The sequence below is a fragment of the Homo sapiens genome, chromosome 15, assembly GCF_000001405.40.
Source record: "Homo sapiens chromosome 15, GRCh38.p14 Primary Assembly".
Classification (NCBI taxonomy): Eukaryota; Metazoa; Chordata; class Mammalia; order Primates; family Hominidae; genus Homo; species Homo sapiens.
In genome coordinates, this window is record NC_000015.10 from 87,216,488 (window position 1) to 87,704,074 (window position 487,587).

The 487,587-nt window shown below is 38.8% G+C and overlaps 5 long non-coding RNA genes and 1 pseudogene across 6 annotated transcripts, besides 4 other annotated features; 3 read left to right on the forward strand and 3 right to left on the reverse strand.

The window, feature by feature from the left end:
• Window positions 1-92,145: 92,145 nt before the first annotated feature.
• Window positions 92,146-94,071, reverse strand: LOC107984735 (uncharacterized). The gene is made up of 3 exons (XR_001751743.1): window positions 93,917-94,071; window positions 93,669-93,829; window positions 92,146-92,304 (listed from the first exon to the last, which is right to left on the reverse strand). It is a non-coding gene; the product is annotated as an uncharacterized LOC107984735 (long non-coding RNA).
• Window positions 94,072-107,681: 13,610 nt separating this feature from the next.
• Window positions 107,682-487,368, reverse strand: LOC102724465 (uncharacterized). The gene is made up of 13 exons (NR_187944.1): window positions 487,286-487,368; window positions 285,261-285,319; window positions 216,622-216,746; window positions 215,573-215,615; window positions 214,272-214,307; window positions 213,411-213,505; window positions 206,248-206,349; window positions 205,483-205,549; window positions 203,242-203,277; window positions 202,636-202,784; window positions 189,876-189,994; window positions 139,062-139,227; window positions 107,682-110,343 (listed from the first exon to the last, which is right to left on the reverse strand). It is a non-coding gene; the product is annotated as an uncharacterized LOC102724465 (long non-coding RNA).
• Window positions 152,117-153,316: an enhancer, noted in NCBI's record as "CDK7 strongly-dependent group 2 enhancer chr15:87911835-87913034 (GRCh37/hg19 assembly coordinates)". NCBI's record gives its function as "activates an origin of replication core promoter dependent on BRD2, BRD4, P300/CBP, MED14 and CDK7 cofactors, with strong dependence on CDK7, by STARR-seq in HCT116 cells {active_cell/tissue: HCT116}" and the evidence as "EXISTENCE:reporter gene assay evidence [ECO:0000049][PMID:35650434]".
• RNU6-185P (RNA, U6 small nuclear 185, pseudogene) lies at window positions 257,696-257,802 on the reverse strand (annotated as a pseudogene).
• Window positions 293,094-293,646: an enhancer, noted in NCBI's record as "H3K27ac-H3K4me1 hESC enhancer chr15:88052812-88053364 (GRCh37/hg19 assembly coordinates)". NCBI's record gives its function as "activates a minimal SCP1, AML or CMV promoter by ChIP-STARR-seq in primed H9 embryonic stem cells {active_cell/tissue: H9 hESC(primed)}" and the evidence as "EXISTENCE:reporter gene assay evidence [ECO:0000049][PMID:30033119]".
• Window positions 309,438-309,638: a silencer, noted in NCBI's record as "peak2412 fragment used in MPRA reporter construct". NCBI's record gives its function as "represses an SCP1 promoter by STARR-seq MPRAs in K562 erythroleukemia cells {active_cell/tissue: K562}" and the evidence as "EXISTENCE:reporter gene assay evidence [ECO:0000049][PMID:32103011]".
• LINC00052 (long intergenic non-protein coding RNA 52) lies at window positions 360,442-363,199 on the forward strand. The gene is made up of 3 exons (NR_026869.1): window positions 360,442-360,560; window positions 361,223-361,277; window positions 361,588-363,199. It is a non-coding gene; the product is annotated as a long intergenic non-protein coding RNA 52 (long non-coding RNA).
• LOC124903579 (uncharacterized) lies at window positions 374,388-377,684 on the forward strand. Its single transcript, XR_007064794.1, has 2 exons — window positions 374,388-374,457; window positions 374,983-377,684. It is a non-coding gene; the product is annotated as an uncharacterized LOC124903579 (long non-coding RNA).
• Window positions 400,793-418,245, forward strand: LOC124903580 (uncharacterized). 2 transcript variants are annotated; one of them, XR_007064795.1, is made up of 6 exons: window positions 400,793-400,869; window positions 409,929-410,012; window positions 412,073-412,174; window positions 413,404-413,598; window positions 416,304-416,421; window positions 417,842-418,245. It is a non-coding gene; the product is annotated as an uncharacterized LOC124903580 (long non-coding RNA). The 2 variants fall into 2 exon arrangements; XR_007064796.1 differs by lacking the exon at window positions 400,793-400,869 and having other exon boundaries at window positions 407,976-410,012.
• Window positions 452,216-453,415: an enhancer, noted in NCBI's record as "P300/CBP strongly-dependent group 1 enhancer chr15:88211934-88213133 (GRCh37/hg19 assembly coordinates)". NCBI's record gives its function as "activates an origin of replication core promoter dependent on BRD2, BRD4, P300/CBP, MED14 and CDK7 cofactors, with strong dependence on P300/CBP, by STARR-seq in HCT116 cells {active_cell/tissue: HCT116}" and the evidence as "EXISTENCE:reporter gene assay evidence [ECO:0000049][PMID:35650434]".
• Window positions 487,369-487,587: the final 219 nt, after the last annotated feature.

Genomic DNA, 487,587 nt, shown 5'->3' on the forward strand with positions numbered 1-487,587 from the left:
CATTCAGTAATAGTCTTTAGGGAGTACAATGGAGGCACAGTTTGTTAAGTGCACTTAACAGAGACTCCGAGTCGCCTAATGCAAATCTATTTTTTCTGTCCACCTTAAAAACAAGACTCCATATCTGAGGTGGAAGCAATGAACCAATATAAAAGACCACATTTTCTAACCACTTAGAATGAGGTATAGCCATATTTTAGCCAAAGCATTCAGTACCCCACCTATATTCCCCTGAACTCTTCAATGTGCTTCAATAGCCAAAGATCCACACTTCTGTGCTGGCAACATCTTTTCCCAACACAGTTGAAGGCCACTGCCTGCATGTGACAAACTAGAGATTCTAGTTAACACAGTCAGGAGTAACCCTCAATTAATGACTCCCCAGAATTGGTGTACAAACACTCAGCTTTCTCACCCCTTGGGTGGGAGAATTTAAAGGTGTATATTTTGTTCCACTGCCCAGAATTTACTTGCCAATTATGCTCCAAATATCTGCTTTGATTGCTGGCAGAATAGTAAAGCATTTTTTTTTTTGGCTACTTTCTGTTTACTATACAATTCCTTATTTCTCCACCAGTGTTCCCTACACCTCCCACATAAACTACTTAGAAGCACTTGAATCCCTGTCTCGGGGTCTGATTCTGGGATAAATGTGCCTAAGACAGAAATGTAAGAAGTACATGAAACTTCCAACAATTCTCATTAAAATGAAAGGCTACACCCTTTGTCATCCTTCTCTTTATCCTATGCTCTAGAACATAGATGTAACTTTTGGAGCTCTATAAACATCTTGGGCCATCAGGATGAGGGTCACATCTGTGTAAGGAAAGAGCTGAGAAGTAGAAGAAGCCCCAAGCCATGACAACCATTGAGCCTCTTTGCTGGGTCTTGACTTCTCACCTCCAGAACCATTCCATGTGAAAGAGAACTAAAAGTCTATCTTATTCAAATCACAATTATTTCATTTCTAAAATTAACCCGAACTCATATATAGAGAAAAAAAAACTTACTTCTTTCAATTGTATTTGGGGAGTCTTTTATGAGTTTGAAAATAACCACTAGAGTATGAAAGAATGGTTCATTCAGGGTCAGAATTCACCGGGCTGTGATCACATAGACAGACTCAGGCTTTATGAACTATAAAAATCTCAAAGGAACCCACCTCCTGGGACAGAGCTCAGCTCTCCCTGCATACCCAACCCACCTAGATTCCAATCCTGCCTATCCCAGATACATCCATTGCTCTTCCAGGTAGAGGGCAATGGTCTAGGTCTGGTCTCCCTGTGGAATCCTCCATTCTGGTCCATTGTTGACTTTTCTGTCTTTTCTCTGCTCATGCCTTAGCATAAAAATCAGATAGTATTAGAAAAAATTATGGCACAAACATTTGTATTTCTTCTTCATGTATCTTCAGTGTTGTGCCTGTTTCTGTATTGTTATTTTCTTAGGATCAGCCCCTTGGGATAAAGTTTGTGCTTTGCATTTGTTCTGAAAACCAGTTGTAGGAGAGCAACTAATGAGAACAATGCTCTGCTGGGACTTGCACTGCCTAGAGTGTGGAAAGAGAATTGTGCATTTGTGCATGCAACCTCTGCCTGGGGAGGAAGAACCACTGCTCCTAATATGTCACCTAGGTCTCCCAGCACAAGGCTTACACAGCTCCAAAGGATAATGACCCATGGAAAGCCTATGGACCACTTCCCCATTGGACCAAGTGCTCATCAGATTATCTACCCCAGCTCTTCACCTCAGGGTCCTGGACACATACACAGAGCAAGACATTCATTCACAGGACATGGGAAGGGGAAAGGGTGTTGCCTCTGAGCCAGCCCCACCGGGGCCTCAGGATAGATTTTTTTTTTTTTCATTGTAGTTTTCCAGTTCTAGAAACAGGGAGCTTCTATTTCCTGAAGGGCACAGAGGTTGCCTCCAGATCAGAGAAACCTTCTGACCAATTGTAGTTCTGGAACTTTCTGATGCTTATCCTATAGGGAATATAAACTTGTTTTTAAGAATATTCAGGATATTACAAAAGAATGAGAAAAAATAGTGTAGAAACAATTATATAAGGTCCTTACCAGGTACCTTACATATACCAAGTACTAGCCTAATTACTTTATTTGTTATTTCGTCTAATGAGTTTGAAAAGAGGTGTATATTATTATCCTCACTTCCTAGTCAGGATAGACCATAACTGCCAAGTGCGAAAACTAGGATTTGAACCAAGGTTTGCATGATCCAACACAGATGATATATTTATCCTCACTATGAATTCAGGGTCCCCAGTTTGAAATTGGTCAGTACTAATTCTAATAAGAAGATATGGCTCCCAGTGTCTGATACAAGGACCCATGGAACACTTCCTAGTCCATCCTGGGATTGGGCAAATACAACAAGAACTACAAACAGGTAAAAGGTATTTGTTCCAAGCAGCTGATTAGGTTAAGGAAAAAAAAAAAAAAGCAAAAAACAGAGATGAGTTTTAGAGGTTGCGACTGAGCAGAAAACCTAAGCTTTGAGGAAAATGTCAAGTATTCAATAGTAAAAGCCTTACTTTACTTTTAGGTTACAAGGCTGTGGAAACATTTGCTTCAGTATTTTAGCCAGGTTCCTCATCTTGCCAGCCAGCTGAATTACCCAACAACTCACTTAAGCCATGAGATATACCTGCCCACTCCTGTCCTCTTCTGGCTTCAGTGAGACCTTGGCTCATTATGTGCTGACTTAGATTTGTCTTGATTCCTTACCTACCAATGATAAATGTGAGCATAAGACCAATTTTAATGGTGTGACTCTAGACCAGCTATTCTGACAGGCTGAGGTATAGTATGTAGCAGGGCAATAAGCAAACTTGTCCCATGGATGTGAGGATCTTAAAGTCAAGTAACTATAGAGCTACAGTTATAGAAAGTGGACTTAGGGTCAGAAAACCTGGAAGTAACTTCTGATGTTACCATGGGTGGTTCTGTAATCTTTGACAAGTCACATAGATTTTATGATGATCATTTTTTTAAAGATATAAAAATGAGGATAGGAACAAGCCAAATACAATAATTTTTTGTGAATTAGATGAGGTGATGTCGATGGATGAGTTTTATAAACTTTGGAGCATGATATAACTGTATAGTATTATTTGTAAAATTACTAGGCATGAGTGGCTCAGTCAGTGGCAGTCCCAGGAGCCTGCAGCCAGAATCCCTTCCCACTACTCTAGCTGGGGAAGCCAGGGTTCTGGTACTATTAGAGAGTGTGCCAAAGATGAGGTCAGAAGAATATTTCTGAAAGAGGATCATGCAATCAGTATAATCTACCACAGGATCTGAACGTGCACCTAAGTCTGCAAGATCCAAGGGCATTGAGAGCCAGAGACAAGGAATTGCCATGTGATTCTAGGCAGAAAGCTGTTTAGCAGAAGGAAGCAATTGCATTTTTGTGTTTTCAGCAGAGTATCACATGTAGGTGACTGACTCATTTAAAGGGTGAATTGGAGTCTATATGTGGATTATTTCTATTTTGTAATGGAAAACGAAACCCAAATCAATCTGAAGCCAGAAGGTGTAAGGTAATGTCCAAAATTATATAAAGATCAGGGAAAAGATATTCAGATAATGCCAACTTTAAGTACCAAACACAGCCCTGAGTGCTGTATGAACAGGATAGTATGACAAAATCCTGCTGTTTCTGGAATGTACAATTAGGGGAATATGACAAGTCTACAAATAATCATCACGTGAAACAAAGAACAAACGTCAGAAAAAAGATGCCAAGTGCTCCAAGGAGCAGGGTGAGAAAGTCACTTTGGTGGTTTGAAGACTGATCAAAAAAGTATCTATAAAGGAAACCACATTTGAAATGTGTTAGAATTGGACAGATATAGCTAAGGGCAAAGTGGCAAGCCCTCCAGGAAGACAGAATTATCAGGACTAAATATCAAAGCTAGGGATCTGGAAGGAAGGAGCAGCCTGACTCATCTGGTTTCTGTGGGAGAAGTGCAAGACAAGTCATGAAAGATTACTCAAGATCAGAACTTTGAAGACCAAGTTCTGAACATGGCCCGCGATTTGGCAAATACTTAGTCATTGAATGCTGAAGAGCAGGGACATCTTCAGATCACTTCTCTCCAAAAATGTGTGACTATTAACATTCTTGGCAATATTACTTCCATTATTTAGATTACTTTTATTGGTCACTACTGATGGTAGCCAACCTCCAAGATGGTCTTCAGTGATCTCTTACTCCTAGTATTTATGCCCTTGTGTGAACTCTCCCATATTGTATCAGGGTTGGTCTGCATTGCCAGCAGGATATGGCAGTAGTGATGGTTTGTCACTTCTGAGTTCAGGTTATAAAAGACTTTGTACACTTTTGTACACTCGTGTGTGCGTATCTCCCTGTTCTGTTCTTCTATTTCTGTGTGTGTGTGTGTGTGTGTGTTTGCGTGTGTACATGGGTCTTTCATCATTTGCTTTAGAGGAAACCCTCTAAAGCCATGTATGAGCTGCCCTGCGGTGGAGCCTGTAGGTCATGAGGAACTGAGGCCTCCAGCCAACATCCAGAGAGAAACCCAGGCCTTGTGGCCACAGTCACATGAGTGATCTTGGGACAAGGTCCTTCAGTGCAGGGCAGTATTCATATGAGGTGGCCCTGGCCAACTTCTTGACTACAACTCATGAGAGACCTTGAGCCAGAACCACGCAGTGGAGCGACTGCTGGATACCTCACCCTCAGAAACTGTGGGAGATAATAAATGATTGTTGGTTTTATCCACTACATTTTAGAATAATTTGTTACACAGCAATAGATAACTAATATACTCCATCATTCAACAAATATTTACTTATTCAGTATCTACCTGTTTCAAGAATTATATAGTTAGTTGAATAATTATTACAACTCAAGGCTTCTTGTTTTCAGATAGGATCATATTGAACTACTTTAACTTTTTTTGTTTGTTTCTTTGTTTGTTTGTTTGAGATGGAGTTTCGCTCTTTTGGCCAGGCTGGAGTGCGGTGGCGTGATCTTGGATTGCTGCAACCTCTGCCTCCCGGGTTCAAGTGATTCTCCTGCTTCAGCCTTCCGAGTAGCTGGGATTACAGGCACATGCCACCACATCCGGTTAATTTTTGTATTTTTAGTAGACACGGGGTTTCGCCATGTTGGCCAGGCTGGTCTCGAGCTCCTGACCTCAGGTGATCCGCCCACCTCGGCCTCCCAAAGTGCAGGGATTACAGGTGTGAGCCACCACGCCGGGCCACTCCTTTTAATTTTTTAAATAAATTATTTTCCTAGTTTCCAGCCTTCCCATGTTTTCAGCCATCTTTCATTTTGGCACATTTCCTTCCTGTATCCTACCCTCTTTCTACTGGCTAACCCCAAAGTATCCATTGCTTAAATTTAATTTCTTTTTAGAGAACTTTCCTGATATCTACAGAGAAGAGGGACTCTCTGGAATGATTCCTTTTAGCACATACTGTATCAAATTCTCTTGCTAATTGTCATCTTCCCTGTTAGTTTATAAGCTCCATGACTGTGGTTGTCCTGTCCACTGATGTATCCTTAGTATCCAGCATAGTGCCTGGCACAAGATAACAATCCTCATACACATTTATGTATACACACACACACACAGAGAGAGAGAGAGAGAGAGAGAGAGAGATAAATTCAGCAAGTGTAATGGATGGTCACAAATTATCTGGAGTGAGCCTCACCTTGCCCAGTCCTTCCAGCTATGCTTGAGAATAGAAGATATTTCTCATGCAGGTCTCTGATGCTCTGATCCATAGTAATCCAAAGATGTCTTGGTCACATAAAGGTCCAGTTTAGTGGCCTCATGGTGATATGGACAAAGACATTATCAAGAATAGAATTCTTGACTAGGAAGCATTGAAAGATAGTTTGGGAGCAAGAGATCCAACCTTAGAGGAAACAGGCAAGCCACTGATTTCACCTGGTTTGCTTTTGTTATTTTAAAGGGCAAGAGTTTCGTAAGAATGGAACTCCAGAGGAAATTTTCATAAACTCTGAGATGGCTTTCGGCACTCAATAGCACTTCATGAGTTTTTCAGGATTTCAGCATGAAAGGGAGGAGCTTTGCCCAGAGGGTCCCAGTTGCCTGTAGACACATCTTTCCATGACCCTGAGGCTGCACTAGGATTTATATAGCCACACAAAACTGCTCTTAATGGATTTTCTTCCCCATCTTTAAGTTTTATTCTCCCTTAAGTATCAACATAGGTGTGGTGTTTCAAAGCAATTTGTCCAGAAAGATAAACTTCTGTTGATGTGTTGAGCAAGTGATATTTGTATGTGCAGGGTTGTGTAGTGTGTGGCGGTGGTAAATAAACACAAGACTCATTTATATCCACTATGGTTTTAACCTGATTCAGGGGCTGAGGTGACCTCTGATTGTACTTCTTTCTTGCTGCTATGAGAGCAATGGAGGAAAAAGGAAGACAGACACCATATCTCAAGCTTGCACTCAGCCCTGAGTTAAGCTAATTACCATCTAGAGTTACTGGTTAAGAAAAACACATATTGTCAAGTTGGGGCTTTGAAAGAGAAAACAACGAATATTTCTTTGGACTTCTCCTCTTTTTGACTCAACTAATTGGTTCACTTCTCTAATACAATCACTGGAAAGATAGATTTTTCTCCCCACTTTGTAGAATACACTAAAATCTATTTTTCTTTGTGTCCAATAGAGCCAGCTACTCTCTAATTGTGCCTATAAATGAGTAGACAGTTAAAACATTACGTTGGGAAAGAAGTTTGTTTTTGTTTCTTTTTTTTTTTTCCTCACAGCATTTTGTGGAAGACTTTTCCTCTCCCCTTTTCTTTTCGTTAGGAAATGAAGCACTACTTAGAACCTTTCACATTTCAAGTAAAAGCTTTCAAAATGAAAGGAAAAAATATTTCAAACCTCGGCATTTAAAGTCCATATGGTCTCTATTCATAGTGAACAATTAACGTGTGGTTGGCAACTGTGCTATAGAAACAGACGTGCCCAGCTTCTACAAACGTGGGTGGATGTCTGATGGCAGATCTAACATTTATGGCCTTCGGTGCATCATTGCCAGAAAGGTGACATGAACAAGAGCTGAGCGTTGAAGGTGCTTGGATATTTTCAGCCAATGAAACAGGTGGAGGTGTACATGAAACACAGCTACGCAGGTGACATGTAAATTATGAGTATATATTAACATGTGCTGACTTAATCCCTATAATCATGTTTTGACTTTTTGAGTAATCATCAATGCAACAAGTTAGGCATTTTATTTTGAATAAAAGTAATGATATTCCAACAGTAACTCTAATTCCAAGTTAACCCATTCACTTTAACACATAAGGTGAGAGTACCAAAAGCCAGTCTAATTTACATAGGCCCTGGAAATTCAACCAGATCTAAGCTGGCCTGGAACATTTATATGCTGGCTCCACCAACAGTCTATTCACATAAGGAACTGGGCACTCCCATGGTCATCACAACATAAAGGAAGAAAAAAATCCAAGGCACACAATACTTGCTGCAAAATAAATGAGAGTTTACTATGTGCCAGGCATTGCTTAAAGAGCTGAGGATATTGAAATAATGGATTATTCTCCCTGGCCACCCTGAAGTCACTCAGTGTAGAAACATGCAGTTATTCTTCAGTGTGTTAGGGTCTCTGATGGAGAAAAACATGAGGTAGAAGGTGAATCCAATCCCAAGGGGGTTAGGTGGGATTATGCTGGAGGTTTTAAACAGAGCCCTGAATATGAGTGGATGTAGAGAAGTAAATAATAGGGAGAAGACGTCCCTGCAAGGTTTTTCCCTTTTGTCACTCTAGGTTATCCAGTCATGTCTGTGCCTCATCCTTCATATAACAATAACTGCATCACAGGTATAGACTGAGAGCTCTGTTTTCCGCAGTTATATGGACTCCTGCAGACTGCTTTTGCAACCCTGAAAGAGAAAATGAGGACTTGGCTTTGTTTCTTCTTAGTCCTATGCCATAAGGCAACGTGCCTAATTTTGCCCTCTATAGGGTGAAGCGCTGTAAGAAAGGAGTCAGCTGACACAGGGACACTCACAGCAGAAGCATCTTTGCTCAGTCCAGTGGGGACCGTGGTTTGGCTGCAGTGTGGGAGGTAATGTTCATAGCATTGCTCACATGGAAACCAGCCCTGCTTTTTAATAGCTTCCTCTTGGATTTAAATTTGGTCTAGACCTTGTTATCCATTTCCAAGTGTTCACACCTGTTTTTACTCTTAGACAATGTCTTTATTCCTCCTTTATTCTGTAACCTACAAGTGCAGCCAGGCATCCCTACTCTATCACATGTCCCACCTGGGTCAGTGACATTGGCCATGGCTGCCCTAACAAATTACCACAAACTTAGTGGCTTAAAGCAAGACTCATTTATTATCTCACAGTTGTGTATGTTAGAACAGAAAGAGGACACACTGGACTAAAATCAAGGTGTCAGCAGGGCTGTGTTCCTTACTAGAGGCTTTGGGTACAAATCCACTTCCTAACTCTTTCAGGTTGTTGGCAGAATTTAGTTCCATGTTGCAGAACTAAGGTCCCTGTTCCCTTGCTAGCTGTTGGCTCAGGGTCATTCTCAGCATCTAGAGTCTGCCTAAATCCCTGGATTATGGCCCCATCCATCTCCTAAACTGGGACTCATTGGCCCAGTCCTTCTGATGTGTCAAATCTTTCTGATCTTCTTTTCTTTATGCTTTTTCTTTCCTGATACTCTTCTGCTGTATCTCTGTTTGCAGCCAAAGACGTTTCTATGCTTTCAAGGGTCCATGTGATTAGATTCAATTTACTCATATAATCCAGGATAATCTTCCCATTTTAAGGTCAGTAACCTTGATTTTATCTGCAGAGAACTCTTTTACTTTGTAAAGTAACCTGTTTACAAGATCAAGAGATTAGGGTATGGACATCTTTGAGAGACATTCTTATGCCTAACACATCCCCAATTTTGGAAATCAGACAGTTGGAACATCCAAGCTCCTAGGTCCTGCTGGAATTACTAAAAATGTCCTGAACAAAATGTGTATGACTTTTTCTCTGGTAATATTTCAAGTTTGCAACATGCTTTGGCAAACTATTATGAAGATGAGCAAGATATGTTTGAAAAGCCGCTAGCCTAGAGCCTGGCACAAACTCAGTTCTCAGAATATATTAATTTCCTTTTCCCATTCTTGCACTTGGCATTCCCAGAGAGAGTACCATGGTGTGACTTTGAAGTTATAAAACTGATCCTACAAGCTGCACTCACAAATCAGCCTCAAGATTATTATAGCGTGGCACAGACAGAAGAGTATAACAAATTCAAGCTGAGCATCAAGATTCTATCAATCCTATTAGTTACTTGGCTGAAAGTAATGTTTTTCTCCTTAAGTTCTGAAAACCCATATATTATCTATCTATAAGGTTATAGGATGTAAATAGTGACTTGATGGCCTCAGAGAAGAAGGAAGGCCCAAGTTAATTGGCTTCTTACCAAATAATACCTCCTTGTCCTTAAGTCCCCCATAAATCAGATATATTAGGAGAAGAAAGAATTTCTTCTTTCCTCATCCCTAATATACCCATGTAAGCCTGGAATTCCCCTTTCTTTCGTTTTGGCCTAAGTCATACCTATTCTTAACTCTATACCTACATTTTGGAAAAATAAAACACACACAAACACTCATGTACACACACCCTTTCTCTGATAGATTCTGCAATGAATACTTCTTCTGTAAAAGCTCCTTTCCTGTAGATACTACTGTTTATAGTTTATATGTTGATATCAAGTTAGAGGTTCCAGGGTCCATGTTAGAGATTCCAAACTTCTCTCCTTCATAATCTATCCCTAAACCCAGCACACAATATATGCTCAATGAATTTCAGATGATGGCATGGTTTGTTGCTGAAACTTTATGCATTCATCATCTGAACCTCCTAAATGTAATGTAAAAAATTACAATTTATTTTTTTCTAATTAACTTATATCTTAAAATAAAGATCAGGCATTTGTGCTACCATTTTCTCTTGTATTCAAAGGGTGGACATCATTCTTGATGTACATTCTACATACTACACGTATTACACGGATACAGAGTCATCTGCAACACAGCCCTCAAAGCAAATCTCCAATCAAACAAAATTGGCAATGCAATAAAACCTATTTGCCAAACCTTACCCAGCATAACACCTAAGATTTTACAAGAATGGTAAATATTTATTAAAACGAATGAGTAAACTGTCAGGGCTAAGAGCTTAAGAAAACATGACTACTAAGTGGAATGTGAGATCCTAGACAGGATTTTGGAAGAGAAAGAAGGACTTAGATAACTAAAGAAATCCAAATAAAGCAGACTTCAGTAAATAATAAGGTATAATTATAATAATAATAAATGTACCATACTACAATGGTAAACATAATATATGTTACTAATAAGAGAAGCTGTGTGTGCATATATGGGGATTGTCTACTGTCTTCACAATAATTCTCTAAGTCTGAAGCTCTTCAGAACTAAAAAGGTAACTTAGAAAATTTAAAAGGAAAGAAAATACATTCTGAAAAAAAAATGAGTCAGTATGAATCTAGAAGCCTTAATCAATATTGTGACTATGAAATGAAAGCAAAACTGAAATTTTTACTAATGGTTTTCATTTTGGTAATTGCCTGTGAATATTTTCTGAACCTTCTTCTTTTTTTTTTTTACTTAACAACGAAAGATAAAACAATACAAAGACATTAAAATGTATTCACTATGAAAAGGGATTTGATTAGGCAGTAGTAGTCTAAAGTTAAAGTTTCTGGTGAAAAAACTATATTCGTATAGATGTTTAAATTTCCTTATGCTTTCCTATAAGTTGCATTTTTCAGTATGTATGAGCTGATAATCAATAAATGGCAACTATTGCAATGCATAAAGCATGGAACTGTATCACATATATTTTTACTCTGTTATCCTTCTTCCAGTGATTCTGGAGCACCCAACATGTGCCTGCCAAATATTCTCGTTGATGGGAATCCTTGTCCTTTAATTCAAGCACAGCTATTCACTTAGCCAAAGGTAACTGAATTTTAAACATACAGAAAGAAATAAACAAACTGAAACTACTAGGAGACAAAACATTTATATAAACTCTGAACTTGTTTTTTTTTTTAAACTAAAAATGCAAAATGAAACTTATTTAATTTTACAACAAAAGTCCAAATTGTGGAATCTGTGCTTATTAAGGACCAAAGTAGGAAAGACACAGAAAGAAGACATCACCCCATTAGTTAACCCCACTACAGATAGTGCTGTCTTTCATTATATGGTTAGCATCTTTGTCTGAACAGGGACATTCTAGACATAGCCTCTCAAGAGGTCCCTGAAGATAAATTGCACACAGGCTTGTGGAAGGGATCTTCACAAGCAGGTGTTAGGAAATTTTGGTGGATAAGAACCAAAACTCTGGGAAAAGGCTGTTCTTGCATTAGTCAGGGACAGTCGGAAATGCCTGAAAACTCGTGAGGAAAGTGATTCTCTTCACTTCCCTACATGCTAGAAGCTTGGATGATTCACAAAAGATTCTGATAAGCATCCAGTCATCTGGCTTCAGGTCCAAGCCAGACTTTCCTGAAGTTCCCGAGGTGCATTCATTCATGCTCATTATGTTGTAAACAAGCGTAGATGAAAGGCACTTACCAAACTGTTTTAAGAACATATCTTGGTGCTTATTGTCAGTCACTAATAAATAAACAGTGGCATTCCTTTCTTTGGATAAATGAGGGCTTTGCATCCACTAGCTCAAGCCAGGAATCTAAAGTGATCCTCATTCTTTCTATTATAGAAAGAAAAAAAAATGAGCCAAGAAATATAGGCAAGGCACCCATCCTTGAATATGGGCACATGTCCACCAGATTTGAAATTCTCTCTCGTTTACAATGCATCTGCAAGAAAAACCATGCACGGGATTGAACTTGGGTTTTAACTTCTCTCTCACCTATGGGGGAGTATAGTCTGGCCTCATTATCACCATTAAATCAGCCACAAATCCTGTCCCCAAAGTCCCAAAATTATCTGTTTACATCCGGGGAGAAAATCACAGTGTTTTGTCAGTAGTCATAACAGAATGCTAAGCAGAGATTTGGGGCTCCCCTAGGCAAACAGGACAAGGAGAGAGGTATTGGCCTCTTGCCTACAAACACAAACATAAATAGCATCACATGGGAGCAGCGCTGTCCTCTGGAGCTGATCACTAATTCATCCAAGGTGGCTGCAATTGTCACTCAGAAAGAAAACGGATTTCTTTTCTTCCCGTTCCTTCAGACATGATCCACATTTGACATCTGTGATCTCCTGTGTTTTAATTTTTATAAGCTGCTTGGTACTAGCAGAAATGTTAATCCTTTAAAAAGAAAACTTCAGGCTTTTTATTTCCAGCAACCCAAGTGAATAGTAATAAAACATCTTCAGAGCACAGACACTGAGCCCCAGCACTCCCACCTACCCTTGATTTTGACCTCCAGGGTTCACAATGCCATGCAAGACAGGAGGGAAAAGGGGCTGGGGCAGGGGAATGGCGGAGAAGTGGGGAGATCAATGTTCTATATCCTTCCATTGAGGAAAGAAAAGAGAAAATGATGAGAAAAGAACATTTAAGATAGAATCGCATATATTTATACATCTACGTGAGGCTCTGGAGGTACAGAAATGAATGAAGTATCATCAGTACCATACAGGAATTCAGCCTAGTGAAAGGAAGAAAAACATGCAAACCAGTGATCTCAACTTGCTTCTCACAGTGCTATGAGATGCCAGAGAAATGGCTTAGCTTTGCCTGAGGATCTCAGGACAGGTTTTCTAGAAGACGGTCAGGTGAAGCAGGAGAGAAGGGTCTGAGAAAGGCTAGCAAGGACAAAGAAAGGCAAGATAAACACAAAAATCACGTGTTCTCACTCATATGTGAGAGCTAAAACAAAAGTGGAAGTGGAGGTAGAGAGTAGAATGTTGATTACCAGAGGCTGGGAAACGAAGCAGGGAGGGGTTGATGGAGAAAAGTTGGTTCATGGCTACAAAAGTACAATTAAATAGAAAGAATAATTTCTAGCATTTGATAGTATGGTAGGAAAATTACAGTTAACCATAATTTATTGTATATTTCAAAAATAGAAGAAAAGAATTATGATGTTCCCAACACAAAAGATAAATACTAAAGATGGAGGATATCCCAATTAACCTTAGTTTGATTACTTATTGTATATATGTATCAAAATATCACATGTACCCCCAAAGTATGTACAACTAAGATATATCAATAAAAAATGTTTTGTTTTGTTTTTAATTATACGTTAAGTTTTAGGGTACATGTGCACAATGTGCTGTTTATTTACATATGTATACATGTGCCACGTTGGTGTACTGCGCCCAGTAACTCCTCATTTAACATTAGGTATATCTCCAAATGCTATCCCTCCCACCCTCCCCCCACCCCACAACAGGCCCCGGTGTGTGTTGTTCCCCTTCCTGTGTCCAAGTGTTCTCATTGTTCACTTCCCACCTATGAGTGAGAACATGCAGTGTTTGGTTTTTTGTCCTTGCGATAGTTTGCTGAGAATGATGGTTTCTAGCTTCATCCACATCCCTACAAAGGACATGAACTCATCGTTTTTTATGGCTGCATAGTATTCCATGGTGTATATATGCCACATTTTCTTAATCCAATCTATCATTGTTGGACATTTGGTTTGGTTCCAAGTCTTTGCTACTGTGAATAGTGCCGCAATAAACATACGTGTGCATGTGTCTTTATAGCAACATGATTTATAATCCTTTGGGTATATATCCAGTAATTGGATTGCTGGGTCAAATGGTATTTCTAGTTCTAGATCCCTGAGGAATCGCCACACTGACTTCCAAAATGGTTGAACTAGTTCACGGTCCCACCAACAGTGTAAAAGTGTTCCTATTTCTCCTCATCCTCTCCAGCACCTGTTGTTTCTTGACTTTTTAATGATCGCCATTCTAACTGGTGTGAGATGGTATCTCATTGTGGTTTTGATTTGCATTTCTCTGATGGCCAGTGATGATGAGCATTTTTTCATGTCTTTTGCCTGCATAAATGTCTTCTTTTGAGAAATGTCTGTTCATATCCTTCGTCCACTTTTTGATGGGGTTGTTTGTTTTTTTCTTGTAAATTTGTTTGAGTTCTTTGTAGATTCTGAATATTAGCCCTTTGTCAGATGAGTAGATTGCAAAAATTTTCTCCCATTCTGTAGGTTGCCTGTTCACTCTGATGGTAGTTTCTTCTGCTGTGCAGAAGCTCTTTAGCTTAATTAGATCCCATTTGTCAATTTTGGCTTTTGTTGCCATTGCTTTTGGTGTTTTAGACATGAAGTCCTTGCCCATGCCTATGTCCTGAATGGTAATGCCTAGGTTTTCTTCTAGGGTTTTAATGGTTTTAGGTCTAACATTTAAGTCCTTGATCCATCTTGAATTAATTTTTGTAGAAGGTGTAAGGAAGGGATACAGTTTCAGCTTTCTACATATGGTTAGCCAGTTTTCCCAGATCCTTTCCCCATTTCTCGTTTTTGTCAGCTTTGTCAAAAATCAGAAGGTTGTAGATATGCAGCATTATTTCTGAGGGCTTTGTTCTGTTCCATTGGTCTATATCTCTTTTTTTGTACCAGTACCATGCTGTTTTGGTTACTGTAGCCTTGTAGTATAGTTTGAAGTCAGGTAGCATGATGCCTATAGCTTTGTTCTTTTGGCTTAGGATTGACTTGGCAATGCGGGCTCTTTTTCGGTTCCATATGAACTTTAAAGTAGTTTTTTCCACTTCTGTGAAGAAAGTCATTGGTAGCTTGATGGGGATGGCACTGAGTGTATAAATTACCTTGGGCAGTATGGCCATTTTCATGATATTGATTCTTCCTACCCATGAACATGGAATGTTCTTCCATTTATTTGTATCCTCTTTTATTTCATTGAGCAGTGGTTTGTAGTTCTCCTTGAAGAGGTCCTTCACGTCCCTTGTTGGATTCCTAGGTATTTTATTCTCTTTGAAGCAACTGTGAATGGGAGTTCACTCATGATTCGGCTCTCTGTTTGTCTGTTATTGGTGTATAAGAATGCTTGTGATTTTTGCACATTGATTTTGTATCCTGAGACTTTGCTGAAGTTGCCTATCAGCTTAAGGAGATTTTGGGCTGAGACGATGGAGTTTTCTAGATACACAATCATGTCATCTGTAACAGGGACAATTTAACTTCCTCTTTTCCTAATTGAATACCCTTTATTTCCTTCTCCTGCCTGATTGCCCTGGCCAGGACTTCCAACACTATGTTGAATAGGAGTGGTGAGAGAGGGCATCCCTGTCTTGTGCCAGTTTTCAAAGGGAATGCTTCCAGTTTTTGTCCATTCAGTATGATATTGGCTGTGGGTTTGTCATAGACAGCTCTTATTATTTTGAGATACATCCCATCAATACCTAATTTATTGAGAGTTTTTAGCATGAAGGGTTGTTAAATTTTAACAAAGGCCTTTTCTGCATCTATTGAGATAATCATGTGGTTTTTGTTGTTGGTTCTGTTTATATGCTGGATTATGACTTTTGATTTGCATATGTTGAACCAGCCTTGCATCCCAGGGATGAAGCCCACTTGATCATGGTGGATAAGCTTTTTGATGTGCTGCTGGATTCGGTTTGCCAGTATTTTATTGAGGATTTTTGCAATGATGTTCATCAGGGATATTGGTCTAAAGTTCTCTTTTTTTGTTGTGTCTCTGCCAGGCTTTGGTATCAGGATGATGCTGGCCTCATATAATGAGTTAGGGAGGATTCCCTCTTTTTCTATTGATTGGAATAGTTTCAGAAGGAATGGTACCAGCTCCTCCTTGTACCTCTAGTAGAATTCAGCTGTGAATCCGTCTGGTCCTGGACTTTTTTTGGTTGGTAAGCAATTAATTATTGCCTCAATTTCAGAGCCTGTTATTGGTCTATTCAGAGATTCAACTTCTTCCTGGTTTAATCCTGGAAAGGTGTATGTATGGGTCAAGGAATTTATCCATTTCTTCTAGATTTTCTAGTTTATTTGCGTAGAGGTGTTTATAGTATTCTCTGATGGTAGTTTGTATTTCTGTGGTGTCAGTGGTGATATCCCGTTTATCATTTTTTATTGTGTCTCTTTGATTCTTTTCTCTCTTCTTCTTTATTAGTCTTGCTGGTGGTCTATCAATTTTGTAGATCTTTTCAAAAAACCAGCTCCTGGATTCATTGATTTTTTGAAGGGTTTTTTGTGTCTCGATCTCCTTCAGCTCTGCTCTGATCTTAGTTATTTCTTGCCTTCTGCTAGCTTTTGAATGTGATTGCTCTTGCTTCTCTCGTTCTTTTAATTGTGATCTTAGGGTGTCAATTTTATATCTTTGCTACTTTCTCTTGTGGGCATTTAGTGCTATAAATTTCCCTCTACACACTGCTTTGAATGTGTCTCAGAGATTCTGGTATGTTGTGTCTTTGTTCTCGTTGGTTTCAAAGAACATCGTTATTTCTGCCTTCATTTCATAACATACCCAGTTGTCATTCAGGAGCAGGTTGTTCAGTTTCCATGTAGTTGAGCAGCTTTGAGTGAGTTTCTTAATCCTGAGTTCTAGTTTGATTACACTGTGGTCTGAGAGACAGTTTGTTATAATTTCTGTTCTTTTACATTTGCTGAGGAGTGCTTTACTTCCAACTTTGTGGTCAAATTTGGAATAAGTGTGGTGTGGTACTGAGAAGAATGTATATTCTGCTGATTTGGGGTGGAGAGTTCTGTAGATGTCTATTAGGTCCACTTGGTGCAGAGCTGAGTTCAATTCCTGGATATCCTTGTTAACTTTCTTTCCCATTGATCTGTCTAATGTTGACATTGGGGTGTTAAAGTCTCCCATTATTATTGTGTGGGAGTCTAAGTCTCTTTGTAGGTCTCTAAGGACTTGCTTTATGAATCTGGGTGCTCCTGTATTGGGTGCATATATATTTAGGACAGTTAGCTTTTCCTGTTGAATTGATCCCTTTACCACTATGTAATGGCCTTGTCTCTTTTGATCTTTGTTGGTTTAAAGTCTGTTTTATCAGAGACTAGGATTGCAACCCCTGCCTTTTTTTGCTGTCCATTTGCTTGGTAGATCTTCCTCCATCCCTTTATTTTGAGCCTATGTGTGTCTCTGCACATGAGATGGGTTTCCTGAATACAGCACAATGATGGGTCTTGACTCTTTATCCAATTTGCCAGTCTGTGTCTTTTAATTGGAACATTTAGCCCATATACATTTAAGGTTAATATTGTTATGTGTGAATTTGATCCTGTCACTATGATGTTAGCTGGTTATTTTGCTCGTTAGTTGATATAGTTTCTTCCTAGCCTCGATAGTCTTTACAATTTGGCATGTTTTTGCAGTGGCTGGTACCGGTTGTTCCTTTCAATGTTTAGTGCTTCCTTCAGGAGCTCTTGTAGGGCAGGCCTGGTGGTGATGAAATCTCTCAGCATTTGCTTGTCTGTAAAGTATTTTATTTTTCCTTCACTTATGAAGCTTAGTTTGGCTGGATATGAAATTCTGGGTTGAAAATTATTTTCTTTAAGAATCTTGAATATTGGCCCACACTCTCTTCTGGCTTGCAGAGTTTCTGCCAAGAGATCAGCTGTTAGTCTGACGGGCTTCCCTTTGTGGGTAACCCAACCTTTCTCTCTGGCTGCCCTTAACAGTTTTTCCTTCATTTCAACTTTGGTGAATCTGACATTATGTGTCTTGGAGTTGTTCTTCTCAAGGAGTATCTTTGTGGCGTTCTCTGTATTTCCTGAATGTGAATGTTGGGGAAGTCCTCCTGGATAATATCCTGCAGAGTGTTTTCCAAATTGGTTCCATTCTCCCCATCACTTTCAGGTACACCAATCAGACATAGATTTGGTCTTTTCACATAGTCCCATGTTTCTTGGAGGCTTTGTTTGTTTCTTTTTATTCTTTTTTCCCTAAACTTCCCTTCTCGCTTCATTTCATTCATTTGATCTTCCATCACTGATACACTTTCTTCCAGTTCATTGAATCGGCTACTGAAGCTTGTGCATTCGTCACGTAGTTCTCATGCCTTGGTTTTCAGATCCATCAGGTCCTTTAAGGACTTCTCTGCATTGGTTGTTTTAGTTAGCCATTCATCTAATTTTTTTCAAAGTTTTTAACTTCTTTGCCATGAGTTCTAACTTCCTCCTTTAGCTCGGAGTAGTTTGATCATCTGAAGCCTTCTTCTCTCAACTCGTTAAAGTCATTCTCTGTCCAGCTTTGTTCTGTTGCTGGTGAAGAGCTGCATTCCTTTGGAGGAGGAGAGGCGCTCTGATTTTTATAGTTTCCAGTTTTTCTTCTTTGTTTTTTCCCCATCTTTGTGGTTTTATCTACCTTTGGTCTTTGATGATGGTGACGTACAGATGGGGTTTTGGTGTGGATGTCCTTTCTGTTTGTTCATTTTCCTTCTAACAGTCAGGACCCTCAGCTGCAGGTCTGTTGGAGTTTGCTGGAGGTCCGCTCCAGACCCTGTTTGCCTGGGTATGAGCAGCAGATGCTGCAGAACAGAGGATATTGGTGAACAGCAAATGCTGCTGCCTGATCGTTCCTCTGGAAGTTTTGTCTCAGAGGAGCACCTGGCCTTGTGAGGTGTCAGTCTGCCCCTAATGGGGAGTGCCTCCCAGTTAGGCTACTTGGGGGTCAGGGACCCACTTGAGGAGGCAGTCTGTCCTTTCTCATATCTCCAGCTGCGTGCTGGGAGAACTACTACTCTCTTCAAAGCTGTCAGACAGGGACATTTAAGTCTGCAGAGGATTCTGCTGCCTTTTGTTTGGCTATGCCCTGCCCCAGAGGTGGAGTCTACAGAGGCAGGCAGGCCTCCTTGAGCTGAGGTGGGCTCCACCCAGTTCAAGTTCCCAGCTGCTTTGTTTACCTACTCAAGCCTCAGCAATGGAGGGTACCCCTCCCCCAGCCTCGCTGCCGCCTTGCAGTTTGATGTGAGACTGCTTTGCTAGCATTGAGCGAGGCTCCGTTGGTGTAGGACCCTCTGAGCCAGGCGCGAGATATAATCTCCTCGTGTGACATTTGCTAAGACCATTGGAAAAGCGCAGTATTAGGGTGGAAGTGACCCGATTTTCCAGGTGCCATCTGTCACTCCTTTCTTTGACTAGGAAAGGGAATTCCCTGACCCCTTGCACTTCCCAGGTGAGGCAATGCCTCGCCCTGCTTTGGCTCATGCTCGGTGTGCTGCACCCACTGTCCTGCACCCACTTTCTGACAATCCCCAGTGTGATGAACCCAGTACCTCAGTTGGAAATGCAGAAATCACCCGTCTTCTGCATCGCTCATGCTGGGACCTGTAGACTGGAGCTATTCCTATTCGGCCATCTTGGTTCCACCCGTTTTATTTTGTTTTTAAGATGGAGTCTTGCTCTGTTGTCCAGGCTGGAGTGCAGTGGCATGATCTCGGCTCATTGCAACCTCCTCTTCCCAGATTCAAGCAATTATCCTGCCTCAGCCTCCCGAGTAGCTGGGATTATAGGTGCCAGCCACCATGCCCAGCTAATTTTTGTATTTTTAGTAAGGATGGGGTTTCCCCATGTTGGCCAGGCTGGTCTTGAACTCCTGACTTCAAGTGATCTGCCTGCCTCTGCCTCCCAGAGTGCTGGGATTACAGGTGTAAGCACCATGCCCAGCCAAAAATGTTTTTTTAAAAGAACAAAGAAAGGTACAGTAAACAGCACAAGAGTATTTATCAAGGCATAAAGTACTGGGTGAAGGGGAGATATGTTGCTGAAGTAGACCACCTAATAAAGACCCAACTTTTAGGAAGGTCTCACTGAAAATGAGTGCCTGAAAATCTGCTTTATGGCTATGTGGAGAGGACCCTGGAGGGAGATACAACATGACAGGATCGAGTAGAAGGGTAAGTAGATTTACCCACTGAGAAATTAGGCAGCTTTCCAGCTTGCGATATTAAGGGTGCTCCTCTAGCCATCCATGCAGACACTGGTCCAGCCTCGACGCTGACATTCCTACTTACAGCATTCCCCAATAATATCTGGAAACTGTGTTAAAAATGATGATTCCTGGAACCTACTTAATTAGAAAAGGGGACCCAGGAATTTGTATTTTTTAAAATTCTTCCATGATATTCACATACTCATAAAATTCAAAGAACCACTTCCCATGATACTATTTAAGTCATTGAATATGCAAATTCACATTTTATTTGGAAGCACTGAATCCATCATTAGGCCTTCATTTGGTTAGTTTTACAGGTGGCCAGCAGGCCAATGGAGCCTCTTTAACTGTGGTTTGGAACCTAGAGGAGTGAGAGCTCCTGGGTAACTTCAGCTACTCAGTTTTGCAAGGGGAGTCATATGAAAGGGATCTTATTTACAGAGCACCCACAGAGTGCTAAGAAGGAGTAGCACTGTAACAAAATCAATGAAGGAAAAAGAGGGCTCAAAGAGGACAATATTCAAAGACATAATCATCTTATGACATTTCATAACATATCAAAATGTTCTCATGACTCTTATTCCCTTTACAATTCCTAATACCAGTAACCCAATGGCATGGCCATTACTATCCCTGTTTTACACCTGATGATTATAAAATTGGATATTTTAAGTGACTTATATATGCCCTGCCCACCCTACAAAGAAAGTATGTGCTAGCATGCCAGAATGCAGATGAGAATCTAGATTTTTCTCCAAATCATGTCTATTCTTTGTAACATCAACGGACAATTTTCTTTTTTATTCATTCTTTATTTATAATTGACACAAAATAATTTTATATCTTTATGGGTACAGTATGATGTTTCCATGCATATATACATTATATAATGACCAAATCAAGGTTATTGCCATGTTAATCACTTTAAACCTTATCATTTCTTTGTGGTAGTAACATTCAAAATCTTCTCTATCTTGAAATATACACTACATCATTATTTGCTGTAATTAACCTACTGGTAATAGAACACCAGAAGTTATTCTTCCTGTCTAACTGTAGCTTTGTACCTGTTGACCAACCTCTTCAGGTCCCCCCTTCTCCCTACCCTCCCTAGTCTCTGGTAACCACTATTCCCCTCTCTACTTCTAAGAAATCCATGTTTTTAGATTCCATATATGAGTGACATCATCTGGTGTTTGTCTTTCTGTCTGTGCCTGGCTTATTTCATTTAACATAATGGCCATCAGGTTCATCCCTGTCGCCACAAAAGACAGGATTTTATTCTGTTTTATGGCTGAATAGTATTCCCAGGTATGTATATGTACATATATACATATATATACACATATATATGCACACATCCATATATATATATATACCACATTTTCTTCATCCATTCATCTGTAGATGAATATTTAGGTTGAATCCATATCTTGGCAATTGTGAATAATGCTCCAGCAAACATGGGAGTGCAGCTATCTTTTTGATATACTGATTTTTTTTCTTTACCTATATACCTAATGATGGGATTTCTAGATCTCCATTTTGCAAATGGAGATTTGTTCCTACCAATGCATGAATTTTAGGAAGCTTGGGAGCATAGGATTTCTACATCATATGTTAGTTCTATTTTTAATTTTTTGAGGAACTTTCATACTGTTTTCCATAATGGCTGTAGTAATTTACATTCCCACAAATAGTGCATAAGAGTTCCCCTTTGTCCACACCCTTGCCAGTATTTATTAATATTTTTTGTCTTTTTTTTAAGTCATTCTAACTGGGGTGAGGTGATATCTCATTGTGGTTTTAATTTGCACTTCACTGATGATTAGTGATGTTGAGCATTTTTATATATATTTGTTAGATCAATGGCCCATTTTCAATGGGCACTTTTTACTGCTTTCATTTTCTTTCTTTTAGAAATAGTTCTAACCATCTCAATTTGAAGATGTTCGCTCTTTGCATATTTCCATAATAATAATAATGATCGTCATTGTAATAATAACTACCACATATTGAGTGATTGAAATTATTCTACCCAGTTACAAAATGTTTTAAAATGCACTATCTAATTTAATTCTCATAACAACCTTATGTAGTCAGTTCCATATTTTGAAGACAAACAGAAGCTCAGAGAGAACAAGTAACTTGTCCTGGGTTCACAGTTCTTTAAAGAGGCAGCTGCCACTGGAAAATAGGTGTGCCTGACCCCATGGCCTATGCCCATGGCCACAGTGACATTTTCCCTTTTCTTATGTTAATCTCCCTTCTGGGAAATCATGTCAATAACTAGTTTGCATTCAAGGAAACATATTTTTTTTCTAGTTTAGGCTGTAAAATATGAAATACATTGTTAATGAGAACAGAGCAGTGTAAGATATAAATCTTGAATAAATTACAAGCTAGTAGCTGCCTGTAACTGTGTTGCAAATGGAGATTTGTTCCTACCAATGCATGAGTTTTATGAAGCCTAGGAATGAAAAGTGGAGACAACTTTGTCTCTGGACTAGGGGCTGATCTATGGAGAGAACCAAGTAGTAAACCTCTTCCTGCGTACTGGTGCATATGCCTAGTGTAAAATGCCTCCACCAGCACTCATATCCCTGTTCATACACCATAAACAAGGTCCTTCTTTTTAAATCAATTAGCCGGCACCGAGAACAGGCAGAAGGGAGTGTGCAGCTATGCCAACTGGCTGGGGAGTAGCTCATCTTTCTGGTTTGCTATGCTGGGTAGATTGGATGAGGAGATTAAGGCTGGTGAGGATATAAGTCTTACTCCATATCACTTGTTCATTCTGATTCTATCAGGAGAGAGTTCGGTGCAGCTGTGGCTGGGGGCATAGCATGAGGAGGGGAGAAGCATACTTTGGGCTAGGCCAGGGCTGGAGTTAATTAGACAATCAGTGTAATAGGAGACCACTAGTTGCTTTCTCTGAAGCTGCACCTGTGATTTATTGAAACTTGGCTTTGAACCCCAAACGTATCTTTCCAGCATGTTGGCTCATTTCTGAGTTTTCTCTACTAGCACCTCCATTTAACATTTGAGTAGTATTTTTCATCCTTTTTCATTATGCCTAAAAGGAAACATCACAGTCAGAACTTGAAATGTTACTGTAGTTCCACTGAACCAATAGCTTTCCCCTCCCTCCCTTTTCTTCCTAGTTTCCTTTTCACTCTTTTCTCTTTTTGTCTTAAAAAAAAATTGGTGGATACATGAGGAAACAGAAGTTCATAGACATCAATCTGTTAGCAACAGAATGAGGATTATAATGCAGATCTCAGCTTTGTGTTCCTTGACACTGTGTGGACAGTTGCTCTGTTCACTATTCTTCTTACTGGTGCTAAATCTATTTTTAACTAGATCCCCATTGCATTTTGAGTGTGCAGCTCATGTTAGTGACAAAAATGATGGAGACAATGAGAGCAGTCCTCTTTGAAGCAAGCATTGCAATCCACAATCCAGGAAGAGTAGAAATGTGGCCTGGAGGATCAAGTCTTAATTCCACAGTCACAAGCACTCCTGCCGGAACCGTTGTTGTTATTTTACAACCAACATTAATACTCTTGGGGAATATTCGGTTGCCTGGAAACAGAAGCCCATCATTGAATTCATTAATATTCAGCCAGTATGCTTTTATGAGCCTTATTATATGAATTTTCTCCTTTGATCCTAATTAACAGGTAAATATCATCAAATGAAACATTTTCAAGAATTTATGGATCTGAGTTTGGATTTTCAATTTTTTCTTTCTATTCCCAACTTCCCTGTGATTAGGTTACTTTTCCTGAATTCTTATGCTGATTAAGAAAGCAAATGACATAGAATATGTTCCTTGAGAAGGAAAAGAAGCTCAGGCAATGTTCCTTAATTTGGTGTGGGGTGGGCATAAAATCTACCAATTTAAGGAAGAATTGTTAGCACTTATTTCAACTCTACAGAAGCAGACCTAACATTCTGGCCAGAATTGAAGCTATATCTTGTGACTCTGAATTAAATTTATGGATGTCACCAATGTTTTCCTACATGAATGGTTAAGGTAAGAAAATGCATCAGGTAATAGCATGTAGGTAGAGAAGGTGCTAGCAATTCTTAGACAACTGCTTTCAAGGTTTACCATTGCAGCTCTTTGTTTACCTTAGCCAAAAGACATTCTTCAGATGGTGCTATTGTTAGAACTGTATCCCCAAAAAAAGTTATGCTGAAGTCCTCACCCCCAGTACCTGTGAATGCAATATTTATTTAGAAAGAGTCTTTGCAGAGGTAATCAACTTGGGATGAGGTCATTAGAGTGGGTCCTAATCCAATAAAACTCGTGTCCTTATAAGAAGCAACATGGAGATAGAGACACAGGGGAGAATACCATGTGATGAGGAGGCAGAGATGTAGAGATACATCCAGATGCATATATATCTAGATATGCACCTACAAGACAAAAGAATGCCAAGGATTGCCACCAACACTAGAAGCTGAGAATGGCATGAAACAGATTCTCCCCTGGAGCCTTCACAGAGAGGATGGCCCTGCCAACACCTTAATTTCAGACGTTTAACCTCCAGAGCTATGACAGAATAAATTTCTGCTTTTTTAATAAATCTATCCAGTTTGTGAGAATTTATTATGGTCACCGTAGGAAACTAATACAGTTGGAAAATCACCACGTTTTAAAAGATTTCAATATTGGCTTTATCCATGAATACCGAAATTATCAAGTTTCATAGAAGAGTTCTAATAACAGAATCTATGACTAAACTTTCTGATACAACACAGAAAATAGAAGTACTGCCAAATCTTGACAGACTCTTTCTGATAAATTTGATTAACAGAAGCTACACAGAATCTATATTCTAAAAGGCATATTCAGGAGGATTTGGTTTTTGTAAATACAGTCCTTAGGAAATAAAGCAATTAGAAAGTTGAAAACAAACAAACAAACAAAAACTACCTGGTTAAGATGTATACTTCATTTTCTTTTACATTGTTTTATCTTAAAGATTTTGGTTGGAGACATCATTAATTCACTCATTTATTTAGTAATCAATTCATAAACCATTTCATAAGAATGCATATGTGATGTTTTCAGATGCTTTATTTTTTCTTATCTGCTGCCTTAACCTATGCTTCCACAAGTCAGAATTATCAACATTTGGCAGGTATATGAGAGGCTCTAAAGGGACCATGTCAGTTGCCAGAAAATTTTCTTTAGTTTTCAAACAAAATGGCTCACTCATGTAGCTACTATATTTCTGTTATTGTTACATTACATTGGGTGTATTAGTATGCTGATTAAAAAAAAACTCTTTCGATGAAATTAGGCCTCACAACTTATAGCTAGTCCTACTGACTGACCTTGAAATTTGGAGCTTCCAGATTCCTTCATCAACTTTCCTGGAACACCTCCCTTTACTCTCAGTGGCTTTGGGGACATGACATTACATGAATTATGTTAGAGGCTTGAATTTTTTATTTTCCCTAAGCAGAAATCTATAATGGGTCCTACAAAGTATTAGGCTAAATTTTTAATGTTAGAGAATTGTAGAAACTTTAAAAAGATCCCTTAACTTAAAAAAGTAAGTAGAGAAAAGTCATATATCATATGGTTAAATAAAAGATGTTGTCACAATATAAGGCAATAATAGAAATGCAAGTAGGAAATTATGTCACGGATAAAATTGCTAGCTTTATCCGGAAGAGATAATCGTATATATTCAGTGCTTCTCAAATAATTTTCAACAAAGATTCACAAATTAAAGAATTAATTTTGCCAGGTTGAGGACACCATCTAAAGCAATGACCACGAGTGCAGAATTTCTTTCAACTCTTATTAATTTCAATAGTAATGAAAACACATTCTATTGTATATCAGTTTTATTATAAGAAATAATTGTAGTTTTTTTTTACAATGGAGCAGCAGAATTAATTATTGAGCAAGAATGGTGAACTGGATATTACCAGTGAGATCCACATCTGGGTCTCCTCCCTTCTGTGGGCAGTGAGAAAGTTATATTCCAATTTCTAGTTCTTTGAAGTAGTGAGGGCCATGTGACTATTGTCTTAGTAGATTATGAGCAGAAGTGATGAGCATTACTCCTGTGTCATGTAATAAAAATACTCCTCATAATCTTCCACCCATTTCTTCCTCTTTGGTGGGTGAGTGTGGATGCCACTTATTTGGAAGATGAGGCCAGAAAATGAAAACAGATTGGATCACTACATCACTGAGCAGAAGTCAAGTGGATAGGTCTGGAGAGTACTCAACATAGAGCAGACTTTGGGGGCATTTAAGGAAGAAACTTTATCATAAGCCACTGAGACCTTGGGTTTATTTGTTATCAGAGGATAAGCCCAGCCATGCCTGACCAATAAAATAGTCCATATCTATTATTTGGTTGCATGAGTGTCCTGGCCCACAGAAGCATGAATGGCTAGAATTGAAATAAAAAGAATTCACTTCATTTTCCCCAATGCATTCCCAAAAAGATATAAACATAGGGTTTGAGAAAGAATTATTGGGTTGGCCAGAGCATAGGGAGTCAAAAATTCCAGGTTAAAAAAATCATACTTCATCGTTTAGGCACTGGGTAGCCATAAAAAGTTGCATTATAAGAGATAGGACTGACCAAAGCTTCACGCAGCCTTGGAAGATTAATATGGTGTTTGGGTATCCAAGTTAATGACTTGAAACAGGCAAAGTCCAAGTCAAGGAGACTATTTGGGAGGCTGTTGAAATAGTCCGAGTTGACAAGCTCATGGACCAAAGCAGTAGGTATAGCAGCAGATAATAAAGCTATTTTTGAGAGACATTGTGGAAACAGAATTGACAGTACATGATAACTGGGGTAAAGAAGAAGGGGGAAACTGACTACAAAGTTTCAAGTGTAAGTAATAAGTAATGTTGGTCCCATAAGCAGAAAAAAAGAGACCCAATCGAAGGTGAGAGCTTCACAGAGGTGTTAGACTGAATATAAATCTTCACTAAGCTGAAGCCTGTTCTGCCCTTATCCATGTGGAGACTCAGGCTTTTTCCATCTTATGTCATCACCATTTAAGTGGGCAGCCTCCACTTTCCCTAAAGGAGAAGAGAGGGTTAGACTGTTGTGCAGGTGTTTTTCACAGCCTGTGATGTCCTTCTGCTCACAGTCCACTTGGCCAGATTAAATGCATGATTCTGACTAACTGCATAGGGTGGGAGAGTAAAATGTACTTCATCACCAGTCAGCTAAGCTAAGCTAAGCTAAGGATTAGCCAGTATCTACTTCTATTGCTCTGGGCTCACTCAGACAGAAATAGATCATTGATTCATGTGTTTTAGAGAGGACCATTCTTCATGTCACATTGGTACATTAAAAGTGATAGGGGTCATCTAGTAATGTTCAGGGTTGTATATAAAATCTAGAAAATCTAAAACAAACTGAAATTTCTAAGGAAAATAATGATTTAAAAAAAATTGGTGGGTAGATGTTTTTTAATTATGTAGAGTTGGTTGCCTGAATGCCCAAATTCACTAGAAGGCTGTCAACATTCCGTCTCATTTAGTTCTGGGTAAATTTCAGAAAAGTCACTTCACAGGTCTATGCATTTCACTCTGATGAGGGAATCACTTGCCCTTGTAAGCCATTGGTATTCTTTGTTACTACAATGCAAATCTAATGATTGCTTGGCATAGGCAAAACCATGACCCTATGCACTGGATGTAGAGATTCAACTAAAAGGTTAAAGTTAGGTTAGATTATCATTTACTGTGCTGAGTTTTTGCCTGTTGTCTCTCAGCTACACACCACCTGCTTTCACACTCTGCATTGTACTGCTGGGGTTAGGAGTTGGCAAACAGTACTTTTCAGGCTCATGGCTTATCTAGCTTTCTTTTGGGAAATCAGAAGGCAGGAGGAAAGCAGACTGTCCCTGCTTCTGGATCTTGCAGCGTGGTGGCTGATGTAGAGTAGCAGAGATAGAGTGATTTCAGAATCCAGCAGCCTAGGCAGGGGATTCATATTTTCTCCAATTCTTGGCTTTGTCAAGGCAGCACTCCTTCAGTGGAAGTAGCTACAATTACACAGCTAACTGCACCAATAGGTACAGGCTATCACCTTCTCACAGGTGTACTCAGAATTTGCAGCTTCCTATCTCTGAGAGTATTACTTATTTGTGGTTTTGCTCCTCCAGGCATGTTCCCATCTCCTTTTCACTCTTGTAGTCCTTTCTACTCCATTGTAACCAGTTTCCTGAATTAAATTCCATCTGTTTGAAATACCTAGAATTGTGGATAGGCCTGTGACTGATAGGATGGGAAGAGTTCTAGCTTTGAGTCTATAAACAGCAACTTTGTGGGGGCTTAGGGACTCCTCAGACTGGGCCACCATATGACAAGAGGACCACCATAAGACAAGGGACCAGAATGCAAACAGAAGCCAAAGAACCAACAGGTTTCATCAATACAAGGACTTTACAGATGCAGAATCTGAGGCTTGGAGAGGTTAAAATGACTCGTTCAAATCAGGAAACTAGTAAGTTTGAAGTCAGTACCCCAACCTCTTCAATCTGGCTCCCAAGCCAGCAACTTAATCACCACAAGACAATACCACCCTCATTGTATCAAAACTGCCTAATACAGTGCATGGTACATGTTAGGTACCTAATCAATGGCAGATATGATTACTTTGCTATTAATAACTGTAAGAATCACTTGGGCTGGGGGCAGTTCACCACACTCAACCAAGAACATCACAGATTAGATGAGGATAACAGTTTTGACTTGGCTTCCCCTATTTGATCACACAGGCCAGCATGGAAGGTGTAGCACAGCATGGCAATGCTGTTGAACCATAATGCCCTTACCCCAGGGGGAGTTGGAGGGGTTTCACATTTTTTTTTCTCTGCATGCATGCAAAACACAGAGGGATGCAGAAGACAGACTTATTGCAAAGGTCAGGCAATATGCCTTCCCGTTTTCCTTACTGTAAGTCAAGTCCATCAGTTGGCATCATGATTAAAATAACTAAATGCCAGAGCTAAATTTGAGAAATGATGTGAGCTGGAAAGAAAACTGGAACCCTAAGAAGAAAAGGATCACTTTTGAAAACACTTATCTTCAGATTATTTTAAATGACCTCCTCTTTGAGTCTTGCTTGAAAAACCTGCCTCCCTTTGCATTTCGCCTTGAAGCATTTTGCCATATGATGGATGGAGTATGCCATATAAAAATGAATTATATGGTATTTCCTCCTATTATCTATGATTCCTTGATCTTCCAGAAGAGTTTTTAATAAACATTTGAATTATTTACAGTGATCTACAAAGGCATTTTAATAGTGCATACGGTAGAGGGAAGAGAGTGAAAAATGTCTTTGTTTCACTCTGACGGGTCCGATGAACCATGACACAAATGATTGCTTGCCTCGTTTGTAATTATTCATGGTAAAGATCATCATTCAGTGGCAGAAATATTCTTGCTCTGGGTCTTAGCAATCATGAGAGCATAAGCATTATTTGCCACAATCTCACCAGAGGACAAACTGTACTGTACACAAAGTTAGGGGAATGGACTTTGGAGAAACAAATGCAGATGCCGCCAACAGTTACTGCCTGTTAAGTTACTTTTAGCCAGTCTCAGAGAGATAAGCATTTAGATTTTGCTTTTTCCAGCCCATAGAGAGACCATGGTGTGGCCACTCTGATAGCATTGTTTATATTTATCTTTGATTATATTGAAACAAATTCATTCAGCTGCTCTTAGCCACATTACATACTTTGTGTGTGCAAATGGAACCAAGTGCAGTTTAAGTCAATGCAGATTGACTGATCAAACCAGGTGCTTTTATTGCAAACTCAGACTAGACAGTGACATGTCAATATATTTCAGTCTTGGCTAATATCTATGGTCCTATTTACTTTATTCTCCAACTAGCTTCCATTCTGCTCCATCTACTTTCTGTTTTGTTTGTTTTGTATCTTCTGTTCTCAGGTCTGTGTCTTTACTCTGGAGATTTCTTTTTAATGGATCGTTTTCCTTTTTATAATTAGATTTTCTGTTTTCTAAGAATTTGGAGAATCTCCCTTCTAGATTCTTCTTTTAAAGACCGTAGCTTCAGCCTCTTAGGAGCAAATGGCCAGCAACAGCCCTAGGAGAGGCAATTCAAGAAGACAAATCATCAACCTAGGTGCCCATCAAGAGTGGACTGGATAAGGAAAATGTACATATACACCACAGAATTCTACAAAGCCATAAAAAAGAACAAAATAATTTCCTATACAGTAACATGGATACTGCTGGAGGCTATTAACCTAAGGAAATTAATGCAATAACAGAAAATCAAATACTATATCTTCTTACTTATAAGTGAGAGCTAAACAATGAATACACATAGACACAAAGACAGGAACAAGACACTGGGGACTACTAGATGCAGGAGGGAGAGAGGAGGCATTGGCTGAAAAACTACCTACTGAGTACCATGCTCACCACCTGGGTGACGAGACTATCCATTTCCCAGTCCCCAGAGTCAGGCAATGTACCCATGTAACAACCCTGCACATGTACCCCCCGAATCCAAAATTTAAAAAAAATAAGAAAGAAAAAAATAAGCCACCAAGAGTGTAGTGGGGGATAAAAGGCAGATAAATCAATGGAGCTCTACTGTGAAGTACTTTAGAACACTTGAGATCTTTAAGCAAATCAGGGACAAGCTTCCCACCCAAACTAACAGAATTAGATTTTCTAGGGCTGAAGTCTGGGCCTTGGTATTTCTTCAAGTTTCAGGAAGATTTTAATATTCTATTGGGGCTGAAAATCACAGATCTAGACAATCTGGGGTATCACCTCTGATTAGCAAAGAAGATGTTAGCCAGCTGCAGTTGATCCATGTCTAACCAGACTGAATGACCAGAAAATCGACATTCAGTCAAAAATTATCGATCAAGTACTGCCCATGCATCAAGTCTTCCCAGAAGCCAGTACTGACCCTGGTACAGTTAAATTATGTGGACCAATAGGTCTTCTTTTTGCTTAAGCCAGCTTGATTGGGAGTTCTGCCACCTAGGACATCTCCTTGATGTTAAGGGCAATAAGGGAATGTGTGGATGTGAGATGTGTGTGTGAGAGGGAGTGAGTGTATGTGTGACAGTGAATGTGGATGTGAGGTCGTATGTGCACCAGAAAGATCATCTAAATAAAGAAAACACTATCACACCATCCAGATAAAAAGGCATTGAAACTATTGTCTATTTAAGGTGTTTTAATATATGATAATGAAGTCTTCCATCAAGTTGCCATAATTTTGTGACCAAGTTAATAAAGTGTCGGTGTTATCATCATGTGGATAATATATATGTATGGTGCAGAGTGCGGAAGCAAGGAGAGAGAAAAAGAAAGATTGGGGTATAGGTGAGGACGATATACAATGAAGCTTTTTTGCCACAAATTTTATTCTCTCAGAAGACTTTTTATTTCAAACAGATATTACAATATAAAAGCCTGTTGTGATGGGCTAAAGCATTTGAAATAAACACTGCACAACATTCAAATGTGCTGTTAGAGGTTTCCACTAGAGAGGAACAGAGGGGGTGTTAAAAAAAACCTTACCTGAGGAATTGCAGCCCCGAGCATGGGCATACAAAATGACGATTTGTGTTTAAGTGGTGCTGAAAAGCCAAATGTACAGGAACAGATTAGTACTTTATCAATTGCAAAGTTAGACACAAACACACAGTGAAAGGACTACATGAAAACCAGGATGAGAATTCAGAGGACTTGGGTTGCCATCCAAACTTGGGTTTTTGGATGCCTTTAGCTTAAATTGGCGATGTTGCCTCATATCCTTTACAATTACAGAATGGAATTAGAAAAGAATCATGGGATCTTTATTAATACATTTAGGCTGCTTTATGATTTCATCAGTGTTTTAAATTTTCCTTTATAATTAATGTGTGTTTTCAATGAGGAAAAGTGTTTACTTATTTATTTTACTAATCTACCTCCTACTGCACACAGTACCCCATGTACTTTCTATATATTTTCAAGTAAAATAGCATGCCATGTCTTACTGGAACAGCATGAGTAAAAGCACATGAATATAAAGAAATAAAATTCATTTTACTGGGTAAAAATAATCATTCAGAACCTTACTATATGCAAAGCACTGGACTAGGAATAAAACATGAGACATGGAGTATAACCATTCCATCAAAAAGACTTACGCGACACCTATTGTATTCTAGCCTTTCTGTTGCACGCTATATACATGATTTAATCTTTATAACAAACCAATGAGGATGGTACATTACTCATTACAGACAGATAAGAAAAATCGAAGCATTATTTTTCAGACTATAAAACCCATGTGTTTTCAATTATGTTAAATTTTGATGAGCACCTAAGATGTGCTAAGTACATTATACATGCTCTCTCAATTATGTGAAATTCACTGAGGATTCCAATTTTACTGATGAAGGAAGTAAGACTCAAATAGAATAAATAACTCTGCAGTCACAGAACAGCAATTTATTTACTTATTTACTTTTTACATATGATTATTTATTTATCCATTTATTATGAATCTTTACCTTGCTTTTAAGGCTGAAAACTAAGTTCATCTGTTGGCATTCCTTTTTAAGGTATTTGACAAATTTTGGAAGTGTTTTGACACCTCCAAAGAGCAACAGACTATATCATGTAGCTTAGGTAATTGAAGATAATATTAATAGAGAAGGATATGCTATCTAAAAACATATCTAGTATGAAATAAAACAAAATTTCTGAGTTTTGAAGTTTTCTAAGTATAATAATTACAAATAACTATCATAGTAATATTAATATCATCAATTTGATCTTAAGTGCCTTTTAAAAAATAAATCCAACTTTTATTTTAGATGCAGGGGATACATGTGCATGTTTGTTACCTGGGTATACTGTGTGATACGGAAGTCTGAGGTATTGGGCGCATCACCCAGCTGCTGAGCATCATACACAATAGTTTTTCAACCCTCTAGCGGTCCCCAGCATCTACTATTGCAACTTTATGTCCCTGAGTAACCATTTTTAGCTCCCACTTATAAGTGAGAAAATGTGGTATTTGACTTTCTGTTCCTGCCTTAATTTGTTTAGGATAATGGCCCCAAGCTGCATCCCCATTGCTGCCAAGGGTGACATTTTGTTTCTTTTTATGGCTGCATAGTATTCCATGGTGTATATGTACCACATTTTCTTTATTCAATCCATTGTTGATGGGCACCTAGGTTGTTTCTTTCTACAGTGAAGGGTGCAGAACAGCAATTTAAATCCAAGTCTGTCTGGCTTCAAATTGTGTGCTTTTTTATTATTATTATTATACTTCAAGTTTTAGGGTGCATGTGCACAACATGCAGGTTTGTTACATATGTATACATGTGCCATGTTGGTGTGCTGCACCCATTAACTCGTCATTTACATTAGGCATATCTCCTAATGCTATCCCTCCCCCCTCCCCCCACGCCACAACAGGCCTGGGTGTGTGATGTTGCCCTTCCTGTGTCCATGTGTTCTCATTGTTCAATTCCCACCTATGAGTGAGAACATGTGGTGGTTGGTTTTCTTCCTTGCGATAGTTTGCTGAGAATGATGGTTTCCAGCGTCATCCATGTCCCTACAAAGGACATGAACTCATCATTTTTTATGGCTGCATAGTATTCCATGGTGTATATGTGCCACATTTTCTTAATCCATTCTATCATTGTTGGACATTTGAGTTGGTTCCAAGTCTTTGCTATTGTGAATAGTGCCTCAATAAACATACGTGTGCATGAGTCTTTATAGCAGCATGATTTATAATCCTTTGGGTATATACCCAGTAATGGGATGGCTGGGTCAAATGGTATTTCTAGTTCTAGATCCCTGAGGAATTGCCGCACAGACTTCCACAATGGTTGAACTAGTTTACAGTCCCACCAACAGTGTAAAAGTGGTGGGACTATTTCTCCCCATCCTCTCCAGCACCTGTAGTTCCCTGACTTTTTAATGATTGCCATTCTAACTGTTGTGAGATAGTATCTCATTATGGTTTTGGTTTGTATTTCTCTGATGGCCAGTGATGATGAGCATTTTTTCATGTGTCTTTTGGCTGCATAAATGTCTTCTTTTGAGAAGTGTCTGTTCATATCCTTTGCTCACTTGTTGATTGGGTTGTTTGTTTTTTTCTTGTAAATTTGTTTGAGTTCTTTGTAGATTCTGGATATTAGCCCTTTGTCAGATGAGTAGATTGCAAAAATTTTCTCCCATTCTGCAGGTTGCCTGTTCATTCGGATGGTAGTTTCTTTTGCTGTGCAGAAACTCTTTAGTTTAATTAGATCCCATTTGTCAGTTTCGGCTTTTGTTGCCATTGATTATGGCGTTTTAGACATGAAGTCCTTGCCCATGCCTATGTCCTGAATGGTATTGCCTAGGTTTTCTTCTAGGGTTTTTATGGTTTTAGGTCTAACATTTAAGTCTTTAATCCATCTTGAATTAATTTTTGTATAAGGTGTAAGGAAGGGATCCAGTTTCAGCTTTCTACATATGGATAGCCAGTTTTCCCAGATCCTTTCCCCATTTCTTGTTTTTGTCAGGTTTCTCAAAGATCAGATAGTTGTAGATGTTTGGCATTATTTCTGAGGGCTCTGTTCTGTTGCATTGGTCTATATCTCTGTTTTGGTACCAGTACCATGCTGTTTTCATTACTGTAGCCTTGTAGTATAGTTTGAAGTCAGGTAGCATGATGCCTCCAGCTTTGTTCTTTTGGCTTAGGATTGACTTGGCAATGCGGGCTCTTTTTTGGTTCCATATGAACTTTAAAGTAGTTTTTTTTTTTTTCAATTCTGTGAAGAAAGTCATTGGGAGCTTGATGGGGATGGCATTGAATGTATAAATTACCTTGGGCAGTATGGCCATTTTCACGATATTGATTCTTCCTACCCATGAGCATGGAATGTTCTTCCATTTATTTGTATCCTCTTTTATTTCATTGAGCAGTGGTTTGTAGTTCTCCTTGAAGAGGTCCTTCACATCCCTTGGAAGCTGGATTCCTAGGTATTTTATTCTCTTTGAAGCAACTGTGAATGGGACTCATGATTTGACTCTTTGTCTGTCTGTTATTGGTGTATTAGAATGCTTGTGATTTTTGCACATTGATTTTGTATCCTGAGACTTTGCTGAAATTGCTTATTAGCTTAAGGAGATTTTGGGCTGAGACAATGGGGTTTTCTAGATATACATTCATGTCATCTACAAACAAGGAGAATTTGACTTCCTCTTTTCCTAATTGAATACCCTTTATTTCCTTCTCCTGCCTGATTGCCCTGGCCAGAACTTCCAGCACTATACTGAATAGGAGTGGTGAGAGAGGGCATCCCTGTCTTGTGCCAGTTTTCAAAGTGAATGCTTCCAGTTTTTGCCCATTCAGTATGATATTGGCTGTGGGTTTGTCATAGATAGCTCTTATTATTTTGATACATCCCATCAATACCTAATTTATTGAGAGTTTTTAGCATGAAGGTTGTTGAATTTTGTCAAAGGCCTTTTCTGCATCTATTGAGATAATCATGTGGTTTTTGTCGTTGGTTCTGTTTATATGCTGGATTACATTTATTGATTTGCATATGTTGAACCAGCCTTGCATCCCAGGGATGAAGCCCACTTGATCATGGTGGATAAGCTTTTTGATGTGCTGCTGGATTCGGTTTGCCAGTATTTTATTGAGGATTTTTGCATCGATGTTCATCAGGGATATTGGTCTAAAATTCTCTTTTTTTGTTGTGTCTCTGCCAGGCTTTGGTATCAGGATAATGCTGGCCTCATAAGATGAGCTAGGGAGGATTCCCTCTTTTTCTATTGATTGGAATAGTTTCAGAAGGAATGGTAGCAGCTCCTCCTTGTACCTCTAGTAGAATTCGGCTGTGAATCCGTCTGGTCCTGGACTTTTTTTGGTTGGTAAGCTATTAATTATTGCCTCAATTTCAGAGCCTGTTATTGGTCTATTCAGAGATTCAAATTCTTCCTGGTTTAGTCTTGGGAGGGTGTATGTGTCGAGGAATTTATCCATTTCTTCTAGATTTTCAAGTTTATTTGCGTGGAGGTGTTTATAGTATTCTCTGATGGTAGTTTGTATTTCTGTGGTGTCAGTGGTGATATCCCGTTTATCATTTTTTATTGCTTCTATTTGATTCTTCTCTCTCTTCTTCTTTATTAGTCTTGCTAGTGGTCTATCAATTTTGTTGATCTTTTCAAAAAATCAGCTCCTGGATTCATTGATTTTTTTGAACGGTTTTTCGTGTCTCTATCTCCTTCAGTTCTACTCTGATCTTAGTTATTTCTTGCCTTCTGCTAGCTTTTGAATGTGATTGCTCATGCTTCTCTAGTTCTTTTAATTGTGATGTTAGGGTGTCAATTTTAGATCTTTCCCACTTTCTTTTTTGGGCATTTAGTGCTATAAATTTCCCTCTACACACTGCTTTGAATGTGTCCCAGAGATTCTGGTATGTTGTGTCTTTGTTCTCATTGGTTTCAAAGAACATCTTTATTTCTGCCTTCATTTCGTTATGTACCCAGTAGTCATTCAGGAGCAGGTTATTCAGTTTCCATGTAGTTGAGAGGTTTTGAGTGATTTCTTAATCCTGAGTTGTAGTTTGTTTGCACTGTGTTCTGAGAGACAGTTTGTTATAATTTCTGTTCTTTTACATTTGCTGAGGAGTGCTTTACTTCCAACTATGTGGTCAATTCTGGAATAAGTGCGGTGTGGTGTTGAGAAAAATGTATATTCTGTTGATTTGGGGTGGAGAGTTCTGTAGATGTCTATTAGGTCCGCTTGGTGCAGAGCTGAGTTCAATTCCTGGATATCCTTGTTAACTTTCTTTCCCATTGATCTGTCTAATGTTGACATTGGGGTGTTAAAGTCTCCCATTATTATTGTGTGGGAGTCTAAGTCTCTTTGTAGGTCTCTAAGGACTTGCTTTATGAATCTGGGTGCTCCTGTATTGGGTGCATATATATTTAGGATAGTTAGCTCTTCTTGTTGAATTGATCCCTTTACCATTATGTAATGGCCTTCTTTGTCTCTTTTGATCTTTGTTGGTTTAAAGTCTGTTTTATCAGAGACTAGGACGGCAACCCCTGCCTTTTTTTGCTGTCCATTTGCTTGGTAGATCTTCCTCCATCCCTTTATTTTGAGCCTATGTGTGTCTCTGCACATGAGATGGGTTTCCTGAATACAGCACATTGATGGGTCTTGACTCTTTATCCAATTTGCCAGTCTGTGTCTTTTAATTGGAACATTTAGTCCATTTACATTTAAGGTTAATATTGTTATGTGTGAATTTGATCCTGTTATTATGTTAGCTGGTTATTGTGCTCGTTAGTTGATGCAGTTTCTTCCTGGCCTCCATGGTCTTTACAATTTGGCATGTTATTGCACTGGCTGGTACCAGTTTTTCCTTTCCATGTTTAGTGCTTCCTTCAGGAGCTCTTGTAAGGCAGGCCTGGTGGTGACAAAATCTCTCAGCATTTGCTTGTCTGTAAAGTATTTTATTTCTCCTTCACTGATGAAGCTTAGTTAGGCTGGATATGAAATTCTGGGTTGAAAATTATTTTCTTTAAGAATGTTGAATATTGGCCCCCACTCTCTTCTGGCTTGTAGAGTTTCTGCCAAGAGAACAGCTGTTAGTCTGATGGGCTTCCCTTTGTGGGTAACCTGACCTTTCTCTCTGGATGCCCTTAACATTTTTTCCTTCATTTCAACTTTGGTGAATCTGACAATTATGTGTCTTGGAGTTGTTCTTCTCGAGGAGTATCTTTGTGGCATTCTCTGTATTTCCTAAATTTGAATGTTGGCCTGCCTTGCTAGATTGGGGAAGTTCTCCTGGATAATATCCTGCAGAGTGTTTTCCAACTTGGTTCCATTCTCCCCGTCACTTTCAGGTACACCAATCAGACATAGATTTGGTCTTTTCACCTAGTCCCATGTTTCTTGGAGGCTTTGCTTGTTTCTTTTTATTCTTTTTTCTCTAAACTTCTCTTCTTGCTTCATTTCATTCATTTGATCTTCCATCACTGATACACTTTCTTCCAGTTCATCGAATTGGCTACTGAAGCTTGTGCATTCGTCCCGTATTTCTCGTGCCTTGGTTTTCAGCTCCATCAGGTCCTTTAAGGACTTCTCTGCATTGGTTATTCTAGTTAGCCATTCATCTAATTTTTTTCAAGGTTTTTAACTTCTTTGCCATGGGTTCTAATTTCCTCCTTTAGATCAGAGTAGTTTGATTGTCTGAAGCCTCCTTCTCTCAACTCGTCAACATCATTCTCCTTCCAGCTTTGTTCTGTTGCTGGTGAGGAGCTGCATTCCTTTGGAGGAGGAGAGGTGCTCTGATTTTTAGAATTTTCAGTTTTTCTGTTCTGTTTTTTCCCCATCTTTGTGGTTTTATCTACCTTTGGTCTTTCATGATGGTGACGTACAGATGGGGTTTCAGTGTGGATGTCCTTTCTGTTTGTTCGTTTTCCTTCTAACAGTCGGGACCCTTAGCTGTAGGTCTGTTGGAGTTTGCCAGAGGTCCACTCCAGACCCTGCTTGCCTGGGTATGAGCAGCGGAGGCTGCAGAACAGTGAATATTGGTGAACAGCAAATGATGCTGCCTGATTGTTCCTCTGGAAGTTTTGTCTCAGAAGGGTACCCAGCTGTGTGAGGTGTCAGTCTGCCCCTACTGTTGGGTGTCTCCCAGTTAGGCTACTCAGGGGTCAGGGACCCACTTGAGGAGGCAGTCTGTCTGTTCTCAGATCTCAAACTCCGTGCTGGGAGAACCACTACTCTCTTCAAACTGTCAGACAGACATTTAAGTCCGCAGAGGTTAGTGCTGCCTTTTGTTTGGCTATGCCCTGCCCCCAGAGGTGGAGTCTACAGAGGCAGGCAGGCCTCCTTGAGCTGAGGTGGGCTCCACCCAGTTCGAGCTTCCTGGCCGCTTTGTTTACCTACTCAAGCCTCAGCAATGGCAGGCACCCCTCCCCCAGCCTCACTGCCACCTTGCAGTTTGATCTCAGACTGCTGTGCTAGCAATGAGTGAGGCTCCGTGGGCGTAGGACCCTCTGAGCCAGGCACGGGATATAATCTCCTGGTATGCCGTTTGCTAAGACAGTTGGAAAAGAACAGTATTAGGGTGGGAGTGACCTGATTTTCCAGGTGCCATCTGTCACCCCTTTCCTTGGCTAGGAAAGGGAATTCCCTGACCCCTTGCGCTTCCTGGGTGAGGCGATGCCTCACCCTGCTTCGGCTCACACTTGGTGAGCTGCACTGTCCTGCACCACTTTCCAACAATCCCCAGTGAGATGAACCCAGTACCTCAGTTGGAGATGCAGAAATCAATCGTCTTCTGCATCGCTCATGCTGGGAGCTGTAGACTGGAGCTGTTCCTTTTCGGCCATCTTGGAACCCTTTTTTAAATTTAAAATCACTGGTTGATCATTTAGAATTTGGAAGAGGGAATCAGGGTAGAAAGAGGGGAAAAGGAAGAAAAAGGAGATACAGCATGTATTAAAAATGAGAAGTTATATATTTACATTTATATTGCACACTTCCAAATAGCATCCCTGGGCATCTAAAATTACCTGTGGCTCTTATTTTGAGAACCAACTTAATGACCATTCCAGGAGGTACATAAGAGCACAAGTCCCCAGTCAATGAAATTAAAAGCAAGTAGAAAGGGAGAAAATGATGCAAAATATTTGCAAATAATAAAAGTAAGATTATGGGTGTTCTTTCGTCTTTCTTTATCTGTGTATTTTCTAACTATTAACTTGAAATTGGTGAGCATGTATGGATTTTAAAATAAAAAGAAAAATGTTACTTGAAAGAATGGTGGCAGTGGATGCATATCAATCTTATTTTGATGTTGAGCAAGTATAACAATGTCTGGCTTGAGAACCCTTATTCACTAGACTTGTATTTGGGTGACAAAAAATATAAATAACCCTAATCTTCAATAAAAGCAGAGAGTAATTCTTTCCACCAGTGTATGGCCTAGGGAATATGATGGTAAGCCCCCAAAATAGAGTTCTTCAGGTGACTTGAGCAACAAAAGCATCATTTTTAGAAGTGAATGCCTTCCCAAGGGGATTATATTGAAGGGTCTAAGATTATCTTGGCGCTCTCAAGTTTGTTAAACATCTGTCACAGTACATTACAGCTTCACCCAGTTGTCTACAGAACCAAAAGAAGAAGAAAGAGTTTAAAAGCAAGTGGAAAACAATGACAGACTTGAACTTTGAAATACCTTCTCATATTGGTTGCTAAAGCACCATATGCACCTGATTTCTTTTCATTATTATTATTATTATTATACTTTCAGTTCTAGGGTACATGTGCACAATGTGTAGGTTTGATACATAGGTATACATGCGCTAAGTTGGTTTGCCACACCCGTCAACTCATCATTTACATTAGGTATTTCTCCTAATGCTATCCCTCCCCCAGTCCCCCACCCCACAACAGGCCCTGGTGTGTGATGTTCCCTGCCCTGTGTCCAAGTGATCTGATTGTTCAATTCCCACCTATGAGTGAGAACATGCAGTGTTTGGTTTTCTGTCCTTGTGACAGTTTGCTGAGAATGATAGTTTCCAGATTCATCCATGTCCCTGCAAAGGAAATGAACTAATCCTTTTTTATGGTTGCAAAGTATTCCATGTTGTATATGAGCCACATTTTCTTAATCCAGTCTATCATTGATGGACATTTGGGTTGGTTCCAAGTCTTTGCTATTGTGAATAGTGCCGCAATAAATATACATGTGCATGTGTCTTTATGGTAGCATGACTTATAATCCTTTGGGTATATACCCAGTAATGGGATTGCTGGGTCAAATGGTAATTCTAGATCCTTGAGGAATCACCACACTGTCTTCCACAATGGTTGAACTAATTTACATTCCCACCGACAGTGTAAAAGTGTTCCTATTTCTCCATATCCTCTCCAGCATCTGTTGTTTCCTGACTCTTTAATAATTGCCATTCTAACTGGCATGAGATGGTATCCCATTGTGGTTTTGATTTGCATTTCTCTGATGACCAGTGATGATGAGCATTTTTTCATGTGTCTGTTGGCTGCATAGATGTCTTCTTTTGAGAAGTGTCTGTTCATATCCTTTGCCCACTTTTTGATGGGGTTGTTTTTTTCTTTTAAATTTGTTTGAGTTCTTTGTAGATTCTGGATATTAGCCCTTTGCCAGATGGGTAGATTGCAAAATTTTTCTCGCATTCTGTATGTTGCCTGTTCACTCTGATGGTAGTTTATTTTGCCATGCAGAAGCTCTTTAGTTTAATTGGATCCCATTTGTCTATTTTGGCTTCTGTTGCCGTTGCTTTTGGTGTTTTAGACATGAAGTCCTTGCCCATGCCTATGTCCTGAATGGTATTGCCTAGGTTTTCTTCTAAGGTTTTTATGGTTTTAGGTCTAACATTTATGTCTTTAATTCATCTTAAATTAATTTTTGTAAAAGATGTAAGGAAGCGATCCAGTTTCAGCTTTCTACATATGGCTAGCCCGTTTTCCCAGCACCATTTATTAAATAGGGAATCCTTTCCCTATTTCTTGTTTTTGTCAGGTTTGTCAAAGATCAGATGGTTGTAGGTATGTGGTGTTATTTCTGAGGCCTCTCTTCTGTTCTATGGGTCTACATCTCTGTTTTGGTACCATTACCATGATGTTTTGGTTACTGTAGCCTTGTAGTATAGTTTGAAGTCACGTAGCATGATGCCTCCAGCTTTGTTCTTTTTGCTTAGGATTGTCTTGGCAATGTGAGCTTTTTTTTTTTTTGTTCCATATGAACTTTAAAGTAGTTTTTTTTTCAATTCTGTGAAGAAAGTCATTGGTAGCTTAATGGGGATGGCAATAAATCTATAAATTACTTTGGGCAGCATGGCCATTTTCATGATATTGATTCTTTCTATCCATGAACATGGAATATTCTTCCATTTGTTTGTGTCCTCTTTTATTTCGTTGAGCAGTGGTTTGTATTTCTCCTTGAAGAGGTCCTTCACATCCTTGTAAGTTGGATTCCTAGGCATTTTATTCTCTTTGTAGCAATTGTGAATGGGATTTCACTCATGATTTAGCTCTCTGTCTGTTAATGCTGTATAGAAATGCTTGTGATTTTTGCACATTGGTTTTGTATCCTGAGACTTTGCTGAAGTTACTTATCAGGTTAAGGAGATTTTGGGTTGAGATGATCAGGTTTTCTAAAGTTACAATGATGTCATCTGCAAACAGGGACAATTTGACTTCCTCATTTCCTAATTGAATACACTTTATTTCTTTCTCTTGCCTGATTGCCCTGGCCAGAACTTCCAACACTATGTTGAATAGGAGTTGTGAGAGAAGGCATCCTTGTCTTGTGCCAGTTTTCAAAGGGAATGCTTCCAGTTTTTGCTCATTCAGTATGATATTGGCTGTGGGTTTGTCATAAATAGCTCTTATTATTTTGAGATATGTTCCAACAATACCTAGTTTATTGAGAGTTTTTAACATGAAGTGCTGTTGTATATTGTCAAAGGCCTTTTCTGCATCTATGGAGATAATCATGTGGTTTTTGTCTTTGGTTCTGTTTATGTGATGGATTATGTTTATTGATTTGTGTATGTTGAACCAGCCTTGCATCCCAGGGATGAAGCCAACTTGATCGTGATGGGTAAGCTTTTTGATGTGCTGCTGGATTTAGTTTTCCAGTATTTTATTGAGGATTTTTGCATCAATGTTTATCACGGATATTGGTCTAAAATTCTCTTTTGTTTGTTGTGTCTCTGCCAGGCTTTGGTATCAGGATGATGTTGGCCTCATAAAATGATTTAGGGAGGTTTCCCTCTCTTTCTATTAATTGGAATAATTTCAGAAGGAATGGTCCCAGCTCCTCTTTGTACCTCCAGTAGAATTCGGCTGTGAATCTGACTGGTCCTGGACTTTTTTTGGTTGATAGGCTATTAATTATTGCCTAAATTTCAGAGCCTGTTATTGGTCTATTCAGAGATTCAACTTCTTCCTGGTTTAGTCTTGGGAGGGTGTATTTGTTGAGGAATTTATCCATTTCTTCTAGTTTTTCTAGTTTATTTGCATAGAGGTGTTCATAGTATTCTCTGATGGTCGTTTGTATTTCTGTGGGATTGGTGGTGATATCCCCTTTATCATTTTTTTTTTTTTTTGCGTCTATTTGATTCTTCTCTCTTTTCTTCTTTATTGGTCTTGCTAGCTGTCCATCAATTTTTTTGATCTTTTCAGAAAACCGCCTCCTAGATTCCTTGATTTTTGAAGGGTTTTCTGTGTCTCTATCTCTTTGAGTTCTGCTCTGATCTTAGTTATTTCTTGTCTTTTGCTAGCTTTTGAATTTGTTTGCTCTTGCTTCTTTACTTCTTTTAATTGTGAGGTTAGGGTGTGGATTTTAGATCTTGCTCTCTCTTGTGGACATTTAGTGCTATAAATTTCCCTCTACACACTGCTTTAAATGTGTCCTAGAGATTCTGGTATGTTGTGTCTTCTCATTGGTTTCAAAGAACATCTTTATTTCTGCCTTCATTTCGTTATTTACCTAGTAGTCATTCAGGAGCAAGTTGTTCAGTTTCCTTGTAGTTGTGCAGTTTTGAGTGAGTTTCTTAATCCTGAGTTCTAATTTGATTGCACTGTGGTCTGAGAGACAGTTTGTTGTGATTTCTATTCTTTTACATTTGCTGAGGAGTGCTTTACTTCCAATTATGTGGTCAATTTTAGAATAAGTGTGATGTGCTGAGAAGAATGTATATTCTCTTGACTTGGGGTGAAGAGTTCTGTACATGTCTATTAGGTCTGCTTGTTGCAGAGCCGAGTTCAGGTCCTGGATATCGTTGTTAACCTTCTGTCTCATTGATCTGTCTAATACTGACAGTGGGGTGTTAAAGTATCCCATTATTATTGAGTGGGAGTCTTAGTCCCTTTGTAGGTCTCTAAGGACTTGCTTTATGAATCTGGGTGCTCCTGTATTAGGTGCATGTATATTTAGGACAGTTAGCTCTTCTTGTTGAATTGATCTCTTTACCGTTATGTAATGGCCTTCTTTGTCTCATTTGATCTTTGTTTGTTTAATGTCTGTTTTATCAGAGACTAGGATTGCAATCCCTGCTTTTTTTTTTTTTTTTTTTTTTTTTTTGGCTTTCCATTTGCTTGTTAGATCTTCCTCCATCCCTTTATTTTGACCCTCTGTGCATCTTTGCATGTGAGATGGGTCTCCTGTATACAGCACACTAAACGTTCTTAACTCTTTATCCAATTTGCCAGTCTGTGTCTTTTAATTGGGCATTTAGCCTATTTACATTTAAGGTTAATACTGTTATGTGTGAATTTGATCCTGTCATTATGATGTAAGCTGGTTATTTTGCCCATTAATTGATGGAGTTTCTTCATAGCATTGATGATCTTTACAATTTGGCATGTTTTTGCAGTGGCTGATACCAGTTGTTTCTTTCCATGTTTAGTGCTTCCTTCAGGAGAAGCTCTTGTAAAGCTGGCCTGGTGGTGACAAGATCTCTCAGCGTTTGCTTGTCTGTAAAGGATTTTATTTCTCCTTCACTTATGAAGCTTAGTTTGGCTGGATATTAAATTCTAGGTTGAAAATTATTTTCTTTAAGGACGTTGAATATTGGCCCCCACTCTCTTCTGGCTTTTAGGGTTTCTGCCGAGAGATCAGCTGTTAGTCTGATGGGCTACCCTTTGTAGGTAATTCAGCCTTTCTCTCTGGCTGCCGTTAACACTTTTTCCTTCATTTCAACCTTGGAGAATATGACAATTATGTGTCATGGGGTTGCTATTCTCAAGGAGTATCTTTGTGGCGTTCTCTGCATTTCCTGAATTTGAATGTTGGCCTGCCTTGCTAGGTTGGGGAAGTTCTCCTGGTTAATATCTTGAAGAGTCTTTTCCAACTTGGTTCCATTCTCCTCATCACTTTCAAGTACACCAATCAAACGTAGGTTTGGTCTTTTCACATAGTCTTATATTTCTTGGAGGCTTTGTTCATTTCTTTTTACTCTTTTTTCCTCTAAAATTATCGTCTCACTTTATTTCATTAATTTGATCTTGCCATGGTTTTCAGCTCCATCAGGTCATTTAAGGTCTACACTGTTTATTCTAGTTAGCCATTCGTCTAATCTTTTTTCAAGGATGTTAGCTTCTTTGCGATGGGCTTGAACATCCTCCTTTAGCTTGGAGGAGTTGGTTATCACTGACCTTCTGAAGCCTACTTCTGTCATCTCATCAATGTCATTCTCCATCCAGTTTGTTCCATTGCTGGGGAGGAGCTGCGATCCTTTGGAGGAGAAGAGGTGCTCTGATTTTTAGAATTTCAGCTTTTCTTCACTGGTTTCTCCCCATCTTTGTGGTTTGATCTTTGATCTTTGATGTTGGCGACCTACAGATGGGGTTTTGGTGTAGAGGACCTTTTTGTTGATGTTGATGCTATTCCTTTCTGTTTGTTAGTTTTCCTTCTAACAGTCAGGTCCCTCAGCTGCAGGTCTGTTGGAGTTTGCTGGACTTCCACTCCAGACCCTGTTTGCCTGGGTATCACCAGCAGAGGCTGCAGAACAGCAAATATTGCTTCCTGATCCTTTCTCTGGAAGCTTCGTCCTAGATGGGCAGCCGCTTATGAGGTGTCTGTCAACCCCTACTGGGAGGTGTCTGCCAGTTAGGCTACACGGGGGTCAGGGACCCACTTGAGGAGGCAGTCTGTCCATTCTCAGAGCTCAAACACAGTGCTGGGAGAACCACTGCTCTCTTCAGAGCTGTCAGACAGGGACGTTTAAGTCTGCAGTTGTCTGCTGCCTTTTGTTCAGCTATGCCCTGCCCTCAGAGGTAGAGTCCTTGCAGATCGATCTCAGACTGCTGTGTTAGCAGTGAGCAAGGCTCTGTGGGTGTGGGACCTGCTGAGCCAGGCATGGGAGAGAATTACCTTATCTGCTGGTTGCTAAGACCTTGGGAAAAGTGCAGTATTTGGGTGAGAGTGTCCTGTTTTTCTAGGTAGTCTGTTCCAGCTTCCCTTGGCTAGGAAAGGGAAATTCCCTGGCCCCTTGTGCTTCCCGGGTGAGGCAACACCCCAACCCTGCTTCATCTCGCCCTTCATGGGCTGCACCCACCGTCCAACCAGTCCCAATGAGATGAACCAGGTACCTCAGTTGGAAATGCAGAAATCACCCATCTTCTGCATTGATCATGCTGGGAGCTGCAGACCAGAGCTGTTCCTATTCGGCCATCTTTCACCTGATTTCTAACCTACTTCACTGGCTACTCCCTCTGGGTCTCAGTTAATGATGCTCCCTCCTTTCCCAGCAAGTCTGGATACTTGAGCTTCCTGTGCTTAATCGCTCTTTAAGTGACATCATCTAACCACATGCCTTTATAGTCAATCTATATGCAGAGCATTACCACATTTACATCTCAACCTAGATTGCCCTGAGGTTGAGGCCCTGACATCCAACTATCTACTGAATAGCTCCACATGGATAACTGTTACGCATTTGAAACTTATTATGTCCAAAACCAAATCCCTGATCTTTCCTCCAACATAATCACTCTATAGTTTTCTTCATTTTATTTAAGGACAACTTTATATTTCTATTTACTGAGACTAAAAACATTGCAAAGTAATCCTTGATTCCTTTCTCTGTTTCTCACACCACATACCCAATCCCACCAACAAATCCTGTTGGTTCTACCTTCAAAACATAACCAGGAACCAGCATGTACTAGTACCTTTACCACCATACCCCTGGTCAAACTGCCACCATCTCACAGCTTGATAATAATGATATCCTCCTAACTGGTTACTCTGGTAACAATGTTGCTCACCTAGAGTCAGTTCCTAACATAGCAGCCATGTAATCATTTCAAAATGTAACTTAAATTGTGTTCTAACTCTGTTCAAGACTCACCAATGCCTTTCCATTTTACACAATGTGAAGCAAAAATCTTTACTAGCAGCTACCAGGTTGCTTAAAATCTCAACCTTCATTACTTCTATGACTTCCTTACCTATGACTCATCCTCAATCACTCTGGTCCAGCCACCTGGTCTTTTTGCTATACCTGAGCACTAAAGTCCCACTGCTACCTCAAGACCTTTGCACTTGCTGTTCTTTGAGCTGGAAATACTCTTTTCCATATAACTTATGCTAGAGTTCCCTTCCTCATTTGAGTGATGAATTTAATTTATATTTTACAAATGAAATGCTTACTTTTAATGGGAAGAAGCACAATTACTTTTGCACCAACCTAATAAAATGAAATAGACTCAGTAGCTAGCTAGTGATTTATTTTCTCGTGAAAAGACACATGATGAATTAGGAGTTTGGCAGGACTTATTTCACAAGATACAGGTTACAAAGACCCCATTAATAAAACAGGATGCAGTAAAGAAGCCAGCCAAAACCCACCAAAACCATGATGGCAACAAATGTGACCTCTGGTCATCCTCACTGCTCATTAAATATTAATTATGAGACATTAGCATACTAAAGGAAACTCCCATGTGTGCCATGACAGTTTACAAATGCCATGGCAATCCGGAAATTGCCTTATATGGCCTGAAAGGGGAAGGAACCCTCCGTTTTGGGAAACTCCAGCCTTTTTCCCAGAAAACTCATAAATTACCCACTCCTTGTTTAGCATATGATCAAGAAATAACCATAAAAATAGCCAGCAGCTATCAGGGCTGCTCTGCCTAGGGAGCAGCCACCTTTTTATTCCTTTATTTTCTTAAAGAACTTGCTTTCACTTTACTCTGTTGGCTTGCTCTTGAATTTTTTTGCAAATCCAAGAACCCCCATGGCCTCCTGAGCTGAACCCCAGTTTTGGAGTTTACCTTGTGACAATCACATGAAAGTAAAGGTCTGTCTCTAATTCCAAACAAAACCTGACCCATCCAACACCAGCCAGGTGCTGGAAGAATGACATGGAAATTATAACCTGAGATAAGTCAGTATCTTCCACACCCATGGAACTGGTCTCAGGAAGGAGAACTCATGGCTTAAAAAAACCTAAGCCTAGGGACTCTAGGAAATCATCTGTGTGAATTTTACTTGAAGAGACCCTTAGCTCACTAATTTTAAATGGACGCTCCGGTTTCCTTATTGGTGCAATTTCACTGTTGCATATCACAAACCAAGCACGTGAAGCAGCTCTCCTCTCACTCTTGAATGTGTTTCTTTTTATATTTCCTGCCAGTTAGCATACTCAAGTAACGAGATAAATTGGTTTTATAGGAAAGCAGAGAAATATATGAAGAACAGTTTATGTAGGGTCAAACCCTTAAAGAGTTAAAGACATTCTACATATAAAATTCAAGCAATAATATCTACCTTCAAGTAACACATGACTGTTAGACTTACCACATGCAAAGCACTGTGGAATCACCGTAGATCCCATAAAAGGAAGAAGACAAGACTTTGGCCTGAAGGAGTTTATAAAGCAGCCTAGGAACATATGACTCTTAAATGTAATTAATAGGGTGGTAAGTTCTATAATTAAGCTACAAAGAGCTTTAGGCAGAAAAAGAAGCATGAGGACAAATTTAATTTAAATAGATGTAAGGGAAATTTCATGAGGTGACATCTTTTTATATGGGCTTTGAAGGACAAATTGAATCTCAATAAGTAGGCAAGCTCTTGTTTATGTAGTTATTCATTCATTCGTCACAATAAATACTTACTGAAAACCTTCCAAGTTTCTATGAAATCTTTTGGATGCAAAAGAGGTGTTCCTCAATCAGAAAAAAAAGAGGGTCTAGAGAGGTGCAGAAGCATGAGAAAATTAGCAAAACAAAATCAGGTGAGGAATTGGGAAGAGGAAAGATAAAAGGGTCGTTAGTTAATAAAATAAGACTGGGGGAGTGAGAAGCAGAGAAAATGGAAATGGAATCTGTTTCTGAAAGTGTATGATTTTAATAAAAAGTTCAAGAGAAGTGTCAGTTACTATTATTATAATCAATAGTCTCAAATGGTGTGCTGAAATGTTTTGAATTTATGTAATAGCAAGGTTTTTTTGAGCAGGGGAATGATAGTCTCAGTACCCTTCTTAGGAGGAAAAAAAATGCTAATAAGCCCCACAGAGCATTGGGATAATGGGGTTCCTCTGACACAAATTCTGCAAATGCCTCCCTGAAAGAGTTCATTCTGTGTCTGCTCCAGGGCATTCTTAACCCATTTAGATATAAAATAAACCAGGGAGGCACAAGGCAGCAAATTTGGTTATAAGGCAACTGGCTTTAAAAGGATTTTTTGAAAACTATTAAATGTGTCTGATGTGCCAAACACAATTGTTTTTGGACTTGAATTATGGTTTTCTTGAATTATGGTTTTTTTAATTATGGTTTTTTGGACTTGAATTATGGACTGATTGATACAGTGATGACTGTTGGCCATATCTCTTTAAACGCTCTGAGGCCCCAGCCAATCTTTCTTTGCTATGACCATCTTAAACATTTTCATTTGCCCAGCACAGCATGCCTCACATTTCCAAGCTATACAACAAGCCGTTGTGATTAAATATACTCCAGGCTCTCTACTCCGTCTTGTTCTATAGACACATTGGCCATCAGTGTTTGTGTATTTAAATACATATATTCAATTTATGTGGACTACGGTGAGGTTACATGAAATAAGTCCACCTGAGAGTGTTTATCTTCATCTCTTACCTGGTAGTCTCTCTTTAAATCTGGCTAGGGGTGATCACCTGTCTGCCAAGATTAAAAAGTAGACAACTGTCCAGGATGTATATATGACATTAGGTATACAGAGTTCACCAGTTCAAATAGAATTAGAATTTAGCTCCCTTATTTAGTCAGGTCTCCCCTATCCTCACAGGGTAGCTTCAGTAAACTCCCATATGGCCATAAGTAGAAATTTCTAGGTATATCATAGTTGGAAATTTACCAAACAATACAGTTTCTCCAGAAGCCAAAGACAGGCATTTAATTTGTCTCTGCAAACTTCCTGCCAGGTAATTTTATTGCCTTCCAAGCTAATTTTTTCCTAAGTGGCTTTTGTGATATACATGTAAACTTGAAGCAGACCTAAAAAGTGGACCTAAAAAAGCAGATGGTCAGGGCAGTGACCCCAGTGAATATATGCAGGGTCCCTCCCTGGGTACCTACGAAGATAATTGTTGACCTCTTTCCACTAAATAATAGTAAAATAATAGTAATAATAATAATAATAATAAAGATGTTCAAAAGGCAGGTTACAGGACAAAAATTGAGAAGACAAGAAATCAATGATTCAGACAAAGCACCAATGTTATCCTTTTCTCTTTGTTCAGGTCTATGGATTGATGATTTGTGTGGTGTTGAGGGTTTCACTGTATCCAGGGGACACAAGTGTGCAGTCAAGCTAATGCCAGCAGAGGCAGAGCCACAGAGAGTCCCAAAAAGGAAGGAAGTGGAGGATATTCCTTAAAATATTAACCTTCCTGGGGCTCAGTCTTTAGCTTCCTTTACTTCTCTCCACTGATGTCTCCCAAATCGTATTTTCAGATTCAAACTCTCCCCTGAACTTTAAACTCATTTTTTCAACTACTAACTACACCTGGATGTACTGCAGACCTGGAAGCAAACACGTCCAAAACAAAATTTGAACTCCTTCCTGAATCCATTCCCCGCAAGACTTTACCATCAAACTAAATGGCATCACCATTTACCCAGCTGCTAAGTCCAAATGTCCAGGCATAGGCATATTTACCAACTCCTCTTCTCTCTAATATCTCTTATACAATCCATTTAGCAAGTCCTGTTATTGCTATGTTAGCCTTATATTATGAACTTGATCAATTCCTATAAATTCTACTGCTAATACATAAAGTCAACCCCAATTATTTATCCCCTAGACTGTCATAAAAGACCTCTGAGTCCCCTACTTCCGGACTCTCCATGCGCTGTCCTGTGCCCTTTGCCTTAGCTTCTCCAGACATAGCATCCAGAAGGATCATTCCAAATGAAAAAAACAGATCACATCACTCACCTGCTCAAAATGCTCCCACCAGGTTTCAAATAAAATTGAAAATCTTTAGCAAGGTCTACAAGGCTCTTCATGGTGTGGGCCTACTTACCACTTAGACCTCATCCCCAGGTACCTCCCTGATCGCCCCTCACTCATTTTGCTGTACCCTATCCTTGTTGTGATTTCAAAATGTTCAGCTCCTTTTTGGATTTTATACTGTTTCATCTTCCCAGACTCTGCACCCCCAGGAGTTTTAAAGGGCAGGATGCTTCATGTCAGGTAGGTTTCTGTGAAAATTTGACCTTCTAGACCATTCTATTTAAAATAGTCTCCACCCTATCTCTGCCCTCTGTATACCATCCCAACTATAGCCAACTAAGTTTTTTTTTTCTTAGTACTCACATCACTTGAAATTGCATTATCTGTTCACTTGCTTAATACCTGTGGCTTTCAAAAGACAATAATTTCCACATACGGCAAGACTTTTTTATTCATTGCTGTTTCCTTAAAACTTAGACCAGCATCTGGTACGCAATAGATACTGAATACCTATTTAATGAATCAGAACACAACCCAAGGCCTGTGGGGAAGGATGAGATAACTGCTGACTGTCCAGCCACAGTGTGTGATGAGTGTGTTAAAACTATTTGGGATTTAGGTTTAAGAGACTTTCCATTTTGATATGCCATCTTATTAATTCAATACTTATTGTGCATAGTTTCTTACTAACTTTTCTCTTTTTAATGAGTACAAGAGAAATGAGTGGCCATGATCTTTCTTGTTTTATACAGCAATCACTCCCTTGAATGTTAGAATAGAAAATGAGATCCAAAGACTTTAAAAAAAAATAAAGGCCTGTGGTATGGTGGAAAAGATGTACTGAAGCTAGAATTATATGTTCATTGAGTGTTAGAATAGATGCCCCTTAGAGAAAACCTCAACCCTCTGCTGGAATTACTACCTCTGAATTAGAGATCATGGTATCCCTATAAAGGTTTAAGACTTGAATAATCTAAATAAGATTCAGAATTTAATTAAACTCCCATGTATGTACTATAATGGATATTACTAAGTATGAATTAAGATAAATATCCTTATCTTAAAAAATTCCAAATAAAGAGAAAAATATAAAATGTGCCAATACTGAAAAGAACTTAAGAAAGTAACTCAACTTTGGATGCTTCATCTGAAAAAAAAAAAAAAGAAAAATGAAATTAATTATATCTACCCCCACTCAACTATGATGAGGGATAAATAAGAAGTAGGTGAATAGGCTTTGATAACTATAATTTCCTAGAGAAAAAGAAGAATTATCAAGAGTATTACCAGATAGAGGGGTCCCCTTAGCTCCAGGGAGACTCTAGTCTCAATGAGTCGCATGGTTTAGACAATTTCCTTTGACTCAAGCAGAGGCCAGATGCAGTACCGCAGAGCAAACACAGATCTGGAAGGCAGGAGACTCAGATCCTTGTCCCATCCACAACATGACCTCATTAAGTTTTCTCAGGTCTTTCTCATTCTGTCTCTAATCTTGATTTTATTATCTATGGAAAGAGTAGTCCAAAGTTGTGAACTCTTAAGGGCCTGTCATCTCTGAATTCATGACTTTTTAAGTTCCTTGGTACAATCATAGTATTTTACTGCTAAATCTGTGAGCCTAAGCAGTTGCTATACCCACTCCCTGTATTTTCTTCTATCACAGTAAATTGAAGGAAATGTCTTGAGAATAAAACAGACCCCAGTCAGTCTCATACATGGCACTCCACAAATAGCTGGAGTATGGTTTTAGTGACCAGCTGTGCTAGACCATAGACATGGACTATTGCCTGGCACACCACTTTAACCCAAGAGACAGAAAAGTGCATACTCAAAGCAAAACAATAAGATTGGCCTATCATACTGCTTTTCTCCAACTTTACAGCACCATTATCAGATCTTTTGCTTTTAAGGTGAGTGGCACTGCTTTTTGTGTGTTTTTGTTTGTTTGTTTGTTTGTTTTAATCAATGAAATGAAGTGCAAAGGTCTAGTAAGGCAATAGCAGTGTTCTCAGTCTCTATCTATATTATTATTGTCCTTCTATACCCACTACTGTCATCTGCTAAGGAAAGGCTCTTCCTATTACAGATACAGAACCAACAGAACACACTTAAAAAAATAAACATATGCTTTCAACCTCAAAGGACAGTGAGAGGCAAAGTTTAAACTTTTGGCTTATACTGAAGTTCAGTTCTTCCCACATGTCAGAGACCTCTGGCTATGGGTGAATCTCACTGAGAAAAAACCTATGATGATTATTCCATTTGGCTTGCATGGAATTTATTACAGAATGTGTCATTCAGAATGTGTCAAGTCAGAGTCTCACCTTTGTGTCTTCAACTAGTATACCAGATTGCTAAGCTACATCATGGCAACATCAATGAGTTCAAATGGGCTGGGCTTCTAATAATAAAACATTCATCATGCCATAGCTAAGTTTCTTGAACAGGCTCACGTTTTATCCAATGTTTATAATAGTTCTCAATAATTTTTTATTGGTGGTTTCAATAAAAATCACTTATACACAGAAGCAGCTAATTAATTGTGTAGTTTTTTATGTTAACTTATTATTTACAAAGTACTGTCAAAGTTATTTTAAATGGAAATTATATGCTTATTTAAGTTAAGAAAGACAGACAAAATGACTTGTCCACACTCACCCAGTTTAATCTTCTAGAACCAAGACTTGTATCTGGTTCTTCTGATAGTTATTAAAAGTAGCCCTGAGGAACAATGGTATAATTAATAAAATGAGGTAATTTTGTGAATTATTTCAGAAACAAATTCTGGTCTTAAAAACACCTTATTACAAAAAGAAATTTAAGCAAAACATCTGCAAAATTTAGAAACTTACTTTAGGCAGATAATTTTCTTCCCTATAAGTGTATGAAGTTCAAAAGAATATCAAAAATTCTGTAAACTTTCACTCGGATTTTAAAAATATGTAGTAGATGTGTTTCTTGGTTTTAAGTATAGAAATGTGTGGTGTCAAAAGGGATTATATCTCAGAGAACACTGTAACCATTAGTTTTCACCTTCAGTGAATAGAAATCAGAAAAGCAAACCAAGTCCATAGAAAGAGCAGAGAATATTCACATTGATTATGCTTCCATTCAGGGGTTCAAAACCTGTTAAGAAACAAACAAAAAGCTGTACTCTGGCTGGTTAATTTGTTTCCCATAGGGAAATGGGTTTGTAAAACTACTTCACCTGTTTACTGGAGTTGAACATGTAAATAAATATGTTGTAGATAATGGAATCCTAGAGTCTCACCTTTGGTGAAAATATTTATAAATAATTGCTTGGGGGCAGTTACTAGCATAAATCCTTTGGTGTTGATTTGGAATCAAAACTATCAGAATGACCTCATTTTATAGATAGATACATGGATAGATAAATACACGCAGAAATGAATATGATATGTGTATAAACATGATGCATCCACTAGTAGTCATACATTTATTTCCTAGTTCTGTCTCCTAAGAGGGCCTTGACACAGTGGCACCCCACTAGCAACGTGCATATACAGTGCTCACATTTTGGTTGCTAAATCTCATTCTTCAAAAAAGGAACTAGGGCTCTTTGAAGAATTGGTGATTTCATGGCTGGGGTAGGGGAAAGTCAAAATGAATCTGGACCATATTGTGGTGCCAAAAAGTAATAAAAAAGGGTAGATAAAAAGGAATAGAAGTGAACCTTAAAGGACTTTCAAATATAGGATAATTTGAGGAAGAAACTGAATAATGATAGCATTGGATTGTAAAACAGAAAAATTAAACATCCATGAGTCTGTACTGTACAAAATAATACAATAAATAAATATGTGGGAGAAATGGACAGATCTTCCTTACAAATGAATTCCAAATAATAAAAGCAAAACATCATAGTAATAAATCACAGTATTCTCTCCAAATATTTATCTATTTCAAAGAAAAACATAGTAACTTTATAGTTACCTTTATACAAACTTGGCCAAAACCACATTAATCAAATGAGTTATATCACCAGTAATAAGACATTGATATTATGTATCTCTTGATATGATGTGTGAGAAGGGCACGTCACCTTTATGGTATTCTTCCCAAAAATCCATATCCTTAATCTAGCCATGAGAAAAGATCAGACAGGCTTAAATTAAGGGACATTCTACAAAATACCTGACTACTACTCTTCAAACATGACAGGGTTATGATAGATAAGAAAATACAGAGAAATTCTCACAGATCGGTGGAGACTAAAGAGAGATATGCCAAATAAATGCAATGTGGGATCCTGTAAGGAAAAAAAAAAAGAATATTAGTGAGAAAACTGTTGATATCTTAATAATGTTTGTGAGTTTAGGTAGTACATTTATCTCATAGTTTTGATCATCATACCTTGATTATATAAGATACTTTCATTAGGGAGGCTGGGTGAAGAATATATGAAAAACATGTACTATTTTTGAAACTCTTCTGTAAGTTTATCTAAAATCTGCCTAAAAAGTTAAATAAAAAAGTAACACACATTGTAAATCTTCACCATTAATTGAGGACAGAGAATTGTGAAAGTCCTGGAATGAGAAAAAGGGAGAATAACTAGGAGGAAAACCCAGGGAATTTTCAGGGATATTTCATGCTTAATTTCAAGTTGTTGCCTGTTAACAAATTTATTGTAGTGCAATTTAGCTGATGCAAGTTGAGTTCTGAGAGATGCATTCTCTAAGATAGAGGTCAATGTGCAGGGTGCTTATTTAGGGCTTTTAGAAGTTATGGAAAGGATGGAAAAGAGAGGAGATTGGGCGTAAGAAGAAGCTCGACAGTGATATAGTCTCAACAAAGACCTCAAACCTGACCTACAGAAAGTCCTAAAGCTAGGAAAGCCCTTCAAAGTTGTCCTAAGTTGGGACAAGGGTGTCAGGCCCTTATAACCCTGCTTATCAGTCATTGGATGCTGCTTGGTCCTTGGGCAAGGCAGTTTTCCTCAGCGGAGACCATCCTCCAGGAGGATGACAGTTAAAGCCATCCTATGGCAGCGCTGTCATCAGCTGGGGAGTAAGTTCCTCATCTCTGAAAGGGGGCTTGGGTGACCATCATAGCATCCACCACATTAGCCAACTCTAGCCATTAAGTAACATAGCCTATTCACAACAAATGTGTCTGTAGTGATGTTTGTGAGAGTGAAAAATTAAAAATTTTAAAATATCTATATCACATGCTTGGAGTAATGCAGGGTGGTAGAAAGGGAGCAGACATTTGACGTGGATGAAGAAAGGGAGAAACAACATAATAGGAGACAGGGAACCTCATTCTCCAAGAGTTTTTATACATTCTGAGGGGGAGATGAAACCAAAAGGTGTGCATAAGCTCAGGACAGTTTATTTGTTTATAGAGGAAAAGGTGACCTTCTAAGAATGTTTAAAACCCTGAGGGGCAGGAAAGTGGCACAAAATCAGATTATATAAATTTAATAAGAATAATAGTGTGGTAGGCAGAATGATGTCCCAGCTTCCTACATTTCAAATATACCCTCCGCCTAATCCTTGGAACCTGTGAATATGTTAGGTTACATAGTAATGAGAAACTAGGTTTCAGATAAGTTGTTTGCTAATATATTGACCACAAATTAGGAAGATTATCCTGGGTTACTTGGGTGAGCCCAATGTAATCACAAGGGCCCTTAAAAGTAAAAGAGGAAGGCAGAAGAGGAAAGTCAGATAGAGACGTGACTATGGAGGAATGATAACAGGGGTGCAAATTTGCTGGCATTAAAGACAGAATACTGAGGCCACTAGCCAAGGAATGTAGGCAGCCACTACAAGCTGGAAGAGGCAGGGAAATTCTTCCCTAGAGGCTACAGAAAGAAATACGGGCCTGCTCATACATTGATTTTAGTCAATGATAACTATGTCAGACTTCCAACCTGAAGAAATGTAAAATATTAAATTTGTGTTAAGACACTAAGTTTGTGGTAATTTATTGCAGCAGCAATAGAAAACTATTAGAAATGATTTGGATTCCAGACTTCCCTTTTTAAGTCTCTATGTCTGGTGGAGTAGGTCACAAGTTGGGAGGATAGGCCTATGAAAGGCAGTGGAGGCTGAGGAGACTAGTCAAAAAAGAGAAGTTGAACAGCCAAATTAGCAATGATCACTACATATTCTGAAAGGTGGTTACCCTGTGTCACCACAATCTTCCATAAACAAAAACTCCTCAGTAAAGCTACAAAAATAAATGTACTATCAGTATGTTTACATTGCTTATGGAAGCCAGCAAGGAGTAAAGTTTGGGAAAAGATTGAAGAAAATGAATCGGCAACTAAATCTATCATGATAATAGAGCAGAGAAACAAAGAAAACAAGGAAAAAAGAAGATTAGAAATTCATAAAGATCATAGAAAGGAATGATTAAGTTGGAATCAATGTGTATTGGAATCAACAAATTTATAAATTCAGAAGATCTGCTAAGCTTATGTAAATCTTTGAGAGCTATAAAAGTCAATCCTTTGAAAGAAGATTCTGGGAAGACAGTAGAGTAGGAAGAACCAGGAGTCTGTCTCCCCACATAGCTAACAATTGCACTGGCAGAGTCTTTCTGATGTAACTATTTTGGAACTTTGAAGTCTATGTAAGGCTTGAAACTCCCAGAGAAAGGCATGAACAGTAAATTATGGTTACATTTGGTCAATTTCAGCTTTGAGCACAGTAGCAGCTACTCATCCCATTCTCTGACAGCTGACAGTTGTACATAATTTCCTGAAGCAGCAAGAACACTGGAGCCAGGGTGGGCAAAAAAGACCCTGTCCTCCAAATGTCAGGGATCTGTGCACTAATCACCAACTGCTGCTTCTGATCACAGAGGGGCAAAGAGTCAGGTGGCCATTGTTGTTGCACCCCCTCCCATCATTGCAGGCCCCTCCCCCTCTGAAGTGACTTCCAGGGCATTTAAAAGGCTGGTGCCTTTTATCTCCCTCCCTTTCATTTCTCTCGTTTTCTTCTTTTGGGACACAAACATTGAAGACTAGCTCATCAAATGCAACTGCATACGCAGGGGAAATAAAAAAGGCAAAGTACATGCCAAGGGGAAGGCACAGGCTCAAAAAAGACCTAAGAAGATCTTAGGTCTACACATGAGGCTAGTCTTTGGCAGAGACAGCCTATAATTTTTTTAAAGCAAAAATTTTAAAAAATCCAAAATCTGGAGAAGGAAAAAAATCTGATTTTCAAAGTTATCATATTATTAAATTGAAATGTCAAGTTTTCATCAACAACAAGAAAAAATCACAAAGCATACAAAGAAAAAAAGTATATAAGCCAACAGAAACTGTCCTTGATGAAGATCTGATGGTGAATCTACTGGACAAATACTGTAAAACAACTATCTTATAGGTGCTCAAAGAACTAAATATAGACAGAGAAAGTCAAGAGAATGATTTATGAACAAAATGGAAATACTAATAAAGATATACAAAATGTAAAAAAGTTCTGAAAATGAAAAATACAATAAATAAAAATTCATTAGAGAAATTCAAAGACAAATTTAAGCAGGCAGAAGAAAAATATCAGTAAATTTGAGGATAAGATAATATAAATTATTAGGTCTGAGGAACAGAAAGAGAAAAGGTTGAAGATAAGTGCACAGAGCCTAAATGACATCTGGAACACCGTCAAGGGGAGCGACATACTCACTGTGGGTTTTCCAGGAGAAGGATGGAGAGAAAGAGACAGAGAGAAATTTGAAACAAAATAATAGCTGAAAACTTTCCAAATTCAATAACATACATAAATATAAACATCCAAGAGGCAGGAGGATTAATTTTAAAACATTCACACATTATAATCAACCTCGCAAAAGCCAAATACGAAAATAATTTTTTTTTATTGTACTTTTAAGTTTTAGGGTACATGTGCACAATGTGCAGGTTGGTTACATATGTATACATGAGCCATGTTGGTGTGCTGCACCCATTAACTCGTCATTTAACATTAGGTATATTTCCTAATGCTATCCCTTCCCCCTCCCCCCACCCCACAACAGGCCTGGTGTGTGATGTTCCCCTTCCTGTGTCCATGTGTTCTCATTGTTCAATTCCCACCTATGAGTGAGAACACGTGGTGTTTGTTTTTTTGTCCTTGTGATAGTTTTCTGAGAATGATGGTTTCCAGCTTCATCCATGTCCCTATGAAGGACACGAACTCGTCATTTTTTATGGCTGCATAGTATTCCATGGTGTATATGTGCCACATTTACTTAATCCAGTCTATCATTGTTGGACATTTGGGTTGGTTCCAAGTCTTTGCTATTGTGAATAGTGACGCAGTAAACATACTTGTGCATGTGTCTTCATAGCAGCATGTTTTATAATCCTCTGGGTATATACCCAGTAATGGGATGGCTGGGTCAAATGGTATTTCTAGTTCTAGATTCCTGAGGAATCACCACACTGACTTCCACAATGGTTGAACTAGTTTACAGTCCCACCAACAGTGTAAAAGTGTTCCTATTTCTCCATATCCTCTCCAGCACCTGTTGTTTCCTGACTTTTTAATGATCGCCATTCTAACTGGTGGGAGATGGTATCTCATTGTGCTTTTGATTTGCATTACTCTGATGATCAGTGATGATGAGCATTTTTTCATGTGTCTTTTGGCTGCATAAATGTCTTCTTCTGACAAGTGTCTGTTCATATCCTTTGCCCACTTTTTGATGGGGTTGTTTTTTTCTTGTAAATTTGTTTGAGTTCATTGTAGATTCTGGATATTACCCCTTTGTCAGATGAGTAGATTGCAAAAATTTTCTGCCATTCTGTAGGTTGCCTGTTCACTCTGATGGTAGTTTCTTTTGCTGTGCAGAAGCTCTTTAGTTTAATTAGAACCCATTTGTCTATTTTGTCTTTTGTTGCCATTGCTTTTGGTGTTTAGACATGAAGTCCTTGCCCATGCCTATGTCCTCAATGGCATTGCCTAGGTTTCTTCTAGGGTTTTTATGGTTTTAGGTCTAACATTTAAGTCTTGAATCCATCTTGAATTAATTTTTGTATAAGGTATAAGGAAGGGATCCAGTTTCAGCTTTCTACATATGGCTAGCCAGTTTTCCCAGCACCATTTATTAAATAGGGAATCCTTTCCCTATTGCTTGTTTTTGTCAGGTTTGTCAAAGATCAGATACTTGTAGATATGCAGCATTATTTCTGAGGGCTCTGTTCTGTTCCATTGGTCTATAACCCTGTTTTGGTACCAGTACCACGCTGTTTTGGTTACTGTAGCCTTGTAGTATAGTTTGAAGTCAGGTAGCGTGATGCCTATAGCTTTGTTCTTTTGGTTTAGGATTGACTTGGCAATGTGGGCTCTTTTTTGGTTCCATATGAACTTTAAAGTAGTTTTTTCCAATTCTGTGAAGAAAGTCATTGGTAGCTTGATGGGGATGGCACTGAATCTATAAATTACCTTGGGCAGTATGGCCATTTTCACGATGTTGATTCTTCCTACCCATGAGCATGGAATGTTCTTCCATTTATTTGTATCCTCTTTTATTTCATTGAGCAGTGGTTTGTAGTTCTCCTTGAAGAGGTCCTTCACATCCCTTGTAAGTTGGATTCCTAGGTATTTTATTCCCTTTGAAGCAATTGTGAATGGGAGTTCACTCATGATCGGCTCTCTGTTTGTCTGTTATTGGTGTATAAGATTGCTTGTGATTTTTGCACATTGATTCTGTATCCTGAGACTTTGCTGAAGTTGCCTATCAGCTTAAGGAGACTTTGGGCTGAGACGATGGAGTTTTCTAGATATACAATCATGTCATCCACAAACAAGGAGAATTTGACTTCCTCTTTTCCTAATTGAATACCCTTTATTTCCTTCTCCTGCCTGATTGTCCTGGCCAGAACTTCCAACACTATATTGAATAGGAGTGGTGAGAGAGGGCATCCCTGTCTTGTGCCAGTTTTCAAAGGGAATGCTTCCAGCTTTTGCCCATTCAGTATGATATTGGCTGTGCATTTCTCATAGATAGCTCTTATTATTTTGAGATACGTCCCATCAATACCTAATTTATAGAGAGTTTTTAGAATGAAGGATTGTTGAATTTTGTCAAAGGCCTTTTCTACATCTATTGAGATAATCATGTGGTTTTTGTCGTTGGTTCTGTTTATATGCTGGATTACATTTATTGATTTGTGTATGTTGAACCAGCCTTGCATCCCAGGGATGAAGCCCACTTGATCATGGTGGATAAGCTTTTTGATGTGCTGCTGGATTTGGTTTGCCAGTATTTTATTGAGGATTTTTGCATCAATGTTCATCAGGGATATTGGTCTAAAATTCTCTTTTATTTGTTGTGTCTCTGCTAGGCTTTGGTATCAGGATGATGCTAGCCTCACAAAATGAGTTAGGGAGGATTCCCTCTTTTTCTATTGATTGGAATAGTTTCAGAAGGAATGTTACCAGCTCCTCCTTGTACCTCTGGTAGAATTCGGCTGTGAATCCGTCTGGTCCTGGACTTTTTTTGGTTGGTAAGCTATTATTTATTGCCTCAATTTCAGAGCCTGTTATTGGTGTATTCAGAGATTCAACTTCTTCCTGATTTAGTCTTGGGAGGGTGTATGTGTCGAGGAATTTATCCATTTCTTCTAGATTTTCTAGTTTATTTGTGTAGAGGTATTTATAGTATTCTCTGATGGTAGTTTGTATTTCTGTGGGATCGGTGGTGATATCCCCTTTATCATTTTTTATTGTGTCTATTTGATTCTACTCTCTTTTCTTCTTTATTAGTCTTGCTAGTGGTCTATCAATTTTGTTGATCTTCTCAAAAAACCAGCTCCTGGATTCATTGATTTTTTGAAGGGATTTTGTGTCTCTGTTTCCTCCAGTTCTGCTCTGATCTTAGTTATTTCTTGCCTTCTGCTGGCTTTTGAATGTGTTTGCCCTTGCTTCTCTAGTTCTTTTAATTGTGATGTTAGGGTGTCAATTTTAGATCTTTCCTGCTTTCTCTTGTGGGCATTTAGTGCTATAAATTTCCCTCTACACACTGCTTTGAATGTGTCCCAGAGATTCGGATATGTTGTGCCTTTGTTTTCTTTGGTTTCAAAGAACATCTTTATTTCTGCCTGCATTTCATTATGTACCCAGTAGTCATTCAGGAGCAGGTTGTTCAGTTTCCATGTAGTTGAGCAGTTTTGAGTGAGTTTCTTAATCCTGAGTTCTAGTTTGATTGTACTGTAGTCTGAGAGGCAGTTTGTTATAATTTCTGTTCTTTTACATTGGCTGAGGTGTGCTTTACTTCGAACTATGTGGTCAATTTTGAAATAGGTGTGTTGTGGTGCTGAAAAGAATGTATATTCTGTTGATTTGGGATGGAGAGTTCTGTAGATGTACATTAGGTCTGCTTGGTGCAGAGCTGAGTTCAATTCCTGGATATCCTTGTTAACTTTCTGTCTTGTTGATCTGTCTAATGTTGACAATGGGGTGTTAAAGTCTCCTATTATTATTGTGTGGGAGTCTAAGTCTCTTTCTAGGTCTCTAAGGACTTGCTTTATGAATCTGGGTGCTCCTGTATTGGGTGCATATGTATTTACGACAGTTAGGTCTTCTTGTTGAATTGATCCCTTTACCATTATGTACTGGCCTTCTTTGTCTCTTTTGATCTTTGTTGGTTTAAAGTCTGTTTTATCAGAGATTAGGATTGCAACACCTGCCTTTTTTTTTGTTTTCCATTTGCTTGGTAGATCTTCCTCCATCCCTTTATTTTGAGCCTATGTGTGTCTCTGAGTGTAAGATGGGTTTCCTGAATACAGCACACTGATGGGTCTTGACTCTTTATCCAGTTTGCCAGTCTGTGTCTTTTAATTGGAGCATTTAGCCCATTTACATTTAAGGTTAATATTGTTATGTGTGAATTTGATCCTGTCATTAGGACGTTAGCTGGTTATTTTGCTCGTTAGTTGCGGTTTCTTCCTAGCCTCGATGGTCTTTACAATTTGGCGTGTTTTTGCCGTGGCTGGTACCAGTTGTTCCTTTCCATGTTTAGTGCTTCCTTCAGGAGCTCCTTTAGGGCAGGCCTCGTGGTGACAAAATCTCTCAGCATTTGCTTGTCTGTAAAGGATTTTATTTCTCATTCACTGATGAAGCTTAGTTTGGCTGGATATGAAATTGTGTGTTAAAAATTCTTCTCTTTAAGAATGTTGAATATTGGTCCCCACTCTCTTCTGGCTTGTAGAGTTTCTGCTGAGAGATCAGCTGTTAGTCTAATGGGCTTCCCTTTGTGGGTAACCCGACCTTTCTCTCTAGCTGTCCTTAACATTTTTTCCTTCATTTCAACTTTGGTGAATCTGACAATTATGTGTCTTGGAGTTGCTCTTCTCTAGGAGTATCTTTGTGGCATTCTCTGTACTTCCTGAATTTGAATGTTGGCCTGCCTTCCTAGATTGGGGAAGTTCTCCTGGATAATATCCTGCAGTGTTTTCCATCTTGGTTCCATTCTTCCCATCACTTTCAGGTATGCCAATCAGATGTAGATTTGGTCTTTTCACATAGTCCCATACTTCTTGGAGGCTTTGTTCATTTCTTTTTATTCTCGTTTCTCTAAACTTCTCTTCTCACTTCATTTCATTCATTTGACCATCCATCACTGATACCCTTTATTCCTGTTGATCGTATCGGTTACTGAGGCTTGTGCATTCATCCCGTAGTTTCCGTGCCATGGTTTTCAGCTCCATCAGGTCCTTTAAGGACTTCTCTGCATTGGTTATTCTAGTTAGCCATTCATCTAATTTTTTTTTCAAGGTTTTTAACTTCTTTGCCATCAGTTCTAACTTCCTCCTTTAGCTCGGAGTAGTTTGATCATCTGAAGCCTTCTTCTCTCAATGCGTCAAAGTCATTCTCCATCCAGCTTTGTTCCGTTGCTGGTCAGGAGCTGTGTTCCTTTGGAGGAGGGGAGGCACTCTGATTTTTAGAGTTTCCAGTTTTTCTGCTCTGTTTTTTCCCCATCTTTGTGGTTTTATCTACCTTTGGTTTTTGATGATGGTGATGTACAGATGTGGTTTTGGTGTGGATGTCCTTTCTGTTTGTTAGTTTTCCTTCTAACAGTCAGGACCCTCAGCTGCAGGTCTGTTGGAGTTTGCTGGAGGTCCACTCCAGACCCTGTTTGCCTGGATATGAGCAGCAGAGGCTGCAGAACAGTGAATATTGGTGAACAGCAAATGTTGCTGCCTGATAGTTCCTCTGGAAGTTTTGTCTCAGAGGAGTACCCGGCTGTGTGAGGTGTTCATCTGACTCTACTGGGGGGTGCCTCCCAGTTAGGCTTCTCGGGGGTCAGGGACCCACTTGAGGAGGCAGTCTGTCTGTTCTCAGATCTCCAGCTGCCTGCTGAGAGAACCACCACTCTCTTCAAAGCTGTCAGACAGGGAGATTTAAGCCTGCAGAGGTTTCTGCTGCCTTTTGTTTGGCTATGCCTTGCCCCCTGAGGTGGAGTCTACAGAGGCAGGCAGGTCTCCTTGAGCTGAGGTGGGCTCCACCCAGTTCGAGCTTCCTGGCCGCTTTGTTTACCTACTCAAGCCTCAGCAATGGCGGGCGCCCCTCCCCCAGCCTCACTGCCACCTTGCAGTTTGATCTCAGACTGCTGTGCTGTCAGTGAGTGATGCTCCACGGGTGTAAGACCCTCTGAGCCAGGTGCAGGATATAATCTCCTGGTGTGCACAGGAGACCATTTGAAAAGTTGGAAATGTGCAGTATTAGGGTGGGAATGACCCGATTTTCCAGGTGCCGTCTGTCACCGCTTTCTTTCACTAGGAAAGGGAATTCCCTGACCCCTTGCACTTCCTGGGTGAGGCAATGCCTTGCCCTGCTTTGGCTCAGGCTCAGCGCACTGCACCCACTGTCCTGCACCCATTGTCCGACACTCCCCAGTGAGATGAACCCAGTACCTCAGTTGGAAATGCAGAAGTCACCCGTCTTCTTCATCGCTCATGCTGGGAGCTGTAGACTAGAGCTGTTCCTATTCGGCCATCTTGGCTCCTCCCCTGAAAAGCAAATTTTGAAAGCAGCATGAGAGGTGACTTGTTACATACAAGGGATCCTTAATTAGATTGTCAGCAATTTTCTCATCAGAAATATTGGAGGCAAATATATTGAAAGTGCAGAAAGAAAAAAACTCTCAAACAAAAATCCCATATGCAGCAAAAATATTCTTCAAAAGTGAAGGAGAAATTAAGATATTCCTAGATAAGAAAAGGCAGAGAGAATTTATTACCACTAAACCTCCACTGCAAGAAATGCTAAAAGAAGTCCTGCAGATTGAAATGAAAGGACAGTAGACAGTAACTCAAAGCCGTATGAAGAAATAAATTTCTCAGTAAAGGTAAATACATGTTATATAACTCCTTTTTTGTTTTATACATGATTGAAGAGACTAATACATGTAAATAATAATAATAATCTCAAAGCTAGTATTATTTTAATTTTGGTCTGTAACTACACCTTTTGTTTTCTACATACTTTAAGAAACTAAGTCAGTTAGTTCTCCATATCCGTGGGTTCTGCATCTGTGGATTCCCCCAATTGTGGATCAAAAACATTTGGAAAAAAGGATGGTTATGTCTATACTGAATATAATGGACTATTTTTTTCTTTGCATTACTCCCTAAACAATACAGTGTAGTAAATATTTACATAGCATTTGCATTGCATTAGGCATTATAAGTAACCTAGAGATGATTTAAAGTATATAGAAAGACATGATTTGGTTATATACAAATACTAATAGTTTTATATAAGAGACTTGAGCGTTGATAGATTTTGGTGTCTGTGAGGGGTTCTGAATCAATCCCCCACAGATACTGAGGGATAATTGTTCATTAAAAAATACATTAATTTATATTTTTGGACATACAATGAATAAAGTTATATTTTGTGACATAAGGATTAGGGATAGAGTGGCAAAGGACAATAATTTTTGTATATTATTAAAGTTATTCTGGTATAAATTCAAATTAGAGTGCTATAACTTTAGGATGATAAATGTAATAATTTCCACTGGAACCACAAAGATAATAGCTAATGAATATACACAAAAGAAAGTGAGAAAGAAATTTAAATTTTATTGCAAAAAAATCAACTAAACACAAAAGAAGACAGTAAGACTGTAAGACAGCAAGAAATCAGGGACCCAAAACCATAAGGCATTTAGAAACCAAATTACAAAATGGCAGAAGTAAGTCCTTCCTTATCGGCAGTTACTTCTTATAAATGCACCAAACTCTCCAAAATACAGAAATTGGCAGAGTGGGTTAAAAAAAAAAAAAAAAACCACCAGCAACAAAATCATGATCCAACTTCATGCAATCTATAGGAGACTCACTTTAGATTCAAAGACAAAATAGGTTGAAAGTAAAAAGATGGAAAAGATATGGCATAAAAATAGTAACTAAATGAAAGCAAGGATGTTTATACTAATATACAAAATAGGCTTTAAATCAAAAAAGCATAAAAGAGACAGAAATATATATTAAAAGCTTTAATAGAGCAAGATTATATAATAATTATAAACATCCATGTATCTAAAAACAGACCATGAAATACATGGAGCAAAAATTCACAAAACTGAAGAGAGAAATAGGGTTATAATAATTGCTGAAAACTTCAGTGCCTCCACCCATGATAACGGATAGAAAAACCAGACAGAAGATAAGTTAGAAAATACAGTACTTGAACAGAACAATAACCAGCTAGATCTAACAGACATTCAGAACACTCTATCCACCAACAACAAAAATTATTCTCAAATGGATGTTGCCTGTTTTGTAGGATAGATTATATGCTAAGCCACAAATTAAGCCTCAATGGATTTAAAATAATAAATATTCAACAGAGGACCTTCTTTGGCCATGATGGAATAAAGTTAGAAATCAATAACAGAAGGAAAGCTAGAAAATTCACAAATTTGTGGAAATCAAACACCATATACTTAATCAATGTATCAACGAAGAATTTATAAGAGAAATTAGAAAATACTTAAGGTATGGGTGAAAATTGAAATACTACATACCAACACTTACAGGACATAATGAAAGCATGCTGGGGGAAATTTATAGCTATAAATGCTTATATTTAACAAGAAAAAAAAGGATCTCAAATCATCACTCCAATTTTACAGCATAAAGAACTAGAAAGAGAACAAACTAAGCCCAAAGCTAGCAAAAGAAAGGAAATAATGAAGATTGGAATAGAGATCAAAGAAATTTAGAATATAAAAATAATACCAGTCTTTCTCAAACTATTTCAAAAAGTTACAGAGAAACACTTCCCAACTCATTCTATGAAGTCTGATACGAAAGCCAGACAAAGACACTGTAAGTACAGAAAAGTACAGACCACTATTCTATATGAACATTTATGAAAAATCATCAACCAAATATTTGTAAACTGAATTCTGCAACATATGAAAATGATTGTACACCATGGCCAAGTGGGATTTATTTCAGGAATGTAAGAACTGATCAATGTTATACACCACATTAACAAAATAAAGGAAAATAACCACATATGGTCATCTCAAATAATGTAGAAAAAGCATTAGACAAAATTTGGTACTCTTTCATGATAGAAATACCCAATAAACTAAAAATAGAAGAAAACAACCTCAACATAATAAAAGCCATAAAAATGCACAGAGAAGATTACACTTAATGATAAAAGATTGATTTTTTTCCCTCTAAGATCAAGAATAAGGAAACAATGACTATTTCTACCATTTCTATTCAACACAATACTGAAAATCCCTGTCAGAGCTATTAGGCAAGAAAAATGAACATCATCCAACATGGAAAGGAAAAGGTAAAATAAACTGTTCACAGATATAATCTGATATGTAGAAAGTGCTAAAATTCCACACAAAAACTGTTGGAACTATAAATGATCTCAGCAAAGTAGCAGGATACAAAGTCAACACAGAAAAAATCAGTTGCATTTCTGTACATTAACAATGAATAACCCCAAATGAATTTTTTTTAAAAAACCCATTTTCAATAGCCATAAACAGAATAAATAATTAACTGAACCAATGGGATGGAAGACTTGTGCAACGAAAACTATAAAAGATATCTGAAAGAAGTTGAAGAAAATATAAGTAAATAGATCCCAAATTCATGGATTGAAAGATTTAATATGCTAAGATGTCAGTACTATACAAATCAATCTACAAGATTAATGCAATTCCTATCTAAACCCCCAAAACTTTTCCTTTCAGATAGAAAGAAAAACCCATTTTAAAATTCATATGGAATCTTAAGAGACTCCAAATAGCCAAAATAATCCTTAAAAACAAGTACAAAGCTGGAGAATTCACATTTGCTGATTTTAAAAATTACTACATCGCTTTAATCAAAACCGTTTTGGCTGGGCGCAGTGGCTCACACCTGTAATCCCAGCACTTTGGGAGGCTGAGGTGGGCGGATCACTTGAGGTCAGGAATTCGAGACCAGCCTGGGCAACATGGCGAAAACCCGTCTCTACTAAAAGTACAAAAATTAGCCTGGCGTGGTAGCCCACACCTATAATCCTGGCTACTCGGTGGGTGGAGGCAGGAGAATTGCTTGAACCCAGGGGGCAGAGGTTGCAGTGAGCCCAGAATGTGCCACTGCACTCCAGCCTGGGCGACAGAGCGAGACTCCATCTCAAACAAACAAAAAATTAAATTAAAATTTAAAAAATGAAATAAAACAGTGCAGTATTGGCATAAATGATAGAGTTCAGAAATAAACCCTAACATTTATGGTCAAATTATTTTCAAGAAGAGTACCAAGATCATTCAATAGAGAAAAGACAGTCTTTTGAAAAAATAGTTCTGATAACACTACATATCCACAGGCAAAACAATGAGGTCGGACCCTTAAATCACACTATATACAAAAATTAATTGAAAATGAATTCATGATCTAAACATAAGACCTGGAACTACATCTTTTGGAAGAAAGTATAGGACAAAAAGTTCACAACATTAGATTTGGGAATGACTTCCTGAATATGGCAACGAAGGCATAAGGAACAACAATAACAAATAATAAGTAAATTGGACTTTATGAAAATTTTATAATTTTAGGTACCAAAGACACTGCCAAAAGTGTAAAAAGACAACTCACAGAATGGAAAAAAAGTTGCAAATCATATATCTAGTATGGTATTAATATTCAGAATACATAGAGAATTCCTAAAACTTGACAATAAAGTACAACTCAATTTGAAAATGGGCAAAAGAACTTAATAGATATTTCTCTAAAGAAGGTACACAAATAGGCAATAAACATATGAAAATAGGCTCAATATCATTAATAATTGGGGAAATCCAAGTCAAAACTACAATGAGATACTATCTCACAACCATTACAATGATTACTATAGAATAAAACAAAAAATTTAAAAAATGGTGAGGATATGGAGAAATTGGAACCATAGTGCACTGTTGATGGTCATGTAAAATGATACAGATGCCTTGCAAAACAGTATAGCAGCCCCTCAAGAAAGTAAAACTAAAATAATCATATAATACATCAAGTTACTTCTGGGTCTTGAAAAGATATCTGTAGACCCATGATAATAACAGCATTATTCACTATAGCTAAAACGGAAGAAATCCAAGTATCCATTGACTTATGAATGAATAAGCAAAAAGTTTTATGTACATAAAATGGAATATTATTCAGCCTTAAAAAAGGAATTGTGACACTTGCTACAACATAGATGGTCTTTGAGGACATAATGCTAAGTAAAATAAGCCAGATACAAAAAGACAAACACTATTATTCCACTTATATGAGCTACCTAGTGTGGTTACACTCATAGAGACAGAAAGTAGATTAATGGTGTTAGGGGCTGGGAAATGGGAGAAAGGAGGAGTTACTGTTTAATTGGTACAGTTTCAGTGTTGCAAGATTAAAGGAGTTCTTAATACGGATGGTGGTGATGGTTGCACATCACTTTGAATGTACTGAGTGCCAATGAGCTGTACACTTAAAAATGGTTACGATAAATATTTTGTGTTATGTGTATTTTACTCTAATAAAAAATGGAAAAAAGTGATACATGAGGAATAGATTACAGAAGTCTCTATCTCTATTATAACATTTATTGTTGCAATAGTAAATCCTGTCCCAGAAAAACGTACTAATTCATCTATTTATGAGTTTGCTCCTCAAGTAGTCCTTGAACTCAAAAGACACGCACGGTGTTCACTCTTTCTTGGCATCCAAAATATCCACCATGGGGTTGACATTCAGAAGGTATTCAATGACTATTTTTTGAAACTGTTGACTATATGCTTATATTCCACTGGAGCTAGAGAGGTAGGACACCATCTTCACTAACATAAAGCCTACTTGTATTTGGTCTAAATTAAGAATCATTTATTTAAAGAATGAGGTATTAATTGCAAGTCATTCATTATTAGTGTCTGTGACTGATACCAAGTAGAAGACAAACAGCAGGAATTGATAAGTGTGTGTAGCAGGGGTGGATGTGTTGTCTCTAGATTTAAGTTTTAAAACAATGAAGGAGAAAGAGTAGAAAAAGAAGGATAAGGAGAAGAAGAAAGAGGAGGAAGAAAGAAGAAAGAGGAGGAGAAAAGAAGGAAAACAAAGAGGAGAGGGAGGAAGAATAAGAAGTAAGGTAGGGAGGGGAAAAGAAAGAAGGAAGGGATGGAGAAAAGAAAGAGAGGGGAAAAGAGAGGGAGAGAAGGCACGAGGAAATGAAGGAGTGGGAGAGATGGAGAAAGTTAGAAAGAACACGAACACAAAAGGCTTTCTCAGCTGGAGAAACTAGAAAAGATTAGTATCAGGCATGTCTTCTGCACTGTAAGAACGCTTAGGCAATAGAATATGCCTGAGGGTCTGGTTTAGGAATCTAAGCATCAAGCCTACTTGTGCAGTTCTCAGGAAACCACACACCCAATTCCTAGTAGAGTTGAGTCATGGCTTTATCCTTCTGTCTATTCAGAAATAGATACTTTCAGTTTGTAGTATAGGATTACCTTCTTCAACCACAGTATTAAAAGCCAAAGTCATGGATGCTCCAAAGAGCCCTTAAGCATCCCTTTCTTAACTTTGTTTCCTTCCAAAGGAAGACTGTAAGAATGTGTCTGTGTGTCAGAATTTTGCTCACTTACTGCCCATTTATCAGAGAAATTGCAAGCACATTTGGTGGAAGGATGGAGAGAACATCCTTGGTGGTGGGATTATGCATGATCTCATACCCACCTAAATTACTTTTCTGAAGATCACAGATTATTGCAGATAGGGGAGAAAATAAATAAGCAATTGGTGTTATGGAAGGATGGAACCCATAAACCTCCAGTACTTTGTAATTCTGAGAAAAGTTGAGAGATTATTAAGTAGTAACAAATAGGTAAAAGATTACTGAATTTTTAGTGATTACCCTAATGAGCACTTCTTCCTTGCTCTCTTATATGATAATATGCCAAGAAATGTGTGACTAATTCTTGAATTAAAAGCATTATTTAATATGGTTTCAAGATCCCTGAAATCAGTAAAATGACCGTAGGTTCCTTTGAAAAAAAGTAAAAAGGCATCATTGCATTATTAATATTGAGCAAAATAGAAAACTTCTCATAAGCATTTGTGGTTGAGGAAGTGAGCAAATCTTGTTTCAGTCAAGAAAGTTTATATAATCCTAAGCAGTCTAATCTAATAAACATTGCATTAAGAATTTGAATTTTATTATCAAGGCCAACAGTCTTCATATAGGGTGCAAAGCAACCCACTGAGATGCAGAAAGAAATTATTAGACTTTCTGTTTATAATGCTAAGCTAAAATGTAAAGAAAATAAGCTTTAATTATATCACTATATAAATTGTCACCAGACTCATTATTTGGGTCATATGGAAAATGGTCCTAAGTGTCATCTGGCATGCAGGTGTTCCGAGTGAAGGCTATGAGGGCCCAAAGCAAGGGTTGAGCACTCTACTCTTTCTTGTTTGCACATTTTCAGCACATTACAACATGCTGCAGTTTCTGTGGACCAGGTTGAGTGGATTTGTGTATTAAATTATCTAGTTTTAATTAAACTATCATAAAGTGGACAAGTGGTTTAAAAAGATTTTTTTCTAAGAGCTGCAGGCTGAAGATAATACTAAAAATGCAAATACAAGTGAGCAACTCAAAAATGGCAAAGCTGACACTCTTTCTTCACCTTGTAGTAGCTTTTCATCAGCCACATGATGAAGAAAAACATAACGACAATGTAATCAGTTTTGACAAGGCATCAGCTAAAATGCTCGACATCATCAAGAAGGTCCTCTAAAATGTCTACATTTATTATTAAGAATGAACTTTGTTCTAAGTGTGTATTTTGTTATAAGCTATCGGCTAATAACAGTATAGATTCATTATGATTAGTAAGACATACTAAAATACTATTTTCATACTATTCCCATGCTTTTATATGACACATTATGCAATATACCAATATGCTAATTATAGTTTAAGATTGTGACTCATGGGCATGCTTCATAGATATTCATATAAAATATAAATGTAACATTTGAGGGATTCATATCCAATAATGTTTAGTGATGGAATGCTTGAAAACAAAATTGGAAACTAATGTTTAAAAAGAGTTTTCAAATAGAATAATCACCTGAAATCTAGTTTTAGAAAGGCTAAGAGATTATGTTATAGAAGGTAGATTTGAGGAAAGAATCCAGAGTTACCATCTAGTATGATATTTTGATGTTGAAGACAAGAGTCAAATAGATCTCAGAAAAACCAGGTAGTCTTTAGTTTCTGCAGAGCAAAATAGTCCTGAGTAGACATATTTTTCCACAGGGAATATTTTTTAAAGAAATATTATAACTCAGAGGAAAAACCATAACAACAAGGTAAAGAAAACAAGAACAAGGGGAGGAAAAAAGCCTGCTACCAGGAAGATAGGCCACCTCTCCTTTGGCTGTTCAGAGCTAAAAGCTAGGAGGGAAAAAATAAAATTTGTCTCTTCCCTAGTAAAATAATTAAATCAGTATGACAAATATTTTATTTTCTCCTTTCTTCAAAGGATCCTGTAATTTAAATTGGAAAGGATGTACAAGGCCAGCCCTTTGTTTTTCTAAAAATACACTGAGCGAAGAAATCACCTGAGAATCTAGTGAAAATGCAGATTCTGATTCAGCAAATCAAACAGTCTCCTAGGTGAAGTTGTTGCTTGTGGTTGGCTGGTTCCAATTAGAGTAGCAAGTCTTCAGAGCAGGAATCTCAGAACTTACGTGAACTTCAATTACGCTTAATGAAAAATGTGAGAGAATACACCTCTGATATATGTAAGTTTATTAAGGTATAAAGTGATATATTTGCTGTCACTTGCTACCAATATTATGGATGTTACAAAATTTAACAAAAAATTAAAAAATTGTAAATAATTCCATTAAAAATAAATATGAATAGAAGTTCTATCTACTTCGTAGACTCCCATACAGAAGATCATATTTTGTAACCTGGGAGCATGTACTCCATTCTGGAGGCGACATGGCTAGAGGACGAATATTCGTTCTTGATTCTTTTGTCTGAAATTTGGGTGTTCACTCCACGTGAAAAATAGTACCTTAAGGTTTGGTTACATAAACCAGTGTTAAAGCTTTGAAAAGGGGCATTAATTGAGTCTAGTGTATATTTCTGATATGTAATTTCTGTACATTTAATGATTGTTGAAATAGCATGATTATTTGTCACTAATTATTAATCCTTGAAAAACAGGTATAAGTAAAAAATAAATAGCAATTTTTCAAGTAAATGCAGGTAACCTAGAAGAAATCAAGTGCTTTTCTAGTTAAGCTGAATTGAAGTAATACAATTTTCTACATACTCAAACACTTGTATATTCTTTTGGCTATCTTTCACTTACATGCTGGACGATTAGTTTGTCTGCATGATAAACAATAGCTGTAAACCATGTGCAAGGTATCCATTAAAGATTTATTCACCTTCCCAACCTTCCAAAATGGCTCATAAGAGAAGTGGAGAAAATAAGCCTCTTTTGTGGGATAATTAGAAAACTATATTGTTTTCTATAAAGTTTTCTTGATAAGTATTTCTCTGCTAACAATTTACCAAATTTACTGAATTAGTACAAAATCTAAGCTAGTTCTCAAAATCTAGTGTGCATAAGAACTTCCTGTGGAATTTGTTTAAAATACAGACTCTCAGGTCTTATGGAGAGCCTTTTTCATTAATATGAATAAAGTTAAAAGAAAATTAGCTTAAAAACAGACTCATAAATGTATAAAAATATATGTATATAATAGAAAAACATTTTTAATAGGGAAATGATAGCGTATTCAATAAATGGTATTAGAAAAAAAATGGTTTTCCATGTGTAAAAATTAAAAGGGGTTACTTTGGTCCAGCAGGAAATAAATGGCACATGCATATTAGAATACTTTGAAGAAGGTTTAATAAAAGGGCTGTTTATAGAGGTGAAGGCAGGGTATATACTACACTCAAACCACAAAGGTTGTCATATACCAGGACTAGAAACAGTAGAACTTTTACTACTCATGGACTGAAGGAAGACAAGGGTGAGCAAGGTTACCAGAATTGAAAGTAGAGCTGTTGTGTAGGGAGGGTGACTGACATTCACTCTCCCTTTTAACCAAGAGATACAACTAGCCACAGGCAACACTTCAAGAAGATACCCCAATATTACTTCCCTCTCTCCTTCCAATTTCCTTCAGTTCCTTACTGTCTGAAGCAAACCAGAAGACAGATATCACGTACTATCTTTGTTGAACACCATAAAGATGAATATTTCTGGTCAGAGAGTAGGGTGCAGAAAGGAGAACTGGTAGAGAGGGGCAAATATAAGATATCCAACAAAGTTTGCTAATGCATACAATACATAAAATCCATTCCAGGTGCACTAAATTCTTAATTGTAATATTTCTAAAATGTAATTCTTATTGGTATATACTTATATAAATTAGTATACCTATTTTTAAGAGAATTTTGTTGCTGCCATTCAGGGACAAATTTCTCACCACAGGTTAAAATAAAATCACTGTTCTGTAGCTCAAGTTCTTACCAAGATGTTAAACTAGCAAAAGTTCTAGCTCTCTCCCTCCAAAAACAACCCCAAAGAAAGTATAGGAGAACAATAAGATGAAATGGGAGAGTTCTCTGATCACCCTCACAGGACATTTGACAGCAGTGTGGCTCGTCTGTGTGGTTGCCACCGCTGCTCAAACCCCTTATGGGAGGGTAAGCACTCAGATGGACGGGCGCAGGAGCCCTAGTGGGCATGTGTTACAGTGTGCTCTTTTAGGCTTGTTGTCCATGGATTAAGTGTTAAGCTGGATAGCACTTAACACTACAAGGGCAGAGGGCCAGTATAACAGCTTTTTGCATCCTGAGCTCTTGTGCAGCATCCCAGAAGAATTGGGTCACACACGGACTTGAAGGATGGTGAATGCATGGTTTTATTGGGTAGTGGAGGTGGCTCTCAGTGGGATGGATGGGGAGCTGGACAGGGGATGGAGTGGGAAGATGATCTTCCCCTGGAGTTTGGCCATCCAGCGGCCAATTCTCCAACTGTCCCCAAAGTCCTCCTGACATTCCTTCTCTCCTTCTCTGCTGCACTCCTCTGCCATTTGCCTGCTCATCTCCTGTTTGTTGCCTAGTTGGCTTCTGGAGTCTGGGGTTTGGAGTTTGGAGTTTATATGGGTACAGGATAGGAGACATGGCAGGCCAAAAGGCAACTTTTGGGCACAAAAACAGGAATGCTTGTCCTCATTTAGGGCAGCAGGTATCCAAGCTTGAGGGTGGGGCCTTTGCCAGGGAACTGCCCACTTCTACCCAGTATTTCCCTCTCTCCTGTCTGTATCAAAAATACATCAAAAACCCCTAGGGTGCACAATTGTTTGTGTTGTGTAGTGGTTTTATTGGAGGATAAAGAACAAGACTTTTCTTGATTATCTTCAATCTTTGCTTTGTGATCAACTAATAGTTCTCAAAGTTTGGCCCCAGGCCAGTGGAATCCACATCACCTGGGAACTTGTGAGGAAACAAATTATTGGGTCCTATCCCAGATAAACTGAGCCAGAAACTGAAATAGGATAGAGCCCATAAATCTGTTTTAACAAGTTCTCCAGAAGATTCCAATACCCACTAATGCTTGAGAACCACTGGGATAAACAATGCCTGTATTTACACTAGCGTTTTCAGATTTAGCAAATCAAAATACAGTATAGCCAATTAAATTTGAATTTCAGATAACCAACAAAGTTTTCTTTAGTGTTAAGTGTGCTACTGAAATTCAAATTTAACTGGATGCCCTGCATTTTATTGGGCAACCCTAATCTATACCTGTAATTAGTCAAAACTCTGGTCCAGGTGTCTTCCAGAGTAAACTCAGGACAGCTCAGAAGCACAGTGGTTGTGCTGGGAAAACAGGTTGAGACTAATTAAGTACTACAGTACTGACAGCTGTCAATCATCAGTATCATCTGAGAGCTTGTAAAAAACGCAAATTCTCAGCCCCACCTCTGCATCACTAAATCAGAAACTCCGGGGATGTGGCCCAGGACTCTATGGTTTACCAAGACCTCCAGGTGACTCTTATGCACCCTGAAGTTTGAGAAGCACTGAACTAGCTAATCTCAGGCAATGAATCTGACCTCTTTCTCTTTTAAATACACAAGACTAAGCAGAGTCTCCTCCTAAGGCTGCTTCTTTCAGGAAAGCATAGAGTGAAGCTTTGACCGGAGGGATTATTTTATTGACATACCAGCATTCCTGTGGAATTGTGTTCATTAGAAGTGAGTAACTAAGAGCAGCCCACAGTCAAGGGGAAACAAATTAAGCTTCATCTCATGAAGAAAGAACACTAAGAATTTGAAGATACTGTTAAAAGAAAAACTTCAGCTGAATTAAATTTAAAGGAGTTTAATTGAGCAATGAACGATTCACTCATCTGGCAGCCCCCAGAATCACAGCAGATTCAGAGAGACTCCAGGGATGCCTCGTGGTCAGAACACATTTATGGACAAAAAAATGTAAATGACATACAGAAATCAGAAGTGAGGTGCAGAAACAACTGAATTGATTACAACTGAATTGGTTACAGGCAAATAAGGTGTTTGCCTTATTTGAAAACAGTTTGAACACTCAGCAGTGTAGGAGTGGTTGAAGTACGGCTTCTGGGATTGGCCAAGACTCAGCTATGGTTACAGGTGCATACTCCTAAGTTAGGTTTTCAATCCTGTCTCCCTATTAAGTTAGGTTGCAGTTCATCCACAAGGACTCACATATAGAATGAAGTCTTTCTTAGGCCATACTTAGTCTGATTTAACAATACATATTTTTAAATCACCACAGACACAAAATGTTGAAACTAAAAGCATAGAAAAAATTAATATCAATCAAATGCTATGATAACCAAAGGAAAGCTAGGATGACTATATTAATATGAAATAAAATTAAAACAAACACAAAGAAACACAATTTATTAGAGATTGATGGGATCACAAATAGAAAATAAAGGGTTCAACTCAGTAACCAAAATATAACAATTTAAAAGATGTAAACATTTAATAAAATTGCTTTAAAACACATAAAGCAAAAAAGCAATGGAACTACAAAAAGAAACATAAGTCCTCTACTTTAATAGGAAAATAAAAAACACCTCTTTTGATTGACAAGTCAATAAGACAGAAAGCTAATAAGGACATAGAAGATATGGAAAACACAATAGAAACTTTCAACTTAATGACTACATGTAGAGTTCTATACAACAATTGGAGAACATACTTATTTTCATTCACATATTCAAATATTGGTTATGTACAAAGCCATAAAGAAAGCCTCAATAAACTTCAAAGAATAGGTATTCTTCAGATCACAATCTCTGGTCAAAATATAATTAGGCTAAACTTTAATAACAAAAATATTTTCTAAGAACCTTCACAGTAATTTTAAAATCCATGGATGTGCAAGAAATTATGATAAAAATTTAAACATACTTATAATTAAATCATGATGAAAAATAATATCCTGTACTAACACCTATGAAAGTTAGCAAAAATTATGTACCATGGGATATTTACGGCCTTAAGTACGTACATAATAAAACAAGAAAAGTTAAAAATTAATGCGTAAATACCTATCCTAAGAAGTTAGCAATAGAAAATTATCATTATCATAATAAGCAGATTAATAAGAATAAAAATTAATAAAAATAGCATACACAAATACAATGGTAAAGATAAAACAATGAGTTGGTTCTTTGAAAAAATTAAAATAGATGCTTCTGGCAGAAATAATCTAGAGATACAGAAGACAAAACTAAATAACATTATTTTTAAAAACCCTGACGCTCATATATAGAGTATAAACTTAGAAGAAAATAAAATAATATGCCATCAATAATATTGTGATTTAATTAAAAACTTAAGTGACTGTGATAGTTAATTTTATGTCAAGTTGACTGGGCCATAAGGTGCCCAAATATTTGGTCAAACATTATCCTGTTTGTTTCTACAAGGATGTTTCTGGATGTGATTAACATTTAAATAAACAGACTGAATAAAGCAGATGGGTGGGCCTTATTCAATCAGTTGAAGGCCTAAATAGAATAAAAAGGCTGATGTCCCCAACCAAAAAGGAATTCCTCCTGCCTGATTGCTTCCAAAATGGAATATCAGCTTTTTCCTGCCTTTGGATTTGAACTGAAACATCAAGTCTTTCTAGCTCTCAGGCCTGCCAGCATTTAGACAGGACCTACACCATGGGCTCTCCTGGTTCTCAGGCCTTCAGATTTGGACTGTAACTACACCATCAGCCTTCCTGTGTCTCCAGATTTCTGTCTTTCTTTGCAAATCTTAGGACTTGCAAGCCTTCATAATTATCACACAAACATACACACACACCCTGTTGTTTCTCTTTTTATGGTGAACCCTAATTGAGTAATGTAGACAAATACTTAGGAAAAAATATAACATCAGGACTCAGTGAAAAAGAAATAAAAAGCTTCATTAGTCCTATAACTACTAAGAATTGTAGCAGTTAAAGAATCACTAAGCCAAGATAGTTTAAAATGAATTCTTATCAATCTTCCAAGGCAAAGAAAAGAAAAAAGTACAAACATTTACATCCACATCCAAATTGGTTCTATTCTGGATAGGCAAAGATAATTTTACTTTTAAATCTTTATAAATGAAGTTCATTGTGTTAACAAATTGAAAGAGAAACACCATATGATAATTTCAATAGAAATAAAAAAAATTAATAAATGTCAACACTTATTCAGAATAAAATATACTGCTAAATATAATTCTAAATGGAAAAAAATTAAGAATCATTCTTTTCGTAGTAGAGACTGAGACAAGAGGACCCATTATCACCACTTCTAATTAATATTTTAGTAGAAATACTAGCCGGTATAAGAATTAAGAAAAGAAAAGAAAAATAAGAAAATTATAAATTTTTGAATAGAAAAAAGTAAAACTGTCATCATTTGAAGATGATATGACTGTTTACATAGAATAGCTAAAATAATACAGGGAAATTATTTTAGAAATAATTGAAGAGTTTAGCAAAATGTCTACATTAATATATAAAAGCAGTTGCATTCCTGGACAGCAGACATAAACTGGAAAAGGCAATTGAAAAGAAGACACAATTTTTAGTAATATCAGGGAAAATCCCATATTAAGAAATAAAACAAAAAATTAAAACCTTTATAGAAAAAATATAGATTTATTAGACATAGCAAAGATGATATAAATAAGAGGAAAAGAAAACAACATACCAAGTTAAGACAGGAATATCACAGAGATGTTAAGTCTCTCAAAATTCATCCTTAGGTTCAATGTAATCCCCCTCAAACTGTAACAAGGGTTTTTTTTTTAACTTGATATTTCTAATATGTATTTAGTGGAGTAATGGGCCAAAAATAAGAGCCAGGATACTTTTAATAAGAGCAGAGAGGAGGAACTTGCCTTGCCAGGTATCAATACTCAGCATGAAGCTGCAGTAATAAAGATAGCATGGTGTTGGTATAACAAAGAGAAATTCACCTTGGAATCAGAAGCAGACCCACACATTTATGACACATTGGGGTATGATAGAGGGGTCATATCAGACAAGAGTATAAAAGGGAAACTTTTGATAAAAAGATGTGGTAAAAAGAGAATCACATAAAAAATAAATTTGTTTTCTAATCTCATAAAAGATTTAATAAAAATCAATTCCAGATGGATGTTAAAGGATATAAAGCTCTTAGCAGAAAATGTAGATGAATACAGTTTAGAAATTGAGGTAGGAAAACAATTCTTAAATAAATAAAACATCAATAAATTTGGTTATCTTTAAATCAGGATTTTTTTATTCATCACAAGAGTTCTTAAAAGAATATGGAAAAAATAGTTTCAAACTGGGAAGGATACCTGTATTACATAAAATGAAAAGACTAATATCAAGAATACATTTTAAAAACTCATAAAAAATAACTGGAAAAATACCAGCAAACCAATAAAAAAAAGAAGGGGTGGTATGGAGAGTGAGAATAGCCATCTTACAGAGAAGCAAACCTGTGATGAGACAGTCAGCATAATTAGTGATGAGAGAAATGCCATTAATGACCATGAACAGTTTATATGATTTAATCGACAAAAAATAAAAATCTGACAATATGAAGTATTGGAGAGAAGTGCATCGACTGAATGAAGACATTCAGATATACAAGATATATTGCTGGAGGGAGTATAAATTCGGTGAACTACTTTGGGAAATAGTTGGATATTCCCCTTTAGAGTCCCCATGTTTTGGCCTGGCAATTCTGTGGCTCGGAATATACCCAAGAGAAACTCTTGCATGTGAACACAGGAGACATGACCTGGAATATTTATAGCAGTACTGTTCACATTATTCGAAATTTGGAAACAGCCCAAATGCTCACCAGCAGGACAGTGGGTGGCTAAAATATGGTACATGCACACCATAAAATATCACAAGCAATGAGGATGAGTAACCACGGGGATGTGCAAAAAGAGGGATGAAATTTAGCAGTATAATATTAAGTAAAAAGCAATTCTGGAAGGATTATATGCAGTATGATACCCATTTTTATAAAATTAAATGTAAGTACAAATAATATATGTAATATATAATTTTAGCAATTCCTACATATAAAATAAATGTGTAAAAAGGAAAGCAGGAGAAGGATGAATATGGAATTCAAGATGATCACCTTCTCAGGTGAGGGTTGGCAGAGGGATGAGAAAAGATATCATCATTATCAAGATCCTAGTTTCTATTATAGTTGATAGATTCATGGATGGCTATAACATTATTAAAAGTAACTAAAGGAAGTCATGCGTGGATCAACAATGGAATGATTTTAATGGATACAATTTTGCTTATCTGAGGTCTAAAGGTGGCAGTGAATTCACTGTCTCCCACAGGATATTGGGATTGATTACAGAAGCTATGCTATGGCTACAGTGAAGAGATGGGTAGACACGTAGCCACAAGAACTGTTCTTTTTTGTGCATGAGGGAGGACTTTGTCCTCAGAAAGAAGGTGTTTCTTGTCCTTTGTTGTTACCTGGAACTGTTCTGCCTCTTTCTTTTGCTGCAGTAAGAAAGCTCTATATGGGACGGCAAATTCCACAGTCAGCTCTTATGACAAAGACTGGTCAGGATATGCTATGTCAGAGCCCTTTGATTTCAATTGATAGCACTGATGATTTCCACACAGCTCACTCCTACAGCCTACCCCTGCTGACTTTGTCTTAGGGAAACTACCCTTTTTGGAGCCCCTCTCTTATTGTTTCCATGTTGACATGCTCTTTTTTAAAAAAAAAAAATTATGTTCTCAATTACAGGAATTTGTAGCATCCATAGCATAGGTTCTTAAATGCCATGGTCTGCTGCTGGACAGCTTCCTACGTTCCTAATGCCTCTGTGAATCTGTGCTTTTATTTTTTCCTTTCTCTGTCACTTCACTGGGCTTTAAGCCATAAGGAGGTATAACATCATGTACTCTGTCAGCCATCTTAAACTGGAAGTTCTTGGAAATTCGTTTAGAATGAAGACAGGGAGCTGGGGCTGCTTTGGTCTCTTTGAAAACATAAAATGTTGATGATTTAGAAAGATGTGTTCTAGTGATTTGAGTCAGAATTCTTAAATTATTTATCAGACTCAGGCTGAGCTACTAGAACTGAACAAAACAAACAGAATAAGTCTAAAAGAAAATTGGGTTGCCAACAATTGAGCCTTTAGATAGAAAGTCTACAACCCTCAGCACAAGTGCTGTATTCCTCAGACTACAGCGACTTTCAGACATACTAAATATATGTACATGGCAAACACATTAAGAGCTGTTGAAATAACAAGCTGAACTTTAAATAATTTGTTAGGATGGCTTCTCTTGTTTTCTCCCATTGAAAATGGTCACTTATATTCTGCAGGAATGGTCTGAAATTTTAATTTAATTTTGTTTGCAAGACATTCTAACCTACTGATATGAGAGATACACTGAAGTGCATGCATTTTTTTGTTTGTTTTTTTCCATATGACCCCTTTAGGAAATCTTCAGTTAGAGCCATTAAAAAAAGTAGTTTTATTGGGTTACATAAATAATATGCACCAAAATTTCCAGGAAAATTGTAGAAAATAAAACAGTGAGAATCCCTGAGGTATAATACTACACTTTGTCTACTGAGACATCTAAGATTGATCTTCAGTGCTACCCAAGACCTCCCACGGATAAACTTGACCCTTTATTTTATTTTTTGCCCATTCACTCACCTTCTTTGGTTGTACCCTGGTTTTCCATCACATCTAAAATCCAGATACTAGCCTATCTATGAATTCCACAGTCTTGATTATAGCTTGCAATGATCTGACCTTGCCCTGCTGTCTCCCTGTCTTCATGGTTTAATCACATTGCCTTTGGTTTCTGAAACATGCCAAGATCCTTGCACTTGTGTTTTTCTTCTTTCTGCCTAGAGTATTCATACGCTTTCACCTCTCCTGACTAGCATCGATTCACTCTTTAATTCTCAGCTTAAATATCCCTTGTTCATGAAGATTTTTCTGACCTCCCTATATAAAATCCTAGCAGCTTGAAGCTTTTCCTTAGAGCAATGATCAATATTACAATTTTATACCTGTGTTATATTTCCCTTTGGTTCCTGTTTAATGTGTCTTCAGTATGGCATTAGGACAGGTATGATACATCTTTGTTCCCTGTATAAGTGCAATAAATGTACAATGGTTAAAACTTAGTAGGTTTCCAATACATATTTACTGAGCTCCACAAACTGAAGGTAGAGTTTTAGATAAATTAGGGCTAAAGTACACACTTGAGGAAAAACCAAGTCCAGATTCACTGTTACATATTGCACTTGTTAGAGCCGATCTTTCACCCCTGATGTGACCTAATTCACTCTTGATTCTAGGATGAAGTTTTACTTTTACTATCAAAAAATTGGAGGTCTTAATATATTCCCTGAATCTTTATCTTTAGGCAAGTCACAAAACTTTTCTGAGCCATGGTTCTTTCATTTGAATAGTGAAGGTCAGGTTAGTCAGGATGATTAAGTGAGACCATTTGAACACAGAGTTCAGTACTGATGCAAGAGCACACAGCCACACACAGATGCTAGCTCCTTTTCCTCACTATTATACTTGTGTGTGAGTTCAGACCAAGTTAGAGAGCACACAGCCAACATAAGACCACTCTCACTTCTGACACCAATTGTAACTTGAGCACGGTGGTTCCCAAAACTACCCTCAGATGTGATAATTTGCTAAAAGCACTCGCAGAATTCACTGCAAGCCATTACACTCATGGTTACATACGGTTTCACAGTGAAAGAATGCAGATTAAAATCAGCCAAGGGAGAGACACATACTGCAGAGTCCAGGAGGCATCCAAATGTGGAGTTTCCAGTCCTGACTGTGGAGTCAGGACAGTGTTAATTCTTCCTAGCCATAATGTGGGATAACATGCATAGAGTATTGTTGACCTATGCCACACCTGATACACACCTGAGCCACAGCAACCAGGGCCTTTAGTAGGGCCTCACAGCTTAGGCATGATTGATTGATTGATTGCCTACATAGTTGATCTTTATCTCCAGGTTGGCTGAGATTGTGTGTTCCAAAACTCCCCACCCTAAGTCACATTGCTACCATCTGGCTTGGCCTAAGGACCTCACCCTAAATCACATTGCTAGACAATCCAGTGTGACCCAAGGCCCCCAGACAATCAGACACACCTATTAGGCATGCTACTGCAATGAGTAGAGATTACCTTGTAATCTCTAAGGCAGAGGTCAGGCCTATTTTGGGGCAAGGTTAAATTAGTTATTACATAGATGGATACCACATGTTCACCTATTGGCTCCTTATACAAACTCCATTTTCATACCCATCTTCTTCATCAATTCAAAGTTCCATCTTCCCTGGAACATTAATTTCTTTTCATCTCCTCTCCTTGCTCTGTGACATAGAGTCATCTTCAAGCTGAATGTAAGTAAGCTGAATGCTTATTAATGTATTGGCCTTAATCTATTTAGACTGCTCTAACAAATACCATAAACCAGGTAGATTATAAACAATAGAAATTTATTTCTCACAGTTCTGGAGGCTGGGAAGTGTAAGATCAAGGTGCCAGAAGATTCAGTGTGGTGGAGGCCACTTTCTCATATATAGCACTTTCTTGCTGTGTCTTTACATGACAGAGAGGGCAGGGTGGCTCTCTGGGACCTTTTTTTTTTTAAGGATGATAATACCATTTATGAGGGCTTCATCCTCATAATCTAATCACTTCCAAAATGGCCCTACCTCCTAATACCATTGCCTATGGGTTAGGATATAAATTTGGGGGGACACAAATATTCAAACCGTATCAATATACTACAACTGTGTTGTACCTTTCACTAGGTTTCTCTAAAATGACCTCTTACCTCAATTCTATAGCAATATGGTATAGTAGTTCAAGATAGACTTCGGAGCCAAAATCCTAAAACCTGCCACTGACTAGGTCTGTAACTTTGTGTCTCTCTGTCTTTTTCTTTTTCCAAAATTAGTGAATCCCCAAAGATATTCCCCTATGCCTATTTTGTACAGACTACATATAAGAATCACCTGGTGAACTTGTTAAAACCTGATATTTCTTGGTGAAGTGGTCAGTATTCTTGGTTGCAAACGACAGAACCCACTCTTGCAAGCTGAAGCAAAAAGGAGCTTATTACAGCATATACCATTGCCCTTAAAATCCCCATAGTCTCAGAGACTGAGATTTCAGCTCTGAGAATACAGAGACAAAACAGGATAAAAGCTGCACCACTGGTTAGCTCCCAGACTTGATTCTACCACTGCTGCTGTTACATAGTACCCAGCATGAACACTGAGCACTAAATCCTGAAGCCAAAATACTGAGCAAAGTGTGTGTCCACAGGATCTCAGCTAGAACTGCCTCTAAAGGCTCTATAACTCTCTGCCAATCTCCAGTTGCCCCAATGATAAAACATTACTTCCCTCCTCACACCACCCTTTCCAGAAACGAACCCCAAGAAGAGGCATCTGTTGGACAGAGCCTAGAGTGCATACTACGACCCCAACCAGAAGTCAACTGCACAAGTGAGTGTTCAGGTGTCGACCTGGAGAAGATGAGGCTTGCATTGCAGGAAATAACTAAAATGTAGAAGTAGTATACCAAATATTCTGACACACACAAATGTTACAAATGAAGAATTCATCTGTTGCCTATTATGAGAAGCAGAGGTCCAAGCACATCTGCCCACTACATCTTGTTGTCAGAGTCACTAAGTAAAACAACACAGTGAAGCACTGGATGGAACAATGCTTTACTCACATATGGAAGAGACAGAGCAAGATTGGCTTCAGTGGGAGGCATTGGTCCCCCATGGCCAGTAGGTTTCTTCCAGCTACCAAAACAGGGCAATTGAGCTGTATACATCCATCTTGAGCTGCAAAAGAAGGATCCTGTCTCCTCCTCACAGAGAACTCATAAAGCAGTGGGGTTGGCCAGGAGCTATATGATGCAGATACTGAAGTGGAACAAAAAATACACACTGAGCCCAAAATAGGGAACAGTTTTTCCATATAAGATGAAAAGTGCAGCACAGGCTGTGAGGATGCTTTATCTCTTGGTAAGGAAGTGTCCCAGGCCAAGGCCCATTCTCATGCAGCTTTGTGGAGGTCAAAAGACTGCATGCAGGGGACTGACTTTTCTAACAAATGTGATAGACACTTATCCACATGATTCCATAATCACCCAACCACATGGACAATGTGCACCCTTCATCTATATTTCAATTACAAATAACACTACCACTCTGCCCCAACAAACATAAAACAGCGATTCATCATAAATGAGACAGACCAAAGACTTAGTTGCATTTTCGTCTTCTAAGACTGGTATCTTAAGTGATATCCTTTCTCCTTCAGTTCTACCACAATCCTATTGACTAAATTGGTAGAGTAATATAACCTATGTGCTAAATTTTACAGTTACCTAATGTAAGTATATTCTATAAACAATAGAAGAAAATAAGGGAATCATTTAAATATTAATTACAAAATCAGTAAGCAGTTATGGATAAGTATTGCTTTAATTTCTGCTCTAGTTCAAGCAGCCTTGAATGGTATTTATTATTTTATCCACTACATTTCTATGTTCATTTTGCTCTCTGTCAACACTTTAGATGTTCTTTACTCTTCTCCAGGTGGATGGCCTAAATTTCATCCTTGAACGATTATAATTCTTCGTGGCTTTATCTGTATGAAGTTGCTTTAGTTTTCCATTAACATTTACCCTTGCACATGGCAAAAGCAGAAAACATACCAGAAGATCTCCTGAGTTTTCAGAAAAAATTTCTCTACTCCTATTCTCACACCTAGTATATATCAACAACCCCACTGTTTCTTGAAAACCAGAATTAATAACCCCACAAAGATCATTTTTACCCCTGCTCACACGATGTCCCCAGAAGCTTGAAATTTCAATGGAACTATTATGGAACCCCATGGAGGGAGCATTTCTACAATGGCTACTAAGACCACTGAACCAGCAGAAACTAGAGATAGAGTAAGGAAAGCACAATCTCACGAATATGCTATGGTAAAATGGTGTAAAGTGGCCTTCCCTCTTCCACCCCTCACTTCTGAATTCATGAATGCTGGCTATTAGGGACGCAGCACCAGTTCTGTCTCCTACTAGTACCTTCAGTTATTAAAACATTATTTTCTGTAAGACCAACTATTAGGCTGGTGCAAAAGTAATTGAGGTTTTTGTTATTTAAAAATAATGGCAAAAACTGCAATTATTTTTGCACCAAAAAATATTTCTGGATCATGGGTGATCATCATAGGACCTCTAAATTCCATGAGTATAAGCCCATGGCTTCAATTCTGTTACTGTAAAATCAGGTTTTTGGTCTGAGGCAATGTTGTTGCATAGGGTATTTACTCAGTCCAGACTTATATTGTCATAGAAATATGGCTAGTAGAGAAGACAATTCTAAATCCAGGTCCTATATCTGTCACAGTTAAGATAAATTAGAAAGATTCCAATGTATTCATCCTACTACTGGTAGGTTGGTTGGTTCTCCTGTATTTAGTATAATAACAGGGCTCAGAATTGGTCACACCACTGCAAAATTGGGCATCCAGCATTGGCAGTATTCAAGTCATCTTTGAAGAGAAGTCCATGCTGTTGAGCCTTTGTATAATCTCCATCCCTGTCCCCATGAGCTTCCTGAGCAAGCCTTGTGGCTGCTAATGAAAAGGGAATGTTATGCATTAGGCATTTTTTTTTCACCTGCTTTCTCCTATCTTTCCCTGCTGCTAGGGGCTTTTGTGAATATTTACTTGGAAAATAACTTTTCTCACTTAAGGCTCATTCTGAAGTCCCTTTCATGAAATTGTTACCCAAAATACTTTATCACCAATATATCAGAATTCTATTTCCCACTAAGCACCTGACCAAATCAAAGCTCAGAAAAGAAACTAGTGAAAGAGAGAAATGTAACCATTACAACATAAATGGCACATTGAAAGCAGTAAAGATGAGAATTAGCATTACTGAAAACAAAGGACAGGAATGACAAATAAGAAAAATGTCTAAATGAAATTGAAATACAAAGAAATAAAACTAAAAAAGTTTAAATAATGAGAGAAGAAATGACAGATCTGGAAGAAAGATGAATTTGATTCAATATATACTGATAACCAGGAAGATGAGAGTTAAATAAATGGGTCAAAACCTATTCAAATAAATCAAAAAAACTTTTTAGACCTAAAAAAAATTGTGACATTTATAGTTTTGAAAAGTTCCTTGTGTCTTGGTAAATATACTGGATTTTAAAATTAAAGAAATAATCTTTTGCATATCAAACCATGCACCAAATAATGTCTGCTATAAGAGATGGGAGTAGGGCTGGGTGGCTCAGGCTGGGTAGCTCTACAACAAATGCTAAAAGACAGTGGATCTGTACCTACCATGCCTTTAGAGAAAGGAAACTTGATCTTAAGCTTTAACCATTCAACCCAAGGATGAGCAGATAAATGAAGCTAAAATACCCAAGGTAAGCAGTGAACACATTCAGCCGTGGAAGAAAGACAAAAACAAAAGTGAGGACCATGATTGCAGAAAGCAAAGTGTTACAGGAAATGACAGTATGGAAATGATACACCTAACACAAATGGAAGGAAAAAGGAGACAAAGGGAGAGGTAAGGTAAATATGTTTGATTACCTCAACTTTTAATTGCAGGATATCAAAAGGCCTAATTTAAATCTGAAATTGCATGTTATAAATGTGTAGGTATACTTAGATACCAAGGTAGACAGGGAAAAAATTAAAGTATATAAAACAGTTAATAACTGAAATCAGTTGTTGGAAGAAAGGAAGGGAAGGTGGATGTTTATTTTGCTGTCTCTTGTAGCTGAGCATCAGCAGGCACTGTTTTAATAAGTAGAAGAATGGGTATATTTGATAAAGTTGTCTTCTGCAATTTAAACCAAGCATGTATATTACCTATAGAAACTTTTAAATTACTAAGTAAAAGTAATTTATAATATAAATTAAATCAATATAATAAATACAAAATGTATTAAAATATGATAAAAACTAATTAAACAAAAATGATGGTTTCTCATTGCCCATGACATATTGTTCAGACTCTATAATAGCACACCCTGAGCTTTCTCATGTATCTTTCTGGACTCCTCTCCAACCACTATATAGTATACTCTATGCTTCCCCAACTGTACTATCTACACATTTCATAACATATGTATTTGCTTCCCGGCTTTCATGCATGTCATCATGCTATCCCATCTGCCTTGAAGGCTTCTTCTTCCCACCTCTGCAACTTCTTTACTGAAATGTCTTTAGGAGGCTTCTTTGAAAGTTATTTGATGCCCCTAGGTAAGACTGTTTTATCTTTTGTTCATTGGTTTACTTAATATGTAGGATATAGCTTTATAGCCATTTATTTTTAGGTCTTATTTTTCCCCTTCCTAGGTTGTATACTCCTACCTGATGAAGACAAATGTTTACACATCCTTCTGTTTCCAACACTTAGCACAGTTAAAAGAAGCAATAAATGAGCAAGAATAAGGTCTATTATATATGTTTTCTTCATTGTTTAAACTTTATGTAAATACAAGTATTTGTTTATATGCAAAATTGCATACCTATATGTAGCTAGGTAAAGATAATATAGGCCGATCACAGTGGCTCATGCCTTTGATCCCAACACTTTGGGAGTCTAAGGTAGGAGAATTGCTTGAGGCCAGGGGTTCATGACTAGCCTAGGCAACATAGCAAGACCTTATCTCTAAAAAATATGAAAAAAAATAGCCTGGCCTGTTGAGGCACTTGCCTGTAGTCCCAGCTACTTGGGAAGCTGAGGCAGGAGGACTGCTTGAGCCCAGAAGACTGAAACTGCAGTAAGCCGTGATTGTGCCACTGTACTCTAGCCTGGATGACAGAGTGAGATGCTGTCTCAAAAAAGAAAAAAACAAAAAAGGCAGTATAGATATAGATACACATACTCAATATTTTAAGCTCCTTGAAGGAAGGCAATACAATGTTTTTACCTGTTTTTATAAACCCTGCAACATTTTGAGTAGTGTTTAACATAGAATTGAAATTCAGTAACTACTTGTCAGAACATTCATGGTTATTGGGAAGAAAATAAAATTCTGAAGACATTAGCAATTATTTTACTGATATTATATGAATTATATGAATGAGGCCTTTTATTCACCTAGTAATACTACATTCTCTAAGGTAAGTTGAGTTGCTTTAAAGGACAGCCTGCCATTTCCCATGAAAAATTATTAATACTTTGCTTGACTCTCTTAATGATAGTTACTGTCAAACACTTAATTTCCAGGATTCTTCGCCTTCTCTTTGGAATGTCAGATTTTTAAATCTTCTGATATTCCCCAAATTCCCTATAATTATATTAGTCTAATTATTTTAAAATTTCCAATGGCACAGCATTTGGTCAGATCAACAAAATCATGCTCATCTATTGCAATGGTCAGTTATTCTCTACCACTTCTTACAAAAAGGATTCTTTTGTAAGAGAGAAAAGCTCAAAGTTAGCCACTAATTATCTCTACTATATTTCTTAAATTGTAAATAGGTTAAGTTTATCATTTTCACCAGATCAGTGTACCCTGAAATTTCTTTTTTTTTTTTTTCTTCCACAAAATTGGATCCATTAGTCCCCTGGATGTGTCCCATCATCTCATTCCATGCTTTCCTGAGAATCCTATCTACTTCTTTGTTTGCACTCACTCAATCTGTGCCCTTTTCCTTCTTGCTTCTTTGTGTAGAGAAAGGCTTTCACGACTATGCAGGGATCACTTTTATTGTGTCCTTTCTTCTCTCTTTCTACTACTGATTTCCACTTGGCCTGCAGACAAAGAAGGAGCCTTTCATAAAGTCCTGTTAGCTGTTTCTTGAGAGTATTACCCTTCATGAGCCTAGTTAAAGAGGGTATTTCAGAAGCTGGCAGGTTATTCAATAACTCTACTCATTTTTATGAAGTGAGCTACACTGAAGTGTTTATTGTGATTTACAGATGGGCTGCACAGAAAGTGGTATCATGACCTCCGAGTGGCCCCGCTACCCAATGTCACCTTCCTTGCTACTGTATCTCAGTGTATCCCAAGAAACAGGTAAACATAGCTCAGCATGTTTAGTATACAAACTGCCAACACCTCAAGGAACAGCCTTCTAAACAAATGTGACTCCAAAGCTAGTATATTCTGAAATCGTAACTGGTTTTATAAAAGGTAAATTAGGGGTTCTGCCTTGTTTTTTAAATCTGTATTGATTTTATGTCTTGAAGCAAAACAGAGTCAGTTTCCAAACACTGTTGGAATTGGGCTCTGCCTTTTATCTTTCTCTGTTTATTTTAAGTGAAAGGGGAAGTGGCTGAATAGGACACAAGTTTAATGTCATATGATCAAGAAAAAACATTCCTCTTTGTCATCCTAGAATGTCTACATCAGTCAACATATTCAAGTCATTAATGTGAACTCCCCATTCTCCATATCCAGCATTCAACACGTAAGTTCTTAGACCCCACTCAGCAGTTTACAGCAGTGCTGAGGGCTACCTATAAGAACAACTCTATCATTATTGCATATGAGTTCCTAATGGGCATAAGCTATAAGGAGATAAACTGAATTCCAAGTCAAGAAATCTGAAATTCAAAATCTCCACTGATCTCATACACATTCTAGAGTATCGTTTCAATCACGATAGAAAGATAAAACACAAAACACTGGAGAACTGAAGATGGGGCTGGGTGTGTGCAAATAAAATAAATTTAGAAAAAAAGTTGACTTTGTAAAGGAAACTTAAAAAATCTGGCAAACCAAATATATTTAAAGACTTCATGGATCTCTGGTGGCAAATGCTAAGGCTACCCAAATGAGAAGAACACGTGCTAAACTTAAACAGGCATTGTTGTTTCACCTAAAAAAAGGGGGTGGATCTTTAAGGAAAACACAGCTGGATTTTTAAAACAAATTGAGTGTGGACTTAGGTTCCATCTCTAATGATATCTAACCATATTATTTTAGAAAATGTAACCACTCTAGTAGGTTAAATGTTTATCACTTACTTACCTGGGATATTGTCAAAAGAATCAGTGAAAGACATTCTGCAAAGTATTTGTGATGTAATCACCTTCGTGGTTATTGGTCCAAGATTTGAAGAACTCTGAAGTTTTAAGTTAGCTGAGCCTCGCAGAGCCAGAACAAGTAGAGGGTACACATTACAGGAACCTAAGCCTTCAGAAAGAAATGAGTACAATTAAATTGCAACACTTCTCTTGTTCCCTTCCTTTTAATGGGACAACTCTCTTGGCTTACCTCTAATAGAGCTCATCTTTGATGAGTAGATTGTATGATGTACAACAATGTCCTTTTTTACCAAACTTAGAACAGCAAACAGCAGGTTGGGCATGGTGGCTCATGCCTGTAATCTCAGCACTTCGGGAGGCTGAGGCCAGCGGATCACCTGAGATCAGGAGTTCAAGACCAGCCTGGCCAACATGGTGAAACCTTGTCTCTACAAAAATACAAATTTAGCCGGGCATGATGGCGGGTACCTGTAATCCCTACTACTGGGGAGTCTCAGGCGGGAGAATCACTTGAACCTGGGAGGTGGAGTTGCAGTGAGCCGAGATCGTGCCATTGCACTCCAGCCTGGGCGACAGAGTGAGACTCCATCTCAAAAAAATAAAAAAAGGACAGGAAACAGCAGATGTGTAACTAAGATAATACTACCATTTTAAAATTTTCTTTATTTATATGTATTTATTTATAGACAGGATCTTGCTCTGTCACCTGGACTATAACAGTGACACAATCATAGCTCACTGCAACCTTCAACTCCTGGGCTCAAGTGATCCTCCCAACTCAGCCTCCCGAGTTGCTGGGACAACAGGCACAGGCCTCACCTAATTTTTTCTTTTTTTAATTTTCTTGTAGAGATGGGGTCTCACTATGTTACCTAGGCTGGTGTCAAGCTCCTAGGCTCAAGCAATCCTCCTGCCTTGGCCTCTCAAAGTGCTAGAATTACAGGCATGAACCACTAGCCCCAGCCTATTTTTCATTTTAAAAACTACATATATTTGTAACTATAAGAAAAAACACAGAAAAAAACAGGCACATAGATTTATTCATCATAAAACTTCTTTCCTTTCAAGTTTAATTCAGTGTGAAAGCCATTTCTGTGAAACCCAGTTGATATTAACCTTAACTCAATGCTATTTTGAGCTGAAGATAAGAGAGGAGATTTGGAGTTGGAAGCTGCTTTTTTCGAATTGTATAAGATGAATAAAAGCATTTGAGCGAGTGTATCTCTTTAAGATCAATGATCCTGGTAAGGCTAATTACTCTAACCCTCTCCCTCTAAATTTAAAAAGACCTTGGTAACTGGAAGGACCACATGATTAACCGGCTGAGAAGATTGGCCATGATAACGGTGGTTGGTACTTCCAGGTATCCCCCTCAGTTGTCTCTTTGTCACCTGGAGAATATACTGTATGTGCCAATGAGCTGCATCTTGAAGAGCTGGGAGATTCTTTCATGAAGATTGATAGCAGTGGTACAAGGATGGGGAAAGATATTTTAGGTCTTAATGAGCTTACACTTCCTGGGAAAATGTGGAATGGCATTGGGATTCTAGGGACTCGCTGTTATGGGACAGTCCAGATGACATTGTCTCGCTTTCTTTCAAACCATAGCCCAGGCTTCCTGCTGAAGATGGAGCCATCTTTGTCTTCCAAAATGGCATTCTCCATCGGAGACTCTTTATTAAAATAAAAATTAATATTGATCAAAATTGTTATTATTTTTTAAACTTCTTCTTCTTATACTACTTATATTTTGTCTGTACCTGTTTGTGACTATTATTCTATCATCGGTTCATGAATATTTTCTCATGCTGTTAACAGGAACCTCTCATCATCATAATACAACTCCTAGTCACATGCTGCTTTTTTTCTTGCATTCTTTTAATCCAGTTGTTCCCCATCTCACAATAGTAAATCTACTTATTACTTGTGCTGTAATAACAAACATATCACACAAGCCAAAACTTAATTCGTGTTTTTTTTAATGAAGTTACATGATGTTTAATGAAAAATCCTGCTAGTACACATATAAATGGAAACAACACTTCAGACCCAGGGGGTGGTTTATATACTTAGGGTCAGGAATAGCATTCCTGGGAATTCATCCTAAAGAAATAATTAAGCAAACGTGAGAACAAACATAGTATTTAAAAGGTAACTATTGTCAATTATTTAAAAACTATTAAAGCTATCCAAATGTCCAACTATAGGAAAATAGCTAAGTAGATATTACACCATTGAACGGGACAGGACAGTTCACCAGATATTTAAAAATATAATTATTAAGGTGATATATAGAAAACCAAAATACTTTATAGTTTACTGTTAATTTTAAAAGCCTTATATAAAATAATATGCTACGTTTTATCATTGTGATTATATAAAATAAAACTATGCAGATTAGAAACAAATGACCATGTACAAAAATTGCTCTGTTAAGTGATGTTAGCAAATTTTTTTCTTCAGAAATCTATTATTATCTCATTTTTTGTTTAAAATTTAACTTTACTGATTTTTTAAAATCATAAAGTATGTTAATTTTCGTGTGTTAAATCTATTTGTCTACCCTTCAATACTTCTAAAGATGGTAAACGTTGACCGAATTAAAATTTTTTTTTATTATACTTTAAGTTTCAGGGTACATGTGCACAACGTGCAGGTTTGTTACATATGTATACATGTGCCATGTTGGTGTGCTGCATCCATTAACTCGTCATTTAGCATTAGGTATATCTCCTAATGCTATCCCAAATTCAAATTTGTAATTAAAATGTTTTTTAATTTACAAGACTTGTAAGTGTAGAAGAAATTTAAATAACACTTCAAATGATGCTTTCATAAGCTTGCAGCATTTAAAATTAAAATTTTTAAAGCTTAATTATGCACTAAGACTTTTGCTTTACTTGTCTATAAGTATACACATATATACAGTGTTACTTCAACTATATGAGAGTAAAGACAGTTTGCCTGTCTAATAAAAATAGTAGAAAAATAGTATCATATAACCACAGTGCAATGATCAAAGTCAGACAAATTGACATTATTTATTACTATTATCTAATCCATGATTTGTATTTAAATTTTATCAAATAATCCAATGTTTCTATAACTAGTTTTTTTTTTCCTGGTATTTAGGATGCAATCCAGGATCATATGGTGCATTTAGTTGTCTTAGTTCCTTCATCTTCAGCTGTAGAGTATCTTTCAACTGAGTGTGTCTGATCTTTTCTCATAACTAGACTCAAGTGAAGAGTTTTAGTACATACCACAGAAATGACGAAGTAACTTTCTTCCTTTCATTGTTAATAAAAATTAAAATATAAAAATTTTCTTAAATTGTTAATTATATGAAACTGCACTCATAAAACAGTTGTCACTAGAGGTAACTCACAAAGTTTTACTTCAAGAGATTACTCTGACAAGAGAATGCAAGTGCTAAATGGAGCTTCCTACAAGATGAAAGCAAAGCAGACTGTTCAGGCTCCTCAGATCAGTAAGTGAGGCACATCTTTCCACCAAGTATGGGGTTTGGGTGGGTTTAATTTCCAGAAGCATGATTATAAACCACATGTCTTGGGCTCAGAGAGCAACAGTGAGGGGTATTCACATTTGAAATATAGCTCAGACCAGAAAACATGGCCCATCCAAATGATGCTTTCTCCTACATCCAAGAACATTCCCATCCCTCTCTGACTTGTAGACTTGCTCAGCCTCAGCTCATCATTCTTTCCCAAATAACCCAGCCAGAGAACAGCTGCAGGGTCAGGACATCAAAGCCAAGCTGCGGTGGATGCACGACTGCAGCTCTGCCGTTACCAGGGATGACTCTAGAGACAAGAAAGTCACAGCTGGGTGCTCAGATCTCAAGAGGGGGCTGCAATCCTGGCAAATTACAGAATGTATCAAGGAGTTATATGATGAGAAAATGTCTTCTGGATGTCAGGGAGAAAAAACACAGAGAAAACCCCAGGATCTTGTGTTTTACAGACTCCTTTGTGACTGGAGTCAAACTCACAATAACCCCTTTGCTTTCTGCAGCCACTTCTTCTGGGACATGATGCTACTTGATGTGTTTATTTAGGTTTCTTTGCGCATTATTTAAAAGCAAATCTCTAAAGCAAGTTACACTTGAGGAGATATGGGCTGGGCGGATTTTTTAGAAAGAGAATTCACTTAATCCTCAAGAACTGCTGTTGACTTTTCTGCCTGTGCTTCTGCTTATTTATCCCATTTACAATGCATGCTTGCTCAACAAAAGAAGCAGACAATCATCCTTACACATTCATATCTGTGACACACAATCTGACCACTTCTAACCTTTCAGTTATGATTTGCATAAAATCCTAAGTGAATAGATACTATATTTTCCGATGCTCTTGCCACCATGATGCTTGAAGGCTTATTGTTTATATTTCTAGCTGAGCTTCACCAGACAGGAGCAGGCAAAGGGGATTCACCTAATGCCAACCCTCTCAATATCTTAAAAATGAGAAAAGATAAGCATGGAAAAATCATGGGAAAAAAACTAAGATATAGCAAACTCCTTGACATAAGTTGAAATAGATTAAGTCTGCTTTTAAAGCCAAGAAAAGGAGTCAGGCTTCCCTCTGCAAAACCATATAACAAGACTGCCCTAGGAGTTCTCAAGTAGGAGAGGTAAAGGGCAACCCAGGCAGGGAGACAGCAGAAACACAGGCCAAGAGAAGAAAAAAAAGGAAAAAAAAAACCTGAGACATTGTATAAGTTAGCTATTGCTAACTAATAAGCCACCCCAAAATTTAATGGCTTAAAGTAATGTAGCATTTTTCACCAGGTATGAGCTGGCTGGGCAGTTCTGCTGATGTGGTCTAGCTTATAGGGCTCACACATGCATGTGTGGTCAATTGCCAGTCAGGCTGGTGGTGCAACTGACCTTGGATGGGCTCTGGTACAGATGCAGAGCCTTAGCTCGAATTGCTGGGCTGATGCGGCTCTGCTCCGTGGGTCTCATACTGCAACAGGCTGGCCCACACAAAGCCTCATGACAAAGGCAGAGGAGTGGTAGGGAGAGTAAAATCATGCAAGGTCTCTTGAAGTCTAGGTTCCCAACTGTCACATCATCACTTTCATTGCATTCTATTGAGCCAAGCAAGTCACAGGATATAGCCTAGACGTAAGGGGAGAGCTGCAAAGTCATATTGCAAAGGGTATAGATTCAGATCTAAAATTGGGGTCATTTTTGCAATCAATCTACCACAGAAATGCTTAGGAAAGAGCTAATGGTCAAATACGGGTAAACACTACGACTACCGATGGAGGGTAGTGTTGGGGAATGAGGCTGGGCTTGTAATTAAATGCATAACTAGGTTTAATGCATTTTCACCTGATTGCCAATGGGAGAGTCTGCCACAGAAGTGCTAAGATTGGGAACATTAACCTTGAAACACTGTGTAGAATTAATTGGAATAGGAAGAAACTATAGGTGGGGAGCTCAGTTATGAGACTATTGGAGGGCAGGGGTGGGGATTAACGTGAATTGGACCCCTGGTCTCAGTGGTGGGGTAAAGACAGGTCCACCTCTGGGGCGCTTTGTGGTAGTGTCTCAGTTCCTGCCAACGGCAGGATCATGGGGTTCTCAGTGGCTGAGGAGGGCAGCATTAGTGTATCAGAAGCACATTTCCAGCTACAGGGGAAGGAGAGGCTCAAAGGGTCAAGCTGTCTGGGATAAAATGACTTAAGGATGATCAGAATAGTGAAAACCTTACAGTAGTCTTCTGGATCTAAAACAAGGGGACAAGAGGCTTTAATAAGAGTTGCTTTGGTCTAACAACTTGGACTCCCTAAAATTACTGAAACAGACAGAGCAAAAGTTACAATTCTGTATTTAAGCTATGCTTCAGAATTTCTCTTTCTATGACAGTATTCTGAATTGAGTGTTCACTTTATATCCCAGGCCCATCCTAGATACTGCAGCTCCTGAAAATAAAGTAAAAGTCACATTTTTTTTCTATTCCTGGTCCATCCGTTCATCTGGAGTTGCCCTCCCTATACGATATCCTCTGGGATTCAATTCCCACCTCATAGGTGACAGATATAATGAAGTCATTTCTTCTATATAGAGACCTTCTAGGTAAATAAAAATTACTAATTTACTATTTAGAACAAATGAGTACAGAATAGTTATTTGTTCACCTGTTGATTGTCCTCAGCCTCAGCTGAACTTGTTAGCTCTCCTTCCAAATTTCTGCTTTTCCTATATAGAAACATGTGTCACTGGTAAAAAGCAAGACATCATAATTAGTAAATAAGCCTGGTGAGGAGGATGCCTTGGGTATGCTTCAAACCCTACTTGCCTCCTAACACAATGTCCTTCAGCCTCCCAAGTCATCCATATAAATGTACTCTTTGAACAAAAACATTGTGCTTAACATGCAAACAGGACTTTGAGCACAACCTGTCATCCTCGTCCTTGTGGAGACTGCTTCCTCAAGCCTTTTCTCCATGGAAACTCTTGAACTGTCATCAGCTGAGGCCTCAATGATTGGCTTCAATGCAAACTAATATATGTATGTGTGCATATGACAGCTGAATATAGACAGATTACATAGAAAGGTAAACAGATAAATAGATAGACAGATACACAGATAGAGATAGACAGATAGATAGATACATACATACATACATACATACATACATACAATTTGGCCAAAACAGTTCTTAAAGAGACATATGTTGTCTTCTCCCTGGACCTCACATCTCACTATACCCCCAAACCAATCATACCATCATATCATCTAGTCTATTAAAATTATCATGATCTGTCCTGGCTCTTTAACTTTCCATCTGCTGTACCTCTGACAGTAGCATTTTAAAATTTCGTTTAGTCATGGTTTTCTGTAGGGTCAGTAGTGTCCTATTATGGCATATCCCAATAGACCTTCTTGGAACATCTGCCCTATTGATTGGATAGCCTCTTGCCCTCCCACCTTGAAGGTGCTTGTGGCATAAGACTATACAAAGAAGTTCTGTTGACTAATAGAATACATAAAAATATGAAGTCAGTGTATTTGACATCAAGGCTGAATATATAGTACATTTTCTGATAGTAGGCAGCTTGGCATACAAGAGAAAATCTGAGTTTTACCTCTGGCTTTTCCACTTACTCTTTATGTGACCTTAAGCAAGTTACCTAATGCTTTCGAACCCCTTTGTCTTTATTTGTAAGTTGACGGATAATAATGGATACCTCATAAGGCTGCTGTGAAAAATAAGATAAAGGATAAAAAGTGTTGACCAAAATATCTATCACATTTTGGTTATACAGCAAGAGAACATTTCTTTCCTCTTAATTATGTGAATGCATTACTTCATTGAATGTAAAATATAGAAGAAAAGATGTGGAGGAAGGAAGGGGACTCTCTAATGCAAGATACTCTTCATATAAATTGCAGCTTCTACTTTGCAGAAGTCTCCACCACTGATTGATCAAGAGTAGCATTTTACGCTTTGTTCCAATTGCCTATTGCTGCACCACAAATGATCCCAAAATTTAGTGATTTAAAGTAACAACATCATTTAGTTTGCTAACAAATCTGTAATTTGGGCTAGGATCATTGGCACAACTCTACTCTGCTTTACCAAGCGTCAACTGGAGTGGCTCAAAGACAGGGTCTATCATTTAGTGAAGGCTCATTCACTCGCATGTCCGGCAGTTGTTGCTGGTTATTGGCTGGGACCTCGCCAGCCTTTCCATGTGGTCTCTTCTTCGCAACATGCAGCTGGGTTCCAAGGGTGAGTGTTTTAAAAGAGCCAGGTGGAAGCTGTATCATCTTTAAAGCTCAGCTTCAGAAATGATATAGTGGAACTTCCACCATAGTCACAGCTCCATTGAGATTTAAGGGTAGGCCATATAGACCTCATGTCTCAAATGTCACCCTGCAAGAAGAGCATGTGGCAGGGAATATATTGGTTTAACCATCTTTGGGAAATACAATCTTCCATATTCTACAACTAGAAATTGACTCTGTGAGGGAGCCTTATGGCTGTGTTCCTTTTTGGGGTCACTTTATGCTTTGTGCAGCAATCTTTGGAAAATACAATCTTCCATATTCTACAACTAGAAGTTGACTCTGTGAAGAAGTGTTATGGCTGTGTTCCTTTTGGGGGTCACTTTATGCTTTGTGCAGCAATCACATTGGGATGACTGCATACATTGGGTTATGTTCTTCCCACTGTGGTAAAAGAGGTTTCCAAAATCTAGGAGATATTTCTTCAATCAAAACAAAATATCTTTTTGTTTATTTTACTATGAACATAACACATTCTTTTTAATGAAAAAAAGGAAGAAAGTAAAAAGAGGAAATGAAAGGAGAAGGAAGAAAGGAAAGAAGGGAGGAAGAAAGGAAGGAAGAAAGCAAGGAAAAAAATTGGAAGTACTTATCTATCAAATCTTCTAAACAGAATCATGTTGTACATAGTCCTGAAAAGTTTGTTTCTTTAAAAAATTTAATCTTTACATGACATAGTGGTTTACTTTATGAATGTATTAGAATTTATTTAACCAACTTCCCGTTGACGTATACCTCCATTGTGTGCAATTTCTTACTACTATAAAAATACAAGACAATGCTCTTTCTAATCCGACATATTCCTGAACACTTATCTTAGCATTTTCTTAAGCCTTAAATTAAATTGCCTATGCATTTTAAATTAGTTTTCTTTATAAAGGAAAGTGTAAGATTTCTGGCCCAATTGTGTCCTCAAGGACTCCCTTGGTAACACCCCCACTCCCCTAATTATTTCAAGTCTCACTTATTTCCAGCAGCCTTGGTAAAAATGACAACTTGTATTTTGTTGCTATATAGCTGTAGATAAATTTATATGAATATGGTTATACATAAACCAATTTGTATAACTATGTCAGGCATGATACTAGTGTTTTATGCAAATTATTTTACTTAATTCTTAAAACAACTGTATAAAGCAGGTATTAATATCCTTATCTTACTGATAATAAAACAGGCTCAGAGCAGTTCACTCTGAGTTTGAACCTGACAGCAGAGTTTTAGCTTAACTCCCTTTCCATTATACAACACTGTATTCTCACTGAAATGTGTATAAAATATCAGGCAGAAACAAAGAGAAATAGTGTATTTATATACAAAGCAGTGAGTCTTTCATGGAACATCTTATTACTCTCCTAAATTTTTGCAGTGGCTTTGAAAGAATGTATCACCCAATCAATTGTAGACTCTTCATGTCTGTTTTCTCTGACTGCTCAGCTTCAACGACATAGCAGATGTATCTGCCTGACCTTGGCTCTGACCTCGGTCCTGTGTCTCACTCACTTTCTCCTACCTTCCACTCTGCATCTCTTCTTTTCCTTTGTTTCCATTACTGATTCTCTCATTTCCTCTTGCCCTCAGTAGTACGCCTTCCCAAAGCCAGAAAGTCTCTCTGCCTTTTATTCCTTTAACACATCCTGGGAGAGCTCATCCATTCTCATGGCTTTACACATCACTTCTATGCTAATGACTCCTAAATTTACATTTCCAGCCCCATCTTCAATCAAAGCAAACCCTCATTAATCACTGAGTTCCTGTTCCTTGTCTCTAGTTGCCCACTGGACACATTCAGCAGGAATATCTTACTGTTACCACATCCCTAAAACCCAAAACATCATCTACTCACCAAACTGGTGTCTTCTAAACTCCTTTTCAAGTCATTGGCACCATCCTTCCATTCTTCGGGTGACTCCTGCTGTCTCCACCTTAATTCTGGAAATACACTATAAATGTGATGCTTCCTTTATTAATTTAATTGGTATTGTTATACAAAAGTAAAGGAAAAATATTTGATGCATGCTTCGAAATGTTTCTCTAATCTTTAGCCGAATTCACAAGATAAATATTGTTCAGCTTTTCCTCCTCTGAGGATGATCATGATGATAATGGCTAACATTTATTGGCCCCTTTTTATGAATGAGGCACGGTTTTTAGCACGTCATGTATGTTAGCACATATTGCATTCTACCAAACAGCCTGATGCGATCTCCATTATGCAGACTGGGCATCTAATGCCAGATCACAGCAGCATGATTTGACTTCATCACCTTTGCTCTCCTCATTAACCTCCTCTTTCACCTTTCCTTTAGCTTTTAATTTATTGGCCAGCTTAGCTCCCTTTTCTCTTCCACACATTTAGTTTCTTCTTCTTCTTGTCATTACCAACATGGATCCCCTGACTTCCCAGGCTCGCTAGTCTCCTGAAAAGTTGCCTCTTCTGCTTGTCAAATGCCACCATGCTGATGCGAGTCTTTGTCCTCTCCCCTGACCTCACAACCCTCCTGGCTTTGGCCTCTGTCTTCCATTGTCCCTTAGCTATAATTCATCCTGCATGCTGTTTACCAGACAAATTCTCCACGCACAGCCTGTTCGCCTGAGAGTCCACTTCTGCTGGGACATAACAAATGGCCACGTTTCTTAGCTTGCTCCCAAATCTACCCTCAAATATCATACCACCTGTTATGAAAATTTTTATTCTACGTACTTTTAATTGTTTTAATCTGAAGCATTTAACGATCTATACATATGATACAATTTCATAGTACTTTATATGCATCATAAAAATGAGTGCATGTAAAAACTGGTGAAATCTGAATAATTTCTCTAGTTTAACTCATAGCTGACTGTACCAATGTCAGTTTCCTGGTTTTGATGATAATAATTAATAATAAACTACAGCTCTGAGAAATGTTCTCATTGAGTGAAGCTAGGTGAAGGGTATGTGGGAACTCATTATACTATTTCAGAAAGGTATTAGGAGGCTTGTTTATTTCAAAATAAAAGTAAAAAATACCCTAAGGCATTTTTATAGGAAGGTACATCCCAAGTTGTTATCATTGGGATGAACTGCAATGAAAGGAAGAGAAAAGCTTTTCCTTTTCACCCTACATAGTTCCGCAGTGTCTGAATATTTTGCCAAATAAATATATCCATGCAGAAGTTGTATACGAATAAGATAAACAGTCTCAGGAAAAAATCAAAAGCATTGTTAGTGTAAATGTTATGTTTGTTTTTCAAATTTCTAACTACTTATCTGCTTACTACAATTCAACTTCACTTTGTATTATTCACAAATATGGTCCTTTTAGTCTGATCAGGTAGATCATCTTAAAATTCTAGAGTGCATATCTTGTCCACCCGGTCTTTTGTTGCTTTCTCTGTTGACAGCTCTGTGGATTTAGCTATGTTCTCTAAGCAGATGACTTCCAAATATGTCTCCTCTGGCTCTCTCGCTGCTTTTTTTTTTTTTTGAGATGGAGTCTCGCTCTGTTACCCAGGCTGGTGTGCAACTGTGTGATCTCAGCTCACTAACCTCCGCCTACCAGGTTCAAGCAATTCCCCTGCCTTAGCCTCCTGAGTAGCTGGGATTACAGGCATGCACCACTACACCTAGCTAAATTTTGTATTTTTAGCTGAGACGGGGTTTCACCATGTTGCCTAGGCTGGTCTTGAACTCCTGACCTCAAGTGACCCACCTGCCTTGGCCTCCTGAAATGCTGTGATTACAGGCATGAGCCACCGCACCTGGCCCCCCCTGCCTCCCTTATCTCCCAGAGCTCTATTCGTAAATTCCAACTGCTGCTGGCTTTTGCACGTAGATTTTTTTTTTTTTTTTTTGCTAGTATGTCAAACTTAGTTTGTTAAAAAATTGAGCTTCTCTTCCCTCCCATGCTATCTCTTCCCTCAGTGCTGTGCATATTCGTTAATGACACCATCATCTTTAGAATCAGTCTGACTCAAATCAAGTTAAAGTCATCTTTTGATCTTTTCTCTCCTCCCTTTTTTCTCCCACCCTCTTAGCATCACTTTCCCTTTCTGCAGACTTGGATGTCCCTCTAGCATGGCATTTAATGTCATGCAAAATCTGACTCCACGTATTTTCTTAGGTGTCTTATTACTCAACACCACACTTTCTACATTTTCATAGAAATAAAATTCACGTCATTGTTCTCTTTTCCACCTCCCTACCCTTCATAAGTAGATAATAGTGTCCTGGAAGGAAAGGAGTTCTATCTTTCTTATCTTTATATCACCTACCTGGCATTAGAGGCTCAATAGTCACTCAAAAACTATTTGTTGAAGTGAATTGATTTTCCTAATCAGATTTTAGTGATTTGAAAATAGGCTCTTAGGCATACAAAGACTTCTGAACACATAGTAGGAGCTTAATAAATATTCACTGATTGATTAAAATTTGTTAGCCAGGTTTCATTATCAGGCAAAATGAAATACAGAAAATAAACTCCCATCTCAGGCTAACTTCTCCTAGAAATAGAGATGAATGATTCCATTGAGTGATATAGATGAGTATCTGGTCTGGCCTCCATAGAGAAGAGTAAATTAGATTTTTTAAATAGTTCCAGGGTTAATAATGTAAGATGTTATTAGTAACACAAGAAGTAAGGAATCATTTTTAATGTAGTCTATGACCTTTATCTTGATATACTGGAATAAGAGATGTATGCACCAGAATGGGAAGAACTGCTCATTTTCAGCAAGGATTTGGAAACAAAGGGCAGAAGCTCAAATAGGGAACATTCAAGTTTGACTAAGAACCAACCAGGAGAATGCACTGCAATTTCCCAGGCCCCACACAAGGCCTCAGGAACTGAATCGGTCCAGAGGGAGATGGTTGTTAAGAACAAGAAAGCTACTCTTTTCACATAAATACATAAGTCATAATCAATAATTTAAGAAGAATAAAGGAAATTCAAAAACAGCCTATGTCAGTTTAATGAGATTTGGGGAAAAAAAATATGATCTCCTTTTAAAGTTTGCTTCAATACAATAGGGCCTCTTTAACACATCCCTAATTGGATTTAATGGAGGTGAAACAGATTTAACCAATCTTAACCCAGATTTATTCAATATTATGTAGATTTTACAAATTCACTGGAGGTTCAATACCAGTTACTGTGATCTTAGTAAATCTTCCCTGATTCTTATTTGCACTTTCTGTAATTTAATAAGGAGGCAGGTGTAACCAACACTAAGATTTAATAAATATTTAGAGTTTTATTGAAAAAAATAAACAATTCAAAGATGTATTCAATAGGCTTAAGACTTAACAAATATTGTCTCAACTCAGGGAAATACAAATTGAATAAAAATAGCCCTAATTGCTTGCTCTGAGACAAGTGTTCAATTTACCAATCATTTTTTATATATTTAATAAATTATTAAATCAAGTGCAATGCTCATTAAAGATTATATCATTTGAAGGAACTCCTCTCAGCTATGATTTATTTACTTTAATGTCCCATTGATTAAATGTTCTTCAGATCTTAAAAGTCCACTTCAGGTTTAATAGGTATCAGGTCAATTTAGAAAAGCATTTGGAACACATGAAAGCCAATCAGCAGGGAAATGATATGTACACTGGGTACTATATGGGTGCCATAAGTGGGAGGGATGTTGGAAAATCATGTATTTAAAATGCTACTTAAAAGCATTTCCAAGAGAAAATACTGTAATTCTCTAAGCTTCTCAAGTGCCTATAAGTGGGATGGATGGGACCAAAATGTATAACCCAAGGAAAGCGTGGTAAGCAGGATAAATTCTCTGGAGTAGTCCTAGGAATATGACTTTTAGTGGAACTGCCTAATAGCTAAAGTGCCTTCTTTGGAAGTTAATGTGAATTAGAGCTGTAACCATATCTCCGGGGTTCCTATGACATGTTTTATTCTTTCATATATCATGTCTCCAAGACATCTATAGAGTTACAACTTTGAAATTTGGAGTACATTCTTACTTGGCTAATTTCCACAGTGATGTAATATTATGATTCCAAGAATTGATGTCTGCTAGGGTTCAGTGCTTTTGTTGTGATTTGACAGATAAAGAACAGATTCTATGTGAAGCAATACCTTGAATACTGCACCCAAATTGTTACTCTGTGTGTTTATGAAAAGAAGATAACATGGCATTTTATACTTAGTCATTAAGAGTCCCTGGATACCATAGCAGGTAATTAGTGAGCTCAACACAAGCCTTTCATTTGCCCTTTTAATGCTAAAATAATAATACACTCACTCCATTTATTTAGCAGCTACTATACACTGTATGTACTGGACACTATTTCTTTTATTTATTGTAAATATTCCAAATGAAGTTCTACACAGCTTCATATTATAGATTAATACACTAAGATTTTGAAATTAAATAACTTGCCTCAATTCAAACAGCTAGTGAGTAGCAGAACCAATATTTGAAATCAAAATTATATCCTTCCAAAGTATATGGATTTCTTTTACTATCTTACATTGCTCCTGTGGAATATCAGGACCATCAAATTTGATTAAAATCATAAATTGAGTGGCTATCTTTTTTTTCCTGTCACAGTGCTGAGTAATAAAGATACAGAGATAAAAAAGCAGACCTGTTTTCAAGTAAATCACTGTCTGCTTGGGGAGAAAGTCAAGTAAAGAGAAAATTAGCAAGTCATAAGACAAATATTTTGATAGAGCAATTCACTGTGCCCAACAGAGGCATTTAGTTGCACCATATGGGAAAAATTAACGAAGGTGTCTGAGACTACTAAGCTGTGTTTTGGGTAGTAAACACAAAATAATAAGAAGAATGGCATCTTGGGCAGAAAAAAGTTTATGTGCAAAGGCACAGTGATAGACCCATAATATTTTAAGTATCCATGAAGTCATCTACATGTCTCAGAAAATGCATGAAAGACCAGCAATACCATTTCTCAGTATTAAAGATGACTTATTCAGGTGCCAAGTCAAATGAATGAGGTAAGGATATTATTTTCAAACAATGGTGTTAGATTCTCAAATAAACAATGTAATTATTGACCTGTAACTCATTCCAGGCACAAAAGTTAACTTGAGATGTTACAGAGTCTGAAATGGGAAAGCTGGAACCATGAAACTTCTAGAAGAAAATATAGGAAGTACCTTTTTAATCTTGGGTCAGACAAAAATAGACAAATAAAAATCACTAATCATAAAAGACAAATAGGATAAGACTTCATCAAAATTAAAAAGATACACTCATTAAAAAGCACCATTAACAAAATAAACTGGCAAATTACAGACAAGAAGAAAAGTTTTTCAATATATAATATTGGATAAATAAATTATATGCAGAATACATGATGTATTCCTATAAAGCCATAACAAAAAAAATCCAATTTTAAATGGGCAAAAGACTTAAACACATAATCACCAAAAAAATGCATGAATAGACAAGAAGCTCAAGATAAGGCACTCAGTTACCAGGTAAATGCAACTTTAAGCCATAATATAAAGCCATTTAATATTTTCCAATTGAGATAAATAAAAAGACTGATAATACCAAATGGTTTGGAGGTAATGAAGTAGCTAAACTTCTCACACACTGCTTGTAGAGGCAGGCTTCAAAAACTCTGGCAATTTTAAAAATAAACTAAGCATAGATACAACCTATAAGCCAACAATTTGAATCCCAGCTATGTACGCAAGAGAAATAAAAACATCAATGCATGCAAGACTTAGGCAAGAAAGTTTATGGAAGCCTTATTCTTAACAGCCCCAAACGGAAAACAACTATCAGGAGGTATTTGAATCAACAAATTGCAGCATATTCACACAATGAAATATTCATCAACAACAAAAATGAATGGCCTACTGATACATATGACAATATAAATAAATCTAAAAAATATCAGACACTAAAGAATACATACATACCATCAGAAGGAATTGCCTTTGTGGGGTCTGGGATGACACTGAATGAAAGGGGCATGAAGAATCTCTCTGGGAAGTTAGAATATTTCTATATCTTGTTTTAGGTAGCAGTTACATAGGTATAGGCAATAGTCAAAACTTACCAAGCTTCAAACTAATACTGTATTTTTGAAAATTTTTGTATTGTATTTTTGTATTGTATTTTGTGTGGTGTTTTTGAAAAAAAGACCTTATTCTGAAAAAGGTCTTCAGAAGCCACAGTAAGAACCCTCCTAAAATATCTCCACTCAGTTACAGTGAACAATTCAGGAGAACGAAGAGGAAGGCCAATTTTAATTTCTTCATGCTGGAAGAGCATCATTACGACAAGTTTTCAAGTTGGAGTGTAAAATATGTTCTATCCCTTACTCAATTTTTTAGTCCATTGGATAGTGAAGCCATGCATTTTCCTCTCCTGAAATAACTGTTGGAAGTCAGAGATCAAAATTCTCTAATGTGAAAAATGCAGATGAGGATTTAGAAGGCTTGGACATTCAAGTTCCAAGTCAGCAATGGTACAGGTGACTTTGGGCAAGTCCATGAACCATCTGGAGCTCAGTTTTCCACTGTAGGTCATATGTGTGTGAGGCAGGTGAGGGGAGGGGGAGTTGTACCACCTAGTGATGGACAAAGATTTGTGATGGCAATATAATGAGAGAGGGAAGTTCAAAGAGGAGAGTTTGAGCTTTCAAATGCCCTGAGAGACAGAAAGTATTTTCTTTTAATTCTAAGATATATTAAGGCACTACCTAGCTAAACAGCATCTTTGGGATGCTCTGAAATTAGTAACCTGGAATTAAACTTCCCAGTGAGGGCTGAATGTATGGGACTGAGATGCTAGAGGCTGAAATATCAGAAGACACCTCCCAGTGGGAAAGTCAAGAAAGATAAATATATAAATAAAACCTCTAAATACCAAGAATAACATCGATAGCTGAACATTTAGAGTCAAGCCAACAGAGTTTGAAATACCCATGTGCATATTTAGTATGCATATACTACATATTAGTGATACACATAGGCATGCACACACTTTGTAAATATGAACTCTATAGTCCTATGTTAAAAGTGTTTGAAAATTGGAGTCAGAATAGGACCAATTTAGTATACTAGATATTCATGGCTGTGTTTGACAGAATAGGTCACACATGTAGGAAAAGCTTCTTTAAAATAACGTGAAGGAATAATATTTTAAAGTACTAATTAGTGTGATTTAAATTTCACACCTATTAATAGTATTTTCCTGGGTCTTCAACATAATTACTAGTATATATCTATTAAAAGATGGATTTCAATACTATCCCTTTGTATAACTTGTTTTAAGAACCTTTAAGTAAGTCTAAACAGCATTTTACTTTGAGAATATTCTTCACTGGAAAACTGAATGTGTTATTTTGGATGTATCATTAGTTTCCTCAACCAAAATTTTTTACCATTCTTTATTATGTATTGAGGGAAGTTTTTAAAGGCTATTACAAAACCGACTCACATTCCATCGGGTGTCACAAGTTTATGAAGATATTATCACCACACCAGGAAGTATTCATGATTTGTTTCAGAACATTGAATAAGGTACCATGTTCAAATACTGCTAAAGAAAGTGTAATACAAACGTTTATGTGCATGATGCTTAACAAAGACCTGAAAAACAAAGACCTGAAAATTATAGGCATGTAATTAGAATTTCTCAATAATTTGTCAGATGATAGGGCGGGAATTATTGCACTCATTTGACTGATAAGGAAACTGAGGCTCAGAGGTTTGGTAACTTAACCAATGAAACCCATGTACTAATAGGCATGATACAAACTTGACCTTGGTCTTCTGATTTAGATAAGGACTTTTCACAGCCCCAATGGCCTTTCTGACTTGCACTTTAATTTTAGAATTGTATATACTTTTTGCTATAAAAGCCACAGAGCTTATCTTCCACATGAAAAGTAACAATGACTCATGTCCTTGATTTCAAGCTGCTAACCTTTAGCAGGATAGGAAAAGGGACTTCAGAATTTAAGACAAAGAGACCTGGAGGGGAAAGTAGACTCAATACAAATAAGCCTAGTTATCCCTAGCTCATACTCTTTTAAAATAGATCAGCCAAAGGGAATTCTGGGGGAAAAAAGGAGAAACCATCACTCAAAGGAGATAATAATCTTAATTGAAACCAGAAAGCCTTCAGACCTCCTTGTGTATAAATGTATGTGCTGTAATAGTGAACATTTAAAATCCCTACTGGATTTTTAACATTCTGGACGTGTTTAATCTTTTTTTTCTTCTTTTTTCCTAATTGGAGGTGGATAGGGAGGAGGAAGTTCAGGAAAATCAGAATCCCTGAACCATTCTCTGCTTCCTGAAAGTTCTTTCTATGGTGCTCCACTGGGCTGTCTGGAATCCAGGATCTTGGGGGAATAACAATGATGTGGCACTCTAAAGGAAAAAAAGAAAATAAAGAAATAAGAACTTGGTATTCTTAAGGAAACATGCTGTAGTGACAGGTATCCATGGGTTCCCTTGGAGAGCGGAAATGAAGTTGGTTAAAATTCTGCATCTGAACACACTAAAGATAGAGACAGTCACATGAGAATGTGGAGCAGAGATTTTTCTGCTATAATTCAGCTCACAACATCTTTTGAATAAACAATGAAAATATACAAATATAATAGAGACATCCTATGATATTGTCATAGAAGAAATACATATTCTGTTTCTGTCCTTGGTTCCTGGCAGAAAATTCATAAAACCCTTGGAATTTCCCTATAGGGGTGAGAGGGGCATTTTTTGCTATGCATAATAAGCCCCAATCAACTACACCTGAGTTTATGCTAATGAGGTGACTCTTAGGGGATGGGACTGGTTGCTTGAGGAAACAACCATGTGACAAGAGGGTTGGAACTTTCAGCCCTAACCCTTGACCTCTGGGAAGGGGAAGACAGGCTGGAGATTAGCTTTAATCACCAATAGCCAATTATTTTTTTCTTTTTTTTTCTTTTTTTATTATTATTATACTTTAAGTTTTAGGGTACATGTGCACAATGTGCAAGTTAGTTACATATGTATACATGTGCCATGCTGGTGAGCTGCACCCACTAACACATCATCTGGCATTAGGTATATCTCCCAATGCTATCCCTCCCACCTCCCCCCACCCCACCACAGTCCCCAGAGTGTGATGTTCCCCTTCCTGTGTCCATGTGTTCTCATTGTTCAATTCCAACCTATGAGTGAGAATATGCGGTGTTTGGTTTTTTGTTCTTGTGATAGTTTAGTTTACTGAGAATGATGATTTCCAATTTCATCCATGTCCCTACAAAGGACATGAACTCATCCTTTTTTATGGCTGCATAGTATTCCATGGTGTATATGTGCCACATTTTCTTAATCCAGTCTATCAATCATTGTTGGACATTTGGGTTGGTTCCAAGTCTTTGCTATTGTGAATAATGCCGCAATAAACATACGTGTGCATGTGTCTTTACAGCAGCATGATTTATAGTCATTTGGGTATATACCCAGTAATGGGATGGCTGGGTCAAATGGTATTTCTAGTTCTAGATCCCTGAGGAATCGCCACATTAACTTCCACAATGGTTGAACTAGTTTACAGTCCCACCAACAGTGTAAAAGTGTTCCTATTTCTCCATATCCTCTCCAGCACCTGTTGTTTCCTGACTTTTTAATGATTGCCATTCTAACTGCTGTGAGATGGTATCTCATTATGGTTTTGATTTGCATTTCTCTGATGGCTAGTGATGGTGAGCATTTTTTCATGTGTTTTTTGGCTGCATAAATGTCTTCTTTTGAGAAGTGTCTGTTCATGTCCTTTGCCCACTTTTTGATGGGGTTGTTTGTTTTTTTCTTGTAAATTTGTTTGAGTTCATTGTAGATTCTGGATATTAGCCCTTTGTCAGATGAGTAGATTGTGAAAATTTTCTGCCATTTTGTAGGTTGCCTGTTCACTCTGACAGTGGTTTCTTTTGCTGTGCAGAAGCTCTTTAGTTTAATTAGATCCCATTTGTCAATTTTGGCTTTGGTTGCCATTGCTTTTGGTGTTTTAGACATGAAGTCCTTACCCATGCCTATGTCCTGAATGGTAATGCCTAGGTTTTCTTCTAGGGTTTTTATGGTTTTAGGTCTAACATTTAAGTCTTTAATCCATCTTGAATTAATTTTTGTATAAGGTGTAAGGAAGGGATCCAGTTTCAGCTTTCTACATATGGTTAGCCAGTTTTCCCAGCACCATTTATTAAATAGGGAATCCTTTCCCCATTGCTTGTTTTTCTCAGGTTTGTCAAAGATCAGATAGTTGTAGATATGCGGCATTATTTCTGAGGGCTCTGTTCTGTTCCATTGATCTATATCTCTGTTGTGGTACCAGTACCATGCTGTTTTGGTTACTGTAGCCTTTTAGTATAGTTTGAAGTCAGGTAGTGTAATGCCTCCAGCTTTGTTCTTTTGGCTTAGGATTGACTTGGCAATGTGGGCTCTTTTTTGGTTCCATATGAACTTTAAAATACTTTTTTCCAATTGTGTGAAGAAAGTCATTGGTAGCTTGGTAGGGATGGCATTGAATCTGTAAATTACCTTGGGCAGTATGGCCATTTTCATGACATTGATTCTTCCTACCCATGAGCATGGAATGTTCTTCCATTTGTTTGTATCCTCTTTTATTTCCTTGAGCAGTGGTTTGTAGTTCTCCTTGAAGAGGTCCTTCACATCCCTTGTAAGTTGGATTCCTAGGTATTTTATTCTCTTTGAAGCAGTTGTGAATGCGATTTCACTCATGATTTGGCTGTTTGTCTGTTGTTGGTGTATAAGAATGCTTGTGATTTTTGTACGTTGATTTTATATCCTGGGACTTTGCTGAAGTTGCTTATCAGCTTAAGTAGATTTTGGGCTGAGACAATGGGGTTTTCTAGATATACAATCATGTCATCTGCAAACAGGGACAATTTGACTTCCTCTTTTCCTAATTGAATGCCCTTTATTTCCTTCTCCTGCCTAATTGCCCTGGCCAGAACTTCCAACATTATGTTGAATAGGAGTGGTGAGAGAGGGCATCCCTGTCTTGTGCCAGTTTTCAAAGGGAATGCTTCCAGCTTTTGCCCATTCAGTATTATATTGGCTGTGGGTTTTTCATAGATAGCTCTTATTATTTTGAGATACGTCCCATCGATACCTAATTGATAGAGAGTTTTTAGCATGAAGGGTTGTTGAATTTTGTCAAAGGCCTTTTCTGCATCTATTGAGATAATCATGTGGTTTTTGTCTTTGGTTCTGTTTATATGCTGGATTACATTTATTGATTTGTGTATATTGAACCAGCCTTGCATCCCAGGGATGAAGCCCACTTGATCATGGTGGATAAGCTTTTTGATGTGCTGCTGGATTTGGTTTCCCAGTATTTTATTGAGGATTTTTGCATCAATGTTCATCAAGGATATTGGTCTAAAATTCTCATTTCTGGTTGTGTCTCTGCCCGGCTTTGGTATCAGGATGATGTTGGCCTCATAAAATGAGTTAGGGAGGATTCCCTCTTTTTCTATTGATTGGTATAGTTTCAGAAGGAATGGTACCAGTTCCTCCTTGTACCTGTGGTAGAATTCGGCTGTGAATCCATCTGGTCCTGGACTCTTTTTGGTTGGTAAGCTATTGATTATTGCCACAATTTCAGCTCCTGTTATTGGTCTATTCAGAGATTGAACTTCTTCCTGGTTTAGTCTTGGGAGAGTGTATGTGTTGAGGAATTTATCCATTTCTTCTAGATTTTCTAGTTTATTTGCTTAGAGGTGTTTGTAGTATTCTCTGATGGTAGTTTGTATTTCTGTGGGATCGGTGGTGATATCCCCTTTATCATTTTTTATTGTGTCTATTTGATTCTTCTCTCTTTTTTTCTTTATTAGTCTTGCTAGCAGTCTATCAATTTTGTTGATCCTTTCAAAAAACCAGTTCCTGGATTCATTAATTTTTTGAAGGGTTTTTTGTGTCTCCATTTCCTTCAGTTCTGCTCTGATCTTAGTTATTTCTTGCCTTCTGCTAGCTTTTGAATGTGTTTGCTCTTGCTTTTCTAGTTCTTTTAATTGTGATGTTAGGGTGTCAATTTTGGATCTTTACTGCTTTCTCTTGTAGGCATTTAGTGCTATAAATTTCCCTCTACACACTGCTTTGAATGTGTCCCAGAGATTCTGGTGTGTTGTGTCTTTGTTCTTGTTGGTTTCAAAGAACATCTTTATTTCTGCCTTCATTTCGTTATGTACCCAGTAGTCATTCAGGAGCAGGTTGTTCAGTTTCCATGTAGTTGAGCAGTTTTGAGTGAGATTCTTAATGCTGAGTTCTAGTTTGATTGCACTGTGGTCTGAGAGACAGTTTGTTATAATTTCTGTTCTTTTACATTTGCTGAGGACAGCTTTACTTCCAAGTACATGGTCAGTTTTGGAATAGGTGTGGTGTGGTGATGAAAAAAATGTATATTCTGTTGATTTGGGGTGGAGAGTTCTGTAGATGTCTATTAGGTCTACTTGGTGCAGAGCTGAGTTCAATTCCTGGGTATCCTTGTTGACTTTCTGTCTCATTGATCTGTCTAATTTTGACAGTGGGGTGTTAAAGTCTCCCATTATTAATGTGTGGGAGTCTACGTCTCTTTGTAGGTCACTCAGGACTTGCTTTATGAATCTGGGTCCTCCTGTATTGGGTGCATGTATATTTAGGATAGTTAGCTCTTCTTGTTGAATTGATCCCTTTACCATTATGTAATGGCCTTCTTTGTCTCTTTTGATCTTTGTTGGTTTAAAGTCTGTTTTATCAGAGACTAGGATTGCAAACCCTGCCTTTTTTTGTTTTCCATTTGCTTGGTAGATCTTCCTCCATCCTTTTATTTTGAGCCTATGTGTGTCTCTGCATGTGAGATGGGTTTCCTGAATACAGCACACTGATGGGTCTTGACTCTTTATCCAATTTGCCAGTCTGTGTCTTTTAATTGGAGCATTTAGCCCGTTTACATTTAAAGTTAATATTATTATGTGTGAATTTGGGTCATTATGATGTTAGCTGGTTATTTTGCTCGTTAGTTCCTGCAGTTTCTTCCTATTCTCGATGGTCTTTACATTTTGGCATGATTTTGCAGCGGCTGGCACCGATTGTTCCTTTCCATGTTTAGCACTTCCTTCAGGAGGTCTTTTAGGGCAGGCCTGGTGGTGACAAAATCTCTCAGCATTTGCTTGTCTGTAAAGTATTCTATTTCTCCTTCACTTATGAAGCTTAGTTAGCCTGGATATGAAATTCTGGGTTGAAAATTCTTTTCTTTAAGAATGTTGAATATTGGCCCCCACTCTCTTCTGGCTTGTAGAGTTTCTGCCAAGAGATCCACTGTTAGTCTGATGGGCTTCCCTTTGTGGGTAACCTGACCTTTCTTTCTGGCTGTCCTTAATATTTTTTCCTTCATTTCAACTTTGGTGAATCTGACAATTATGTGTCTTGGAGTTGCTCTTCTCGAGGAGTATCTCTGTGGCGTTCTCTGTATTTCCTGAATCTGAATGTTGGCCTGCCTTGCTAGATTGGGGAAGTTCTCCTGGATATTATCCTGCAGAGTGTTTTCCAACTTGGTTCCATTCTCCCCATCGCTTTCAGGTACACCAATCAGACATAGATTTGGTCTTTTCACATAGTCCCATATTTCTTGGAGGCTTTGCTCGTTTCTTTTTATTCTTTTTTCTCTAAACTTCCCTTCTCGCTTCATTTCATTCACTTCATCTTCCATCGCTGATACTCTTTCTTCCAGTTGATCGCATCGGCTCCTGAGGCTTCTGCATTCTTCACGTAGTTCTCGAGCCTTGGTTTTCAGCTCCATCAGCTCCTTTAAGCACTTCTCTGTATTGGTTATTCTAGTTATACATTCTTCTAAATTTTTTTCAAAGTTTTCAACTTCTTTGCCTTTGGTTTGAATGTCCTCCCGTAGCTCAGAGTAATTTGATCGTCTGAAGCCTTCTTCTCTCAGCTCGTCAAAGTCATTCTCCATCCAGCTTTGCTCCGTTGCTGGTGAGGAACTGTGTTCCTTTGGAGGAGGAGAGGCGCTCTGCTTTTTAGAGTTTCCAGTTTTTCTGCTCTGTTTTTTCCCCATCTTTGTGGTTTTATCTACTTTTGGTCTTTGATGATGGTGACGTACAGATGGGTTTTCGGTGTGGATGTCCATTCTGTTTGTTAGTTTTCCTTCTAACAGACAGGACCCTCAGCTGCAGGTCTGTTGGAGTACCTGGCCTTGTGAGGTGTCAGTCTGCCCCTGCTGCGGGGGGTGCCTCCCAATTAGGCTGCTCAGGGGTCAGGGACCCACTTGAGGAGGCAGTCTGCCCGTTCTCAGATCTCCAGCTGCATGGTGGGAGAACCACTGCTCTCTTCAAAGCTGTCAGACTGGGACATTTAAGTCTGCAGAGGTTATTGCTGTCTTTTCGTCTGTCTGTGCCCTGCCCCCAGAGGTGGAGCCTACAGAGGCAGGCAGGCCTCCTTGAGCTGTGGTGGGCTTCACCCTGTTCGAGCTTCCTGGCTGCTTTGTTTACCTAAGCAAGCCTGGGCAATGGCAGGCGCCCCTCCCCAGCCTTGCTGCCGCGTTGCAGTTTGATCTCAGACTGCTGTGCTAGCAATCAGCGAGACTCCGTGGGCGTAGGACCCTCTGAGCCAGGTGCAGGATAAAATCTCCTGGTGTGCTGTTTTTTAAGCCTGTCGGAAAAGCGCAGTATTTGGGTGGGAGTGACCCGATTTTCCAGGTGCCGTCTGTCACCCCTTTCTTTGACTCGGAAAGGGAACTCCCTGACCCCTTGCGCTTCCCGAGTGAGGCAATGCCTCGCCCTGCTTTGGCTGGCGCACGGTGCGTGCACCCACTGACCTGCGCCCACTGTCTGGCACTCCCTAGTGAGATGAACCCGGTACCTCATATGGAAATGCAGAAATCACCTGTCTTCTGCGTCGCTCATGCTGGGAGCTGTAGACCAGAGCTGTTCCTATTCGGCCATCTTGGCTCCTCCTCAAAACTATAGCCAATTATTTAATCAGTAATTCTTATGTAATGAAGTCTCCATCAAAACTGTAATGGAAAGGATTCAGAGAGCTTCTGGGTGGCCAAACACATAGAGGTGCTGGAAGGGCAACATGCTTGGAGAGAGCATGTGGAAGCTCCACGTTGCCCCTGTACCTTGCACTGTGCGTCTTTTCCATTTGGGAAAGATGTATCCTGAGTTGTATCTTTTTATGATAAACAGGTAAATATAAGTAAATATTTCCCTGAATTATTTGAGCCATTCTATCAAATTACTGAACCCAAGGAGTCATGGATATTCCTGACTTATAGCTGGTGGGTCATAAGTACAAGAGGTCCAGACTTTCAACTGGCATCTGAAGTTGGGGGTAAGTCTTGTGCCACTGAGCTCTTAGCTTGTGGAGTCTATACAAACTATGTGCATTTAATGTCAGAATTGAGTTAAATTGTCCACCAAACATTGGAGAATTGGTTGGTGTGGGAAAAACCACCAGACATTTGGTGTCAGAAGGGTTCTGTGTGAGTGTAGAGAAAAATTTATTTATTTTATATATCATTAAATAGAGCCAATCCATGAAGACTCCCATTCTCTTGTGTGCTTGAGCATCTTTTTAAAAAGAAATATCTCCAGGGCAAAACCAAGTTAAGGAAAGTTATTGGTACGACCCTCCAGCCACAGGTATAGAAGGCAGGCACAGCTCAGGTGAGAAATATATTGTCTCTGATTGTTTTCTTTAAAATTGTAGTCATCACTCATCGCTCTTAACCACTCTATAAGAGAGGGCAGGATGTAGGGTCCTTGGCTCTTAAAAACAAAAACAAACAAACAAACAGGGACTTCTAATTTTAGCTCTGACATATCCCATTTTACAACAAAAAAAATCTAGGTAAGTTAAACACTAATGACTTTTCTTATACCCATCAGAGGAATGAGTTTTCAAGCCTAACCTCCAGCCTGAAATCTGAAGAACCATATAAATTCAGAGTTACAGGTGAAATCTGTTTATGTAGAGCAGAAACCACTAAGGATATAAAATGATAGAAACACTTAAATAATAATTTTGATGAATTGCTGGAGAGGGTGTGTGTACTAGTTTGAATGAAGCTCATACTTCATTCTGGGGCTATAGTCCTAGGGAGGCTCCCACACTTCTGTAGGATTTACCTCCAGCAACATCCAGGAATCTTCACATGCTGAAGACCAGAGAAAGATACTTTCCTGGCACTAGTAGGAGGAGTTAAAGGGTAATCCTTTTGAAATATGCCCAGAGCCTTCCCTATAATAAAGACCCAGGGAATAAGAATTTACCAGAACCTTGTCCCAAGGAATAAGGAAAGAACATTCCTCCAACTCCAGTCCCCTCTAGCCTGTATTTCACACCAAAAGTGGGAGGTTGGAGAGGTTGGCCCTAAAAGAAGAAATACTTCTGAACTTCTGAAGATCACAGTTCAGAGAAGCAAGGCCAGTAAAAGAATTAGATTTAATTAGAATTTTGTAGAACACTCCTCTTGTTTTATGCCTTAACACCACATCAAAATGGAGAATAGGTTTACAGATTACAGCTGAAAAAACTGCAAGATGCAGACCCTCTCTGAGGAAGCCAATGTGAAAAGAGAAGACAAATCAAGGACACTGGAGAATTTAAAGCCTCTGGTACCTATAATGACAATAAGCATCAAACAAAACCTAAACTCCTAGTCAAATTAACATAAAACCTTATACTAAGGGCTTATATATCTCAATTCCTATGACCAATATCATATCAAGCTTCCAACAAAATATTACAGTTTGAAGAGGTTGGTACATCAGAACCAGTCGATATGACAAAGATGCTGGAATTATAGAAAATGTAAGATAATTATAATTGATATGGTAATGGTTCTCATGGGAAAAGTAGAGTGCTTGAGAAAACAAATAGATAAACTATGAAGAGAGATGGAAACTCCGAGAATAAAATGAAAGAAAGAAGTAGACATGAAAAATACTGTAATAGAAATAAATAATGTTTATAATGAGCTCATTGGTAAACTGATCACAGTTTAGTGAAGAATCAGTGAGTTTGATGATAGGAGCTTCACAAACTGAAATAGAAAGAGAAAAAATAGTTTTAAAAAAGGACAGACCATTCAATGACTGTACAATTATTTCAAAACATGTGACACACATAAGTGCAATACCAGAAGAAAGAGAGAATAGAGTACAAACAACGTATACAGTAACACTGGTGGAGAATTTTCCAAAATTAATAACAGCCACTAAATCACAGACCCAAGAAGATGAGAGAACACCAAATAGAATGAATACCAAAGGAAATACATTTATACATATCTTATTTAAACTTCAGACAAACAAAAGAAAAGAGAATATCTTTAAAGTAGCCAGGGGAAAAGGATGGTCCTTGGGTGGTTGAGGGGAGACACATTACCTTTAGGGAGCATAGATAAGGATTACAGCATACTTTCTCAAGAGAAACCAGGCAAGCAAGAAGAGACTGGAGTAAAAACAATGTAAGGTATTGAAAGGAAAAAACAACTATCAGACTAGATTTCAATATCCAGTGAAATTATCTTTCAAGTGCAAAGGAGAAATAAAGACATTATCAAACAAAGAAAAACACTGAGGGAATTCATTGCCAGCAGCTCTGCCCTGCAAGCTGTATTAAACATTTTCTTTAGGCAGGTAGCAAATGGCAAGAAACTTGGATCCACATTTTAAAATGAAATAGTATCAGAGAAGTAATAAATAAGAGGCTGGGTGCGGTGGCTCACGCTTGTAATCCTAGCACTTTGGGAGGCTGAGGCAGGAGGATCACCTGAGTTTGAGAGTTCAAGACCAGCCTGACCAACATGGAGAAACTATGTCTCTACTAAAAATGCAAAATTAGCCAGGTGTGGTGGCGCATGCCTGTAATCCCAGCTACTTGGGAGGCTGAGGCAGGAGAATCGTTTGAACCCAGGAAGCAGAGGTTGTGGTGAGCTGAGATCACACCATTGCAATCCAGCCTGGGCAACAAGAGCAAAACTCCATCTCAGAAATAAATAAATAATATATATAAAATTACTATTTATTTAAAGTAATAATAGTAACAGTGTTAATAAGTCAAAAAATGACAGTAATGACTGACATAAGAAATTAGAGGAAGGAATTAGGAATATTCTGTTTTAGTTACCTGAACTACAGGTGAAATTGAATTTTGTAATTTAAATGTGGGCTTAAATTAGTTAGAATGTATATTGTAAACTATAGTTCAGTGTTTAAACAGATTTTTTAAAGAAGCGTAATGAATACATTAAGAGAGGAGATAAAATTGAATCGTATAAAATGCTCAATTAAAACCAGAAAGTAAAAAAAAAAAATTCACTGGCGATAAGAACAAAAAAGGGTTTAAATCACAGCTTATATTACTCCAAGTATATCAGTAATTACTTAAAAAATCGATGGTCTAAATGCACCAATTCAAAGATGGAGACTGTAAGAGTAAATAGAAAAATAAGAGCCAAATATATTTTGTATACAAATAACTAATTAATTTTAAATATAAAGATTCTAATAGATTAAAATTAAAGAGATGGAGAAATATATACCATGGTAACACTAACCAAAATAAAGTTGAAATTGCTATATTAATTTCAGACAAAAGGGATTTTGCAAAGAAAGAACAATTATTAGAAATAAAAGACATTAAATAATGATAAAGAAGTAAATTGAGCAAAAATAACAATGCTAAAAGTATGTGTACCTAACAATAGAGTCAAAATACATAAGACAAAAAAATGGTATAACTTGCAACTTGAAATAAATATATCTACTATTATAGTTGGAGGCTGCAGTACTGCTCTTTGAATAACTGATATCTCAAGCAGGCAGAGAATCAGAAAAATATTGAATAATAGTATCAACCAACTTGATCTAATTTACACTTATAGATTACTCCATCCAGAGATAGCAAAATACATACTTTCTCAAGCTGATATGGATCTGTCACCAAGATATATCACATTCTGTGTCATAAAACAAACCACAACAAATTTAAAAAATTAGAAATTTAACAAAACATGTCCTCAAACTCCCAATAAAATTAAACCAGAAATCAATAAAGATAGTTGAAAAATTAAACAATAGATTTCTTAATAACGTATAATCAAAAGAAGTCTTAAGAGAAATATGCAGATGTTTTCAACTAATAGAAATGAAGATACAACTTATACAAGTTGTTGAATGCAGCAAAAACAATATCTACAGGAAGATATGTATCATGAAATACATATATGAGAAAAGAAAAATGATCTAACATTGATAATTTTTCAGCTTAGAAAATAAAAGAAATCGAACATTTTTAACTAAAGAAAACAGAAGAAAAAGAATAATATAATTAATCACAATAATCAGATAAATTGAAGGCAGGACATCAATGAAGAATATCAATAAACCAAAATGGGGTTATTTGAAGAAAGCAATAAAACTGATATACTTCTCACCAGCCTAGCCAATAAACAAGAATAATTACCAATATTATAAGTGAAAGAGAGATCATGAATATTGGTCCCATGGGCATTAAAAGAACATAAAGAAATGCTATGAACATGTAAACACACATAAAAACAAATTTGATAACTTACATGAAATAGATTAACTTTCTGAAGGACACAAACAGTACAAATTTACACAAAGAGAAGTAAGTTACCTGACCACTCATGTGTCTAAACAAATAGAATCAATTAACAACCTTCCAAAATAGAAATCACCAGGTCCACATGATTTCACTGCTAAATTACATGAACTATAAGAGGAAGAAATTATACCAATTCTTCACAATCTCTCACAGAAAACAGATGAGGGAAAACTTCCTAACTTACTCTGTAAGACCAACATTACTCTAATACCAAAACTAGGTAAAGACTCACAAAAAGGAAATCAAAGCCCAATATTCTTCACTAATATGGATGCAAAAATTTTAAGCAAAACATTAAGAAATTAAATTCAACAATCTATGAGAAAAATTATATGCCACAATGATGTGAGATTTATTCTGGGTCAGTTATGCAAGGCTGGTTCAGCAGCAGAAAATCAATTAATGTAATCCTCATCAACAGACTGAGGAAGAAAAACACCAATCATGTCAATGGATGCAGAAAGAGAATTTGACAAACTCTACTACTCACACATGGTAAAAACCATGGGCAAACCAGGAATAGAGGAGAACTTCCCCAATTTGAAAAAAAAATATCTACAACAAAACCCATAGAACTAACATTATACTTAATGGTGAGACACTAGACACTTTCTCCTCAGTATCAGGAATAAGGATGTCCTCTCTCACCAGCCTATTCAGTATTGTGCTGGAAGTTCTAGCTGATACAACATGATTAAAAAAAAAATAAAAGGAATGCAATTTGAGAAGAAAAATAATAAAACTCTCTATTTACAGATTATATGATTCTGTAGAGAACCCCGAATAATCAACAAAACAATTCCTGGAACTAATGAGAGAGTGTTGCAGCGTTGCAGGACCCATGGTTAATATACAAATGTCAATTGCTTTTCTTTATATCAGCAATGAACCATCAGAATTGGAAAATTTAAAAAAAAAATGTCATTTACAATAGCATTCCCAGTACCTACATCTAAATATCTAACTAAATATGTACAGAACCTATATGCTGGCAAGTACAAAATACAGATAAAAAATAAGAGAAAATCTAAATAAATGGTACATACACAAAACGAACTAGTATTCAGTGATAAAAATAAGTGAACTACTAAACCATGAGGAGACACAAATGAATCTTATTCCACATTGCTAAATAAAATAAACTAGTCTGAAATAGCTAATACTGTATAATTCTGATTATATGACAGAATTATTATCTGTTGTAGTGCCAGGTAATAATAAAGTTCTAAAAACAAAACAAACAGAAGAACTCCACAATGATCAGATGTCAAAAGAATACAAGAGTCAACTGAAAAAGCTTCAAATGACCACAACAGCGACAATTTGAGTAGCAAAATAAAATTCAATTATTATAACCCGAAGTATAAAATAAATATTCATGAGCTCATACTGTTGTAAATAAACAACTTAATACATTGTGAGAATTTAAAAAATCTCATCTGCAAAAGAATTCCAAAGTCACTATACCCTTCCAACATTTAAGGAATGGGGAGTTACATACATATTATGTAAGGTATAGTGACTTTCATCCAAAAGGTACAGTATAGAATATAAGAATAAAGACAGAAGAGAAAACTGACAAACACTAAGTCAAGTCTGGGGATCAAGGTTAACAACAAAAGTGATAAGTTGTATAAATAATATACATCCTAGATATGATGTGATGAAAATGACACTTGCCTCTGTGGTCTTCCTCCCAAAACCACATTACTGGAGTGGTCTAATTATAAAACATAATAAACAAACAAACAAACAAATAAGTAAGTAAAAGCATATATCAGAGACAATTTTCAATTCAAAGACATTCTACAGAATCTCAGAGCAATAATCTTCAAAGCTTTCAAGGTCACTAAAAACAAGCAACATCTGAGAAAGCATCACACTCAAGAAGAGCTGAAACCAAAATGGCTATTAGACGTAATGTGGTGTTATGGATCGGATCATGGAACAGAGAAAGGACATCAGAGAAAAAATCTGAGGAAATCTGAATAAAGTATGAACTTCAGTTAGTAAGAATTTATTGTTATTACTTTATTCATTGTGACAAATGTAAAATATTAATAAAGAGGAAATTGAGTTTCGGGGTATACAAGAACTCTCTGTACTATCTTCACAATAATTCTGTAACTATCTGAACTGTTCTAAGATAAGTTTATATTTAAAAAATAAAATACAGTCAGTTCAAATGGATTACATTTCTTTCTTATCATCGTTGTTATGTAATTATAACAGCTTTATGGAAAAGAAACACCTCTCAACACTGTTCCTCAACTATTGCTTCCTGTGGTCTTTGGATAAATAGGTAGCATGTCATTTTAATTCTCTGTCAAACACATCTTATTACATGGTCTTGGTTTGCAGAGAAGAAAATGGCTGTGGGCAACATTTTAAGGTTCTTATAGGGTAGGCCTGACAGGTATATTTTAGAAAGTGAGTAACAGAAGGAGACTTTTCAGATCCCCAAAGATGGGACTTTTATTTTGAAAACAAGGACAAGGATATACAAACAAACAGTCTTCCTCCCAGTGAAACAAAATTATGAAGACAAGAACCTTAACTCAGGTTACCCAACTTTTTATTGTGGAGCTTTTTCCTGTTTTTTTTTTTTTTTTTTCTGTTGTTGTTGTTGTTGTTCATTTTTGTCTATACATTATTTGCATTACTTTAAAATGGTATGTACATTACTGTAAAATTGTTCAAAAATGTAGACCAAGTACCCCGTGACATCATAATATTATACCATCATGCTTCCTGAATGAGACAAGTCAATGTTAGAATTGTTAGATTATCAGTCCAATTCAATATACATTTACTGTGTGTTTGCCAAGACATCGGGTGGACAAGGTCAATATGAAAAGTGGAAGATGCATGAGTAAAGGTAGAACAAGATGTGATGTGTGATATGGCCAAAGCCCATACCATACAGGTAAAGAGGAAAGAGGTGGGGTACCTATACACCTCAAATTGCTCCGTTAGACCCAACATATGCCTATTGACCCTTTATGTCATAAAATATATACCAATCGCATAATACATTATGCAGTTTTTTGTTTCTTTGTTTTTGAGATGGAGTCTCGCTCTGTTGCCCAGGCTGGTGTGCACTGGCGGGATCTCGGCTCACTGCATCCTCCGTCTCCTGGGTTCAAGCGATTCTCCTGCCTCAGCCTCCTGAGTAGCTGGGATTACAGGTGCCGACACCATGCTCACCTAATTTTTGTGTTTTTAGTAGAGACGGGGTTTCACCATGTTGGTCAGGCTGGTCTCAAACACTTGACCTTGTGATCCGCCAGCCTTGGCCTCCCAAAGGGCTGGGATTACAGGCATGAGCCACCGCACCTGGCTGCAGTTGTTCTTTTAAAGGGTGATGAATGCTGTCCTGGAACTACATGAATCAATGTCTGCTCTGAGCCTTATTTCAACCCAACTCATGGGACTCCCTGTTAGCCACTGTAGTTCTGAGTCTTCCTAGTCTCCCACTTCTTTCTTCAGATATGCAATGAAGCATTCCTGCTCTGCTTAACTCTATGTTAGCCAAGTGATCTTGCTCATTACATAGACTACATGTTTGTTTCCGTCCATAAAATAGAGAACACTAGTGTCTTCCTTATGAAGTTTATATGAGAATTAAACTTAAATGTGTCTACCACATAGTAAGAGTTCAATAAATTTAGCTATTATGATTATGTGCACCAAGTTTCTTAAATGAATAAATTCTGGGTTATATTTTTCCTCCCAGTTTTTAACATCTAACTAACTAGTACCATTGCTTTCTGGATTTAACTAAAGCAGAGCAATAGATTTTGAAACGAGATATTTGTTCTATTTGAACAGATATTTGTTCTGTTTGAAGAGATATTTGTTCTATTATTTATTCTCCAGATTTTACTCAGCACCTCCTGTGTGGTAGACACTGTTCTGAGATACTGGACACTTTCTCCTCAGCATCAGGAATAAGGATGCCCTCTCTCACTAGCCTATTCAGTATTGTACTGGAAGTTCTAGCTGGTACAATATGATTTAAAAAAAATAAAAGGAATGCAATTTGAAAAGAAAAATAATAAAACTCTCTATTTACAGACTATATGATTATCTACATAGAGAATCCCAAATAATCAACAAAACAATTCCTGGAACTAATGAGAGAGAGTTGCAGTGTTGCAGGACCCATGGTTAATATACAAATGTCAATTGCTTTTATCAGCAATGAACAATCAGAATTTGAAAATTAAAAAAAAAAAAGCCATTTACAATAGCATTCCCAACAAGGACTCTGCCCTCAGGGAGCATTCTTTAAAATGCAAGAGAGACTCCAAGCTAATTTGAGTTTGTTCATATTAAAATATGGTGTCCCTTAGTGGAGTATCAGGTCCGTGAGTACACAACTCATTAGAACACGGGTGCCTTTCGGTGAGATAAATGGAACCTCTTCTTTTCAAGGTGCAGTCCCATGCTAGACACATGGATTCTCCAACATAACTTGCACTGAATGGAAGCCTTTCTAACAATCTCTATTGAATAATTCTGTGCCAAACTCAATGGTTTTAGACTACCCAGTGTGGGGCTGGGGGAATGAAGTAAGCAGTTGGATATACCGGTTTGGTTTCAAGGGCAAGATCAGGACTAGATAAATATACTTAGGAGTTGCTAAAAAAAAATTAAGTCATAGGACCAGATGGATTGAGAGCACAGAATATGCCCAGGAGTACACTCACACGTAGAGGATCTACAGAGGGGGAGGAGGAGGAGACAGAGAGGAAGATCTGGGAAACTGCCAGCAACAAAGAAAGCTAGAAACCAGATACTAGGGTTGATGGAGAAGGTGTGCAATGATGCTGGAACTATGAACCAGAACCAGGTCAGCCAGTCTTATAGGCACGTTGAGGTATTTGAATGCTATAATGGAGGCAGTAAAGGATAATTAAAAATGTAAGCTCCTGAAAGTATCTTATATTCCCTTAGGTTATCTCTGAAAAAATATTTTGGGAGTCAATGGTGCTTGAACATGTACACCCTTGGTAAACTCAGCTTTACAATTACTAAAACGGGTTACACAAAAACATAATAGACAGGAGTCCTCCTTCCTTCTAGAAAACAGAGATTTGGAGGGATATAGGCTCAAGGGTTGGAGTTCGTCTTCATTGTGAAGTCCACAAGCACAGATAAATGGCAGAGCCATCCCACGATGGGGAGAAACAGTATGGTAACTATGAGCTACAGTGCTTGAGAGAAACCTGAGAGTCAAAAACTACATAGATCACAGGATAGAAAAGCTAATAGTAGCAAAAACAGATCAAAACAAGTGAAAAAATCCAAAGTCAGGAAATGCATTGTATAAAAGGGAGAGCAAGTTGTCAATTAGGAAGTAAAACTTGGGACAAAAACTATGAATAGAAGCCATGCCATAAATAGCTATCGAATGTTGACCAAGTTGCTTCACCTCTCTATCCATTAGTTTTCTCCTCTGTAAAATGTGAAGAATGACTACACCTTACTCATAAGGCTTCTGTGAGGTGTACATGGAATCATGCACATAAAGTACCTAAGAAGATGGTCTGGCACTCAGCAGGTGCACAGAACATGCTAGCTCTTATTATATTTTATAGTTGTTACTTCTGTAGACCTGCTGGTGCATGGTATGGAGAGCTAATTAAATCAGAGAGAATGAGGAATGGGAAAGAATAATTTTAGGCTGGCTGAAAGAGGAAGGTTGAAACCACATTTTAATCCATATGTGTGCATAAACATGCACGTGAGAAACAGAGAAGCACTCCATCACTAAAGCTCCTGGGTTGCTTGTAGATTGCCAGCAGAATCATTTCTCCCTTCCCTAAGAGACTTTCCATGCACAGACGAGCAGTTCTTCATTTATAGAATCAGGCATTAAGTTAGAACATTCAGAGAGTAAGACAAAATCGTCTTCCCTTCCAAACAAAACTGTGCTAATAAACAGGTGCAGAGAGAGTATACACAATACATTCCTCCAAGCAGTCTTTCATGTGCTCAAACTGTCCGCCCTTTCTGTATTTGTTTATGGTGTGTTAACTGTAACTTTGCTTGTTTCTCCCCAGATGTTTGGACATCCATTAATTAGCACATCCTCTACAACATATTTGTGGATGCTTTTCACCAAGTGAAAGGAAAAGCTGGATTCCAGCTGCAAAGAAACTGCAATTAAGAAAACACATACACCACATGCACACACACAAAACAAGATCTCTCTTTAGGACAGCTTCAGAGCAAGACAGGAAGACGGGAAAACATGTGAATACTGAAGAGCAGTGATCCGATGGGGCTCTGGCCTAGCTTAAACATTTGTAAACTCACATCATCAACAAACATGTAGCTAGCCTGTGAGTCCAATGTCAAATTAATGCAGGAAAAAAGAATCTTGCCAGAGTGAAAAAAGAAGGCCTTTACTCTCTAAAATAAGATGCCTCAAAATTAATTCTTTTTCTGGACCTCTCTTTTACTATTTTATTCCTGGTTAAGGAACCATCCAGGTAACTGGTGAATTCAGTGCAAAAAAGGCAATGCTGATTTCTAAATAAACAAATAGACCATTTGGTTAAGAGCGTGTTAAGCTGCATCAGTTTTGTTACTCTGGCACACCTGTCTGAAAAGTACAGAGTAAAAGGTAAAAGGAGAATTGGTTGCCTTTCTGTAGTGACATGCCCAGTCTCCCACCCCATCTCTCACATCTTTCCTGGAAAGCTGTTCTGCCATGGTAGTCACGTTTCCTCCTATTAAATATGATGCCATCGATTCCTTTATGAAACAATGGTGCCAATCTCCCTTGGCTTCTGGAAATCATATACAATTTTCATTTGTCACATTCCACTCACCTCCTTGGAGCCTGCATCGTTTTCTTAAATTTTTTAATATCAAGTCTCCCTTCCTCTAGCCCATGGCACTGCCCTTTTTAATGGCAAAGATGCAAGAGCATGCAAAAATCCAACGGGAAATCTCTCATCTAGCCCAGGAATATGTCCCTCTGGAAAATTAGTAATCTCTATAAAATCTCATTCCCAAATTCCAACAGCTAATTGTGAATTTTGAATTGGTCATTTCACATTTAGCCAAAGTCACAATCTAAGACTGTGATTGACAAACGTTACTTCAGTTTTCATAGGAATTATTTATCCTCATTTTAACATTTTACCTCTGGTTGTATTTCTTAGAAGGAAGCCAGCCAAATGCCCATTGAATCTTAGTAAGATCCATTGTGTATTGACGGTTACAAAGAACTATAATAAAACAAACACCAGGAATAGCTATTTTTTGTGACTGTTTGCAAGTGAAACAGGAGCATGGGGAAATAAGTAATGGTGCTAAGTATATAATCGCTTCCAAATCTCTGCAATAGTAGTGCAAATTTGGTATTATTATTTCCATGAAACAATAAGGAAGCTGAGATTCGGAGAGATTAAGTAACTTCTTCAGAGTCAGAGACCTAGGAATGATATTTGTAGAGCTCTTAGCAGTAGTTCAAAACGTGGGCTTGTGAATCCAAAAATGCCAGGTCGAGTCTTGACTCAAGAAAGAGCAATGGAAGTGGGGGAGACTGGGGCATCAGGCTAAGATGATAGCTCCATTGCACAGCATTATATTCACACAGCAGAGCCCAATGGAGGTGGGTACATACAGAAGGAAGAGGCATGCAGATGTGGTGACTTCAGAGGACCAACCAGACCTGAGGTTCAGAATCCAAGCAGAGAAAGAATAATTATACAGGATTCAACTGTATCAAGCTTCAGCCCTGAAACTTATTTAACAAATGTGAGTCAGCTGCCCCCATTGCTGTGGGTATAGGGTAAACACTAAATCAAGAGCTGAAGAGACAAAGTTGGGAATCTGGCAAGATTGTGATATAAAACTGGGCAGACTCGATAACTCTATTGGGTAGGTCAAAATGACCAATTGCCCATTTCACATATATATTCATCTTAACACATATGTGCACACACACACACCCACCTTATAAGGTAGGCATTATTTTCCCCATGTGATCAACAGGAAAGCAGACAGGCATAAGTATAATTTGCTGCAGTTACAGACCTCAGGAGGGGCATGACTCAGATTTGAAACTAGATATGGCTGACTTCAAATCCCATATCCTTTGCCATGCTGTTAATTAGAGATTACGGTCAATCAGATGATTGTTCACTTGAGGCAAGTGTCAAGAATCAGAAAGACTGAATAGAAGTACAAACAAAGGATATAAGCAAAGAAAATTAAAAAAAAATCCCATGGCCAAGAAGCTATAAAAATATAGTCAACATTACTAATCACCAGGAAAGTAAAACTAAAGCATTAGTGAGACACTATTCCTCACAAGGTTGTCAAAAATTATAGATGTTTGATAACATCAAGTTTTGATAAGAGTATGAGAATGTGGATAATCTTGTACACTGCTCATAGGAGTATCAATTTACACAGCTGTTTTGGTGGGCAATTTGGCAATATCCTTTAAAATTTAAATAATCTTAATTTATCAACTTCACTCTTTGGTATATGTCCAAGAAGTATTTGTTCACAAAGATGTACACATACACACCGCAATATTTATACAAGGATGCTGACCGCAGCCTTGTCTGTAATCACAAAAAATTCAAAATCAATCAAAATGTCCAAATAGAGGAAATAAATACAAATTATAGTTGAGTACACTCCTATAGCTTAAAATTGAGTTAGATTAATGTGCACTGGTGTGGGAAATATATATTGTTAAAAAGATATATTATCAAATTCAAAAAAATATTAAGCTCTATATGACACTATAATGCTAGACACATATCATTACGTATTTGTCCTATCCTGCAGAATGTAAAACACCAAGAGTGAACCCTAACGTAAACTATGTACTTTGGATGATAATGATGTGTCAGTGTAGATTAATTAATTGTAATAATGTATTATTCTGGGGAGGGATGTTGATTATGGGGGAAGCCATGCACGTGGGAAGGCAGGGGCATATGAAAACTCGCTGTGCCTTTCTCTCATTAATTGTAGTACTGGAAGTCCTTGCCAGAGCAATCAGGCAAGATAAAGAAATAAAAGGCATCCACATGAGAAAAGAGGAAGTCAAATTGTGCCTCTTTGCAGATGACATGCTCTTATATTCAGAAAGATTAAAAGACTCCACCAAAAAACTCTTCGAGCTGATAAATTCAGTAAAGATGCAGGATACAAAATCAATGCATGAAATCAGTAGCATTTCTATACATCAGTAATAAAACACTTGAAAAAGAAATCAAGGAGTTATTCCCATTTCTAGTGGCTACAAAAATACCTAGGAATAAATTTCACTGAGGAGGGGAAAGATCTTCGCAAGGAAAACCAGAAAACATTGATGAAAGAAATTGAAGAGGACACAAGTGGAAAGACAACTCATGCTCTTCAACAGAAGACTCAATATCATATAATGACCACACTGCCCAAAACAGTTACTGCAATGAATCATCTGAGAACCAAGGGTAAAAGACAAGGAGGACAGCTAGCAGTCCCCAACACCTTGCCCCAGGCCAAAGGTGTTCCTGATATCAGGTTGGAAACCCAGCTGTGACAGAATTGTGCTTTTGGAACTGTTTATCCATTTCATTCCTTTCTATTGCCCTGGTGGCAGTGGTGGCAGTGGAGGCAAGGTGATCTTGACCTCAAAGAATACATCAAAGTTATTCTAGAAAAATCAATTGATACCAGCAGAAAACAACCATACATGTTTTGCAGTCACATCACTCTTCAGAATTACCCCAGGACCTGAGAGACCAGGAAAAAGGGGCCAAACAGATGGCTCCAGCTTGGTGTCCCTATAAAAGATGTATTGAGAAAGAGTGTTTGGATTAAAGAGAAACCACAAACCATAGTTTCACAGTCCCTTGCAATTATACTCTTGGGCATAGAGCATAGAATGATGCTTCCAATTCTCGTTGGCATTATGAGCAAGGGTAACCTATGTCCTGGCCCCTTCTTGGTTCCTGAAGAACTGAGGAACAGACTAAACAAGAGATAGACCGTCCTCACACACAGCCAGGAAAAGAGTGTTGTCCCTAGTGGAGACAAGAGAAGGAACAGATCCTGCTTTCTGTCTTTCCTATACATGGGGGGACAAAGTTGCATGGTGAGAGGAGCAACTCTCAAAAGACTCACTAATGAAACCAAACAGTTCTGTTTATCAGAAAAAGAAATAAACATACACAAACAAATGGGACTGTGAACTTCTCCCTCTGATGATTCTGAGATGGGGGAATCCCCAAGCTAGCATAGAGCATGCCTCCAAAGCTCCCTGTGGTTAAACGTGCCAGCTGTAACTAGCCATGGAGCAGAGTAGCACCCCACAACACCCCCTCATAGACAAAGCCAATTACCTCAAAATGATGGAAAATGATTAGGCATGTGAATTAAAAAATAATTTTCATTCACACTCCTAAAAGGGTCAGACTGTCAGCTGTCTGGAAAATTGAGCCTTCATGCATTTTCGTTTGATTTTATATTCAAAGTCTAATTAGTCACAATTTGTAGTTAAAAGTGATTTTTTTGATAATGTAGTTGTTTTTGATCGTGTTTGGCTGCATTATCATGGCAGCGTTATCCTTAATACTGTCACAGGGTGGTGTTTTTTACTCATCTGAGCTAATGAAATAACAAGCTGATGCTTTCTCAAGTGCTGCTGATCAAATCCAGAAAGATCACAAGATGCTTGCGATAGAATGGAGGAGACAACTGTTTCCATGTCTGGATTACATGCTTTTCATGTTAAAAGCAAGCAAACCAACAAACAACGCTTAGGCTATAGGGTCAGAGAAACCTGTGTTCAATCTAAGCTCCATCACTGTGTAACCGTGGGTGACTCACGTTTCCTCTCAGATCATAAGATTCCCCCAATGTAAACATGGAGATAACACTATCTCATGTGTTGTCGGTAAAAATAAACAAGTGTCAAATGCCTAGCAGAGTGCCTGGCCTTCAGGAGGCTGTCAACAGATGTTAGTGAAGAGAAGCTCATTTGTGAGATAATGAATTTATTTTTTCTTAACTTAGGTACGATCTAAATGATAGTATCAAAAATAGCCTATACTTAGAGCTTTAAAATGTAGAGAATTCTTTTATATATTACATTGCTCAAACCTCCTGGTAGTTGATGATACATGTCATCCTGGAGAAATGAAATGAAGTGACTTGTTCAAAATTACACAAGGAGTGAATGGTAAAGCCAGGCCACACATCCTAAATGTTTGCACTAAACTGTTTTTTAAAGAGATGTTAGCACTCTCTGCAATACACAAGTCCTCCACAGAGTGTTGGTTGCCCATGGTAACGGGCCATAGGCAAAAAGCACAATCCACTTTAGTAGTCACTGGTGTTTTCTCTGTTCTGTTGGGAGATCTGAAACCAAACCTCTTTATGTCCGATGAGGGTTTGGAGCAAAGGCCTCAATGCCAATACCCACCCACTAAAACTGGAATAATCTATAAGTCAGTTTATATATCATCCAGTCCTGGTCTTCACAGCCTTAGGAGGAATTTTAATCTATTATTACCTTTTAACTCTGAACTGTTCTCATCCACGCTCTGAGAGAACAGGAGAAATGAATGGAATTCTGCATCTACTGTTAACGTATTGTGGTCATGCTTCACATATACTGATGTGATTGATTATCTTAGGTAAGTGCATGCATTGTCACTTAAAGCAAACTTAAAAAAGTAAAGGTGAATAAAAGCACAGTTTTGATTTGACACAAAAGACAAAATGTCTTAATAGTTCCTGTAAACAGGGAAAGTCCACTCAGTGATGCCAGTCAGAGGAGAAACCACTTAGAAAAGCAACAGTCTGGTGGATTAAAAAACCTTTTTGTCAAATGTAAAGGTCACTGAGGCAGTAAACACCTTAAAAGGAAGACAACAAATTTCACGCATGAGAAGCTCAGCCTAAAACAAGACACATTGACCATATGAATGGATAATCCTATCTAAGTGGAAATGGACTCAGAGACATCATTTGGAGACTTAATGACATTAAAAAAAAAAAAAAAGCCAACATTGGAGAGAACAGGCAAGTTCATGACTCCCCTAGATGCCACACACAGACAAGTGTCCTTGGTAATCTCAGAAAGTTCAGTAAAATCTTCTAGATGACCTGGTCTGAGGCTGTGAGCTAAACCTTGTGGTTTCTAGTTGCACATCATTCTGGTAAAAGGTCCACAAGCCAGAAGCTTCCCTCAGTCACACAGAAAACCCATTCCCTCTCCTTCCTTAATGGGAAATATCAATTCTGGGACAAGTCTTCCTTCAGGATGGGCTCATCTGCCCCATCTGCCCCCATTGGTGGAGTTAAGCAGAACAGATTGCTGGTGCTCAGGGTTAACTAATAACCATCATTGAGTGTGTGCCATGCAGGCCAACACAATAATCTTTTGGAGGAACTTGCTTTTCCATCAATTTACTCTCCCAATGCATTCCCCAGTGTGGCAAGTAATCAAGACCATCTGTATATGGTAATCTTGTAGGTGGAGAAGGGAATAGAGGTTCAGAAGGGAAATCCACCAAAAATGCCACATTGCTGATACAGGTTCCCAAGGCTCAATTTCCCTCTCTTGTGCTGTTACAACAGGACCATCATAATCTAACTTTGGAAGTTTCCTACTCAGAGGAGTATGCTCCAAAACTCAGCCAAGTTTTCCACTTCCAACTGGGACATATATTTTGGACCTACTCTCTTTCACACCTTTTCTGGGGATGCGTACTCCAGTATCTACATCATTGAATTGGATTAAATCCAAGCTGCCTTCAATAATGGAGGGGACTTTCCATGCTGCTACATATGGTTGTGCAGATTTACATGGCAAAAAAATGGTTGTGCACTGCTTCAGTTCCCCAGCAAATATCTTTGGATTAAAATATCAAGTCATCTGGATTAAAACAAGCTGGATTCTAGGATTTCACTGCCCTTCTCATGTTGTGAGCAGATTTGTCTTTGCTGGGGCACTTAAAGCTGGAATCTATAAGATAGTTACGTTACTTGTTAAGGTTATTTGGTTGTAAGCAACAGGGAAAGTCTCTGGTTATAACTTATGACAAAAGAAACTTACTGGAATGGGAACAGGTAATTCTCAGAACTGAAAGCCTACTTAACCAGAAAATAAAAGGGGACAGGAATCAAGGCGGGCCCAGGGTCGAGATAGAAGGAGCTATTTGATAAGTATTAAAAGAACTCCATTCTTTCTAACCAGTGGTTACTCTCCTCAGTGAGAGCACCCAGTTAGCCTGGCTTAGATCACATGAGTCTTCCTTGACTGGTGTTGGGCAGAGAACCCTGATTTGATGTCCCACCAACACTACACACAAGAGGGAAAGCAAGTTCCCCCAAAGAGATGAGAGTGGGCTGACACCAAGCAAAAGGAGTGAAGGCTAGACAGCCAAAAGCAGCAAGTGTCCACAATGACCCCCAGACTGTTCTTTTCCAAAAAAAGCATTTAGTACTCAGCATCTGTTACACAGAGCTCTGTTTAAGGAGCAATGAGGAGACAAGTTCAGAACACTGTCTCTAAATTTGCTAAATAAAGGAAAAACACGTGCAAGATATATACCTCCACATCTATCCCAATTTGTAAGAAGGTTTTTAAAAAGCATGGCGGAGTAAATCATTTTCAAACTTTGATATGGAAAGTTTAATTAGTAGTAAATTACTTGTAACATATCTCATAAGTCCACAGCTATAGAGCTTTGACCTAGAGAATCTGTGGTCCTAAAAGTTATTTTCAAAATCCATTCTATGCAGTCCCTCACTGGAGAGAGAGACTTTTTAAAGCAGAGGAGTGCTTTTTATCCACTTGTCACTTCCAGGGAAGTTTTCAGTTGAATCTAATATTTTCTGGCAAAACAAATGTATGAACCATTGCTCTTAAAGTTCAGAGTTAAGGTTCTCCGAGGTAGAAAGCTTCATAGAGAAAGGGACTTAGAGAGAAATGTGTTTGATTTAAATGAGGTTAGTGCCAAGGAGCGAGCTTTAGAAATGGAGAATGCTATGCAAAGGAGCAGAGGTGAACACATGCATGACTTGGTAGAGAATAGCAAAAAGCACAAACCTGACGGGGAGGGGAGCAGAACTACAACCTCTGCGCATCTGGAAAAGACAACAGCAAAAGCAACTTGCTGGTTGGGTTGCTGTAAGGATTAGATGAGATCACGTCTGTAATGCCCTTAGTGTGCGAACAGAGTGAATGGCACTTTAAAGAAAGTGTTCAATGAATGCCAGCTATGTGTTGATTACGTTAGGCTCTGGAACAGATGATGAATGCAGGGCTTGGGAAAATGCTATATCAAGGGCCTCTGCAGGGCCAGTGGGGCAGGCACTGGCCCTGTTGTTGCTGGGAAGGTTACCTGCTTCGGAAGGCACTCATGCTATGGGACTGGCAATAAGGATGTGAGAGTAAATCAGTCAAAATGAACGGGACTTGATGACAACATGGTAGGACAGACTCTAACCTCAAAATAAAAATAAAAATTTGAATTTAAATCTAAGGGAACCACGTTGAAGGAAATTTGTTACATGGGTGATGGAAATGTTTTGAAGCTAACATAGGACTTGAAGCAATCTAAAATCTAGTGACAGGCAGGTAGCAAGTGCCACCCCTGGCTGAAGGGAAAGGGAGAAGATGTATTCCAGAGTCCAGCAGCTGGGATCACTGAGCCTAGGGTTTGTCAGGAGGAAAGTGAAGCCCCTGAGGAGTTCAAGAAGAGGTGGTCACTGCTGAGTTGCTTTCCCCAGAGAGCAGGGGCCACAATCCCCTGGCTTCCTTCTTCCCTACTCCAGGCTCCCAGAAGTCCCTCCCCATGGCTATCTCAGCCTGAAAGGCCAAAATAATGCAAGCGTGTAGAAGGAAGGTCAGGAAAAACGTAGGAATGGATCTCAGGGCAGGCCAAGGACAAAACAGATTCTGAAGAAAGTATCAATTGAAATAGATGACTCTCTAGAACTGTTCCAAGATAAACTTAGGCACATTAAAATTTTAATGAGTTTTTTGAGCATTCGTAAATTCACCAATCAGGCAGGACTCCATTGTAGGCAGTTCAGCACTCCATGGGGGGATATGGTGTGCAGAGGTAGAGAAGAAACCATTTATAAGATATTTACAGAAGCAAGGGCAAGGCTAGGCTTTGATTGGTTAGAGTGGAAAGTCCCTTACTTAGAAGTAAGTTAGTGGTTTCTGATTGGCTCTGCGTAAGTTTCATTTAACTGTTTACAATAGGCTTGTTTGCCTACCCAAGGCATTGGAGCCCTCTAGGCCCAATGTCCTCTTTTCTGTTTTTTGTTTGTTTTTGTTTTGTTTTGAGACAGAGTCTCACTTGGTCACCCAGACTGGAGTGCGGTGGTGCGATCTCAGCTCACCTCAACCTCCACCTCCCAGGCTCAAGTGATTCTCCTGCCTCAGCCTCCCGAGTAGCTGGGATTAAAAGCACACACCACTACCACCTGGCTAATTTTTTGTATTTTTAGTAGAGACAGGGTTTCAACATGTTGGTCAGGCTGCTCTCAAACTCCTGTCCTCAAATGATCCACCCGCCTCAGCCTCCCAAAATGCTTGGATTACAGGCATGAGCCACTGCGCCCAGCCCCAGTGTCCTTTTAATTAATTTTTTTAACAAAACAACTAGAAAGAGAAATAGGCAAGCTCAGCTTAACTCTTGTTTTAGACAAAGATGACTCAAGCCAGGTATTTTGCTTTGATGAGGAGGAGAAGGAGTTGTGGGGCCAAGGGAGATAAATGGCTGGAGGGAAGGGGGCCTCTTCCAAGGAATGTCTCTTGTACTGGGACTGTGATACCATCTCCTAGGATCCTGCTGGGAGGTGAGTGGGATATAACCCGCCATGGGTCTCTATGGATCTGTGTGTGTGTGTGTGTGTGTATGTGTGTGTGTGAATTTGGTCTGCCTTAGTTGGAAGATTCTTTCTTTAAACATTAATGTCACTGGCTAGGCACAGTGGCTCATGCCCCTAATTCCAGTATTTTGGGAGGCCAAGGCAGGCAGATCACTTGAGGCCAGGAGTTTGAGACCAGCCTGGCCAACATGGTGAAACCCCATCTCTACTAAAAATGCAAAAAATTTGCCATGCATAGGGGTGCACGCTTGTAATCCCAGCTGCTTGTGTGGCTGAGTCAGGAGAATCGCTTGAGCCTGGGAGGCAGAGGTTGCGGTGAGCCGAGATCGTGCCACTGCACTACAGCCTGGACGACAGAGTGAGACTCCCATCTCAAACAAACAAACAAACAACACCTTAATGTCACTGATTAACCTGCTGCTGGGGGTTCTTCTGCTTACAGCTTCTGTCTCTTACTTAACCTTGATCTTTATAAGTCAAACACTCGAGGTAAGCTTGCCTTACTATGACTCTTGTGAATGCCATGTTACCTTATTGATTCCAACAGGAAATTTGAAAAAAGTAAACACTTTAGGGCAGAAAGATAATAAAAGGAAAAAAAGATGGTTAGAACTACCACAAATGAATTTATTTTAAGTGTTTCTTTTTTTTTTTTTTCAGTAAGTCTTTAGAGGACATACCAGGACAACTAATATTAATTTCCCTTACTTAGTTTTATTTTGTAATTGAGCTGACCATTCATTGGATTGCATTTGACTGTTGATTTGGTGTGTTATGACTCCGTGGCCATAACTAGAAAGCTTATCATCCTCGGTTAGTGTATAAAGAGCTGGCAGCAGGAGCACCACTGGCTGTCTCATTTCTCAGGTATGATGTATCTTTGCCAGTCTTATGACTTTCACAGCTTTGGGTGAATAATACATCTGTGTTCATATATCCTGTGATCACATTTCCTAACCCTAAGGAAATATTGGTAGAGGACCTCCATCTCCTTTATACTTGTAGCTAGAGTTTACTAAAGAAAGAGCATGAACCAAAATAATAATTTATGAATAATATAGTGAGTAATGTAGCAGAGATAAGAGAAAAGCAATGTGTATAGAGGGGGCTGATTCATATTCAGATCTGTGTGTGTTCTTTTGTGGATCTACAAGGGCAATCTGGGACAAGGATATCATTTCAACTAGTTTTTTACCCCAAGGGGAAAGGGTACGTGTTTCCTTAGCTCTGGGGTTGAGTTAAACAATGTTGTATGTTCATTTTAGCCACTTCAGTGCCTACAAATTATGATTGAGTGTCTGTCTTCAAGCTGGCCTGGGTCCATATTAATAATGGGAAAATTCTTCTCAACCTTCTCCAAACCACAGGTCTCAAAATTAGGCTGCAGGTCTTTTTAGGAACAAATCCATCTCAATGACATTTATATGCATGTTTATGTGTGTGGGTGTTTGTGGGTATGATTACATATATTCTCAAAAAGTATAAAATAGCTTTGGCAATAACCTTACATTTGCTACATCTACTTCAATTAAAATTAGGGAATAGTGTGTCCCAGGAAAAAGAAGCAAACTCACCTTCACTGCCAGTTTAACATTTAGATCATCTTCCAAGTCACCTTCTGACATCACAGTGCTCAAAAGGCTTTCTTTTCTGCTGCATGAATTGTTTTCCTTCCAGCCTCTCTCAGCTTGGTTACTGACACTTCCTTCTAGTTGCTTTAACTCCACTTCGTATTGCAACCTGTAGCGCAGAAGAGCATCCAGATGCCCCTTCATTTCCCCTACTCAACAATAACAAAAAAACAACTTGCAACTGAATTAAGGAAGCAAAACAAAAACAATTCTGGCAGACAATAAGTGGACCAAAGCAACTCAATATTTCATCCTCATGTTCTGTTTGAAGAGTTTCATGAGAATCTTGTTTATAATCCCATTGAAAATAAAGTGCTCAAAAATAAAAGCTGTTTCATTTTTTCAAGCTCACTCTCCTTTGTTCATGGTACACTAATGGAACAATTTTTAAATAATGACTTAATTTTTTTTTCCTTGTGAAAGATGCTTTCTGCAATCAAAAGCGGGTTCTTTATTTTTGAGCTTGGCACTCACATTCATTAGGACTAGTTGCATCCAAGTAGTAGAGGCTTATCTGTTCAGCTGGAAATGGGACATTAACATTTTAAGAGGATGATGCAGAAGCTTTTAGAGATAATATTCTCCCTGCCCTATTCTGTTGATGCTGTCTTAGAAAATGCAACATATTTTTTCCCTAAGCAATGATGAGTTCATAAAAAACAGGTTATTACAAAAGACATAATTTTTTTTGCAATCCTCCATCACTTCAAAAAATCAAAATTTGGGTTACAAATAGAAAGTTTACCAAAAGGAGAGAAAGCCCAAACTAAGCACCCATCAAGTCCAAATCAACAATGAATATATCTCTCTGTAAACATCCACCACAGTATAACAGTAACATTGCACGGTCCTAGCAGGCAGGCAACTGTAGTGGCTAAGTCTCACCCTTTCTCATTTTCTTTTTTTCCTTTTTTGTTTCTCCTCTTGTTGAAGGGATTTCTCTCTCCTCTGGCCTCCTCAAAAATTTCCTCCCTCAATTTCCCCCACTGTCTCCTGCTTCATCACTTTCTTCCAGTCTGCCTTCTGGCTTACTCTCATTAGCAAACAAGCTCCACTATCTCAGTGTAACTAACCTTCCATTTCCCCATCCAAACTATAGCCTTATATCCCTCATTTTTAATAGTCAGACTTCTCTGGTGTTGTTTATGCATGCTGTCTCCAATTCCTCCTTTCCCATGCTCTTCAATCCATTCTCATCTGACTTCTGTCCCTACCACTCCATAAAACCTTTCCTGGCCACGCTCACCAAAGATCTCTGTTTTGGCAAATGTACAATTATTTATCCTTTTTAAATTTTATTCCCTCTCTTAGCAGGACCCAATAAAACCAACCATTCTTCCCCGTTGGTGAGAGGGACAAAATCCCCCTCCACTGGAAGGCAGAAGACAACGGACTTCCTAACAATGTCCATTGTTTTGCTTTTTATCCAACTCTACCTGCCGTCAAGGTCCAGACTGTAACACAGCAAATGTAGCTCAGTCCTCATCTGCACGCACTTATATTTTAAAAAAGATAAGGAGAAACTGACCAGAGTTTATTCTGTTAGAATTTCCATGAGAATCTCCCAGTTCAAAGGTGACTTTGGGCCAGCACTATGTTGGAATCCTGGTGGTTACCTTTTGAGTATCACAAGGAAAAACAATGCATTCAACTTATTTCTGTACCCCTGGTCTTTTACTCATATTTCATATACTGAAAAACTAATGAAAACTCAAAGCAAATTTTATCCTTGAAAAATATCTTTGATTCTTCGGTTTTTACCCCTGTAGAGGCTCTTCTGAAGGCTATTCCAGGAATGAATTCTGGTCACTTATCTTAGGCCAGTTGCTCTGTTTCTTTGCTAATTTTATGGATTTAAGTTAATCTGTTAATGAAACAGATGGGGACATGGGTGCTTGAAAGAACTATGCAGTTAGCTATGAAGAATAAACTAATTTATTAACTCTTAGCAGGGAACCATCTGAAGACTTAATTGAGATTTGTCTTTAGAACTCAGAGCTGTTGTTTCACTAGGTTATGTTTTCATGGTGTGCTAATTGTCCTCTAGGGAATCTATTCTTTGTCACTTTTTTTCTTTGCTGTCTGTCAGTGTTCTCTATCCACTCTCCTCTCACTTACAGCTCAACAGTTTAGCCTGCCTGATGTTTCCACTTGTCATCTATCTGCCCATCAACCTATGTATTTCTGTCCTGCAGAGCACTGGGAATTGCAGGCACTTTGACAACAGAGCCAAATTAGCATCAACAGTAACCACAAGGAAGTCCAAGTGACTTCCTTGGAATCAGCCATTTGCTACCCTCAGAAGGAGTCACAAGGAGGCCCATCAAGCAGTGAATGGTACTGCTATGTCTCTCAAAACTAGGGTGTAGGGAGATCCGAGGAATTCTTACCCTGGGACATATATGAAAACTAGCATTTCATTGCAAGAAGTTTTAATTTTCCTGTGGCCACTGCCTAAGGGGATTTTAAAGCACTGCCGGGTACTGCAGACATCTGCTTTTGATGGATTGCCAGTAGCATTTCCCACTCTAAGAGTCCTCAGTACAACACAGCCAGCTGTGTAGTCTATTTAACCACAGTGTGAAAACTTTCAGCCTTGAAACTACCAGCAGGTAGGTCAATGGGTGCCTAGCTTCATTAGTTAACGCAACTTTCTATGAATTTATTCAGTGTCCATTGATAAGTATTAACAGGGGTCTGGGTGCAGGGAATATTGCTGAAGGTCCCCAAACCTACTCAGTTCCACCCATGATTATCAGAGAAGAGCCCTGCACACTGAATAACTCCACCCTTCCCCACCAGTCATCAAGACAGATGTGCATGCTTACAGACTAATTCCACACTTTCTCCACCCCTGGCCCTCATCCATGGAGATCTAGAAGGTATCCCAGAATGTAAACTTGCCTGCCCCCAATATTCACTATCACATACTTAAAGTCCACTAGGAATTAATCTCATGTTGCCCCTTATTCTAGTTTATATTGTAAGAAACTCCCAAATTACAGGTCATCTTCAGCCCTCTTAGTTCAATCCCCGAAAGGCTTTGCATGTCACATCCTCTATTCCCTGCATCCACAACCCCCTGGCTTCTAAAACCTTTCACTTCACCCCCTAGAATTCCCAGCCCATTGGCAACATAATCTCCTATATTTTTGAACTCCTGGGCTCAAGTGATCCTCCCGCCTCGGCCTCCCAAATTGCTGGGATTACAGGCATGAGGCCACCGCACCCAGCCCACGTCCTATATTCCCAAACTTTTCTCTGAATTTCCCTTTCGACTTCTCACTGTCACTGAAACTGGAGTCCCCCTGAGAGCTGCTTTCCCTGCAGCCCTCTCAAGTGGTAGCGGGCAGTGAAGAGGGCATCTTCCTTGGTCCTCACTTCCTCTTCAGACTTTTCTCCCTCTGTGTTTCCCTTCCAGCCCTAAAACCTCCAACTTTGAATCGCTTGACATCAGATTATATAAAGAACATCTGCTCCTTGTTTCAGTTATTCTTGACTCCTGTGTGCTCCCTTAATATTTTCCCTCCAGCTTGTGTCCGGCCCTCCACACAACTCTTACTCATTGATTTTTTTTTCCTACACATGTAAAGACATTCTCCACACTCAGAATTCAATTCCTTGAGCTTTTTCCCTCACTGGTTTTGTTCTTCACTCTACCTCAGCCTCTACTTTTAGGCTCATAATATTGACCCCATCACTACCAAGAGCCATAGCCCATCCACAGTCATAGTTCTATGCACCACCACTTCCTTTCTTTCCCAATAGTTATTTCAGGTGGCTAAACTCCAATTAAATCTTTTTTTTAAGACAGAATCTCACTCTGTCTCCCAGGCTGGAGTGCAGTGGTGTGATCTCAACTCACTGCAACCTCCGCCTCCCATGTTCAATCAATTCTTCTGCCTCAGCCTCCCAAGCAGCTGGGACTACAGGCACCCACCACCACACCTGACTAATTGTTGTATTTTTAATAAAGACAGGGTTTCACCATGTTGGCAAGGCTGGTCTCGAATTCCTAACCTCAGGCGATCTGCCCACCTCAGCCTCCCAAATTGCTGAGATTACAGGCATGAATGCACCGCGCCCAGCCATCCAATAAAATCTTGACAACACCTTTGCACTTTCTCTTCCCAGTGGTCTCTTCCCTTCTTCCCAGTTTAAATTCCATTGTCCTTCATTATAATCACTCCTTAAATATACCCTCATTTCCCTCGCTTATCTTGACCTTCACAGCATACAACTGGCAAAACCAGAACCCTAATTAAACCCAGCTCTCAGCCTACTTCCTGCTTGCATCCTGGCTGTAGAACACGGCCGTAGAATGACTTACAAATGTACTGTCCTGCATCATTTTATGTAGTCAGGAGACTACATTGGGCTCTTGCTTATATCCAGGAATCTCATGCCAAATCCTCGATCCCATCACTCACTCTCCAGGAGAACACTTTCATACTTTTTCCCTTTTCTTCCAACTTCTAACATCTTTTCCCTAACTCTTCCTTTCAGTTTATAATTAAACAATCATTAGAGAACTTCTTCACCATTGTATTTGTTCACTCTTTAACATTTGTACTTGACCTCCCACCTCTTACAGCAAATTCATATAAGTTTAAATAATTTAAAATTGAATAATAAATAGCAGCAAAATTATTTGAAGGATTTGCCTGTACTCGGTGTCTAATTCCTCTCCTCCAATTACTTGTTAAGTGTCTTAAATTCAGCGATGTATATGCTCTTGCCAGTCCACCAAAATCATATTTGTCAAGGTTGTCAATTACCTTTACATTATTCAAACCAATGGTCAATTCTCAGCCAATTTTACTTGACTTGTCATCAGCATTTAGGGCAGTTGATCATTCCCTTCTAATTCAAACACATTTTTTCCCCTTTCACTTTGCTTCCAAGACACTATGCTTTCTTGATTTTCTTCCCATTACACTGGCCATTTCTCAGCAGCCTTGGCTAATACCTCCCCTTTTCTCCAGTCTCTTAATTTCAGGATGATATTCCAGGGCTCCAATCTTGCTCCTCTTTCTTATCTACCCTCACTCCCTTGGTGCTCCATACAGTCTCTTTACTTTAAACATCATGCACATGTCAAGGACTCTGAAGCTTATATTTCCAGTGTGAGCCTCTCTCTTAGACTTGAGACTCCTGTGGCCACCTTTCCATGTCTCCGTTAAGATATCCAAGACAAACCTCAAACCTAACATGTACTCCCCATCTTCTCTCACCCTAATCTCCTGCTGCATCCCAATCTCCTCATCTCAGTTAGCCCTCTTTAGGCCGAAGTCCTTGCAGCCCTCTTTGATTATTTCCTTTCTCTCATATCCCATATCCACGCTATTATTCAAACATGTCCTGCAAATTTCCACATCAGAGTAATGACTCTTCTGGTTCACTCTGCTTAGAAAGCATAGAAGTGCTCCTCTACTGCAAAACGTCACCTTCTTAGTGATCTCCCCCTTATAAACTGAATGGCATCCCTTCTAACACTCACTATATCCTTCTCTGCTCTACTTTTCTCTCCATTTATTTATCAAGCATGTATAAAGAATACATTCTTATAAATGAGATTACAGTGTTAACTCATTTAAGTTTCATAACAATGCTATGAGATTATTGTCACCCCTACTCTACAGAGAAGACAATAAAGGCACAGAGAGGTTAAAATCTGCCCAAGGTCACGCAGTTGGCAGGAGACAGAGCTGACATTAAATCAAAGAGTCTGGCTCCAGAGTCTACACCCAGCTGCTATACCAGCCTATCTTTCCAAAGTACTTCTGGTCTCTGGCATTATATTTATATATTCTATATATAATATAGATATAGGCCGGGCACAGTGGCTCATGCCTGTAATCCCAACACTTTGGGAGGTCAAGGTGGGTGGATCACCTGAGGTCAGGAATTTGAGACCAGACTGGCCAACATGGTGAAATCCTGTCTCTATTAAAAATACAAAAATTAGCCAGGCGTGGTGGCGGGTGCCTGTAATCCCAGCTACTTGAGAGGCTAAGGCAGGAGAATCACTTGAACCTGGGAGGCGGAGCTTGCAGTAAGCTGAGATTGCACCACTGCACTCCAGCCTGGGCAACAAGAGCGAGCCTCCGTCTCAAAAAATAAATAATAATATACATATATATGTGTGTGTGTGTGTGTGTGTGTGTGTGTGTGTGTATGTGTATATATATATAACTATTATACATTATATAACCATTACATATACAATTAGATGGCTCTCTGCTGGTGTAGTTACCCATTCATTCATGGAAGAGATATTTACTAAGCTGACACTAGGTACTAGATGCTGTTCTGAGTTCTAGAAGTACAGCAGTGACAAAAACATTAAAACATTCCTGCCCTAATGGAGCTAACATTCTACAGGAGGGAGAGAGACAATGAACAAATGAATGGAGATATATATATATATATAAAAATATTTTTATAAATGTACATATTATATAAATTACATTTTATATAATATATAAAATATATAAATATAAAACTATAAAATATATTTTTATAAAATATAAATAGGCATTATATCTATAACATACATATACATATTAATATATATGAATATAAAATTACATAACATTTATTTTTATAAAATAAATTTATATTTTATGTTTATATTTATCTCTCTCTTCCTCTAGAATATTCTATTAGGGCAGGAATCCTTTAATGTTTTTGTCAACGCTTTATTTCCAGAACCCAGAACAGCCTCTAGTATCTACTGTCAGCTGAATAAATATTTCTTTTATGAATAAATGGGTGATTACACTAGCAGAGAGCAATGTAATTCCAAAGCGAACAGAACATTCACTCAGGAGACCTATGTAGCACAGGGCATTCTGAGAAAATGGGCTGCCATTAGAGTTTTCTAATTGACTTTATTATTAAAACTCTTTTAAAAAAATTGGGAACAACGTGCATGTCAGTAAGTGGCCAATATATCATGTATTCAATCTAATGGTTGCTGAAGGTTTTAGCAAAAGTGTAAGTTTCAGTTCCCTAGGAGTAGGACATCAGAGTTAGAAATCAGATGAGAGGCTGGATGGGAATAGGAAAAGGTAGGAGAATCCTTAACGGAAATAAGGGTAGTTAGTGGCAAGCCTGATGAGTCAGATTGTTTGGCACTGCCAGTGAGAAGCAGAGTGACTTCTCAAACCAATCATTCACCCTCTCCAATTCTTACTTTCTTTGTCTGAAACATGAATGTAATAGTACCTATCACATAGATTTGAAGAAAGTGTTAATTTAGTGGATGGGATAAAGCTATCAGAACAGTACCTGGGAAGTCACAAATACTCAACAAATCAGAGCAATTAATATTCATCACACACCTGGTACTCCAGTGAGGTAGATACTATTATCCCCTTTCTTCAAGTGAGAGAACTGAACCTCAGAGAACTCAGGTAATTTGCTCACTTGACCTGTGAGTGACAGAGCTGGAATTCACATCTCAGTTGACCCAACTCCTCATCTACCATATTACACACTTGTCCCTTGGTGTACATTCTGGAATAGAATCTTAACAATATTAATAATGCAATCTCTCATGTGTTTGGAAATTACATGTGCTAAGGCTTGTTCTGAAGGCTTTACATGTATTACCTCATTTAAACTTCACAGCAACTTCACAGTGAAGTAGACCCTAACATCACCCCACTTTTACAAATGGGGAAACATAGGCACAGAGACAGCAACGCACGGCCAAAGTTACATAGCTAACATGGGGCAAAGTCGGGGTGGAACACAGGCAGTGTATCGCCAAACCCTCACCCCATAGCCCAAGGAACTACCGGAAGGTAACTCCTCGATAAAGAATAATGATTCCAACTTCAAGTTTTCCTGCTCCTAAAGTTTAGCAATAACTAAACCTTGATTTTCCCATTTTTGAATCCAATTGTCAATATAGACTCAACTCCATAATTAGCAGTAATAATAGTAATAACATCTTGTCCTGTGCTGAAAAATCTGACACTGACTAAAGCAGCAAATCTAAATAATTGATATTAATTACATGAGGTTTTTAGGAATAATCTGCCTGAAACAACTCTGCAATGAGAGGATTAAAAGGCAGAGATAATTCTCAGTGGCTGCTGGAAAGGCATTCTGCAGAGGCATGGCTGACACCAGCCTGTCAGCTCTGAGGTGAAGCATGCCTTGTCTTCAATTGCTTAGCTTTTTACATTTTGTAACTCAGATAGTCAGACCATTCCTTCGTCAGTTTATGACATATTTAGCCCCCAGGTCCCCCTTCATATTTCTAAACTATGGTCCCTTCATAACCTAAATATTTCTGCTTTATCCTCCTGTAGCTGACATTAGTTTTATAATTACAGAAATATGGACCATAAGTTCCTCATAGAATTAGCTTCCTAGGGCTACTTTTGAAAAGCACTACAGACTGGGTGGCTTAAAACAACATAAATTTATTTTCTTACCATTTTGGAGGCCTCTCACAACTCCTGGTCTTTTGTTTTGGTTTGGTTCTTCCCTGAGGCCCTTTTCCTTGGCTGGTAGATGGCTGTCTTCTTTGGATGTCTTAACAGGGTCTTCCTTTCCTAACCTCCTCCCTCTTATAAAGACACCAGGATTGGAGCCCACCTCATGAGTTAAACTAATGACCTCAGTTTAACTTGGTTATCTTTTTAAAGACTCTATCTCCAAATATAACCACTTGATGAGGCACTGGAGGTTAGGACTTCAGCATAGAAATATGGAGTAGATACACAGTTTGGCCTGTAACACTGGTAGATTTTATTGTCCTGGAACAAATTTTGTCCTGTCACCTCCACTTTAGCATCCCTTCTCCCATTCAGGGAAGCCTTTAGTAAGGCAGTGGGAACATTTGACCTATCATTCAGCCATCCTAATTTCTGTTCCCACAAAGGTTGAAGCATTAGGCCACAGATCTCCCCATCCATTTTCTGCAATATAATTTTTAGGAAGAAAGAGAAAAGAACTCACATTAACTGAGAACCTATTAAGCCTAGGAGCAGTGCAAGATTTTATCTATGAATATTATAGTTCATTTAAACTCTCAACAACCTTAGGAAATGGGTATTATCTCAGTTTTAGAGACAAAAAGAACAGCCTCAGAGAATTTAATAACCTGGTAAAAAAAATTCCCATAATTAATGATGACAGAACTAAGAGGTTTGGATTCAAGAAAAAAAAAAAGAAAGAAAGAAAAGGAAAGAGGGAAGGGAAGGGGAAGGAGAGAAAGAGAAAGAAAGAAAGAGAAAGAAAAAGAGAAAGCGACAGAAAGAGAGAGAAAAAGAAAAGAAAAGAAAAGAAAAGTGAGCAATGTGAGGGTTGAGGGTATAGGAGTAAGGGGGTGAGAGAGTGACTGAATTATGTTAAAAACCTATGGGACAACAGATCACAGCAGAAAAGTTTAAATTCCCATTTATCCCTAAATGAGCCATTTTATAGCACAATAAAAGATAGCAGCATGTGATACAATCTAATACCACCCGTTTGTTTAATCATGATATCTTTACAGCACCCCCAGACACCCATCGTGTGGGTCCCAAGACACTTCACAAGTCGAATTGCAGGCCTTACTTTCACCTCACACTTCCATGCAGCCATCTGTGAGGAGAGATGAGCTCCCAATTCCCTGGGTCCGAGATGCAGTACTTACATGCCTGCATTGCAGCATTAACACTTTGAACCAATTAATTATGCTTAAAGATAAAGAGAGAGCCATAAGAACCCACTAGGAAGAAGGAACTGGCAGGAGTAGAATAGCAATCATCAAGCATTCCTGTGGTACAAAAGGGATTGGGGGAAGTTCTATATCTGAGATCATCACTCTGCTAGCCTTCGGCAGATACAATTGGCAGAAGGCAGCTCATTGTGTTTGCCAGCAGGCATGAGAATTATGGAAAAGGTCATTGTTAGGGATTTCAATAAGTAAGCTGATTCTGGGATTCTCTGGGTATAGAAGCATCCCTGGTAAGAAAATACTGACCTAGCTGGTCCCCAGGTTTTTTGCTAATTTCAGGACAACTAGTCCTCTACATCCCAATGGATCCAATTTTTTCAAAAGCCTCTGCATTTTACCTGCTTGGCAGAGATGGTAATGTGGATAGAAGATAGGTACCTGAGTATGAATGATAGATTAATGGACAGTTTTAGCAATTTCTAAGAGCAAAGGTTAGTTAAATATCCTTTCCTAACATTAAGTTGAGCTCATATTAAGGGTCAACATTAAAAGGCCCCACAGGGTTTATAAATAGAACAGATGGGCCAAAGATTATATCATAATAGGAGATAGATGTGGGTCCTGGAGGCAGTCTATAAAGATGGGGTACCCATTCCAGAGAACAGCACCTGTCTGCCAACCCAACTCCCACCCCTACCCCCAAAGAAAGAAAAGAGCTCCACCCTTCTTAAGGATTGAGCCCCAACCAAGACCTTGGTTGCTTTGGCTCTGTTTATTATTTCTTTTTTGAGTGAAGAAAAAAATGACAGAGAATAGCATTTGAAGTCACAATCTCTGAGAACATAAACTGGGACATGTTTTGGCTTGCCCTAACTTTAAAACCATTTTTATATATGAACATAAAAATAGACATTTTTGGAGTCTCCTTCAGATAATTACTTGGTAACCTCCACTTTTGGATTCTGGCGGATCTATTATAATGCTGCTATGAACTTTATTTCATACCACACCAGGGAGGGGGAGAGAGATACTGAGAAGTCGGAGTACTCAGATATTACATGGAATAACAGGGTCATAAAAATCAATGTAAAATTTAATGCAAAAGGGCTGTGGGCACCCAACCATTCAAGTTAGGAGATAAGGCAGATAGAAAGTAGGGTTGAGCTTCCAGAAAGTAGTATAGTATATTTTCCCTAACTCTATTGAAAAGTATACAATAATACTTCCGTTTGCCAATCCAACTGTGAGTTAAACATGTTTTCAGCCATGTTTTGGAACCTATTTCCTATTTGGAGAAAATAACCATCATCATAATAAAGCAAAAATAGCACTTATTGAACTTGTTCTATGTGGTAGGCATTGTGCCAGGCAGTTATATTATCAGTAAATTCTCATAACAATCCTGAATATTTTCACTGTTCCGTTTGCATATATGACAGCTGATAGAGGTAAGATCCTAGCCCATGTCACACATTAGATTCATGGTTATTTGGCTCCAAAAGCCATGATCTTTCCCAACCACATATCCATATCCAACCTTCACATTCAGGGCACTGTTGTGGGCACTTCTATTCACTGATTTAGTGAATCCTATGCAAAAGAATTATGGTTTCCTCTTTAAAATTCTGGACTAAAATTTACAATATTAGCTGTTTTATCAACTTCAGAGGTTTCTGTGAAGTGGCTCACTTCAAGACCTAGGCTCCTCTGCATTTGAGAGTCACAAAGTGATACCAAAATAAAAACAGATCAATTACTTTGAAAAATTGGTGAATTCTTGATTATTTAATGGAGTCTAGAGTAGTAATTGATTGGGCAAACTCCAGAGGTACATCATCTGGCTTTACAGCCGTATTTTACCATTTCCTAGATTAGTCACCTTGAATAAATTTCTTAATTTCCATGCATCACTTTTTTTAATTGCTCTCTTTCTTCAAGAGTACCAACCTGGGTAAGATGGTTGTGAGAATTATATGAGACAATGCATGCTTTAAATAGTCCATGATGCATAGTAGGTTCTCAAAATTTACTATTCTTATTATCATTATTATCATTACTTCTCTTCTACCCTAACTCTCCAATTCATTAGATACTTGAAAGATATAACTAGGTGAGCTAAATAGAGGCTGGCTGTGTAACATATGGCTCTGGGACACAGGCAGCCCTAGAGAGACTTGGTTTGACTGCGGTACTATGTAACAGAGTTTTGTCACCAGTAGTTTCCTAGACTCTCAAAACTTTCCATGTTAAAAAGTAGAAACAGAACACATTGCATTTACAGTCAAGTGATTTTTGACAAGGGTAGCAAGAAGATTCATTGAGAGACAGAGTCATCTTTTCAACAAACGGTAACTAGAACAACACCACAGACAAAAATTAATTCAAAATGGATCATAGACATATCATAGACATAAGAGCTAAAACTATAAAGCTGTTGGAAGAAAATGTATGAGCAGACCCTGCAAGATGGTTGACTAGATGCAGCCAGGAGGAGCTTCTCCCACCGAGAAAGACCAGACCATCAAGTAGATTGTCACACTGTAAGCAGATCTACAGAAAGAATGCATTGTGAGTGGACAGAGGGAGGATACCAACCTCAGTTTGAAAGGAAAGGAAACTAGGAATCATGCACAGGGTTGCTGAGCACCAGGACTTGTTCCTGGCCTCAAGAGGCTCCTAGGGAAAGATGAGAAACATAGGCAGAGAGTAGCCTACTGTTGCCATGGATCTCAAGGATTCTAGCTGTGAGAAACCTCACAATCCCCATGGACATCTGAGTTGACAAGGGGGAACTGCCTGGAAAGTTGGCATAAACAGAACTCCAGCTTGCATGGAGGCCAGAATGTTTGGCACAAGAATGGCTGCAGTGGAGTTCAGCCATGTGTGCCCATCCCCCAAGGCTTGCCATACTTCTCTAGGAGGCTTCAGCCTTGGTTAACTGTGGTGCCCGGGCTAAGCAGGGCTGTCTTGCCTGTGGGATGGGGCTAATCTTGTCTTAGAACTCCCCTGTCTGCTGGGCTCTGGCAATATCTGCTTATAGTACAGCCTCAGCTTGGTAGTAACCACTACCATGGTTTTTTCACTTGCAGACCCTGCCTATCTGTCAGAGTAATGTAGGAAGAACCCTACCAGTGTGCAGCCTAGTCACAGCCTTCTCTGCTGGAGTGCCTCTGTCCACAGCCTCCCCTTGCTACCCTGCCATGGTGCACATACTTGGGACCCTGCCACTACCCACTGGCATGCACAAGTGTGGACTTGCCTCCACCCTACCAGAACGTGCACGAGGACCCCCACCATCCAGCCAGCATGCATGCACACTTGGACCCACCAACACCACACCAGAGTGCTTTTTCTGGCAGCCCCAGTTGCAGTGTTGTTGCCAGTGGACTGGAAACACCTGGAGCCCTCCAGCACAGCTGGTGCTTAATCTTGAGGAGCCAGAGAACAAAGCTGCAGGCCTGGTTTCATCCCCTCAGGGTTAGAACACACAGTCCAGGAGTGCTAAGCTGAGTCTTGGCCTCCTGCAAGTATCCAGAAATGAAGCCAACTGACTAAACCTTCAAGGACATCAAATAATATAAAAGTGAAAAGCCCCATCCAAAAGACAGCAACTTAAAAGATTCAAGAAGCATCAGTCCACAAAGATGAGATGAGAAATAACAAGTACAAGAACCCTGGCAACTCTAAAAGCCAGAGTATCTTCTTACCTCCAAAAGAATATATTAGCTTTCCATCAATGGTTGTTAGCCATACTGAAATGGTTGAAATAAAAGATACAGAATTCCGAATGTGGATGGCAAGGAAGCTCACTGAAATACAGGAGAAGGTTGAAACACAATCAAAGAAAAACAGTGAAATGGTCACAGAGCTGAAAAGCAACATATTCATTTTATGGAAAAACAAAGCTGAACTTCTGGAAATGAAAAATTCACTATAGGAATTTCAGAATGCAACTAGAAGCATTAATAACAGAATAGACTAAGCTGAGGAAAGAATCTCAGAAGTCAAAGGCCACTACTTCAAATCAATGCAGGCAGAAAAAAATAAAAAAGAACTTTAAAAAACAGACAAAACCTCTGAGAAATGTGAGATTACATAGAGACCACACCTATGACTCACTGGCATTCCTGGAAGTGTAGGAGACTGAGTAAGCAACTTGGATAACATATTTGAGGATATTGTCCACAAAAATTCAGAGAGCCCCTGTGAGATACTACAAAAGATTACCATCCCTAAGACACATAGTCATCAGATTCTTCAAAGTCAATTTGAAAGAAAAAAATCTTAAATGCAGCTAAAGAGAAGAGGCAGGTCAATACAAAAGGAACCCCATCAGGCTAACAATAGACCTTTCAGCAGAAATCTTACAAGTTGGAAGGGATTGAGGGCCTACATTAAGCATCCTTAAAGAAAAGAAATTCCAACCAAGAATTCCACATTTAGCTAAACTAAGCTTCATAAGTGAAGGAGAAATAAAAACCTTTTCAGATGAGCAAATGCTAAGGGAATTCACTACCATCAGACTTGCCTTACAAGGGGTCCTTAATGGAGTGCTAAACACGGAAATGAAAGATGATTACCTGCCACCACAAAAACACAGTTAAGTATACAGCTCTGTGACTTTATAAAGCAACTATACAATCAAGTCTACATAAAAATCAGTTAACAACACAATGATAGGATCAAACCCTTACAAATCAATAATAACTTTGAATGTAAACAGGCTAAATGCCCCACTTAAAAGACATAGAGTGGGAAGTTGGATAAAGAAGCAAGACCAAACTGTATGCTGTCTTCAAGAGACATATGTCACATGCAATGACACCCACCAGCTCAGAGTAAAGGAATGGAGAAAGATCTATCAAACAAATGGAAAACAAAAGAGAATAGGAGTTGCTATTCTTATTTCAGACAAAATAGACTTTAAACCAAGAATCATCAGGAAGGACAAGGAAGGGCATTACATAATGATAAAGGTTTCAATTCAGAAAGAAGATTTACCTATCCTAAATATGTATGCACCCAAGACTGGAGTATAAAGATTCATAAAACAAGGCTTTAGAGACCTATGAAGAGACTTAGATAACCATACAATAATAGTGGGTGACCTCACATCCCACTAACAATGTTAGATCATGAGACAGAAAACTAACAAAGATATTCAGGACCAAAACTTGACACTTGACCAAATGAACCTAAGAGATATCTACAGAATAATCCACCCAGCAACAACAGAATACATATTATTCTCATCTGCACATGGCACATACTCTAAGATCAACCACATGCTTGGTGGAAAAGCAATTCTTAACTAATTTAAAAGAAATGAAATCATACCAACAACATTCTCAGACCACAGGACAATAAAAATGTATAGCAATAGCAGATAAACAACTCAAAACCATATAATTGCATGGGAATTAAACAACCTGCTTCTGAATGACTTTTGGGTTAAAAAAATGAAATTAAGGCAGAAATAAAAAAAAAATTGAAACTAATTAAAACAAAGATACAACTTTCCAGAATCCCTGAGACACAGCTAAAGCAGTATTAAGAGGAAAGGATTTTTTGTATAATTTTTTTAAAAACTTCAATAGTTCTGGGGGTACAGGTGGATTTTGGTTACATGGATGAGTTTTTTAGTAGTGAATTCTGAGATTTTTAGTGCATCCATCACCTGAGCAGTGTATACTGTATTTAATATATTTTCTTTTATTCCTCACTCTCCTCCCAACCTTCCTCCTCCAAGTCCCCATAGTCCATTATATCACCCTGCACGTTTTTGCATCCTCACAGCTTAGCTCCCACTTATAAATGAGCATATATGTTATTTGGTTTTCCATTACTGAGTTACTTCACTTAGAATAATGGCCTCCGGTTCCATCCAAGTTGCTGCAATAAACATTATTTTGTTTCTTTTTATGGCTGAATAGTAGTCCACGGTGTAAAATAACACATTTTCTTTAACCACTTGTTGGTCAGTGGGCACTTAGGTTGGTTCTATATTCTTGCAATTGTGAATTGTGCTGCTATAAGCGTGCATATACATATGTATTTTTCATATAATGACTTCTTTTCCTTTGGGTAGATACCCAGTAGTGGAGTGAATGGTAGATCTACTTTTAGTTATTTAAGTAATCTCCATACTGTTTTCTATACTGATTATACTAATTTACATTCCCGCCAGCATTGTAAAAGTGTTCTCTTTTTACCACATCCATGCCAACATCTATTGTTTTTTGACTCTTTTATTATTACCATTCTTGCAGGAGTAAGGTGATATCTCATTGTGGTTTTAATTTGCATTTCCCTGATGATTCGTGATGTTGAGCATTTATTCATGTTTGTTGGCTGTTTGTATATCTTTCTTTTGAGAAATGTCTATTCATGTCCTTTGCTCACTTTTTGATGGGATTATTGTTTTTTTTTTTTTCTTGCTGATTTGAGTTCCTTGTAGATTCTGGATACTAGCCCTTTGTCAGATGCATAGTTTGTAAATATTTTTCTCCCACAGACTGTGGGTTGTCTGTTTACTCTGCTGATTATTTCTTTTGCTGTGCAGAAGCTTTTTAGTTTAATTAGGTTCCATTTATTTATTTTTTTGTGTCATTTGCTTTTGGGGTCTTATTCATAAATTCTTTACTTAAGCCAATGTCTAGAAGAGTTTTTCCAATGTTGTCTTCTATAATTTTTATGATTTCAGGTCTTAGATTTAAGTCTTTGATCCATCTTGAGTTGACTTTTATATAAGGTGAGAGATGAGGATCCAGTTTCATTCTTATACATGTGGCTTGCCAGTTTTCCCAGCCAATTTATTGAATAGGGAGTTCATTCTCCAATTTACATTTTTGCATACTTTGTCAAAGATCAGCTGGCTGTAAGTATTTGGCTTTATTTATGAGTTCTCTATTTTGTTACATTTGGTCTAAGTGCCTATTTTTATACCAGTACCATGATGTTTTGGTAACTATAGCCTTGTAGTATAATTTGAGGTCCAATAATGTGATGTCTCCAGATTAGTTATTTTTGCTTACTATTGCTCTGTCTATGTGGGCTCTTTTTTGGTTCCATATAAATTTCAGGGATTTTTCCTAGCTCTGTGAAAAATGATAGTATTTTGCTGGGAATTACATTGAATTTGTAGATTGATTTGGGCAGTATGGTCATTTTCACAATATTGATTCTTCCTATCCATGAGAATGGGATGTGTTTCCATTTGTAGTTTTTATTGTAGAGATCTTTTACCTCCTTGGTTAAGTATATTCTCAGGTATTTTATTTTTTATTTTTGCAGCCATTGTAAAAGGGATTGAGTTCTTGATTTGATTCCCATATTTGTTGTTGTTGGTGTACACAGCAGTGCTACCGATTTTTCTACATTGATTTTGTAACCTAAAACTTTACTGAATTCATTGATCAGATCTAGTAGCCTTTTGGATGAGTCTTTAGGGTTTTCTAGGTGCATGATCATATCATCAGCAAATAGCAACAGTTTGACTTCTTTTTTTCCAATTTGGATGCCCTTTATTTATTTGTTTTTCCTGATTGCTCTGCCTAGAAGTTCTAGTACTATGCCAAATAGAAGTGGTAAAAGTGGGCATCCTTATCTTCTTCCAGTTTTCAGGGAGAATGATTTTAACTTTTTCCCATTCAGTATTATGTTGGCTGTGGGTTTGTCATATATGGCTCTTATTACTTTGAGGTAAGTTCCTTCTATGCCTACTTTGTTGAGGGCTTTTCACATAAAGGAATGCTATATTTTATCAAATGCTTTTTCTGCATCTATTGAGATGATCATAGGGTTTTTGTTTTTAATTCTGTTTATGTGATGTATCAAAATTATTGACTTATGTATGTTAAACCATCCTTGCATCCCTGGGATAAAACCCACTTGATCATATTGTACTATCTTTTTGATGCACTATTAGATTCAATTATCTAGTATTTTCTTGAAGATCTTTGCATCTATGTTAATCAGTGATATGGATCTATTATTTTCTTTTATGTCCTTTCTTGATTTTGGTATTATGGTGATGCTGGCTTCACAGAATGATTTAGAGAGAAATTCTTCTTTCTCAATCTTTGAGAATACTTTCAGCAGGATTGGTACCAATTTTTTGAATGTCAGGTAGAATTCAGCTGTGAATTCATCTGGTCCTGGACTTTTTTGTTGGCAATTTTTCTTTATTAGTGATTCAGTCTCACTACTTGCTATTGGTCTGTTCAGGGCTTCTATTTCTTCCTGATTTAATCTAGGATGGTTGTATGTTTTCCGAAATGTATCCATTTCCTCTAGATTTTCTAGTTTGTGTGCATAAAGGTGTTCACAGTATCCTTGAATTATCTTTGATGTAGGCATTTAACACTATATAACATTCAAGAGGAAAATTTATAGCACTAAACACTCATTTAAAAAAGTTAAAAAGATCTCAAATTAACAACCTAATGTCATATCTAGAGGAACTAGAAAAATAGGAGTAAACCAACCCCAGAACTAGCAGAAGAAATGAAATAACCAAAATCAGAGCTGAACTGAACCAAACTGAGATGCAGAAATTTATGCAAAAGATCAATAAAACAAAAACATTGGATCTTTGAAAGACTAAATAAGATTGATAGACTGCTGCCTAATTATTAAAGAAAAAAAGAGAGAAGATTCAAATAAACACAATCAGAAATGACAAAGCTGACATTACCATCAACCAACAGAAAAACAAAAAACCTTAGAGATTATTATGAACATCTCTATGCACACAAACTAGAAAACCAAGAAGAAATGGACAAATTCCTGGAAATATAAAACCTCCCAAGATTGAACCAGGAAGAAATTGAAATTTTGAACAGACCAATAACAAGTTCCAAAATTGAAACAGTAATAAAAAACTACTAACCAGAAAAAGCTGTGGTCTAGATGAAATCACAGCCACATTCTACTAGATGTGTAAAGAAGAGCTAGTACTGATTCTACTAAAACTATCCCCATCCCTCCCCACCCCTCAAAAAGGAGAGGCTATTCCCTAAATCATTCTATGAAGCCACCATTATTTCCATACCAAAACCTGACAGATACATAACCAAAAAAAGGAAACTTCAGGCCAATATCCCTGATAAACATAGATAAACATAGATGTAAAAATCCTCAATTAAATAGTAGCAAATTAAATCCAGCAGCACATCAAAAAGCTAATCCACCACGATCAAGTAGGCTTTATTCCTGGGATGCAAAGCTGGTTCAACATATGCAAATCAATAAAGTGATTCATCATGTAAATAGAACCAAAAATGAAAACCACATGGTCATCCCAACAGGCATACAAAAGGCTTTTGATAAAATTCAACATCCCTTCATATTAAAAACTTTTGACAAACTACCTTAAAATCGTAAGAACTATCTATGAAAAACCCACAGCCAACATTATACTGAACGAGCAAAAGCTGGAAGCAATCCCCTTGAGAACCAGAACAAGACTAGGATGCCCAGTCTCACCATTCCTATTCAATATAGTACTGGAAGTCCTAGCCAGAGCCATCAGGCAAAAGAAGGCAATCAAATAGGAAGAGAGGAAGTCAAATTCTCTTTGCAGATGATATGATTCTATACCTAGAAAACCCCGTAGTCTGCCTTTGGGGAGCTCCTTGAACAGATAAACAACTTCAATAAAGTTTTAGTATACAAAATCAATGTACATGAATAAGTACCATTTCTATACACCAATAACATCCAAGTTGACAGCCAAATCAAGCATGCAATTCCATTCATAATAACTAAAAATAGAATAAAATACCTAGGAATATGGCTAACCAAGGAGGTTAAAGGTCTCTACAATGAGAATTACAAAGCACTGCTGAGAGAAATCAGAGATGACACAAACAAATGGAAAAGCATTCTATGCTTATGTATGGGAAGAATCAATATTGTTAAAATGGCCACAGTGGCCAAAGCAATTTACAGATTCAGTGCTATTCTTATCAAGCCACCAATTTCACATTTCATAGAATTAGAAAAGTGTTCTCAAATTAATCTGAAACTAAAAAACAGCCCAAATAGCCAAAATAGTCCTAAGCAAAAAGAACAAAGCTGGAGGCATCACACTACCCAACTTCAAACTATACTACAAGGCTACAGTAACCAAAACAGCAGGATTCTGGTACAAAAACAGACACATAGACCAATGGAACAGGTTAGAGGACCCAGAAATAAAGCTTTACATCTACAACCAACTGATCTTTGAAAAAGTCTACAATAACAAGCAATGGGGAAAGGACTCCCTATTTAATAGACGGTGCTGGGATAACTGGCTGGCCATGCGTAGAACATTGAAACTGGACCCCTTACTTTAACCATATATAAAAATCAACTCAAGGTGCATTAAAGATTTAAATGTAAGACCTGAAACTAAAAACCCTAGAATAAAACCTAGAAAATACCACTCTGTACATAGGCCTGGGCAAAGATTTTATAATGAAGTCTCCAAAAGCAATTGCAGCAAAAACAAAAATAGAGCAGTGGGACCTAATTAAATTAAACAGCTTCTGCACAGCAAAAGAAACTCAACAGAGTAAACAGGCAACCCATAGAATGGAGAAAATATTTGCAAACTATGCATTTGACAAAGATCTAATATCCGGAATCTGAGCTTAAGTTAATAACGAACTTTAGCAAAAGACAAACAATCCCACTGAAAAATGAGCAAAGGACGTGAACAAACACTTCTCTAAAGAAAATATACACATAGCCAACAACAATGTGAAAAAAATCTTCAACATCACTGATCATCAGAGAAATGTAAATCAAAACCAAAGTGAGATACTGTGTTATACTCCTCAGAATGGCTATTTTTAAAATGTCAGAAAATAAAAAACATTGGCAAGGTTGCAGAGAAAATGGAACACTTATAAACTGCTGGTGCGAAAGTAAATTAGTTCAGGCACTGTGGAAAGCAGTCTGTAGATTTCTCAAAGTACTTAAAACAGAACTACAGTTTTACCCAGCAATCCCATTACTGGGCATATATGCAAAGGAAAGTAATTCACTGTACCAAAAAGACACATGCACTCGTATGTTCATCACAACACCATTCACAGTAGCAAAGAAATGGAATTGACCCAGATGCCCATCAATGGTGGACTAGATAAAGGAAATTTGGTACCTATACACCATGATATGCTATGCAGCCACAAAAAAGAATAAAATTGTACCCTTTGCACCAATGTGGATGCAGCTGAAGACCACTATCCTAAGTGAATTAATGTGGGAACAGAAAATCAAGTACCACATCTGCACTTGTCAATGAGAGCTAAATATTGAGTACAGATGCACAGAAAGAAGGCAACAATAGATGCTGGGAACTACTTGAGAGTGCAGCACAGGAGGAGGGTGAGGGTCAAAACCCTACCCATCAAGCATTATGCTCACTACCTGAGTGAAGAAATCATTTGTACACCAAACCCCATTGATCCATGTAACAAACATGCACATGAACCCTCCGAACTTAAAAATTAAAAATAAAAATAAACACATATGAGTACATTTTTGGACCTAGAGTTGGGCAAAGCCTTCTTAGATAGGATGCCAAATGGACAAGTAATGAAAGAAAAAGAAATGAATAAATTTGACTTCATCAGATCCAAAAACTTTTGTTCTTAAAAAGACACTACAAAAAATAAACATACAACCCAGAAAATGAAAGAAAATATGTGCAAATCACATACTGATATCTAGAATATAATTTTAAAATCCATGTAATTTATAATGCAAAGATAAATTATTCAATATAAAAATGGACAAAGGTCATAAATAGATACTTTTCCAAGGAAGATATACAAATGGCCAATAAGCACATGAAAACATACTTAAGAACATTAGCCATCAGGAAAATGTGAATAATAACCACAGTGAAATACCACTTCACACCCATTATAACGACTATAATAAAAAACATATGGAGGGTGGTGCCAAGATGGCCAAATAGGAACAGCTCCAGTGTACAGCTCCCAGCGTGAGCAATGCAGAAGACAGGTGATTTCTGCATTTCCAACTGAGGTACCGGGTTCATCTCACTGGGGAGTGTCAGAGAGTGGGTGTAGGACAGTGGGTACAGCGCACCTAGCATGAGCTGAAGCAGGGCGAGGCATCGCCTCACCTGGGAAGCACAAGGGATCAGGGAATTCCCTTTCCTAGTCAAAGAAAGGGGTGACACATGGCACCTGGAAAATCGGGTCACTCCAACCCTAATACTGTGCTTTTCCAACGGTCTTAGCAAACGGCACACCAGGAGATTATATCCTGTGCATGCCTCTGAGGGTATTATGCCCATGGAGCCTCGCTCATTGCTAGCATAGCAGTCTGAAATCAAACTGCAAGGTGGCAGCGAAGTTGGAGGAGGGGCACCCACCATTGAGGAGGCTTGAGTAGGTAAACAAAGCAGCTGGGAAGCTCAAACTGGGTGGAGCCCACTGCAGCTCAAGGAGGCCTGCCTGCCTCTGTAGACTCCTCCTCTGGAGGCAGAGCATTGCCAAACAAACGGCAGCAGAATCCTCTGCAGACTTAAATGTCCCTGTCTGACAGCTTTGAAGAGAGGAGTGGTTCTCCCAACATGCAGCTGGAGATCTAAGAACAGACAGACTGCCTCCTCAAGTGGGTCCCTGACCCCCGAGTAGCCTAACTGGGAGGCACCCCCCAGTAGGGGCAGACTGACACCTCACATGGCCGCGTACTCCTCTGAGACAAAACTTCCAGAGGAACGATCAGGCAGCAACATTTGCTGTTCACCAATATCTGCTGTTCTGCAGCCTCCGCTGCTAATACCCAGGCAAACAGGGTCTGGAGTGGACCTCCAGCAAACTGCAACAGACCTGCAGCTGAGGGTGCTGACTGTTAGAAGGAAAATGAACAAACAGAAAGGACATCCACACCAAAACCCCATCTGTATGTCACCATCATCAAAGACAAAGGTAGACGAAACCATAAACATGGGGAAAAAACAGAGCAGAAAAACTGGAAACTCTAAAAATCAGAGTGCCTCTCCTCCTCCAAAGGAATGCAGCTCCTCAACAGCAACAGAAAAAACCTGGATGGAGAATGACTTTGAAGAGTTGAGAGAAGAAGGCTTCGGATGATCAAACTACTCCGAGCTAAAGGAGGAAGTTTGAATCCATGGCAAAGAAGTTAAAAACCTTGAAAAAAAATTAGATGAATGGCTAACTAGAATAACCAATGCAGAGAAGTCCTTAAAGGACCTGATGGAGCTGAACACTAAGGCACAAGAACTACGTGACAAATGCACAAGCCTCAGTAGCCGATTCGATCAACTGGAAGAAAGGGTATCAGTGATGGAAGATCAAATGAATGAAATGAAGCAAGAAGAGAAGATTAGAGGAAAAAGAATAAAAAGAAATGAACAAAGCCTCCAAGAAACATGGGACTGTGTGAAAAGACCAAATCTATGTCTGATTGGTGTACATGAAAGTGACGGGGAGAATGGAACCAAGTTGGAAAACACTCTGCAGGACATTATCCAGGAGAACCCCAATCTAGCAAGGCAGGCCAACATTCAGATTCAGGAAATACAGAGAACGCCACAAAGATATTCCTCAAGAAGAGCAACTCCAAGACACAAAATTGTCAGATTCACCAAAGTTGAAATGAAGGAAAAAATGTTAAGGGCAGCCAGAGAGAAAGGTCAGGTTACCCACAAAGGGAAGCCCATCAGACTAACAGCGGATCTCTCGGCAGAAACTCTACATGCCAGAAGAGAGCGGGGGCCAATAATCAACATTCTTAAAGAAAAGAATTTTCTACCCAGAATTTCATATCCAGCCAAACTAAGCTTCATAAGTGAAGGAGAAATAGAATACTTTACAGACAAGCAAATGCTGAGAGATTTTGTCACCACCAGGCCTGCCCTAAAAGAGCTCCTGAAGGAAGCACTAAACATGGAAAGGAACAACCGGTACCAGCCACTGCAAAAACATGCCAAATTGTAAAGACCATCGAGGCTAGGAAGAAACTGCATAAACTAACGTGCAAAATAACCAGCTAACGTCATAATGACAGGCTCAAATTCACACATAACAATATTAACCTTAAATGTAAATGGGCTAAATGCTCCAATTAAAAGACACAGACTGGCAAATTGGATAAAGAGTCAAGACCCATCATTGTGCTGTATTCAGGAAACCCATCTCATGTGCAGAGACACACACAGGCTCAAAATAAAGGGATAGAGGAAGATCTACCAAACAAACACAAAACAAAAAAAGGCAGGGGTTGCAATCCTAGTCTCTGATAAAACAGACTTTAAACCAACAAAGATCAAAAGAGACAAAGAAGGCCATTACATAATGGTAAAGGGATCAATTCAACTAGAGGAGCTAACTATCCTAAATATATTCACCCAATACAGGAGCACCCAGATTCATAAAGCAAGTCCTTAGAGACCTACAAAGAGACTTACACTCCCACGCAATAGTAATGGGAGAATTTAACACCCCACTGTCAACATCAGACAGATCAATGAGACAGAAATTTAACAAGCATATCCAGGAATTGAACTCAGCTCTGCACCAAGCATACCTAATTGATATCTACAGAACTCTCCACCCTAAATCAACAGAATATACATTCTTCTCAGCACCACACCACACCTATTCCAAAATTGACCACATAGTTGGAAGTAAAGCACTCCCCAGCAAATGTAAAAGAACAGAAATTATAACAAACTGTCTCTCAGACCACAGTGCAATCAAACTAGAGCTCAGGATTAAAAACTCACTCAATACCTCTCAACTACATGGAAACTGAACAACCTGCTCCTGAATGACTACTGGGTACACAACGAAATGAAGGCAGAAGTAAAGATGTTCTTTGAAACCAATGAGAACAAAGACACAACATACCAGCATCTCTGGGACACATTCAAAGCAGTGTGTAGAGGGAAATTTATAGCACTAAATGACCACAAGAGAAAGCAGGAAAGATCTAAAATTGACACCCTAACATCACAATTAAAAGAACTAGAGAAGCAAGAGCAAACGCATTCGAAAGCTACTAGAAGGCAAGAAATAACTAAGATCAGAGCAGAACTGAAGGAGATAGAGACACAAAAAACCCTTCAAGAAATCAATGAATCCAGGAGGGGGCTTTTTGAAAAGATCAACAAAATTGATAGACCACTAGCAAGACTAATAAAGAAGAAAAGAGAGAAGAATCAAATAGACGCAACAGAAAATGATAAAGGGGATATCACCACCGATCCCACAGAAATACAAACTACCGTAAGAGAATACTATAAACACTTCTATGCAAATAAACTGGAAAATATAGAAGAAATGGATAAATTCCTCAACACATACACCCTCCCAAGACTAAACCAGGAAGAAGTTGAATCTCTGAATAGACCAATAACAGGCTCTGAAATTGAGGCAATAATTAATAGCTTACCAACCAAAAAAAGTCCAGGACCAGATGGATTCACATCCAAATTCTACCAGAGGTACAAGGAGGAGCTGGTACCATTCCTTCTGAAACTATTCCAATCAATAGAAAAAGAGGGAATCCTCCCTAACTCATTTAGTGAGGCCAGCTTCATCCTGATACCAAAGCCTGGCAGAGACACAACAAAAAAAGAGAATTTTAGACCAATAGCACTGATGAACACTGATGCAAAAATCCTCAATAAAATACTGGCAAACCGAATCCAGCAGCACATCAAAAAGCTTATCCACCATGATCAAGTGGGCTTCATCCCTGGGATGCCAGGCTCGTTAACAACTGCAAATCAGTAAACGTAATCCAGCATATAAACAGAACCAAAGAGAAAAACCACAGGATTATCTCAATAGATGTAGAAAAGGCCTTTGACAAAATTCAACAGCCCTTCATGCTAAAAACTCTCTATAAATTAGGTACTGATGGGACGTATCTCAAAATAATAAGAGCTATCTATGACAAACCCACAGCCAATATCATACTGAATGGGCAAAAACTGGAAGCATTCCCTTTGAAAACTGGCACAAGACAGGGTTGCCCTCTCTCACCACTCCTATTCAACATAGTGTTGGAAGTTCTGGCCAGGGCAATCAGGCAGAAGAAGGAAATAAAGGGTATTCAATTAGGAAGAGGAAGTCAAATTGTCCCTGTTTGCAGATGACATGATTGTATATCTAGAAAACCCCATCATCTCAGCCCAAAATCTCCTTAAGCTGATAGGCAACTTCAGTGAATTCTCAGGACACAAAATCAATGTACAAAAATCACAAGCATTCTTATACACCAATAACAGACAAACAGAGAGCCAAATCGTGAGTGAACTCCCATTCACAATTGCTTCAAAGAGAATAAAATGCCTAGGAATCCAACTTACAAGGGACGTGAAGGACCTCTTCAAGGAGAACTACAAACCACTGCTCAATGAAATCAAAGAGGATATAAACAAATGGAAGAACATTCCATGCTCATGGGTAGGAAGAATCAACATCGTGAAAATGGCCATACTGCCCAAGGTAATTTATAGATTCAATGCCATCCCCATCATGCTACCAATGACTTTCTTCACAGAATTGGAAAAAACTACTTTAAAGTTCATATGGAACCAAAAAAGAGCCCACATTGCCAAGTCAATCCTAAGCCAAAAGAACAAAGCTGGAGGCATCTCACTACCTGACTTCAAACTATACTACAAGGCTACAGTAACCAAAACAGCATGGTACTGGTACCAAAACAGAGATATAGACCAATGGAACAGAACAGAGCCCTCAGAAATAATGCCACATATCTACAACCATCTGATCTTTGACAAACCTGACAAAAACAAGAAACGGGGAAACTATTTAATAAATGGTGCTATTCCCTATTTAAAATGGTGCTGGGAAAACTGGCTAGCCATATGTAGAAAGCTGAAACTGGATCCCTTCCTTACACCTTATACAAAAATTAATTCAAGATGGATTAAAGACTTAAATGTTAGACCTAAAACCATTAAAACCCTAGAAGAAAACCCGGGTGATACCATTCAGGACATGGGCAAGGACTTCAAGTCTAAAACACCAAAAGCAATGGCAACAAAAGCCAAAATTGACAAATGAGATCTAATTAAACTAAAGAGATTCTGCACAGCAAAAGAAACTACCATCAGAGTGAACAGGCAACCTACAGAATGGGAGAAAATTTTTGCAATCTATTCATCTGACAAAGGGCTAATATCCAGAATCTACAATGAACTCAAACAAATTTACAAGAAAAAAACAAACAATCCCATCAAAAGGTGGGTGAAGGATATGAACAGACACTTCTCAAAAGAAGACATTTTTGCAGCCAAAGGACACATGAAAAAATGCTCATCATCACTGACCATCAGAGAAATGCAAATCAAAACCACAATGAGATACCATCTCACACCAGTTAGAATGGCGATCATTAAAAAGTCAGGAAACAACAGGTGCTGGAGAGGATATGGAGAAATAGGAACACTTTTACACTGTTGGTGGGACTGTAAACTAGTTCAACCATTGTGGAAGTCAGTGTGGTGATTCCTCAGGGATTTAGAAACTAGAAATATCATTTGACCCAGCCATCCCATTACTGGGTATTTACCCAAAGGATTATAAATCATGCTGCTATAAAGACACATGCACACATATGTTTATTGCGGCACTATTCACAATAGCAAAGACTTGGAACCAACACAAATTTCCAACACTGATAGACTGAATTAAGAAAATGTGGCACATATACACCATGGAATACTATGCAGCCATAAAAAATGATGAGTTCATGTCCTTTGTAGGGACATGGATGAAGCTGGAAACCATCATTCTCAGCAAACTATCGCAAGGACAAAAATCCTTCGCAAGGACAAAAACCAAACACCGCATGTTCTCACTCATAGGTGGGAATTGAACAATGAGAACACATGGACACAGGAAGGGGAACACCACACACTGGGGCCTGTTGTGGGGTGGGGGGAGGGGGAGGGATAGCATTAGGAGATATACCTACTGTTAAATGACGAGTTACTGGGTGCAGCACACCAACATGGCACATGTATACATATGTAACTAACCTGCATTTTGTGCACATGTACCCTAAAACTTAAAGTATAGTAATAAAAAATATATATATAATAACGTGTTGGTGAGGGTGTGGAGAAAGTGAAGCCTTCATGCAATGCTGATGGGAATGCAAAATGGTGTATCTACTTTGGAAACAGCCTGCCAGTTCCTCAAATGCTAGGAGTCATCATATGACCCCAAAATTCCACTTCTAAGTATATGCTCAAAAAAAATGAAAAGACATGCACACACCAAAATTTGCACATAAATTTTTATAGCAATATTAATCGCAATAGTCAAAAAGGGAAAACAATCTATTAATCAATTGATGAGTGAATAAGTAAATGTTACATAGCAATGCAATGCGTATTATTTGGCCAGAAAAAAAGTGAAGTACTGATACATGCTACAACACAGGTGAACTTTGAAAACATCCTAAGTGAAAGAGGTGAGTCTCAGAAGACCTCATATTGTATGATTCTATTTGTATGAAATATCCAGACTAGACAAATCTAAAGAGATAGAGATATTGGATTAGTGGTTGCCTAGGGCTATAGGCATCAGGAGCAAGTAACTGCTAATTGGTATGAGGTTTCTTTTGGAAGTGATAAAAATTTCTAAAATTAATTATGGTGATATTTACACAACTCTGTAAATATTTTAAAAACATATTGAATTGTCAAAAGAATAAATAAATTGAAGATTGTGTCTTAAAAAAAATAACAGAACCAATGATACAGACCAAGTTACCTCATTATGAATGAGAGTCACAATATACTAGTGGGATATTGGTAAAGATGAAGGAAAAAATAACCTCAAAATTAATAACCTGAAAAATATGTGTGGTTTAGCTCATTTCAAATTATAAATCAATATAGTCCTTAAATCTTTATAGAGAAATAAATCCTGCCTGAGTCCTTCTCTTCTGCATGGTATTATGTGGCAATGTCTATGGATAAAATAAATGCATTGTCACATAATGTTCACACCTATGTTCACAATTTATCCATACATCCATACAATGTAACACAATCTTCACAGTTTATCCATACAAAAATAATAATATAATTACAGATGCAAGGCAATCGAGTTACTGTCATCCCAAAACCCTGAAATAAATCCTTGACATAAGTTCCAGACCCAAAAGACAGCCAAGTTCTGTGACTTCTTCATCAGTAATTTTTTTTTTTTTTTGAGATGGAGTCTTGCTCTGTTGCCCAGGCTAGAGTGCAGTGGTGCAATCTTGGCTCACTGCCAGCTCTGCCTCACGCCATTCTCCTGCCTCAGCCTCCCGAGTAGCTGGGACTACAGGCGCCCACCACCATGCCCAGCTAATTTTTTGTATTTTTAGTAGAGACGGGGTTTCACCGTGTTAGCCAGGATGATCTCGATCTCCTGACCTCGTGATCCGCCCGCCTCGGCCTCCCAAAGTGCTGGGATTACAGTCGTGAGCCACCGTGCCCGGCCCATCAGTAATATTTCTTACATCTGCTTATTCTTACCACTATCAGCATCTCATTACCTCATACCCGCATTGTTGCCATTGCTGCCCAAATAATCCTGCTTTATGTAATTTTCTTCTTTCCAATCTATTCAATATACTGCTGTCAAATAATCTTAAAAGTTGGCCTATATCATTAATTCAACTGCCCAGAAATATTTACACTGTCACTGCCTCTAGGAAAATAAGCTTAAGTTGCTTATTTGGGTATTCAAGGATATCCTTTTTTACATACCAAATTATTTCCCCAAAATTACCTTCTAATTTTCCTTCGTAAATACTCTCTTCTAATGAGACCATTCCTAAATAAAAAAATCTGATAGTGTTTACCTTTGAATCATGCCTTTTCCTCAGCATATCCAAATTCTACCAATCTTTAAAAGTTTTGCTGCATGGTTGTCACTGAATGCTGTCAATTTGTATATTGGATAAAACTTAACATTTACCAAGAAACATTCCCTTGACTATACGATGATTTCTGGCTTATCACTTTTTTTTGCCATCCACTGCAGATACATCATATCCTGCTTTGTCTACCCAAATGGATTTTAGGCATTTCACTAATATCAGTAATTTAGGCTTTTTGGAAAAGTTTCTATGGATATAGTCAGTGCTCAATAAAAGCAGTTTATAAATAAATCAAGAGTCGTACCACCAACAGAACCAACTCGTAGAGTTGAAGAAGAACAAAATTTGTTGGGGGAAGACCTTATAAATCATCTAGCCTAATCACTTTGTTGTATAATTGGGTAAAATAAGGCCCACATATAGAAAAAGACAGGCATAAGGTCCAACATTTGTTTGATAGCAGAGCCAAGACTAGACTGTGGTTTGTTATTCCCACCTGTCGGAAATCCTACCCTCAACCTAGAACATGTTGCCTAAATCTCAGTGCTCCCTTTAGTATGATATCATCTTAGAAATGAACTAAATTTCCCCAGTTGGTTCACAGGTGGGCATATGGTTATAGAAAAGGGGCAGCCCGTCCCTTGTCCTGAAGTCTGGAGAAAAGGTTCAGGGGAGTGGGTATATAACCTAGTCTATTGCAGTAGTAGTTATGCAAGACTGAAGCTTGCTCTACAATGACTAAAGCAGGTGTCATCTAGAATACCTCAAAGGCCAAACAACTTTCGCCCAACAGTTTTGATAAATTCTGAATTTGGAGAGTATATGAATCCTGAGCACTATTTCCCATAGATATTATTGCTCCTACCTTTAAATTGTTAAATGTTGAATTATAGATGGCCAAGAAGATCCAGGAGCAAAGGGCCAATCATCTGCTTGAGTAATCCTCTCATACATCTGTCTTGTCTGAGAGCAAAGTGGAGACATTGCAGACAAAGGCACTCTCAGATCCATATCACATCTTTAAATTCAGATACCTCTGGGGAGTTACTCTTCCCTGGAGAGAAAACTAGGCTCAGTGCTTCTCAGAGTATCTTCTGAGTAGGAGAGGAAATAAGTGGTATTTACTATCATGCTCCAAATGAAGGGATGGGAGGACATATTATTTAGAAGGGTAACTATATGAGCCACTGTCTCTTATAATTATTGTTCCTATCCATTACAATGATATTTTAACACGGAATCTGCTGTCATCGAACTGTGAGACCTTGGCATATATCTTAAGCTCTTTGAATCTTGGCTTTACTATTTCAAAAACAAAAACAAAAGGCTTGGGAAACATTAATAATATGTCTCCTTCTCAAACTAAAATTGTCTGCTTTTAATACCTACCATTTGCACAGCACCATAGAGTGTATGAGTTTACAAAAGCCTTTCACAGTATCTCAGGCCATTCTTACTATTTGTGAGCAGGTAGCACAGGTATCATTAGACCCATTTTACAGATAAAAGTATAGAGAAGTGAAGATCATAAACCAATCGATAGCGTCTTAATCCATTTGTGTTTCCATATGGGAATACTTGAAGCCAGGTAATTTATATAGAAAAGAGGTATATTTGGCCCACGGTTCTGCAGGCTGTACAAGAAACATGGCACCAGCATTTCCTTCTTGAGAGGGCCTCAGGAAGCTTCCACTCATGGCAGAAGGTGAAGGAGAGCCAGCATCAGATAGCAAGAGTGGAAAGAAGAGAGAGAGGTGGGAGGGAGGTGCCAAGCTCTTTTTAGCAATCAGTTCTCTAAGGAACTAATAGAGCAAGAACTCATTCATTACTTCAAAACTGGCATCAAGCCGTTCATGAGGGAGCCACCCCCAGGACTCAAGCCCCTCCCAATAGGCTCCACCTCCAACACTGGGCATCAAATTTTGACATGAGATCTGGAGGAGACAAATATCCAAATTATATCAGGTAGTAATCTTCTAGATCAGGAATCAGCAAACTACAGCCCAAAGGCCAAATCTGACTGAGCACCTATTTTTGTAAATAAAATTTTATTGGAACACAGACAGACTTGTTAGTTCATGTATTGTCTTTGGTTGCTTTGATACACACACCAGTAGAGTCGAGCAGGTGCAACAAAAACTGTATGACCTGCAAAGTAAAAAATATTATCTCTTTGACACCTTCCAGAAAAAAGAAATCTGTCAACCTTTGTTCTAGCACATAGGTTTGTGATTTTTCACTGTAACACCTAGCTCCTAGCTCTGCAAGACCACTCTGATTTTTTTCTTGTCATCATTGTATTCAGATCTTTACCCCTGTTCTGTGGCCTCTACGTTCCACGTCCTATTTGGTTAGTCATTTGCAGAATGGAGTGCAAAAATTAAATTCATCAGATTCAGAAATCAGCATATACATTATATGTTTCTATTTTAAATGCAGTAGTGGAAAAATTTAAAAAAAAAACCTTTCATCACACACCTGCATAAGAAAAGAGACATCCTGCGACACAAATATACTGATGTCATTATTATTATTGGGTTGTTGAGCACTAGCAGTGGTAAAACACATAAAGCCACAATCACTAGCCTGAAGCCTTTCAGCTGAAGCAAAGCACACAGCTTAAAAACAGAAGCTAGGACTAGAAAAACCGGTGAAATCTCTGAGGTGTGATTCAGCTCTCAGATGTAAGCATTGAATAAGGATGTTCACTCTGTATCACAAACCTCAGAGTCGCAGAAATATTCAGTGACTGAGTATTATGGGGTTTTCTGATTCAGTGCACACATATGTGTGTGATATTTCAATTGTTACAACTCCATTGCTTTTGTAACTGTTTTTAATTACTCTTGAGACCATTTCTCAGTATGAGCTGAGCATATGGGCACTTTGCATTTTTTAAATCCTACTTTTGGAGTTATCCATGAGCTGAAAAACCCCAGCATTTTTTTTTCAAGTGTAATCAAGGTATTTCAGAATCCTTCACACCAGCAGCAGGAAGGAAGCAGCTTACTGGGTCTTCATTGGTCACTACCATGAGAGCTCTCCCTTGGAGAACTTCGCACACAATGGCGTGTTTCTGGTTACTGGAAGCTATTCAGTCATTTATTTGACAGAGATTAATTAAAGAAATACTGTCAACACAACTCTGGATGAGGAGAATAAAATGAATGAAAGAGGATCCTTGCTTTCATAATATCTTGGCATTATAAGGTAGTCATTGAATTATTCATTCATTTTCCAATTGTTTATTGAGGACCTACTACATGTTGAGCACTATGCCAGACACTTCAAATAGAATGGGATACACACACACACACACACACACACACACACACACGTAAACACATTTACTTCTGCACTTCTTGAGCTTAAATAACTTTGGAATGTATGTAAGACTTGACAAAGCATATAAGCAACAAAGGATTCATACTGAGAACATATAAATGATTCCTATAACTGAATTTTTTTTAAAAAAAAACAGAAATCTCAATAGAAAAATGGGCAAAATATGTGAATAGACTCTTTACGAAAGAGGATATTCAACTTGTCAGCCACCAGAGAATTGCAAATTAAAACTACAATGTGATACCACTAAATGCCCACTTTAGAATGGCTAAAATTAAGAATTCAGAAAATACTAAGTGTGGTTAAGAGTGTGGCACAACTGAAACTCTTTTTACTGCTGTTAGGAGTGTTGATTGGTAAAACCACCTTAGAAAACTGTTTTCCATTACCAACTAAATTAGAACATACCCATGACCTTGTATTTTCTATCCTAGCAAATACATTCCTATGTTCACCAAAACGCACAAAGTAGAATGCTGATAGCAGCACTATTTGTAATAGCTCCAAATTGGAAACTATCCAAATACCCATCAACAATGCAATGGAATAAATTCCGGAATTTTCACCCAATGGAATATTATATAGCAAAGACTAAATTATTAACAACTGTATGTAACAATATAGGTGAATCATATGAACATAAGCTTGAATCAGAAAGACAATAAGCGGAAAAGGATAATGACTGTGTGATTCGATTTATGCAGGGTAAAAACTGATTGGTAGCTTTGGAAATCAAGATGGTGGTTCATTTCGATGTGGGCCTAAAGAAGTTGCAAACAGACGGAGGCATAAGGGGAATCCTAGGTCCTGCTAGAACTCTCTTAGTCCATTGGTGTGCTGGTTACCTGGGCGTATTCACCTTTTGAAAACCTATTGAGCTGTACGCATATGATTTGTTTTATTAAAAGTGCATATGAGGCATTCCACAATCGAGAGTTAAAATAAACTCCAAAGTGAGTTCATGGGAGGGGACTATCCCTTCCCTACAGGAAACGGTCTCCAGTAGTAACACCGGTACTAAGCTGTAAAGAATGGAAATGGTTTTAATCCACAGAAAGGGGATAAGACATTCCATGAGGAGCAAAATGTTCTTTGCAGAAGAGTGGACCTAAGAAAATACGGAGCAATTTGTGAAACATGAGATCTGTGGAAGAAGAATAAATCAAGCTAGAAAGGTAAGCGCTAGCCAGAATGTGGAGAGCCTTGAGAGAGGCCCTTGGCTTTTGTGAAATAGGCATTTGGGAGATATTCAGGGGTTCTAAGCAGGGCAGAGATGATCAGAGCTGTATTCAGGGAAGATTAACTTGGCAGTTGTATTGCAGAGTGAATTAGAAAGTGGAGAAACAGGGGAAAGGGAGACCAATTTGGATGTAATTGCAATTGTCTGAGTGGTATGTAATTAGGCCTAAATTAGGGTGGTAGCATGAGTGGAAAAGAGGAGATGTATGGAAGAGGCATTAGAGGAGACAAAGCAACTTATTGGATTTTTGTTGTTGTTGTTGAGGGAGATGGAAGAGCCCAAGGAAGCCAATCTGGGCGATTGGAAGATAAATCATGCCATTAACTGAAATAGTTAAATTAGGATCTCTTCCTTGAGAGCAAGGGCTGAGCACTGATGAGTTCTTGTTTCTCATATACCAGAGCTGCCCCTGAACATAACAGCTCAGTGCAGCTCAATGTGGGGACTTAGGCCTCTCAGGAAAAATGACATGGTACTTTCCCAGCCATGCATATATAAAATAGATTCTGATTTTCTTATAGAATGGAAGCTGCCCAGCTAAAATATACGTTTTCCAACCTACTTTGTAGATGACCATGGCAATATGAGTGGGTTGTAAGGAAAGGTAAATTGTGTAACTTTAAGCCTGTACCCTTAAAGGGAGATGGAATGTTCTTCTCTTCTTCCCCTCATCCTGCTGGCTGAAATGCAGGTGTGATGGCAACAACTAATGCAGCCCTCAAGGACCATGAATGGAAGCTGCAGGACAAAAGCAAGACAGAGGCAGGCTGGGTCCTTGATGATTGTAGAACAATTCACTAGCCCAGATAGTCTCTTTGGATCTTTATGTGGCAGAGAAATAATATCTTGTTTATGTCACTGATAGTTTGCATCTGTCTCTGTTACTGTAACTAAATTGGTATCTTAAATAATTCAGATCCCAAGCTTGTAGTTTTGATCCCTGAGATATTTTTCCTTATATTAAACTATCATTTTCTGAGCAATTATTAGATACTTGACACTCTACTAGGTGCCAGTGTCAAAAAAATCATTAACGCTGAGCCTACTCCCCTAACACCGATGACCATTCCTGAAAATGTGTGGCAATATCTCAAACATGGCTTAACCATAACAAAAATTGCCATTTATGGGACACTTTCAAAATGTGAGCACTGAGTTTATATAACCAGCCTAAGACCATTATAAACTAGGTCCCATTTTTAGCCTCATTCTACAGATGAGAAAACTGAGCCACCAAAATGTTACAAAACATCCCTCAAGGTGATATTGCTAATGGTCAGAATTTTCTCTCTCCAGTGTCCACTCTTAATGACCTGACAGTACAAATTGCCTCACTGAAACAGCATGAAGATAAATCAGTTTGAATTTATCTCCACCACTGGCAAAAAGAGTCTGAAGCCAAGTCATAGAAAAGATCAAAGATTCCTAGTTCATAGACGCGGGCTTTTGCTCTGACTTCTCATAATGAAAACTGATGGTTCTGAAACCTCTCTCTCTTGCAGCACTAGACACAGAACATGGTTCTTTGCTTTACTGTTAGGGAGGACAAGCTGAGTGAAGCAAGGAGAAAAGGATGGAGAGAAAAGGGAAAGAAGAATCTGAGTGAGGACATCTTCACTTGAAAATCAAAGTTATTTTTTCCTGGGGTTAGCAAACTCATTTAGAAACAACATGAAAAGCAGGACTTTAAGATACTCCTGAAAATACTGAATGTTGTCAGGATAAGAGTATAGCCCATGAAAAAGACAAACTTGAAATCATTTTTTTGCAAAAATGCTGAAGGGTTTGCTCAAAAGAACTGTAATCATCATAAATCTTCCCAATTTCTAGTCAATGTCTTCAGTCATCCCATGTGCCTGATGAAAGAAAAGAAAGAAGTTAAACAGCTGATATTTTTGGTCATGATCATAGGTCAAGGAGCCTACTGTGGCTGAGATTAAAGAGAATTTTGATCATGTGATTGTGCAAGAAAGGTTTTGTGTGGCTTCTTTGAAATTTGGCCAACACTGAAGTAAAAGTGTTGTTTCATTTGACATGTCCACCTAACCACAGATTGAGGAATGGAAGGCTGAGGGACTAGGAGCAGGACAAGTCCACTGCAGTCTGTGAAGGCAGGGATGACGTTTGTTGCAAACAATCCATAGAAAAAGGCAGAGCTGAGAAAGGGGGTCTCCCAGAAGACCAGAAAAGACAATTCAAAGAAGATAAAAGTGCAAAACACTTCATGTTTACAATTGGCTTACTGCAGGAGCATGTGGAAGAAGCTAAAGCAGGTATACCATGAGAAACCTCCTTGGGTCTTTTGTATCCCCCAATCCTCCTACCCCAAAAAGCTGTCAAATGAGGCTAAAATCTCCTCCAAAATCCCCTGGCAGGTAAGCTCTACCTGGAGAAAACCTTCTGAGCCGGGGGGAAGAGTCCCTTCACTTTCTTGTTTGTCATCAGAGTAAAATATAAAGATAACAAGGACATTTTTAGTATAATTTGAAGCATTTTATTCAACTTCACAGAAATTAGAAATAATTCCCAGGTTATTAAATAAAGTGATGGTCCTCATTTTTCTTGTAAAATAATGAAGCAGATTTGGGCATTCTGCCCATTGGCTAGGAATATTATTCCAAGTTCTTATTGTATCCATGGAAAATCAAATTCAAATTACAGCATGTTTTCTTCTAACATAATTTGCCATAAATGTCTGTGTATCTGTATCTAAATAATATCTGCAATCTAGTCTAAGAAAAAATATACAAATCGATAGGACATGTAATTGCAAAGGGCTTATTATTTTATATGTTCTTCCTGGATCCTTGAAAAATGACCAGAGAGGATGGGATGGAGCCAAACCTTGCAAATGTAAGTAGAAACAGTGCACTAAAACCTTCCCATCCCTCTGCACAGCAATTTACAACCCTAGCAGCCAAAGAAGATTGTCTATATACACAAATGATATGACACACATCACCCAGGCAAATCACCACCCATACAATTTGGAAAACAGGATAGGGTTAAGTGTTATGAGAGCCGGAATATGAGCAGCATTCAATTATTGTAAAAATAATGCTGCCTCCTATTTATATAGTGCCTTGATCCTGCTGAGCTCATGGTACAGCCATATCTTATTGTGAATTCTATTAATATGTTAGGTTCAAAGTCATCTTTCAAGCACAGATCATTACTGGTGTTCTTTCTCACGTAGCCCCTGTATGGGGTTACCTAAAATTAATCTCATTTCAGCAGTAGAGACTCTAGGTATGAAATGTGACAGTCATGCAACGCCACTATTCACCAGAGGAATAAAGACTAGATTCTAGTTTTGCATTATATCACAATCCTGCAGTTCTCACACTGCATGCCTAGGATGAATGACTGATGTCCCCCCAAAAACCTCCATAGCTCTGACTCAAGGGTGTTAATAATTGTACCTGTCACCAGAAAACCCGTCTCACCTATTCACCAGGTGAGGAACCAAAAGGATAGAAAGGTCACATGGTCTTTACACACTAGTTGGGCATGTTTCTGGGCCTTTCTGAGCCACAGTTTATTCCTTTTTAAAGAGAGCACAGAAATTCCTATTCACAAGGTCACAGGATGATGATGGTTAGGTGACTCCACACATACTGTAATAACAAAACGAAAGAGAGACTTTGAAGAACTATGAGAGATACCTGAACTTCTTCTTGCTGTTTAGAAAGACAGAGATTTAACTAAGGAAATGCAAGTAAATGGGAGGTCTTCTACCATTACTGCAATTCAAATTTTTCAAGTTTTCAAGGTGTCTTAGACCATCTGTGTTGCTATGAAAGAACACCTGAGGCCGGGCGCAGTGGCTCACACCTGTAATCCTAGCACTTTGGGAAGCCAAGGCAGGTGGATCATGAGGTCAGGAGTTCGCGACCAGCCTGGCCAACATAGTGAAACCCCATCTCTACTAAAAATACACAAAAGTAGCCAGGCATGGGGGCTGGTGCCTGTAATCCCAGCTACTTGGGAGGCTGAGGCAGGAGAATCGCTTGAACCCGGGAGGTGGAGGTTGCAGTGGGCTGAGATCACGCCACTGCACTGCAGCTCAGATGACAGTGTGAGACTCTATCTTAAAAAAAAAAAAAATTACCTGAAGCTGGATAACTTAAAAAGTAAAGAGGTTCATTTGGCTCATAGTTCTGCTGCTGTACAAGAAGCATGGTGCCACAGTCTGCTTCTGGTGAGGTCCTCAGGCAGCTTCCACTCATGGTGGAAGGTGAAGTGAGCAGACATGTGCAGAGTGGGACAAGAAGCAAGAGAGAGAGCTGGAGATGACAGACTCTTTATATCAACTAGAGGAAGAACCTACTCACCTCTCAGGGGATTAATCTATTCATAAGGGATTCACTCCCATAACCCAAACACCTTCCACTGAGCCCCACCTCCAACACTGAGGATCACATTTCAATATAGGATTTGTAGGGGTCAAACAAACCATGCATAACACAAGAGGAATTCTTCAGATTTATACTATTTTCCATTATTAATTTGTCCTCTCCATCAGAAAGCACATTTTGTAATTAAAATAAAACAAACAAACAAAAAACCTCCAGACCACAAGTAACCTGAAATTTGGGATCATGGGTCCTCTTTTTTCTCACAGTCTCAGCCAAAGTCCAGCACCAAATGTACTGTCTGCTCAGTGTAATTCTATTGCTTGTCCTCTTAAAGCAAAATGCTCTCTCATGCTTCTGAAAGTTGATATACGTTGTTCCTCCTTCATGTAATGTGTCCTCAGGTCCATATTTACTAGAACAACTCAAACTAGTCCTTCCTGACCTAGAACTGGTGGGGCTCAAGACTGGGAGCTGCAGACACAGGTGAAGTTGCCATCTACTCTCAAGCTCTTTCTTAATGTACCTGGTGAACAAGCCCCTTTTGTGTCATCTTCGCCAGGTACATTAAGAAAGACTGGAGGCAAGAAAGGAAACTGAAGGAAACATCCCAAAATTGTACTGACCTAGAGGAGAAGGGGAGGGGATAGGCTGCTGCTGCTGGATAAACATAAAGCCTCATTCATAGCCATGCTCAGACTTTTCCATCATATGGACCAAAACACATGAGCCAAAGGGAAATGAGCAACAGCACTGTCACCACCAGAGTACAGGTACAGAGCCATTGTTACTGGGGAAAAGATGAAGAGAAAAAGCACATGCCTCTGCGGGAAGAATATTGAACTGTTCCCAGCCCAGAAACTTATACCAATACAGAGGTTTCCTACCACGGGGGTAGGGAGAGGAAACTCTCTCCCAGATAAGACCTATTAAACATACAAGACAGAGTTTCCTACCTGGCATAGAGAAAATAGGGTAAATGCTAAGAAATTGTACCTCTAAAGTTCAGGCACATAGAGCTTATCTGGATAGGGAAAGACTAGATCCAAATAAATGCCCTTCAATTGATTATGTTAGCCTAGCAAGCCAAGGCGATAAGCAAAAACAGTATATAGTTAGAGAAGGGTAAAGGGGATCTCCCTGCTCTGTGGTACAGGCCTACAGTTGTGGCTAAAAGCTGAGAGCAGAAGACAGGCACACAGAAAAATCTTCTGGCACCTCAGCTTCCACTATGAGAAAAAAGCATCAGGAGAAGAATTTGAAGCCTGTGGTGTGCTGACAGTAATTCTAACAAAGAAAAACCAAACCTTGCTCAACTCCTGACCAAGTTGACTATGTACCCCACTTCACCTGCCTGTGAAGGGGCATGCCCACTTACAGGTGAAAATACTGCTCACTTCAGTCTCTGCTATTCTATATGAGATGTCTGTCACTCAATGAAATAGTATGGAATACCTGAATAGTTATGTGGTGGGGGTGGGGCAAAGGAGAACTACTTCAAAGAGACAAAACAATCAATACAATCAGACTTACAAATTATACAGGTGTTGGAACTATCAGGCAGGGTCCTAAAATAGCTATAATTAGTATGTTAAAGGATCTAGTGTAAAATATGCACAATATGCACAAACAGATGGAAAATTTCAGCAGAGAGTTGGAAACTATAAAAAGTCAAGTGGAAATACTAAAAATAATAACACTTAAAAAAACAACTATCATGTTAGAGATAAATTACTTGAGTGAGTTCATCAGTAGACTAAAGTCAACCAAGAAAAGAGTCAATAAACTTGAGGATAAGTCAATAGAAATTATGCAATCAAAAATACAAAGAGGAAAATGTATGAGAGCATCTAAGAGCTGTATGAAAATACCAATTCACCTAAAATATATGCAGTTGTATTCCCAGAAATTGAAAAAAAATGGGGATTAATAAATATATGTAAAGACCAATAATTTCCCCAAAATAATAAAAAATATAAAACCACAGATCCAAGAAATGCAGAAAATCTCCAAGCAGGAAAAATTAATATCAAACAAATGAAAACCAAGACATGGTGTTTATTTTGCATATAATGCCAACTGCCACAAATCCAAAATAAAGAGAAAAACTAAAAGGAAGCCAGTGGGGGAACAAAACACACTACATACAGAAGAACAAACATAAGATTATAGCAAATTTCTCAGTAGAAACAATGCGAGTTAGAAGAAAAATGTAGTGACATCTTTAAATTTCTAGAAAAGAAAAGAAGAAACTGCCAACCTACATTTTAATAGCTAGCAAAAATACATTTAAAAACTTAAGATGAAATCAGCACATTTTCAGAAAACAGACAAAAACATGAAAAGACTACATTGCTAGCAGATCTGTGCTACAGAAAATATTAAAGAAACTTTTTACTCAGAGAACATATAATTCCAGACAGAAACTTGAATCTGCACTAAAATAAAATGAAGTCTGGGAATGCTCAAAATAAAGGTAAATATAAAAAGACAATTTTCTTATTTGTAATGGCTCTAAAAGATAATTGACTATGGTCCAACAATGATAGACTGGATTAAGAAAATGTGGCACATATACACCATGCAATACTATGCAGCCATAAAAAATGATGAGTTCATGTCCTTTGTAGGGACATGGATGACGCTGGAAACCACCATTCTCTGCAAACTATCGCAAGGACAAAAAACCAAACACTGCATGTTCTCACTCATAGGTGGGAAATGAACAATGAGAACACATGGACACAGGAAGGGGAACATCACACACCGGGGACTGTTGTGGGGTGCGGGGAGTGGGGAGGGATAGCATTAGGAGATATACCTAATGCTAAATGACGAGTTACTGGGTGCAGCACACCAGCATGGCACATGTATACATATGTAACAAACATGCACGTTGTGCACATGTACCCTAAAACTCAAAGTATAATAATAATAAAATTTTAAAAAAAGGTAATTGACTATGTAAAGGAAAAGAAATAACTATTTATGTTTGGGTCTACAACATATGTAAAAATATAATGTATGATAGAAATACCAGAAAAAGCAGTAAGGGAAGAATTGGAGATATATTATTGCAAGGTTCTTCTACCTTACTTAAGGTGATACAATACTATTTGAAGATAACTGAATAATTATTTGTGATAATTGAATAATATGTATTGTAAATTCTATTAAAAATATTTAAATAAAATTAGGAAAGATATATGGATAATAGAACAATGATAGAGATAAAATGGAATCATAAAAATTCAAATGGTCCTTATTTTTCATTTTTCTGATATGCACACATTTTACTTATCATGGTTTAAACCCTAAATTTCAGTGTCAATGATTTTGTTGACCTCTGCAAAACATATCATATTTCAGTATTGTATAATAACTTCAAATAACCGCATATAGACTTTACTGCAAGCTCTTCAGTTCACAAATAACTATGTAAAAAAAAAAACAGATATGCATCATTATCAGTGACCAATCATATCACTCTTTTCAAAACCTATCAAGGACTGGTCCCTGCACTCTGTTCTTCAGTTCCTGCACAGACAGTATAGCGAATAGTTTTGTTGCTGTTTGGTCACTCAGTGATAACCTTACATGTAACAAACAAGGTAATTGAAAGACAGAATTGGAGACAAAGATGAAAATGCAGGCAAGAAACAAAAAGTGATGATGCTGTAAGTGAAATTCAACTTGAACATAAGGGATCCTATGGAAAAAAGTAGCTGACCATGACCTGTACACTGCCATTGTCCAAGAGACTCTAGACATGCAGCCAGAAGACCTGAGTGACAACAAATATACTGACAATAATGAGTAAAGGGGCTTGTGAGAAAAAAAGAGAAAGTAAAGGTTTTGAAAAAACTTCAGATTAAAGAAACTCTCAAAAATATTTCATGACATTGAAAACACAAAAGACCAAATGTCAAAAACAAATCCAAACTTATAAAAGAGTATAACAATTTTCCAAAACATAGAAAAGAGGCTTACTCCATATTGTAAATTTTACTATGAGAAGAATGCAACACTTTCCAAACTACTATGTTACAAAAACTAACAAAGTAAGCCCCACAATTCTCAATGTTTTGAATTACAGTAGACTAAATGTTTTTAATTACAGTATATTAAAAAATTAGTGTTTTTAGTTTTAATTTTTCTACACATTATAACAGTAAGAAAGATTTAGATGTTTTGGGCAAAAAAATTAAAGGTCATGAAACCATTGTAGATGATCCTATTGATTTTTAAGATCACTTTGTATGGTTTCAGCTTCCATAGTTATTTTTATAGTACTACTCTACCGTGCCAAACAGGGAACACTTACAATCTAACCTGTCTCAAAGGAGGCTGAAAAGTAGGCAAAAGGATGAAAAAAAAAGATGGAAATTTAAAAAAAATAGCCAGGTGATAGATTTTAAACCAACTATATCAATTGTTTCACTAAATATAAGAATTCTAAGCATCTCAATCAAAAGACAGATATCAATTAAAAACAGAGAGTAAGTCATTTTGCATTAAAAATCAAGGCCCAATTATATTATTGTTTCTTAAAAATATACACAGGGTTAGGTAAGAGGATGGGAAAATATGTGTAATGAAAACGCTAATCCAAAGGAAGCTGGAGTGACTATACAATATTAAAGTAGATTTCAGAACAACAAATATGACCAAGGGCGAAATGTCGCATTATATACTCTTCAAGAAGTTCTTTCACCAAAGAAGACAAAACAATCATAGACTCATATGGACCTACACCAGGGCTTCAAAATAAATGAAGCAAAACCTAATAGTTTGTGAATTCAAGAATCATGCCTTAGGAATACATAGAGCAAGTAAAAAAATATTACTATGTATAGAAGAACCTACATAACAGTATCACTCAACGTGAATGAGTTAACACTTCTAGAACATTCCATCAAACATTGTTTTCCAGAAAGTATCAAGTATACACATTGTTTTTAAGTGCACCTAAAGTATGCACAAGGATATATTTTGTGCCACAGATCAAGCTTCAAAAAATTCAAAATAATTTAAATCATAAACTATGCCATCTGACTATAAAGTATACAATTTTCAACAACAGAAAAATTTGGATAATATACACAAACTTCTAAATAACCTACAATTAGAAGTTATGTAGGATATTAGAAAATATTTTGAATCCAATTAAAATGAAAATAAAATGTATTAAAATTTTAAGGATGCAGCTAAAGCAGGGCTAAAGAAAAAGAATTACAGGATTAAGGATTATGTTAGAAAAGAGGAGAGGACTGAAATCCTCGATCTAAACTTTCACTTTATGAAATTAGCAAAAAGAAAAAAAATTATACCTATAGTAAGCAGGGAGAAAAAAAATAACATCATAAATAAATTCAAAAAGAGAAAAGAATTTAAAAAGGCCAATTAAAACAAAAGGTAGTGTTTTCAAAAGATCAGTAAAGTTGGTAATCATATAGCCAGGTGGTCAACCAACTGCATTCCATGGGCAAAATCTACCTCACTGTTTGTTTTGTAAATAAAGTTTTATTGGGACACAGCTACACCCATTTATTTACATATTATCTATGGTTGTTTTCCACTACAACAAGAGAGTTGAGTAGTTGAAACAGAGACCAATGACCTGCCTACACAAAAAATATTGACCATATAGCCCATAACACAAAAAGTATTGCCAAATTCTGTCCTGCTCTCATTCAAATGATAAAGAAAAAAAAAGAGAAAATAAACATATTTTTTATATCAGGAATATTGAAATCAAGGATTTCACTACAGATTCTATAAATATTACATGATAATAAAATATAAAGTTTTAAAAAACCTTTATGTCAAATTAGGTGAAATAAATAATTGTATTGAATGACACAAACTGCCAAAGCTCTTTCCAAAAGAAAGTGATAACCTGAATAGTCATACATCTAAGAAATACATTGCAATTTTAGCTAAAATTCTTCCCACAAAAAAATATTCAGACCCAGATGTTTTCCCTAGGGAATTCTACTAAACATTTAAGGAAGAAACACCACCATTTCTGTATGAACTTTTCTAGAAAATAGGAAATGAAGAAAAACTTCCCAACATGTTTTATAATGCGAGAATTACCCTGAAATGAAAATAAAGATATTATAAGAAATCTACAGAGCAATATCCCTCATAATCATAGGAACAAAAATGCTCAAAAAATTAGGATATGAATCTAGCAAGATATAAAAAGATAGCACATCATAACCAAGGGAGTTTAACCCCAGAATAGAAGTTTAGTTCAACATAGAAAATCAATCAATGTAATTTACTATATTAATAGACTAAAGAAGAAAACCATTAATTACAATCATCTCATTAAATGCAAAAAAAGCCTTTAACAAAATTTGACATTCATTCATGATAAATACTCTCAGCAAACTCAAGTGGAAGGGGACTTCCTCAGGGTGACAATCTTCATCTACGAAAACCCTACAGCAAATGGCACACTTAATAATGAAAGTCTGACTGTTTTCCCTCTAGACTAAGAAAATGGTAAATACTTTTGTTGTCAAAATACTTTTGTTGTTATATTGTATGTCTTATACTGGATGTCTTATCCACTGCAATAAAGGTGTAGTTCAAGGGGGGAATATATACACATTAAAAAGGAAAAAAATAAAGCTATCTATAAGTACAGAGCAATAATTTTCTATGTAGAAATTCCTGTATAAATGACAAATAAAAATGCAAAGACTAATAAGTGAATTGAGGAAGGTCACGTGATAAAAGGTCAACAATAAAAATCAATTTTATTTCTATATACTAGCAATGAGCAATTAGAAATTAATTTTTAAAATATCTTTATAATAGCATTAAAGCATTAAATACTTGAGCATAAATCAAACAAAATGTCTATATAATCATTATGCTGAAAACCATAAAACCCAGAGAAGAACAATCAAAGAAAGTCCAAGTAAATAAAAAGATATAATGTGTTCATGAGTTGGAAGACTCAATATTATGAAAAGTTCAATTATTTCAAAACTGATCTATAGATTCAAATAATTCCAATAAAAACTTTAACATGATATTTTGTTGAAATGTGTAAGTTAATTTAACAATTTACATTAAAATACAAAGGAAACATAATAGCCAAAAACAATTATAAAGATAAAAACAAAACTGGAGTGCTCACACACTTGATTTTAAGATATACTGTATAGCTTCAGTAATCAAGACAGTGTAGTGTGAGTTAAAGAATAGACATATAGATCAGTGAAACAGGGGAGGGAGTCCAGAAAATAAACCCAAGCAAATCTAGCCAACTGATTTTTGGCAAAGATACTAAGGCAAATCAAGGGAGAAAGAATAGCATTTTCAAGAAATGGTGCTGGAACAGGCATCTATGGGCAAAAGGAAGGAAGGAAAGGAGGAAGGAAAAGGAAGGGGAAGGGGAAAAGGAAGGGAGGAAGGGAGGAAGGGAGGGAGGGAAAAAGAAAACCCAAACTGAAACTATAATTAATGTTTCTATTAGAACACACTGGACGAATTCTTTGTAACCATGGATTTTAGAAAGATTTCTTAGATATGGCTCCCAAAGAATGAGCCATAATAGAAAACATTGATAAGCTGGACTTCATAAAAACTATACACATCTGTTCTTCAAAAGACACTATTAAGAAAATGAAAAGACACCAATCAGCCTGAGAGAAAATTCTCATTTGCAAAACACATATTTGATAACAGACTTGTATCCAGAATATAAAACGAACTCCCAAAACCCAATCATAAGAAAGCACAACCACCTTATTTTAAAAAGTGAGCTGAAGATTTGAAGAAAACCACCACTAAAAATGATATATGGATGAGATGGCAAATAAGTACATGAAAAGATTCTTGACATATTATTTATTGGGAAAATGCAAATTAAACCCCAAATGATATACTGCCGCACACTCTTTAGGATTTTTAAGTGCAGTGAAAAGCCACTGGAGCATCTAAAGCAGGGAGGTTACAAGAGATTTATCAGCATTTGTTGAAAAGATCACAGTGATTGTTGTGCAGAGTAGGGAGGTGACAAGGGAAGCCGAGACCATTGAAGCAGCTGCTGTGCGTTAGACTAAGGTGTGGATGGGAAGAGGAGTCATCTTTCGTAGTTGAGCTAGACTTGTCAGTGGAGCACTTGCAGTGGATTGGATGTGTAGGGAGAAGGGGAAAAAAAAAAAGAACTAGGAGTAAAAGGTGAAAGATTTATATGATATTACCTTGACTGTGGGTATCATCCGTGTTTGTATATATCCAAAGCCATCAAATTGAACATATTAAATATGTGCAATATTTTATCAATTATACCTCAATGAATCTGTTTTTAAAATAGAAACGGGTGACTTCTAGGTTTTAAGCCTCATCAGTCAGATGTTCATGGTGCTATTTACTCGGATGGAAAAACACTGGGCTGAAGAAAGCTTGGAGGAGAAAAATCAGTAATTTAAAAGGATTGTAATATTGCATCCCTCATCCTTATTTTATTTCTCTTTCTTTCTTTCTTTCTTTCTTTTTTTGAGACGGAGTCTCTCTCTGTTGCCCAGGCTGGAGTGCAGTGGTGTGATTTTGGCTCACCGCAACCTCCGCCTCCCAGGTTCAAGAGATTCTCCTGCCTCAGTCTCCCTTGTAGCTGGGACTACAGGCATGCGCCACCAGGCATGACTAATTTTTGTATTTTTATTAGAAATGGGGTTTCACCATGTTGGCCAGACTGGTCTCAAACTCCTGACCTCAGGTGATCTGCCCACCTTGGCCTCCCAAATTGCTGGGATTACAGATGTTAGCCATCGCACCCGGATGCATCCCTCATCTTTAAACACTGAAAACATCCCTACCAGCCAAATGGATGGAGTTGGAGCGCAAATATTTTAGCTCATTATATCTAAGTTTGACTTCCGTCTTGTTACTCTGAATACCAGAACAAAGAGATATTCACATTAGTTGTCATGAAATCATCAAATTGAAAAACCTACTGAGACCTACTGTGTGCTCAGTACTGGGTTGGCATCACGAAAAACACAAAATTATAAACTTCAATTATTGTTCGTAAGTAACTTAGAAACTAATTAATAGCATAAGATATTTATGAGTAGTGATCCAGAACAAAAAGTAAAGCTGATAAAAATAATTTATTTAGCACACCATCAACAATGTCCTATAGGCTATGTGTGCAGATTGTCAAATATGAGGGACAGACACAGAGCTGATGTGAAAGGACAGAGTGATCCCTGTGCGCTGGAGTGGTCCTGGAAGCTCTCTTGATGGAAGAATGGCTTGATCTTAATGCAAAATAACCGAGGGAGCATTCCAGAGGGGGATACAAATCTACAACAAAATGCAGTTCTTCCTCCTGTCTCAGGGGAAAGTTAACCATTTTCTTTGAGAAACAGACATGTGAATAGAAATAACTAAAATAAGCTCTTTGGAATCAGTAAAGAGAGCCTATACAACAACTACAAAGAATTTTCCAGCCATAGACTCATATCATGAAAAGTACTAAAATGAATATTATCCAGTCTAGGCATTCTGCCCTACTGGAAGCCCCTTTATGGGCAGAGATGAGAATTCACCATAGTCTTTGATTTTCTGATTTGTAAAGTCTACAAAGAATATGTAGAATGAATGACTAACATTTTAACAAACCATACCTTTTGTACTGAGATATATTTTTTTTACTAAACCTTGTCCTGGATAAACAACTTTTGGCCCATAAGCCAGGGTAGACAAAGATCAAAGTTATGTTCACCATGCATCCCTTTTCATTCAAAAATATTTTGGCTTGCACTATCACTCAGCTATACAGAACTGATCATTTTAATTCCCCTAAAGCACATGGAAAAAAAGCTTTTTTAGATTAAAAGTGCCTATTTTCAAACAATGGCCTGCTGTGCTCGTCTAGACTTAAATAGACACCCAAGTGACCACCTTCGGATAAAAGGTCATGAAGTGTCATGAAGCACCAGCTTCTCCTTGGGAGGGTGGTTGAGGTCAGTGCTCACTCTGAAGGGCTCAACAAATTTGGATAATGCTTTCCAAGGTCAAATGAGACGAAACTGAAGGATGAAACTCAACCTATTTGTGAGAAATGAAACCAGGTCTCACTGAGTTTCAGTCACCACATTGATGACACTGGTAGTCAACTGATTCTCCAGCGAGTAAGGGAACAGCTGCATGAATGAGAATACGAAATAGCAATCATCAGGAAACACCATTGTGTCTAAGACTCCTTCTCCATGGGAGAGCTCTTTCCAACTCAGATGGGACCCAGCAGTTGTTCTCCTTGCCTAAATCCAGAATGGAGTGAAGATGTCGCACTTGATTCTCCCTCGGCACAGCTGAATTTCACAAGGGAAAGATGACAGACAAAGAGATGGGGCAGAACGGAGAGCGTGGCAGGGAGAGAGAGAGCAAACCAGAGAGTGCAAACAGCTTTAAAACTATGTAAGACAAAGGAGAAGTCATTGGTTGGATGAAAAATACCAGATGGCAACCAAAACCTTTGGAAAAATGGAACAGATGAAGGAGTCTCAACTGGGACCTTTAGAAAGGTCGATTTAGGAGCATTGTACATGGGCTATCAGTGTTCTAGGACCACTGCACACAGCTACCAGCATCCAAGCTAAAGAAATTCCAGTCCAGATCGTGTTCTGTCACCCAAGCTGGAGAGCAGTGGCACAAACATGGTTCATGGCAGCCCTGACCTCCTGGGCTCGAGCAATCCTCCCGCCTTGGCCTCCCAAGTACCTTGGGCCAGAGATGCAAGCCACCATGCCCAGCTATTTTTTTATTTTTATTTTTGGAGAGATGGGGGTCTTGCTATGTTGCTTGGTCTGGTCTCAAACTTCTGAGCTCAAGCCATTCTCCTGCCTTGATCTCCCAAAGTGCTGGGGTTATGGGCACGAACCATCACACCCAGCATGAAGTCAATTCTTAAAGAGGAGTAATTGGAAGGTTAGTATCAGAGTTCTACCTAGTCATTTCTAGAGTTGACCACACTTTCTCCTTCCTCAAGTCACTTGCAGGCACCTCTGCCTGGAGTGCTCACCCCCTGGGTATAAATAAGGGTAATCTCTTGACATTTTTCATATCTGTTTTACAGTTTCCTCAGAGATGCCTTGCCCAGCTAGCTGACCCAAGGCAGCATCCTCTATCACTCTCTATATCAACAGGACCAATGCCAGGAATCACCCTACATTTCAAATAGAGGGACTGGTTGTAAGAAATGGATTATAAAAGCATTAGAAATACTGAGTGGACAAAATGAGGTGGCTAAGTAACTGAGTTATTGGTAACCGTGAGAAGCAGCTGCCATCCAAAGGACTTGGAGGACAAAGGGAGGAGGCAAAGCGAGGACCACCAGAAGGAGCCCCTCCCCTACAACAGCCTGTGCTGGCAGCTGGAGGAGATGCCAGACAAATCCGTGGGGGTGACAAGTGCCAGGACCAGGCTCAGAAGGGAGCCTGCATACAGTTGATAAAATAGCAAAGGGCTCAGCCAGGAGCTTCTCTTGGATATGGAAATTAATCATCTAGAGCCAAAACTCCTTTATTTGACCCCCACACGTCAGGAGGCAATATTCCTTTGCCTTAATTACCCCAGAGCAATGGACCAAGAAACTAAGAACCACCCTATAGCCCAAAGCCTTCCTAGGTTATTCAAACTAGTCAGTCCTAAACTGTTCAACCTGTCCTGCTCTTTCCAGTGGAAATCTCAATAAAGGCTCTGGCTGAGACCTTCCCCTCACTTCTGCTTTCTGCCTTCAGACCACCCTGAGACTTGCCCATGGGGCCCTGTGTAGCAAGCCATGCCCTCCTGTGTCCAAGACATGTGAGAATATTAATAAGCTTTGTTTTCCTGAGCATCTCCTGCATCTCCGCTTGTGGCCACACCTGACTGCCCATCACATAAAAAAGCACAGAACAGGTTGCAGGAATATGGGTGAAAGACACTGGAGTCTATAGCTGCTGCTGAAAGAGAGGGCAAGCAGGAGGCTCCTCCTGCCTCTAAACCCCTAGTACAGATTCTCTCTGGCAGAGCTCCTTAGGAAGCTTTCTGGGAAAAACATCAGGAAATGTAGTTTTCCTGGTCCCACTATCCCACCCACCCCCGAAATATAACAAAGCATAGAAAGGCCCTGAGGGGGACTGACACCAAACAGGAAAATGACCAACACGTGATTATATTGCCTTTGGATGTACCATTCTCTGAAATTACTCATTTATTTGTGTGCTTACCTGTTGCCTGCTTCCTTCTGTAGAATGAAAGAATATGAGATCAAGACGTTGATTATCTCATTTAGTCTATTCCCAGTGGCTCATACACGGCTCCAAGTTAGTTGGTTCTCAATAGTACCCTTGTTCAATAAATAAATGAAGGAAAAATAGTAAATATTTGTAGTCTATTCAATAAATAGATGTGTTTAAGTTATTCTACCTGAAGAGTTTTCATTTCTCCATATTAGTATAGCTATTTCTAAGGTTTTCTTATTTACAAATTTATAATAGAAGGATGGAAGGAGAGAAAGAAGGAAGGAAGGAGAAAAGAAAAAAGAAAAAGAACAAACGAAAGAAAGAAAGAAAAAGAAGAGAGAGAATAAAACAAAGAGGGAGGGAGGGAGGGGGGGGAGGAGGGAGGGAGGGAGGGAGGGAGAGACTGCAGCCATTGTCGTAAATAATTATTACTATTCAGACCAAGTGCAAGTGAACTGATAAATATGTTAAGATTTTGGCATCCAAGGAGAGCAGACCAGTTTAACCATCTCTAATAGAGAAGGCTTTTCTGAAATTTTCCTGATCGGTACCCCTCCCAACAGGTGTCTTCTCCTACAAGTTAAGGTACTCCCCCCATCTCTCCAGGTGGATCTCCTAAGACAACAAACTTTGCAGACTCTTTGAGAGTTCTAGCCTTGTCCCAATACCTAGCCTTGTACATGATGATCTTTCTGTTTGAAACACCCCACCTCCCTTCCCCATGAGACAAAGCAAGAATACTTCTTATTGACCTGCTGAGCCCATCCTCAAAGCACGGAAATAATGGCAAATTTTGAGTTTCTTCAAGGGAAATTCCAGGCACCTAGCCATCCCTGAGAATTAAATGAGCAGCTTCATAAGGAAGAAGGTAATAGTAGCTTAAAACAATAGCCAAGGAAGTTAGAGTCCTGAGATATTCTTTATAGAAACTAAAGGTACTATATATATAATATATATAGTATATGTATATATATAATATATAGTATACGTATATATATAATATATAGTATATGTATATATATAATATAGAGTATATGTGTGTATATATATATATGTGTGTGTATATATATATATATATATATATATATATATATATATTTTTTTTTTTTTTTTTTTTTTTTTTTTGAGACAGAGTCTCGCTCTCTCACCAGGCTGGAGTGCAGTGGCTCGATCTCAGCTCACTGCAACCTCTGACTCCCTGGTTCAAGCAATTCTCCTGCCTCAGCCTCCCGAGTAGCTGGGATTACAGGTACATGCCACCACGCCCAGCTAATTTTTGTACTTCACTAGAGACGGGGTTCACCATGTTGGCCAGGATGGTCTCAATCTCCTGACCTCACGATCTGCCCGCCTCAGCCTCCCAAAGTGCTGGGATTACAGGCATGATCTACCGCACTCGGTCTAAAGATACCATATTAACATATGTCCTTGAGTTGTTTTTCAGAAACCCAGACCCTCACAAAATGGAACTACTGGCATGTAGACCTCAGATAAGGGGAAACTGAGACTAACATCAACTACCATTTTTTATTTTAAAGTTCTTGCTGAGGAGCCTGAAGGAAGTCACACCCATGTGATAGAGCTAACATCCTTTTCTCCTGACCCCAAATTTTTAGATAAAACTTTTCCCTCCTTAACCAATCGCAAATCAGAAAATCTTTGAATCTACCTATAACTTGTAAACCCCTGGTTTGAGAGGCCCCACCTTTTTAGGTCAAACCAATGTATAGCCACCATGTATTGATGTATAACTTTCCCTGTAACCTCCGCCCCCTGGGTTTTTAAAGGCAGGTCAGCAGGGAGGTCTGGTCTTCAGTGTGAGCTGCCTGATTTCCCTTGCTTTGTTCCCTGCAAATAAATGCCCTCCTTTCTCCCACTGCAAATCACAGTGTGGATGTTTGGCCTTACTAGACCAGGCAAGCAGACCACAGTTTGGTTCTGTAACATCCAGTTGGCAAACACTTAAAAATGCCACAAGGTTAATGAGTCTTCTCTGAGCTTCCTTGGTGCTCTCTCTGCACTTCTCTAGAACTGTCTTCCATCTAGCCATTATGATACTAGATCATGATGATTATTTAGCTTATCTCTCAGGCTTTCACACCAGAATGTGAGTACCTTGAGGCAAGAAAGCTTGTGTTTGCATCTAGCACAGTGCCTAGCAGAAAAGAAATAACATATAAACACTGAATAAAGGAAGTGAGGGAGAGAAGGAGAGTGAAGGGAAAGAAAGGAGAGAGGATGGCTTTTCATTGTATAAAGAGCCACACTATCTCCCTTTCTGGATGTTGTCATAATTAAATCAGCCCACCGTAACCAGTAGAACATCAAATCATATCTTCTCAAAGATTAAATTTTGTTCAACAAAGAAATGAAGGAAATGTTAATGTTCTACTTTCTTAGACAACCATACAGCCATATTAGACATTTCAAATGTTTTCCTAGACAAATACTATGACATATTGCAAATCCCTATTTCTTGCAATCACTATTGCTTTCAAATAGCCTTTCTGAAGTTTCCTAATGCATGGCACCATGTCTTTCTTTCTTTTCTATGCCAAGCCTTATGATAACTGTCTTCCCTACCAAAATATTACGAGAATTCTCTGGCCCAGCTGACCGCAGGGCAGTTCTTGGAGGGGGTATTTAGGCTGTTTTTAAGTACAAAAGAAAGTATGTGGTTCTGATGTGTAATGAAACTGGTGTGGTGTGGGGCACCACTCAGCTCAGGCTGCTGAGAAGTCTCTCCCTGTCTGCCAGTGCAGTGCTTACAAACTGAGCTTTGCTTTCCATTCTGAGTCTATGGTCTTTTTTCACAGACAGAATTGCTCATCCGGTCCCAGACTGCCGTCGATTTTCACCCAAGAGCAATGTCCATAAGTCAATATCTACAATGTTTAGGATTCAACTTTCCTATCTGATTTCGAAGCTTAGGATTACAATTTTGCCTATTTTAATCTTCTGATTGCCAAGAATCCTCAAAGATTATAGATAGTGAGTCTGAGATTACATTTGCAAGTTCCTTTAGTATCCTGGGATGGAATCCTCTGAGTTACGAATTTAAACTTCCCTAGACAAGCAGTCACTTCTTACTTCCCCATCTGCCTTGAGTAGTCATTGTACTTTTACATTTTGTCTTCTGTTCTTACCGGTTTAAAACCCAGTTTAGTTGCTAAAGAATTCCACAGCAAAATAAGTAAGAAATACATCTCTCTTCCTCCTACCACCTATTAAAATCACATCACCAGCCAGGGAATGAGCCTAAAGCCTGTTACTACAGACAAGACTTTAAAGGCCATTTGTGTTGTGTTTAATATCTTTGTATGTTTCAACTAATTCTAAGCTTTCCTCTTTGTCACATGTAAGAACTAGGGTTCTATGTTTCTCGCTCATATTTCTTTTTCCTTAGTTGTTGGTCCTTCACACAAAATTTGTTCTTTTAAAAATCTGTGCTTACCAGGAAATTAAACCTGTGTGGCATAAAATTATATAGAGAGAATCATAAAGAAATATTTTTTGGTTAAAAAAGTAAAAAGTATGGTGGTAGATAATATACCTATGTATGTGCTGCAATATCAAGGAGTAAAGAGGAATAGGTTTATGATCTAAGTTTTCCTTCCATCTCTGTCTTCTCTACACTTAATTCCTTTCTTTGCAGGCAAGCACTGTGATAAATTTCTTGGGTTAGGGCTGTCCTGCAACTCACCCAACCAGATGCAGTGGGCTTTGGAAACTTCATTTATCTTTCCAAAGAGAGAGAATATATAAAATTGCATTTCAACAAAATTTTGAACATCAACTATGTACACACTAAGAAAATTACAGAGGCAATTTTCTTACATTTCCTAATTAACTTCCCTTAGCTTAAAGAACCGATTAAGCTCTTCTTGGAACTCTCTATTTCTTATCCTTTCCTGGCTTAAAATCCTTCAGGGGCTCTCCATCACTGACAAAATAAAATCTTTCCCCTTTATCGTTCACCCTTTCTAAAAACAGACACATTTTTCAGGCTTCCTAATCGAAATTTCCCAATTTCAGCTGCATTCTCCAGCTCCCCATTGCTGCTTCTCATGTCTACGACTCTGCACAGGCCGCACTCGGATGCTAGACTGCCCTTAACCCTCCTTGACTTCTTAATAAACATCTCTTCATCTTTAAAGACACAATGAAATCTCACGTTTTCTGGGAAGATTTCTTTTTCCCTCCTTTCTCTTCCAAAGTTAATTTCCTTTTCTCCTATCACACCCATTTCTTGGTATTTATTATTGTACTTACAGCACTCCAGCTTTTTCTCACCATCAAAGAAAGCCTAGCTTATTTCCAATGTATGTGATTTATCAAGGAGTTCTGTAATGTTGATCATTCAACTCTGATCTCAGGCAGGCATAAGGATGAAATTACCCCTTAAGTTCTCGGTTTTTCCTCTTGAAGTTGTTTATAGTATCCAGGGAAAGAAATGCCCCTGTGGTTCAATACTGCATTACATATTTTTATTATTTCCCCCATGAGAATGCAGGCTGCTTGATGGCAGGGAACCTGGCTTGGTGATAACACTGCCTGTCCTTTTTCTTAAGCTTCATTTCCCAATTCTGTAACCAAGGCTCCCCTTTGCTCTTCAACAGGTCCTCCTCCCTTTCTCCCCCTGCCTTGGAAAGCACTATTTCTGATATCTGAAACTGCCCTTCTTTTCCACTCCTCTTTAGCTAATTTACATCTAATTTATCCTGATCAAATGTAATCTAACCTAGACTAGCTATTCTTTCTCTGCCTCCTCCCCCATCCTGTGCTGTTCTTCATCTGACCTCCCATCTCAGTGCATTGCCATTGCTTACTCATTCTGGTCCCCTAGCTTATACTGTCTGTAAGCTCCTGGAGAGCAAGGACTGTGCTTTCATCGATGTAGCCCCAGGTCTTAGTACCGAGACTGGTACAGATAAGTCTTGGCAGGTGCTTACCAAAGGAAGTGGTTAATGGAGTTTTGCTTCCCTCCAGTTGTCTGGCTCTACTTCCAGAGCTGATTCTTGGTAAGCTGGGGTAGGGAAACTATCCTTTACTACCTAACCCTTTCTTCCACCTCTGCACACAGAAAAGTAACTTCAGCAAGTTTCCCTGGTCACCGAGGAGCCATTCTAGGTTGAAATAAATTCTATCCATCTGAACATACTACTCTGTGGTGTCTGCTTGACCTCACCAATGAACAGCCTTTAACTTTGATTTCTCTCCTCTAGCCAGACATGAAAAACTGTTTTCTTAGAATTCCTTGTTCTCATTAAAGTTAGGTCTAAGTCTTCCATTTTTCAGTCTTCTTAACCCCAGCATCGCTCAGAAGCCTCTTCTGGGTCACCTCTATCCCCTTTCATGGCACTTCCATGTCTCTGAGATGCTGATTATTCCCAGGCAGCAGCAGCAGAAAACTATAGCATCTGCATTTCGCTGTGCACCAGTACCCTTGACCACAGCCAGAATGAGGCTACCAGAAACTCATGCTAATTGTAAGAAAGGCTTTTGTTTCACACAAGTCATCTAGCAATTATTAAGGGATTACTTATCCAATTTTGGGATGCTCTAGCCCTCTTAATACTACATCAAAAGGGCAATCGTGGAATATCAAAGCTGCTGAAATTTAAGACCAATAACTTATGTTCTTTGCTAATAGGCATCCCCTGCCCCTCTGCTTCTCCCTTCCATCCCCTTAAGGCTTGGAGAGCCCAAGGTTTAGACCTAAGCCTTCAGCTTTTGTGCCTCTAAATCAATAGTTTTCAAATACCCTTTTATAATAAACCTTTTTATCCAAACAAATCTAATGTTTGGATTCTGAATATATATTTGAAAAGACTTCACTATCTATGTATTTTAAACTCCTCATTACAGCAACTACTGCTTAAGTAATAAAATAATGATAATGAGACTAATTTTAAGAAACTATAATGTTTACTAGATGAATTTGTTTTTTTGTTTGTTGAGGGGGGCGTCTGGCATAGCATTAAATTTATCTCTGGATATTGCAGTTGCACGGTCTGTAAATAATGCTAATTCTCATGCATAAATTGTTGCAAACAATAACAATTTGGGTTTTTGTATTTTTAAACTGTTTTTGCTGAGTATTAAGTGTACTTAGACATTTTTGCTTTACAGCTGAATCCTTTGCAATGTCTCTCAAAGCCACCAAGATGCATTAGAAGTGTTTACAACATAATACTGCCACTATGGGATATGTGATTGTATTTGCTTGTACTAGTTTCCATGATTGGACACTCAAATACCTACATTTAGAAGAGAAAAGAATGAGCACATGACTCCTATACAAAAAGACCAAATATGTACCCAGAGATGAGAAAAGTTTATATTTAATATCTGCACAAAATGAATGCATTGGCAACATATTAAAAGCATAGGTGTGCTCTAATATGTTGAAATTTAATACAAAACCTATTTAATGGCTTTATTTTAAACTCGATTTTTAATATTTTTTGAAAATAGTTAACATATTAAATTGTATATTTTTAAAAATAAATATTTTTTGTAGAGCTCCTGTATCTGGGGTTTATAGACTGTTTGAAGACTATTCTACAAATCTGTTTCTCTAATTTCCATCAACTCTAGGCAGGGGACAAATGTATTTCCATGTGTAGGCCTGACATCTTCTGTCCTTGGTCCTGCTGAGATTTACCACCTGATATCTGTGACTACCTCATATAACAAGGATAAAACCTCCCTATCTTCCCCTAAAACTAACTCCTCATCTGTTTGACAGGGTGTGGGATCTCTTTTGGCCTTATCTCCTATAACACTTACTCTCTAGAACATGAATTTTGGCAATTAATTAATTTCTGTTTTGTAGGTTCTACAAGTAATTTAAGTTTGTAAATTTTATCTCTGAAACAACTTATGAAACTTGAGGGCAGGGATCAGAGCCTATTCTTCTCCTATTCCCCTAGCCACAGTAGCAATGCTAAGTTCAGAAGAGGTATTCAATGCATGCTTCAAATGAAGAGTGGATAAAACATGATTTTACAGTTGATCCAGGATCCTCATTCCCAATATGCATGAATTATAGTTTCTAAAATAAAAGGCATCGTAGTAACAATAGCAACTTCTCATTGAAATCTCTTATTTTTACTCAGCTCATAGTATTTCTCTGGTTTTGTCAAAAACAGTACCTCCTGATACACTTGGGCTAGGAATTCTAACAGCTGCTATCTCAGAATGATTTGCTATCTCTATGATATGAAATGCCCTTCACCCTGCAATACTAATGGAAATAAGCAATACACAAAGATCCTTTGTAGTGCAAAAAGAATAATATTCCCAAATATCCATCCATCCCTCTCACAAAGTCCCTTTAGGCTGCCTGTGGGGACTTGGTGACATCCAAAGCTCCTTCCAAGTCAAATGGAAAAAGGACATGCCTTTAGATTTGCATCCTTCTCACTAAGACACGAGTAATGCCTGGCTCTGGATGATTCAATAACTTTATGCCCTTGGGCAAGGCACTAAACCAGAGTGGCTTTCTGTTTTTTACTTTATTTTGAAATGAAAGCTAAAATAAATGGGCCACATTTTGTGAAATGAGAGGTAGTTGGACCCAGGAAACCCAAACAAGTAATCTGCTGGAAGAATCTCTCAAGGCTATGCAAAAAATAAAAGTGAATAAAAGTCATCAATTACTGAGCTCTGTGTACTTGGCTATTCCCCAAATATTTCTAGTAAATACCCACAAACATTCTGCAATATAGGTTAATTGATGCCCATTTTTCTGATAAGGAGAGTAAACCCTTCTCCCATAGGGACACACTATAAAATGTCAGTGTTGGACATGACCCTTATCTATGCAACTTTAAAGCATGCTTTCTCCAGCTCTCTGTGCCAATCTACGACTATTGTACAGGAGGAAAAACAATTTCCTCTCCACTTTCCTGAGTTCTCAGCAGGGACCCCTGTAACAAAAGATAGATTAACAAGAGAAAAGCCAACAGAAGTTTATTAACATGTATATTTCATGCATACATGGGAGAAAACTCAGGGAAAGAGTAACTCTCTGAGGGCTGGCGTAGAACTCTGACTTAGATGGTATCATGAACAAAGAATAATGCATTTTTAGAGAAACGACAAGATAAAGGAAAAGGAGCTTGAATTTCCAGGGGAGGCAAATTGTGGGGAATCAGGTGGGTGGGAAACTAATGGTAGATAAAAGCTGGTTAGGCAAGTTGGTTATGTAGATGCCTCTGGTGCTGTCTCCAGGCTGATAAAGGTCTAAAGCCATCTTCATCCTTCCTGGTGGAGAGGAAAGGAGGAACACCTTTGAAAATGTATGTCCTGCTTTTAGGTAAATGGAGGAGAGGGCAGAGAGGTTTTCTCTTATTGGCTTCTTTTCAATTGCTTTTGGCTCAAAATAATCCCAAAGTGGCATATTTTAGGATGGCATATTCTGCAACCCTTGACTACAGAAGACCCTGTTCATGAAAAAGTTCCACCCTCCAAGCATAGTAAAATGTTCTAGTCAACAGACTGAATGGTTAAGTAGAGCCAAAGTTCCAAGCTTGGCTGGTCAGACTGAATGAAGTAGAGCCAAAGGGCCAAGCTTTGCTGGGTCTCTCAGATCCAGGAGGAAGTAGTTTGCAGGTTATGATGGGCTTCTTTCAGGATGACATACTCACCCACTTTTGAGATAAATAGCTGGGAACATCCAGTTCTAATCATAAGAGCTTCACCTAATTTTAACATAATTTTTGAATATAGCCTTCAATTTCCTAAGTGAAGGGTAGGGGAAGAATAATGTGTGCTTGTACAGCAGGGCTCCCCAAAGTTATGGGGGAGGGAGGAAGGCTATTTCCTTACTGTTACAAGGCTGCTCTAGCTTTATTAACTGTTTGCTTTTCTTCACAAAATGGTCATGTATTTGGTATTTTGAAATGCAAACTCTTTTAATCTTCTGCTGTTTCATTTCATATGCATTTTAATGGATGTGTTTAACTTGATTCTTGCCTCCTAATGGGAATTAATCCCAGAGGGCACATACTTTATTCAATAAGAAAAATAATAAAATAAAATCGCTAAATGAAAAGCTAAGCTAGTCCTCTTTTAGGCTACTTGGCAATAACTGGCTCACTGAGAAAAACCTCTTTGCCTAGCATCAGTCATGAGTGCATAAGGTCTCCTTGGGACATCTACCCCAGATGAAAAGAACGAGACACAAGTGTGGATTGTGTACACAAGCATTTTGAGTGATTTCATGAGATTAAGAAAAAATTTTAGATAGGCAAAGCCTATATGGTTTCAAATGAAGTTTAAATTTGAGAGTAATGCAATGTCAGCAGTCAACTTAGATAATTGAGATCAAATATTAATTTGTGTCTTGATACGGCTCTAGAGATCACAGATAATACAAACCCCTCTTTTATGTGGATGAAAATCCTTCTCTTCGGTCCTAGACAATTGAGTTAACTGAGAGAATTAAAATGTTAGAAATTGAGGGATAAATCACAGGTGATAAAGAACTACAAACAAACAAACAAATGCATCTCAGAGTACTTGCCTAGAAAAGAGATGATTGCTCCAAGCACCTCCCAAATGACTGCTGAACTCATACCTGTAGCCCACAGTTCCCTGCCATGATGATTTTGGAGACCACAGATTCAGAACAGAATCACTCCAAGGTGGAGGAAGGTCACCTGATATACATTAAACTTTGCTTATGGCAAGAAATTAACCTTTCTGTATTAAACCACTGAGATTTTGGGATTTGTCTGTGGCAGCAAAGAGGATTAGCTTACCTTGATTAATACAAAATTATTGGAATCTTTGGACACTCTGAAGTTAGAATGTAAAAGCTAGAATGAATATTGCTTTCCTGCTGTCATTCAAGAAGAGTAAGACAAGACACCGAAGGAATAATTAAGATGAGATATTTAAAAAAATTAACTGACTCTAATAATTTTAAGATATGGAAATGATCTACTAATAGCCAACTCCAGAGTATTACCTTTTAAGGACAATTAGCAAAAGATGGATAAATCTATTATTAATAAGAATATTACACTGTGTGGTGCCATACATATTCAAAGCATTTTTTCATGGTAGTTTAAATGAAGTTCTGCCAAGGGCCTGGAGGTGACCAGATTATGTCATGAGGTTTTCTTTTTTTTTTCCTGCCTCATAATTCTATAATAAAAACATGTTCCATCTATGTCCCTCTAGCATTTTACCAACAAGAGATTTCTTTCCATCCCATCTTTGACAGAAAAGCAGCATCTATAGCTGAAAATGAAACACACCAAAGAATGCTTGGATAATGGCCTTGGTTTATCTCATAGCATTTTGTTTCTGCCCCTCAGGCAAGCAATTCCTCATCACAATCTCACCAGTGAATCACAGGACTCACACATTGCTACAAACCCTGCCTTTCAGCGTGCCCAGATTGAACCATTATATTTCAACCCACTATGAAATAATCCCTGTGAAACCAGCTGACCTGTTGGAGGGTACTTAGATAACATCGAAATACATTGCACTTAATGCAGTAGGGGATCTGTCAAAAACAATAAAGATTGGTGTAAAAACAAGCCACAAGTTATTGATCTGTTCTATTACAGTTGCTTTGAAAATAACCGAATTTCACTTTTGCCCTTTAATTTCTCCGTCTTAATCACATTCTGTCAAGACCAGGGCACACATATTATGCATAAAAAGGTCAAGAATACCCTTGTGTGCTTCCTGATCCAACACTGAGATATGTCCCAGACACTGTCACACATGCATACAAAATTGCCCACACACAGACCTCTGTGAACTAGACCAGCCAGAAAAATATAGTTTGATGGGACAGGAGCCTCTAAGGTAAATTGACACTACAAGGCATGAAAGAAGGCATCGATAGCAGTATACCCATTTTGATAACCTCCTTTTCAGTTAAATTAAACTCTAGATCTGAACTAGAGTGGGGTGTTTTCGGGAATCTCCTGAGGCTCCTGGACCTATTCCTGGCCAATCTAATTGAGTGGGACACATATTTTCACCATCCTGATCACCAGACATTGGCCTAATTATAAAAGTTGCTTCCATCTATATGGGGCTTAGTAGTCCTGCTGTGTTTGGGGCTTAATTGTCTTTATCTTTAGCCAGTGGAACACTGGGACTTTTGACCTTTAATGCTATACCTAGAAAGGTAGTTCCTTAGCACTTGCTGACTCTTGTACTCTCATTCAGGGCACACTAATGAGAATTCTCTTGGAGAAAAATCATAGTAATAACCCTGTCTTCAAGGATCCAACATTAAGATTTTGACATGACCACAATGATTATGAATGTGTTTCAAAATGTCCCCCAGGGCTACTTGGTCTCATCTAAATGACATCTCTTTGCCTTTCCTTCTTGTTTTCTGTTTGGAGGCATGTGTGCGAGCGCGCGCGCGCGCGCACACACACACACACACACACAAATATGATTGTTATACAAACAGTCTATTCCATTAAAACATCCTCTTCCTACAGATTTCATAAGCTTCTCTGATTGGCCTTTCCAACTCAAGGAACATCTACTCCTTCATTTGTTCAACATCTATTATTGATGCAGAAATAAATGAAGACCAACCAAATGGGAACAGCAAAGTCTATTTATTCTGAGCTTACCAACGCAAGGAAGTTAGCCACTGTCACTTGTGTTTTGGCAGAGACTCAAAAGCAGACAGAGAAGTAGGAAGGTTTATGGTGGAAAAAAAGGAAAGGCTTCAGCTATGCCCCGATTGGAGGCTGTTGGCACAGGGAAGCTGTAGGCTAGCTAACTGGACACAGAATGCTATGTGATTGGTTAGGGGAATATATTTGTCTTTCTCTAGTGGATCCTAAGTTGGGGACAAAAATGAGGGAAGCTTTCAGGTATTAATCAAGTCCTGTTCATTTTAGGCAAATTGTTACAGCAGTTGTTTAGCTTCCTAGAATGTCACTGGAAATAGCAATCTAACTCCCAGAAAAGTCTGACTTACAGCAGGCTGGCTTCCTGGTTTGCTTATAGTAGATAAGGGGTTGATTTCCTGGACAGGTTGCTGCAGGTTGTGGGTTAAAGTTCTGTTTTTATATCTGGTGAGGCCATTGTCTGTGTGTACACTGAATCTCTCACTGAGTATCTACTATGTGCCAGACACTGTTATGGGTACTGGATGTACAGATGAAACCAACAAGTCTTTGCCTTCATGAAGCTTATGTTCCAAAGGGGAAAATATTTCCAAAAAAAAAAAACAAAAAAATATATAATATCATGTCAAGTTCTGTGAGGAACTATGAAAGACAAATCAGGTCAGGTAATTGTGAAAGATAGGGTCATTTCTATTTTAGAGAGAGTGGCCAGAGAAGGCACTTCTGAGTAGCCGATATTTGAGATTCCCTTCTCATATCTGGCTTGTTCTTTTTTCTCAGCCTGTGCTTGTTCCCAAAATACACTGTTGGTGCTAGTAACTTACAGACAATGCCTCATTCCCAGGCTCAAAACCCTCCATATGTCAGAGAAGTCACATGGTATTATGGAAGCTCATAGGAACACAATCTATTTTTCCATTTCAGATGGTTGTATGCCATTGCACACATAATACTTCTCTTTAGCTTCAGTTTGTTCATCTGCAAAATGGAAATAAAAATACCTACCTCATTGGTTTGTTGTAAAAATTAAAAAATAATCAATAATCCACTTGGCATACAGGATAGCATCTTATTAATCTTGAAACATTCTACCTGACATATGTAATATATTGCAATACCTTCTGTGTTCCAGTAACATGGTAAAAAGACTTCATGATCCAAGGGAGACATTTACTGCAGGACCCAGCATGTATCCTTTTTGTTAATTGCAACATAAGCACCTGTCCAACTTCTGCTGAGGGGCAGGCCACTTGAGTAGAATTCATGCCTTTGGGGAGAAAAAAGAATAAGGTGGCTGGCCAGGGGTCTATCCCTTCTAGATCTCCATTGTCTTGGGCATATGTCACAGGCAGTAAGAACTGCAAGAGTCATTAACCCTTCTGGGAAGACTGGTAACTAATCTTTACCCAGTGGGCACCTCCTGCCAGGGTCCAGGCATTCACAGAAGTGTATAGAGTCACAGTGATTCATGGGCTGCAAAGGCCATCTTGGGACTTCATAAATACCACTTTGCTGAAGAAGCAGCACTGTTGAGAAAGCCTGTAATTACCATCTCCAATGACCTCATAAATTCTGAATTGCATTTTTGGAGTCATATTGGCTGCTGGGACTCCCATGCTCTGTCCAGTGGTTTTGCATGCTTGTCTGCTGCCTCAAAAATTGGTAATTATGGAATCTACACCCTAGAGAAGTGCTTCTCATTCTACATCATGAAAAAGAATTACCTGGATAGACCGTTAAAACAGAGTCCGGAGCTGGGGCTGGAGAATCAGCATTGTTAACATACTCCCCTATGATGTTGCTGCCAGCCTGTGGACCACACTTGGAGTAGCACTGCCTTACAGGCCAGTATGTAGAACACTCATTCTCAAACCAAAAAGCACCTAAAAAAAAACCCTTTTTTGTAAAAAAGGCAACATAGAAGATGTAGTTGTGTCCCCTGAACATTAAATTTTCAGCATATGTCATACATTTACAGAAACCTTAAGAACATATATTTGAAACTGGCACTGTCCTAGAAAATTCAGGATGTCTGTTTCCCTGAACTACATGTCATTTTCCCAAATGGGCTAATTAGTTCCAATTTGCAAAGACGTTACAGAGAAATGATTCCTTTTTTTTTTTTTAATCAGCATAGCAAAGTCTCAAAGAGAAAGCAAAGACAATACAAAATATCAGTGCAGACCACATTAATCAACAGATAACATCTTCCCCTAAGCCCCGGCCCTGGTTCTGGCAGTGACTTTACAGGACTGTGGTATATTGAAGAGGAAAGGAGGCTCCTGGCCCCATCCTGAAAAAGGTTGCAATCTAAATTTAGGAAATAAAGCCACTGGAAAGTAGGCAAGGGACTTTGTCTTTGGTGATACAGTGCCTGCCCCTGAGACAGGCTCATAGTATCTTGCATTAATATTTTTAAGGAAATAGAAAGATACCAACTAATCACACAGTTGGGCCAAATGGGAACTTTTTTAAGGGTTACAAACAGCAGTTAATGAGCCTGGCGTGATCCTGTTAGCTGCAGTGTTTCCTTTGAGGACTCCGGATTATCCCTCCATTTCTCTTAATTACTCAACAGTGTTAAATCAATGAAATTAACACCATTCAAATTAGGGAGCCACTATTGAGATGAAATTAATAGACATATTTGTAACTCTTCTTTCTCCTGCATAGATATAATAAATGCCTAAAAAAATCTTGCTTTTTGTTTTGTTGTGTTTCTCATGCCATTGCTGAATTTGCTGGTGTCCCTACCCTGCAGGCAGCATACTGGGGGCTGGAATGTCAAAGTCATCATTTCTTGCCTCTGTTTTTGCCTCAGCAAAAGCAGAGGTATAATATTGATTTCCTCCTGTTCCCCTATTTCTGCCTTGTTAGGATTTTTCTTAGTGATCATGTTTTGCTTGAAGTTATGGAAAAAAAAAAAGAAAGAAAATGAAAGAAAGAAAGAGAGAGAGAAAGATAAAAGTAAAGAAAAAGAATCAGCAAAAAAAATCCCTTACTTTTTTGGTAAAAAGAATAGTAAATTGGAAGGCAGGACACCTGGGTTTTCATCCCAGTTCTTCAACTAACTGGGGGCACGACCTTATACAACATACTTGACTTCTGAGATTCTTTTCTAATCCATAAAAGGGGATATTTGGCCAGGCGTGGTGGCTTACACCTGTAATCCCAGCACTTTGAGAGGCTGAGGTGGGTGGATTATTTGAGGTCAGGTGTTCAAGACCAGCCTGGCCAACATGGTGAAACCCCATCTCTACTAAAAATACAAAAATTAGCCAGGTGTAGTGGTGCATGCCTGTAATCCCAGCTATTCAGATGGCTGAAGCAGGAGAATCACTTGAACCTGGGAGGAGGAGGTTGCAGTGAGCCTGGATCATGCCACTGCACTCCAGCCTGGGCGACAGAGCAAGACTCCATCTCAAAGAAAAAAAAAAAAGATACTTGGTACCCTTCAATTCTGAAAATGTTTGTTGGACATTTTTATTCAACTGGTAGGAAAGGAGACAAAGGAAACAACATTCATTAGGTTTTTAATCTTGTAGAAACTTTCTCTATCGATCTGTGTTGTCTCTAGGTGATATCCATCATCACTTTGTGATGAAGATAACTTTTCTTGTCTCTGAAGACATTATTCACATGGTCTCATAACTGAGTGCTGTATACAATCGTGCATTCCTTCATTTACCTCACAAAATCCAGGATGTCCTTCCCCCCCAGTTAGTTGTATGCTCAGCCATGTCCCATTTCTGATTTCCAAATTTCTCATGATACAGCTTCCTGACCTTCTGGTTGAGATGCAATTAACAGATTAAAAATATGGTAGGGTTTGACATTGCCCCACTAAGGCTTGGCCCATTTTGGTGAGCTCTGTGCTTTCTGCCCCTTGCTTGCTTTCATGTATCTGTGCTACTGAGAACGATATCACCCACCTGGAGATTCACCCACCTGTTCTGGACTTTCACCTTCTGGCATAAATGCAGTGGTGCTTCCATAAACTTCAAAGAAAGTGGTTTAGGCATGGCAATCTGGCTAGAAGTGATGAGTCAGAGATTTATGATGAGAATCTCATCAACATAAACAGGTCAATAAAAACAGCTGTTTATTAAGGATAGTTTAATTCCCATTTTATAAAATTGTTAAACCCCATAGATCTTCTTAGGGGAGAGTGAGCAAAGTAGCAATGTGGTACTGGGTGATCATAAATTATACATAGTGTGCTGAAGATGGGCAAGGCATGTCTGCAATGTGTATCAGATAATACCAGTGATAGAATATTAATCTGTTGAAAAGACAGGCTCTTTTTGAATCTCCTGGTTATGATTTCTGAGGGATGATTTAATAAAACCAAGGAGCTTAGCTTAAGAGTAGAAAGATTTGGAAAGAACAAAATAAACTTGATCAAATATGTAAATGGCACTCCTAGAGAAGGAAGATTTAAGATGAAATAGGAGGACTGGACAAAAATTGGGCTTATTTTGTCTCAATACAAAGAAAGAAATTTCCACCAATTAGAACTGTCCTCCAAAGAAATAAGCTACCATGTGAGGTAGTAAGTTTCGTGTCACTGGAGATGTTCAAGACAAGACCATGTGTCAATTTTAGGAAGAGAATCATGGATAATTACAAAAGAGTTTGGTCCTGGATTATTTTTTATTTCTCTGAATCATATCTTTTTATTAAAGTTCAGTGACATTTCATTTTTTGGAAACTTTTTTATTTCAACTCACTCTGCTTTCTGTCTTTCACAGTTCTCAAACATCCTCTCAATACGGCTTTCCCATTTCTGTTCTCCTTTTTCCCCGTGGGCAGCAGTAATCTCCTTCTTATCACTGTATGGAAATTTCATTCAATTTAATTTATTTCCTGGAACACTGGCTGAGGTCCTATTGTACTTAAGTTCTGTGATAGGTATAATGGAGGATGCAAAGATGAATAACTTAAAGTCTGGGCTTCAGAGAATTTGCAAGATTCTAACAAAAGGAAGAAGACAAGCCTCAAAATAGCTTTTACATAATACTGAAGATAACCATTGCAACTGTGAAAAGTTTGTAGAGATTACATCTACTGGAATTGCTTTACAGGGGAGACACTATTTGAGAAGGATCTTAAAGATTATGGAAGATGGATTTTAACATTGAAAGATAGAGAAAGAAGAGTATTTCTGACATAGAGACCTGGAAGCAGAAAAAGACTGGAAGTATTTGAGACCAGCTAATAACACATTTGTCAGGGAAGATGTCATTGGCATGATGAAATGAACAAAGTAGGTTTTGAGTATCAAGTGAAAAACTTTGAAGTTCAAGGAAAGAAAATTTTATTTATTTTAATTCAAGAAGCAATTCCAGAGTATTTATGGTTTAACAGAAATAGTATGGTAAGAGTTGTTCTTATAGGGAAATTGATGTGTTAATTTTATTTAGAAATGATTAGTATGGAAACAGTCAAAAGTGGAAGGAGGAGCAAATACTGTGATAGTTCGAGAAATAGCAAGATTTTAAAGAAAGGTGTATCTTTGGCAGTGCAAAATAGGTATAGAATCCTGGTGTGTGATTTTTTTTAAATATACATTTATAGTCATTGGTGACAAATTCAGAAATTACAAAGTACAAAGAAGAAAATTAAAATTGCCAACAATTCCTCCAATCAATAGAGATTATCATTTTAACGTATATCTATTCTGACTTTTATTTATTTAGACTTTTTCTTACAAACATGAATGATAGTAGCCATGCCACTTTGTAAACTGCTTTTCAATTGGTAACACATCGCAATTACTTTTTCACATCAAGAAATTCAGTTATATACCATGTTTGTTTGGTTTGGGTTTGTTTTAGAGACAAGGTCTAGCTCTGTCACCCAGGCTGGAGTGCAGTAGCACAACCATGGCTCACTGCAGCCTTCATCTCCTGGGCTTAAATGATCCTCTTGCCTCAACCTCCCCAGTAGTTAGGACTATAGGTGCGCAGCACCACACTTGGCTTTTTTTTTTTTTTTTTTTTTTTTAACTTTTGGTAGAGTCTGGGTCTCACTATGTTGCCCAGGCTGGTCCTGAAGTCCTCTTAGCAAGTGATGCTGCTTTTGCCTCCCATAGCCCCGGAATTATAGGTGTAAGCCACAGCTCCTGGTCCTTTTATATACCATGTTAATGGCTATAGAGTATCCTATACATGTATGTATTATAATTTGTATTATAAGTTATTGAACTACTTCCTTTTTGGGGTCTTAAGTGATTTCTATTTTTTTGTATTATGATAGTGCTGCAATAAATGTGTGTATACCCACTTTTGAATTGTTTTCTGAGTACTTCCTTATATAAATAAAAGTGGAATAGGTCAGAGGCTGCTGCTCTCACTCGTTGTTCCTTGCTTTTATTATTTGATCACTGAAATTTTGCTGAGCACATGGATGCCTACATAAAGGCTACATTTTTTTCCAGCCACCTTTTCAACCAGAAGCTCTAGGCATTGAGCTAGAAGTAAAAGTGTAGTAAAGTACAACTTTTCAAAGTGTTATTTAAAGGTAAAGTCTGCTTTTGGTCTTCCTCAGGCAGAGTTCTAACAGGATGGTTGGAGCCAAAGGAGCCACCGAGGATATGAGAAGACTTTGCTGGGGCGATCGAACAAAAAGATATAGGTCTCTGGGTCCATATCACCTTCTATGGCTGCCAAACCAGCCCTGGACTGCCCACCTCCAGAGAGAAAGAGAAATATACTTTTATCTTGTTTCAGTCATTTTAGAAGTTGGTTTTCTATCACACGCAGCTGAACTAATCCTAACTAAAACAATGGCTTTGAAAGTACACGTATTTAAGGCTTTCTGCACACATTGCCAAATTTGAGTCCAGAAAGTCTGTGCTGATGAATATTCCCACTAGTAATGTATAAATTAGAGTCCCATTCTTCATTTATCCTAGAAAATGCTGGGTACTGTAATTCTTTGTAAGTCTTCACCAATTTGGTAGTTGACAAATGACATCTCTTTGTTTTAATTTTCATTTCCAGGCTCATTCTTCTGAATCTTTTCTCCATTCCCTTCCAACCCTCCTGATGTAACCCTCTCCTTGACTAGTAATTCATCTATGTTAAAAACATAGCCCTTAGGATGAACCAGTTGGCTTTGCTATTCTTTCAATATCTGTCTGTCTTGCATTTCAGAAAGCAGAGATTCTTATCTAAAGACAATGCACCCGGGGTTCTTCCCTGGCCTTTCACTGATGATTTTCATTCCTTGCCAGCCTGATCTCCTCCAGCACGGTGCACTCATCTGTGCCTTTAAAGTGCTCAGGCGATTTTATAGCTGCAAGAAGAATATGAAGGTACAAGTATCAAGCAAATAGGGCAAATTACAAGTATACAGAGGGTTTCAGCATTCATGGCCACGTTTATTTCTCCTTCCTGCCTTCTCACCTCTCTCTTCTCTTTCTTTTGCCTGCTTAACTGACCAGCTCAAGGCTTCTTATTCTATATATCCTTCATCTTTGGGGGAGCAAGTTATTTTCTAACTGGCTTAAGTATATCCTTCAGTGATCAGCCAAAATTCTTCTTTTTGCATCCAAAGGAAGAAACTTTATTCTATATCCACCCTAGATTTTTCTCTTAGACTCTTAACTGTAGTAAACTCCTTTCTCCTCCTGTAAGAATCAGGTCCCTTCAAAAACCCTGCTTAACAGACAACAACAAAACAACAATAACAACTTCCAGAACAAATAATAATATATATTTTTTAATTATAATGAAAGTTTCAACTCAGGCTTTAAAATCTTCATGTTGTATGTCAATCATCTGGTGTCACTTATTTCTTTTCCAACCTAGTCTTTCCCCAATATCTATTATTATCAATGCTGCTTTCCTCTACAGTGTCATGTTAAAGGTATCAACCCTCCAGACAAGACTCTACCTTATCCCATAGAGGCCACTTCTAAATGCATATCTGCACACTGATAGTCACTTCTTGTTATTTATATTACTATAACTATTTACATCCAGAAAATCCAATTGGAGTTTAAATACAATGTTCCTGACCAACATGAACTTCTCCCAAATCCAGTCATGAGTTTAAGGAAGCGGGTAGTACAAATGGTGCTATACTGTTTTCTCCATTCTCATGCTCATTTCAGAATTAGGCCACTTAGGAATTCCTATTCCATCATTTCTCCTGCTGACTTCGGGGATTATTCATGAGTCCATCTTGAAACTTACATTCTACTACTGTGTACATTATCTGGGGTCCTTCTCTGACTGCATTATTTTGACACTTTTTAATATAAACCTTTATTGAGTATATACTACATATCAAGAACTTTTCATGCATCTTCTGATTTAATTCTCAAGATAACCTTATGAGGCAAGTGTGATTATTAGCCCCATTTTAAAAATGAGGACACTAAGTCTCAAAGACCCAGTTAGTAAATGGTGGAAACAGAATTTCTAAAACTGATCCTGAAAGCCTAAAATTCATCCCATCAATGACACTCTGCTGTCTCTTCCTAAATCCTCTAGCTTTTTCTCTGTTAGCCCATTATTCCGCATTTTCATACAGCTTTTTGCCACTCCGACAACTCTGCCTGGAGGTCCTTCTGCCATCTGCATATCAGCTTGGATTAGACTGAACTATTGACTTGCCAGGGCCTGTAAGTTTAATAATAACAAAGTGGCTACACCACACACTCTTCATTTTGGCCGTCTCATCCCTTAAGGCTGGGAAGGCTAAATGGAATTATAAATAATATCAGCTGTGATGAAAGTCAAACTGTAGCTATCAGGTTCTCCACAGTCTGCTTTTTTGATGACAATAGCTATCAATAATTAAAGGTTAATAATGTATCAGACATTATGCTAAGCTTTTGCATTAGATCATTTGATCCTTACATCAACCCTAAGAGGATGACACCATTATTGTTCCCATTGTATTATACGAACAAGAAAATAGATTAGAAGACTTCCAGTAAACAGTCCACATCATACAGTGAACACATGGCAGACCCATATTTTGAATCCATGTCTGCCCAAATTCAGAACCTCCTTTCTTAACCACCATATTACTCCATTCTTGCATTGCTATAAAGAACTGAGGCTGGGTAATTTGTAAAGAAAAGAGGTTTAATTGATTGAAAGTTCCATAGGCTGCACAGGAAGCATGACTGGGGAGGCCTCAGGAGACTTACAATCATGGCAGAAGGCAAAGGGGAAGCAGTCATATCTTCACATGGTGGAGCAGGAAAGAGAGAGGGCAAAGGGGGAAGTGCTACACATTTTTAAACAACCAGATCTCCTGAGAATGTGGTCACCATCACAAGAACAGCAAGGGGGAAGCGGTGTGCCCCCATGATTCAATCACCGCCAACCAGGGCCCTCCTCCAACATTGGGGATTACAACTGGACATGAGATTTGGGTGGGGACACAGAACCAAACCCTATCAACTACTAATGTACAATGCTTTGTTTTTAAAATAATATTGCTGATATCATATTATAATAGGAGAAACCCATGGGGAAAATAATATCCTCAAATTCAATATTTTCATTTATATTATCCAATACATGACCATGTACATATTCAATTTTACCTATTTACATTAAGTAACATTATGGATAGAATTATACTTTTTCTATATTTTCTATTAACATTTAATGCAGGATGTAACTCTCTGGCAATAAATTTGAAAACCTGAACAAAATAGATGATTTCCTAGCAACATATCAATTACCAAAATTGACCCAATAAGAAGGGAAAATTTGAATAGGCTAATTATCATAGAAGGGATAACAAAAAGCACTAGGATTAGGTGGATTTCCAGCTGAGTTTATCCAATCTTTAAATAATAGATAATTCTAATGTTATAAACTAGTCATAGATAATAAGATGGGCATTTATCTAATTCATTTATGTGTACAGTTTAGTACCAAAACATAATAAAGATGCAACAGAAAACTACTGTACAATCTCAGTTCAAATGGAATATTAGAAAATTGATCCTGCACAGTTATTAGAAGAATAATATACTATGACCAAGTAAGGCTTATTCCAGGAAAAGCAGGGTGGTTAATATCAGGAAATTTATTTACATAATACATCATGTTAAGAAAATAAAGAAGAATAAAATGTGCAAATGCTGAAGTGATGTTAGATTAAATTTATTATTCTTTTAAATACATTTTAAGTAAAAAATGAAGGAGTTAAACAAATAAAATAAAATGACCAAAGGTAACAGAAAATATTATCCTAAATGGGCAATATTTAACACTCAAAATAAAATAAAAAGTCAGATGAATATCCTCAATAACCCTTATAATTTAACACTAACTTGGAGGTTCTAAAAATGCAAAGACTCAAGTACATAATACTGCAAAAGAAGAGCTTAAATCATTTTATAATAACATTTTTTGCCCAAAAATTCCAGGACTGAAAAAATTAGAATTTATAATAGGATTTATAAGTTAGGGATAACCACCTTTACATATAAATGAGAAGAAAATATTCATCAAAGTAGAAAAAATAAATTATAAAGAACTTAAAAAAATATATAGAAGTGGTATAGGATGTTGATGATAAAGATATAGAAAATGAAAAGGCATGCCTTTTTGTTTTGTTTTGTTTTTTGAGATGGAGTCTCGCTCTGTTGCCCAGCCTCCATTGCAATGGCGCGATCTCAGCTCACTGCAACCTCTGCCTCCCGGGTTCAAGTGATTCTCCTGCCTCAGCCTCCCAAGTAGCTGGGATTACAGGCACCCACCACCACACCCAGCTAATTTTTGTATTTTTAGAAGAGACGAAGTTTCACCAGGTTGGCCAGGCTGGTCTTGAACTCCTGACGTCAGTTGATCCACCCACGTTGACCTCCCAAAGTGCTGGGATTACAGGTGTGAGCCAAAGTGCTGGGATTACAGCATGAGCCACCACTCCCAGCCAAAGGCATGCCATTTCTTTGGATAGCAGACTTGAGATCACAAAATATAAAATCTTTCTAAATTAACAAATATAAGAATATTTTGGTTAAAGCCCAAGAGAGTGCTTTTTATGATTACATAAAGTGGCATTTAAAGTTTTCATAAAAAGAAATAACTTTTAGATAATAGCCAAACAGTATTTAGTAAATAGAAAGAAAGAATGGCAAGACATTCGTCATGCCAGGATTCAAACTATTCTAAAACTATTGTAATTGAACCAATAGGTCATTAGCCAGAAGAGACAGTGAGATTAAGAGAACTGAATAGAAAATCCACAAATATATACTGATACATATAAACATTTGTTTGGTATTTCAGTTCAGCTGGAAGAGAATACACTTTTTGTTGTTGTTGTTGTTGCCTATGGAGTCTCGCTCTGTCGCCCAGGCCGGAGTGCAGTGGTGTGATCTCTGCTCACTGCAACCTCCACCTCCCAGGGTCAAGCAATTCTCCTGCCTCAGCCTCCTGAGTATCTGAGATTACAGGTGTCCACCACCACACCCAGCTAATTTTTGTATTTTTTTTTAATAGAGATGGGGTTTCACCATGTTAGTCAGGCTGGTCTCAAATTCCTGACACAAGGGATCCGCCTGCTTCGGCCTCCCAAAGTAAGAGAATACACTTTTCAATATATGATGTCGGGGCACTCGCTACTCATATGGAAAATAATTATATTGGACATGATTTTCTACAATATATGAAATTATTTCCCAAGTAGACTAAAGATTTACATGTAAAATAATGAAGCAATAAAACATTTAGAGACTATCCTGAAGACAATATGTATAAGCCAAGGGCAGAAAAATGTTGTAATCCAGGATAGAAAATCCAAAGCTATAAAATAAAACATAGGTACATTTTACTACTGTCTTAGTCCATTTGGGCTGCTATACCAAAATTCCTCAGACTGGATAACTTATAAATAACAGAAATTTATTGCTCACAGTTCTGGAGACTGAGAAGTCCAAGATCAAGTTGCCATCAAATTAAGTGTCTGGTGAGGGCTCTGACGTCATAGACAACATCTTCCTGCTGCATCCTTACATAATAGAAAGGGGTGAGTTGAACTCCCTCAGGCTTCTTTCATAAGGGTACTGATCCTGTTCACAAAGGCTCCACCTTCATGATCTAGGCACCTTCCAAAGTTTCCATCCCTTAATACCTACATACTGGGGATTTAGATTTCAAAATATGTATTTTTGAGGTACACAAACATTCAAACCAGAGCAACTATGTAAAAATTGATTATTTTGAGTGACAATCATATCATAAAGTAAACAGGTAACTATGAGATTTGGGGGGAAAGTCAAGACTCTTCTCTAACTGACACAAATGAGTAAAGCAACTTGTGAATATTCATTAAAATTTTACCAAAGAGCAAAACCCCAAAAGCCAATAAACTTATGAAGATATATGAAAACTCATTGGTAGGCAGGAAAATATAAATGTAAGCTACTAGCTTATTTTACAAGGATAAGACAAAAACAAAATCAAGAAATAAACTGTTATAATTTGGTTTATTTACCCCTCCAAATCTTATGTTGAAATTTGATCCCCAGTATTGGAGATGGGACTTAATGGGAGGTTTTTGGGTCATGGGGGGCAAATCCCTTATAAACAGATTAATGCACTCCCTAGGATGGGGGATGGCGAGTGAGTTCTCGCTCTATTAGCTCCCACCAGAGCTGGATGTTAAAAAGCACCTGGCACCTCTCCTTTCCTGCTTCCTCTCTCACCATATGATCTCTGCACAGCCAGTTTTCCTTTGCCTTCCACCATGAGTGGAAGCAGCTGGAGGTCCTCACCCAAAGCAGACGCTGGTGCCATGCTTCCTGCACAACCTGCAGGACCATAAGCCAAATAAACCTTTTTCAAAACAAATTACCAGGTCTTCCTCAGGTATTCCTTTAAAGCAACAGATATAACCTAAGACATAACCATTTGGGGGCATGATCTAGGAAAAGGATAAAAATGAGAAATCCTGTAAACCAAAATCAATGTTTTTGTATACAGGAATAGTTGATTACTGTACATTCACACCACGCAGCATTAAAAAAATAATAAATTAATGTTAGTCCAGTTGACTAGGATTTTATTATCTGAGGAACTAAAGATTCAAAAAAAGCAAACGTAAAATAATTTTTTAAAAGAACAAAGGCCAAAAAACTCTATATATGTATAAAATCATAACACGATAATCATGGAGAAATATATAAAAATATTTCCAGAATGCTTTTAACAAGCACTGAGAGAGTATGTGAAGCAGGGAATCTTATTGGCTGAGGTGCAGAAAGAAGATATGTGAAAAAGAGAATAAAAGACTGTACTAAAAATGGTACGTATGCTAAGTTCAGGATTTATATTTTTGTAAAAACTATGCCTGTGGGCATATGTATAAAAATTATTTTTAAATGCTAAAATGTAAAAAGAAGATTATTTTCTAAATAAATTTTGCTATCATTTCCATGCAGTATATGTGTCTTATCTCATTTCCTTTCTTCTTTTAGATTTCTCCTCCTAAAAATGTTTAAAATATTGACAGCCTTGTATGTGTCTTTACTCTTCTTTACCAGATTGTTATTTATTACAGTAAAAGTAGAAGAAAATAAAAACTATAATTTTACAGGTTATCATCATTTACATTATGAAATTGCTCGTGTCCTTGGGTCATGTTGATTTAGTGCTATTACTCTTCCTGGCACTAGAAATCTTTCCTACTACAATCTCAGGGGTTCTCAGTTTTCAGAGATGGCACTACAATGTATGTGGATGAGTAATTAAGAATGAGTTACATATCAGTATCAAAACTCACAATTTGCCAATCCTCAGTCTTGGGCTGATTCCTGCCTAACTAAAAAGGAGGATTTTGTGTGTTAAAAGCCAGTGGGCCAGTCCTGGAGTCACACCAAGAGAGATTCTTTACACACCATCCTCTTTGTGAGTGGAAGGGCATCAGGCCCCCAAAATAACTGTTGACCAGTGAGATGACTTGTGACAGGCCAGTGGTAGTTCTAACACCCTGTCTATCTTCTGAAAATGAAGCAAGAAGATAGTAAACACACTGTGCTTCCACTGCACCAGCAACCGGACTAAGCCTTTTACTTACATTGATTCACTGAGTCCTCTTGTCAGGTAAGGATGATTTTAATCTGCATTTACAGATGAAGTAAGGAGAGGTTATTTCATCCTTCCCTGGATCATGGGAATCATACATTGCAGAGCTGAGCTTCAAACTGTCTTAAAACTTAGGTATCCAGGCACTTAAACACTAACCCATGCCACTGCTCAATCCAAAGAAACAATGAAACGAGGCAATTCAAGTTAAAAAGATATTTAATTTCAGATATGTGAACTTATTAATGTCCAGCAGCAACATCACCTGAACAGCTAAACACTGTGATGCAGGTACACATTTACTTACCTGAGCAGATTAAGAAAGATGAGAAATTTGCTTTGTTTGAGGGAATGGAGGCTTTGTACAATTTTTATTTATTTTTGACACTCACGCGTTCAATGCCAATTTTTATTTATTTTTGACACTCATACATTCAATGCCACTTTCATTGTTTTCCCCCAATCCTATATTTGATATGAAATTTATTTTGTCAGTTGCAGTTTTGCCAGCCATGGTGTTTCTTAAGATTTGGCTAGAGATTCCTGCACTGAGATTTCCCCAAAGTTAATGTGTAAGTACTGATAGGGAAGGAGGTAATTCACTTGGCTGATGACAGGCTGTGAGGGGCTCCAGGGGAGAGTGCTGGAAATTGAAGGGAGAACTGAAGGTATACAATCCCCACCTGGTGATCACTACCTTGGGCCCAGCACAGAAATGCAACATAACTTTCTCCTGGGAAGTATCCCTTGTGGTCCTCACACCCAACCCTCAGAAAAGCCTTTAGCACGCACACCAACATGGCACATGCATACATATGTAACAAACCTGCACGTTGTGCACATGTACCCTAAAACTTAAAGTATAATAATAATAATAATAATAATAATAATAATAATAATAAAATGATACTGAGTTTTCACTGAGGATTTCATAAGGGACATAGGATAGATTTTTTTTTTATAATACCTAACAGACAGCATTTTACTTTTAAATAAATCACCCCTCCAATGTGTCTCTTCTTTACCAATTTATTCTCTTACCTGTTGCTGGGTCTCTCACGTGTCTGGGAACCTTCTCCCACTAGCCAGCCTCCAGCCTCTTCCATCCTTCAGAAACTTATTTCCACTGTGCTTCTCATTACTTTCACAGACCCAACATTTCAGCTCTGAGGAAAATAAGTCATTACACAAAGGTTGGCTTTCAGCTCAAAACAAAACAAAGGATTCCCACACTATCCAATTCCATTCTCCTTAAAAAATGGCAGGGCAAAATCTAATTTTTCTCTACTACAAATTTATTTATTTGTTGGCACATATTTTTCTATCTAAGAAGTATTCCTTCATATATGCTCAATTGATTGAAAAATGAATTCTGTGTACAAGTCTTCCACTGTTAGTGAAATTTCTTTTAAAAAGCCCCAAGTTTTCCAAAGTGGAATTGTCTCAAGGATGGGCTTTAATTATGCCAGGGCCCTTGTGAGGTCTAGTCCTGATTACTATGCAAAAAGTGTGTCTTAAATAAGTGAATCACATTTGGCACCACCAAGCTAATCATAGTATAGGCTTTCACTTCCCTTTATCCTGGGAAACGTGACCTGATCTCAAAGAAAAGTTCTAGGTATGTTTTAAGTAATAACTACATTATTGCAATGAGTGTGGAGCCTCAGGTAAAAGTCTTGGCACACACACGCAAATTTAGATATACAGATTCTTTGTGTTTCTTAATAATACAATCAGTCCTTCTAAATTATGGTCAAGTTGCATACATTGCACATTCCCTATGAGCAGTGAAATTAAAGAAGAGGTGAAATACATGGTCATTTGCTGTTAGGAATTTATAACAGAGCAGAATAAAGAGTATAAAAGCATGCATAATTACTCCAAGGAACAGAAAAAAAAAATCATAAAAAAATTCACAACCAATTAGAGGTCTGCATACATGCTAATTGCCGCCTGCTAGGGGTGTCCCATCAAGAATGGCAGGCTTGTCCCTGTGAATAGGAGAAGTGTGAATGAGTGAGCATGTTGGTTCTGAAGTAAAAAAAAATTCTTATGTCACAGGTTCAAATTCTCCAGGCTTATGAATATGACACATTAATATTCATTAAGTGGAACACATTATCATTTTAGAAGGAGATTACTGGGGACTCACTATTTTCATTCCATCACATTTTCCAATTAGGAGTCCCACTTTTGCAAATAATCAGCTTTCTGTTGCCAAGGGCTTTTCAGTTGCTTTCTGGCAAGGGGGTTTGGAGCTAAGTTCAACATTCATTTAAGAAACAGGAAAAACCTGAAGTACAATTATCTTTTTTAATGACAGGTTAATCTTGCTGTAGTGAACCTGATCAGAGAAGAGCCAAACTCTAAAGGGAGGAAGCACAGAGTCCTTCTGGGGGAGGGGAACTCAGACAATAAAGTTTGAGAAAGAGTTCACAGTTTTCTTGGTTGCCTGCAATCATTGAGAAATAAATGCACTCTGCAAAAGATCTTGAAACTGAGCAAGGAGAAGTGCCCACATAAGGGGAAACTCCAGTGATGTGGAAGTGAGCACAAGGGCAAGGTAATATCCATCCCTGAAGGCTACCAACAGGGCAGAGAAGGAAATAATCAAAACATATCGGCATTTCCTCTAGGTTAACAATTTAGTTCTAAAGTCAGACACCTTTGCTAAGGTTTATAATATCATTAATGACTTAACCAGAAAAAACAGTAGACAAAGACTGGTTTGATTTTGAAAACTATCAGATAAGTTTGATAAATTCAAGTTCAATCACCATTAATCTCTAATCAAAGCAGAATTTCTAAATGAAGTCACTTAATGTTTATTTAAATTATATATTCATGATTTATTAAGAGATTGCTAAGATTCTTATTTGAATGAAAATAAAAAAACTCACTTGTTCTGCCCTTTTATATTTATGAAGAATTGCATATACCTGGCAAAACAAAACATATGCTAAAAAAAAAGATATAAGGAAAGATGAGTTTCTCTTCATAATAGCCCACCAGTTCTTTATTCTCCTTCCCAGAAGTAGCTACTTCACTAGTTTCTTGGCTCTTTTTTCAGAAATCGTCTATGCTGAGATGTTCTTGTTTCTGCCTCCATACTTAGAAGCATGCTCTATGCACGCCACTTTTGCAATTTTACTAAAAATCTATTCTGGATACAACTTTATATGAACACCTGTAATTTAACTCACTGCAGAGGAAACAAACTTCACAAAAATAATACAGTCAGTCACTAAACAAATAACTAAATAACAATAACAAGCCCCAAAGGGGATTGGGAGCAAGGACCTGAAGTTTCTATATTATCCAAAATGTCCATTTTTTTTGTTTGTTTTTTGCAGATCATATTGGGGCAGAAAATAAAAATAAAGTAAATAAAATGTCCAGTTTCTAACAAAAAATTATAAGCAGGCAAAGAAGCATGAAATTCTGACCCAATGACAGGAAAATATAAGCAGGTAACAAAAGCAGAGTAAGTAGATGTCAGACATAGCAGACAAAGGCTTCAAAGTAGCCATTATAAATATGTTCAAAGAACTAAAGGAAACCATGATTAAAGATGTTAAAGAAGGTATGATGACAGTGTATCATAAATAATATTAATAAAAAGAAATTATTAAAAAAGGAAATGGAAATTCTGGAATTAAAAATACAATAACTAAAAAGATAAATTCACTACAGATGCTCAAAAGCATATTTGAATTGCCAGAAGGAAAAAATTAGTGAACTTGAAGATAAATCTATAGATATTAAACACCCTGAAGAACAGAGAGAAAAAAGAATGAAGAAAAATAAACAGAGCCTCAGAGAAATGCTGAAAAATCTTATGTGCAGCAACATACACCTACTGGGAGGACATCTTTCATAAATGAAGTAAAAATAAGACATTCCCAGACCAACAAAAACTGAGAGAATTTGTTGCTTAACAGACCAACCTTACAAGAAAAACTACAAAAGTTCTTTAAGATGAAATGACAGAAATAAATTGGGAAACTCACAAATATGTGGAAATTAAACAACACACTCCTAACATAACCACTGATTAAAAGAATAAACCACAAAAGAAATGAGAAATAGTTTTAGTTGAATGAAACACAACATACCAAAAATTATGAGATGCAGCAAAAGTAGTGTTCAGAAGGAAATTTATAGCTATAAACACCTATATTAAAGAAGATCACAAATCAATAACCCCATCTTCTACCTAAGATACTAGAAAAAGAAAAATGAACTATATCTCAAAGCCAAAATAAGAAAGAAAACAGTAAAAATAAGAGTGGATATAAATAAAATGGAGAATTAAAGAAGAGTGGATAAGATTAATGAAACTAAGTTTCTTCTCTGAAAAGTTTAACTAAATTGGTAAATCTTTAAGGAGATTTACAGAGAGAGAAAGAGAAGGACTCAGATTACTAAAAGCAGAAATAATAGAGGGAGCATTACTACCAACCTTATAGAAATAAAAAATATTTAAGACAATACTATGAACAACTACACATCAACAAATTAGATAACCTAGATGAAATAGACCAAATCCTAGAAAGACAGAAACTATTCAAATTAGTTCAAGAATAATTAGAAAATATGAATAGACCTATAAAAAGTAAAAAGATTGAATGTGTAATCAAAAACTACGCTGAGGCTGGGTGTGGTGGCTCACACTTGTAATCCCAGCACTTTGGAAAGCTGAGATAGGAGGATCGCTTGAAGCCAGGAGTTTGAGATCTGCCTGGGCAACATACTAAAACCCTGTATTACAGAACTAAAAATAAAAATTAGGCATGAATGGTGGTGTGGGCACCTGTAGTCTCAGCTACACAGGAGGCTAAGGCAGGAGAATTCCTTTAGCCCAGGAATTTGAGACTACAGTGAGCTATGATCCTGTCCCTTCACTTTAGTCTGGGTAACAGAGCAAGACCCTGTTTAAAAAAAAAAAAAAAGAAAGAAAGAAAGAAAAGAAAGGAAAGAAAGAAAAGGAAAGAATGAAAGGAAATAAAGAAAGGAAATAAAGGAAAGAAAGACAACTCACAAAGAGAGGCCCTGGTTCAGGTAGTTGCTCTGGTGAATTCTACCTAAATTTTTTAGAAGAATTAATATCAATTCTTCAAACTCTTTTTTTAAAAATATTAGAAGAGGAGAAACAGTTTCCAACTATTTCTGAGGTCAGTATTACAGTGATACTAAAATCAGGCAAAGACATTACAAGAAAGCTACAGACTGATATATATTATTAATATAGACATAAAAATTCTCAACAAAATACTACGAAATCAAATCCAGCAACATTAAAAAAAGATTATAGAGCATGCACAAGTGCAATGTGTTCCAAGAATGCAAGATTGGTTTAAAACCCAGAAATTAATTAATATAATACACAATAGCAATATAATAAAATATTTTTTAAAACATATGATTATCTCTATAGATGCAGAAAAGAAATTTGACCAAATCCAACAGCCTTTCATAATAAAACACTCAATGAAGTAGAAGGGAGCTTCCTCAGCCTGAGAAAGTATATCTATGAAAATCCATAAATAATATCATGCATAATGGTAAAAGAATGAATGTTTTCACTCTAAGATTAGGAAGAAGAAAAAGATATGTACTCTCACCCTTCTATCTAACATTTTAGTAAAAATTCTAGCCAGGCAATGAAACAAGAAGATGAAATACTAGACAGCTAAATTTGAAAGGAAAAAGTAACATTATCTCTACTTGCACATAACATTCATTATTTATCTATATATATACATTTTTTCATAAACAATTATGTGAAAACCCAATGAATCAACTAAAATCTATCAGAACTAATAAAAGAGTTTGGCAAGATGGTAGAATATAAAATCAGTGAATCAAAATCAATTGTTAATACACAATAAACAATCCTAAAATTAAAATTAATAATTCTATTTGTAATAGCATAAAAAAACTAAACAGTAATAAATTTATTAAAGTATAAAAATTACACTCTGACAAAATCAAACATTAATCAGAAAAAGTAAAAAGATCTAAATAAATGGAAAGACATTCATGTTCATAAATTACAAGACAATGATTGAAATAGTAATATTTCCAAATTAATTTGCATATTGTACACAACTTCTATCTCAATTCCAGTTCATTTCTATGTAGAAATTTACAAGATGACCCCCAAATTCATATAGAAACTCAAGACCTCAGATTAATCAAAGCAATCTTAACAAAGAAAAAAAATGGAGGATTCACACTTTCTAATTTCAAAATATACTACAAAGTGACAGTAATCAACACAGTATGGTTCTAGCATAAGGAAAAACATATGGATCAATGGAATAGAATTGAAAATTCAGAAGTAAACCCATATTATCCAAGGTCAATTGATTTTCAACAATGGTGCCAAGGCTATTCAATGAAAAATGAATAGTGTGTTTAATAAACAGCTCTGAGCCAACTGGATTGCATATGGAAAATAATAATTTTCATCCTTACCCCACTTTGTATACAAAAATGGACTCAAAATGGATCAAAGACCTAAATAGAAAAGCTAAAGTTATAAAATGTTAGAAGAAAGCACAGAAGTAAGTTCTCATGACCTTTAATTTGGCAATGGATTCTTAGACATGACACCAAAGCACAAGCAAAAAGAGAAAAAAAAAATAGATAAATTCAATTCCTTCAAACTTAAAGAAAAAACTTTTTGCTTCAAAGGACACTACTAAGAAAGTGAATAACAACCCACAGAACAGGAAAACAGTATTTTCAAATCAAATCATATATCTGATAAGAAACTAGCATTAGAATATGTAAAGAACTCCTACAAATTAATTATTAAAATGACAAACAACTCAAATAAATTGGGCAAAAGGTCTCCACAGACATTTCTCTAAAGAAAATATACAAATGACCAATAAATACATGAAAATGTGCTCAACATCATCAGTCATCAAGGAAATACAAATCAAAATCACGATGAGATTCCACTTCATACCCACTAGGATGGTTCTAATAAAAGAGATGGATAATAACTAGTGTTGGTTAGTATGTGGAGAAGTTAGATCCCGCATTAATTGCTGGTGGAAATGTAAAATTGTGTAGACATTCTGGAAGAGACTGACAGTGCCTCAAAAAGTTAAACATAAAGCTTCCACTTGACTCAGCAATTCCACCCCCAGGTATACACCCAAGAGAAATTAAGACATACATCCATACAAAACCTTGTAAATAAATGTTTCTGTCAGCATTATTTATAATAACCAAAAGATGGAAACAACCCACAGGTCCCTAAATCCATGAATGGATAAACATAATATGGTATATCCATGAAATTAAATATTCTTTAGCCATAAAAAGGAAGAAAGTCCTGATAAATACTACAACATTCATGAACCTTTAAAAATGTATACTAAGTGAAAGAAGCCAATTACGCCAATAAATTAACACAAAGAAGCCAATGTGTGAAAAAAGACGACACATTGTTTGATTCTATTTATACAAAATGTCTTGAATAGGCAAATCTATAGAAACAAAGTATATTAATGGTTGCCTAGGACTGGGGCAGTTGGGGGAGGAGGAAGAAGAGGATGGAAACTCACTACAAATGGGTGTGGGGTTTCTTTTTGGGGTGACAAAAATGTCCTAAAATTGACTAATGTGATGGTTTCAGAATTTTGGGAATATACTAAAAAAATTGAATTATATATTTAAATCTGTGAATTGTATGGTATATAAATTATATCCCAGTATATATTTTATTAAAATATATAGGCAACTTTTCACCAAAACTTTTCTTCTTTGATCTATATTTGGATTTCTAGGGAAGACATAAAATTATCAATTTCTTAAAAGAGAAAAATGTTATTATTTTCACCTAGACATGGAACCAGTTGTAGTTCTTGCCAAAAGATTTAAAATAAAATTTAAGAGATCTTTCTGTTGGTTTTTAAGTTCAATATTGTGAACAAAGCTCACATTTGTGGATAAAGTATTCCCCCGACCCCAATTGTTATCTCTCAATGAGACCTACACATAAATACTAAGCAGACTGAGGATACAATTTTAAATTAGATAGCTGACTATTTATTTTAGGCAGAGCCTAAATGAATACAACACAAAGAAAGAATTACAACTATTTACACAGAATCTATCAAAGTTTCATTGGATAATTAAGAGTTTGCCTACACCACTGGAGGGAATGCTGATTAATAGAATCATGGAAAATTAGAGTATGGAGAAACTCTAGGGATCATCTAGTCCAAATGATTAATTGTAGAAAATGAGGATACTGAAACCCAGAAAGGGGAAATGTTCTGCTCAAGGTCATGTGAGCAAAGCAAGGCCACATTTTCAGACTTATTTTTTTCTGAGCTAGTTACATAGCTACAGACAAGAGGAGTTCAAAATTATGTTGATTGGCAGGGAACATCACACACCAGGTCCTGTCATGGGGTGAGGGGAGGAGGGAGGGATAGCATTAGGAGAAATACCTAATGTAAATGAGGAGTTAATGGGTGCAGCACACCAACATGGCACATGTAGACATATGTAACAAACTTGCATGTTGTGCACGTGTACCCTAGAACTTGAAGTATAACCAAAAAACAAACAAACAAACAACAACAACAAAAAAGCAGGCTTTTGTGAAGGGACTGTAGACTATTTCAAGATGCAGAAAATCTAACTTCAAATAAAAATCATTTGTACCTTTAAAGTATTGATCCAGTATTAACAGTGGCTAAGCATTTAAGATGTGATTATGCTCTACATAGAATATTTCCGTTAATGTCCATGCAGAGGAAATAGAAAGGAAAAGAAACCTTGTATGAGTGACTTTGGCACAAGAGACAGTTGAAAAGGAACCTGGAATGTTTAGAAAAACTATGAATTCAGAAAGGAGGAAGAGGAGAAACTCAAGGAAGCTGACCAGAACTTGATTCTAAATGATTCTAATTATTAAAAAGGTCACCCTTATATTGATTAAAAGAGTTGCTTTCCTGAAATTGTAGACCATTAATCCTAGTCTTTTCTCTGGATCAGATGAGAATAAGTTTGCTTCTTCTTCAACAGAACAGTATTTCATATCTAAATAAAATGTTCATATATTCCTTTAATGATCTTTTCTCCGAATCAATCATCCTCAGGTCTGTCAGTAAATTCTTATGTAACAATGCTCTCAGAACATCCAAGCCTCAGCCATGTTTCTGTGATGTTCTCATCCGATATCATGATTTATAGGTGTTCAGAGTAAATTTTAGCCAAAATATTCCACCCTCTAATCTAGTTAAATTTTACCTTCAGGTTTTTCACCATCTCTGTAATATTAAGTAATTGTAATACCTGTATAATTACTTAATATTTTAAATTCATTTCACTTTTTCTACTAAGTAGTGATATACATAAATTCAGTTATGATTTTGATGGGCTTATGATGGTTTTTCTCTAGTAAATAAAGTAAAATATGTAGGAAGACTAAATGTACTGTTGGTGTACAATCTAAAGTCAATTTATATATCACCAGCTTATTTCATTCTGTGCTTTTGGAAGCTCTAGTCAACTGAAAGTTCCTCTGAGATTATTCTCCATCCTCCCATCTTTATATAAGCTTATTAAAATGAATTAGAACAAATTGCTCATATTTATTAACTGGATTATTGGCAGTGACAATAACCCATTAAGTCTGAATTATCTTGGGAATAAAACAGTATGTATCTGGAGGTTGTGTGCTGGAGCCCACATGTCAGAAATGACAAAAAAAAAAAAAAAAAAAATGGGGAAAAAGAGAATCTAGAGACAGTGAGTTCATGAGGGCAGGACCTTATCTCTGTGATGTTATTCACAGTACCCTAAACGCTGACCATTGCTCTTGGCATAGAATCCATGCCCACTTTACATTTAGTTTAACCATTAACTCTCACTCCATTAAGGTAAATATCATTGTTTTTTTAGGATTTACTTATTTGTTCAAAGATACATTACTAACAAGTGCCAAACTTGACTCAACATCAGCTCTGTCTGACTCCAAAGCTCTGAGTCTTTCCCCAGCTACAAAGAGTGTCCAAGTCCAACCTTTGTCTATGTGGATTAAGAACACTCCTAATCCTTTTTCCTATTGGCAACAGAGAGACACCAGTAGATTCAAAGTTGTAGCCTGGAGAGGCTTTGAGTCCAGGCATCAATATGCTCATCCACCATTTCTGTTGCATGAGAAAGACTATGATTCTACCTAAAATTGTGATTACTTGCAGTTAAGCCAAACTCAAGTTTTGACTAGAAATAGACTGGTTCACGCTGGGCGCGGTGGCTCACGCCTGTAATCCCAGCACTTTGGGAGGCCGAGGAGGGCGGATCACGAGGTCAGGAGATCAAGACCATCCTGGCTAACACAGTGAAAACCTGTCTCTACTAAAAATGCAAAAAAAAATTAGCCGGGTGTGGTGGTGGGCGCCTATAATCCCAGCTACTCCGGAGGCTGAGGTAGGAGAATGGCGTGAACCCGGGAAGCAGAGCTTGCAGTGAGCCAAGATCGTGCCACTGCACTCCAGCCTGGACGACAGAGACTCCATCTCAAAAAAAAAAAAAAAAAAAAGAGAAATAGACTGGTTCAGTACAGCAAAATAGAAAGGTGTTTTTCATCTTCATTGAATGAACTTAAAAAAAAAATTCAACTCCTAACTCACCTTAACAGTATAAATCTGTAATTGGCATAAACTGTTAATTAATTTAATTTAAGCAGAATGTTACGTTGTTGTTTGAACAAATTAAAGTATGCATACTAGTGAGAAGGGAAGAGGGAAAGGAAGAATGAAAAGATAGAGGGAAGGAGTTGGAGGGAGGCTAAAAGCAGGAGACTAGACAAGAAAACACTTCCGAAGGACCCCTCAGCCACCGAGGCCTCATTGTCTTCCTCCTGGAAGCTCTGCACATTTATGGTGCTACCCAGACACCACCAGCTATTTATTCCTGAGTTTATGATCACATTATAGTGTGACTACAATTGATGCTTGTATAGCATTTTAGGGTTCTCAAGATGTTTTCACAACATATGATCCTCATGGAAATCCTGTGACACAGGGTAGAACAAGAATTATGTTCTTTGCTTTCAGACATGAAACCGGAGTCTTAGACCAAGTCACTTACACACACACTCATGCATGCACACACATGCACACACATAAAAGTGGTAAGCCCAGAAGAAAAATTACTTAAACAGGCTGACTCCAGATTCACTATTCTTACCACTTCACCATGAAAACTTCTCTGCTTTAAGGAATTATTTTGGTACTAGTAGTTCATTCAGACTTCAACCAATATGAATAAGGAAGTACAATGTTCCAAGGTTACTGTAACAAAAAGGACAAAATTGTTGTTCTATTACATGCTAGTGTGAAAAGAGAAACAATAAACAAAGATCAAATCAATAAATAATAAGTCAGAAATTATTAGTATTATGAAGGAAAAGGAAAGAAAAAGCCCAGGTAAGGGTGATAAGGAAAGCAGGGGGCTGGAGAAAGGTGCCATTTTACATATTTAGAAATAGAATATATTTTATATATTGATAGAATTCCATCCATTTAATATCAGTTGAGGAAAGGACATAGAAATGTCATCTTTAAGTATTACTTGCTTAGTGAAACGAATTCACACCGACTGCGTAGAGTCAGGGATTGTTAAGATCCTTATGTCCTGGTATATGCAAAAGGGGTGTATATTCAGAGTGAATCATAGTTCAGATTCTGAACAAATCCTAACTCAGTGCTCCAGAAAAACCCATTGCCTACCCTGTACTTTGTTCATCAAGCCTGGAAGAGTGCATTAAAGATATGGGATATCCCTGGAAACTAAGACTATGTCTAGACAGAGCTTCCAGAGAAAAATAAATAATACATAAAAGACGTGCTTGTCATAAGAACAGTAGATGTGGGATTCTAGAATACACTGAGGTTTACATTACCACCACGGCTCAATGTATCATTTGTCACTTTTCAGGGGAAGGCAGGTGTCAAGGGGGTGACAGATTAAGGGCCTGGTGAAAGCCCTCCAGCTGACCAACCTCATTACCTTCAGCCCACATGTAGCTATCCATCAGTGTTCTGAAGCAGGCACCTTGGAGCCTCTGAGATGGCTCATTCAGATCCCCTTCCTTTGGTCATCCTAGAGCAAGTCATGTTGAAGTCTTCATATTCTCAAAAAAAGAAGTAGAGGGGCTATTTATAAGCCCTCCTGATATATCATAAAAATTCAACAAATTAAATAATGTGGACAAAAGAAAGGAAAGGAAAAGATCTCTCTTTAGTTGCATTCAGCATATATTTATCAAGAGCCTACTTAACTCTTAAGTCCCTACGATGTGCTAAATCTTCATCTAGCTATTTTTCATGGGCCTTCTCTATCTTACCTTGCTTTAATACTGTGTCTTCCTCCTAAATTTGTATTAACCACGGTGGTTTACCTTTTAGAACAGAGATGGCAAGCAAATATGTTTATTTTTACTGTTGATGTTGATCAATTAATCATGTCTACCTGAGGTACCAAATGAAAGAGCACTGGGACCCATTCTGCTCATTTGACTAGTGCCATGATTTATTAGCAATGTCTGCCATGGCCTCAGGAGATAAAAACTTCAGAGCTAGTGCTGTCACTTAGAAAAGCATTAGGGGAACAACAAAAAATTGCAGATACCTAGGTAGTCTTTAAAGGTCTCAGAAGTATATCAGCAATCATGTCATTTTGAATCTCAAGTCTGGTTAAAGATTTAGCATAAGACTAAAACTTAAATATCATGCATTTGAGGCATTAAAATAACTCATGAGTCTTCTGGGTCAGATAGTCAGGAGTTCACATTCCAATTTTGTGACTTATCTTTGGATAACTTATTTATCCTTTATACTACTTAATATATTCATACACTATAATAATGAAAATATTCACCTTGTACTGATGTTAAGATTAATAAGGTCGTGGAAATAAAAGTGAAGTGTACAGACAGCACCCGGCAGAGGGTAGGAAGCTCAATAAATGGTAGCTATTATTATGCTTAATCGTAATTTAAGGCAAAATAAACCATTCTGTTTTCTTGATTTTAAGGCAATGTTTACAACTTTACTGGGGAATTATTGCACTGTATTATAGTTTTACTTTTTTTTTTTTTTTTTTTTACCATTTGTCTTTCTTTTAGTGTGAGCCCTATGGGAAAAGGAACCATGTGTATTCATCACTGACTCTCAGATATAATTCAATGCCTGGTATATAGTAGGTGGCAAAAGGTGTTGCTGAATGGATGACAGAAAGAAACAAAAACAACAAAAAACACTTGAGCACATCTATATTCAAGTGCATGTTCCTCATTTGCTAGAAAGTTTAATTAAAAAAATCATAACTCAGAAATCTAAAGAATTTTTTACTGGGTTTCTTGTTTTTCTTTGTGCCTATTCTAGCTTGGGCTAGGCAATCAAAGAATCATGCCTCGGAAGAGAAAACTGAAGCAGAGAGACGAATGTTTGGTAGACCCTGTTTCTACATCCCATTTTTTGTCACATTGAACTGTAAGCCATACCCTAATTATGGATACCGTATGCTCCTCATTTTCTTTGCCAGGCCCACTTTCAATGTTCTGTCACAACGTTTTATAAGTACATCTATAATTGCCACATTATAAGTTTCAGTTTTTAATTCTGAAAACATGGTCATCATAGACATATGGCAAAGACCAGGGCCCAGGCCATCCAATACTCTCTAGAATCTGAAGCAGAGCATATTCTGCCTGAAGACTTTGGGTCACGAGTCCCAAACGTTTGTAAGCATCTTCTATATATTTTATGTCTATACAGGCATCTTTTTCCTCTTCTGATAAATTTTTATTTGTTTTTTGCTTCTAGGTTCATGTTATTTGGCTGGGTCACCTTCATGCCTCCTCATCAGTATCATCCTCTTTATTTTTGTAAGACATTGACTCATCTTTTATTATTTCACCTTATACTCATGTCATTATCTTGGATTATTTAAATGTCCATTTGGGTGGCCCATTCAATTCCCTGATGTCTCAATTCCTTGCCCTCTTCATCTCCTGTGTATTTCTTTTCCATATCCTGCAAGTTACCATTCCTCATGTGCACATCTTAGACATTCTCAATCCCTTAAAGTGCTGCCATTTCTTGATAATTAAATTCAGACACTTAAATTTGTTCAGTCATCTTTCATTCAGGTTCTTCCAATTATTTCTAAAACATTTTCTGTTTGTAATTTATTGGGTCTCCAGTTATTTGATTTTTTCTTATTATGTAAGCCTCTTTGTTTCTTCACTCTGCTTCTTATTTTGCTAATAGTTCAAGGTCTGACGCTTCCCCATTTTTACCAGTTCCCTAAGATTTTGTGTTAGTTAGCGCCTTTCCATCACTGAAGTCTGGCCAAAGCCCATAACTGAATGAACATAGCTGGTTTATGTGTTCACTTTTGCACATGGGCAGCTGTATACTGCTGGATACAATTCCATAATTAAACAGATAGGCATTTATAAATGTATAGTCCCCAGTAACAGCTGGAATGTGTCAATTTGCTCTTCCATTTCCTATAAAATAATTTTGAAACATCCCATTTTCCTCAAGACTCCCATTTTCTTCTCCCTCTCACTCAACAGATAGCTTTGGGTTTTATTTCATGGAGAAAGAGAAAAAAATATTCCATTGGAAGACATAATTTAACTTCTCAACTCAACTCTAGTACCAACATTTACTTTTCCTCCTTTATTTCTCTGACAAAGAGAAGAGCTAAAGCCAATAAATTCAGCTGTATTCTGGATCCTGTCAACTCCAATAACCTATAGAATTTTATTCCTTTAGTTATCCTTTCTCCTGTCTTCAATTTATCAACCATTACTAGATTTTTCTCACATGCTGCAATCTCTTCTATCCTACAACAAAAACAAAAACACCCAAAAACCTTTTGATATCCATCTCCTCCTTCTCATATTGCCACTTTACTTTTCTCCTCTCCTTTATATAACTGTATTAAAAGAATTGTCTATACTTTTTGCCTACCATTTCTTCGCCTTACACTCACTCCTTAAACAATTATATTTTAGTCCTCACCCTCACATTTCCAATGATAATGTCTTCAACAAGATCACTGATGACTCATGCTTAGAAAAGCCTGATGCTTGAAGTCTTAAGTGTGTTTATTTTACAAGAGCAATGTATACTTTTCATAGCTACTTACCTATTGAGATATTCTTTTGTTCCTTCTAATGATGCAAGATTTTATTTCTTTTTACTGCTCTGAGCATGCCTATTCTATCTCTTTTGTGAGATTCACTTTCTCAATCAATATTGATATGTTAATGTTTGTTGATGTTTTAGTCCTGATCCTCCAAGAAGCAGAAGCCAATACGATATTAAACATGCAAATAAAAAATCTATTATGGGATGGTCTATGAATGAAATTGAGGAGAGAGTCATGGGACACACATCCATGAATTCATCCCTGAGTAAGGAAAAGAGGAAGAGAAGAAAAGAAGGAAGAAAGGTTGAGTGGAAGTATCCTAAATTGTAGTACAATTCCAAGAAAAGTTTAAGGCCATTTAAGAGTCCTCAAATGAAAGTTCCCTATCAACAGAGCCCCATATCTCCCAAGAATAGGCCTGCCTTACTATTCCTGCCATTATCAGTCATTGTCTGGAGCAGCCCAAGGGAAGTGTGGGCTTGGTATAAATGAAGCCATAGATATTAGAGCACACCAGCTGGATCCCCCACCCACCACTCCAACTCCCTGCAGTTAGAGATCTGAGAGATTTGTTCCCATGGCTGCCACACTCGAGGTTCATAGTTCATGTTCATTTTTGACTTACAATGCTATGTAGACAATTCACATAGGGTGACAATTTATAGAATGTGACTGGGTGGCTACTTTACATTAACTAGTCATAAAATCTGAAGAAGTTGGTCACATAAAAGTTGGGGAGAACAGCATGCCAGGAAGAGTATAGAGTTGCAAAACCTGTAAAGCAAGCAGATCTTGATATAGCAAGGAAAGAGAAAGAAGCTAACTTGGTTAGACCATTGTGAGCTAGCAAAAGAGGAGTATAGGATACAGTCAGGGGAGAAGGCAGACACCAGATAACAATGGCTTTGTGAGCTAGGGTGAAAAGTTTGTATTTTATTCTGAATATCATACGAGAAGCTACTTAGGACTTTTTTTTTTTTTTTTTTTTTTTTTTTTGAGGCAGAGTCTCACTCTGTTGCCCAGGCTGGAGTGCAGTGGCGCGATCTCGGCTCCGCCTCCTGGGTTCACGCCATTCTCCTACCACAGCCTCCCAAGTAGCTGGGAATACAGGTGCCCGTCCCCACGCCCGGCTAATTTTTTGTATTTTTAGTAGAGATGGGGTTTCACCATGTTGGCCAGGATGATCTCGATCTCCTGACCTCGTGATCCGCCCGCCTCGGCCTCCCAAAGTGCTGGGATTACAGGCGTGAGCCACCGCGCCCTGCCTACTTAGGACTTTTAATTAGGAAGATATATAGCTGAGATTTACATTTTAAAAATATCATTTAAGATGAGAAACAACATCTACAACTGTGGGACTAATTGATACACATAATAGAATAATATATAATTGTCCAAAAATAAAAACAGATAAGGAAGCTCCATATGGACTGATATAAAATTATCATCAGAATATAATGCTAAGTCCAAATGCAACATGCAGAAAGGTTTGAATAATATGATATGATATGTGTGAAATATGAACATGGATATACTACTCTCTGGGAAGTTGCACTAGAAACTGGTAGCAATGGCTGTATTTGGGAGGGTACTTGGATATTTGGGTGACAGAGGTTGAAGGAAGACTCACTTTTTATTGTGCAGACTTCAGTATATTTTGGATTTTGAAACATTATTCATGGATAGCATATAAACGGAATTAAAATTAAACATGATAGACGAATACATTACCATTCAACTGGAGGACCAAATCAATATCTGCAATCCGGAATTGTCACTTAAGCTCCAGACATGTTTATTCAACTGACTACTGGGTATCCACACTTGAAAGGATTTCACTAAGCTTGATGTGACCAAAACCGAAATCACCATCTCCTTTTCATCTTTCAAATTTTGGCTTAAAAATTATTTGTTCTGAGACTTCTACTCTGGCCTGCTATGCATTCCTTGTCCCCTGAGATTTTCACGCTACTGACTCTCACTACACTGCATTTTTCACATGACATCAACCCTACCTAGCTGTTAACCACAGCATCCTCACTGCCCAACACAGAATATTGCTCAGAGTACATCTGTGATTTAATAAAGACAGTCCTTCACATGAATTACCTCCTAAGATGCCTAACACATCATTAACTGAACTAAAATACCACTTAGAGAAGCACTTTTGTAAGTTTGCTATCTGTTGTGGAAAGTAGTAATATAATATTTCCTTTCATTTATTTTTAAACTGCTTCTTTCAATTTCATAATCTGCTTTCTAAATCCAGTCTTCTTTGATTTTATGAACAAGCTATAATTACTGTTTCCATAATATCAATTATTTTACAGATTGCAAAGTGAAAGATTGAGAAGTGATGTGATTTAAGACACAGGGGAGAGATACCAATTTAATATGGCTAAGAAGAAACTTCCTTTCCTGGTTTAAACCATAAACAATTGACTAACTAACTTAATGAGTAGATAGACGGATGGATGGATGGATGGATGGATGGATGGATGGATGGATGGATGGATGAACAGATGATAGATAGATAGACAGACATAATCAATAAACAGAAACAGCTGAACCAGTAATCAAGAAAGGAAAACTCTCAAGTACATACTGAAAGAAACCAAGAGGAAACAGAGAGGTGGGGCAATGAGCAACAGCTGAAAGTGAGGCTCCTGATGAATTTCCTGCTAATTTGGGGGGATAAAAACCACAGATTCCTGAATAAAGGGAGCTGGAACTACTAGGTAGCACTAAGCTGGCTTTTACAAAAGATTATTCCATACCTGAAACATGACTTTAAAAAAAAACCCAAAAACAAAACTTCTCAGGTGCATAGGTAAGAGGTAAAGAAATTTAACGTCTTACGGGAGCTATGTGTGTAAAAGGAATTACCTGCAAACAACAAAGAGTTGAGGGTTACATCATATGTGTTTTTGAAATCCAAATTTATACTTCCCAAATGTATACTTGCAATAAGAGACATTTGTTTAATTTCAACTCAGGATTTTGCAAACTAGTTGACCATTGATTCTTTTATTTGGCTTTCTATAAAACACTCATTTAACATCTTCACAGGATCCTCTTATCATACCTAAGCAGATATCATCTATAAGCAGACAAAATGGTACAAAACTTAGCCTAGGATTTGAAAATCCATGAGTTCCTTTCTATTCTCCCTAACCTCCCACCCAAGAGATGTGAGAATGCCACAGAAACACGTGAAGGTAGAATTGCATTTACATTGCAAAATTTCATAGCCATGAGTTAATCAACTACCATGAGGGAGAGTCACAGAGAAAGAGATGAGAATGTGCATTCCAAAACTAAGAGGAAAGAACAACATAAAAGGGCTTTTAAATAGGCATGATTAAAACATTCAAATTAATTTTATAAAACAGGGAAAGGAAGGGGAAAAACAAAGCCAAAACAAGCCATTAATTTTAAGAACTAAATCAAATTTCAAGGTTAAAAAAAAAAGATGTTAAAAAAATAGAACAAAACTTCTGTGGTCAATTTGAATGGTCGACTGGATATAGCTGAAGGGTGAATTAACGAATTGTTAAATTGATCTGTGAAAGTCACCCAGAATGTAAAACATTTTCCTTACAAACTTTACCAAAAATAAAATCTATTTTCAATTTTAATTATCTCATTTGATAGAATTATAACCTTGAGCATATAATCTCTTATGGTTTCTTCTTTTTTAAAACAAAATCTCTAAAATTGGAACTAATAATAGATAAATCCCAGTGAATCATTGTGGTAATTACATGAGGTTAGGGTTATGAATGTAATATTCAAAGTGCACATATATAAAGCAATATTATCAATATTGTTGCTAATAAATATCAAAACCTTGACTTAGTTCCTTACGCTTCTCTAGGTCTCCTCTAGAACTAATATCTCTTTAGTGTTTAGTCTTTGGAGATAATGCCTAGAATTGATGTCTTTAGTTTTTGAAGAATACAGATACACTAGATTTTGTTTCTGAAAAATTATTTGTCTAATTCCAATATATATTTTGGATCTTTTAGGCAATATTTAGAGAAAATTCTAAAATGGTTATCACAATTTCTGTTCCCAGAGTAGTTCACTGCTTTCAAATGACACAAGTTTAGGAGGAGGAGAGAGAAAGCGCAACGTCAAATCAGCTTGAGAGAGACAGGGGAACATGTATTGAAGCAGGCAGAAAGAATACAAAAGCATTTTCCACTTTTCATTTTTTGAAAATGCAGTATTCATATACAAAATGTTCAACCATTTTGTACATTAATATTGGTTATGCAATATTGTACGAAATTGGTTGTACAAAACCAAATTTTCTGAATTTAAATATATTTAAATTAATGTTAATGCTCAATGTATATTAGCATATTAAATTTTCTGGGAAAACTTGCAATAAGAGACATTTGTTTAATTTCAACTCAGCGTTTTGCAAACTAGTTGACCATTGATTCTTTTATATGGCTTTCTATAAACACTCATTTAACATCTTCACTGGATCCTCTTAGAAAACACTAAGTTAAAGCTTCTTTCTGCAACTACTGACATTCTGTCTACATGTCTTGCTCTGTCTCACACATTTTGTTGCTTCTGTCTTTTGGCTTTCAGGCATGTGGAAATACTGTTCTTTATGCTCTGAAGTGCAGAGCTCAGTGCCACCCCCTGAGCTGCCCTGTTGGTTTTAGGTAACATTTTAAGTATACATAAGCCAAAAGGCTGCTTAGGCATGCATCGGGGACCACCTGTCCTGTACAGCAAGCATCTTTAGTCTTTAGGGCTTAGAAGCTTAGAGGGCTTGTAGCAGTTTTTCAGAGAAATGGACCATGGACAATCTAGATATTTTGCCTGTTTGGACTGCCAATGGGATGAGTGAAAAGCACTTACATACATACACAAAACAAAGGGACTTCTGAGTTGGACATCCAGGGTTCTAACCTCCACTTGGCCAAACACCAGCTACCTGACCTCCTGTAAGTTAACTTCCAAGTCTCAGGTTCCTCTCTTGTGAGATGGAAGTGATATTATTTCACAGAGGTTTTTCATCAGGCTTTGATATAAATAGTTTTTGGAGGGTTGTTGGTTTTCAATAAATAGTAGCTGTGCTTAATTTTTCTAACACATATATGATTTTATATAAATGGCTAAATGATATACTAGCTATCTAGTGTGGCATACACATATACCACAAATTTAGCAGCTTAGAACAATATTTCTTATCTTATATTTTCTGTGGGTCAAGAGTTCAGGCACAGCTTAGCTAAGCTATATCCTCTGCAAGCCTGCAATCAAGGTGTTAGCCAGGCTGGGGTCTCATTTGAAGGTTCAACTGAGGACAGATTGACTTCCAAGCTCCTGTTGTTGTTGGTAGGATTCAGTTCCTTGCTCTCTGTTGGAAGCTGCCCTCAGTTTCTTGCCACGTGGACCTTTTTACATGGCAGCTTATGTCATTGAAGCCAACAAAGGAAAAAGTCAATAAAGAGTCTTTTAGCAAGATGGAAGCTACAAGTTAGAAGTAACGTAATTGTGAAAGTGACATCCCATCAACTCTGCTACATTCTATTGGTTAGAAATACATCACAGGCCTACCCACATTCAAGAGGAAGAGATTATACAAGGTATGAATACTAGAAAAAAGCAGTAATGTGGGGCCATGTTAGAGTCTGTCTGTCACAGATGAGGTCAAATCACACATGCTGGATTTTAGTTTATTTTCCCCATGTTTTGCTGTGATTCCTTCATTCCCCTTTGCATACCCCTTTACCTGGATCATCCTCCGTTGCTATGCACGGGAGATACATTTTAACATGCCAGCATGTATAATCTCATATTTTTCTTCAGATACAGATAGATAATGGATATATGAAAACATATATATGTACATATATATGCATGTATGTGCATGTGTGTGTGTATTTCATTTAATAAATGAGATAATATTACACGCTTGTTTGTGATTTTTTACTTTAATTTCTGGAATACATGTGCAGAACATGTAGGTTTGTTACAAAGGTATATGTGTGCCAGAGTGGTTTGCTGCACCTATTAACCCATCATCCAGTTTCCTTCTCCTTGCTTCCCACCCCACAAACAGGCCCCAGTGTGTGTTGTTCCCCTCCCTGTGTCCATGTGTTCTCATTGTTCAACTCTCACTTATGAGGGAGAACATGCGGTGTTTGGTTTTCTGCTCCTGTGTTAATTTGCTGAGGATGATAGCCTCCAGCCTCATCCATATCCCTGCAAAGCACATGATCTCATTGCTTTTTATGGCTGCATAGTATTCCATGGTGTAAACATACCACATTTTCTTTATCCAGTCTATTATTGATTAGCATTTGGGTTGTTTCCATGTCTTTACTATTGTGAACAGTGCTGCAATAACATACATGTGCATGTGTCTTTATAGAAGAATGCTTTATATTCCTTTGGGTATATACCCAGTAATGGGATTGCTGGGTCAAATGGTATTTCTGGTTCTAGATCCTTGAAGAATCTCCACACTGTCTTCCACAGTGGTTGAAGTAATTTACATTCCCACCAACAGCGTAAAGCGCTTCCTATTTCTCCACAGCCTTACCAGCATCTATTGTTTCTTGACTTTTTAATAATTGCTCTTCTGACTGGCATGAGATGGTATCTCATTGTGGTTTTGATTTGCATTTCTCTAATGATCAGTGATGTTGAGCTTTTTTTCATGTTTGTCAGCTGTGTAAACGTCTTCTTTTGAGAAGTGTCTGTTCACATCCTTTGCCCACTTTTTGATGGGGTTTTTTTTTTCTTGTAAATTTGTTTAAGTTCCATGTAGATTCTGGATATTAGGCCTTTGTCAGATGGGTAAATTGCAAAATTTTCCTCCCATTCTGTAAGTTGCCTGTTCACTCTGATGATAGTTTCTTTTGCTTTACAGAAGTTCTTTAATTAGATCCCATTTTTCAGTTTTGGCTTTTGTTGCAATTGCTTTTGACATTTTTGTGATGAGGTCTTTGCCCATGTATATGTGTTGAATGGTATTGCCTAGGCTTTCTTCTAGGGTTTTTATGGTTTTGGATTTTACACTTAAATCTTTAATCCATCTTGAGTTAATTTTTATATAAGGTGTAAGGAAGGGGTCCAGTTTCAGTTTTCTGCATAAGGCTAGCCAGTTTTCCCAGAACCATTTGTTAAATAGGGAATCCTTTCCCTCATTGCTTGTTTTTGTCACATTTGTTGAAGACCAGATAGTTGTAGATGTGTGGTGTTATTTCTGAGGTCTCTGTTCTGTCCCATTGGTCTATATGTCTGTTTTGGTACCAATGCTATGCTGTTTTGGTTACTACAGCCTTGTAGTATAGTTTGAAGTTAGGTAGCATGATGCCTCCAGCTTTGTTCTTTTTGTTTATGATTGTCTTGGCTATACAGGCTCTTTTTTGGTTCCATGTGAAATTTAAAGAAGTTTTTTTCTATTTTTTTTCTAATTCTGCGAAGAATGTCAATGGTAGTTTGATGGGAATAGCATTGAATCTATTAATTACTTTGGGCAGTATGGCCATTTTCATAATATTGATTCTTCCTATCCATGAGGATGGAAAGTTTTTCCATTTGTTTATGTCGTCTCTTATTTCTTTGAACAGTGGTTGGTAGTTCTCCTTGAAGACGTCCTTCACATCCCTTGTTAGCTGTATTTCTAGATATTTTATTCTCTTTGTAGCAATTGTGAATGGGAGTTTATTCATGATTTGGCTCTCTGCTTTACTACTGTTTACACCCATTTTTTTTTTTTTTGCATTCTGCTTTTCTTGAATACATCATGGAAATGTTTCCAACTCAAGCAATACAGTACTACATTGTATAATGTTCTCTAACACTCACAATATCCATTCATTCTACTACCAATAGGAATTCACCAAGCTATCACTCTTTTGGCACAACAAATAATGATGCAATAAATATTCTTGTTCATGTATCTTTACCTCCTGCTGCATATTTTCCTCTGGGTTATGTTCCTATAAGTTTCTGGGTCAAAGAATATTTTTAATTTAATAGATATTGCCAGACTGTTTTCAAAAAGAGCTATAGTAATGCACATTTTTTGCCAGAAGTATATTCAAGTATCCCTTTTTCCCACGAGCAATAGGTGTTATTGCTCTGTTCAATGCCTGCCAGTATCATGGGCATAAAGGGATATCTCATTACTTTAATTTGCATTCACTGACAGTTGGTGAGGTTGAGTATCTTAATGTTTGTTGGCCATTTGGAATTGCTTTTTTGTGCATTGCTTCTTTGCTAATCTTTCTACTGGAATGTTTGAAAGGGTTCTTTACATAAAATAAACTCAGATCATTTATATTAAAAATTTTCCCAGATTCATCATTGTTTTCTATTCTTTTTTTTTCTGGAATTTTGCTACATACAAAGGTTCTTAAATTTTGTATGGTCCTTATACATATTTTGCTATGTGCAAATGCTAAACAACATATGAGGTGTCTTAAATATTACTTTTATAATGTTTATTGTCTTATTATTTTTTAGCACAATCTTTAATCTTTATAGCATTATTTTATGATTTGGGTAAAACAAGGATTAACTGTGTTTTCTTCTGGAGGGATAGCCAGTTATGCCTGTACCATTTGTAAATAATCTATGTTTTCTTACTGGTTCAAATATTAATGTCATTGTGTATTACATTTTCACATATTTTTACATATAGTTCTGGATTTTCCAATCTGTTACACTAATCTATGTGTCTGTTAATATGCCAATACAATGAGAAACTGATTTGAATGGATATTTTGAATCATCTTTTATATAAGTCATATTGTCCGTTTCTAGTTTTCTTTTGCACGCTTTTCTTGGCAATTCTCTGGCTTTCATTTATGTAAGTGCTTAGAATAATTTTATCCAGTTATTAAAAAATATATACTAGAATTATAATTGGCATTGTATTAAACTATGCATTGATTTCAGAAGAATTGGCATTTTTATAAAATTTTTCAATCACTGGGTGTCTATTTGTTCAGATCTTCATTTATATCATTTAATACAAATTTGTAAAAATTTAAATCATAAAATTTTCTGTTACTTTCTTATGTTTATTCCTAAGATTTTATATTTTTTGCCATTATGAATGTAATTTTTGTTCTGCTTTAATTTCTGGATGCTTATTGATATATCAAAGATATTCTTTTTGTAATTTTATCACATCACAAACCACCTTACCAAATTCTTTTTAATCAAAGGAGAACTTTTTAACTATACTCTAGCGAGTTTTCTAGGTATCAAATAATTTTATCTAAAAGAGATAGGTTTATCACTTATCCCTTATATTTGTACTTTTTCATTTTTCTACTTCATTTTTAGAACCTCCAAGAAAATATTGACTAACAACAGGCATCTATATCTAGTCCTTGATTTAAGAGTAAAATAATTTTACTGATTTGTGATTGAAATAATATTTGCTATTGACTGTTGGCAAATTTAATTAATATATTGGTAGTCCCATTTTGCTTTCTAAAGAATGGCTAATGACTTTTTTCATTTGCTTTCCTGAAAGAAATGCTGTTTCTTCATAGTATGACAATACCTTTATGTATCTTCATAAAATCTACTAGTTTATATTTTAGATATTTTTCGTGTATATTTATACATTTTTGCATTTGTATTTAAAAATAATCTTGATTTACTTTAGAATTTTTTCATGTGTATTTTATACTTTTTGCATGTGTATTTATAAATAATATTCCTGATTTACTTTATCTAATATTCATTTACTTTAAGAAGGAGCTTTAGGCCAAATGCAGTGGCTCATGCCTGTAATCCCAGTACTTTGGGAGGCTAAGGTGGGCAGATCCCTTAAGCCCAGGAGTTCAAGACCAGACTGGGTAACATGGTGAACCACCATCTCCACAAGAAATTCAAAAGTTAGCTGGGTGTGCTGGTACGCATGTATAGTCCCAACAACCTGGGAGGCTGAGGTGGGAGGATCACCTAAGCCCACGAGATCAAGGCTGCAGTAAGCCATGTTCATGCCATTGCACTCCAGCCTGGGTCAGAGTGAAACCCTGTCTCAAACAAACAAACAAACAAACAAAAGCTTTACTGAAATGCAATTTACATACTATAAAATTCACCCATTTTATATATACAATTCAATGACTTTTAGTAAATTTATAATTGTACAACCATCACCACAATCCAGTTTCCATCACCTTGAAAAGATGTGCCCATGTGCAGCCAATTTCTGTTCCTCCAGTTCCAGGCCACCACTAACCTGTTTTCTGTGTCTACAGAAACAGAACATTTTATGTAAATAAATCTTACACTATGTGGTCTCCACGTCTTGCTTCTTTCGCTTGACATAATGTTTTTCAGGTCATGCATGTTTCAGCATGTATTACTATTTCATTCTTTTTTATTGTTGAATCAACTTTCTTTTTAAAAAAATGTATCTATTTGAATTTTGGAATTAAAGCTAAAAAGCCTTCTTAAAATGATCTGAGAAAATTTTTCATCTTTTTGGTGGTGTGTAATAGTTTTTCCCTAAAGATGAGATAGAATTTTGCTATGAACCCATGTGATGACTTTTTCAGTATGAGATATGTAATTGTTTATTCATTTTTTATAGTAATTGATCAATTTAAGTTGTCACTTTTGGGGGGATAAATTTTAATAACATCTTTTTCTAAAAAATAATCCATTCTCCTAAGATTTCAAATGTTTGTCATGTATTCTGTTATCCTGTTAATTTTTTCTCTACCATTGTGTTTGTGATAATACATTTTTTTCAGTCTTAATCCTGTACTTTGTTTTTTCCCTTTATTGCTCCTTTTCCTCCTCCTCCTCCTCAAATTCCTCCTATTTCTTCTTTTAGGTATCTCATCAGGCTCATGAGGTATTTTATAATTTTTCAAGCAATATCTGTTTTAACGTCTATAACCTTTTTGCTATTTTTAGCATTAATTTTAATTAATTTCAACTTTTTAAAATAAATTCTTTCTTCTTAGTCTTTTTTTTTGGTTGTCTTGTTTTGTTGATGTTCTTTTTCTAAAATCATGAGATGAGTAATTTAGATTCAATTTAGATTTTGTTATTATATTTTTATTTACAATTTCATCAAAATGCTGTTTTATATTTTTGTTAAATACTCTTTTCATTGCTTTCTGGAGTCTGTGTTGTTGGTTTGATCTTCTTAATGATTTAAGGAATATCTATTCCAATATCTATTGGAATTGTTTCTCAATTTCCAAGTGGATGACATTATTCTGGTAATCTTTGAATGTTATATTTGGCCTATCAAATCTTCTTGGCAATCAGGTTTAGCTCAATTTATGTAAATGTCCCATGAACCTACAGAAAATGAATATTATTTCTTTTACGCATATATGGGCCTACATTATTGAATATAATTACTATATTATTAATTTCCTTCATGTCCTTAATTTTCTCTGATTTCAAAATTAGTGAAATATTCTCCTACATTGAAGGCTTATCAAATTCTCCTTGATTTTCTAACAGATTTATACATATAGCCGTTATTTAGTATGTAGAAGTTTATGATAGAAGTATCTTCAACATTAGTTATCTTTATTATCATTATATTATGCCCCTCTGTTTGGTGTTTTTAATAGTTCATTTCACCTAGATTGTATTAGGTAAAATGTAATTGCCACTTCTGCTGTTAGTTTTGTTCTCATTTGCCTAATATCTCTCTTTATCTCTTACTTTTTTAATTTTAAAAATGTATTAAATATATATTTTTAAATAACTAGCACATTTTCATCCAATTTTTAACACTATCAATCTCTTGCTTCTAATGGAAGAATTTAATTCATTTCTAAATTTATACATTAATTGTATTCCTGCCATCTTTATATTTACTACCTAATGTCTTTAGTCATTTCCTTTTTTATTTTCCCTGGTTTTGGTTTGTTTGTTTTTTTCACCAATTTACTAAAGTTGGTATTTATTTCATTTCTTGACTTTTAAATTTAGAAACTGTAGTACACGCTTTACATTCTAACTGATCACTTTCCCTTTTCAAGGACTCATAATCGGACCCTATTTATCTACTAATATGATTCGCACTCTTTCCTATACCTAATATTCCATTAACCTCATCTCCTTACCCTTCTATGAGATGAAATCTTACACTACTTTTATCTTTCTTCTTTCCTTCTTGCCACTGTTCAAGTCTCACACGGACGACATTTTTAGAATACTTCTTCCCTTTCCCTGCCATCTACCAACCGACTCTGGTTTCACAGAGCTAATGAAATATGTTCAGATGTAATCTATTATAATTTCCTTGCAGATGCTCCATTTTAATAAACCATATTATTATTCTATTTCACATTACTAGAAAGTCTGTCACCATCCATTTAGATTTATATGTGTAAACCAGGGTTCTTTGCTCACCACATTTCTCTCTTCCTCCCTTTTCCTTACCTTGAGATCTCTATTATGATGGATCTGTTTGTTGGAGTTGGTCATTGAGTGTTTTCTTCTGATGGACTGAGCGATCTATTCTTTGAATTCTAATGTCTTTGTAAATATATTTCTTTTACTCCCAAGAGACAAATAATAACTTGACTAGGCACAGGATAGTTTAGTTGTAGTCCTTCCTCTCAGTAGTCTTCAAATATTATCCCAAACTCATCTAGCTTCCAGCCTTTTAGACAATCAGAGAGCAATGGCGGTCTCATTTTTCCATTATAAACATTGTTATGTACAAAATTGTGTCCCACAAAATGTTGTATGTTGAAGCCCAATTCCAATGCAATACATTTGGAGATAGGGCCTTTTGGGAGGTAACAGAGGTTAAACGACATCATTAGGGTGTGGTCATAATCAAATAGGACTGATAGAAAGAGAAAAAGATGCCAGATCTCTCTGTCTCTCTGTCTGTCTCTTCCTCTCTCTCTTTCTTTGCTTGTGCACCCAGAGGAAAGGCAACGTGAGGACAGAGCTGTCTGCAAGCCAGAAAGAGGCATCACTAGAAACCATCTCTCCTGATGCTTTGATCTTGAACTTCTGGCCACAAGAACTGTGAGGAAATAAATTCATGTTGTTTAAGCCAACAAGTCTGTCATTCTGTCATGGTAGCCCAGGCCAAGTAATACAGGTCCTTTTTGCTTTTTATCTGAAAGCACTGGAACTCTATAATTTTATTAGAATGAACTTAAGTGGGTGTGTCTTTTATCACCAAATCTCACTGGAACTTCTGTCATTTTAATTTGCCCTACCCACATCCCTCAGGGAAATCTTCCTATAGGCACTTATTGCTTCTCTCTCTCTTTTTTTTAATCCTCCTGAAATCCTATTATTTGTACTTTCGGTCGCTGAGGTTTATTCTCCAAATCTCTTATCTGTTATCTCATGTTTTTCATCTCTGTGTAATTTGAGATGTTTCTTCCAAATAGTGTTTCAGGTTATGAATTTAGGTCTCGGCAGTGATTGACTATCCTCTCAACCAATTTATTTGTTACTTTTTGTTTATTTCAGAAATCATGGTTTAGAAGACCTAGACAAGTATTCTGAGTACTGCACTACAATCTCTTGTTTTATTCAAGAAATTCAAACACATCTGCCATTTTTCTGTTTCCATAAAAAGTCTAGTTCCACCCAACTGACATCATAATATATTCCTACATTCTTCATTCAAAAAAATAACATAACTAATATTGTCCAGGGTATCTGTAGATGGGTATAGGGTACTTAGTTAAGAAAATTAACATAATTATTACCCTCATTGAGTTTATAGTCCAGTGGTATAAACAGGCATCATACAAACCCATAAATGAATATCTGCAAACAAATTTTAAGATATGCCATAAAAGAAAATAAGAGTACAAGATAAAATAACAGGGCAGGGTAGTGGTATAGTAATAATTACTGTAAATAACATGGCTGTGAAAACTTCTCTGAGAAGTGAAATTTAATCCAAGAATAAAGGATGAGTTGGGAGACTAAGATTTAAGTGGAAAAAGATTAAAGAAAAAGTTTATAAAGATAGTGAGCAAGGAATTGAAAGGAGGCCACCACAACTGAAACAAGCTGGGCTTTGAAGGTTGCTGTGGTGTGAATGTGTCCCTCAAATTTCATGTGTTGGAAACTTAATCCCCAAATTCTTACATTAATTGGTGGTGGGGGTCTCTGGAACATAATTAGGATTAGATGAGGTCATAAGAATATGGCCCTGATGATGGGACTGGTAGCTTTATAAGAAGAGGGAGAGAGACCTGAGCAGGACTGCTCTTGTCCCCTCACCATGTGATATCCAGTGCTGTCTCAGGACTTTGCTGAGAGTTCTCATCAGCAAGAAGGGCCTCACCAGATACAGTCTCTTAAACTTGGACACTTGGACTTCTCAGCCTCTGGAACTGTAAGAAGTAAATTTATTTTTTTTTATAAATTACCCAGTCTTGGGTATTCAGTTACAGCAACCAAAAAAAAAAAAAAAAAAAAAAAAAAGAAAGACAGGCATTGTGTAACAGTGTAGTATTCACTGTAAGAGCATGAAAAGTCATTGTCATTTTTAAGAGCAGAGTAATATCATCCCACTTTCATATAAAAAGGATGACTCTGGAGGTTGTTTGAAGAATAGACTGGAGTGAATGAATCATGGCAATTTATAAGGAAACCTGAGATTTTAGAGTTATCTAAACCAAAGGTTAGCAAACTTTTTCCATAAATGACAAAACAGTAAATATTTTAGGCTTTGGATTACATATGGTCTCTGTTGTAACTCAACCACTACTGCAGCATGTAAACTGCCACAGATAATATATAAATGAATGACTATAGCTGTGTTTTGTTAAATTTTATTAAAAGGAACAGGTAGTAAAGCTAAATTTGGCCTGCAAGTTGTAGTTTGCTGATTCCTGATGTAAACATTTAGAAATTCCTTTCACTCATGCCAAAAGATTATCACTAAGATGTTAATTCTGAAGTTCTGTGATGTATCCCATAGACTAATCACAGTGACTGGCACGTGGTAGTTGTTCAGCAAATACTTGCTGAAAAAATAATCAGTGTAAAGAACCATAATATTTAAACTTGTCTAATCAGAAAACAAATTTGTTTAGTCATTCCCTTGGCTTGGTGTCACTAAACCAGCTTTCTGCCCATATCAGAGCATATTGCAGAGTGACTAAAAGTAAGCAGTGCTGGACAATTAGCTTAACGGGTAAGATATTTCAAATTTGCCTTGGCTTGTAATCCTTTCTAATATTCTATATTTCCTTATCAATAAAGAGAGTCTACATATGAAAGAACTGCATCCCCATTTATCTTAGAATACATTACAGTCTACTTTTGATGTTAGGATACAGTGAAATAGATTCAAGTTCTTCACTTATTCCCTATTTGATATATAAAATTTATGTAGTAATGTTATTAATCTTATGAAATTTGAATGCTGGATAATTGGAGGGTATATGGGTCTAAGCAGCATTCCCAACACCAAGATGTTGGGAGAGTATGGGAAAATCTGGTGCATACATTACCAATGAGTAGGAGACATGTTCTAAATTCCAAGACCCCACAAACAGAATACATGATTACTAGATAGGACCTTGAAGGTTGAGCAACTCTGAACTGGGGATGATTTTGAAATCAACGCGTCCATTACCCCCACTTTCTTGAAAATAGTCCTCTCTGTGCTTATTATGAGATGTCACTTGTGAAGGTGACAGGTGTTTGCTAGGCTGAGATGAAGACTGGGAAAGATGTTGCAATGTTTATAAAAGCTTACTCTGTGTAAACCTTTCTCAGAATTTATTCCTTTTTAGGTCAGCTTAAGATGTCATATACGAGGGACACCATGGCCTATAAAAACTCATAAGAATCTGCCAGCCAGGTTGGACTTTTTCCTCATTATAGTCCTTGAGAGACGCCAGGAATCATAGCTATGAGCACTATTTATTATTTATTTATTTTACTTGTAAGAAAAACATCACTACCAACTCATGGTAAGCTCGTATAATTATAATAGCTTATTTTTCAAACCTTGAGAAGCTTTTTAAAAATTTTTCAAATTACAAAATAAATGTGTTTTCACAGAAGAAAATTTTCAAAATGCACATGTAAAAATAAAAAAAATACCACCATGTATTTTTTCGAAATCAGTATCATGGTGAAAGCATTATTTGTGACCTGCTTTTAAAAACTTTATAATACAGCATACGCATGTCATTAACAATTCTTCTAAATATCAAAATACATTCGACAAATCATATATCTTTGGATACACTGGATACATTGGTTGACGCTAGGTTTTTACTATTACAAATGATAGTATAAAGAATATTTTTGTATAATATATTAATTTCCTAAGCATTTTCTTAGCATAAATTTAGACTTGACCCACGCCTCTAAATTACCCTGCATAGAGTTAATGATGTATTTATCCCAGCAGTGTTAAGAGATTAGCAGTTTTAATATAATTTCACCAAAACTGAATCTTGTCTTCAGTTTTTTTTTTTTTTCAAAGAGACAATAAGGGGGGGAGGAGCCAAGATGGCTGAATAGGAACAGCTCCAGTCTACAGCTCCCAGCGTGAGCGACGCAGAAGACGGGTGATTTCTGCATTTCCATCTGAGGTACCGGGTTCATCTCACTAGGGAGTGCCAAACAGTGGGCGCAGGTCAGTGGGTGCGCAAGCCAAAGCAGGGCGAGGCATTGCCTCACTCGGGAAGCGCAAGGGGTCAGGGAGTTCCCTTTCCTAGTCAAAGAAAGGGGTGACAGACAGCACCTGGAAAATTGGGTCACCCCCACCCGAATACTGCGCTTTTCCCACAGGCTTAAAAAACAGCGCACCAGGAGATTACATCCCGCACCTGGCTTGCAGGGTCCCAAGCCCACAGAGTCTAGCTGACTGCTAGCACAGCAGTCTGAGATCAAACTGCAAGGCGGCAGCGAGGCTGGGGGAGGGGCTCTCGCCATTGCCCAGGCTTGCTTAGGTAAACAAAGCAGCCAGGAAGCTCCAACTGGGTGGAGCCCACCACAGCTCAAGGAGGCCTGCCTGCCTCTGTAGGCTCCACCTCTGGGGGCAGGGCACAGACAAACAAAAAGACAGCAGTAACCTCTACAGACTTAAATGTCCCTGTCTGACAGCTTTGAAGAGAGCAGTGGTTCTCCCAGCACGCAGCTGGAGATCTGAGAACGGGCAGACTGCCTCAAGTGGGTCCCTGACCCCTGACCCCCCAGCAGCCTAACTGGGAGGCACCCCCCAGCAGGCGCAGACTGACACCTCACACGGCCGGGTACTCCAACAGACCTGCAGCTGAGGGTCGTGTCTGTTAGAAGGAAAACTAACAAACAGAAAGGACATCCACACTAAAACCCATCTGTACATCACCATCATCAAAGACCAAAAGTAGATAAAACCACAAAGATGGGGAAAAAACAGAGCAGAAAAACTGGAAACTCTAAAAAGCAGAACGCCTCTCCTCCTTCAAAGGAACGCAGTTCCTCACCAGCAACGGAACAAAGCTGGACGGAGAATGACTTTGACGAGCTGAGAGAAGAAGGCTTCAGACGATCAAATTACTCTGAGCTACGGGAGGACATTCAAACCAAAGGCAAAGAAGTTGAAAACTTTGAAAAAAATTTAGAAGAATGTATAACCAGAATAACCAATACAGAGAAGTGCTTAAAGGAGCTGATGGAGCTGAAAACCAAGGCTCGAGAACTACCTGAAGAATGCAGAAGCCTCAGGAGCCGATGCGATCAACTGGAAGAAAGGGTATCAGCAATGGAAGATGAAATGAATGAAATGAAGCGAGAAGGGAAGTTTAGAGAAAAAAGAATAAAAAGAAACGAGCAAAGCCTCCAAGAAATATGGGACTATGTGAAAAGACCAAATCTACGTCTGATTGGTGTACCTGAAAGTGACGGGGAGAATGGAACCAAGTTGGAAAACACTCTGCAGGATATTATCCAGGAGAATTTCCCCAATCTAGTGAGGCAGGCCAACATTCAGATTCAGGAAATACAGAGAACGCCACAGAGATACTCCTCGAGAAGAGCAACTCCAAGACACATAATTGTCAGATTCACCAAAGTTAAAACGAAGGAAAAAATGTTAAGGGCAGCCAGAGAGAAAGGTCGGGTTACCCTCAAAGGGAAGCCCATCAGACTAAGAGTGGATCTCTCGGCAGAAACTCTACAAGCCAGAAGAGAGTGGGGGCCAATATTCAACATTCTTAAAGAAAAGAATTTTCAACCCAGAATTTCATATCCAGCCAAACTAAGCTTCATAAGTGAAGGAGAAATAAAATCCTTTACAGACAAGCAAATGCTGAGACATTTTGTCACCACCAGGCCTGCCCTAAAAGACCTCCTGAAGGAAGCGCTAAACATGGAAAGGAACAACCGGTACCAGCCGCTGCAAAATCATGCCAAAATGTAAAGACCATCGAGACTAGGAAGAAACTGCATCAACTAATGAGCAAAATCACCAGCTAACATCATAATGACAGGATCAAATTCACACATAACAATATTAACTTTAAATGTAAATGGACTAAATGCTCCAATTAAAAGACACAGACTGGCAAATTGGATAAAGAGTCAAGACCCATCAGTGTGCTGTATTCAGGAAACCCAGCTCACGTGCAGAGACACACATAGGCTCAAAATAAAGGGATGGAGGAAGATCTACCAAGCAAATGGAAAACAAAAAAAGGCAGGGGTTGCAATCCTAGTCTCTGATAAAACAGACTTTAAACCAACAAAGATCAAAAGAGACAAAGAAGGCCATTACATAATGGTAAAGGGATCAATTCAACAAGAAGAACTAACTATCCTAAATATATATGCACCCAATACAGGAGCACCCAGATTCACAAAGCAAGTCCTGAGTGACCTACAAAGAGACTTAGACTCCCACACAGTAATAATGGGAGACTTTAACACCCCACTGTCAACATTAGACAGATCACGAGACAGAAAGTCAACAAGGATACCCAGGAATTGAACTCAGCTCTGCACCAAGTGGACCTAATAGACATCTACAGAACTCTCCACCCCAAATCAACAGAATATACATTTTTTTCAGCACCACACCACACCTATTCCAAAATTGACCACATACTTGGAAGTAAAGCTCTCCTCAGCAAATGTAAAAGAACAGAAATTATAACAAACTATCTCTCAGACCACACTGCAATCAAACTAGAACTCAGGATTAAGAATCTCACTCAAAACCGCTCAACTACATGGAAACTGAACAATCTGCTCCTGAATGACTACTGGGTACATAAGGAAATGAAGGCAGAAATAAAGACGTTCTTTGAAACCAACAAGAAGAAAGACACAACATACCAGAATCTCTGGGACACATTCAAAGCAGTGTGTAGATGGAAATTTATAGCACTAAATGCCCACAAGAGAAAGCAGGAAAGATCCAAAATTGACACCCTAACATCACAATTAAAAGAACTAGAAAAGCAAGAGCAAACACATTCAGAAGCTAGCAGAAGGCAAGAAATGACTAAAATCAGAGCAGAACTGAAGGAAATAGAGACACAATAAACCCTTCAAAAAATTAATGAATCCAGGAGCTCGTTTTTTGAAAGGATCAACAAAATTGATAGACTGCTAGAAGACTAATAAAAAAAGAGAGAAGAATCAAATAGACACAATAAAAAATGATAAAGGGGATATCACCACCGATCCCACAGAAATACAAACTACCATCAGAGAATACTACAAACACCTCTACGCAAATAAACTAGAAAATCTAGAAGAAACAGATAAATTCTTTGACACATACACTCTCCCAAGACTAAACCAGGAAGAAGTTGAATCTCTGAATAGACCAATAGCAGGATCTGAAATTGTGGCAATAATCAATAGCTTACCAACCAAAAAGAGTCCAGGACCAGACGGATTCACAGCTGAATTCTACCAGAGGTACAAAGAGGAACTGGTACCATTCCTTCTGAAACTATTCCAATCAATGGAAAAAGAGGGAATCCTCCCTAACTCATTTTATGAGGCCAGCATCATCCTGATACCAAAGCCGGGCAGAGACACAACCAAAAAAGAGAATTTTAGACCAATATCCTTGATGAACATTGATGCAAAAATCCTCAATAAAATACTGGCAAACCGAATCCAGCAGCACATCTAAAAGCTTATCCACCATGATCAAGTGGGCTTCATCCCTGGGATGCAAGGCTGGTTCAATATACACAAATCAATAAATGTAATCCAGCATATAAACAGAACCAAAGACAAAAACCACATGATTATCTCAATAGATGCAAAAAAGGCCTTTGACAAAATTCAACAACTCTTCATGCTAAAAACTCTCAATAAATTAGGTATTGATGGGACGTATGTCAAAATAATAAGAGCTATCTATGACAAACCCACAGCCAATATCATAGTGAATGGGCAAAAACTGGAAGCATTCCCTTTGAAAACTGGCACAAGACAGGGATGCCCTCTCTCACCACTCCTATTCAACATAGTGTTGGAAGTTCTGGCCAGGGCAATTAGGCAGGAGAAGGAAATAAGGGGTATTCAATTAGGAAAAGAGGAAGTCAAATTGTCCCTGTCTGCAGACGACATGATTGTATATCTAGAAAACCCCATTGTCTCAGCCCAAAATCTCCTTAAGCTGATAAGCAACTTCAGCAAAGTCTCAGGATACAAAATCAATGTACAAAAATCACAAGCATTCTTATACACCAACAACAGACAAACAGAGAGCCAAATCATGAGTGAACTCCCATTCACAATTGCTTCAAAGAGAATAAAATACCTAGGAATCCAACTTACACAGGATGTGAAAGACCTCTTCAAGGAGAACTACAAACCACTGCTCAAGGAAATAAAAGAGGATACAAACAAATGGAAGAACATTCCATGCTCATGGGTAGGAAGAATCAATATCATGAAAATGGCCATAGTGCCCAAGGTAATTTACAGATTCAATGCCATCCCCATCAAGCTACCAATGACTTTCTTCACAGAATTGGAAAAAACTACTTTAAAGTTCATATGGAACCAAAAAAGAGCCCGCATCGCCAAGTCAATCCTAAGCCAAAAGAACAAAGCTGGAGGCATCACACTACCTGACTTCAAACTATACTACAAGGCTACAGTAACCAAAATAGCATGGTACTGGTACCAAAGCAGAGATATAGATCAATGGAACAGAACAGAGCCCTCAGAAATCACACCACATATCTACAACTATCTGATCTTTGACAAACCTGAGAAAAACAAGCAATGGGGAAAGGATTCCCTATTTAATAAATGGTGCTGGGAAAACTGGCTAACCATATGTAGAAAGCTGAAACTTGATCCCTTCCTTACACCTTATACAAAAATCAATTCAAGATGGATTAAAGACTTAAACGTTAGACCTAAAACCATAAAAACCCTAGAAGAAAACCTAGGCATTACCATTCAGGACATAGGCATGGGCAAGGACTTCATGTCTAAAACACCAAAAGCAATGGCAACCAAAGCCAAAATTGACAAATGGGATCTAATTAAACTAAAGGGCTTCTGCACAGCAAAAGAAACTACCATCAGAGTGAACAGGCAACCTACAAAATGGGAGAAAATTTTTGCAACCTACTCATCTGACAAAGGGCTAATATCCAGAATCTACAATGAACTCAAACAAATTTACAAGAAAAAAACAAACAACCCCATCAAAAAGTGGGCGAAGGACATGAGCAGACACTTCTCAAAAGAAGACATTTATGCCGCCAAAAAATACATGAAAAAATGCTCACCATCACTGGCCATCAGAGAAATGCAAATCAAAACCACAAGGAGATACCATCTCACACCAGTTAGAATGGCAATCATTAAAAAGTCAGGAAACAACAGGTGCTGGAGAGGATGTGGAGAAATAGGAACACTTTTACACTGTTGGTGGGACTGTAAACTAGTTCAACCATTGTGGATGTCAGTGTGGCGATTCCTCAGGGATCTAGAACTAGAAATACCGTTTGACCCAGCCATCCAATTACTGAGTATATACCCAAAGGACTATAAATCATGCTGCTATAAAGACACATGCACACGTATGTTTATTGCGGCATTATTCACAATAGCAAAGACTTGGAACCAACCCATATGTCCAACAATGATAGACTAGATTAAGAAAATGTGGCACATATACACCATGGAATACTATGCAGCCATAAAAAAGGATGAGTTCATGTCCTTTGTAGGGACATGGATGAAATTGGAAATCATCATTCTCAGTAAACTGTCACAAGAACAAAAAACCAAACACCGCATGTTCTCACTCATAGGTGGGAATTGAACAATGAGAACACATGGACACAGGAAGAGGAACATCACACTCTGTGGACTGTTGTGGGATGGGGGAGGGGGGAGGGATAGCATTGGGAGATATACCTAATGCTAGATGACGAGTTAATGGGTGCAGCACACCAGCATGGCACATGTATACATATGTAACTAACCTGCACATTGTGCACATGTACCCTAAAACTTAAAGTATAATAATAATAAAAAAAAACAAAGAGACAATAAGTATCTAATTTTAGTTTCATTTGCTTTGATTTTAATTAGTTGAATATTTTTTCAAGTCTTGTCATTGATATTTATTTTATAAATTACTGATCTTTTATTTCTCCTTTGTATATTTATTTTATATAGTTATAATTTTATTAGTCGTTCATCTATTACAGACATTTACATGTTGTATTTTCTCAGTTCATCATTTGTATTTATTGTTATAAAGTTTTTAATATGTAAAATTTCAAATTGCATTCATTAATAGCCCACATTTATGTAGCTGGTCTATAGACTTCAGATTGTACTAAATTTTTAACACATGCAATTTTATTTAATCTTTAAACCACCTTTAAAATGCATACAATAAGTATCCTTATTTCATTGGGGAAACTGAGCCACAGAGAGGTTCAGTGTCTTTCCCAAGTTGCATACCAGTTATTATATGTTAGAGCTTGGTATTTAAAATTAGAGAATCTGATTCTAGAGTTCTTTTTATTGAATATTTTCTTTTTTCTTTTTTCTTGAGGTATTTGCCTAGAAAGTCTTGACCCACTCTAACACTGGATTTTTTTTGTTAATTTCTTACACTCTTCTCTTTATCTAACCCTTCACTTTCTTTTTTTCCATTCTCTTTTTCTTCTTCTTTACCATATTTCCGTTCCTTCTTCCCCAACTTCTACATTCTCTTGATTTTATCTGGAATTGATGTTGCTATGGTAGGATGAAAGTTAGTTCTCCAAATAGTTAACCAATTATGTCTGAACTACTTATTAAACAATCTAGCACTTTGTCAATAATTTGAATGCTAAATGTATCATATGAATAACAGATATACTTGGATGTGTATTTTATTTTATTGTTCTATTGTTATTGTACTAATGCCACATGGTTTAAATATTCTGTAATATTTTATTATCTGAGAGTGTAAATACTTTATCACAATATTTTTTCAAAATTGTTTTACTACTAATGATTATATGTTTTGCCATATAAACCTTTTCTTGCTTATCAGTTTTCAAATAATGAGTTGATTTTCTACATCTCCAAAGGTAAACAATAAGGGTATTTTTGTGTTTTGTTTTTTGATATTATAAACTGATGAATTTTAAAATACTGCTGTGTTTTAATATCCTTATTAACACTCAAATTTTCCATTTTTGGGCAGTGGAAGCCTCTTAAAATTTTATCTGAATGATTTTGAATCAAACTCCAACTGCCTTTTGTAACTTTCATACTTTCAATGATCTAGACTCATTTTCTACCTCAAATCAGGAATCAGTCGTATCTTCAAAGATCCCCGATTAATGTTGTGATTAAGTTTATGAGCTGAGCATTAGGGGTGCTCATTGCTATTGCTTTAGCCATGATTTCAAGTATTTGTTTTCCTGCCAAAGAAAATACAGTATGAGTTCATACTGATATTTTCACTGAAATGTGGGATTAAACTTCTTGGCATTTCTTATTTGATTTTAGATATGATCTCTTCTTTAACATTGAAAGTCTTTGTTTATTCACATAATTATTTTCTCTACACACACACACAATTGACTAACAATAAGCTTTGGTGTGTTTATGTTTTGTTTTAATTATTGTTATCTTCTGCATTTAATCCGTTAAGGGCATGCAATAAAATTACCACATTTTAAAGTTATTTGAAACAGTTTCTCTCTGCATCATTTTTCCAACAACTCAATTCAAAGATTGTTTTTTTTAATTATTAGCAATTCCTTTTTTAAGTCTTATGTAATTTTGTTTCAAAAGTATATGCATTTACATGGTGTTAAAGTCAAACCTACAAAACAAAATGTATTAGAAAAGTCTAACTTCAATCCTGTCTCTGCTATTCTCTGTTAAAAAAAATTCAGTTTTTTCTTCCGTTTTTAAGTAAAGGATTTATATGTATATATATCCTTTTATATTCCATATCTATCCAGTTTAAAAATAAAGGATTTATGTACATATACCCTTTAATATATATTTATATGTACATTAAATATACATATGAATATATGGATATATATAGATATAAATTATATATTAGTCCCTTCTTTCTCAATTAAATGTTGTGCCATATTATACAAAAATGTTTCCAATAGTTTTATTGTTTTTTACTTAATACATCCCCAAAGATAATATAAGAGCAGCAGCATACAAATATATGTTTAATTACACACTAGAATAATACTTCATTGTGTATTCATAGTTTAGTTAGTTTTGTTTTGTTTTTATTTTTATTTTACCTTGGTGTTTTCTTTTATTGAATCATACAAAATTGTTTGTATGATTTATTAGCTAAATAAATCTTTTAGCTAATATACCTTTTAAGAAACAACCGATTTCAAAACATTCAGCAGCTTCTCATTTTTATGTAGCATTTTTTTTAACCTGTAGCATATTTTTTCAAAACAAAACTCTTAAATAGATGTGCTTTGAAAGTTAACGGATAATGATTTGATTTATATCATAGCTTAAGAGAACAATTAGTTTAAAAGGACAGACTAGACATGTGTTTCTTTAAAAAAAATACAATTTTTGATCAGGTGAATTCAAGTTCAGATTTAAAAACAGACAGCATCCTAATGTGCCTCCTTTTATTTATAATGCCACTTCTTGAAATTATAGTGATCTACAGTGTGAACAGTAAAGCAAATAATTTCAAACTATATTTTTATGTACATTTAAAGCCCTTTAGGATTATGTACCACGATTAAGTACGTGGACTGAAACCAGGGCACTTCCAACATATAGCTCATGCTTCTATGTGATTATTTTTAAGAGCAAACTTAGAGGCATTCTTTTTCCTCCACCCCCAACTGAAACAATTTTCAGCTACAGAGGAGAGCTGCTACCTCACTCCAGCAATGAAAAATATTACTGTGAATCCAATTTGACCAGCCAGTTTCTCAAGATCCTTTTTTATTTATTTATTTGTTGTAGAGATGGGTGGTCACTATGTTGCCCAGGCTGGACTCGAACTCCTAGGCTCAAGATACTCCCGACTAAGCTTAGAGTAGCTGGGGCCACAGCCACCTACCACCACACCCTGATCTCATATGTTGTCACTCCCAGCTAACTTTTTTTTTAACTTTTTGTAGAAACAGGGTCTCGCTATGTTATCCAGGCTGGTCTCAAACCCCTGTCTTGGTCTCCCAAGGTGCTGGGATTACATGTGTGAGCCACCACGCCCAGCCATCAAGACCCTTTTTTATTTTATTTTTATTTTTTTAAATTATACTCTAAGTTCCAGGGTACATGTGCACACCGTGCAGGTTCGTTACATATGTATACATGTGCCTTGTTGGTGTGCTGCACCCATTAACTCGTCATTTACATTAGGTATATCTCCTAATGCTATCTATCCCTCCCCCTACTCTCAACTTATCAGCACAGTTTTACGTTCTCTTTCTTTCCTTCTTCTTACAAAAACAAAACATCAAAACATATAGGAGGGCATCCCTGCTGGCCTGTTCATCCTGCAAGGTTTCTCGAAAAGGCAGAGCCTGTTGCAACACCTTCTCTGGTCAGCCATGCAGGGTGAGCAGACACCTGTGCTTGGCCTCACAAAGCAAAAAGGTGGACCTAGAACCCACTCTTCCCACAGCAGAGACAGAAGGTTAAAAAGTAACAACAAATCACAAAGTGACTTCAAGCATATTAAAGAAATCAATGATTTAGTGTCTTAAACGCATGTTCTCACTTTGAAGTGGGAACTAAATAATGTGTACATGTGGACATAGAGGTTGGAATAATAGACCTTGAAGACTAGGAAAGGTGGGAGGGGCAGGGGGTGCTAGGGATGAGAAATTACTTAATGGGCACAATGAACACTATTTGGGTGATGGTTACACTGGAAGTCCAGACTTCACCACTATGCAATATATCCATGTGGCAAAACAGCACTTGTATCCTCAAATCAATAAAAATAAAAAAAGAATTAAAAAATTCACTGGTCTCCTTAAACTAATATAGACAACTTTGTGAGCCACAGTCTTTGAAAAAATTATAATCGTAATTGGCCACACTCCATTGTTTCATATATATATACACACACACATATATATATACACGTGTGTGTATATATATATATATACACACACACACACACATATACACATACACACACACACACACACACATAATCTTGAAATGGTGTGATTTAGATTCTGCCTTGGCCTGAGCTCTAAGGGCTACACTTACCCATCTGGGAATTGTAGCACAGGTTTACCTTACTTTTCTTTTTTTTTATATTTAAATTATGTTAAGTATTCAGGAGGCTGAGAACACAGACTCCCTCTCCCCTATGATCGTCTATACTTAGGCTAAGAATTAAACAAGAACCTTTGTGTTCAGCTAGTGACAAAACAAAACTGAGCCCAAAACAGGTTGCCATAAGCATGCTGGCTTTGCTCAGTGTTTAATGTTTTTTTTTAAAAAAAGCATGGAACACTTCACGAATTTGAGTGCCATCCTAGTGCAGGAGCCATGCTGATCTTCTCTGTATTGTTCCAGTTTTAGTATATATGATACAGAAGTGAACACTCATAGCTTATTTATAACTAGTCCCCTATAGATGGACACTTGGGGACATAGTCTTTTACTATGACAACGAGTGCTGTAATGAACATCTTTGGGAATATGTCGTTTTGTACTTTTGGAACGTATCATTGTGACAAATTATTAGAAGCAAGATTGCTGGGTCAACGGGTCAATATGTATGCATATGTTACATGGATATATAATTTTGCTAGATGTCACCATATTGCTTGTGTAATTTAATATATCCATTGCTAATCTACAAGAGTGTGTATGTCTTTGAAGTTTCACAAGTAGTGTGCTTATCAACCTTTTGGATTTCGGCAATCTGGGAGGAAAGTAATGGCATATCAGTGTCGTTTTTAAATTTCATTTTTCTTACTATAAGTGAGGTTGAACATCTTTTCATAAGTTAAGGACAATTTGTTTTTTACTTTCTGTAAATCAATGTCTTTATATATCTCATGCATTTGTCTTGTTGTTTCTTATGTTTTTAGAAGTTCTTTTTATGTTAAGATTACTGACTCTTCTGGTGTGTTTTGTAAGTAAGTTACAAACTATTTTGGTACTTGCAAAAATTATACATATAAATTATACATTAAAATACATAATATTATACATTAAAAATTATACATATATTAGAAATATTTACATCATATTATAAATATATATGATATAATCTATATATTATATCCTATTAGATTATATCATATATAATTATATACATTTATATACATTCATATATCTCAAGATTTCCCCTATTGAATGTGGATTTAAGTATTATTAATTATTCCCATTTCTAGATCATAAAATAATTACTTCATACTTTATTCCATTATATGTTAGTTTTTAACATTTAAATCTTTGATTCATTTTGGATTCTTTTTTGGTATATGGGATGAGGACTAGACCAATTTTCATTTTTTATTTTGTTATTCATATATTCCATTACCATTCATCAAGAAGTTCATCTTTCCCCCAGTAGTATGAAATGTTATGGTATTATAAATTCAATTTTTGTATATAAATCTATTACTGGTTCTGTTCACAATGTTTTAATCAGAGAGATTTTAGCTATTTTTGCTTTTTGTTCTTGTAAATGTACTTTATAATTAACTTGTCTGGCTCCAGAAAAAAAAAACATATAAAAATTTTTCCTTTTAATTTGGTCCTATGATGTTTATATATTAACTTTAAAATAATATATTTTAATGATGTTGAATGTTCCTTCCAGGAATATGATACATCGTTCTATTTGTCCAACTCTACTTCAGGAGTGTTTTATAATTTTTCTCACATAAATTTTGCCTGTTTTAAACTTTTTTTATGTTACTGATGGAGTCTTCTCTTTAATACATTGTTCAGGTCTATTTTTGAATTAATTATTGTCTATGTTGTAAGGCAGTAGTCCAACTTCATTCTTTTGCATTTCATATCCAGTTATCCTAGTATCTTTAGTTGGAAACACTATTATTTCCCCCACTGAACTGCCCTAGCATCCTTGACAACAGTTGAGTCGAAATATGAGTTTACTTCTAAACTCTTCATTTCATTATTTTGATCTGTGTGACTATTCTTATGCCAGTACACATTTACTAACACTATGTAAATTTTTAAGTCAGGAAGTTTGACTCCTCTCACTTTGTTCTTCTTTTTCAAAATTGTTTTGGCTATTCTGGGTCCCTTGTATTTTCATAGCTGTTGCTTTTGGACATATAATTTGAAACCAATCAGTGTTTTAAATTCTAATATTTGCTTTATTAGAATTTTTAATTGTTCCATTTGATTTCATCAAAGAATTAATTATGAACTTTCCCTCCTCTCTATTTCTTGTAACTCTACCTAATTTTCCCATCTCTCATTTCCATTACTAAAGTTTCGGATCAATGTTAAATAATAGTTGTGATTGCATGAATCCGTGTAGCATTCCTGACTTCAATGAGAATTAAAGGCTTACTGTTAATTTTGATGTTGGTTATTAATTTTAGCAAAAATAACAATTCAGCAAATTGTTTCTCGTTAATTAAAACCTTGTAAACAGGAATGACTATGAGGGTGTCTCAAATTTCTGAGTCTTAATTTCCCTGTGAAACTAGGGAACTGAAGCTAGATTGGATCAGTGTCCAGTCAAACAAATGCTGGCTTTAGGGTTCAACACAAACTAGCTTTCCTAACTAACTCTGGAATATTGGACCTGTTAATTAATATTTCCAAGCCTAAATTCCTCATTGATGAAAAATTTTGACTGGTCATGCTTACCCTGCAGTGTTTTAGGGATTAAAGCTAATATAAGAAAAGCGCCTGGCATATAATAACCAAGAGACAGTAGCTTTTATTCATTTTATAACCTACAACGTTTTTCTAGCTCTAAAATGCTATGGAGTGCTCTGAACGTCTCTTTTCATACTCAAATATGTAAGAAAACGAATTGCCAAATAATTATGCCCTAACTTGGAGTGGAAGTTTAAACCTCAGTAAAGGACAGACTGAATTATCCCAGTCAGATCCTTGACAGTTTCGTTATGGCAGATAGATACGCCACACAGCAATAAATATAAGAAAACTCAACAATGGAACCGAGATAAGATTTTGTGTGCTATTCACATAACCCAACATCAAAATGAGTTGCCTACTTGACATAGATTCAGAGAGATCTTACGAGTTGGAAGGAACATCGGTGGGTGATGAATTTCATCTCAGGCACAAAGTGTCACTATTCATTCTATGACTTTATTGTGACAAGTTTATCTTTCCATTTGTTATTCCCTTCCACCTATCCATCTCCTAAGATAATTAATAATCACTTACCATGAATTTAGTGACCTATGTACATGTCTCATGTCTCTTACTAGACTGAGCCATCCATGGGTCAAGCACCATGTGATATTCAAATCAGTGATTCCTGGTAAGCGCAGAAGAATGAATAAATAGCTCTGTAGTTGAATGGATGAAAGAATGAACCAATAAATTAACTAACTGGTTAATCAACCACCTTCCTGCCTTTTCCATTCCATTTGCATTCACTAGGTTTAAGTGTAAAGGAAAAAAATCATGTGCAATCATGTAAATAGGTATCTCAGGAATCACTTATGCTTCCCAGCAAGACCTTGCTCTAATATAACTGATGTCATTTCTAAGCACCTCATTTATTAATTAGTTTACCTATGTCAATTTGATTATCTTATCTTTGGGAGGTACACAAAGACTGAAAATATATGTATATACACACACACACATATTTATATGTGTATATTTATAAATACACATATATTTATATTTTTTAGTGTAAATTATTTTTTCCTGGAATTTGTAGGTCACTAATCCAACTTGAATAACTAGTTCATGGAAGGAACAGTACAAGGGACTCTTTCAGTGTCACAGGAGAAAGAATTGTTGGAGACCCACTGCTCACTTTCGCTTTTTCTCCCCCGGACACCTGAGTACCCTCGAATCCCACCACAGTTTCTCCTAAGGCATGTTTGTCAGTGCGTTTACAGAGGTTCTAATTAATTCTTTGTAATTGCAGAGTGTTTTCTGCCTCCATTTCTCACCGCTGTCCCAGCCTTGGAAACAAGATGTTCCACCTCTGGAGGCTGCCCTGGTAAAAGCCTATTAATAAATAATTAAGTTTGGAGACTCCTGCAGTGGTGAGTCATGGCTGGAGATCATGTGGAAGCTGTCTCCATGGTAACTCACCAACAGGAACTGCACTGCTCTATTTCTCTTTTTGTATGTGTGGAGAGAGTGGAGGCAAACGCGTAGATTAAAAAGAGATTTGTTTTATGTATGTTTCTTTCTTTTTGTATTGAAAAAACATCTGCCACTGAATTTAGAATTCGAGAAAGGCTATGTTTATGGCAAATGAAATGTGACCTTCAGCTGGGTGCAAAACCTTCTCACACCTCTCTTCCTTATCCCAAGCTCATCTGCTCCTTCTTCCGGATCTGTTACTGGCTCCACCCTACCTTACTGGGTGTACTGTTGCTTTCCACAAAGCTATTGCCATGTAGTCATTACTGTGCCACTGGCCCCTGCCAAATGCTTCTTCACTCACTTCTCTCCCCATCTCTGTTAACTTGCTCTTCAGTGTAAGCTAAACTTATATAGAATGCAAAGAACATGGATTTTGGAGTAGGGTGGGTCCCCAGCCTCTTCTCCTAACTAGCTATGCGACTTAGGAAAGTTACTGGACTTCTCTCCGTCTGTTTCCCTGCCCATAAAATGCAAATAATAATCCCCCTGCAGGATTGTAGTGAAGTTACAGGAGGCAGCATAAAGTAGGCAATAAAAACATACATTTTTACATCAGATTGGATTTGAATCTTCTCTTTGCCTTTTACTCACTTTCTCTTTTAGGGAAAGTTAATTTCCCTAAGTCTCAGTTCCTTATCTAAAAAGCTGATCAAACAATCACAGACAGATTTATTTGAAACATTAACTTACAGGAAGGTATGTGAAAGCCTTTTGCAAAGTGTGAATACTTAGTACATGCCCATTACAGTTTATTAAAGGATGTAGCATTATAGTTGGTGTCTAAGAAATAAAGCTATTTTTATGATGATGAGTTTGTTGTGAGACAATGGTAACTTGATATAAAGGTCTGACAGGTGGGGGTCAGCAGCTTGGGCACAACAGAGCGAAAGTCATTGAACCCTTGTGTCCTTGCCTAGATTGACACTCGATTCTGCTTCAGATAGAACCTTTGACTTTCTAACCAGATCTAAGCTCAGACTCCTTTGCAGAATCATGACCCAGGCCAATCTTATCCCAGCACTGAGGTCATTTGTTCTGGATATTCTGCATTTTCCTCCCTCCTGTGCTCTGTTCTGTGATCCAAAAGGTTGACTGTATCTCTTAAGCTTGCTTTCAGGTGGCTTCCAGGTGTATAAAACCAATAAAAGAAACCCAATGAGAGCTACACAATTATTTAATAGGAGCAAAGAGAACGAGGTCTGGAACCCAGGAGATTCACTGGGCTCTCTGTTGGTACATCAAAGTTTAATAATAAATAGAAAACTAAGGCAACCTAATCAATCCTGAACAACTGAGAACTTAGATCCTTCCATCATGAAGTCATGGATCATTCTCCCAAGCAAAGAATTTTGAACTGATGGCAGAGGATGAAGGTAAGGAATGGCTGGTGTCAGAGGAAAGCTACGATAATTAACATAGGTCTTGGGACTAGCCATAGAAGTGATAACTATAGAAACCATGCACGTTTCATGTTACTTGACTCTTCCCATCTGTTCTTCCTACCTTAAATAAAAAATTCCAGAAGTGTCCATCAAGTTTCAGGGAGATATGTGAGGGAACTGACATCATCCTATGAAAATATGGTAGCTGGTGAGACTTTTTCTCTCCTCTGTTTTGGGGGCAACTGTTTCTTTACTTAATAAAAAGCAAGAAAAGATGCTGAATGGCAAAACGGGGAGACTGAAGAGGTTCTCCTGTACTTATTCCACCTCTCACATCCCAAGTCTCTTCTTTCTCTGACCCACTCTGGGGCCAAGAAAGCCGTTGCCTGCATACACCTTGCAGATGGTTTCAAGTTGAGTTTGGCCAATGGGATGCATCAGCAAGAGACTGAAGGGTGAAAGAAGACGTAAGTAGAGGGGAAGTGCTTCGGCTATGCCTGCCCTGCTCCTTCTGTAGCTGAGCATCTGTGGCAGATGCTGTGTCCTTCCATGACCACAGCTTTTGTGAGGCCACCTGCTGTGCTATGTTTTTAGATGCCACCCTATCTGTATTTACTCTCTTACCCTGCCAATTCCTCTGCACGTCATCCCTTCATTGAAATCTTTCAGTTGAACCGAATTCTGCTTCCTACTAGGCTGTTACTCACATTGAACCTATTCCTGGACCCCATTCATGTGTCAGTGCCTTCCATCTCTGCATTGCCTACACGTAGCTGGTTCTCAATAAAGGTTTGTTAAAATAAAATATTTTGTAATTAGAGTGACTTAGGGTTATCTAAAAGGAGGTCAGCCAGAGGTCAGCTAGAACACGGACATAATTTGGCATGACCATAACTCCCATTTGCTAACCACATCTGTAGGTAAGTACTAAAATCTTGGTCTTTTTCATCTATCAATGTCACCAATCATTTGAAATCATTGCTTTTAAGAAAAATCAAACACAGTCAGAATGGTTCATCACTGTTGAGAACTATTCAAATTTTCTCCAAATTGACTTGACATCTGTGGTTACCACCATAGGCAACAGTTAGCAGTGCCTTAGGAAGCAGACTGCAAGATAAGTCTAAAATAAGAAATAATTGCCTATTTATTTTGAAAAGTTTCTAAGCCAAGAAGAGTGGAAATAATGTCTCAAGATCCCCTGGAATCACTGGCCCCCTAAGCAATGAGAATTGCTAACATAGAACTCTGCTCAATCCTAGAATCAACTCAGCAGGCTCCTCACAGGCAAGTTCTCTGCAGGCTGTTGTCTCTTATTCCTTCCATGAGATATGATTTTTGTAGCCATAGTTAATGTTCTACTCTGCCCTCTAGACATCACTTCCATCTTATCTGTGTCATATTAGTGCCTGTGAATCCTACAGGAGAGGACAACTTAAAAAACAAAATATAAAAAACTGCCATAAGATCCCTAGTGTTTTTTCTTTTAATCTCCAGGAATATTTCATTTCCTGCATTGGGAAGCAACCTCCTGTCTCTTTCTACTGTCTGGAGTTTTTAGTTTATCACTTCAGCCTTGGAAACTTATGAAGTCCCTGTGTTATCTGCTGGGCAGAGTTTTAACCCAATTGATCTATTTATTTATTCCACACATGTGCAGTCCTGTCTAATTCATTCTCCCATCTTGGCATTATCTGTGATTTCTGAGCTCTTCTATTGGTTTTACTTCCCTGTTAGCCACTGTGTAGTTTATAAACAGCTTGACTGAGGGGTTTCACTTAGAGTAATGTGGGTTCACCCCAAATGAATGCTTAGAAGCAGCAGATGAAATTTTAGTTCTCTGAAATGCAATGGATGTAAATCAGATTAATTGTCTCACTGACTCTGGGAACACCCAGGCATCTCATTTCCTGCCTAAGTCGTTGGAGCTTTCACGTTAACTTTTGGCAGGTAATGCGGTTGGGACCAGTCATTCACCACCAATAACTGCTCTGAAAACACATCAGGTTAAAAACTGTGACAGGTAGGTTGGGCTTTGCTTTCCAGCAAATCAAATTCCAGTAACTCAGCCCCTTTGTCCTTTTACTCTCTCCCACTATCCCAGAAAGGTTTCCACATGTGAGCATGGGGTATGCAAGAGGCTCTTTCTCTTCTGCCATTACTCCAGGAAAGAAACAAGACCATGTACCTACAGGGTTCTCTCTTAAATAATGTATGATTTCAAGAAAAGAATGTCATGCTAGGCCATCATTTTTTACTTATCGTAGGGTTTGTGGAACCCACTTCAAACAGAGACAGGCATTATAGTAGTTTTGTGATTAAAAGCATGGAAAACAAAAGTCTGTATAAATATGTGTATATTCATGTTTATGACATATTCTAATTCAGGTTAATTAGAATAGCCAAAAGCTGGAAACATCCATGTGCCCATCAACAGGTGAATGGATAAACCAATTGTGGTTGTATCTATATGATGAAATACTACTAAACAATAAAAAAAGAATACACTACAGATACACTGTGAATGTACCCTAAAGGAATTATGCTAAATGAAAGAAATCAGATAAACAGGTACATAACATATGATTCCATCTATATAAAATTCTAGAAAATGTCAATGAGTCTATAGAGTCAGAAAGTAGATTAGCGGTTTTCTGGGATAGGCAAGTAGAAGAGATGACAAAGGAGCATGGGGATGGTTGGTATGTATTCCTCATCTCATTTGTGGTGATGGTCTCATAAGTATGTATGTATGTCAAATGAACGGATAAGGAAAATGTGGTACATATAGACAATGGAGTAGTATTCAGCCATAAAAAAGAATGATATCTCCTATCATCTGCAACAACATGGATGGAACTGGAGGTCATTAAGTGAAATAAGCCAGGCATAGAAAGACAAACATCACATGTTCTCACCTATTTGTGGGATCTATCAATCAAGACAGTTGAACTCATGGACACAGAGAGTAGAAGGATGGTTACCAGTGCCTGGAAAGGGTAGTGAGGGGCTGGGATGGCTAATGAGTACAAAAAGAACAGAAAGAATGAATAAGACCTACTATTTGATAGCATAATAAGGTGACTATAGTCCACAGTAACTTAATTGTACATTTAAAAATAACTAAAATTGGATTGTTTGTAACACAAAGGATAAATGCTTGAGGTGATGGATAACTCATTCTGGAAGGCATGGTTATTTCACATTGCATGCCTGTACCAAAACAGCTCACGTACTCCAGAAATATATATACCTACTATGTACCCACAAAAATTAAAAATTTTTAAAAAACAGAAAACTCATCAAACTGTACACTTTTAAGAGTCAGTTTACTGAATTTCAATTATATCTCAATAAAAAATAAAAATTATAGAAAACCCCAGGGATCTGGAGTCAGACTGCCTGGGATCAAATCTTGGTTCCAACACTCCTAAACTGAGTGATGCTGTCAACTTACCCAACTTCTTTATGTGTCTGTTTCCTCCATCGTGAAAGGGGAATGATATTAACCTAATTCTTGTGTTTTTGTGTGTTTAATTTGTTGATCATGTGAAGCACTTAAAATAATGTCTAGCACATAACAAGTCCTCAACAGTGTTATTTTCATGTTTACGATGTGTCTGGCACAGTGTCTTGCCATTTACAGATGTTATCTCATTTAACCCCCAAATAATCCAGTGAAGTGCTCACGCTCATTACACAGAGCCAGAATCTGAAGTCTCATGTCAGGTGGCAATGACAAAGCTGTAATTACTTTTCTGGCCTGTATGACTCCAAATCCCTCATGTTGTCTTTCCAATAAGCCACAAGTCCAATCCAAGGCCCCGAATGATGTTTGTCATGTACTCTCTGCGTTTTTGACATATCCTTAGGAAAATGGAGAAAGAAAATGGAGATGCTGATGGCTCTGCTCAGCACTCCCTCTTGTAGGAGCTGTACATTTCTAGGTGGTGGTGACCAAAGAGTTACCTGGCCTTGGTGGTAGGTACCTCCAACTAAACTCTGCAGATTTATTGAGAGAACTGAGTCCTATATGTAAAATTAATCTTCAAATAGGTATTTCTTTCTCTCCTTCCTTCTCCTTTCTTGCTTCCTTTCCTTTCTTTTCACTCTTTCTCTTTTCTTCCTTTAGATAAATGAGTACACAGATGAACAGATACAGTGTGAGGCAAGAGTCTACATGAACCAGGGAACACAGAGCCCAGATCAGGGGTATTTCACATCCAGCAGCCTGCAGTTCATCAACCTTGCCCTCTACATTTATGTCTCAGACCTGCTCGCAGGAGGAGGTAACATGATTAGAGTGGAAAGAGCACTGGACAAAGAAGGAGGGCAGCTAGAGACAGGTTCACAGGACATCACTTTTATCCTCCCAACCCTGGACAAGTTCACTACATTTCTCTGAGTCTCAGAATTTTCTGTAAAACAGAAATAATAATCCTGCTTTGAACAGCACTTTCTAGTTTCATACAGTATGTTTGCATGCCTTGTTGCTTCTGTTTCTTGTAACAGGATAAGTATTACTGTGTTCAGTAATGGAAATGGAAGTTCTGAGAGGTTAAATTTTGCCTTTTAAAGCTAGTTAGTGGTAAAACATTGATTAAAACTCAGCACGCAAGGCCACCTACCTTACAGAACTGAGGTGAGAATCAAGAAGAACACCAAATAGAATACTCTGTAAGTTGCAAATCATTCATTAATATAAAGATTTGGGGAGTTGCTGAGTCACATCACAGAGGCCACTGGCTTTGGAATTGGGCTTCTCAATTTCTGGATCCAGTTCTGTCACCAGATAACTGGGTGCTTTTGAAAAGTTGTAAAACTTGTATGGGACTCAGTTTCCTCACTTGTAGAATAAAATGATTTTTTTTCTGGGTGATTGCTACTATCTAATGATTTTTCTAAAGAATAAAAATATTTTCTTATGGTCACTTACACAGCCTCTGTCCCATTAAATTCAGTAGAACCCTTCTAAAAGTGGATTGGGAAAGGAAAAAAAAGAAAAAGAAGAATGTGGGGGTTAGGAGGTGACACTCAGAGAAGGGGTCTTGGAAGACATTAGGCCTATATAATAACTCATCATGTTTTAAGACTTCATTTTCTCTTTTTCATGCTGAATAACCATAATTACTGTGAGTACTCTTCACAATTTTTTTCAGAGCTTTAATGATTCCCATTGCTTTGTTCTAGATGTTCTCAAACTTTCTAAAGTGGGCTCTTTCCATAAAAAAAGAAAAAGCTGAAGATGATGATTTGTCCTTCAAGGATAATTTATCCACTCAGGATTTTATCTAAAAACCTCTGGGAAGTTGGTCTGAGATGATAATCCATTTAATATGATTACTGTAAATAGACAAACCAAAAATTCAACCAGATGGTTTGTAGTCTAAGTAATTTAATTTGCCCATTTATTTACACTACTGAAATAATTTACATAGCTTTCCAACTAGGTCCTTGCTAGAGTTCTTCATCCCTGGGGTCAGGTGGTGGGGAGAACCCATCGCTCTTTAGATTTGCTCAAAAGCATTTTAATATTTTTTAGAACATCATCATGTCTGTATTATTGTACAATTGGTATCCAGAGACTATGACCTACACGACAAACCAGCTCACCACCTGATTTTGTAAGTAAAATTGTATTGGAAAACACTCCTGCTTGGGTGTTGTCTATAGCAGTGTTTGCACTATAATGGTAGAGTGGAAAAGTTGCAACTAAGACCATACGACCTACAGGCCTATGGTATCTTCTAACTGTATTATCTTTTCTTTTTTTATTATTATTATTATACTTTGAGTTTTAGGGTACATGTGCACAATGTGCAGGTTAGTTACATATGTATACATGTGCCATGCTGGTGTGCTGCACCCACTAACTCGTCATTTCCATTAGGTATATGTCCCAAAGCTATCCCTCCCCCCTCCCCCCACCCCACAACAGTCCCCAGAGTGTGATGTTCCCCTTCCTGTGTCCATGTGTTCTCCTTGTTCAATTCCCACCTATGAGTGAGAATATGCGGTGTTTGGTTTTTTGTTCTTGCGATAGTTTACTGAGAATGATGATTTCCAATTTCATCCATGTCCCTACAAAGGACATGAACTCATCATTTTTTATGGCTGCATAGTATTCCATGGTGTATATGTGCCACATTTTCTTAATCCAGTCTATCATTGCTGGACATTTGGCTTGGTTCCAAGTCTTTGCTATTGTGAATAGTGCCACAATAAACATATATGTGCATGTGTCTTTATAGCAGCATGATTTATAATCCTTTGGGTATATACCCAGTAATGGGATGGCTGGGTCCAATGGTATTTCTAGTTCTAGATCCCTGAGGAATCGCCACACTGACTTCCACAAGGTTTGAACTAGTTTACAGTCCCACCAACAGTGTAAAAGTGTTCCTATTTCTCCACATCCTCTCCAGCACCTGTTGTTTCCTGACTTTTTAATGATTGCCATTCTAACTGGTGTGAGATGGTATCTCACTGTGGTTTTGATTTGCATTTCTCTGATGGCCAGTGATGGTGAGCATTTTTTCATGTGTTTTTTGGCTGCATAAATGTCTTCTGTATTTTCAAAGGAAATGATTGCCAACCCCATCCTAGGTGACAGGGGAACTATTCTGGTTCTCAACTTTAAATGTAAGCAATAAAGGTTTAAAGGAATGGAAAAATACAGTTTGGTTCATTCTTACTTTTTACTTAGTTTATGACTTTTTTTTTTTTAAGTCAATCCGGACCAAGTGAATTCCAGGTACATAACAAAATCACCTTGAACCCAGCAAAAATAACTGATCACCTGAGACTTCTACAGTATGGCTCTATATTTGCCAATTGCTTTTGCCTCCATGGTCATTGAATTCTCACCAAAATGCTAACAGGCATCAAATAACAAGAAGCTATTTCAAATCTAATTTGCTTTTTTGCAAATGAGATTAAATGAGGATCAGAGAAAGTGAATGGCAACTGATAGCACTCTGATAGCAGGGACCTTTCTGCACCAAGGAGCTTAACTTATTGTTTCATTCAGTCCTCGCAATAACATTACATAGCAAGAATTATTGTGTTTATTAGGCAGATAAATTAAGGACTTGAAAAAATCAGGAAAGTTGCTGAAAGTCCAATACTTATAAAATTAGCATATTTGTACTAAGTCAATGAGTCAAGTGCCGTTTTTTTGTTTTTTGTTTTTTTTGAGATGGAGTCTCGCTCTCGCTCTATCACCCAGGCTGGAGTGCAGTGGCTTGATCTTGGCTCACTGCAACCTCTGCCTTCTGGGTTCAAGCAATTCTTGTGCCTCAGCCTCCCAAGTACCTGGGATTATAGGTGCATGCCACCATGCTGAGCTAATTTTTGTATTTTTAATAGAAATGGGGTTTCACCGTGTTAGCCAGGCTGCTCACGAACTCTTGACCTCAAATGATCTACCTGCCTTGGCCTCCCAAAGTGCTGGGATTACAGGCATGAGCCACCGCGCCCAGCCAAGTGCTAAGTTTTAAAAAATTTTCTTTGGAGTTACGGGTCTCACTATAGTGTCCAGGCTAGAGTTCAGTAGCTACTCATAGGCATGATCACAGCACACTATAGTCTCAAATTTCTGGCCTCAAGCAATCCTTCAATCTTAGCCTCCCAAGTAGCTGCAACTACAGATTCAAGCCACTGTGCCAGGCCAACCACTAATTTTGTGGTTTGGTCGAATTTGTTTTTAGATCAAAAGACCTGAGATACTTATTTTTTCCCACACATGCAGAATTTAAAGGAGACATAGAATGCAAATGGCATATGAGGCCATATCTGACACACCTCTAAGTACCTCTTAGGAGGCCACCTGAAGGACTGAGGGAAGACGCTGGGCTAAATGACAAAATACTGCCATTTGGTAGTGCTCCAAGGCACATTTGAGGGGCTTGAAGTCTCCCTCTTACCTGTTTCCAAACTCCTTCATGCAGCTGAGGGAAATGACTCTACATTTAGAATTATAGGGTGGGAAGAACACTCTTAACAGTAGGCAATTGAAAATGGCCTACAGGACCCTATAGAAGAGAACCTTATAACACTAAGCAACGTATTTATTGTGGGTGACCGACCATCTACTCATGGCCAGGAAGCATGAACAGTAGAAATGGTTGTTTTCTCAGTAGAGACCACTTACTCTACCCTATGGGTCACTCTCTCATACTCACTTGAGGATAAATCACTCAGCAGGATAGAGCATCCTTCATTCCTTAAGGTCATCGTCATGTAACTGACAAAACATAAAACCTAATATTAGAACCAAACCATTTTTAACATAGTTACACATGTGATCTAGCCAACAGACTAAGTAAGGGCTGATAAAGCCTGGGTCAAAAATAGATCTATGGAATCTATGGAGTTGCAGGAAAGAACAGACTGAGAAAGCAATTACATGTTTTCTAAATGGTGTGCAAAGGAAAGGAATAAATCAAAATTAATTATGACATACATTCTCAGGATAAACAGGCTTTGAAAGGTCACTGCGAGCAGCCAGGAAACTGAATACCATTAGGAAAAACAAATGCAAAGTTTTGACTATTTTAACAAGTCATTTTAATATAGTTGACAAAGTAGAAATTAATCCCTATCTGCAGGCAGCCCCAAACCCTAATGAAAAACCCTGGCAGAATAGAGATGAAAAGGGTATCTGACCCCAAAGAGATGCCCTCTGCCCATAAGAGGAAGCCATTATACAGAAGGTTGGCAAGTGATTAAAAACTACAATGGTAGTGAGATATAGCTGAGATAAAGAACCATTTAAGTAAAATGTATAGAAACCATCAACTCCCAATATCTTAATCTCAGTAAAAAAAAAAAATTCTCTTGCTGAAGCCTTATCAGTGGTACAGATTTTATTTAGCCTTAGGGGATGTATAAGAAGTGATGCGGCATGCCCCACTTGGGGAAGGAAAACAAGTGTGGCCTTTCCATCTCTATTTCCTTAAATGTGCCCCAGTTATCGTATCAGGATCCCTGAATATTTTTCTAATGGCTTAATTCTCCCAGAATGCACTATTTGCATTTTTCCAAACTGTATTTTCTTCTTCCTATTTTCTTACCATGTTGTAAACCCTCTAGGTTCACTCTGTTAACCAAATCAGCATCCTTGTCAAATTTAATTAATACACTGTGTGCTTCCCCTTCCACATCATTACGAAAGATGCTGAATAAGACAGGGTCCATGTCAACATATTCCCAAAAGCCTGTCATTTCTAGTACGTTCCCTCTGCATGCAGCCAGCCAGTTCTCCACTGCTGCAAATGTTCACTTCTAAGACAATTTAAATGCCCTGATGGGCTATCGTTTTGTGAAGTGCTCTGTGCAATGTGTTAATCAAGTCAAGACCAGGGACATTCACTGTATTCTATTTGTCCACTCATTTGCTAATTAAAGCCAATAATGAAGTTAAAATTTGTCTGGCAAGATTTCCTTCATTATTAGTGCTACAATTAGGTTTGTATTTCTTGTTCTTCTCATTTAGATGTTTACACACACACACACACACACAGTTAAAATCTTAAAACCTGGGCATTTTCTACTTTACTGTTAAGAAAATCAAGTTCAATTTTGAGCCTACTAATTATAGATTATCATTCTGAAAGAATTGCCTAGCAGTCCAATGATTAATGTCTTACTTTTTTAATTCCAAGGGCAGTCAAAGCAGATCCTGGAGTTCTGGCCAGAGATTGGCTCTGGGTTGGGTTTTACAGGACTGGGTTAGGAATAGAGGATTCCTGCTGAATACAACTCCAGTTGCCAAGGACAATCTAGCAACCCAAAGTCCACTGTGAAAAGCTGAAGTTTAAGCAAAAGGGTAACAAAAATCTATCAAATCCAGAAGTGAGAAGCAAGAATAAAAGAAGGCTTTACAGAGGCCAACTGGTGATTAGAAATGGAATCCAAACAAGAGATCAAGAAGGTACTGAGTGAGAATGTTACAATAATTTCCTTGAGCACTGGAACAGAACATTAAATTATTTTGAGAGACTCTGAGTTAGCAGCTGGAGCTTGCTGACGAAATTAAAGGGTGGATAGAAACCACCAATCATTATCATCATCATCACCAACCCAGGAGGCAAGTATTTTTAATATAGAATGTGAGAATTTAGAACAGGAGGGCTCTTGAAATAATCAACATCTCCTTTGGGTTCCAATCCTCCTGCATCTCATATGCTTCATTCTGCATTCACAGTGAAAGTGCTCCAGATGGAGACAATGACACTGGGGGATGTTCAGAGAAGTTTGGCACAGCTACAGCACAGAAGGGAGGTCCAAACTGATGCAGCATATTGTGCAAGGAGGGTGTCAAAGAGCTGAGACTTGAAGAGGTTAACAAAGGCCAAAGAAGCAAGACCTTGTTCAATGTATGAGGAGGTTTTCACAGTATCCCAAGAACAATTGGAAGTCACTGAGGGTTTCAAGCAAGGCAATGACATAATTTTCTCTGCAGTTTGGAAAGCTGAGTCTGGAGGCAAGCTGCACACTGAGTGTGCAGTTTTACGTAAGACTAGAGTCGGGAGACCCAAGAGGGATCTGTTGTAGGAGTCCTGGACAAAGTCAAACATGGCCTGAACTGAGTGATGGTAAGAAAAAACATCGTCATTTCCGACAGTGTCAGAAAGTGCACTAGACATAGAGGATAGATTAGAGGGAGATGTCAAAGGCTGCCCCCAGGTGTTCCACTTGAGCAATCAGGGCTGGTTCTACCATTCACTACACAGGGTATAACTGAGGAAAGTGGGTATGGGGGAAAGATTAATAAATTGGATAACTAATATAATCATAACCACATTTATTGAGGTTTATCTCTTTGTTGGTCACTTATGTGTTTCCAAATATTAATCTCATGGGATTTTCCCACTGCCACTATGAGATGGGGGAAAAATAACTGAAGACACACAGTTGGTCAGGCATAGAGCCAGATTCTAAACCAAGCAGTCTGGTTGCAGAAGCCTGGAGTTGGGCTGAGTCCACAATATGTCTACATGGAAGGGCCTCACAGGTCTCAATCTTAGGAGAGAGGTCTAGACCAGTAGTTCTCAGTGTTTATAGTCTGAAGGGATTCATAAAAACAAAACAAAACAAAACAAAACAACAGATGTTTTATTTCTGAACTTTAAGCATTAATTATTTAAACCTTCCACATGACAAATATTATGCTATAGGCACAGGAAAGAGCATGGAAAGAGCATTTGCTCCAATCCCTACCTCCTTAGCCATGTATTTCTCACTACAGCTCACTGCTCCTGCCCCAGTGAATAGCATCAGACAATTGGGAAAACACAGGATGATCTTCTTTTTACCTCTGAGCCTTGAAACGGGACTCCTCTTTCCTTAATCTTGGATACATATGAGAATCACTCACATAGGATTTGAAAATGTAGATGCTTAAGCCCCACTCCAGATCTACTACATATGAATCACTGGGTTTTTATTGCTGCCGTTGCTGCTGTTGTTTACAGTTTAAGAAATATTTCAAGTGTGTAGCTGCGCAGTCAAGATTCACTGTCCCATAGACTAAAAACTCCTCTACAAGTGAAAGTACTAAAGGCTAAACTACTAAAGAATAAAAAAAAAAAGGGGGGGATTTGACAGTCTTCGATGAAATAGAACCCTCACTATTTTACTTTTTATTTTAGGTTTAGGGGCACATGTGCATGTTTATTATACAGGGAAATTGCATGTCACAGGGGTTTGGTGTACTGGTGATTTTGTCACGTAGATAATAAGCATAATACCCAATAGGTAGTTTTTCGATCCTCACCCTCCTCCCACTCTCCACCCGCAAGTAGGTCCCAGTGTCTGCTGTTCCCTTCTTTGTGTCCATGTGCACTCAATCTTTAGTTCCCACTTATATGTGTTTAGCTGTGATCCCACCCAAATTCTCATCTTGAATTGTAGTTCCCATTATCCCCACATGTCATGGGAGGGAGTCGGTGGGAGGTAATTGAATCATGGGGACTATTACCTCCATGTTGTTCTCATGATAGTAAGTGAGTTCTCCTGAGATCTGATGGTTTTACAAGGGGTTTTCTTCCCCTTCACTCTGCACTTCTTGCTGCCACTATGTGAAGAAGGACATGTTTGCTTCCTCTTCTGCCATGATTGTAAGTTGCCTGAGGCCTCCCCAGCCCTGCAGAACTGTGAGTCAATAAAACCTCTTTCCTTTATAAATTACCCAGTCTCAGGTATTTTTTCACAGCAGCGTGAGAACAGACTAATACAGGAATGAAATGGTTTGGCTGTGTCCCCACCTAAATCTCATCTTGAATTGTGGTTCCTATAATCCCCACATGTCATGGAGGGGAACACAGTGAAAGGTAAATGAATCATGGAAGCAGTTACCTCCATGCTGTTCTCATGACAGTGAGTGAATTCTCATGATATCTGATGGTTTTAAAAGGGGCATTTCCCCTACTTCCCTCTACAGTTCTCCTTGCTGCCACCATGTGAAGAAAGACGTGTTTGCTTTCCCTTCCACCATGATTGTAAGTTTCCTGAGGCCTCCCCAGTTATGCTGAACTGTGAGCCAATTAAACCTCTTTCCTTTATAAATTACCCGGTCTTGGGTATATCTGTATTAGCAGCATGAGAACAGACTAATACATCCACTTATAAGTGAGAACATGTAGTATTTGGTTTTCTGCCCTGTGTTAGTTCACTTAATAGCCTCTAGATCCATCCATGTTACTGCAAAAGACATGATCTCATTCTTTTTTATGGCTGTGTAGTATTCCATGGTATATACATACCACATTTCCTTTATCTAGTCTACCACTGATGGGCATTTAAGTTGATTCCATGTCTTCACTACTGTGAATAGTGCTACAATAAACATAAACATGCATGTGTCTTTACGGTAGAATGATTTCTATCACTTTGGATATATACCCAGTAATGGGGCTGCTGGGTCAATTGGTAGTTCTGTTTTGAGTTCTTTGAGAAATAGTCAAATTGCTTTGCACAATGGCTGAACTCATTTACCTTCTCACTAGCAGTATAAAAGTGTTCCCTTTTTTTCCACAACCTCACCAGTATGTGTTATTTTTAAACTTTTGCTGCTGTTGTTCCTAGTTTATGAAGTATTTGAAGTATGCAGCTGCAGTCAAGACTCACTGTCTCAGAAACTGAAAATACCTCTGAAAGCATAAATACTAAAGAGAGAGAGAGAGAGCCAAACCATCAGGATTTGTTAGATTCCTAGAAGAAATAGAACATTCATTATTTAAAATAGTTTATATTCCAAGCACTAAATGACACGCTTTGCATATCTTAAATTAATTTCACCTTGAACAAGAAAGTAGCTTCAATAATTAGCATTTTATTAATGGGGAAACAGAGTCACAATGAGATTAGAATTAGTTCCCATGGTGATATAATGGTTGACCCAGTCTAACTGCACTTTTTTACTACAGTAATTTTACAAAGATGCTCTCTCTCTCCTGCACCAATACCAGCTCAGATGCTTTTTTATTCTTATCAAAATGCTCTATGGTCCAAGATAAATTGGTAGTACACTGGGAGTGAGAAGAATGAAGAAACTAAGGCAGATCAGATGGAAAGGCCAGTCTTATAGAAGTCCATTGAGAAAAGTACCAACTGAAAATTCTGTCACCCACAAGTGCATCAGCATGCAGCTCTCAGGGATAGCTATGCCTAATCCACCCTTATCTGAAACAAAAAGCCAAATTATTATTTCAAGAGAAAGCTGTGTGTATAAGGTGCAGTCTTGGGGAGCAAAGCAGAGAGCTGAGTCCATATAGGATTGGGGAAAGTATGGAGTTTCTGGACTGGGGGACTTTAACAAGCAATTAGTGTGTAGGGATTGCTTGAACTTTAGCTGCAGAAGTTTAGGCACTCAAGTGAGGCTGGTTCTGATTGGCTGACTTTCAGAAAGGCAGTCACTAGAATGAGGACGTTGCCAATTGACTGATTTCAGAAACATGGTGTTGTCACTGATGGGCTTACCCTTCAGAAGTTGGATTACTTGAGCTAGTTGTCACTGATCAATGAAGCATATTTAAGACCAGCTCTTATAGTTATTTTTGCCTTGATGACAGAGCAAATTTTCCTAGGAGGATAGAAACTTTTATTTTCAAGAGTTGGTCAGAACATGCTGCTCCAAGATCCTCTGGTTAGGAGGCATGGAAAGGCAACTGGACCCTTAATTGACATTTATCGGGATTGAGCTACAAGTAAGAAGGTATTGGTAGACTTAAAGTGCACCCTGAATGATCATCTCTAATCAGTATTTCCCTGAAAAGAATTATTAGCTTATAGATTTCAGTCTAGTATTTATAAAATACTCATTCCAGTTGAGTATTTATAAAAACTAAAGCAAACTTAAAAAAAAATCCAATTGAATCTGCCTGAATCTTTAAAGTCTTACTTTCTGTATTTATATTCTTTAAACACTTAGGGCTCTTTGCTGTTGCTGTGCTTAACTCTTTTAATAAACTGATCAGTTTTGGTTATAAAAGAAGATTATCAAGTGAGAAAGCCTGCTAATGTCAGCCAGTTTGTATACCTAGGGCAAAAGCCTAGCTGTGTGGATTATGAAGTCATAGCCAAACCTCCATTAGTCACCTGACAGCTGTCTTCAGTAAACTACCTATGTGGAATTAAAACTCTCATGAGTGTGCTACTGTCATAATTAAGCTTAAACTCCATTATGACCATACCATCACAGAATCCTTCTCCATCCAATAAACTTCTCCCATACCCTTACACTCCATTTCCCCAACAAAAGAGAATAACCATTTCTGAGTGATATTGATTTTTTACATCGTGGGTAGTGAAGATAAATAGCCCTGGTGTACATTTGGTTTTGGCTATTTCTACACAGTACCTAAACAACTGGCTTGTTCTTTTAATTCAGTGAAAACCAAATATCAGACCTACTTTCATAGAATTTTATGTATCACATAAACAGTTTAATTTTTTACATTTTATTTTATTTTAAACTTTTCAGCTGGCTGCTTCTGTGTTAATGCAAAGATGCAAACTTTACTGGTCTTCATTTGTTCCAATTGAGTTACAGTCTGAGACTATCTGAATGACTCCAACAATCTGAATATTTTTTCAGTCAATTCAGTTATTTCTGTCATGAGGCCAGCCAGGCGCTAAGCTGTCTGATAACCATTCAGCTCCTTTCAGTCACTAGGCTGATGCCATTAAGATTGCCTTGGCTGTTTGAATGAAATATCACCATGCATTCTGAAGCATCCATTTGCAATATGATGATTAGGTGTCGGATATCATGGTTCTCTCCCTCAGTTTCTCCTTTTACACAATTATGGCATGAATCTCAGGGCTGTAGGGGCTTTTACAAATGAAATTACACAAAGCACTTGTCTTAGTGTATTTGGGATGCTGTAACAAAAATATCATAGACTGGGTAATTTACAAACAACATAAATTTATTGCTCACAGTTCTGGTAGCCGGGAAGTCCAAGAACAAGGCACCAGCAGATTCATTGTGTGGTGAGGACTCACCCTCTGCTGTGAACATGGTGCCTTCTAGCTGTAACCTTATATGGCAGAAAGAGCAAACAAGCTCACTGAAAGCTGTTTTTATAAGAGCATTAATTCCTTTCATGTGGGCAGCACTCTTATGACCTAATCATCTCCCAAAGCCTCCACCTCTTAATACCATCACGCTGGGGATTAGGACTCAACATATGAATTGTGGAAGTTGGGTGATGGGAGGGACACAAACATTCAACCCATAGAAGCACTTTATAAATTTAAAATGAAAAAAACACACTGTAAAAATTTCAAAGAGTCTTCCAATGTGTCTTTATCTATTTTGATGTTCTTGAAGGGGTGTCCCTTCTCCGTGGTGAGCACCTCCCCTGGTGTTCATAATCCCAGTCATTCTAACTTCTTTTGAGTCACTTGTCTATCTATTAGGTCCGCTCTTTCTTTGACTTTTGTTATCTCTTATCCCTTGGCTTCTTCCTCTTTGCCTGTAATTGTCCTCAAACTCCCATTCTGCCATCCTTCCCTCTCCTTTGCTTCCTCTGTTTGTCATTTCCTAGTTACACTCCAATACCTGGTTTCTGCAGCCATAGCCTTCTTAGATCTTATCAACATTCTAAGTGCCAAATACAAAGACACTTGCCAGGCTACAACTTGCATGATTTCATGTTAATATTTGACCAAGCTCCCCACTCCAACTTTCTCTTCCCTTAGCTTCTATAACTTACCCTTTGGTTTCTTTTATTGCCTCTCTGTCCCATCCCTCTCAGGCCCCTCTGCTTCTTTCTTGGCATTCAATGTGCATGTTCCCCATTTCTCATGCTTAAAAGTCCTCTCTTCTCATTCCTAATCTTTCTCACTCCATGCCTTGAAGTGACCCTGTATCATGAATGATTCCCAAATCAGTAGCTCCAATCTAAACTCTCTCTTGAGCAACAGGTTCATGTGTACACCTGGCTGCTACCCATTTTTAGATGCAGATTCAGAAAGCACAATGATTTCAAAATATACAGGGTCAAACCTACATCCCCACCTACCCTCCAAAATCAAGCTCTCCTACCTTACTCCCTCCTTTCAGTAGTGGCACCAAGATTCACCTTGTCACAAGGTTAGAAATATTGTAGATACAGGATGCCTTCCTCTTGCTTAAATCCTAAAGTCATATTGGCCACCAAGTCCAGTGACTTTTCCTCTCCGTTCCAACAGCTATCCCCTTGATTCAGGCTCTCACCATCTTGCTAGGCCCCAGTGTGAATTCCCTAACTGGATACCCTAACCCCAGGGCCTCTCCTCTCGGTCCCACCACAGTGAGTTAAATCTTGTCACTGCCCTGCTTAAAATTCTTCAGTGGCATCTCATGTCTTTTTTCAGGAGGTTATAAGCTATTTTTAGCAGTGTGACCTTTCTCTTCAAATATATTCTTTCATACAACTCTATTGTGTGAAGCAGAGGCACTCTGTGAGGCTCTGGATTTGGTGGATCTTAAGGGACCAGGATCCTCCCCAGCTCAGTCACTCTCTCTCTGCCAGATAGAGGCCCATGAGGCAGCTCCATAATGAAGGACTGATTGAAAATCATTGATGGTATAAAGTCCACATGATGTGAATTGATGTATCAGAGTATTGAGAGAGAATGACTATGACTACTACTATCACTCTCATGGCTACCTTGGCAGCTGGAACTAGAATTCTACTTACAGAGGACACAGGCTTTGAGAAAATACCTATTAAATCCTGGTGAGAAGTTGTGTTTGCCAAGGCTTAGGCCCTGGCTATTGCCAAGTTTTCTGAGAGAGGAAAGCATCTCATCTGCCTTAAAAATGAAGAAGGATTTCTATGTTTCTTTGAGGAGGAAAAGGCCAGATGACAAAAGAGAGGTTATATGAGAGAGAAACAGGAGAGAGAAAGCAGAGAAGAATATCAAGATGGAAGTAGTATGGGAAAAAATATTTTAAAAGGTACAATCCTGGTGGCAGTGTCTGAAAAGGGAGCTCAGAGAATAGTGATATCCAAGATGTTTTTAGAGATTTGGGAGTTGTTGTTTGTTATGTTTTGCTGCACATTACATAACAGAAACCCTCCCTATGACCCAAAGTGTTGAGTAATATGCTTTTGAAGGACTTTGCGAGTGTATTATCTTTGGAAAGTTTAAAGGGCTGACTTTTGCATCTAGACCAATGGACGGTAAAAGAAATAATATTTACAGATACAGAAAGTATGAGTACAATGGGCTTGGGAGAATAGCAGCCCCAGATATTTGCAGAAAAATGTGGGAAAGAATAAGGTGAACCCTAAGCCATGGTTTGGGAGAATCCTGAAATGGACAAATGTCTAGGGATCAGGAGATCCTAGTTGAAAATAATTGATAGTGCAATCTTTGAATTTATTAATCACATTCAAAATAGCTCACTGATGAAACTAAGCATTGTACGGAAGGCTGTTTCACAAAGAACAGGATGCTGGGGGCTCCTGAAGTTGCAAAAGAGACCAAACTCATTCAGAACTAGCTCCAGAAAAAGTTCATATAAAGATATGCATACTAAAATAAAGGTGAGGAAGTAGAATCAGGATCTTACAGCTACTGAAAACTTTTCAAGCAGAACTCTCCTAGCCACATGGATTCCAGATGCTGCATCGTTTTGAGCATCTCTTCTTTCTATAACTTTTAGCTTTCTCTGTTTTATTATTACTGTTCATATAACTGACGGTATCCTCCAGCCCAAAGGTTACATGACCCTTTGATTCTAGCACCCACAACCACTAGACTGACTTCCTGTCTATGTCATTTAATTCCAATTTGATGGACGGAGAATGCAATAGGTTTGACTGGAGTGGGGTTCACCTCTAGGCTAATTTGCTGTGGCCAAGAGGTGGGGTCACATTATACACAAGGTCACTTTGGGTAAAGTGAGCAAGAAAACAATGGTTTACATATAAAATATAATTATTCCCCTGCTTCTTCTCTCTTAGCTTTACTGACTTGGCTAGGTACACGCTTGTGGATGAATGCTGAGATGTTTCCAGAAGATGGCAGTTCAGCTTTTCTCAGTTTGGTGGTACATAGAGAAACGGGAGACAATCTCCAGAGATAAGTGAAAGGTTTGTTTCACTTATAACAAGAACTTTGGAAGACTCAGGGATTTTACAGCAGAATCTCAAATCTTATGACAGTTTTCCCACTGAGAATTTGTGTCACTGACATCATTCTCTGCATGCAAGCATATCATCTTTTACATAATAGATATATTCCTCAAAGGTTGTGTGTGAACCAAATTTTTATATTTGGGAGACAGTTCTAATCTCAGTTTCTTCACCTATACAATGGGGGAAATCAAATTCTATTTCAAACTCACCAGTGAAGCATGATTTTATTTAACGAGCCACGCTGTGAATTTTCTCTGTGGTTGGAATACTGGTCCACTAATTGATCTGTTTTGCAAATTTGGATTTTTATCTATCAGGCTTTCCTGAATGCAACTTAGAAAGGTAAACAGTAGCTTTAGAGAGAGCCTAAGTGCTACAAAAATAAAAGTAGTTACAAGCTGAATGCGAAACCCAGAACTCTGGGTTCCGCTCAGCAATTTAAACAAATTACATCAATTCAGGGATGATGATCAGTGATCCAAAGTAACTGAATTCTTCTTTTTTTCAAGTTCTTTGTATTTTAATAGTCTCTGACTCTGTAAGTAACAAGCAAGGTTCTGTTAAGAACCCATTTCAAATTTCTGTTTAAAAGCTCTGCTCTTCACCTTTGAAGAAATGGAGCTCATGAAGTTAAGTAAACAGATTGCAGATGGCGCACCACATTCACTCGGAAAACATGCTGATTACTCAGCAAAATGGCATTTAGCACCACAAAAAAAGCCAAGAGCTGAGTTACTACATCAAATCCTCAGTGGAATCCAATATCCCCACCTGTGGGATGCCGGCAATTGTGTCTAAAAATGCAATTACCAGAAGGGAAGAAAAACAGATTTACTCTCTTTCACGAGGAACGGAATCATGAAAAGGGTCTTTCCTCATGGAGTAAGTACACTGGAAGCATAGTTTATTCTGTCTTGATGCCCACTAATGGTCTGACCGTCCCCCATTATATCGTTGCTAGGTGAAATATGGCTTTATTATTTGCATCTAGAATTATATCACAGTCCTCTCTCCTAGGCAATCACCGAGCCTGTTGTACCAGCACCAAGATAGAGCTACTACAAAAATTAATAAGTAGGGCCAATGTTTATTTTTCCAGAAAGGTGAGCTTTTCAGAATCCTTTTCTTCTCACAATACATTAAGGTGTTGTAAGCATAAAACTAAACTGAGTGAATGAGAAATGGTAATTGAACACCATCAAAACACTCTACATTTGGAGAGAAGGGAGTATACAGTGATCAATAAAACTCAGAACACTGACATGGTTTAAATGAGTCCCCCATTGGTTCCCCAATATTCAGGATACCAAAGGTGCTGAAACTACTCTTCAGGAAGTAAGCAGGGGTAATTTCCAGGATGACAGGGAGGATAATAAACTTTGAAGAAAGATTGGATTGTACTTCCTTTAGCTCTAAAGTAGAGGTACTTGAGGTCATCATAAGCCAATAGGTACATAGACAGATACCTCCTGCATTCCCTTCCAAAAACACTCAAGATAGAAGACAATGGGGATTCGGTCAATAATAGTGTAGAAAGATGTCAGAAAAGATGGTGCTTCAGAAGCCGAGGAAATACTTTGCAGAACGAAAAACTGAAAGATATTCATTATATATATATATATATATATATATATATATATACACACACACATATATATATACACATATATATATACACACATATATATATACACACATATATATATACACACATATATATATACACACATATATATATACACATATTATATATATATATATATATATATATATGCAGGCAGCCAGTGTAAGTTAGGATGAAAAGGGACACACACAAGAGAAGCACAAGCCTATTTCTCTTTCCCTAAATCTGTATGATCTAAGGCAAATCACCTCACTGCTCTGGGACCTCATCTCTCTGACATGTAAAACATTTTAAGAGTAACTGCAGATTTACCTCTTCAATACTTCTTCCAGGTTCTGGAATCAGGAGGTAAAAATCCTGAGTAGTTGATGAGGTTGGGAAGACTGGGGGAAATATCTTACCACCAAATGCCAACCGGTAGATTCCATGGAAGGTATAAAAACATTTACCACTTCCAAATATGGAAGCACCCTCTACCTACTAAATGGAGACTGCTTGCAAGCATGTATGCATTATTTAGGTATTATGCATTGATTTGTATGTGTATGTGAATTTAATAAGTAATTTAGTGGCAGATAGCTACATAATTATATTCCTTTAATCACCAGCAGACCTCCAGACAGGACTCAAAATCTGTATTTCTCCACTCCTTGCCTGGCAGGTCTCAGAAGGTCAAGGTTTTTCGTTGCCCTGGCAACAGCTGATAGCATCACTACCACCTGAAGCCGCCCAGGGGGCTGCAGGCTCTGCAGCACTGTAAGCGGTTATGATGTTATCCCAGTTGCTGGGGAAACGCACAACCTTGCACCAGGCAGGTGGGTAACCGTGGAGTCGATTTCCAAGCATTCTGCCTTTAACAGTCTACACTGGCAAATGTATTCATCGCTGCATAAATTCTATGAACAATTTGGGATCTTAAAGAGTTTTAGTCATGTGTTCTCTTTTTAAAAAGCTCTTAAATGGTTCACCTTTACTGCTTGAAATGTAGTGCTTCTATGAAAAAAATAAAAACAGGTTTATTATTGCTCTATTTTAAATGAAATTGCCACCCACACTAAAATATGCCAGAGTAACTCCTCCCCAGTGTCTCTGCCCCGCTAATCAAGTCTGCATATTTTTTTTAGGTTGCTCTCTATCTACAGGGGAAAAAAATAAAAAAAAGTATCTTAAGATAATATTGGATCTTGAAAAGTAGACTCATAAAAGCAGAGAAGTCCTGTTCATCATTTGAGTCATCCTTGATTGGCTTTCTTTTAAAATGCATCTTCTGTCTTTCTTATAACCAAGGGCTTTAAAATTCAAATGTTCATGAACACCAGCTTTATTAAAATTAAGGCTTGGGGAAATGGCTTGGAAAAGGGAGAAAAGAATATTACCCAACCATTTAAAAGATGCTAATTAATGAAGTTCTAAAGCCCAGAGAGGGCATTTGATACAACAAGGGTTTCTCTACAAGGAAAAATAAAAAGCATCTAAAAACAAAAAATTTAAAAAAACCCTCAGAATAAAATAAAATTGAAGTAGATTAACTCAAATCTTCCCCCAGCTTCTGGAGAGGCCTTGGGAGTTTTGCTATACTCTAAGAACTTGAGTTTGCGTGCCTATGAACTGAACGCATTTACATTTTCTGGTCCAGCTCCATGCCAGCCTTTTAGCCACTGGGGACCTGCCTTGAATGTGCAATGCAAGGCATTTCACCTACTTGGTTTTTATCCACTGCTTGTCCTCAGCAGCAATCACATACTCAGCCCTGGTTAAAAGGGAATGCGGGAAGAGAGGCTACCCAGATGGATGGCTCCATTCTGCCCCATCTTTCTTACCCACAAGCTCCTTTCACTTTTAATTATGGAGAGGAGAACACATTCTCTTTTCTCCATTCTCCACCTCTCTTAGCTCATTCATCCACTGCAGCTTAGAATTGGAGCTTGCAGCAGTATTTTCCCTTCACGTGTTAAACATCGGTGGATGCTTTCAAAGCGTCTATAGTTAAGCTTGTATCAACCTTGCCAATGTTTCCCCACACTCAACAGAGGAAGATATGTTTGATTTTATCTTTTTATTACTCACCATTGTGATAGTCTTGTCTTGTATTCTACAGGAATCTCTCTCTCTCTCTCCGGATATTGCTGTGGGCCAAAAATGGAAAATCTCCATTGAGTGAAAAATAGATTCGTTGGTACCGAAATAAATAAATAATCCCAGTTCTGTAACAGAAAATCATTTTCTGGGGCCTGATAATGATTTCCTAATACTGAGATATCAATCAGATGATCCATTTGTTGTCTACTGGGGCTGGAGAAGGGATTAGTCTGTGGAAGAAAATGGGATGATCCACTGGGTGAAGGCTGATGAAGGGAGGAGAAGGGTGCATAGTCAGGCAGTCAATGTCAGGACTCGGAAAACAGGGTTTCGAAGAGCCTGTGCAACACATCTCCTCTGTAAATATCCAAGTACCCTCCCTCTCACCCTCCACCTCCTCCAGGCCAGGGTCAGATGTTGTATGTCGTAGCTCTGCATGTCTAAGCGTAACATGAAGGAAAGAGGTGCCCCCATGCCTTTGCACAGGCTGTGCTGTCTTCTAGAATGTTTTCCTCTTCTTTCCTGCTCATCTGTCCCTTGGTGATAATCATAATATACAGCCATTAAAATTAGTAACAGCTAAGGTCACCTTGTGTCAGGCACCTTGCTAAGTGCTTTATATAGCTCTTGCATGTTCACCACAATCCTATGAAGTAAGTATTCTATTTCCTACTTTTCTGATGAGGAGTGTGGGTCTTGGAGAGCTTAGGTTACTGGCACAAGGGCATATAGGTTAGCAGCAGCAGCAAAATAATTTATCCATCCAAAGCCTATGTTCTTAACCACCATAAAAGATGCAGCTCAAAGGTTACTTATTTTAGGAACCCTCTTACTTCACCAGAAAAGAAAAAAATTTACCCTCTTTCCCCTCACTCAGTGTTCAGATATTTTGTATAAACTTCTCTTAGAGGACTTATCGTACTGGATTGCAATTAGTGGAATTATTTTAATTACTTTTTATGGCTGATACAGTTTTGCAGTCTTGGCACCAAACTTACCTGACACATAGCAATTGCTCAATAAATGTTTGCAGAAAAGGAGGAATAATGGATAGAATGAATAAACAGTGAGGCAAAACAGCACAGCCCCTGGGCCCTTTGGACACAGAGACCTGGATGTCTCCTTTTTAGCCAACTGAGATGAGGATATAGCTCTTTTCCTTTCATTGAACACTTGAAATATGTCAGCCAGAGAGGCTGAGTCAGGGAGAGGCCAGGTGAGCTGACTGCAGGCTGACGCCCACATCCAATCTAATACCTACCTCCACCTTCATCCTTAAAAGGGGTGAGGTAGGCTGGATTGACTCTATACTCCTAGGGTTGGGATTAGGTTAGAAGAAAAATAATGTCTCACAATCTCCATCTTAAAGGCCCAGCAGGTCAGGACCCAAACCTTCACAGGAGGGGCAAGAGCCAAACTAGCACAGAGCAGAAGAAAGACCATCACTCCATAGAGGGGTGACCCATCTGCACTGTGCTGCAGAGGCCTTCTCTAACCAAGAGAGAAAGAAATACATCTAAATCTGGAATCTTATCCTATTTTGTCCTCAAAACTAGGCACGAGAGGCAGCAGCAGAGGGACCCTGGGTGAGTGGGGAGCAGGGCAGTCTGTAGTCTCTTGTAGGAACAAGGTGGATGTGGAGGGGTGGCCACCACTTGGGCAATTTCCCAGCTGCTAAAGATCATACAGTTAACCCTCTGTGATTAAAGCGACATTTATTTATAGTTTTCTCTTAGATATGTTGTATTGTCTGTGTGTCTCATTTTTCCTCAACATACAACTCAATGTAAATAAATAAATAAAAGGATTATGTGCTACAGGAGCTGCCATACAGGAGCTTGGGCAAGTGTTGGTAAGTAGACCCAGAAATCCCAGAATGGTTCTGCTGCAGACACTCACTCTTCTGTGACCAAAAGCTTCTTGCACATGAAAAGCGAAGCCCTGAGCATGTTGGATTACTACATCTGAAAGGCCGTACTGGTGACCAAAGGGTGACCTGACACTAAACCTCTAGGAGTCAGTTGATTGTAAAGGTCTTCAGGACAGAAAGAAGGTTTTGTATCCTTTGTGCTGGGAATTCCAGATCCTGGAACCCTTGGCGAAGCTTAAATCTTGTCCTCCTATAGCATCATACCAAAGCCAACTTCACAGCTATGTTGCGCAAAGGCTGAGGAGAGTCGCAGCAAAGCCAAAGAAAGTAAGAGCTTGGAAGGCAATTGGAACAGATCTAGTCCAACTCTGTTATTTCATGAGGCCCAGAGAGAATGGCAATGCTGCATTTCCAGTAACTCAACAAGTGTGTACTTAGAGGACCAGCAAAGAGGGCACGACACAAATAAATTAATGGTAAAAGCAAGATAGATTAGACAACTTCAGCTTCAGTGATCTTATCCAGAACCTGATAGTAACAGAAAATTCAGAAATAGTCTATTTTAACTTTAACATTCACGCAAGTTTTGTGTTTAGATACTTTCAGTTACACTTAGCAGATTTCTAGACACACAATATTTTGACACTTTGGATGTCTAAAGGTCTTATTTGTTCTGTGGAGGGTGTTGTCACGTTCCCAAAGAATTAGGCTCAAGCTGCAGAACCCAGAGAGAGGGCAGGTAATTTATGAAAGGAGGTGACACTTCAGAGAAGTAATGTTTTTCAAGATTATACAGGATAAAAACAACCTAAGAATAAATATGTCTCAAACTAACAGACTCTGAATTCCTGGGCTAAGGTGTTCACTTGTCACTCACCACCTGAGAAGCCTTGAGCAAGTTATTTAACCTCTCTGATCTCTGTTTCAATATCTGCATACTACAAAAACAAATGTGCCTATGCATTCGTTGTAAAACGAAATAAATTAGAAATTTTAAAAAATCACCTACAAAATTATCTACATGGCATAAGCATATTAAACAATATGAAAACAAAGGAGCAAGAAGAAGGAAGAAAAGGGAAGTTAGAAGGAATTGGTGTTCATTGGAGAGCGCATACGGTAGGTTCCCGCCGCCACCCCTGCTCCCTCGCAAGGGACTAAAGGAAAACGAATTGCAGAAGTCAGGTGGAATACGTTTACTATAGTCAATGACGGATTTAATTATAAAGTCTTCATTATGTTTGTGCATAAGTACAATATAATATAACTACATTGTAATTATCCTATTGGGCAATGTCAAAGCCAATCCAAAGGCTGCCATTGCCTTTGATATTTAGAACAGTGTCGGATTTCACCCTTTTAAAAATGTTTTGGGGAAAAATGGTGATACTGAGGTCCACACTAAAATGTGATTTAGTCACCTGGATGGCTTTACCCCTTACTATGAGGCTTCATAGGTGAAGATGGATGGATAAATGGATGGATGGATGGAGGAATGGATGGACAGATGGGTGGGTGGGAGGAATGGATGGATAGATGGGTGGGTGGGTGGGGGGGTGGATGCATGGATGGATGGAAGGACAGAAAATGAATGTCTTCCAGTGCTCTGGCAGCTTTATTTGCTTTAGTGCTTTTAGTAGAAGGAGTTCACATTTTTTTAAAGTGCAAGATCTTTGTGCATCATGCCCTTTATCCTCACCACAAACTTGAGAAGCAGGTGTTATCATTTTTATTACACAAAGACCAAAAGTGAAACCTGAGGATGGTTAAACAGCTTGCCTAGAGTCACACAAGCTGCTGGCAAAGTTAAGATTCGCATACAGGTCTGTAAGACTCCAAAGTCTCAAATCTTCCACTAAAAAACACTTCCTCATAATTACCTAAAAATGAGTGAAGAGGCAGAACTTTGAAAGTTTAGTTAACATTTTTTTTGAGTTCTTGTTTTTGAGTTTGTGTTCTAGTTTTCCTGTTTGGCAAGAAAAGTAGGTATTTGGAGAAGAAAAGGAAAAACAGAAATAGGATGACCATATTTCCTGGTTGTCTGGGACAGTCCCCATTTGTACTCATCAGCCTGGCGAAATTATTAATAATGTCCATTTACAGTCTCAAAATATCCCAGTTTCCACCTGAAGTAGAAACCACCATTTATGAGCTAGCTAATTTATAATCCAACTAAGGGTTAGAGTCCAGGTAGCTATATGTGCATGTGTCTGTATTATACTTTATTTTTCAGTTGAGTCCTTCTCCTAAGTTACTGAATAGGTACAGCCCTAAGTTTTAACAGGCATCTCCTGCCAAAAAGGTGGCTTCCTAAGAATTTGTCAGTTCACACCTCCTCCCCAAGCTCACCACACCTGCTCACACTTTCTCATATAATAGTGACAAGGAAGAAATGAACGTGACTTAAAACAGCATCATGACAAGGATGGCAATGAGCTAGATTTTACATTTTAGCCTAGGATCCCTGTTTCCCTGTAGCTGGATTTCACTCTTAGCTATAGGCCAGGTTGATGAGGAGAATGGCTGAGCATATGGAGGATTTTTCTCATGTCTCCTGACCACTACCAACACTGCCAACCTGGCCTGCCTGGGTCTCCTCCTCTTCATGACCATCAGAGGTAATTTTGCACAAAGCACGCCTTACACTATTCCTAATTTTTCTGTTCAAAAGCCTTGTGTATTTTCTCATTGCTATAGTTAAAACTGTAACTTCTCAGCATGAGCTATACAATATTCATGATATAATAGGAGGATGAGCATAAGGAGAAAAGAATTACAGTCATGATTTGGATACTAAGTAATGGTGTGTGTTTGGCGAAGGTGTTTAATGCCTCAAGGTCTCAGTTTCCCCATGTCTAAATATGAGGTTGGAATAAATACATTCTAAAAACCTTTCCCATACTAAGAGATTATGCGGGACTTGCCCTATTTCTCCTTGGCTTCTCTAACTTGTTTACTCTCTGTTCCACAGAATACACTTTTTAAATTCCTACTATATGGTTTGCACAGGCTGTATTTCCCACTGGGAATGCCCTCTTCCCTCATTATTGCTTCTTTTATCATTGCTTTCAGCCCCACTGACCCAAAAAGCATTAATCACCTACAACCACAGTACTACTTTTATCTGATAAGGGGAGCCATAAATACCCATCTCCACTGACTAAAGCTCTTGCATATCCATGTTGGCCTCAACAGATGCTGAGTTCCTTCTGCCTCTAATTCAGACTGATGATAGCTAATCCAAGAGCTAATTCTATTCCGTTCATCTCTTACTAGCTATTTCTTGGCTGATCCTTTCCCAATAGTCTTCCAGTGAGTATGTCTCCAGAGCCCTAGACCTCCCATGAATGAATGCCACTCATAAATCTAACAACCTATTCTATGTTTCTTACTGAGTACCAAAAAGATATCTCAAACCGCATGCCTCTTCCAACAGCCCGAAACCTGCTTAAGACTTTTCCAAACATGTAAGTAACAGTGTTACCTATCCAATGGTGCGGACCCCCACATTCCTTTTTTCTTCACCCTTGGAATCTGTTTTAGTCTGTTCTCATGCTGCTAAGGAAGACTGGGTAGTTCACAAAGGAAACAGGTTTAATTGACTCACAGTTCCATATGGCTGGGGAGGCCTCACAGTAGTGGTGGAAGGTGAAGGGGAAGCAAGACATGTTTTACATGGCAGCAGGCTAAAGAGCCTGTGCAGAGGAACTCCCTTTTATAAAACCATCAAATCTTGTGAGACTTATTCACTATCACGAGAACAACACAGGAAAGACTCATCCCCATGACTCAATTACCTCCTACCTGGTCCCTCCCACCACACATGGGAATTACAGGAGCTACAATTCAAGATGAGATTTGGGTGGAGACACAGCCAAACCATATCAGAATCTAATCCAAAAGCAAATTCTTTTGGTAATACCTCAAATGTATCTTGCAAAGATGGTCACTTATCACCATCTCTATTGCTACCACCTGAAACCAGAACACCAAAATCTCTTGCCCAGACTGTTGGTTACCCTGTACCTATGTGTCTCACTACTGTCCAATGTCCACATAGCAGCAAGATGATCTTTTTAAATCATTATTAGGGTCTACAGTGGTTCTATCAGCCCCACAAGGCCTGTGCCTTGCTGTTTCTCCCACCTCATGCCTGGCCACTCTTTCACAAATCCCTGCTCTTCTTTCTGCTCCTAGGACACAGCAAGCACATTGATGCCTCATGGCCTTGCACCTGCAGTTTCTGCTGCTCAGATTGCTTCCCTACCCCAGTTATTTGCATCTTTAATTTGCCTCACATTCAAGTCTCCACTCAAATGTCACCTTCTTTAAGACCACCTTCCCCGATGGCCTAACCTGAAGTGGCCCCAATCCCTTCCTGTATCTCTTGATCACATTACCCTGACTTATTTCCTTCCTTCGTGAACTTATTAATATCTGAAGTTTTGGTTGTTGCTGTTTTTTATTTTCCTCTTTCCTCTAATATAAGTTATATGAAGACATGTACCTCATCTGTCATGTTCATCCTTATATTTCCAGTGTTTAACAGGCCACTTGTCACCTAACAGGCATTTAAATTATTTATAGAACGAATGAATGACCCGCAGTGGAATCTGCCTGAGCTATAACAAAATGTTCAGATCACTTACTGTCCACAGAGGCTTCCCTGACCATTGAGCCCAGAGTAGTTTCATCATACCTAAAATCCCCTATGCAGTGTCTCCTTGTGCCTCTTCTAAGGTATTCTTTTGGTTATTGAGCTATTGTCTCTTAACTGACCTTCTTTCACTCTGTGTTGGAATGCTAGGGCTGGAACTTTGCAACCCACATTTCTGATTTGCCAGGTATTTTTTGTTGCTTTCTGCCCATCGGAGCCCTAGAGGAGACTAGGAAATCAGGAGGTGGAAGGGACTCTCTGCTGATTAGCTTCCTGTCCTAGCAACTTGACTCCAGCAATGGTTCCTTACTCTTGCAGAAGCAACTGATTCCATTTTCATTGTCCCCTCTCCTCCAACATTCATACCCATCTGCACACTGCCAGGATTAGCTTCTTTGTGTCTTCCTCTCAGAGACCCGGGTCTCAGCTCCTTGCAAGTCCTACTCTGAATTCTGGAGCACCTATACTAGCTGGGCACCCTCCCTCTTCAGAGCTCTGTGTCCAACCCAGAAAGCCTCTGGCCCCAAGCTCCTATGCTTTAATAGCCCTTTCGTCTTCCTTGTGCTTCTCCAGCCTGAGAGGTTGGTATTTGCTTTCTGAAGTTAGTACCTCTGTCATCTCGATGACCACTTTTGCCTTTTCAGTCATTCAATACCTGTCTCCCTAACTGTTTATATTAAATTCTGAATTCTAAAAGAACTAGTGAGGGCCAGGCATGGTGGCTCATGCCTATAATCCCAGCACTTTGGGAAGCTGAGGTGGGCAGATCACTTGAGGTCAAGAGTTTGAGACCAGCCTGACCAACATGGTGAAACCCTGTCTCTACTAAAAATACAAAAAATAGCCAGGCGTGGTAGCAGGTGCCTGTAATCCCAGCTACTTGGAAGGCTGAGGCAGGAGAACCGTGTGAACCAGGGAGGCACTCCGTCTGAAAAAAAAAGAAAAAAAAGACTAGGTTTTATTTTCCTGAATGGTCCCCAGCTGATAGACGAATGTACAATTTATTGCCTTATACCATTTCCATTTTTTCTCAGGGCATCTTTTATTGGCTCAACTGGCTTGGAAGTTTGTTTAAAGTAGGAATTACCCCCTCATTTAGCCCTGTACCTACTAGCTGGGGTGCCTTACACATTGTAACTGATCAGTATGTGCGTGATGATGATTGACCATTTGTAGTTCTGCAAGGAAATTAGTTCATCTTCCTGTTTTCAGAGGTAGCATTTCAAAACATCTCTGGAGAGAAACTATCGTAATCTTCAAGCCCTCCAGGATAGGAAATTCTTCAAATGTTTAATTGTTAAATGTCTGCTTGTAAGCCCATGCCAGAATCTCTTTGCTGTCAAGAAGTGCTTTCCACATAGACCTGATGGTAGGGACTTGCACAGAGAGGAAATGCTTAGATCTAAGAAGAATGATTATTTTGACAATATATAATGGAACCTTAGCCCCAAATAAATTCTTGCTGTTTTCCAAATAACCGAATTATTGGACTGATCTCAAGTTTAATTCATTCTTTCTCTTCCCCACCCTGGTTTTGTGTACAGAAAGAAAACCTATTTGTTCGATTCACATGAAACTTTCTTATAAATATACTGGACCGAGGCTGGAGGAGCCAAGATGGCCGAATAGGAAGAGCTCCGGTCTACAGCTACTAGCGTGAGCGACGCAGAAGACGGGTGATTTCTGCATTTCCATCTGAGGTACCGGGTTCATCTCACTAGGGAGTGCCAGACAGTGGGCGCAGGCCAGTGTGTGTGCGCACCGTGCGCGAGCCGAAGCAGGGCGAGGCATTGCCTCACCTGGGAAGCGCAAGGGGTCAGGGAGTTCCCTTTCCGAGTCAAAGAAAGGGGTGACGGACGCACCTGGAAAATCGGGTCACTCCCACCCGAATATTGCGCTTTTCAGACCCGCTTAAGAAACGGCGCACCACGAGACTATATCCCACACCTGGCTCAGAGGGTCCTACGCCCACAGAATCTCGCTGATTGCTAGCACAGCAGTCTGAGATCAAACTGCAAGGCGGCAACGAGGCTGGGGGAGGGGCGCCCGCCATTGCCCAGGCTTGCTTAGGTAAACAAAGCAGCCAGGAAGCTCCAACTGGGTGGAGCCCACCACAGCTCAAGGAGGCCTGCCTGCTTCTGTAGGCTCCACCTCTGGGGGCAGGGCACAGACAAACAAAAAGACAGCAGTAACCTCTGCAGACTTAAGTGTCCCTGTCTGACAGCTTTGAAGAGAGCAGTGGTTCTCCCAGCACGCAGCTGGAGATCTGAGAACGGGCAGACTGCCTCCTCAAGTGGGTCCCTGACCCCTGACCCCCGAGCAGCCTAACTGGGAGGCACCCCCCAGCAGGGGCACACTGACACCTCACACGGCAGGGTATTCCAACAGACCTGCAGCTGAGGGTCCTGTCTGTTAGAAGGAAAACTAACAACCAGAAAGGACATCTACACCAAAAACCCATCTGTACATCACCATCATCAAAGACCAAAAGTAGATAAAACCACAAAGATGGGGAAAAAACAGAACAGAAAAACTGGAAACTCTAAAACGCAGAGCGCCTCTCCTCCTCCAAAGGAACGCAGTTCCTCACCAGCAACAGAACAAAGCTGGATGGAGAATGATTTTGACGAGCTGAGAGAAGAAGGCTTCAGACGATCAAATTACTCTGAGCTACGGGAGGACATTCAAACCAAAGGCAAAGAAGTTGAAAACTTTGAAAAAAATTTAGAAGAATGTATAACTAGAATAACCAATACAGAGAAGTGCTTAAAGGAGCTGATGGAGCTGAAAACCAAGGCTCGAGAACTACGTGAAGAATGCAGAAGCCTCAGGAGCCGATGCGATCAACTGGAAGAAAGGGTATCAGCAATGGAAGATGAAATGAATGAAATGAAGCGAGAAGGGAAGTTTAGAGAAAAAAGAATAAAAAGAAATGAGCAAAGCCTCCAAGAAATATGGGACTATGTGAAAAGACCAAATCTACGTCTGATTGGTGTACCTGAAAGTGATGTGGAGAATGGAACCAAGTTGGAAAACACTCTGCAGGATATTATCCAGGAGAACTTCCCCAATCTAGCAAGGCAGGCCAACGTTCAGATTCAGGAAATACAGAGAACGCCACAAAGATACTCCTCGAGAAGAGCAACTCCAAGACACATAATTGTCAGATTCACCAAAGTTGAAATGAAGGAAAAAATGTTAAGGGCAGCCAGAGAGAAAGGTCAGGTTACCCTCAAAGGAAAGCCCATCAGACTAACAGCGGATCTCTCGGCAGAAACCCTACAAGCCAGAAGAGAGTGGGGGCCAATATTCAACATTCTTAAAGAAAAGAATTTTCAACCCAGAATTTCATATCCAGCCAAACTAAGCTTCATAAGTGAAGGAGAAATAAAATACTTTATAGACAAGCAAATGCTGAGAGATTTGGTCACCACCAGGCCTGCCCTAAAAGACCTCCTGAAGGAAGCACTAAACATGGAAAGGAACAACCGGTACCAGCCGCTGCAAAATCATGCCAAAATGTAAAGACCATCGAGACTAGGAAGAAACTGCATCAACTAATGAGCAAAATCACCAGCTAACATCATAATGACAGGATCAAATTCACACATAACAATATTAACTTTAAATATAAATGGACTAAATTCTGCAATTAAAAGACACAGACTGGCAAGTTGGATAAAGAGTCAAGACCCATCAGTGTGCTGTATTCAGGAAACCCATCTCACGTGCAGAGACACACATAGGCTCAAAATAAAAGGATGGAGGAAGATCTACCAAGCCAATGGAAAACAAAAAAAGGCAGGGGTTGCAATCCTAGTCTCTGATAAAACAGACTTTAAACCAACAAAGATCAAAAGAGACAAAGAAGGCCATTACATAATGGTAAAGGGATCAATTCAACAAGAGGAGCTAACTATCCTAAATATTTATGCACCCAATACAGGAGCACCCAGATTCATAAAGCAAGTCCTCAGTGACCTACAAAGAGACTTAGACTCCCACACATTAATAATGGGAGACTTTAACACCCCACTGTCAACATTAGACAGATCAACGAGACAGAAAGTCAACAAGGATACCCAGGAATTGAACTCAGCTCTGCACCAAGCAGACCTAATAGACATCTACAGAACTCTCCACCCCAAATCAACAGAATATACATTTTTTTCAGCACCACACCACACCTATTCCAAAATTGACCACATACTTGGAAGTAAAGCTCTCCTCAGCAAATGTAAAAGAACAGAAATTATAACAAACTATCTCTCAGACCACAGTGCAATCAAACTAGAACTCAGGATTAAGAATCTCACTCAAAGCCGCTCAACTACATGGAAACTGAACAACCTGCTCCTGAATGACTACTGGGTACATAACAAAATGAAGGCAGAAATAAAGATGTTCTTTGAAACCAACGAGAACAAAGACACCACATACCAGAATCTCTGGGACGCATTCAAAGCAGTGTGTAGAGGGAAATTTATAGCACTAAATGCCCACAAGAGAAAGCAGGAAAGATCCAAAATTGACACCCTAACATCACAATTAAAAGAACTAGAAAAGCAAGAGCAAACACATTCAAAAGCTAGCAGAAGGCAAGAAATAACTAAAATCAGAGCAGAACTGAAGGAAATAGAGACACAAAAAACCCTTCAAAAAATCAATGAATCCAGGAGCTGGTTTTTTGAAAGGATCAACAAAATTGATAGACCGCTAGCAAGACTAATAAAGAAAAAAAGAGAGAAGAATCAAATAGACACAATAAAAAATGATAAAGGGGATATCACCACCGATCCCACAGAAATACAAACTACCATCAGAGAATACTACAAACACCTCTACGCAAATAAACTAGAAAATCTAGAAGAAATGGATACATTCCTCGACACATACACTCTCCCAAGACTAAACCAGGAAGAAGTTGAATCTCTGAATAGACCAATAACAGGCTCTGAAATTGTGGCAATAATCAATAGTTTACCAAACAAAAAGAGTCCAGGACCAGATGGATTCACAGCCGAATTCTACCAGAGGTACAAGGAGGAACTGCTACCATTCCTTCTGAAACTATTCCAATCAATAGAAAAAGAGGGAATCCTCCCTAACTCATTTTATGAGGCCAGCATCATTCTGATACCAAAGCCGGGCAGAGACACAACCAAAAAAGAGAATTTTAGACCAATATCCTTGATGAACATTGATGCAAAAATCCTCAATAAAATACTGGCAAACCGAATCCAGCAGCACATCAAAAAGCTTATCCACCATGATCAAGTGGGCTTCATCCCTGGGATGCAAGGCTGGTTCAATATACGCAAATCAATAAATGTAATCCAGCATATAAACAGAGCCAAAGACAAAAACCACATGATTATCTCAATAGATGCAGAAAAAGCCTTTGACAAAATTCAACAACCCTTCATGCTAAAAACTCTCAATAAATTAGGTATTGATGGGACGTATTTCAAAATAATAAGAGCTATCTATGACAAACCCACAGCCAGTATCATACTGAATGGGCAAAAACTGCAAGCATTCCCTTTGAAAACTGGCACAAGACAGGGATGCCCTCTCTCACCGCTCCTATTCAACATAGTGTTGGAAGTTCTGGCCAGGGCAATCAGGCAGGAGAAGGAAATAAAGGGTATTCAATTAGGAAAAGAGGAAGTCAAATTGTCCCTGTTTGCAGATGACATGATTGTTTATCTAGAAAACCCCATTGTCTCAGCCCAAAATCTCCTTAAGCTGATAAGCAACTTCAGCAAAGTCTCAGGATACAAAATCAATGTACAAAAATCACAAGCATTCTTATACACCAACAACAGACAAACAGAGAGCCAAATCATGGGTGAACTCCCATTCACAATTGCTTCAAAGAGAATAAAATACCTAGGAATCCAACTTACAAGGGATGTGAAGGACCTCTTCAAGGAGAACTACAAACCACTGCTCAAGGAAATAAAAGAGGACACAAACAAATGGAAGAACATTCCATGCTCATGGGTAGGAAGAATCAATATCGTGAAAATGGCCATACTGTCCAAGGTAATTTATAGATTCAATGCCATCCTCATCAAGCTACCAATGACTTTCTTCACAGAATTGGAAAAAACTACTTTAAAGTTCATATGGAACCAAAAAAGAGCACGCATTGCCAAGTCAATCCTAAGCCAAAAGAACAAAGCTGGAGGCATCACACTACCTGACTTCGAACTATACTACAAGGCTACAGTAACCAAAACAGCATGGTACTGGTACCAAAACAGAGATATAGATCAATGGAACAGAACAGAGCCCTCAGAAATAATGCCGCATATCTACAACTATCTGATCTTTGACAAACCTGAGAAAAACAAGCAATGGGGAAAGGATTCCCTATTTAATAAATGGTGCTGGGAAAACTGGCTAGCCATATGTAGAAAGCTGAAACTGGATCCCTTCCTTACACCTTATACAAAAATCAATTCAAGATGGATTAAAGATTTAAACGTTAGACCTAAAACCATAAAAACCCTAGAAGAAAACCTAGGCATTACCATTCAGGACATAGGCGTGGGCAAGGACTTCATGTACAAAACACCAAAAGCAATGGCAACAAAAGCCAAAATTGACAAATGGGATCTAATTAAACTAAAGAGCTTCTGCACAGCAAAAGAAACTACCATCAGAGTGAACAGGCAACCTACAACATGGGAGAAAATTTTCGCAACCTACTCATCTGACAAAGGGCTAATATCCAGAATCTACAATGAACTCAAACAAATTTACAAGAAAAAAACAAACAACCCCATCAAAAAGTGGGCGAAGGACATGAACAGACACTTCTCAAAAGAAGACATTTATGCAGCCAAAAAACACATGAAGAAATGCTCATCATCACTGGCCATCAGAGAAATGCAAATCAAAACCACTATGAGATATCATCTCACACCAGTTAGAATGGCAATCATTAAAAAGTCAGGAAACAACAGGTGCTGGAGAGGATGTGGAGAAATAGGAACACTTTTACACTGTTGGTGGGACTGTAAACTAGTTCAACCATTGTGGAAGTCAGTGTGGCGATTCCTCAGGGATCTAGAACTAGAAATACCATTTGACCCAGCCATCCCATTACTGGGTATATACCCAAAGGACTATAAATCATGCTGCTATAAAGACACATGCACACGTATGTTTATTGCGGCACTATTCACAATAGCAAAGACTTGGAACCAACCCAAATGTCCAACAATGATAGACTGGATTAAGAAAATGTGGCACATATACACCATGGAATACTATGCAGCCATAAAAAATGATGAGTTCATATCCTTTGTAGGGACATGGATGAAATTGGAAACCATCATTCTCAGTAAACTATCACAAGAACAAAAAACCAAACACCGCATATTCTCACTCATAGGTGGGAATTGAACAATGAGATCACATGGACACAGGAAGGGGAATATCACACTCTGGGGACTGTGGTGGGGTCGGGGGAGGGGGGAGGGATAGCATTGGGAGATATACCTAATGCTAGATGACACATTAGTGGGTGCAGCGCACCAGCATGGCACATGTATACATATGTAACTAACCTGCACAATGTGCACATGTACCCTAAAACTTAGAGTATAATAAAAAAAAAAAAAAAAAAAGGCAGTCTCATAGAAATGGAAAGTAGAAAAGTGGTTACGAGGCAGGAGAATGGCATGAGCCCAGGAGACGGAGCTTGCAGTGAGCCGAGATCGTGCCACTGCACACCAGCCTGGGCCACAGAGCGAGACTCTTGTCTCAAAAAAAAGAAAGAAAAGAAAAGAAAAGAAAAGTGGTTACCAGAGGCTAGCAGGAGAACGGAAGATGGGGAAAGGGGAGATGATAGTGAAAGGGTACACAGTTTCAGTTAGACTGGAGGAACACATTTTAGTGAACTATTGCACCGCATGGTGCCCTTGCACCACCCTGAGTAGAGCTTACAGACCCCTCTTCCTCCCTGAGAAGGAAGGTATTCTCAGTGAACACTGCCCCCGACCCTAAGTGAATTAGAAAGACTTTCTCTCTACCTAATGTCTGTCACAGCACTTACCACGCACTTACCATAATTATCTATCTACAAACCTAGACTGTAAGGCTTGAGCAGCAAGTACTTTTGTATCCCAGTACCTAGATCAGTGTCAAGCTCGTAGGAGGTTCTCAGGCCCCATGGTGTAGTGGTTAAAAGTATAAACTTTATAATAATCCACCCAAATCTCAAACCCCTTTGCTAAATATAAGTTCTCATTTAGAGTAAGCAAAACATTTGAGGCTTCATTTCCTTAGTGGTGAGAATGAGATAAATATAGTAATATCTACTTCATAGTTGCCTTAAGAATATGAAATAAGAATAATGAATGAATGAGAGAAAGAATGAGTGAGCGAACCCATCCACCAACCAACTTCTCAAAGAACCCCACTGTCCCCAAAACTCTCCTTGTGTTCTGGAATTCTGTTAGAGCTTTTGAAAAAAGAAAGCACAGCTTAGATTTGGCTAAGACCAACCTGAATTCAATCAATTCTAAAACAAAATCAAGAAAGAAAAAAAGAAAGCCTGCATCAACCAGTCACTACTTTCTATTTTTCTAGGAGGTGGGAATATGGACAGGACTGATCTCTGTAGCTCCTTTTTTGAACTTGGGACGATCTCAGATCTCACCTGTGGCGATTTCACAGCATAGCAGTAGAGGGTTAAAACTTATATGAACTTCGTTTGAACTTTGTATGGGCTCCTCTCTTACTTTAAAAAGTTTTACATTAAACTTTGTAATGTAAGGAGAACATGCAATTTAAATTAAAGAATTGGAGGAGATTTGGGTATTTAAAAAAAAAAAATATACTGGACTGAAATTAGCTCTTCCCACAAAAATTAAAGGTGTATTAAAGTTTGTTTTCAAAGATATAATATTTTGAAACTGTGTGGGCTTTCATTTCTGCCTTCCTTAGCCATTAACGACTAGAGTCCTTCAGGCCTGGTGCTCATGCTTAAGGCTCTATGTCTACACTGACGGGGTAAAAAGTGCCTTAGAAGCACCAGCAGGTGGAAGTGGGATTTACTACGCTGCCATCTATCTGGTATCCAAAGTGTCAGGAGTGCCCTCTGCACTGCGTGCCCAATGCCACAGCTCTTTCCTGATGTGCAGGTGATCCAGCCTCAATAACTGGGTTGTTGTCTTCTAGTTCCTGATTCTGTTTTTTGTTGTTTTTTTTTTGAGATGGAGTCTTGCTCTGTCACCCAGGCTAGACAGCAGCGGCGCAATCTCAGCTCACTTCAACCTGTGCCTCCCGGGTTCAAGCGATTCTCCTGCCTCAGCCTCCTAAGGAGCTGAGATTACAGGCGCCCGCCACTGCGCCTGGCTAATTTTTGCATTTTTACTAGAGACGGGGTTTCACCAACTTGGCCAGGCTGGTCTCGAACTCCTGACTTCATGATCAGCCTCCCAAAGTGCTGGGATTACAGGTGTGAGCCACCATGCCTGGCTTAGTTCCTGCTTTTTATGCTTGATCTAGTGGAGTCCCATCCTGAAATGCAGCCTGCTTGAACCCTTACTAGTTATTATAAACCCTATACTTTGAGGCTGGATAGCACTCCGTTTAGCCCCTGGCCACTCCTCTCTGCCACCACCCCTAGATTGGCCTCTACTTTCCCACACACACTCCTGTCTCCTTGGACACTGCAGTTTTCTTTGTCACTTTCAATACTGGTATGTGAGCTATCAGCTACTTCCCTTCTATCTGGTGGGTTCCTGGGACTCTTGTTCTCTCTGGTTCTGACCTCCTTGCCTTTCTCTTCTGCTGAGGTATCCATACATCCATTTGCCAAGCCCATGTCAGGTGCAATACTATGGATCATCACATGAATTAGAAGCCAAACAGTAAGGAACTCCCCCCAACCACCGTTTCTAACATCTCATGGGGAATGTTGGGTTCTTCTAGGGGCCAAGATCATCTGCCCTGTCTGGGGAAATGCACTGGCCCTTTCTCTAAGGAAATTAGGTTTCCCACTCTTGTTTAGTGATGATTAGCTATTTCAACCTCCCAGATCTTACTTTCAACCACACAGTTGCTCCATGCTGACTTTAACATAACAGCACTGATTTCCATATATAATGTATGAAATTGGTCTTCTTACTTTGACATTACCCCTTAGTAACTGAAAACACAACAAAAAAATCTCCTTCTTCAGGTTATATCATGTTGTCATAAGCCAATCATTTGTAGGTGTTATCCAGTAACACTAATATGTTAACCTATTATAATATTTATAACCAATATAATAGTTGTTATTATGTGTCAACACTATTTTTTTGTGCTACTCAGATATTAACTCACATAAGTCTCACAGAAATCCCATAAAATAGGTTTTATTCTTTTCTCTATTTTATGCATAAGAAACTGAGAAACAAAGCTCCATCCAGCAACTTTCACCAAGTTTGGTAGGAAAGCTCATTACAGGACCCATGCGGTTGAAGTCTAGAGCTCAAACTCAATCATTATTCTCTGCTAATTTTTGCAGTGAGAGCAATTTCTCTCCATTTCTTATTCTATCTTGATTCCCAATAGGTCTCACAGAACAGAGGGGCGAACCTCTTCCTAGTAGCGTTCTCACATGGTTAAGGGCTCTGGAATCTTATAGTCCTGGACTCTAGTCTCAACTTCCCATATGTAAGCTGCATGACCCAGATAAATTACTAACCTGAGTCTTCATTTTCTCAACTGCTGCTTTTTCTTTTTCCTGACACCACTTCGGACACCAAATAGTTGTCCAACAATTCAATTTAATTCTGACATAAACTATTTGAATTTAGTGCAGACCTCACAAGGCAAGGGCTCAGAATCACAACGCTGCCCCCAGCTGCAAATCCCAGGAGCTACCTGTACCTCTGACCAACAGGCTATAAATTGGAGGTTCCCTCTACCCTCACCTCCATTTCAACAATTCACCAGAGCTACTCCTCAGAAAACACTTTACTAATGTTTATTGGTTTATTATAAAGGATATAACCCCAGGAGAGTCAAATGGAAGAGATGCATAGGGTAAGGTACGGGGTGCAGGAGACAGTTTTTATGCCCTCTCCAGGAATACAACCTCCCCAGCAGCAAAGGTCAGGGTTAGGACTGAAAGTTCCAACCCTCTAATTAGCAATTAGATTTTATCACTCAGGAGATTCCAAGGATTTTAGGAGTGCAGAGCCAGGAACCAAGAACAAAGACCAAATATGATGTATTTTTATTATACCATAACAACAAAAGAGGCAAAAGACTATTTATCTCATGGACTTAAATTAGACAGACTGTGAAATAAGATTGATGAAGTGGTACATTGAGAAACCTAAAACAAATGGGCTTTTTTCAAGTAGCCCCGTGGGCTGCTCTACTTCCTCACTGCCATTTTCATTTCTGCATTGCCCCATTGTAAGTCACATCAAGCATTGCCCCATTGTAAGTCACAACGGGACATGCATCAGCAAGTTATTTGAGAATTCCTGGTACATTTAACATCAAGTGATCCAATGCACTATTGTTCCGGGTCATGGGTGATCAAATGCACTATTGTTCCGGGTCATGGGTGATGTCTCCCAAGCATGAAAGGCAACAAAATCAATTATGAGGTTTTACTGAGCACCTATTGCATGCAGCCTACTGTATCAGTCATTGGAGATACCAAGATGTTCAAAATCAAAGTTGCCTTGTTGAGTCCTCTTTCTCCATCCCCCGGTTCGTTGATCTCCAGTTTGTCCTAACATTCCGTTTAGAACTTTCCCCCAGTGTCCACACAATTACTGGTGTCTGTAATATCATCTGCACCCCATCATTTGTCTGTTAAAATGCCCACCACTATTTATAAGTGCCTATCTCAATGCCATTTCCTTCAGGGTGTCCATTTCTCCAGGACAATCCTCTTAGCAGAATTACTTTTTGCTTTCTGCATGATCATGCAGCACCTTGATCGCTTCTGGCTTTAATTATCGAGGGTTTTGTGTGCAAGCTTTATTGGGCTTTCAGATTGAAAGTTCTTGGAAGGCAAATGTATCATCCCACCCATCTTCTAAATAACCCAGTGTTCTGTACAGAATGGACTGGGAATGGATGTTCATTGAATTAAACAGATTCAAATCTAATCAACCATCACCAGCAGAGATCAACTATAGTTATGAACTCCTTCTTCCGGCTTAAGCCTACCCTATTTGAGAGCTAGTGTTGACTCGGGCATTTTAGAAGAGTTTAATTCCACAGATGATTAATCTCGTTTTTTTATGTGTTGATTTTTCCTAGTTTTCCTCGCAGAGGGTAATTCACTTCTAAGTTTCAGGAGCACTTTATTGTAGCCTCTCATTTATGGACTATAATAATAATACCCATCATATATTGGATGCTTATTATGCATGAGTCACTGTGTTAAGTGCTTTATGTAAGTTCATCGATTTAATTTCCACAATAGCCCTGTGAGATGTGGAGTTTTGTGTTTATTTTTAATATTGTTTGACCTCATTTTACAGATAAGAGAACTAAGATTCAGAGAGATAAATGAAATTTCCATATGCCCAGGGGCAAACTTAACCCTTAACAATTTTTCTCTCTGTCATTATTCTCTTGAGCATATTGGGTTGGGTAGCACCTGCCTTAAAGACCAGTCATGCAGGAAGGCCAGGTTCCATAACCCTATTCCCACCAAAAGTTCTACCCATTCCCAGTAATCTCTCCTTCCCCATTGTCCCAGTTCAGGTAGGTGTTAACACACTTCCAGATACAGCCTGCTGAAGCTATAACGAGAATATGTACATAAAGAGAGACATTTTTTTTTTGTGTTGCAGCTTAAATTCCCAATGAACGATACAGACCATGCATCCAAAAGAATTATGGAGAATGCTAAGACGATGAAAGCTTGAAGCATTCAATGCCATTGTCATGTAGGAAATGGAATCCAAGCCTTGAGGAAAACACAACCCAGGCAGATTGAGAACAGTTAGAAGAGTCCCTCAGATGGGAAATATCCTGAGCCAAGTTTCAGAGACAGCAATGCACCGATTGCCCTTAGGGGAACAAGAGCAGTGTTTTTACAGAGAAATAAGAGGAAAATGTTATTTGAAGAGTGGGCCAAGATTATGAAAGTGCACAGAATGGCAAGATAAAAAAATCTGGTGTGCAGTGTCTGTATTCAGAAGTTTATTTTCCACCAATAGGATTTTCACATGTAAGGAGCCCATAGGTTAAAATATGCTTGTTTGACTACCAGGAATTAAGGAACTTCAGCTATGATTTGTAGTTCCTCTAAAGTCAACTAGAGGCCATTCCTACTAGGCTAAAAGGAAGAGTTCTTCATCCTACAAGTTTTCTGAGCTGTACAAATTAAAGGTCTATTATTTTATTTAAAAATACACATTAGTAGATATTCAATTTTCTAAGCCTGAGGCTGAATTCACCAGCATATGGCTACTGCTTGAACTCACTGTCATTACCATGCACATGCCAACCGATCATTTATTATTGTGTCAGCCATAATACATTAGTAGTAAATACCTGTAGGATCAGCCAAGTTATCTTTAAATTACACTGCAAGCTACATGAAAATGAAGACCATATCTCAAATTGCGGTACTTAGACTCAGACCCTATTGCCAAAGTTGCCATTCTAACATGCAAGAAATTAAACATGTCCCTCTTCAATAAATCCTCCAGAGAAAGAGAAAGACATATTTGTTATGAGGAATTGGCTCATGCAATTATGGAGCCTGAGAAGTCCCATGATCTGCCATCTGCCATCTGCAAGCTATAGACTGAGGGAAGCTGGTGACGTAATTCTATCTGGGTTTAAAGGTCCAAACCAGGAGAGCCAATGGTGTAAACTCCAGTCTGAAGGCAAGAGAAGTTGAGAAGATGTCCTTACTCAAGCAGGCAGGCCAGAAAAAAGGGTCTCTTTTCTCTACCTTTTGTTCTACTGAAGCCCTGAAAAGAGTGGAGGATGTCTACCTGTCCTGGAGAGGGCAATCTACTTTATTGAATCCACTGATTCAAAGGTCAGTCTCATGCAGAAACATCGTCACAGACACGTCCAGAAACAATGTTCAATCTAGGCACCCCATGGCCTGCTCAAGGTGACACAAACAATTAGCCATCACATACTGCTTTCCATATCTGGCTGCAATTGACTTTGAACCCAAAAGCCCAGCTATATTCACTCTTTGCAATTTCCCCAACTCTAGAGATTTGCATATGCCATCTCTTCAGCCTGGAAATACCTTTTCCTAAAAATGTAACATGTTTCAAAAAGATTTTGTAATTTATTCAACATTTATTTTATTTCTTGTAATTAGTTACAAGTTGATTAAGCATTTATTTATTTTATGCCTATTACTGAGTTTGCATAAGACTCACAAGAGTTTGCTAAGGAAGATATTATTAGCACTCTCTTTTCATAGATGAGAAATCGAGGCTCAAAGATCTGAAGATATCTTCCTAAGGTCACAGTCCACAAAGTGCCAGAGCCAGGATTTGAACCCAGAAACATGTGTGTTCTAAACTTTTAAACCACATCACTTGTTGTGCAAGAATGGGAGGCCCCTTGGAGGGGCAAAATATAATCTTACTGCAGAACTCAGATTTCACCACTGCCTGAGGACTTGCAATAATGAACAACACGTCTGGGGAAATTAATCTACAAAATCTCTCCCCCTAGGGAATAAGCGGTTGCATTTTCTCACCTGAAAATTCTTTCCTCTGAGGTGCCAGTAGCAAATGCCTTTTATTTGGTGGATTCAGCTGTAAGCATGGCTCTCAGTGCCCAACAGGTCTAGCTGAATATTTGGCACGTTACCTGAGATGAAGCAAGCTCATAGATTTCCTTTCCTCCCTCCTGTCTCTTGGGAACAGCTCTATTCACACAGTAGTATGTCTCATCTCTTCCAGCCTCAGTGTTTTAAATGGGAATGTCAATATGACTGCATAAAGGCTCACAGGTCACCAGGGAATTGGCAATCTCATCTGCAATGAGCCCTTTACACTAAGGCTGAATAGCCAGGGTATGATGTCCCAGAAGAAAAAGAAATGAAACCTAGAGTAAAATCATTGTTTAAAGCAGCATGTCCCAAGTGTGTTCCTCAGACCAATCTTGTGACATGCTCTGTGAAAAAAAGTTTCAATTGATGCATCATAAATTTTATGTTTTATAAATATTGCTTACTAAATTCCTATCTTAAAGATTCACACTTTACACTAGAATACTAAAGGCTCTGAGAAGTCCTGTAATATGGACATTAATCCAAATTTCTGAATCATTTGGGTGTAGAACATCTCTTTCCTTTCTTTGATTTTCATCATATCTATTAACAACTCACAGAATTAACATTCTGTGAATCACAGTTTCGGGAATTGCCCAAACTGATTTAAAGCAGCTATTGAATTGCTATTTTTAGACTATCTGGTTATATCTAGAATCATACCACTGGGAAGAAGCAAAAGTCCAACTTGTAAGTCCTTCGTATTCATAAAATGTTTATAAGAACAGCTGGCTCTTTCTTTTCAAATGCTTTCTTAAACTGCCTGCAATCCAAGCAGCCACCAGCACTGACAGTCCTGGAACAGACAGCACTAAGAATATGTCCCAAGCACAGCCCTAGATACCATCTTTCTTCCTATAAGAAAATTTATTCATTGATGCCTCTTGCCTATGTTGCTTCTTTTCAGCAGTTGAGTTCAAGTTGTTTGAATAGAACTATTAGAATATTCACCTAACTGGTCTGTCTGCCCTCAGTGTCAGCTTGCTCTAGTCCAAACAGAATATGCACTGAAGACCAGTTTGTTTTTCTAAAAGAATATGATGATCAAAGATGTAAACAAAAATCACGTTCTCTTGCCATTCTACCACTTTCTGTATAGTGGCTTGGTAACCACATTGTCTCCTCATGGTTACAATGTGGCTGCTATAGCTCCAGGCATCAGTAATATTGAAAGAGAAAGTTGTTTTCTCATTATTAGCATATGAATTGTGTTCCCTTGAAATTTATATTTTAAATTCTTAACCAAGAGTAGCTCAAAATATGACCTTATTTGAACATAGGGTCGTTAAAAAAGTAATCAAGTTAAAATGAAGTCATTAGAATGGACCCTAATACAATATTACTGGTGTCATCATAAAAAAGGAGATTGTTGGACACAGAAACAGGCATATAGAGAAAACACCATGTGAACATTAAGATTGCCATCGAAAAGCTAAGAGAAACTTGGAAGAGCTCCTTCCTTTACAGCCCTCAGAAGTAGCCAACCCTACCGACACATTGATTATGGACCTCTGGTCCCCATAACTGTAATAAATTTTTGTTGCTTAAGCCACCCAGTTTGTGGTACTTTATTACAACAGGCCTAGAAAACTAATATACTTCCTCTTCTTATTAGTTTGGAAAATCCAACCGAGAAATACCCTAGAAGCTTTCTTCATGCTTAAGTCAATTAGTGAAAAGGAAAACGCAATGACTGGCTTAAATCATTACCCAACCCTGGAAGTGGAAAAAAAAAGTCCCTTTCCCTTAGCATATGGGAAGGTGAATTCTGAAAAAAAAAAAAAAAAAAAAGGAAGAAAACACAAAATAGACCTTGGCCAACATGATACAGGACAGAGAAATGACTTTCGAAGCAATTACATCTATCAGGTATTAGGCACCATGCAAGACACAGGACTTCAAAGACACATGAGGAAAGAATTCCTGTTCTGAGTCCTCAGGAAATGATATTGAAAAAGCAGCACCTGAGGAAGCAGAAGAAAAACTAGGAGTGAAATGCGGCATGGAAGCCAATGAAGAGAGTTCCTAGAAGGGAAGCTATTCAGTGCCACAAAGCAGACAGGTGGGATGAGTACTGAGAAGAAAATACTAGATTTGGCATTTAAGGAGTCAATGTGATTTCACTAAGAATAATTTCAGCTAGGTGGGGGTGTCTTATACCTGTAATTCAGCACTCTGGGGGGCATGAGGATTGCTTGAACCTACCTCAAAAATCAGCCTTTGAGCAACATAGTGAGAGCCCCCAATCTCTACAAAAAAAAAATAAAAATAAAAATAGCGGCCGGGCACGGTGGCTCATGCCTGTAATCCCAGCACTTTGGGAGGCTGAGGTGGGCGGATCCTGAGGTCAGGAGATCGAGACCATCCTGGCTAATATGGTGAAACTCCATCTCTACTAAAAATACAAAAAATTAGCCGGGCGTGGTGGCAGGTGCCTGTGGTCCCAGCTACTCGGGAGGCTGAGGCAGGAGAATGGCGTGAACCCAGGAGGCGGAGCTTGCAGTGAGCCGAGATCGCGCCACTGCACTCCAGCCTGGGTGACAGAGTGAGACTCCGTCTCAAATAAATAAAATAGCCTGGTGCGGTGGCACACACCTGTAATCCCAGCTACTCAGAAGGGAGGCTGAAGGGGCAGGATCGCTTAAGCCCAGGAGTTAGAGGCTACAGTAAACCATGATTGCTCCACTTGCGCTCCAGCCTGGGCAACAGCAAAGCATATATTTCATGTGACAAGATTTATGGAGTAAAGAAAATAATTCAGTGGAAGAGAATTGTGGAAAAGATATTTCAAGTCCCATGCCTAAAAAACAAGTATTTGCTGTTAATTTTCACCATTCAGGGTAAGCACTTCTTTGCCATTCATTTGTTTTCTTCTTTATGAAGGGAGTTAAGTTAGTGCCATAGCCTTGGCCTCTTTCCACATCTTTCCTTATTCCACTTCGGTGGGCTAGAGTGCATTATCTGAACAGCCATGCTTTCTTTATCAGCTCTTCCTTTACCTCTTGGGAACAAGACAGCACATGCAAATCAAGTTTCCCAGTTCCATGTAAGTCTGTCTTACATAGAGGGCCTGCTCTGGCTTAGAATTGCACATGACTCAGTGGGTACATCTTTCTGCTGATGTTAACTTCATAGGTTAGCATTATTGATAATGAAGTGATCATTGGCCTCCATCTATCTTATGCTTTGTCTTATTTCTTAGTGGTTTCAAATATAAAGTAGGGACAAGAGGTCCTATTTAATGGTCTCTTTCATCCCCATGGCCATATACATAGCTACAGAGATTGGATGTGCCTCTGGAAAGCTTCTTCTGCAAAGAATAGCTCAAAAATCAACCCAGGTAGCAGAGTAACATAGCTATCATTGCTTTCCCCATACCATAAAATAGCAAAAGTGTTCAAGAGATTCCATAGTTTCTGAAAAACACTTGATTGGACAATTTTACTACCGCTCTACCTCCCCTTGTTATTAAGCATAAATTACAGATTTACAGTGCAGATAGTTACTACTATGCCTCTAATTAATGGCAGTTAAATCAGTAATTCCCATAAAGTTTAATAAAGTCAATTTATTGATTCATAGGTAATACCACTTCTACTTATTTTAATTTTTACCCAATATTTCAAATCTGAGTAGAGGTTGTCATAAACAGAGTAATAAGCAATAAATATGGTTGGCTAGATGGACAAGCAGTAAATATGGTTGGCTAGATGGACTGGTGACAGGATGGAAATGAGAAATACATGAATGGTTTAAGATTTCCTGAAGAAAAGCAGTTGGACTTGAGTGTCTTCAGCTTCTTACTCATGAAATCATGAGTGCATGTTCTTGCCAAGAACCCATCTCACTCAAGTCGAATTCTGCTGTTTAGGTACTTACAGAATTCATACATGTTTCTGCATGAGCCTTTCCAAACTTCCAATTTCACCTCCAGCTTTCCCATTCTGATTTCAGGCATTTACATTACTGGAGCAACTGGAGGCTACACAGATTTCTAAGACAAATGATCTTTCTAGGAAAATGTAACCAAGATTAAATCAAGACTGCTCATTATAAGCCCAACACATTAAGCACATCAATGCCCCCATAAGTGCCTCTGCATCAATCAGGATTTATCACAGAAGCGGAATCACTGTGAGTGATATGGAGTAAGGAGGTATTACGAGGATTATACTTTAATCTATACAGAAGCTGGTGGAAGAGGCCATGTATCTGGAACTGATTCTAAGTAGGTATAGATCAGCCAAACCAGCAGTTGGGAAGAAAAGATGAGTGTGGACAGCAGCAAAGACAAACTATAATTCACAAAGATGAACTAAAACCTGCAAAGAAAATAGAAACCTCTGAGGAAAACCGGAACACACATCTTTCAGCACTTGTAACCTGGATTCTGTGGATGACATGCAGGATAAGCTGGTATCCTTTGCCTTGGGATTGCAGGCACATTGGTTGAGGACTTAGAAAAACTGAAAGAGGAGTCAGTGAGAACTGGAGTCACTGGAGCTCCAGGTGCTGCTCCATGCCTGCAAGGTGAGTCATCAGGTCAGCAACAGCATGCATGAGCTGCCCCAGTGCCAAATGCCATCCATCAACCTTCTGAGAATAAAAAATACACTGCCTCGCATTTACCTCCAAATCTCTCGGGTGGCAAATATTAATGGGACTGTTAAGGGAAGAGGATTACGGAAAACAGATTCTGTCTATTAATATTGCTACATAACAAATGCCCACAAAATCTAGCTGCATAACTATATCTCACAGTTTTTATGGGCCAAGGATCCAGGAAGTGCTTGGCTCTATGTCTGTGGTTTGAGATCTCTCCTGCACTTACTGTAAAACAGGGTCTGGCTTTGGAAGAGCAGGAAGGTGGAGCAGGTGGGGACTGCAGTTGCAGGACCTCTCTGTGTGGCCTCTCCATGTAGGCTAGTTTTGGTTTCTCCAGGGCAGCCGGGCTGCTAACATGGCTGCAGGCTTCAAGAGCAAGTATTCAGTGAGGACAGCAGAAATAGCATGACCTTTTACAATCTAGCCTCAGAAGTCATATGGCATCACTTCCAGGATGTTGCATTGTTTCAAACAGTCATAAAAGTGCACCCAGGTTCAATGGAGGAGGAATTAGAGTCTACCTCTTGATGGAGGAATCGTAAGGGTCTGGAAGAGCACATGGAATGAAAGATCCTGTTGGCATACTTCTTTCTTTCAGTATGTCTAGCCAGAAGATCTATGCAGAAATCAGCATCTGAATTTTTTCACTTTATTTATTTTCTGGTAACTCCTAAGTCAAACAATAACAATAAATACCAGATAAATGTAAATTCTGTTTGTAGTTCTTGACATAATTGGGATGTATTCCTAAGTATGATTATGATAATACCTGCTATATATTCCTAACATTGAGACAACAATATCTAGGGGATGAGACAGAAAGAAAAATGAAGCCCACATTAAAATTACTACATAAAATTTTAAAGTAGTTATTGTTTTAACCTCTCTGGGCTTCAGTTTTGTCAACCGTGAAATGAAGACACCCTACATAAATGACTTACTTCATCTTCCATCAGTTTCTTGAATCTACAATAAAGAAGACCATATTTAAACACCCTCTACAAGATGAAGACCTTTTTTTTAACAAAGTGAACAAGAAAACCAGTATTTAGGAATGATGTATTTGATTGCTTTTTCCTAGATTTGAAATTTACATGTGAGATGTTAAGAGCAATATTAAGAAATATAACTCTGAATCTCCTTCCAATGCTTCTGATTTTCAGACATGTACAGTGCCTTTTATCTGCAGAAAAGTACAACATGATTCAAAGATAAACCAATTTTGAGAAACAGAGATGGATTAATAAAATATTTACTGTTCAAGAAAGAAAAGAAAGCTTCTATAATTCTCCTACATTTCTCTTCATTATAACCCTACAGAATGTTTGCTCATGTGAGTCACAAATGAATCTGGGGAAGAATCTAGCAGAGGGTTTTGATTAAATGGTATGCTGAATAAACAATGCTGAGACATTTTAATGAGGTCACATAAAAAGGCTGTGTGGAAAAGAAATATTTTAAAAATCACTTTGAGGCTCTATCCTTAAATCATTTCCTGGAGAACTGGGCTCTATTTCTTCTCATTGTACCATTAACCAAAGACTTTAAATCCTCTCACTGATTTTGCTACCATGAATGATCCATGGCTCCTTAGCACATAGATTTCCATTTCTGTGTTTCTGAAAATTATTGAGGCTCATTCTATGAGCCTGATTTCAATAATGAAATCAGGTAAATAAATGCCCTGTTTAAAGCTAATGGCATTTAGTTACTTCTTCACATAAGTCAAAAGCAAAGTTAAATAATAGGCCTATAGCTCTTTACGAAACAATGCCAAAATATTGTTGCTCGCCTATAATGCTTGCTGATGGCCAGAGAGCCAGAGGTTATACAAAAGTCAATCTGAAGGCTGGGCATGGTAGGTCACTCCTGTAATCCCAGCACTTTGGAAGGCCGAGGCGGGCTGACCACTTGAGGCCAGGAGTATGAGACCAGCCTAGCCAACATGGCAACTCCCTGTCTCTAGTAAAATTACAAAAATTAACTGTTGTGGTGGCACATGTCTGTAATCCCAGCTACTTGGGAGGCTGAGGCACAAGAATCACTTGAACCCGGGAGGCAAATATGGTTGCAGTGACCCAAGATCACACCACTGCACTCCAGCCTGGGTGACAGAGTGAGACTCTGTCCAAAAAAAAAAAAAAGAAAGAAAGAAAGAGAAAAGAGGGGAGGGGAGGGAAGTCAGTCTGAGATTTTTGAGACCAAGAAACAAAGACTTGGGAAGTTAAATATATGGACCAAACTCATATAACCAATTGGCAACTGAATCTGACCTTAATATGATTGGCTTGGAAATGGGATAGGGCTGACAAGAAGATGGATGTTAGTCCCTATGAGGCATGGAAAGAAGGGGAAAAGGAATCAAACATGACCAGAACTGGTCTGTATGGTCAAAAAGTAGTCAAATGTTGGCATTGTGGATTTAAGAGGTAGGACAGTTAGAGGTGATATAAAGGTTCAGGTCGACCCATGCAAATTGGTGACATAAGTGGAATAAAGTCAAGGAACTGAGAAAGGCAAGGGTGTGAATTGAGTCATTGACACACATACTAAAATCCTGGATGACATCCCACAGTGGAGAGAAATGTTGTGGGTGAGTTTTACAGGTATTTAGTGATTTGGGGACCAAAATAGAGAGTTATTAGACAACTGGGCCAATGTGAGGACCAGCATAGAATAGCCAGAAACAACGGGCCTCAGAAGCCCAACGCTTTTCCAGGGGTTGGAGACATAATGGTTTGTAACAGGCATGTTAAGGCTAGAAGTCAACCACTTTCTTCCCCAGAGATCTCCTGGTTTGGGAAAAATTAGCTGCTATGCTTATGTGGGCCACAGAGAAACAGGATTCAGTGGAGACAACAGGGTAGAGTGAATGTGTTTGGAAGAGAAGAGGATGCAAAGGAGTCTGTTTACCATAGAAGATAAATATTCAAAAGGCAAAAGAGAAAGGTTTGAGAGGGAGGGTTGCAGTAGAAACTTGGGTCTCAGGAACAGAAACAGGAAGCTGTGTGGGATGTCACTACCTTTCAGGCAGAAACACAAAAAGATGAAAATACATGGGCACCATCCACAAAAAGAATACAGTCTATATGAGAAAATTGTCCTAGCAAACAGAATTATCATTAAACATGGATTACATCCATTATATACACACATATGTGCCCACATAGCAGTAACATACATATATACCTTTTAAATCTGTCTGCTACTCACCCAGAGATAAATCTTGTCTTCTCATCTAGATTGTAAGCTACTAAAAAAAAGGCTTATGTTGTGTATCAGTGTTATTAGCATAAATCGAAGTCGAATTTAGGTAGGTCAAACCAAATTAAGATCATCTGAGAATGTTCAACCCCTTCTTTTTCTGTTTTCATTTGTTACCATTAAAAATTAATATCTTTTCTTATCTGAGACGTTTACAAATCTGTCAGTGTAACCCAGTATGTTGATGAATAAAGCTGAGGACGGCCTGGACATCATTTAGAAATGATCCATGTATCTTCTTATTTAACTCACTGAATCCTCATTCCTGATTTCAGACTGGGGTCCGCTCTTGCAGCTACTATTTCTACACTACAGCTCCTGTCAGCCTGTGAGAGTCCAAAGGTTGTTGCTTGCCAACTCCATCTCCAATTCACCATGCTAAAGCTCTACAACCTGAAAATGCCACAGAGTGAAACTTTTGGATCAGTTCAGGAAAGGCTTGTCTTGTATTTCCAGTAGAGCTCAGAAACCAGAGAAATAGGACTGTCACTAGTGATTCTTGGGGAAGCGTCCTTACAAGTAGTAAATCTAGAATTACTTTGACTAAGGTCCAAATGTGTTACTAATTGTGACGGGAATTCCAATATCACAGAAGTGACTTCATGATTGTCATTGGTTATTAGTTAACATTTTGAAAGGCAATTGTGAACATGTCTTTTAGAAAAGTTGAATGTAGTCAAGCAAGTGGATTTATTTACAATGGGTCATTGTTCTACCTTTGTTCCTTAAGACTATTATGTTAGACTAAACAGTGTTTCCCTTGAAATCTGTTGGTCTGTTCCCAGCTTCTGGCTGAATGATGCTTCTAAGCCTTTGTATTAGTCCATTTTCATGCTGCTGATAAAGACATACCTGAGACTGGGAAATTTACAAAAGAAAGAGGTTTATTGGACTTATAGTTCCACATGGCTGAGGAGGCCTCATAATTATGGCATAAGGCAAGGAGAAGCAAGTCATATCTTATGTGGATGGCAGCAGGCAAAGAGAGAGCTTGAGCAGGGAAACTCCCCCTTATAAAACTATCAGATCTTGTGAGACTCATTCATTATCACACAACAGTGCATGAAGGATCCACTTCCATAATTCAATCACTTCCCATAGAGTTTCTCCCACATGTGGGAATTGTGGGAGTTAAAACTCAAGATGAGATTTGGGTGGGGACACAGCCAAACCATATCATTCTGTCCCGGCCCCTCCCAAATCTCATGTCCTTACATTTCAAAACCAATCATGCCTTCCCAACAGTCCCCTAAAGTCTTAACTCATCTCAGCATTAACTCAAAAGTGCACAGTCCAACATCTCATCTGAGACAAGGCAAGTCCCTTCTGCCTATGAGCCTGTAAAATCAAAAGCAAGTTAATTACTTCCTAGTTACAATGGGGGTACAGGCATTGGGGAAATACAGCCATTCCAAATGGGAGAAACTGGCCAAAATACAGGGGCTGCAGGCCCCATGCAAGTCTGAAATCCAGCAGGGCAGTCAAATCTTAAAGCTCCAGTGAGAATGACCTCTTTTGACTCCATGTCTTGCATCCAGGTCACACTGATGCAAGAGGTGGGTTCCCATGGTCTTGAGCAGCTCTGACTCTGTGGCTTTGCAGGGTACAGCCTCCCTCCCAGCTGCTTTGATGGGATGGTGTTGTCTGCAGCTTTTCCAGTCACATGATGCAAGCTGTTGGTGGATCTATCATTCTGGGGTCTGGAGGACAGTGGTCTTCTTCTCACAGCTCCACTAGGCAGTGCCCCAGGAGGGACTCTGTGTGGGAGCTCCAAACCCACATTTCCCTTCCACACTGCCCTAGCAGAGATTCTCCATGAGGGCCCTGCCTTTGCAGCAAACTTCTGCTTGGACATTGAGGCATTTCCACACATCCACTGAAATATAGGCAGAGGTTCCCAAACCTCAATTCTTTGTCTTCTGTGCACCTGCAGGCTCAACACCATGTGGAAGCTGCCAAGGCTTGGGGCTTGCATCCTCTGAAGCCACGGCCTGAGCTGTACCTTGGCCCCTTTTAGTCATGGCTGGAACAGCTGGGACACAGGGCACCAAGTCCCTAGACTGCACACAGCATGGGGAACCTGGGCCCGGCCATGAAATCACGGTTTTCCTCCTAGGTCTCTGGGCCTGTGATGGGAGGGACTGCCATGAAAACCTTTGACATGCCCTGGAGACACTTTCCCCATGTCTTGGGGATTAACATTTGGCTCCTCAGATTCTCATTACTTGTGGTAATTTCTGCAGCTGGCTTGAATTTTCTTTTCTATTGCATTGTCAATCTGCAAATTTTCCAAACTTTTGTGCTGTTTCCCTTTTAACACTGAATGCCTTTAACAGCACCGAAGTAACCTCTTGAATGTTTTGCTGCTTAGAAATTTCTTCCACCAGATATCTAAATCATCTCTCTCAAGTTAAAAGTTTCACAAATCTCTGGGGCAGGGGAAAATGCCACCAGTCTCTTTGCTAAAATAAAAAAAGAGTCACCATTGCTTCAGTTCCCAAAAAGTTTCTCATCTCCATCTGAAACCACCTCAGCCTGGACTTTGTTGTTCATATCACTATCAGCATTTTTGACAAAGCCATTCAATAAGTTTCTAGGAAGTTCCAAACTTTCCCACACTTTCCTGTCTTCTTCTGAGCCCTCCAAATTCTTCCAACCTCTGCCTGTTACCCAGTTCCAAAGTCAGTCACTTCCACATTTTTGGGTATATTTTCAGCAATGCCCCACTCTACTGGTACCAATTTACAGTATTAGTCCGTTTTCACACTGCTGATAAAGACATACCCAAGACTGGGCAATTTACAAAAGGAGGTTTATTGGCCTTATAGTTTCACATGGCTGGAGGCCTCACAATCATGGCAGAAGGCAAGGAGGAGCAAGTCACATCTTACATGGATGGCAGCAGGCAAAGAGAGAGCTTCTGCAGGGAAACTCCCATTTCAAAAACCATCAGATCTTGTGAGACTCAATCACTGCCATGAGAACAGCATAGGAAAGACCCACCCCAATAATTCAGTCACCTCTCACTGGCTTCCTCCCATGACATTTGGGAATTGTGGGAGTTACAATTCAAGATGAGATTTGGGTGGGGACACAGCCAAACCATATCAGCCTTCAAAGAGAAGAGAGTGACTTGAGGAAAAGCCTTTATTTGTCCCACCCAAATCTCTAAATTTGTAAGTTGAATCTGTTCCTATCATTCTATCTTTAGTGCATGTCTCTAGCAAGGGTAGTCTAAGGTTTATGTATATCCCTGGACCCCTAGAGAGTATATTCTTTTCTATCCACCAGACAGCCATATCTAAAAATTAGTTGTTTTGTTTTTTGTTTTGCGTCAAAGCACATGAAACAGGACAATGGGGTCTTTTGCTCCTATGACTACTGTCTCATATGGAATTCTCACTTCCTGGTCATGTTTAGCTGATTGGTGCCATATGGCACCAATGTATTGGGAAGAGTCTGAGCAAGCTTTTCCAAAAACAAAATATTATTCAGATTTCCTTAATTTATGAAGATGAGACCATTCATTTTCCTACCTAATCCCCTCTGGAGGTTCTCCAAAGTTTGAAATGAAATAAATTCTTCTTTCAAATATATGTAATCCACATTAATTGCTTTTGACAGTGAAGGGCAGAATGGTTGGATACCACAGTAGTTAATACTTTAATCATATCACCTCTGCAACACACTTAGCTGTGTGCAGCTCTCCGAAGAACACCTGTGCCAATGTGTCCTCCTCATGGAATAAAAATGCAGGCATCTCATAGTTCTCAACTGCATTTTAATATAAATGAACTTATGGCAGGTAAAGGAGAAAAGAGGATCGAAAGTGAGAAAGGCGGTTGGGGAAAAATCTGTTTAAAGTCTCTGGGATAGAAACACTGATATTGCCATTTAGTAGTTTCCTATAGAATAAAGGTCAAGTTCTCTAGGATGACAATGAAAGCTTTAATAAACTAGCCCTCCTTTCCTCTATACCTGATCATACTTCCTACAGCCTGATCTTACTCTCCCCATTCTCCAAAGCCTGGTGTCTCCCTCCTACTCCTACCTTTGTTTTTAAGAGTCTTTTCTATTCGTGGGTTAAAGACTTAACTCAAATGCTACCAACTTCATGGATTTTTTTTTCTTCCTTCCCAAGTTTGAAATCCTATTTCTCTTCTCTGTAATGCTATAATTCATTCAGCCAATTCCACAGCATTTATGTAGTCAGACCCTGTACTTTAGTAAGTGGTATCCATATCTTATTTTCCTGAGGCTTAAGTCCAGGGAGAAAGAAAAATTATGCTTCACAAAAGCAAAAACAAACTTAGCACAGACACATGGCTGATACACAATTTTTTAAAAAATTAATGAATGCATTAATGAATAACAGAATGTCTGGTCTGATAGACTGTAAACTTCTTGAAGGAAGGACTGTATCTTTCAAGTTTAGATGGTATTTTCCATATTGTACCCCTATAAAATAATCTAGCAAGGCAACTTCTTTATGACAGATCTCAATGAGTATGTGGGAACTGCATTGAACTGGGATGAACATACGTGCGGTTGTAACGGGTCAGCTATGATAGGAAGTTGCAATCAATGGTGGACCTTAGACTGTGTAGGTCTGAGTTCAAAAACAATTCAAAGTTCTCTGGCTCTCCAGAAGAAAAAAATGTATATATTTGACTGTGGTGGTCCTGAGATAAAAATCCTCCCTGTTAAGTATTAAGACATCTGATTTTTTTTTTTTCGAGACAGAGTCTTGCTCTGTTGCCCAGACTGGAGTGCTGTCACATGATCTCAGCTCACTACAACCTCCACCACCCGGGTTCAAGCGATTTTCCTGCCTCAGCCTCCTTAGTAGCTGGGACTACAAGCACGTGCCACCATGCCCAGCTAATTTTTGTATTTTTAGTAGAGATAGGGTTTCAGTGTTGGTCAGGCTAGTCTCGAACTCCTGACTTCAAGTGATTGACTCACCTTGGCCTCCCAAAGTGCTGGGATTACAGGCATGAGCCACCACGCCTGGCCAAGACATCTAAATTTTAACAGTTATTTTATTTCATGAAGTATGGAATTAATCTCCCAAGAAAGTGAGTGCCAAAGATTAAAAGAAAGTAAGCAGTTATGAATTGTATTAAAACTATTCACAAATAAAAGTAGTGATTACAATGCAGTTAAAAGAAATGGAAAATTTTAGTTCACAAGCTAAATTCAGGCTGTTCACCTGAAATTTCTTTAAATATCTACAAATGAATGTGAGGCAACATGATCTTTAGGTAAACACTTAAATAGAGTAGTAAATGAATCTCCCAAACAAGGTACCAAACTGACTGCCAGTAGAATGTATTCCATACTCAGTATTTATTCCAGAACAGTGTCTTGATAAAAGCCACAATAAAAGCAGCATGATTGATCATAAAGCAAAAGAACGTTCTCAATAAATATTCCTGAAAGGACGATCTCATTGCTATGAAATATTAACTACCTTAGAGTTCTATACACCCCCCTTCACCATCTATACATATTTGTGACAGCTTGGAAATCAAATAAAAACAAAACTTTCAATCATAGTGCCTACCAAAACTCCCTCCCATCTCAATGCTTAAGAATCTATGGCCGGGCATGGTGGCTCATGCCTGTAATCACAGCACTTTGGGAGACCAAGGCGGGCAGATCACGAGGTCAGGAGATCGAGACCATCCTAGCTAACATGATGAAACCTTGTCTCTACTAAAAATACAAAAAAATTAGCCAGGCATGGTGGCAGGTGCCTGTAGTCCCAGCTACTCGGGAGGCTGAGGCAGGAGAATGGTGTGAACCCAGGAGGTAGAGCGCTGAGAACGCACCACTGCACTCCAGCCTGGGCAACAGAGTGACACTCCATCTCAAAAAATAAATAAATAAATAAAGAATCTATTTTATGTTTACTTAGTAATGTCAACAACCATGGCACTCTTTATTCTAGAAGTCACTGTATAATTGTCATTAAGATTTTTTAGTCATTAGGGTCAAAGTATACCCCTAAACTACTCTAAAGTTTTCCCTTGTGTCCATGAGAACGTGAACTATCAGAATCTCAGGATATGTGGCTGTTTCTTTGACACGTTGACTTAACCAATCCCTCTACCCTGACTTCTGTGTGAATTCAGCATCAACAGACATTGATCTGAATATGTGGGTTCAATTACAAGATTGCCTTTCTCATCTATACTCATGAATCCCTTGAAAGACAGCTCATGAGTCCTTCCAGGTCTCTTTGCAGAATACCAGTGCCACATACATACATCTACTTTTGGAAGAGTTCTGGGAAGATTAATGAGATAACAATTTTAAAACAGAGATGTTTGAGAGTAAAGTATCAAGAACGAGAATACTATTACATTGTAGTTCCTTTGCATATTTTAATTGCACACATAGAATGTCCAGAACACAAACCAAAAAACAAAGTGTCATTTCTAATGAGTAAATTAGGAAAAAATTTAGCTCTGTTGCTATGGCAAGTCCCATCAACACAATATGACAGACATTTTGGCTTTGTCCACCTCCTCAATGGTTGAGGACTGAGTCAGGGTTTATATTTCTTTAGCCATTAAGATGACCAATGCTTCAAAGACTATTTAATGAATGTGTTGCTTCATGCTGGCCTAGAATTAAATTCTAAACCTGCAAGCAGATATCTTCCAAAATATTTCTGTACCCTCTGCAAATTATTATTCCTGCAGTGCAGGAACTTCTTAAATTATTGTTTCCAAAACTGAAGTCATTCTCATATCACTTTCCAATTTTCATCATGTCTACTTGTAATGTAAATTATTTAAAATATTACTGTATATCCTAGGCAACACTACCCATGAAATAAGGCTCAATATGCTAGTTATAATGTCATACATAATAAAGTAAATACATTACTATAAAAATTAAAAAGTGCTACCTGAAACTATCTTACACAACACCAGGGTTATATATGCCAAACTGTGAGGAATATTGTTTGAATATATTACTGAAAACAAAACCACTTACACAGAAGTCAGGATTAGTGCCAGCATTATGTTCACATTAATCCTGTATTGTCTAAGAAACATTTATTCAGCACATGGCACTCAAAAATATAGGCACAATAAATGAACGATAAAGGCATAATCATTAACTCTTAAACTTTGTTAGCTATTTTTGTGCATATTCCAAAAGATACAGGTTGATCATTGTCAAATATTTGTTAATCTCTCTTCCAAAACGTGCTCTTGTATGGAACATTAGCAACTACTGGCTCAGGTATCTACTGCAGCAGATACCAATTTGGGTAGGGGAAATGTTAAAAGAAATGCAATCAATTTTATTTTTTTTCTTCATAAGAATAAAAAATAACCAAATTAAAAAGCATACATCTGGGAGGTCAGAGATTCAGCTTCTAGGTATAGCTATGTCTTTCTGTTCCAGTGTTTGTGTGCATCATTCATTTATCTAACTTTTCGATTTCTCAATCTGCAAAATAATATTATTAAACTAAATATAACCTTGGAAGTCCTAGCCAGAGTAATCAGGCAAGAGAAAGAAATAAAGGGCATCCAGTTTGGAAAAGAGGAAGTCAAACTCTCTATGTATGCTGATGATATGATTGTATACGTAGAAAACCCTAAGCCTACAAAAGACTCCTAGATCTGATAAATGAATTCAGCAAAGTCTCAGGTTACAAAATCAATGTACACAAATCAGTAGCACTTACATACACCAACAATGACAAAGCTGAGAATCAAATCAAGAACTTAATTCCTTTTAGAATAGCTAAAAAATAAAATAAAGTAAAATACCTGGGGACATACTTAACCAAGGAGGCGAAAGATCTCTACAAGTTAAACTACAAAACACTACTATTGAAGGAAATCATAGATGACACAAACAAATGGAAACACATCCCATGTTCATGAATTGGAGGAATCAATATTGGGAAAATGACCAAAGCAATCTACAGATTCAATGCAACTCCCATCAAAATGCCAACTTAAGTATTCACAGAATTAGAAAAAAAATCCAAACATTTATATGAAACCAAAAGAAAGCCTGAATAGCCAAAGAAATGCTAAGCAAAAAGAATAAATCTGGAGGCATCACATTACTTGACTTCAAATTATACTGTGATGCTATAGTAACCAAAACATCATGGTACTGGCATAGAAGTAAATATATAGACCAATGAAACAGACTAGAGAACCCAGAAATAAAGCTAAATATAAGCAACTGATCTTTGACAAAGCATACAAAAACATAAATTGGGGAAAGGACATCCCATTCAATAAATGGTGCTGAGAAAATTGCATAGCCACATATAAAAGAATGAAACTGGATCCCTACCTCTCACCGTATACAAAAATTAACTCAAGATAGGTTAAAGACTTAAATCTGAGACCTAAAACCATAAAAATCCTAGAAGAAAACCTAGGAAAAACTCGTCTGGTCATTGGCCTAGGCAAATAATTTATGACTAAGACCCCATAAGCAAATACAACAAAAACTAACATAAATAAATGGCACCTAAACTAAAAAGCTTCTGCACAGAAGAGGAACTAATCATCAGAGTAAACAGACAACCTACAGAATGGGAGAAAATATTGTAAAATTGTGCATTCAATTCAACAAAAAACTAACATCCAGGTCTACAAGGAACTCAAATCAGCAAAAAATAAAACAATATGAATAGGTATTTCTCAAAAGAAGATACACAAATGACCAACAAACATATGAAAAAAAGTTCAACATTACTAATCATCAGAGAAATGTAAATTAAAACCATAATGAGATACCACCTTACCCCAGCCAGAATGGCCATTATTAAAAAGTGAAAAAACAATAGATGTTGGCATGGATGTGGTGAAAAAGGAATGCTTATACTCTGCTGGTGGAAATGTAAACTAGTACAGTCTTTATGGAAAACAGTATGGAGATTTCTCAAAGAACTAAAAGTAGCATAAAAGTAACTAAAAGTATTGTTTGATCCAGCAGTCTCACTACTGGGTATCTACACAAAAGAAAATAAGTCACTATATAAAAAGACACCTGCACATGTTTATCATAGCACACTTCACAATTGCAAAGATGTGGAATCCACATAAATGCCCATCAGACAATGAATGTATAAAGGAAATGTGGTGCATGTATACCAGGGAATACAACTCAGCCATAAAAAAGAATCAAATAATGTCTTTGCAGCAACTTGGATGGAACGGGAGGCCACTATCCTAAGCAAAGTAACCCTGGAATTGTGGTGGCTCACACCTGTAATGCTAGCACTTTGGGAAGCCGAGGTGGGCAGATTCCCTGAGGTCAGGAGTTCGAGACCAGCCTGGCCAACATGGCGAAACCCCATCTCTACTAAAAATACAAAAATTAGCCGGGCGTGGTGGTGAGCACCTGCACTCCCAGCTACTTGGGAGGCTGAGGCAAGAGAATTGCTTAAACCCAGGAGGCAGAGGTTGCAGTGAGCTGAGATTGTACCACTGCACTCCAGCATGGGCAACAGAGTGAGACTCTGTCTCAAAATAATAATTAATAATAATCAAAAAAACCCAAATACCACATGTTCTCATTTATAAGTGCGAGCTAAGCCATGGGTACACGAAGGCATAGAGTGGTATAATGGACACTGGAGACTCAGAAGGTAGGAGGTTGGAAGTGGGGTGAAAGATGAAAAACTATCTATTGGATACAACGTACACTATTTGGGTGATGGGTGTACTAAAATCCCAGACATCCCCACTATACAATTTATCCATGTAACCAAAAACCACTTGCATCATTAAAGCTATTTGAAATAAAAAAGATCAAAAATAAATAAATTTAACCTCTATGTTTTTCACTTCTTTTGTTGGTCCATAATTATACTATCCTAAAAATCTAAGGCAAAAGAACATTACAGGCTTGCCAACAAAAAGACCATTCTCAAAGGTGTTTTCCAAGTCCTACATAAACTGAATTCCATTTTTTATATATGTAACATTAATATTACATTAATATTAATATAATAGTAGTGTATATGCATATTATCATAATCATACAATGTTCTATCCAGGAGCAATCTGGAGGCTTGGCTTCGAGAAAAAACAGCCAACTTCATTCAAAACCTGGGCAGACATGTTGGGAACTTACATAAAAGGGCAATAGGTACGGTGTCTGAATGTTCTCTGAGAAGGTAAACTATACTCAGGCTCCATCCCAATCCCTCCCAGAGGAATTCTACCCAAAAGCAAGTAAGTGAAATAATATTAGGAAAAACCAACTATAGGGAGACTCACATTCACTCTGTAATATTTTCTATGTGTTATCTTTTAATTTTGGTTATATCTCCCTACCTACAGGTTTTCAAATATTTTAAGCCAATTCTTTTAAAAATTTCTGTTGCTTGAAAACCTAGAGAATTTATTCCAGAGAACTAAATATTAATTTCTATATTCTCCTATATTTTCTAGCCAATGTCACTATAATCATTTGTTCTCAACCCAATAATGTATCTTTTTATTTTTCAATGAAGATGAGCTGGAAGTTCTTCTAAGGATCTTTGAATCTCTACAGTACTTTCCACGAAAAGACTAAGTGTCCATCTGGTATCTCTCAAACCTATGAAAGTAGAAGGATGGATTCCGACTATAGGGATAGCAAGGGCTAGTGGGCAGTCCTTCAAAAAAGTTATTTTTCCATTATACATGGTAATTAGATGCAATGCAAATAATACATCAAAGGAGATACTAGAAAAAATCTGGCAAAAAATCACTCAACTGAAAACCAACTCATGAGATAACATATTTGTGTAACTCTTCTATACAAAGATTTTTGCCTTTCTTTTGCACTTTTTGGGGGTAGACAAATTTAATCATAAGTATAATCATTCTGTATACAAGTTTGTATTGTGTTTCCTATAAGAGTGTAATGGTTTACGTTATTATAAGTTATTGCATTTTTAACAGCCACATAATATTTCATTGGATCAATGAATCAAAATTAACCTAACATTCCCCATTTTTGGACTTTTAACTTGTTTTCAAATATTCATACAATAAGTTGTATTGCAATTAACATATATTCTCTTAAATCTATGAGTTTGATTTCTTGTTTTTGTCTTTATTTTTCTTTCTCCCTCCTTCTCCTCCTCCTCCTTTCACTATGATCACTTTCACAAGTGGGACTATTAGGTCAGTGGGTCTGATCTTTTTTACATTTCTTGATAAACATTGACAAACTTTTTTCTAGGTAACACTTGTATAAATTAATCCTCTCACAAGCACTATATATGTCCATTTCCCTCCTTCAGAGGGTCTTACCATTTTTTTAATTTTATGTTTTGTTAATGTCATATAAGAAAATTGAATCTCATATTTAATTTGTATTTTTATTTTTTGATATAATACATATTAACCTGTCAAATTTTCTTCTTTTATGAATTGAGAGTATCATTTGCTTGTTTAATTATAGAAGGTCTCACAGCAATTTGTATAATCTTTATAAATCTAAAATATTCACCCTTTTTGCAATATAGTCTGTGAATATTTTCCCCAGTTTGCTTTTTGGCTTTTAATTTAGATTTATTTGCTTATATTTTATAGTCAAATCTGTGTGAGTTCTTTCATTGCTTGAAAGCTAAAAATTCTCCTCTAGAGAGCACATAAATATTAATTTCTACTTTCTTTTATTTTTCTACTCTTTTTAACACTTGATTATTTATTCTTAAATTTCTCACTCCCCTACAAGGACAGAATTTTGGCTGAAATATCTAAAATTTCCATAGAGGATAAAATTAGCTACTAGATAGAGGATTTAAACGTCAATGCTGCAGTTCTCAGGTACTCTGGAAACCCCTGAATTGTTAAGCCCAGCCATTTTCAACATCAGTTTACAAATGCTTTAGAGTATTGCTACTACAAGTTACTATTCATTATTCAAAGCTTGCACACCATGCAATGTGGGAAGAAGAAATGGAAGGGGGAGATAAGAACATTACCTCATGTCATCAACCCCAGGTTTTACATGAAATGCTTTCTGCACTGGAATAGCAAAAACGTCATCACAATCCTTGCCCTGCACAAATGTAAATGACAATCATGAAACACCTCGTAATAGGTCTGTTTTAAGTATCTAACAAAAGAAGTTTACACTGTGTCATGCTATATAGTATGGCCAAATCTATTTTAGTTTAAACTGCTTTAAAATGTTGCTTTTCTCTAATTGGACCAGCCATAATTACTGCAATAATCCATCTTCTGAATGGTCAGTTTGAATAACACCAGAATCAACGCCACTGCTCATTAGGTAATACAGGAGATTTGTTTAAAATTTATTTAACACACTTTCACTGAGCAATCTCTTTATCCCAGATCCTTTTCTAGGGATTAAGGCTCCCAAATATAGGCAGCACATTGGCCCTACCAGCAAGGACAGTGAATCTTGAACATGATGAATGGCTTTTTCAAAATACATACTCCTGAGCACTACCTCAGATCCTCTGTATGAGGAGGGAACCTACTGTCATTTGTGTTTCCAACTTCACATGATAATTTTAATGATTGACCAGAATTGAGAACCACTCTTAGAACTCAAGGAGCAGTGAGTCTCTATTCCTCCCAATTTCAAAAGCTTCCATTTCTTGGGTTACTAATCTAAAGCTAAGTTCTTCACATATAGAACTTACAATCCATATAATATATGTGAAAATCAATGCCTTTGTCTTACAGATGGAGAAATGGATTTTTTTTTTTTTTGAGATGGAGTCTCGCTCTGTTGCCAAGGCTGGAGTGCAGTGGCACGATCTCAGCTCACTGCAACCTTCACCTCCCGGGTTCAAGCGATTCTCCTGCTTCAGCCTCCCGAGTAGCTGGGACTACCAGCACGTGCCAGCACGCCCAGCTAGTTTTTTTTATTTTTCGTACAAAAGAGACTGGGTTTCACTGCGTTAGCCAGGGTGGTCTCGATCTCTTGACCTCGTGATCCACCCACCTTGGCCTCCCAAAGTGCTGGGATTACAGGCGTGAGACACCAAGCCCAGAAGAAACTGATCTTAAAAAAGGTTTAGGAATTTGCCCAAGGTAACATACTTATAGTTCACCGACCTGTGATTCTAACTCAGAGCTCTCTGATATTAGTCTAAATGATGAGGAATAAAAGACTACAAATTGGGTTCAGTGTACACTGCTCCGGTGATGGGTGCACCAAAGTCTCACAAACCACCACGAAAGAAATTACTCATGTAACCAAATACTGCCTGTTTCCCAAAAACCTATGGAAATAAAAAATTAAAAGAAAAAGAATTAAGTCCAAATGAAAGAAAAACCACCATCTGGATTAACCAGCTTGGGCATTTTTGATAATTAAATCAGGAATTTTGAGTAATATGGTAAAGAATATACATATTTCAAAAACAGCCCATATGTCAGAGTATGGTAACTGCTGAGATGTTGGTGAGTCTGTATCTCCCAAGTCTTTTGCTGAAGTTTCTGGTTTTGTGTCTAAGTTTTACATAATCATATTGTTCTTGGCTGAGATTAATTTTATCTTCCTAACTACACTTACAAGTTATAAGAGTATATTTGCTTTCTCTATTGATCTGACAATTGGCTCTTTTGGGAAACTTACAAGGAGAAAAGAAAATACAACCACTTTCCATTTTTGCCTGTCTCCAGGAAAAAAAGAATGCCTCATTCCCTTCAACAAAGAAAAAGACACAAGAGAAACTACAGTTATGTAGCCATATCTCATTGTCAGTAGCATGGAGCCTCATAACTTAACGCCCCCTTTGAAACACAGAACGTGTGGACCCATGCTTCCTTCCAACAAGGTACAATCACTAGATAGGTCTTTAACTTTGCATAAAATAGTTCTCAAAATCAGATTTATCCTTAGCATGCATGTAATCTGCTTTTCCTAAAAACTGTTTAGAATGAAGTAGACAGAAAACTTAAAACCCAGATATTAATGGATCAGTCTCATGTTGTTACATATAAAAAACAGGGGTTCTGAGAGTTTTAGCTTTCAGAAAGCGTACATCAGAACAATCGGAATCATCCACACATTTTATTAAGCTATGGTATGTGTAAGACACTCAGTTAGCTGCTTTGAGAGATATGGAAAATAGACATAATCTCTGATCTCTAAGAACTGACACCAATGTTGAAAAAAGGATGTGTTTCTATGAACAAATGACCAACATTCAAGGCTGAGCCACAGTTTTTCAAAACTAAATAGCATTGCACATCCCTTTTTAAAATAATTGTCAAATTCCTCAGCACTGATATTCAATCCTATGTTACAGCATAATACAAAGGGTACTTAAATATGTGCAAACCCAAAATTATGTACACATACGTGAAGTTTATTGCACTTATAAAACTATAAAACCAAATCAAATTTGCCAATTAAATCCAAACAAAACTACCAAAACCAATAACATTTCATCAACAATACTAATTTAGTGAGACGGATGGTGTTACTTTACTAAAACTCAATTTATGTTTTCAATGTGAATGTCATGCTGAAGGCCACTGTGTAAAATCTTTTGAATCATTCCTGCCATATCACTGAGCCATAAAACCACTCATGTTCTCATTATTTTTTCTATATAAAAACTACCCTTTCCAAAGCATCCATTAAATCATTTGTCTTTCACTTGGAACAAACCTGTTATTTATACATTAAGTTAATTTTTATTTTGACATTCTTGGAGGACTCCTGGTGTCAATGTGATTACAAATTCACACGTATGCTTGCTTGGACAATGAAACAGTGGGTGTTTAGTCTGTTATTTGTTGGTCATTCAGATGATCCAGCACATGCTTTTGTCTATTTTTTATACAATCCTCAAGGTGAGAACTTTTGAACTCCTCCCTCCTCTGCCAAACAAACAACAATAAGAATAAATATGGTCACTTTAGAGAACACATCATCAGATACCCAGTGGGATACACAGACATTCTAGAAAAACACTCAGTAACAACTCAAGGCAATACATTTTCCAGAGAGGAATGCAGAATAGAGAATTTCCCCCAGCAGGATACAGAAAGTTGGTTTTGATCTGGCTTTCCAGCAATGGGTGGGATTTTGTGAGCTAATGAAGGGACAGCTTCTTAGGTAGGGGTAGCATGAGAAAAACTAAAGAAGCAGGAAATTGCTGACATGCTTAAGGTTGGTGAATGGACCAGTTAGCTGGTGTATTCCAAAGGGGACTCAGTGAATTAAATCTGCCTAGAAAGAGAGTTTGCCCCAAAGTATGGTAATTCTAAATAACACTAAGAGCTGTAATCAGGGTTAGCGAACAGATATTTGAAGTTTCTTAATCACTAGAAGTGAAGGATTTTAGCTTAACTTTTACAACTGATGCCAAAGCCTGTTGATATTAGGCAACCTGGAGATCAGAGCCCTTCTGTTACAGGGGTCCTTGCTCTTAGAGCTCCCAAGATGGTGGCGGGCTGCTTCCAAGATGGTGGCAAGCCTCTTGCTCTCTGACCTGGGGTTCTTGGCCTCACAGATTCCAAGGAATGGAATCTTGGGCCATGCAGTGAGTGTTATAACTCTATTAGAAGCTGTGGGTCAGGGAAGAGAACCGTGGAACCCAGAGACTAGTGTTCAGCTCAATTAGGATGAACCCAGGCACTTAGCCGTGCAGGAACAATGGCAAGCCTTTAGCCCGATCCCGAGTGGCAATGGACACCTTGCTGGATCAGGAGCACAGTGGACACCCTGCCGGATCCAGAGGGACAGAAGTCAGCAGCGGGTCTCTGACGGTGGCAAACAGCATGGTGGATGGAGAGCAAAAGCTCAGCTCAAGCCGTAACAAACACGGACCAGAAGAGTGTGCAGTTGCAAGATTTAATAGAGTGAAAACAGAGCTCCCATACAACAGGAGGGGACCCAAAGTGGGTAGCCACTCCCTGCTCGAATGCCTGGGTTTATGTCCCAATCATTGTCCCTCCTCCTGTGCTCTCAGGCGATAGATGATTGGCTATTTCTTTACCTCCTGTTTTTGCCTAATTAGCATTTTAGTGAGCTCTCTTTACTACCTGATTGGTCAGGTGTGAGCAAAGTTGCAAGTCCCGTGTTTAAAGGTGGATGCGGTCACCTTCCCAGATAGGCTTAGGGATTCTTAGTTGGCCTAGGAAATCCAGCTAGTCCTGTCTCTCACTTCCTGCTAATTTGGGTACAAAAGCAAAGACAGTATTTATTGTTCTGTATTCATACTCTCACTTAACTTCTTAAACTATAGCAAATTTTATGTTTCTCTTAGTTTCCCCCCTTTGATTTCAGATATATAATTTTCAATGTTATATTACTTTATTATTTTCTATTTTTCTTAATACGTTTTAGGCATCAGGGAATGGCAAGAAACCCTCCAAAGTGCTAATGTATCATATAACTGGACCTGTGCCATCTTTTCTAAGCATTACTTTGCAGTTTGGTGACCTAACAAGTGTAACTGGATGCTGAAGGGGTTCTATTATCTTGGACCAGGATACAAAGCTAAGACATACATGAGTAAAGTACTCTACACTCAAAAATGAGATCTGAATTTTTAGAGGACAGAAATTTTCTCCAGGCTTTATAGTGAGTGATGGTGGGGTGGTGGGGGTAGGGGGCGTTGTTCCACAATGTCAGTATAACTGAGCTACCACCACCACTCAAGTCTGACTATGAGTTAAGACTAGGGAGGGAGGAGGTAGCAGGGAAGAAGTGTGGAAAGGTCAGAGACGTGACTCATTAGCCTGGGAGAGTTGGTGTGTCCATTTCCCTCCCTGCCATAAGGAGAGTGGATGCTTCTTTCAACCATGCCAAGAAAGGCGAGATGATGTCCAAGAGAACAATTCATAGAGATTAGATTAGTGCTGCAGAAAAGGCAGAATGAATTCTTAGTTTTTACTGGAGTAAGTGCTTATGCAGTGGATCTGCTAATTTTTCTCTCAACCTATTTGAACAGAAACACAAAAGGAATATGAGAGAGGCAGCAGAATAAGGAAGTGTGGCTCCAGGGATGCCTGGGCTCACAGTGTTTGCCATGGCAAGCAGCCTGAGTTTCCACTGAGCAGACCAAATGAATGCCTGTTAAGCAGCCTGACTTCAGCTAGCTTGCTAGTATACCAGAAGGCTGGCACACAGGGCAAAGGAATACAGCTAATGGGGCCAAATAGATGGACTCCTGGGGAAGAATCTGAGGAGATGGGGAGAAGATGGGTGAGCTTCAGGAGATGAAGCTGGGGCAGATCTCCTAACTAGGACACCTTAGATCTTAACAGTAGGGATGTCTCTATGGTCCCATGGATAACCCACACATGCACTCCATGACAGAACCAACATTTGGATATCTGCATTATTTGAAAAAGAAGCTGAAAGAGTCAAACAGGACCACCAATAAGATGCTGGTTACAGAAGATTATTTCTTTCCTCTCTCATACTCCCTCCTCCCAAGCTTAAATCACAGGAACTGGAATCAGAAGACAGAAGAATGGAGAAAACGTCCTACATACCAGTCACGAAGTCTCCCTTGGGCTGCAAATTCTGTGGGTTGAAGTTTGGTAGATATAAGAGAAAGGAGAAATAATAAATATTTTAGAAGGGCATCAAGCCAGGGTTTAAAATGAGATGAAATTAGGTTAGACTGTTTTTTTTTTTTTTTTTTTTTTTTTTGAGACGGAGTCTCTGTTGGCCAGGCTAGAGTGCAGTGGCACGATCTCAGTTCACTGCAACCTCTGCCTCCCGGGTTCAAGCGATTCTCCTGCCTCAGCCTCACCAGTAGCTGGGACTACAGGCGCGTGCCACCATGCCTGGCTAATTTTTTTCTATTTTTAGTAGAGATGCGGTTTCACCGCGTTAGCCAGGACGGTGTTGATTTCCTGAACTCGTGATCCGCCCGCCTTGGCCTTCCAAAGTGCTGGGATTATAGGTGTGAGCCACAGCTCCTGGCCAGACTGGACTTTTTAATGATAGCAAATGACAAACACCTATCAGAACTGCCATCATTAAGAGATGGAAAAGAGAGATTTAACATGACGGCAGTAGTTAGAAAAAAACAGAAACATTTCCTATTGATATCTCACCACATTCAGACTTCAGTAAATTGTTAAACCAAGAAAAAAATGGCAACATTATTAAATTATATTTCACTGGGTTATGGATCAATAAACTCAAGAGTCAAAGGGCCTTTGTTTGAATCTTGTCTCCACCTTTTATCAGGTGAATGTCCCAGAACAAATTATATTAAAATGTTCTTTATATTAATTTTTTGTCCATAAAATTGGGATATTACTACCTTCACAGTCTTCCAAGGACTAAATAAAAATAACTGACAGAGAATCTGGCAAGTATGTTTGTCCCTTCTTTCCAAATCCTCTTTGTTTTCTTAATACACATACATATAGTATTTTTAAATATTTACAATGTAATTAGTTGACATATAATTTTCTGTTTTGTTAATTCATTTCAAGGTTTAGAGCTTTACATATATTGAAATTGAAACCTATTACCATTTTAATATGTTTAAAGGAGGCACCATTTGTGAGACAGTGGCTTAGCTGGTTCTCTTTTGTGGAGAACTTGGATGATGTCCAAGCTTTTTTCTCCCCTCAATATAAACTGTGATGTTGCTAAAATTGAAAAGAAAGCACTTATCCCATTTCTAAGTAGAAAAGGCTTCACCAGTTACTATTACCTTGGGATATCCTTTCCCAAAAGGAATTTTGAGACTATCAATAGTTATTTTCATTGGAATCTCTTGGAAGTGTCAACATCCCTAGAATACATGAACTTTTAATTGAAAAATTAAACGATAAAATAAATAAAATAAAAGCTTCCTCCTGATTTAAGAATCTTCTCTAGAGACCCCTGACTTATTTGATTTGGCCTGGCTAAGGAAAAACTCCCAATGAATCCTCACTGGGATTTCCCAACACCCTTCCCAATTTACATTCAGGATTATATAGCCTGTAATAATTTTATGCCAGAGTATAACAGAATGCACTGATTTAGTTCCATTAGCTTCTTTTTACCTACATTTCAGCTTTCTACTCTCTAGCAAGCTAGAATGTAGTTTCTTTATCTTTCCCGAGGCTGTACTGCAGAAATCTCTTCTTCCTATCTGCCATCTGCTTTAATGCCGTCTTTAGTCCCAAACCCCAGTTGATTCTGGCGCTAATTATTGTCAGCTCTGCCCATTCAGGTAGCTGAAAATACTTTGAATAAATTACATACTACCGTGTTGGCTACAGAAGCATATAGAAAATCCACTATTTTCAGTCATGTGAAGGGAATCTGTGGGCTCTGTTTGTCTCCATTTCTTTTGCCGCTGAAATAAACGCAGGTTTGCTGCAATCATTTATTTTTAATTGAGATATAATTTGCATAGCATACAATTTGCAGCTTTTAAGAGTACAATACAGTAGTTCTTGTATATGAGCAATGTTGAAAAATCATCAATATTTAATTCCAAAACATTTTCATCACTCTAAAAAGAAACTCCATGCCCATTAACAGTCAATCTCCTGTGTCCCTCCCTTTTTGTCTCTATATATTTGTATATTCTGGACTTTTCATATTAATCCATCATAAAAGATGTGGACTTCTATGTCTGGCTTCTTTCACTTAGCAGAATGTTTTCAAGTTTCATTCATACTGTTGCTTTATAAACCTCTATAAAGAGGAATCAGTATTCTATTCCTCTTTATGGCTGAATAATACACCATTCCACAGATACACCACATTTAGTTTATCCATTCATCAGTTGATAGAAATTTTTTTTCCACCTTTTGGCTTTTATGAATAATGCTTCTGTGAACCTTCTTGTATAAGTACTTATGTGGACACGTGTTTTCATTTCCCTTGAGCATATACATAGGCATGGAATTGCTGGGTCATATGACATAGTATATTTAACTTTCGAGAAACTGGCAGACTGGTTTCCAAAGCAGCTATACCATTTTGTATTTCCACTAATAATGCATAAAGGTTCTCATTTCTCCACATTCTACAACCCTTATTACTCTCTTTTTTATTATAGTCATCCCAATGGGAGTGAAGTAGTATCTAACGAAGTTTTAATTTCAATTTAGCTAATGTCTAATGATGTTGAGCAATTTTTCATGTGATGATTAACCATTTGAAAAACTTTGAAGAAATTTCTGTTAAAATGATTTGCCCATTTTTAATTATTTATCTTTTTATTGTAGAACTATAAGGCAGGGTGTGGTGGCTCACACCTGTAACACCAGAACTTTGGGAGGCCAGGGTGGGCGGATTATGAGGTCAGGAGTTCGAGACCAGCCTGACCAAGAGACAGGTGAAAACCAGTCTCTACTAAAAATACAAACATTAGCAGGGCGTGGTGACATGCACCTGTAATCCCAGCTACTCAGGAGGCTGAGGCAGGAGAATAGCTTGAACCTGGGAGGTGGAGGTTGCAGTGAGCCGAGACAGAGCCACTACACTCCAGCCTGGGCGACAGACCAAGACTCCATCTCAAAAAATGAAAAAAGAAATACAAATGTTTGTATATTTCAGACACTAGACCCTTATCAAATACATATGATTTTCAAATACTGCTTCTCATTAGATGGGGTGTATTTTCATGTTCCTTATAATGTCTGCCCATCAACAAACAAAATATTTTAATTTTGATTGTGATCTATTTCCTTGTTTCCTTGTGTTTTTGGTATTGTATTTAAGAAAACACTGCCTAATCCAGTTATAAAGATATACACCTAGTTTATCTTCTAAGAGCTTTATATTTTTAGCTTTTTGTTGTTTGGACCATTTGGAGTTAATTATTATAGACTGAAGTATGGTTCCAAATTAATTGTTTTGCATCTGAATATCCAGTTGTCCCAATATCATTTGCGAAAAGACTATTCTCCCTACTGAAATTGATTTTCAACAAGAGTGTCAAGAACAGTGTACAGTTTCATTTCTCAACTTTCAATTATGTCCTATACGTGTGTGTGTGCATGTGTGCGTGTGTGTGTGTGTCTATCTTTATGCCAAGATTACACCATCTTGTCTTCTGTAGTTTTGTAGTAGTGATTTTTGTTTGTTTGTTTGAGACAAAGTTTCTTTTTTGTTGCCCAGGCTGGAGTGCAGTGACACAATCTCGGCTCACTGCAACCTCTGCCTCCCGGGTTCAAGCGATTCTCCTGCCTCAACCTCCAGAGTAGCTGGGATTACAGGCATCTGCCACCACACCCGGCTAATTTTTTTGTATTTTTAGTAAGATGAGATTTCACCGTGTTGGCCAGGCTGGTCTCAAACTCCTAACCTCAGGTGATCCACCTGCCTCGGCCTCCCAAAGTGTTGAAATTACAGGCGTGAGCCACCACTAGGCTGTAGTGAGTTTTGAAATAGGAAAATGTGATTCCTCCAGCTTTGTTCTTCATTTTCAAAATTGCTCCAGATAGAACACCTAACTTCCATTTCTGTATGATTTTAATGCTGTCTTTAGTCCCAAACTCCACATATGCTTTCAATATGTGCAAAATGGGCAACTGGGGATTTTGACTCAGATTGCATTAAATCCATACACCAATTTGGAGAGTATTGACTTCTTAACAATAATAGGTCTTCCAATCCATGAACACAAATGTATTTCTATTCCTTTTTTTAAAATTTGTAATGATGTTTATACTTTTCAGTGTATAAATCTTTTCCTTTTATTAAATTTATTCCCAAATATTTTTATTATTTTGATATTTTAAATGAAATTGTTTTCTTAATTTCATTTTTGGATGTTTCATTGATAGTATATGAATACACAATTTATATTAATCTCATATCCTGCAAACTTGCTGAATTCCTTTATTAGGTGTAATATTGAGAATGTGTGTGTTTATATTCCCTAGAACTTCCAGGAATAATATCATGCAATCTGCAAATAGAGATAACTTGATTTCTTTATTTCAAATCTGGATGCACTTCATTTATTTTATTAATTGCCTTAGCTAAAATGTTCAATACAATGTTGAAAGGAAGTGACAAAAGCACACATCTTTTGTTTCTGCTTTAGAATAAAATGTTCAAATCTTTCTTATTAAGCACAATGTTGTCTGTGGGTTTTGCTTAGATGCACTCTTTTAGGTTGAAGAAGTTCACTACTATTTTTTTTTTTTTTTTTTTTTTTTTTTTATTTTTTAGATGGAGTTTCACTCTTGTTGCCCAGGCTGGAGTGCCATGGTGCAATCTTGGCTCACTGCAACCTCTGCCTCCGGGGTTCCAGCGATTCTCCTGTCTCAACCTCCCGAGTAGCTGGGATTACAGGCATGTGACACCACACCCGGCTAATTTGTATTTTTAGTAGAGACAGGGTTTCTCCATGTTGGTCAGGTTGGTCTCAAACTCCCAACCTCAGGTGATCTGCCCGCCTCAGTCAGCCTCCCAAAGTGCTGGGATTACAGACATGAGCCACCGCGCCCCATCTTACTATTTCTAATTTGTTGAATTTTTTTTAATCACAAAAAGGTGCTGTATTGGCCAAATGCTTTCGCTGTGAAGATTATGTTGTATTTGTCCTTAATTAATATGGTTATTGCAGTTATTCATTTTTATTGTTGAACCAACCTTGCATTTTTGGGATAAACCTCACATCATATTGTATAATCCTTCTGTATCTTGCTAACGCCTTTTGCTAGTATTTTGATAAGGATTTTTAGATTTATGTTCATAAGGGATATTGATCTGTGGTTTTCTTTTTTCTGTTACGTCTGTCTGGTTTTGGTACCACATAATATTGCCCTCATATGTTGAATTAGAAACTGTTCCTTCCTGCCCTATTTTTTTTGAAAGACTTTGTAAAAGATTCGTGTTAATTCCTCTTTTAAATTTTGGTAGTATTCAACAGTACAGCCACCTGGGCTTTTTAATTGATATAGATCTATTTAGATTTTCTATTTCTTCCTGAGTCAGTTTTGGTAGTTTACGTGTTTCAAGAAACTTGCTCATTTCGTGTAGGTTTCCAACTTGTTGGCACACATTTGTCTACGTTTTTCTTTTCTGAATACTTTTATTCTAATAAATTATGTAACAATGTCCACACTTTTTTGATTTAATATTTTGAGCCTTTCTTTCCTCTTTTCTTGGTCACTCTAGATAAAAGTTTCCAAATTTCGTTGACATTTTGAACCAACTTTTGTTTTATTGATTCCCTCTATTGTTTTTCTATTCTCTGTTTAATTTATCTCCACTTTTATCTTTATTAAGTCAATCTTTCTGCATGTTTGGGGGTTAGTTTATTCTTCCTTCCCTAGTTCTAAAGATTAAATGTTTGGTTTGACATTTTTCTTCTCAAGTATAGTTATTTGCAAATACCAGTTTTTCTGTAAGCACTGCTTTTACTGCATCACATACTGTTTTTGTTTTTATTCAGCTCAGTGTTTTAGAAATTTCCCTATGATTTCTCTTTGACCCTCATGTCACTTAGAAGTGTGTTGTTTCATTTCTACAAATTTATGGGTTTCATGAATTTTTTCTGTTATTGTTCCTAATTTTATTACACTGTGGTCTAAGAACACATGTAACAACGCTTTTACATTACTGAGACTTGTTTGATGACTTAACATATGGTGTATCCTAGAGAAACCTTTGTATGCATGTACAAAGAAGAATGTGTTTACTGTTGTCGTCAAGTGGCGTGTTCTACAGATGTCTGTCAGATCCAGTTTATTTATAGCCTTTTTCAAGTCTTCTATTTTCTCGCTCTGTGTCTACTTTTTCCTCCAGTATTGAAAATGGAGTGTTAAAGTCTCAAACTATACCAGTTGAATTATCTATTTCTCCTTATAATTGTGTGAGTTTTCCCTTCTTCTATTTTGGGGTCTGTTTATAGGAGCTTATTTGTTTATAACTGTTTTGTATTGTTATGGATTGACCCTTTTATCATTATAAACTAACTTTCTTGGCCTCTGGTAACAGTTTTTCTCTTAAAGTCTATTTTGCCTCAAATTACTATAATCACTCACGATCACTTTGGATTATTGCATTATATTTCCATAATTTTATTTCATAATTTCATTTTTCCATAATCTTATTTTTAACCTATTTGTGTTTTTAAATCTAAAATGAAATCTCTTTAGGCAGCACAGCATTGAATAATGATGTATGTGAGTGTGTGTGTGTATTTAATTTTTAATCCATTATTTCTATCTTTGCCTTTTAACTGGATTGTTTAATCTATTTACATTTAATATAATTACTAAATAGAAAGAAATTTTGTCTGCCATGATGTTATTTGTTTTCTATTTGTCCTTTGTCTTTATTATTTCTCTATTCTACCAATGTTGTCTTCTTTTATGTTAAATAAACATTTTCTAATATATCATTTTAATTCCTTTGTCATTTCCTTTACTATATTTTTGAGTTATCTTCTCAGTAGTTCCCTGGAGATTATAACTAACATCTTAATTTATACCAATCTAATTTGGATTAGTACCAACTTAATTTCAATAACATAGCAAAAGTTTGCTCCTAAATAGTGCCATTCCTTCCCTCTTCTTTGTGCACTGTTGTCATAGAATGTTCATCTTTATACATTGAATGACCAGCAACTAATATCTATAATTATTGTTTTATACTACTGTATTTAAAATCAGATAGGAGGTTAAAAAAAAGGTCAAATTTTAAATATATATTAAAATCTGTCACTTATATTTACCTATGTAGTTACCTTTACTGGTATTCTTCATTTCTTTATACTGATTAATATTTCTTGTAGTGCAGGTCTGCTAATGACAAATTCTCTCAGTTTAGCTTTTATTTTCCCTGAAAATTTCTTAATTACTTTATTTTTTATGAGTAGATTTGCTTGGTCTAAAATTCCTGGTTGATAGCTTTTTTTCCAACATTTAGACTATGTTGTTTGGACTTCATAGTTTCTCACTATAAATAATCTCTTAATGTTTCTAAGCATCTCTTAGTATGAGAAGAATTGTTTGCTTCTCTCTTGATGTTTTCAATATTTTCTGTCTTAGACAGTTTTATTATAATGTGCCTAGGTATAGATCTTTTAAAATGTATTCTAGTCTGTTAAACTTCTTGGATATATATTTGTTTTTCACCAAATTTGTAACATTTCACTCATTATTTCTTCAACTATACTGTCGACACCTTTGCTTCTTTTTCCTCTCCTTTGAGAACATTTGTTATATTATATCTATGTTGGTATACTTGATGTTTTGCAGTCTTTGAGCCTCTGTTCACTTTCTTTATTCTTTTTTATTTCTTCTCTCAGACTGCATAACCTCATATGAACAATCTTCAAGTTTGCTGATTCTTTCTTCTGCTAGGTTAAATCTTCTGTTGAGCTCCTCTGATAATACTTAATTCAGTTATTGTGCTTCTCAACTTCAGAATTTCTATTTTATAATTTTTAAGTACTTTCAGTTTTTTATTGATAGTCTGTACTTTGTAAGACATTGTATTCATAGTTTCCTTCAGGACTTTAGATACAGTTTCTTTTAGTTCTCTGGACATATTTAAAATAGCTTTGTTTAGTAAGCCCAATGTCTGGGATTAGGATTCCTCAAGGACAGTTTCTGCTGATTTCTTTTCCTCCCCTGTGCATAGGTGATACTTTCTTGATTTTTGTTGTTTGTTTAATGACTTTTCTGAGGTAATTCTATAAGGTCTGAAACCTTTACTATGTTTGGTCACTGACATCTCTCCTTAGCTTAGAGATAAGCTAATGATTGAGCAAATATTTTCTTAAACATCTGAAATGAATCAGCCTTCAAACTTTGCCAGGGTGTGTGTGTGTGTGTGTGTGTGTGTGTGTGTGTGTGTGTGTGTGTGTGTGTGTGTGTATTGCACCATGCCTTCAGCACTCTGCCAGGCAGTTTACAACTCTGCTCTTGACTTCACTTCCTTGTTGCTGAAAGTCTCATGGTTAGCAAAGGGCAAGAACTTAACAGCTTTTTAGGGCCCTTCTGAGCAACTATACAGTAGCAGGCATAAACACATCCCTTACACATATGTATTGCCTTCTAGATTTCCAGGAATATTCCAAAGCTTTTCAAAACCCCTATGAATATCTCACCCCCAGCCTTTCCTTTTCAGCTTTTTGGTTAGCCTATTGTTGGTCCCAATTGTTATACCTCAGGTAACCATAAGGTTGAATATTTGCTGCTGACTATTTTTGATAAATGCCTTAGGGGAAAGTTGTTTGCAACAAGCAAATTCTGAGTCAGGTCAAATAAATGCAGCCTTGTGACTGTGACCTTCCAGGGACCTATCAAATGGGTCCAATAATGACAGTTTAGGGGAATAGGGCTTTGAAGAAGCTGCAGGTCTTTTCTTCTCCCTGACTGTTGGGCTTTCTGGTGTACATTGTTTTTGTAGGCTCTTGGTTTTCAAGGCTACCTTGAAGCTGGGCAGAGGAGTATGGGAAGCTGCCCAGAGGATCTGGGCAGAGAAGGATGGGGCAAATGAAGCCACAGAATTTGCTTATTTTTATCTTTTTCACAAAACTTGTTCTTATAGACATTCAGCCACTTTTTCTTGACTAAATCCTCCAAGACTGCTGTAAGCCTTTGGTTAATTTTCAGAGTTTGGAAAAAGTGGATTCTGTCCATTTTTGCCAGCGTTCTCCTTGCTTTGGTGGAAAAGAGGATTATTGAAGATCCTTATTCTTCCATTTTTGCTAATGTCACCCCTTCTGGTCGCTTTTTAAATGTGTCCTGGCCTGCCAGTTTTGTCTGTCTCCAACTCATCCTTCACATGGATGGCAGATTAATCCCTCTGAAGCCCAGCTGCGACCACATCATCACTTTAGAAACTTTTGATGGATTATACAGCTTCCTTCCTTGATCTGGTATGCATGACTTTCTGCAGCATAGCTGCAGCTCACCTTTCCCTAACTTTGACTTCTACAGTTTCCCTCATACCCTTACCAATTCCTAACTCAATTGAACTACCCATTCTGGTGCCTACTTTCATGTTGTTGTTGTTGTTTTCATAATTTTTCTCCTGTTGTGAGAATGCAGGCTACTGGATGAGACTTGTTCTAATGGACCAGCAGCTCACATGTTTTGTGTGTGAAAAGGATGATTAGCTAATGGATCAAAGTTTGAGAGGTGAGTTAGGGAAAGCTCGTCTGAGCTGTTTGTGAGCCAGCTGCCTTTTCTGATTTATCCTTGCTGAGTCTATGAAGTTGAGCTCTGCTGATTCATCATTTGAGGGATCATGTATGATTAACATCAGCAAGAAACTTTCCACTTGAATTTTATGAAATTCTAGTGTCTCTAGGAAAGGTCTAGTATAAAACTGCAGCATTGTTCCAGGAACATAAGAATTGGATGTAGTCAACCTCCATCCACTTTATAATAGGCACTGTGCTTGGCCTTTGGGTAGTCTGAAAGTAGTATGCAATTTGTTATTTGACTTTGAGGAGTTTACAACCATACCAGGTTAATAGACCTAAAAATGTAACTAAACGCCAGAAAAGATATTAGCAGCATGTAATATGTTAGTATTTTACTACAGCCAGAGGAGAGAGATACCAGAAAAGTCTCATTTGGATGAGAGATTTGAATAGGGCGTTATAGGGTTTAGGAAGACAGAAAACCGGAAGGACTTTCAGAATAGGACATGGTCAAGGGACCTTCATACTTCAATATTTAGCACAAAAGTCTTCTCAAAAGTGCAGATTCTGGGCTGTACCTCTAGTGAGTCTGAGTTAATAAACAGTTGCCAGCACCCGGGAATCTGCATTTTAACAAGCATCTTATTTACTTCCAATGAGATTGAGTTAGGCTGTGACAAAGAAACTGAGGCAGAAGTGTTCATGAGGTATTCAAAATCTGATAAGTGGATTTTTACATTTAATTATAGTATAAGTTTCAAACAAAGTAGTTGTGATTATTAATTATAAGGTTTCTCAACCTCGGCACTATTAACATTCAGGGCCCAATAACTCTGTGTCTTGAGGGGCTGTTCTGTGCATTATATTAGTAGGCTACTTAGCTGTATTAGCAGGCTACTTAGCTGTATTAGCAGGCTACTTAGCTGTATATATACAATTATATATTATATATGATATATACAATTGTATTATATACAATTATATATTATATATGATATATACAATTGTATTATATACACTTATATATTACATATATTATGATTTTTATTGATATATATTTTTTGAGACCGAGTTTCACTCTTGTTGCCCAGCTGGAGTGCAATGACACAATCTCGTCTCACTACAACCTCTGCCTCCTGGGTTCAAGTGATTCTCTTTCCTCAGCCTACCAAGTAGCTGGGGTTACAGGCATGTGCCACCATGCCTGGCTAATTTTGTATTTTTAGTAGAGACGGGGTTTCTCCATGTTGGTCAGGCTGGTCTCGAACTTCCGACCACAAGTGATCCGTCCGCCTCGGCCTCCCAAAGTGTTGGGATTACAGGCGTGAGCTACCGTGCCCAGACAATTTTTTAAATGGTTTTATCTGCAGTTTTCATTCAGCTGCTTTTTCTTTAAAGTTGTTGCATTTACGCCTTTTTAAAATAAATATTTATAACAAAAATGTTTTAATTTTTCTCTTTGGGTTTTCTCAAGTTGGACTCTCTTGATTCTCCACCATTTAGCCTGAATTACTAGGTCCATATAAATGTAACATACTATTTATGTTGATATAACAGAGATGTTTTGTGTTTTTAAAATTTTTTTTTAGAGACAGGGCCTCACTATGTTGCCCAGACTGGAGTGCAGCAGTGCAATTATAACTCACTGTAACCTCAAACTGCTGGTCTCAAGTGAAGCTCCTGCCTCAGCCTCCCAAGTGGCTAGGTCTACAGGCATGCACCACCATGCCTGGCTACGTTTTTAAAACATTGTTATAGGGATGGAGTCTCACTATGCTGCCCAGGCTGGTTACAACGGAGTCTTATTTTCAGGAAATATCACACACTATTTCTCAATCTCCACAAAAATTCTTTGAAGTATGCATAGTATTCTCCCCAATGAGAATGTGTATTCATGTGTGTCTTCTTCATTTTTTTGTAAACCCAATGTAAAACTTGTTCAATCAGTTCTCATTGTCTTGGATACCCATGTAATAAATTATAATATGAGGCTCTGGCTGGGTGTGGTGGCTTATGCCTGTAATCCCAGCACTTTGGGAGGCCGAGGCAGGTGGATCATCTGAAGTCATGAGTTCGAGACCAGCCTAGCTAACATGGAGAAACCCCATCTCTACTAAAAATACAAAAAATTAGCCAGGTGTGTAATCCCAGCTACTAGGGAGGCTGAGGCAGGAGAATGTCTTGAACCCAGGAGGCAGAGGTTACAGTGAGCTGAGATCGCGCCATTGCACTCCAGCTTGGGCAACAAGAGCAAAACTCTGTCTCAAAAAATAAAAAAGAAAAGAAAGAATATGAGGCTCTGGTTCAGTGGTTGGATGGAAAACTGAAAAGAACAATGGAAAGACAGTAGAGAGGCAATGGATTTTCATCTAGCTCTGGCTGGACAAAGTTCAAGACTTCAAGCAAGATACTCTACTGTCTGAAGCACATTTTTCTTGTTTATTAAAAAAAGCATACTTTTATGTATTAAGGGCACGGGTTCTACTTCAATCATGCTTCCATAAAAGATATCCAAAAACTGGCTAGCCATATGTAGAAAGCTGAAACTGGATCCCTTCCTTACACCTTATACAAAAATTAATTCAAGATGGATTAAAGACTTAAATGTTAGACCTAAAACCATTAAAACCCTAGAAGAAAACCTAGGCATTACCATTCAGGACATAGGCATGGGCAAGGACTTCATGTCTAAAACACCAAAAGCAATGGCAACAAAAGCCAAAATTGACAAATGGGATCTAATTAAACTAAAGAGCTTCTGCACAGCAAAAGAAACTACCATCAGAGTGAACAGGCAACCTACAAAATGGGAGAAAATTTTTGCAATCTACTCATCTGACAAAGGGCTAATATCCAGAATCTACAATGAACTCAAACAAATTTACAAGAAAAAAGCAAAGAGCCCCATCAAAAAGTGGGCAAAGGATACGAACAGACACTTCTCAAAAGAAGACATTTATGCAGGCAAAAGACACATGAAAAAATGCTCATCTTCACTGGCCATCAGAGAAATGCAAATCAAAACCATAATGAGATACCATCTCACACCGGTTAGAATGGCAATCATTAAAAAGTCGGGAAACAACAGGTGCTGGAGAGGATGTGGAGAAACAGGAACACTTTTACACTGTTGGTGGGACTGTAAACTAGTTCAACCATTGTGGAAGTCAGTGTGGCTATTCCTCAGGGATCTAGAGTTAGAAATACCATTTGACCCAGCAATCCCATTACTGGGTATATACCCAAAGGATTATAAATCATGCTGCTATAAAGACACATGCATATGTATGTTTATTGCGGCACTACTCATAATAGCAAAGACTTGGAACCAACCCAAATGTCCAACAATGATAGACTGGATTAAGAAAATGTGGCATATATACACCATGGAATACTATGCAGCCATAAAAAATGATGAGTTCATGTCCTTTGTAGGGACATGGATGAAGCTGGAAACCGCCATTCTCAGCAAACTGTCCGCATGTTCTCACTCATAGGTGGGAATTGAATAATGAGAACAACTTGGACACAGGAAGGGGAACATCACACACCAGGGCCTGTTGTGGGGTCGGGGGAGGGGGGAGGGAGAGCATTGGGAATATACCTAATGTTAAATGACAAGTTAATGGGTGCAGCACACCAACATGGCACACGTATACATATGTAACTAACCTGCATGTTGTGCACATGTACCCTAAAATTTAAAGTATAATTAAAAAATTTAAAAAAAAAGATATCCAAAAGCTATTACTTGAAGGAATGAATCAGCAAATGATTGATTTCACCAGATGCCTGCTAATGCCCTCCTAGCACAAACATTCTAGGATCCTGTGAATTAAAGATTTTCACTACCAGCTAGTGTTCTGAATTCTCCACCTGTGACGGCAACTGTACATTCTTTCTCAAGGAATTTGCAATTAGATACTGTCTTCAGCAGCATTAATTTCTTCTTTTTTCCCTGGAGGATCCCATAAGCAGACAAATGTGCTCTACTCTCTGCTACCTTAAAGCAAACCAACACAACAGAAAATAAAATTTTGACTTCAGATCCTTTATACCTGCAGCCCATGTTTCTTCTCTCTACTCACAGAAGAGTTTCTCTGGCCAATATCCTCCTTCTTTGAAACCCATGCCAATAAAACTTTTCTCACAATCACTTTGCTGAAACCAAGTATCTTTATATTATACAATTTAAAAGTCACTTCTCAGTCCTTCTTTTTCTGGACGATTTTGTAGCATTTGCAAGTAGACTGCTTTGTTATTTTGAAATACCACTTCTCTGGGATTATGGAACAGCAACCACTATTCTAGTTTTCCTCCTTCCTCACCGGCTGCTTTCGTTACCTCTTGTCCTTGGCTTAACCTCTGAATACTGCAGTGCCCCCTAGCTTGGTCCATAGCCATCTGTTCTTCCCTATATGTAGTCTCTTCCAAGGTGAGTTAATGAGTTGATCATGTCTCATCATCTTTTATTTTTTTAGAGACAGGGCCTTCTAATGTCTGAGTTTCCCCAACTTGTATTTCTAGATGCATTCTCTGATTAGAGTCCTAGATCTATATGCCCATTGCGTATCTGACATCTGAATAGATGCGGAATAAGTACTCCAAGATTAACATGAACACATTGAAGTCCCCGATTTTTTCACCCAGATACAGTTTTCTTCAAGTCTTTCCCATGCAATTGCTTAATTAGGAAATCAAAGATATGTTCATGGCCAGGTGCGGTGGCTCATGCCTGTAATCCCAGCACTTTGGGAGGCTGAGGTGGGCGGATCACCTGAGATTGGGAGTTTGAGACCACCCTGACCAACATGGAGAAACCCTGTCTCTACTAAAAACACAAAATTAGCCAGGCGTGGTGGTGCATGCCTGTAATCCCAGTTACTCAGGAGGCTGAGGCAGGAGAATCACTTGAACCCAAGAGGCGGAGGTTGCGGTGAGCCGAGATCGCACCATTGCACTCCAGCCTGGGCAACAAGAGTGAAAGTCCATCTCAAAAGAAAAAAAAAAAAGATGTGTTCATGAGTCCTCCATTTGGCTCTGTCTACTGCTAATCAGCCAGAAAGACTGTTTTTTCCCCCATCCATTTCTATAGAAATTAAGCAAAAAAAAAACAAAAGAATATATGAAACAGTATTCTCTTTAAAAATATTTTTTCACTCTAAGGTCAAAGACATATACAGCAATTAAAATCTGAACTTCACTCTGTTGAACTGAGAGTTACTGTGGAATACACCCAGAGTGAAAATATATTCCTCAGTGGTTCAAATGCCAGATGACAACATGAAAAGCCGACACCCAACATCGCTGACAAGACAGTGACATATAGAAACATTGCAGGGGATGGGGCGGCAGGTGGGATGAGGCAGGTAAGTGTGAATGATGATACCAAATATATTCAGAAAGGTGGTTCTTAGAGAAGAAGTTTTTATATTAAATTTGCTTGAAGATTATGCTACTATTAAGTTGTAACAAATGTACCTTAGGTATTACAAAGTATCAAAGGTGCTATATTTCACCAATGCCAATAACAGTCTCTAAGTCTATTATTCTAGATTTTTACAAATAATACCCATATTTAATCAATTGTTAACTACATAGTTAACTTGGTGATTATAATCAACTCACAGACCACAGTTTGCATGACAAGTTCCTGGTTGAGGGAAATGTGATCTCAATTATTTCAGAGCTCCTAGGGCAAGAACAGGATTCAATAAAAATGGGTTATGGAATTCTGCTGCACAAACTGTGTTGGGTATCTTCAGGTTTAGATTTGTTCCTTCTAGCTTCTGCTTTTTGTAAATGACAATCATATATTTTTGTAGGCACTGACTCCTTTTTATAATTACAATTCCATCTCACTAAGGGTAATCCTTATTCCTCACAACTTCCCTTGCATGTAACACTTAACATAGAAAGGAATTACACAGTAAACAAAAGATGGCGATAATGACAAAAAGAAGGTGGCTTTGAATGCAATAACAGAAGCCAGTGAAAGTGTCTTCCTTCCTGACACAGTTGGCAGATTCCAGTGATCTGCTGCTGTCACTTGGCTAGAGATTGATGTTCAATACATTTTAAACTCAGTAAGCGTCTTGCTGCTAGTAATTGGATCCCATTGATTTTTAATGAGTATAATTGTCTCAGGGGTCACTGAAGCTACTTTGTTTCATTCCTCACTATGTATGTTAGCTTGGTTGTTAATGAGGTGAGCAGGAAAAGGGTTAACCAAAAGATAACACTAGTTAGCCCCAAATTGAAAGGCAATAGAGTTGGGGAAAAGTGGAGGGAAAAATCTCTGGCAGAACAATGACTAATAATGGCAAACAATTTATTTGCTTCAAAGCTCATTGCAAAGGGCAATCATTGTTTCAAAAACAAAAGCTGTTGAATTATAATTGGGAGTAATTGAAACTCACCAAAATATTGAATAAAACATTAGATATTTTAACCGGTGTTATCTTTATAATTATCTTCAGAAGTAATAGCAGTGCAGACCATGAGCTGCTGTGAGACTCACCCAAATCCCAGTGTCTTTGGCAGTCATTTTTGCCAAGTGTTTATTAGCAAGAGCCATGGCTAAGTGGACACCAGGTTCAACTGGTTGTCTCCGCATGGCACATCCTAAATGCACTACTGGGAAAAACCCAGTACAGATTCTGTCTCCAACAGAGTGGGCTTTGTGAATGCAACAAAGAAGTGCACCAGGCTGTGTGTCCTGCAACAGCTTCCATGGGCTCTGAGCAGTATTTTCACAAGCCATTATGATGTCACTCAGCATGCCATCTCCTGCAGCACAGCCTGGGCAGGGGCTATTATCTGCTATTTTCCAGCTGTCAACCTCACCATGTCTGCTGTCACATCATCTGTCCAACGGATTCCGACTTTGTGGCACATTCTCTCCTTCCACTTCTTGCCCTGCACCCATAGACAGGCTCTTCTTGTAGCCCATCTGCCGATGACACCAAACTGACAGCCAGAGTGGAATGAGGGCAGGAAGCTTAGGTGGCTGAGACTGGAAGGTCTTAGTCTGGCAGAGCATGAAGTCAGCCACAGATCACACAAAGATGGCAATGGCAGAATGCACAAGAAAGCTTTCTGTCCCCTCATTATCCTGTGAGAAATGATGGCAGGCATATGCCTTACTCTATGGCAGTGCTCCTAGGACCTAACCCAGTGTCTGTTTGATAGATGAGTAATACCAGCTTGTTAAATAAACCTAATGAAAGAGTCTATACAGCATAATGCTGTGATTGACAGCTAGAGCTCAGGAGTCAGACAGGGCTAGGTTCAAATCTTGCCTCCACTTGAATCCTAGTTGTGCCAGTAAGATAGGCTGAATAAACTTGGACAAGTACTTAACTGCTGTGCACCTCATTTTCACCATCTGTAAAATGGGAATAACAACAGCCCCAACTCATCCATGAATTAATGTAAGAAAACCACAGAAAACAGAGCCTGGCACACAGTGAGCCATCCACAAGAACCCAGGGAGATCACCATCATCTTACATGGCCACGGTCGGTTTCCAAAGGGCATGTAGAGTAGCCAAGGTGTCTCCTTCATGGCATACTGAACACTGAGCTGAAAGCATTCCTTACAACCAAACCTGTTGATGTCTTAAGAAAACAAGCTCAGAACATTGTTTAGACTTTTGCAACAATTCCCTGCCTGGGGTGAGCTGGGCTAGTCAAGGGAAACCCCTGAAGGCTCCCTTGCTTCTCAGCTTGAGAGTTAGACTAGAGTCAAGTTGAGGAGCCCATTGTGGCTTTGTCCCCTGGACATTACTCCTCTAAAGGTAAAAGAAGAGAGTGAGCAAGAACAGAGGAGGAAAAGAAGCTTTCTCCCCTACCGCCTGTAACCATCTGACTAGTCACCTGCCCAGGGCTTCCTGTCTACCAGTACCACCTTCACCCAGGAGGCCTTCCCCAGTATGCCAGCTGTGTGAGAAGGACCTTGCCCCTTTTGCTGAACAGGGACCAAAAAGATCCAGAAAGCAGCCAGGATCTGGTCACAATGCCTTTATCCCTCTAACTAAAAGCCCTCAACTCCATTATCACAATCTAATCGTGTGGTTCCCAAAGTCACCATTTTTTAGTTTGACTCGTGAGAATATTTTTCCCACCAGACAAGTGGAGGAAAAGAGCTCCCCCTCCAATGTTAGTGAGTATATGGGATTGGGGTAAGGAAGGCACAAGGGGTTTGGCTAATGTTTGATGTTGGGAAGACCTTGGGAGGCTACCCAAGCTGAGCTGCTTGAGAAAAGAGATTAGGAGGGAGGGCTGGTTCTGATGCCTGGCCGACTATGAAAAGCGTGACACTTATGAAAACGGGTAAGCTATTTGAATCTGGGGGGCAAAGTCAAGGTCAAAATATTAAAGCTTGATTGGAGATACAGCTCACGCATGAAAGCTGGCACTGGGTCAGCTCAGATGTGGTCCAGATGCGGTCAGAAGCCTGATAAGTTTAGAGGCTTGTGACTTTCACTTCAGGCTGCATCTGATTGGACAAGATGTATGGCCATGGTGGAAGGATGTAATAACGTAATCTTACATAGGATTTCTTAAAGGCAGTTCTGGACACTGTATACCTGGAGAGATAATTCACTAAAAATAAATAATGCCATCAGAAGAAGAAACATTAAGGAAAGTGCCAACTATGATCTTGGAAGGATAGCAAAGGCACATTCATTTTCTGGCTTCTCAATGGCTTATAAAATAGAGCAGAAAGTAAAAAATCATGTCTCGGTCTCTCTTGTGCTCACTCATTCTCCGATAAAAAGATTTATGGAATCACTTTGATTCTTAGAGTCCTTTCAAGATTGGTAAGCTTGATTGTAAACCTGCTCTTTAGCAAGAGAGGGTCATGTGATGAAAAAAATAACATTCTCCCTTCAGTCCACTTTTCCTCCCTGTCCAGCTTTAGGTGTGGCACCTCTCGAATAAAAATTAGAGGCATTGTCTGCTGTCCAGCAAGCAGACTGAGTGTGGGCAGGAGTTCTGGACCCTAGGAGAATTTCCATGCTATGATCAGGCTGAGTAAGTCCACATTTCTGGATACAGAAGATTAGGAGGAATTGGAAAGGCCCCTGAATAGGACAGCACGTGTCTCAGTTGAGGAGGAAAGCATTCACAGGGAGAACAGCAGCCAGTTATTGCTGCAAGGTGGGTCAGCCCTAGAGAGCCTCACTTTATCTTATTTACAGAAAAAGAAAGTGTGCAGCTTTTATTTATTTCTAAGTAAATTCCAATGAATGGCTGATACTCATTCAGACTTGCAAAGAGAGGATCTCAGATCTGCCACTGGAATCAGCTTTGTGTTCTGGGCTCATTTTCCCAAGATATTCAACACAAGCTAAAACTCACAGCAGCCACCTGCAAGTTCTGCAAGGGCTGGGCCCAGCCTGGCTCATTCTAGAGGGATGAAATCAGGCTCTGTGACATGCTCATTTCAAGCTCCTTACAATAAAAAAATAAATAAAAATCAAGCATCCTCTCTCCCTGAACTCCTCCAGCTAAAAGGCAGCTAACACTTCTGCAAGACCACATGTCATCCAGATGTGGAGTCTCTTTCTAAGCTGCAATGGCCGGCTCAGTAAATGGCAGAAAATCAGGAAGAGTTGCAAGAAGTCACCCCAGGGAGGGGAAAGAATGTTCCATGGAGAGGGATGGAGTGTTGGGGCTCGGCACAAGGAGAGGGCTCAACATCAGCAAGAACTGTTGAGTGGTTTGACTTTGCTTCCTCTGAGAACTGCTTCCAAGGCACATCACAGCTGGTGAGACCCTCTGGGTATTGGCTCCATATGCTATTTACCACTATGCAGTCTTGGCAGACTTGGAGTTTCTCACATGCATGCTGCCTTCAAGTACTTGAAGTAGATTCAAGTTGAATAAGAATTCAGCCAGAAGTCAGACCAGAACGCATGGGTGAGAGCTATGGAGAGGAGAACTTGGGCTCACTTGAAGTGACTTATTTGCCCACAAAGGGTTAACCAGAGAGTCATGTTGGCTAAGGAGGAAGAGCAGCATTGTCTTGTAATCAGAGTATAATTTTTAAAAAACTTTCTTTACACTGTCGTGTCTACCTCTTATTGACAACACCGGTTTGCAAAACTGGTTGCTGGGAAAAAGGTGAATTAATTCTCATAAAGAGTTCAGCACCTTCTTGGAGGAGAGGATCCATTATCCCACACTTCTTCCTGGAATTTGAAGCAAGAATACACATTGGAGTGGACCATGCAGATAATAGAAAAAGGACTCCAAAAATACTATGCTGAGAAAGAGAGTCTAGGCTGGTGATCTAGGTTCAAGGCAAGGTCCTCAAAATAGGTGGAAAATGCTGTTGCTGGCAGCTGTGACTATTGTTGAAAGGTACTAGACAGAACCCTCAGAACCCAACTGGGCACACCCCTGTGCTCTGGAATCAATGTTTTCACATGGGATTGCATCTGAAAAGAAGTGAAGTAGGAAGCACCCTAGAAAAAGGAATGGTCTTCACAAAGACTGTGTCCTGGAGCCAAGACGTTTTTTGAAACCGTATTAATAATTTAAGCTTTTCAAAATGTTAGAACAATTGTGCCAGTTTATAAGCGCTAACACACATTGGGCTCTTCCCAAGAATGGCAACATAGTTTGCAGGAACCAGTGAAAAAAGGAAAATGCAGGGCCCCTTGTTCAAAAATTATTAAGCATTTTAGAGACAAAGACAGCAGAGCACTAAACAAAACCAAATACAGTGCCTTTCTGTGTGACTGGCACTGATTCAGATACTATTCCAAGTGGTTCTCATGCAATAGGCAACTAAAACTACCCAAAACATCCCTAGGAGGTGAGAGCTATTATTATCTCTAATTCAAAATGAAACCCAGAGGCACTTGCCAAGGGATATCAGTCAATAGACGGTGGAGCCCAGATTGGCACTTGTACAATCCATCCTCCAGAGCAGCACTCCAACTCTTAATCCCTGAACCCATGGACCCTGAGAGAGACGAGGAGCCACCCAATCAAAGACATTATACGTAAGAACAGAATGAGCCCACCCTAAAAAGAATAATGTTCCTGTCTCTGGAGGTATCCAAAGTGAAGCTGGGAAGCCAGTCTCAGAAATTTAAAAGAGGTGATGCATTTTCTGGGAAATAAATAATGTAAGGAAAAGTGGAGTCCATTATTTATTGAATGAACCATAGCCACGATTGAGACTTTACTGTGCATTAAGAGTCATGCAGTCAGTGTGAAAAATTAAGATTCTTGGTACATGGAGACGAGGGAATCTGAATCTTTAACATCTACAGATTCTGATTTGGTTGGCCAACAGGTCAGGGTTAGAGAAATAGTCACATCTGTAAGAGGTAATTTTCAATTTCTCTTCCAATTCTAAGTTTTTTGTTTTCCTTTATTTCTGTGAAATGATTGCATGTTGAAAACACCACTGCTGTTTGTCTCTCTCTCTCTCTCTCTCTCTCTCTGTCTCTCTCTGCCTCATTTTTTTTTTATTATACTTTAAGTTCTAGGGTACATGTGCACAACGTGCAGGTTTGTTACATATGTATACATGCACCATGTTGGTGTGCTGCACCCCTTAACTCATCATTTACATTAGGTATATCTATTTATCTCTTCTCCCTTTTGTCCAGATCACGCAATCCATCCCCACCACCAAGCAAGGGTCTGCTTTTCTACTCTTTATCATCACGCACTTTGTCTTAGTTCCAGCTGCTGTAATAGAATACTATGCACTGGGCAGCTTCAACAACAAACATTTATTACTCACAGTTCTGGAACCTGAGAAAATTAAGGTGCTAGCAGTTCCAGTTTCTGGTGGGAACACTCTTCCTGGTTTATGGATAGTGATCTTCCCTACTAATATTAGAGTTATGTATGTGTGCTCTGTCACCCTAAGTTGTGAATGCCTGGAAGGGGATCTCATATTCATCAGCTTTGCAAGGGTCTAGTTGTAGCCAGCGTTTTGAATATAAAAGAGGACCAATATAATTTTGTCCATATATACATCTGGATATTAACTTTGGGAGACAAGATGACCAGGTGAGCCCTACATTCTAAGATTTCCCATGACTAGTCTGGCAGTATGACCTTCAGAACAGCCACTATAGCAGTGTCTATAAATATGAAGTGAAAAGAGAGAAGAGAATTAGTTTTGCTGATAATTAAGCTCAGAAATACATGTGCATCAATTATTCAGTTTCCACAAGTCCTCATTAATAGAGGTTTCTCAAGTGCAGACAGAATAATAATTCACATGAGGACTGGCCTCAAGTTTATTTTTTCCCGTTCAGTAAAAGAAAAATAAAGTGGTAGGGAGGGGGGTCAATAGTAAGAGACTGGTTAAGCAAATTAAAAGTGAAAGTGAAACAACTGGCTATGCATAACAGAGTATTTACCATTTTAACAGGGCCCATAAAAGAAAGGCACGATCTACAAGTGACCTTACTCTAACTCTCATATTTGTATTTCATATATATCCAAAAAAAACAAAGGATCTGAGATAGTTGAGACCCAGAAGCCTATAATTTATCTTCATTTGCCACTGGCTCAAATTGCTGCAATTAATAGTAGACATTAATTTTTTCACTGATTTGTATTTTTTTTTTTTTTTTTTTTTTTTTTTTTTTTGAGATGGAGTCTCTCTCCATCAACCAGGCTGGAGTGCAGTGGCGCGATCTCGGCTCACTGCAACCTCTGCCTACCAGGTTCAAGCGATTCTCCCGCCTCAGCCTCCCGAGTAGCTGGGATTACAGGCGTCCAACACCGCACCCGGCTAATTTTTGTATTTTTAGTAGAGATGGGGTTTCACCATGTTGGCCAGGATAGTTTCCAACTCCTGACCACAGGTGATCTGCTCACCTCGGCCTCCCAAAGTGCTGGGATTACAGGCGTGAGTCACTGCGCCCAGGCTGATTTGTACATTTTTAAAAGACAGCTCAATAACTGAGGTTTTATTGTGTTTTTATAATACATTCTTGGGGATCTGGGTTACACAAGTTTACATTCATCTCACTCCTTCATTTTATGAGTTATCCATTTAAGCTTAGGTCTTCCTATAAATTATTTTTAAAAAGGAATTGTCTGATTCCCTTACAAATCTGGTTGGGTAGGAGACTATGACTGTACTTAGTAGAAATGTGTATAGTCTACGATGCTACATTCTGGTGGAGACATCGGAAAAGATAACTCTCACATCCTTATATATTGGTAAAAGCACCGAGTAAAGAAATTTGGCAATGTCTGCCCAAATCTAATTCAAAGTCTGCATAGTCTAAGACTCAGCAATTCCTCCTCTAGTTATTTCCTAGGAGGAACCCTTGCACGGGTACACATGTGGGATACGTGAATAGCCGTAGTCACTAAGCATTGCAGCAATCAGTGAAGTCTTGGTTACAACACAGAGGACCTGGACAGGGCAATGCCACGCTCAGATGAAGGAATACTCTACAGCAGCTAAAAGGAATGGATTTGACCTACATGAGGTAAACAAAGATAGGCCTTAAAAACATAATGTTCCAAGAAAAAGGCAAGTTGAGGAACAGTAGTTAACACAGTTAAATGATTGGGTAAGGAACACCATTAGTGTACATTAGAAAAAATTTTTAAAACACTTTAGAAAACAAATGATACATTGCTTATGGAGATGTATACAACATATAGGAGGTAAGCATGTAAAAGCATGACTAACCCAAATATACTGCACATCAGCTTCAAGGTAATGGTTGCTGCTGGGGAGAGGGAGAGGAGAACGAAAGTGGAGAAGAGAAGGCTTCTGTCGCACCTGCCATGCTTTATTTGAAAAATTAGGCAAATGAATAAATGAAACTTATCCTTGACATGTGGTATAGAAAGTAATTCTTTCAAACTCTGAACATGGTTCAAGCTTCTTAATTGGAAACAGACTGTAGGTAGCAAAAGTTACCTCCATGAACCCTACTTTTCTAAGCTTATTACTGAAGCTTGTGGTCGAGATTGGTGATTCCTTGTAAAATTTCAGAGAGCTGATGATAGAGCACCTTTGCTTCAGGATGTTAGGGACATAATTGGGAAGGAGGGCTAGGGGAGTGGTGTGAATGAGGGCAAATTGGGGCAAAAAGGAGTATTTATTGAATATCTTGTCTGAAAAATGATTTATAAGATTTAGGGAAATAATGCAACTGCATAATTGAGCAATGCATGTAAATGCAATCAAAATGCATCCATGTGAGTGTGTGTTATATGTGCTCGCATGCGCGCACGTGCACGTGCGCACACACACACACACACACACACACACACAGACCACAAACCTGTCCAAAAGCACTAAGACAGAAATCCAAAAAAGCAGAAGAAACTTTTTCTCCTGACTTTTGATCCAGGCTAACTGAAGCATCCCTAAAGAAATCAACCCAAACCACACCCAGATTCCAGGGCCTTCAGACTGGTATGCAACTGCATGGTAAATAGCCAGAGACATAAAATATTTGCTGATTGTCTTCCAGCCTCTGCTACGGGACACTGGGTAGCAAAGACCCCAAACAATGTCTGCAAGTTGGGAATTTAATCTAAATATGAAGCCTGTCTACAAGAGAATCGCCTGGGGAATGTGTTCTGTTCAGCAGGCAGATTCCAAAGCCCTACCCCAGAATTCCTAAGGCAGACACTTTAGGGTGGCGCTGGAGACTCACTTGGTTGACAAGCTCCCCGGTGACACTGATGCATACTAAAGCTTGAACACCGCTGCATATCACAATCGTGAGCCAATGGTATCAGGAGGCACAGCCTTCCAGAAAGGACGTGTGATATCTCCTTAAATATACAGTGAAGGCTAACTGGAGCCACAGTCTCAGGATATATTAATAATGAGTGACGTTTCCTTAGTCATTTCATCAAGGGGAGGGTGGCCTTGGAACTGTAGATGTGTTCTCATAGACACTCCTTTGGGTCTTTACTTACTAAACAATACTGGACTGGGCAAGGCTCTGAGGACATAAAGGGAATTATCTGGCCAGTGGCACTGGAAGACAGAAAATGAAATTCTCACTAAGTCTGAAGGCTGGTCAGAGGCCAGGCCGGAGCACACCACCCACGCAGGACCAGGAGGGCCTTACCTCCTGCCCTCCCCACAGCCTCCTGGCATTCTCTGAAAGGTTTTCCCTGCACAGCAGTCCCTCCATTATGAGCCCTGGGACTCAAGAAGCTACAAAGCGATAAATCAATTATGAAATGGAAACCTCGATTACAGCCTGTCTGCTTAATTGTTTGACAAGTTAATTAATCTCCCAAGCAACTGGGCTCCATTCTCCCTGTAAATTGTGGGGAAATCGCAATAGCAGGTCCCTGAGGTCTTGGCAGTACAGTATCAATGAGGCTCCGGGAAAACTATGAATAATAAGCATTTAGTGGGGTCAGTGCCTCACCATAGGAATGAAGAGGTTTGCTCCAGCTCCTGCCTGGAGGCAGTTTTGTCACTAATTATTTTGCTACTAACTAATTACAATCTGTACTTGTCTGTGTATTTATTTATTTGTTTTCATTTTCTTTCCAAGAGACACATTTCTTTCCTTTCAAATAATATCATGTGATTCCAGCAGCCAACGCTTCCAGATTGTTAAAAACACCAAGGTGGTGTCAGTCCCTCCCTCCCAGGAGGCTGGACTATTGTAGCTGCCATGATAAATGAGGCTGAACCTTCTGAGTGATGAAGATGGATATGTGTTATGGGTCTATCTGTCTGGCTGCATGAGGTGGCTGCTACTGTCTGAGACTTGTGATGATGTCATACTCTCCTGTCATCAGTGTTCAAGCTTTAGAAATTCCAAATGATGAAGAGAAATTGAGAAACCAAAGCATGTCCATGTAGTCCAAGAGTTCTGTGCATTAGACTCACTTGGAGATCTTGTTAAAAACTGAAAGGACAAGTCCAAATAGATAGATAGATCTCTCTCTCTATATATATATGTGTGTGCATGTGTATATATAGGTCTGTCTCTATAGAGATACCTATCTACAGAGAGATATATATCTGTAGAGATATCTATAAAGACATATCTATATATAATCTACATATAGATATATATAGATAGCGCTCTCTATAGATAGATATATAGAGAGCAATATCTAACTACCTACCTACCTACCTCTGAGAGACAGAGTGTGTGTAATACATCACAACGACATAGAGTTCATCTCAGGAATGCAAGGCTAAATCAGTATTCTAAAACCCATCAATGTAATCCACCATCTGAATACTTTAAAAAATATAAGCCACATGATCATATCATTTGATGCTGAAAAAGCATAACATTGTTGATAAAATTCAATGTTCACTCATGAAAAAATCTCTAACCAAATTAGCAATAGAAGGAAACTTCCTCAACCCAGTAAAATATATTTACACAAAACTTATAACTCTTCATACTTAACGGTGAAAGACAAAATACTTTCTAAGATTTAGGAAAAGAAAAGAATTTCTAAATTCACTGCTCCTATTCAACACAGTAGTAACATTTGTAGCCAATGCAATATGGCAAAAATAAAATAAAATAAAATAAAATAAAATGCATACAGATTGGAAAGGAATGAATAAAACTGTCCCTATTTTAATCTGACATTTGCCAATGCAGAAAATTCAAAGGGATCTCAAAAAAATCTCTCAAAACTAATAAGTGAGTTTATTAAGGTCACAGGTTACAGGGTCAGCAAACAAAAATCAATCATGATCCTGTATACCGGCAATATAGAATTGGAAACCAAAACTTAAAAAAAAATAGTTTCAGAAAATAAAACGTTTTCTACAATATTCCAGAAAAAATGAAACAAGACATATACAAGATCCATATCATAAAAATGACAAAACACTGCTGAGAAAAATCAAAGAAAATCTAAATGAATGGAGAGTTATGCCATGTTCACTGACTGGAAAACTCAAAATAGTAAATATGCTAATTCTTTGCAAATTAATCTATAGGTTTAATGCAATCTCTGTCAAAATTCTAGCAAAATATCTTTGTGGATATAGAGAAGAAAATTTACATGGAAGGCAAAAATCTACTATAGCTAAAACAATTTTGAAAAAAAGAATAAAGTTGGAGAAATTATATCATCCAATTTTAAGACGTAATGTAAAGCTACAGTAATCAAGCGAGTATGGTATCGGCAAAGGGATAGGCATCCAGACCAATGGAATGGAATAGAGAATATAGGAATATATCTATGCAAATATAACTAATTTATTTTTGGCAAAGATGCAAAAGGATTTCAATAGAGAGATAATAGTTTCTTCTTTGTTGATTTGTTTTTCAACAAATGAACTGCAACAGTTGCACACTGTATGCAAAAAGGTCTTTTTTAAATGCCCTTCAACCTAAACTTCATGCCTTAAATAGATCATTCATCAAAAAACAAAACATAAATGTATAAAACTTTCAGAGGAAACACAAGGGAAACCTTCATGACCTGAGGTTAGGCAAAGAGTTCTTAGATATGACACAAAAAGCACAATCTGTTAAAGAAAAAATAGTTATTATCAAAATTTTTCAAATCCTGCTCTGTGAAAGACAGTGTTAAGATAATTAGAAGAAAAACCACAGACTTGCAGCAAATATTTGCAAATTGTGTATTGGACAAAGAGCTTGTAACTAGAATACATAAAGAACTCTGAAAACTCAGTGCACATTTTTTAATGGGTAAAAGACAAACACGGACTGCTTCAAAGATTACTTAAGGATGACATAAGGACATAAAAATATTTTCTACATCTTTAACCATAAGGAAAATGCCAATTAAAATTACAAGATGCCCCTGCATACCTACTAGAATTGTTAATATAAAAATAAAATATCAAGATCTGGGGAGGATATGGAGCAACTAGAATTCTCATACCTTGCTGCTGTGAATGAAAAATAGTATAGTCAGTCTGAAAATCAGTTTATCTGTTTCTTATAAAGTAAAACACACAATTACCATATGACTCTAGAGAAAAGAAAAAGCTTGTATTCATACACACAAAAGAATCTTGTGCCAGATATCTATAGAAGCTCTATTCATAAGCACCCCAAATTGGAAACCATCCAAATGCCCTTCAGTGAATGAATGGTTAAACAAATGCTATGCATTCCTGCAATGGAATACTACTTAGCAATAAAAGGGAACAAATCATTCATACTTGGATGACCCTCAAAGACTGAATGTAAAAATTCAGTCTCAAAAGATTATAGACATTGTGATCACATTTATATGACATCCTCGAACAAACACAACTACAGTGACGGAGAACATACCAGTGGTTGCCTGGGGCTGGGTTTGGGGGAGTGTGCGAGTACAAGGGGATAGCACAAAGAAATTTTTTTGAGGTGATGGAACTATATTCTGACTGTGGAGGTGGTTACCCAAATCTATACATGTGTTAAAATTTTTGGAATATACACTAAAAAAGCCCATTTTCCTGTATAGTTATTTACACACCAAATTTTTTAATCTATATAGGAAATAGTAGAAAAAGAAAAAGCTAAGTCAGAAAGAGGAAAGAAAACTGCATGTGCAATGTCTTGGGTTCTTTCTTGGCAGCACTGGAAAATTAATAACTCTTCCTCAGTTCTCAGCACCTGGCCCGGCACCTGGTTGTGGCAATCTAGCTTCTGTTCTGGCTTCTCACATTGGAGACACCTGGATCAGAGACTTCAGACCATCTGGACAAAGGCTTTCTATTGGGCTCCACCCAGTTTCACCTATAATTTGAATATGTGTCCCCTCTAAAACTCATTCTGAAATTTAATCCTCAGTGTGTCAGCATCAAGAAATGGAGCCTTTAAGAGGTAATTGTGTCAATGAGGGTTCTGCTCTCATTAATAGATTCATAGATTAATGAATTAGTGGTTCATCATGAGTGTGAGGTTGGTGACTTTCTAGGAAGAGGAAGAGAGATTTGAGTCAGGCCACTCAGCTCTCTCACCATGCGATTGCCCTGCAACACCTTGGAACTCTGCAGAGAGTCCCCAGCAGGAAGGTCTCACCTGAGGTGAACCTTCGACCTTGGACTTCTCAGCCTCCAGAATGGTAAGACATAAATGTTGTTCTTTATATATTGCCCAGTTTTAGATACTCTGTAACAGAGTGTTAGGCAACAGAAAATGAAGACAGCTTTTTACCCTCACTGTCCATTAGCCTTCAAGGTTTGCTTTGCTGATCTTCCCATCTATAAACTAAATCCTAAATCAAAGACCAATAGTGATCAGCCCTAGTAGAATATTAGAATGACAGGTGATATTTAAAAATATCAGTACCTTACGGTTTCATCTCTTTGAATGAGCCCTTGGTGCCCTCATTTTTTAAGCCTTTCCCAGGAAAGCCTAACGTGAAAACGACTATGAAACAATGAAGATGATCTAGGTTGCTTCTCTGAGGTTTAGTAGAAACCCTCAGACTATGACCTCCAAAGTGCTGATGGGTGATGAACACTAGGCACAAAGAAAGGCTGCAGATCTAGTTCAGCTCTAAGCCCGCCTGAGGCAAGGACTGTGGATCCAGGGACTGGAGGAGGCAGAGGAGGCAAGGTTTCACAAAGTTTCATGGGTGGTGCAGGGCATGCTCCTCTCTGGTTTCAGAGGTCATGGGGTGGGGGGGAAATAAAGAACATATTTGCAATAACTGAACAATTCTTTATGATCTGAGACTTTCCATGTGCTCTTTCTCACTGAATCCTTACAACATTCCTGTAGAAGAATGGCAACCATCAAATCAAGAAATTGGCCCAAAGCCCTACAGTCTGCAAACGTAAGTGATAAAACTAGGATTTTAGCAGCTAATAGTCTTAACCACTCCTCATTCTGAATCCAGTGAAAGTAACACAGGATTTATAATTACATGGATTTGGAATCAAATTGTCTTTCTAGCACTTACTAGGTAGATGACTGTGGGCAATTAAATCTGATTTCTCTGAGCCTCAGTTTCCTAATCTGAGAAAATGGGGATAATAACTGTCATTTAGAAAAAAAATAAATAAAAGAGTTACACAATAGAAATGTCATTCAATAAGTGATTCCTCCTGCCTCATGTTCTAAGACATAATCCTGCCTTCCCACAGATCATAACAATTCATCCTGAAGTTTCTCCATGAATTGTGATGCTTTGCTACATCATTCTGCAATCCCAGAAGATTTTTTGCATATTTTTTTGCTATTACAGAAAAATCTCAGTCTCCCTCCCTCTCTCTCTCTCTCAATCTGTGTGTCTCTTTTACTCCATATCTCTGTGTGTGTCTCTTTTACTCCATATCTCTCTGTGTGTGTCTGTTTATGTCTCTCTCTCTCTCTCATCCTTCCCATGTTTCTCTCTCACACACACACACACTCATTCACAGCTTTCAAAAGACACGTCTGTCCTTACCTTCACTTTTTGTTTTAAACAGCACACTCACTTTACTCTGAACTATACCTCACATGCACACGAGCTTTCTGCTCCATCTGTTCATCCCACATGTGTCTTCACATTCAAAGCAGCACCTTCCCCAAGACCAGCTACCTAACCACCTCCCACCTCCACCCCATCCCTAGTCAGAGGAAGGCCTGGTTCCCACCTGAATTCAGCTTTGTCAAAGAGCCTCCTGGAAAGCTGTCATCTTCAGTTAGTAGGGATAATGGGATTATTCTATCTGTGTAATAATAACATGTTCAATTTAAAGAAAAAAATCTGAAGCCACTTAAAAGCTACTGTTTGGCACCGATACATTATTCCAGTAATGAATAATCATTAAAGATATTATTCTGGATGCAGTTACCATGCAGTGATGTGAATAAAATGCATTAGATGGAAAATTGTATTTCAAGTAAATATATGCACTGGTAGAAATGTATTACCACCCACTAATATGTATTAATTCAAAACCAAATGCCAACTGGAGTTCGCCTACACGGGTTTGAATGGCAGGCAGTGATTTGGAAGTGGGAGGAAATAGGTTTGGATTTGGTCAAATAGACTGAGAAGTGATAGTGGGGGCGGGGGTTTATGACTCAAACTTTAACAGGTGAGAAGACTATGCCATGGACAGAACAGGCATGAGGGGCTCCCCTCCTACGCCTCTTTAAGAGATTTTTATCTCTGACTAAGGATTACTGGTAGTTGTTGACATTTCTGAAGCAGTGGATCTTTTTCCTTTTTCACTATCTGCATCTTCAAATATTCTTTTCTGAAGAAAGTTAAAAGGAAGCCTGTACATTTTTTGCTAAGGTAAATGCCTTGCCATCTTATTTCATTTTCTCATTTTTTTCTTCAGTGCACAACATAAGCAACTGTCCTCCTTGTCATACTCAAGATGAGCTTGGCATATCTGAAATCTGCAGGGATTTTCTCATTAGCACAGGGTTCCAAGCCCAAACCGTGAAGATGGAGTTTTCATTTTTAAATGGCACATCTTCAAGTTCTTGCCCTGTCCTCACTTTAGTATGCCCCAGAGGAAGTCAAAGATATGGACACTCTAAGACTCAGAAGAACTTTCTCAGGCATTCATTTTCCTATCTATTTTGAGCCATTTTATTTAAAAGGTTACAATTTTAAACCTCTCTTTAATTAAAAGATACCAGAGTTACAATGCAATACTATTTGGCAATCAAAACTAATGAAGCACAGATGCATGCTACAACACGAATGAACTTTGAAACGTTGTGTTAAGTGAAATAAACCAGTTATTATACAAGGCCACATACTGTATGATTCCATTTGTATAAAATGTCCAAACTAAGCAAATCTGTAGAGACAGAAATCAGATTGGTGGTTGTCTAGAGCTGGCGGGGGGAGGGATGGGGATTGTTCGAGGCAAATGGGGAGTGACTCACAAAGAGTACCAGTTTCTTTTTAGGGCAATAAAATCTTTTAAATTGATTGTGGTGACGATCACGTCTATGGGTATACAAAAAATCACGGAATTGTACAATGTAAACGGGTGAATCGTATGGCACATGAATTATATCTCAATAAAGTTTTTACCAAAAAAAGACACCAGAGAAAGAATGAAAACACAAAATACTATTTTGCAACATACATCATCAGTAAAGAACTAGCATCCAGAATATATAAAGAATAGCCAATAGGCTGGGCGTGCTGGCTCACGCCTGTAATCCCAGCACTTTGGGAGGCCAAGGTGGATGAATCACGAGGTCAGGAGTTTGAGACCAGCCTGGCCAACATGGAGAAACCCCGTCTCCACTAAAAATACAAAAAATTAGCTGGGCGTGGTAGCAGGTGCCTGTAATCCCAGCTACTTGAGAGGCTAAGGCAGGAGAATCACTTGAACCCAGGAGGCGGAGGTTGCAGTGAGCCGAGATCGTGCCATTGCATTCCAGCCTGGGCAACAGAGCAAGACTCCATCTCAAAAAAAGGAAAAAAAAAGAATAGCCAATAAATCAACATAAAGACAGAAAACTAATAGAAAACTGACTACCAGTGGATCAGGACTCTCACAAAAAGAGAAACTCCAGTGGCCAATTAAAAAAATAAAGATTAGAAAATGAAAAAGCTACAATAAAACAGCTTTGTACATTCATTGGATGACAAAAAAATAATAATTCATTAACATTAAGTGGGACACAGTTATGGAACAAGAGAAATTCTCATACACTGCTGATGGAAACAGAAATTAGTAAAATCACTTTTGAAAACATTTTGTCAGTATCTCCTAATGCTGAAGGTATGGAGGCCCTGATGATACAGTGATTCCACCCTTAGGCACATAGCTAGAGAAACACATATATACGTGCACAAAGGCAAAATAAATTAGCACTAGAACTGCATAATAAGGAAGAAAATTTGGAACAGGAGAAAGAGCACTGGAATGAGAGCCCCAACTTTGGATTTTAGATTTTTTAGTAGGTACTGGACATGGGGTGCTCATGCATCCTTGAATTTGGGGAGAGGCTCCAATGTCACTCAGGGATGGCCTCGGAATTTAAGAAGTGGGCTGCATGCACAGTCCACAATGGCCTAGTGTTGTGGGCCCACAATGGATATCATGCTGTGACCCATGGTGAAGGAAAGCATGGTCTAAAGAAAAGGTTATGGCATGGCCCCATGGTATCTATTTTGTGGCTGGGCCATTGTGTTCCTTGGAATATGCAGACATGGGGGTGCAGGTCAGTGACATTGGAACCATGTAGCATTCACATGAAACATTCCTAGCATGTGAGTTAATTATGAATGACCCCTTTAACATTTAAAAGTTCAACATTAGGTCTTTTTCTACCCAAGCAAGGTGACGGCAGCAAATTAAGTGCCTGCTGAATGTTATTCTCATAAACAGCTTCTCAAGGAAAGGTCAAAAGGAGTCTTTTCCTTTTATTAACCTGAATTCCTTGGTACAAATTGGAGTTGCTTATTCTATCTGTCCTCAGGTATGCCTGAATCTCTTAAGTATTTTACAGTTTCCATAAAGAGTACATTGATCTTATTACTCTTAAAACCCAGCCATTTTCAGAATAAAATATATGCAGATCATATAATAATACTGTACAATTAATTCAGGGGAGATACAGTGAAGAAATATTTGTTGGGCTGAAGCCAGAGTAAGACCACCAAGAAGGTGAGATTACTGTAGCTCAAGATACCACTTACTTTCAGAGGAAAAAAAATGATTGCTTATTTGGTTAAATACTATAAATATTCTTGATGAGAGGGAGAGAGACTTATTCTAGTGGCCTAGAGCTCAAGGAGAAAAGAGGAAGCTGTGTTGTAGGGGTGGGTGAAACACAGTAGTGGATGCAGCTAAGCTAACATGCATCAAGAATGAGTATAAGGTGGAAGAATGGGGACTTCAGTGCTGAGGCAGATTAACCCAATGTGGGAGAGTAAATCACAGCAAAAACAGCAACAGGTAACACACAGCACTGTCTATGCACCAAGCAGCAATCTAAGTTATGTGCAAGATATTCATTGAATTCTCACAAGCAGCATTTGATATAGATACTATTATTGTGTCTATTTTATAAAGGAGAAAACTGGGCTAAGAAAGGGAAAGTAATTTGCCCACTATTGTGCAGCTCATAAGTGGCAGCACCAAGCTTCAAATCATGACAATCTGGCTTGAGAGTCCCTAGCCTTAATCACATTTTCCTGGGAATTATGAAACTAGGAAATCCAAAGGCCTCAGGGAAGTTGTCATATTAGGTTAGTATGCTTGACAATCTTCTCCCCAATGTTCCAATGCTAACTTTGTTATTTATAAGATATGTGGCCTTAGGCAACTTCCCTGGGCCCGTTTTCTCATGTGCAACTAAAGGCAGAGACAATGAGTGGACTCTGAAGGATCTATGCCCCTTTCCAGTGCAGAATTATTGCTGAGAAGTAACTTCTATGCCAGGGACTACATTTCCCAGCCTGCCTTGCATCTAGATGGCATCACGTGACTGGTTCTCGCAAGTGGAATATAAGTAGAAGTGATGTGGCTAACTTCCAGGCCAAAATGCAAGAGCATCTGTATGTGTTCCACATACTCTCTTCTTCTTTGGCAATCTTGGAGGTCATGTGGTACCAAGGGAGATGGTGTCCCAAGACTGAAGAGGGATGGATCCCTGAGTCACCATTTGAAAGGTGCCCAGGAGTGCCACCCTGGTACATATGCATTGCACACTGCATGAGAGAGCAATAAATATTTATTAAGGCCCTAAAATTGGAGGGGTTTTTTTTTTTTTTTGGATGTAGCCCTTAGCCTGATGAGGTTATTTTGGAATTTAAAAACTAAAACATAGGCAATGCACCTGTTTGGTGTCTGGCACTCAGGAGATACTCAAGCAATGCAAAGAGACAAACTAGATCTAGACAGCCATGGGAAAAGAACAACAGGTTGCCAAAAGGAAGCAGAAGCTGAAAGCAGTGCATGAACCCCAAGAATGCTACCTCTGGGAATCGGATCATTCAGGAAAAGACACCGGCTGCTCAACAGACTATGGCAGGGCAAGATCAGGAGACAAAAAGAATCCTGCCGGAAGCTGATTAGGCCAGACAGATTAGGGGAGGTAGAGGCACAACAGGGAACACTGGGCTGAGGCCAGTAGGAGATGCATTCAGAGAAAAGGAGGCACCATTGATATAAATAACACTCATGACTCATTCCAATTGTGCATTTCCCTGGACCTTCAGGTGATAAGAAAGAAGCTGAGGTGTCTACTCCCTGCCCCTTCTACTTTGCAAGAAAGAGAAGGCATGCAGCCTGTTAGGGTTCAGTGAAACCATGAAGATAGTTAAGGTCAAGATCAAATTGTACCCTCTCAGACCACTTATTAAAAACTCGGTGGTCATCTCAAGACTCAGAAAGCATCTCTAAGAGAAGGAAATAGTGCTGAACAAAGAAGTCAAAAAACCAGTTCAACATTTAACCCTTTCCAATGATGGGGCTATGTGTACTTGGTGCAACACCTTCCCTCACTAAACTTTAGTTTCTCTATCTGTAAAACCTGGGAAGTGAACAAAGACAAGGGACCCACGTTAAAATGTTTCCAGGAATCTGGCTAGTAATGCAAATGTTCAAAGTGCACCTAATATAGCGTGGGGAAGTGAAGCCTGGGGAAAAGTCACATCTTGTTTAGGAGAACTGCCTTATAAAAACAAATAGATGAGTAAATAAAAAGTAAATACTCTGAGTGTTGGATAAGTATGCTTGCCAGCTTCTAGACTACAACTTCCAGGAGAGACAGCCCCCTGAGAACCCTATCAGTTCTCACACAATTTTGAGGTTCTGCTGATTTGCTCTACTGTTTGCTCCTTAAAGAAATGTGAGTTTGGTATATCCCCCTTGATTCCTAGAGGGGACGAGTCCATTTCAATCAAAGGGACAATAAAAGAATTGCTTGGATATCTGTGTGTAAAAGAGGAGTCTGATTTTATTCCCCAAGAGTTGTGGTTGGTTCCCTTAGGAACCCTTAGGAAGCAGAGCAAGGATCTCAGTGTGTTCCAGATCTTCTGTGCCCCCGTCCAGTTATCCTGCTTACCCCTGTGAATACGGAAGAAGCAAGGGGAAAAGCAAAGGCAGGGCGCCAGACTTTAGAGCTTCTGTGAGCATATCAGGAAAAAGCAGGTCCTCTGGGCAAGTGCAATACCTTGTGGATATGGGGTCTCTTTGGCTGATACCTCCATGCAGCAAAGAAATTGCATAACCAAGTTCAGCAGCCCTAAAGGGATGGAAGGAGATATCTGCACAGAGAACCCTGAGGGAGATGGTGGTGGTGAATGGAGGGCAAGTCCATATCACTGATAACAGATTCCTGTCACTCTGGACAGGCCTGGGGATGGAAAAAAACTCAAAATGACAAGGCAACAGAAGCCACAGTGTCACCTCTGCCTACATAAGCATCCTAGTCTCCCTGTTATTGGCTCAGTTCGGTAACGGTTCTTAACAATGAATATACTTTTGGGTAACATTTTTTTTTTTCTGCAAGAGCTTGACATGGGTCCTATAACTCCTTAGGACAACAGCTGGCTCTGTGTCCCAATTAATATGGAAGGTGACGGGTAGCCTTCCCTCACCTGCATGTGAGCTCAGCAAAAAGACCTCCTGCAGTTTTCCCTAGAGGACAGTGAATTTGCCCTTTATCAGGTCTTATATTCATGTGATCAGTTCTCCCTTCTCCCCCAGAATGACTCTTGACTTCTGCCTCCAATTCCTAAGTGTGTATTTTATAAAAGTGCCACTTCAACACCCCATTTCTTAGAGCTCTTTTAAAATGTGCTTTGCACCCTCCCCACCTGCTGAAGCCCAGAAATACTAAATTCTTTGCTTTGGAACTCTCGGCAGACTCATGAATATCACAAAGACGCATCCTAGCATCTTTTCACTCCAGCCCCCAACAAGTTGATACTCGGCGCACGTTTCCAAAGAAAAGGCCAGTAATTGGTTTTGCTGGGGGAACAACCTCAGAGATAAATGTCCTGTGTACAGTCATTTACCTTCCCTGGGTGTGTGTGTGTTTCTGTCTTGGGTGCTGGTCCCTCTCATTGCTCACTCCCCACACCTGAAATGCCATCATGGTGACAGAGGGACTGTCAGAGCTGTCAGCAGACAGCTTTTGGCAAAGGTGTATCATTTAGAGGAAAGAAGGCTTGCTTTCCAGGCTCAGGCAGACAGGCACATGGCTCCCAAATCAATTTGCTCCTCCTGCATGCAAGCCTTCTTTATAGTTATTATGCCAGAGTAAGAAAGCTTTAAAAAGAAAGGCTATTTGGCAATACCTGTATTAATTTGCATATAGTGAGAGGTACGTGTGTGAGGGGAAAGAGCCGTGTGAAATCTGAATCCTCCTCTCCTACAGAAGGAAATCAAGCAGCTTCTCATCGAATTCGAGGGTGCCATGTTCTGGTGCCTGTCTCTCTGGCCTCTCAAGGTATCCCTTATTTGTCATGCCCTTCTGCTCTCCCATGCACATCTGCAGCAGCTCCATCAAGCTCTGTTGTAATTCTGCAATGTGCCAAGTGCTCTGGCACCTCAGCATGGTGCACGTGATACCTCCTATGCCTGAGGACCCCTTCCCAACTTGGTGGCCCTCCTAACCCTACTCATCTTTTTGATTTGTATGAGTGTCACCTGCTCTAGAAGCCTTCTTTGACATCTCAGTTCCAGTCTATTTCTTCATTTCCCTTAGTTCCCTGAGGCACTCTGACTGTAGGGCCTCTCAAAGAAGTGGGATTGTATGTCTAGGGTACTTCTCTACCTCCCCATCTAGGATTGGTGAGTTCCTCAGGATAGAGCTGATTGCATTGATCTGTGGGGCCCTCCAGACCTTTGAGACAGTCTGTGAACAGGATGTCAACGTATCCTCAAATCCTGCTAAGCCATGGTACTGACTTCTTAAAAATGGAAGTGAGGAGGAGGGCTTCACACTTACCACCTGCAAGAGACCTTTACTGTTTGGCACCATTCTCAAGGGGTAAGAGGGAGAGTATTTTGTTTAGATTTGGATACTCTTGGGTTTTCATTCCAGCTCCATCCCACTCAAGCTATGTGACTTTAATTAAAGCACTCAGCTTTTCCAGGCTGCAGTTGTCTGATCTGTGAAAGGTGGATAATGGCAGCTCCTATCATTGTATGGATTAGAGATGATGCGTGAAGTGCTGCACCATGTAGTGGGGGCACCAGATGCCCGATATTAGCATCATTTTGCTTCTAACATTTTGTATCCTTTCAATCTGTTGTACAGATAAAAATTCTGTTTAAACCAACTGTTACAAGAAAAATCTCTCTGTTAAAAAAAATCTTGATTGCTAACAATAATTAATATATTCAAAGCAATAGAGAGAACAGTAAATTTCCCCAACTACCACAGTTAGGACAGGCTATTGGGGTTCTTTGAAAGTTGCCTGTAAATAATTAGCATCATTATTTGGTAAATTATATCTAGCTAAAATATTACCTGATTAATGTGTTCCTTCCACAGATCACTTAGCTATGAGCTCTAAAACCATGAGTGATCCTTTTCATTTGAGGTTGCTTGTTGACTGACATGTGTCCTTTGTACATAATGACATTTAGACCATGGTCTCTCAATAAGCTTTTGAATTCAAACAGGCACTGCTAATGGGGAATTTTGCTAATGCTAATAGCTATCATAGTAGTGTTATGATAATAGTCACATCTTGTACTTCTCCAGGGTCTTTCTCGGTCTTTCTTGGAACACTGAAGAGACCTTACTGTCATTTTTCCTCAGTGCTCCCAGCAGCAAGAAGGCACCTGTTACTATTTTGGAAGCAAGAAAATTATGAAAGTGCCCAAATGTTCTCCAATGTGGAGAGAGAGCAGAACCTATAATTACCACATTTATGTGAGACCATTTTTCTACATTAAATCCCATCCTGTTTCACTCTAAATACCATTTAAGCCAACCTCCAGCTTTTCCTGGTGCCCATCTTCAACTAAGCACCTCATTGTCTTCTGTTCTAAGACTTTCATTCAAATATGGAGTTTCCAGGAAAATAATTCACCTCATCAAACCAATTTAAGGGAACTGCACTCATATTTTACCCTAAATCTTTCCATTGATTGATTCATTCATTTAAAATGCTTATTGGACACCCCTACAGAAACCTGTACCAGGTTCTGAGTAATGAATGGAGGCAGACTTCAAGACAGCCTGGCCAATATGGTGAAACCACGTCTCTACTAAAAATACAAAAATTACCCAGGCATGGTGGCGAGCACCTGTAATCCCAGCACTTTTGGAGGCCGAGGTGGGTGGATCACCTGATGTCAGGAGTTTGAGACCAGCCTGGCCAATATGGTGAAACCCCGTCTCTACTAAAAATACAAAAATTACCCAGGCGTGGTGGCAGATGCCTGTCATTCCAGCTACTTGGGAGGCTGAGGCAGAAGAATCACTTGAACCTGGGAGGTGGAGGTTGCAGCTAGCCAAGATTGTGCCATTGCTATCCAGTCTGGGAGACAGAGTGAGACTCTGTCTCAAAAAAAAAAAAAAAAAAAAAAAAAGGAGGCAAAATGCAGAGATTCCTCAGATGAGGCCCCTGGGAGATGGTAAGTGAGTACCCACATAACCATACCTACCAAAAGATAGGGGTGGTGCCCAGAAGGTACAAAGGAAATGCTACCTCTGAAACATATGAAACAAAGACTAGTCAAGTAGTATCTCCTGCCTGAGAGTCAGCATGACAGAGGAGAACAGGAGGGCCTAGACTGCAATTCCTGCTCTGATACTTAATTAGCTGTGTGATTTGGGAAAGGGTATTATCCTCTCTGAGTCTCTCTCTCCTCGCCTATAAAATAATGTTAATAATGCCTATTGGCATGGATGCTATGAGGTTTAAAGGTTTGGCATCTAGAATGCATAGTAAGTACTCATGAATATAAGAAGCACCTCTCCAAAACCAGCTCCCTGCTAAGAAAGGTTTGTGTATATGTGTGTGTGAGTGCACACACGTGCACATGCATGCTTATGTTTTGTGGGCATATGATCATTCATTGTGGTTTTTTGCTGCCTCTTCTCATAATAACCCATTTTTGGTCACCTGATTCTTTCTCCAGGCCCATGTCACAATTGTAACATTAAGAAGAGATTAGAACGGCATGTGCCCACCAAAGCTCACAAAGAGGAAAAATATCTCCCTCAGATATGTATTAGAACACAAAAGTATATAGAGATCCAGTCATGTACATTCTGAAACACCAACTAAGGATTTATTCCTCACAGTTGCCAATTTTTCATCAAAGTTGCGAAAAAAATGTATCATTAACACTTCAATTGATCTGTCTGGAGGAATGACCTATATCAACCACCATCACGTGTATTCCAAACAAAAGTGCACTTACTTATTAGTATTCCTTCCAATGCATCATCTCCTAGGTTTTACTCATTTATAAGTATTCAACAAATACTTATCACGTGCCCAACATATACTGGAGTTGTGCTAGTTTCTTGTCATGTAGCAACCTGTTCTATGGGGGCATAAAGAGAAACACTCTGTGGCATTGTGTTTGTATGGGTGTGTGTATGTGCATGCATTTAAATGCATGTACCTATGTGGACACGACTGCATGTGCCTATATGTTTGTATGTATGCGTACATGTGCACATGCGTGTACATGTATGTCATATATGTGTATTCTATGTAGGTGTGCACTTGCATACATGTCTATACACATGCATTTTAAGTGTGGGTATGCACATGTGTAGTCTACATGTGTCTATGTGTATGCACGTATGTGTACATATTTGTGCACATGTTTTAGTATTTTCCAGTGATTCAATCCAGCTCTTCTCATAGGAACTTCATTTGGTGGCCAGTGTGGAAATCATCTTATTGGGAAGATGAATTTCTCTATGAATGTTCTGCTATGTACTTCTGGAATATGGTATAGTGTTCTCATTTTCTACTTTTTCAGAGAAGAAGTCAGGAAATAAATCATAATTCCTTTGGCTTCAGAGACTCCACTCATCTCTAGCCCCTCAACCAAGTACCTAGCACAGGACCAGGTACAGATCAGGCACTCAGCAAATATTTGTCAAATTGTATGATACTGAGTCTCTGTCTTATACTCAGTCATCACAAGACATGACCCAATTTGCCAAGTATGGTCTGGGCTGCCCTGGGATGGCTTTGGCCTATAAGGATACACGATGTGGCCTGAAATATGTGTCCTAGGCTTGGATAATACACAACCCATCTCATTCCAATGTTGGCTCATTGGTTTATTCCAGAAGTAACACAACCAGCTAAAATGCACTGTCCTTGACTCCCTCACAAGGCCTGCCAGCATTGCTCTGAGAAAACACGAGCCATCATTCTCCCTGGTCCTCCCTACCTCCTCTCCTCCTACTGACAGGTGGGAGGAGTTAGAGGTTCCTGAGCACGGAGATGGTGAGCCACATCACATGGGGGTGACTCTGTTGCAAAACCAGGGAGAAGGAAGCAAAGAGACCCAGACAATGCTTCTAACAGCACTTCTCCTGGAGGAAATTAAAGGAAAAACAGGAAATGAAGCTGGAGACAAGGACACCAGAGGGCTGAGTGGAAGCCAGAGCAATGACCCTTAGGAATTTTTTTCTTGTGGGAGTCAGAGAATCGTAAAGAGCTTCCAGCACAGGGGTGTTTAGGCCTGGCTTTCCCAGCAGGGCCAGAGGTGAGCACTGGATATAGAGTCTAGGAGTGGCTCTGCTGTTTCTAGCAGCCTGGCCTCAGATGCATTGTATAGTTTCATCAAATCTAGTTTTCTCTGATTGTGATGTGGAGAAAAATTATACCTCTTCACAAAATTGTGCATTCTGTTTACCAAGATAATATATGCTAAAAATGACAACAGCAAAAAGCTAGCATGCAGTATAAGTAAGTACACTCCCTATTATTTTATGCTATATTTCATCTGGGTACTATCATAGGCGATGATCTGCTTTCCTGAGGCTCCAGAGGGTACTGCTATCCTTGGAATGAGCCTCCCCTGAGAACATTCCCCCAGCATCAACTCAACCACCCTGAACCACCCCAACTTCACCTGGGGCACCAGTGTTCTCAAATATATGAGTACCAGAAGGGCATAATTTCAGGTTTGCTCATGGCCACACTCTTCTCTCCAGTGTCTCTTTGTGTAAATAGCCTAAATCTTCTGAGCCTTTATTTCATCATCCATGCAGTGGAACTAGCAACTCATAGATCTGTAGTGAGGAAAATCTAAGAGACTGAATATAAATAAATTAACCCATCAGTTATACCTTAATAAAGCTGGGAAAGTAAAAAGGGGAGCCCAGTACCTTGGAAATAATTAAGTGCTCCATAAGCATTGCCTACCCTGGTAATAACCACGAATAGTTATGCTACCACTGCTTGTTATTATTAATAATAAAGTGAGCTTCATTATAAACAGAAAGCACCTTGCTCCTCAAAAAGAGGGTGTCTCCTCTGGAGGAGAGGCTCTCCAGGTCCGAAATTGCCAGCATGTAGCCAGCTGCCGTAATGGTCCTGCATTTTCATTCTGCCAGAAAGTCTCAGAGGCATCCTGATGTCTGCAGGCTGCTCTCACCTCTCCTGCTTAGGAAAACTGTGTGCCACTGTGACTGTGTTTATCAAGGACATGCCACAAGTTGCAGTGATGGGTGACAGGTTTTAATTTCCTGCCACTGTCCTTCTAGAAATGTAAGCCAAACCAGCACTACGAAAGGCAGACAATGTACAGCTACTGCAGGATGGAAATGAGACATGAGGATGAGGACAGAGCAGAAGCCAGGACTTGGCCCTCATTCATGGAGCACCCAGTGTGCCTAGCACTGGCGCAGGCACTGCGAGGCACACAAAACCTTTCAAACATGCATCCACCCTTGAATGCTTTTCAGTGTACATAAAATATTTAGGAAATGATCTCAGACAGCACAGAGTCACATGCTGTTTCCTGAAGTTTGGAGAATTGTGTGAAGAATAGTAAGAAGGAGTTGCCTGGGTGTGAGTTTGCAGACAGCAGCAGAAAGAGAAGAAGAAGGTACTGGAGGGGGGATGTGTGTCTTTTTCAAGGGCTAGGCTCAGAGCACAGCAGGCAGAAGCAGTAAGAGGAGGTGCTTGTTTCCTGGAGAGAAAGATATTCAGTGTTATGAGTGACAGCCCAGAGTCCCAAGGATCACAGTCAAAAATAACTTATCATTTCTTACTAATTCTAAGACAATTTGTTTTTATTACACCTGACTAGTGTCCCACCACCAGCTGAAACCAGGCCTTCTGTGGTTTCCATTCTTCCCCTCTAATGTTGCCTATTTAATGCTAATAATAGCCTCACTGACTCAAGTAGTAGTGGAGTAAATACTGTCACTCAGGTCTCAGAAGTATTAGCCTGCATGTAACTGGCCCTTGCTCCCTACAGCCCGTCCCTGCCCAGTATAGCAGCAGCCCCTCTGGATAGGAGAGTGGCTCCTCCCTTGGCTCACAACAGCATCTAGAATGCTCCTGGTGTTCCATCAATATTTCCTACAACTAATTATATGGTAGGTTTTGATGTTTTATTCCTGGGCAGCCAAATATATTTCATGCTGAGAAGGACAAAAGCACCCAGAGCGGTCTAGAGAGCCCACTGGAGAAAAGGTAAGATGAAAGAAAAACATCTTCTGTCTCTTTCCTCCTTGCTCTGTCTTTCTGTCATGGCCTATCATTCTCTGCCTTCCTGTCTCTCCATCACTGTCTTGGGTTCTCTCCTTCTCTGCCTCCTCTCTCCTAGAAAGGCAACCCCCTGGTGGCGTCTATTGTCAACAACTGTGACACTACAGCCAGGGGCCCACCACCTGCAAATTGCCTTCCAGGCCCCCTATGGCCACTGATATTAGAAGAGGCTCCAATTGTCCTCATATGGATAATAACCAGATGGGTTGGGTCAGGCTGTTCTGCCTGCTGAGTTAACCACACCACACCCCTGAAGGACTTGGAGGACTGTGTGGCAGGATGCAATGCTATGCAGCAGCCTGGAGCCACCTACGGAGTGTGCCAGCTTCAGGGTCCCCAGTCACCTGCAGGAAGCTGCATATCCTGTTTGCCTCCAGGTAGCACATCCACTGGGGACCAAAGAAGGTTAGAATCGATCTAGATTCTCGACTGGAAAAGCACATCAGGAAATGTAGCTAACACGCAGCCTTTTCTAGTGTGGCTAAAGGAGGCTTTGTTTTTATTCATTCAAAACCAATGGCTTGGGCCTCCCCAGCACAGTGCTAGACAGGAGAATCCAGAGATAAGTAAAACACAGAATCTGCCCTCAAGGAGGCCAGATCTTGTAGGATGCTAGGACAGTGGACCCACGACAATTAGAACTGCAAGGAAATTGGACTGATAGTCTTTGCTCACATTGCTTATAGTAGTTTGCAAGGTTGAGCCATAATTTCAAGTTGTTACATTTATTTGTTAGACATTAGGATGAGTACTAGTTCTGGCCAAGAAGTATTTCCATTTCCCCATTGCCTCTCTCTTACAACCAGAAAACCATTAAGGGGCACAGAATAAGGCAGACTGCCTAATGCTCTCGACCTGAGGAGCAACAAGGTGGTGAGTTCCCTGGGTGTCTTCTTTGCCTCTCCTATACCCTGTACAGGGCACTGCAGAACCCTCCAAGTCAGAGCCATTCACAGACACAGACAAAAAAGCTTCAAGAAAATCCTGTTTCCCTCAGCCAAAGGATCAGAAAAAGGGTCATCTAATCACAGAAAACCATTATGGCAGTACCTGCCCTGCTCAAGCCACACTCCAATAAAAAAACTACAGTCCGTCGACAGGACCAAGAGGAGCTGAGCTTCTATTCCACTCCCATCCCTGACCCCATATAAACAGACAAAGGCACACTAATTCCCACACCAGTGTAGAATCAATGGGATCCACCTACCTATAAGACTGAACATGACAATTCAAGTCAGGGCTCCATGCCCTCTTTACCCTGGGCATTAGTGAGTTGAGCTGTGCCTTCACCCTCATCTAGCACCAACAGAACAGGCCAAGGTGGTGCAAGGCAGGGCTAGTCTCACTTTACTTCCTCCTGGCTTCCTGGTACTGACAGGGCCCACTGAAGACCCGAGCCTCCACCCCACTGGCAACAGTGAAAGGGAAGAAGATGGTGGGAAGAGTGAAAGAGAACAAGCAGGGATAGTTAGCACTCTGCTTCTTCCTCCCCTCTCCTGCTGTCATCTGCATCTACCTGAAACTTGGGCTTTCACTGCTAGCCTGCAGCAACAAAGCAGAGGCAGTGGACAAGGAGGAAGCCACGCGGGCAGGCGCAAGAGTGACAACTTGAGACCCTTCCAGAGACTATCAAGAAAGAGGTGATTTGCATTTCTCTGATGGCCAGTGATGATGAGCATTTTTTTCATGCATCTGTTGGCTGCACAAATGTCTTCTTTTGAGATATCATCTCACACCAGATAGAATGGCGATCATTAGAAAGTCAAGAAACAACAGGTGCTGGAGAGGTTGTGGAGAAATAGGAACACTTTTACACTGTTGGTGGGAGTGTAAACTAGTTCAACCATTGTGGAAGACAGTGTGGCGATTCCTCAGGGATCTAGAACTAGAAATACCATTGGACCCAGCCATCCCATTACTGGGTATATACCCAGAGGATTATAAAACATGCTGCTATGAAGACACATGCACATGTATGTTTATTGCAGCACTACTCACAATAGCAAAAACTTGGAACCAACCTAAATGTCCAACAATGATAGACTGGATTAAGAAAATGTGGCACATATACACCATGGAATACTATGCAGCCATAAAAAATGATGAGTGCATGTCCTTTGTAGGGACATGGATGAAGCTGGAAACCATCATTCTCAGCAAACTATCACAAGGACAAAAAAACAAACACCACATGTTCTCACTCACAGGTGGGAATTGAACAATGAGAACACTTGGACACAGGAAGGGGAACATCACACACCAGGGCCTGTTGTGGGGTGGGGGGAGGGGGGAGGGATAGCATTAGGAGATATACCTAATGTAAATGACGAGTTAATGGGTGCAGCACACCAACATGGCACATGTATACATATGTAACAAACCTGCACGTTGTGCACATGTACCCTAGAACTTAAAGTATAGTAACAAATATATATATTTAAAAAAATTAAAAGTAAATAAAAAAAAGAAAGAGATGAATCCTGGGACCTGCCCCTTAAAGGTGTGTGCTGATCTAACCAATGAATTTAGGAATAAACTGTGAAAGCAATTTTACCCTAACACTCACAAGCTGTGGTATCTAAGGGACTTTCAAAATGAATATTTATTCAACTCAACTGAGTGACAAACCTATTAGATGCCAGGCATGGCCAGGTGCTTGAAATACAGAATAAAAGATGACTTCTGTAGTATTCAGGGTTTCACAGCCCAAAGAATCAGGCAGGCATGTAAATTATCAATCAATAGAGTACCAGGTCATGAGTACTATAATCAGGACTTATATAAGGAACAGCAGGCATGTAAAAGAAGCCAATAATGTGGAGGGACTTAGAGCAGGGCTCATACAGAAGACCTGAGATGAAAATAGTTTGTCAAATGATCGAATGACTTGAATGAATGAGTAGTAGATAAAGGTGAAGAAAGTTTACAGACAGACCCTAGGTAGGAGGTACTATTTGTATGTTTCCTTCACAGTGAGAAAATGATCATTTCCTGTAAACACACATGCATGGACTCTTCTAACTGTGCTTTCCCCTGTACATGACTTCCACTGGACATATGCCAAAGTTTTCCCTACCTTTTACTTCCCTGCCTCCAGGAGGATCGGATAAGGTGTTACCAGGTCTTGCCAGAAAACTGGAAATCCCTCTTGGCCATCTGTACTTTGAGAGGTGGGAAAGCATGTGCCTTATGCTTAACCATACTGAGCTGCTTATCTTAAGTTATCCCCTTTCTCTGGGAGACCAAAAAGCCTTCCATTGAGGGCTGGAACCCTCCTTGCATGAGCTGTGTCCCCTGACCATACCTTCCTGCTCATCCTCCCTGCCTCTTTAATTCTGGGGCCTTAGGGGTATTTCCTCATGGCACAGAAGAAACAAAAAAAGGCTAGGGACAAGGCCTCATTCTAAAAGTATTCTAATCCATTCTATTGGTCAAGTAAATCTTACCTCCTGTCTGAAATCGCTCTTGCTCAGACAAAAGTCTACACATTTTTCACAGAGCTCTCTGGCACTTAATGAAACCCCAAGTCCATTATGTCTTGTCACTGAAAGTGTGCTCTGACAAGGCTGAAAAACTTCCTGGAGAGATGACAGTGCATGTGCCTGACTCTTTAAGAGACAATTGTGTGTAGTCACATATTGCTTTGTGGATTGGCGGGTGGGTAGGGAAAGAGGCACCTGTCACTGACTCTCTCACCTGCTGACATGACCCATATGGAAAAAAATGAAATCATGGGTGTATGGCATCATCCAAACACCAAGAAAGAGCCAACACTATTTGCCTCCACTGGGGGTTTTCTAAAGGTTTATGGTCAGAAATAGGACATCCACAAAGCATGTGTATTTCTGCATGTAATTTTATAAATTATGTTACACATTCTTATCTATTTTTCTTGTCTTTAAAATTGTAAGACTAACACTATCTTCTCCAAACAGTCCATGTGATAATTAAATGAGCTCTGAAATACTATAGATAATGGTGAGACATAATATATCTCGAATAAGTGTTGCAATTGTTATTATTGGTATTGTCAATTTCATGTGATGGTAATCCATTATGATTATAAAGGACTTTCAGTGTACTGAAAGTTTTTATATTCATTGATGAGAAAATTGTTATTGTCGACATTTACAGAGTATCAAAGAAGTTAAGTGATTTGCCCCAGGGATCAGACTAGTGATAACTGAGCTAGGAAGTACAGAATAGAGAGGTGGATAAGAGCTCAGCTTTTGGCTTTGGACCACAGAGCACTGATCTTAGCTTTACTACTCCTTACTATGCAACACTGGGAACATTACCTGGCCCCTCTACCCATCCAGTTCTTCACCTACAAAATAGTTTCTTACTTCATAGGTTGTTGTGGGGTTCAAATAAGATAATCGATGAAAAGCACTTAGAGCTGTGTGTGGCATATAGTGTGTGCTCAATAAATATTAGCTACTATCACTGCATTCAGATTGTCTGAGTTCAGCACTCTTTCCACTACATAACTCTAAAGACAGCAGCTTCAGAATCTGTTTTAGAATAAAAACTAACTGAAAATTGTGATATGTCTATTCTCATTTAAGAGGTAGTAAGAGTATGCAGCTAAAGAGTATGCCACAGAGTAGAGATCCATGGTGAAAAAACAGAGCCCAGTGGAGAGGGAGAGGGCTTATATTCTTTTTTTTTTTTTTTTTTTTTTTTTTGAGATGGAGTTTGCTCTTGTCACCCAGGCTGGGGTGCAATAAAACAATCTTGGGTCACTGCAACCTCCACCTCTTGGGTTCAAGGGATTCTCCAGCCTCAGCCCCCCAGGCAGCTGGGATTACAGGTGACCGCCATCACGCCCAGCTAATTTTTGTACTTTTAGCAGAGTTGGGGTTTAGCCATGTTGGCCCGGCTGGTCTCGAACTCCTGACCTCAGGTGATCCATCCACCTCTGCCTCCCAAAGTGCTAGGATTACAGGCGTGAGCCACCACGCCTGGCCTTAGATTCTATTTTTAAACAAGGGAGAACAAATACAATACCATGCAAGTATTCTATGCTCCCACATAGTCTAAAGATATAGCTTATTCCTTCTTAATATACATTATCAAATAGACATAAAGGAGTAAGAAGGTATTTTCACTGTCCATGAGTGGCTAGAAGACCATTTCTGCAAAAAAAAAAAAAAGGTGGGGTGGGGGGGTATCTTGTAAGTCCTTGTGCTACATCATTGATAATTCACTTATTTTATCAGAAGAATCAATGAAATAGTGGGGATGAGAAAAATAGAGGAATTACGATTCTGGGCTGACTGATGGGAAGACATACCTGGTGAAGTAGAAGAGACAAGATCGGGGGAAAAGTAAGTTTTAACTTCTTTTTGAAACAGAGAGGAAATACATTCTTCAAGTGTACCACTTAATGATCTGCATCTTGGAGCCCAGATTTGAATCCGAATTCTGATTCTACTGCTTGGTTTATACATCAGCTTCAGTCATTTACTGGCAGACTCCAAATTTCCTTTTGTTGTTGATTTTAAAGGAAATACAAATGATTCTGTTTGTTACTATAACTATCCTTAGAACTAAATGAAATGGTGCATGTGACAAATCCAGCACAGTGCCTGGCACACAGCACGTACTCAAAACAATATTTAATTCTTTGTCTTGGGTTTGAAACTTCAGAGTTCGAACAAATGGTAGCAAATCTCCCACGGTCAGAGAATCCATGGGAGCACATGGATGGCATTAAATAGGGATTTCCAAGAAGAGAAATTGTGATGAGACAATTATGAACAATTCTAATGAGATAAAAAAATGCTGTTAAAGTAACAAGTGTCATTTCACAGAGGCTCTCTGACAAGCTCAGATTGCAAAAGGCCAAAGATAAAAACATGGGCAAAAGGATGTATGAGCTAAGAGACACATAAAACAGGAGTACAACAACCCCATGAGGATGTGGTGTTGGGGCCAAACCACAGCAAACTGATACTGTCAAAAATGCCACAACCAGACAACAGAAACTTTGAAGCTTCATTTGGTGAAGGCAATTGAACCAGGGAGTTACAAGCATCTACTTGGATGGAGATGGTATATTATTAACCTATAAGAGGACCCTGGCAGAAATCTGTATACACCTCTTCTTACCCTTTCTCCAGTCTGAGAGAGTGATCTGCAAACAGGAAAGGCCAAAACAAATGTTGCAAATGAAGGACTGTGGCATCAGATAAGGAAGGAGATGAAAAGGCAGTGAGCCAATCAGAGGGTTACCAGAGGCCAATGGTGCAGAGCAGAGTCCCTATAGGCTGGTGTAAGGACTTTCACTTTTACTCCTAGTGATATAAAGCACTGTCTTGAGCAGAGAAACAAACAACAGGATCTGACTTGGGTATTAAAGCGATTGTCATGACTCCTGTGTTGCAGACAGATGCAAGGAGATGGAAGAAGGGTAAAGGTCGAAGCCAGGAGATAGACCAGTTAGGATTATGCTACAATGCTTCCAGTTAGAAATGAAGGTAGACTGTACCAGAAGGTTAGCAGTAGAGGAAGTAAAGCCTTCTGGACACACATTTAACATATACAAAAATGGCAACAATAGAAAAGTAGAGTGACTGTCTGTCAAAAAACTTCAGCTCATGGCATATCTTGCTTCTTGCTTTTTCTATACTCATTTTTTCCTACTATTGAATTAGTGAGAGGCAAATACTAATCCACACATATTGTTCAAAACTTTTAGAGACACATTATGTTAAAAACATAAGCATATTGCCATTTTCACATCTGAAAAACTTAACAATAATTCCTTAACAGCAACAAATATCTAATCAGCACTGAGATTTCCTTTATTGTCTCATAATTTGTTTTTACAATTCTTTTTGAAATTAGTATTCACACAAGCTCCATGCATTGGGTTTCTTTGATGTCTCCTAAGATTTGATCACCTAGAGATTTCTCTTTTGCTTTTTGAACTTTCTTTAAATTTATTTTTGAAGAAACCAGGTTATTATTATTGTAGATTTTCCCACATTCTAGATTTTGCTGAATATGTCCTGTTGTTTAATGTATTTCTTTGACTTCTACATGTCTCATAAACTGGCAATTAGATTTAGATCCTTGATAAGATTCTTTTTTTTTGGGAGAATACTTCATAGATGGTTTATATACTTTCATGGGAAGGTGCTTAATGTCTGATTTATTCTCCTTTATGTTAAGGTTGAACAGTGGATACAGATATTGTCACACTGGTCTATCACGAATTTCTTCCTCACTTTTCACTTGATGCTCTTAAAAGACATCAAGAAGCACTGCATTCATCCTTTATTTATTCAGGGTTACAAACTAGTAATATTGTAACAGTGTTATTTCTTTTTTGCCTATTTGTTATTAAATTCTAAAAGAGAAAATGTTCCTTATCAAGCACTTGATTACTTTGAGGTAAAACTTAAACAGAAAAAGTAGACAGATGCTTATATGCCTTATTTTCACCAGCTTTCAGAATCATGTTTTTCTAGCATCCTCCAAAGGAGGCCAATGTGATTTTTGTTTCTGTATCATTAAGAACTTATGGATTTTAAATATTTGATGTATTTTACTGTATTATAATTATTCTTTTTAATCAAACTTTTTGAGATAACTATAAATTACATGCAGTTATAAGAAATAATACAGATAGTCCATACACCATTTACCCAGTTATCTTCAGTGATAAACATCTTGCGTAACTGCAGTAAAATATCTCAACAAGAACACTGAGATTGATAGACTCCTGATATAGAACATCTTCATCAGCACAAGGATCCCTTCATGTTTTCCTTGTATAGACATATTCATTCACCTCCTGCCCTCCCTCCTGCCTTAATCCTTGACAAACACTAAGCTAGTCTTCTTTTCTATGATTATCTCAACAATGTTATATGAATTGAATCATATAATAGATAACCACTGGAGACTGTTTTTTTTTCATTTAGCACTAATTCCCTGAAAATTCATTTAGGTTGTTGTGTATATCAAGTTTATTCCTTTTCATTGCTGAATAGTATCCCATGGTGTGGATGTCAGAGTTTATTTAAGCATCTACCTTTTGAAGGACATCTGGGTTGTTCGCAGTTTGGAGACGTCATTAATAGAGCGTCTATAAATATTTGTGTCTAGATTTTTGTATGACATAGTTCTTATTTCTCTGGGATAAATGCCCAAGAATACAACTGCTGATTCATATGGTAGTTGCATGTTAATTTATTTAAAGAAATTGCCAAATTGTTTTCAGAATGGCTGTACCATTTTGTAATCTCACCAGCAATGTATGAGTGATCAAGTTTCTTCACATCCCCACAAGCATTTTTGTTTGTATTTTGATTTTTTTCTTTTTTGGTTATGGGTGTGTAAATTACCCCAGCACGCATTGAAGAAATTATCTCACTGCCATATAATTACTTTTTCACCATTGTCAAAAATAAATTGGGCATTTTTGTGCATTGTATATCTAGGTTTTCTACTCTGTTTCATTAATCCATGTGTCTGTCCTTCTGTCAATGTTACATAGAATTGTAGCTACATAACAAGTGTTGAGATTGGGTAGATTGATTCCTCTCACTTTTATTTGTCTTTTACAAAATTATTTCTTTATTCTAGTCCTTTGTATTACTGTATAAATTTTAGAATAATCTTGTCTATGATACAAAAAAATTCCTGAGATTTTAATGGTAATTACATTAAATTTTTATATCAATTTAGGAAAAATTAACACTATCATGTTGAGTCTTCTAATCCATGAAAATGGTATGTATCTCCATTTGATTAGATCTTCTTTGGTTTATTTCACCAGCATTTTGTATTTTTCAACACGCAATATTAGTATATGTTTTGGTAAATTTACACATAAGTGTTTCTCTCTTTTTTTGAGCAACTATAAATTGAGTTGTATTTTAAATTTTGGTGTCTACATGTTTATTGCTAAAACCTACCTGAATTGCATATGTTTATCTTGTATTCCGTGACTTTGCTAAACTCATTATTAGTTCCAACAGGTTGTTTGGGATATTCTACACAATTATGTCATATGCTAACTAAAAAAGTGTGTGTGTGTGTGTGTGTGTGTGTATAATTTCTATCCAATCTATATGATTTTACTTCCTTTTCTTGCTACATTGAAATGACTAGAACTTTCAATGCTAGGTTTAATAAGAGTGGTGAAAGCAGACATGGTTTCCTTGTCCCTAAACTCAGAAAGCATTCCATCATTCACTGTTAAATATAATGTTAACTTCAGTTCTTCGCAGCTGTTCTTTATCAAGTTGAATAAGATTCCCCTCTATATCTCTTAGAGTTTCTAATCATAAATATGCATTTAATTTTGTTGCACATTTCTGTTACATACTCTGCTTCAATTAATATAGTCATATGATTTTTCTTTTCTGCCAATCTCTGAATGGGTGTATTTAGACCATTTACTTGAAATGTAATTGTAGGTTCACTAGGGCTTAATTCTTTCCTTGTATTTTCTGTTTTGGAGATGGGCAGCTTTTTTGCTTGCACTCATTGGTTCTTTCAAGTTACTGTTTTCTTGGCCTCCAAATCTAGGATATATGAGGCAAAAAGAAAACCCACGGCACTCATGACAATGTTGTTCCTTTGGTCCGGAGGTCACCAGTAAGTTTAACTTCTTCTCTCCATCTTTTAGAGTTTTATGGATTTTTAAAATACAATTCCAGTGTTTTTACTTGCGCTTAGCAGAAGGAATACGGAAAAGTCAATCTATTATACATTCCTAGAAGCAGAAATTTGATTATTCTTTTTGATGTTGAAAATGCCCGATATTTGGTCAAAGGGAGCATCTTTAAGTGGGATCCTGTCTCCTTTTGATATTCTCTTAGCAGTCTTTGATAGCTTGCTGGCTTTCTGTATAGCAGATTGCTCCAGGCTCATCATCTTACCATCTATGTAAAAGTGTATATATAAGTGTGTTTTAAAACACTACCAATATCGTACTAGCAACACAATTATGAAAACTAATTTAAGGTAGCTTTTTGTATGTTTATTTTGTGCTTTGAGTGTAGCACAAAAATCATTTGTTTTAAATTCTTTTGAAATAATTCCCTTCTGTATAGTTATGTCAAAAATACAAGACATTTTAAGGTTTATTGGTTTTATTTTGCTTCTTAATTTTAGAAATTGCTTTATTTCTATTTTATTTTGGTTTTGTCATTACATGGGATATTATTTAGTTTTGATGTCAAATATACAAAATAAGGCATATTTAAAGACATCTCGCTTTTATCTCTGTTCCCTCCAACAGGTTTGCTCTCCGTTCCACTGATTTGGGTGCTAGTTTCATTGTATTTAAAAAATTTATATAAAATGTGGTTTATTTCTAGATTTTCTATTCTGTTTTAATGTCTTTTGTGCTATTCATGCATCAATCCCCATTGTTTTCCTTGTAAAGGTTTTAAGAACATGTTCTAGTATCTGGTTGAACTAACATAATTTTATTGTTCATTTTCAGAAGAGATTCTATTGCTTGTTGTTTTGCCAAGTAAATTTATAATCAACTTAGCTAGCCTTTGAAATAAATCTAATGGTATTTGGAGAGGTATTATACTAAATTTATAAATTAAATTATGGATATATTTTGAAGATTTATCCAACAAACTTTCCAGAGAGATCCAATGTGAGGTGTAAGAGAACAAGAACAGGTAAAGATAATCCTAAAGCATTTTGCCAGAGGAAATGGAAGGAGAGAGTAGCCAGCCACTGATACAGAGGCAGCTGTGGTAGCAGCAGGATTAGGAGCAGAGTCTGTAAGCTTAATTTAAAGTATGTTAGGTTTCAGAGGCCTATCATATAACTAATTGGAAATGTGGATCAGGCAGTTGGAAACAGAAGGCTGGAATTCAGGGTAAAGGTCAGGGCTGGGGATGTAAAGTTTGGAATCACTGTCAAGAGGTTGATATTTAAAACTACACAACTGGTTGATGTTGCCAAGGGAAGGAGTAATGAAGAGAGACCCGATTCAGGCCAGAAGGACAGCTGTGGTATTCTTGTTCTTGGGAAAGTGAAGTAAGTGATAAACAGCACAAGGAAGCCTGGAACAAGGATGGGTCAAGGCTGAGACTGTGGTTGGCTCAAGACCACCATACACATAGAAAGAAACAGCAGCATAGTAGTCCAAAAAGTGGGGAACAGGAAAACAAAGTCAGAGATGGGTTAACTTGGGAATGCCAAGCCTGAGCAGAAGCAAGGCTCACAAAGGGGGCAGTTTGGGCCTATGTGCCCAGGGGGTATGCACATGTAGCCAGTGTTTTGCACACACAATCTTCTTCAAGAAGAGATGTTCTTGGGTGGCAGTGTCTTGGTGATGATTACATCCTGCAGTGTCTACAGAGATGTTTTTATCAGGATTCTTTGTTACAAATAGTAATTACAATCTCTGACTAACTTAATTATAGGAGGAATCTATTGGAAATATAGGGGAGTTTCATAAAACTGAGAAGATGAGGATGAAGGCTTAGAAAATGGCAAGACCTCTTGAAAATCAATAGCAGGATATATAGCATCTGTGTTATAGGAGATTTGGTAAAGACAACCTCAAGCTGGAGACAGCTACAGCCACCAAGGAAAACCATAACAGCTGTTGGAAACTCACCTCAAACATTCCTCCATCTTTGTATCATTTTATCCAGAATCAGCCCTGAACAGCAATACCTGACTGTGTAGGGAGTGCACTTCTATACTGGCTGTGGTGCTGAGAGGAGAGAGCTCTCACTTTGACTTCCATTATGGAAGGTGTGTGGTACTGCAATCTACCACTAATATGTGCAACAAGGGAACTCTTCAAAAACAAGAACTGAATGCTGGACAGCCAAAAGTTAAATGACAAAATGTTTATCACACATGAATCAAGAATTTGTAGACGTGCGAAATTTTAATCAGGGAACTCTGAGGAACTGAGAAGGGTGAAAAGGAGATAAGCCTGAAGACTAAAGACATAATTTTAATCATAATTTCTCAAAAACAGCAAAGGGTAGGTTCTAGAAAGTGCCAGCTAATAAACTAAGGAGTATTGGTAGCAAAGAATAGGCTGAGTTGAGAAATCCAGGTTGAAAAGAGTCAAGATCAGGAAGGAAGTTGGTCAGACAATATTCTAAAAGAGCTTCTTAAACAGCTGATCTGTTACCAATGAAACATTGTGAAGCACAAGAGTCAATGCATTCAGTTATGGGCTTGTAATTCAAAAAGTTCTTAAAAGCTTGGAAACCTGGGCCAAAACATTCTGGAATAAATGGGACAAACGTAATGGGGCAAATGTGAAATTTTGCATGTGGGTTCGAAAATGCAATTGTTCTTACAGGAGATGGAATTTAGCCTTCGCTCAGAAATTTAATAGTATATGAGACTTGAAAGATCATATATTAATAGTTCAATTGCCTTATTTAACAGGGATATTAACTTGAAGCCCAGAAAACGGGACTTGCCCAAGGATTCACAGCCAAATAGTAGTAAAACCAGAATTAGCACTCAAGTTTGATGACTAACTTCCTTAAAATACTTTAAAATTACCCTAAAATGCCTTTAACCTGACATCCATCCCCAAGGAAATAATTTGAAGCTTACCAGCATGCATTTAATGGGTGCCAATGGTATTCTGCAGCTGCTAAAATATTACCACAAACTTAGCCCGCAATAAAAGAGGCAGAGTGTTCAGAGCTGGAAAAATGGTGCAGCATCTTCTACCCGAGTCAGCCAATCTTGGAGGATTACACTTGTTTCCCTCAATCATATTTAAGGAGGATTCTGGCCAACATAAACTCTAAAAGAGTGAATCCTTAAAGATGGATCCTGAGTGGCGAACTGGGCCTAAATGTAAAATACAACCAAGCAGCCATTTGCTGAAGAAAGGTCACACAGGTACTCAGCATCCCAGGAAAACCCACACACACATAACTTTGGGACTTTCAAAGTTGTCTTTTTCTGTTTATGCTGCCTGAATCAAACTATAGGCTGTGACCTGCATCCACCAATCAGAAGTCAATGAGCATCAATCAATCAGGACTAAGCAAGTGTGCATCCCTCATTTGCATAAGTGGGCCCATGTGGGAACTTTTTCTATAAAACATAACCCTCTCTTTGTTCTCTGGGAATGCATCTTTGTTTTGTACTGAAGTCTTTATCAAATTTTTGGTTTGCAAACTGCACAAAGAAATGAAGTCTCTCTTAACCCAATACTTCTTTCTCAGTAGTCTTGTTAACACTAACTAGGGGGGATCCAGAGGAGGGATGGTGAAGTTTCTGAAACATGACCACAGAAATGGTTGCAGAAAGAGTAGATAGAAAAAAAGCAGCTAAGGGAAGAGATAGTAGCCACCCTCTAATCTATCAGGCATTCTTATGAGAAGAAAGAGACGTTTACTAAGCTGCCCTGACAGCAGAACTAGGGTCATCAGGCACAAGTGATGGAGTAAAGATGTGCCACTACAAGGGAGCATGAGCCCCCTGTCGGTGAAGCCGCAAAAATACAATTTCATCTTCATCCATCAGTGAGGGATGCAGCGGCAAGTAATATAAAGTCCCTTTCAACTCCTAGCTTTTTGTGATTCTATTACTTTCCTAATTCAGACATTATTTTTTTCTACCAGATATTAAGGTCTTTGAAATTAAGCTCATTATAATGTCTCAGAAAGAAGTGACCCTGTCTTACACTCTCTGTGGTGCCCACAGTGCCTAGAACAATGGAAGATACACAGAAAGTGTTTAATCAATACTGGGCGGCTGATACAGCCTTTGATATTCTTTTCTATTCCTCCTCTTCCTCCTGCCACAATCGTTGATCCTGATCCACTAACTGCAGAGCAGCAAAGGGAAAATTGTCACACACACACATGCATGGTATTATAAGGGTATCTTCAAGGAAATAGAAAAAGGATTGAGAAATGGGTTTTAAAAATTTACATACTTGTGCAGGATAATACTTAAACACACACAGTTCTTGGGGAAAAAAGAGCTAATTCTGGCTTCATACCTTTATACACAAGATCACAAACAACAAATCCTGACATTGTGACTGTACTTATCTCTTTTCTCTGCCCCATATTTTTTTTCTATAGCTGTTCTCTTTTAATGTTGAGATGCATGCTATTACAATAAGATGAAAAGAAGTTCAGTTTGAAGGGCTGGGAAGAGAGTGGGTGAGGGCAGATTTATGGCAGAGCTTCTGGCTCAGATGTTGCCTCTAATTCAGACTCCATCTCTTGCTTGACTCCATGTCTGGGTAAGTGACTTCAACGCTAAGCCTCAGTTTCCTCAACTGAAAACCAGAAATAACATTGCTTATCTCAATAGGTTATAAGCAGAATTAACACGAAGTCTACAAAAATCATAGGCACTCATTAAAATTAGTTCCCTTGTAGCCAGGCACAGTGGCTCACGCCTGTAATCCCAGCACTTTGGGAGGCCAAGAGGGGTGGATCACCTGAGGTCAGGAGTTCAAGACTAACCTGGCCAAACTGGTGAAACCCCATCTCTACTATAAATACAAAAATTAGCCAGACATGGTGGTGGGTACCTGTAATCCCAGCTATTCTGGAGGCTGAGGCAGGAGAATCACTTGAACCTGGGAGGCGGAGGTTGCAGTGAGCCGAGATCAGGCCATTGCACTCCAGCCTGGATGACAAAAGTGAAACTCCATCTCAAAAAACAAATTAGTTCCCTTGCATTTGCCCCTGATGCTCCTCCAACTAAGTCATCCTATGACATTTGAAAGCCTTTGCTCTGTAGAATTCTTACTTCCAGTATCACTTGGGAAGTTCTGACCTCGGCTAAGAGTGAAAATTGTGTGTTAATTTACTTGCCATCTTTGTTCAATTGATAGTGATTATCCAGAACAATATTACAAGTGTTTCTAAGCCATCCAAGGCACTTTAGGAAGGAACAAGAAAACTAGAACAGTTATAGTGGGTACCAGAGTAGAAAGTGGCTACAAGAACGCCATATATTTGCCATCTCTGCCTTCAGCATTAAAGATGAAGGAAATCAATGAGGAAAAAATCTGGATCGGAAGTCTGAATTTGCATTTTGATTAATTTATCCCAATTACTTTGGTCTCAGTTTTCATAACTGTAAAATGATCGAGATTTTATAAGATGATGTTGATGATGATGATGATACCTGCCCTATGTGTCTCATCAGAGCACTGAGAATGATAGATGTGTTTGAAAAGCTGGCCATAAGCCAATGCCAGGTACTAGAACCCATCAGATGCATACGCTAAGGCAAACTGAGAGAGTGGAGCCTAGAGAGGAAATCGGAGGATCTAGTGGTGTTAAAGGAAAAGGAAGAGATTCAGTAAGGACAAAGAGGAGGGGACTAAATAGTTTTGCTCACTCGATTTGCCTAGAGACATCCCATAGCAAACGTACCTCTTTAACCTGTGATGTTGAAGAATCACTACAAAATAAAATCAAGGACATTGCAAAGGAAAACACTGTATTACTGCTGAATTAATGGGCTGCTTCTCATTCTTCTCTACACTCACAAAGAGGGAAGCAGGCATGTGAGGGCTGAAGCTTTTGGAACAGTTTATCATCTCCAGGGACTTTGCTTTTCTTGCTTAGAGAACTGGAAGGCCTGAGTGGCAGGCCCTTCCTTTTAAGGGAAGACTGAGAGGTAGGAAAAGCTGCTTCTGATAAATGGTGATAAGGGGTCAATTATTCCAACTATTTCATATTTATTAAGTTCCAGTAACTATGAAGCACCCAGCTGTGGGAGTAGAAAAAGTGAATGGTGATTGCTATAGATGAGGCCTGAGAGATTTTCTGTGAAGGTGAATTAGAGATGCAGGTTTGATGAAGATGGCATTTGGTATAAGGAAACACATCTTAGGCCAAATGGCCTCCTATGAACATGTTGAAGAAAGAGCTCGCCAAGTAAATACAGTGAATCTGAGAAGCGCCCAAAGTGAGAGTGGGCACATGTATGTGTGAGTGAACATGTATGTCTCTGTGTGCAAGGGTGTGTGCAGTGGTGAGGTGGAGTGAAAGCTAGGAGACAAACGTGTAGGTAGGAGGGGAGTGCTCGAGAGAAATGGGAGACTCAGGAAAAACCCCTGAAAGGCTGATTCAAATCTTCCAAACAGGTCACCAGGGATAGCAAGGAAGAGCAGAAGACAAGGACACTAAAGGTACCACAGGCAGTTGCTATTAGTACAGTCTTTGTAATATCATCCATAATAGCTGGTCTGTGATTGATTGATTGATTTTTTTTTTGAGACGGAGTCTTGTTCTGTCACCCAGGCTAGATTGCAGTGGTACGATCTCGGCTCACTGCAACCTCCGCCTCCCGGGTTCAAGCGATTCTCCTGCCTCAGCCTCCTGAGTAGCTGGGATTACAGGTGCACGCCACCACACCTGGCTACTTCTTGTATTTTTAGTAGAGATGGGGTTTCACCATGTTGGCCAGGCTGGTCTCAAACTCCTGACCTCGTGATCCGCCCACCTCGGCCTCCCAAAGTGCTGGGATTACAGGCATGAGCCACCGTACCTGGCCTGATCTGTGATTTGTATTTATTGTCTCTAGCAATCGTTATAATAAATGCCAGCTCTGATTTATTTAAACAGGTAAGCCCTCTCTTGCCCTCCCAGTGTCTGTTCATGTACCACACTTTTCCAGCTCCCTCCTTGGAGTCCTTGGAGAGCTGTTGCTTTTCTCTTACTTCCCCCCACCCCTTTCTATTTCCATCACTCACTAAGTCACATTTTTTTTCCTTTGGCAATTTTTTCTCATTGCTTTTCTATGCTGTCAGGGATTAACTTTGCACAAAGAAAGGTTTAGCCTCAGATGGGCCCCTGGCGGCCCTTTAAACTTATGGCATGTCCTGCCTGATAAGACCTTCTGAGCACAGGGCCAGTGAAACTGCACAGAGAAGCACATCACAAACGTTGTCCTGCCCGGTCTCCTGAACCATCTGCCTGTCTCCTGTCCTCTTCCTTATTTTCCAAAGACCATCACAGACGCCAAGGCTCAAATTAGTTTCTATGAACTCTGATGCATACTGTCATGTATGATGTGCCAGGAATTGTGCATTATCTCACTTAATCCTTGCAAGACCACTGGATGGTAAGTCTTAACAATGCCCACTTTATAGTGGAAAATCTGAGGCTTTGAAAGGTTAAACAATTTGTCTAAAATTACAGCGCATGTGGCAGTCAGGTCTATCCAACCTCAGCATCTGGATTCACAGTTGCTGTGCTGAATAGCCTTACATGAGACTTCTACTTATCTAAACTTACACACAGTTATTAGTTTGAATTCTGAGAAACTGGCTTTTGAGAGTGGAAAAGAGGCCAGGTATAAGCGTTCTTAGTCTGTTTTAAGAATAAGAACAATTAGGATAATCACTCACCCCCACCCCCAACTCATCACCCTTAGAAGAATCTATCTGCTAGTAGTCACTTGGTATCCACAAAGTCAGACTTCATTATCCCCTAATAAAAACTCTCCTGGCATCATTCTAAGAGGTTTATGTGGGGTGCTGCTCCCCATTTCCAACCTGTCTGTGAACCTCTCCTTTTTGATTCACTGCTGAATCATCTGCCAGGCCTCTGAGCGCTCACCTTCATTTTGCTCAGCCACAAGGTAGACTCCTGAGTAAATGGAGTCCATTAGAGTGGACTCACATCACATTAAGGTATGCAAATGTGTACATTAAGGTGGAGGGAGACACAGAAAAAGAAAAATAATTGTAGTTGCATAGGAGATTCCTAGCACCATCCCATTCATTAAGGAGATATAGCTGATATGAACACACTGTTCCCCCCCAAGTCTGTGTTGTTTTCTAAGCACCTCTGAGAATACAGGCATCTCACCAAGCTAAGGGTCCTGCTCCTGTTTACAATGCCCGTGTTTCATAAACTTTGCCTACTAAAGGGAAACTAACAATTTCATCTCATACTCAGGAAATCATGCTAGCCCAATACTAGAGGATAACACAGCTGGATCTGACTCACTAAGAAGCAATGTGTCAGTTTCCAGTGAAGTGCTTCTAAAGAGATTTGCCAAGTCTACTTTTTGTCTCACAAGCAGACTTCAGAGCCTAAATTTTCCATAAGCTGTGACTCTGCAAATTTGTCTGGGGATTTGTGATTGGATCACTGGGGAATTGACCCACCCAGTTGCAGAGATGCTAGTCCAAGGGTTATGTAGAATTAGAGCTGCAGTCAGCACCAAGAAAAGCAACGCCCTGTGTGTACTGAAGATTTAAGAGAGCAGAAAAATAAGAGGAGACCAAGGGAACCAGGCTATAGAAAGGAAAGTGGAACTGCAGCAAAACATATATTTAACACATTTTTAAAAATAGGGATCACTACCAAGCCGGAGACAGTGAGTGAGAGAGAAAGAGATTGGGAATGAGAGCAGAAAAATAAGAGGAGACCAAGGAAACCGGGCTATAGAGAGTAGAGTGGAACAGGAAGAAGACATATATTTGAAAAGAGGGGTCACTGTTGAGCCAGAGAGAGTGAGTGAGAGAAAGAGATTGGGAATGAGCCTTCTTGGTGTGTGATGGGTCCTGACTGAGTGGCCCTTGTCCCAGGATCCCATGCCTGTCAGGCCCGGGCTTCCCTTCCCCTTTGGCAGGGGCATCCCTAGTGAGGCACAGGAATGATTTGTACTCTACATTCAGCTTCTGTTGCCCCAACTGTAGTCTAACGCACCCCAGCAAGTTTACCCTTTTTCTTACCTGCTAATGCCAAATTGACAACCTAATTACCACGCATATGTGATTGCTATTACCATGTGAATAGTAATAACTATGCACCCTTTCTAATTTCTAATTCTGATTCAGAAACAGAAGTCATTCACAAACCCTTCCTTATCAGTTTTAAAAAACGATCCCTATGCCGAAATGGTGACTCAGCTTCCGTACATTGCAGTGATAGTGCTGGCCCTCTCCAGAACCCTTGCACTCTCCGGCCGTTAACAAAGATAAATATAAATGCTTATTTCAAGTTCTCTTTTCAACCACCCTTGCGCTCCAACGATTTTTTTTCCTGCATGGGCTGCTTCTGGCTGCTATGACCTAATGCTACGACCTTTTTTTTACTCTGGGTTATTCTGGCCTTCATTTCTTTTGAAATCAGCCCTTCAATTTCATTTTCTCATATTTGTCACCACAGCTTTGAGATGTATGTGTACCTTTAACAGCTACATGAGTAGAATGGAAGGTGGTAGAAAGACACTATGGTTCAATATTAACAGGAGAATGGGGAGGAGCCAATGATACTGCCAGACACAAAAGGAAGGGAGGAGGAAGTGGGGGAGCAGAAAGAGTAAAGTAATAAGAGCTTGGGGAAATCAAGTTAAAAGTAACCAAGAGGTAATCAACCCAGTGATGGCATGGCACTAAATATACATGTCTTGCCTTGTGACATCTCTTCTAATTTTCTATCTTGCATCTCTCAGAAATTTGTAGAAGTTCCCTGAGGGCAAGTTCCCTGCCTTATACTCTTGTTTGTTGTTGCTGTTTCATATGGAACATTAATATTTGCTGATCAAATGATGTATTAATTGATTGATATTCCAACTGCTTGCACTCCAAATAAGACTGTACACATTTCAAATGGTGGTGGTGGTAGAACCATTTGAGTGAGGGAGAGGAGTAGTTAGAATTAGTGGAAACTGTATTTTTTTCCCCAAAATGCTTAGAAGGAAATACGTTCTGTAACCCTTCCTGTCTAATGGCTGCAGAGTAATTTGGCACTAATTTTGATTTCTCTTCTTTTAACTATTCAAGTGCCCATGACAGCCTGACACATAGTAGGCACTCATTAAACATTTGAAAATGACTGAGTGACAAACTGAAAAATACTTTTAGTGAGAATTGAAATCTACTATTGATTGTCCCATCAAGAGATTTAGGGACCCTGGAAGGACTATGCATTTCCTGAGGTCATCCTTTGAGTAAGGCTGCTAGGATGGATAGGGTCCATAACAGAGCTGTATCAGAAACAAAAGGAAAAAAAAAATACTGGTCTTGGAAGGTAACAGTATTGCATAGCAATTAAAGAGAATAAAAGAAAACGACAATGCACATGGTACATATGCATTAACTTGCTAAGTCTACCATAACAAAATACCACTGGGTGTTCAACCACAGAAATTTATTTTCTCAGTTCTAGAGGTTGGAAGTCCAAAATCAAGGTGTCAGAAGGTTCCTCTGAGGCCTCTCTCCTTGGCTTGCAGACAGCCGCCTGCTCACTGTGTCCTCGCACGGTCTTTCTTCTGTGTGTGTATGCCCCTATCCCTGTGTCTCTCAGTGTGTCCAACATGCCTCTTCTTATAAGAATGCAGTCACATTGGATCACTTAATCACCTCTTTAAAGGCCCTATCTCCAAATACAGTTACATGCTGAAGTGCTGGGGGGTTAGGTTTCAACATAGGAATGTGAAATGGGGGTACATTTCAGCCTATGCAATATAGATGCCGATTCTACAAAGCATTCTCCTAGCTGCACGGTCATTCTGGGAAGCAAATAATTTTAATATCCAATGTTTATAGTTTAAGAAAGTGAATATTAAAATGTTATTCTGCCCCAGATCCAGGAGCTACAAGTGACAGGCTTGGATTCAAACCCACAACTTCTTGCTCTAAATAGCATGCATTTTCTACTTCAGCACTCTGCTATGAGACAAAGAAACATGAGCAGTGAAATATCTGGAGAAAACATATAGATGAGAACTGTCAGAAAAACTGAAACATTTCACCCAAACAGTAGGCCTCCTGTGACTCTCCAGAAAATCCACAACCATACCTTGTTTCTAAATCTCTGAATAAGTGACCCGAATTAACTCTTTCTGCTTCCATTTTGGCATTAAAAAAATTTAAAGCAATAAAATGTTCTTTCTCTTTTCCCCAGGGATTTTGAGGTCACCTGATACAGACAGTACTTTAAAAAAAAAACTTTTTATTATGAAAATCTGTAAATATAGAGAAAAGCAGACATTATATTATAATGACTGCTCATATCTTTATTAGGTTGGTGCAAAAGTGATTGCAGTTTTGCCATTAAAAGTAATGGCAAATGAATGAACCTAATACCAAGATTCAACATTTTTAGAATTTTGCCACTTTTGCTTCATCTATCTTCCTATTATTTTTCTATCATTTATCTATATCCATCTATCTACCTACCTATATTTTTGATAAACCATTGTGACATTTCATCTATAAATAGCTCATCATGCATCTCCCAAAACAAAAACATTTTCCCACATGCCCACAAAACCATTTTAAAATCTAACAAAATTAAGTGATTTTCTAATATAATATAGCAATCAGATTATATTCAAACTTACCTCCTTGTTCTTAAAATTTTTTTATATAGTTTAGGGTTTTTTAAAAAACTCTAATTCTAACCAAGAAGCACACATTTCATATAATGCTAAATTTGTTAAGTTTCCTTAATCAAGAATCATTACTTCCTTCTGTTTTCATAATGTTACCTAGATGAAGAGTCCAAGCTATTTTATTTAGTACAAATGTCCCACATTCTGAATTTGTCTAATTGTCTTCTTATGGTGTTTTTTAACTTGTTTACCTATTCCCTGTATTTCCTGCCATCTGGAATGTAGAGCTTAAGATTTGATTCATTTTAGAATATTTTAAGCAAGCCACATTCATGGGTGGCACTGAATTTCATTTCACATCACAACAGGAGGCAGGTAATGTCTGATTAAATTGCTCTTAGTGAAGGTGAGTTTACTCACTCAGTGGCAGTCAGGTTTTTCCATTGTAAAGCTGCACGCTTCTTATATAAAGATTAAGTTGTATATGGAGTGTTACTTAGGTACTTCCCAATCATCTATTACATATCAGCCTTTCCTCACTGTTTTAGCATCTGTTGATGGCCCTTGCCCTGTGAGCACCATTGAAACTACCCAGTTAGGTGAGTGCTGGTCCAGTTCTTCGGTCATTGAGGGAGGACATTCCTTGGGTACAGCCACCACCTCTCTGCCATCTCCGGGTTTCTCTGGACTCAGCCACTAAATCTGACATGCAAGGTGAACTCAATAAGGTATTGTTTTTAATGATCCTAAACTCTTTACTATTTAGCTGCAGAAGACAATATAGCAGGTGCCTGGAAATCCACGGAAAAATATAAACCAAGGTCAAATTTGAAGCTTATTTACCTGTTACACTGCCAAAGGCTATTCCCAAGAATTCCCAAACTACAACATAGCATGTAGAGAGCATGGCACATATATACATTTTTAATTGGGATCAGTCATTTGACCTCTTCCCCTTCTTTTGACTTGGTTTAAGCTGAGCCCCTTTTGGCCCATTTTAAAATTTCTGATAAAATTGATTTCAGGCCTCTGAGGGCAAGTGTTTTCCAAATTCTTTGAAAGAAAGCACATGGGCAATATTACGCACACCATTCTTTATTCTGAAAGCTGACTTGATGATAGGATAGGGGACTGAAATCAAACATCTCTTCACTAACACATTGACCCCCTCACTGAACGAAAGCATAAAAGCACTGAATTTTCAGGTTCTCCATCCAAAAACCGAACTATTAAAAGACCTGAATACACAGGCCACAAAAGAAGAAATCATAATTACTACACACTGAAGGCAAAGCTTCCTTTTCTGCTCCATCAGACTGCAAGCATTTTGAGAACGGGGATTCTGCCCAATGCATCTTTGTCTCCCATCGCCAATGCTAGAAGCTTTACACTCAGTAGTGTTGAAGTAAATCTTTATTAACTGAGTTAGCAAGCAGCCCTCAATAATAAAATCAATGCAAATCGTAAGAACAAATGATCATTTTCAACTATCAAATTAGAAAACATTTTCAAACTGTTTAAAGATACTATACCATTAACTGTAATAAAGCAAGGCTCAAAAGAGCATAAAGACTATGCATTTCTTAGAGCATAGAAAGAAATATTCCAAAATATTAACACCTACCTCTGGGAGGTAAGATAGGTAAGGTACTGTTTTTCTTATTCTTTGTTCACTTCAGTATTTTTCAACTGTAGTTCAACAAACATGTTCATGATCGGAGGAAGCAACATTTACAAACAAAATGGGTCCTTGTCCTGCTTCCTCCAGGATACTGCATGTGTGGACCACAGACCCTGGGAAAGCAGTGATTATTCTGATCGTTCTGTGCATGTGCTCTCTAGGACTAAATACCTAAGTGACCTTCATATAGTGGGCATGAATATGTGTAAGTGTGTACGTGTTGTCTTTCTTTTCTGTTTTATTTCTTTCTTCCCCAGCAGGTGTGTTTGAATAGCAGCCCATTACTGCTCGCTTGGTGCTATAAATATTTATAAGCATGCTCCAAGGAAGCTATTGTATCATAAACTGGCCAGTGGCATGGCCGGCTGCTATTTCAGAGTGGAGGTGTGAGACAGCTTCTGGGGAGGTGGGTTCTACCCAACACGAAGCGCTGCAGTCTGTGAGGCGTGAAGGTCTAGGCAGAGGTTTGTGAAAGATGTTAGTTCATCGCTGAAGTCGTGGACCTGATTGCTGTAGAGTAGGTTAAAGCTATTAAGTCCATGCTGCGTTATATTTGCCTTAGTTTACAGAGACAGAGTTTTGCAGTTCAGTTAGCCCTTTTAACACACAGGGTTAAAAGTATTTCCATTGGTAGTTTTAAAGAGGTGTGTGTGTGTGTGTGTGTGTGTGTGTGAGAGAGAGAGAGAGAGAGAGAGATTGAGAGAGAGAGAGAGATTGAGATTGAGGCCAACTTTAGTGTGATAAAGGATACTCAAAGCTTCTGGCCACTGAGTGTGCACCAAAGCCATGGAAATACCCTGCCTTCTCTGGGTGTGAAGGATGGAATCATGCGCGTATGGGAGACCCCAGAAATGAGGTCCTTTAAACTGGGACTCGGTACACCCTACACCAGAGAAAGGCTGAGCTCATTGCATTTGACCAGCACAAGTGTACAGGAGATGGCAGATACCCTCAACTCCAAGCACCTGTTCCAAACATTGCTAACACCAGAATGGTCTTTGGCAGTTAATAAATGACCTCTTGCCAGCATGGTGGCTCACACCTGTAATCCCAGCACTCTGGGAGGCCGAGGTGAGTAGATCACCTGAGGTCAGGAGTTTGAGACCAGCCTGGCCATCATGGTGAAACCCCTTGTCTACTAAAAATACAAAAGTTAGCTGGGCATAGTGGCGCATACCTGTAATCCCAGCTACTTGGGAGGCTGAGGCAGAAGAATTGCTTGAAGCCGGGAGCCAGAGGTTTCAGTGAGCCAAGATCGTGCCACTGCACTCCAGCCTGGATGACAGAGCGAGACTCTGTCTCAAAAAATAATAAAATAAAATAAAATAAAATAAAATAAAATAAAATAAAATAAAATAAAATAAAATAAAATAAGTGACCTCTCTGCCTCCCCAAGGTTTCCAAACAATTGAAGACTTACCTGAGTCTCATGCAGTCGTCAGAGCTCTGAATCTAGGTTCCAGCTCTGAATCTGAAACTAGCTTTATGCCCTAATTCTGCCCTGTGGTACTCAGAACAAGTCACTTAAACACAGACTTACTTTTCTCATTTGTAAAATGCACACATTGCACTAAATGTGTTAGAGCATGTAAAGTGTTCTCGACTGTGTTTGGTACATGTTAAGTGCTCAATAAATATTGGCTCTTATTTTATTATTACTACAGTAGATTTTTTACCTGGAGCAGGAATGCCTTAGTGGGGGCTCCACTCCTCCTCCTTCCTCCAATCCACCCATCCAGAGCCAAGCTTTCAATAAAGGTTTGAAGGCCTGGTGGTTTATCTGGGACATATTCCCAAGGAGGAGGAACAAGGGAGTGAAAGAGGGAGGGAAAACCCATGCATGAATGCATTATCCAGTTGGCCATCACCACAGGGAACTGATACTTAGTTGAGCTGGAGCTTCTGAGGAAATGAATGAAATGGATCTCAGAACAGTCTGCCTGGGGGTGAAAGGCAGAAGCATTTATTACTGGCTTAAGGCAAGGTGCTATCTTCTAGCACCTGCCCGGAGCTGGTTGAAATCTACTTGCAATGTTCACCATCAAGTACCTGTAACAAGGTGGATTCTAGAAGATATGACTCAGCTCATAAGAGGTGCCCCATATAGAAGGCTGAAACTTTGACCCTTTCTGGTTCAAACGCATCCAAGTCTGTCTGGAGGGCTGATGGGTGGGGGCCACTCACAGGTCTAACTTGCAAGATCTAAGGAGTTTGATAGAAATGACAGATGACTGCACACGTCAGAGCTGACAACTAGCCTGGCGAATAAGACCCCTCATGCATTAGAAAACAAATGCCACCCCTCAACAGCTCAAGAAGCACAGTGAGGGGTAGATACATGGGGTGGACATGTCAGGTGATGTGGTGATATGGAGGTCATGGGAGGAGAATGGGACGGTCTCTTGCATTAAGTGCTGGAATATTTGCTTTTGTCCCCACCCACATTGACCCCCCTCCCTCCATTGTCTGAACGTCACAGTCAAATGGTAGGAATTCCATAACCATGCAAAGTCAGAATATTGTGTCATGGAAGTTTCCAGAAGACCCTGAGAGCAGGAGACATAGAAGGACTTCTTGTTTGACCAGGAAGTAGAAATGGCCAATACAGGAGCATTTTACACCAGATTTTCTTAGAGTCAACCAGCCTTAGATACCTGAGGTGTGGGGTCCATCAAAATGGTCATCTGAGAAACCCAGGAATGTGGACACTGCATGTTTTGAGATACCCCAGAAGGAAAGATTTCTATGGTCCATCCTAGAAGGGTGATTCAGGAAATTCTATTTCATGTTATTGTTTTACTATTTTGCATCCTTAACTGTTAGTTCAAACAACAATGGTTAAAGTCACGCCTATTTCATCAGATTCGTTTGAGGATTACGTTAGCCAATATAAACGGGAAAAAACTTTGGTAATCTTAGAGAAACAAGAAGATTTCTTCTCCTCCTTCTTCTTCCTATTATTAGTATTACTGTTATACTATTATTTCTGTAAAACACCATTAAGGCATTTTAATCACTTTTAGTGGGAATCTTCCTAAAAATTTATGATATATATCTGGGAATTTTAAAACAAAAGATATAGAAAACTGATGTTTTCCATTGGTGTTTGAGATTCTGCATTGTTAATATCCACATTGGCCTCTACTGTCATATAGTGTTGATATGTGATGGGTGATTTGTCACTATCCAGGATGGTCCTTCACTGACATGGTTTTTATGAATTTTTGCCTCCTCCCTTAGTATTAGACTGTCAGCTGTCACCTTTTTGTTGTCAGTCTTCCTGCCTCCTGTTCTCTGCTATGTTTCTAATCAGTACAGTGACCATATATTGTTAAGTAAACATTGAGAGACAAGATCTGGCAGAGGACATTTGTATCTTGAATGTGTGGGGTGGGAACCGTCAGCATGTATGTACACATGTTTATGAAACAATTTGGAACATGCCTCTGGAAGCCTGAATACTAAAAACTTCTGAAACACTGTGTGAAATAATACTGTCCCTGGGAAATCCACTCAGGTAAACTGAAAACAGCTAGGGCCTTGCTGAAGCACCATGTGAAAAGGGCAAACAAAATGGCACCAAATGCATGTAGATTAAACGTGTGGCAGCACAAGGTCTGGCCTAAGAATGACATTGAATTACTCCATTCTCCCAGCCATTATAGAGGATACATTTGTTCACACACGTTGTCTTCACACATTCTTGATAATGCACAGCCATGTCCTATCTAAAGAATTTTATTGCTGCATATGTAAGCCAGGGCAGCTGGTAGGAAATTGAAAAATTCCTCCAAATCTTTAAAACTACTGACACACTTAATTTTGGGTTGGAGGATCTGGGTTCTGGTCAACCGAATGACTAAGCAAGTCACAATCCCTCAAAGAGAAATACTTTCTCATTTGCAAAATAAGGAGCCAGCCCATTTTTTAACTTTGAGCTCCTACTTCTGGAATGCAAATTTTCAAAGGAAAGGGACCTGAACGTTGAAAATCAGGATTTCGTCAAAAATAGTTGTTCATACTTGGGATAGCAACAGGAAGTTTTAGGCCAGCAAAATGGATATTAAAGTTCAGGACAGATGTCAACTTTGAATTTAAGCATTTTCTGTTATTTACTATACCCCATCTAGGCATAGCTAACTATAATGGTCAAAATATTTAAAAACTACTATGGCACACAGACCAGCCAATTAGAACAGATAAATAACCAGTATGGTTGTACTGAGGGTTAGGAGGGGCAGTGAATATCAGTTCTGGGACTGTCATTTTCTTGAGAGCACCATCTTTCACTACTTTGTTTGGTGCCTTTCTTGTAAAAACTGAAAACAAATGGGTGTTGTAGAAATGAATGATCGTGTGAGTGCATGAACTCAAAAATGTTACAAATAGGTGACGACTGTCAAAGTTTATGCCTTTAAGAAAGAGGAGTGGGAAGAGAGAAGACCAAGGAACAGCATATTTTCTGAGCAAGATGAAAAAGAGGATGCAGTTAAGGAAACAAAAAGGAGTGATTAAAGTGTTTGTTTGAAGAAAAACAGAACAATGTTCTTGTTAGGCCAGGGAGAAAAATATTTCATAAGGAATTTGGCAATCAACGATGTCAAATTCTGTAGAGGGAACCACGTCCTGTTGCTTTTGGCCTTCTGGTCAGTGTTTTTTGTTTTGTTTTGTTTTCTTTGCTTCCCTTAGAGAATGAAGACTAAAAAAAAAAAAAGAGGCTATGGAAATAACAGATCACCACAGTTTCTTCTTTAGCAATTGGTGCAAAAGTTCAAAGGGGAAGGGCAGGCATAGCTGCAATATAAAAGCTTATCTGTGGACTTTATCTATGCATGATATCTCTTTCACTGCAGTCATTCCACACATGCTGAGAAAGAGAGCTTAGTCACTGCAATCTACCTTATGTCACATTCATAGGATTTCTATTCTGCCTGCCTGGTTCTAGCTAGCTGCCAGAAGCTTTGCCAGATGTTCTAAATGTGGACATGGTTATTTAGCTCCTAGGGACTGCAGCCTCTAACACCCAAATCTAACAATTTTCACTGAGGGTTTTAGGGCATATAAATTGCAGATGATGAAGTGCACTTCTTTGAGGCCAAACAGAGTAATTGGCTAGAGTCTCTTACTGAATAAGCTCAGATTGGGCAGGGCGCGGTGGCTCACGCCTGTAATCCCAGCATTTTGGGAGGCCGAGGTGGGCGGATGATGAGGTCAGGAGTTCAAGACCAACCTGGCCAACTTGGTGAAACCCCATCTCTACTAAAAATACAAAAAATTAGCCCGGCATGGTAGCACATGCCTGTAATCCCAGCTACTCAGGAGGCTGAGGCAGGAGAATCACTTAAACCCAGGAGGCACAGGTTGCGGTGAGCTGAGATCACGCCACTGCACTCCAGCCTGGGCAACAGAGCAAGACTCTGTCTCAAAAAAAAAAAAAAAAAAAATTAAAAAGCTCAGATCACTGGTTCAGACCACATATAGTCCAGTTTGTGTGGCCTATGTTCTGCAGCTAGGCCTCCATCCACATCCACAGCCATCTTGCTAGCGTGTGTCATAAGGCCACAGGAGCACGAAAGTGTGCATGATCAGTATAATCGTTTACTGTTACTGAAAATTCTATTAAGCAAATATTCCACCATATCAATAACAACTCTCCTCTCCTCTTCTTTATTCTTTACCTACTTACTAAGCTGAGAACCTTATAGGCAATAATCCTCAGACCAGCTCAAGGAAGCAACAACTATTATTATCTCCAATGCAGGGATAAACACTATAGGTAGAGAAGTTGAGAGGTCATACAACTGGTAATCAGCAAAATCAGAACTGTTCATCTAGAAAGCCCAATTTTCTTAGTACTGTGTTTATCCTTTCTCATCAAAAGGGCAGCATATTATTGGAGTTTATAATGATTTTCCCATTAAGCCAAGTACATGCTAGCTCTTCACCTTCCTGAGAACAGAGACCACAGAGCCTTCTTCCAGGCCTCTGTCTCTTAGCCTCAGATGACTCCTATGCCTGTCACACTCTGTATGCCTGGTGAATCAAAGCACTGCCTGATTACACAAAGGAGAGTACTACCACTCTCTCCTGTGCATAAATTAAATATATATAAATTAAATATATATACATGTACACATTAGCCGCCATATCTCAACTTTAGACCCTACGTATGTTACTTTCACATTTCTATACCTGATGCCCTATTTTGAGAGGGAGAAAGGGAGAGAAAAAAGAGAACTATGACCAACATAACTAGTCATTATTGTACAATTATAGGGGATGTTTGTTCATGGAGCTTTAAAGAGTAGTTTGCTACTGTCTCCACCCTTGAAATCCTGACAAAGATTGTGGGGTACCCTCTCAGAATCATATGGGAAAAGTTTGATTTTCTTCTTTGACGATTGCAAGTATCTTCCTACCCAATCATTATCTAGATACTCCCTGAGGTTTGACATTTTGATATGTCATGTTGAAGCGACAAAGTAGCCCTTATAGTATTGTGTATCCTGGATATTCCTGTGCTATCCCCTTCTCAGGTAGTTGCCCTCATGGGGGAGTTTGGCCTAAGGAAGTGTCCACAGGTAGCACAGACTTCAATGCTAGCTTCACAACATTCTCCACTGATAGGTTCTAAGCACAGCCACAGAGAAACTCCATGTATGGAGAATTCTTGGGTTGAGCATTAGATTTTTGCTTCCAACAATATCACATGAGAAAATACATGTAATTTCAATCAACTTGCAACTTCACCTTCTTTAGATTTATAGAGCAGGTGTGTATATTCATTGATCCAAAAATATGTATTGAGGCCTTATTATGTGCCAGGCACTGGAGAAAACATGGTGAACAGACCAGACACTTGCCTTCATGGAGATTACTATGTAGTGGTAGAGACAAACCAAATAACCACTGGGAAAATGTAAAACTATGTCTCAAATAATTGTTTATAAAAAGAGACAAGGAGACTTCTACTTGTGGGAAAATAGAATGGATATATATATTTTTCATATTCTGTCTGCAAAACATCCCCAAAACATTGCAATGTGTATACAAGACAAGGATTTAAAAAAAAAAAAAAAAAACTATGAAAGTTGGAGGGAAGGCAGGCTGACTAGGACCCAAGAAATGCAAAAACAACAGGGAGATGAGTGTCCTGGAGTTTCTTTTTGTCTCACACATACCAAGTTTGAAGCTGAAGAAGCTGTTAATCAAGAAACGTCATAAGACAATAACAATCAGCAACAACAACTTACTGGGGAAGAGACAGAAACTGATTTCCAGAGTTGCCACATATTATTTAAAATGTCGTTTTAGCAATTAAAAATATGAGATACGCAAAAACATAAGATGTAAGGCCCATATACAGGACAAAGGAAATCAATAGAAATTATCTGTAAAGAGGTCTTGTCATTGAACTTATTGGACAAAGACTGCAAAACAGTTACTTAAATATGTTCAAACAACTAAAAGAGACCATGTTTAGAGAACAAAATGAAAGCAGGTGAATGATGTTTCATGAAATGGAGAATATTTAAAGGGAGAAATTTTAAAAAGAAGGAAATAGAAATTCTAGAGTTGAAAAGTACAAAAACCCAAATAAAACAAAATTGGAAAGGGATTTAACAACGTATTTGAGCAAGTGGAAGAAAGAACCAGCAAACTTGAAAACAGATTAAGTGAGATTATATAGGCTGAGAAATAAAGAATGAAAGAGCAAAAATGAACAGAACCTCAGAGACTGAAAGATGCTATCAAGCATAGCAACGTATGCATAACAGGAATCCCAGAAGTAGAGGAGACAGAGAAAGGAGAAGAGAAAAGTATTTGAAGAAATAATGGCCAAGAAGTTCCCAAAATTGATGAAAAGCATCATACTGCAAATCCAAGAAACTCAACAAATTCCAAGTAGGATAAACTCAAAGAAATGTATAAGTAGACACATATTTAAATTGTTAAAGGCCAAAGAGAAAATCTTGAAAGCAGCAAGAAAATAACTGCTCACATACAAGTAATTATCAATAAGATTAATAGCTGACATCTCATAAGAAGCCATAGAGAACAGAAGGCAGTAGAATTACATACTCAAAGTGATGAAAGAAAAAGACTGTGAGCCAAGAATTCTACATCCACCAAAACTAACCTTCAAAAAAGGAAGGAGAAAGACACTTCTAGACAACCACAAACTGCGAGAAATTGTTGCTAATAATCCTGCCCTATAAGAAATACTAAAAGGAGTCCATTAAACTAAAATAAAATAGTAACTGGAATTAACATAAAAAATACAGACAACTGATAGAGGTAACTATGTAAGTTTACATGTAAGAATATATTTTTATTATGCTTATTTTTTCTATCTGATCTAAAGTAAACTACAAAATGCAATTATTATAAATCTATATTCTTGGCCACACATGTATAAAGACGGAATTTGTATGATGCTAACAGCACAAAGAGGAATGGAGGGAATGGAGCTAGATAAAAGCAAAATTTTTGTATGCTATTGAAATTAAGTTGATATTAATCAAAACTAAAATGTTATAAGATGCTAACGATAATCTTCAGCACAACTCTAAGAAAATGGCTCGAAATATAAGAAATGACAAGGAAAAATGGTTCCCTATAAAATACATAGAAGGAAAAATGATTCACTATAAACTAACTCAAAAGAATACACCAATAGAGGGATACAGGAACAAAAAATTAAGACATATAAAAAATGAATAGCAAAGTGGTAGATATAAATCCTATCTTATCAATAATTGCATTAAATATAAATGTATTAAGCATTCCATTAATAACAGAAACTGACAGAATTGATAAAATAAACATCCAACTATATGTCATTTATGAGAGACACAATTTGATTTAAATATATGAAGATTTTAAACTAAAAGGATGAAAGAAAACAAAATGTTTAAAGTTATTAAACACAAAATATTTAAAAGGCCAATAAATTAAGAATCTATAACAATGATAAATATACATATATATTTGTCCTAACAAAAAAGCCCCAAAATTCATGAAACAAAACTGTAAGAATTGTAAGAAGAAATAATTCAAAACTAATAGTTAGAACATCAATACCCCACTCTCTATAATGGATAGAACAACTAGAGAGAAGACCAACAAGGGAATAAAAGATTTGGAAAACACTATAAACAAAACTAGAAGTTGTTTCTATGAAGATATCAACCGACGTGGCAAACCTTTAAGTAAACTGAACAAGAAAAAATAAACAAGAGAAGACTCAAATTACTAAAATCTTGAATAAAAGTGGCGACATTACTGGTTATGCTAGCAGCCAAGTTGTCACATGGAACTCAGGACCTCTCGTTAGCCCAGGGTGTTGCAGGCAGTGGAAGTAGCTGTTGTTTTCTCATTTTTTGGAGCAGGTTTGTTCTGAGTTGCTGTAATGACTTGAGTTTGTTGGTCTCCAGCCAGGAGGTGGCGCTTTCAAAAGAGTATATAATGGCGCTTTGGAGAGGTGTATAATCTTTCAAGGTGGCGCTTTCAAGGGGTGTATAATCTTGCCCTATGGTGGCCATGATAAGTACTCGGGTTTCTTAGGTGATGGGCAGGGCCATAGAGCTCCCAAGAGATTATGTCTACAAGTCTTAGGAGTTTTTCAGCTGTCTTGAGGCATTTGCAGCCAGCAACCTGCTTCTTTCAAAGGGTTTCTGAATTATTTCAGTTTTCCTAGTATGTTCCTGTGGTGGTTCTAGGAGCAAAAGTTTACAAAGTGAGTCTCCAGCTGATGTTCTGTCTGTCTAAGCAGGAGCTACATGGTAGTCTTGTCTTCTATCTACCATTTTTTTTTTCCGGTTTTGTTAGGTTTTCTTTTTCATGTCTCAAGTCTAGAATAAAGACTTACAAATGATCAACCATTTTTAGTCATTCTTAAAGGATACATTTTTCCCCATTCTATGGGTAGTTATTTCAAAACTCTAAATGTAATGGTGCATAATGAAAGGATAAGGAAAACATTAGGGAAAAAAAAAAACCTTGTATGTATCCCCACTGTCTCCTTCAGCAGAAAATTTTTTTTTTCCTATTTTATTTGAGGATGTCACTCTTTGGAAGTCTCCATTTTATTCCAGGTGTCTCTAACTACTGTCCTGTGTTGGGTCAAGCATTGTTTTTTGTTTTTGTTCTTTGGTATACATGACCCATTAAAATCCAGATTATAAACTATCCTGGCTGGAGCCAGATCCTACAGATCTGCACTTTTATTTAATGTCTTATTTCTAAGAAATCATCTTATTCCTTTTTCCCTGCCAGATCAGCCATGCAGTTTAATCCAGTGTATTTTGTTCTACACTGGGAGAAATTTTTATGATCTCTAGTTCACCATATTGCTCAGCTTCCTAAGAGATTCCCTGGTTCTAAACTGAAGGGCTTAAATTAAAAGTGAGATTAAGAGTAGAAATGTGAGGACAAGTTAGAGTTATTGCAATAGCAAAAGTCTAGGCAAGAAATTGTAGCTTTAACTGCTGTGTACTTGATAGAAGTAGATCAAAGTGGATAGATTTGAGAGATACTTAAGTAAAATCAACATTACTTGTGGTGAATTGGATGTGTGAGTTGGAGAAGGATGTTAGGGATAATGCCTATGTTCAGGATAATGTTCAACTTGTATAACTGGATGGACGGCAGTGCTCATCACTGAAAGAGGAACCTAGTTAAGAAAGTAAAAACTATGGGTTCTGTTTTGAGCCAAATATGGTGCCTTTGAGACCCTACGTGGCATATATGTGTCTGAAGGTCTGAGCTAGAGGTCCAACTCTGAACCAGAAATAAAAACTCATTTGACTGTGTAATTGAACTTCCTGGGCATGGGTGAAGTTGCCCAGGAAGAGGACACAGAGTGGAACAAAAGCAAGGATAGGACCAAATCTTGAGGACCTTAACCTCTAATGACCAGACAGTGGAGACTGAGCCTGCAGAGACAGAGAAGTGTGGTCAACAAGTTGGTAGGAAGTTTTAAAGAGGGTAGTGTTTCATTTTATCCCATTCTTTCTTATACCTACATTCAGCCATATTGGCATTCTCACCATTCCCTATAAGCCTTGCTCTTCCTTTCTTCTAGGACTTCATACATGCTATTCCTTCTGCCTTGAATATTCTCCATCCCCTTCTCCCTTTCCATCTTCCAATATTACTTCTGATGAACTCCCATACATCCTTTAAGGTCTAACTCAAATATCAGAACTTCTAGGTAGTCTTTCTCAAATCCTGCCCTAAACCCATTCTAGACCAAGGTTTATACCAGGTTTCATTGTCCTTTTATCTTCGTTGCATGTATCATATTGTATCTCAATTTTCCTTAGGCTATTTAACTACAGTACCCTCTTAATTGCAGGATGGATGTCTTGTATAATACCACTGTTCTTCCAGTACCTAGCACAGCACTTGGTTCACAGTTGAATTATTTTTTAATAAAAAGACTTAAAGAAAGTAGATCTCCAACAGGGTGCAGGACGCATCTGGACAAAGAGAAATCAAATGACCACCTAACATTAGGAAGACCTAAGGTGTTCATACACACTAAATCAAGGCAATTTGGGGCTGCTCACAGGTAACTGTGAGGTAACAATCAATATATGCTCACACAATTACCTCTCCCTTTTCCCTTCCACTAGGAGCCATGAGGTTGTTGCCTTCAGTGACATCTGCTCTTCCTATTCCCATTACAGTCTTGCCCATATATTCTCAATTATATGTTACATAAATAAAATATTATGGGATGAATGTTGTGGTCTGTATGGAGAAGACATCATGTGATTTGTCTTTAATCCTTTGGCTTTCAAAACAATTCCCTGCAGATAACAACACTGAAGAAATTAAATGAATTCAACTAAGAAAACTAAGGAAATACATGGCATGAGGGTTAATGAGTCAACATCAGGGTGAGTGCCGTTTATGGGGTAGTTGGAGAAGTGAAAGGGGCTTGGAGTAGAACTGGTGCTGAGAGGTACTGTGGAAGGAATTAACTGGAGAGGAATTTGCAAAGAGGTAACAAGGTGGTGTGTAGGTGGAGGGGATGGGAATGAGGGATGTCTAACAAAAGAGGTTGGCCATCAGGTAGATCATTTGCTGGGACCAGGAAAGTTGATTGCAATGTCCCCAGTGATACTCAGCATGTAGGGGCTGTCCCTAGTTCAGGTTGCCTAGAAGGGTGGGATTAAGGGGCAATTTCAAGACTGTTTGGGTTTTCTTCCCAATGTGTTAATGCTTATTATGACTGAAAGGGGATGGCAAACAGCTTATGCTGCTGCTAACATCAGTCCATAAGAAATTGGGACAATGTCAGCAATCTGAAGCAGTTCTCTGGGGGTACATGTGAAAACGTCTAAGTGAAGTCTATTGAGTCTTGAGTGAAAGAACTGTAACCTCGCATGAAATTGTGACAGATGGCCATCTATCAGCACTCAGCAGCCACAGCACCCACAGTCTGCTATCTTCAGCTTAGTATCCAATTCTTCTGCTTATCTAGCTGTACATTTTCTCTTATTCATCATGTCCCATTATTTTCCCACACAATCCCTTTCCTGGCAAACGTAACTACATATGGTTCTACAAACATGCCATGCGCCTTCCTATTTCCAATGCATATTTAGGTTTTTTATGTGAGAAGTGCACCTCTCTGATCTACTCAAACACAATTTCTATGACTCCTTTCCTAGATCTACCCTCTTCGTATCATACATATACATATGTATGTATGTTAATATCTGCGTACAAAATCACCCAACTACATGCCTGGCAGCTCATGGCAGAGCAAAAATAACACAAACGTTCAGCCTATAGACTGGCTTAGAACCTGATTCTGTCACTACCTGGCACTATGATCTTGGGAAATTTATTTAACCTCTCTAACTCTCAGTTTTCTTATTTATTATACTTACATCATAAGGATTTAGAGAAGATTAAATACTTTAACATTAAAACACCTAGTACAGTTTCCATGCATAAGAAATGTTAATTCTGGTTTACTATAGAAAGTACAACTTTCTATACACTGGCCTAAGTGTGGTTCTCTTACTATTTGGTAAGCTCCAGAAGTAATGTTATAGATTCAGCATCTTCTTTCTCTCTCCAAAGTGAACTTCTCATTCAACAAACCAATTATGAATGAAAACAAAAATGAACAAACACATGAATAGAAGAAAATTCCATGACCATTTCAAGTTTGTCTGATCTGCTTCCTGGGCAGCATAAGTTGTGGTATTTTAAACAAAAACAAAAGCAAACTCAAAGGCCGATGACCCAGCTGAGTTATTTTTTGCTATGTTAGTCCCAAGGACCAAAATGACTTTGTAATAACCCCGAGGGAAAAACTATACTTTGCAAAGGTCACAGGGAAGTCCAGGCGATATGTCTCTACTAACTTAGCAAAGGTAAGAGCTTGGCTTCAAATCTAGACTCGTTCAAAGGTTGACCTTTGTATTATTTTTATTAAAAAATATCCCTTCTGTGTTCTGATTTTGACTCTGTTCTCCAGTGGCTTCAGAAGTCACTTCTCTTCTTGGCATCATAATTCCCTCTTTTGTAAAGGGAGCTGGGGTGGCTTTGCAGGAGAGATGCCATGGTGATTGGGAGGACAAGATGAGACCTGAGTATCTCTACAGATCTCCTCCAGCTCTGGAGCCTGGCTCTGTGCACAAGGACACACAAGCCCCTAGAATGCAGGAGCAGTAGTGAGTATAAACCAAGGAGCCAGTAGAAACCCTGTGGAAATGTCACGCTGTGCCCAAGACTTAACTCCCCAGGCCCAGCTTTATCAAGTCTGAGCTGAGTTTTCCTTACTAATTTGAAACAGGCAGCCAGGGAAGGAAAGTCATGAAATAAAGCAAGCAGAGTCTCTGCTCTCAGGAGCTGAAGAGGTGCTAATTGTTGCTAAAGATCTTATCGGATCCTAGTTAGAGGCAGTGTTTAACCTCTGACTCCTGGTTGCTGCTCCCCACAGGTCTCAACACCTGCAGTGGAGAAAAGCCCTCTTCCCTCCAGACCTTTCCACACTCCTGCAGTCTACAGAGGAATGGCCCTTCCTGGGGAAAATCCGTAACTGGTGAGAGGCCAAGGAGCTAGCATCAGAGAGGAGGCTTCCACTCCTCAGGGCTCACATTGCCTCAGAATCCCTCGAGTGACTTTTGAAAGCCAGCACAACTATCTAGGGCTGCTCCCTGCCTTCTGCACACCCCTGGAGAACCACAATTTGAGGGTGGGGCCTAAGCGTCTGTATTTTTCATAACCTTTTCTTTTTGTATTGAATAGTGTAGAGGCAGCCTAAAATAAAGGTTAGGAACAGCCTGGGCTGGCTGGGTACATTTTCTAACTTTCCATCAACAAGCTTCAGACAAGTCATTTAATCTTCCTAGGCTTGTTTCCTCATTTGCAAAATAGTGATAGGGACTATATCATGAAACTGTTATGAAAATTAAATCAGTATTTGTAAAACACTGAGAACAGTGTCTGGCACATAGTAGGCATGACATACACATACAACTTTGCTAAATAAAACTAAATAAATGTCACTGCTTCAGGCTTTTATGTAATCCAGAGGCTCTCAAAGTATACATGTCAAGGCCAGAAGCCCCAGCATCACCCAGAAACTTTTCCAAAATGCAAATCCCTTTAGCAACACCCCAGACTTATTAAATCCAAAGTTCTAGAGGTGGGACTTGGTAGTCGGTTTTCACAAACTCTCCAGACATACACTAGAGTTGGAGAACCAAGGCTCTCAGTCATTCACATTCCTCTTCTTCAACAAACATCCCCTTTGTTCTCCCTGGGAGATGTGCAAGTTATTCTAGAACTCCAGATTCTCCTCAAAATGCATTTTTTATTTATGAACATTCTTTTGGTAACAAGTGGCAGGTACCCCATTCAAGCCAATTTAAACCCCAAAGAGGATTTATTGCCTCATAAAACAGAAATGCCCAGTGGTCATAACATCCAATATTTACTGCCCAGCACTATTCTAAGCACCTTATGTATATTAACGCACTTAATTTTCAGAACAGTTCTATGAAGGAGATGCTATTACTCTCTCCACTGTAAAGCCAAGGGAACAAGGAACAGAGAGGTACAGGAACTCACCCAAGGTTGCACAGGAAACAAGTGACGGCCTCGAGGTTCCAATGCACAAGGCCATGCCACAGCAGTGCTCTCAGTCACTTGCAAGGAAAGGCAGGGTCCAGGCACTCACACTAGGGAAGCTAGCTTAGTCCATTTGTGCTGCTATAACAAAATACTACAAACTAGGCAATTTAAATCATGGAAATTTATTTCTCACAGCTCTTGGAAGTCTGGGAAGTCCAAGATCAAGGTACTGCCAAAGTCAGCGTCTACAGAAGGTTGGCTCTCCTTTCACGACAGTGCCTTGTTGCCGCATTTTCACATGGTGGAAGGAGAGACGGCAAAAGAGATAAATGCTGTGTCTTCACGTGGCAGAAGAGGTGGAGGGCTGAATTTGTCCCCTCAAGCTCTTTGGTAAGGCACTAATCTCATCTATGAAGAGGGAGTCCTCAAGACCTAATCACTTCCTAAAGACCCCACCTCTTAATACTGTTGCATTAGGGATGAAGTTTCAACATAAATTTGAGAGTGGACACAAACATTCAAACCATGACAATAGCTGCTTCCATTTTTCTCCATTCTCAGGTCTTGCTTTACGTTGGATCATCCCCAGTCTCAGGCAGGTAGTCCTTGTGCAGGACCCTGGGTGGTCCAGCATAACGCCTTTGTATATGATTGCATATAGAGGCAAAGGGCTCCTCTCCCTCAATTGTCCTAACAAGAGCCAACGAATTGGCTCTGATTGCACTGACCTGTGCTTCAGGTTCTCCCTGGACCAATCATTGGAACGGACTCTAGAGGATTGCAACCGCCTTTGCAGAATTATTACTGAAACAGTGAAAGAGATCTAACCTAACTGACTCCATCTTGCTTCTAACCTTTAAGCTTTGTTCATTCCTAGGCATAGGCTGAACTAACTTTGGGAGGAACTTATAGTTTAAAATGAAGACAACAACAGCCATTTCCCAAAATAAACCTCCTTCTTGCCTGGGGACAAGATTGCCTTTGTAGGACTAACATTAGCCAAAAGAGTAGAAATTATGGTTTAGGAGTCATGTAGCTGGAGGTTAAACTGCCCCTAAGATCAGTGCTTGAGATATTTTGCAGGCCCTGCACTTGATAGATCAGCTGGCACCACCCAGACTGATAAATCAGCACATCTGATTTTGCGGCCCCCACCCAGGAACTGACTGAGCACTAGAGGACAGCTTCAACTTCCCATGATTTCGTCTCCTACCTAACCAATCAGCACTCCTGGCTCACTGGCTTCCCCCCACCAAGTTGTCCTTAAACACTCTGATCTCCCAGTGCTCAGGGAGACTGATTTGAGTAATAATAAAACTCCGGTCTCCCACACAACTGGCTCTGCATGAATTACTCTTTCTCTTTTGCAATTCCCCTGGCTAGGCCATAGGCAAGGTGAACCCATTGGGCAGTTGCAGATTAAATATGTCATTTGGCCAGGCTGTGTCACATGGCCACAAGGGCCCACAGGGCCCAAGGGTCTGGAGGGAGCTTTCTCCTGAGTGATATAAACCAGAGGAGGAAGGCTGGCTAGGCAACAAATAGCCATGCTACATGCTAGGCCCTGTTTCAAAAGCTTTCTAGATATACAATCACTGACTCATCACAATAATTCTATGACACAGATACTGTCTATACCCTATTTTTCAAACAAGGAAATGGAAGCAGAAGACTAAGTAGCTTGTCCACGGACACCACATAAGTAGTGAATAGCAGAACCTGCATTGGACTGCCTGGCTCTGGAAGTCTATGCACTTAGCAGCTAGACCAACCTGTCACTGATGCTTTTGTCAGTTCTGAGTTGAAGACGCTCCTCACCATATTGGCCAGGTTCAGCTTCCTTCAAACATAAGAAGACAAAGAGACTTACCCAATCTATCCCATCTGGGAGTTTCTCCAAATAACAGTTGCCTTCTTTCTTTACTGGCTACAATATTGCAAATACCACAAAGGAGGGTGCCTAGATTTTAGCAACTAAAAACACAGGGCACTCGGTTAAATTTCAACTTCAGATAAACAATTTTTTGTTTGTTGAGTATAAGTAGAATCCATGCAATATTTTATCTGGCAACTCTACCTCAGAGTGAGATTTGTACCTAAGGTGCCTAACTGTACCAGTTTGCCCAGGACTGAGTGAGTTCCCAACACATGGGAGTTTCAGCTGAACCAGAACCAGTTGGTCACTCTGCACCTATCCTAATGGTCTACTCACAGATTTCAAATTGGCAGCACTCCAACATTGTCTAAAGCCAGCCTCTCTCGTAGTCAGTTGTTTTCTGTGATCACACTCTTATCTCTAGGGATCATCCACACCTACAATTCACATGGGTCTCTGCCTTCCAGTTCCTCTGCTCAACGTGTTACCCTGATGCCTTCAGAGCAGGCTGACTATGGCTGACCATGCAAGAATGAGAGCCTCTTCCCTATCCTCCTTAGAACTTCCAACAGCCTCTTGTTCCTCCAACAACAGCTCAGTATGTGAGAGCTTCTGGGAGTCCACCAGCAAGCTTCTGGTGGACTTCTAACCCTTCTAATGAATAGAACCTCAAGAAACAGAGGAGGGCTAGGGAGCTTGCCCAGGAAGCATGAGGATTGAGGCTCTAGTTTTGACTTTTTTCCATTGTACACCTGTGCTGCAACACCCCAGAGCATTCTAATGCTAAAGCTTCCTGTTCAGTCTTCTTTATCTTGGCTGGCTTTCTTTGTGGAGCTGAGAGCTCATGGAACACCCAAGGTTGGAAAAAGAAGATAGCTCTGCCAGTAGGGAAGCTGCTCCATTTAGCAAAAGCTGAGAGAAGGTAACATGGCTATCACTTACCATTACATCCCCACTCAGATACATAAAGCAGCTCTTATCCAGAGGGCAATCTCTTATCCAGTGTGCCAGGCAGAACTCTGATCTCCCCCTCAGTCAACAGTTAAACAGTCAGTGAACCAAACATTGATTCATTTACACTGGGCCTTTCTGAGCTAAGCTGGCTCCTGCCTTGGGTGAACATGGTCCAATATGAACCAGGCTTTGGGCTCTAGAATCCTTTTGCCACTACCCTTCTGCCCTTGAACCTTTTTTTTTTTTTTTTTTTTTTTTGAGACAGAGTCTTGCTCCATCGCCCAGGCTGGAGTGATATGGTGCGATCTCGGCTCACTGCAACCTCCGCCTCCCAGGTTCAAGCAATTCTCCTGCCTCAGCCTGCTGAGTAGCTGGGATTACAGGTATGTGTCACCACACCCGGCTAATTTTTGTATTTTTAGCAGAGACAGGGTTTCAATATGTTGGCCAGGTTGGTCTCAAACTCCTGACCTCAGGTGATCCACCTGCCTCAGCCTCCCAAAGCGCTGGGATTACAGGCGTGAGCCACCGCACCCAGCACCTTGAACCTTTTTAATTCCTCTTTCTATTCCTAGAAATGCTTCTTTTCCTAAACTTGGCTCCTGTAAGCCACAACACAGTAAGTAGATGTGTCCCTTCACACGTATTTGCACAATCTGGCATTTCCCCCACTCTCTCTGACAGCAGGGCTGTGGTTTGAATGTCTATCTCCTCTAAAACTCATGTAGAAATCCAATCGCCAATAACAGTATTAAGAGGTGGGACCTTTAAGAGGTGATCAGGCTATAAGGGCTCCACCCTCATGGATGGAATTGGTGCTGTTATAAAATGGTGAGTTCACTCCCTCTTCTTCTCTCACCACCTTGCCTTCTGCTGGCTAATAAAGCAGCAAGACGACCCTCCCAAGGTGCCAGTACCTTGATATTGGACTTCCCAGCCTCCACAGCTATGAGCCAATAAATTTCTGTTTGTTATAAATTACTCAGTCTCAGACATTCCCATGAGACCATCACAAAATGGGCAAAGACAAGCAGAAACCTTGTCTGTCTTCTGGTCACTGTTCTCTCCAAAGTTTAGAATTGTCCCTGCCATGGAATAATAGCAGTGTGTTAAAAGTTTAAAAACACAGACTCTGTTCCAATAGCCAGAATTGTTTGGGCTCAAATCCCAGATCTTCCTCTTACTAGCTACATAACTCTGGACAATAACTTCCCCTTTCTGTGGCTGAGCTTCCCCATTTGTAAATGATGTACAAGAGTACCTCTTTCATAGGGCTGTTTTAAGAACTGAGTCAATCTGTATAAAGCATTTAGAATTAGGTATTTAATTAAACTTAGATGAATAAAATATCTGAGCTCCTCCTGTATGCCAGATAATGCAGGTGTCGAGGATAAAAAATATATATATAATCCTTGTCCCCAAGAATCAGAGTCTGATGGGGACCTGAGGTAGGTAAATAGACACAGACTAAGTGTCTTAAAGGAATTATGTACTTGGTTCTAGGGTAAGGCACAAGAATTACCCATATTTGTCCAGGAGAGTGAAAGAAGGCTTCAGAGTGTAGGATAAGTGAGAGATGAGCCTCAAAGGAATAGAAGGAACTTACAAGGATTTCACAAACCAAAGACCAGCACTAGACTGGACCAAGCACTTCAAGGGCGGGAGTCAGCTCAGTTCAGGAAAATTTTGAGGCTAGGGAAAGGGGTATAGTTAAGCATATTTAAGGAAATGAGGAATGATCCAGTTCAGTTGGGGTGCCACCTCTATGCTACCTTGGTAACTGGCATTTGCTCCCTCCTGTAGGCTCTGTATTTAAGGAAATGTGACAACATAAGTGGATCGAGCCATATGAGTTTGGACAACCAGGCAGCTATGATGTGGCAGAACCTAGGAGTGACAAGCTCCAATGGATAGACCCTGTCTTGGGAGTTTAGTAGAGATGTGCATGGAATTTGAAATCAGATAAACTCAGGTCTTGTTGCATGAGGCAAATTACTTCTCTCTGATCCTCTGAATCATCATCTCTAAGATGGTTTTATTATATGGATTGCTCACTTTGAGGATTACCAAATACCAGATGCTGAATAAGCAGTTAATAAATGAAAGTTATTATGATCCATAATTCTCATCTCTTCTTCCTGATGTCACTTAACAATATGTTCTAAAGATATATAATAAAGATTGAGAGCTGTTTTTTATATTGCAAATGAATCCAGTTCTGTTGATTACTATGTATCTTTCTCTGCACCTTTTCCCCATTCGTAAAATGGGGAAAATAAGGGTGCCATTCCCATGGGATTATTTTGTAAATTGATGAGGAATACACACGAAGCACATAAAGTGATAAGTGATCAACGTATATAAGCTGCTTAAAAAGGAAATGATATTAATATTGTAGAGACTTAAGATTGCAAAGACGTCATTGAAGATGGGACAAAGGTGTACACAGGCACTGGAGGGAAAAAGCTAGGGATGCCTATCAATGGCACGACTTGCCTTCTCAGAGAGGGTAATATCCAGAGACAACCTTGGACCAGCTTTCAGGAGGCCTTACACAGAAGCTGCAGACCAAGATTGGAGGCCTACTGCTCCCCTCATGAACCCCACTGCTCCCCTCATGAACCCCAAAGCCTCCAAGAGAGACTAGGCTATCTGCTGTCTCTTGATGGCAGGGAAATGAGGGTGACATGCTATAAGTCCCTAGCACTGACATCTAGACTTCGAGGTATTATAACCCTAGAGGATGTTGTCAAACAGACTCATCAATTCCACCCCCAGCTGGGAATACGCTGTGTTCACAACAGAGACAGCTGCAAACACCAAAACACCAGGATTGAGATGACAATCTTTATTTGCTTGTTTTTTTCTTTTTGCTAAGAGGAGAGGGAATTGTTTTCAGAGCCTGAACCTAGCCTCTCCATTTTTTAAGTTGTCGGCTTCTCTTATCCCACTCCAGCCAGTGTTTCTAACAAGAACCCAGCAATCTTCAGGATTCTCCAGTGACTAACTCTTATCCTCTCCTTCCCCCACTCCTCCCTGCCCTTCTGGGATCCATCTAGTTAGCAGAGCAACAGTTCTCACCCCTCCAATGGGCAGGAAAATGTAGCGTACTATAAACAGCATAGAATTTCCAGCCAGGAAGCCCTCAGTATGAATTTCAAATTTGCCGATGACCAGCTATGTGACTCTACAAGACAGTTAACCTCTTTCAAGCCTCAATTTTCTTGTCTGTAAAATGTGAATGATAATAATTCTGATTCCAGTAACTATTGTTGTATAACAAACCATCTCCAGCTTAGTGACATTATACAACCATTTGATTATACTCATGGATTTTGTAGATCAGTAATTTGGAAAAGGCAGAGTAGGCAGCTGGTCTCTGTCTTTGGTGTCTGGGGCCTCACCTGGGAAGATCAAAGTTTAAACATGACTTTATAAATGAAGTCTGGAATTGCCTGAAGGCTTTTTACTCAGATACCTAAAGCCTAGATTAGGAGGACTCAAAGTTTGGGGCTACCGGTGAGAGCACCAACACATAGCTTCTCCAGGCTGCTTAGTGTCCTCACAACACTGTGACTCAGAGTAGTTAAACATCTTATATGGAGGCTCAGAGCTCCAAAGGTGATTGTCCTCACTGCTGAGATATGAGCAGCAGCACAGTGGAAGTCATGCTTTGTCACCTCTGATGTGTCTGTTGGCTGTAAAGAGCCACAAGCCTGCCCAGATTCAAAGGGAGGGAAATTAGTCTTTACTTTTGATGAAGGAATGCAAAGCTCTAAAACACATGGGAAGGAAGATATTGTTTCAGCCATCACTAGAAAATAGATTTTACATATTCCCCTATAGAATATCCATGAAGTGGAAGATATTGCATGTAGGCAACCTTGGCAAGTGATAGATGTTCATTAACCTGCTCCCTGCTCCTCAAGTTAAGTTGAAGTGCCAAAATATTTCCTTGGTGATTTTGGACAGCAGCCCTTTTGAAAGCTTTTATAGTCAAGTTTCTCCTCTCCCTACAAATCAGAGAATCCTTAGGTCATTCCACATATCTGGAACTAAACTGGATCTATATTTGCTTTCAAATAATAATAATAAATTGATAACAGCCTGCTAAATGTCAGGCCCTATTCTAATACAACACTTGATCTCATTTTCTTTTACCCACAACCTTTAAATGTGAGTATTATCTCCATTTTATAGATGAGTAAACTAAAATTCAGAAAGCATAAGTGATTGCTCAATGCTACACAGCAAGTCAGACCCAGACCCCATATGCTAGGCTACTCTTGTGAACCTAACACCAGAACACTTGCTCTGCCATTCTACCATGCTGCTGTGCTTAGTAGTCACCTCTTCTTGGAGAGGGTGTGGTCTCTTTGGTTGTGTGCTGACAAATATTTAACAACCATGTAGAAGTATGTATGTGTATATGCATGTATATATGTATGTAAATGCAATCATTATAAATTTTATATATATAAAAGATACAGAGCAGGCCAAGTGTGGTGGCTTACGCCTGCAATCTCAGCACTAAGGGGAGCCAAGGCAGGTGGATCACCTGAGGTCAGGAGTTCAAGACCAGCCTGACCAACATGGTGAAACCCCGTCTCTACTAAAAATACAAAAAGTAGCCGGGAGTGGTGGTGAGTTCCTGTAATCCTAGCTACTCTGGAGGCTGAGACAGGAGAATTGCTTGAACCCAGGAGGCAGAGGTTGCAGTGAGCCGAGATCATGCCATTGCACTCCAGCCTGGGTGACAGAACTACACTCTGTCTCAAAAATAATAATTATAAAAATTAAAATTAAAAGATATAGAACACATAATTTACAAATAAATTATACTATTCTTTATTGAAATAACACTGGTCTTTATTGACATTTCTACATAGCCAACTGATTCTTAAAGAATGCTTGCTCACCTCTGATATTCATAGCTAACCTGTGGTTTCCATTGATAAATGAGTGTAATTCCAGTATAAATTTTGTTAGATATTTTCTGTTTATATCAATGAGTAAGATGGAAATGAAACAACAGACGTGTAAGAACATCACGCACTCATCAAGGACATGGCTGACTTCTTGGCTGAATCGAATAATAATTTTCACATAATGGAAAAATAGTTCAATTTTTTTGCATGCCATTCACAATGTAACACCCACAGGTATGACACACATTTGAGTTCAATCTGCATTATTTTTTTTCCAATACTTTTAGTTTAGATATACAATCTACACAATAAATCCAGTCCTGACTTGTAGCATTTGCTGATTTGCATGGTGTAAATACTCCCATGATGGACAATCTCAAGCTAGCAATGTGACATCATTGAATATCTGTCTGTCTACCTTATAGATACAATAGACATAAATAACCATGACAGAACAATTATAAGACGGAGTTAAATAATCAGGAAGCAATGAGTTTTGAGTATTTCTTATGTTTGTTTACAATATAATGATTTAATTATGATTATGTAAGTATTAATGGCTGTATTTATTAAACATGTTGAAAAATTCCTGAAAATTTAACATCAGGTTTCACAAACTGGTATGAGCCAGATCCATCACACTATTAGTCTCTTCCATCTCCATTTGACCTCCAGTCACAACTGACTATGTCCCGATAATAAATCTTGCTGTCTACCTTTACTCCCAGCATACTCTGGGGCAGATGTCAATATTGTGTATTATAAAGTAACATAAATACTGCCGTGTCTATTACTTAGAACTACTTGCTCTACTTCTCAGAGTTACAATGAATTTTCCTTCTTTCCCATTTAAACTTGAGGGGATTTCCCAGCTCCATCTTCTTCTCTCTCATCAGCTAGGGCACCATTTTTGGTAAAGCCTGTTTGGTTTCTTCCAGTTTTGCCAATGACGGAAGTCACATCCAAATGGTTTGCTCCACTGATGTAAAGGTATGCACTGGCCTTAGCTATACTTTGAGGTGCTCTCAGATGCAAGTTGTTCCATTTTATTTCCATGCTGTAACTCATTAAAACTGTGTTTCACTCCAGCGTTCTGCTCATTACAATGGACAGAGAGAGTTTTGCTTCTGGGAAGCACAGTTATAATGAGGGCAGAGTGTTCAGCACAAAAACAGCTCCTAATAGCTCATTAGGAAAATTGACTAGTTAGGCAGAACTGTTGTTCCTTCACTTTGACAAAAGATCTGAAAGGCTTTCCTTCTTCAAGTGCCAGGGACACTGACGATCCAACCAAGTCCCTAGCCAGGGCTGGCCAGGCTGGGCAGGAGCTCTGGCTTCATCCTAGAAATGCCTCGGAGTTCCCAAGTGAGTAGACCCTCAACGTGGTTGACTATTTGTCCTGAGGATAGGTCATGGCTTCCTGTGTGAGTGTGTGGGAACTTGTGTGTTTGCTTGTACAGGAATGGGGAAAAGAGATGAAAAGAAAGGAGAGAGTCAGGGGGAGTGACTGCCCTTTGCTCCACTGCTTGGAACAAGATATTATTAGTTGGCTGGGGATCTTGAAATGTCCAGTCCTTTTCTTGGAAGTTCCTCCAATCTTTGCTTTAGAAGCATTTCCTCAGATCCTGATTAAAGATAGTCTAATTTTTGGTCTCTTATCTCAATGAAAAGCATCACCATTATTATGATAATTAAGACCATAATTTCCCTGAATCACTGGAAAATCAACAACCTACCAGTTCAGAAACACAGATTGAAGCAAGCATGCATTTTGTCAGCCAACTTGTGTCACCAAGTTGCAATCATTTGTAATATGACTTTACCTATGTTTTTCAAGCACTATCCACATATTTTCAGAGCCGTAAATTATTTTTTCAAACAACATCTTACATGGAGCCCAACCAATCAAACTGATCCAACTGGAGCTACTTGGGTTGAGACGAGGTGTAGGGCCTGGGATTTTGTTGATCACTCAGACTTTCCTGCTGAGGTCCCCTGGGGCAGTTTCCAGGCACCCCCTTTGAAGTTCTGTGGGTCACAGATTGAAAGTACTGCCATATATCAGAGGCCTGAATAATGCGCATACTCTGTGACTCAGCAATCTGGTTTCCAGGACTATAACCTAATACAATAATCAAACAGTAGCCAAAGAAGCTTTCCCAAGGATGTTCATCTCATCTTTGTCTAACTAAACGTTTTGAAAATTTTATCAGGCTAACTAAATGTTTCATAAGACTAGAATTGGTTAAACAAATTATAGTATGTATATATAAAACAGAATAATAAGCTTACATTCAAAATGATATAAATTTATGTTGATAACTGGAAAATATCCTTTCATACTGGAGAGTGGAAAAAAACAGATTACAGATTATGCAACATTATGACATCATTTGTGTAAAATATGACATGTAGTATTATATGCATGAAAGGACATGCATCAAAATGTCATTTTCTATGATTGAGGATGTTTTATTGATTTAATTTTTCAATTTCTGTGTTTTTAAATTATTTATAAGCATGTATGATTTCACCAAAAATAAAAGAGAAAAATGTACATACAAGTAAGAAGAAAAAGAACTGCTGCTTTTCACTGCCATTAGAACAGCATTTGACCTGCTCTTCCTCAATCTGTATAGAGGTTACCAAAATTTTTTCAAACCAAATATAATCAAGTGATATTTTCTCTTTCCTAGAAGTAAGGACGCTGCTGTTTAGGGCATCTGGCACTGAAGGCCTGTTCACCTCACAGGACCTGGAAAGCCAGCACTCAGAGACCACCTTTCCCCCATGTCTCTGAGCTATTCACCAGCAAAATGCTTGTGCCTGTATGTGTGTGCTGGGGTGGGGGCCGAAGGGAGAGGTGGCAGGGGTCTGCTTGGGCCTTATTTATCCCACTGTAGGCTGGTGATCTGACTTTCCCTGCACATTATCTGTTTTGGGGATCAAATGAAGCCATAATAACAAAAATCTTAATCTACTGGCGCTCAGCATGCTGGAAAGTTCTTCTCAAGTAATCTGAGGTGTGCGTGGCATCTTCCTTGTGCCTGCACAGCATCTTCCTGTGTCTGCTTCAGCCAGTAAGAACACTACTCCCCCAGTTCTCTGTGAGGTCTGACTTTCACATCAGCCTCCACATCTACCTGAAACTGGCACCTTTCCCTGGAGTTTTTAAGATATGAGAGGTACACAGTGTTTGGCTCTGAACTAAAGTGAAAAGGCTTGTTACATTTTGTCCACCACATCAGGCATAAAGCATACCTGAGCAGTGAAGCTCATGACCCATGTTCCCATAATTTATAGGACCTCATCAATACCATTCCCTTTGCTTCCACCTGCACCCATTCCAACAGGGCTCAGATACCAGCATGGACCCAGGCTGGGGGCAGACGACAGGCATCCTCCAGGATCCCCTCCAGGAGCCTGCTCACCATCTTCCCCCAACATGGCTCCTCCCTTGCAGGCAAATAAATGGCCACATGAAGTCAAGCACAGACAAGTAGGGTGTCAAGCCTCTATCTTCATTGTCTCTTCTGCTCCCTTCAGGATCTTTTCAGGTTACAGAAAACAGAAGTGTAATAACAGCATAGACGAATAATATAGAATAGTATAATAAGCCCAAGTATAATAGTAATATAGACACCATATTGAATGTCTTTATGTGATTTGTGGAGCTCTTCCTCTTATCTTTCTGCTTATCAGTGGCCCTGCCTGAAGAGACAGCAATGAGGGAGAGGACTTCACCATATATTAAGGGTCTACCATAGCTCAGCATTGCACCAGATGTGAGCCGTCTCATTTTCCACCTTGCAGCTTCCTCATCGTTTAGCAGATGAGCAAGCAGGTTTGGAGATTACTAAGTGACTAAACAGACCTGAACTTTGGCTTGTTAGACACCAGCAATGGGAGGATACTCTAGTGTGTCTGACAGGAGACTAGGAACCTGGAGTCCCCATGTCCTAGCCCAACTCCTCAGTAAAGTCTCCCTAACTAGCACAACAGCATTCAAGCATCTCTCCCTCTCCCAAACATCTCCAATTATCAATCAATTTGGTGAGTTCCCTTGAGACATCTCATCTAGACCAGCCTTGAACTATCACTCAAATAATTTATAATTATTTTTCTTTTCAAGAGCTTAAGACTGCGGCTCCTTACAGGCACTGGCTCTGAATGGCTTGTTCATCTTCATATCTCCCATCACCACCAAACAGTTCCCCAAGGTATGTTTGTCAGTTTCACTTAATTTTCTGGATATAAATTGAAAAATATCAAATGGATTAAATGCTAAAGGCTGTTACTTTTTCTATTATACAACAGAATCATCTTACTATAAAATGAGCCCAAGAGATCCTTTTGGAAATTTTTTTTTACAAAATGTCTTTGGGGTGTAAAATAGTTCTGCCTATATCCAACAAAGCATACTAAGATGATATAGGTGAAATTACTTTATAAATTATAGAACATTACAGAAATTAAGCCATTATTTTTACTATTTTGGTAATATTTTCTGACATATTTAATACTATTATTCAGTATATATTTAGTATTTTAGTATTTAAAATAGTTTAATATTTGGTAATTTATTGCACATCTTAGTAATTATTACTAGTTTATTTACTGCTACTATAAGCAATAGCAGTAATATCCGAGCAAGCAGTGTGTCTCTCTCTTTCATTCTTCCCCATGTCTTCTATTGCCTATTAGAAACCAAATCAGTTTTTATCTCTTATTATGCACTCATGAATGGCAAAATAAAGTCTCTGACAACAGCAGAGGAATGAGATAATAGGTTGCACCAAACCTTGAGGGAACCCAACCCAGAACTGATTTAGGGTTAGAAGCCTGGGGACCAATAAGGAACAAAAAGAAGGGCTCATAGTTGAGTTAGCAATAAAGCAAGAACCAAGAGGAACATTGTTTTTAAAAGCAAGAACGCATAAAGGAAGAAAATAGTTTTAATCAAATAATAAAACAATGAGAACAAATATAAAAATTAGGGTAAAATCTAAGATCTTCCATTTCTGTTTATAATTCTTTATGATTGGGTTTTTTTTCATATCTTAGCCAGGGGAATCAATTCTCCAGATTCAGGGAGCCTTCTGTCTCTTCTCACACAGAAACAGTATAATCTGGAAGCCTCCAAGTCAGGAGGCAAGATTGGAGTCATTACTGGCCCAGTTACTCACTGTGTGAACCTGAGAACGATGCTCAAAAAAAGACAAGCCTCAGTTTCCTTATCTGAATGATACTGATAATACCTAAGACACAGCGTTACCGGGGACTGAGTGAAATATTTGCAAAAAATATCTAACATATTTTAGCTATTTGATAAGTTGATTCTGCCTCATGTCTTCCATTAAAAAACCAAACCAGCTTCTGTTATTATACATGTTTTCTTGAATTGTTAAAAACAATACCCCTAATAAATGACCAACTGAATTATATGAATGAATCTGAACTACTTCACTCTCCTCTAATGCTGAACAATTAGATTGTTTCCCACTTATTAGACAACTATTGCTGTGATGAGCATCATCTATAAAATGGGAATATTGCACACCGGATGGTTGTATCAACTGAACACACCTGTATTAGTCTGTTCTCATGCTGCTAATAAAGACACACCTGAGACTGGGTAATTTATAAAGGAACGAGTTAAACCTCACAGTTCCACATGGCTGGGGAGGTCTCACAATCATGGTGAAAGGTGAAGGAGGAGCAAAGCCACATCTTACATGCAGCAGGCAAGACAGTTTGTGCAGGGGAATTCCCATTTATAAAACCATCAGATCTTGTGAGACTTATTCAACTATCACAAGAACAGCATGGGAAAAACCCACTCCCATGATTCAATTACCTCCCACCAGGTCCCTCCCACAACACGAGGGGATTATGGGAGCTACAATGCAAGATGAGATTTGGATGGGTACACAGCCAAAACATCAACACTCTTTTGGCATAGACTTTAGTTGTAACTGGGATGGTAAAGTTTATTCAATGTGCCTAAACTTTCCATCCAACCTCTTTAAATTTTGTGACACTAGTAATGGCTCCAAGTTATATGTGTAGGATTGTTGACCATTGATCTATGGCCAGGTGGCTTAACTGCTGAGAAGATGATGTTTTTTAGTGAGGCCACAAATCCCTGACATAAGCCATCTCCTCTCTCCTCCACATATGCTTACATATCCCTTATATTTCCTGTCTTGTTCTTCCGCATCACTCTGTATTTGGCCCACTTGTCATCTCACCTTTGGATTCATGGTCTTTATTATCAAACAGTACAACAGAGTAGAAATATCAGGACATTTGGCAGCAGACAGACTTGAAGCCTCTCTCCAGCTCTCTTATTCACAGTGTCCTATGAACAATTACATAATCTCTGTTTTCTCATTGAAAATAGAGTTAAAGTCTGTCTTGCAGGGCTTTTGTAGTGAACACGTGGGATCATAAACATAGCTCTGAGCAGGGATTCTGGCCCATGGTAGCAATTCCTCCTCTTCACTCCCATACTAAGTGAGGCTTGACACAGGGAAGGTTAAAGACACTTTGGCCTTGTCCTTACCTACAACCCCCTCTGGATGTTATTTAGTGTTGTGGCCAAGTTTCCCTTATGGGAAACTGGCCCTGATTATGGTGTTCTATGGCTAATATCAGGCTTGGCATTTCCCCCGCTGTGAGAATATTTTTCTCTTAGCTCCTATCAATAAATACCCTGTTACTTCATCCAGGTCCAGAGCCCCAAGACCCTTCCCAGTGCAATGCAGTTTAGAGCCATTAGTTCAATAGCCTGTTTCATGCAGTGATCTCATTGAAGAATAGGTCCCTTCCTTATCCATGTGTCTCTCCCTGCGCAGCCTTCACAAGCCTCCTTTAAATTCCCAGCTTGGTAGTTGGGTTACAGCTATCAGTGGACAGACTGGCTGATCACTTTGCCTGTCTTCCAGGACTTCAAAGCCTCCACCACCCTGATTCCCTGTTACTACTCTACCCACCTGAGAGCCAGCCATTTATCTGAACCTGCTTACTCTACTCCAGGACACAGTGACAGGTCACATTATAAAACAGGATGCAAAAATGTCACCCCATGTCCCCCTGGAACACCACCACTTCAGAGGATTGCCATGCCCATGGACTCAGTGGGGTCTCTGGCTAGCCGCCATGCAGCTATCACAGTGCTGGCTGTCAGAGGTGCCTCAAGGAAAAGGATTATGCCTTGTTCCCTGTTGTTTAGCCATTGTGTGGGGATAGAATTAATGAATGAATGGTCACCTCAAGACATCATGCTGCGAGTCCCCCAGGAGTGGGAGTAGATATACATCCACGACTCCTAGGACAGCATGAGGAATCCTGCCTGCATCCCTTAACACAGGCTGGCCTCTCCCTGGTTCTCTACCTTCCTTTGGCTCTGCCTGTTTCACTGTGTGATGTTGAACTAGTGATATAACCTTTCTGAGTCTCGGTTACCTTATCCTCCAAATAAGGAAGACAGCACAACTTAAAAATAGACAATAAAGATACTAGTTTTAGTCTGCCCTTCTTAACATCCCTCTTGTTTCATGATGATTCATGATTTATCCCTTCTTTGCCCCTGCAAACAATTCCCTTGTTTTCACATACAGTCATCTCTGTAGGATCTTTTTTCTTGCTTGTTTTTCAAGTGGATCAATTCGATTAGGGCCAATAGTCTCATTACAAAAAGTTCACATGCCTCTCTCTCTGCTCCCCTCCCCTTCTTGCACACATGCTGTTACTTCTAAATATTTTGTAAATAGATTGATCCACTTGATATACTTCTAATGATTTATGTTGCAGAGTAAATCTAAAACCAATAAAAATGGAGATCAAGAATGTGCATCTATGTAAAGGGGTCCGATTATTTTTCTACAGTTTCCACTTACTCTTTGCACCTAGTTAGGCCTTTCGGTCATAATCAAAAACTTCAGTAGTGGGGAAAAAAAATAAACCCTCAGAGTTTACTGTCATGTTCACACCTCCCTCTGCCTCAGCTGGTAATCCCCTCCATCCTTCGGTGCACCACATGACAGGAAATGTTTAGCATCCACTTTTAAAAGCATGAGGAGAGGGGAGAGCTAAGCAATTCCTCCACACCATATTTTATATCTCAAGAATATAAAACATAGCTTGTGGAAATGGTGCAGAAGAGAAAGACCAGCCCACAAAGAGGGGTGGATTACAGCTACACTGAAATCATCCCATCTGTAGTCTCTGGAAGACTTGCTGTTGGGACCTCACTCCTACCCCCTTTACACTGAGGGTCCCCAAGCTCACTCCGTGGCTTCCTACTGCACACACTGGTCACTGTGCCTCAAGGATTTCCCTGGCCACTGAAATAGACTTGGACTGCTTGAGGGACAAGATGACAGTGCCAGGGGGCAAATGCCCCTGGGAGCAGCTCTCAACCTCTGACAGGCTGGGGTTGTTAGATAACGAACCCTGCTTCCTCACTATCGGGGTGGGGCAGGACTGGGGCATGCTCTGTACAGTCACTCTATTGGGATCGAGCCCCAGTTGCTCACTGCAGTATCCTTGCTCATCAGCATCCCCTCTACTGGGTCCCTCCCCTTTCCTAGCTCACTTCTCCTACCAGTGTTTCCTGGGAGCACATACTAAGTAAAACACTTGCACTCAAATCTCAGGACCTACGTTTGGGGAAAGCCAGTTTAAGATGGTCATTTTAACAGAACCTTCACACCATTTGTTAGAATCCCACACACAGGCCCAAACCCCCAGTGCCATGGAGAGTTCACTCCTTCTGTGGGAGCTGCTCAGAGCCTGTCCTCCTGTCCCCCACTGCCCTGGCTCCCTCTCTTAAGGGTTACGCTTCACACCACTGCTACCGAAAACCATGACAGGCACACAAACAGTATGACTGCGTCCCATGTTCTTTGAGATGATGGTATTATCTTATCCAGAGGGCTTATTCTCTTGGGAGAGATTTTAAACAAGGTTCTAGGGCAATGGAAGAGATACTGAGGGGTTGAAAAGCTTCCTGGGGTCTTTCAAGTTATTTCAAGTGGTCAGGCACCTATCAAAGTCAATCCCAACAGAATATGTGGGTCTTTGAAGGAATGTCAGTATTTTTGTTTGTTATTTTGTTCCAGATTCAAAATCCCATCCCTCAAAGTCTTGTTTAAGACAAGATTCAAGGCCAGGTGCAGTGGCTCACACCTCTAATGCCAGCACTTTGGGAGGCTGAGGCAGGAGGATCGCCTGAGGTCAGGAGTTCAAGACCAGCCTGACCAACATGGTAAAACCCTGTCTCTACTAAAAATACAAAAATTAGCTGAGCATGGTGGTGGGTGGCTATAATCCCAGCGAATCGGGAGGCTGAGGCAGGAGAATCACTTGAACCTGGGAGGCAGAGGTGGCAGTGAGCCAAGATCATGCCACTGTACTCCAGCCTGGGCAACAGAGCAAGACAGTCTCAAAAAAAAAAAAAAAAAAAAAAAAAAAAAAAAAAAAAAAAAGACAGACAAGACCCATTGTTTACACACCCTTCTTCTCCACCCCGGGTCAGAACGAGTCTTTTCTGTGTTCCTAATACTACTAGCTCTACTATTATCTGGAAGTGTTAACAGCAATAATATGACAATAATTTTAGTAACAATTATTAATAGCTCACTTCTGTTGAGTATTTATAGTATGCCAAACACTGCTAAGCCCTTTACCTACTTTATATGCATTTCACTTATATGAATGTTAATTTACTTAATCTTCATAATGACCCCACTCAGCAAGTCCTATAAGGATCCTCTGATATGTTGATTACACTAATGGCCACAATTTCTTATCCCTCCCAGTATCTACACCCTTTGCCATGTAACCCTACCTCCCACTATGGGCAGGGCATCATTTCACCGCTGGCCTGTGGGCTCATCCTTGCAACTGGTTGTGATCAACGTAATGTTAGCAAATGGTATACAAGAAGAGGCTTATAAAGCATTTCAGTATTTCTGCTCACCCCTCTGAGATGTCCATGAGCATGTGCCCAGGCTAGCCTGTTGAAGAGGAACATGGCTGCAGCAGCAAAGCTTGTCACTATAATCAGAGCTGAGATTACATCCTAGATAAGCTCACAACCAGCCAACCCCCAGATATGTAAGTGAATCCAGAGAAAGGCAAAAGAATTGTCCAGCCAAATCTAACTTAAATTCCTAAACTGCAAACGTATTAGCAAAATAAATGTTTATTGTTTTAAGGCATTGAGTCTTGGATGGTTTGCTATGAAGCATTGTTACAGCAATAGATAATTGGTATGTGGCCTCATTTTAGATATGAGGGAGATGAGACTTGGAGCCATCCAGCTAAATGACAATCATCATACAACCAGTAGGAGTTGCAGGTTGGACCAAGTTCTGTTGGACTGTAAAGATAGTTCTCCAATCCATATCTATCTTTCTGTCTCCCTAGTTTTTAACTGTGGAGTTGAGGACAAGAATAGTAAATGATTATTTGTTTCCTAGTTATCTAGAGTTCCAAGTCACAGTAGAAATCCAATCAATGTATGTTGAAATATATTAAGTTAATGTAAAAGGAACTATAAATTCATCTTAAAATGACATAAGCCATACTAACTTTTTTTTTTAATGGACATTGCTTCATTTGCCACTTCCTTGAAGGACAGGGGAAGTTTTATAGAATGGACATCTTTTAAAATACATTAACCTCTGAAATATTTGTGGAGAAATATGACACTTGATATTTGCTACAAATTAATCCAGGAAAAACAAAGGATTGACAAAACTTGAATAATTGTTGCTGGGTACAGGGGGCTTCACTGTACTCATCTCCCTCCTTTCACATAAGTTTGAAAATTTTTTCAAACAAAACATTTAAAAGAAAAGTAAAATGCATTTACGAAAGGGCATTCATTTTCAGTCTTATCTAAGATACTAACTTGGTTGAGTCACTTTACCCTTCCAAGCTTCTATTTGCCCTCTGATAAAGTAAAGATAGTAAGTTTACCGAGCTTTCCCCAAGAGCGTAGTTTTAAAAGTGTAGTAATAAGTCTGGCTTCTCTTCCCATCCAGGGCTTGAATAATATACTAGGACCCTTCAACCCCTGGAAATAAGCCATCCACGTAGGTTTACGTCAATGCATTGGAGTGGAATGTGTCTACCATGCCAGTAAATGATCCCTGGTTGTTTTATTTCACTTTTGGGCATGAACACTTATTTTTATTCTCTGCATACATTCTGGGGAGTCTTATGCTTAGCGGTACAGCAACATCAATAGACTCTACTGTTCTATTAAGTTTATCAAATACCAGAATATCTTGTAAGCAGCACAGAATTATAAAATCTGTTCTAGCACATCGCAGAGTGGTTATTTCTGAGAACACTTGGGTTGATACTTATAATTTCATTTAAACTCACTTATTGGCTCACACTTGGAGACTCACCGGGAGTGCACAAGCATGTCTTCACTCCTGTGCTTTTAATCTTGGGCAGCCAGGGTGCAGCTCTGCTAATTACAAGGGTACCTCCTGACAGCGCCTGTGTACCTTGTAAGTCACTCTTCACAAATGATCCACTATTCTTCAAAAGTTACAATTCATGATACTGAGGAACATCTAATCTCTCAGCCCGGCACACAAGAACCTCTGTGATCTTCCCCCTGTGTCTTTCTCTCTTCATCTTTTGCTTAGTCCTCTAACCACTCCATACACACATATCCACGCACACACACACACACACTCTGACCCAACAATATGTGATGGTTTGAAATCCCTCATCCGACTATACTTTTTCACATCTATTTGCTTTTGTCTACTTCGCCCTCTTCTTAAATTTTTCACATCTATTTGCTTTTGTCTACCTTTGCCTTCTTCTTACATTTTCCTACTCTTCCTACACATATTTTATATCTGCATAGCAAACTCCTATTCGTCTTTCAAAACCCTAATTAGGGGTCACCTTCTTGATAAGAATTCACCTGACTTCTCCTCTTGCCGTGGCAATTGTAGCCTCTAGACCAGTGGTTCTCAACTGGGGGTGGTTTCCTCCCCTAGGGACATTTGGAAATCTCTGGAAGTATTTTTCATCACCACAGCCTGGGGTGGGAGGTTGCTACTGGCATCTAGTTAGCAAAGGTTAGGGGTGCAGCTCAACATCTTCGAGTGCACAGGACAGTTTTTCATAGCAAATAATTATCTGGCCTACAATGTCAGTGTACCAAGGATGAGGTACACCCTGTTGTAGACTAAAGGGGCATATATAGTCTCTAAGCCTTCTCCATACTGCTTTTATACCTCCTGTATATCTCTATTATTACACACATGATTTTTTTTTTTTTTTTTTTGAGATGGAGTCCCGCTCTGTCACCCAGGCTGGAGTGAGTGGCACAATCTCAGCTCACTAGAAGCTCTGCCTCCCAGGTTCACGCCATTCTCCTGCCTCAGCGTCCCAAGTAGCTGGGACTACAGGCACTCACCACAACAACCAGCTAATTTTTTTGTATTTTCAGTAGAGACGGGGTTTCACCATGTTAGCCAGGTTGGTCTCGATCTCCTGACCTCATGATCTACCTGCCTCGGCCTCCCAAAGTGCTGGGATTACAGGCATGAGCCACCGTGCCCAGCCACACACATGATTTTATATAACTGTTTGTTTACATGTTTATGTCTCCCAATAAAGCAGGGATCAGCAAACTACAGCCCAATTTGGCCACTGACGTGGCCACTGCCTGTTGATACAGTCATGAATACAGCCATTTTCCTTCATGGCTGCAGAATTAAGTAGTTGCAACAGAGACTATACACTGCCTCTTAGCTTATAAAGCCTACAGTATCTACTACATGGCCCTTTAGAGAAGTTTTCCTGACCTATGCACTAAATTATAAACTTCCTGAGAACAAGGTCATTTCTTATCTTACACCTAAGTATCTAGTACATTTGCCTGCACAAAGTAGGTGTTGATTAAGCATTTATAAAGTGGAATGAAAATCAGAGTAGTGGGGTTTACTTGCGTCAGGCACAGCCTTTCCCTGCCTGGGGACTAGCAGTGCACATCTGTCTGAGAGCTTGCTGATGTTACAGGCAAAGCCCCTGATCTCTTCATGAAACAGCAAAGCAAACCTGCTCAAACAGTGTGATTACCATGCTGCTGGCTCCACTAATTCCATATTCCAAATAAAGTGACCAACTACAGGTTTCCTTCCATACGCACTGCGATGCATGCTCCATTCTCTATCTTTGTGTGGACATAATGCATTATTTTTGTGTTCATGGTGATGTAAGTGTGACCATCTTGTTCCATAAGGTAGAAATCCCATAATGCCAATTAGTTGTGTGGTACCCTGGTATCTCAACAGCATGGTTGGTGAGAACAGGGAGAAATCTATGACTGGGAAAGAGAGCCTAGAGAAAATAACTCAAATACACTGAGGACTCTTTGAAATGGCAGTTGGATAATCCAGAGAGGAGTGACTAAAGAATATGATAAACTTCTGCATTTATCAGAAAAGGCGTCAGAATAGAAGAATCCTACTTCAGCCAAGAAGAGAAAAAAGAGCTATGATATAGGGTTATGGTGAAGTTGAATGTGATAATTTGCAAAAGACAGCTTCTGGCACGTAATAGATGCTTAATAAATTCTAGTGGCAAGTATTACTTTATCCCCATTTCACATATAAGGAAACTGAGACTAAGATAACTTAAGTTACACGGTTTCACAGATAGTAAAATAACTGTGCCACCTTTCAAAGCCCAGGCTGATCAGCTTCTATTATGCCATAGAGTTGCTACAGTGGAACAGGCACAGGAGTTCGAGTGGAGGCAGCCACAGTTAGGTAGACAAGAGCAGGATGGTCTGGGGACATCACTGTGTTCCTGAAAATCTCCCAGTAGATAAGGGGCAGGTTTGAACAGGATTCAACTGGGGTTCAGGCAGCTTTCTACACCCACAGGTTACAATAAAGTAAAATATGGAATTTTTATCATGCAAGGTAGATGAGTACACAGGGATGGGTGCAACTCTGTATGTACACGTATGTGGGTGCCAAGGACCCAATACAGAAATGAGGGAATCCAGGTCTTAAGAAAGCCAAGTCGGCCGGGTGCGATGGCTCACGCCTGTAATCTCAGCACTTTGGGAGGCCAAGGCGGGCGAATTACCTTAGGTTAGGAATTCAAGACCAGCCTGGCCAACATGGTGAAACCCCGTCTCTACTAAAAATACAAAAATTAGCCGGGTGTAGTGGTGCATGCCGGTAATCCCAGCTACTCAGGAGGCTGAGGCAGGAGAATCACTTGAAACTGGGAGGCAGAGGTTGCAGTGAGGCGAGATCATGCCATTGCACTATAGCCTGGGCAACAGAGTGAGACTCCATCTCAAAAAAAAAAAAAAAAAAAAAGCCAAGTTAATTAAAAACCTGAACTTCGATGAAATGAGGCTGTTGGTGTTCTTTCTCCAGTCAAGAGTGATGTGGCAACTCAGAGGGCCATTCTGAGAGTCACAGGTCTTAGTAAGTCATATCAAGGAGAGGCCCAGGGGCCTACAAGACCTGACAGGCATCACTTTATCTATGAAATGTGAGTTCTATCTTGTATTGCCCCAGTCACACCTCCAATCATACTCTCTTCAGAAGGCAGATGCAATCATTTTCTGCTGTACTAACAGACTGGTTTGCAGAGAGAGAAAATGCTCCATGGTGCAAACCCAGAATTTGAGGCCAAATAAATCTGGGTTCAAAACTCAGGGCTGCCACTGCTACTGGGAAATAACTAACCTCTCTGATGTGATGCTAAGATTACTGTCTTGCGTAGTTGATTGAAGATAAAATAAATGCCAAGCACAAGGTAAGTAAGTACTCAATAACTAATGCATATTATAGTTATTATTCACCTCCTGGTCTGATTTCTAGTTGTCTCGAAGCCTCAGACCTAATGTTATTTACTTCAGATACAGTTTGCAGCAATGTGTTTATTACAGTGGCCCACTTCTCACCTCAAAACATGCTGCTATGTTAGGCAGGCTGTCAGTTCAGAATATTCAACTACAACACACAGACAAGTTGCTACTCAATGGACTGTTGTTTTAGCTTTTAATTTTGTGGTTTCAAAATAACTGTGCCTTCTACTCTTATCCATTTCTACCTCCCATGTTATGTGCTATTCTGGGCCATCTAGCCCTGGTGGCTGACTGACTTCTATCAGCCTAAATACTTTGAGCAGTTACAGCTCATCGGGCCTGGATGCTCCTTAAATTTCTTGTGTTTCCAGGCCATTGGCTAATAGTGTTCCCTCCACTTTATCATATTGATGGTATTATCATTACACTTTCTTCTCAACCACAATTCTGCCAATGTCATTCCATCCTAATGTACACCATCTACACAATAAGAGTGTGCCCCAGACACCAGCCTGTCAGCATCAGGGCTTTCTACACAGGCAACAGTAATGACACTGGCACGCATCAGCTCCTCTTCAGAAACATGGCTACAGAGGCAGTCTTGTCTTTCTTTGTGGCTCTGCATCTCATCCTTTGTCAACCTTAAGGAGACCAAGGCCAGACACAGCGGCTCACACCTGTAATTCCAGCACTTTTGGAGGCCAAGGCAGATGGATCACTTGAACCCAGGAATTCAAGACCAGCCTTGGCAACATGGAGAAACCCTGTCTCTACAAAAACAATACAAAAATTAGCCTAGTGTGGTGCTGTGTGCCTATAGTCCCAGCTGCTTGAGAGGCTGAGGTGGGAGGATTGCTTGAGCCTGGGGGATTGAGGATCAGTGAGCTGTGACTGCACCACTACACTCCAGCCTGGGTGACCGAGTGAGGCCCTGTCTAAAAACAAACAAACAAACAAACAGGGGAGACCAAAAAAACATTGGTACAGAAAACCTGGGTTTTAGCAAGCTCAGAGTCCATGACTTCCACCCAGATCCTATTCATGCATGATTCCATTCTTCCTACCTATGGGCTGGGAAATAGTCTAAGTATGGAGAAAGCATGGTCTTTCAGTATTTCTGGAAACAACAGACTCCACTTGCATAAACCCCTATATGATGCCAACATGCTTTATTAATCTGTTTCATTGGCCTCTTCGGATCTTTATTTTTAACCTTTCAAATTTACCTCTTCTGTGGCATACTCATTCTTACTGCAGCCCCTTTGATGAGTTAAAAAAGATACCAGCACAACTGGGAAACTGCCCTCTAACTTAGAAAGCCCATCTGCCAGGTAAAGTACTGAACTCTACCAATTAATAAAAGCATTATCCCCATACTCCACCAGAACCCACATGTCCTTGGGTTAATTGCCCAATTGCCCAACCCATCACCAAGGCTTGCCCTGCCCAACCCAAGGCTTGCATTGACTCTGTTTTCCTCCCACTCAGTCTCCCTTATCTGACCCCTGCTGCCAAGCCCCATACTACTGCCTTCCAATCAAACACCTTCTTTCACCAGCAGAAGCCAAAATCTTGGACTCCACAAATTAGCAAGAAAGAGCAATATCATCAGGATGCAGCTAAACCATTCCTAGGCCTGCCCTCTCCTTGTGCCTGGAGATCCCTTGATAGAGTCTACGTTTTGCCTTCTTATCTCTACTCTTGGTGCTTGTGGTCTCTCACTGGCCTGTACTCATAGAGGGAAAAATAAAGGCATGTTATGGTTGGGGTAAATTCACCTCAATGAAAAATAAGCAGAACTTCTCTTCAGAAGGAACGAAACTGTCAGTCATGCAGAATGGCCAGCTCAATTTTGACCAAAGGCTAATATTTTATTATATAAACTGAAAGTTTTCAAATCCACTCATGGTTCAAAAATCAAAGGGCCTGCAGACAATCCCCATGGCTCTTGATGCCCAGCCACTGTCCTGAACTTGAATAATACACAAGGTTAAATTGTATACTGGAGCAGAATTTACAGTGTCACAGTGATGTGGAGCCTTTTGGGAAGGCAGTCAAGATTAGAATACAATGGTTCTCCACAGGTGAGACTGGTAGATAGGCCTCTTGCAAAGGGAGGCCCAGCATTATATTAAATCCAGCAAATGTATCCCACACTCCTAACTCAGAATTAAGCTTTAGAGATTGCAGGAATCACTGATAAAGTGATCAATTACTACCCATGATGAAAATGCAGTTTGCAGACCAAGAGTCTCTTGGCTTTCAAAAGGAATACTCCTGGAAGTTTGCTAGTGACAATTAATCCCAACACTTTTTTCTTAGGACTTAAGCAAGGACCAAAGAATATTTTCCACCTTATTACCAGAAAAAAATAAAAAAAAAAACTTCAGATTCAGCCTTGAGCTGCTTTGACTTAGAAGCATTACAGGAACTCCTTCCTTGGCCCCCTTTCTGGGCCCCTTCTTGACCCAGTCCAGAACTAGGGGCCCATTTGGTGAAAAACTGGGTCTGCCGAGGAAGCTCTGAGCACACAGCTCCTGAAAGGGTGACAGAGCTCTCAGCCTAGCTCACCCCCTGTCCCTGTAGAGCATGGGCAAGGGAAGGCATGTTGGAGAGTGGCTTTCAGTCCTGCCACAGAGGGACTGGGCATGGAGTGTAGGCACAAAGTGAGAGCTGGCCCAAAGGCAGTCAGGCTGGTGGGCAAGGAAAGAGTCAAGAGCCCAGGCTGCCCATGAGCAGGGACCAATCTGCTGCTCCATCACTGGTGAAGCCATGTCTCCCTTTCCCAAACCCCACCATCACTACAACTTTCTCTCTTGCCTCTAGCTCCAATGCAGTGTCCATGATGTTTATTTCCACTTATTTATTGAGGCCTTAAGAAACTCTTAACGGGCTTTCATTCTTTGTATTGATAATAACAACTAAATTTATTGAATAGGGGTCAGAAACTACATTAAGTACTTCAACTGAAATGTTTTTTTAAAACCTCACAACAACAACAAAGTAGACAGCATAATTATGCCATTTTTCAGACTGGAAAATGAGGCTCAAAGACAGTAAAATACTTGCCCCAGGACATGCAGCTACCAGTGGTGGGAAAGAGATTACAACTCAAATCTATCCGATTCCAAAGTGCAGAACTTAGGCCACTGTTCTAGTGTCTTGCAAACTGTATCCCAGGGAATGCTAGTATCCTGCTTAACAAAAACCTGTAGAGTTAAGAATGCATAAAAAAGCTGTACATTTTATTACCCCTATATTTGAAGAAGCCCCACTACAACATCAGCAAGGCTAGTGGTCCATGGAACATAGTTTGGAATACTCTGCTCTTAGAAATACTGATTCTATGTAGCTAAGCTACTGGGAAGAGGGGGATACATAAGGTCTGAGTTCATTCCGAATATTCAGCAAGTCATGGGGGTGAGTGTGGTGGCAATAAGAGCAATGACCATTTATTGTATCTCTAATTTTGTGTTGGTGGCACTTTGTAAATATTAACATACATAATTTTCATAATACTACAGTTTGAACAGTATGATTCCCATTTTACACATGAGAAACCTAAGGATGGCTCAAATAATTTAAGTAACTTGCTGAGGGCATCAGAGCTACTAAGTAGTAGAGTTTACACTCAACTCACACTTTGCAGCCCAGAGATTGAGAACAGCAGGAAACCATTCCCATTACCATGAAGGCAGAGGAGATGATGGAGGCTGTACAGAGTCCAGGAGCTGGGTCAACAGGTAGAAGCTGGAGGCACAGGGGGCCTGATCACTGGGAGCTGGAGGAACTGCCAGAAATGTCATTAGAAGCAGAGAGAATGAGAAATAACTTGGCTTTGTCAATCTACAAGGAAGAAACTGAAGCAAAGTTAATATAAGTAAAGAGTTTATTTGGTCTAAGCTTAAGGATTGCAACCCAAAAGCATAGATTCAAGCTGCCCTGAATATACATGCCAATTAGCAGCATTTATAAGTGGATTTTTAAAAGGAAAAGCAGCAATTCCTAAGTGGTTTACCAAGAATTTACATTAAAATAACATAAGCTATTGATTGGCTATACACTGCAACACAGATTCCAGGAACATGAAGATAATGGGTGAGACAGCTGGTCAGGAACAATATGACTTTAAACAATCACCCCCAGGCATGGGCATGTGTGTGTGGAGGTGTGGTGCAACTGAAGTCCCATGCTCACACCTCTCTAGACCTGCATAGTTTACATAACTCAAACTGCACTGAACTATTTTTCTTTTCTCATTTCCCCCACTGTTAATCAAAAATCTTCCCATGGAAGCACTGATAACCAATCTCTGCTTAGGCCTTCATACCTCAGTGCTACGACAGTCCTCAGTCAAGTCTCTGATTTATATAACTGTCATTGCTTGTTGAATCATCTCCAGTCTTCAGAATTTCATGCTTTTGGTTTTCTCAGAAGTAAAACAATGAGAGATGCATAGTAAAAACCTATTCCAACAGAGATTCATTCCAAATTGTATGAAAACAATAAAATCTGAAAAACAAAGATCTGGGCTGCGGTCTGATAACAGATGTACCATAATTTTCTTCTGAAACGTAATTTTTTCTCCTTCCAGTCCCCATTTTTACCAAAGATAAACTTTTATAGGATAAATATACTTGCAAAATAAGTTTTAGTATCATACTTAGCCTTATCATTTGCATAAAGTACAAGAATAGTTATTGGCCATATAGGCTCTTTTAAGTTGGCTGTGCTGAAACTTTAAAAAATCTTGAGGCTAGGAAGCCAAGGCAAAGGTTCACTACTAGACTATGCTATGCCTGTAATACCTGTACAAATAGGGTGAATGTTACTCAAGTCTCCAAAATACCTTGAGCTACCCAGGCCTGTCAAAAAGTGATATTCTTTACTTACTTCAAGGTCAGAAACCTTGAAAGAAAATTGTGTAGACAAGGTACCAGGCAAGTCTTTTTAAGGGGCTTTCTCTATTGGCTCTATAAAGTTAACCTCAATTTTTCAAAGCAGTCTGGTCATATCTGAAAATATGCCATTCTAGTCAATTCCTTGGTTAAACAACCAGTGTCTCCAATTGTGTCCCGTTAAAGAAAACAGATTCTTATTGAATTTATGCAAATAACTAGATTGCCATAAAATAAGAATACTCATGAATAGTCTCCAAATCTAAGGGAAACCAGGTAGAGCGAAAGGCAAATGTTTTAATTTTGCTCACATAGGTGTATTTTTCCCAATTGCCACAAACTATAAATAGCTCAGTAGTTTTCTTGACTGAGAAAATGTAAAAATAATCAACAATGTTTCAAAAAAAGTCATAAATGTCACTTCACTCTTCTAGCAGTTTAGTCCTATGTAATCTAATTTTTGTTCTGCATGAGGCTGGGTTAGCAATCTTTATGAATGCATCAGTTTATTAGAGTTCTGAAAATTTTTATCTAGTCTTATGATAATTATATAATCTCTAAAGTTATAAGAAACCTGTATTCAAGAGTACTTTTTAGGGTCTTTTCCCATTAATTTTCTTGAAGAAAAAGCAAAATTTGGACTGTGGCCAACTGTGAACTGATCTGGAGAAGAATTAAAGTAAAACAATAATTTTCTGTGGATTACAAAGGACTTAGAGTAGCCATAGTTAAAGACAAAGTTGACAAGGAAATCTGGCTATTTCTGTGGCATAAAAAAAGTTAATGTCATAACCATAATTATGTCTGACAAGACATATCAAGACATATCAGAATTTTAGGAATCTCATATAATTATGGAACACATATTAATAACATATCCATATAAATGTAACTTAAAAAAAAGTTAAGCTCCATTTCTTATTTGACAAAGCTTCCTGTATGATTTTTAGCATACAAAATAAGCCTAATATGTCTCTCTGGGACTTACAGGGGTTCCACTTGGAAAAGACTTAGTTTTAAAATTTGAAACTTGATTTTGGGAAGTATGTTAAATATTAAATGTTTAAAACACTTGATGAAAATAAGACTACAGGCCACTGTAAAATAATACTCATTCATTTAGCCAAAATGATACTTCAAGATTTCAACAAGTAAAACCTTTCCTTTTTGATAGGAGGCTCAGCTTTCCAAACAATCAAAAGGCCTTATAAAGACACCATAAGACCAACAGAATTTGTTTTTCCTTTTTTTTTAAGTTTACTCAAAAGATGAACAAATCTTTTATTATCTTTTATTAATATGATGTGAAAATTTTATTCAAACCAAATTCTACCATTTCATCAGTATATTATTAAAGCTAAAGCTAATTTTAATGAAACCTTAAAAACAAATTCATCCAATCTCAATCAGCTTTAACAACACAAGATAGGGTTTCCAGAAACCTTTTATAACCTCTTACAATTTTCCATTATAGAGTAGATCAATGCTCAAAAAAAATCCTGTTATCCTAACACAGGGACATTGCATTAATTTGCTCTTGATAATAATGCTCAAATTTTAGAAAAACTAAGTAAATCCCTTATAATGTTAACCAATTTGATCACAGACAAAATTCCTTTTATGAGATAAATCTTTTACAACTTGCTCAAACTTCCCATTTTTTTCCTGTACTTTCTTTTTTTGTTGTTGTTGAGATAGAGTCTCACTCTGTTGCCCAGGCTGGAGTGCAGTGGCACCATCTCAGCTCACTGCAACCTCCACCTCCTGGGTTCAAATGATTCTCCTGCCTCAGCCTCTCAAGTAGCTGGGATTACAGGTGCGTGCCACCACACCCGGCTAATTTTTTTGTATTTTTAGTAGAGATGGGGTTTCACCATGTTAGCCAGGATGGTCTCGATCTCCTGACCTTGTGATCTGCCCACCTCGGCCTCCCAAAGTGCTGGGATTTCAGGCATGAGCTACCGCGTCAGGCCTGTATTTCATTTTTTACACTGGCATTCTAACTAAAGAAAAAAAATTACTTTCCTTTTCCTCTTATCATTTTGACCAAACTTATCAATCATATAAAAGAAAAAAATTACTTTTTTACTTTTTTTACATCTTACTTTCTTTACATGCTCTGTATATAGTTTTCCTTATACCTAGTGTTTTAATTATATCTATCTATCTATTATCATTTTAACTTTTAGTAACCCTTTCTGTACAACACTCAGGAGGTGATTTTGAACTGTTTTATACCAGTATTTGTAGATGAAACAATTTTATAATTTTAAGAAAGGTATTTTCTCAACTTTTATTAATAGATCTAAATATATTTAGCTTTTCTAGACTGCATAAATGGCTCAGATATTTTGTGATTATTATTTAATATACATGACTTTAAGGTTAAGTTTCTGAAAAAGACTTTTGAAATGATAAAAGTTTATACTTTTATTCCATTTACATTCATTTATTTATTCTTAACAATTATGCTTTAATAGTTTATTGAACAAAATTTACCATCTAGTTATTTGTTAATCATTTACACAGGCTGTGAAACCCTAAAGTTATAAATACATAGGTATTTTGCTGATCAGAAGACACACCTGTGGGGGTGGGTACAGTGGCTCACACCCATAATCCCAGCACTTTGGGAGCTGAGGTAGGCGGACCACTTGAGGCTAGGAGTTCAAGACCAGCCTGGCCAACATGGTGAAACAGCATCTCTACTAAAAATACAAAAATTAGCCGGGCGTGGTAGTACACACCTGTAATCCCAGCTACTCAGGAGCCTGAAGCATGAGAATTGCTTGAACCCAGGAGAAAGAGGTTGCAGTGAGAAGTGGAAAGAACAAGTCTTAGAGGAGCAAATTTGGAGAGATTTTAACCTTTCTAAAAGTCCAATGGAACATTTTTCTCAGCAAAATCATGCCAACAAGATAAGTAGCAAATGAGGTTGCAGTTGACTGAAAAAGACAATCCCAGAAACAGTATCCAAAAGAGAAAAAAGCAGAAAGGCTTTCTAAAAGAATTATAGTCTAAATATCAGCTTTTAATTGGGCTGACTTCTGACTATAGAAGTCAGAGAAAAAAAAAATTGAAATTCTTATCAGATTTCAGCCAGGACAAACACAAGTTAGGTCTCTCATTCAGTTTTTCTGGCTCTAAAGCCAGCTTTTTTTCCCCAATTCTGCATGCAGATGAATTACTTTAGACATTTCAGAGGCTCACTATTTTGACTTATGCTGCTTATGACTGTCCTAGGTTAGGTGGGTCCACTTTTCTAAATATTTACAACAGGATATGCTATAAGTGTTATACATAAATACAGCTGGTGTTTCTAAAAAGAGTGGTCAGATTTTAAAGCTTGATTTCCCATAATTTAGAAACTTTTCCAAAGTGATCGCGGCTGGGAATGTGTTTAGGGTTGAAGTGCAATGTGTCTCAAACTGTCTCTAACTGCTAGGTGGCAGCAGACTGTTCAAGAGATAGGGGACTAGACCCTCATATACTCATCTGAAACAGCCAAAGGGGGTACACTTTCCAGTTAGAAACTAACATGAATGGGTCAAAATGAAAGGCTAAGTCTGAATTTTCAAGCAATAGAAAACAGTTACAATCTTAAAACCATGCTATGTAAAATGAAACCACCAGTGCCTAACTGCCAATCCTTTAACTCAAACCTCTGCTGTGAGACAGAGGCAGAAAAACCTTACCCCTAACCTCTGAGGCTGAGGCAGAGGCAGAAAAACCTTGGCCTGAACCTCTATGGTGAGAGAGGTAGAAAAAAGGAAGTTCTTTGCAGAGCTCTTCACCCAAATCTCCCATCCAAATACAGAGACCAAAGCCCTCACTCTTAAAAAAAAAAAAAAAAAGAAAGAAAGAAGATTTGAAAACTAGAAAACTAGCCCAAATAAAGTCTAGGCCTTCAACCAAAGAGTGTGAGGTCCAAATTCAGAACTCACCCAAAACACCCAATGAGCCTTCTGAAGACAGGGAGTTTGTGCTTGTACCAAGTGCACTTTTCAAAGAGAGAGAGCAAGTGGTTGGTGGCGTCACTGAGTTCTGCTAAGACAGATGTGTTGACCTAAAAGGGAGAAACTAAGGTAACATTAATGTAAATAGAGAGTTTATTTGGTCCAGGCTTGAGGACTACAACCCAGGATCGTAGATTCAATTGCTCTGAATATATACTTCCATAAGCAGCAGTTACAAGTGAATTTCTGAAGGAAAAGAAGAGGTAGTTCCTAAATTGTTTACCAAGAATTTACATGAAAATAGCATAAGCTATTGATATCAAAGGTCCTCTGTTTTGTCTATTGCTTTGATTAGCAGCAGTTACAAGTGAATTTTTGATGATTGATTGGTTATACATTGTTCTTTTGATTATGAATTCCAGGACATGAAGATAATGGGTGAGGCAGTTAGTCAGAAATTCCTCTAAACAATTGCCCTAGGCATGGGTGTGGAGGTAGGCATGACCGAAGTCCCATACTCAGGGCTCTCTGGGCCTTCATACCTCGCAAAGCTCAGACCACTCTGAGTTATTTTTGTTTTCTCTGCCTCTTCTTTCCTCCCACACACAACTTCCAGGACCTCCCATTGGCTGAAACCACCTCAATGTCAATTGCCATGGGACCTGCACAATGCAGCCTACATTTTACTGTCCATTTTTAAAATCCCCTCTTCTATATTCTGAGAGACTCTCTTCCTGGAAAACAGAGTTTTCTAGCACTAACATTTTAGCTTAAACAATTTCCCCTTGGATGAAAGCAACCCTTGGGGATAAAATGTTTTATTTAAACTCAGGGGGGCTTAGCAAGGAGGATGAAGGTCATGCATAGAATTACTGCTGTGCAGAGGGCTCAACTTGGTGGTTCTAAGTCTGAAGAATTAGGGACTTCAATTCAGACTGCAGCTGTGAGTGACTAAATCTTTCCTACTTGCTTTTTCCTCCTTGCTGTCTGACCACCCATGGCGCAGATACAATGGAAAAACACAACTCACTAGGTTCAAGTTCTGGCTCCAAGTCTATTCTATTATATTTTGGCCATTACTTTTAATGGCAAAAGCCATAATTACTTTTGTACTAACTTAATACTATTCTCCTAGTAATACTAACAGTGAAACAGCCTTTGTAAAATTATGACCGAAGACAGTGAAAGAGATCTAACTTAATCAACTCCATCTTGCTTTTAACCTCCAAGCTGTCCTTGTTTATTCCTGGGCTTAGGCTGAACTAACTTTGGGAGAAACTGAGTTCACAGTTTATAGTTTAAAGAAAGATGGTAAGGCTGTTTCCCAAAGCGATCTCCTTCTTGCCTGGGGACTAGATTGCCTTTGTAGGACTAACAGCCACAAGATTAGAAATTATGGTTTAGGAGTCATGCAGTTGGAGGCTACAAGAGTCTGACCCTCCTTAAACTGCTGTTAAGATCAATGCTTGAGATATTTTGCAGACCCTGCACTAGATGGATCAGCTGGCACCACCCAGATCAATAAACTGGCTCATCTGATCTTGTTGCCCCCACCCGGAACTGACTTAGCACAAGACGAATGCTGCCACTCCCTATGACTTCATCCCTGACCAATCAGCACTCCTGGCTCACTAGCTTCCCCCCACCCACCAAGTTATCCTTAAAAACTCTGTTCCCAGGAGGGGCACGATGGCTCACACCTGTAATTCCAGCACTTTGGGAGCCGAGGTGGGCGGCTCACCTGAGGTGGAGAGTTCGAGATCAGCCTGACCAACATGGAGAACCCCATCTCTACTAAAAAACATAAAAAAATTAGCCAGGCATGGTGGTGCATGCCTGTAATCCCAGCTACTTGAGAGACTGAGACGGGAGAATCGCTTGAACCCAGGAGGCAGAGGTTGCAGAGCCAAGATTGCATCTTGGGCAACAAGAGCAAAACTCCGGCTCATAAAAAAAAAAAAAAAAAAAAAAAAACCTCAGGTCCCAGCTGGGCCAGCGCAGTGGCTCACGCCTGTAATCCCAGCACTTTGGGAGGCCAAGGTAGGGGGATCATGAGGTCAGGAGTTCGAGACCAGCCTGACCAACATGGTGAAACCCCATCTCTACTAAAAATACAAAAATTAGCCGGGTGTGGTGGCACGTGCCTGTAATCCCAGCTGCTCAGGAGGCTGAGTCAGGAGAATCGCTTGAACCCAGGAGGCAGAGGTTACAGTGAACTGAGATGGCGCCAGGGCACTCCAGCCTGAGCAACAGAGCGAGACTCCATCTACAAAAAAAAAACAAAAAACAAAAAAAAAAAAAAAACACTGTTCCCTGAATGCTCAGGGAGACTGATTTGAGTAATAATAAAACTCCGGTCTCCTGCACAGCTGGCTCTGTGTGATTACCTTTTCTCTATTGCAATACTCCTGTCTTGATGAATCGGCTCTTTCTAGGCAGCAGGCAAGGTAAACACCGTGGATAGTTACAAATCTGGGGGCTCGTGTGGGATTGTCCTTGTGGCTACCTGCCCATGGCTAGTGGCCCTCCTCCAATGACAGATCCAGAAGCCAGGTGGATCCATCCGGCTCGGGCTGGCTCTGGTACCCTCTCAACTGGCAGGGTGCTGCTGACCCAATGTGCGTGGATTTAATTGCAATGGAGAAATAGTTATGGGGAGACGTCCCTTAACTATAGTCCTATCATAGGATGACCGTCTGTAGCCCCACTGCAGGGTGTCTGGATTGGTGAGCATCCTAGATGCTGCCAATGCCTCCTTCCTTCTCCAGACTGGTTCTGTAGCCCTATGGTGTGGTGTCTGCAGCCCTATTGCGGAGTGTCTGTTTGTAGCTCCACCATGGGGTGTCTGCATCTGTAGCCCCATTGCAGGGTGTCTGTTCACCTCCTGCGGGGGTCTTGGTTGGCTCCTTCTAACTAGTAGGAAGAGTGTTAGTGTGTGAAACTTCTCCTCAATCAGGAAGATTTCAAGGAAGTTTCTCAGTCGGAAAGCAAGAGGATAGTATGTAAGAGATACTCCTGGAGTTCTTGGTTAGGGATCTGATTTGGAAGGCCTTCTGTCCATCTCATCTTTGTGTGTGTTTGTATACGTGGAAGGGATCTCAGAAGGGGTTGCTGATGGAAGTCCAGCAGGCCTAACTCAGAGAACCCTCCTCATTTGTCTGGTCACATTCGATGAGCCCTAAAGAAGGCTCAACAGGCCTGTCTCTTGGGGTGACTATCTGGTCTTCCCTTTGCCCTGAGACCTCCGAATTACCATTTGGAGGTTGTCCCTTCCATCTGGAGTGGATCAAAAGACAACAGGGACCAAGAAGAAAAAGTTTGAGCTTTGCCAGGTTAATATTGGGTGCTGAACGAATTAACTAATGTCTGTTTTGTTATGTGTATTTTGCTGAAATGGAAAGTGTTAATTCGGTTCCCCATGCAACCCGTTGGGCAGCATCTCGCAAATTGAGAATCTTTTCTATTATTCCATAAAACAGTAAAGGGTAATTTTCTCTTTTACAGTGGCTGGAACCCCACAGCTATAGCACAAGTGAGCAGGGTCATCAAGAAGCCACTTTGTTCTTCTGGAAGCTGCAGAGAAGGGAACCCAGACACCTGCTATGCCAGCAAAAAGGTAAGGAATTCTTACCGGCCAAGTTTTGATCCCTCTCAAAATATAAGGCTCTGTTCTGTTTTGCGTTATCTGATGGTTTTGAGTTTTAGGGGTATCAGAAATTACTTCTCATTATAAGAGAGCTTTGGTAATAACTAGGTAGGAAATATACTTTAGGGGATGCCTAATAGTAGTTATGGAGGAATACTTGACTCTGCACACTTGGATTAGACAGGCATGCTCTTGTGGCCATCTGGAAGATATGGAAACATCCCCACCCCTCACTGAAAAATAAGACTCCCCTGGGGGACGGTCTAATTACAATATGGGCTGATTGGCTTTGGGTTGCCTTGCAATGAAATGCACATTCGGTAAAAGCATGGCACTGTCTTCTCCTGAAGTATTTCCCTCCTTTTGGGGATCCAGGATCCAGTATAAAATGACACCCTTAATTTTGGGGATCTGTCTTTGCCTTCAAGTGTGATTAGGCCCTAGAAACACACGCTTTTCTGGCCCTGTTCTTCCAAGGGCTCCACCCTGAAGCCAGTAATCCAATTAAGAAATCTGCCAAATGAAAAATCTTACAAGTGCTGAATCTTCTGTCTGTGTATTTACATGTGTTGTATGTTTATATATAAAAGAGCTCTGATTAATTCACTTAGAAAAATAAGCACTTAAATATTTTGTCAGAAAAATCAAAAGTTTAATGCCTTTTTGTTCATGTGACTAATAATCTTTCAAAAATAAAGACAGTTTTAAAAATTATTGGTAAAATGTTGTGAAAATGTAAACAATTTGGTGTAAGGTCAGATATCAGATTTGTTAAATACTTTAAGGTCAAACTGTTTCCTTGACTTTTGAAAATTGTTCAATTTACCTACTTTAGAGCATTAGATTATGGAAGAGGCCTGAGAACATGTGAAGAGCCATGCCCCTAGCTATGCTGAAAAGAGACCTTTTCTTCATTTCTGTCTAATGTTCGAGGCTCCACCCCAGTACATAATTAAAACTGCTTATTTACCAGGTTTTTCACTAAAAATAAAAATTGCTAAGAGTTAACATTATAACAGGAAATTAAGATTACTGGAGAAACAGTTTTACATACAAGGTGCATAGGTAATGTGTTTTTGGTAAAAGATTATAAGAAGTCATGGGATTATGGCTTTTGTTAAAGGGAATGTAATTTTGTCTAGTTCAGAAGGTTTTAAAGATTGTCCTAACCTAGAAGAGTAATGGAACAAAACTAAAGGTTTAAGCAAAGTAAAAAGGGTTTATAAAGGGTTGATCTTATAACAAAAAAATCTGTGGGTATAAACAAGTTGGCTAAGACTGGAAAAGAAATTATTTATGTTTTTTCCATAGGTTAAAACATTAAAGTCATACTGATGTGGGGCCAAAATCTGGGCCCAGGTTTTCGAAAAACAGGGTTTTCTTAGAAAATTGATCTGCTGTTTAATGGAAAATTATAAAAGGTTCTAAAAAGTTTATGAAAATCTTAACTTATGGTCCAACTAATTAAAGGTGGATAGAGATATAAAATTTTATTTAAAAAACTAGTTTTAACATTAAAGATACACTAATGCAAACATGAAATTTGGTTCTCTCTTGAAGATTTTTATGTAATTTTAAAAGATAATGACAGGGTCTTGCTTTCTCCTTTGGGTACGTGGCAGGGGATAAAGAGAGGAAAAAGAAAAGACAAATTGAGTTAGCTTCATGCTATCTTTATTGGGTCTTGTTTGGAAAGCTAAGTTTCCTCTATCAGAGTAAAGGTTTTCTTTTTTAAATTTTTAAAGTTATTTTGGCCAAATGAATGACTGCTGGTGACCTGGGATTCTATTTTGTGACATCCAGTGTTTTAAACCTTTGATATTTGACAAACTTTCCAAAATCAAATTATAAATTATGTCTCTTTCTAGCCTAATCTTTTAAGTATTAGGTCCTTTTAAGTCCAAAAATGACATTTGGCTTATTTTGTATAAAAATCATAGAGGAAACATTGTCAAATATGAAATGGTATTTGGCTTTCTTTGGACTGTATTTATATAAATGTATTATAGGTATATGTTCCAAAATTACATAAAACTCCTATAATTCTAATATGACTTAGCATATATCATCAGTAATAATTATAATTATGTTAAATGGCTGTGTGCCACAGAGGTAACAAATTTCCTTGTCAATCATGTCTTTAACTGTGGCTGCCCTAAAATATTTTTGTTATCCACAGGCAACTGTTGTCTCACTTTGGGAGCCCAAGGCGAGCGGATCACGAGGTCAGGAGTTTGAGACCAGCCTGACCAACATGGTGAAACCCCGTCTCTACTAAAAATACAAAAATTAGCTGGGCGTGGTGGTGTGTGCCTATAATCCCAGCTACTCAGGAGGCTGAGTCAGGACAATCACTTGCACCCGGGAGACAAAGGTTTCAGTGAGCTGAGATTGCGCCACTGCACTCCAGTCTGGGTGATAGAGCAAAACTCCATGTCAAAAAAAAAAAAGTTTCATAATCAGTTGTAAAATTTAACAGGTATTCTCAAGGGCAAAATTCTGATTAGTAACTCTAGAGATTGTGACATTAGAATAGAGGAAAAACTTTCAAATATAAAAGTAAATGGTGTTTGGTTTTCATTGGAGTATTTGTATAAATATGTTATTAATGTGTTCAAAAAATTATGGGACACTTCTATAATTCTAATATGATTTAGTATACATTATTGTTAATTATAATTGTTATGTAAAATTGTTGTATGCCACAGAGGTAACCAAAATTCCTGTCAATTGTAGCTTTAATAGTGACAATAGACATCTGTCATCCACAGACGTTTTGTCTTGCTTTGATCCTTTTCAAAAGGCAGTTTATAATCAGATATAGGAGTCTAAGTCCAAGTCTCAGATAACTTTAAAAGTTGTGCTATTGGAATAGAGAAGAAACGAAACTTCCAGGACTCTCATGGAGAGCCGATGTGTTAAACATTGCTAATCCTTTTGTTTTCAGAGTCAAGATAACTTATTTCTTTAGAGCTATTTGCAACTTTTAATGAGTAAACTATGTTGCTGTGAAAAAGATTTTTGGAGCATATTTGTTTCTCTCTACCTAATTTCTCCAGAATTTGGAAACTATTTGTTAGTATTCTCAATTTATAGTGGTATAGTTAATTGCATAAGTGCAATAAGAATCTGTTTTCTTTTGTAACACGACACAATTAGAAAAATTGGTTATTTTACCAAGGCTTTGACTAGAATGGCATGCTTTATTTAAAGAATCGAAGTTGACTTATAGAGCCAATTAAAGCCTCTTAGGAAATCTGGCCTCATACCTTGTCCACACAGAGTCCCTGTACAAGGTTCCTGACCTGTGGTAAGTAAAGCATGTCACTTTCTAACAGGTCCAGGAGCCCCAAGTTATCTTGGGACCTCAAGAGGAGAGAAATTTACCCAACTCATAGGTAATTTAAGGGTACAGACCCATGGCTGGGCTCAGCTTTTAAAAAGTCTTGTCTGAGATTCCCTGCGGAACAGAGTTCCAACAAAGCCAATTAAATATGAAAAATAATTATTCCTGCTTACTTTATACAAACAATCAGGCAAGTACAATAAGACTAAAGTTTATTTTGTAATCAAATCAGTTCTATCATTTTTTTTAAATAGGAACTGGAGAGAAAAAAATATGCTAACCAAAAAAAAAAAAACCATAGTACACTCTTGTTAGCTGTTCGTAAGGTTTTTTTTTTTTCTGTGGTTTAGATTAAATTCTTTCTGGATTTGAAGTCCTCAAACTAATGCTTTCAAATCTTTGCTTTTAAAATTAAGAATTGTACTCCTCATTCTAGGACTTATTTACCTTACAGTATGCTGTTCACGTAAATACTGTACTAAAACTATAGCTGAAAGTACTAACGTGTTTACCACGCAAGCCTTGAAAGCCAAGCCATGTTGGCGTGAGCACACTCAGACAGTTGCAAAGCGGTCCCATTCTTCTCACCTTGGGGTTCACTCCCATTCCCACTATGTCCCGTCAGCAGAAGAAGCCAGAGTAATCAACGGCCTTTTCCCATCTTCATAGCCTACACCTTAAGATTAAGGTGTTATAAAACTCAAAGGGAAGAATTGAAACTTTCTTCACTAAATTATGACTGAGACAGTGAAAAAGATCTAACTTAACTGACTCCATCTTGCTTTTAACCTCCAAGCTGTCCTTGTTCATTCCTGAGCATGGGGTGAACCAACTTTTCAGAGAAACTTAGTTTATAGTTTAAACAAAGACTGTAACAGCCCTTTCCCAAAGCAGACGCCCTTCTTGCCTGGGGACTAGATTGCCTTTGTAGGACTAACATTAGCCACAAGATTAGAAATTATGGTTTAGGAGTCATGCAGCTGGAGGCTACAAGATTTTGACCCTCCCTAAACTGCTCCTAAGATCAATGCTTGAGATATTTTGCAGGCCCTGCACTTGATGGATCAGCTGGCACCACCCAGATGGGTAAACTGACTCACCTGATCTTGTGGCCCCCACACAGGAACTGACTCAGCATAAGACAGCTGCAACTCCCTATGATTTCATCTCTGACCAATCAGCACTCCTGGCTCACTGCTGTCCCCCCACCCACCAAGTTATCCATAAAAACTCTGTTCCCCGAATGCTCGGGGAGACTGATTTGAATGATAACAAAACTCCAGTCTCCTGCACAGCCGGCTCTGCGTGAATTACTCTTTCTGTACTGCAATTCCCCTGTCTTGATGAATCGCCTCTGTCTAGGCATTGGGCAAGATAAACCCCTTGGGCAGTTATTATAACTACCAATTATTGAGAATTTTCTATGTAAATTTCACTCTATGAGAAAGGTCCTACTATTATCTTCAAGTTATGAATGAAGAAACCGAAGCTCTGGGAAATTAAGCTACTTTCCCAGTCCACAGAGCTAGTAAATGGTGGAACCAGGCTGTATTTGAACTCATTTCTCCCAGACTCCAAAGCAAAGCTACTACACGCTGCTGCTTCACATTCACTGTATTGTTTGAAGCAAGTCGCTGAAAATGTCTACTTTTTCATAAAATGAGGCTGATCCACATTGACTTTGTCTACTTTCACAAAGTGGCTGGGATTCTCAAAGTAGATAATATGAGTGAAAATGTTTTGAAAACTCTTCAGGCTCTCTCACTTTATACGGTATTATTTCCACTTCTGCTTCTAGCAGGCGCTGTCTGGTTCCTAAGTCTCTCCATGTGGAGCTGAGCTACTATTTTTGGCCTTCCAAGCTGTTTTCGTTTTTCACCAGAATGCATGCTCCATTTGGGTAATGGTAACAGATGTGACAATGGGAACAAAACTCCTACCAGCCACATTCTAACCCAAACATCCCAGGAGCCACTTCCAGCACTCATCTCTTCACTTCCGCTCCGAGACAGGGAAATGTGAGAATACAGGGCTCTGCTTCACCGTCTTTTACTAGCCTTGATCATTTCTGATAAGTGTTCCTGGTCATCACTTTTCCTTTCTACATCTTTGAGTTCTGGTGTGTTGTCCATATTATATTACTAAAGGTCCACAGGGGAAGAGTGATTTGACGAAGGTTAAGAAATAATTATAAGAAAATGTTTTGACATTACGTTAATGCCTGTCAGGGTATTATCCCCAATTTAAAGTTAATCACCAAAATTACATTGCAATTCCAAAAATGTAATGAAACAAGATTTGCTGAGGTGTGAATAATAAAGAATCAGAGCCGAGAGCTAAAAGAGAAATAAACTTGTTTAACCCTTTTCTAGTCTCCTGCCAAAGAGCAAAGAAATAGATGGCGATTTGGGCCATGTGGATCTTGGCAAAATTAATGGGTTCATAATCTGGAAGAAAACAAGAGGTCTTTGTCAGCACTAAAACACAACCAAGTATTGAGATAAAAAGTTGACATTTAAATCCAGGTCAAAAGCATTCCAAAAATCTGGATATTTGTCATTGTGTGGGCAAGATATTTAGACACTTGATAAATTGCTCAATTTTCCTCTAGAATTTTGGTGTCTTGCAGAGGTCTGGCTTTATGCTTCCAATGGGCTGTCAAGCTTTTCTGCTTGAATACCCAGCCATCACCTCAAAATCAAACCAAGTCTATCATATTTCCTTCAAAACCAATTTCCCTCTTTCTGTCACTGGAAACAGCATTTTCTCAGGCTCTGACACTTGGAATTCTACAGCCATCTTTGACCCTTTAAGTTTCATGCCACCCACACACATCCAGGCCAAAAATTCTTTCAAGCAGTCTTTTAGAAGTAAAGATGCCGACAGGAGTGTCCATTTTGCACGTGCTTTCTCCAAGACAAGCTCTCGCTATTAGGTGTTTTTCACACATTATCTTTTACCCTCAAAACAACTTTGCAGGATAGATCATATTACCCCATTTAAAAGAGGACAAAACTGACATTTGGGGTGCCAACTGGCCCAGTCACTCCTGCAGGAAGTCCTTGTAATTGAAGCAGGGATGCAATTCCAGGTCTGTCTGCTCCAAAGCCACACACAGCATCAGCATGCCCACCTCACAGGTGGTAGTGCAAATCCACTGAGTGACTGGAAGAGGGCCTGGCACACAACAAGTACTTGGTAATTGCTGCCACCTGATCTCTCTTCTAGGCCACACTCCCCCGTGCCTGCCTTGATTCCCCCTGTCACTACCCTTATCCTGCCACACAAATTTATGGCCCAGACGGCGGCCACGCCCAGCTATCTGACAGTTCCAGATTCTCTTTTCTCTATCCTGAACACAGCTGCTGCATTTATCTTCTCAAACATATCTTGGTCGTGTTGAGAAGATTGTGCTGCACTCTAGTTTACAACCCTTTGATGGCTCCTCACTTTCCTTAGGAGACATTTCAAACTGAGCCTGCCTTTCAGAGCCCTTTGGAATTACCATCTTCCATCCTCATCACCATCACCTTATGAGAACTCTTGACTTCCATAAGGTAGGTGTGTTTCCTGGACTCAAGTTGGCCTCTCTGAATGGCATGAAGAGATTCTTCTGCTGTGAATGCCCCTTAACCTCCACTTTAGTCTTCCATTTCACTAAGTCCCTATTCAAATGACCCCTTCTCCAGGAAGTTCTCAAGGACCACCCCAGCCCACTCTATGAGCATTTCCCCTCCCTGACCTCTCATGGTGCTTATCTGCCTTACACATATGGCATTAATCAAACCCTGCCTTAGACTCCAAGCAGCTTTTTCCCTCAACTAAAAGCAATGTAATTCAGTAGGGAAAACACATCCTTCACATGATGATGGGCATGCATTTGAATCTTGAATCTGCCACAAATTACTAGTTTGATTTGTCAAATCACTTACGGGTTTATGCCAACTTTTTAATAGATTCAATGATAGATTTCATTTACTAAACATTGCTTGTGTGACTAAGTGCCTTCAATGCATAATCTATGAAGGAGGTAATCATATCACCCCCTCTTCAATGAGAAAGAAACTGAGGTTCAAGGAAGATAAGAAATTTGGTAATTTTCTTAAGTCAAAGAAACTGGAAAGTGTGAGCTGGGATTACTCTGGGACTTAAAAAGATGCTTTCGTTTATCTAAGAGAGCCTTTCATTTACATCTTGAAACAGTCCTTTTCATCAACATCCCAGGCTTCTGCAACCCAGTGCTATGAAAGCCCAGGAAACCACTGTGCTTCTGCTATCCCATTTCCCAGCCTGCCTTCCTTTACTTTCCCAGCAGGGGGAGCAGAGGATGGAAGGAAGCGATTCCAGGGAAAAGAATCAGAAATCTTCAGAGTTGGAAGGACCTGAAAAAATGGGGCCCCACCCCTCCATGTCATAGACGCACCAGAGGCTTGGACAGGAGAAGCAAGCAGGCCAAACACACCCACCTCACCAGAAACAGTGCTTCCTCCCTCCCAGCCTCAACTCCCTAGCATGCTCAATAGGCCAGGCAGCCTCACAGACATGCAATTGAAAACCAGGCACCTTATGCATTAAGAGAGACGTCCTTTCATCCATTTCCAATCTGTTGCCATTTAATTTCATGAGGCAGGATAAATAGGAACACCCACTTGGCCTTTGGGGAGCCCTTTATTACTTCATTTACCTCCACCTGGTCTCTCACCACTCCACATGACTCTGTAATATACAGCTCTAATCATTGGTGTTTTCTCTGCCAGCAAAATCCACCCTGTCACCTCCTGCCCCACCTCACCTCCAATGTCTCTAATCAACTCCACTGCCCTTCACTGGCCTTTCACCCTTTCATTTATATCCTCGTTGAGATAAGACAGCTGGCCCTGACTGCTGTATTCAAAGTGAGGATGTACCACTGATTTATAGGATGGCATGATAATATTTCCGCATCTCATTCTCCATCCCCTTCACACAGTCATGGGTCTTATCTGAACGCCACTAGGCATGCAGCAGATGTCTTCATTGAGCTGCCCATAATGACACTAGCTGTAGATCTCTTTTTGCCTCTTTCTCTCTTTTTAACACAGACATTGCAGTTAATTCGGAGACCACTCATGTGTGCATAGAGTTTAAATCGCTGCCTTCCAATGAGCATTGCCTAGCCCTGGTGTGCAGTGTAGATAACTGCCTATTGGAGAAATTCCTTAAAGAAGCTCTGGTCCCCACAGCACTTGAACTTCAGTTTAAGGGTAAATGTTTAATATGAGAGGCCACAGTGCCACCTAAGATGATCCTGGGTGTTTAGGGCAGTAAGTCAGCTTTCCAAGATGAGCATGCATTGATTTGCTGAGCAATCGAGATTAGGGCATGGGAAAACTCACTTTTCTCTTTCAAGGGTATAACTGATGCCACCAAGACAGGTCAAGTTGGTGGTGGCATTTGGTCTTCTCTGAATATTTGTAACAGTCCTAATGCTATTGCTAAAACACCAGAGAATACAGCCAAAGCACTCAAGTGCATCACTGGAATGGTAATTTGCCTGTGCTCCCTGTGTCCCTCAGAGTCTGTACCAGTCAGGGCTCCCCAGCGAATCAGAGGCCAGTAAAAGGTCGACGGATGGAGAGATAATTTCAAGGAATTGACTTACATAATTGTGGGGACTAGTAAGCCCCAAATCTGTATGACAGGCTGGCAGGCTAGAAAATTTCAGGCAGCATCTGACGCAGCGTCATGAGGCAAAATTTCTCATTCATTCATCAGGGAAAACTATTTTGCTCCTAAGGCCTTTCAACTGATTGGATGAGGGTGTGCACATTATTGAGGATAATCTTCTTTACATAAAGTCAACTGAGTGTAGATGTTTACCACATCAACAAAATATCTTCACAGCAACACCTAGATTAGGTGAAGATGAAATAACTGTTACTATAGCCTAGCCAAGTTGACACATAAAACTAATCATCACAGAGTCAAAGGCAATAAGCTATAGCATGAGATCTCCTTTTAAATCTCCACCAGCCCAAGAAAAATCCCTTGCAGCACAGCAAATGCCAGTCCCAGCCCTGAGATTTCAAATACATATGGGCCAGCCCTGAGTCCTACTTCAGCCTGCCTATAACAGCCAGTCACAGTGCTGTTAGATCTTGGAGATCACTCCAAGACCACCCCAGATGTGCTCCTTACTCTCTGCAGTTGGAGACTCAGATTCACTAAATGTGGTCACAACTTTAGATTTTTATATTCTGGTGACATATTCAGGCTCTTCTCCCTAGATCTGGGGACTTGTTTTCCCACATGACTCTCAGTTTCACATGTGCCCCTATTGGAGGGTTCTCCACTTTATTTCACAGTCTCCTTCTATTAGCCCCAACCATGTAGACTAGCCCTACTGATTTGTCATAGCTGCTCTAGCAGAATAGGCAAATACAGAAAAAGAAAAGCAATTTATGAATGTACAAGGAAGGCTAGGAATTGGGGCAGGGCTCTAGCCACTCAGATGGATGAAGTCTACAGGGAAGGATATGGAAGAAACCATTCAGGTTTATTTCCTTTTTAATTTTTTACTTTTTATTTTTTGAAGATATACTCTCACTCTATCCCCTAGGATGGGGTGCAATGGCGTGATGATGGCTCACTGCAGCCTCGGTCTCCCAGGCTCAAGAGATCCTCCCACCTTAGCCTCTTAAATAGCTAGGACCACAGGTGCCTACCACCACACCCAGCTAATTTTTGTATTTTTTGTAGAAATGGGGTCTCACTATGTTGTCCAGGCTGGTCTCAAACTGCTGGGCTCAAGTGACCCCCCTGCCTCTGTCTCCCAAAGTGCAAGGACTACAGGTGTGAGCCACCATGCCCGGCCAAGAGTTCAGGTTTAAAGATAAAAGAAAGCCAAGTTCAAAATCGTCACAATCTTGACACTTGCAACTACTTGCCATGGCCTTGGACATATTATTTAATCTCTAAGTCTTAGTTTCCCAGAATGTCCAATATGGATATAAACCTACACCATAAATGGAGAAGATAATAGTATATGCCCAGCAAATCCACATTTTTGTCTTTGAAAGCATGCTGTTATATGACATTCCCCAACCCACTTTCAACGCATGGGCCAAATGATGAGCTCTTGCCTGTTAAAAGTGGGTGTTCCAGGTACCTATTGCTGTATAACAAACCACCTCAAAACTTAGCTACTTAAAACAGTAAAAGTCATTTATTCTGCTCATGAATCTGCAATTCAGGCAGGGCTTAAAGGGACAGCTTGTCTCTTTTCCATGTGGCATCTGCTGGGACAGCTTGACTAGGGCTAGACGATCCACTTCGAAGATCGCTCGCTCACATGGCTGGTACGTTGGTGCTGGTTGTCAACTAGGATTCAGCTGGAGCTGTCAGCCAGGCCTCTGTTTTTCTCCACATCAGATTCTCTATAGAGTGATGGGCTTCCTTGTGCCCTGATGGCAGGGTTCCAAGAGAAAGTGCCCTACAAGGCAGGGAAAGGAGACTGACAATCTCTTAAAGTCTAGGAAACTAACATAGTGCTAATTCTGTTGTATTCTGTTGGTCAAAGCAGTCTCAGAACCTGTCTGAACATAAGGTCAGGAGACATAGACCATACTTCTCAATGGGAAGACTGTCAAGAATTTCTGGCCCTAATTAATCCACCACAATGTTTCAGCCAAAATGGAGAAACAGGACCAGATCAATCTCTCATTTAAAAAAACTAAAAACCAGACAAAATATGAGCCAACATCATTCAAGACAGTGAACATTAGTCAACAAAGGCCAGTGTTCCCTAAGATAGGAAGCAAGGGGGTGAGTGCTAAAATTGCCCCAGTTTACTGCCTGGAAGAAGTTTCCAGGCCACAGCACAGGGAGGGAAAACACAGGTTTTTCAGACTTCTTAGTTGAGGAGAAAGAACAAGACAGTCAGGTATCTGCAAAAGCTAAAGTGCCTGGAGATTGCAGGGAAGAACAAAGGAAAAGAGAGCTAAAGAAAGATAAAACTCCAGATACCTGCAGAAAGCCTCCATCAACCATCAACTATTCAGCTAAAAACTGATCAGGGCTTATATGTGAAAAAAAATTGCATAAGCCCAGGGAAAGAACCACCTGAAAGGATCAGCAGGAATACAACTGTATCTCATTGAAGGTAAGGAACAGTACCTGTTTCCAACGGTTAAAGTGAAAAACTTCTTAAGTCAAAGGGCATCCGAATACTAGGAAACACCTCCCTTATTTATTGGGAAAAATTATGCTTTTCCGGCGTTTCTAAATGTTGCTCTGGTTCCACCCAATACAGCTTAAAATAAAGACCTGAAAGGATAGAAGTGTTTCTAAGTAACTTCACCATGTCCTTGGGAAAAAAATAAAAAATACATATAGAAATATAAAAATATCCAGCACTCAACAAGCTAATGACACCCAACAGTGTGTAGCATACATCAGAAATTACCAGCCATGCAAAGAAGCAGGAAAATGCAATCCATAATGAAGAGAAAATTCAAAGGTCAGCCAAGAGAAATGATCTAGAAACGACACCGATCATAGAATTAGATAAGGACATTACAACAGACATACTGACTATATTTCATGTGTTAAGAATCTACAGGACACACTATAATCCCAGCTGAGGCAGGAGAATCACTTAAACCTAAGAGGCGGAGGTTGCAGTGAGCCGAGATTGCACCACTGCACTCCAGCCTGGGCAACAAGAGTGAAACTCCATTTCGAGAAAAAAAAAAAAAAAAAGTATCTACAGGAAGGACATGAAGAGTACAAAATATGAAAATTGAACTTCTAGAGATGAAAATTACAATGTCCGAGATAAAAAATACTCTGGATGGGACTAATGGAAGATTAGATGGGTTCTTGGAAAAAAAATATTTAGTGAAATTGAAGAAACAGCAATCAAAACTATTCAAAATCAAACACAGAGGAAAATAAAAGACTAAAAACTGAAAAAAATAAGAGCATCAGTAAACTGTGGGACAACTTTAAACGGCCAAATTTGGTAAAAATGATAAACACACATATCTAAGAACCTCAATAAATTCCAAGCACAAGAAACATTTAAAAACACATTAAAGCATGTTATAATCAAATAGCCTAAAACCAGTGATAAAAACAACATCTTAAAGCAACCAGAGAACATACACATTATGTACAAAATTACAAAACTAAGAATGACAGCAGATTTCTTTGGAATCAAACAGAAGGCAGTGGTGCAACATCTTTCAGGTCTGAAAGAATTTAGTGATGAAGACTTCTTCCCACTCTGCTTTTTTGTATTAGCTTCCCAGGGCCGTCACTTGACAATTACTACAAACCAGGTGGTAAAATAGGCACTTACTCTCTCACAGCTATGGAGGCTTGACGTTTGAAATCAAGGTGTCAACAGAGTTGGCTCTTCCTGGAGGCTATGAGGGAGAATCTCTCCCTTAGCTTTCAGTGGCTTCCAGCAATCCTGTGTTCTTTGATTGTAGCTGCATCACTCCAATCTCTGCTTCCATCATCACATGGCCTTCTTTCCTACACCTTCTCTGTCTCTCCAAATCTCTCTCCATGTAAAGGTGTCAGTCATTGAATACAGGCACTATCCTAATTTATATGACCTCATCTTCATCTATATCTTTATTATATTTGCAAGAACCCTACTTTCATGTGAGGTAACATTCGCAGGTACACAGGATTAGGACTAAATATATCTTTTGGGGGGGGACATTTAATCTGCTCATGCCTCTGTGGGCTGCACAGGCTTCTGCTTCTCGGGAGGCCTTAGGAAACTTACAATCATGGTGGAAGGCAAAGGGGAAGCAGGCACATATTCACATGGCCAGCAGGAAAGAGAGAGAGCAAAGGGAATGGTGCCACACACTTTTAAACAACCAGATCTCATGAGAACTCTATCACAAGAAAGCACTGGGGGGGGGATGGTACTAAACATTAGAAACCACCCCTATGATCCAATCACCTCTCCCACCAGCCTCATCTCCAACACTGGGGATTACAATTTAAATGAGATTCAGGTGGGGACACAGAACCAAACCATATCACAGTTCATTCCATTACACTCTTCTCTGGTTTTCCAGTGGATGAGGAGGATCCAGTGGAGCATTCTGAGGTCCTAAAGGAGGCCAGAGCCACTTGATGGAAGGAGACTGGATCTCTGAATCACTATGTGGAAGGCCACCCTCAAAACATGTGACTGAACTGTTACACATGTGAGAACATAAAGCATGAATGTGAAAAGCCACAGAGACTATAATTAGTACTCTTAATATTATGTGCCACTGTTATGGGGACTAAGTGAGACCATGCACATAAGGGACCTGATACATGATAGGTGCTAAATAACTGGTAGCATGGGAACAGGAAGCACTAAGTCTACGTTAGTTCTTATGTTGCGTTCTATGTGAGTCTTGGGGAAGAGCCAGGCCCTTCTCAAGACTTGGAAGAGTGTCAGGCTTATACTCTATTATCAAAAGACTTTCATTCCAGTAGGGATAAATTACCGAGTAAACAGAAGAGACAGCTCCTAGGTCCTTGCAAAGTGTAGCATTGCCCTCATCATACCAAAATTCTCTTCCCATTCCAAAATAGTACAGTTGACTTAGTTTACTCAAGCACAGTGGCCCCCACCTTATTCACGGGAGATGCATTCCAAGAATCCCAGTGGATGCCTGAAGCTATCCATAGTATCAAACTCTACATATATGATGTTTTTTCCTATACATATGTACCTATAATAAGGTTTAATTTATAAATAAGGCACAGTAAGAGATTAACTACTAAAATAAAATAGAATTATAACAATATACTGCAATATGTTATGTAGATGTGTTCTCTTTCCTTTCTCTTTCTCTCTCAAGATATCTTACTGTACTGTACTCACCTATTTTCAAATCACCATTGACCATGGGTAACTGAAACTGTGGAAAGCAAAACAAACCGTGGATGAGGGAGGACTACTGTAATCATTAGGCAGAGCGAAAGATGATTTACTCTAAATGTTTGACCCAGTTAACTGACAAATTCCATCACAGCAAACCCTGTTACAAAAAATCTTGGTTTCTGACTGATCCAGGGAAGAAATCTGATCCTCTGCTGTTTCCAAGCAAAATCAGTTTACAAAATTATTTTCTGTTTCCTATACATCTTCTGAAATGACTATAGACCAAATAACCAGTCGATTTGGAGCCATTTTTTCCTCCCATCTAAAACACAGAGATATTTTTCACTCCTATGCAAAAGGGAAAATGTTAAATCACATGCAAATTGCAGATATAAGCATTTAAAGACTGTTTCCCTGTTTTGTTTGTGAATAATCTTTCATTTTATGAAGGAGTCAAAATATTTCAGTAGGTAAAATCAATAGCAGCCCCCAGAGTGGGTAGAAATTCTCCAGGCTTAATATGGTTTCATGCATGGCTATCCAAGCTGAATGTCTTAAGGGAGCAAATAGTGAATTCCCTGCCTTAGAAGAGATGTAAGAATTAGAATCTTTTCTTTTTAAAACCAATCTGTTATATAATGGTTCATTTATTCAACAAATATTTATTAAGCATTTACTGTACACTACATACTACATCAAATGCTTGAAATACACAAAAAATAACATCAAGAACCTACCCCAGAGGGAAGAGCCTGGTGAAATGAGTAATATTTAAGAGTGCCTGCTAAATTTTAAGCAGTGTTCTAAGCACTTTGCAAACATTAACTCATTTATTCTTCATAACAACCTATAAGGTGTTATTAACATGCCTATTTTACAGATAAGAAAAGTGAGGTACAGAGTTTCAAGAGTGTTCCCAGTCCCACAGATAGTTAATTGCAGAGCCAGGTATGACCTTAGGCTGCCTGACTCTAGAGACAATGCTTCTGGTATGCACGGAACAAATATATAAGTACAGTCTCACCAATGTGATCAGAGACAGATTCAAAGAATCTTGGCCACAAGGTCTGTCTCATTTCATTATTGTTTTCCCCAGTTCTTCACAGAGTTCCTGACATGTGGTAATTATTTTAAAAATTATTTAATTAAGCACTAAAAGAGTAATTGAGAAAGTAATCTGATGGAACCCCACAGGCAGATTCCGCCTTTGCTGGGGGAAATCATGAAAGGCTTCACAAAGAAAGTGATTTTGAGCTGGGTGTGGGAAGATGAGTTAGGCCTTTGCTAGGTCATTCCTGGAAGCAAAGGCATTCTAGGAAGCAGAGTAGCCAGTCCAAAAGCACAGAGGCAGGCAAACCATGGCCACTTAGGGGGGTTATAAATAGTTCACAAATAACAGAAGGATAATTGTTGATTTATGTAATCTCAGTCTGACTCCTGAGCAAACAATGCTTCTCAGATGATTCCTGAGGTTCTGAAATAGAGGGTTGCTTGGTGTTTTTCTTCTTCATTCTTGAAGAAAACTCAAGTTTTGTGGATATGGTTTCCTGAAGCTGCTGCTTCTAAGGTAAACCTTTAGATGAATGATTCCCAACATTCCCCTGGAGATCAGCCCAGGGGCTCCAGTCTTCCCTAGAACTGAGAGAATCAACATTTTGGTCCACCAGGAATTCTGAACCAAGGCCCATCCCTTGAAAAGCTCTTTTTTGTTTTGTTTTGTTTTTTTTGAGACACAGTCTCGCTCTGTCACCCAGGCTGGAGTGCAGTGGCACTATCTCGGCTCACTGCAAGCTCCGCCTCCGGGTTGACGCCATTCTCTTGCCTCAGCCACCCTAGTGGCTGGGACTACAGGCACCTGCCACCACGCCCGGCTAATTTTTTGTATTTTTAGTAGAGAAGGCGTTTCACCTTATTAGCCAGGATGTTCTCGATCTCCTGACCTCGTGATCCACCTGTCTCAGCCTCCCAAAGTGCTGGGATTACAGGCGTGAGCCAGCCACTGCACCCGGCCAAAAAGCTCTTTCTTAGGTGGAAAAACTCACCCGAGCTTTGGCAACCATTGCTCTACGTGTGGAATTCCATACATTGCAAAGTTAGGAAAGAAATGAAGGGTAGGCCATTGGTATATACATGCTCTCTGAAGTCTAAGCATGTGTCTGACTTCAAAAGGGCTAAGAGGAGCAGGAAACAGGTGGCAGTGAGAGAAAGCCTTAGCAGCAGGAAGAGGAAGTAGTCAAGAATGAACCACACCCAAACAGAAGGAACTGCACTGTCCCCCAATTTATGCACAGAGTAAAGCTAAGGGAAAATAAGACACCCTTACTGATTCAGAAAATGCCTTTTCACAAATAACTGTTCTCTGAGGTCATTATTTTTCTTCTAGCTTCCTTGGCTGACCATGTTGGTGCTTCCCAGAGAGTCCATGTGTCACCTGATGGATTCTGTGCCCTGCTTAATCAAGCTGTGCTGTGCTCAACCTCCTTCATTGCTCTTGGTGTTCTAACCTGTTAGGATGATATTTGGGTTCCAGAACCTGACTTCTACCTCATGTCTGTCTGTTTGCTTCCTTGCTTTCTCCTTATAGTATCCACCATTACCCAAGCTTCAGGAAAAAAAAAAAAAAGGAAAACAGTAAAAATGTTAAGAACAAAATATCTGAGCATGGAATCCTATGGCCATCAAAAACTGGTGCCCACAAAATGGACCTTAATATGGTGTTTCTAAAATAAATAACCAAGGAGCCAAAAGCATTGCTAGTATTTGATGTTTAAGTTTCTAGAGTGACACTGATAAAGAAGTGTTCATATTCATATTCTCCATGAACATTCCCAGCCAATCATTAAATAAGAAAATATTTATTGAGCACCTACTTACTAGGGTTAAGACATCACGCTAAATACTGTGGTGATCTAATTCATTATGGCATATTACCAATCCCTTCTAAGGACTTACATTCAATCTGGGGGTGACTGATGAAGTGAAAAATGGCAGGGAGGGAGGGATGGAGGGAAGAAGGAAGAAAGGAAAAGAATTAAAAAAGGCATGTAATAGGTGTGTTCCTATTGCCAACTTAGAACTAGCATCAGGGTACTCATTTCTTTCAGGACAATTGTTTGGTACCTCAGCTCCTCAAAAAGTTCTTTCTCTGGATTAAAACAAGGAGAATATTCTTGCAATGTTTCTTTCTGTCCCGTGTGGTGTCTCATTCCCAGATCACTGTGATGTCATCTGTTGTTGATTATCTCTTGGTTCCTGAAGAATCCTTTGTCCTCATGGAAACACCCATACCCAGTTCCCAAAATCTTCCAATAGCTTAAAAATATCTCCCCTCTGCTCCTTCCACAGACTCCACCTGTGCACTGTGGATAGTCTACCATTCTCAGACCTCCCTACCTTGGCAGAATGTGCATAGGGAGGACCTGGAAGGAGCCAGTACTTTCTCATGTCACCATCAGGAAGTGGTCCCTACACCACTTGGGGCCATTTGCTCAGCTGCTGCTCACCTCCAGTGCCCACAGAAGTCTATTCTTGAGCTTCTCACTGCTCTTTTGCTTCTCCCTATATGTCTGTGACCCTATGCCCCAGGTTGCCAGTAAGGGACTATTCACTCTGCTCTGGTCTAGGGGAAGGTGTTTTCTCACAGGCAATTTCTTATCTTTAGCTGACACCCGGTTCTAGAACTCAGTCCCTTATTCCTCCCTCTGCCACAGCCATTCCAGGGTTACTGGCTTCTAGTCTCTGTTCCTCCAGCCAAACCTTTCTGATTCTCACCAGAAGATTTACTTTTTCCTGGATTAAGGAAAGATGTTACAAATGGAAAGAAAACTAGAAGGTACCATATGGTAAGTGACAAGCTAGTTAAAATGGGTTTTAAGGTCCACAGGAGTTGAAATATCCAGGAATCACCATGAATGGGAGGGACCCCGAACTCTGGGGTTCAACCTGGGTCACAAAAGATGAATCACATTGAGATAAATGCATAAAAGCAGGAAAAACACTCTGGAAGGTATAGACACTGCAAGCAAAGGCAGAAAAACAGGGCAGGAGAAAATGCCAGCATGAACCAAGACAGGATTGCTCCAGGTTCTTTCGGGAAAAGTAAAAAAAAAACTTCAGTTGTTGGAAGCACAGTCTTTTCTTCATTCTTCAGGGCTCTTCTCCAGTGTCATTCTCCCTGAAGCTTTTCCTAGAGCTCACAAACACATGGACACTGTCATATGCAACCTCATTTACTCACCTAGTGATGCTTCAATGCATTTCAATTTGTGAGCATTTTTCTCATCTCTCTTACCTCATTACAAGCTTCATCAGGTGGTATATTTTGGACTTTATGGAAACATTAATAACTTGATACCTATAATGTATGTGCCTATCACTTAACACACAACTAGGGTGGCCATATGATTTATCTTCCAAAATAGGACACTTTGAGGAATAAATGGGGATTAAAGAATAATCCAAGATACTAGGCATTAACCAGTGCTATCCCAGGCTAGCAGGATATACGATTACCCTCCTCAAAACAAACGTCTACCTATGCAATCAAAGGCTGATGATCAATTAAAGGATGTCAAAAAGGTCTTAGGTTTAAGTTGGTTGAGGGGACTGCCTGGTAGTGGCACTTGTGCTGCCTCCGTGTTTCTGCCTAAGGTGGCTACACTCTACTGAATGTCTAGCCATTTGCTACTACCAAAAAGAAGACGTGCTCCTTTAATTGCATATGTATTCTATAAACAAGCAATAACTACATCCAGACACTGTGTGAGATGTTGGTAATACCCAAGTAAAAAAGCATAGTCCTCTGTCCTCAGAGCTCACAGTCTGACAAGAGTTCATTCATTCATTCAACAAATATTTATTAAGAGCCTATCATGCATCAAGCCAGGTGGTGGGAAAAACTTCCTTGGTCCTTGCCCTGATGAAGCTCCGAGATTGCAATCCTGGCAGCAGAATGAGAATGGGCCATTAATAAAGGTATTTATGAGATACAATGTTGGCCCAAATGAGGGAGGTAGCAGTTGTGCTTGAATGGGTTAGTGGGACTTAAGAGGAGAAAAAAAATGGAGAAGTTATCACCCAGCAGAAGAGGAAAAGATAGTTCATGCAGAGGAAACAGCACAAGAAAAGACTTAGAGGAAGGAAACAGCAAAGTCAGCAAGGAGAGTGGAGGGTAGGCAGGGGTTAGACCATGGTGGAGCTCAGTGGCCAAGCTGAGGACTTTACATGTGACCCATTAGACAACTGGGTGACATCAAAACTCAACATCAGGGCCATGCCATAATCATATGTGTATTTTAGATAGATTGTTTCGAGGGACTCACTGCAAGTCCTCCAAGAGTTAATCTGCATGAACTCAATGTAGACAGTAGCCCATCACATATGCTACCTGCCCTTTCTTGCCTATCCAAGGTTCCTGGATACAGGAGGGCAGTACAGGCCCCCAGACTGCCCTTGTGCCTGCAGAAACATCAAAGTTTTCCAAAATGCTCTCTTCTAGATGCAGAGTGTGTTTTCACAAACCAGAACCCTAACGTGTAGAATCTATGTAAGATTCCAGGAAAGTCATCCAAATAAGTCTTTCAATAGTGCTGGAGAGAAATCATGAAAACAAAGCCTTGCCAGGCTGTTGTAATACTCCAGATTAGTTGATGGCTGAATTATTATGCAAATTTGAGCCCCCATGACCTAGGAATACATAACCTCTCTAAAATAGCACAATTATAAGACTTGATATTATGCTATGCCCATTTTCCAGTCATCTAGAGTGGTGAGTCTATCTCATCCAGAATGGACATGGATGAGAGTTACTCTCAATGTCAAATGATCTGCTAGCTGCCACTGGTCATGTCTCCCCATCCCGGCATTCTCCTACTGACTCCAGACTGGCCTCATCCTCTCTCTTTTGGGCAGCAGCTTGTGTGCTACATAGTCTGCTTATTCAATACAAACCAATTTTTGATCTTAGGCCTAAAGCTTAGAGTTCTTCAGTATATATAGATTTTGCTTCACTCATAAAGACTATGCAAGGAATGACAACTAGGCAGTTCCCCAGAGTTCCAAAATGACCCAGATGCCTCACACCAACACAGGATAATTCTGGAAAAGTCTCTCAGAGACTGAGAATACAGTTTCCTAATACTTTCACAAAGAAATAAAACGCAACAGGGATTTCAAATAATCTGCTAGAAATTATCTAAGCATCTCTCTGTAGCCCTCTTTCTCCCCATCAGTAGAGACCACAGATCTTGGCCCACTAATGCACACTGGCAGAACGTCAAGTTGTTTTATTTTTCTATAGCTAATGAATCTGCTTCCAGATCCCATTCTGCTCCTTGGAAAAGACTTTGACAATTTAGAGTAAACTGAGTCCATTCAAAGTTTTCTCGGTACAGTCATGGAATAACCTCCTTCTCTCCTTGGGTTTGGGTCTAAGTTGATTATGTCTACGTAGAGCCAGGGACGGCTGCATAATTTGTCAGGCCCCTTGTTCAAAAATCATTAAGAATTTCAGGACAGTAATAGCAGAGCATTAAACCAACCACTAGGACCTCTAAGAATGAACGCTACGTAACTATATAGATCATGAGCTCAGGAAGCAGGTCTTTCATACTATCATGAGATTGGGATCTACTTTATGCTGGCTTCAGCTAAGAAGGCCACAGTCCATCCAGAATTCAGATCAGTGGTCCAAGCTGGTCTCTGAGACAGCATCCTCATTCCAACCTCAAGACCACTCCAGGCATATATCAAGGCTGAGCTGCTTTTAGATGCATGATGACCCATTGACCCTTGGCCCTTGCCATATTGGCACAAGTATTGTAAGGACAACTAGTTTTTTTGTCACATCATCCAATTAGTCATCTCTATTTCTCTTTTGCTCTGTTCAGCATTCCCCTGCTCCCCAAGCCTAAATAAGGTGGAGAGGGACACTCCTTTATTCTTAGATCCCCAAAGCTCTCTGAAGGGTCTGGCAACTCAAACCTTCAGCTATTGGCTATGCTCAGCCCAAAAAGAGCAGGGGACAGGGTCCCTTTATAGAGATCCACATCAGTATTACTGTCTGGCTCTATCTCCCCAATATTTATTTGTCTTTTAAAATTCACCTTTTAAGAGTCAAGACAGGACATGGTAGCAGAGATATCACGCTGTCTTTAGCACATGGGATCTCAGTTTTAAAAGCTCATAATTTACTTTATATTGTTACCTAAGTTCTCCTGTAGTCCCCATTCCCTGGAGTAATGGATTCACTCATTTGTTGATTTGTTCAATCAAAAATAAATCAATTAAACACTCTAGTTGCTAAGCACTGACTTTTAGTATTGGAAATATTATGGGAGACAAGACAGACAATGTTCTCATGAGACTTATTTTCTAGAGAGGGGTCAGCAAATGATGACCTGCAGACCAAGCCTCGCCTACTGCCTGTTTTTGTAAATGCAGCTTTAGTGGAACACAGCCACGCCCATTCATTTCCATATTGTTATGACTGCTACAACAGCAGGGCTGAGTTGTTGCAACAGAGACCATATGGCCAGCAAAGACTAAAATATTTATCTTGTCCTTTCAGAGTAAGTTTGCAAACTATTGTTCTGGTAAATGGGCGAGACAGTGAGTAAACAGGTTTTTAAAATACATAATGTATAAGATCAAGTAGTCACGAACTCTATAAAAAAGAAAACGAGGTTGGAGTATTGAGAATTATGGGGTGGCTGGTATGGGGAAGGCTATTTCAGATAGGCTGGTCAGAAAAGTGTTTTCTGAAGTGTTGGCATCAGAGCTCAGATGGAAAGGTGAGAGAAGGAACCACAGGAGTACCTGAGAGAATAAAGGACGCAAATGCCCTGAAGAACAGAATTAGCTTATCCTACTTGGAAATCCCACTCAGCAAAGCCTAGTTGGAATGGAGTAGGGCCAAGGAGTAGAAGAAAATATATATTGTGTAATATATCAAAATCATATCGCATTATATGTCTTTGCTTTTTCTGGCCTTGATAATGGTAAATTTCAGAGGATGGTGACAGCCAGGAAAACATTCACAACCATTTTTGGACTGCTTCCTTTTCCACAGCTTCCATTTATAGATCATTTCTTGTCTTTTTATCTGTAGATAAACTATAAATGTTGGAAAATATTAGAAAGAAACACTACATGAATAACACTACAGTTCATCTGATGAACTGACCATAAATGAGGGACATAGCACCCCAGTTCCCCTACCCACCATCAACGTGACTTAAAATAGAAGACACTCTTTAGTTTGCTGTAATGGAAAGAGGGTGGGCTTGGGTGTCACACAGATGCTTTCTTGGCTGACAAGCAATTTACCTTCTCTGAGCCACAATTTTCTAATCCAGAAAATGAGGTTAATAATACCAGCCTTGGGGATTTTTATAAAGAATAAATGGCATAGTGCATGAGAAAGTCACTGGCTGGATTCCTGGGTGCTAACTGGATGCGAGTCCCCCAGTCTCACCCTTCCTCCCTGCCTTGTTTGCCAGTAGCACAGCACAGCTTGTATGATTCATGACCTAACTCTCGCTCCTTCTGATCCTTGATCAGTCTGTCTAGTGTCTCCAGAGGCAGCGTCACCTGCCCTCGCTGTATGGGCAGTGTTGACATGAGAGATGAGCAGTGCCCGCTCGTACCTCGTTGATGCCTCGGAGTGGGCAATGGATTAGCCTTTGAGTACAGACATTTTACTTCTCCCTCCAGAGGCTTCTCTGCTTGAGCCTGCCCAGCCTGCTTTTAGACTGTGCTAAAATCACTGGCCAATTTGATTAAGTTGGAAAAGAAAGAAACAGCCTTTTGACTGAAATTGATGAATGATTTCAGATTATCTAGGCCTGAGGGGATCTGAGTCTAGCAGCATCAGCATCACCCAGGAGCTTATTAGAAGTACAGATTCTCAGGTCACATCCCAGGCCCACAGACTCAGAATTTCCATTTTAACAAAAGCCTTCTGTGATCTACATGCACATTAAAGTTTGAGGACCACTGGGATAGACTAGGGGTTCTTAATCTAGCTTTTACACAGGTGACTTGATCCCATCCTGAAGTGTTTCCCTTAGTCTGCTAATTTTTGAATGTGTCATGGATGATTCTCATGTGCAGCCAGGGTTGAGAACCACTAGTTTGTGTCAACTTCTCATAAGGCTCAGCAGAATTATAGGTCGGGCTCAAAATTGCACAGTGGATGTCTAACAGAATTGGGATTAGAACTATAACCTCCAAATGCCCAGTGTTACATTAATTACTTTGTGTCCCATTGCCCCTCCCTGTGCAGATGGGTAAGGATGTATGTTCACTTTTATAATGTCTGTAAATTGATCATGGCAAACAGTTTCAGAATTCACACTTCTAAGTCATCAAATCTATGCAAATCAAACTCTCAAAAAGGCTGTACTGCAAAATTTTCACTCAAGTTTATAAATGAGAACAGGAGATTTTCTGAAATATCTCCACCACGTATCTCTCTGAATGAAGTTTGATAGCCAGTTCTTTTTCCTAGAATACTGTGTATTTAACTAACTCCTTTCTTCTAATAACCACCTTCTTCTGCTTGTTTAACTTTTAAACTTAGTACATCTTCTAAGCCCCACACCAAAACTATACTTCTTTTTTTTTTTTTTTTTTTTTTTTGAGACAGAGTCTCGCTCTGTCACCCAGGCTGGAGTGCAGTGGCACGATCTCTGCTCACTGCAACCTCCGCCTCCCAGGTTCACACCATTCTCCTGCCTCAGCCTCTCAAACAGCTGGGACTACAGGCGCTGGCCACCATGCCTGGCTAATTTTTTATATTTTTAGTAGAGACTGGGTTTCACCATGTTAGCCAGGATGGTCTCGATCTCCTGACCTCGTGATCCACACACCTCGGCCTCCCAAAGTGCCGGGATTACAGGTGTGAGCCACCATGCCCAGCCAATTATACTTTCTTTTTAACCATCTCTATGATTTCCCTAAAAATGGACTTCCTTCCTATCAACATCCCTGTTTGATCATGTGGATCTCGTGAAGGAGAGCGGCAGAGATAGTGCTTAGCAAATAGTCCAGGTTTCCATCTCCACATTCTGCAACCACTTGCAGATAGACTGAAGCCATGTGACTAGTTCATGCAAACGGACCCTGAGCAGAAGTTTTCTGTATCACTGCTCGGCTGAGACATTTAAGAGACAGCCTGCTAGCTCCATCTCTATCTTCTGGGGGGAAAACTTGGAAGCTATGTGTTTATATGGTACTGTCACAAAGTTAAGAGAACCTGGATTCCTGTGCCACCAGATGGAAGAGAGTCTCCACCCACCCACATTGGATACAATGGGAGTGAGAAATAAATGTGTTGTGCTACACTACTAGACTAGAGGGGTTGTAGGTAGCAGCAGCTGGCATTGCATAAGAAGTACATGACACTAGTGTTTCTCAAACTTTAAAGTGCATGTGAATCATCTAAGGATCTTGTTAAAATATTAAATTTCAGCAGGTCTGGGAGGGATCTGAGACTCTGCATTTCTTATAAGCTCCCACTACTATCAATGCTACTGGTCCTTGGACAACAAATTGGCTAGGAGGATACTAAAGCATTCTTCATTGCTCTATAATAGTTGTACACATATTTTCTCTAACTAGACCATCAGGTCTTTTTGGCACATTTCAGTATTCCTGCCACAAACACATTGAAAAAAGTTGAAGAAGATCAAAAATTGCACATTAAGGCCCTCTGAAAATTCCCTCCTTCATAAAAGCAATGAGAAAACTGGCAAAAACTTGAAAAACAATTAACTTTTTCAGAAGGCTGGAAGTTAGCTAAAAGTTTGCAGAAATCCGGGGATCACTTATGCAAGAAAACTGGCAGAATCTCAGTAAGAACAGTAAGCTCTGTGGCATTTTAACTTGTCCTAGTTCCTCTGCCCATTCTCCAGCTCTATATTCATCTTGAAAAATAACTGATCAGATAGATTCACAATGAAAACCACTATTCTGGCATCCAGTGAGGGGAGCAAAAGAGGATGTGGCTCTTTCAAAGCCTTATTCTCAGAAAATTGTCAAATAAAAAACTGCACCAAAATGAAAGATAAAATAAGACATTTCTGGATAAACAAAAACTGATCATTTCTTGCTAGCAGACCTGACTTAACAAGAAATACTAAAGGGTTGCAAATATTATTGCAAATATATATTATTGCAAAAAGCAATAATATATATTGGGCACAAGATAAACACAAAAGTCCACTGTATTTTTATATACTAGCAATGAACAATCTGAAACTAAAAAAAATAATTCAAATAATTCAAATTTGCAATATTATCAAATAACAGGAATAATTCAATAAAAGAAGTGCAATACATGTACACTGTAATCTAGAAAAACATTGTTAAAAAAATTAATGAAGATCTACATAAATGAGAATACATCTCATGTTCATGGATTGGAAGTCTTAATATTGTTAAGATGACAATTAAGCCCAAATAGATTTAGAGATGAATGCAATCTCTATCAAAATCTCCCACTGGCTTTAATAGAAATTGCTAAGCTGATTCTAAAAATACTACAGGCATTCAAGGGTTTCAGAATAACCAAAAGAATCTTGGAAAGAGCAAAGTTGGACGACACATTCCATATATATATTTATATATATGTATTTTATATTTATATATTTTATATTTATATATATTTATATATATTTTATATTTATATATATTATATTTATATATATTTTATATTTATATATATATATATATATATTTTTTTTGGGGGGATTAGCTTTTGCTCTGTCACCCAGGCTGGAGTCCAGTGGTGCAATCATGGCTCACTGCCACCTCGAAGTCCTGGGTTCAAATGATCCTCTTGTCTCAGCCTACTGAGTAGCTGGGACTACAAGCATGCACCACCAAACCCTGCTAATTTAAAAAAAAAAAAAAAGTAGACATGGGGTCTTGCTATGTTGCCCAGACTGGTCTTGAACTCCTGGCTTCAAGCAATCCTCCCACCTTGGCCTACTAAGGTGATGGATTATGTACATGAGCCAACATGCTTGACCAGAATAGCCTTTTTAATAAATGGTGTTGAGACAATAGGACATCCACATGCAAAATATGAACTTGGACCAACTGCAACCTTACTGTATATATAAAAATTAACTAAAAATGAATAAAAGGCTTAAAAGTAAGAACTACAACTATAAAACTCTTAGAAGAAAACAAAACCATACATCTTTATGATGTTGGGTTAGAAAATGGCTTCTTGCATCTGACACCAAAAGCAACATGCACCAAAAGAAAAAATAGAGAAACTGAACTTCATCAAAATTAAACTTTTGTGCACCAAATAAAAAATTAAGTGAAAAAGAAACTCAAAGAATATGAGAAATATTTTAAAATCATTTATCTGATAGTATCTACAACATACAAATAACTTAAAATTCAACAATAAAGAGACAAATAGCCAAGTTTTTTAAAAATGGGCAAAGGACATGAAAAAATATTTCTCTAGAAGAAGATATACAAAGATAAGCATGGCCAATTACTATCACCATCATTAGTTATTAAGGAAATGCAAATCAAAATCACAATGAGAACCTACTTCACATTCACAAGGATGGCTATAATAAAAAAGACAATAACAAGTCTTGGTGAAGATGTTGGGAAGTTGGAACCCTCATACGTTGCTGGTGGAAATACAAAGGATGTATCCACTCTGGAAGCAGTGTGGCAGTTTCTCAAAAAGTGAAACATACAGTTACCATATTGCTCAACAATTCTACTCCTAGATACATACCAACGAAAATTTAAAATATAGTTCCACAAAGAAACTTGTACAAAAATATTCATAGTAGCATTATTATTATAAAAGTGGAAACAGCCCAATGTCCATCAGCTGACAAATGGCTAAATGAAATGTGGTACATCTACATAATAAATTGTTATTCAATTATGCTATAATATGTATGAAGCTTGAAAATATGGTGCTAAGTGAAAGAAGCCCAATGCAAAAGGTCAGATAGTGTATAATTTATATTAAATGTCTAGTATAGACAAATCTATAGAAGTAGAAAGATTAGTGGTTACCAAGGACTAACGGAGAGGAGAATTGGCTGCTGGTGAGTCCTCATGATAGAGAGTTTGTTTTTGAGGTGATGAAATTATTCTGGAATTAGAGTGGTGGTGATTGTACAATCTTATGAATTTACTGAAAATCACTGGATTGTACACTATGAAAGGGAGAGATTTATGGTATACAAATATTTTCATAAAATTACCAAAGGAACCAGATACAACTTTTTATGTTAACAGGTGTAACTGAATGAAATAAAAACAAAATGCAAACAAAATGAAAGCTGAATAGGAAGCAGGAGGAAAGGAGAATGTGTTGTATTTGATTAACAGCATTACTCTCCTAGAATTCCCCAAATAAGCTTTGTTTTTCAGATTTTTCATATGCTGTTTCTTCCCTGAAGGACTTTTTTTTTTTCACTCTGGTCTGCCCTGGAAAACAATTTCTTAACCTCAAAATTCGGCTCCAATATGAATCGTTCCAGCCTCTCCCATGCATTTAGTCCCATTTTCCCACATTGTCATAGAACTTTATACAAGCTTTCATGGTAGTGAATATGCATTTTCATTTCTTATTGAGGCCTAATTTATATATAGCAGAGTGCACAAATCCTAAGTGTAATGATCCATGTATATCTGACTCTGTATACGATGATATATCTACCCCCAGATCAAGATATAGCTTTTGAAACTCCAGGAAGTCTGCCTTGTGCCTCTCCCAGTTAGATAATCAAAGAGAATCACTCTTCTGACTTCTATCCAAATAGATCAGTTTTGCCTGTTTTTGAACTTCATATCCATGAACTCATGCAATATGTGTTCTTTAAAGTTTAAATTCTTCATTTAACACTCTGAAATTCATGAATGTATGCACGTAGCATTTATTTTTCATTGCTATATAATATTTCACTGTATTAACACATCACAATTTATCTATCCTTTCAAAGGTTGATAGATGATTAACTTTATTTCCATTCTGAGGCTATTATGAATTAAGTTTCTAGGAAACTTCCTATGTATGCCTTTTAGAAGACATAAGCACTCATTTCTGTTGGGTATAAACTCAGGAGTAGAAATGCTGGATCATAATACATCAATATGTTTTGCTTTACTAAGTACGGAGAAACAGTTTTCCAAATTGGCTGTCCCGTTCTGCAACCCCAGAACAATGCATGAGAGCATGGAACTGTGTTTTAATCGCCTGTCACCCCACTCCACTGTTGGCACTTTGAGGGCATATACTCTTTCACTCTGTGTCCCAAATACACGGTTGGACGTGGAGAAGATAGGAAATGATGCCACCAATACCCTATCCCAGGGACCAGGAAACCTTTTCTGTAAAGGGCCAGACAGCAAATATTTTAAGCTGTGCAAAGCATACTGTCTGTGTTGCAACTACCTACCTCACCACTGTAGCTACAGTAGCTATACATGATTTATAAACAAATGAACATGGATGTGTGCCAATAAGACTTTATTCATAAAAACAAGTGACAAGTTGGAGTTGGCCTGTGGTTCATAGTTTACCAAGCCCCACAATCCTCAATCCCACCCCCATCATTCTCTGACCTCAACTCCCACCACAATTCCCCCTGCTCTCTTCCACAGAGCCACACTGGTCTCCAGCACACTCCCACCCCAGGGTCTCTTCATTTCCAGACCCTCTGTCTGGAATGTTCTTTCATCAGATTTGCCTGGGTGGTCACCACCTCATCTCTTCAGCTCTTTAGTCAAATGTGACATTTTTGGTAATATTTCCTCATATTTCTTTACTATTTTTTTTTGTTTTGTTTGCTTGCTTTGGAGACAGTTTTGCTGTTGTCACCCAGGCTATAGTGCAATGGTGCAATATCAGCTCACTGTAACCTCTGCCTCTTGGATTCAGGAGATTCTCCTGCCTCAGCCTCCTGAGTAGCTGGGATTACAAGAATCTGCCACCACGCCCAGCTAATTTTTGTAATTTTAGTAGAGACGGGGTTTTGCCATGTTGGTCAGACTGGTCTCGAAGTCATAACCTCAGGAGATCCACCCACTTTGGCCTCCCAAAGTGCTGGGATTACAGGCATGAGCTACTGCGTCCAGAATTTCTTTCCTATTTTTCTCCATAGCGTTTATTACCATCTAACGCATCATGTTTTTTAATATTTTGTGTCTTATCTATATCATCACCCCCCAACACAAACAGATGAAGAGTGGTTTTTGACTTCTTTTTTTCATTCAGTGATGTATTCCCAGCACCTCAGTGTCTAGCTCATAGTAGATGCCTGGTATGTATTTGTTGAATGTGTGAAGGCGCAGAGAGCTCCCGGCCCCAGGGTCCAACTACAGGAAGCCCATGGCTACAGTGCTCGCTCTGACAGCTATGACTAGAGTAGATTCCACTTCCCACTATAGACATGTGGTCATGAAACCCAGGCACCCTAGTAGTAGGAGCACAGGGGCTGAGAAATAGTCCTCGCCAGACAGCCCAGGCTGAACAGAGGGGCATGACAAGATGCAAGTCGGCCACAGCAATTTAATGCAGATTTCTGTGGGTTATTATGCAAAAATATCCTACTTATATCTAAATGGAATACCCATGTGACTTGCCAGGCAAGGCCTAAATAATTATGTCTTTATGCTATAATTACACATTCCCACCAAATTACAGAAATTAGGAATGGAAAACAATAATGCTGCAATGAAACCTTGTTTCCAATCCGAGGTCGTCTCTCCACACAGGTCAGAGTGTTTCACAACAGTCTTCTCCCAGAGGGAAGAAGTTCAGCTCCCAGTTAGCAGAAAGGAAAACTGAGCTACAGGGTTAACATAGCTCCTTTCAGACTACATTATGTTATTGATTGAGCAAAGTCAGGAAGAAAACCCCAGGCAATTATTCCATCCACTTCACCACTCTTCCTGGGGAAATCCAGTTGTCCTAACCTTCAAAGCCTTCTGCGAAGAAAAGTTTCAGGCTCTGAACACCACCCTATGATGTCCATTTAATTACTCCTTCATAGAATAAGTAACCCATTGATAAAGCTCATACCTTAACTAATGTGATTCTTTCATTAACCTTGATATTGTAAGTGTGGAAATTGCATTTCCACACTTATATATTATATATGGAAATTGCATTTATTCGTGTTGTGTCTATCTATAAATCTCCAAACATACCCCATGGAAAGAAGTTTGGCCTATGCCAGAGGCTCCCCCACTCCAGAGATAACTTTGCGCACACAACCCCTCACAATGCTGTCTACCTGCTTCAGACAGGCTGGAGATGCTTTTCTGAAACAAGAGATGAAAATAACAATTATTGAGCAGGTATATGTTCCAGGCTCTATGTTAAATGCTTCTAAGTACATCTGTTGTTTAACATTGCTCAGATAGTATTGTTATCCTTGTCTGTGGGAAGTAGAGAAGTTGAGATTTAGAAAGGTTAAAAAAATTGTCCAATGTCACACACTTGGATAGTAGCAGAGTGATGATTCACATGGAGGTATCTTTCATTCTAGAACACTACAGTCAACTTGAATTCTTGGTTAAGAGCAGAAATGATTCCCAAGTAAACCACCGTCTTAGGAAAAGCTAGCTGTAACTCTGAAAACCATATAAATACCAGAATAATTTTTGAATAATGATATTAATCATCATCATAATCCTTACATATTCATTTTTAAACAGTTTCAGTGAGATATAACTCACATATTATAGTTCTACTTAAAGTGTACAAGTCAATGGTTTTTAATATAATCAGAGTTGTGCAACCACGATGACAATTTGAGCTTAGAGTATGTTCAGCACCCAAAAGAAATCCCATTAGCAGTCATTCTTACTTCCAAAACAACCACTCCAGCCCCAAGGCAACCACTAATCTATCTGTTCTAGATTTTCCTATTCTGACCATTTCCTGTAAATGGAATTATACAATATGTGGTCTTTTGTGACTGGCTTCTTTGACTTAGCATGATGTTTTCCAGGTTTATTCACAGTGTAGCATGTATCAGAACTGAATTACTTTTTATTGCCAAATAATAGTTCATTGTACGGCTGTACCACATGTCGTTTATCCATTTTTTAGTAAACGGACATTTGGGTATTAGGGCATAATGAATAATGCTGCTAGGAACATTCATACATACTTATGTGTATGTATAGAACTGTGTTTTCATTTCTCTATCTTGAATTACTCGAGTTGAACTACCGGGTCATATCTAGATCTATGTTTCACTTTTCAAAAAACTGCCAAACTGTTTTCCAAACAGACTGCACCACATTCCCACCAGCAATGTATGAGAGTTTCAGTTTCTCCACATCTTCACCAACACTTGTTGTGGTCTATTTTATTATAGCCATCCTAATGAATGTAAAGTAGGATCTGATTGTGGTTTTGATTTGCATTTTACTAGTGACTTATGATACTAAGCATCTTTTAATGTTCTTACTGGCCAATTGTGTGTCTTCTTTTGAGAAATGTCTATTTAAACCATTTTCCCATTTTTAATGGATTATCTTTTTATTATTGAGTTGTATCATTATATGTATTTTCTGGATATGTCTGTTTTCAGATAGGTGGTTTGCAAGTACTTTATCCAATTCTTTGGACTTTTAATAGTCCAAAGTTTTAAAATTTTAATGAAGTCCAATTTATCCACTTTTTCTTTCATTGCTTGTACTTTTGCTGTCATAACTAAGAAACCACTTGCTAACCCAAAGTCATTAAGATTTACTGTTTTCCTCTCAATAAACTAGGTATTGATGGAACATAGCTCAATAATAAGAGCTATTTATGACAAACCCACAGCCAATATCATACTGAATAGGCAAAAACTGGAAGCATTCCCTTTGAAAACTGGCACACAACAGGGATGCCCTCTCTCACCACTCCTATTCAACATAGTGTTGGAAGTTCTGGCCAGGGCAATCAGGCAAGAGAAAGAAATAAAGGGTATTCAATTAGGAAAAGAGGAAGTCAAATTGTCCCTGTTTGCAGATGATATGACTGTATATTTAGAAAACTCCATCGTCTCAGCCCAAAATCTCCTTAAGCTGATAAGCAACTTCAGCAAAGTCTCAGGATACAGAATCAATATACAAAAATCACAAGCATTCCTATACACCATTAACAGACAAACAGAGAGCCAAATCATGAGTGAACTCCCATTCACAATAGCTACAAAGAGAATAAAATACCTAGGAATCCAATGTACAAGGGATGTGAAGGACCTCTTCAAGGAGAACTACAAACCACTGCTCAATGAGATAAAAGAGGACACACACAAATGGAAGAACATTCCATGCTCATGGGTAGGAAGAATCAATATTGTGAAAATGGCCATACTGCCCAAGGTAATTTATAGATTCAATGCCATCCCCATATCAAGCTACCAATGACTTTCTTCACAGCATTGAAAAAAACTACTTTAAAGTTCATATGGAACTAAAAAAGAGCCCGCACTGCCAAGACAATCCTAAGCAAAAAGAACAAAGCTGGAGGCATCATGCTACCTGACTTCAAACTATACTACAAGGCTACAGTAACCAAAACAGCATGGTACTAGTACAAAAACAGACACATAGACCAATGGAACAGAACAGAGGCCTCAGAAATAATATCACACATCTACAACCATCTAATCTTTGACAAACCTGACAAAAACAAGAAATGGGGAAAGGATTCCCTATTTAATAAATGGTGCTGGGAAAACTGGCTAGCCATATGTAGAAAGCTGAAACTGGATCCCTTCCTTACATCTTATACAAAAATTAATTCAAGATGGATTAAAGACTTAAATATTAGACCTAAAACCATAAAAACCCTAGAAGAAAACCTAGGCAATACCATTTAGGACACAGGCATGGGCAAGGATTTCATGTCTACAACACCAAAAGCAATGATGACAAAAGCCAAAATAGACACATGAGATCTAATTAAACTAAAGAGCTTCTGCACAGCAAAAGAAAGTACCATGAGAGTGAACAGGCAACCTACAGAATGGAAGAAAATTTTTACAATTTACCCATCTGACAAAGGGCTAACATCCAGAATCTACTAAACTTAAATTTACAAGAAAAAAAACAAACAACCCCATCAAAAAGTGGGAAAAGGATATGAACAGACACTTCTCAAAAGAAGACATCTATGCAGCCAACAGACACATGAAAAAATGCTCATCATCACTGGTCATTAGAGAAATGCAAATCAAAACCACAATGAGATACCATCTCACACCAGTTAGAATGGCAATCATTAAAAAGTCAGGAAACAACAGATGCTGGAGAGGATGTGGGGAAATAGGAACACTTTTACACTATTGGTGGGAGTGTAAACTAGTTCAACCATTGTGGAAGACAGTGTGGCGATTCCTCAAGGATCTAGAACTAGAAATACCATTTGACCCAGCGATCCCATTACTGGGTATACACCCAAAGGATTATAAAGCATGCTACTATAAAGACACATGCAATGTATGTTTTTTGCTATTCACAATAGCAAAGACTTGGAACCAACCCAAATGTCCATCAATGATAGACTGGATTAAGAAAATGTGGCACATATACACCATGGAATACTATACAGCCATAAAAAAGGAATGAGTTCATGTCCTTTGCAGGGACATGGATGCAGCTGGAAACCATCATTCTGAGCCAACTATCACAAGGACAGAAAACCAAACACTGCATGTTCTCACTCATAGGTGGGAAATGAACAATGAGAACACTTGGACACAGGGCATGGAATATCACACCCCAGGACCTGTCGTGGGGTGGGGGGCAGGGGGAGGGATAGCATTAGGAGAAATACCTAATGTAAATGATGAGTTAATAGGTATAATAATAAAAAAAAGATTTACTGTTTTCTTCTAAGAGATATAGTTTTAGCTCTTACTTTTCTTATCCATTTGGAGTTAATTTTTATGTATTATTTAAGGTAATGAGTCCAAGTTCATTCTTTTTGCATGTGGATATTTAGTTGTCTCAATACCATCTGTTGATAAGACTAATTTCTCCATTAAATTCTTTTTGGCAGCCTTGTAAAAAATCAATGGCCATAGATTTATGGTATATTTCTGGACTATAAATTCTATTCCATTGGTCTATATAGCTATCTTTATGCCACTATCACACTGTTTTGATTATTGAATAAGTTTTGAAATCAGGAAGTATGAGTTTTCTAACTTTGTTCTTTTTCAAGATTTTGGCTACTCTGGGTCTCAAGCAATTTCATATGAATTTCAGAATCAGCTTGTCAATTTCTACAAAAGAAAGCCTAGTTGGTATTTTGATACTGATTGTGTTGAATTTTAGATCAATTTGGGCAATAGTGCCATCATAACAATACTAAACTTCTCATCCATGAGTACAGAATGTCTCATTTATTTACATCTTTATTTTCACAATGCTTTGTAGTCTTCAGTGTAGAAGTCTTGCACTTTTTGTCAAATTTATTTTTAAGTATTTTATCTCTTTTGGTGCTATTTTACATTGAATTGCTTAATTTTTGGATTACTTCTTGCTAGTATATAGAAATACAATTGATTTTTTTATATTGATCTTGATTCCACAACCTTGCTGAACTTATTCATGAGATCTCATGCTTTCATATTGATCCTGGTTTAAAAATTAACATTCTTCATCTCATTTAAAGTTGGAGCTGTAAAAAGCATATCAACTACTCAATGTGCTTATATGTCAAATAAAGAATCTGATACTAAAAGAGGGTCAATAACTGGACCAAAGACACACAGTGATAGAGCAGAGATTTAAAAGTCCATCACAGTGGCAGTGATTGAACCCATAGGAACTGATGAGGCTATCCAGAGAATGGTCTAAGTGCAAAACCTGGGAAGAAGAAGAGACCTGGGCAATGGAGACAGAGAAGTCACCAATGGAGAGATAGAAGAACAGAACAGAGCAATCACTGTAGAGGGACAAGAAATGGGAAGGAGAGTGAGACCTGAGATCAAAGGAGGTGAGCCGGTGGTGGTACCTGAACACCAGTCACTTAGTCTTTCACAGCACCTATTTCTTCATCAACATATGAGAATTATACTATTTGCGTTAAGAGGAGTTCATGAGACCACATATGTAAAAGCACTGTGTGAAGACCAAAAGGTTCAACAAATTCAAATTATTATTTCAATTATTAAGGTATTAATAACCAAAAATGTCACCTGTGGAATAGCCATTGGATGTAAATATCAGACTGCGGCATGCAGAGGTACCCAGAAAAGACGGTCTAGAGCAGCTGTGAGACAGCAGTTAGGAGGGGGCTGATGAACACATGGGTACTGCTGGCATGGGAGTCTGAACTCACTCTTCTGAGATGTGTGAGGGTAAAGGAAATGGGAGCAGCCACACAGAAGCATAAGAACTTTCTCTGGTTGAGGGAGATTGGCTCTATTTCTTTTGAGATTTGAGTGGGGAGACATGAGCAGGTTTGGAAGCAAAATGGAGGCAAGAAAGAGAGGGAGACATGGGTAGGAGAAAAAAAAAAACAGTAGCTTAAGACGAAAGTTAAGTTTAGGCAAGAAGGAGAGACCCTTCTTCCTGAAAAGCAAGCCGGGTGATATGGTTTGGATCTGTGTCCCCACACAAGTCTCATGTTCAATTGTAATCCCCAGTGTTGGAGGTGAGGCCTGGTGGGAGGTAATTGATCATGGGGGCGGTTCCTAATGGTTTAGCACCATCCCCCTTGGTCACAATAGTGAGTGAGTTCTCCTGAGAACTGGTTGTTTAGAAGTGTGTGGCACTTCTCCCTTCCCTCTGCTCCGGCCGGGAAAGAGGTGCCTGCTTTCCCTTCACCTTTTGTCATTATTGGAAGCTTCTTGAGGCCTCCCCAGGAGCTGCTATGCTTCCTCTAATGCTTGAAAAACCATGGGCCAATTAAACCTCTTTTCTTTATAAATTACCCGGCTTCAGGTGTCTCTTTATAGAAATGCAAAAACGGACTAATCCACTGGGTAAAGAGGAAAGATGAACAGATGGGGAAATGCTGATATGAATAAAAAACAAACACATTTATCAAATCATGCCAGGCACTCTGTTAAGATGCTTAATTTTCATTAATGTATCACAAAACACGCACAGAACCCAGCACAGGGACGGGCAGCCAAGTCTCGCGGGAATGAAGGTCTGGGAACCTGGTCTGTGAATTAGGCTGGTCTACCCACATGCTGCCTAGCATTAGCTAATGGAAACCCTTTACAGACTCACCCCAGCCCAGCCCCACTGCTGCAAGCCCCCTAGACCCACTCTGCCAGGCCCCACCCTGCTCACTACTCACTCACTGTGTCTGGTCAGGTGTTGCCCTTTTCATTGTCTCTCATCTCCAGGTCAAGGTCCTCCCTTGAGCTTGAAATTGGCTTCTGTGCTCTTCATCCTTGGAGCTCTCTAAGGTGTTACTTATACCCCCTGGCCTTTCCCTCTCCCCTCCTGTTCCAGAAAGGCATCCCATTGAGGACCTTATTTCAGCATCATCAGCCCCTCCCTGGCCCAGGAATGGGAGTTTTAGCATTAGAAAAGCAATAAGACAAAAATATAAGGATAGCTGAGGGCCCACCTAAAGTTGGGATTTAATGCTTATCTGCAAAATAAGTGTCCTCATCTGCTGCTTTCTATCCTTTGACCACATCGTCCCATTTCCTTCTCTCCCACCTCCACCCTTGGTAACCACTGTTTTATTCTCTACCTCTGCATATTTCACTTGTTTTTTTAGATTCTTGATGGATATGTTAATTTGTTTTACTATAGTAACCATTTTACTATCTATATGTATCTCATGGCATCATGTCATCTACCTTACCTATACATAACAACATTTATTTTTGAAACCTAAGTATCTGTAAAACATGGGTCACAAACTGAAATAGCAGGGAACTTGAATGCAGGTCATATGGAACTTGTAGTAAACTGCAGCACTCAGGCACTGCCTGCCTAATGGGGACAGCCTCCACTCAGCTCCAGCCAATGACTGCCATGGGGAAATGTGAGGGAATCCCCCCAGAGAAGATCTTCCAATTTTTCATGAGATGCAGAAATTTCAAGTGCGTTTAATGTGCCTTCTCCCAATCTTTAAATGTAAGCAGCTAATTTGGAAAATCTTAAACATAGTATAAACCAAACAAATTATGTCTGCAAACCATACTTGACTCTTCAGCAATCGGTTTGCACTCTGTGTCTCCATTCTCACACTAACATTATCCCGAAGGACCTCGCTTTCAGGAAAAATTGCTTCTCAGTGCCTTCCTGGTAGGCATCTACCTCAAGCTGGCCTTTCCTCTGAAGCTGGGACAGCAAAGTACAACCTCTGGGCCAGATCAGGCCCCTGGACCAAATCCAGCCTACGGCCTGATTTTATAAATAAAGTTTTATTGGAACACAGCCACACATTCACTTCCCTATTATCTATGGCTACTTTTCCACTATAACAGCAGAGTCGAGCAGCTGCCAAAGAGACTATAAGGCCCCTAAAGCCTAACATATTTAACACTCAGCCCTTTACAGAAAAACTTTGCTAACCACTGCTCTAGGGCAAAGAAGATTCACAACAGGTGGAAGAATTGCATATTGTTAATCCATGAAGAAGCCTCCTGGAGATGTGTGATGTGGTGGCCCCACTCAATACTGATGCCTGCTGCTTTTCTCTCATTATCTGGAGCTCTTCAACAGATGAGGAAGAGGGCTTGGCAAGTGGCTTCTTATAGGAGAAACGACAGGTGTTTGGAAATAGCAGATTTTATTAGCAACTCCTGAGCAAGTCACTTAGCCTTCCTAAACTCCCAAATGAGAATCCGTACAACTGGGAAGAAATTTCAACCTTCAGGGTTGTCCTAAGGATTACATTAGATTTGCATATTAAAATTCTGATACACAGTTCCTGGCCTATGTTAGGTGCTCAATTAACATCAGTCACATTTAAAAGCACTTTGAATACGGCAAAAATCAAGGATTTCTCAAGAATCCAGTTGTGCTTGATAGCATTTTGAACACTGTAAAACTTAGGATTAGATCAAGAATCCTGATGCTTCCCATAGAAATTAGCCATAGGAAGGTACTGGTGCTGCAGGATAAATCTGCGCTGGCCGGTCACATTCTTTCCCAAGTCTGTTCTTTATCCAGCCCATCTTGGCCATCTTACCAACAGTTGGGAGTCTATCTTAAACTGCTTTCTCTCTCTCTGACTGTCTTTCTTTTCCTCTCCCTCTCTCCCTGCCCTGCCCCCCGACCCTTCCTCTTCAGGATCATGAAAATTAGCCAAATTTGTAATTTTGAAAATGAGCTTTTGGTCATCCATCATTTGTCCTGTCACAGCCAAGGGATGTGCCACACATTCCCTGAAACTTAATCTACCAAGGTGCTGGGGAAGATATGTTTCCCATCAGGGCCAGCTCTGAGTGTGAGCTGTACAAGGTGATGAGATAATCACAGATGGGTGATAAATCCAGCAGCAAATGAACGAAGGCCACTGCTAGGTCAGTCCAGCTGCTCAGAACCCCATCTTCAGCCTCAACTGAGTGTGGCCCCACCTCCTCTGTGGCTGAATCGCTGCCCTTAAACTGAAGGGCAGCCAGTAATGGAGCCAGGAATACGCTATCTTCAGCCCTAGGCCTGGTATGTTAGTCTGTTTTCACACTGCTGATAAAGACATGCCCGAATCTGGGAACAAAAAAATGTTTAATTGGACTTACAGTTCCACATGGCTGGGGAGGCCTCAGAATCCTGGCGCGAGGCGAAGAACTCTCCTCACCTGACCGCAGGAAGAGAAAATGAGGAAGAAGCAAAAGCGGAAACCCCTGATAAACCCGTCAGATCTCGTGAGACTTATTCACTATCACGAGAATAGCACGGGAAAGATTGGCCCCCATGATTCAATTACCTCCCCCTGGGTCCCTCCTGCAACACGTGGGAATTCTGGGAGATACAATTCAAGTCGGGATTTTGGCGGGGACACAGCCAAACCATATCACTTGGTGACAGTCTACGACCTCAG